The sequence below is a fragment of the Perissodus microlepis genome, chromosome 7 (genome assembly GCF_051167445.1).
Source record: "Perissodus microlepis isolate ML-2025 ecotype Zambia chromosome 7, ASM5116744v1, whole genome shotgun sequence".
Classification (NCBI taxonomy): domain Eukaryota; kingdom Metazoa; phylum Chordata; class Actinopteri; order Cichliformes; family Cichlidae; genus Perissodus; species Perissodus microlepis.
Genome location: NC_140467.1, coordinates 8253101 through 8829816, shown reverse-complemented (window position 1 = coordinate 8829816; position 576716 = coordinate 8253101). Strand labels below are relative to the sequence as shown.

At 40.9% G+C, this 576716-nt stretch overlaps 27 protein-coding genes across 50 annotated transcripts in view; 16 read left to right on the top strand and 11 right to left on the bottom strand.

Moving 5' to 3' along the window:
* Positions 1–39995: 39995 nt before the first annotated feature.
* Positions 39996–46844, top strand: arsa (arylsulfatase A). Its single transcript, XM_084933187.1, has 8 exons — positions 39996–40302; positions 42962–43202; positions 43325–43543; positions 43886–44055; positions 44338–44462; positions 45818–45945; positions 46029–46131; positions 46223–46844. Exons 1-8 carry the CDS (start codon positions 40082–40084, stop codon positions 46513–46515), a joined length of 1500 nt encoding a protein of 499 aa, XP_084789313.1. The 5' UTR covers positions 39996–40081; the 3' UTR covers positions 46516–46844.
* A 143-nt stretch (positions 46845–46987) lies between these two features.
* LOC146382513 (arylsulfatase A-like) lies at positions 46988–56834 on the top strand. The gene is made up of 8 exons (XM_084933193.1): positions 46988–48872; positions 52971–53211; positions 53345–53563; positions 54364–54533; positions 54941–55065; positions 55544–55671; positions 55757–55859; positions 55939–56834. The coding sequence occupies exons 1-8, from the start codon at positions 48652–48654 to the stop codon at positions 56223–56225; spliced, it is 1494 nt and encodes a 497-aa protein (XP_084789319.1). The 5' UTR covers positions 46988–48651; the 3' UTR covers positions 56226–56834.
* Positions 56563–84806, bottom strand: mapk8ip2 (mitogen-activated protein kinase 8 interacting protein 2). Of its 2 annotated transcripts, none has more exons than XM_084933184.1 (14): positions 84339–84806; positions 73866–73971; positions 65721–65960; positions 65521–65599; positions 65021–65224; positions 62396–64592; positions 62004–62215; positions 61327–61402; positions 60528–60700; positions 60327–60436; positions 60122–60244; positions 59921–59991; positions 59731–59829; positions 56563–58981 (listed from the first exon to the last, which is right to left on the bottom strand). In XM_084933184.1, the coding sequence occupies exons 1-14, from the start codon at positions 84401–84403 to the stop codon at positions 58909–58911; spliced, it is 3828 nt and encodes a 1275-aa protein (XP_084789310.1). In that variant the 5' UTR covers positions 84404–84806; the 3' UTR covers positions 56563–58908. The 2 variants fall into 2 exon arrangements, with proteins under 2 accessions (XP_084789310.1, XP_084789311.1); XM_084933185.1 differs by having other exon boundaries at positions 65123–65224.
* Positions 75720–77730, top strand: LOC146382512 (gastricsin-like). Its single transcript, XM_084935997.1, is given in 11 exon segments — positions 75720–75828; positions 75831–75880; positions 75984–76016; positions 76018–76285; positions 76414–76549; positions 76652–76748; positions 76750–76936; positions 77204–77349; positions 77352–77403; positions 77406–77451; positions 77535–77730. Coding segments are annotated over 11 exon segments (1320 nt in total).
* A 1528-nt stretch (positions 84807–86334) lies between the features above and the next one.
* Positions 86335–88571, bottom strand: LOC146382510 (zona pellucida sperm-binding protein 3-like). The gene is made up of 8 exons (XM_084933189.1): positions 88170–88571; positions 87951–88069; positions 87649–87752; positions 87371–87545; positions 87140–87257; positions 86946–87028; positions 86612–86859; positions 86335–86448 (listed from the first exon to the last, which is right to left on the bottom strand). Exons 1-8 carry the CDS (start codon positions 88569–88571, stop codon positions 86384–86386), a joined length of 1314 nt encoding a protein of 437 aa, XP_084789315.1. The 3' UTR covers positions 86335–86383.
* Positions 88572–88801: 230 nt separating this feature from the next.
* Positions 88802–92607, top strand: LOC146382509 (zona pellucida sperm-binding protein 1-like). Its single transcript, XM_084933192.1, has 5 exons — positions 88802–90581; positions 90702–90886; positions 91725–91822; positions 91996–92153; positions 92242–92607. The coding sequence occupies exons 1-5, from the start codon at positions 90245–90247 to the stop codon at positions 92436–92438; spliced, it is 975 nt and encodes a 324-aa protein (XP_084789318.1). The 5' UTR covers positions 88802–90244; the 3' UTR covers positions 92439–92607.
* A 1887-nt stretch (positions 92608–94494) lies between these two features.
* Positions 94495–101310, top strand: LOC146382508 (uncharacterized). 2 transcript variants are annotated; one of them, XM_084933190.1, is made up of 3 exons: positions 94495–98456; positions 98558–98627; positions 100606–101310. In XM_084933190.1, exons 1-3 carry the CDS (start codon positions 97647–97649, stop codon positions 100935–100937), a joined length of 1212 nt encoding a protein of 403 aa, XP_084789316.1. In that variant the 5' UTR covers positions 94495–97646; the 3' UTR covers positions 100938–101310. The 2 variants fall into 2 exon arrangements, with proteins under 2 accessions (XP_084789316.1, XP_084789317.1); XM_084933191.1 differs by lacking the exon at positions 100606–101310 and having other exon boundaries at positions 98558–99042.
* A 1889-nt stretch (positions 101311–103199) lies between these two features.
* Positions 103200–112018, top strand: chkb (choline kinase beta). The gene is made up of 11 exons (XM_084933188.1): positions 103200–104014; positions 105133–105241; positions 105412–105525; positions 105673–105806; positions 105893–105997; positions 108422–108480; positions 109155–109242; positions 109338–109446; positions 110083–110183; positions 110295–110376; positions 110478–112018. The coding sequence occupies exons 1-11, from the start codon at positions 103509–103511 to the stop codon at positions 110532–110534; spliced, it is 1464 nt and encodes a 487-aa protein (XP_084789314.1). The 5' UTR covers positions 103200–103508; the 3' UTR covers positions 110535–112018.
* A 330-nt stretch (positions 112019–112348) lies between these two features.
* LOC146382506 (kelch-like protein 23) lies at positions 112349–116777 on the top strand. Its single transcript, XM_084933183.1, has 8 exons — positions 112349–112767; positions 112856–113044; positions 113137–113321; positions 113392–113743; positions 113885–114030; positions 114151–114305; positions 114500–114657; positions 114785–116777. Exons 1-8 carry the CDS (start codon positions 112516–112518, stop codon positions 114968–114970), a joined length of 1623 nt encoding a protein of 540 aa, XP_084789309.1. The 5' UTR covers positions 112349–112515; the 3' UTR covers positions 114971–116777.
* Positions 116778–116925: 148 nt separating this feature from the next.
* On the top strand, positions 116926–126390 carry cpt1b (carnitine palmitoyltransferase 1B (muscle)). The gene is made up of 19 exons (XM_084933181.1): positions 116926–117290; positions 118948–119097; positions 119187–119326; positions 119469–119640; positions 119766–119867; positions 121337–121474; positions 121559–121636; positions 121834–121941; positions 122031–122115; positions 122289–122484; positions 122568–122753; positions 122832–122937; positions 123022–123138; positions 123268–123432; positions 123520–123654; positions 124093–124245; positions 124341–124454; positions 124573–124665; positions 124759–126390. The coding sequence occupies exons 2-19, from the start codon at positions 118957–118959 to the stop codon at positions 124888–124890; spliced, it is 2361 nt and encodes a 786-aa protein (XP_084789307.1). The 5' UTR covers positions 116926–117290; positions 118948–118956; the 3' UTR covers positions 124891–126390.
* A 691-nt stretch (positions 126391–127081) lies between these two features.
* Positions 127082–133349, bottom strand: sephs1 (selenophosphate synthetase 1). Its single transcript, XM_084933182.1, has 10 exons — positions 133252–133349; positions 131636–131776; positions 131436–131532; positions 131175–131278; positions 130958–131065; positions 129864–130018; positions 129679–129769; positions 129474–129573; positions 128978–129190; positions 127082–127891 (listed from the first exon to the last, which is right to left on the bottom strand). The coding sequence occupies exons 2-10, from the start codon at positions 131729–131731 to the stop codon at positions 127677–127679; spliced, it is 1179 nt and encodes a 392-aa protein (XP_084789308.1). The 5' UTR covers positions 131732–131776; positions 133252–133349; the 3' UTR covers positions 127082–127676.
* A 470-nt stretch (positions 133350–133819) lies between these two features.
* On the bottom strand, positions 133820–138625 carry bend7 (BEN domain containing 7). 2 transcript variants are annotated; one of them, XM_084933175.1, is made up of 10 exons: positions 138151–138625; positions 137477–137554; positions 137038–137391; positions 136718–136837; positions 136295–136641; positions 135775–135882; positions 135539–135656; positions 135349–135462; positions 135155–135196; positions 133820–134670 (listed from the first exon to the last, which is right to left on the bottom strand). In XM_084933175.1, exons 1-10 carry the CDS (start codon positions 138212–138214, stop codon positions 134612–134614), a joined length of 1404 nt encoding a protein of 467 aa, XP_084789301.1. In that variant the 5' UTR covers positions 138215–138625; the 3' UTR covers positions 133820–134611. The 2 variants fall into 2 exon arrangements, with proteins under 2 accessions (XP_084789301.1, XP_084789302.1); XM_084933176.1 differs by having other exon boundaries at positions 136718–136834.
* Positions 138626–139413: 788 nt separating this feature from the next.
* On the top strand, positions 139414–146107 carry prpf18 (PRP18 pre-mRNA processing factor 18 homolog (yeast)). 2 transcript variants are annotated; one of them, XM_084933179.1, is made up of 11 exons: positions 139414–139581; positions 140119–140196; positions 140423–140449; positions 142021–142122; positions 142243–142356; positions 142542–142688; positions 142844–142912; positions 143454–143594; positions 143679–143750; positions 143835–143990; positions 145546–146107. In XM_084933179.1, the coding sequence occupies exons 1-11, from the start codon at positions 139516–139518 to the stop codon at positions 145624–145626; spliced, it is 1053 nt and encodes a 350-aa protein (XP_084789305.1). In that variant the 5' UTR covers positions 139414–139515; the 3' UTR covers positions 145627–146107. The 2 variants fall into 2 exon arrangements, with proteins under 2 accessions (XP_084789305.1, XP_084789306.1); XM_084933180.1 differs by lacking the exon at positions 140423–140449.
* A 3405-nt stretch (positions 146108–149512) lies between these two features.
* Positions 149513–162429, top strand: LOC146382501 (uncharacterized). 2 transcript variants are annotated; one of them, XM_084933177.1, is made up of 5 exons: positions 149513–150213; positions 153133–153309; positions 157006–157215; positions 158650–158863; positions 161094–162429. In XM_084933177.1, exons 1-5 carry the CDS (start codon positions 149728–149730, stop codon positions 161270–161272), a joined length of 1266 nt encoding a protein of 421 aa, XP_084789303.1. In that variant the 5' UTR covers positions 149513–149727; the 3' UTR covers positions 161273–162429. The 2 variants fall into 2 exon arrangements, with proteins under 2 accessions (XP_084789303.1, XP_084789304.1); XM_084933178.1 differs by lacking the exon at positions 153133–153309.
* A 49752-nt stretch (positions 162430–212181) lies between these two features.
* Positions 212182–257112, top strand: mafb (MAF bZIP transcription factor b). The gene is made up of 3 exons (XM_084933169.1): positions 212182–213622; positions 220423–220493; positions 256931–257112. The coding sequence occupies exons 1-2, from the start codon at positions 212646–212648 to the stop codon at positions 220448–220450; spliced, it is 1005 nt and encodes a 334-aa protein (XP_084789295.1). The 5' UTR covers positions 212182–212645; the 3' UTR covers positions 220451–220493; positions 256931–257112.
* Positions 254125–391586, bottom strand: wwox (WW domain containing oxidoreductase). Of its 4 annotated transcripts, XM_084933166.1 has the most exons (11): positions 391469–391586; positions 389868–389916; positions 385594–385741; positions 381991–382055; positions 381653–381710; positions 381382–381551; positions 373243–373349; positions 349545–349633; positions 345415–345600; positions 342916–343180; positions 254125–258258 (listed from the first exon to the last, which is right to left on the bottom strand). In XM_084933166.1, the coding sequence occupies exons 3-11, from the start codon at positions 385698–385700 to the stop codon at positions 258067–258069; spliced, it is 1239 nt and encodes a 412-aa protein (XP_084789292.1). In that variant the 5' UTR covers positions 385701–385741; positions 389868–389916; positions 391469–391586; the 3' UTR covers positions 254125–258066. The 4 variants fall into 4 exon arrangements, with proteins under 4 accessions (XP_084789292.1, XP_084789293.1, XP_084789290.1 ...); XM_084933167.1 differs by lacking the exon at positions 389868–389916; XM_084933164.1 differs by lacking the exons at positions 389868–389916; positions 391469–391586 and having other exon boundaries at positions 385594–387770.
* A 68-nt stretch (positions 391587–391654) lies between these two features.
* On the top strand, positions 391655–419073 carry nfat5a (nuclear factor of activated T cells 5a). The gene is made up of 12 exons (XM_084933163.1): positions 391655–392014; positions 402866–402994; positions 405661–406282; positions 406437–406620; positions 407220–407410; positions 407538–407710; positions 407826–407960; positions 408062–408114; positions 408234–408366; positions 409896–410080; positions 410166–412170; positions 414494–419073. Exons 1-12 carry the CDS (start codon positions 391942–391944, stop codon positions 414874–414876), a joined length of 4266 nt encoding a protein of 1421 aa, XP_084789289.1. The 5' UTR covers positions 391655–391941; the 3' UTR covers positions 414877–419073.
* On the bottom strand, positions 419068–421243 carry nudt7 (nudix (nucleoside diphosphate linked moiety X)-type motif 7). The gene is made up of 3 exons (XM_084933171.1): positions 420504–421243; positions 419652–419810; positions 419068–419553 (listed from the first exon to the last, which is right to left on the bottom strand). The coding sequence occupies exons 1-3, from the start codon at positions 420657–420659 to the stop codon at positions 419203–419205; spliced, it is 666 nt and encodes a 221-aa protein (XP_084789297.1). The 5' UTR covers positions 420660–421243; the 3' UTR covers positions 419068–419202.
* A 410-nt stretch (positions 421244–421653) lies between these two features.
* On the bottom strand, positions 421654–427902 carry hprt1l (hypoxanthine phosphoribosyltransferase 1, like). Its single transcript, XM_084933172.1, has 9 exons — positions 427449–427902; positions 427031–427137; positions 426456–426639; positions 426195–426260; positions 426090–426107; positions 425762–425844; positions 424898–424944; positions 423286–423362; positions 421654–422242 (listed from the first exon to the last, which is right to left on the bottom strand). The coding sequence occupies exons 1-9, from the start codon at positions 427464–427466 to the stop codon at positions 422195–422197; spliced, it is 648 nt and encodes a 215-aa protein (XP_084789298.1). The 5' UTR covers positions 427467–427902; the 3' UTR covers positions 421654–422194.
* A 733-nt stretch (positions 427903–428635) lies between these two features.
* psmd7 (proteasome 26S subunit, non-ATPase 7) lies at positions 428636–434648 on the bottom strand. Its single transcript, XM_084933170.1, has 8 exons — positions 434498–434648; positions 434009–434100; positions 431471–431563; positions 431291–431388; positions 431104–431184; positions 430900–430991; positions 429825–430023; positions 428636–429274 (listed from the first exon to the last, which is right to left on the bottom strand). Exons 1-8 carry the CDS (start codon positions 434569–434571, stop codon positions 429011–429013), a joined length of 993 nt encoding a protein of 330 aa, XP_084789296.1. The 5' UTR covers positions 434572–434648; the 3' UTR covers positions 428636–429010.
* On the top strand, positions 434648–438983 carry LOC146382494 (dynein light chain roadblock-type 2-like). The gene is made up of 5 exons (XM_084933174.1): positions 434648–434720; positions 435511–435589; positions 437458–437625; positions 437752–437816; positions 438681–438983. Exons 1-5 carry the CDS (start codon positions 434718–434720, stop codon positions 438729–438731), a joined length of 366 nt encoding a protein of 121 aa, XP_084789300.1. The 5' UTR covers positions 434648–434717; the 3' UTR covers positions 438732–438983.
* Positions 438984–446042: 7059 nt separating this feature from the next.
* Positions 446043–485820, bottom strand: LOC146382493 (genetic suppressor element 1-like). Of its 4 annotated transcripts, none has more exons than XM_084933159.1 (16): positions 485083–485820; positions 464305–464484; positions 462796–462995; positions 458960–459126; positions 458668–458868; positions 457795–457950; positions 456768–457057; positions 455639–455954; positions 454918–455525; positions 454684–454796; positions 454299–454587; positions 452384–452497; positions 451907–452287; positions 451403–451693; positions 449660–449763; positions 446043–449523 (listed from the first exon to the last, which is right to left on the bottom strand). In XM_084933159.1, the coding sequence occupies exons 1-16, from the start codon at positions 485117–485119 to the stop codon at positions 449386–449388; spliced, it is 3585 nt and encodes a 1194-aa protein (XP_084789285.1). In that variant the 5' UTR covers positions 485120–485820; the 3' UTR covers positions 446043–449385. The 4 variants fall into 4 exon arrangements, with proteins under 4 accessions (XP_084789285.1, XP_084789286.1, XP_084789288.1 ...); XM_084933160.1 differs by having other exon boundaries at positions 454918–455522; XM_084933162.1 differs by lacking the exon at positions 485083–485820 and adding an exon at positions 472124–472249.
* A 20487-nt stretch (positions 485821–506307) lies between these two features.
* On the top strand, positions 506308–509300 carry LOC146382492 (F-box/LRR-repeat protein 14-like). The gene has a single exon (XM_084933158.1). The coding sequence runs from the start codon at positions 506842–506844 to the stop codon at positions 508051–508053; it is 1212 nt and encodes a 403-aa protein (XP_084789284.1). The 5' UTR covers positions 506308–506841; the 3' UTR covers positions 508054–509300.
* A 708-nt stretch (positions 509301–510008) lies between these two features.
* Positions 510009–530304, bottom strand: LOC146382491 (ELKS/Rab6-interacting/CAST family member 1-like). Of its 6 annotated transcripts, none has more exons than XM_084933152.1 (21): positions 530111–530304; positions 528143–528922; positions 527830–528018; positions 524716–525007; positions 522619–522746; positions 522429–522506; positions 522184–522339; positions 521677–521844; positions 519817–519984; positions 519579–519716; positions 519329–519469; positions 518902–519042; positions 518603–518796; positions 518053–518064; positions 517318–517453; positions 517072–517203; positions 516047–516207; positions 515702–515849; positions 514478–514573; positions 513001–513186; positions 510009–512609 (listed from the first exon to the last, which is right to left on the bottom strand). In XM_084933152.1, the coding sequence occupies exons 2-21, from the start codon at positions 528686–528688 to the stop codon at positions 512472–512474; spliced, it is 3348 nt and encodes a 1115-aa protein (XP_084789278.1). In that variant the 5' UTR covers positions 528689–528922; positions 530111–530304; the 3' UTR covers positions 510009–512471. The 6 variants fall into 6 exon arrangements, 4 of the variants coding, with proteins under 4 accessions (XP_084789278.1, XP_084789279.1, XP_084789280.1 ...); XM_084933153.1 differs by having other exon boundaries at positions 522429–522503; XR_014800649.1 differs by lacking the exon at positions 510009–512609 and adding an exon at positions 514195–514273 and having other exon boundaries at positions 513072–513186.
* A 2567-nt stretch (positions 530305–532871) lies between these two features.
* Positions 532872–562202, top strand: LOC146382490 (serine/threonine-protein kinase WNK1-like). 8 transcript variants are annotated; one of them, XM_084933149.1, is made up of 29 exons: positions 534758–534969; positions 535166–535988; positions 545900–546072; positions 546658–546878; positions 548526–548683; positions 550221–550309; positions 550390–550609; positions 550735–550836; positions 551005–551350; positions 551871–552004; positions 552323–552388; positions 552767–552802; positions 553248–553367; positions 553612–553710; positions 554842–554921; positions 555009–555168; positions 555257–555373; positions 555458–555571; positions 555654–555702; positions 555789–555932; positions 556019–556971; positions 557069–557140; positions 557267–557359; positions 557470–557788; positions 557952–558129; positions 558218–558411; positions 558531–558671; positions 558776–559005; positions 559142–562202. In XM_084933149.1, the coding sequence occupies exons 2-29, from the start codon at positions 535203–535205 to the stop codon at positions 559502–559504; spliced, it is 5757 nt and encodes a 1918-aa protein (XP_084789275.1). In that variant the 5' UTR covers positions 534758–534969; positions 535166–535202; the 3' UTR covers positions 559505–562202. The 8 variants fall into 8 exon arrangements, with proteins under 8 accessions (XP_084789272.1, XP_084789271.1, XP_084789268.1 ...); XM_084933146.1 differs by lacking the exon at positions 553612–553710 and adding an exon at positions 532872–533076 and having other exon boundaries at positions 534734–535988; positions 553296–553367; XM_084933145.1 differs by lacking the exon at positions 553612–553710 and adding an exon at positions 532872–533076 and having other exon boundaries at positions 534734–535988; positions 553293–553367.
* Positions 562203–562387: 185 nt separating this feature from the next.
* Positions 562388–568893, bottom strand: rad52 (RAD52 homolog, DNA repair protein). The gene is made up of 11 exons (XM_084933151.1): positions 566915–568893; positions 564775–564876; positions 564558–564651; positions 564411–564478; positions 564214–564332; positions 564047–564122; positions 563728–563960; positions 563472–563632; positions 562984–563037; positions 562669–562905; positions 562388–562591 (listed from the first exon to the last, which is right to left on the bottom strand). Exons 1-11 carry the CDS (start codon positions 566960–566962, stop codon positions 562530–562532), a joined length of 1254 nt encoding a protein of 417 aa, XP_084789277.1. The 5' UTR covers positions 566963–568893; the 3' UTR covers positions 562388–562529.
* A 65-nt stretch (positions 568894–568958) lies between these two features.
* The window catches only part of LOC146382488 (proline-rich protein 5-like), a 7878-nt gene continuing 120 nt past the window's right edge, over positions 568959–576716 (top strand). The window contains exons 1-11 of the mRNA XM_084933150.1: positions 568959–569168; positions 570321–570451; positions 572702–572827; positions 572912–572992; positions 573457–573505; positions 573625–573682; positions 573782–573873; positions 573959–574099; positions 574549–574684; positions 574779–575051; positions 575138–576716. The exon at positions 575138–576716 is cut by the window's right edge and continues 120 nt beyond it. Of these exons, the coding sequence (XP_084789276.1) occupies positions 570321–570451; positions 572702–572827; positions 572912–572992; positions 573457–573505; positions 573625–573682; positions 573782–573873; positions 573959–574099; positions 574549–574684; positions 574779–575051; positions 575138–575433 (1383 nt within the window). The 5' untranslated portion in view covers positions 568959–569168 and the 3' untranslated portion in view covers positions 575434–576716. The remainder of the gene's footprint in view (positions 569169–570320; positions 570452–572701; positions 572828–572911; positions 572993–573456; positions 573506–573624; positions 573683–573781; positions 573874–573958; positions 574100–574548; positions 574685–574778; positions 575052–575137) is intronic.

Here is a 576716-nt window from a genome sequence, read left to right as displayed (position 1 = left end):
TGGGATGATGTAATTATATTAAGGCCTAGGAAAGTGACATCCTCTGGTTCCCTTCAAGTCCATCACCTGTTTGAGATCTATGTGACAAGATAGAGTGGAGAGGAAAAGACCCAATGAGACAGAGAAAGACTATTGCTGTGCAAGGCAGTTGATCTGTAATGCTGCTAGAGTCTTTGGTGTCTGCGTGTCAAATGCCAGTGCACTCCATAGGAATACGATAACGAGGGTTGCGCACAGAGGGAATGCCAAATGAGATATCAAACACAGAAGAGAGCTAAGAAACGCCGAGCACAGCACTGAACCATTTAATAAGACATAGACAGAATGGCTGCCTACCTACATTGTACTTCAGTACTGCTATTCATCTGGGCTGTGACAATACACAGCCTGGCACAGGACATACCATGACATGAATACGGCAGCATACATTCACAGTCCTGTGATGATATGCTTAGCTAAAGTGCATTTGGCATTTAGTGATAGTTCACCGTCCAATGATCTCATTAAAACCCTCTAAGCCTAGGACTAAAGATTGTCTCTCAGATTTTGTTACAGTGATTGATAGTGCCATTAAGTTTCCTCCCTGTGCACTTTTTCTGGAAACTCAACAGCAAACTGTATTCCCTGTATCGATTAACATTTAACACTGACATTATTTTACTTCATATCTGCTAATCTATACTTGTCGGAAAAGGTAAAGATCATTGATTATTTGCCAAAAATAATCGAATTAATTGATCAGGAAGAAGAGTAGAAATAGATTGCACCTTTGCCTTAAACTCTGCCTTTAACCTGCCTAACTATCTAAAGAAATGGAGTTGCGTAAGTTTACAGAAACCAAAATGTAAGCACACCTTCTAGCTATCTAATAATAAACGAAAAGTCAACCCATGCCTCGGTGCCTTGATCTGCAAGTCACAATGAACACGGCAGCCCCAAATTATGAAAAATGTTCTGAGTCATCGAATAACAACTGACGAGCTCAGCTAGATCTATGCAGGCAGGGAGCTAAGTGTCATGGAGTGACAACACACATAGAATGTCAGGGACGATTTTGAGCCAAATGTATCATTTGTTGCCAAAATGTGGGTGACCTAACAGTTATCTAATGCTTCACACACACAGACAGAACATCTGAGCTGTTACTGCTGTTCCGCTAAGGTTTAGATCCAGCAACTATTCAAATACATCCATAAAAAGCAAAAACCATGCCTTATTTAAATCAAGCATGGTAAGGAGTCTATGAATGTTTGAATACACCTGTGCACATGGCTTTAAAAAAATCGGGGTCACTTCACAGCTTTAGGTAGGCACACATTTTAATGGTGAGAGTAAATCTAAAAATATTGAATAATTCTGATGCTTGAGTAAAGAACAGCAGTTAGATAAGGTTTATGTTTATGTACTCTCAACCAGGGGCCAACCAGGGATTAGGGGCCCTGAGAAAAAATCTAAATTTGGGCCCCACCACTTTAAAACTGTAAATCATACCAACCCTAAAAATATAACACTGTGCAGACATAGATCACTAATTTGTTTAGATAAATGGGGCGATCGTGGCTCAAGAGTTGGCAGTTCGTCTTGTAATCGGAAGGTTGCTGCCGGTTCGAGCCCCGGCTCGGATAGTCTCGGTCGTTGTGTCCTTGGGCTAGACACTTCACCCGTTGCCTACTGGTGATGGCCAGAGGGGCCGATGGCACGATATGGCAGCCTCGCTTCTGTCAGTCTGCCCCAGGGCAGCCGTGGCTACAACTGTAGCTTACCTCCACCAGTGTGTGAATGTGAGAGTGAATGAATAGTGGAATTGTAAAGCGCTTTGGGTGCCTAGAAAAGCGCTATATAAATGCAATCCATTATTATTATCATTATAAAAAAACTTTTTAAAAAATCGCTTAAGGTTGATGAGATATGTGCAAGTTTTTTGTTTACATTTTAATATTTTTCATTATAACATTATTGATTTTCTTTTGCTTGTTTTTATATTGATTGTTACCGTACACCAAATGCAAATACAAATGAAGTATAAATTAACTTTTTGGATGAAAATTTAAATTCTCAACTATAAAAAAGTGTAAAGAAAATTAATATTGCTTAAACATTTTATTGATATTATTAGGTATTGGTAAATACAGCTTTAATAACACTTTGGATATCCATTTTCAAGCAAAGCATAGTTAACTAAAATATGTCCCTGAATTTTATTCACAACCTCACATAAGAGAACTCACCTCCTCCTTCAGATATCAGTGGGGCTGGTTCTGTGTCAGAAGTATACGTATGGAGAGATGGGAGAGAGACAGCTAAGCCTGAGCCAGAGGTTCCATTTGCCTGGCCTGGCACCGCATGTTGGCTAAACTTGTAACTGGTTGTTAGGAATGAAGTAAGCTAACTAATAATAGGAAATTCAAGTCATTTCTTTCATGTGGACTTAGTTTACTGTGACTTTAATTTCCAACCTGCCTTTTCCTTTTCTTTTTTAAAACCCAGACTTTAAAATGAGCCATGCTGTTGTCCTCCTGGAGAGGTTTCGTTATAGCGCTCGGCGTCAGCTAGGGGCGCGTGCACCTGGACCAGACCATATCATGAAATAGAAAGGGGGGAGGCGGGGTCAGAGGCTGACTGGATTTTGTGTGTCGTCGAAAAAAGTAAGTAAATAATGTTACGAATCAAATTAGTCTATAAGTACCTTGTGAAGCAAACAATATTTTATGGTAATAGGCTAATCATTAAAAAAGGACTAATTGATCCCTGGAATCGAGGTATTTACTCGTTTCCTGAGTGCTGTTAGGGATGTGTGAATGAAACTTAGATATTTATATTTTTGTTTCTTTTAGTGATTAATTTAAACTTCTTTAAATATATATTTATTGGGCTGTTGTTATTTACTTTTCAGCATATAAGTAAACAAATAAGTCAGCAGTTATTATTCAAGAAAAAATGCTTTGCTTGCTTGATGTGTCTAAATTATTTAATCTGATCTAATTTGTACATGAAAGATGTGAAGCTGTTTGCTCTAACTACTAAAAATTGCCAGAGAATAATTTAACAAGATTAAAAGCTGTGGAATTTTTTAAACTATATTTATTTTACTCGATAGTTATTTGTTTTATAAATTCCTGGTAAACGTTGCTACTTTCCTACCGTTTGATCTAACCAATATGCATGCCACTGCGTGGCAGCCGTCATCTTAGTAACAACCTTGCTATACTAATGAGAAGTGACAGCTGGCTGTGCAGTAAGACAGCATGCAAAATATCAGAAGAAACCATTGTATGAAGTTGTATCAAATTGCAACTGTCACTAATTTAGAAAATTAGAACTCTGTCTGACTTTGACACATATGTGTTATTTCATTCTTAAAGTGTAAGAATATTAACAGTAAAAACTAATAATGTGATATCTATTCATTCTAGAACAACAAAGTACATTTCATTAAATAAATTAATTACTTTCAGCTAGTCTTATATTGAAATGACTGTGCAAGATGACTAAATCCCTTCATCATTCAAAAACAATTATGATATTAACACTGAGGATTTGTTTACTTCACTTTAATCTTCACTTTAAGGTTAGCTGACCAATCGATGCTAACCTGTTGATTAATAGTCCCAAATAAGTGTAAAATGTCCAAACAGTCAGCATCAGTAATTGTTTATCTTGCCTTTGAAGTTGAAATTAGCTAATAACCTTACCAAGTAAAAAAAAGAGGCTATATCTGAAAGGCATGTAGAAATGAAAGTTGGTGATGGACCCACTCCCCACCGGAATAAGAGCAGAGACATTTTAATTTTGAAAAGCCAATGGATAACATCACTGAGTTAATCTATCACCAGATTAATTCTTAGGTGAATAAAAAAAAAGAGAAAACTAATGCAGCAACTATCCCAGATTTTTTTTACAGGATCTTCCCAGAAGAACTGTTTTAGTTGCATATTACCATCCAGCAAATCTAAAGATATGTTTTCCCATTATATTACCATTACTTCCAACTGGTGCCAGCTGAAGAAATCAGTTTGAATTGCTGATGCAGTCACAGTTACCTCACTACGTATTTTTCATATGAATTTTTGTTCTAATATTTGGTATTTCTTTACCAATATTTCTGCACCCATACTGCAGAAGTAAAGTCTAAACATATACACAAATTCCTTCTCATTTATAATAATACAGTGTCTATGAAAACATTCCAGAATGAAAAAGATATAATGCCGCAGCCGGGTGAGCTTGAAATAAAATAAATAAATCAAAGTTTAAAAAACGGATCCTTCTTCACAGTTGACTTAGCATTCTGTTTTCCCTGAGGTTGAAGGTGGTTTGCTCTAAAAGATTCATAAATATAAAATTCACCTTAGGAAGTGAAATAGCTAACTGTCTGTATACCGTACACCCTACAGCTTAAGTCATTGATCTCCTCTCCCTTCAACTTCCTGTCAGATCAAAGAGACTAACTTGGAAAAATACAAATGTACTAGCCTCTAAAGATTTTGAATGCACTGTATTGTTTCAAGCAGGTGACTGGGTGTGTATCTGTGATATTGTGCTCAAGAGTGTGACAAAGTAAAACAGGAGAACACATGAATACATTTTTGTATTTTAAGATGATGCCAAAGGGATAGGCTCCAGCATCCCTGCGATCCTGATGAGGATAAGCAGAAGCGGAAGAGAATGTATGTATGTATGTATGTATGGATGGATGGATCATCCCAAAGTCAATAAGTCCCAGGTGTTACCTGTACATAGTTTTATAATACCTATGCCAATATTACAAAAACAAGAAAGAGGACATTCCAAAAATGAGGTTTCCAGCTGTTATCTTGTAAGCATACTTGCACACAAAATATTTATTTTGAATTTTGAATATCCTTTTTACTCAAAATGAACCAAGAAAATCAAATCTACCATTAAACGGAGAGATTACAGATGTGGCAAGCTATATTACAACAACATTTTCTGTGCCATCAAAGCCTGTCCACTATATTGATACAGTGAATTCAACATTCAGCACCGTCTTATTCAAAGCAATGCACCTCGGTCTACATACTCTGAAGAAAAGCCTGATGCCACTGCCTTAGTTCATGCTTACCAGAGCAGAACAATGAGAATGAATGACCTTGACTATCAGATGTAGACACGGGGTTATTGGAGGGTCATATATAAAGCATGTGCTTGATTCTGCCAGCAATTATAATTTCCTCGGGGTTGGAGGCAGCCTGCAATGAGGTGGGTTGCAGGAGAATATGATGCCATTTAAACACAATAATGACCATAGTACAATGCCCTCTCAACTATCTCATAGCTACTCAAATGATTGAAATTCACACCGTGTCACATTAGCATATCAAGCCTTTAGTCTTCAGCTAAACTCTGGCTGCATAAAGCAACAGAGGGGAGAGGTTTGCTCTCTGAGTGGTTAGTATATGGAGACAGATGGCTTTGAGAGCCCAGTGTTAGCCTTGGCTGCAGAACCCCGACAACAGATCTTGTGATGTGGCACATTGGTCCTTTGCTGCTCATTTAGACACATGGGACCACTAAGATAAACACGGATACAGACATTCCTCTGTGCTCCCTTGGCAGTGTGGGCAGCACACTGGGCAGTCGTACAGGACACCTCCACCCCACCAATTCACCTCCTTTCCCCTCTTGTACTCGGTTCTCTCTAATTCGTCATCTCTACAGATCTCTGCTGAACCGTTGCCCAGAAAGCAGTGCAAAGGCAGGATGTGTCTAAACCTTTGTACCTTTCTGCTGATATGAACTACTCAGTGTACTCACAAAAAGAGTGTGGAACATGAAGTTGTCGTGATTGTTACACTAGGATGCAACCTTGAGTGGAATAAGTGGTTAAGAAACAGGTGGATCACATTTGGTTGTTTCTATGCCAACTCATGCTTCTTCTCATCCTGTCTATCACCATGATGCAGAAATGGCTCCAACTCTGCTCTGATGAGGGCTCTTCCATTTCCTTAATTGCACTTTGTGGAGTTGAGGAGAGAGGAGATGCAAATGGAGAGGAAAAAAATGTGTGCGCTAGTCTGAAGTTAGTTTTATCAAGTGGCGAGCTTGAAAGATGAATGAATGGATGCTGCACTTCCACAATTGCATCTATGCATGTGACAGTTTCCCATAGAATTTGAGGGATCAGTAGATGACATCATAAATCTTGGTTTTATGAGGAGATGCAAAATACTGCACTATCACATTGTGTGTGATATATCAAACATAGTATAATATACCATAGATTCTATAAACTATAATATTAAATGGCAAAGTGGAACAATATGTGTGTATCAATTTTCTTATTTAAAGAAATACATTTAACTTAAAATTGGCACTAGGGAACTGATGGTTTGCCATTTGACTGAAATTGCTTCTTGTAAAAGACAACTTATACAGTTACAGAGATGGTAGTGGTGTGTGATACTGCAATTTTTGGTATCAATCAGATGCCAAGTAAACACAGGACCAGTATTGCCGATACCAATACGGATATTTTCAACTTATGATGGTAGTTTATCTAGGAGAGAGTGGTGTGTCATGATTTATGAGATTAATCGTCATCAATTTGCCAACTCTGAACACATTTGAATGACTACTAAATCACTTTCCAGAATAATTAGTTAACACAATAAAACACACCTTTTAGCTAGCTTGTATTTTTTGGAGACCTGGATTGTATGTGTCTGTCTTTGTCGCACAATCTGATATCGTCGTATTGGTGTTGTTCCCACATCATCATGAAAATGTTGTTCCAGGTTCAACATTGCAAGTGACCAATCAGAATGTTGTGACGTCATACTTTTGCGACTTCGGGAAAAACCGCCGTAAAACAAAAAACTGTACTTAAGCTGCGAGAAACCGCCTCTGTCCGCCGATCAACGGACCCTGACCTTAACCCTGACCCTAACCCTAACCCTTTAATAAACGGTAAGCAGAATTGATATTGTCCTTGCAACATTGGAATTTCATAAATGCACGAATGGCTTGGCGCGCAAAAGAATAACGTCACAAGAATGTGATTGGTCACTTGCAATGTTGAACCTGGAACAACATTTTCATGATGATGTGGGAACAACACCAACACGACGATATCAGATCATCCGTCTTTGTCTCTGACCTGATGGTCTGGGTCCATCCGAGGGATTTACTTCCTCCTCTCTTCATTTGTTTTGCTGCTTGTTCTCGTTTCATGGTCTTTCATTTCTTTATACACATTGATGGTGTTGCAACAGTAGAGAATTTTCTTCCAGCACACATCACTGCTTGCTTTCATTTACAGCTGTAAAGTTCTTCTGAACAATGCTACGCTTCCTCACATGTCAAAGCTGAGTGCCGCTCAATCACATGAGTGTCAGAACAAACTGTGGCTACATTAGAGGAGCAGAGTTTGTACAGACATGTCTATTTTCAGATCACTGGGAGCAATGCCCTGAACTTAGGGGAGAAAACCAAAGTATCAGCCTGATTCTGTATATTATACCATTGTCCTATAAGTTATATTTGAATCTAAACTGCTGACTGCTAATGGATGGATTAAGGAGATCCTTTTGGTAAAATAACTGAAAATTAAGAAATGACTTGTTAAGTAATTGCTTCTTAAAGTTAGTTTAAAAAAGAAAATGACATGTATTTTTCTGATATTTCTGTCATTTTCTGTGAAGCAAATTATGGCTTAAAAGAAACCAAATTACATCAAAGTCACACTGATATATTACTGAATGTCAGCGTGGTCCTGTGCGGCATGTTTTACTAATACATATAAAAAAGAAACTACAACAAAAATTGTTTTTTGTAGGTTTTATAAAAACAAGATCTCATGAATATCCTTGCTACTTTAAAAATATAATCGAGTTATTGTAATTACCACGGAGAAGTCATGAGTCACCCTCATGTCTTTATATTTTACTTTCAAAGAGATATACTATCTTGCAGTATGGCTATAAGAAAATATGTAGACACACTACAAGCAAAGTAATAGTTCCCCAGGCTTTCTGAAGGTCTTCCAAAGTTTTCTTTGGACATTGGCTTTCTTTTTACTCACTTTTAGTCCAGTCCTTGTACCTGATCATTTTCAAAGGAATGTTTTGTTTGCTTGTTTGTTAAGCCACTTAATTGAAAGTAACTTATCTGAAGGCCATGTTCTTCGAAAATAGGAGAAAATACAGTAAAGTCCTAACACAGGACCTGAGATCTGGCGAGCTGATCCATCTGCTTTTTGCTGAAGCCTCCTCTAAAATGGTCTCTCTAGAAGTGTGGCTGTCAAGAAGCCATGTATATAGGGAGGAAATCAGGAAAGAGGTAAAAAAGTGTCTACTGTTCAGCCATCCATAAACCATGGTAAGAGCTCTGTCATGCTTTGGGGCTGTATGTCAGCCAGTGGGGTTGGGGATCTTGTCAATTTTGATCCACCATGCAATGCCATCTGGGGAGGGTCTGATTGGCAGCAGTTTCATGTTTCAGAATGACAATGATCTCAAATACACAACCAGGACAGTAAAAGCACATCTGGATGCAGAAACACACAATGGTAAATGGACTAATTCTTATATAGCGCTTCTCTACTCTCCCAGAGTACTCAAAGCGCTCTATACAACATGCCTCATTCACCCATTCGTACCCACCTCTATACACAAACTAACCTGCATTCACACTCCGATGAACGCATCGGAGGGCAATTTGGGGTTAGTATCTTGCCCAAGGATACTTGATATGCAGACTGGGGAAGCCAAGGATCGAACCACAAACCTTCCGATCAGTAGCTGATCTGCTCTACCACCTGAGCCACAGCCACCACAGTGGAATGCTATCAGTCATGGATTGGTCTTCCCAGACCTCAACAGTATTGAAACAGTGTGGGAGAGTTGGTCATACCAAATACTGACTTTCAAGCTTGGTAGAACTGTACACTATCACTTTTTTATGTTTGCACTTCCCAATAAATTACTGCACCTACTTTCTATTTTCCCATTCAAATAAAAATCAATAAAAGGTGGCCCAAAACATTTGCACACTAGTGTATAGTAAATGTATACTTACATATAAACATTTCACAGAGTTTAAAACTGACTCCAAACTGAACATCCCTTCAACAAGCTCTTCCAATTTAAGACCAAACCAATACAGCAGCCTCAGTCCTTTACATTTTAGTGAATGGGCTTAGTTCTTTTGTCTATGGGCTGGATGTAAATGGAGTGGGACAACTGTGACTGATCTGTGAGCACATGCACTGAGAAGGTTAGTGTTAGCAGGGAGTGTTTATACTAAAGATATTGATCAGGTGTTGTGATGTCAAGAGAAGCAAGCATGACAACAAGACACATTGATCACAGCTAACTGGGGAAACACTGTATCAGATGACATCTTTCCTCTGTGAAGTTTATATTCCACACACAACCACTCAAGACACAGACGCGGAGAAAGAATTAATGAATGGAGAAAGAAAAGGAGCATAAAGAGCGAACAGCATGCAGATGAGGAACACAAGGGCGGAGAAATGGAAGGAAATATATGACTTGCACCTGGCAGGAAGAAATTAATTGTTTATGAAGGTGGAGAAAAAAAATTGAACAGATAATGGAAAAGAAACCAAGTAATATAAAGACAGATAACAGGATTAGAAGAGAGATGGGGCTCTGGTTGCTTGTGAATATGTGGCTGAGGATGAAGATAAAGGGCTAATAAATATGGAAAACGTGTTGCTTAAATTTTTTTAAAATAACAGAGGGCTGACGGATAGAGTGTCAAAAAATAAGAACCAGAGCAGAAATGAAAGTGGCAGCTTTTAGAGGGAAGCAGGACGAACCACATCACAGAGTTCATCTCCTGGCTTTAAACCGATCCAAGTGTCTTCCTCTGTTAATCCATCATCAACTGTTCTCACATCCATGCTGCCAGGCTGGAATCTGTGTAGTCCTCGGTGAATAAACAACCTGATAAATGAAGGTCAGACCCAGAAAAAATGCCCAGGCTCACAACTGTTGCTGTGTGGCCAAAGGGGCCCATGTTAACCATTTACTCACTTTGCAGTATTTGGATATAGTACGTCACTGTGTTTAAACAGCCATTTTCCCATCTGTGTTGTCACTTCATTTCATATTTATTAAGGAGCTTGGATTAATTAATGCAAAAGAGATTCAATTTTGTGTTCATCTTGTCTCCGACACACTGAAGTGTTTCTGATAGCCCGTTTTGAGAGGTGAGAACAGCTGGTGGTGTAAATAAATTGGACTGTACTTTTTTCCCCCCTCTGTGTGTGTTTGTGCCTGTGTGTGTATTGTGCACAAAGATAGAAAAGTGGTGTTACTGTTTGGCTCAGTGTTCAGTCATGCAGAACACAGAAACAGCAATCAAACAGAAAGGTAGGAACAAACCACCATGAATACACCTGCTGTCACACATTTGACTAGATTTCAGTGTCTGGCCCACATCAAGGATGTACTATGTAAATATATGTAGCAACCTGACAGTATGGTTGGCTATGAAAGAACCCTATTCATGTGGGTTGTGAGTTTAGCAAGCAATACAGACTGTTGGTCATCTTGCTTTATAAGTGTATTTCATTGTTTAGTTACATGAATAAAGTCCATTTTTCACTTTGTGGTGAACAAAGCATTTTGTTGAACCTTTTCCAGATCAGTTACATTTCACATAAAAGCAAATCAGCGGTTTGCAGAAAAATGCATAAAAGGGGTGCCTGCAGATGAGCATGGACCCCTCTGAGAGCCACCTGAACTGAATTTAGAGATGAATTAGAACTGATTAAAATAATTAATAATAATTATGCTCTATGAACTATTTTAAAGGTTCTCTTAGTTCTTAGTTCTTACATAAGCTTCAAGAATGTATGCTCGTTTTTCCTGAGCAAACCCACCGTCACTGTAAGCGCTGACCTGAACCAACTCTGACATGGTTGTCACTAAAGGCTAATACGCACGCTAACGCACCCTTAATGACACATCCAAATTCAGTTACATGCACTTATGCAAACACACACACACACACACACAGTCTCTTGCTACACCAGTAATAATTGCCTGATTAGGCTTATCACCAGCATCAGACTTCAACGCATCACTACAGGGAACATAGACAACCATACCCATGATGATGATAATGGAAATGGAGAGTACTTATCACCAGCCATGAAAAAGACTCTGATTGCAGTCATTATTAGTTATGATGACTCAGACTGATTAATAATTTAAATAATCAAGTCGCTCGATCTTGGTGGATTACAATCTTTACTCAATATATTGTCATTGGTTCGAAATCATTTCTTTTGTAAACCATGTCCAAGTGTTTGCTATTGGCTGTGGAAAAATGGGATTTTAGTGTTATTCAGCGAATCAAACAAATTCAATACATGGTTTCAGCTTTAACTCAAATCAACTTTTCTACTGACCTTTACTTGCAATGCGTAGAAAATGTGTGTATGTGTGTGTGTGTGTTTTGCGTCTCCACTGACAGATCGTTAAAGTAGCTGGGCCAAATGATGTGCTTTCTCATTAGCCTCATTATGCTGAACCCCTGTTTTGTTAATTGACATAAAAACAAACACTTGCTCATGAAAGAGGAGCTGCCAGTAATCTTCTGTCTCCACCCCATGTTTTTGTTTTGGCGTGGGTGTGTGTGTGTGTGTGTGTGTGTGTGTGTGTGTGTGCGTGTGTGTGCTTTGTAACTGAGAGCCAACAGACTGAAGATTCATACTTTGTATAGATCTGTCATTCATCCCAAATTTCTTTTCTTGAATTTCGTTCATGCAAAAAGCAATAGCTTACTGGATGCGTGTTGGACTTATTTTCTAAGGTAACCAGAGCTTGGCTGAGCCACCTTTCAGTTGAAACAATTTCAATTTCAGGTTATGTGATTGTATTACGGGGGGACAAAAATACAAACACAAGCATTTATGCTCCTGTGAAGCTGAGAGTTAGAAGTCACAGGTCAATATGTCAAATTGTGTTTTCTTCTTGAATGAGAATCCCCTTAACATAAGATGGAGAAGCATGGCTACTGGTTTCCATGGAGACCCTGCAGCTTTTCTGTTAGTTTCATATCTAGTGCAAATGACCCCGAGTCTTTCTCTCACACACAGAAAGACCCGATCAATACTAACTATCAGCGCAATATGAAATTGAGCGTTGTAATGATTGCTGAGTGGAAAAAAGTGATCACTTGCACCACATAAATACCCTCTCAGCACTATACAGAAACACCTATGCTGTCTGCCATATATTCTATACGAAGATTTGCACATTTTTGTTATTGACACTGATGTGAATTTCTAGATATGACTCCTGCCCCTAATCAAGTAATGTCTCTAAATAGCTTTTTTACCTTTTCCTATATCCCATTTCTCCCTTTCAAAAAACAAAACAAACAACAAAAAAAACCCTACATTGTGGCAGGCTGAACTCACATTTTGAGGCTTCAAAATGGGGGTTTGAGAAGCAATGTGTGGCATCATATTGGCTGGTTATACACAGTCTTTGGCTCTGCTACACAAAAACTGTGGAAAAATGGTTCAATGAACACAACAAAGAGCCCAAGGCATTGACTTGACCTCAAAACTCCCCAGATCCCAATCCAATTGAGTCTCCACAGGGTGTTCTGGAGCAAGTCAGATCCACCACCCTGCCCTTCAGCCAATAATACTTAATTTATCCAACCACAGTTCTATCCATTTGTAGAATTATCTGCCCAGGAGATAGTGCTTCCACGTAGCCCTACAAAATCCTAAGTGCATGGTGCTTGACATGGATGACGTTGTGTCAGTGGAACGCTGAATACTGCAGACAGTGGCTGCAGTGGTTACTTTTCAGCTTCTCTTTTAGTTTTTCGTAACTTAAAACTTTGCTCTTCTCTGTAGGTGGCAGATGGACAAACAAGAACACAAGCAAGTGTAGCTCGCAAACCATTTGTGCCACACATACAGTTAAGACCACATGAAAAATGGCAAAAAAAAAATCATATTTTGTATTGTTGGATCTTGACAAGGTTCCAAGTAGAGCTTCAATATGCAACAAGAAGAAATGGGAGTGAGACAAAATATTTTTTTTGAGCATGCAGTTTATTGAAAACTACACTTAAAGTGAAACAGGCTGTTTTACAGCTAATCAAAAGTTTAGGACCACGTGCCTTTAAAAGGCAAAATCTGTGCAAAAATGTGGATTCATTGTCTTTTTTTTGTCAGGTATTCACACTGTCATGACGTTCTGAAGGCAAAAAAAACCTTTCCCTTTTTGAATGTGGTCAGATTGTTGAACTGCATAAGCAGCATCTCTCACAGCTCGCCATCGCTGCTGAGGTGGGAAGCAGTAAGACAGTCATTTGGAATTTCTTAAATGATCCCGAGGGTTATGGAACAAAAAAGTCAAGTGGAAGACCCAAAAACATTTCACCAGCAGTGAGCCAGAGGATCCAACTGGCTGTCCGTCAAGACACCCGATCATCGACCCAAATTAAGGCCATTACTGGTGCCGACTGCAGCCCCATAACCATCAGACGGCACCTGAGACTGAAGGGCTTCAAAAACAAAAAATGTCTTCAAAAGCCTTCTTTCCTTGACCGCCACAGAACTTTGGACTTTGCAAGAGTGCACCAAACATGGGACATTGAAAGGTTGAAGAAAGTCTTATTCTCTGATGAGAAAAAATGTAACCTTGATGTTCCTGATGGTTTCCAGCATTACCGGCATGACAAACAGATTCCACCTGAGATGTTTTCTACGTGCCACAGTGGAGGGGGAGCCATAATGGTCTGGGGTGCTTTTTCCTTCAGTGGAACGATGGAGCTTCAGGAGGTGCAGGGGGAGTCAAACAGCCACTGGCTATGTCCAGATGTTGCAGAGAGCATCCCTCATGACTGGGGGTCCTCGTCTCTGTGGTAATGATTAGATTTTTTAACAGGACAATGCTACAGTACACAATGCCTGCACGACAAGGGACTTCTGCCAGGAGAATAAGATGACTCTTTTGCACATCCTGCATGTTTCTCTGATCTAAATCCAATTGAGAACCTTTGGGGATGGATTGTAAAGGAAGTTTACAAAAAGAGACAATGGTTCCAGACAGTAGTTGCCCTATGTAGGTGCGGCTGTCTTCACTACTTGGAGAAATGTTCCAACTCACCTCATGGAAACGCTTGCGTCAAGCATGCCGCAGTGAATTTTAGAATTGATCAATAATAACGTTGTAGCTACTCATTACTGAGTTTGTGTTTGGAACTTGTTGCATGTTGAAGCTCTACTTAGAACCTTGTTAAGATCCAACCATGCAAAATATGATGGGTTTTTTGGGGTTTTTTTTTTGCCATTTTTCAAGTAATCTTAAACTTTTTGACCAGGACTGTATCTGACACTGGGGCATCTGAAGCTGGTCACAGACTGCCCATGTTCTACCACATGTGAACCATAATTTCCACGCAAGATCCAAATAATCTGCTACCAACTACCCCATACCAGACATAACAGGACCCATAATAGGTCTCATAGCATAGACATGAAACCTCTGTTTTGCCACCACAAGGGTAACCTATACAATATATTACTAATATATTACAGTAATGTAATATCTGTGGTGATAAGTTAATCAGTGTAACATTTGCTTGTCTGCTTACCAAGTTTGGGGTTCTCTGTATAGATCTTCTGTTCTGCCAGTGCTCTGTTTGGGTTTCTTTTCCATGCCCACTTTCTCAGTCCAAACCATTTAATATTCCCAAAAAAACCCCAAAAACTTTCGAAGAGGACTTTGAGTGATTTCTTGGAAAAGTCACAAGCATACAGAGACACATAGGCAAAGGCTGGACTGAATACTCTTATTGGGACTTCAGCAGCATTGTTTGATTTGTTGCGACGGTGACAAATACATTGGAAAAGAGCCCGGGAGAGAAATGAGATTTTTGTGGGAAATGTTTAATCTCTTTCACATGTGGTGCCAGATGTCACTACACTACACACTGACAGAAACACACACACACACACACACACACACACACACACACACACACACACACACACACACACACACTTGTATGCACCTGTGTATACGACTTTTATGAGGACATTGCATTGACTTATCTTAATTTTGTGAAAACGTGGTAGTCCTTTTAAAACGTGATTAATTTTATGGACTTTAGTCCACATTAAAAAAAAAGAAACATTCCTTGAGTAACACAAGGCGTGTACTACATGAGTAACACCTTGACCATGCAGACACACAAAGAGAACAGGAAGTCGAATGGAAATCGTTTCAAAACATGTTGTGATTGAACAGGGAACAATTTATTACCCACCCATCCTTGCTTGTGTAATAAGGTGACTTCTTGTAACTCAACAAATACAAGATCACATGAAGTCATGTAGTGCCAGCTGAAATTTGATTGACATTTCCTAAGCGTCTCCAGAACAGACAAACACGGCAAGCCTTCAGCAATGTCGACCAGCACATTCAATAACAGACACGCAATCACAGAGAGACGCAAGCGCAATGACACGAGAGTCCTAGATGATAAGTAGGGTGACAGACAGGGCAAAGGACGCTTTTTGTACCCGGATGTCCTTTGAGAATAAAGGAGAAAGAGAGGGAAATATGTCAAAGGAATATTTCTGGAAAACCAAAATGTGCTCTTGGACAAGAGAAGCTTCTGTTTTTCAGCCTGAAAAGAAGAGGTGTTAAGCTCCAATTATAGGAACGTGGCTAAGTTGGATTAAAATTTGTATTTTTCGTCGCTCTAAATACTGTACTTTGGTAGAATTTTGGGGGGTTAATTGTGCCAGGCTTTTCATTTTTGGTGACTGCATTTATTTGACAGTTAGCAGACTTGCATTTTTGCTACATGTGTAACTGATATGAATACTTTTTTCACCATTGGAAAATAGTGGCAGAAGAGTAAATCAAAAACAGCTTTGTGTTGGAATCAGAACAGGTGCTGTTTCAATGTGTTAAGCTACAAAAAATATGCTGGAGGGGCGTTAACGTAAAGAGGCTATTACTTTGAGCTTCTACACACCTGTAAACCTTAGCGACTGCGTCTTACTCGATTCTGGTGAAATCATGTTGACAAAATGTGCCAGGTAACAAACAAAAACAGATGTTTTAACACCTGTCAAAGTCAGTAGTAGTTCTCGCTGCAGTATCACATTTTGCCATGATGAACAAACATGTACACACAAACTAACTAAAGGTCATAACAACAGCTACACTACCACAAGTTGAAAAAAACCCCTAAATACTACCTAATGTAGCTTCATATGATGTGATCAGGATATATACTGTATGCTGTGTATATGTGCGTGTGTGTGGGTGGGTGTATTTCCCCTCGGTTGTCTATGGCAGAATCCCTATCTGAATCTTCACGCTGGTGAATAAGCTCATTAAAGTCATCACTCCTAGCAGTCCAGCTAATCAAAGACTACCAATTACTATCCACAATACAAAGCCTGCACTCATATAAAATGGACATGTAGTTCTGCTTCATATCCTTTCAACCAGGGATTGCCAGACTGTGGAGCTAGGCACTGATGAGCCTAACGGGACCCTGATTTACTTCACTGGCCTTTAATAATGGAACAGATGAAGTAATAGTTGAAAGCTTTTCCATTATCGTCATGATAAATAATACATAAATGATGTCAATAAGCATTGAGTATTGACAGTCAGTCGTGGACTTGTGGCAAACACGTGTATTCATACACATTAATTAAATGCCACACATGCTCAAAATATTACTATAAAAGACCAATGCAGCGGGAGAGACAATACCTCAAGGTCTCTCTTCCTCTCTTTCTCTGTCTTTCTTTTGCTTCTTGCTGCAGAGCTTTCACCAGGTCGCTATGGTAACTTGGGTTTCCTGCCAAGATCACTTCCAATGCACCAGATCTGACATTCCTCCTTTCTCCATTTCCTCTTTTCCCCCTCCCTGTCCATCACTCTGCCTTTTCTTCGTCTTCTCACCGCTCTATGATTCACCTGGTTGTCGCAGAGTGACAGTCGTATAAGTAATCCACCTCAAACTCCTGCTGACATCAGTTGAACTCAGGTATCCCTCAATAGTCATTTCACTCACCTGTCTCACAAAAATGGATTAGTTGGTTGTGTGTATTCTGTTTAATAAACTACACATAGATTAAATAAAATCCTTTGGTGGACAATTCTGCAATATCTTGTACCTGAACACATACCCGTATTCACTTGTGAGAAATTCTAACTATTAATGGACTTTATCTACAGATAAAGTAACATGTACGCTTCTGTTTCTCAACTCATAAAAACCACAACAAAAAGATGTGTGCATCCCTTTAGGAGTTTAATTACCTGTGTTAATCGGTGTAATTGTGTTAGATGTTTTGGGAGTAGAAGTCTAATCAAAGTGTGATTATTAAAGCATTTCTCTTCACTGGTTTTCCAGGGTAAAGACTCCATCAGGGAAATCAAACTCCTTGTCCCTTGTTTCCCTCGAAACCAAGTGACCTTAATGTCAGTGACTGTGTTGCAACAGAGTACAATAACTTCTAGTTGCTTCACAACTTCAGTTCATGAAACTCAGAAAACTGGCCTTTTTAAACTGAAATAAAAGGTCTGGCATTATAGATTCCTTGCCTATTTTTGACCACTTAAAGTGCTTTATACTACTATTCATCATCTTTCAGTTGTTCCCTTATTCACATGGGGTCACCACAATGGATGGATCCAGATATTTGATCTGATACATATTATTATGTTGGATGCTATTCCCAACACAAGCTTTCCGGGTGTGTGTGTGTCTCCTCCCACTCTCAAACTGAGAATCTTTTGCATTTTGGGTGACCCACTGCTTTACACTATTATAGTCACCTAGTCATACAAACCGTAAGCTATCCAAAAGATGGACATAGTTTATAGGTCTAAAAAATAATCTCTTAAACTTGAGCTCTTTTGCATGGGCAGCAGAGGAAGACTGGTAGTAAAAAAAAGACTTTACCTCTCACTTGAGAAGTAAAATACAAAAATGCTCAATCTGAAACATCATGGTGTTAGGATGCCTGGGTCGTTGACCCAGGGTTTTGAGTTTATTATATTGAGTTCTGTCTTATGGTTTATGTCTCTGTGTAATCTTTAGTTGCTATATCCCTGTGTCCAGTCAGTGTCTGTGTCTGCCCTGGTCCCACGTCTCTGTTCCCTCTGTTGCAGTGCCTGCCTGTGAGTCTGTGTCTGTAAGCTCAGTCTGTGTTATGTTTCCTGTTTTACTTTGAAAGTCCGTGTCTCATGTAAATGCGTCTGGTTTTGCTTCCTTTGTCTCGTTAGGCCTGATTTGCCCCAGCTGTGTTTCCCTCCTGTTGCCCATTCCCTGATTGCTCCCTCTATGTATTTAAGCCCTGTGTTTCAGTTTGTTGGTGTTGTGATCTACCCTTATCTTGCTGTGTGGTCTGTTTGTGTAAAGTTTACCTTGGCGTCTTAGTTTTGCTACCCTTTTGAGTTCACGTTCTGCCTCCGAGTGTCTGGGTCCTTCTACTACCACTCCTGCCTGCACACAGCCTTCATATAATACATGGTGGTTGCAAACATCGTTTTTTATACTGTCCAAGTAGCAAAAACACTCACAAGTATTTTGCTCACGGACACTTAGATATGCAGACAGGACATCGATCCACCCCCACACTACCTCCTGATCAACAGCCACCCTTAAGTGGAAAAGGAGATGAGGGTTTTGTATTTATTACATTTTGCAGCTGTTGATATACTATAGAAAAAAAACTGTTAATACATGAGGGAGAAATTATTTTAGTAAAGCTCCTGCTCTGAAAAGTAAAGCCCTTGAGAGCTTTTTCTTTAAAATTTAATAAGAAGAAATGTGTTACGAACTCAAAATACACTCAAAAAATTTCTCAAAACATCTTAACCATGATTATTACTATCAAATTCATCATGTATTTGGACAAAGAGGCAAACACTACAAGGAAGTGTACAAAATAAAAGACAAACCAAACACACAACCCATTACCAAATGTTGCACATTTACATATTTGCTTTGGTTTAAAACAAAAGATCTCTGTGTCTCTCAAAAATCACATCACCAATTATAATTTGTCCTAACTCTAAAACTTCTGACAGCAGGAAGTTTTCAGTGGCCTTGGTGTTCTGACCTCGATGTCCAGGGCTGTCACTTAGTAACAAATGCAGCACAGGACATTCAGAGGACAGAATCAGACTGAGGGACACACTTAATAAAAGACACAGTAAGCGCTGACCTACACATGCACCAAAACTTTTGAAGGAACAGCTGTTCTGCAACTATGTGCTGAGGTCAACAGGCTGACAGACTGACTGAATGCATAGATGCATGCATGTGAGCACAAGGATAATGCTAATATACAATAACAGAGCCACTATAAGTATATTGCCTTATAACCTGAATTCTGTTTCATAACCTTTACCCTGTGGGAGACCATTTTGCTAATGAGAACTGCAAAAAAAACCAAACACCTTATATGCAATTACTTTTCTAGGTTTTCTAAGGGAGCATGGCGACTTTACAAGGACAAGCCCTCTCTCTCCATCTGTCCTTTTCCACTGCTTCTATTCTGTCTCATTTTTTCTTTTCCCCCCTCTCCCCCATAGACACACCAAGTGTGCTGTTAAGCACTAATTACTCCTCCTATCAGCCTTCCTAGTTTGGTGCTGTTGAGCCACTGAGAGACAGTGATCTGCTGCCTCTATAGGGATTATCTGGACCTCTGCCTGGCTATAGATGAGAGAGTATGAGACCTCTGCCTACCAATTTCTGTCCAGTGGCCACTTCTGGCAGAACAGAGACAGACAATGAAGGCACAACTTGGGCCCAGATCTGATAAAGAGAAATACAACTGAGATATGTGACAAAGACAGATTAATCAGGGTGGTAGGGCTGTGTTTGCCCTGCCCAAATATAGATTTCAGAATCTAAAGCTAAGCAGCTGTCAGTTGTGCATTACCCTGTTATCAGTGTATAAATGTAAAAATGGACTTACTGATCTCAAGGTCACTGAAAAAACAAATGCATGGAGAAAATGTTCTAAAAATTAAAAACTGTTCAAAACCAGGATGTGAAAGGAATTAAGGCAAATCTATATTAATGAACAGCCAACTCCCAGAGCTACGTCAGACTTATGTATATCACCCTATGAGACATGACTAAGTGTCATATGTTGTTTTTATTTCTTTTTGCAGAAAAAACTTTTTGCAGCCCCCACCCTAAAAAAAGAGAAAAGAAATCCAACTGCAAGGCCAGAAGAGCAGTAATGAGTTTCTCTGTTTTCTTTGTTTTTGGCCAACAGCTGAATCGTGATCAGAGTGAGTGTGCTACCAAGGCACAGACTGTAGAAAAGGAACTGCAAAGATGAGACACATTTTTCCAACTCTATGCAGAGGGCAAGACTTCAAAGGCAAACACCCAGGACTCAGCTTCAACACTGTTAATTAAGTAAGATCATTTCATATGAACAAAACACAATAATTCAGTCAGAAACAGTCTGCAACCATCAAATTCCTATTACTGATTTTCTTCCATTTGTAATGGCTAGGCATTGTTAATACTGTTGATATTGAAGGTGTAACAACCGTATTGTTTTATGTGCCCCCCTGTTGTTCTCTGTAATTGGATTTACTTCATTCCCAGTTTGTTTGTGTGCACAATCATGCACGACTGTTGTCTGTCTGCCTATTCCTTTGTCTGTTTCTATGGGTACCTGGCTTTGTGTGTCCTTTCCTTCCAGCATATTCGGTGTCTGTCTGTCTATCACTCCATCCTGTTTCTATGTGTGGAAACCTCAGGAGCAGAAGCTGTGAGATTCTCAGAGAACTTGTCCAAAATCTCTGCAGTATGTAAATTGCAGCCTCTCAATCAATGTCCAACTGTGCTTTTTTTTTTTTCATTTCTGAGCTCAACCACACTGAGGCCCGTGACTTCTTTCTGCCTGTAAACAGCAGGTTAGAGCTGCTACTGAGCCTTCCATCGGCTCCATGATAGCTCAGGCTAATGTTCCAGCTCTCACTGATTATAATTGAGCTATTTAATTATGTTAACTAGTGGGGCTTTTAATAAGGGGGCATCAGGTTGATGAAAAATTCGACCATCTGAAAACAAGAGCAGTTATTCTGTGTATAAAGCTTTGCTGAGACTTCAACCCTACACAGACACACTAGGCCATGGTGTACAGAGTCAAAGATGATACATGTGACACAAAAAAGGCAAGCCTGTAAACATTAAAACATGAGCTGTCAAAGTAAGATTAATTTCATTCATGCCTGTGGTTAAACAAGCAGTCAAGTTTAGCACTGAAGAATTCCAGATGTGTGGGTTATTTCCTTTTAACTTGACAAACCAGTCAGGGACATACAGTATAGCCACTTATCACCCGAAAAGGCAGACCAACAACTGCTCACAGTATGCAACCTGCAGATCAGATGTTTCAGTGCTAATTACTGTGTGAAACTTGAGAACAACCTAGATGCAAACACTAGGTAAATAGCAGGGCCGCCAACTGGGTTGCACAGATATTTCACTGAACAACTGCTGTGGCACAACGATGTGTGAAATGCCGCTGCATACTGCACAAAGGTGATAGAGTGCCAGCCGGTCTATTTGCCTAAGGTGTAACTTCTGTTCTGCTGGTCTCATAGTGGAGGGTGAAATCATCACAAAAATTGTTGCTCTGTTGTCAGGAGATACGCTGGAGTTAAGCACCAGTTACCCCAATGCCCCACAGAGGTGTTTTCATAGGTCAGGTGTCTCGAACTCCAGTCCTCAAGGGCCGCTGTCCTTAGCAAGACTCCATAGAACTTGACTGCCTGCTGAGGTGGCAATTCAGCCATTTGATTTATGTTACAGCAGCTCATAAGAGAATGAACATGGTGCAATAAAAGTACTTTTAGAAGTACATTTTTCTAAACACTTACATTTACTTAAATTTACTTGAGTAGGGTTAGTGGTTGCCACCTCAGAATGCAGTCAAGTTCTATACTCTTGCTAATGACATACTAATTTTATTCAGGTGTGTTGCAACAGGGACACATGGAAAAGTTTCAGGACCTCGGCCCTCGAGGACTGGAGTTCGAGACCCCTGCCATAGGTGGATGTCACACAGGAGACTAACAGAAAGGCCCCAGTGGTGGAAGTGTAGCAGAAAGAAGAGCCTGACATGTTGACCAACTACCTGTTTTTTTCACACAGCTATCCTCAACTTACTGTATTTATAATTATTATCCTTCTTCTTTTAGGCTCCGATGAGCCTTGTATCTTTATATCAGTTCTACAACACGGTTCATGCAAGAGTTCTATGACTGAGAACGTTGCATTCAATTAACGGAGGCAAGAGTTACCAGAGAAAAAGCAAGACGTTTATGCCTCTATTCCAGTGCGATGATCTGAGGGAAATTAAATGATGTGGCAGTTGCAAGAGAATTACATTAGAAAATAATCAATGGGTTTATTAAGCCTCTTGTTCTATTGATCACTTGCACGATTAATAGATGTAAACAAACTTCTAATCTACCAACAGTAGCACTCATCAATCACGTGTGCGAAATATTGAATGAGTACGTCTACCACATTCAATCAATAGTAACACTGCTGTTACATGCAACAGTAACAGAGGGCTGCTAAATGAAAAAGTAAAAAAATTCATGGAGGTAAAAAATCAACTCATGTTTCACGTTGCTTGCACTTGCGTATGTGTTGCTGGTGGTCTTCAATTTTTGGTTGTCCCTTGAAGGTCTATACAAAAAGCAATTAGTAATCTGCTTCCCTGGTTAAATGATAAAATTATTGGCTCGAGAATCTTACATGTGAAAAAAACTCCAAACAGTAGATTTATTAACTCCACGTGAAAAAGCTGCAAAAGCTCAGGGGATCTTATTTCAGCAAGCTTTCTGTAGTCTCAGTTATTCCAAGTTATTATTTTTTGCAGATGCCATCTCTGAAATGCCTCCCCGTAGGACATCCCTGTTTTAATACTGTTTCCAAACTGTTTTTCAAATTTTGTTGCTGACAAGATAAATATCATCAATATTTCAGTCATTATTCCCTGCGCGGGTATCGATAGAGCTAATCCTGCAGCCACTCTTAACAAGTTCACACTCCTCTCTCTGATCACCTCAGTGGAACGTGTCATAACCACTGTCTTATTTACTTTGTTAAACAGGTTCTGGTTACTGTCAGACCCTGGCCTTAGCTGGCTATTGTCAGTGAATCGCTCACCTTTGGAAATACTGTTAACACTTTCGGGCCTGTACTACAAACTGGATCTGGATCCATATCAGCAGTAGTATATTAACAATTTCAATGTTACTTCCTGGCTCTAATTTTTTGAGTAGTTCTAAATCTACCTCCCCCCACACCAAAGAATCTCTCTTAAGGGCACTAAATATTATTTCTATGCCATAACAGATGGCAGATATTGACATTTTTATTATCTTGGTTCTTGACTCAAGTAGACTCGATGATTAACATTCATCTATCTGTGCTCTCTACTGGTTTAAACATCCATCTAACTGAAAGGTTTCACTTATAGTTATGGTTGAGCTCTCTGACAGTGTTGTTTGGGAATGGGGTAGATCAAGGATTTGTTCCTAGACCTTATGTAATTTTTTATTTTTATGTCATTATGAGATTTTTTACTGTATTTTATACAGATGACTTTCAACAGAGTAAATGCTGGATGTCTATTGAAATTTTCTGTAATTTCAAAGAAGGGCATAAACAGAGGCTACTAAGTTGTCCAGACTCTCTAAGTCAAACTCTGGGTCCCATATGGTATATCTAACATTACAGTAAACATTTTGTTTTAGATTTTTTTAAATCAATGACTTAATTACTGCAATTCTTACGACACTTGGTTTCATCAAGAAGCAATAAAGATCATCCAACTTGTTGCAGTCTGTCTTCTTACTATAAGACCAAGCCCGGGGGGCTCATGACACCAGCGCTGGCCTCTCTAAAGTTACTTAAAAGACTCTGTATAGTGAGTACAAGTCTTCTGCATCTTCTACAGTCTCTTATGTTGATTAAGTGGTGCCTTTTATTTTTTCAGCTTTAACACAATAATATTTATTTGCACTGAAACCTGGGAAATGTTTTATTTTTTAACATTAGAGCAACGTTTTAATTTTGTATATTTTATTGGGGTTCCGGGGGCATTGCGCTTTTTTATTATGTTTGTTTGGTACTTACTGCTTCTGTGGTCATTTATAATATATGTGTTGAAAGGTGCTTTTTAAATAAACCTTTTCTAACTTCCATCCATTTGCTTCCGCTTATCGTTTACAGGGTCGCGGGGGGCGCTGGAGCCTATCCCAGCTGTCATAGGTCGAGAGGCGGGGTACACCCTGGACAGGTCGCCAGTCTGTCGCAGGGCTAACACAGAGACACAGACAACCATTTGCACTCACATTCACTCACAGATTCACACCTATGGGCAATTTAGATTGACCAACTAACCTATCCCCACTACTGCATGTTTTTGGACTGTGGGAGGAAGCCAGAGTACCCGGGGAGAACCCACGCAAACACGGGGAGAACATGCAAACTCCACACAATGTTAAATGTTAAATCAGTCCTAGAAGAAGGAGAGACAGAGGGCAAACAAAAGTGAAAGAGATGAAGAGACAAAATGACAGTGAAAATGAGAGAAACAGGAAAGCCTGTGGCAAAGTCACCACTGTCATTAGAGTGAAGATCACATCAGCAGGAGTGGTGAACCAGGGAGCAGAGGCACTGAACACCTCAGAACAGAGCCGAGGGGCTCTAATGTGACCTTTATGAATTAGCCAGTCACAACTTACATGACCCTGCACAAGTAAGACAATAAACCAATAATGTCACTGTGATGACTAAGAGACGTAAGGGAATCCAAGTATTTTTGCATTATGTGATATGTATTACACAACAAGTAAAGAGAAAAGAGCAATAACCTCAAAATGGGATCAAATGTATTAACTATGTTTTTTCCTTTAGACAAGATGTCAACCCAGCTTTTATATAAATGCTCTCATGTTATCATCAAGCACTTTTTATAAAGATGCAGAATTCACGTTGAGATCAGTGACTCCAAGCTGCCCACTCCTTAAGGCACTGACATAACACCAAATTTCCACATCTTCTCCAACATGCTTCACAGCGGCTATGACAGTCTTCTCCAGAAAAACATCTTGTATGTGTGCAAAAACATCCCTTCTGTTACTGTCGCCAAATAACCGTTTCGTCGATCTATACAGAGCACACGATTCCAAAAGGCCCAGTTTCAACAGATGTTTATTGGCAAAGTATAGTTTTATTCTAATGCTCTTTTTAGACAGCTTGTTATCTTCTCCCGGTCATTTTTTAGAAATCTCCTTTTAAACATGCCTACAGGCACTTTGTCACAACGCTTGCAGTTGTGACAAAGTGCCTGTAGGCATGTGAGATCATTTCACAGAAGTAGATCATTTCACAGACTTTCTAAAAACCTTTGTTTTGTACCACACTGCTTGCTCTTCTGTTGAATTTACTGGATTGAGATGCCCTTTTTGTTGCAGATTTTCCTTATAGTGAAATTTTATACAGTTAAAATTTAAATCCCTTCATAGACTCAAAGTTTTTTTTTCTTAAGAACTCAGAGACCCGTTCAGAAATTACAGTCTTCAAGAGAACAGCAGGTCCTACCTGTCAAAGGTCTAAATAACAGAGCGTTGTCACTCCCTCATGTGGTTTTCATCCCTGGGAAACCATCTAGAAGCCCTGTATGGATGTGAATTTGAGATAAATTTAGTGGTGGCACTTATTTTATCCAACACGAGTATTTTTTTTTTTCAATTAAAATGTGAATAAAAATGTGAAACATAACTTTATCTGCATTGCTTCAAGCATGCTGGGGAAAGTCAATAATGTTTTTTCACTGCATTGTAGGTAAAGTTTGGAGAGCCACATTTTTAGGTGTTATGGCCACTACATGTATAAAGTATAAGAGTATAATGATAAGAGTATAACAGTAAATGATCTGTAAACTCTTTAAATTGTATCAATGAATATATCATAATGTGCTGCTATTTATCTGCAATCTGAATGGTAATGAAATCACAAAACACAGCTGTTGGATACTATCTAAGTGCAAACCATATTTCTATAAAAAAAACTAATTCATTTGTGAATCTATGTATACCTGTGGATAGCCTAATAAACTACTGTGTTGTTGGTTGTTGCTGCCCATTCATTGTCGCCCAAAGCCTTTAAGAATAATCTGCTGTCAACACAGATACACACAGGAACAGTAATGAACCACAATTTCACTGACCTCTGTCTTTTTTTGTACTTCTTCTATTCATGCAGTAGCAAAATCAAATGAGATATAGGAAAGATACAGCAGATACAAGGTCCCTAACAGTGACAGATGACTGTAAGTCTTGCCCCAAAGTCCCGACCTCATCCTAGTCAACTGTTGTTAAAGACAAACCGTCAGTCATTCTTCGAGCCTCCTACAGGCATGGCTCTGCAGGAAGGGATGAAGGAGAGGCATCTACAGAATTTGTTTTGTCTACAGAGAGAAACTCGGTGTCAGATTGGGAGAAATTATTCTTTGTAAAGTCTAATTGCCTGTTGTTGAGCTGAAACAACAACTGCTATATTCATGGTACTAAAATCTTCTCCAGAGGAGAGTAATTTTGTTATATTGCTCGCCCATCCAATATTTCTCCAACATGTATTTGCGGTTTTTTTGGTTGTTTGTTTTTTGAGTATATAATCGTGTTTGAACTAAATACAATAAAGTACTGCAAACTACTAGTTATAAGGGTACTGATGGAAGTTGAGCTCCAGTCAGAGGAATGTTGGTACAATAAATGAATGACCCCAATTCAACAAGAGTCATTTCAGTTATAATTCCTGAACTCTGATTCTGTCGTGAGTGTGTGTGTGTGTGTGTGTGTGCGCGCTCGCGCACGTGCGCATTTGCATGTGTGTGTATGAATGCATATTTGTATAACACACTAGGGTATGATAATTTTCTTAATCATGGCAGGATTCTCATAGGAAGAGACTCTAATATAACCAATTATTCTGCCTCCTGGCGTTGATGATAGCAGATATTAGTTTAGGTGGTAACAAAAGCTGAAAAGGCATTTTGTGTGTACATGCCGTGTATGAAGTTATTGAATACATAACTGCACAACACTGAACACTAAGTAATGACCTTTAGAGTTTCTGGTAGGAGAATGTTTTGATAGACAAGCTTTCCTCTGAAATTTTTACACCCAAACAAGTTAATGGAACTGAAATATATATATGTTGAAATAATAGAAATATCAACAATGAAAATATACTTAGTTATGGCTCAATCTTATATCTTGTCCTTGTGTATTACGCCCACATTTCAGGGCAAACACACTGGGGACGACCCTCTAAATTCTTTGGTATTGTTATCATGGAGCCTGTTACTTTTACGTTTGTTTTTAAATGCCAGACATTTTCTGTGTGCAGATGGCTTTAAGCATTCTGAGTAACATCTTGTTGGTCTGCTGTGAGATTTAACAAGCTGTCCGCAGGCTTGCTAGTGACCACAGAGATAGAGAGTCATTAGTTTTTCTCTGTCTGTATTTCTTCAGTTCTTCAGGGAAAATGTCATTAGCATTCCTCCCTGCGACTGAGAGAGAGTCAAAAGAGCATCTGACTCTTTTCTGCTGGTATCACATCCTCTATCACTCATCCCTGAAGGCCCTCAGTATAACTTTGCCATTGGTTGACCTGACTGACATTCATTAGGGTCATCACAAACGCAGAGGTCATCAGCTTTATTTTAGTGCTGGGTCAAAGCTGACACTCAGGAAGCAGTAAGACTTGTGGTATTTTCAGGGCACGCAGATGTACAGATCTAAAGGGTTTTGATCACCTTCATGACTGCACCAGCACCCTGAGAGGCTTTTTTGCAGCTACAGAGAGATGAATTTTAGCCTGATATGACTCAGTCACTCGTTTCTGTGCAAGAACAGGAAAACAGACTGGCAGGCATCTGGGACCTGTAAAATATAATTATAAAACTCTTCAGATTTCAAATTTGGCCCTACGTTTGACAAATTTCTGAAAGTGGTGCCAGATTAAGTTCTAATTGTCCAGCGTTAGTATGGATATTACACTCTAGGATTTAAAAGTACTACCCTAGAAACTTTTTTAGGCGACTGACAGTAAACAAAACTCAGGAGAACTTTGATTGTCTGATGGTCTTTGGTCCGACAGCGAGAGCATTTGGAGAGAAATCAAATCCTTCCTGTGGTAACAGCATCTTAGTTCTCTAAATATTTCCACTTGCCGGAGAGAAATATACGAAAAAATAATTGGGGGGAAAAAAGAGAACATATTCTACTGCAGATTTTTTTTTAAGACAGAGTGAAGCCTGCTGTTTCCCAGTCTGTATGCTTAGCATAAGGAAAGCTAATTGTCTCCTGAGCTTCATACATACTCAAGGCAAGAAAGCAAACAAGCGTCATTTATCCTGTTGTATAACTTTTATATCTATATTTCACTTATTTTCTTATGGTGTCCACTGAAAAGGACTTCTGAGTATACCTGATGTCTTTGCACATTGTAGTTAGTTAATGCTGGTTGCATTAAAAGGATGTGCATGCTGTTAAGAGTGGCCAGACTGACTTACTCACAAGAAAAAAAATGAATAAAATAAACAGCTTTAAGCCATTACTCTTAGCTTGTTGCACTTTATTCAGGGAGGTGTTTTCATTACCATCTGATTTTTTAAAAAAAGAACCACAAACATGGTGTCATGCAGGCACGAGGGAATTCGATGTAGGTGCAAGGGATAAGAAGATGAGAGAAGGTAAGGGTATATCTCTGCACCATAGCATTTAGTTCTGCTTTACTTTGTCACTCAGTGCCTGTCTCCATGTGCCTGAGTGGTCCCAGCATCCCCAAAACCTACATTTTCCAGCTCTGTTATAGCAGTAACATCTTCATGCTCTCATCTGTGACAATGTTCCCCACTAATAGGCACAGAGTGACATCTGTGTGTTATACTGTAGGTGCACCTGCAGCCTTGTGCCTGCGTGATCGACCTCTGCGCTCCACCCTGCACTCCTACTAATTGAAACAGATGGAGAGGTTGCGAAGGTGAGGAGGAGCCCTAAGGGCAGCAGTGATGAAAGAAGAAAAGATGTACAGAGAGCATGTTTATCAGGGCAATCAGGAAGGGATGCACTGAGGGCCCACTCACTCTTTTAATGTATGTCAGCAAAGTCTGTTTACCACCTGTGGCTTCCTGGCTTTGTACAGCGTCAGTCAGCTGACCAAGCTCTCACATTTGCTACTACATCATATAAAACATTTTAATTTCGCTTCTTTTTATTGTGTGTCAGTTTAGTTTTCGAAATATCGAAACATCACTCTCTGTTTGTTTATACACCACTACTCAGTTTAATCATTAGCAGTTATTAAGTCTGTGTCTCTCTCCTATAGTTTGCCTTTTGTCCTGCCTCTCCCTGCTTCCTTCCCTTTGTCCTATCGCCCAGCCTATTGCAACAAGTGGAGGTTTCTTCCTGTTATTAGGGAGTTTTTTCTTCCCACTGTCGCCAATGCTTGAAGGCTGTGTGATTGTTGGGGTTTCTTTCGATTACAGTGGGGTCTTTATCTTACAATATAAAGTACCTCGAGGTGACTGTTGTTGTGAATTGGTGCTATATGAATAAATTTAAATTGAATTGAAGTGAATGATTTACAGCTCTTCTGGAGATATTTGAACTGTTGTTTATTCTTCATCCTACCAGTCTATGAAACAAGCAAATTCTACTTTTCCCAACTCTTATTTCATATTTATTTTCTACCTTCTCACTTCAGCAGCTCACTTCTGCTGTTCACAGCCAGTTATCACAGAAAAGGTTGTAAACTCTCCAAGCAAAAAACCCCCAAAATGCCAGAATCCACACCTGATTTTCTAAGAGTACATTCAAGTGTTCAAGTCTAGATTTCTTGGACACTTAAACCAACAAGCAATGGATTTGAGCTGAGGATCATCTGCAACATATTGTTTCCTTGCAATTTGTTCCTCTTTTCTCTATTACTGTCAAAATAAATGTAAAAAATGCCCTAAAATAAACCACATAAAACAGATTAAGTCAATAAATAAAACAATGCCTGCCTTTGGCAAAATGGAATAACATCATAAAATGCTAAATAATAATAATGGGATTTACATAGATATACCTCTACAGCGCTATATTTAACACACACACACATATCCAGCATGAAATTACAGCTCAGTAAAGCAGCGTGTTCTTTAATTCAGTTATATGCTGATTCATGTGCAATTATAGTTAATATTTACCAGTATTTACAAAAAATTGGGAAATGTATGACCTGCTGAGGAAGGGATTATCTCCATTTCCTGCAGTGTAATGATGATCCACTGGAGGAGAGCTAAAATACTGTTTGTAGATTTTTAGAGTTTTTTAAAACTCATAATCAAATGTGACACAAACAATGAAAAGAATCCAAGAGGATCATTGCATTTACTAAACTAAGGTGTATTTTAAGTATCACAAAATTTAAATCCTTACTTTTAAGAACATTTTGGTTAAAATAATGTAGAAAAGACCTGGGACAGACTAGGAAGCTTTCGTTTTATTAGTTTTTCAAATAAATCCTGGTCCTCACCCACATCCTCATGCTGCTTCTTTTCTCTGTCACTTTTTTCTGGTTTTGTTATTGTTACCACATAGCTTCCTTTATTAAATTTGTTAATTGAACATCTGAGACTTTTGTGATAAAGGATTTTGTGGGATATTCGGTCCTAAATCATTTTTTCTGATCCCTGTTGCTTCAGATAGTTGAATAAGATTACTTACTACTTTCCTAAAATGTTAAATTAAAAACTTTAAATCGGAGTAATAATTGAGGCATATTTCTGTTCCTGAATATCAGTGTGTCAATAGGCTTTTTGAGCCTGTTATGAAACAGCAACAGCTTTTTGGTCCATTTTCAGGTTTCTAAGAAGAGGAAAAAAAACCTTTGGAGGGCAATTTTTAAAAAGAGGTGAAATTAATGAGGCTAATGTCATGGTGAACTGGCGATGCTAATGCCATTCATTTAAGTTTAAAAAATATGCCAAATTAAGGGCAGTAGTGTTATGCTGCTGTAAAGAATGTAAGTCTGCTTTTAATGATGATTAATAATCATTAGTAGTTGGTTATAATCACATATACATTAAAAACAACTTCAGCACTTTTTAATTTGTTCTGTCCTACCTCAAGAGAAGAGATTCTCACCAACAACTTTACTTCAGAAGTGCACATGGACAAAATGGATAAAGCGCAGAATGATGCAGTCGTGAAACACCGACCACTGAGACAAAGGACACGGTACTCTTCTGAAATACTGGATACAACGTGATTTCCTTGCAGCTTCCAGTCAGACGCTTGGGAAAAATGTGACTGCTGCTCTCAGACTGCTCTCCACTGTCTGTTCCTCTATGTGTGAATGTGTGAATGTGTGTGTAAGGATGGAATGATGGCCTCTCTTTTGTTGTGCGAGGTAAGAGGATCCTGGTTAGTGAAACAATACCTGACCATTCAAAAGGAGATGGACTTAACTGAGTCACGAGGAGCCAGTCTAGGGCAGACCAAACACAAGCAGGAGGGGGGGACTGAATACCTCCTCTGTGAGAAGAGGAAGGAGACAAGCCTTTCAGCAACTGGCCAGTCATTACCTACCATTGTGTGTTTGTTTGTGCGTGCTGAGACAGATTCAGAGGTCCTCTTGTAGAATCTGATTGACTGATATGGCTGAGGGGGTCTGATGGAGATGAAAGTGGAACTGGAAATGGGGCAGATGGAGTGAAATGGTTTACTCTTTACCTGTATGCAAACTCTCCCTCTCTGCAGAGGTAATCCACACCTGCATTAATAATTGAGAAGTGCTCTGTGCGAGTGTGTGCCTATAAGGGATCCAGCCATTGTTTACCTGCACTGTGCAATAAAGATCTGTACCATCTCTTCTTTTCTTTGAAAGGTAGCAAAATTGTATTACTGTGGCTGACAATTTGTCAGATTTAAATGAAAAGAACTAGGAATTACTCCAGATAATCACCATTCCCAAGGTGCAGCATTAGATCTTTGCTGGTACAATTATACATTACACACACACAGCCCACACAGTCCTGCACACTCACTCACGCATTCACGTATGCTTACTCAACTGTCCAAATATTCCTCTCACTTCTCCACCTGAGAAGAGCAGAGGCTGTCACTCATGTCAATGAGATTTCTAGGTATTTAAAAGTCCACTAGTCAATCCACTTCAGCCACAAATTGATCTCATCTCAAATGGAGCCAAAAAGGACAATTTACATATTCATGGTTGAAACAGAACAATGCTGACTAAATCTGATGAGAGTCACCTTCAAGGAAAGCTGCTGCTGATTTCAGCTGAGCAGTGTCAAATGCTGTCCATATAGACGGAGGGTAATGAGACATCGGGCCCGCATAAAACAAATGTTTTTACACACGTGTGTCTATATTACTGGGTTCAAGTCCAGGGAATTATTTATGACGATGTGTTACTAATTCAAGCGTTACTGTGATGTGCGGAATCTACACAACTGATCTCATCACGCATTCAATGGGTGTCTTTAAATCTATTTTCCTCCTCTGTGTTTGAACTCTGATCATTTTTTTATTGCCTTTTATTTGGCAGTGGATTTTTTTTATGAAGATCGCAAATCTGTCTGTTTCACCAGTGTGAAACTGTTATTTTCATCAAAACAATATAGAACTGGCTTCCATATCCTATAGTAAGAAAACTATTTGTGTATCTGTGCATATGTGCACTGTATTCCCTGGAAAATACAGCAAAATATATCTTTGTTAAAACAGATTTTGGTTTTGTAGATAAACAGAAGTCAAGATGAATGTAAGGTGTAGAAAAGAAAAACATTTGTGCTACTGTACCAATGAAGTTATCTTTAACCCAAACAAAATAGTGCTGAGTGAGTGAAACGTAATTCAGTTTGACGGTTGAATTTTTCTTCAAAAAAAAAAGGAGAAAAAAAAGAGTGAGGTCAGTGTGGGATAAAGTCAAAATTTAAACTCTGGCATTAACACCTGCATGGGGTTATTTTACTCCAGAAAGAGATCAGAGTCAGTTCACAAAATGTGAAATGGGCAACACTTTTAAAGATCTGTGAAACAAATGAAAAGCAGCTCCAGCAATGAGAGACAGAGAATGTACGCTGAAAGTCAGGGAATGGCTTTTATCGAGTGTGACAGAGAGAAATGGGATCTGGGTTTGTGGGCATTGAAGTGGTAATTGATTCAAAGCTCTAGATCTGCTTGTGGACCAACCTCAGGTGTGGGAGCTGATCTGCAACATGATAGCTTAAATTCCCATTTGACAGAGAGTGAGATTTATCTCCTTGAAGAGCCACTCTTCAAATGATGCAGATAATAGCTTGACATGCAAATTCAAAGTCGAAACTATAATTAGACACTTTATATTGCTTTAGTTGTTAAATTCATTTACATCTCCCTTTCCAGCTTCCCCATCAGAAGAATTCCATGTGAATAATGCACTGGAAGTGGAAGCAACATTCATGAGCAGTACTGCACTTCACGGTAGTTAAAGCCAGAAAAAGTGAACTTCATTATGCAGTTGAGAAGTACTGATACCAAAATGGTACTGCTTTAACACCTGTTTTTAATGTTTAGGTACACCTGGCTAGTATCAGGTTAGACCCCATTTAGCCCCCAGAACATTGTAATTCTTTATGGCACAGATTCAGGAAGGCGCTGAGAACATTCCTCAGAGTTTTTTGCCCATACTGACATGAGATTATTAGGGAGATGGTGCAGATTTGTCAGCTGCGCATCCTAGATGCAAATTAAGGATTCCACCAGATCCCAAAGGTGCTCGGTTAGGTTGAGATCTGTTGACTGTGGACGCCGTTTGAGAACAGTGAACTTGCTGTCATGTTCAAGGAACCAGTTTAAGATGGCCTAAGCTTTGTGACATGGTGTGTTAGCCTCAGTTTCCTGTTCTTAGCTGTCATGAGCGGTCTTCTGTTGTGCTAGCTCAAATACTTCACGGTTGAACATGATGTGCATGCATTCAGATTTTGGGTGTAACTAGTGGTTATGATGTGAGTTGGTTTTGCCATCCTGTCAGTTCAAAGCAGTTTGGCCATTTTCCTCTATCGTCTGACATCATCAAGTCATTTTCACCCACAGAACTCACTCACTGAATATTTTCTATTTTTCAGATGATTCGCTGTAAACTTAGCACAGGTTATGTGGGAAAATCCTAGGACCTCAGCAGACCAGCAAATATGGCATTAACAACCATACGACATGGTTGTTTTAACCATCTTGTAATGCGCTGTCATGTCATGCCATCATGCTGATTAGATATTTGTCTTAGTGACAGTTCAACTGGTGTAACAAACAAAGTAGCCAGTGAACATATATCTATATAGTACATTAAAGTTACATACACATACAGTATTCATGTCCTGTGACCCCCAAACTGGGCAAGTGGCTCCAGTGGATCCCAGGAATGACCAAGATCTCTGTCAGTGTAAAATGCAAAACAATACAACATCATTGCTGTAGACCCTGTCAGAAAGGTCATACTTTAGAGAGGTAATGCACTGGAATGAATTATATTTCAAAGTATTTATAATCTGTTCTCCAAACATGTTAATGTGGTGCAAAACCTTTAAGTCTTTAAGCTCTTTGTGAGTTTAAAATGCCAGAGAAGGGAAAACTTAGGGGGAAAAGTTATAGTTGTTGAGAAATGCATTTAAATCACTTCAGATATCCTCATGCCGATTACAAAAACACTACACTCTCTTTATATTCTGCTTATATTCTTGCTAAAATGTGGCCAGTTAAAACATTAATTAAGTTAACTGTACAGAAAACACTCCATCCTGCAGTTCCCGCAAAAAAATGGCATGTTTGAAGTCCTTTACTTTTTTATTTGCATATTATCTATCCACCTTTATCAGATTCTCTCTGTACCCAGAATGGGCTGTAGAGGAAGCCACATCTGCCGACAGCTGATCAAGATAAACTCTCAAATGGGAGAATAATCATTAAGTCAGCTCATGCGTTTTGCATTCATTACTGTTTGTGGCTCCACAGTCATTAGGAGTGATCTGGTCACATATTGTAACCTAGCAAAGCACTGAAGCTGCTAATGAAGGCCCAACAATCTTGTTTACATCTTCAATTGAGAGATATATTCTGCTGGCATTTGTCAGTGTTTGACATCATTTTCTTCTGTTTGATGAATCGAATGTGAATACGTTTAAAAATGGATTTCCGTGATGTAACATCGAAGGCAAAAGGAAGTGCACAAGAGAAGTGATCAAACATCCAGTGTTCTGTGTTACTCAGTCACAAGAAGCTGGGAAGGGAGCATACTGCATCTTTTAGGGCCCAACGTCCCAATTACGAGTGATGACAATGCAAAATTCAACTTGGAAAATGAGAGAAGTTACAATTCACTTTCAACAGCGACATTTTTCATGAATATGGAAATACAGACGTGAGGAAGTGGTCTTTGGGATTACACACTCTTGGCAGATGATAATAAATTCGGACAGGGTTGTTTACAATCAAAGCACAGAGTTTTCTGTCCCTGAGGACAAGCTGAGCAAAGGCACATCTCAAGGTGAGCGGAGCTGTGGATGGAGGATCTGGAAGCTAAATATCCATACACATTTTGGTTATTTATCTCATGCAACATTAATCAGATATTTTCTGCTAAACTTTACTATGTCATATCCCCATAAATGCAGCAGAAATTCCATTTTGAGTCAATGTTATCTCGCTCTGTGAAGGCCCTGTCTTCTTGAGCCATTTCTGTGTATCTCTCAAGTCTGTTTGCCTGCATGATGAGTGCAGGGGTGATGCAGGAGTCAGCCTGGAAAAGAATAAATCACTCATGGAGGCAGCTTTGCAGTATGGCAGCAGATGACAGCCGGAGGGCAGTTTGAGGAAGGCAGTAGGCATGAAGGGCCAATCAGGCTGTCTTTCTTTATCATATTACCAGGCAGTTGTAGAGGGAATTGAGGGCAGGTCATGATTACCACCAGCCGTGTTTCTTTAGTAAGCGGAGACCACACAGAGACAGGCAGGTGTTGTTTACATCTGACTGTCATTTTGTGCGAAAGTAAGGAAAAACGACTGAGACACTCTTTTTGATTGTAAAGTCATTCCAGTAGATTTAAGTGGAAGAAAACATTTTGCTGTATATATTACAATGAGAGCTTCAGCATGTGAGCTGAGACCGTTGACAAAGGCATGCACATATTTCCCCAGCAGGTCCTCAAACATTTATGAGTTCTTCAGCTCATGTTGCTCCATGGAGACCTGTTAGATTTCATTGCATAATTCTGTGCAATGTTCCAACCTCTATTGTACCAATGAACCTCTGTTTATTTGCCAGGATGCTTTCTATCACTGCTCTCTCAGCTCACAAGCCAGAATAACAATGACTTTTTTATCATTGAAAGTACTGTTTGATCCCCACTCACATGGTAGATTGTTACAAAATAGGCTCACACAACTGCCTTGCCTTTGTAGTACTCATGCTATTCAAGCTAACCAAAAGTGTGGTTTCCTAATTTTATTCTGACAATATCTGTAATAGTCATCATTTATCACAATAAGAAACTGCATGTGCCTTAATTTCATAATGAAAACCATGAACCAATTCTGGGTTATTTATCACAAACGCTTATTCATCACAATCACTACATTTTCTCTCACGAGCAACTTCAAAGATATTGCAATTTATGAACTGCAAATGCATTTGCAAGATGACGAGGCGATAGAAGGCAAGGTTGTTTATAGATGTTTTGCTGTCAGAGCAGAGCGAAATCAAAGTATTTGGAGCTCTCCATGGTTCTGAAATATATATTGATCGATCTATCAAACTATCTATTGTGTAATATGATACATTTTTTTCTTCCTGTTATTCCTCATTAAATCAGATGCATCAACTGATAGAGAAAATAATATTTTCTCTCTCAAAATCACTTTTCAGTGGTTGAGGAAATAAGGGAAAATGTGATCCCATGGCGCCCACTGGTGTTAAAACAGTTTATCTGCACATTATATCGCAGATTTACACAGGCGGCGTGCCCAGGAACACTGCTCCACAGTCCTTCACAGTTTAACTTGCAGCCTCTGACCATTAATATTGTGTGAAATTACTTCGAACAAGGTGAAAATGAGTTTTTCATAAAAATTATTTTAGTGTTGGCTTTTATCCCACTCACCACCTGCTGTGCCTCCTGAAGATTCAAATAAACCGTAAGATTTTATAACATGCAGAAAATTGTAAGAGTTTCTGATTCTTAAGAAAAGAGCGCGCGAGGTGGGGAGAGGAGCTAAAAAGGTATGGGGATTAGATCTCCTTGCAGGCATGAGGCTGGCTCCTCTCTCTTGTTTTTGTCCTGTGGGATGACAGTGCATGGTGGGATTCATTGTCCCCATGTGCTGTGCAGGGTTGTTTTGTACAACACCTCTGTCTGCCTGAAGCTCTTGCATCATATACACATGCATGCCTTTTTGAAGAGCAAGTGCAAGAACACACACACACGTTGTTTCCACAGACTGTAAAAGGAGATGTTTCAAGCCACACACACACACACACACACACACACACACACACACACACACACACACACACACAAACGCACACACACCCTGTCATGGGACATTAATTCTGATTAGTTTTTCTTGCGGGACAATCCATTTTATATGAAGATGCCCAAATTTGAATCCCAAACAATGGACACTGCTTCGGAAACAGTCCCACACAGCATGGCAACTGATGCTTAGCTCATGTAGGGAGACACACACACACACACACACACACACACACACACACACAGAGAAGCGACAGAGAGAAGCGGGGGTAAGGAACTTTTTGCAGCCTCAGCTGATTCAAGCTGCTCGTTTTGTTCTGTGTTGTTTCTGACAATGGTTTTCATTTACTCGCAATAAAAGGTCAGAGCAGTCATCTTTTACTAAAATACAGTGCAAGCAGCCTGTGTAGTGCATAGACTGTCATTTGGCTCTCCTGCTTCTTCTCTGTAACTCATGGAAAACCATTAGATGGGTCTGGAAAACACCCTCAAAAATGTATTATTAGTTGTGGCAAAGGTATACCAGTCATTACTGAATATTTGCTTCTAATGATTTTTGCTGTAGGCTGTAGGTGCTCCATTAGCTCTACCAGACTAATGACTGACTCATTGTTTACCTGAGCTGAGCATGACAGCTTTACTAGATTTTTCTTTTTGTCTTAAATGTAAAATGAACATGTTCGATGGAAGAGCAGCAGCATCACTGCCTCCCTTCCAGGGTTGTTGTTCCCTGCAGAGATCGTTAGAGTGCTCTGTGTTGGAGAAGATTAGATGAAGGGAGCTGCTGCAGCAAGGTACTGTTTCAAAATCTCCGACTGACTGTTGTTTTCTTTGTTTTTCCATCATGCAACAGCTTGTTTCTCCCTTAGTTTCCATGTGTGCATTTGTGTAGGCGTGTGTGTTAGCTGACTTTTGCTTAGTTCAGTGGGTCATGTGCTACACACATAAGCAGACAGTGACATGAATGCACACACACGTACATATGTCTGCACACAGAACTAATCACTGTGGACTGTTTGATGAGTGTGAGATTGTATTAAGAAAATACTAGTTACAGAAAGCACAGAGCAAAGACCAAGGAAACAGATGATACAACTGGATCTCTAATTAGGCATCTTCATCCCCTCTATCCCATTGCTTACCTCTCTCTTACATATACAGCCACAGTTGCTGCTGAATGTAGGTCAGCACTGTGGAGAGATGTGAAAGTGAATGATAAATCAAAGTATCTATTTCCCTAAGGCTAAACAATAGTGCAAGGCAGCATGCAAGCTAACGGGTAGACATATCACAAACACCATTGTGCATCAGGACTTCAGAGGAGTTCACAGTGACTTGATCAAATGATACTTACCCCGCTGTAAAATGTACTAATTTATGCTTTTGGGACTAGCTTGTAACCTCCCACTTCCCCCCATCACCATCAGAAATACCACCATCCTCCCCCCCCACACAGACTCACACCAACTGTTGACTGGAGAATGTACAGCGTATATTAAATGTTTTCATGCCTGTGCTATGTTTGGATTCTTTTCACACAATGCCACCTTATTTACATGCAGGGAGAGCCACACTTTTGTTTTCCTGTCCACCTATCTGAAGCATGTATATGAGAATACATAAACAAATAGCTCCTGGTACCGTCTCTACATCAGAAAATCAGCTGTGACATTCATTTCTACTCATACTGCTGGCTTCTGCAGCGATGCACCAGTGATTTATTTCTCCTCTTGCTCGTGTAATTGACCAGGTGTCAAGTCGAATCAGTGGCAGCAGCCAACCTTCCCACAGAGGACGGTAACTCGACCGCGAGACCTCAGATTAAGAATTTTAAAGAGGAGACAAAACATGACAGAGGAACACCTCTAACCAGTAAATTACTCAACTGCCTTTCTTAGGACGTGTCTGTATGATGCAGTGTGTTAAGTGTTTTGTGTCATTTGGTTAATGATAATTATGATTGTGTATGTATGTATTTTAGTGTTTTTATTTTTGTTACTTTTGTTGTTCCATTGAAAATAAAATGGAACAACAAAATCCGAAAGATGATCATTTCAAGCCATGAACAAAGGACAAACAATTTTAAAACCTTTGTGAAAGGTGTGATTGTGTGCAGTCAGTTAACCTATTAAATCTGGACCTAATTCACTATGCAGAACTTGGGGATTTAAACTAAAAGTCTTCACATTGGGTGTTGAGCTGTAAGAAGGAGAATAGGTTGTAAAAATATATATTAATTTAAATGTTAAAAAGCAGAAATTAAAAAAACAAAAAAAACAAAAACGGTTGTGCGCTTTAGTCTAATCTGATGCTTAAGACTACATTTCCCAGCATTCCGTGACATAACCGGCGTGCAGCCGTTTCCGGCCTCTGGCACGTGACGTTCTATTTTGTTTTTAAGAGATCTGCCGCTTCCTTATTATCAGTCAGACTTAAAGACGGAAAAGCATGGGATCCAGCTGCTTCGCCTTTTTCGGTATTTTACTTTTGTGCACCTGCTCGGCTTCACCGCCGAATTTCGTCCTCCTCTTCGCTGACGATTTAGGTTTCGGGGACTTGGGCTGTTATGGACATCCTAGTTCACTCACTCCCAACCTGGACCGACTGGCAGCTGAAGGGCTCCGATTCACAGATTTTTACAGCACCTGCCCCGTGTGCAGCCCGTCCAGGTACCGGTGTAATCAGTACTGACTGTTTGCGTGTGTGAATAAAACGTGCGTTATTGTGTATACTTTGTGTTCTAGATTACAATCAATCCAGCCCTTTTTGGGCACTTAATCACTTTATAGAAGTGTTATGGCATAATTGTTGCAATTTCTGCTGTCCCCTTGGCCTACTTCCTGGAAAATAAATGTTTAATCTCTATGAGGATTTTACATTCATAAATAATTAATAAATAAATATGTAGATAGATAGATAGATAGATAGATAGATAGATAGATAAGTCAAACAAATAAATATTTATAAACAAAAAAATTCAATTTGATTAAATTAGATTACAAAGAAAAACCTTAACAGAAGTGGGAAGACCTGGGAGGGCTAAAAAATACTGGGGCATGTCAAAAACAGGAAATGTTTATGATGGGCAAAATAACAGTGACATTGGATAGAGAAAGGAAACTAGTTTATAATAATAATAATAATAATAATAATAATAATAAGTATGTCTAGTATACCCCATGCTCCTGCTTCGTGCAGGTATTGCTGCCATATAAGGTAGGACAGCTGTGGACAGTCTGTAATTTAAACATCATAGATTGGTTCAGTAAAATTATAATGAAGCACCCAAATGAAAAAAATTATTGCATTAGATTTTCTTTTTTTTAAATAATTGAGTTCTTTGAGTTACTCGAATCGTTGAAGCCTTGATCAGGCAGGCGTCTCCTTGGACTATGATAGTAACAGATGGAATTGTGATCAGTAGAAGCAAAACAGAAGAAACAAATGAGCGGGAGACTGGTGAAAACATGAACATGGAAAACAAGGAGTAGAGGTAATAAAGATGGAGAATACCTGGGGTCAACCATCCAAAGCAACTGACCGTACACAAGAGTGTTAAAGAAGAAAGTGCAGGCAGGGTGGAGTGGGTGGAGATGAGTATCAGGGGTGATTTGTGATATTTGTGACACCAAAAAGAGTGAGTGGCAGTTAGATATCTTATGATTTCATTGGGAATGACCAGCACAGACAGGATTATAAATCATCATCATTTTTAGCTCAGATTTGGAGACAGTTGATTAGTTAAAGTTAGTTAGGCAGGGTTGAAATGGTTTGGACATATTCAGATGAGGAATAGTGAGGGGTAGAGGACCATTTCAATAAAGGATGTTAAAGATGAAGCTGGAGATGCCAGGCAGGAGAAAAGAGGAACATGCAGTGGGTTGGTGTGACAGAAGGGATAGGGTGAGATGGAGGAAAGCGATCTGCTGTGACAACCCCTAAAGTGAACAGCCAAAAGAAGAAGAGATTGCTATTGTTTTCATCAAGTACATGAAATTTTTCTTGGGCTGAAACGATTGATCGAGTAATTCAAATAATTCAATTTTTTAAAATTCTCAAAACAAATTCATTGTTTTGATACTTCTTTTAATGGAACAGCTCTGTAGGGCGGCGATGTATAAAACGATGTAAACACGAGCGTTTCACCCACATTCGCGACTAAGGACAGACCTACAATACAAACGTATTTAGGAGCAGTGTGTAAATAAACATTGTGACAAATATTAACCACACAGCCTCCAATTTTAAACAAAAACACAGAAAACATGTTTCTAGTGTCCAAAACAGCAGCACTGTTCCTGTACTCACCATTAAAACCATTAAAACCTTTTCCTGGAAAAAGCTAGCGGGAGTCCTTCACCAAAGCATCTGATCAACACCGACGTGAATAAAAAGTGAACTTTGTAGCCTGCAGAAGTTGTATTAAAATATGCAAATGAACTGTTAACTTAGTCTGATACCTGACTGGTTAAATTATACGGCGTGCTGAAGGCTGTTGGCGGCCGTACTGTTTTACATGGAAGCATACCTGCAAGAGACAGGGGTGAGTCTAAAGGGGGGCATGGGGTATACAAGACCATAATAATTTCAAGCTTTCGTAACATTTTTCAGATTGAAAGTGAAATTATATAAAATATTGTGTTCGTTTCATTTCATTAAAATGTTAAAATATAAAAATAAAAGCTTTTCTCACAGGCTAATATAAATGTACTCGGGCAGTAAAACTCTGAGCCACTGACCTGAAGGTTGTTAGGCTGAACACTGAACTATTATTAATCTTAATTATTAACATCTACACCAGGGGTCCCCAATCTCAGTCCACGAGGGCCGGTGTCCCTGCAGGTTTTAGATCTTACCGTGGGTCAACACACCTGAATCACATGATTAGCTCATTACCAAGCCTCTGGAGAACTTCAAGGCATGTTGAGAAGGTAATATATCCATTTAAATCAGCTGTGATGGATCAAGGACACATCTAAAACCTGCAGGGACACCGACCCTCGTGGACTGAGATTGGGGACCCCTGATCTACACCATCATACATCTGTTATGGCACAAATGTTGTATGCAGTAAAACTTTAAGACATTGCAATTTCTAAAATGGAAACCAATGAACAGTTCATTTTGAAAGACCTGTGCTCTGTCCCTTTTGAATATTTGTTATTGCTCATTAATAAGACAAAAGTATTTCTTATCCAACTACTCGATTAATCAATAGAATAATAAATAGATTACTCAGTTACTAAAATAATCGATAGCTGCCTAGTTGCCTTTAAATGTTTCCACTGCTCTGTTAATTAACTGCCTTGCTTGTTGGTTGTTTCCAAGGGCATCATTGTTGACAGGTCGCTATCAGACCCGGTCAGGAATCTACCCAGGCGTGTTGTACCCAGGATCTATAGGTGGTCTTCCTCTCAATGAGACCACCATTGCCGAAGTGTTAAGGCCCCTGGGTTATGCTACAGCAGTCACAGGAAAGTGGCACTTAGGGCTTGGACACAATGGCATGTTTCTCCCAACCAAGCAGGGCTTTGACCATTTCCTGGGGATCCCATACTCCCATGACATGGTCAGTGTGTTTCCAGTCTGTGCTACTTAAAATTGTCTTTTTTTTTTCACTATATTCACTTTACTATTCTTCACTCTGTACTGCTGTCTGTTAATTTTTCTATCTTGTCTTTTCTTCCCCAGGGCCCCTGTAAGAATCTGACTTGTTTCCCTCCAGATATAAAGTGCTATGGAGTGTGTGATATTAACACTGTAACCGTCCCGCTAATGCAGAATGAGGTCATCAAACAACAACCTGTCAACTTCCTGGATCTGGAGAGGAGTTACAGTGACTTTGCAACAAACTTCATAACCACATCGGTTGAGAAAAAACAACCATTCTTCCTCTACTATCCATCACATGTGAGCAACAAGAGCAATCTGAAAAAAATGCATGAATTAAAGTGTGCAAAATCAACCTTTGAGTGCAATCAATGCCTAAAAATGTGTTTTCATAATGGTAAATATCAACTACTGTGCATGTCTGAGAGTTTTTAAATTGGGATAATTTAAACATTTCCTAGTCCTCTGTAGATAGATACTAGTTACTTTCCAATGTGTTTGGATTAGTCATTTAAAAGAAATCCCCAATTATTCAAATTTCAGTATTTTAATATGATCAGTCACTTCTAGAATATAAATATGCGGCATTGAAAGAGTCAATATTTCAAACAACACTAATAATCACTTGTTTTCTTGCTTCAGCACACCCACTACCCCCAGTATGCAGGTATAGGGGCAGCTGGACAATCTTTAAGGGGTCCGTTTGGGGATTCTCTGTTGGAGTTTGACAACACTGTAGGCCACCTGATGGCAACTCTGGAGAGGACAGGAGTGATCAACAACACATTGGTCTTCTTTACATCAGACAATGGGTTAGTTTTCAGGACTTGTTAACATTTAGAAATTAAAAGATTAAAGAAGTCCAGTTGCCTTCTTTTCAAACTCTTAAAACTACCACACATAACTTAGAGACAACAATGATGACTGAAATGCACTAGAGTTTTGGAGTTTAATTCCTCATGCTGACATTTAACCACCCTCAAGAAAATTTTTTTCCTCTGTTCAGTAGTCAAGTCCCTAGAAATCTTTGCACTCTTGCGATATTGCATTTACCTTTTTTCTTAATGGTGTCTGCTTTCTGTCTCTACATGTAGGCCTGAACTGATGCGTATGTCCCGTGGAGGCAACGCTGGTCCTCTGAAATGTGGCAAAGGTACCACATATGAGGGAGGCATGAGAGAACCTGCCATCGCCTACTGGCCGGGAATCATCAAGCCAGGTCAGGACATTTTAGTGGTCTGCAAAAAGTCTAGACTACATCCTGCTTCAAACTAAAAAAAAATAAATAAATAAAATCCTGACCCATCCTTGATCTTGCCACACAGACCTCAGTTTGAGTACATTTATTTTTACCTGTTACTGCTGACCATATTCTAAAGCAGAAAGATGGCGTGGTTGTTGGTGCCAGACAGCTTGCTCTGAGTATTTCATGAACTACTGATCTGCAGGGATTTTCCTACACAGTCATCTGTAGATTTATAAAGAATGGTTTAAAACAGAAAATATCAAATGAGGATCAGTTCTCTGGGAAAAAATTACTTGACTTGACTTTGCTGTTCCTAGGACTGTGCTCTGCCTGCTAGCATCTTGCACTCTGCTGTTATTTGCTGGATTGTCTCAGGGGCATCTTTCATTCCGATGTCCTTGCTGTAGTTCCTGGTGGTGTTGATCAGTGGATCGATATCTCATTCCCTCTTGGCATACAGCTTGATATCATCCATGTAGAGGAGGTGGCTGACGATGCTCCATTCCATAGTTGGTATCCATAGCCAGTCTCGTCATTGGTTGTTCGCTGGGAGTTGGATGGGACTCATTTCTTCTGGATGTCCTTGGGGATCAGGACTGTCCAGCCATGAGTTAGCCATTCTGGGTATGTCTCATTAACTAGTAGCTGGTTCATTTGTATTGCCAGATGCTCATGTAGTACAGTCAGCTTTTTCAGCCAATAGGCATGAACTATGTCATGGCCTGGTGCTGTACAGCTGTTCGTACTGGAGACCCAATCTTGGATGTTTGCCACTGTGATGGTTACTGGTCCCTGTTCAGGGAGGTTGCTGTGGTCTGCTCTTGGATCCTCTAGCCAGTGGGCATTTCCATTATGGGTTGCGTCCTTTTCCCACATGCTCTTCCAGTATTGGTCTGTCTCCAGCCTTGGTGGAACCTTTCTCATATTATTCCCCTGCCAATGAGAGTACACCTTGGATGGTTCTGTGGAGAACAGCTGGTTTATTCTCCTGCCTTCTATTTCTTTGGTATACCTCTTCAAGTGGCTGGGCAAGGCTGTGACTGTTTGCTTGGCAGTTTCCAAGACCCCAGGTATGGACAGCTTGACGTACTTCTCTGAAACAGGAAAAGACCGCTGTGTAATCTCTATCTCAACAAAGTAACTGTATTCTGAATACCACCTTTTTAAACGGTAACCGTAACGGAATACAGTTACTCATATTTTGTATTTTAAATACGTAATGGCGGTACATGTATTCCGTTACTCCCCAACACTGATTAAAAATAATTTATGTACATGTAGCCTTTTAGTGATTGCTGTTTTTTTTCTTATGAACAAATCTATTGAAGGTATTACTCATGAGATGGCCAGCACTCTAGATATCCTCCCCACATTGGCGCACCTGGCAGGAGCTGAACTACCACAGGTGATGCTGGATGGGGTCGATATGACGGATATCCTTGTTAAACAAGGAAAGGTAGGAGCATTGTATTTAAAGTTGTGCAAACACTCAAATAATGGTAAAACCAAGCTCGTGTGTATTTTCTCTGTGTTTTACAGAGTAAAAGGGAAGCCATGATGTTCTACCCTGTAGATCCCAGTGAAAAATATGGCCTCTTTGCTGTAAGGCTGGGAAAATACAAGGCTCACTTCTATACACAAGGTACTACGTGTCATATTTTGAATATTGCAAGTTCACACTGTCACAAGTTTTAGTTGGTCTTAATTCCTGCCTGTTCATGTTTGTACATCAGGTGCTTTCCACAGCAGTACTACACCAGACAAAGACTGTCCAGAAACAGCAGTCTTCAAGGCTCATGACCCTCCTCTAATATTTGATCTGGAGGCTGACCCATGTGAGCATTATGCTCTGCCAGTAGATACACCTGACATCCAATCTGTGCTGCAACAGGTCAAGACAGTTAAGGAGCAATTTGAATCCTCCATGGTGTTTGGAGAGAGCCAAGTGGCAAAAGGAACAGACCCCAACCTCGAGCCGTGCTGCAACCCTGAGTGTAGCCCCAAACCTAGCTGCTGTCAGTGTTGACGAGAAAAACTGTTACAGCTTGAGGAAGGAAGGGAAAGTTGGACTAAAGTGCTGCTCTCCTGTGGAGAGTTTTAATTACTGGAAATGGAAAATGAATGTAAAGTAAATGTGCTCCCTTAGTGAGGAGATGATTTTCTCAAATTTGATACTGTTGAAATCATAACTAATGTTTAACAGTGTACTGTATCATCTTTCTTCTGTGCTGTGAGTATTGTTTTATTTGATTTCTAATTTCCACTCAAGGAATTCTTGGTAAGCCCTTTTCACTCATAACATCACGAGTTAACTAAACAATGAAGACAACAATAAAGTTTCAGACATCAATCATATATTTTCAAGATGTATTTTCAAACCCATGAAAAGGCAAATGATTTTTTTTTTCCGTTGAAACTCACAAGTCTTTGTTTTGAAAGATACAAGATCAGATATGTTGTTCTGTCACATACTCTTTTTCATTTACTCGCAATAAAAGGTCAGAGTAGTTGTCTTTTACTAAAACACAATGCAGGCAGCCTGTGTAGTGCATAGACTGTCATTTATCCATAGTGGCTCTCCTGCTTCTTCTCTGTAACTCATGGAGAACAATTAGATGGGTCTGGAAAACACCCTCAAATTTATTATTAGTTGTGGCAAACGTATACCAGTCATTACTGAATATTTGTTTCTAATGATTTTTAATGATGCTATAGGTGCTTCATTAGCTCTACCAGACTAATGACTGACTCATTGTTTACCTGAGCTGAGCATGACACCTTGGCTAGATTTTTCTTTTTGTCTTAAATATAACATGAACTCATTTGATGGAAAAGCAGCAGCATCACTGCCTCCTTCCAGGGTTGTTGTTCCCTGCAGAGATTGTTAGAGTGCTCTGTGTTGGAGAAGATTAGATGAAGAGAGCTGCTGCAGCAAGGTACTTTTTCAAAACCTCTCACTGACTGTTGTTTTCTTTGTTTTTCCATCATCCAACAGCTTGTTTCTCCCTTAGGTTAGCACTGCACAGAGATGTGAAAGTGAATGACAAAGCAAAGTATCTAGTTCCCTAAGATGGCAACAATGGTGCAAGACAGCACGCAAGCTCACACACACCATTGTGTATGAGGACTTCTGAGAAGTTCATAATGACTTGATCAAACAATGCTTGCCCAACCCTAGACTTTCCTAAACTCCATTGTGTAAAATGTAATAATTTTATGTGACTGGGACTAGCTTTCTAACCTCCATTCCGACTTCCCTCCATCACTATCAAAAACATTACCTTCCTCCTCACACACAGACTCACACGCACAGTTGTCTGTATGCAGAACGTACAGCACATATTAAATGCTCCCATGCCATGTGTTTCTTCTTTTCACTTGATTACATGCAGGTAGAGTCGCACTTTTGGTTTCCTGTCCACCTCACAGAAACATGTATGTGAGAATACATTAAAAAAATAGCTCCTGGTACTCTCTATCATCATCAGAAAATCAGCTGCCACATTCATTTGGATGGACAGTGGGATACATACTGGACTTTGAGGATAGAAACAAAGTATCGAACAGCGTTAGTATAGATCTGATACTGATACAAGTGTTGGTATCAATACTATCGATATTTGGATCAATCTACCCACCTCTATACTTTAAAAAGGGTCCCTCTCCTCCTCCCTCAGTTTGCCTCATCATCATTTTCTGATATTATAATTTACTTTAGAATAGAATAGAATGCCTTTATTGTCACTATACAGTTGTACAATTTATGGCCTTGCAAAATGTTTCAAAAACCGCGTCTTGGTTGTTTGTAGAGCTGCAACAGGCCCACACGCGGCGACTCTTGTGGTTATCAACTGAGTGAAGAGCCGTGATGCATTTATACAGCCGTATTTCGCACATCACTATGACAGGCGGAAGAAGAAGTAGTTCCTGCCAATCATTTAGACAGTCCCAATAATATAGTTACTTTCCACTGTGTTCCTATTAATCACAAATTACAAATTTACCACAAATTTCCTAAATATCGATATTTTGAAATAAGAACTGAGTCTAGATCACAAATATTTGCTATCGGAAGAATCGATATTCCAGTATCGATCCGCACATCACTATTTTAGGGATCTGACGCTTCATTACTATCAGTCAGACTTAAAGTCAGAACAGGATGGCATCCGGCCGCTTCACCTTTTTCGGCATTATTCTTTTGTGCACCTGCTCGGCTTCACCGCCGAATTTCGTCCTCATCTTCGCTGACGATTTGGGTTACGGGGACTTGGGCTGTTATGGACATCCCAGTTCACTCACTCCCAACCTGGACCGCCTGGCAGCTGAAGGGCTCCGATTCACAGATTTTTACAGCACCTGCCCCGTGTGCACCCCGTCCAGGTACCGGTGTAATCAGTACTGACTGTTTGCGTTTGTGAATAAAACAGAAATCAATCCGAGACTTAGCTCAACAGTTTTTTTTAAACTTTAAAGTAATGAAAGTGGCCGTGAAGTATGTTCAAAAGGTTCTGTTATTCATTTATTTATTGTTTTGTTTTGTTTTTCAAGTCGATTTGATCCTAAATTATTCTTTAAAGTTGTAACTGACAAATTATTAATGGGCTCATTAATAAATAAGTCATTTTAATGGTAGACTGCGTTATTGTATATATTGTGCATTAAATAGTTCTGCATTAATCCACTTAATATCTTTGTAGAACTGTTATGTTATATTTATTGCGGTTATTGCCGTCCTCTTGGTCTACATTCTTGAAAAAGAGATTTTTTTAATGCCAATGAGCATTTTACATTCATAATTAAAACATATATAAACGCCTCTTTGCGAAAAAACTGATTCTGAACCTCATGACACAAATGTTCCTCCTGGCTTAAAATTGCTTAATATCGTTGACGAGACATATGTTTAACATATGTTTCAAAGGTTATAGGCCAACCAGTCATTTCTAACAGTTTATTCTAGCAGTTCCAGCCACTATTGCTGTCTTCCAATTTGTCCTTAACTTCATCTCACTCTTATTGCCTGTTCTTATTGTCCTTATCTTCAACTTCATGCTGCTCTGTTGTATGTTAATTGCCCCTTGGGGATAAATAAAGTCTTCTGATTCTGATTCTGACATAGCTATTGAGGTCCTATAGTAATATAAAGTATTATTAAAATGGGAGAGGGGTAACTTTCTTCTAAAACTGAGTATTCTTGGTTTGAGAAATGGAAGATCGAAAACTTTTTCCAGTAAATTAATAAATAAATAAAATAAAAAAATATATATTTTTTAATTTAATTAAGAAAAAAATTAACAGAAAAGTGGGAAGACTTGGGAGAAACTGAGAAAGAGGGCTAAAAAAATACTGAGACGTGTCAAAAACAGGAAATGTTTATGATGGGTGAGATAACGGTGGCATCAGAGAACATCAGAGTTTATAGTTTCACCTGGCAACTTCATTCAACTACAAATAATGCTGTAGTCCTGTGCTTTGATGTTTCCTGCTGCAGAAAAAAATAGTGTATTAATAATGTATTAATAATCAATATCAATAATATTCCAGTGTTCAATCTAACAGCCCCAGGTTTGTGGCTCAGAGCTTTAGTCGCCCATGTATAATTGTATTGTGCTGCAGGATGAGACAAAGAAACCTTTTAATTTCTATATTTGTAAGTATTAATATAACTTAATTCATATTATATTTATATTTTCTATCATCTAAAAATCCAAAATAATGTTACTTAAGCCTTCAAATAAGTATGGTCTCGTACACTCTATGTACCCCCACCCAATGCTTGTTGCAGCTATTGCTGCCATATAAGATAGGACAGCTGCTGACAGCCTGTAATTTAAACATTGTAGACTAAGACTAAGTTAACATTTCATCTGCATATATTATTGTAACTTCTACAGCTTTACTTAGAGTTGATTGATGATAAGGTGGTTTGATGTAGGACTCCTGCCAGCTTTTTCACTATAAATGTTTAATGGTGGTTACAGTAACAAGCACTGCTTTTTTGGACCCTGGAAAAAAAATTACCCACTACACTTGAGGTCACCTCTTGGCAGTGACTCCACCTCTTTGCTCCTCAACATGTGTGTATACAAAATCAATCTTGTAATCAATCTTTTTATAGAAAAACCAGGGCCTACATGGGCTTAATGTAATGCTTGTCATCCACAGGCATGCTCTTAGATATATTTCTATTGCAGGTCTGTATTTAGTAGCAAATGTGTTAGAGTTGTGATAGAAGAGGTATGCAAGGCTTTGAAGAGCCCCGACACTCTGCTCTTTTTATTGATCTATCAAAAGCCTTTGACACTGTTGACCATGGCATTTTATCTCAGGGGCCATTAGAAATATGACTTTCAGACCAAGCAGTTGGCTGGATTTCATATTACCTTTCCCACCGTAGGCAGTATGTGCAGCTCAATGGTCTCTCTTCCAGTTTTTTAAATGTCACCAACGGAGTGCGGCAGGGTTATTTACTTTTTATGTTAATGACTTGGGACAAAATCTAAATGCGTCTGTCCATTTTTACGCAGATGATACAGTTATTTTGCTGTTGTGCTCATATTGTCAACGTGGTTTTCGAAAATGACAGTTACCTTTTGGTTGAATACAGTCACAGAGTCAGCTCAGACTGGTTGTAAATGCTGAAACACAAAAGTCATGTGCCTGCAGAAAGAGCATGCTTGCAGTACTTCCCTCTCTTGTATCTGCTCAAGGCATTATTATTGAAACTGTGGCCTCATACAAATACTTGGGTATTGTGATTGATAAAAATCTTTCCTTTAAGCCACATATTGACTTTGCGCATTGTGTCAATATTTGTTAATGACTTGGGACAAAATCTAAATGCATCTGTCCATTTTTTACGCAGCTGATACAATTATTTACTGTTGTGCTCATACTGTCGATGTGGTTTTTGAAAAATTACAGCTATCTTTTGATTTTATACATTCATAGTTGTCAGCTTTGGTTTTAAATCCAGTAAAAAACAAGGTTGTATTTTTCTCAAATACAAAAAGCATGCTTGTAGTACTTCCCTCTCTTGTATCTGCTAAAGGCATTTCTATTAAACTGTGGCCTCGTACAAATACTTAGATTATTATCAATCACAATACAATATTATCTGTTTCTCTTGTTGATATCACCTTTTTTTTTTACCCCTCCTAGATTATGATGATACAATTTACATGTCTCTGCACATTCTGCCTATCTGTGTACTCTGTTTTTATCACGGGGCATTAAGATTTATAATTGGCTGTAAACCTTTAACACACCATTGTACTTTATATTCTTTGGTTTACTGGTCCTTATTGGCCTTACCCAGGATGGTTCATTGGTATCATCTTATCTATAAATTTGTGGTTTGCTTCCCTGTTATTTATTAGATTACATGTCACATAAATAGTTTAGTCATAGCCTGTGGTCTGGACTTTATTACATTTACCATGCATCAGTTTATACAGAGTTCAGAAAGAAGGTATTCTCCTTTTCTGCACTGTCGTCATGGAAAACATTACAGAAGCTCTCTCAATTGATTTCACTTGCAGACTTTAAAAGACATAGAAATTACTTCGTGAAATCATTGCTGAGAACCTGTTTTTGATATGACTACATAAACATTAGCCATTTTTGCTCTTTTATTGTTTATTTTATTGTTATAGTTTTAATATGTTTGTCCGAAACAGGTCTCTTTTCTACATAAGACACTGAGTCTACCTGTATAAATAAAGCTCACATAAAATACATTTAAAAAATGAAGCATTTAAACAAAAATTATTTTTTAATTAGGTTTTCTCAATGAATCGCTGCAGCTTGAATTGATAGATCTGAGGTAATGAACATGGATCAGTTTAAATACCTGTGGTTAACCGTACAAAGCAACGGACTTTGCACAAAAGTGGTGAAGAAGAAAGAGCAGGCTGGGTGGAGTAGGTGGAGATTAGTATCAGGGTTTATTTGTGATTTTTGTGATAACACAAACCACACATTATCTCCTATGAGGTGTGGTTTGAGATCAATGGCACTAACAAAAAGATATTAGGTGGTGCTAAAGGTGGCAGCGTTGAACAAGACTTTCATTGGGAGTGACCAGCATAGAGAGAATGTAAAATGATTTTTCAGCTCAGATTTAAAGACGGGGGGTGGTAGGTGAGATGGAGGAAAGCGATCTGCTGTGGTGACCGCTAAAGGGAAAGAAGAAAAGATTGCTGTGATTCTTTGATGGAAGAAAAGCTTAGATGACGGAATTAATATTTGAATTAAGAGTAATTATTTTCAAGTTTCATTAAGTACATGAAATTTTTGTTGTTGCCTCTAAACTTTAGACATGCAACCAAAGTGATGAAATCTTCCCTACATGTCCTGTAGTTTTTCATCTTCCATTGTTGGATGAATTGATGAGTTTTCCTAAGTAAGAGTGTTCAAAATGACCCCACTATCTTTTCCACTGTTAATTAACTGCCTTGTTTGTTGTTTTTTTCCAAGGGCATCATTGTTGACAGGTCGCTATCAGACCCGGTCAGGAATCTACCCAGGCGTGTTTTACCCAGGATCTATAGGTGGTCTTCCTCTCAATGAGACCACCATCGCTGAAGTGTTAAAGCTCCTGGGCTACGCCACAGCGATCATAGGAAAGTGGCATCTAGGTGTTGGGCACAATGGCATGTTTCTTCCAACCAAGCAGGGCTTTGACCATTTCCTGGGGATCCCATACTCCCATGACATGGTCAGTGTGTTTCCAGTCTGTGCTACTTAAAATTGCTTCATGAAATGTATTTTTTTTTCACTATATTCACTTTATTATTCTTTACTCTGTACTGCTGTCTGTTAATTTTTCTATCTTGTCTTTTCTTCCCCAGGGCCCCTGTAAGAATCTGACTTGTTTCCCTCCAGATATAAAGTGCTATGGATTGTGTGATATTAGCAACGTAGTCGTCCCACTAATGGAGAATGAGGTCATCAAGCAACAACCAGTCAACTTCCTGGATCTGGAGAGGAGTTACAGTGACTTTGCAGCAAACTTCATAACCACATCGGTTGAGAAAAAACAACCATTCTTCCTCTACTATCCATCACATGTGAGCAACAAGAGCAATCTGAAAAAAATGCATGAATTAAAGTGTGCAAAATCAACCTTCTATTGAATGCAATCAAAGCTTTGGTTCGTCAGCTCTTTGAATGCCTAAAAATGTGTTTTCAAAATGGTAAATATCAGGATAATTCACAATTTTCTAGTCCTCTGGGGATAGATTCTGGTCCCTCAATAATCAATGTGATGTGCAATACCACTGATTTCCTTTCTTATCCCATATCAAGTAAAATCAGAGCTGGTATCAGTGATACTCATCCAATACCTAAGCTTTGAACAAAAACTTAATGTGTTTGGAAAACCGAAAGTTCTGTATTTCAAACTATATGTTCATAATGAGTACCAGATATCAGACTTCTTCTTCTTATTGTAATTATGAAGAATTATCACACAAGAAACAAACAAACCTGAAAAGTCAACTCCTGCATTTTAAAACATTCAGTAAACAATTAAAAACAAATGTGACTGATAGAAAATAATAATAAAGTTTAAAAACATTTTTATATATATATATGTCATTATCTATGTTTTGAAATAAACATATAAACAATATAAATATCAAATATTTTGAGTTGTTTTTTTATTTCTTAAAGCCTACAATGACTATTTTTGATTCCAGTGTCTGGAAAGGATTCCATCATAAACTAAAAATTTTTTAAACCAAATTACTAAAATACCAATATTCTAATAGGGGAATTGATTCTAGAACATAAATATCTGGTATCGGAAGAATCAATATTTCAGTATCAATGCTAACAACACTAATAACCACTTGTTTTCTTGCTTCAGCACACCCACTACCCCCAGTATGCCGGTATAGGGGCAGCTGGCCGATCTTTAAGGGGTCCGTACGGGGATTCCCTGTTGGAGTTTGACAACAGTGTAGGCCACCTGGTGGAAACTCTGGAGAGGACAGGAGTGATCAACAACACATTGGTCTTCTTTACATCAGACAATGGGTTGGTTTTCAGTTTATTATCATATTTGTTGCTAATCTATGAACTGTATTTACTGTTATTCCATTTTGGTATCTCATTTAATGAGCTTAAAAAGGTGACTGGACTTCTTTATGTTTAAATCTTTAAAGATCAAAGAACACTAGTTCCAATCTTTTTTAAAGTCTTAAGACTACTATGACGTGTATGACTGAGACATATTTCATTCAGTAACTTAAAGACAACAATGATGACTGAAATGCACTAGAGTTTTTGAGTTTAATTCCTCATGCTGACATTTAACCACCCTCCAGAAAAAATATTTTTCCTCTGTTCAGTAGTCAAGTTTCTAGCAGTCTTTGCACTCTTGTGATAATATTGCATTTATCATGTTTTATTAAATGGCATCTGTTTTCTTTCTCTGCATTTAGGCCTGAACTGATGCGCAGGTCCCGTGGAGGCATTGCTGGTCCTCTGAAATGTGGCAAAAGTACCACATATGAGGGAGGCATGAGAGAACCTGCCATCGCCTACTGGCCAGGGACCATCAAGCCAGGTCGGGACATTTTAGCAGTCTGCAAAAAGTCTAGACTACATTATCCTTCAAACACAAAAAATCCTGACCCACCCTTGATCTTGCCACACAGTTTGGTTACATTTAGTTTTACCTGCATGGTTTTTGGTGCCAGACTACTTGATCACCATTCAGATGGTAGGATCAGAAATTGCTGTAAATACCATTTACAGCCAATACAGCATTTCAGGCTGTTGGTTGTGGTGCAGTGGTGTGGGAAATACTTTTGGCACCTTAGTACTAATTGAGCATAGTTTAAATGTCAAAGCCTTTCTGCGATCAGAACCTCTGAAGACTGTTTGCAGCACCCTGTGTAATCTAATGTATGAATGTAGTTCTGAAGGTTTTGTTTGTTTATTCCATGAGCATTGCCTCTCTCTTTTTCCAGCATCAAAGTATACTATAATGAAAACAAAAATGTAGCCTTTAGTGATTCTTTTTTTGAACAAATTGTTTGAAGGTATTACTCATGAGATGGCCAGCACTCTAGATATCCTCCCCACATTGGCGCACCTGGCAGGAGCTGAACTACCACAGGTGATGCTGGATGGGGTCGATATGACGGATATCCTTGTTAAACAAGGAAAGGTAGGAGCATTGTATTTAAAGTTGTGCAAAAAGTCAAATAATGAAAAAACCAAGCTCATGTGTGTATTTTCTTTGTGTTTTACAGAGTAAAAGGGAGACCGTGATGTTCTATCCTGTAAATCCCAGTGAAGACTATGGCCTGTTTGCTGTAAGGCTGGGGAAGTACAAGGCCCACTTCTATACACAAGGTACTTATTAATTATTGCATGCTCATACTGTCAAACTTTAGCTGGTCTTGACTCCTGCTTGTTCACCTTTGTACATCAGGTGCTTTCCACAGCAGTACTACACCAGACAAAGACTGCTCAGCACTGCGCAAGACTCACGACCCTCCTCTGATATTTGATCTGGAGGCTGACCCATGTGAGCTCTATCCTCTATCAGTAGATGAATCTGACATCCAATCTGTGCTGCAACAGGTCAAGACAGTTAAGGAGCAATTTGAATCCTCCATGGTGTTTGGAGAGAGCCAAATGGCAAAAGGAAAAGACCCCAGCCTCGAGCCTTGCTGCAACCCTGAGTGTAGCCCCAAACCTAGCTGCTGTCATTGTTGATGAGAAACATTGCTGCAGCTCCTAATGACAATAAAGAAAGAGAAAGTTGAACTGCAGTGCTGCTCTCTTGTAGAGAGTGGAGTTTTAATTGCTAGAAATTAAGAAGCAGTGTACAGGCAATGTGCTTCCTTAGTGAGGAGATGATCTTCCAAGATTTAATACTGTCTCAATTCAGAAATTATGTTTAACAGTGTACTGTATTTCCTTTCTTCTATGCTTTGAGTATTTTATTCTTTGATTTTTTAAAAAAAAATTATTTCTACTTCGGGAATTCTTTGTAAGCCCTTTTCACTCACACAATTAGGATTTAACCAAACAATGAGGACAACAATAAAGGTTCAGACATCAAGCATATATTTTATTCATAAGACCAAACCCATGACAAGGCGAATGATTTTTTTTTTTCTTTGTTTTCCCTTGAACTTTACAAGTCCTTGTTTTTAAAGATACAAGATAAGATATGTTTGTTCTGTCACATACTCTTTTGCTCTAGGTATACAGTGAAGAATCCTGTTAAAGTAATAAAGTCAAAAGTTGATTTAACTGTTGAAGTACTTCTGAGCGGCTATATTGGACTAGATCTTCAGTGGTTGCTCTTGTGTAGCTGTGTGAAAAGAAGTATTTTAACTAGGCTGTAACAAGATAGAAAAACAGAATCAGAGGCAAGTAGATACAGATCAGAGATGGGTCACACTGTTGGAGCTCAAATGCGATTACTATAATCGGCAAGACACAATAATAGTTTTCCAGTGGCAGCTGAATGAGTCACTATTCAGCTCTAACAGCAGATTGGTCAGTAGTTTGGTTGTGTGTCACACACTAGTGATGTCACATTTCACAAATGTGCCCTAAATGTGCTGCTGCTGAAGCCTGTTTGTAGAGAGTTATGGAGTCTTCAGGAACCTGAATGCCAGCTGTGTGACAGACTGAGATTACACCGTGTGTTAAAACATGTAAAGACACTGAAATAAAATTATTGCAGATCACAGATATTTGTGTGTTTTTCGTTCAGGGGTTTTCATCTGCTCGTGATCTTTTTTAAACTTCTTTTTAATTCATGTACATATTCATTTTCATAACATACTCAACATAAAGGACACAGCACTATCATAGATTTGCTATTGTATATACACGATCTAACTGACAGCAATACATATGTAGATAATACCCTCTCTCCTGCCATGTCAACTTTCAGTGAATCTTTAACACTGAAATCCTGCAAATAGGATGTGTTTTTTCTGCTGGACTGACTGAAAGCAGCATAAAAAGATGCTAAACAGTGTCAGAGAGAACAATGGGGGTGATTGGGGAGGTGGGCTTCAGCTACTCCCACCTCCATATAAGGTGCTTGACTGCAAGCCATGGTTTGACGCTCCAACCTCCTTCATTCACCTTTTGTGTGACAGGTGAATGAAGGTATAATTAAACGTGGAAACGCATCACTCTCCTTGTTCACCATGCTTAAACATTAGATAAATGCCCAACCATTAACAAAAGTGTAAATCTGACATTTTAAAGGTTTGACTCCACTGGAATACCACGTATCAGCAGGACACTCCCCTATCAATCGATCTAGTCATTCCTTTTCCCTCATTGAAACTGAAATGGAGACCAGGAAAGCGCTGAAAGGCAGAGTTAAACAGTCAGAGATGTGAGAATATGGCTTTTCAGAGGGCTTTAGCTTTCTTTCATCTAAAAGTGGCATCAGCCATATAAAGCACACACTGATCTAATATTTTGCAACTGTACCAGCTGGATGACTTGCTATTGAAGCTCTAAGAGCAGTGCAACTTTGAGAACAGGAGGGAAGTAAATTTGCTCTGTCATTCAGATTTGCTGAGAGTTACTGTCCCTAATTCCAAAATGAATATATCTGCAGAGCAAATGACATTCAAAGTTCATCTGAAGTCAACTCATCGAACCTCTCTGAAAACTGCAGTTAATCCTGTCAGAGCGATACATCAAAAGCAAGAACAAAATTTCCCACCTTCAGTCTCAACTGTGAGCATTTCTTAATTAGTCTGAATGAGGCGCCTGAATGTCTACTCTCTATACATGTATTTACAACACACTACGATTTGTACACAACACAGGGGTAAGCTTGGACCAAGGACCGCTCGCTGTACTCTCTGTCTCTCTCTACTTTGCTCCAATGTCACTATAAGTATAAATTAAATGACCTGTTTTTCAGTATTGAACAAAAACATATATACAGTTAACTCAAACGCCGACGTCTTGATTCGACACCATTCCTTTACTGATTGTTGAGCTGCTTGCCATTCACTTGGATATGTGTATTTCTTGGTGTGTCTGTGTGCAGTAATCCTACTAGCCATGCATTGAAAAGTGATACAGCAGTAGTAGGTACATTGTTTTCATCTCAAAAGAAGAATCTTGAAATAAACAGGTGCTCAGCATCTTAATTTTTATATCATAGAAAAAGATTAACTAAACAGGCAATCAATCCATTGAGATCATGGAAATAAACAAAGAGAAAGGGATGAATGAAATCAGTCAGATGTCTAGCATACTGTAGAAATGAAGATCCCAGGTTTAGAGGGACAGAAGAGTATTTTACAATGGAGCGAGAAAAAAAAAAATCCCCACTGACAATGCCCTCTGGTGGCAAAATTGATGAACATACACAAGCTGTGGAGGAAGAAGGTTGTCATGGCAACATTTCTCACTCCAGGTAGATGTCCTCAGTGGGGCAGGCGTATTCCAGATGCTCTTGGTAGTACTCCTGGAAGGCTCGTCTGCAGAAAATACAGACATATGAGGACTAAAGATTTACCTGTGAGATAGTATTAGATATTTTTAGATTCAGTTTTGTACGGCTGTTTAGTGTTTCTGATGTTTCACAATGTTTGTATGAAAGACACAAAAACAGAAGTTGTTTTTCACAAATTCTGGTTGACTTAATGGCAAGAATCTGATGGATGAAAGATTTCTGCCGCCTCCTCTTAATCCAGCCTCAGAGAGTGGGCTAATGTGCATCTTTAATTATTCAAACACATTGTGGCTGAATAATACATGAGTAATTCTGCTGCCATTTAACCCTACACAGGTACACACACATATGGCTAGTGTGCAAATAACAAAAAAACCCCAAACTGGATTGCTGTCAAGCATTCTGCAAAAGAAATTTGTAATAAAATGCACTTTAATCCAGACTTTGAGATCAGATTCCAGCAAAGATATGTGCAAGTAGTAGCTGAATAGTCATTTTTATTACTTAAATATGTCAAATTAAGCACCGTGGCTTCTACTGTAATATATACAAAAAATGCAAAGTGAATACGATCCCTTAGTTTGAGAACTTAAACGGTCAAAATCAGTGGTGTTTTTTAATGATTTACTTTAATTTTATTTATTTTTTTAATGTATTTGTGTTTTTTTTAGTTAAAATACATAACAAAAGTTATTTTTTGAGTTCTTTTTTTCCTTTCTTTCTTTTTTTTATTTTTGTAGCTACGGCCCTCAGCGGCTGTGGAAATGGACATACCCGACACATTCTGCTACAGGTCGCATTGACTCCTGGGACACAAACACATGGCAAGCAAATCTGTTCAGCATTGGGTGCTTAGTGATGAAGCCAAAGTAGCTGCAGAGAGAACAAAACAGTGTGATGCAATCAGTCGGATGTTACACTGTACGGTGGTAGCAGGATGGGCAGAAGATGGATGCTTGATTACCAATTGTTCCTCGGATGGCATCCACAGAATGAGATGTTCTTCATCTGGAAGAAGTGACTACATCTGTCATACTAAATATAGACAGAGACAGAAAAAAAAAGTAGAGTTCAGTCACTGATGAAGCAGTGCAACATAATCCCAAAGCAAAGGGACAACTGATTACCTGAGTAATCATGTCATTTATGTTTATTTGTCTTATACCTCATCAAGGGATTCATATTCATCCTCCAGGCTCATAATCAGTTTGACTCCTTGCAAGCTAATCTCCAGCTCACATAGAGAGGGAGGTCGCACATGTACCGTCCGTTTTCTCGATATTGCAATCTAACACAGAGAGAAACCACATTTGTATCCTGCCCATAGTAAACAATCCATAATAGTAAAAGTGTAAATGTGCTTTTCTTACCTTCTGCATAGCAGCACAGAGAATGCCGTTGCCTTGGTGATAAGGTACCTCAACAGACCCCAAAAACTGCACGCTGAAAGTTTCAATCCACGCTGGATTCCTTTTCATTCCTACGGAGCGTAATATGCATAGAAAATGTGATCGTTCTGTGTGTTTCGAAAAAAAAAGCAAAAAAATAAGCCGCTGTATTCTTGCACTCACCCAGCAGCTCTTTGGATTGACCTATGACCTCATGAGCATAGAAGGCAGGGAAGATGCCCCTCTCCCCTGTCCGCATGTTATAGCCTCTGTACCAGTAGTCGTCCTCTTCTTCCTCCACGTATAAGGGATCATCCACATCCAGCTCCAGCTCATCTGCATGCCTGGGAATGAACCTGCAGAGGGCAGCAGAGAAGTCAAGGGAAAAAAAGGAAACTGCCTTTGTAAAAAGATGTTTCCTTACATGATGTCCCTGCTCCTATAGACCTGAGTTATTTTGATCTTTTATGGGTTTTAGGCGACTCCCTGTGGGAGGCTTTGATGAAACAGCTGGGAAAGAAAGATAATAGGGTGGGTAGAGGAAGGCAAAGAGTTGTAAATATGGGGTATTTTGAATGAGACCTATGGTTAAAAAAAAGTGAAATTATTTGTACACAACATGTACTGTGTAATACCGAGGCACTGTTTGCCTTTTCTCTTCTTGTCTTTGTCTTTATGGGTGGCAAAGAGATGCATGTGATGTCTGATCTGTCTTCCTCCCCAAAATAATTAGTGTTGCCCAAAAGTTGATTCTGTTCATCTGGACACGTTTTCAGTGGGAGAAACGTTTCGTCACTCACGTGATTTCTTCAGTCTCAGCTGACTGCAGGTTTCCCCAATCTTATAAACAGTACATTTGCATAATGATTTAAACTATCACCACTGAAGGAACAATGGGCTGGGAGGTCAACCCATTGGGAGGTTGACCTCCCAGCCCATTGTTCCTTCAGTGGTGCTAGTTTCAGGCTTGAGTTTGTTTTACCTGTAAACTGCTCTGTGTGTCTGGTCCCTCTCTTCTCCATTGATGGTACAAGAGAAAAGTCCAAAGGATTCTGTGCCTACATGGGAAACAGATATGACTGAGATTATTTTAAAAAAAATGTTGTTTTTTCTGTAACCTGTTGTTTGTTGAGGAACATTTATTATGCAAATCTGTAAGGTGAGCTCTAAATGAAGGGTAATGGATTATATCAAAAATGCAATGAAAATGGGGCTGTTATAATGAGCTTTTTTATTATGCAAATCACCCTTTATTAGAGATATAAATCTTGAGACAAGAGGTCTGCCTGATGATGTTCTGGTAGAGCCCTCCCATCAGTCGTGTGTGGGCACCCTGCCATATTTAGATCACATCTTAGTATATCATTTTGACAGTGATGAGTTGAACTCTAATACATTATTCATTCTAAGGGCAGGCTGTGAGTGGATAATTTTAGAAATAATGCTGAAGGAGTCAGGATTTTTGGACAGAGCCAGGCCAACTGTCCCCCCAACCTCCCCCCTTTTCTTATCCTTAATGTAAGATAACACCCACCGGAGCATCATCTCATTTTTAGGGGTAATATTTTAAAGCAGTCTCGATCTTCTCTTTTACCTCTCGGGAAGAGATAAGAATGAACACTTTCTTAAAATAAGAGAACAGAATTGCTTATGACTTACTGGAGGAGCGGGAGGTGCTGTTGACAAACACATTGAGAAATTTCTTGGAGAAAGGGAGATCAGCTTCGGGAGAAGAGTCTTCAGAAGAGCTCAGAAGCTCTGGCCTCACTTCCTCCTCCTCATCATGACCATAGTCTAAGTTAGCAGTCCCCAAAGGCTCCTCATCGCAAAGAGTTGAAAGCTCACTGTCATCACTCAGAACAGAAGTGCACCTGAGAAGGCAAGTTGAATCCCAATTTAAGGCGTAATAAACATTTGTAATGCAAGTTTATGTTAATATAAGGTGCACAATAAGGAAAATTGTTCCAATTTCATAACTAAAGGACAGATTTTTGTGTCAGACTCACTACACACTCTATTTACTGGCTTTCAAACATATTATCAGACCATACCTTTTAAGGCTGACCAATTCCAGTGTAGTATTCTCATCCACCACTAGTGTGTACTTCATGGAGTCATAGGCCAGTCCATCGTCTTCATTTGACTGCCTCAGAGCCAGGTCTTTCTCACACAGTGGGAGGTCATGATCAGGTAAGGGATGATTCTGCACGCTGGAATCAATGGGTGGTGAACTGTCCAGCTCTAAGTCGCTACCTCTACGGGACTGCTTCCTTAAGCCACCTAGGAATGGATAAGAGTCTGCATCGTCCTCTTCTTCATCATTGTCTGTGGAATAAGTGAGGCTGAAGCATCGGTTAGTCTGAGCACTGGGTATGTCGAGTGTCAGGCTGTGTTTGACTTCTGTGATACGCTCGAGGGAGGCTGAGGAACGGCTCGTTGGCTTGGGCTCCGTTTCTCGTCCTTCATCTTTGTCGCTGATCACACTCTCACTAAGGCTGGGTGAGTCGAGATCTTTCCTCCCCTCCAACATCATCAAGTCGTTATTGGGCTCGGGATCATCTTCTTGTCTCATCGCATTCTTAGATGGTTTATCTACAAAGTTCTTGTCACAGTCTTTAGTAGTATGCAAAGAGCTGTTTGCACAACGCTCTAAAATCAGTGGGGTTATGGTATCAGCGGTTGGATTGCTCATGTAGAGATCAGAATTTATCACTGTTGCTCCTTTTGAAGACTGCATGTTAATACTTCTTGATTCTTCACTTTCTTCGTCTCTTTCCTGTGATCCATTCATTCCAACTTTCTTAGCTTGGTCCTCATCATTGAAGCCATCTCCATCTCCAATGTCGGAGGATGGTGAGATGGTATCAGACACAGACACTTTCCTCTTGAAACACTCCTCAGGACAGCTGATTGGGTAGGAGCCCTCTGAGATCATCCTGTTGACCAAATTGCTAAGCAGCCATGGAGAGTCCGAGTTCTCACTCAGGTCATCTTCGCTTTCAGATTCAGACTCTCCTTCACTTCCATCATAATCATCTGAGCTTGGCATTAGCCTGGGCCCCACTGGCAGGTAGAAGGAGCGTTTGAAGCTCTCTAGGCTGTGATCTGGTTCTATCTGCAGCACCATCTGTCTGGAGAGACTATCCTCACTGCATTGAGCTGGAGGAAGAGTCTCATCTGGGTCAGCTTGGTGCTCGCAGGGCAGGTCTTCATACACATTCTGCAGCCCTGTAAGAGCTTGACCATCGTCGTAGGCCTCATGGGGTAAGATGGGTGAATCAATGGGAGATGGTGTAGCAATTGTGGGTGAGGGTAGTGGGGATGGAGAGGGTAGAGGAGAGCCTTCTTTGATTGGATCTGGCTGACCTAGAAGTAGAGATGTTTTCAGACCAACAATTCCACTGTCCTGTTCCAACTCTGTGTCTGGATCCAGTTCCTGATCTGACGTAGGTGAGCTGGCCTCCTCGATGGAGTTGGTAAGGTGAGATGAGCGTCCACTACTACTTTCATCACTGGTCAAGTCCAGCTCTGTCTCTGAGATTGATGAGATCATGTTGGAGACAACGGGACCACCACAAGAAAATGCTGCTTCCAGCTCCCCTTCAATGTCAGAATCAGAGCCTGGAGAGCTGAGGTCTTTGTCCTGGTCTGAAGTCACATAACCCCGTTGGTTCATATCTGCTATTCCTGGGTCTGAGGATGGAGAGGTGGAGTCGTTAGCTGCTGCCTCCACATTAGACGCTTCTTGAGCATCTGAACTGTTGGACTGGTCGATATTTTCTGAGCGGCTAGATGAAACATAACTAGAGAAGGAAGCTAGCTCAGAGGGTTCAATGGAGGGGAACTCCACATATGATGAGTGATTCTCCTTACAAACCATATCGTAGGCCTCCTTACACATAAACTCTACGTCAAAGTCCTTCTCCAGCTCCTCGTCAGACAAGGGTGTATCTGCACCATCGTTAGCTCCAATGGGTGCGGTGGATGACAAGCAGCGGCTGGTTCCATCGGGATCTAGGTCATTCTCTGGCTCCATACCTGACTCACTGGTGATGGTGTAGGTATCAGTAGCACGCCGGTTTGAGTGCTTGTGGTTGTGGTCGCTGTTGAGATCGTGGTCCACCTCTGTGTCCGAACACTGGGAATGCTCATCTAGGGAGGGTGCTCTGGTTGTCTGTACTGAGGGATCAGCCTTTGGATCAGTAGCATCACGAGAACATGGGTGAGACTTATGTTGACCAAACGAGCCTATGATGACAGGTGAAAAAAAAAACAGAGATTAGAGGCTGGTACGTGATTTTGAAGTTAATTATGGTGAGATTGCATAATGAAATAAGCTGACATGTGAGAAGAGTTTACAATTAATGAGAGCAGATGAGAATAAAGCAAAAAAAACAAAAAAACAATGATTGTCAATGTAAAGAAATCCACAATGAGCTGAAAATGGAAAGCAGCATGAACAAGTTCAGCAAAAGTTTCATTGTCAAAACCATAAATATATATATATATATATTTTTTTTAAGTATTAAAAAAATATGATTTGGTTCATGAGAATCAGCATGCGAGATTTTTGCTGCTCTTGTGCATCACTGAAGTCAAATTCACATCACAATACAGCACTAAATAGCAGTGATCAATGAGATGATCTAAGCTTGCTGAGCTGGCCTTCTTGTTACCGTATTCGGGCCTCTCTCGCCTGTTGCCCTCCATGTCGCAGAGGAGGGGCCTATGAGGAGACTGGGGGTTTCCGCCCTCCCCTGTCTGATTTAGTGGAGTACCTTTGCTCTGGGATCCTGGGACCTGGGATATTGGAGAGGCTGGGCACTGGCCTGTCACATGGCTACCATCCTCCAGACATGAGTGGGTTGGAGACAGACGACCTGGAGGTACAATAGATTTTTATCCCCTGTGTGTTATACAGTTCATAATAGTATCTGAATAGAATTATCATGTGGAACAATTACTAAACAAAAATAGCATTAAAATCCAGTAGGACGGTCTTTCTATAGGATTAATAGATTAGCCTATTATTTAATATTAGTTATACGTTTTAAAGCTTATACAAAGAATATATTTGTTTTGTGAAATAGAAAGCCAAATAAAAATATAGAAGAAAACATACAGTATAAAGTCACAGCATTTCTTTTTCCAAATAAATAACTAATGATGTTCTAACCCTGTGAGGCTGGGTTGCGCAAAGAGTCCTGCCAGCTTCCTTTCTTTGGGGATAGACTGCTATTGTTGTTCAGTGAATCCTAAAGATGGCAGAGAGACAAACACTATTGTTAGTGATAAATTGCAAACAACTATTTCGAAACACATGTCAAACAGTTTGTTGATGTAATGTGTTTGGAATCAGAGCCTCAGTATGCTTACCTGCGACACAGCAGTGGTTAGGTTCAGTGTGGTGGGTCTGCTCTTTATGGTGCCAAGAGTAGGAGAAGGAGGAGGGGAGGCTGAGGGGGAGGGAGGTGCATCAGGATCAACCTCTTCATCCTCTTCCTCTTCATCCTCCTCATCTTCATCTTCATCATCAATCATCTCAAACTCTTGAAAGTCGTCCTGAAAGGAGCAGACTGGGTGGTGTATGTCATTCTTCTCCAGAATAAGGGAGTCCTGAGACACACACAGAGAGAGAGTGATCCACATCTTTATTATCAGCGATATTATTAAAGCATCAGCTGTTCTGACAACAGAAAAGAAACAAGGAGGAGAACAGGCCTGTCTGAGAAATCAGTAAAATTAGAAGAGCAATAACAAGGAAAGAGAACTAAACATATACCAACACCAGCAGTGGTCAGCTCCCATGCACACTCATGAATACATGAATGTGTGTTTGTACATAAACCAAAGAAGTTAAGTGTGGCCCTCAACAATGTTTTGTACAGCATTTTTTTTAAACATTATAGAGTATTTTATGATTTTTTTTATATAATAATACAACAAAGAAAAATCATTTTATAAGGAATTATTACAGTTTTGTATACATAAAAACTATAGCTTGCAAAGCATGCAAAAAAAAAAAAGTCCACAATGAAGGCTAAATCTTCACTCATAATCCAAAGTTGAAATGGCAGCTGACTTTTAGAATATAAGTTTGTTTTTTTTAATGATGAGAACTCAAAATAATTATTTTAGACCTGGATTAAGGGTTTGTCTAATGGGGTGATTTGAAACAAAGAGAATATAAATGTGCTAGAGCTGTAAAGGAGCACAACAGATAAGCTTTACAGTATGTTTCAATCTTATTTTTGAGTCTTCAGACCAGTTTTTGCATAAATGCTTTTAATGATTTTCTTTGATTTCCTTTTCCTGTGTGAACAGATGATTCTACAGCATTCCAGAAGATTATTGATGGCTACTGAGATATTTAACCATATAGTGGCTGTGTATGTACACTTTTTATACTTTTTTCCAAAATAAATTCAAAATTTTAACACAATTCTTTTTTCTAAGTCATTAAAGACATATTCTGCACAGTTATTCCACCCTGGAAAAGGAACAACTCAAATAAATCACTAAAAGCCTAAAATTAATGACATTAAGGCACATGATAAACATTTGACCACAACTGTACAAAGTCACAATGCAAAACATTTTCAGAAAGTCAAACAGCAGACCAGTAAAGTCGATGAACTGCTCCAAGAACAAAGGGGAGACGTAATGCAATGATTAAGGATAAGGAGGGGTGGGGGCCGCTGACATGAAAGTGGATCAATCAGACGTGTCTCAGGTTTCAGCTAGTTTACCGGAAACCAATGTAGTAAATGACTTTCAGGTTTCATAGGCTACACATTCATTGGCCTGCTTGTGTGTTTTGCTATACGTTCCAATATGTACTGATGGAGCAAAGGTAATAATACAGGCTTAACTACTAAACTATGAGACTAATTCTCGAAGGGCTGTCGTATGAACATACATTTTAACGCATTTTAAGTATTTTTTAAATAATATAAATGCCTCAAGTAGGACTCAAGGCTACTCAACTACAATCATCTCTACAAAATATTTCCCTAAGGAACTAGAACAACTGAGTGAAAAAACCAACACTCATGCAAGTTTTTAAAAAAGAGCATGATCACTCCACCAAATATTTGTGGGTGTTTTTTGTTTTTTGTTTTTTTTTTGTTTAAATCATCTCTCCCCTGCTTTGAATTTTATAATGGAGTTCCAAGGATTGATTTGCCTGCTTGTTTATTTTGGACAGCACAGCAGTTTCTCCACCTCTCAGTGCAGTCTGTTTAATGGAGGAATCAAAGCTCACTCTCTCATCCATCTACCGCTTACAATTCTGCTGATGCTGGATGGAGCCACTTTGTGCCACAGCGACTGAAACGCACACTCAGTCTATACCCATCAAGTACACGTGATATTGCATATCAACATCTAATTAACATATCTATTTTTGCATGAATGGTCTATTAAGATGCAATCAAATGTTTGCAGCAAACACTGAACCATTACTATCCATCACTGAGGATATGTGACCTATAACTCCATGAGTGTGTAAAAATCTACAGATTCATCAGTGAGCTGTGAAAATGTCACATCTGCCAGGGAAAATACTTCCTGCTGTCAGGAGACAAGGCCACCTGACAGACAGGCAGGTAGAGAAAAAAAGAAAAACTATAAATAAGAATTGTACGTTGGCAGCATTCAATCTCCATGGTCTTCAGTTCCCAAGGCCATCCCCACTAACCCTTTGACTGTCCCTCCCCTGTCACTCAGCAGACTTGAGCAAGCATGCCCTCATTCATAGTCATGTTAAACAGCTCTGTTCTTACATAGCAGTTACCAAAGAAACATTGCGGTTACAAAAAAAATAGTTGGAGAAAATAAGCTTTTTGATCTCTAATTAAGAGACGAGAGCCTTGTTCAGCATGGCTAACTCTATCTACTGATTCTGCTGGTGCTGCATATCAGAAGATCAGTAAGATGGCAGCTCCATTTTAAACTAATTCCCCAGTGGAGTGAAAGGAAGCTTTGGGTTTCATGGAGCTGTGCACTATCATGACTAATGACAGCAGAAACTATAAGAGAAAGTTATCATTATAGAGTCACCATTATAGAGGTGTGGAAAATGTCATCGGCAACCTATAGAAGGCATGTATCTGATACAAATCTAAGATAATTAACACTAGCTCCCTAAATGTTTAGGGCATGCTGAACCTTTATTCTTTGCCCAGAATAAATTTTCATTTGGTTTTGGGATGAATTATGTATTTAGAAGTGTCTCTTTTCATCTATATATTCCTTTAATGCATAAAAAGACATTTCTTTTCCACAGGCACAACTGTAAAAGTATAGAAAAAAGCCAGTTCTCCTATCTAGAATAGAATAGAATAGAATAGAATTCAACTTTATTGTCATTGCACATGTCACAAGTACAAGGCAACGAAATGCAGTTTGCATCCTTCCAGAAAGTGCTTTAGCCATAATATAGATATATTACAAAATATATATTAGCAGTAATATAGATATATAGATATATTACAGAAATGGGTCTGTTATAGGTATAAGGGTACAAAATATGGGTATGTTATGGGTATGTTACAATGTACACGGTATGAAGGTATGCAATGAATATGCTATAACTATAAGAATGTACAGGCTGTCTGTCTGTCTATCTAATTTTATCTGTCTGTATGTGGGTGCATGTAAAAGTGTATGACACATGATGGACTCCATCTTTCAGTGTATCATTTATATTTCCACATTTTAAAATCAGAGTTGCATCACAGCTGAGACACAGGCACCCCTGCTCTGTCACATACTGAATTATGCATGTGCTCATGCCATTCAATCGGGGGCTCTGGAGAGGCAGAGATGCTATTAGAAGGACAGAAAGTCAAGAGTCAGGGGCAGGGGTGCCCAATCCTAGTCCTCGAGAGCTACTGTCCTGCAGTTTTTAGATGCATCCCTAATGGTTTGATTACCTCTTCAGCATGCCATCAAGTTTGGCAAAGGCCTGATAACAAGCCATTCATTTGATTCAGGTGTGTCAAAACAAGGATGCATCTAAAACCTGCAGGACGGTAGCTCTCGAGGACTGGGATTGGACACCCCTGGTCAGGGGCAACGCGAGGCAGAAAAGAGTTGTGTGTTTGTTTGGGTGATACACAAATAAAAGGCTTGGGATTGTGGTTGCTCTTGTTTGAAAGCTTGAAAGAATACCATCAAAGTGAACCAATAGTGACATTAAAGATTGTGGAAACGAACAACTAGGGCCAAAAGTGCTGTAGAATTTTGACATATGGTTGTGAATAACTGCTTCCTCGATCAGAAATCACATGTGTCTCGTCGATTTGGTCACGTGTGTGTGTGTGCCTACCACAAACCCAAAGTGTTCTGCAGATTAAGACTTGAACACCATAACAAATTAGAATTAATCAGAGTGGGGGATTGGGGCCACAGGATAATCTCACTGTTCAGATTGGCTGTTCGTCCTAAACATCAAAGACGTGCTGCCCAATATGAGCAAATCGTGCTGACATCAAAACCAAAAGCTTCTTTCTTCATCAGCACAGTGTGGTGCATGAGGAAGAGACTGCTGTTTCTGCTGATGAGGAGCTGCCAAACTGTCATACACCCTACTGATGCAGGCAGAATCAAACACCATGTGAAGCACGATGTGCATGAAATTCTCTCTCTTGCCCTTCTTTCTTTGTTATCTACACATACACAAACACTCAAAGGGCAACTGGGTGTGTGTCCAATCTATCCTATGTCAGCAAGATTACTTCCTTTGGGCATTGATGTAACATAACGAGGACCGACACTGTCTCTGGCCTGTGCTTTCTTGTTTGTGAACTGAGCAGTCAGGGCTTCTGCTGTTTTGCATCTGATGTCCTCAAGATCCAAACCATTTTTAGGTATACTCCCAAATGTAATTATCACGTACTTACAATCGACCCACACACTCAGCAGCTTAACTTAACAGAGACTATAATTATTATTCCAACAGAATGTCATGACCTCATCATGACCTCAATAAACAAAATACCAGCTGAAAATATTTTAATGCTGAAAAAATTACAAAGAAAACAAAATATTGTTTCAACTGTACCAAATGTAAAATGTGTGAACTGTTAAACATTAGGTCTCTCTCTCTCTTCTAAGTTCATGGTAGTAAATTATTAAATACCTACACCACCTTCCGAAAACCTGATTACACCAGGATGAATACGTTAATTTAAATGAGTCAGCACCCCCAAGTCATACTGTCAGAATCCTCAAAGCACAGGCCGAGGTGGAGGAATGGCAGCAGACTTTGTTGTAGCCTAACAATAAACCAAAGACCCAGACAGTTATTTTTCATTTGAAAACTATTAGCATTGCTTTGGAAAACACGCAAAAAAAGATCAATTGTAGCTGTTCTCTATCGTCCACCTGGCCCTTATTCAGAGTTTGTATCACATTTCTCAGACTTTTTATCTGATTTAGTGCACAGATCAAAAAAATTCTTAATATAGGAGATTTTAACATTCATGTAGATAAAATAACAGCCTCCATTTTATTTATTTGTTTATTATTATATTCAATTGTCTTTTCTTAAACTGTAAATGAGCAGTTTTAATCATTATCACATATTGTCCTGACGTATAGCAGACGAAATGTTTTTCCCACTAAAAACGTCGTCCAGATGAATAGAATCAACTTCTTTGGGTTTATCTAGTAATGACTTCATGAATGACATATCATTAAGTACAGTAGCTTCAATACTACTAAGTCGTGATCATCTACAGAAGAATGAAGAGTTTCACCTAGGATTTAGGGTTCACCATAGCACAGAAGCAGCACTAGAGAAGGTGCTAAATGAAGGTTATAAATGATCTTCTCATGGCTTCTGACAGTGAACACATCTCCATACATGTCCTGTTAGACCTCAGTGTAGGATTCAGTACTTGTGGTCATATCTAATATTTTAATACAGGGACTAGAACACACTGTTGGTATTAAAGGAAATGCACTGCAATGGTTTGGATTGCATCTATCTCATAGATTCCAATTTGTTCATGGAAATGGGGAGTGTTCTTCACACGTGAAAGTTAGCCATGAGGTTCCAGAGGGTTCTGTACTGGGATCAATACCTTTTTCATTATGCTTGCTTTATTATCTAATATTACTAGAAAATACTGCATACAGATGTTACACAGTTATATTTAACAATGAGAGCCAGATGACATAAATTAGTTGCTTAAACTATAGAAAAGAAATAAAGGTCTGGATGTCCTGTAATTTTCTTCTCCTAAATTTAAATAAAACTGAACTTATTATATTTGGCCCTAAAAATCAGGGCAATCAGCATTGTGTCGAACCAGATACTTACTCTGGATGGCATTACCTTGGCCTAGAGTAACATTGTGAGGAACTTGGGAGTCATTTTTAACCAGGATATGTCCTTCAATGTCCATATAAAACGTTATGTAGGACTGCTTTCTCTTTATAATTTCCAACATTTCTAAAATTTAAATTAAAAACTAGTTTATGGATTTCATTCCTTCTATGCTGGACTATTAAAATTGATCATTATTGGATTGTCCTAAAAGTTAACCTAAAGAGCTTCCAGTTAATTTAAAATGCTGCACTGAGAGCAGCAGCAGGGACAAGAAAGCAACATCACATTTTTGCCATACTGGCTTATCTTCATTGGCTCCCTGTTAAAGAATTCTGATAGAGGTTTCCTCCTGTTAAAATTGAGGGGTTTTTTTTCCATGTTGCAAAGTGCTTTTTCATATGGGATTGCTTGGCTGTTGAGGTTTTCTCCCGAATACTGTAGGGTCTTTACCTTACAGTAAAGACTGCCAGGTAAAGACCTGGAGGTGAGTGGCACCAAGTAAACAAACCTTTGTGTGTGCATGTGTGAATGTGCGTGCGTGTGTGTATCTATGACATCTTTGAGTAAAATCCACTCTCTGAAGTCTCCTTCTCTGGAGGTCTTCTTAGATGTTATGCAAAGACACCTCTCTTACAGAACAGCTTTGCCAACTCTTCACATAATGTGTTTTGTTGGTGGATTAAAGTGGAAAGAGCAAAATCTAGCACAGATTTATGCCAGGAGCTTAACCCTCAAAACCAACCATCCCGGAGCTAAATCCTCATTCCCAGGCACCTCGGCAGGGAAGAAAGAAAATAAAGAGAGGGAGGCTTTAAGGGGAAAAGGGGCAGAGAATGAGAAGAGAATGTGAGCTCCGTCTCTAAGCAACACTGCGTAGGGAGGGAGGGAAAGACACTTGGGAGGGAGGAAAAGACAGAGGAAAGGAGGTTGTCTCTGCATAGCAGCAAACTGCACTGGGTCACCCACCCTCTGCTGCAGCCATGGCTCAACGCCACCAGCATAAAACATTTATATCCCACAGGATGGACAGAGGAAAATATAGAGGCTGGTGGTATAAGATTAGTTCTTAGAAATGGTGTAATTAAAGCCTAAGCCGTTCTGACATGTCGGATGATACAGCTAATGACTCAATTATTTGCTTATACTTCAGCGCAGTCGCTTGAATGTGATCCTTATGGGAACCCCTGCTTTGAATTTCTATTATATGATGAAAGTAGTTCAGAACCAGTATGTATGCAATTTGTTTGACGATAAGTGCAGAATGTAGAGAGTGACTCACTCTTCTAGTGAAACAAAGCTGTTGGAGCTATCATTTTCTTCCTTGTGTATTATAGCTATCTAAGGCATATGGGCATTACTGTAAGGACCACAATTCTGGTGAGGAAGGCTTCCTTTACATACAATTCTGAAGGTACAGAGATGCTTAAATAACAGATCCAAATAAGCTGTTCTCAACATTTAATCACTATACAAACAAAGTCAGTTTCCACCCTTGATTCTCATAAAATGATATTTTTGTCATGTCATTTTTCTGCTGCTCTCAGCTTCATGTTAGCATTAATCAACTAGGATAAACAGTCTCTAATTGTCTCTTCATGTAATATTTCATTACATTAATTATTTTGCAGATCTAGCACATATGTACATGCACATAACTTTCCTTGAATGTCCTAAAATGGCCATTTGAAAAATGGGATAAGACTTGCTCTGCTTAACTTGTATATGCAAAAGTGGATATATCAACAGTGATATCGCTCACTGTTTATTGGCTTTGTAAGCTAAAATGACCATATTTAGAGAATAGGGTGAAGTTATCAGCTAATGCTGTTTTGTTAGCATGATTCATTGACCGTGAACCAGTCATTGACACACATGGAAATAACAGTTAATTATTTCCAAGTGACTAGTAAATACCTGTTTGATGTCCTTTATGACACTACAAACATTTTATTTAGCAGATAATAAAAATTAATGTAAAAATGCTCCAAAAGGCATCAACACCACTAACACTGATGACCAAAAACGTCTTTTTTAACAGACTGTAAACATGTTTATTCCAGCCACATGTGGCAATCTGAAGAATTATTTCTGTGTCACGAAGCACAGCAAATGAAACATATCCTTAAATGTCTTCAGAGAAAATAGAACACACTATTAGAAAAGAGAAAACAAAAGAATCTCACCTTCTCATATGGGTCAGAATCATAGTTGAGTCCAATCCCACAGTCATCTGTGATTTCAGAGAGATCTTCATCATCAAACTCCTCCAGGCTGATGTCGTGGGCTGGCCTGGGAATACACAAAAGAGGGTATATTCACTGCAAGTTCTGAAAAAGAATACTGATACCTGCAATATGTCTTTTCCATCAGTGAACGGTCCAAAAGGGAATTTCTTTTTGATTCATGCTCACACACTGATCAAGGGGAAACCTGCTCTAACTCATAGGCTGTCAGGCTCTGTCTGCATCTCAAGCTCATATGCTGAACAAAAGCAACCACACAAACACCCGCTATCATCTCTAATTATATAATATCTCATACTAACAAGGTCTGGCGCATTCACTGAATCAAGTGAGTGACAGTGGCAGCACCTAAAACACCCAAATTCAGTGTCAATATTTTAAATTCAGTTAGCTGGGAATGATTGTAAAAAATGTGAGCTTTGAATGCCTCAGAAAGACTCAGAAGCGTTACTGGCTGCTATCTCTTACACCAAGCTTTCTAAACTTTCATTTACAGCAGGGAAGTGTATCTCTGTAATGAGCCATGGCTTTCCAAGTTTTCTTGAGCAGACCCTATGCCGTCTTTACTCTATTAGTTACAGCAGGTTTCCAGTTCTACAGCAGCTGGCTTGCAGTGTGTTGAAGGAAATGCTGCATTGCAGCTTTCCTGCAAAGATAAGGACGCTCTACATATTACGTATGAATGCGAGCTTACATCATATAATCATATAGGGGTCCAAAGTACACAATGTCATTGGGTCTGTGGTTCTGAAAGAGGACAGGCTGATGCACAGTAATACAAAAGGGGTCATGAAAAAGTTAATGCAATCAGGGCTTCCCCTTACTGCTTGTCAGCTTGAATGTGTAATGACTTAAAAAGGGTTATTGGGTTTTTTAACAGGAGAGGAATTTGAACGATGGGCTAAATGTTAGAAAAATCAGTTTGTAGTGAAATACTATTATCCTAAATGAGTTTTCTTAACATATTTTTATTATGGTAGACAAATATTACTATCATAATTAGGATAAGGTGAATGACAAAAGCTTTTGGTAAAGCTGTTTAAAGTACTGTTGATACAGAAGTTCAGACATAATATATTTATTTTTCATTATTGGAAAACTACAGCTGCACAAAAACTAGTGTAACCATGGTGCTGATATGTAAATTTAATCAGATAAAATGGTACTAAAGTGGTCCTTGAAGAGTCCCAACAGTACGGAGAGCTCCTATTAGCAAAATGCTTGAAATAAATTAATAATCATAGGTTTCTTTCTGTCTTTTTGTTTGCTAGAGACTCGACATGAGCAAGAGCATATTTTTTTCACTTGAGATGAGGCTGAACAAGCAAAAGCATAATCTGAAAACAATTAGAGAAAGCATTTTGCTGAAAGTGCAGAAATTCCATGTGTCCAGTAAGATATCCCAAACAAATTTATAATGTGCTTCATAATAAAGCTTTTGACTTTGTTTCTAAAATGTTATCACAAAAAGTGGTGTGTACTGAAGACCTATTACATGCTGAAGTTATGCATAAAGTTTGTTTTAAGTAGGTGACCCTATCTGAACTGACATGGCTTAATTTTTGACAATTACACTGGTGTGGTAATACACCAGTACAGCTCCAAAGTGAGTTGTAGCCATTAAGAAACGTTGTGTACCACGGAGGGATCACAAGTGTCTTGTTGTTGTTCTGGTGTGGGTGGTGCTTGCCGAAGGAACGGTTAAGTAAGGAAACTGCTATCATTTTATCTGAAAAAAAGAACCCATAGCTATAACTCAAAGAGCTTCAACGCCAGTGATAGAAGGCAAAAGCCATGTTGCTTTTGCCTTCTATCAACTTAGGGCTCCTCTCGATAAGCGGTAACTGTCAAGCCTTGAGGGGGGGGGGGGATGATGAGCTGCCTTACCGAGATCGAGCTCTGAAACGTCAAATCAGTTTGCCTCTGTTGATATGTGCATCAATAACTACGCTGATGTAAGGAAATCAATTCTTATGCACGAGACACAACTTTTTGTTGCGAGCAGTAACTAGCTAACTTGCTATATTCTGTTCTACTGTCAATTATTATGTTGCCTAGACTACCTACTATGGAGACATCAACATTGGCACACCCCCCAAAGTCCTTTGAGGTGCTGTTTGACACCAGCTCTGCCAACCTGTGGGTGGACTTAGTCTGCTGTAACACTCAGGCTTGCAGTGAGTACATGCTTTACTCTGCCACATCCTTCATCAGTCACTTTGTCAGAACACATTTAGTTGTAAAAATCTCCTATGGAAGACTTAAAGCTGATATAGCCTACGAGAGCAAAGGTGGCAGTTGGTCATCTGATTTCCAAGAGATTACATATGGTCCATACGTGCGATTTAGATTTTCAGTGTAATTCCAGGCATTTATGTTCTTTGCAAAGCATCAGTGTTGGAGTTGATTAAAATTCACCTTCTAAAAATCAAGTGAAACCCAAAAAACTCTCTAATGCATAGAGACATAAACTCCAGATGTATTCCAGGTGTATGTCAATTAGAGACACACGTAGAAAATTTGATCCCCAGCAGTCCTCAACCGCCACTGCAAAATGTCTGTATTTCTACTTACTCTATGAAACCCGAAGCCTCGGTGGAGTCTTCAGATGTGACACTGTTAACGTGAGTCAAACCCACACCACAATATTATATTTTAACAGTACAAACATGTGTGAGGCTGTTCTATAATTTGTTCATTGTAGAAGGTAATTTTGAATTCTGTAGGTTGGTGGTAATCACTAACCAGGCGATCTGATCTTGTTTGAGCAGAGATGAATCGAATGAGATTTTTTTTGACCGCATTCTCGGACTATCCCAATCTTTCCATCTCAGCTGGAAGACGGACCCCTCTCATGGACAACATGACTACTCAAAACCTGCTGAGTAGCAAAATCTTTTGTTTCTTCTTGTCTAGGTACAACTTTGATAACATAAACATTTGTGCTATATCCCGCCTCAGCTACATTACTTTACATTGCTACTGTGCTTTAGCGGCACTGAACTCATTTTGTTATACAGACAGATAGCAGCTAAGCAGTGTTTTGATTTGTGGTTCAAACGAGAACAGCTGAGTAGTGTGTTCTCTTTCAGAGAATAGACAGTAGCTTGTACCAGTAGTCAGCATCATCTGCTGGACTCCTGCCACCTGTGAGACCTACAGGCAGATTGGTGTCCAAGGGTCTGCGCTTTTCAACATTTTGTTCAGACTTTGTTTTTCTTTAAAATAAATTAGTGACGAATCCAAATATGACACAAAAACCATCTTTTTGCATGCAGATTTCCTGATAAACACTGGCTGGTGCTCACAGAGCTGCCAGGCCATTTTAGAAACCTCTATGCTGACTGCCCCAAACCAGCTTGTGAATTACACCATGCAGTGTCATGGAGCCCAATAAAATTAGTATGGATAGGCAGGAAACTTGAACAGACAAACACTCTCTCTTCAGAGTGCAACAATTTGCCAACCCTGCACTTTTTTTATTAGTGCTGCCTCCTCCTGCTTACGTAATTCAAGTAAATGAAAAGCAAATGAAAGCATGCCCACCCATGCCTGTAAGAATGTCCAATGTTTTTGTTTATTTTTCAACTTTTTACTGCATAATATGAGCAATCGAATCTCCTGTCTGTACCTCCAGCAGAACCAAAATGGATGCCAGTACTGCTCTGTCAGTGTGACACCCACTTACCAGCCCTCCCCTAATGGCCAACCCCTGCGGACCTTCGGAGACGTGCTCCTCAGAGAGTAATATTCAATCTAGTACGGCTGGACCAACAGCCGAGTTGGTTTTGCTATAGTTGTCTAAATGTCAATAGTGAGATCTGAGCTGAACATAAATCTGATGTTAACTTTGTATCTGCTCAAAAACCTTGTTTACATCTTACATTTTCTCTAGAACTATTGCAAGCAAGCATATTGGACTATTGTTTGATAAAATTGTCAGAAAAAATTTTGCTATACAAGTCAGACTTAGATTTTGTGCGAGGATGAGATTTTGATTGGGGTGGGCATTTATCTGTAGGCTAGGGAACACACTCATCTTCCACAAAACGTAAAAGAGCAATTAATAAATCAACAGTGTTGCCACTTGTCATGCTGCACAGTGTATCGATCATCACTTTTCATTTTTGAGTGAAATTAATTAGTATCGTGATAATGCTGTCATTTAAAGAACACACGTGTCTGTGTGGGAAAAACTACTTTTATTTAGGCTAAAATTTGTGAAACTGAAATGTAACAACTGGACTGAACTTGTGAGGCAAAAGCTCATTTTGCACAAAATTATACATTTTCATCACAGTATCAGTGAGACTGATCTGTTGTTGTGACATGACTGTCAGCATCTGTCCTCATCAAATAAAACTGTCTATTGTTTCAACATTAGACAGTTTTTGCTGTTTTATTCTTTCGATTTTGTAATTCTAATACAAAATCTATTAATTCTACTTGTCTGAAACAGGTAGGGTTAGGGTTAGAGAGACACTGAGTCTCAGTGGAATTACCTGTATAAATAAAGGTTAAACAAAAATAGAAAAATAAGTACTATATATACAATAAGTACTATAAGTAACCAAACGTCAGAAAGGAGCTCATTAATGAGCTCTCCAGGGAACCTGTGTTTGCAAGCGTAGGTGTTTGTGGGTGTGGAATTCACAATGGGAAAAGAAACACACAGCATCTGTGAAGCTGTATGCAAGCAAGTCACCACCAGCACACAAGGAGAAAGTCCCATGTTTGATTTTTAGGTGACATTTTAGTGAAACTGATGGACACAACAGATGATCCAATGATATAAGATGCTAAGGCAGACAAGGAGTAAGATGAAAACGCTGTATCAACAAAGAAACGGTGAATACAAAGGAAGAAAAAGGCGAAGAGAAATTAAAATCTTTGCTTTGCTTTGACAAGAATATATAAATACAGATTTTAAAAACATTTTAATGCCAAGCACCACAAATGTTCATTTTCTTCCATTGTCTCAGGACACATCTCTGTAATAGATTTCACAGTCTCTTATTCCTTGTCTCCTCTGCTGCTACCTAATCTACTATGTTACCCGGTGCCATTTTCTTGGTGTGCTTATCAGTTTGCACAGTAAAATGTGACCTCATGTCTCCTCCACTCAAATGAAGAAAAGACCAAACACAGACACAATTTTGTCTTTTTCTAAAGCATTTTGTATTAAATAGCTTTATATTTTGAGGATACATATGAGATTGTAAGCTGAGCCATACCACTGCAGTGCTGACACTACTGCTTACAGTGTCTTAGCGAGCGGGCAGTGTCTGTCACATTGCGTGGTTTATCGATTACTACGCTTGATGTCGGTTGTTTGTCTTAATAGTTAGGACTTCAAGCTGAGGCTTCAGAGCTACATAGCAAGAATCATCTATATACAATACCAGTCTCCAACATCTGATCCATCCCCAGATATTCAACATTGTGACATTCAGAGCAAGATGAGAATCCTACCTCCCAAAACTCAAGTCAGCAAAAAATTACCATTGCCGACGCTGGTCATGCTGCTGCAATGGCACACCCAGATTGACTGCCACATAAAGGTTTTCCTCCCATCTCGTCTCTGTGTCGTGAGATTTAGCTTCAGTTCAGTTAATTGCTCCAGCCCGCATTTGTTCTAACAGTTATTTTCCATCATCTCTGACACCGTCATGTCCAGAACGGAGTTTCTCAAAGCTGCGAACTGTCATCTTTGTATTTAATGTCTCCACATCCACAAATTCAAAGCTTCCTTTGTCTTGTGAAAAATGAAAGATTGCATGGTTATCAGGCTGACTTCGACTTTTAATGCTTCTGTAATTTATTTTAGAATTAGTCTCCACACTCTTTCAAACATGCAATAAAGCTTTTCTGAAAATGTATTACGGATGTAAATGTTTGGGGGCAGTCCCAATTTAGATTACGGGGAAGCCGTGTCTCCTTGGCCAAAACACTGAACCCCCAAATCTTCCGGATACGCCCATCAATATATCTGCTGCATGAATATGTTCGTTAATGGATGAAAGGGGATGGTAGTGTTTTGACAATTCACTTACCCTTTACTATCAGATGGTATTTAGTTATTTTTAAATAACCCTAATCACACTGAATGAATATTTAGTAGGCTACATGCCAGGAAATATGCAAATATATATCAGTATACGCTCACAATCCAAGAATGAAATTGGACAAAAATAGAAGCTTGAGAGGAAATCTGATGACACTCTGATAACAATATTAGAGAAGATACAGATGTGGGTGTGGTGGCAGTGGTAGTGGTGGTGGGGGTGGGGGTTGAAGTGGTGGCGTGATTAAGCTGCCTTTTAACCATGAACACCTGCTTCACAGTGACATCATCTTTAAAAGCCAAGGACATGCTGTAGTTGGTAGTGACTCATTAGCAAGATAATTTTCCAGGTTTTTCAGCCACCATTAGAGAGACAAACACATGCATGCGCCCCCCCCCCCCCCCCCCCCCCCCCCCACACACACACACACAAATACTCAAGCTTGCACGCACACATGCGCACGAGTCACACATTTATCCTAACGAAGGACTCTGTGATGTCTTCCTCAGCCCCAAATGCAAAGATCATGCCATGTTTGAGTCAAAGGCACTGATGATACATCAGCTTGCTGTGAGCACATGATCTCATGCAGATTGGTCTGGATTTGGATTAATGAAGCCATTAGACGCGAGGAAAATGTGTAAATATGACTCATTCTTTTGTTGCTGTTAAATGACAAAAAATAGCAAGCTGCAAAGACTGACAGGTGAAGGCATGGCAAGTGATAGTTGCACAGAAAATGTAAGACAGTGGGAGAGAGACTGAAGCTAAAATCTACAAAGAGAGTGAGGATGGAACGCTTAAGCTAAAATGCATTTGTATTTGATTTAAGCCTCTTACGCCATGGTAACCATACCCACCATTACCCCCTCCCCCTCTGTTTTTCTCCAAATGACTTCAAAGAGTTGGAAGGCAAAAGTAGAACATTAACAGGAAAACATGGGATTCATGGGGGTGGAGAGGTGGGGTTGCATACTTCATAAAATAGTCATGTTCACGAAATGTTCATAAAACTTCTATATATTAAACTAGAGATTGAAGCAAATCACTATTTCTATCACTGGTTAACCTCTGGGCCGTGAAAAATACACTGTTTGTATCTTTGTTCCCAAAATTAGCAATGAAAAAATAAGAGACAAACAAATGGAATTAATTTTCCCAAACTTGTGATTCGCAAATGTGTTATATACAGGGATGAAATAAGAACAAAAATAAGAATGGCATTCAAATAACCAAGGCTCCGCTTTGTGTAGATTTACTTGTGTATTATGTGAATAATGTCAAAAAAGATAATGAGTCAATAGGACCTTTGATAAATTTGGAGCCTAAAAATGGCATCCTTAAAAAGGTAGCACAACTGAAAACAGAGCAGTTCATGCTCATGAAATAAAAACAAACAAATGACTGCGCACAGTACGACTGCTGCCTCAGCAAGTCTAAGAAAGACCGACCAAACCCTTGGGCAAAATGTAATCAATGAACTTCAAGGTGTGGGTTCCTGGCATTGGACAAGGCTTTGCATTGTAATAATTCAACACAGCCTTCATCCACTGCAGGGAATATTTATGATGAAGAAACAAAGCACAGCTCAGTGGAACAGCTTCTATGTACATTACTGTAAGATGATGCTTTGGATAAGTTTAATCACCATGAAGTTCTACTCCTATATATGAGCTTTATACCTTTATATAAGGTATATATAAGGTATAAAGCTCTCTGTGCCTGGAAGAAAGTGCTACCATGTTTTCTCTTATTAGCAGAAATGAATTAAAATCTCTCATCAATTGCTCACTGAAGCATATTCATATGCTTCTTTTAAAGTTTAGATTTCCAGCTGAGGACGTTTTCCATCCGCAAAGGGGAAATTGTAACCTGTAATAATTTTCTGGTGCTCCGGGGAGAGAGGTGCTGCCTCTCGTGGATTTTGTTGCCTACTGGAAACAGTGTTAGGGTTATATAAGGCAGATTACCAGACCACACCATCACACAACTGGTGGCTTCACTCATGAATCAGTCACACACAGATGCACAGAGAAAGAGACAACACACACACACACACATACACACACAAAAGCTGTGACACAATCAAACGCACAGACATTTACAGAAAGACTCTTTCTACATCCCTACTTACTGATATTTCATAATCAAAAAGTGAAGAGCCAACCAAAAATAAACACAAACCACTTGTTCCCTCTCGAATGTATAAAAAAACTACCTGAAAACAACAGAAACAAACCGATTAGCCTCCACAAAGGAGTAATGCAATAAACTACTCCTCACATGATTCCTCTAATATAATTAAGATTCGTTAGATTTGGCTGTAGTGCTGTGAATTTAAAACATTAATACCATGGTCAGAGCTTGGCTGAGTGAGCTGAACAGGTCACCAGTAGTCATGCAAACGATCTGGTCTATTGATTTGACATGATCCAGCAGTGCAGTTGAAATCCCACATGACTACATGCTGTGGATAAAAAATCTACCAGGACTGATTTGTTAATGTGATTGCCTCTGTAGGATATGAGCCATGTTGGAGGCAGAAGCAGGCATGTTGAAATGAAATGTGTTTACTTCATGCACATTAGAGCACAGGGCTTATGTTATCCTGATAAACACGCCAGATAAAGTCTTTTTAGTGTTGTAGTTTATCCAGTTTCTCTCTGCTACTCTGGGCTAGTAATTTATAGTAGCTGTATGTTGTAGTCGTGCAACCCAGTTAGAAATAACAGTGTTTTCTTTATTATTCCTGCTATGTTTGGTGACACAGAGTAAAGCCTTACAGCAGCCACTGAAGGTTATATATCATAACATATGAAAATCATATGAAAAGTAGAAATACACCCAGATTTTTATTTGTAATCATTCCAGGAAAAAGATAATCCAAGTAGTATAAGAACTTTGGCTTTTGGAAGTGTACATACATCAATATATAGGATTTACTGTTGATGAATTTATGAACTATGAGGTTAGAATTCAAATAATCAGCTGTAAGAGCCAGTGGGGTCTATTATCAACAAATCCAAAGTCTTGTGTTAAATTATGCTGCAGGAATACAGGAATTTAAAGATGTAAAATGATTGACTATACAGATTAGAGCTGTGCACTTTTTGCAATAGCTGAAATTGCAAATATGTCTTCACTCTAAGAAAAACTACAACCTTGACGCCCCCATTATTGCAACTTATCAAGAAGTCAAAGGACTGTGAACAGGACACTTTCATTCCTGCAAACTTCTTTGATGATAGCACTAAAGAAATACATCCAGGACCATGACAGGCTGTACAAATTATGTAAATTAGGAGAAAATCAAAATGAATATTTTTTTCTCTATTGTATATTTTATGATTTAAGAATGTCTACATTTAATAAGAAGCTTAATTTTTTTAACTGTAGAAATATATATATATATATATATATATATATATATTTCTACAGTTAAAAAAATATATATAAATTTCTTGTCTAAAGCTTGGAAAAGGTACCAATTGGTTTACTTAGCTCTGGCCTTTGTTAGTGATGTCTTACAAGTCTGTTTATGCTGATCACATTGTCAAAACACATTATTATTATTTGTTATGTTACATTGTTACCAATACACATCCAGCATCAAAAGTAGGTTTACTGCACTCTCTTCACACAGTTCATTAAATTTACTACAAGATGTCTCAGTGTTTCTCATCTTACCGGGCCAATTACACTACAACAAGCTAAACTGTATATTTTAAACAACAACAACACCCTTGTAGAGAGCACTGATTTAACGCTACGTGTGAAATAAGTTGCCTCTGCAAGAGTAACCCACCCACAAATATGCTTCTACAAGAAGAAACCGGGGCTGATTTGTCATGCTGATTGTCGCAGAGGTCACATTAGAGGCGTTTGACACAACATCAATATCAGTAGGACTTCCGTAAATCATTGTTCAGCAACGTGCCCTTGCCTGGGTTGGACTCAACAGGGCGTGGGCCTCACACAGAGAATGCGCAAAGCGGGTGACTGTCGCCACAGCTAGAGATCAGTCATATGCAATATGTTTTACAATTTGCCATTCTTTGCAATTTTCAGAAATTACTAAAACGCGAGTCTTTTATTCCCTCTTCACCAAGTCGTCTCTCCCAAAAACATAAACAACCAGCAATGTTCAGCTGCAGCACCTACATGCGCGCAGTGAGGCAGCAGAAGGCCGAGCAGGTTATTCACAGTATCTATTACAACCTAGGCTGGGGATGTGCGTTTTTACTGCAGTCATCAAAGCAGCACAGACCGACATGCATGGCGCTTTTTCATATCAGCCCAGCGCATCCTCCATCGACCCCTCACTGTCACTTTACATACGAGCTCTTACCTGCATCCAGGAGGCGAGAGAGAATGGAAGGTGGATAGGGAAAACATCTCAGCCCTGTCCGCCATCTTCTTCTACAAATGACTCAGAGCGATTGCAGAAAATCACGGAGGGAGCGCAGTCCATTCACAATTACAGTGCACGGGACGGGACAGTGGACAGAGGTTTCTCTATCTGCGGCCCCACAGATGCCCCCCTGGCCGCAAGCCTTCAATCAGACAAGCCTGCTCAGCACCATGAAATCTGCAGTCAACCATCCACACAGGCAGGATAAGGAGGGGTGTCAAGGCAAATAAGACAAAAAAAAAAAAAAGAGCTTCAGCGGCAGCGCGCAATAACGCGGAAATCTCTGTGTTCCCCGGTTATGTCCTTGCGAAACATGAAGCGGGCAATTTGTATCCGCAGTCGGTGTTTTTCTCTCCAAATGTCTGCCGCTGTGATGCTGCCCGTGACACACAACAGATACGGGCCAGCAGTGCGGAGACAGGCAGAGACGGAGGAGGAGGGGGTGTAAAGCGGAGACGGTATAACGTCAGTGCTGATACCATATGAGCAGGCTGTGCTGAGTGGATGTAGTCAGAGCCTAGAGGGTCACACGGAGCAAAACAGATAAAACAGCGGCCATAAAGTTGTTAAGATGAAATTACAGTGAGTAAAATTTGCAGGCAAAGCAAACGTGCTTTTCGTGCCGACGTCCGTGTGGACCAGCCTTGGGGAGATCCGAGGATTCCCCGGGGAAAGGCAGGGACTTCAATTTTAAGTCCTCGTTTTGTAACCGTGCCTTAGAATGGACTGGAGGACGCTGTTTAATTGCAAGGTTTACAAGGCCTATATACTGTAACGTGTCCCAGAAATAGTCATTTGGTGCCTCTGCATATAATGTAATTATATGAATTTTAATTTCGGGTCCTTAACTTGCCGAATTTCCATTGTGACCCAAATAAAAATGAGTTTAATAAAACACAGAGAACATAGATTTGTGTTTCAGTGAACTTCCATAAAACCTATAGGCACACTTTGAAGTGTTTGGCTACTTATACTGCTTTATGATCAGACCTCCCGCGTAGCTGTTCACTGCATGTGGTGCTGAAACTCTCTCGGTAAACTGAAGTTTAGCATTTATACCACACGGTGACAGCAAAAGCTCACTGCTGAATGAAAACAGGGATTACCTGGAAGCACAATAAGAGCCATGATTAGAGCCCGGATTTCCTGTGTTTTTGCTCTTTGAGGTGTAGATGCTGACTGATATTGACTGAGAGGGCATCTGAGAAGATGTGAGTTAGGCCTCTTTAAGTGGCTTCTTCTTCTTTCACTGTTAGGTGTATATTTCTCATATTTAGCGAAAATGTTTCTATTACTCTATGCTACTTGTATGTGTTTGCTGGTTGTGTTTGAGTTCTGGGTGCTGTCTGTGATGACAGGCTGAGGGCACCAATCAGGAGGCACTGTGAGGATATGGCCTGGGGCTGATTGTGAATGGCTTCTTCCTTCATCCACTTATGATTTCTGAGTGATATGATATTGATATTGATTTGTTTTACCTTTTTGTTTGTTTGTTTTACCCTAAAAGCATGCATATTGACAGAAATACAACAAGACAGATGACTATATTGTCTAACATGTGCTATTGAGTCATTTTTGCTCAACCCCTGATTGCTCTTTTAACTCATTATATTTGTTATTATATCTATTCAATGTTTATTAATTTCTAGATTTTATTTTTTGTTTCAATTTACAATAGATCCAATGCACAGCTTAAGAAAGTTCTGAATGAATTACACAATAAATTCAAACAGTTGCATTTTTATTTCCATTACATGTGAATAGTTCCAATCCATGGATACACGAGCTCCATATAAAACATTTGTAATTACAGAGAGGGGACATGTAAAAGGAGTTACGTTTCAGTGAAGGACCTTTTCATTCCTCAATGTCTTATTATATTGTTGTGAGCTATGAATAAGAAGAATGAAATTAACATATGTTCAGGCATGAACCACAGATGAAGTTCATTTTAATGGCCGTGTTTATAGCAGGAAATTGTTTTAAGCTATCTTCTTCTCTTCAATGGAGATGGGACCCAAGGTGACTTCTCCTTCCCATTCCAAAACTGAGAAAAGAAAGAAGAATTGTTGCAGTGTGCATCATTGTGGGTTTTTTTTTACTTAAAAAAATAGAAAGCATAAAACAATTATCTTTTTGTAGGACCAACTGAAATGAAACTTTCCCTCTACTAAAATGTTGCAATACTTATATTTTTTTAAAACACATACCTTCCTGCTGAGACACGTCCCGTATCCCCCTAAACCAAGGGACCTGTTTAATCGGGCTTGTAGAAGCCGGGCTTCCGCCACCAATATTTCCAGTTCCAGTGCCTGTAGTCCCTGTTCCTGTATTTCCCGTGCCTGTATTACCAAGTCCACCTCCAGTAGTGCCACTAATAATTCCAATACTAGTTTGCCCACCTGTTAAAGACTCACAGGAGCCACAAGCACCATCATATCCAGCAGCTTCTTTCCACCTTGGGAGAAATGGAAATGTAAGCAGTATCGCCACATCAGTTCTGGTCTAATGATCATTGATACATGTGTACAAAGGTAGACTCACCCACGGATGTAGGAACAAGCTCTGTGGTTACTGTCAATGGCTTGGGCAACAGATGTTGCTCTCAAGTTGCAGGTAATGTACAGCTAAGAACAGGAGAGAATTTATGTTATTATTCTATGTAATAGTTCTACATTAGTAATGTTGTTGAAAATATAACACAATGCACTAAGTAACTCAAATTTGGAATTGCATACTTTTCCACTGTTAGCATTCTGGAACTTGAAGGATTCAAGCTGGAACTGAAGCTTGTTCTCTGCAGTGCGATCCAGGAACCTCGAGACAGATCCAGTGAGCCTACCATCAATCATACACCTGCACACAAGAAAACAATGTGAAATGACCATAGTAACCAGTAGCATAGGCATCTGTGATAATCAGGTCTTAATATACAAAACAACTTCAATAATCTCATCAAACTACATTACCCTTGCTCTATGAATGCATATCTGGGGCTAGAAGATGCATCAGCTGAAAGGGTAGCTACACATTTGTCCACATAAACACGGAGCTGCACATGGTGGTACTGCATGACAGAGACCTCAAAATTAATCTCGTCACCCAGGAAATACTGGTTGCTTGGCCTCTCATTTTTCCAGTCATCTGTGAAACAAGACATGACAATTTTATAATTCAAACAAGTATGTATTTTGAATCAAGGTCGCATACAATATAAAACACACTGAGAAACTGATCTTAAACGCACCAGTCATGAGTGTCAGGGTGAAGTACAGAAACTCTTGTGCCATCTTAGCCACAGAGAATGGGACCCAGAGGGGTTCAAGAGCGAGACTGCTTACATTGTGCTTTCTAAGTGACAGGACATGTTTTACAAGAATGCAAAAAACTAAAGCAAGAATAATATATCACTGAAATATCCAGATTACATTTGGTAAATTCTAGATTACTAAAAATATTTAGGTCGTACTATAGAGCACATTAAATACCAATATAATTCTGTTGGTTTGATGTCTTTATCTTAACAAATCTTCCCAAATGTTTACCTACCTTTGGTAGTGACATTCAACAACTACAGCTGCTTTGTCGGTCCTAATCACAGGAGAATCACCCACAGGCTGGGGGTTGTAGTTCAGTGTGAAGGTGTAGATGAAGGAATCTCCAGTCATCTAGCAAACATATATATACAAAACAAGTCAAATTATACATAAACCTGTTTTCCAGCTCTTGAATTAAATTTCACAATAATGTAATATTTATTCTTCATACTTTTAATGTGCTCCCACAATTCTGCAGCTGAGCTTGATAAATCAGCACTTGAGCTGCCGTATCCTCTCCGACAACAGCGCATGAACCCAGGGTAAGGTCAGCCGAATTTATCAGCTGGCCAACTCGAAAGAAATCCTTTTTGACTTCCACATGAACAATGTCCTCCCTGCATTCAACAGCAACAGATGCAGCAGAAACAGGATATCTCAGCTGGAACGGCACATCAGGCTTGGGCTTGGGCTTAGGATCTTCAGGGTATTTCCATGTGAGTGGTTTTTCAAATATTTGTTTTTGTTGTTGGTGGTCTGGAGCCCACACCCCAGGCACAAAACCACCCTGAGCATCACAGAGGCCAAGCAAGGCCAGTGCCACAAGGCAAACAGTGGCACACTTCAGTAGCATGGTGCCCACGGTAGTTCACTGGGTGCTGTAAGGGAGCTGGAAATGCCCACCTGCTTTTATAACACAGTGAACTTGTTTACTTCCACTACATTCCCCCCCCCCCCTTCAGCTGGCCATTCCCCTCAGGGTTGATGAACATCAATTTTAGCTACTGAAAAGACTGCACTTGCTAACTAGCAACTTTTTTATACATCTGGATTCAGATTCTTCAGTTTCTTAGTCATAAAATGTGACTGTGGAGCACACAGGCATATCTTCTTCAATCATGTTTTCTTCAAACAAGTGAGAAAAGATATTCAAACAGGTGACAAAGATGCAGCAGAAAAACAGGACACAAAAGGTTATGTTGACCCTGGTTTAGGTGCCCTTAACATAGTAGATCAAAATCAATATTTTGCCTTATGCAAAGGTCTGCAGATCAATATGGCTCTAATTCACAACAGATTAACCACCAACCACAAAATAAAAGAAGATATATGAGATATGAGAAAGAAAATGTTATTGAGCCATTCTAACACAAGGGAAGTCTAAAATCAAAAGGCCTTTATATATTTTTTAATAACAGTGGGCAGGTGGGTGGGAGTTGTTGTTATTGTATTTAAATCCAGTTTCCTTTAAAGAACATGTGAAAGTATGGATCCCAGTAAGGGACATTGGAGAAAAAAAATTGAAGAAGGATTTTTGCAACGTCTTACAAAAGTTTTTCGTTTAAGTCCATGCACTTTCAAGTCAGTACTGAGATCTGCTAAACAGCCATAGTGATAGGAGTGACACACCTACCAGAGAGATTCATAGACTTTTGCTATCACCTTGGCCAAAACTATAAAGACATTCACTCAGAGCTTTGCAGTACACAGTTTTGCGAGAGAAGAAAAAATTATATAAAAGAACATTTAAAAAAAAAAATGTCTGTTTTCATGTGAGTAATGGGTGCAGGTGTATAGACAACAGTGACAGAAAGTTTAATTGTGGAGACAAGTTTTTTTTTGGGCATCAGATAAACAATAGTATCTGTACAATTTGCACAATACTTCTTCTCTGGTTTAATTTGTTTATATCACTTTTTAATTTACTCAGAATTACCTCTCTAGATGCTATTAAATTATTACAAATTCATGATTGTATTGGGTTATCACGTAAAATAAACTGTTTATCCTTATGAGGAGTGACTTAAATAAATAAAAATGCATCCTAAACAAGAGCTTGACTCCGAAGAGGTTACCGAAGAGGAGGAAACTGTATATTTTGTTTGAGATGCATGCACAGTATAGATTTACAAAATGACTCTCAGGATTTTTAAAACTAACATTTTAACCTGTCACAAATAAAATGACTGAATAGCTCATGCAGCCAAAATACATAATACTGAAAGCTCTTGCCTTCTGTCCACAGATGACCTGCTTACGTCTAATTATACCTTCTTTTTTTTATCACAGACAAAGAACACTTCATCCTGTTGCAACGATTTGCAACGATGTCAAAATGAAAGATAAATAAAAGTTTTTGTTTACACTGTGAAGGCACAATGTTGGTCAGACAGACCCTGTGAAGGTTCTTGTTATGAAACTGTTCAGATGTGAGATCCTAACAGGCCATCATTAACCATACCTTATAAAAGTCAACCTATTTGCAGGATACATTTCACAGAATCTGCTGTTCTTTTATGTGACGTAATGGTACTAAAGCTGACTTGTTGTCGTCTTTTATTATTTGCCCTGCTGGGCTATAGATCGAATGCCCAAAATTATGGGCAAGGGTCTCAGAACCCTCAGAATCCTAGATACCCACCATCTCCACAGGGGCAGAAGCAAATCAATAACCCTGAATACCCTCAGCAGCCTCAGCAGCCCAAAAGACCTCCGAACCCTCAAAAGCCTTTAGAGTCATTTCACACTTGTGAAGTTGCGGAAAACTACAGGATACCGTGTGGCACTAATGAAATCTCTGCTTCCGAATGTGATGCTACAAACTGCTGTTTTGATGGACTCATGTGCTATTATGGCAAATCTGGTAAGAAGTTCTGCTTTATAGATAAACTACACCACTGATACATTATGGTGAAAGGGTAAAAGCATTTGCATTTGTCTTTCTTTTTGTTGTACTTTATTATTATTATTATTGTTGTCTCAGTGACACTTCAGTGCACCAAGGAAGGCCTGTTCATCGTGGTGGTGGCCAGAGATGCAACTCTGCCCAACATTGACTTGGAGACAATTTCTTTCTATGAGAATGGTCACAGCTGCAATCCAGTTGGCAGCACTTCAGCTTTTGCCATCTATGAGTTCCCTGTCACTGCCTGTGGTACAGTTGTAAAAGTAAGTGTTGTAACTGAATTAATAATAATGATACTTTTAATACTCCTCCTACTACTACTACTAATAGTAATCATGAAAAACTTATTTATATAGCACTTTTCAAAACACAGAGTTTGCTGCACAGTTTACATAAAAGCCGCAAACTGTTATTTTATTTTCAGTAGTTGCTTAAAACAAATAAAAGAGTGAGCCAACCTCATTGACTGAGCAAGGCTGTTCCACAGTTTGGGTGCTACAACACCTCTGGTTTTAAAATCAGAGCTAGGGACAGTTAGAAGACCCTGGTCAGACAATCGGAGAGGCCAGCTGCATTGAGGTGTTAGAAACTCAGCTAAATAACCAGGGGCCTGTCCATGTAGAGCCTTATATGTCAATAACAGAATTTTAAAGTGGATTCTGAATTTCACTGGAAGCCAGTGAAGGGATGCAAGGACAGGTGTAATATGTGACCACTGTAATTTTCATTAGCCGCCTTGCTGCTGCAATCTGAACTAATTGGAGACAATCTGAGGACTGACAGAAACTTAAAGTGTGTACTAAAAGTTCAAGACGATTCACTGACATTAAAGGTTTGATTTTCGCAACATTTCTGAGATGAAGGAAACAATATTGGGTAACCTTTGAGATTTGAGTTTCAAAATTCAAGTGCTGATCACAAGTAATACCAAGGTTTTTAGCAGATGATTTGAAGTTATTGGCGAGGGGGCCGATGCACTGACTAACTGTCCTAGAGAAACTGTCTGGCCCGATGCACTAGAATCTCAGTTAACAATTTAAGTTTTAAGTTTAAGTTTTTACAGGCAATGTTAAAGACTGAAATCCTGTCATTATACTGTAGGAGGAACCTGGTGTTCTAATCTACGAGAACAGGATGTCTTCCTTATACCAAGTGATTACTGGACCCCATGGATCCATTACCAGGGACACCTACTATGAGTAAATATTTTAATATCTTTATCAGTAAGTAGATACAGCATAGGCAAAAATGTTACCACGCATGGGCAGAAACTAGAAGATCGAAAAAGTTCAGTGAGAAAGAAATTTTTATTCAAAGTTTATAGCTAAATTACTTTATGAGTGACCAACATAAACTGCATTTCTTGTGCCAGGTTGTTGTTCCAGTGCAGATATGTTGGCACCACAGTTGAGGCTTTGGTTATTGATGTTGGTCCGGTTCCTCTGCCAAACTCAGTTGCAGCTGCTGGACCTGTGCGTGTGGAACTCAAGCTGGCCAATGGACAATGTGTTGCCAAGGGCTGTGTTGAAGGTTAGTCTTGGAGAGCTAAATCTGCAAAGATAGTCTCTTTTAGCAGGGAATGTGTCAACAACTACAACTACACTCATTTTTTGGACAGAAGAGGAAGTCTACACCTCTTTTCACACCGCTGCCGAATACCCTGTCAGAAAGGTTTTGAGGGATCCTGTTTACGTTGAGGTCTACCTGATGGAGAGGACCGATCCCAACCTTGTCTTAACTCTTGGAAGATGTTGGGCAACCTCTGATTCCTATCTTCATAGTCTTCCTCAGTGGGACTTTCTGATTGATGGGTAAGAGTAGGTGGTGCTCTTAATTTGGAGGCATTTGTATTATATTTTTGATGTTTACTGTACACACTTTGCTTTTAACATAACTGCCCCTATCGTGATGACCGCTACCTAACAACCCTGCTTCCCAGACCCTCATTTGGATTCAAGTTTCCAAGCCACCACAGCCGCTTTGTTTTCAAAATGTTCCATTTTGTAGGCGATGGTAGTTCAACCCAGTCAGCAGCTACAAAGCCAAACATTATGCCTCCTTTACAGGAAAAGGTATAGCATCCCAATACCAAGCGAAAAAAATATCTTTCTTTTCATTTCATGCTTACTTTTTGTTGTAACATATTTTCAAAGATGTGCTTTTTTTCTGTTTTTGACCAGCTGTACATCCACTGTGATGTAGCTATTTGCCAACCTACTCTTGGAAATAACTGTGAACCCAGGTGCTTCAGAAAAAGTAAGTTGTACACTGACACCATCAGTACAGTGTTTCCTGGAGTTTGATCCGCCTTTTTTTGAGTAAGATGATTAACGAAGCTAAACAGTGGCCATACCATAAAAGGTCTCCGCTGAAAAGGTTCATCTGAAAAAGAAATAGTACATTTCCCATCATTTTATGATCTACTTAGTGCAAGTCTGATAGAAACTGACACTTGCCATGTTTTGTCCACAGGGAGAGAAATTGCTGGTTCTGTCAAGAAGGTCACAAGAGAAGAAACCACTGTGGTTAGCAGCCCAGAGCTTATCTTTGTGCAAAGAAGTACAGAGTCACAATATCCTAACAGATCATAGTAATGATGAAATCTTTGAATTGACTGTGTTTCAAATAAATATTCAGTGTTATAAAAGCATTGCCTGATCCTTTCATTCCCTCACAAAGCATTACTCAGGTTTATTATTTATGCAGCCCTCAAATTATTTTCCATACGACATTTCAGTGGGATTTAGCTTAGTTTTAAGTTATTTTTATCGAACATTTTGTATGTCAGTTCTCACATTTTAATATTGCTTGTATCGATTGTAAACAAAAGGTATGTTAGTAACTCAGAACAAAGACAAACTTAGTCAAAGCCTTGTGAAGAAAAGTTTCTTTAAAATAACAGTATCAAAAACACAGCTAAACACATCTTATTTGAAACTACTCCTTCAGTGCATGGAAGTGGATCATTAAGTTTCATGCATACTTTCACAGCAAAGGCAAACTTTCACTTTTTTTTTAATTATCTGATAACTCCAAAACTTTTCATATCCTGTATGGCTATTCACTATTCACTACAAATTCATTGACCATTTACAGTAATGATATGAAAAGTTTTTGTTTGTATGTTTTATATTGTTATTGCTCTTGTTGCAACCACCAACAATGTCTCTATTTGATGTAAAGATTGCTGTAAAAAAAAAACTGTTAAAATGATATGAAAAGTAAAGCATTACTGAGGAGGGTTAGAGAAAGTTAATCAGTTGAGCAGTATACCTCAAAACAGCAAATTTGGGAGGCAACACTCTTATAATGGTCCTGTCTGGAGATAAAATGTCAGAATAAAAGGCAAAATACAAATACGCTTTAGTATGAAGTCAATTGACTTTCAGTCCATAAAATCAGGCACTGCAGAGTTTTATCACAACACTGTTAGCCTTTGCAGTAATTTCCATAGCTTAGTACTGCAAAATCAACAGTAAAAAACTCTAAAGGATGTTAGCAGTTTAGTGCTGTAATTTGCATGTAATTGTGGGAAAATTCCATGAGATTACATTATTTTTACGGTAACTCACCGTACTCATGGAAACAGCTGTAAAATACAGCAAATGTAACAATTGGTGATGTTACTGAGATTATACTATTACACCATCCGGATTTCTGTTGTTTTCTACTGTAGATCTAAGAGTAATTACTTAAATCCTCATTCAGAGTGTATTACTATAAAATGCGATTCACTGTGAAAGTAGTATAACATATAAACTACAATATACAGCATATTTTTTAACTTAAGGAGTAAGTTGCAGCCACACTAAAATTTAATTCCTTGAACTGAATGGAACCTCATATATTAATAAATGTATTTGTTTATTCAAACAATGTGAAACATTATTAATACTGTAAGGTTAGTATTGTGATAGAGTCGAGTATATTTAATTATACTCTTGTAGACATTATGACATTATGCTAGTACATTTATGGTGAACAAAAAGTACATCTAAAAGTTAATTTCAAGAATACTGTTATGTACTAAAACGGGGGGCAATATAATCCCAAGAAGCATTATTAGTATACGTACTAGGTAAGGTATACTTGGGAAATATAATTGAAGTATACTTATTTTTGTATGGCCAGCAACAAAAACTAATGGCTACATTTAGAGTAATGTTTAAAAATGACTTCATTTAGCAGGGTGTTCCTTTTTTCTCTTCTTATTCTTTCTCATACTGGACCTTCATTTGGTTTGTATACGGTGGTACTTTTTAAGACACCTCTGCCTAACTACAGTGAACTAACCTAATAATATGCTCTGGTCGTCATTTTACTCAAGTTAAGGTGTCACATCCATGAAACCTACACCACTAACCAGCATCAGTCCTACAACTTCACTCTCAAAATTAATAAATTCTGGGACAAGCAGAAACTGTATTTTTAGCGGTGCATTTTGTGGCAGGCCAGACTGCTATTAAATGCACTCTCCTAAACAAATAATTCCTTTGTAGCACCACTTCGTCTTGGTTCAGAAGAGATGTCCTGATATACGTGATAATGTAACACGGGTGTTTATGTTTGTTCATGTTTAGCGCGTTGGGTTGTGTTTTTAAAGCAATTGTTACGTTTTTAAAGCTTTGTAATGCGACAGGTGCAATAGCCGACACCACACCTTCACCTGACGTACAACGTGACGTATGACGCACACGTCGGGTATTCACTTTCAAAACAACAATGGGGATAGAAAATATTGCTCGAGGTGGTTAATGATCCTTTCGCTGGTTGCCAACCACCATTGAATAACAACAAGAAGAAACTATTGATCTGCTTCTCAAGTTTTGCACGTTTAAGCCGCAATTCAGACTTAAACAAAGCTGCAAAGCAGGAGAACAACATGACCATCAACTATTGATGAATAGACCGTTAACATGTGCAACTTAGAAGCAGTCAGAGGTAACTGGATGTTCAATCGGGTTAAATGCAAGGTTGATTGGATTATATCTGAAGATCGTATGCAATTAGTGATAACTCTGCTAGACTCCAAATTGCTCGTCCATGCGGAAGTATCTCAAAATTAAATGAAACCACTTAACACTTTTTCCCTAAAACGGACTGACATGGAACACATTAAAGTTGGATTGACACCAGCTAATCAGTCTGAAGGTAAGTGTTTTTTTCACTTATTCGAGAGAAGTCAGAAATGCGTTCTTAGTACTGTTTGTTTTGACTTTCAAGCTACCCTACCAGGATATTTTCATTCAAATGCTAAGACAAAATGTCAATATCTATGAATGTGGAGACTCAAAAGACTAGTTAGGTAATAGTTGCTAATGGATTTATGAGACTTGATAGAAACTTGGACGTTTGCAACAGGTGAATCGGTGAACTACCGAGGTTGCGCCCAAATGCTTAAAGCTGTTAGCTGGTCAGTGTTTTCAGGTGTGCTTGTACTACCTGTATGGTGCAGGGTGCTGACTAAGTCATGTTAAACCCATTAAAGAGTCGAGCTCAAATATCTTTTCATTTTTGTGCACTGCTCTCTTGTCGGCACACATTTTCTGTTTATTGAAGCCTTTTGTGAATAATTTTGATCATGTAAAAACTGGGAATTTGTCCCTATTGACAATACTAGGGCTGCTCGATTATGGCAAAAATGATAATCACGATTATTTTCACTGAAATTGAGATCTCGATTATTTGACGATATTTATTTAACAATAACAATGTATTGAATAATGACTTTAAAGATTGTCAAAAAATAATATAAAATAGTGTGCAAATACCGATAACAGTGCAAATGTTTGCAATATAAAAAATAAATGAAAAATGTAAACATCTATGTTTAGTGAACTTTGCAGTGTTGCTCTGTGGTGCAGCTACGACACTGTAGCAGAGTTTACACACTATGTCTACTTGATCCACGTCTGACTCCGCGAACCCATAATGTTTCCACACCACTGAAGTTTTTTTTTTACCTCTCTTTTCAACCAACGGCAGTCACTCTCCTCTCCAAATAACTTCTGCTTAGCTTTCCGAGCTTCCCTCGGGTCCTCTTATTGTTGTGACACGTGTTCGAAATGCAGAGAGGTGCGCTCGATTTGCCACACGGAGCAGCGCGAGAGTAAAGCACGAGGGAGGGGCTAATAATCGGCTCAGTCATTTTTAATGATCGTTGAAAGCCCAGATCGTAATCGTGATTAAAATTCGATTAATTGAGCAGCCCTAGACAATACTCTTACTTTTTGCATTGCATATGTCATTTAGGAAAGGTAATTGGTCACTGAACTTTTTGCAACTATGTGTATTTCTAAATTTTGTGGCTTCAGTGCACGCAAATATATATTGTTCAGTTTGCATGTTAAAAGCCACAAACATGTAGGTAACTATAGGCTTTCTTGTGGAACTGAGAACTGTCCTGCCACTTTCAGAACATTTTCTGCCTTCATTCACATATGCCTAGGAATCACAGAACAAGAAGGGAGACCACTAAGGAGGAGTTTTATAAGTTCACTGGTGACCTTGGCTGTCAAGTTCCTGGATGTGGGTATGCTGCACAAAACTTCACAGCTCTTTGTGCCCCTCTCAGATTTCATATCAAAGATGGGGGGGAAAGTATTATGTCCATTTGAAGGTTGCTCTAAATACTTCAGTGTCCGAACATCATTTTCCAGCCATATTTCTCGAAAACATAAGGAGACAGTTCAGCAGTCAAGGCAACAAGAAATTGGGGGATTTGCCATAATACAAGGACAGGACACAGTTAATCTATTAGAAGACAGTTGACTTTGTGTCATTTAAAAATGCAGGCTAAAATGCTCTTGCCAACCAGCACTATACAGAGCATCATAGAGGAATTTCGGGATCTTTGCAGCTGTAACAAAAGTAGACACTGAATGTAACACCATCTCTCTTTTTTTTAGATGGCAGACCAAAGAATTTGAATGACACCATTACTCTGGAGCTTGGGAATGATTTCCACTCCAACTGTCGCATGCAATCACAAGAGGAGACAGAGGCCACCAAGAGGACAGAAGTATGGTTAGAATTGTTGTGGAGGCCATGCAAGTTAACTGCAGAAACCCTAAACGTGCATCTTGTGAAGAGGTTGCTAAGATCATTGTAAACAGATACCCTCAAACATTTGCAGATTTTACTGAAAAGGGAGAAAGACTGGGTTGTGGACATTATTCACTACTAAGAAGCATCAAATCTAGAGTTGAACATGTTAATCGAGATAATACAACACATAGACTTCGTCAAACAAAGAGAACCAGGAATGAGGAAGACTGCAGTCCCAACAGTAATGCAACCTCACATAAAAAAGTTAGATGCCTTGTGGATAGCTATGGCTGTATAAATTGGCAGCCAGTTGAAGTTCCTGAGGGGGAAACGCCAGCTTCTTTAGAGGAAAAGAAACACATCTTGTTAACAATTTTTAATTCAGAAGGACCTGGAGCTGTGGAGAGACCTGATGTGGATGACTTCATGTGCCTCACATATATTTCTCAGCGGCAGCTTATTAACAGTTGTCCCTCACTTTCAGTAGCTGAAATTCAGGAGCAGTGGCCATTCTTGTTTACTCGGAAAGGTCTTTCGAACCACTTTTACAAACTCACAGGCATTGATATCAGTGAGCGCTTAGGTCAGGCCCTCATAACCAAAGGCAGAAGGATTGTTAACTATTTCTCCACCCAGAAGCTCAAATGGAACCTTGGTATAAGGACACTTATCCAGCAGATAGAAAGTGAGGGAGTTTTGACCAACAACAAGGTTGGCACAGCAGCCATACTTCTCATGATGAAGTATTACAAGGAAGATGAAGACTCCCTCTTTGTCTTAGCAGATGTAAGCTTTTTTCATACAGCTCTATGTTTAATGCTGTTTCTTGCTGTCCTGTTATATTTTTTTATTTGTTACATAAAATGTCTTGGTCCTTTTTCTGGCAGGAAACATCTACCAGGATGTCCCTTGAAGCAGAGAGCAACCTGCCCATCACCCCAAGGCTGATTATGCTTGGTAAGAAGTCATTTATGAAATAGAGCTGATTAGACCATATTAGAATTTCTGTTTGGCACAGGAGCTTTTCGTGGACACAGGTATCCAGTCTCTGTTTTGTTAGCTCAAATTTCTGTAATTTCCTTTATAAACCAAGGTTGTTGGACATGTGTCTCAGTGAATCCAGCAAAGTAACAATATCAAATTTCATATTACATATTACTGATCAACGTAGTAGTCTAGCTACACCAACAGCAGAAATACTGAAGTCAATACTGTAAAGTTTAACAGCAGCACAAACTATGAACTCCAAAATAACCATACAGTGGATTCATCTCTGGTAATTTAACTGGGCTGACTGTTTGTTAGGTGTGTTTAATGTGCAGAATAATTCCCAATTATGTACAATTATAATATGTTAAAACGGACTTATGTACATAAGGCCATTAATAATTAACAGTACGTAGCTATTTGCTTTATGACTATCTAGACAGTGTGAAGAAGTGATGTATTGAAATTATTTTATGTTGCATAATGACAACATGTTGCCCCTATACATTTAAGGACAAAGTTCAATGACCGCCACCTGCTGGATGGTGAGTGCAGAGGGGCGTGTAATTGTTGAGCTGGACAAAGAGAACACCTATGCTGATGCAATGTCAGTCTTCTTTGGTTCATTCTATGTATTGAACCTGGAATACCAGGAGTCAGCGTGTGCAAGGTTTTTTGTAAGGATAAACCCTGAAGAGGGAACAAAATGTACCTCCAAGTAGGGCTGGGCGATATATCGAGTTTTTTAAAAATATCGATATATTTTCATAAGAGATATAAGATGTGACAATATCGTTTATATCGATATAGTCTATGTTACGTTATAATTATACTTGTGGAGCCGCAGGTTTGCCTCTCTTTCGTCCACTTTTGTCTCTACGCAACGTTACTCGGCCTCGCCTCTCCTTCACTGAACACAACTCCCCCTCCCCCATAGCTTCACCTGCAGGCAATGACAAGATGAAAGCGGAAAATCTCCGTTAGCGAGTTACCGCGGATCGCCTCGTGCGTGGGGCTGGACGGCGTCAACGTGTTAGCGAGCTAACCGCGCTAACGAGCTAACCGCGCTAACGACATGCAGCCCGGAGGGGCTGCACGGCCTAAAATTCTTTCATTTTCTCAAAAATCGACAGTGCGCCTTATGTATGAATTCTGGTTGTGCTTACTGACCGCGAACCGATTTTATGTGGTACACAGCGCTCAGCAATCTGTCAAAAAAATGTTTTAATATGACTTTGCTAAGCTACGGAGCTGCACCGCTTGATGGATTGTCGGAGGATTACGGCTACCGAGGAGGAGCCTCGCGGAGTGATACGTACTATGCTTCAACGTAATATTACCGCACTGTGTGTGTATAAGGACCACAAATGGCACCTGTTCAGAGACGTGGTGCAGCTGTGAAATCTGTCTCTTTGTTATTATGCTCAGCGTCTATTAGTTTACATTTTGACTGCACAATTGTGAGCTTTTTGTTATGCACAAAAACAACATTGTTTTCTTTTATTTATGGACCATGATTATTTAATAAATGCTGATAATTTATTTTTGAGTAATTTCTTCATGTACATCTACGCTGTATGTAAATAAAAGTGCCCGTGTGACATCTGGGACACAGTGTGACTAAGAACTCTCTTTTTGTTCTTAACTTATGGCTTTAAAAAAAAATATATCGAGATATATATCGTATATCGCCATCCAGCTAAAAAATATCGAGATATGAATTTTGGGTCATATCGCCGAGCCCTACCTCCAAGGTTGGGACAAGCAGAAAGACTGGGACCACTGTGAAGCGAAAGGTTGTTCACATTAACCCTCATGTCACAAATTTCCTCCAGCGGCTTACTGAATTTGAGTGGAGAACTTCAAATTAGGTAACTGTTTTTGCCATTTTTAGTGAATTTCTTGTATAATTTAAGTGACCAATGTGTTGTTACCTGTGTCTCCACAGATTATCCATGGCCCATGCTTTCTGGACATTTACACAAGACGAACAACAATGAAGACAAGCTCTCTTGCCATCTTGCAAGACGCTGTCTCTGTCCAATAGGTTTTTTGAGTGCAACAGTTTTGATTTTTTTTCCTTCTTTTACCCGTTTGTTAAAAATTATTTCAGCTACTTACACTTTTATTGTCACACGTATTGGCTCACCCTACAAATCAATGAACTCAGTCCACAAAGCAAGATCAGGGTTCAGTGCAGGTCAGTCAAGTTCATTCACACCACACACGATCATCCATGTCCTTGTGGACCTGGCTTTGTGCATTGATTTGGTGGTGTGAGCCAGTATTTTGGACAAAGTGTATATAAAGGCAGAAGTGTGGGGCTTGATATTATATTCATTACAATTCAGTTTATTTGTATGGTGCCAACAAAATGAATGCCAAGGCACTTCACACTGTAGGTTTAAGACCCTACAAAATATAACTAAGAAAACCCAACACTTGAGCATATGTTGTCTGCCATGATATGGATATGACATAATATCGTTATTGTTTGTACAACCATCTGAGAAAATAATGTATTACATGGTTTAGTAAAAACAAATGCTTCCTCAATGAAAATGTTTTCAGTTCTTTTCAGTTTTTGATTTTGGAAATGTGTATTTCAGCAGGGAAAAAGCAGTGATAATAAATAAAGTGGTGTAAAGCACTATCTATCTATCTATCTATCTATCTATCTATCTATCTATCTATCTATCCATCCAATTTTTTTGGAACCCTCTAGTCTCTTACAGTATGTTACTGTTAACTGAAATTACGGTAAAATTACGACCTGTTAAACAGTAAATGACCGCCTGTTGGGACACGGTATCCTCTAGCAGAGATGAATATTTTTGGTACTGATGATGCGTGATAACGGTAAGTTACTGGTTAATATATTGCAGTTTATTACCTTGCAGCGGGCTTACAGTGACATACCGTGAATAAACGGTAGTATACCAATTTTTTAATCACAGTATGATGTTACTTTGTTGACGTAATTTACGACATAACGACATAACGACATAACGGTATCTCACTGGCGACAGTGACGCCAGTGAGTAAAAAAGGCTACGGTGCATTACCATAATTTGTCCAAGAGTATTATACCACACCAGCAAAAAACGGTATCATCCTACAGAACAGTAGCTACCGTAACACGGCGTCACGGTATGACGCTGGCAACAGTGACGCCAGTATGTTACCGTAAAGTGGCGATGAAAAGTCTAACAGTGAAGGATATAAAGGAACAACAAAAAGTTGTTCAGTTTAGTAGATGTCCTAATGCTTGCTGTACGATTACATGGCTTCTATGAATGATTTTCAGTGACACTGAAAGTGTTCATTTCTATGCACTTGGCTAATTCACTGGCAAAGAGAAAACACAAACTCCCACTGGCACTGCACCTCTGTTAAAATTTGTTTTTCTCAAATCCAACAAACAAATAAACAGTGGCATAGTCAGTTAGAATAGCCTCCTCATTTTAGTGTAATCAATATAAAGTACTTCAAGTAAAATTAAGAAAGTGTAAACATAAATGTTCCTACTGTAACAGGGTCATAAATCACATTGTTATAATTACACAAAATGTGTTCTAAACCCCCAAACTGCTCCTTTTATACCTGACTTTTAGGACCTCCAAGCCTGTAGTTGTGTTCATTATCAGTTAGAGCCCCTCCTCATTCTTTTCTTCTTCTTCTTTGGTGCAATCCCTTTTGCCTCTCCCCTTTTCTACAATTCCCCTGTGGGAGAGGTGGTTGTCATTTCTTTCCAACACCTTAAAACACACATAATTCATATTTAGCCACCCCGATGTTTATGATTGCGATTTTAGTTCAATTATTGTCATTATTAAGCCTGCTTTTGTTAGATGTTATAAGTGTGTAGTATGTGTGTATCATAAATGTGTTTTAGGCGCCATAAATGCTAGCATGAATATATACTCCTTGCTAGCTTGGAAGTTGTGGTGGGTTGAGCTAACCCTCTTCCCCACTGTTTGTATTTGGTCGTAGGAGCTGGAGTGGGCAAATTATTTACTTGGAGGTCTTTCTTTCTTTTACCTTTTTTATCAGGTATGTTGGATTTCATGTTGTTGTTTTTGTTTTATCTTATGTCAAATATGTTACGTGTAAATGCATACTTTATGTTTAATGTAAAAATAAATGCCAGCCCTTTTCTACAATTCCCCTGTGGGAGAGGAGCTGGAGTGGGCAAATGATTTACTTGGAGGTCTTTCTTTCTTTTACCTTTTCTATCAGACACAACGCAGAATCATACCGGTTACACTACTTTAATTAAAAGGTAAGAGTAATAATGCATGGCCTTTTCTGTTTGGGCGTCTGCAAATAAAAATTTTGCTTTCAACTAAATGAAAAGTTAGATACCCGCTCTTTAACTTACCTGCTCACAATAGACAGAGTATATTCATTTTAAGGGATTGCAAGAAAGAATAAGCTTCATGGTACTACTGTGGGCAATTGAAAACAACCCACACTTGAAAAAGTTTTAAAACTCAGTTTTATGTTGAATAAGACACAAGCAAAGAGTAACTAGACCTTTTTCTCCCACATTCCTGCCAAATAATATCAGTGAATACACTCAGAAATCATATTATTCATCGCACTCAATGAATTCAGATATGCGCCACAGTCAATTACAAATAAAAACTTCATTTCCCAGAAACCTTCAGCGAACGTGACGTAGGAATCTACTGCCAGCAACGACCAATGAGATTTGTGTGTGAACTCGCTCTCGAATTTTGATTGGACGTCGAATTCTTCATCTCGGCTCGTCAATCCACTGGTACATTGTCTGCGTAACGAGTTTACAGCAATCTGAATATATTACGGTTACGCTGTCAGCCGCCTCCCATGCGGTTCATAATATCCAGTTATGGTCGGCTCTTCCGGTTAAGCAGCTTTAGCGGCGGACTGCGTGTGCCAGCGAGCTCCTCCTGTCGCCTCAGACCGACATTTCACCCTGCTATTCCTTCACTCTCCGCCCGGAAATTCAACATGCAGCCCAGCCGAAGTGTAGCAAGCAGTTGCGGCGAAGCAGGTTTAGGCAAAGAAAATAGTTCAGGGCCGGAGAATTACAGCACCAGCATTGCCACAGTCACTACAGAAGAAACAGATACTCCGGTTGTGAAGAAGCAAGTGGAGAGCACGCTTGTTCTAAACCAGAGACACCTAAGGACTCATAGTCCGCTATTAGGGGCCAACTGTGATGACGACTCGGAGGCAGAGTCCTTCCGGGATGGGAGAAGCGAAGAGGTCGACCGGGACACCAGGGATAGGGCCATAAATTGGTGCCGAGACTTTCTGTCGGGGTCGTGGAAGACCATTGAAGATGCTGATTTTCAAATCAGCATTGTCAGGTAAAATTCTTAAAAGTTATAGCAGTACGGTGGATAATAAAACACAATAATGTCTTCATTTAAATGATAGGGTATTATTATTAGTCGTTTTTTAAAACATACTAATCTGTAGGGACCAGTATGTTTGTGTTCATGGTTTCAAGTAAAGCGACTGTAAGATCCAAGATCCTTGATGGTTTCTGCTACGTTGGATCAGCTGCAGGGACACCCACCTCTCCTTAGTGTTTACTTATCTCGCTGTCAGACAACTTATGACGCTGTGGGTGTTGGAAAAGTGGCAGGTCAGCTGTGGGCTTATTCTGAGCTGACATTTGTTTGTTTGTTTTCCTCCCACACTGGTTTGCAGGTTCAAAATGATAGCATACCCAGTGTTTTCTACGTTCATCCAACAGCCTTGACCTCCAAATTATCAACATTACTGTAATTCACTTCAGTTTTATTTATATAGGCTCAAGGTGCTTTATATTGTAAGGTCAAGACACTACAATAATACTGAAGAAACCCCAATAATCAGAACGATCCCCTTTGAGCAAACACTTGGCAACAGTGGGAAGGAAAACCTCCCTTTTAAGAGGAAGAAACCTCCAGCAGCCGTTTGCTGCGACCCGTTGGTGGTAAAGATGGGACTTTAGACACAGTAACTTAACTATGTGGAGTGGTGTGTAAGCTCATCGTGAGTGAAGAAGAAACAAAAGGAAAATGAACCTGGGTCATCTTTTCATGTGATTTTATTTAAAAATTAAGGCTATTCTCAGTGTGAGAGGTTTACACCGACTGAAACAGTCCAAATTTGAAGGGACACGTGCGTTAAAAGATGGTCGAGGAAGATTATGTAAACACCAACCAACTACAGTAGGGAGTCTCTCCGGCTGATCTAAAGAAGCTTGTGCTGTTTACTGTTTTTAATGCTTAAGATATAATAAAAAGACATCTACTTAAAACGAGTCATACAGTGATTTCATCGTAAATTTGCACCCAACAATCATCGATTTACCCTTAAGAGTAGCTTTGAATGGCCTTGTCTTTTGGCTTACATTTTATATGGTTTCCAATCTTGATTAGAGAGAGAGATTTCTAGCTTGGCCTAGCTGTTATAACACTGTTGTTTTTGTTTGCAGCGGTGGACTGAGTAATCTGCTGTACCTGTGTAGTTTGCCCGACCACGTGCAATGTGTGGAAGACGAACCTCGCCAGGTGCTCCTCAGGGTTTATGGTGCCATCTTACAGGTTAGTCTGTCGAGTATGTCAAGAAGTTGCATCTAATGTCTGTGGCTGAGAGTATCATTCGGGTATTTTAAAGAGAATATTGCACCACTTTATTGATGTCAGTATATGCTATAAATGCCATTAATTCTCACATAAGTGTGTCTTCCATCACATGTGTCTCTGTGGTATAGGGAGTGGACTCTTTGGTACTAGAGAGTGTGATGTTTGCCATCCTGGCTGAACGAGCTTTAGGCCCAAAACTTTATGGCATCTTCCCCCAGGGACGCTTGGAACAGTACCTTCCGGTATGATGTACCCCAGTGTTTACACACAGTATATTCATACACACAGTGAGTTTATGCTGCTTTCTGCTGCAGTCATTCCCATCAGTTTGTTTTGTTTGTCTTTGAAACCATGTGATAAGAGATTTTGCTGTGTTTCTGTTTTCCCAGAATACTCGCATGCGCACCAGTCAGCTTTCGGACCCAGCCATCTCCGCTGAGATTGCCACGAAGCTGGCCCGTTTCCATAACATGGTTATGCCCTTTAACAAAAAGCCTAAGTGGCTGTTTGGGACCATCGATAAGTAAGTACATGTGAATGTTATCTCTCTACTGCTCAAACTGTAACTTAGTCACAGTTAAAGATACTCTGTCTGTGGTGTTTTTTTAGATACATGGAACAAGTGATGAATATTAGTTTTGTTCGTGAGGCACATGTGAAGAAGTACAAGAAGCTGATGAAACTGGACCTTCCTGCTGAACTAAGAAGCCTCCGGTGAGTTGGAACGCAGGCTCTAGATTCTGTATACTGTCTTTTTGGACACAGTTTAAACAAAGCCTTAGATCGAGAAGAAGACAAATCAGTCAGTCCCCTCCTGACTCTCACACTAGTGTCAGGAAGAGAGTACAAACAGTACAAAGCTCCTGCTTTAATATGTTTCTGTGAACAATGATGTAATTTGCATTGCTCTAGCCAACTGCTAGATCTCTTATCAGAGCCGTCTCATATAGGGCTGCCACAAACGATTATTTTGATAGTCGACTAGTCACCGATTATTTTTGCGATTAGTCGACTAATCAGATCATCATCCATTGGACGTAAAAGTACAGCTTATTGCACCAGCATGCATCTGCTCTTATACGGTATGTGCTAACTAAAAATAAAGACAAGATGATAGTTTATTAAATTTTAATGAAATTTGCAGATTGTTTCGGTGAAGTTTAATAAACTCCTTGCTATCTAAAATATAACAGGACACTGGAGTATATTCTCGATCATCTCACACTTCTGATAATCAGTTGTCTTCTTGATGTTTATTCAGCTGTGTAAAAACTATAACTTTAATCTCAGCCAAACCGATTTACTCAGGAACAAATAAAATACTAAAAAAAAGCCAAACAATAACATTTTGAAGTTATCTAAGTGACTTATATATGTTTAACCTGAGTAGCGAAAGATGGCAGTGGGTTTGAAAACGATTTGCCGGGAGTCCGGTGTTCTCACGGCTCTAGTGAGCCTTGCCCCCGGCTAACTATCGAGCTAGTGGGTAACAGACGTCTCCGAAAACGTCGGAGTGCTTTTGAAAATATGTGCTGTCTTGATAAACTGAGCAGATATTTGAGGTTTACACAGCTACATTCTCACCTGAAAATATGTTAAACGTTTATTTTGTGACCCAGAAAGAATAATAAGAGTAATATTAAAACTAACTAGCTGCCGCCATTGTTGGAAACTGAGCTGGGCCGCGCTATGAATTCTGGGACACAGCTTCTTCTTCTTCGGGGTTTAACGGCAGCTGGCATCCTTGTACATGCAGTGCTGCCATCTTCTGTTTCAGTCCGTTATTACACTCTTAAATCCTACTACTTATTCCTGCTCTTTTGTGATCTCACAAAGCTTCAAACGACGTGTCGACTATTAAATCAGTCGTCGACGATTTTGATAGTCGACGTAATCGTGACTAGTCGACTAATCGTGGCAGCCCTAGTCTCATATTACATGCTTGAATTTTCATACAGGAACGCCAACAAAAACTTCACAAAGTGGGTATGAGTCACGCATTGGAGAGAGATTTAGCAGCTAAACAGTTTGTGCTGACTTTCTGTTTGCTGGTGAGGTCATAAGGTAACCATGCCAACATCAAGATTTTGAAAATGAGTTTTGATAAATCAATAAAGTTTTAGGTCATTGTATAAATCAATGATTGTCAGTGTTGTTAGAGACATTTAGAAAACTGTCATGTATCCTCACCACCAGACAAGTAAGGTTACCACTAAAATGAGTCTTTATGTGAAAAAGTTTGCTGCATTATTCAAAGCTGGAAGGATTGTCGCTCTGCTTACGTTACTTACATGAATGTAATCTTTGGAATTCATGCTTCCATCTGATAGGTGACCTTTGTCCCAGTGCTTCCACAAGTTCACTTGCTGAGTTGTCCGGGTAGTTTGACCTTAGAACAGCTAGAGAATCAGACCACTGTTTATTGTCTGTGTTTATCTATGAACAAATGTTATCTTGTTTATATGTACTGGTCTCACATATGTAGTTGCTGTCTGCTGCAATGAACTTGAGCCTTCAGATTTATCTGAGTTGAAAGCGTATCTGTCACAGCATGTTGCGTATTTGACTGCAGGGTACTGTTATCTTAGCTTGTTCTAGGCAGTTTGGCCTTCTCTCTATGGTCAGGAATTACTAGTGATCAAAGTGTCAGTTATATAATCGACTGCTTTTGTCACTGACGTTATTTTGGAGTTTTCGCTTTCGTACAAGAGTATTGATTTGTAAATTTTTACTTGGTTTGAATGGCTTAGTGTATATCACATTTAATATCTTTACATATCCTGGCTGAATAGCAGAAATAATTGTGCTAAATCGTAGTATTAGTAACCCCTGACTTTTGTACAGTGCTCTATCCATGCTGTCAACAAATAAGAGTGGACCTGTAATAACTGTTGATTAGTTCAGTTTATCTTACGGTGCAATATTGACACAGTTTATTCACTTATTGTGTGCTATTGTTTAAGTTTAATTCTGGTAGATTAGGATGTCTGCACTTTTCTCATGGAAGTTCTAAATTGTAGTGTTATATTGCATAAAATGCACTACCTGCATATCCATCACTAAGATTTGTGTGTTCAAGTTTCTCTCTTTTTCTTTCATCACCTACTTTGTTTTTCTTGCCTCATGTCTCCACAACAGTGCTTTGCTCGCAGCAACTCCCTCGCCAGTGGTGTTTTGCCACAATGACGTCCAAGAAGGTAAAATCTTCCATCCATCCATCCAGTCATAGCTCCGCCTATCATTACGCCTCTGGTGTGGTCGGATAGATCCCACCCTCTGGTTTCACTGTCACAATTCTTACGAAAGCTGTGCATTATATAAGTCAAGAGCAAGCTGGGTTGTAGTTTTTAATAGGGACAGCTCATGTTCAGCTATAGTCATAGCTCTGCAGCTATAAAAGCATTTTCAGGGTTTGATATACATAAGCTGACAGCTGATAAACTTGCGTCACAAAAACTGTTCCATGTCATCTTAAAGGTGTGACATCGGCGCTCTGTGCAGACCAGTTGAGTTCTTCTACACCAAACTGTGAAAATTTCAGTTCATCTCTTTAGGACAGTCTTTGCAAAGCCAACAAAAAAAGCTTGTGCCAAGACGCTAGAGGCACAATTTACTGTAAATTATCAATGTATGCTTTAATGTTTTCAGTATTAGAATTAAGGGCAAAAAGGACATTTGGATTCTTTTTTCTTTTTTTTTGCATTATACAATGAAGATTTATCATTTAATTCTGATTCAAACTATAAGTTATTTCACATTAAAGTTTTTTATAATGTCAAAAGAAATGTGATATTGGAAGACCAGTCTGGCAGTAAATGCTACTACTTCATTTTGTTAAGCTAAAGCCTCACTTCTTGTTTTGTTGCTGCAGGCAACATCCTCATGCTGGAAGACGGAAAGCATTCCTCAGCGGAAAAACTCATGCTCATAGACTTTGAATACAGCAGTTACAACTACAGGTAATGTGTAAGGGGAACGTTGTCTTGATTTAGCAATCAAATAATTGTGCCACCTGTACGTGAAGGTAAATAACACAATGTGTTCCTTTTTGTAGGGGTTTTGACTTTGGCAACCATTTCTGTGAGTGGATGTACGACTACACCTACAATGAGTGGCCTTTCTACAAAGCCACACCAGAGAACTATCCAACCAGAGAGCAGCAGGTCAGTCTGAAAAAACACTAGCGCCAAATAAAGAGTATTCACATTGAGCTGCATTTTTAACACTGCTTAAATTACTTACTCCTGACATGCTGCATTGTAATTATGAATATAGAAGTTGTAATAATATAGAAGGTAAGTTGATGTACCGTAAAGGAAAACCGTGCAGAAAACTTGGATTTGAAACATTTACTTGGAGATATGTATACGCACACACGTTGATTTTTGACAGCAAGTCCTGGATTCACTTTTAATTTAATTAATGACACAAATATTGTGCTGTGTTTTGTCTTGATTTAATACTCGCACAGCTTCACTATATTTGTTTTTCTTTCTCTTCAGTACATTTAGGATCTGATTCCTTATTTATTGTTTTGATATAAAGCTAGTTAGAAAATTTTCTACTAATCTTTCCTTGGAAAAATAAAACTGGGCTGATGTTCAAACCAAAACTTTGAAGTCATCTCCCTTGATGGGATAGACTGGTTATGCAGTGCCATCTAATGGTGAAACTTCATACATTTTTATGTTTAATAGCGAGATCAAATGCTGCACATGCAGTCAAATCAAATCAGTTAAATCAGAAACAGCTGGAAGTTTAGCCACACTCACTAACTTGTAACTTTTTTTTAATTTCAGCTTCTTTTTATTAGAAGTTATTTGGCAGAACAGCACAAAGACACTAACGTTGCTGTGGACCAGACACAAATTGAAGAAGATTTAATAATTGAAGCAAACAGGTAAAACAGCCTTAAATAGATTTTACAGCAGTGCTGACGATCAATTGGAACAACTTACAGCAGATCAACAGATCACTGGATTTTTGTGTTTGTTTGTTTTTTAAATTGTAGATATGCATTAGCATCACACTTCCTCTGGGGGGTCTGGTCCATCATACAAGCTAAGATATCCAAGATTGAGTTTGGATACATGGTAAGGAGTGTTTGATTCTTATTACTGTTGTTATTATTCTCTTTTAGTGTAGCACAAGTCACACATTTATATTTTTTGTAATAAACCATATTGTCTTGCAGGACTACGCCCAGTGTCGTTTTGATGCCTACTTCAAGCAAAAGAAGCTCTTCAGCTGAGATCCAGCTTGTTAATCAAAATGTACTCTCATTTGTCTGTCGTTATCATTCTTCAAGCTTGCCCCCTACATTGTGTTGGAACTATGCCTGTCTGCTTAAGGTGAAATGACAAAAAAAGACCCTCTGCACCTCAGGCATTCTATTTTACTCATGAATACCCTTATTGTGAAATGTTGTCATCATTTTGGGGGCCACAGTTGATTCACAGCTGGTTTTCTTTCATATAAACACTTGTTAGATGCACTTCCCTTCCTTGGACCATTATTAGACACTGTTATCATGGGACGCATTTCTGTAAAAGATCTACCTCACCCTTGTGATGTTCATAGGGTGCATAGTTTTCATCGTAAAGGGCTGATTGTGACTATTCAGTGAGGGAATAACTGAGACCCTTATTACCTAATCACTCCATGCTTCATAACTTTTTCCTTAAACAATTTAAAAATATTCCACTCCAGTTATTCTTTAACTGTTACATTACAAACTTGCCTACATTTAGCAAATTGTTATGTAAGGGCTTTTTTTAAAATATACAGTTTGCATAAATTTTCATCACTGTAGAAAAAAATACTGTCAGTTTAACTATTAGAAAGTGTAAAGCTGTTTTTACACATGAACTGGAGCGCTGATCTGTTTTGGACATTCAAAGCAGAAAGTTTACGTGGTGTCCTATCGCACTGATGTGAGAATTGCGCAAGTGGTAGTGGTGTATAGCAACTCCTGCATGCTTTATCCAGACAGCACCCTCTCCTTACTTGCACAAAGCCTTTCCCATAATGAGAACACATCTGAAACAGGCTCTCTTATGTACTGCATCAGCATTTTGCAACTTAAAGCAACATGCAGAGTTCATGTATGAAAAATGGCTTACAGCATTTATGTCAGTCTTTTTTTGTGTGTCCTTGTCACTAATTAAGATAACTGTTATTAGAGTGCATTTCTGCTGCACTAACTACCTGCCCATTTGACTCTGTTTTGTTTCCACTTCTTTAAAATTACTTCTATACCTGCTGCTTCAAATATGTGACATTCTTACCAAATATACCAATCTTTTAGAAAATATTTAAAAAATTGGAATATTTGTGCACGTTTCACCAATAATAAAAACGTGTTACAGTCAATTACTGTAGCCCATTTGAATGTGAAGTGCTTTTTTTGACATGCTTTTATTTATTTTGACTTTGTTCTATATTTGAATAAATGTACATCAATTTGACATCAAATAAAGAAAGAAGTCCAGACGCTTTTCTTTGCAAGCTCCTTTGACTACGATGACCTGGATGACTGAGAACCTTCACAGAGACATCAAATAAAGTTTCCAAAACAATGTTTTACACAAAGACGAAACTTGAAGGTTTACTCATTAACTACCTGTGACTGTTTTTGTTTTTATTTTTAAGGAACATCTTTTCTGTAATTTTATTCTGTTAAACAAATTCAGTTTAAATGCGAATAAACACATGTGCTTAAAAGCTCGTCTTACATCTGATGCTAAAGATTTATTTCATGTCTAGATAAGTTTTACAGAGATGTGAAGGTAAGCTAACTACAAAGTAATTTGAGTGACCGATGATGTTCAGACTGAACACTATCCCACCTCTGTGATCCAAGAATAGACCAGGCAAAAAGACTTACACTGCTCTAAGATTAAGAGACCCTTCTGAGTCCACCCGGTCTGCTGCAGGGCAAGAAACGTTTTCTAGCATTTTATTCGCCGTGCTTATTAGAGCGCCAAGCAGTACGAAATCGGACCCTGACGTTTTGGTGTTTACTTCGTTAAAGGTCACGTGACTGTGAGAGCCGAGGCAGGGAAATGGAGAGCAGCTGACAGCACATGGACTAAAATGCTTCTATTTTTCCATTGTGCAGTGGTTGTTGGAATTCTTCAGCGGGCCTGGCTTACCTTATATGGAGGACCTGCATTTCATTTCTGAATTACAGTGAGGTGCAACTTTGATCCAGACAGCGCTCTGTCATTCAGATGAATAATCTCAGGCAATACGTTATGATACTTTTTGAGTGGGTAAGCTTTTGGCTGAAATGCATTCTTAGAAGGATTTTGGATGCTTTTCCAGTAGTCAACAACTGGATAGGGTCCTCAGCTGTCACAGACAGAGCATTATGCCAAACAGACTCAGAGGAATGGAAGACTAATGAAGCGCTCCGCACATATCTCCTTGGAGATGGTGATGAAACCAAGGTTACAGTCCAAACCAGCCCACATGCCTTTCTTGTGAGTATTAAGCAACGTGTGAGATTTCCAGTCATACTGGTTAACAGAAGGCCGTTTAAAAAACTTGGTTTAATAATTTATTTCAAAGGTGAACCTACAAAGACTTTCAGAGTGCAGTGAGTACTTCCGAGCTTTGTCCCAGTCCAGCATGAGAGAGACCTCTGAGAGCCTCATCCACATGGATCACGTGTCCTCTTCCATCTTCCACAATCTGCTTGAGTTTTCCTTCAATAATAATTTCAAAGTTCCCCAAAACGAGTTGGGAGCACATATCAAGGTACATCTTAATATATAAACCTCCTTGGCTAGTAATTCAAATTCCTAGGAGTCACATCACGATTTCTTATATTTCTCTTTCTGTCTCTGGAGGTAAGCAACTATCTTCTAGCAGATGCCTTCCTCTCAAAGTGCCTGTCAGTCCTGACAGATGAGCTCAGCCCATCTAACTGTTTGTCATACCTGAGTCTTGCTCATGAGATCTTTTGTGTGGAACTGAAGATGACAGTACTGACTTACTTGAGTAGAAACCTGCTGGAGCTCCCAGACATCATCAGGTAAGCAAAGTTTTAATTCCCCAATTTTAAATGTTTGTCTTTTTTTCACTAAAATCGATTTATACCTCAGGTGCCTGAATGAAGAGGAGAGGGAAGAAGCTGTCCACTTGAGGACTCGAGGAGACCGACACCTCTGCACCCTACGGAAAGAGAACCTGAGTTCTTGGAAGGATCCAGAAACAGAACATGCACGACACATATTCACCCTGCAAGGATCAGAGGACAGTGGAGATTGGTGTCCAGTTACAGAGCTTCCCTTTCGGGCTGATAAGTGGTGTATTACAACAGTGGTGCTTTACAACTACTTGTATGTCATAGGAGGTTACAGGGAGCGTATGAAGAGAGGCTGGGAGTTCAGCATGGCTTCCTTTCGATACAATCCCTTTACTCATACGTGGGTCACCACATCTCCTCTGATAAAAGTAAGCAGTCTCCCAGTTTGTGTCTCAAGCGGGTGGCCAGTCTGCCTGTCTGTCTTAGTCCCAGCGAATTCCTCTTGCCTTGTCTTTTTCCATCGTTTATATAACACTAATGAAAAGTGTCGCCATCTGTCATATCCACAGCACAGAAGGCACTTCAGTGCAGTGGCCTGTGAAGGCTGTATTTATGCAGTGGGAGGCTGGTACTTGGACTCTCTAGTAACTCCAGACTCCAGCACAGCTCTCTACACAGCTGTAGAGTGCTATGACCCATGGAAAGATAAGTGGAGGTTTGTTTCCTTTTTGTTAGTTCAAAACAGCTAACAGCTTTCTGCAGCACTTGATGCTTTCTAATTGTTTCTCTTCCAAAAAAAAGCTTCCTTTAGTTATTGGTATAATCTCTGCCTCAGGTTTGTGTCCTCATTGCCACTCACTGACTTCCAGTTCACCATGTCTTTGTCCCATGATGTTCCTCTTGCTACGACCCTTGGACAGTGTATCTATGTGCTGGGGAGCATCCAGAGGACTGGAGAGAAGTTGTTACTGCAGTACAACACAAAGAAAGGTGCATACATCTGGAAAAAAGCAACCAAGCTCAGCAAAAGAAACCTGGTTTTATTTCCAGTACAGAAAGCTCACTCTTATGTGTGCTGTTGTCTGGAAAATGCCTTCGGTATAGTTCACCGGCTCTAGATTTACATTTACAAGCTGTACACTGATTCATAAATGGTTCTTTTGAATTCTTTCTTTCTCTATTAGATGTATGGTCTGAACTGCTTCCCACCCTTACCAGAGCCAGCGTAGATCTCCCTACACTTTACTTCCTGGGGGCCACGGACAGGCTGCTTGTGATTGGTGGCAACAACTCAGAGAATGTGGTAACCTCGTTCTGTGCGGAGTCACAGAAATGGGGGCCGGTAAACAATCAACAAACCCACACTCATATTAGAAGAGCTCTGGATTATCTGGATGCCTAAATAACATATTCATTCAAAGTAATTTTTCACTCCAATTAAAATGTTGATAATGCTCTTTTCCCCCCAGGTGTACAGCGCTGAGAAAGTGGCATTTGCAGGTCAGGGGACAGTGGCTGGTGATCAGATCCTGATGATGCCAAGTGTTGAGCACAACACTGTTGTTAGCATGGACCTCCAAACACTCTCCCTCAAAGCTTTCCCTCCTCTACCCATCTTCACTCGCTATGAAGCTACCTTTTATCTTCATTTCTAATGCTATGGTTAGCATCTTTGCACACATACAGGGAGTGCAGAATTATTAGGCAAATGAGTATTTTGTCCACATCATCCTCTTCATGCATGTTGTCTTACTCCAAGCTGTATAGGCTCGAAAGCCTACTACCAATTAAGCATATTAGGTGATGTGCATCTCTGTAATGAGAAGGGGTGTGGTCTAATGACATCAACACCCTATATCAGGTGTGCATAATTATTAGGCAACGTCCTTTCCTTTGGCAAAATGGGTCAAAAGAAGGACTTGACAGGCTCAGAAAAGTCAAAAATAGTGAGATATCTTGCAGAGGGATGCAGCAGTCTCAAAATTGCAAAGCTTCTGAAGCGTGATCATCGAACAATCAAGCGTTTCATTCAAAATAGTCAACAGGGTCGCAAGAAGCGTGTGGAAAAACCAAGGCGCAAAATAACTGCCCATGAACTGAGAAAAGTCAAGCGTGCAGCTGCCAACATGCCACTTGTCACCAGTTTGGCCATATTTCAGAGCTGCAACATCACTGGAGTGCCCAAAAGCACAAGGTGTGCAATACTCAGAGACATGGCCAAGGTAAGAAAGGCTGAAAGACGACCACCACTGAACAAGACACACAAGCTGAAACGTCAAGACTGGGCCAAGAAATATCTCAAGACTGATTTTTCTAAGGTTTTATGGACTGATGAAATGAGAGTGAGTCTTGATGGGCCAGATGGATGGGCCCGTGGCTGGATTGGTAAAGGGCAGAGAGCTCCAGTCCGACTCAGACGCCAGCAAGGTGGAGGTGGAGTACTGGTTTGGGCTGGTATCATCAAAGATGAGCTTGTGGGGCTTTTCGGGTTGAGGATGGAGTCAAGCTCAACTCCCAGTCCTACTGCCAGTTTCTGGAAGACACCTTCTTCAAGCAGTGGTACAGGAAGAAGTCTGCATCCTTCAAGAAAAACATGATTTTCATGCAGGACAATGCTCCATCACACGCGTCCAAGTACTCCACAGCGTGGCTGGCAAGAAAGGGTATAAAAGAAGAAAAACTAATGACATGGCCACCTTGTTCACCTGATCTGGACCCCATTGAGAACCTGTGGTCCATCATCAAATGTGAGATTTACAAGGAGGGAAAACAGTACACCTCTCTGAACAGTGTCTGGGAGGCTGTGGTTGCTGCTGCACGCAATGTTGATGGTGAACAGATCAAAACACTGACAGAATCCATGGATGGCAGGCTTTTGAGTGTCCTTGCAAAGAAAGGTGGCTATATTGGTCGCTGATTTGTTTTTGTTTTGTTTTTGAATGTCAGAAATGTATATTTGTGACTGTGGAGATGTTATATTGGTTTCACTGGTAAAAATAAATAATTGAAATGGGTATATATTTGTTTTTTGTTAAGTTGCCTAATAATTATGCACAGTAATAGTCACCTGCACACACAGATATCCCCCTAAAATAGCTAAAACTAAAAACAAACTAAAAACTACTTCCAAAAACATTCAGCTTTGATATTAATGAGTTTTTTGGGTTCATTGAGAACATGGTTGTTGTTCAATAATAAAATTATTCCTCAAAAATACAACTTGCCTAATAATTCTGCACTCCCTGTATGTTGTGTGCAGGTTCTTTTGGGCTGAATGTAGTTTGCAATAGCCCAAGTACTTCTAGATCACTTCCCAGTCCTTATGTTGTCCAGTGTTCATATTTATAAGGAAATTATAAAGAGATTATATACATATATGTATATATAGAGGGAGAGAGATTCAAAATTTCTGTTAATTTGTCTTAGTCTCCAAAAAGTATCCTAAAATATAATACCAGTTTACCCCGCTATGTTGAATGTTTGATTTGTTTACATTAAAATAATGCAGTATATACAATGCAATACATTTCTTGCCTTGATTAACACCTTCAAGTCCTACTAACCATTCTCATCAGTGTCAAATATAAAACTGGTATTACAGTGTTTTATTTATTTATTTATTGGTGCCATATCAGAGATGTACTTCTAAGTAGGTGAAATGTCACATGGCTCTCTGTTACTTCTCAACACAGCGCTACAGCGGATTCAGTTACGTAGCCAGTTAGGCTCTGTCTCTGTTTGGTGTCTTGTTACAATGACATGGGAGAGAGAGAGAGAGAGAGAAACCGAGGATGGTGGTGGGGAGGTGTGTAAAGCACAGGAAAGGACAAACTTGACCACAACCTGACGAAAGCCACTCCAAGGGCACAGAGCACATAAGCCTGAGCTCAGAAGAAATTCATTGCCTCACTGGCACAAACCAAAGTCATAGCTTTCCTTTGCTCCATTGGTTTAGGCTCACACTGCCCTAAAAAGGTAAAGTTATTTTTGCTCATTTCTGCATGTTTGCTTTTTTTTTTCTGATTGCTTCTAAGTGTAAAGCTAAAATTTTGCTTGGGCATTAAAATTGGAATATTATAAGAGGATTTTCAATAACAGACAAAAATCTTTAGATATCTGCAAGATTTTGAAATTTTTCTATAATAACAAAGCTGCAGAGCTTTTCTAAATCTTAAATTATACCAGTAGGTTTGCACACATTTGCGTGTTGTATTCTGTGTTTATATTTCCATGCCCGTCTGCGGATTGCACACATGCTCAGCCGGTGTACCACTATATCTGGCCACTGAACTTTGTCCCACTTGGTGACTGTTCAGTCATATGACATGGAAAAAGAAATACTAGACCTGCTGCCCCCAACCATTATATGGACTGCTATGGGAAGTCCTGATATTTTTGTTAAGAATTACAGAAGGTCATCATATTTCTCAGACAAAGACTGAACCCTTTCAACCTTCAGTGTATTTATTTTTCATTTAGACACCTGTTAAACATCTGCCAGTGACCCACCTTATCACATTATGAGCAAACAGGACAAATAGAGCCACTTTCTTTAAAACTGCCGTCAGTCACATCTGTGAAAGATTGTTTTTTTTTTTTCTTGAGGTTAACTGTGGTATGATCAGCCTATTTGTTTGTATAACAACAGTGAATGAAATACCCAATGTTTAGTCAAACCTGAGCATGGCCCAATGGGGAAAGAAATGAGGGAAATGATGAGGGAGTTCAGTGGCAAGTGCTGAAAATCAGTCTGTAAGTCTCTCAGTGACGACCTTTCAATGGACTAGTAATAAGTAGGCATGATTCAAAATTGGGATCTTTACAGATATAGCTTATTTTTTCTGTGGAAAATTATTTAGAGTGTGTTATCACCATGAAGTCGTAAATTTCTGAAACCTTTAACAACCACTATTCAGATTTTCATGGTTTGGTGCTGCAATCCGGTGCTTGAAACATACATTTTTTACCTGGCATCCAGTGGTTGTCACAGGTGCCGACACCCTCTAGGCCTGTGTGGAACTTTAAACAACAAAAGGTATGCATTTTGGACATTAAGATCTTGGTAGGACAAACATTTGTAGCTGTCATTAAAAAACAAAAACAAAAACATTTTAGTGGATAAACTATTAGTTAAGGCATTACATCACCAGTAGGAGTATTTTACATTTTTTAAATAATTTTATGGTGTGGTTTTTGCTGATTTATTTATTTATTTTTAAAATTTTTCTTCTTTATTTTTCTTCTTTTATTTTTTTTAATTGTTTGGGAGTGTTTTACTTCCTACCAACGTCTCCCCAATAAAGGCACACCTGCACTTAATTTAGCCCCTTTTAAAAACAGGGACAGCTGGCCAGCAAAACAGTTGAGGGCCGTAGTTCTAAGTACAGTAATTTTTATATTCATTTTCAGTTATACTGGGTAAGAAACTTGATGGATGGATGGATGGATACATTTTATTGTAAATAAATTCGTTTTCTGGGCACCACTTTGGTCTCTGTATGTCTCTGAATGAATTAACATTAATTTATTATGTGTATTTTTTATTAGGAGATATTATAAAATATTATAGACCACTGTATTTTTTATTTTTTTTTTAAATGTAATAACTTCTCAATGCTGTTCATGTTAGCAGAACACAGAGATGGCTGAGGCACATCAGGCGGTAGGCTTCCAGTTCACTGTGCGCCCAGATGGTGTGGACTTTAAACTGAGCCAAGAAGTCATCAAAAATATCTACCTATCAGGAGTGACAGCATGGAAGAAGAAAGCCATTCAATTCAAGGTACAAAAACTGGCACTTAATATGGTAATATCCAAACTGAAAGGAGAGCCCTTTTGTTACTAACCAGTAGTGGTATTTTATATCCACAGAATGGTGTATTGGCAGGAGTCTACCCTGCCAGTCCATCCAGTTGGCTAATAGTTGTAATTGCCATGATGAGCTCTTTATATATCCACATAGACCTGTCTCTGGGAATGATGGATGCCATCAAGGAAAACCTACCATATCGGTCAGTAATCCCACAAAGCCCAGTTTTGAAGTATTTCACTTGACCTTTAGACTTTACTGGACAAGCAATGTGGTTATTTTGTGTCATTTATCTGTTTTTATGTTGTTATTGACAAAGGCGGTGTTTTGCATTTTCTGAGCAGAGACTGTATGTCAGTACAGACACGAGCAGTGCTGAGTGCCATCCTGTTTGCCACAGGACTGTGGCTGTTCCTCATCTACCTCCTGAGATACACTCTTAAAGCTCTGCTGTCCTATCATGGATGGATGTTTGAGTCCCATGGAAAAATGAGTACATCAACTAAAGTGTGGCTGGTATGTTCGTCTCACTTTCATTCATGGCATGACTCTTATTTCATTTGGGAATTTTTGGTTCTGTCATTAAAGAGAAGGAATCTTCACTGATTTTTTTCTTTTTCTGTTTGTTTTTTTGTTACCAGTGCCTGGTAAAGACGTTTTCTGGACGCAGACCCTTGCTCTACAGTTTCCAGGCCTCATTACCCAGGCTTCCTGTGCCCAGTGTGGATGATACAATTCACAGGGTATGTAGTTACAGTAATGGATTTCCATGATCAGAAACACATATCTTATTTGTGCTCCCATAGTTTTCTAAATACATAGAAACATGGTCTGGACATCATTACAAGTATGTGAGATTTTTATGCACAGAAGCTTTTAGTTATTGTTGTTCCATCAGTTCCTGAATCTAAACTCACACTGAACTCAATCTACACCAGCTGAAGTTCTTGTCAATCATTCAGTCGATATACAAAAACTTATTAGACTAACCAAGCACAGGTATAAAAAATACTACCTATACTGCTCCAGCAGCCTTCCTGCACCCTGCTCAAATTGTGTACAGTTTTTCAGTAGCTTTTTAGGAGGAACCTGGCACGTCCTCTTGCAGAAAAGCTGTCTTGGATGTCTTCCAGAATTTCTGGTTATACCTTTCACCTGATATGTCAATGTTTTGTTAATTAAATTAAATAAAATTTTATTTATACAGCACAAAATCACACCAACAGTTGCCTCAAGGCACTTTATATTGTAAGGTGGGGCCCTACAATAATACGTACAGAGAGAACCCCAACAATCAAATGACCCCCTGAGCAAGCACTTTGGCAACATTGGGAAGGAAAAACTCTGTTTTAACAGGAAGAAACCTCCGGCAGAACCATAGAGGGGCGGCCATCTGCTGCGACCAGTTGGGGAGAGAGAAGGAAGACAGGATAAAAGACATGCTGTGGAAGAGAGATAGAGATTAATAATAATTAATGATTCAATGTAGAGAAGTCTATTAACACATACTGAGTGAGAAAGGTAACTGAAGAAGAAATACTCAATGCATCATGGGAATCCCCCAGCAGCCTATACCTATTGCAGCATAACTAAGAGAGGATTCAGGACCACCCGACCCAGCCCTAACTATATGCTTTAGCAAAAAGGAAAGTTTTAAGCTTAATCTTAAAAATAAAGATAGTGTCTGTCTCCCGAATCCAAACTGAAAGCTGGTTCAACAGAGGGAGGGGCCTGAAAACTGAAGGCCCCCATTCTACTTTTAAATACTCTAGGAACAACAAGTAGTCCGATAGCAAAGTGCTCTAATGGGTTGATATGGTACTATAAGGTCATTAAGATAAGATGGGGCCTGATTATTTAAGACCTTTATGTGAGGAGCAGGATTTTGAATTCAATTCTGGATTTAACAGGAAGCCAATGAAGGGAAGCCAATACAGGAGAAATATGCTCTCTCTTTCTAGTCCCTGTCAATACTCTTGCTGCAGCATTTTGGATTAATTGAAGGCTTTTCAGGGAGTTTTTAGGACTTCCTGATAGTAAAAAATAAGAGTAGTCCAGCCTAGGAGTAATAAATGCATGAACTAGTTTTTCTGCATCACTCTGAGACAGGATATTTCTAATTTTAGAGATGTTGGGCAAATAGAAGAAATTTTATTACGTGACGTCTGCTTCTATGTAACACTACTCCCTGCGTATGATATTCTTTTCACAGTACCTTGAGTCAGTTCGACCTCTGCTGGACAATGAGCAGTACAATAAAATGGAGCTTTTGGCCAGTGATTTTAAAGAAAACAAAGCAGCCCAACTGCAGAGATGCCTAATCTTAAAATCATGGTGGGCAACAAATTATGTAAGTAGTGTTTTCTGTCTAACATGCTACTGAAATTCTCTTGAATTGTAATGTTAGACAATAAAACCCTTTAATTTTCTCCAGGTAAGTGACTGGTGGGAGGAGTACATTTACCTCAGGGGCAGGAGTCCTATCATGGTCAACAGTAACTTCTATATAATGGTATGTAAAACTGTCAGTACATCAGTTGAGCATTTTTTCATTTTTCTGTTAGTAATGGGAATGAGGTAATAATTTATTTTAAATAATTTAAACACGTCATCTTTAACTTTTCAAATAAATGTGTCTGTTATCTGTGTTTGTTCTCTGTTTTGTGTTGTCACTTTGTTGTGTTTGGTCATTCCATTTATTGTGTGAAGGACCTCTTGTACGTGACCCCAACACACCGTCAGGCTGCAAGAGCAGGAAATGTGGTACATGCCATGTTGCAATACAGACGCAAACTGGAACGTGGTGAACTTGCACCGGTATAGCTTGCCATTACAATGACTCTTTTCTCTCGTTTTATTGCAAGGTTAAACTCTGTGTTGACTTCTATTTAACTTTTTCTGCTCAGCTGAGGGCTTTGGGGACTGTTCCTATGTGTTCTACTCAGATGGAGAGGATGTTTAACACCACTCGCATCCCTGGCATTGAAACAGGTGAGCAAATGTTTAGATCTGTACTGTATGAGTACTCAATCATCAGTCACAGATAATATACTTCCCATTGTCCAGTACGCAGCACTAGTGGGTACATCTCTATTAATGATTTCACAGCAAATAGGTTCCATCACTCTAAATCTAATCTTTTACTGCCTTAACAATCTTTACAGATTTTGTGCAGCACCTGACTGATCGGAAACACCTGGTTGTCTTCCACAAGGGTCGGTTCTTCCAGGTGTGGCTTTACACTGGAGGCCGTCACCTTTTGCCCAGTGAACTTGAAACACAGTTTCAAAGGATTCTCAATGATACATCAGAACCTCAACCAGGAGAGCTCAAACTAGCTGCCCTGACAGCAGGATACAGGTATATACAAACAAAAAACACCTTAAAAAAGCAGGTAAGCAGGTTAAATGTTCAAAGGGAAACGGTCTCACTCTCACCCTTAGGGTTCCATGGGCTCAGGCTCGGATAAAATATTTTAGCCAGGGCATAAACAAAGTATCCCTGGATGCAATCGAGTCAGCTGCCTTCTTCCTGACATTGGATGATGAGCCGCAGGGTTACGATCCTGCAAAGACCAACTCACTTGATAGCTACGCCAAGTCCCTGCTGCATGGAAAATGTTATGACAGGTAGGCAAAGAAGACCAAGGCTTTTATTGACTTTGACCAAACTGATTCCCTAAAAGAAGTTGGGGGTTTTTCTTGCAGGTGGTTTGACAAATCTTTTACATTGATCTCTTATCCAAATGGAAAAATGGGTGTAAATGTTGAACATTCTTGGGCTGATGCACCAATTGTAGGACACATGTGGGAGGTAGGAAAAGTGTTCTGAATAAACCCTAAAATAATGATCCAAAGAATGCAAATTTTCTTCAGCTGCATTTTTTTTTCTTTTTAGTATATTCTAGCAACAGACTGCTTCCATCTTGGATACACTGAGGAGGGACACTGTAAAGGGGATGTGAACAAAAACCTGCCTCATCCCACTCGACTACAATGGCAGATTCCAAATGAGGTATAGAAAAATTTGTATTTATTTCTTATATCCAGTATTGTTTTTAGTTTTTTCTTTTAATTTAATGGAGCCGTTGGTGTTTTAGATCTGTACACAAACTAATTAGGATATTCTTTTACCCTCTCTAAGTGCCAAAATGTCATTGAAACGTCATACCTCTCAGCCAAGCAGATAGCTGATGATGTGGACTTCCATGGCTATCTGTTTGCTGAGTTTGGGAAAGGCCTGATCAAGAAGTGCAGGACAAGCCCTGATGCCTTTATTCAGCTGGCCTTGCAGCTGGCCCAGTTTAGGGTAGGCCTGCCATAGTTCATAGAATCACTGACATTTCTTTAAATGCATCTACAACCATCAACTAATAGATAACTCTTTGCTTTATAGGACCAGCGTGTGTTCTGTCTGACGTACGAATCATCGATGACACGTATGTTCAGAGATGGGCGGACAGAGACAGTGCGCTCCTGCACTTCTGAGGCGGTTGCATTCGTCAGAGCCATGGAGGACGCTGGTGCGACGGTAGGCAAAACAAATAACCATGTCCACAACAAATAAAAAGGTCATGACATCATTCAGCTGCTCGACAGGTGTGTATAAAGAGAATCACAGGTCAAAGGCGTTTTAATGGAGAAGTTTTTAATAAAAATAGACAACAACTTTGGACTTAATGTGGTTTATAATGATTATCTTGTAGTCACGGGACGTTCATGTACTCAGTTTTAGATTTTCCGATGGGTCACATTGTTATAGAACATGTTGTTCTACTAAGACCATGGTGACCAAGACCTAGAGGTAATGTGTGTCAGTGCCCTGGACTTTAAGCTCTTGGATGTTCTGACAGGGTCAAGCTCGTACTTTCCTTCACTGATAAAGAAATCTAAAAATTATTTTAATGCAGTTTTTATTTATTTATTTAGAAATATTAGAAACTACATTGCCTGTTGTTTATGTTGTCAGAATGCCCAGAGACTTGCCCTGTTTCGGAAAGCAGCAGAAAAGCACCAAAACATGTATCGTCTGGCCATGACTGGTTCTGGGATCGATCGTCACCTTTTCTGTCTCTATATAGTATCTAAATACCTTGGTGTTGACTCACCATTTCTTACTAAGGTTAGCACTATTATCTATCATGTGTTTTTAATGTGTTTTTGTTTTGTAATGCTCTTTTCCAAACTAAATTCACTGTCTTTGCGTAATGCTTAAAGGTGCTTTGGGAGCCCTGGAAGTTGTCCACCAGCCAGACTCCACAGCAGCAGCTCAATTTAGTTGACATCAACAAGTTCCCGAAATATGTGTGTGGTGGGGGTGGATTTGGCCCTGTGAGTTAATTTGATGCAATATGAACATGTGCAAAAAGTTACAGTCATAGCTTTCTTACCTGCTGGCCTGATCAAGGAGGGCTATGTGAAATGTAACAGCGTCTCTTTGTTATCTTAGGTAGCTGACGATGGTTACGGTGTGTCTTATATCATTGTTGGGGAAAACCTCATCACATTCCACATCTCCAGCAAGTTCTCCAGTCCTGACACAGTAAGACAGAAAAAAGAGCACTGCATACTATAGATCCAACTCTTCCTGTTTTTATCTCTTGCTCTGATTGCTCCTTCTCTGTCTGACCTGCAGGACTCATATCGGTTTGGTCAGCATATTCAAAAGGCCATGCTCGACATCCAAGCTCTCTTCAAGCCTGAAAATGATAAGACAGCACAGAATGCAAAGTATGTCCATCTGGAAAATGGGAAAAAGCACATATAACAGAGAGTGTGGCAGGGTATGTTGGATTTGGAGCACATACAACCTGTGACTCAGTCTTCATTCATAAAAATAAAACAAGGCTCTGGTGACAGGTTGGGCTGCTGTGGTGAGTCACGGCACAGGAGCTTGGCATTCCTCTCAGACAAAAACAATATTTATTACACATCTATGTTTTTCCTGTTTATATTCGGGGATAAACAAATGTATTTCTTTTTACACAATAGTTCCTCACATACACATATAAATCCAATGTAATGTAAATAAAGCTACAATATGTATTTATTCATGATCTTATGAAAGCTGTAAATATATCTGCCAATGTGTTCTTGTATTTGCAGATCTAAATTATTTGTTACGTGCCGGTATTTAAGAATTTGCTGTCATTAGTGATTAAAAATATAACATACTAAATGCAACTAATGCATAACTAGTGCAGTCATCATCAGTGATTTCTGTGGCACTGCTGTGGAAGATTGGAAAATTCAGTTTGAAATGATTACATCAGCTGTGTGTGTGTATAGACAGATATATGACATAGTGTAGGGACTGAAAGAGGCATGACAGAGCAGCAATGCACTGACAGGTCTTAGTGAGAGCTGTGGGAAATTTGCTGTCAAAATTAGGAGCTTGTGTTCAGGAGAGTGAATTGTCTCCATAAACTCTTGTGCAAGCATTGCTCCATGAATACAAATCAATAGAAAATAATTCATCATACTGGTAAATATGTGGATGACATACAGTATTGTGCAAAAGTCTTAAACCAGCCCTAATTTCTTTATATTTGGCTTCCAAGGACCCAGGTGTATTTGTAATTATTTAAAGTAGTCTTGAGCTCCGAAAGCTTTCTGAAGATCATTCAAAGTTTTTCTGTATACACTGGCTGCTTTTTCACTGTTTCTGTACAGACTAGTCTTTGTTTTGGGTTTTTTATTTTTTTTATTTTTTATTTTTTGGGGGGGGGGGGGGTTGTTAAGCGACATAAAACTGACGTATGATTCATTCAAGCATAAGAAGACGCCTAAGTTGAGCCGTGAACCAGTGTTGTGTAAACATACAACAGAAAAGTTAGCAAAGAACTAATATTAAATCATATTAAAGCATTTTGTTACTAACATTTTGTTGCAAAAACATGCAATTTGTTCCCATTACTGTATGTAAATCTACAAAAATTGCCCAAGAAAACACAGTTTGACAGGAATAAAGTGTAAAAACTATCCAAAGCAGATAAAGAGTATCTGAAATTCATGTCTTTATTGTATAAAAGAATTGGCGGGCAGGCACTACCACTCATGAATTGGTGTCCCCAGTGTCCAGATCTCAGCATTATTGAAGCAGTGTAGGAACAGAATGCAGTCAACATCTAAAGAAGAGCTTTGAATGTCCTTTAAGAAGCCTGGAAAAGTATTCCTGAAGTCTACTTAAAGGAATTACAACAAACTTTAAGAAAGTTCATGCTGTGTTGAAGAATAAAAGTGATCATACCAAATGTTGACTTTCAAACTTGTTACATTTGTATAAACTCTATTTCTGTCTCGTTTACTGTATTCAGATTAATTCTTGAACGTTTCAATAACTCGCTGCAGCTATTTCACAATTTCTTTGCAAAGTATGAAGAAATGGTGACTCAAGATTTTTGCACATTCCTATTCATTACAGAATAAAATGAGTACTTGTGCTTTTAAATACATTGACAACAGACACAGAAAAACTTTTTTTTATTAGAGAAGTTTATTTTAAGAGGTGGCAAGGGGGATTTTGACATGTTCCTGAAGTTTTACAGAGAGCTTCCCGATTTATCCCTGCTATCTGACCTTTGACCAGCTGGAAGCTTCACTGTAAATCAGCGTTCTTGCCGTACATACTCTGGCAATGATGAGGGACAAAAAAAAAAAAAAAAAAAAAAAGATCCTGTACTTGTGGACTAACAATGAAGTTTTAGGCAGTTTTTCATATAATATTCCGATTTTGTATTATGTTAAACATGACATAATGAGAATGCAGATGGTTTACAGTTCATCTCCTGAGGGTTCTGCAGATATTAATGTATCTATGACCACACGATGATTTATAACTTAATAAGAAACCACTTTAGAGAAGTATCTGTTTTTTATAAAACTTTAGTTCAATATTGTAACTACACTGTAACTACATGGCCAATTTGATTTAGTTTATCCACACAAGTGAGACCAAATTTCAAATAGATGATGGTTTATTAGTTTATGCAGGGACAATACAAAAAGTCAAAGTAATAAAAAACAAGCCATTCTGGTCGCACTTATTTTCTTTCAAGGCATCAGTTACAACAATGAACTAAAACTCGGCTGTATAACTGTACAACAAAGTAAATGAACAATAAACAAAAACGCCACCATGGTTTGATGAGAGCAGTTTTAAGAGAGCCAAAGAGGCAACCGACTCCAGACTTCCTAATGATTCAAAATGAATCAGCAGTATCAGATTATCTCCTATCAGAAGCTGCCTGCCAGTCAAGCACACTGAACATAACAGAATACAATAGACAACAAAAGCAAGTGGATTTTAAGAATGCTCTATTTCTTACCAATTTTTATCGCGGGGATACTGCAGGTTGAGTCCACTGGGTAGTGATGTGCCCCCACGGGGCCACTGTGTGGAGCTGTTTTCATGTTGATGGCACGCCAACCCAGTCTTTTCTGTGTACATACTATTTGTGTATATATTTCAACACTCTAGGATGGTTCTGTAGTTTATGTGTCTAAAATCACTCAGAGCTTTTGGGGTCCGGTCTGTGATGCAACAGAGGAGGTTTAAGAAGTTGCACCAGGTGTTGGATTAACATTCTGTGTGGCCGCCTGTGGTGCCACCTCTATGATTCGTGGTTTGTCAATGATGCGAGCAGTGCGGTTTCCTTTCTCTACAATCCCGATGATCCATGCTTGATGACCTTCTCCGTATTTTGGGGATTTGATCTCGGCACAGAAGCGGGCAGCTTGTTCTCGAGGTAAACAAATAAGCAGGCCTCCTAGAAATGAAAGGAGATGTTGTCAGACAAGTGACTTAAATGAAGATTTAAGTCTAATTAAATCACTCATTTTTAGAATATGACACTGTTAGGGAGTACTCGGCCTTCTTACAGATAACTCTAAAGGCATTTTTATACATGAACAAATTCACAAGGTCCAAATTTGCCATTTCTTGCATGTAGCACACAGCTGGAGATTATCGGTGCCTGAGGTGTTCTCACTACTGGAAATACTGCCTGCAGGTAGTATGACATCCACTGGCTTTCTGCAAATTCTCCATGATGTGCACCACTCTCACATGGGCCCAACTGGATATAACAGACTTTTTTTTTTTTTAAAAAAAACACAGCTCTAATGCATAAAGTGCATGGGTGAAAACAGATTTGATATCAATTCTGCTGCAGATTGTTGATCACAGCATGAAACATTAAGCAGATAAACTAATCACAAAGATAGATCTTTTAACTGATGCGCTCAAGTTCCTGTAGATTATTTAACAACTTCTTCGGCTTCTGTAACATCTCCACATAGTTAAGCAAAGACACTTATGTGACTGTAGATGCGCGCCTTCATCAAACTGCCTCAATTACACACGCTTGCCATCTTCCAACACTGTCTTGAAGAAATGAATGGCCTATAAAGTCTGATATGCTTAAAAGATAAATCAGAAGGACAGCTGAACCTCAGCCAAATTTCAACCTATAATAGTTACAATCTCAGGACTTTCAATCAGACAAAACATCAAAATGTAAAATTTTTATAACATGTCTTGCTTCTCTCCCCGAACATCAACCAATTATGGTCTGTTATTATTGCTGCTTTACTTATTTAGCTACCTAATTGTTAGGAGATTAAACTCTCAATTCACATCCCCAAACAAATTTTCCCCAAAGAGAAAGAAGCTGATTAATAATAACAGAACCACAGTCTTTTGTAAAATCGGTTACTTTACTGATGGCATATAAAATTCAGTTGAGCTGCCTCTAGTTACACTTTTTCATTTTCTAAGATCTTTTTCCAGAACTTACTGCATTCCTTGGTAAAATCTCAATGTCTTGAAAACATTAAAATACACACGCACACACCTGATGTTTCAGGACAGGTGCCATGCATGAGCCCGAACATGTTCCCACAGGCTTTAGACACGGCGGCCATCTTGGCGAGCACTGGGAGGTTGTGGATGACAAAAGACACCTCACTTCGTTGTTGTCGTGCCAACGTCTGAGCGTGGCCGAGGATGCCAAACCCTGTGATATCGGTCGCTGCGTGAGCATTGAACGTGTGCATGAGACCCGCAGCTGCAAGAAAAAGACAGTAAGAAAGGCATCATGATGATCAATTTGTTTATTGCCAAAAATCTGCAAACACTCAAGTAATCTGGATGCAATAAAGTCAACTAGTAATATAATAGAATCTAATGGGTAATAATACTCATTACATTCTTACTAACAAATAAATACTAATTACGAGAAAACAAAGTCATTAGAACCACATACTCGGTAATGCTATTGTTAAAATGTAACTGAGAATAATCAAAAGTTTAGGCAGGCAGAAAATGTCACATGTTCTTAATGGTCTTGCCTGTCCTGTTGAGCCGAGCCATATTCATCATGGCTTCATGGTAGGCCAGCTCTACGTCCTCCTGCGTCACCACCAGCTTGATCTTGTTCCATTTTTCAGGCTTTTCAGAGACACAAAGAAAGCATAAATAGGCAGTGATGTTACTGGTTATTATTAAACAACAGGTTTTTAACAAAATTATTCAGAAACGAGTTGGCAGACTTACAATATCTAGCCACTGATGCACTGCAACTGCCACTTGTGTTCCAAGTGGTTTGGTCAACACCAACACATCTCCTGGCACTGCATTGTCTGGCCTGAAAAATATCAGACACAGCATCGTCAAGCTTGTTTTAAGGCACCCAAGGAAGCAAAAAAACAGCAAAATATGCAGCAGGAACTCATTCCTACATGATAAACTCATTGGGCTGGCAAACTGTTGTTGCAACTCCTCCCATCACTACCCAGGGGTTGAGCACCGTCTGACCTCCTGTTACAGACGTCCCCGCCTCCTCTGATGCATCTTTGAATCCCTGGATGATCAGTGGCATGACTTTGTCTCTCTCCTGTAAACACAGAAGAATGTCAGAGTCGAGGCTCGGGACATTTTAAATGCACTGATGATAATAAGAGATGTCTCAAACTAATATGATTCCAGTACTAGGGCTATTGCATGAAATATACATTACCCGTCACTTTATTACGTACACCTGTTCCACTGCTCATTGATGCAAATCGCATGATTGCAACTCAATGCATTTAAGCATGGAGGCACAGTCAAGACAACCTGCTGAAGTTCAAACTGAACATCAGAATGGGATGATTTAAGATAAAAGCTGATTTAAGTAACTTTGAACATAGCATGGCTGCTAGTGGTCTGAGCGTTTCAGAAGCCGCTGATCTACTGGGATTTTCCTTTGTAACCATCTCTAGGGTGTACAGAAAATGGTCTAAAAAAGAGAAACTATCCAGCAAATACTGGATGTCAGACATGGGAGAAGAAACGCCAGACCATTACAAGCCGATAGGAAGAGAACAGTAACTCTAATAACCACTTGTTACTACCAAGGTCTGCAGACACATCCCTGAAGACACAGCACATCAAACCTGAAGGCATCTACACACCAAAGCACCTGAAGACCACACAGGATGCCACTCCTGTCAGCTAAGAACAGGAAATTGAGGCTACAGTTACACAAATTCACCAAAACAGGGCTATGGAAGGCTGGAAAAATGTTGCCTTGTCTGATGAGTCTCAATTTGTGGTGCCACACTCAGATGATAAAGGTCAACATTTGGATGGATTTTTGGATGTGCATCCAACAAATCTGCAGCAACTGTGTGAAGCCATCATGTCAATATAGACCAAAATCTCCAAAGAAATGATTTCAGCACTTTGGTGAATCTCAAAGAATTAAAACATTTGCGAAGCCAAAAGGATGTCTAACCCGGTACTAGTAAAGTGTCCAGCAAGTGTACCTTTACTTAAGCAAGATGTGTCTTACTTTTTCTGACATTTTGTTGCTGACTCCTAGAAGCATCAACATGTTGTCACACTCAGTAACTCCCATGGCGTACAGGTCACTTAGAACATTGGCACAAGCAATTCTTCCCTATAGAAAAGAGACCATGAAAATTAATCACATACAGGTTTGGTATGCAAAGTAATTTAATGAAAGAAAACCAGAAAAGTAATGCTAATGAAGAAGGGAAGGTCCTTACCATCATGTAAGGGTCATCCACAATGGGATAGATGTAGTCTGTTGTCTGGACAAGAGAAAGGCCACCATGCCGGAGGGGGATCACACACGTGTCCATGCCAATGCCTTCATAAAGAATATCTCTCTTAATGTAATATTTTAGAGTGTCTGCACTTGTGACCTGTGAACTGTGACCATGTATTTGCTGCTATGCTTAAAAAAAAAAAGAAGGGGGTGGGGGGCTAGCATTGCTATTAATGTGCTATATGATTTTAAGAATTACCTAATCGAGGCATAACCGCCCCCAGGAACTGTTCATCCTCTTGATAGTGGTTCTCTTGCAGGGTTTCTAGCAGCTTCTGTAATACATCTTGGGGGACCTGTGATTAGAGAAAATTTCCACAATTTTGATGCATTATTTCCTCACTAATCTGTGCAAAGAAAATAACACATTCAAGGCAGATTTTTTTGTGGACAGCTAACCTTGCAGCCTGTGCCTTTGAGCTCAGCAAACCGTGTGAGCCTGAAGTTCTTGTCCAGCTCATAGCTTTCAGGGTTAAAAGACTCCCTCACAGACATGTCTGAAGAAGCTCTGGGTCCGCACCACTAGAACCACATCAATGACTATGAAAAATAAATAAAACTGGTGATTAGAGACAGTGTCTGGGTGTCTCAAGAAAATACATGCAAATGTTAAGTTGCACAAATGACACAACACAACAGTGCAATCACATCTGTGCAACATTTCAAGTGAATCAGTACAAGTACAACATCTGTAGGAGCAACACTGGAAAGAATAAATCAACCAAAATAACTGTAGATTAACGGTCTGCTGGTTGGGAGCTCTTTTGCTGCAATGATAGAAATCTTGTCCCAGAGCTCTGTTGACAAAATATTAGGAACACCTAAGTACATTAGAAGTTACCACTATAAACATGACTCAAAGATCAGTGTGATATTATTGCAGGCGTGTTGTATTTTGTGATCGAAACAAGTTTACAAATAAATAATAAAAAACTGCATGGCGATTTTAAGTAAGTAAGTAAAGTTTATTTATTAAGCGCTTTTCATAGACAGGTAGTCACAAAGCGCTGCACACAGAGATTAAAATAAACAGTACGATAAAGAGCGTGGCGATTTTAATGCACAGTTGTTATTAAATGTTTTGAATTTGTTAAATACTAGTTTTGATAATTATTGTATTCTTTTTTTAAGGCAACGGGGTGTCGGATACCTTTAAATTGAAATGCACAATAATGAATGTGGCATCACCTAAAAGCCCCCCCCCTCCCCAATCACTGAAAATATAATAAACTTTTGTGTTCCCAAAAATAAGCTCCACAAAGCTGATAAAACTGAAACGCCGTGCAAGTTGGTTGTTACTTATAATCTCGGTTTTTAACATAAACCGGCGTGAGTTGATGAAGGGGCCGTTACTGGTATAGTGGGGTAGTGTTCAAGACAAGCAATGATCCCAAGTTCATTCAACCCTTGGGCACAGGCTAACAATAAAAGTAATGATGTGTGAGTGATTCCGTGTGATGTGAGCGGCATAACACGCTGTCGGCAGCTCAGCTATAAGACACGTGCGTTGATAATGACAGCTACACCCTCTACGTCTGTTTGTTTTGCTTAAAATGCAGTTTTGGCTACTGCTGCTAGCTCTTGCTAGCAAACGCTGCTCCATGCAGCAGGAGTTGAACAGCTCCGTGTAACAAAGAGCCGATGAGCAACCCACTTCAAGAGCTTCTGCAAATCTAAAAACAGATAAGACGCACACTGCGACCTAAACGTGACGCGTAGCGTTGAGTCGCAGTGTCAGCTCGTAGCACATGTACGTTAAAAAGTTGCCGTAGAGCGCCGAACAAAAATGTCGGCGGCGGAAAAAATTAACCCTTTCCTGTCCCTCGCCATGCGATGTGTGCAACATTAGCGTCAACACGAATAAAACCGCGCTGCACCTGCTACGTGTGCAAACTTTGTGACGCTGCGGTGCAATAGAAGTGTTTACAACTGCTCTAGATGTGATTTTAGGACCAAAACGGAGGTATATTCTTGCAACATTTCCCCTTTAATTGCTCTGACCATTTTATCCTTACCAGCTTCACGTTAGCGGCGGATCCCGACAGAAGAGCGGGGAAGGCACCAGCATGCACCGGGGCTACAAACGGCTGTCCTGCGAGAAAGCCTGACGAAAAGTGACACATATTTGACTTCTAACATTGGTCCAAGCGAATAAAACTGTAGAAGTATCGTGAGTAATTAAGCACATTGTGTTTTAAAAAAATGTATCCAACCTCTGCTCACCTTTATAAAAATGTGTGAATTAGAATGCAAGAAGGAAACTAACCAGATCTCAAAGGGTCCTCCTTCTGCACACTGGCGGCTTCAACATCCCCTTTAATGAGCTGTGAAGTCTGGCAACAAAATCTCAACAATGGAGTGTACCTTTAATTTACTGTTTCCCTCCAAGTGCGACTACAGCAACACAACATTGCCTGGCTCGAAGTTACCCTAATAAAAGATAAAAGAACTTTTATTTTATAATTTTTAGCTTGTGTTTTGATAACAATTAGCCTAAACTTGAAACTTTTCTTTTAACATATTTGAGTGCTTTGTTTTGTTAATTATACTTTACACAATATAAAAAAACACACGAACAGCAACTTTGGATAAAGTAGATTTAATGGTGGGATCAACCTTATTTTTTTAAATATATGTACAGTTTGCAAAAATGAAAGGAAAATACATAATGTCATCACAATATTGACACCAACTGCAGTGGTATGCATAGCCTAAAAATCTAATAAAGAAAAAAAAAACATTTATAGCGTGTGATATATTTTTATATTTTCACCAAATGTAGACTGCAAACCTATTGTTAATTTGCAAATTTTTTTAATGAATTAAAATTTGCCCCAAAAAGAAATACATCGGACCATGTTTACAAGATGTTTGCATTTGGATGTAATGTCTGGATATAAGGTGGATGCTGCACTGCACATTAAACCCACTAAAGTTACTTGAAAGGCACAATTCACAATGAACAGCTTCCCGTGAAGTTTAGTTTTTGCTAAATAAATGAACGCAATAGTATTATAGTACTTAGTCTCATTTGAGATGTTTGATCTTTATTTCATTGCATGGAAATAAAACAAGTTAGCTTTTAAGGCTGTTGTCTTTTATGTAAACAGTAAGTGACCGATTTCATTACCTAACTGCTATATAGTTCAGTGTTTATTTTCACAAAATTCCAAATCTCAGCATTTAAATGGGGCCCCAATGAAAAGCCTTTTGGAACATAAATGCTACATTGGGATTCTTGTTTGGTCCTATTTTATGTCTCTTTACATTCACAGCACATAGCAGTTAACAGCTGCAAATAGTGGCAAAATGCATCAACTCAGAGAAATAATGAAGACAAGACTCTACTGTAAGGCCATCGTGGCAGCCATTGGATTAACCAGTTGTGTTCGCTGCTATCCTCTCTTCACTTGCAGCCTGTTTATTATCACAGCCTTTAAAAGAAGGAAGAAAATATTGTCAAAATGATATATATATTATCACCAAAAAGATGTCTTAATGAATGAACATGGCAACAAAATAAAATGCTATTGTGACAATGAGGGTGAAATATAGAGGTGAAAGAGTGGATATGCGGCATGGTGTGAGGATAATTAGCTGACATTTTGGAAAGCTGCATGAAAATGTCAAAAGTCACTGTGACAGCATGACAAAGACCGATGAGCCAATGAGAGAGCTGGCGACACCAGCTTGTGTGTGTGTGTGTGTGCTGTGACAATGATGTGGGGAGAGGTAAAGCCATTGTGTACTCAGAGGGGGGCTGATGGAAAGATTTTGTAAGATGGAGGGCTGACATGAAGGGAACCAGCTACCAGAAAATGGTCAAAACAGACAACTGAATTAATGTATGTGTCTGTGTGTGTGCCCACGTGTGGCAGACACCCATAAGTGTAAAAATCATAATAATGAGTTTAATACTTGTGGATGGTCCATTTGAGATGTCTTCTGCTTCTACGGCATCTGAAGAGCCAAAGACAACATAGATTGACAGACGGCCTTTTCTTTACCCTTGAAACGAGCTGCCTTACAAGTATTGTAAAAGGAATGGGCTTCCTCTAGCACCTTAATCAAGGGAAAATATTAAAATGGTTTAAATGATTTAGCAGCAGAACCTCTTTTCAGCCTCCTCCTTGCAAGTTTGATCTGATCTTGAAGGATCTGAACCCAGTCTCGTGGCCCAGGCAACTTCTCTATTTTGTGTTCAGTGCAGTATTTCTCTGTAAAAACTGGACACACACCATAGTTACATTAACGTTTGTTCAGAAATGTAGTTACACTTTAGTTTGTCTTTCTCTGCCCTACCTTTAATGGCACCCACAATGTTCTGGTCCAAGCCCTTACGGTTATCATTTAGCCCTCTCTTCCTTTTGCCATTTGGCAAGGAGTTAGCCAGCGTGGCGTCATCAAAGAAGGCACACACCTAAACACACAGCAGAGCTCTTGACCATGCAGCATTTTTGTTCTTTGTTCACATTTCACACGATTATAAAATAATCAGAGCGACAGAGAAAACGCTTTTAAAAATCATAGACGTGCACCAGTTTCCGGAACAGCAGGCTGCCTGAGCGTGTATAGTTGACCAGAATGGAGTCTAGCTGGGCCTTAGAGATAAACACGTCATAATCCTCTGCAAGACGCACCTCAGACTGTGAAGGAGTCAAGCAACACAGAGTGTTAATTGTAAAGCATTAAATAAATATCACCAGTTGAAATATGAGTTTTTAGAAAGAAAAAGCAAGAAGACGTTATCTTCATTTCTAGCATTAGCTCGAATCATAGATGTGCTGTAAAATAAACCGCAAGGATGTTTGCACAAAGGTTTATGTCTCATTAGGCAAAAAACAAGGAAAAATCAAGGTACTTAAACTTTTTCTTAGGCATGGAGCTTCACAAAAGAAGCAACGTTTAGGCTGCAAATTGTTTTTACATGCAAATACACATACACGTTCAAATTCATAAGACGGGTGCAGTGCACCTGAATCAAATTAAGCGTGCAAATGAGGCTCGGTAAGCACACATGTTGCTGCATACGTACATCCACACTAAGGTAAAGATTACCTCTAATGCTTGTGATTCCCTTAGTTGGTTCAGGAGAGGAGATGTGTTGTTGACCGTCACTGGGTTGGTCTGAGGTGGTGGCACAGGAATGTCAGAGGAGGTGGGATGATTGTTGGTTGTAGATGAGTCTTGTTTCTCACATTCTCGCTTCTTTGCAGATTCCATAGGTGCAGCTTTTAGCAGTGATGCATCCAGAGGAGCAAGACCAGCTCTTCTGGTGCTAAACACAGATAGCGGAGCCATCCTATAGATTGGCCTCCTCTTTCGAGGCCTGTGGCGAGGACTGGGTCCTGCACCTAGGCGAGGTTGAGACGGCGAATCTGCCCTTTCCTGCTTTTCTAAAGATGCTATTAAAAGGCAGAAAAACATTATATTGTGTTTATCTCTTTATTTTAGAGTGTGTATTGGTGTTCATTTACTAACCTTTTTGATTCTGCATCAACCTCCTCATGGCACGTAGTTCCTGCAGAATAGCCTGCAAGGTGCCCTTACAGTTACACATACAGCAGGGGGTTTCTGGCACAGTAGGAGGAACTACATCTGCTGGGAAATGAGGGATGCATTTGTTAGCACTTGTTCACTCTAACATATGCACACTGGTGCAAACATGCTTTAATGTAACAACAAAGGTGTAAGCCATTGCTGGTGTTCATCACTCAATATTTAATGAAATTCACTATTCTTCAAATAACTTAAAATTTGTTTAGTAGTTTTCTCCTTTCAAATGTGCACCGATATCCTACCATTAGTTTCATTCACTTTGATTAAACCCTTTGTGCTGTTGAGAATCCTGAGGGCTCTGGAGCGTGTGCTGTACTGGCCGCAGCCTGGGCTGTTTGGGACTGGGATGGATATGGATGAAGGTGAAGGCCCTGGATCCTCTGCAGAGTTCCAGCTGTTGCTCTGGTGGTCCTCTGACACCAGAGATAAAAGTTCAGGCTGATTTATCCAGTTCAGAGGCTTTTCCTGGGGCTCCTTTGTTAAGCTATCCTGCTCTGTACCAGCACGCTGGTATACTCTGCTGGTCTTATCGCTCAGAAGCCTCATCATTCCTGTGATTTGCCTTTTGATCTCCATGCCCTCATCCTCCAGCCAAGCTACATTAAGAGAGAATGGTGCTCATGTAATTACCGATATTTTGTATGATATATAATCAAAATTCATTCTCTGAATGGCACATACCATCAGGCATAGCACCATCCTTTGGCTCCCCATTGGCATCTTTGGAGCTGGAGTTAATCACATATGAAGGCTCTAAATCTGCAAAGAAAAAAAACCTGAATGGTTTCGTTATGAAGCACAGCTGCAAAGAAACGCAACAAAACCTTGGTGACAGATGTCACAGGATGATATTGCGGCCTTTTTGCCTTGTAAGGTTGAAGCTTGTGCGGGCTAATGAGCTGTGATGCCTACCAAAGCAGAACCCTCCACCTCACCCCCACCCCATCCCATGCAAAAACCACCACCTGTAGGTGGTATGAAGTAGTGTAGTCAAGAGAGGTGGTGTGTTCCTTACAGCTTAAGCAAAAAGTGCACAGTTGAAGCTCCTTGTTACGAGCTCAGAGTGCGCAACATATTTTCACATTTTATTCAATTTGCTTACTTAATTCAGTCTTAAAAATCTAACCGGAATGAGCCGCGTTAAGACTGATGTCTAGGATGTTTCTTTTATTTTCTTTTATATGCTAGATGTGAATCCCTATAGTTAGCTGCTGGTTAAAACCGAGGCACAGACTGGGCATTGTCGTGGCTATCGCTTTTGTTTACAGAGTCGTCTCTGCTGGCGCACAGCGCCAGACAAACACCCAGACACAGACGCGCGTCTTGCAAGGTCTTGCATTCATTCAGCAGCTTACCTCCATCCGTGACCAGTTTAAAGCTCTGTGACTTCCTTCTCCTCTTCCTTTCTCCAAACTCCATCTTCAGGTGGAATATCCAGTAAGTCGTGCAGTGGAAAAATATTCGCTCTTCGGGAGGACGAAATCACTGACTAGGTTACACTCAGCGGAATCACTGTCCGTCTGCCTTATTAATCAGTTAAATTTATTTCCTGCATGCGCTACAGATTCTCTCATCTCTTCGCAAATATTCGCAGTGTTAAGCTCAAAGTGGCCCGTTCAGTTGTATTCTACAGTCCATTCCCTTTGCCAGCATGATGCAGCTTCTTGGCTTCCGTCATGTAAATAAATTAATGACTTTAATATTAAAAAATCGTCACATATCCCTTTGCGCCACCTGATGGTATGTTCTCAACTGAAAGGTCGAGTCAGACATTTGCTAGTGGTGTCCAAACTGTGGACCGGTATTAACACAAACAGCACTGAAACAGAAAAACAAACTTTAGAGATTTTTTTAAAAGGACTTATTTTACAGGCTACTGTAGATGAAAAAAGGAGCCAAAAGCCAAACGTCGTTTGACTGAAAGGAGAAACAACTCAGTTACCAGATGTTTGGTGTTTACTGTGGTCGATATCTTTGTAAATCTATTTTTGTTCATTAAAGGGATCATGCTTCCTCCTCCACTCATAACAACTGTATAATTCTAAAGTCACCAGCAGAAAATATAGGAAGTAATATCGAGTCACTTATCACAAGTGAAGGCCATTTAGTCTCTTTCGCTATAATTTCCTTTATCACCAAAATACAAAAGATTATGGAGGATTTCAAAAAGTTAAGTCAGGATTTTTCATCTTCCCTTCTTGCAGTATAGCGCATTAGTGTCAGATACGTAAAACAAACACCCCTAAGTGTCGACCCATTTTCTAAATTTCCCTGTTTGGATTGAACCTGTTTCGGTCCATTTTGATGCTTGACACAATGGGATCATAGTGGTGAGTTTAGAGGTTTGCAGGCTTGGAGCAATGCACTGGGCCCCGTCATTGTCCTCACAGCAGAACATGGTGTTCATAGTTGTGGTTTAATTGTTGGGTTATCCCAATGTTTGGCTAACTACTGTGCATACATATCCAGAAAAGAATACATAAAGGAGTATCTCTTTTTTACTGTCTATTTGACCTTATTATTTTGGTGTCCTCTTAAATTCACTGAAAAACAGATTCATTTGACACAGATTATATTGTGTTCTAATGCTTTTATTTTGAAACAACTATTTTGAAAATTCTAAAAAGCTTCATGTTACCTTCCGGTTTAGGCAAGCGCGTTTCAGACTAACGCAGACTAACCTTAATGTGCCGTTTTTTTTGTTAAAATAAACCTTTCAGATGGATATACTTAAAGCTGAGATCGAAAGAAAGAGGAAACTCCTTGAAGAAAAGAATCTTGTTGACGTAAGTATCCGACGAAGTTGCTTGTTATTATTAGCTTGGCTACGTCGCTAACACGTCGTTTAACCAGGCTAGAATGATCGTTTTTCATCCATATCGATAGCTTTATCTATAAAGTACTGAACTCCTTCTGCAGTAGAATATAAAGCTAACTTTAGGATTAAGCTAAACACAGAGCTGTAGTTTACGAATTGTAATTGCTGCTACGTAACAGAACATTAACTTTATAGTATCACGATTTAAGCAGAAATTCTGGTATTTATACCGTTTAAACTTATCCTAGCATTTAATTTTTTTAATGCAAACATAAGTAAGCTAGGGAGAGCTAGGGGCACCTGGCAGTTCATTAGGTACACCTAGCTTAAATTCATCTCAAACTCATGCTATTATTGCATAGTTTCTGCATTAACGTCCTACCTGTACCACTGTACCAATTATACCCCCGCCAATCACCACCACCACAACCTCCACTTATTCATATATGATATTGATATAATATGATAGCATAAATTCCTTTTGCCTGCTTCTTTTTCTTTCCAGGACTCCAAAAAATTCTTTAAAAGGGCTGAGCTCTCACAGAAGGAAAGAGACGATTACTTCAGAAGATGCGGATACAAGGTTCATGTCAACATCACTCTGCTTCTCACTCTCTCGATTTTCCTGAGACACTCAGACTTATTTAATTCACTGTCTGGCTTGGTTAGTGTGACACAAAAATAACGAGTAAACCTTCTGCCAGCAAAAAGATAAGGACAGGTGTTGATGCTCAGGTGTACAACAGTGTCTGTATTTGTGTTTACTGTGGTGTTTTTCCCCAATTTGCCTCTGCTGCCTGCATCTGTAGGTTCAGAGAGAGACTCCTGAGAGCCAGGTATGGCATTGCACAGTGAAAGTAGCCAACAGGATGCATGATAAAAGGATAAAACACACTGTGTCCTAAACACTCATGCTTCCTAGGCATCCTTTCTGGAAGTTCTTACTGAAATCTGTTGGGATGAAAACCTAAAAGACGTAGCGGAGGGCACATTTTCTGGTTGTTACAAATAACCACATGAGCACTGGATATTTTGGTACAGGATGCCTGGACTCACCTAGTAGTAACTTAGTGTATAATAATTGGATATCAGCTTTACACAAATGGAAATATTCACCAGCTCACTTCTGCTGGATAGATTTAGACTTTTCAAGGTGATTTTAAAATTTTATCAATAAGATGAAAGCATTTTAAAGCTTGATTTAAACTCACCTGCATTCTGTGGATGCTAAACTGTGTCATTTCCAAATTATCAACATAGTTTAAATGTCATATAAATGAAATATTTATATGTGCCACAGTCATTATCACAGCTTTGCCTTATGCCAGGCTAGTTATGTATTACAGCCACTTGTCAGAAAGCAAAGGAACACGGAAAGGAAGCTTCAAAGCAAAAGTGGGACACTGCCACGGTGTTGATTTCAGCATGGGATAATGTACTGAAATGAAAAAGTGTTTTTGTTATCAAGCTCTGCTTCTTATTTTTGCAGATAATTTGTGACATAAGCTTTTAATATTTAAGCAAATTATGGTGTGCAACATGTTTACCGTGACATTTTAACAGCTGCTCAGTGGCAGATTGTATTTATGTTATACTTCGTGCAAAGCTTAAAAATCTGGCTCATTAAGCCATTCTCTTTGTACACGGGCAGCGTACTATGTTTTATTTAAAGCGAAAGAGCTGTTGTTTGCTGAGAAGGCTTTTTGTCACTATTTGCTGGTTCTTCTAGATTGTGGTTTAAAAAGCACAATCTAAGAGTGCTGGCATGCATGTGCCTTTTAAAGCATGATTTGGGTATATTTTGAGTTTCGTTGTGCAAAGAATACAGAGTATCTTTTTCCTGTGTTTAGGCCTGATGGGTGATTTAGACTTCTGTGGGAAATCTACCTTGTTACTTACGTTGTAACCAAAAACACTTTTTAACCCTATGCTGTAACCTTGCATGCAGTCTGATGTAACTACACAGAAGGTCAACACAGCCCACAACGGCTAGGGTTAACAAGGGTTTTCGGTTGCGTTGTAAGTTAGGATTTAGATTTCCCGCAGAAGCCTAAATCACACATAAGATGTTACAGCCGCTAAAGTTATCATGTTGGTGTAGTATTTGTTATATGCTTTCTTTTTTGGTAACTTATTGTGTTACTTGTCTTTCTTGAAGAGTTCCAGGTAAGGGAGTGGTGTGAATGTTTGCAGTTCTGTTTATTTTGTTGATGCTTTTTTGTCTCTTTGGTCATGAGGTCTCAGCTCATGAAGACATTGCAGATGTTTTTTCCCCCTCATTTCTTTTGTAGTAGTTTTATTTGTCATTTGGCCAAGAAACATTAGATTAAATTGAGATCCTCCAAATTGCCTTCATGTTCTTCCAATAATGCTGGTGTATTTCTGTTCCCTCAATATTGTCCATAAGATTGAGAAGAAAGAGGAAGATGAGCCATCCACTTCAACTAATCCAGTCTTGGAACTGGAGCTCACAGAAGAGAAGCTCCCAATGACACTTTCACGACAGGAGGTGAGTCAGTATAAAACATCAACACTTTCTTTTCATTCATTTTCCTTTAAATATCATAACATTTCATTTGCTTGCCACCAAGTGAATAAATATTTCATTTGCATCACTGTTTTTGTGTAGGTTATTCGACGACTTCGAGAACGAGGGGAACCGATCCGATTGTTTGGCGAGTCCGATTATGATGCCTTCCAGAGGCTCCGGAAAATTGAGATTCTGGCCCCAGAAGTAAACAAGGTAGGATTGAGTGTTAACTGGATTTTGGAAAAAACATGCAGTTGAAATTCACATTCATTCCACCTACTCTGGAAAATTGCATGCCACTTTAAATGTTCTTGATTGTACTTAGGAGAGATTGAATTTATTTTAGTGTCAGAATGCTGATTGACACTCATAATATTTACTGTTTTAACTGTGCCAAGGGCTTGAGGAATGATCTGAAAGCCGCCATGGACAAGATTGACCAGCAGTACCTGAATGAGATTGTTGGAGGAACAGAGTCAGGAGAATTGGACACACAGCATGACCTAAAAGTGCACGAAGAAAACACCACAATAGAAGAACTTGAGGTACAGTGCAATGTCCAAGAAAAAAGAATGAATCTCCAGTTATTAAATAGCTTCTCTTTTTGTCAGATAAATTTTCGGACACAGTTTGTTTTGTTTTCAATCATTTTATGTTTGTGGGTGGTGTTTTTGTGTTAATAATGAAATTATCCCCCTAGGCTCTTGGAAAAACTCTTGGAACAGGTGATGATGATGGGGACCAGGATGTTATTGCTAAATTTTTGAGGGTAAGAATTTCATGCTTGACCTTTTGATCTAAAGTTTTTATTAATTTACACAAAATGTTTTGGTTTTTTAGATGGTGAAAAACAGGAGCTTTTCTCTCATTTCACTGTGTCTCTATTACTTAACTCTAGGGGAGGTCTATATCAATAGGAAAAGTTGTAAAACTAAAGTTAAAATTCCATAAATCTATACCCTCCGCAATTTCCAAAGCTTTCCAGTGGGGCTAATTGGTGTCTTTTTTGGGGCCAATTCTGGCCCCTGGGCCTTACTTTTGACACCCCTAGTTTACAGGGAGCTCTTGGGTAAATATTAATAGTAATTAAAAAAATATATACTACTATACCTGCTGCTGTTCATATGTTTACATAGTTTAAAAAGTTTAACCTTTTGCACCATTATCAAAAGGAGAATTCATTATGAGTTATTTTTATTATATTTATTTCTTTTATTTGTTCTTTTTCAAATGGGTCAAATAATGGACATTTGTCTAGTGTTAGTTACCACTGCATTTCTTGGAAACATTTTCCTGTTGTTGGACTCTAGTTTCTTCTTGGCGTTTGGGCCAAAGATCTGAACAGCCGAGAGGACCACGTGAAGCGCAGCGTTCAGGGCAAGCTGGCCAGTGCGACACACTCGCAGACCGAGTCTTACCTCAAGCCTCTCTTCAGGAAGCTCAGGAAGAAGGTAATTTTTGTGGCTGGAGCAAAACAAACTATAGTGCATGGTTCTTTCATGTGTGAATTAACTTTTCATCATTATCTTTTACAGAATTTACAAGCTGACATCAAAGAGTCAATCACAGACATCATAAAATTCATGTTGGAGAGAGAATACGTCAAGGTATGATAATATCATGTAGCCCCTGTTGTTATTTTTGCAAAGTTATTTTTGCATCCATTATAAACTTTCCTAAATGTCTTTTAGGCAAATGATGCATATCTACAGATGGCCATTGGTAATGCCCCTTGGCCAATTGGTGTGACTATGGTGGGAATCCACGCCCGTACAGGACGAGAAAAGATCTTCTCCAAGCACGTGGCCCACGTTCTTAATGACGAGACGCAGAGAAAATACATTCAGGTTAGACCCAGAGTTATACACACTTATGTTTTTATGCTAACCTGTTGCTGAGACAGACACGAACATCTTTAGATATCATGGCTGAGTAGTTATTCCTATTTTACTTTTTGAAGTCCTCCACCTGGGGCGCATGTGCAGCGTGTGTAATTGGTGCAGTATAATGTAAATGTAAATTCCTCACTGACGAGTCAGCGCTTTGGAAATTGACATTACCCTGACCCATGCAGACTCACAGATATGGAAATATAATCAAGGCTTCAGAGTGTTTTCACATCTATAATTTGTTTTGTCTGATCTGATTCAGTTGATGAATTTTTTCATACGGTTTGATTTTAGCTGCGTCTGGGGCATGGGCAACAAAAGTACAGGAAGAAGGTGCTGCGTTCTGGAGTGGTTGGCCTGTGGTTGACTTTACAGCTAGTTGCTTTAGTTAATGCACTCTGCCCATGTATGGTGCTATGCCACATTCCAGAATACAAAGCGTACCTGGTTACGGCAAAAGCGTTTAGCTCAAACTTGCACTGTACGCCTTGTAATTAGGTCAGGTATTTTTTTTTTTTTTGTAACAGAGTCCAATCGTTGTGTTCACATCTGCACTAAAGAACCACACCCAGTGAGAAAGCGAATCATAATTTGATTCAAGCAAACCAAATAGTACTGGTGGGAAAACACCCTTAGACTTTAAAGATTACAACTTGAAACATTTTTAAAAGTTTTTTTTAAAGATTGTTTTTAAAGATTTTTAAAATGTTCATATGGTTTTACACGCAGTCATGTGTGTCCTCTTGATTTCGGTGGTGTTTTTATGTAAACCAAAAAACTGTGACCAAAACATATTTCTATGGAAAACAAAATTTACTCCTGTCCTTCAGGCGACTTTTAAAATCATTATTAGGTTGGCGTTTGTTTTCAGGACAGCGTCCCGCATTTAAGTCTATAAGAGTTAATACAATCGAATTAACACTGCATGTTTAAGACGGTGTGTATTCGTGGACGTTATGAACATGCTCCTTGCAATTATGCAGTGTGTTTACATTATTTGGTGGTTATTAACAAATTGGCATTAGAATTCTGCCCCATGAGGAAAACATTATTGTAACATTATTGTAAAGACCCTACTTAAACTTACCCTTAAGTAGGGTCCTTACCTTACCCTACAATATAAAGCTCCTTGAGGCAACTGTTGTTGTGATTTGGCGCTGTGTAAATAAAATTGAATAGAAAGAGATTTTTAACAATATGTAATCATTTTCGTTATAGTTGTGCATCCCCAAAAACTCTGTAAAAACTTAATATTCTAGGTTATATTCATATTTATTAAGGCTTACATTGTTTATTTGGCACCTGAGTGTTTAAAAGGGAAAACAATATTTCTAGGCAATTTAGGAAATGAGCTCCTTGGCATGCCCAGTAATAATGATATAACCTTATTCTTGTCTTAAAGATGGTTTCAGCTGGACCTAAAAGTGGGATGTAGCCTGAAGTCTCCGTTTTTAAACGCTTTTCACTCAAACTTTAATTTCCTTGATTGATTTTTTTTCCCCTTTCTCTACAGGGACTAAAGAGGCTAATGACCATCTGCCAGAAACACTTCCCTACTGATCCATCAAAGTGCGTGGAGTACAATGCTCTTTAACTCGTTATTTAAGCCTGCCTGATCCGTTGTATCGCAGTTCAAAGTTGGATTTTTTTTTTCTTCCTTTTTTCTTTTTTTTGTACCTTTTGAATTTTGGCTGTGGCATAATCTTCTTTAGTAAGGGATTACTCTGGAAAAGATGTCTAAATTAAAGAAGACTGGGTTCAGTAAGCCTGTTTATGTACAGTCAATATTATGCCAACTTGTGAGAGTAAAAAAACCATTTTGTATTTCAACTCTTTTGTCCCAGTAGCCTTGACGTCCTTCGTTGCAAACATACTGGGAAAATCTAGAAAGTTACTGTGGCAGAGAGCATAAATTTATTTGGATGCTTTTAATTTTAATATAGACCTCTAAGTCTTAATATCAACAAATGCTTTTCATGCTATGACAGTGTAAGTTTAATTACACCTGAGGCTTCATGCAGACTGTTTTCTGTGCACTTTCTTTAAGAACACAATAAACAAAAACAAAAAAGTGATCACTGTGTCATTAAAATATTTTTTCGTATTTTGTTTTTTTGAACACCATACATCGAAACTATTTTTTTAAATAAAGTTTTAAGTATTAATTTCCCCTTTTAAATGAGATTAAATGAGTCAAGATTTGTTTTCTCATAACCTTAGCTGCAAAATTCACATAATAGGCCAATGATTTCTTAAATTAGTAAGATGATCTCAAATGAAGTACTCTCACCATAGCATGCTTCAGTATCTTCTTTATTGCTCATGTTTTTAAGAATTCACTGGCAATATTCTTGTAAGATATAAATACATAATTTAAGAAATCATTGGCCTGTTATGTGAATGACTAAATTGCAATCCAAAGCATTATTTGTTGAAAACTAGATTTGCGCAATGATTGCTGATTAAAAACCCTCCGCTATTTTTTTTGTAAGACGCTAACAGCCAGCGTCATAATTCTGACCTTATTAAACAGAGTAACCATGGTGATATGATGTGCTCCTTGTTGTGATAGCACGTTCTCAGCTGCCTGAACCCACGTCACTACAGTTTCAGGCTGTCAAATCCAACCATGTCACTGGAGACCCAGCTGGCAGGTTGACAGTTGGCAGTGCAAATACCGTGAACTAGTGCTGGATTTTCCTCTGAACTTTCTCCCAGGATCCACGTCTAATTCAGCGGAAAGAAGACTGTCTCCTTTCAGCAGTTACAGTGGGGAAGCATTTGAAGTCGAGAAATAACATCATGTGAAGTAATCCACCCTGTGAGGCTTTTATCTTTTAGTCCTTGGGACGAAGTTAGGCTAAATATTTTGGCTTTTTTCCCAGTACATCACTGTCAGCAGTGATGTTTGCCAGGGCCTTGTAATGGTGAATGATGGTCAGGAGGAAAGTATTTAATTCAGTGTAAAAAACAAAACAAAGAAACATCATTGTATCCTATAATACCCGAGGGTTTCTGTTAGGTGTCGATTGGAAAAATAAAATGAATATTCAAAATTAAATAAAGCCAGGCTGTTAATTACTCAGGTTTGGACCGGAATGCTAACTACATCAGACCAACAGCAGGCCACGCTGTGCGGTAATGATCAGGCAAATGTCAAATTGATAAGTCCAAAGCAGATCCTGGCACAGTGGGCAACAAGGGCAACATGGCTAAGAAACACCATCACTATGGGGGAAACTGTGCAGCAAGGCAGAGGATATTTGAATTGAACAACTGTATTTATATATTAGTTCACTCTTAGCTGAAATAATCACTAAATTGTTTAACCAATGACGGAAACACGCTAGGTTTACAGCCACAACTTGTTTTTCCCAGAACTGATGAATTATACATCAGAATAACTGTTTCTTTGACAGCTCCATGTCTAATTAAAACACAAACATCCGATCCATGTTAAGTCATTGTCTCTGTCTCTTGATCATCCTCTTCATTTCACTCCAACTTGTCCAAAACGTTGAAATGTGAAAGAAGACTACAAAGTAATAGCTGGCCCCATCCCATTCTCTTGGCAGTGAGCCTGAAGGGAGGCGCCGATTTAATACTGCCTGAACTCCCAGATAATAATGAGGGTTTGTATTCATTATGTGAGGGTGCAACTTGTTTTCTGTCTAATGACCTGCAGATCCACGGGCAGGCCCTTTGCTGGCTGTAAGATGTGGGAAAACCTGATGAAAATTTGCTCTCTGTGCTCCTTTTTGCTCAATCAAAACACATTACAAATTCCAGGATTTGTGATAGGATTATCTCCAGCTACAGAATGTAGAAATTAAAGCTAAATGTTGTTCTGATGCTTGGTTGTTTTCCAATTTATTATTTCAAGCTAAACGGTGCCAAAAATAGCTAAAGGTTATTCTTAGATTAGGCAAGATTTGTTTTTTGCATTGAGTTAGTTCCAGAAGTGGTCATCAGTCATTAAAGATGATTTCAGCTCAGCACTTTATTTTGGGTGACCATTCATTTTCCTGGAAAAGCCCCTTCTGTGTAATGCCACTTTGTAGGTTTGAACTGTAATTAGAGCTTCATTCCTCTTTTCATCTGAACTGGCTGGACTGCATGATCGTTGCCAGGCACCTTAGTAGAGGTGGAAACCAATTACCGGTGAAGGTATAGCGTGTCACACCAATATGTCGCTTTCTCTGTTTCCCTCTATCTTTTGTGTTTTTTTCCTCTCCTTTATTCTCTATTTCAAATCTTTGGCACGATAAATGGGTTGATAAATATGCAGATTGTTCCTATATAATCAGAAACAAATATAGCAAAATAGCCATCCTTGTCAAACTACCTAAAGGCTTTGTCTCATCTGGAGCCACTTATACATAAATTGATGTCACTGTCACCTATAAAGTGTTTATAAGCAGGGCTCCAATGGGGCTTAAAGGTCAGAGAATCTGTTAAAATGCTAAGTATGATGAATGAGATGCACTGTAATAATTCTGTGGTAACAGCAGAGAAATCAGAAGTGATGGAGGATTCTGGTGACGTGTGTGTTTAACCTTTTTGATTGTTTTTTTCATAAAAATGTGAAGGGAGTTGTGTGGATGGGCCTCTTGTTTGTTATTGTGAAGACATAACATGTATAAAACAGGACTAAAAAGAACATTGCTTTTGCATCCTCAACTGCTACTTTCAATTTGCCATTAAATCCATTTTCACAGAGCAGCAGAACCACAGAAATGCATCTTTTCATATGAATTGTCCTCAGGGGAGCCACCATCATGGTGAAGCATCTTCCGAGCGACTGCCTTCTTTAGTTCACGGAGGAAATGAAACAGAAATGAATCAAAAAGGGAAAGAATAGACAGAAGTGCAGGCATACTACATTAAATACAGATGGCAGCACACATGGTCCTTTGACTGCATTAACTACATAACACAGTTGGATACATGAGAGATTAGAAAGGATGTGAAGCTTTCCTACAGGCGGATGTGATTTGCAGTACAGTCTCCAATATCTCCTCTCTTTTTGCTTTCCCCCCAAACAGTCGATCAGTCAGATTTGTTAACTCTTTCTTTCTACTGTTATGAATGTGGGAATGCAACGCTAATGTTGGTCAAATGTTGGTACACTACTTGAAGTCCTGCTTTGGCGCAGTCGGTTTACAGTGGCACGAACCTTGTGCCACTGTGTGTGTGAGAGTGTGTGAGGGAGAGAAATAGAGTATCGACGTTTCTTGTTTTAGAAAAGGTAAATCAATCATTTCTCACAGAGTTAAACCAAACAGTCTGCGCGGTTTTCTGTCAGGCATCCACCAGAATCCAGGAAAGAGGAATGGGGAACTGCTTCTTTTTATGAAGTCTTGGTGCTTTCATAAGTGTGTGCGTATACTGCCTGTGTCAGACTGCTCGCTTTTTGCTGACACTCAGGACACACACCTAAGTGTACTCTAGGCGAGACAGAGAGGGGGGGGGGGGGGGGGGAGAGAGAGAGGGGGGGAGAGAGAGTGGAGCTTGCAGCAGCGAGGCAACTTGCAGCTGAGGGAGCGAGGAGAGGACACATGAGGCCAGTCGCAGCTGATCAGGCTCTGTGCATGAAGCCTGCTTCTATTTTACCGTGTACGAGAGAACGGCAGGCTGATTAAAACAAGAGGGGATAACGCTCCACACGTTAAAAAGCCCGAACTGCTCTCGCGGTATGGACGGGTTACAGTCACAAAATGCTGGAGTTGGTGGCATCGCGGAAGACGTGGAGGAAAAGTATCGCGCACTCGCCTATGACACTGCTCTGAGCACTTTGGTGGCAGTGGCCCTGTATGTCGTGATAAAAGTGAGCCTGGACGGCTTCAGACAGTGGCGGGCCAAGATCTCCGTGCTCGTCGTGGGTTCGGGACCCGTGGGACTGACGGCCGCGCTGGTTGCTGTCCGCTCCGGGAAGGTGCTGAAATTGACCGTGCTGGACGAGAGGTACCGGACCTCCCTGCTCTCCCGGCCCCAGCAGATCGCCCTGGATCCCCGCAGTGTGAAGTTTCTGCTGGGACTCGGGGTGGACTTTGATAACATGGAGGGCTGCTGGCATAACGATCATTTTTTCACCAGAATAGGCGTGTTTCAGGAGTACCTGCTGAGCATCCTGGAGCAGAAGAAACAGAGGGTGGACGTCAAGGTGCAGCTGGGAACCAAGGTATGCCCTCTTCCCCGATTTTAAGTTAGGTCAATGAGTTGATAATCGCACGGTCTCTGTATGCAACATGTCTTGAATCTCCTCGGTGTTTTCTGTGTTATAGATAACTTAATTCTCAAAATAATCCTCACTGTGCTCACTGAAAAAGGATACACAACTTCATTTCGTTCAATTCATTCAACACAGACGCCAGTGAGCTGAGGAGAAAATGTGCGATGAGTCAGTCCAGAAGAAAGGCGGGCTTCCCACGCAACCTCATTTTGCAATGACTGACTGTCAAAACCCGATTCTCCAAAAGACTCTGGTGTGTGCCTCCACTCCAGCAGGGGTCTAAGTGATGGTGACATAGATGTATGTCCCTGTGTCTACTCGAAGGCTCAATCTCAGGCTCCCAGTGAACCATGTCTGATGCTGCATCTCACTTATTCGTTTTTCTTTTCTTTTCTTTTCTTTTCTTTTCTTTTCTTTTCTTTTCTTTTCTTTTCTTTTCTTCTTTTTTTGCATTTAAGAATCGTATTCTTCTTTTTGTATATCTCTCAGCACGACACTGAACTCCCCACTGAAACACAGGGTACATTTTATTTTATTTTTTATATTGGCAGCAAAGAGTGAGCCTTCAGCCTTACATTTCGTTTTCTGTAGATCAGTTTGATCGTTCACTCTAGTCACAATATAAAGATACTACTGAACCATTTTCCTAGGTCCTCACAAAATACTGTAAAAGGTCAGAGTGAAACCGCCAGCTGAAATAACATGTTATGTAAGCTGACCTTAGACCTGAGGAGAATCCTTTCTACAAATGGCAGAATTACAGTAAACACATCCCAACCTAAACACATTATAGCACAAAAATAAAACTGATTTCAAATTGTAATACTTTTTCAAATCCATTCTATTTTCATAGATTTCCACAGTGATTTTTTAAAAGGGATTCCCACCCCAAATTCATAATAACTCTGTATTCCTGCACCTGATTGCATGACACAGCCTTGATGATGAAATAATGACTGATATACCTGTTGTGAGCTTGTTTTTCATAGTTTTCATAGCATTTACTCACCAGCAGCTCCGGTCCTCCTGCAGCTAGACTTCAGCTCATGACAAAGAATTAACCTACTAACACAAAGACCTCAGAATGGTTACCCAGAGTGAAGCTGTCATTGCTCAGAGTGGGCAAACAATGGTTAAGTGTTCAGTGAATATTTGTGGCATGACTGGAAAATAAAGCCTAGATTTTATGAATGTGGGTGTTTGATGATGTTTTTAGTACACTTTGATGTTTCCCTTCTAACTACTCATCAAACAGAATGAAAGCATTATTTAATCTGTCAGACCGTATCATAGCTGATGCTGCTTTTTTGGCTCTGGCTAGCAGCCGCTCATCTTTCCTCTGCTCTTCAGTGACTCACTAACCTTTGGAAGGTGGAAGACGAGGTCAACAAACACATGTGACTTCAATTATGTTTAGAATCACTGCCAAGTTCACAATTTCTTCTTTATTAGAAAGGGCAGTGGGTGTGATGACAGGTATTTTTATCTCCTAGCCCATCAATGCTTCAAAGATCTGAGAATAGAAAAGGTGTCTTTTAAATCATCTCTTCACTGTAGACTAAATGGATTAAATACAGATCTATTAGGCTATGAGCTCTTATACCCTCTGTATAACCCTTTTATTGTCCCTTTAAGCCTGTTACTGTGTACCCAACTTGGTCTGATCCTTCTCCTCCTATCCACAGGGTAGGAGGTATTGTTTAACTTTGAGGCCGTCATGCATACAACATGACTGTAATAAAGGTCTAAAAGATGTGCAGCTGCTGAGAGAAACATAGCCTTTGGAGGCTATTGATATATTTACAACCCATCTGCCACTTAGATTAGTAAGTAGAGGAAGAACAGGTCAGCCAGCTGGTCAAGGAGCAGATGCAATAATGCCAAATGCAGAAAAAGCAAAGATGAAAATAGCAGTAAATGTAAAACATAATTTTAAAAAGTAGAGGTTTCAATATTTTGGGTAAGAAAATAACCAGTTTTGCCCTTTCATTCAGTGAAAGTTTTAGCTAACTTACATTGGCTTCCTGTGAAATTTCTAGTGATTTTAAAATTCTTTTACTCATTTATAAAATTTTAAATAATATGGCGCCGAGCTATTTAACAGAACTTCTCCATTTGTAACCCAAAAAAAGCACTAAGATCTTCTAACCAGATGCTCTTAATGCAACTTAGGTCTAGGCTGAAAACCAGAGGCGATCGTGCCTTTGCTATCGCAGTACCTAGACTATGGAACAATCTCCCTATTGCCCTTCGCACTTCTGAGTCTATTCAGTCTTTTAAATCTCTCTTAAAGACTCGGCTTTTTACTTTGGCTTTGACTTAAGTTAGTTGACTATCATTTGGCTGGTTTCTATGTTTGTCTTGTGTTGCTATTGTCTTGCTGTTGGTAAATTATTTCACTTGCTCCTAATTTGTGAAGCAGTTTGATCGACATTGTTGTTTTTAAATGTGCTATATAAATAAATTTTGATTTGATTTGATTTGAGTTTTATGAAGATTCTCTGAATCTTTAAATGATTCACAAGAAAAGTTTAGCTACCTGCCCGTGCATTATTTTACAAGCTGGTGAAGCCCCCAGTCAACCTTCCTTCATCCTCTTTTTTCACACACCTTTTTTGATTGCATATATTTCAAGAAACAATTCTTGGATTATTAATTTTTTAAATGTACAAGGTTTAAAGTTTACACAGCATCTCACCTCTACTTGGAAGAAGGATTGTAGTTGCAGCCATGTTAACCTCTATACAATTTATAACATTTTACCTGTTTTGCAGGTAAACTAGCCTGTAATTTACGGGTTGCTTAATAGTTACAGCCAGAACTCTGATAACTGGCTGTTAACTAATTTATTATCCCTTTTTGTTTTAGTTCACAGAGGATTACCTGCGACAGATTCCACACAATAATTGGCCACGTGTGATTGTGGTAGCTGATGGATCTTGTGGCGACTCCTGCTCTGTGTTGGGGATCAGCTCTGACTACACTGTGGAGTCCTGCCATGCATATGGAGCTAATGCAACTATAGAGCGATTAGACCAGAGACAGGTTAGGAAAAGCACACACACACACACACACACACACACACACACACACAATGATCTGATGCATGAATGAACATTGATGCAAAGACTAAAGAAAGCATGTGAGCACAAAACAGTCAACAGGTTGTCAGTTGTGTAAAGAATAAACACAGTGAAGGGATGTCCCACTGTGGATGATTTTATTTGGACTCCCATAAAGCTAATCTGGGGAGAAACTGATGTAGACCAGCCGATAACAGCCACACACAATGTATGAGTCATATGAATAGCCAGATTTTGGAAGACTGTTGAATCTCATCAGCATCAACAGTAGCTCTATTTTGATTTTACTCATAGAATTTGAAAAGAGCAGCTGCTGCTCTGATGGAGCAGGTGAAGGCAATGATAAAGCTTTGGATTTATTACACTCCCCTCGACAGACTCATAATCTGCTCCTGGCTCGGTGAATATGAATTAAGGTATCAGAACATCAGCTGTGAGGGTTTTTTTTTTTTACACACTGTTCTAAAGGTTAGTTTGCATCACATAAGTGACTGACCAAGAGAATTACAGCACTGTGTAAAAGTATTAACCCAACCCCTCATTTCTTTATACTTTATGCTACAAAAACAGCAAATAGTTGCAATGATTTATTGAAACATCAGCAAAAATACATGAAAATATAGTATATGAAGCAAAAAAAAAGTTTGTACAAGTCCAACAGGATTGAAAGTCAATATTTGACACCTTTATCTTTTGTGGCCTTTTGACATCTAAACATGGTGTATATTATAGCATCCAAAGAGTTCAATTTTGGTCTTGTCTGACCAGACTGTATTCTCCTAGTATTTTACAGGATTGTCTAAATGTTGTTGAGCAAACCTTAAACACACGTTAATATGCTTTTTCTTCAGCGATGGAGTGTTGCGTGGCGAGCGTGCATACAGGCCACAGCAGTGCAGTGCTTATTCTTTTGGGCTCTTGGACAGCTCTTCTCATAGTTCCTTCCACCTGGTTGTAGCAGTTTTATGGTGAAATGATTGGAACCTTCAGTAGTTTAGAAATTCTTTTGTAACCAATCCCATCAGTATGTTTTGCAGCTATAAGGTTGCAAAACATTGGTATTGAGACTCCTTTTTTATGGGCCATCAGTTGGGACTGAACCAGCTGATATTAATTTGCACTAAATGGCAAGATTGTTTTATAATTACTGATACATTTCAGCTGGTGTCATGACTTTCCACGCCTTTTTGCACCTCCCTTTCTTCATGTGTTCAATACTTTTTCTCTGTGTCATTTCTCATTATTACACATTTGTTTGCATGTGTAGATTGGATAGGTTGTTACCGACATCTGGTGAGAATTTCATGTTTATAACGCCTTTAGAAATAGATTTACTTGGAAAATTTGTGATGTGTTCAATACTTATTTTCCACTGAGATGAAGATGAAGAAATTCGGTGAGGAAGTGGAAAGCAACACAAGAGGCCAACTTTGAGCCAATTGCACAAGTGCGGGATTTACAAAGGAGATGCTCTATATCCCTGCTGCTGCCCTTTATAGGCCTGAACCCCCCTCAGCCAGATCTTTAACAAGACTGACTATGAATACAAACTGCGGAATAGAGCAAACATAAGCCATCTCCTCTACATGGATAACACCAAGCTGTATGCCAAGAAGTAACTGATCATTGATCCGCACCACTAGGATTCACAGCAATGACAATGGAATGTCAATGTGGACTGGAGAAGTGAAGTCAGATGGTAACAAAGAGAGGGAAGATCAGATCTGAGGGGTTGCACTGCCAGAAGGCAACATTGCAGACACTGAGGATAGCTATAAGTACTTTGGAATCTCATACGTATATGGGAACCACAAAGAGACAACTAGGAAAGGTGCAACCATCAAAGATGCTAGCATGCAGGCCGGCATAGTATACAGCAGGGGTGGGGAACACCAGGCCTCAAAGGCCGGTGTCCTGCAGGTTTTATATGTGTCCTTAATCCAACACAGCTGATTTAAATGGCTAAATTACCTCATCAACATGTCTTGAAGTTCTCCAGATGCCTGGCAATGAACTAATTATTTGATTCAAGGTGTTTTGATCCAGGGTGATATCTAAAACCTGCTGGACACTGGCCCTTGAGACCTGAAGTTCCCCATCCCTGGTATACAGGAACATCTGTGCCAAGTATGGCCTGGAAACCTAAGGTCAAAATGGAATACAACCCCAAAGGTGACTGAGAATGAGCAAGCTAATATCCTGGCAGAAACACCAGAGGGGAAACACACCAGCTACTGGTAGATAGAGCAGTCACCCAAGACTGTAAGACCAAACTGACCAACTTGTGCACCCCTACGACTCGGTGCCTCAGAGAATCCTTTTATGGATAATGCCAACTACATACATGTCTATGGGACTTCCAGATAGTGACTGATAAACTGGTGTTTCCTAACCAGCAGACTTGGCCATGGTGGATAAGCAGAGAAAGACAACTTTAGTGATATACCAAATATACCTTAGATGTATAGTTATACAGATATGCCAAATGATACAACATCAGGAAAAAGGAATATGAAAATGACCTGGGGCTGAGAGAAGAGCTAGGCAGGGGTCGCCAGGACAATCAGAACACTTGAGGGCAGTGACTCTCAAACTAGGTGTCCAGCAGAGCTCCCCCCCATTAGTGGATGCATGCCCTACTTGGGACCCAAACCCCCAACCTGCTGTTCTGAAGTGCTGTAGTGTTACTATGCAGCTGCTTTAGAGAGAGGGAGAATCCTATGTGGACAATGCCAGCCATACAAATTTAAGATAGAAACCATTAATAAAATCACAAATATGAGATGTCCATTGAAATGTTAGAGTCCAAAATCACATTCCTGCCAATCTTTTGAGGCAGAGATATTCAAAATGCTGACAAATGACATTTACATCAGTGCTCCTGATCCTGTCCAGACCATACAGGTAGTAGCTCTTGCTGGTTATTGTATGATTCATGTGGATGAAAGGTTGTTGTATTAGAGCATAGATTATCTACACTGACAATGCGTACGGTTCATTTGGAGGAAGATAAATAAACATCGTCAGGTGAAAAGCTTCCAGGCTAATATCTGACTAATATCTGAACACAAGCATAGTCTCCCTGTATGCCACCATAACAATTCATATCACGTTCTCTGTAGTGGCGGTGTGGCTGCCTTTTATTGGCCACTTTTCTCTCTGGCTGTTTCCTGTAGTGATTGAATTTACCTCCCAGGATATGACCTGGCCGTCCCCACTGTCCTTTCTATAGCCTCCCAGTGGCTGCCCTGTTCTGTCACTGTCTCCCTTGGCAGCACTAAATGCTGTTTGATCCCTCTGGCTTATGTCACTGAAACGAAAATGAATCAATAACAGCTTGAAGGAAAATGGGAAGTAACTGCTAAATTTAAGCATTAAATAAATATTAAGCTATTCTAAAGCTCCACTCATGTGAGCACAGCTCTACAGACAGATATGGTGTGAATAGTAATGCCTGTTGATTTTTCCTGATGCACGTCTTAAACACTCTCTGTATATATATATATATATATGCATAGAGCTAGATTTCCTTACATGTTAATGGCCTAGTGATGATATGTAACATGACACTATTTCATTGCTGGTTGTTGCACATTTTATTCACTCTGATATAATTTCATCAAGAATTTGATCTCTTCCCTCTCTTTTTAAACTTAAGGTGCCCACTCCTGAGATCCGCGCTCACAGCCTTTACTTTGACCTGTCTGCCTATGGAGTGGAGGCCTTCAGAGAGCACAGAAACCAAACAACCAAGCCTGGCTTTCACTTGAAGATCTATGGCACTTTCAGAAACCGCTACATGGCCCTTGTCTGCCCTGCCTCTGACACCAAGATGGTTCGCTTTCTCAGGCAAACTGCACACTCCTCTGTAAGACTCTTTGTTGGCTCCGTTTTTGTTTTGTTTTTGTATACGTTATTGACAGGGACTCCAGATGATACATTTCTATGGCTATATTTAGCTGTTAATGTAGTAGAGAGGCAGATGATATTACCACTGGCTTTCACTTCTTTCTTAATCTGCCTATTCATCACTGGCCTGTTAGTGTCTGCCTGTAGCTATGTGTGTTGGCGCGTGTGTGTTTTTTGTAAAATCCAAAAAGAACCCAAGATGAAGAAATGGAGAAAGATGAAGTACACCCCTCTGTGTGTCTCTGTTTGTAGAGAAAGGCTGTCTGTAGTTATCTGTGTAGTCATCACCCCCCCCCCCCCCCCCCCCCCCGCCTGTGCTTCTTGTAGAGCACGTTCTTGGAGTTTTATTTAAAGTCTTCAGGTTTCCATGTCAAGTAACATCTTGATCATATGTAGCCTGTAGCCACAACATGTAGTGTAGTATACACAGGTACTTAACAAGGCCATCTTTGGAGCTCTTGTTGCTATGTGGGTGGCCATTCAAATACACTGTTACTTGGTAACAGTTGACTGTGCAAGTAAGGGTCGAAGAAGAGCAGAGTTAAGCAGGGAAAGTGAAAGAAGAGGCTTGCCACTCAGTATGCTCAGTTATGGTTGTCAGCCATCAGTGGGCACATTTCTTCTTCAGTTTTCGTGCACTGACATGATTTTTCACGAGTCAGTTCTGATGATAAAAGGAACAGTTTGCGTATGTGCAGAGCAAAACAGGCTATAAAGCCTCTCATTTCATTACGAAATAATTTCCTGAGTATTTTAGTGGATAATCAAATAACTGTGTAATCTATAAACACACGCACACGCGCACACAATGTCTCAGAGTTCCAAGATGAAGCCTGGGTTTTCTATTGAGTTAACAGAGCAAAACCGAATAATCTTTTATTCATATGATATATGACAAAGACAAGCGTTTTATATTTGATAAGGTTAGTTTTGCTTGACTATAGTTGTATATGGCTATAGTTACAGTTGCAATAGTTGCGAATTAATTTGTTCAAGCAAATCTTTTGATTAAAGTTTGAATCTGCTTTGGCTCATATAAACATTCATTAAAAAAGATTTTATCAGCAAAGCTTAGATCTTTATGAACTTGCGATGGATTTTTGCAGATTTTTATTGTAGTAACATATATTTTGCACAGCCAGGTACATTAACACAGTTGTAAATAATAATCAGAACATATGATTATATTTACAACCCCAATTTTATTGTTCTTTTCATCAAGGCTTCATTGTATTAAGAAAATTAAAACCTTCTTGTTGTACCTCTGTGGCAGGAGCATGATTAAGAGTAGTCCGTACTGTAGCCTTGATACATGTGTAAACATCATTCACCTCAAACATCAGTGGCCTTTAATCATGCTGGAAACTTTGCCGTTTTTGTTTGTTTTTCCCAGATCATGAAGAACATTTTCCATCAATCTTTCAATGCTTATAAGACAGACATAGAGCCTCGTCTCAACGATGTGACCCTCCATCACATGCAGTGCAGCCGTCGTCTCTTTGAGATTCAGCTGTCGCACAGACGCATCAGTGCTGCCTACATAGAAGGGGACAATGTGGCGGTCACTGTGGAGGGTGAGGCGGCACGTGTCCTTAATTTTGACACAGGTAGGTGTCTATAAAACATCAGTTATTGCACTGCCATGAAAAAGACAGTGTTTTTCCTCACATTCAGCAGGAAAAAAAAGCTTTGAACCGATGAGAAAATTAAAAAGAGTAGGATAGGAGGAAAGAGAGATGCGAGGAGAGGATAAATCCCTTTTATGCATGCAGTATAGCACATGTTGATGGGTGTGTGAGTCATTACTGCACTCAGTGGCCTTTCAGCCGACGCTTATCTGCTTTTGTCTTAATGCTGCTGAATATTTATTAATGTGTCACCGTGTTGTTTTCATTTAGACCATAAGATTAACTTCAAGGTTTTATAGGCTTATATTTGTGTGCAAAATGTGGACTTCTTAACCCTAGAACACTATCGCTAAAAATAGTAACACCATCACTAACGCCGGGTGATTTTTACCCAATATAATATACCCAACAAAATGTACTTGTCATCAAAATATATAAAATGTATGACAACACATGACAAATTAGAGTGGTTTTCTTTTATTTTCAGCTGTGCCATATCTAACAAAATGGAAAAAAAAGTTTCATGGGGGGACCCTAAAAAATGCTCCAAAATTTCTGGAAAATTAGCAGTTGGAGAACAAAACAAATCCTAAACAAAAATATATTGATGCTGGAAACTTGGTCTTTGGTCCACCCATTCCTGGGATATTTGAGTCTTCCCTGGTGAAGGCACAGTCTCCTTGACACGCGAACAGCTACAGGAGAGAGAAACAAAAAATGGCATTTTTTGTGTGGGTAAAAATGACCAGTTGACTAAAATATTTTTTTTTACCATATGAATTCACTTGGAAATCACCACTTGTTGATATTTATTCATAACCACTGCACTAAATAAGGATAACATGCAAATTCCAGGACCACTCTTACTTACCTATTCCTTACATGCAGTCAGTACACACAGGGTAGTAATGGCGTGGACACACCGGTCGACGGCAGACATGGCACCTGTATCGCGTCTTCCTGTCCAAGCCTGTGGGGCAGTCAGCACACCTCACTAAGGGACCACTGCTTTCTGCTGCCACTGGTCCTGCCTCACCTTCAAGAGTGCCAGGGGTAGGGATGTCAAGCACACTACAGATCAGGACTCTGAGTTGACGTGACAGATTTGAAGAGGGGAGCCTCTGCTCTGCCCATGGTTTGATGAGTGCCAATGCCAAAGCCTGCATATAAGGCCTCCTCTGCATTTGGTTTTCACCTCTCTTCATTGCATTCTCATTGTGAATGATCCATGAGTTTATCACACCAGCATTGATCATGCCATAGAACACACAAAGGGGCCATCTCTTGGTTTTTCTTCCACAACCATAGTGAGCGCACATCTTGTCAAAAGTATCGACACCTCCCGTTGTTTTGTTGTAAAATTCAATCACTTCGGGCTTACGAGTGGGTCCTATGCTTGGTTGTGTATGCATGGATGATAGGAGCAGTACAACCTTCTTTTTTGAAGCTTTGTCAGGGAGGAAGGACACCAAGGTTAGTTCTTTGGTAAAGAGAAATGCACAGGAGCCTGGCATGTGATTTTCTTTAACTTTCATCACTTGTGGGATCTCCCTTTTGTTTGCTTTTATTGTTCCCACTAAGGTCATGCCACAGCTAGCTACATAACATAGCTTTTAGATAAAAAAAAAAAAAAAAAAAAGAAAAGAAAAGAAAAAGAAATCTAATCAATTAACAATTGCCAAGTTAAACAAACCTTACCTATGTGTTACTCACTAGCTGGGATGCCAAAGGCACTAAACCTGCAACAGGGTGACAGCTGTAGTTGAAGAGGGACAGTAAATATGGTGAGCCTGAATGTCGTCACCCTTGAAATGCGGCAAGATCGCCTGATTTTATACACTAACACTATCACCGGGTGAAATCCACCCAAAACCTACTTTACCCTCTATCACTACTGCCGGGTGAAATTCACCCGAACACATGTCTGTAGGAAAAAGCGGGATTTGGGGTAGGGAAACACCCACGCCTTCAAAGACGTCAAAGACAATGCTGAAGCTACCCAGGGACCCAACACACTCAGACAAACGCAACATATTGAAAATTATGTAAATACATTTGCTCGGGTGAAAATCACCCGGCGATAGTGTTCTAGGGTTAAATATGTGTTATACCTTAACAGATAGATTTTATTTAATGGATTTATGCTGTGTGTGGTTTATCTCTCCCCCTTCCCTTTCCTTTCCTTTCTCCTTTTTCCTTTCCTTTGCAGGTTGTGGAGTGAATCTAGGCATGCGAGGCCTGGAGTCTATGGGGACCTTCATTTACCAGACAGCTACAGCTGTGGACCAGAATGATATTCTTGAGGCACTGTCAGCTAAGATGCTGCACTCTAGACAGGTGGCTGAAACCTTCAAGCAGACAGGTCTGGCTGAGTCAATGTATGAATGAAATAGCAGAATGACTTAACGAATGCATATTGCCATCTAGTGGAAAGTGGTGGTGGATTGTTTAGTGAGTGTTTGCAATGAATCATGCAAATCATGCAAAAATAAAAAAATAAGTAAATAAATAAACAAAACAAAAAAAGGACCACTGGGGTGCCTCTATGGCCAAGTGACTGATGATACATACCACACCGGTTCAAATTTCCTGAGGAGTGAGTGTGGGGTTTGATTCCTGGCTGGACAGATCTTTACTGAATTTCATGTCCTTGTTCTCTTTCTTCATATTTTCCATTTGCTTTAATGTCTTTCTTTCTGATGTAATCTTTGACAAGAAAAGAAAACCAAAAAAATAAATAATACTGCTATTGGTAAAGTACCAAATTTAGCTGTATTGTTATGTGGAGTGAATGAATCTATTCATGCTGGGAAACGCAGAACCTGAAAACATTTGCATAACTAGACTAATAATCCACTTTCTTTAATTAGGTAAACATCTGACTTGCTGTCCTAAATCTAGCTGATTGCATTCTGTGGCACACCATGTGTTCCTAGAGAAAAGCAGACAGAGCTTCAGCATCATGAGCTCGAACTGATGTCTAGTACACGTGCAGAACAGCTGCTCTAAAGTGTTCTTATCTTTTTTCTGCGTGTATTTTTGTCTAATGATGTGGTGGTAATTATGGTGATGGTATTAAGTGTTTCCTAGAGTGGCCCATTTTTGTGTGCTGCCTTGTAAATGAGATTTTTTGGCATATTTTGAATATGTAACTGGAGTTTTCTATTCTTTTCTTAATATTTTGATTCAGGTAATTTAAAGCATTTCAGTGACATGAACCTGTTAAAGTGCTAATAAAGACTGTGACAAAGTAATTTTTGAAATTGATGATGTTTGCATAAAACCTTTCTTTTTAATTTTTTTTTTAAATTAAATGCAGTTAAAAATGCAATAAAAACAACCACAAATGTAGAGTTTATCAGTCAAGGTCTAAAATATCCCAAAATTATACAAGCAAATATACAAATCATCATCATCTGTGTGTTATTATATGCACCAATAGTGTCTTGTTGATTACTTGCTGTAAATAAACTGGATGTCAAAGTGTTTTCAGAGTAAACTGAAATAAAATATGAGTGTGCACTGTCAGCAAAACTCCATATGAAGTAGCACTTCCACCTAGTGGTATGTCCTGTTTGTTGCTTCTGTGCAGTCTCAAATTTTAAAAGTCATGAGTCATGTTTTTATTCAAGACAGTACAATATTTTTTTAATTTTTTATGTACTAAAGTATTGTATTAGCAACTGCATGGCAGCAGCTCATGGCAGCCATTTCAATTTAGACATATAGACCAACTCATATTCAAACTGAGCATCAGAAGGGAGAAAAAAGAGAATTTGATTGACTTTGAATATGGCATGGTTGTTCATGCCAAACAGACTGGTCTGCATATTTCAGAAACTGCTGATATCTAGGATTTGCAGAGTATGACCCGGAAAATAGAAAATATCCAGTGACCAGCCGCTCTCTGGGTGAAAATGCCTTGTTAATGCCGGAGGTCAGAAGAGAATGGCCAGATTGTTTTGAGCTGACAGGAAGGCGACAGTAACTCAAATATCTCATTACAAGTAAGGTAAAGAGAAAAGCAAATCACAACACATCAAACCTTGAAGCAGATGGGCTACAGCAGCAGAAGATATCACTCTGCATCACTCCTGTCAGTTAAAAGGAAATTAAGGCTACAATTTACATAGTCTGAACAATAGAAGATGAAAATATGGTCTGATGAGTCTGGTGTGCTGCACCATTCAGATGGTAGAATCAGAATTTGGCATAAAACGCATGAAACCATAGATTCATCCTGACATGTATCATTTCAGTCTGGTGATGGTGTAATGATGTCCGAAGTGTTTTCTTGGCAAACCTTGGGTCCATTAGTACAAACACCACAGCCTACCGCAGTGTACCCGTCTTCTGATGGCTGCTTCCAGTAAGATAGCGCACAATGTCATAAAGCTCAGATCATCTCAGACTTTCTTTGAACATAACAATGAGTTCACTGTTCTCAAATGGCCTCCACAGTCTCCAGATCTCAATCCAATAGATGTGATGGAACAGAAGATTCCCATCACAGATGTGCACCCAGCAAATCTGCAGCAGTTGTGTTCCTGTCATGTTAATGTGGAACAAATAAAATGTAGCCAGCATGGAGAATTAAGCACATTCTGAAGGCAAGTGGGTCCACCCTGGTATTAGTAAGAATGTAGCTAATGAAGTGGCCAGTGTATGTGTGAAATGAAATTTAGATTTTTAGGAACTTTCCCATTGTAACTTTTCAAAGAACTATACTATAATAGCACTTCAAAGTAACACAAAAACTTTATCATCTCTTGAAAAATTCACAATTTGAAGCAAATCTGAAAAAATATTTAGTCATTCTTTCTCTCTTTCTGTCTTTAAAGTCAAACAGGCAGACGTGATGGTTGTTTTGAAAAAATTATACAAAGATATTTGTTCACTTTCTTCTGCCTCAACTTAAACCTTGGTTTAAGCAATCATGAATTTCCCATCTCTGGTGGTTTTCCACTTATGGAACGAATTAGGTGTAATGGAAACAATAATGGGAGTTTAATGAAAACATCTATTATTAATGAATATTAAAAGAAAAGCTGGTTTACAGATGAATACTATGAATTGCATGTCTGCTTTCTTTAGTCTGTTCTTTCTGTTACAGTACAAAATACAACAAATACATTTCAGCTGTTAATGATAAAACCACCTATACTTACAGTCTGTCCAGTTTTGTAAACTTCAAGCTAGCAAAGATTATTTCTGAAATAAAAACTCATCTTGACAAGATGTTTAGCAATTTTAAAGAGTGTTTCCTGTACAAAAAATAATTGTATAACAGATTACTGGATTAGTATTAAAATGTTACAAATGCTAAACTATATTCCCTTTCAGATGAATATTTTTGCAGTGTGCTAAACGTTGATAAGGTCTGAGCTGTAGTCAGTAGAGGTCAGAAAGTGTGACCTGTTGAGATCTATTAAACTGCTTTGTACCAACCTGTCCTACATGCCAGCATTACAGACAACTCAAGACTCTCTTTCCCAAAGCCGTTTGCTCTCTCTAATTAAAAACATTCATCCGCAAGCTATGCCCTCCAAGGTCAATAGTCTGGACCTCTGAACTGGCCCCTGCTGTAGCACAAGGCCTTTTATTAGATTAAACACAATAATGAGAAAATCTTTTATCTTTGCATATAATTAAAGCTGGGATGAAGGACAACTAAATCAATGATGTGGAATGACAAGTTCGTAAATGAATTAAAACTGTCAATGTGGGCTTGGCTGCAATCAATGACAAATGTTAAGGATAGACTAGATGGGATGTAGTTACAGCACGAAGCAACTATCTGTCCAAATACACATATATGATAGTGGTGGAACAGACTGGGATTTTTCCTTGTGTGCATTTTGCATTGAGTCTTTTTTCATTTCCATTAATTAAAGGTACACGGTACTTAAAATATGCACAGATTAGGTTATGAGGTTCATTTTGTACATTTTTGAGTCAGTCAAACATCCTCAGTTGTAACACAGCAGATAGTAAAGGCAGCATGGATGACTTAGTTAATAGCATCATACATACATAGGAGGGCAGTGTTGGGCTTTGGAATACCTTCCAGGCTCACGACGATTTTAGCTCATAGTCTTCAGACAAAAACGGAAAATGTGGACAAAACAAAACTCCTTAAAATTATTTTAATTATTTTTGTATAAATAGACAATTTTGCATTTTCTTACTGAATAATCTATTAAACATAATGCTACTAGTTCAATGTAGAGACTAATTTAGCATCTGACCTGAGTAATATTAATATATTAATCCCAACTGAACAGCTATAGAAAAAAATATAACAAAATATAGTAAAGATTATAGACAAATTAATCACGGTCATAGTTAGTCATAGTCTAAAGTTTTCAATTACTGTAGGAAGGGACAATAGAAAAACGCAGTTTTTCACGTCTGCGCTGCTTGTGTGCGTTTGTATTTGAGGAGATGGGAAAGGATGTGAGCACGAGCTTGTATTGACAAGCCTTCAGTTGCTGTCTGACATACAGACAGGAAGTCACTGTCACATGACTGAGATATCGGCACCTTGTCCGATTGCACAGAGGGCCTCTTATGTTTGCTGCCAGCACAAATGCAGGCCAAGTCATTCATAGATGCGCACATCCACGTCCAAAGAGCGATGAGAAGACTGAGGAGATCAGAACAAAGGCAAAAAAGGACATGTTGAGTGTTTCGTTACATGCTTTAAGTGCCCTTTTATTGTCGGATCACAAGTGTTCTTTGTAGCATTTGTACAAACACAGTTACGCAGCTGGATTTCTACCCGACTTAAGTATCTGTTGAAGAATTTCAGGTCCTCTATCTGTTTGGCTCCTATCTGTCCCATCTCACTCACGGCCAATTTCCCTAAACTGTCACAGCTAATAATTGGGCCTCTCTGTCAGGAAGGAAATCAGGCCCACTGTTCTCACTAAAACACTCATCCTTCACCCCTCCCTCAATCCTTACCTCTCCCCTTTCCCCCCCTTGCTCTACTGCTCTTATTCTTCTTCTCGATCACCCTGCTCGCCTAACGCAGTAAGTTTCAGCTCTCCAGATAGAACACAGCCACCTCTTCCATCTGCTCTTCGTTCAGCTCCTCGTTCTGGGTTTGTGCGTGTGGTTGTGTGTGTGCGTGCGTGTTGGAAGGGGTGTACGCTGTGTGACAGTGGTAGCCTCAGGGCCAGGTTGCTGTTGACAGGGACGAGGGTCTCTGATTTGAGGAGAGCCGTCACACCAGCGACTGCAGCTGCCTCCCCGAGTGACACCTCCCTGTTAGTGGGGGAGATGTGGACACGTGTGTCTGTGTGTGTGTTGGTAGTGTTGATGGTGGGGTTGATGGACTGACTGGCTGCCTACAGAGCTCAGGACAAACAGGGAAACTTTCCCTGATGAGCTGACAGGCCCTCATGTTGAACACCTTGCTGGGCTCTGGCTGGCGCTTGGACAAAGTGTAGAAAAGGTGAAGAAGAAAACGAAAACACAGGCCAAGCAGGTCAGGGGAATAAGAAGAAGTGGAAAAGGGACCCAAACAGCCCCCAATTCTAATGTGTCATGCTTGCATGCAGCTTGTCTATATGGGTTTGTGTGCCTCCAGAGTCCAAGCTGTGTAGATCACCATTCCACCTTATCTAATTTCATTAATGTGATCCCCTGTCCATCCTCTGACGGCTTAATAGCCATTATTTGTGGTTCCCTTCAAATAAAGGCTCAGCAGTAAATTGCAGTCTGTGGAAATCGAGATATAAACGCCACCCTGCATTACTGTATAATATCTTTTCCTTTAATTAACTGAAAGCCATGCTGACATTTATTGGATTGCAAGTTACTTGTTAATGGCAATAAATTGCGAAACAAAAAAAAAGAATCATTGCTTATTTTACATCAATAATTTGTGGACCTTTTGCTAATGATTATTCATTACTCGCCTATGGGGACTGTCGTGTTTGGTGAGCTAAAGTGAATGAAGAATGTAAAGATTTAAGTGGGCAGCATCTACTTAGCGTTATGGCTTTGGTGCCGTGTATTAAATGCCTTCCTCTGTTGCGGTCCCTTTATCTTGTCTTTCGCATCTGGGTTTTGATAAAGAATGTGCTCAGTAAAATTTATTGCACTGTGGTCTTTCCGTCATATTGGGCTACATTCAGCATCCAGTCATATCCTCAAGTTAGACACAAAAAGAGAATGAAAATTGAACTGAAATATTTGTTAATGTGCCATCCTGTGGGCTTGTGTGATGAGGGATTTTTAATCCGTTTTATGAGGCTTTAGTAATCGGTCACCTTTTGCAAAAGCAGCGTGCTACATATTAGTCAAATCCATCATCTAAAAGACTTTCAACAGACCTGCTTCTCTCATAGTATGTCACATAATAAATATCACACTGCATATTTTAATCACCACTGGCATTTTGGGAAGAAGCATATTCACCGTTACTGAAATACGGCTCTGAAGTCAACCAACACGTGTAACTGCAATTTGTCAAAAATGATTAGCTCCTGAATACCTTTTTTTTCTTATCTATAGTCTCTTGTGGTATATATATATATATATATGTATGTATATCCTGTATAAGGATGGATAAATAGGATAAGTTAGGATAATTTCATTTATATATTTACAATTTAATTAGCATCCCAGAAGCTCATGGTTCACATATGTGTTGGAAAATCCAGAAACATGGCAACCTGCTGAAGGCCTAAGTCTCTGCAGTCTGCAGTTTGCCAACAACAACAACAACAACAACAAAAACTCTTTGCGGTGAAGGAACGAATTTCCATCAATAGTGCCACTGTGTGCGCGTCACTCTGTTGCTACCAGCTTGCTATTTGGAAGAACATATTCCCTGTCACGGTGGGCACCCGTCAGAGAGGCTGGTGACTCTCATCAGGCGCTGCCACTTACTTGGTGCTGGCACTGGTCTGGCGTGGAGGCAACAGAGATCTGACAGCCCTGCCACAAAAATAAGATCCTTCAGAGGCCAGGAAACGAGATTTACTCCCCCACCTCTCTTTGCACATAAATGTACACGCAAACATCCACACACAAACACATACGCAAAGTCAAAAAGAGCAGTCGGTCAGAGTATACGCATGCAGCTCGGGCCTGTCAGTGCGGATCTGGTTGACGCGGCTCTACATGTAGGGAATGATTGGGCAGGAAGAGAATGGCAAGTGGAGGGAGGGGGCATCAGGCAGACAAAAACAGAGTTTAAATGATGGGACGTGAGTTGGAGAGCCATCTCACACTCACCCTGATGACCCCTCTGCCCCCATGTACTCTTGCTCTATGGTAACCTTTCCACATTGCCATCCTGCCCCTGGGTGTTTGCCCTGGTTATCCTTTCTTCTGCATCATCCGTTGTCTTCCGGTTGTTGATATGACCAGAGACAAGCTCTCAGAGAGACGTCGCTCTCCACCGATATCACGCCGTGCCTCTCACACACTTGTCTCAAATGCCTCTTACTCATCCCTTCTGATGCCTCCCATCAACCTGCGAATGAGCAGCTTTGACAGGGAGAGAGGGAAAGACAGAGGGAGACAGAAACGGAAGAGGGGAGGGGGCGAAAGGGGGCATCAGAGAGACCTGTTTATTTTGCAAGGCTGACAGAAAACTCTGCGAAATGCTGAGCTGGGATCACGTTGAGTAACATAGACTGTGACTTTTTAGGGGAGAAACAACCTGCTTTGGTAAACTTGGAATGACTTTGGAATAATCTGGCCTCTTCTCATATTGTGGAATGTCAGGAGAGAAATGCACTTCAGCAGTTCGTAGCTGCACTATAGAGTCAAACCCAAACCATCTGAAATGACAGGTCAATATCAAATTGTCTGCGGTTCAAAATGTCATCTCTCTTACTCTTTCTTTCCATCTCTGTCTCACTGGATCACTTTTCTACGACACTGTGTTTCTTCAAGCTGTGGATTGTGCAACATCAACCAGAATCATTTTGGTGCTTTCAAATGGTTGAAGGACTTCAGATAGGGATCAGTGTATAAAATGCTTTTGTATAGATGGTTAGATGACTGGTTTAGAATTCCTCATAAAATCAGGGTGGAGATATTGTTCCTTTGTATTTGTATTCCCTTTAACACTTGTATTTGTCTGGCGGTGGCTAACCAGGCTGTCCACTAATTGCAGGGCTTGTGGTATGATCCCCAGCCTCTTCACATCTTGAAGTATCATTGAAAAAAAAACACTGAACCACAAGTTGTTACAGATGCCATTACAGCTCCATTGAGTGAAAGAGAAACGTATTGTAAAGCACTTTGTTGATAATAGATTAGAAGATGCTAAATGTGGGCCATTTACCTTTGTGCACCAGTTGTAATGAATTATCTGCAGTTGGTTATAGGAGCATGTTTCCCTTCCTAACTTGCAGAGCTAGCTGCTAATTCCTGTTATTGGTAAGTAAAATACAAACAAGCTAACATGTTGGAAAAATGCTAGCACCAATGTCGCAGAATTCTTTGTGTTTTTGCTGTGTTGTGTTGTTTACTCATCAATTTTGTTCTCATATTTTTAATAAACCTTAAAAGCATCTGAGAAAACGTTTTTGTAAAAAACGCGACTGACGTAGGAAGGAGGATTTTTACACGTAGAACCAGTTGCTGTCCACTCGCAGTTTTCAAATGTTTTGCTTTTGAGTAAACTGAAGCACAGTTAATAAAGCCGAGCAGAGGAATGTAAAAGGAGACGGTATAGAAATAGATTTCTCTGTTTCAAAATCTGATCTCTGTTTCTCCAAAGTTTCAAATTTCTCAGTGTGAAATTATCACAAAGCTAAATTGTGCAAGAAACATTAGTGCTCATTTATTTTATGTCAAAAGTGAATCCATCAATGGCTGGAATAAATTTCTTTAAAAATTAACTAACTAAGATCATGCTGGTTTAAATGCTGATGTAACCAACATGAGTAAGATGAGTAAGTATATGCTGTGGGGGTAATTTTTATTAAACAATTAAGTGAGAGTAGTAATCGTTAACTTTATTGCAGTGTGCTTTGTATGAAATTATTAGTGTTTTTCTGACAGCAACATGAAAAAAACCCTATTTCCTATATAAAACATTAAAAAAGGGTCAAATTGACCCATAGACAACAGGATGTTTAAATAAACCATGATAGCTTTTCATGAAATCCCCAGCTTGTTGCAGACGGAGCCTTTAAACCAGCTTTCTCCACACGGATCTTCAGTTAATCCAGAGTTATCCGCACTTCCTTTACATAATATTAGCTCAACATCCCACAACACAAAGGGAATAAATCTCATCAGCCATCTGGACAGTGCATTTACAAAATGATCAATTTCAATCAAAGCAAATTAGAGGAAAGCCTGATGTATTTGACAAATAGATCATGGCCTGCTTTACCTCTGACCCACGTGTGACGCTTTGTCGGACTATAATCTCTTTAGAATTATTGGAGCATTCAATTAGCCAGATTAAATGACACAGCTAAGAAACATGTTGCTAATACAATGATGTGAAGCTGTACAGTCAGCCTCTGTCTCACGACTCACTCATTCATTCTCTCCCCTTCCCTCAGTCTTCTTTCTCACTCTCTGACTGCTTACCTCACAACCTGTTTTTCTGCTTTTTGCACATGCAAAAGAAACTGAAATGAAATAGAACATTTCCTTTTATGATCTTTTATTAATAATATGACTACAAATATCTCAGATTTGAGTTCAGTCATAATGAAAAAAAATCTTTATTATGCTTATTTGTTATCCATCTTTCTACCCTATATCTGAAAGTTGCTCCTCTGTGCAGCATGACGCATGATGATGATGAACATGACATAAAGCTACAGAAAATTATCATTGTTTAGCAAATTTCTGAGCTTCCTGAGTAACACTAAGGATATTGTTGTATGCTCTTTCACTTGCAGGTGAAATAAAAAACTGAATCATTTAAATGATTACTGCCAGGACAAACCACCAATGAGGTCTCTGGTCTGAGATTGCAATGACTAGAAGATGAATTATGAAGTCTTGTAATAAATGATGGTTTCCAGCAAGCTCCCACAGAAGAACTGTTGCTGACTCTTTTTGATGATCATCATGTCAGGACAGGTAATCCTTCCATGAGTGGTTGAACAGTAATGGTGTGAACAACCCACTCTTCCTATCTGTGATTTGGGGGACAACATGACATTTAGTCATTACTCTCACCATGAGAAGGGTGACAACCTGCCATCTTTTGCTTTCTGCCTCAGTTATAGCTGCCTCTGTGTTTGTTTTGATGGTTCATGACCTCAGAGTCTTTCTTGTCTTCTCCAGGATGCTTTTCTGTTATAGTATTAGAAACAGTGATTGTTTATTGAGTATGTAGACTGGTTTCCCACTTAACAGTGCTTACTGGCTTCTAGTTTGTACACTGTCATATTGTTAAACTGAAATTTGTCTTGAATGGAATAAGCAGACTGTGTACATCTCATAAATGCTATAGTGGAGTGGAACCAGAAAAATGTGGTCCTGGTTCAAATCCCACCTGGCACCTTTCTGTTTGGATTTTGCATGGTCTTTCTGAAGCTGTGTGGGCTTCCTACAGGTACTCTGGCTTCCTCCCACAGTTATGCATCACAAGACATGCGTGTTAGGTTACCTGTGGGTTCTAAATTGGCCATGGATGTGGGGCAGGTAATGTGTATGAAATAAAGCACTGCATTGGCACTTTGAGTGGTCAGTTAGTGAAATAAAAGTTCACAGGCCGTGATGTGGTGAAGCCCTTTGCTGCCAGCCACTTACAAACCTTCAGTGTTGTCTGAATACTGTGCTGTCTGCAGGGGGACCTTTTCATTATACCGTGTGTGTGTGTGTGTGTGTGCGCGCGCGCGTGCGTGCGTGCGTGTGTGTGTGTGTCACTCCAACTTCAGCCAGCAACATCACAGAGCCTGTATAAGCTCAAGTCCCAGGGGCTGCATTAATGTGTCACTGGACCAGAGACTGTGTGCTGCTTCCTCCTCCAAATATTCTGGGTACTATGGTCACCTGCTCGTAATCAATTCCTTTGGGGCCTTTACCTCAAGTACACACTAAAAGACACATACATACACACACAAACCATCCTGTGGGGGCTGATATGTGCCAGCATCCATTTGCATATATGTACGTCTGCAAGAACATTTTCAGGCCAACAAGTCTTTAGGAGTAGGTGAGCAAGGCACCACCAGCTGTAAGTGAGCCAAAGAAGACAAAGAGATATTTGGGATTAGTATGAATTACAGTGTCTCCTTTCAAAAGTCTACTACTGATGTCCTATGCACACTTTACTTTTTAAAAAATATTTATATTGCATTAAATACTATTTTGATAGCAATCACTGCTAAAACAAAATGTTTTAGTGTATTGTGCCCATAATTATTATGTTTATACAGTCCTTTATAAAATAGACTGTGATAGACAGCTATTTACAATCTGAATATCAAGTAGCATATTTATTGGCCAATCAGATATAAACGGTGGAACATCTCTCCCAGGGCACCAATATGTCCACACTGTAGGTCTGCCTTTACTCTAAGCATGAAGGAGAAAAAACACATGGGTCCCAGCACAGATAAGTGTATGTTTCAGTTGTTAAGATGGACTTTGTGCTATTAATTATTTTTTAGAACTTCATTAGTCATTAGTGTGCAGTTTGAAATGAAAAAAGACTATAAATGATGTAGAATGATAGAAGTAATCATCGGTTGTTTGTGGCACAAATCGTCCGCAAACTGTATGTGCAATATTTCTGTGAATTAGATCAACTGTGCAAAAAGGAGCAATGACTAATACAGTTGTTTCATGTATATTTTAATCATCTTTAAATTAAATATTTAGGATATTTTACACACACCTGGTTAATTATGCTTCTTTTTCTTGTTGATTTAGATTACCTTAAAATTATTTTAGAAAAGGTTTAAAGCTTTTTTTCACAACTTCTGCTCACAAAACAAACATTTAAATAGTGCATTGATTTAATTGGCACAAAAGAACACCACATCACTTTACAGGCTAAACTGACAGGTCACAAATGAATTGTAAAATGCCTCCTTGTATTCAGTAATACCGACTGGCTCTGCGGCTGCATTTTAATAAAAAGGCAGTGAATTCGATTTTTTTATGTTATTTATAAGGTTTAGTTTTTTTTAAATGTGATGTTCTTAACTGGAAGATTTTGTTTTAAGCTGTGATTTTTAGTTATTTTTTACATTTTAGTTACTTGAACTAAACCAGAGGTTCTTAGATTTTCCCACTCAATCTATTTTATCCTCTACTTCCATTATTATATTTTCACTTCTTATAAAATCTTTACATTACTATTTTAATGAAGCTTATTGGGAAACAATGCAGAGCCGGACTACATGGGTGCTTATTTAAAAAGAACAACAGACATAAAAACACCTTGTTTATCTTTAAGTCACCCACTGGCCCTACGCAGTGGATTTCCTGCAAGATCCCCATTAACAATAGAGCGAAACAGGTGCTGAACTTCCCACCTCTCATTAATTACTGGTCTTTAATTTCACAGTCCTAGATGTGGCTGTAACACACACCCCCACATTCACACACACAAACAGTTTGAGCCATAAACCCCTTTCTGCCAGTGGCTGATGCATGGCACCCTGTTGACACACACTAACAGTGATATATACCAGTGGATGAATCTCTAATTAAGCTTTGGCAGGGACTCCACAGTTACTTAGTGGCACACTTCATTATGTGCACACACCCGGCTCCAAAGCTACAGGCCTATCTGTGATTTAAGGTAACATAGAAAATCCTCTCGCTGCACTGCATCTGTTTCGTTTCCTGAAACATTTTTCTGTCTGTGGTTGATGTAACTTCAGGTTTCAGTGATTTTAATTTAAAGATACAATCTGGAATTTATTCAGCCTCTTAAACTTGTGGATATACTCCCACGCACTATTAAAAAACATGTCATCAGATAAAACATTCGCCAGTAAGGGCTTTTTTTGTGACGTTCAGTGAAATGTAGATTACTGAGAACCATTAAACATCGTATATCCAAGAAAACATGCCGCCTAATTTGCAGCATCTGAAAAAAGTCCTAACTGACACAATGACAGGACGGTGAATAACTCAAACAATGTATAGTGGGCAGCATTATGAAACAGCTTTTGCTCCTGGGCTCCGCAGCCAATCAGTGAGTTGTGTTATGTCTGATCACTACATGCACCACGACAGGGAGGGGTCAAGAGTCCTGACCCCTGATGATGGCTGGGGTGACAGATGTCATGTCAAGTTTGTAATGGCTTTGTTTTAATGACGGAGTGAGTCACTGCTTGTATATACGCGGGGGTCACTGTTGAACACGTACTGGATCGCTGTCACACTTTTCTCTGATGCAATATACTGTAACAACTTCTGAGTTGTGTGTCACTCAAAATAACAATGTCCTGTCGCCCTGCTGGAAAACTAATTCCATGTGAACAAGTAAAAGCACAAACACAGTAAAAATGCAAAGCATGTGACCACTGCACATTGTTATCATTAATGGAGAGTGAAAACACCAACCAGTAAATAGTGATCTCCTGTCAAACTCTATTTTTTTTAAAATAAAAATCAATAAAGTGATGCAATTATTCACTAATTAGCCATGTCCAAATTTTGCTGATAGGCTGACAGTATCTAATATAAGCCAACCTATCATAATTTAATTTCATGTAATTATGTGTATGACCATTGCAGTGCACTGAATTCGCTTTCTTTTTCTCTCTTGCTCCAGGCCCTTTCCTCTCTCAACCGTGGCCTTTTTTTACATCATTGTTTGACCAGTACGGAGGCCTGCATGTGTCTACAATTTATAACAAATGAAACGAGGACTACAAATGAATCACAGGATCACAGGGGGTGTGAAATTCTTTAAGAAGTGTTAAATGCTGAGTCGTGTTAAATTAGAACCAAAGAAAGAGACTCTCTAAAGAATTAGCACTTAATTAGGTCTTAATTAGCATAATTATGCATGCTAACAGTGTCTCGACAGAATAGCAGTTGTCAGGAGGGTTGAACCATCTGTAACAGCGGAGGATTAATACATCATCTTTTATATCCAACAACGCTTTACCTCTTCTATATCAAAGTGCTTTTCATTAATCAATTTCCCATTTATTGGACAGGAAATTTGGCATTTTTCATTATGTGCCATTATACCACTCCCTTTGCAGCTATAACAGTTCTAATTAGGCCTCGAGTGTATCCTCAAACACAAACACTTGAACAGAAAGACACACAGATGTGTGCATGCACACATGCACAGTTACAGCAATTGGCAGCGTTGCTTTATGTTGACCATACTTAACGTGGGTGACATGTGCAGGGTCTGGTGCTAGTAAAGAGAGGAAGGGACCAAGAAAGATGTAAAGGTGGGGGAGAAGTGGGAGGACTGACAATGAGGAGAGGAAAGACAGAGAGTGAGAAGAAAGAGGAGAACATCAGTAATCAATGAAAAGTCTTGAACTTAGGAAACCCTTTTCATGTTTGGTAATCAGCTAAGAGGGCCTGTGTGACCCTGTCGAGCTAGAATGGGGACGAGGACACGAAGGAGAAAGAAGCCTGCTGAAAGAGGACAAGATGGATTTCAGCTTTGTGTAATAATCCTCGGGGTCAATCATTAAAATATGACCCCAATTCCAAAAAAGTCAAAATCCTGCATAAAACATAAACTTTTTGTTTTATGGTGTTCTTATGTTTATGTTTTAAACATTTATAGTATTCATAATCGAACATTAGGATAAAATGCAAAACAGCAGTCTAAAGTGAGACATTGTACAATTTTAAGAAAAATCCATCCATCCATCCATTCGCTCCCGCTTATCCTTTTCAGGTCACGAGGGGCGCTGGAGCCTATCCCAGCTGTCATAGGGCGAGAGGCATGGTACACCCTGCATGTCTTTGGACGGTGGGAGGAAGCCAGAGTACCTGGAGGGAACCCACGCAAACACAGGGAAAACATGCAAACTCCACACAGAAAGACCCCGGCCTAATGGTGGAATTGAACTCAGCACCTTCTTGCGGTGCGGCAACAGTGCTAACGCACCTATTTCAAGAAAAAATGCAGTCATTTTCAATTTGACACATCATTTACAGTACATTGTATGATGACTAGATTTTGAGAATCTGGAGAAACCTCTGTGTGCAAGGGACAAAGCTGAAAATCTATACTGGACACCAATGATTTTCAGGCCACACTGCATTTAAAACCTATATGGAAATCACTGCACGAGCTCAGAACACTTCAAGACATCACTGTCTGTGAAAACAGTTTACTGTGCCATCCACAAATGCAGGTTCAGTTGTGTAAAGAATGCCAAATATGAGAGCAACTTTGGAAACCAGGAACTTCTGATTTAACCAGAATATCCATCTTTTGCTTTTTGCACAGACCGTCTACCTGCATGCAAACAAAACCAGCTCAAACATGAAAATGTTTGGTGCCAAAAACTTGCTCTTTGCCTAAAAATTGCGCACGCTCATATGCACACATCTGCATTTGGTATAGTAAAGAGATTTTGTTCACATCTATCTGTAACTGGAACCGTTATAATCACAGACTGCAAAGACTGTAAACGCATGAACTCTAACTCACTCAACAGCTTTTATTGGAGTTTTCAACCCATCCTACTTTCCTCATCAGCAGATGGAGTTTGCACAGCTGCTCTTACCATTAAAACTACTGTTCTTGACATGTAAGTTTCAAAGTTTGGAAAGAGTAGGTTCTTACAATAATACCGCGTTGATGTAAATTTACTTGCTAATTTTTGAGCTTATTTGGAAAATTGCTCAGATGCAGTTTATCATAGAGCTTTAGGTAAACATGTTTCATTCGCGTTGCTGTCTCCTTCATCATTATACAAATTGGCTAACAAGTAATTCTAATGTCTTTCCTTGTTGGATTTCCGCTTCTCCCCCTTTTTTCTATATTCCGTCTGAGGAATCGATGTCTTGATGGATAACAAGCATGGCACATCTCACCTTCCTCTTTAGGGAAGGGTGACAGAATCAGTCCCAGCGCTGCCATTTCCATCTACCAGCCCTCGAACACACGCTGACACACAGTGAGGTGTGGTCAGGGCACACACACAGCATAGCTGCAATCTATAAGAGCCCTGAGCCTTAGGCGACCTTGAGACACTCCACTCACGCTGGCCTTGCCAATAGCATAAGTGGAGGTGTGTCTGTGTGCATGTGCGTATATTTGTATATGTGTTAAGCACGTCTCACCTGCATACATTTATTTCTCCTGCACTTACTCCCCCTTACCTCTTTGATATAAAACTCTTCTAGCTGATGTACATGCTAATTCTCTTCATATGGTATTTAAAGTGGGAGTCAAACACTTGAACAAGGTCTCCCCCTCTCCATCCCACCCCCCTTCTCTTCCCTTTCCTCTCTCAGGCCCGCAGGGACATTAGCATTATCGATGAGCTCACCCCGTCACCTCAGACACGGGCTCTTAAAAGAGAATAATTTCATGCAAATGAGATATTGATGAGCTAATGATTAATTGGCTGCCTGACTGTGTTAATATGCAATGGCTGTCGTGTAATATGCATTTCTAATGACTCTGTCTCAGAGTGTTCAAACAAATGGGCGACTTTGATCATTGGGGTACTCAGAGGCTTTCCAGCATGTTAGCTGTGGGATAAAGCTTTGCCAGAGGGGTTTGTGCAAACTGCCATGGGACTGCAGCCATGGAGAAAGGGGAAGTTCTCTTTCTTTGAGTGGTGGAAAATTAAGTTGTAGAGCTTGATTGATGTAAGAACGACTTTCCTCGATAGTGTATGGACAACCCCGACCACATTCATTCATTCCATACTCCAGCTATATCACAGATTTTACAAACGCTTTCTCAAAATCTGAAAATTTACAATTTACCCAAAAGGAGAGAATATGAAGCAAACCCTCTTTCAGATTTTTCCACTATTTTGTTAGGAGTTATTATACTGCAAGTTTACAGTAAAAATAGAAATCTGATACTGACACTGGCTACACTGCACTTTCCAAAGTAAATCAATGCAGTACTGGCCATTCCACATTAAAAGTGCCAAAACTGAAGCAAAATGTATTGTTTGTGTACATGGATACAACTTGTTCTACATCTCATGGCAGGTGACATTTAAAACTAATTAATTTTAATTGACAGTACATTTTGTGTGAGCACCGTGTATGCTGGTGAAAAATAAGAAATAAAATAATGCTTTGAAAAGGGGTGATTGTGGTGTTTTAGCACAAACTGACGTGCAAATTTCCATTTTAAACTGCAACCTGATTTTATATTAAAGCAGGTTTTCAGGGATAACGCCTTTATCTTAATCTAACCAAGTAGTTCTTTCGATGTCTATGTGACATAAAACTGTGAATAAAAAAAAAATGCTAAGTGTAGAAAGAAAGTGTAAAAAAGTGTATAAAGGCAAAATTTTATAAACCATTTTCACAGATCCTAAAATTAAAAAAAAATCCACATATTTAAAAGGAGAAAACTGGTATCAATGTTTGGTTGCATGTTGGTGAACTATGAACTAAAATACCACTCTTATATCTGATCTTTAAGCCTGTTGGACTAATAATACGAGCATGAACTAACCCAAACTGTGAATTATTCATACCAAAATGAATTTCCAGACTACTCCATCCCATCCCCTCATTTGATCTACCACAGATCAACAGCCACTAATGAAGAGGGTTTTAAAAAATCCTGAATAGATGTGTACGAGGTTACTGACACACATCTATTCACCTTTCAATAGCAAGTGCCATGGTTCCTGAGAATATTATGTCAGGTCAATTTGTGTGTGCTTGTGTGTGTGTAAATTGCTGCAATGACCCATGAGTGGGCCTAATCACACTCACTGCAGTTGCCCTTGGGGACCTGCATGGATCTGTCCAATTGTCATTCAGGCGCTTGCCCGGTCTGTTTTTCGGTTAGGAGCAGAAAAGGGTGTGTATGCATTTCACCAACTGCAATACGGCAAAAAAGGATTCAGGTAACGTGGTTAATGTAGGACCTAAAGACAGATAGGTGGTGAGACAGGGCTGGACAGGCAGTGGAACAGGCAAACATGTGGCCAGACCTGTCAACAGAGATAGGCCTGCTGACACCTGCAAGTGTGTGTGTTTCTGTGTATGCGTGTGTCCAGAATGGCAGTTGATGGCTGCCACTCAGACAACTAATCTGCCATCAGCTGAGTGACAGGGGACTGTGCTGTTGCCCTGTCCTGCTCATTTAATCACCAAGTGTCCAACGAGGTTTCCTACATTGTTAGCTGTAAACATCTCAGGATGTGCACTCAGAGAGGGTGTGTGTATGTGTTTGTCACTGTTCAACTTAATAATGCTGTAATGGCTCTGAGTTCAGGTCATTGTGCTACAACTTTGAGTGTTTACGGGATGTTTGGCTGTGTGGGATGTGTGCTTTTGTGTGCGCATGGTTTTCCTGCCAAAGCTCCCATTGGTTACTGTTTGGCAAATTTGCCTTTGGGGACACCCCAGTCAATATTTTTGGTTCTGTGTGCCCGTCGTTTTTCAGATCAATTAAAAAGAAGCTAATGAAAATCTAAATCATCATCTGAAGGTAGCCAATGGCTTTGAGATTGCAGTTCAGCTGTTGAATTCCCTCTTTTGTTCTCCACACGGACTTCAAAGCAACCAAAATGAAGCATGAATGGTCAGTACTAGTCAGCACAAGGGGAGTACAAATGGAAACCAGAAAGCTTGCGATACCAAAAGTCTTGTTTTGCTTTGAGATTTTATGAATCTGGAAATTACTTAATTAATAATCTGCATATATCTATTTAAGCAACGGTTCCAGAGAAGGGCAAAAACTTGCATTAAATGAGTGATCAGCAACTGACACTAAAAATGTACATTGTGGCTGTTTTATTCATTGTTGTTATTATATCACAAGCTGGTGTGTGTCATTGTCTTCTACACGTTATAAAGGATCAATGGTATCTCCCCCAGCAAAGGTATCTCCCACGCTGCCACTGTAAAAGCGCATAGGGAGTGCTGGACGTCATCAGCGCTGAAAAATCTGAACAGTGTTGGACAGATAAGAGCAGCAGTGAGTTTCCCAGCTGTGATATATCCTCTGGTCAGACAGCACTCCTATTTCCCCTCTTTCATAAATGGGCATTTTTATTGAATTTACTCACTGATAAATAAATGGACTGCCACAGACTCGTCTAAGCCTGCCCTGAGGAGGATACTTGGCAGGAGTTTACACAGTCAGCTTTCTTTCTCACTCTTTCTTTCTCTTGTGATAGTGATTTTGTTAGAGATCAGAGAGAGTCGCGTATTGATAGATATTGAGAAAGGCAGACAGACACAGAAATATCGATAAATGCTGGATATATGTGAAAACAATCTCAGAGCACATTAGCTTTTTGAAGGAGCTGCAAAACAACAGATACTACATATGGACCCATGGAGTAGAACAACAAGTCCTCCAGCCTGAACAGCCATGTGTCACAGGTCTTTGGAAAGGTCTTTGAAAGGAAAATGAGATACTAGATTACAAAATGGGAACTGAAAGGTTCATAACATCAAAAGGTCAATTTGTGTGTGCTTGTGTGTGTGTAAATTGCTGCAATGACCCATGAGTGGGCCTAATCACATTGTCCCAGTCCAGCCCTGTATGCAGCTCATCTGCAGTTTGGTGTTACCTATATCTTCCTACTCGGAAGGCAGAATTTCCGAGTTCCGAGTACAATCGAAAGCACCACGACAGCAGTTTTCGTGTTGGATGTAAAAAAGTGCATGTGACACTGTGACGTAGGCTAGAATCATGGTGGCGGTCAACAACGGTCCAGGCGTGGGATTTCTCTCGTGGAAATATGCAGATTATTTTTTCCTTTCTGTTGGTAGGTGGCACAGTGCACTTGTGGCAAGTAAGCAAGCTAGAAGACTGGCACTCTTGCTGGGTATCCAGTTACGGAAGCAACACATTAACAAGAGAATTCTGAGTAAAACCAAAGTTACATCCCTAGTAACTAGTTACTCTGAAAGTAACGATTAACTTGAAGTAACTGAGTTACTTTTGATAGAAGTAACTAGTAATGTAACTAAGTTACTAATTTAAAGTAACTTACCCAACACTGGTACTAACACTATGGCACAGTGAAACTGTATTATTATCACAGTCAATTTTTGTCCTTAAATGAGTCCCTTAAATCTTACAGATATACAGCACTACAGTATTGATACTGATTAAAACTAAAATGGCCAATCAGTTTCAATGCTTATAACAAATGCTGGAGAGCCACAAAGCTGGAACAACTGCCAACCTGGTTGGTGGGTCCAAATCAAGAACTCAAGCTTGATAATTTTGCGCTGAAACCAAAGTAAACCTTATTTCATGACATGTTTGGACACCTGATGTTAGTGCAAATAAGTGCTTGACACACAGTCAAATGTCCATGTGTCGGTCAGGTCTGATCAAGCCAGAGATCCATTAGGTTAGTATGCAAATGTATGTATATTAGGGTCATTGATCGGTGTGAGTGGGCCATTTTTAAAGCTTGGTGATGCTAATGAGGAAAGAAGGGTTGGCATGACCTGTCTGGGTCTAACTCAATACAGTGTCACATTACAGCACAACTCAATCACTTACATTTCTGAGTGGACCAGGTAATAATGTCACTTCCTATTGGACCAGAGAGCATCACAAGATGACTCTGACCTCTACAAACCTATAGAGTGATGGTGATGTTACAGCTTCAACTGGGTATAAATCTACTTTAATGTTTCCCTTCATATTGGGACTCAGATACTTGTAGATACCAAATGTCAGTGGATCGCCTCAGTTATTCTGAATCTGTTCCAAGAAGCATTTTGCAATTATGGAAATAGGGGCATAACACAGAAGCAATGTTTTTGTAGTAGAAATTTGACATGATCAAATCAGGAGATTGTGTTATATTTTGTTATTGCTATAAAATCAGTTCAACATAGATCAAAGGATCAAAAGTTAATTTCTATATTATATTTTTAAATGAAAATGTAATTCCATTTTACTCTAAGTATTAACAAAATATTTAGTTCATCAACATGAACTTATCTAGGAAGAAATTAAATAATCATTTTAAGAAGTTAAATAACTGCAGAGAGTGACGATTTGCCTGAAAAATAATTCACAATGAAACTTTTAACTGGAACCCTGCATAAAAACTTGTGATATTAAATTTTATTAAGTTTTTAAAAATGTAAGGTTTTATAAGGCAGGGCTGCTCAATTTATAAAGGGAAATAGGAACCAGTGGGCCAGTTCCTGGACACTTAAAGCAGTCTTGTGTGTGTGTGTGTGTGTGTGTGTGTGTGTGTGTGTGTGTGTGTGTGTGTGTGTGTGTGTGTGTGTGTGTGTTTCCTGGCTTTCCCTCAATTTTATCATTATCATCATCATCAGGTCTCATGCAGCGTATGCACAAAGCTGATGTTTTCACTGCAGATGATTCTGGGCGAAACCCATCTGTAAAATCCACTCCAAAGTTCATTAAGTGATGAGTGGCAACATCAATTTATCTGGTGCATGGAGCACCATAGTAAATGGTTGAGCATTACATGGATTGTACTATAGGGCTATGGGACTGCATTTGTAGGACAGTTATGAGGAAGCTACTGAAGATGCCCAAAACATCAGGCAGCAAGGACAGATGCCCAAAGTTAGTTCTCCATAAACAGCAGTGCTAATGAAATCCTGGGTTGCAGCTCCTGATATTTTCAGCTGTGTTGCTGACTAACTGTTGTCAAATATAAACAAAGTGAAATACTCTGATGAAACCCTGCATGACAATTGACCACCTGAAAAAGATGCTGCTTATATTCCAGGCAGAAGCAACCAAACATGACTCGTCCTCCATCACATCATACTAGACAGGACACTGTGGAATTTATGTTCAAGTTTGTGGATTTACTGGTCTTAGAAATGGTGATGTTAAACTAGAAGCTGATTACTATTGAGCCTTAGATGCTGGAGTCAGACATGCTCTATGAAAAAAAATGCTAAAACTCCAAGCACTGCATCTATCATGTCTCAGCTCTGTGTGTTCCATTGTCTAGTTTCTAAGATCTCAGTTACATTGAAGAAATTATGGATATTTCTCAAACAAAACAAGCATCAGGGTTAAAAGTTTGTATTTTTTGTTATCTGCTGAACAAACTGGGGTAACAGGGGTAACTGGATACTGAGAGGGAGACTGTTCATCATTGCAATATAGATACAACTAACTACACTTGCACATCTACAGTTATGTGCAAAAGAATATACACTGTTGTTCCTTTCATTGGTAAATAGCAGCTCGACGCTGCTAAGCAGTTTGAACAAATATGGATTGTTTAGAAGGACATGGCTGCACAGCTGGACAAACCACATGTGTACAGATAAAACCAAAGTTTATATGTTTGACCAGAACACAGCACCACTTTTAAAGAAAACCAAACTTAGAAGATCAGCACAAACACCTTATTACAGCTATCAAGCACAGTAGCTGGTGATGACCTGGGCACCTGAGTCTGGACACTTAGTCCAGAAATCAACATGTCTGAAATGCTGTAGTGGGACCTTAAGAGGCTTAAATAAATCAATTAATATTACAAAGAGGGCTACTGAATCAGGGGTTCTACTTTTCTCACTTTAGGTTCTATTTTTAAACACAACTGCAAACAGGGAAAACTTAGGTATGTGCAGAGAAAGCACGCAAACTTCACACGGAAGCACCACAGCTGGCCAGCTCAAACAATGCACTTTCTTACTCTGTTGCAAAAAGGTGCTATCACAACACCATAGTTAGCTGATAATGAAAAATACGTGTTAAAAAATATGTGCACTTTAGTTTATTGTAAAATGTACTTAGAAAATACTGGTATTTTGCTTTTGCAGAATCTAACAGTGTTGAATCTAACAGAAGCACTTTTCAGTTACTTTAAACCTATATAAAATCACTAGGATGGAGTGCATCCGTTCTGAAAATTGTCACTTTTGTCATTCACAGAGATTTATGATTTCAAAAGAGACAGAGCATGTACTCATACCTAGATTGTCTTACCTAATGTTGTTAGCAAGACAAATTACAAAGCCCACAATTCTGGGACAGAAACCAGAAGTTACTGATGAGGTAAAAACTCTCTGTGGACAGGGAACCTTATATCAGCCATACATACAGTATGTATACTGTGTCAGAATCTATTGTGGGTGAGGGGCCTATGTGTACGTGCACATGTGTATGTGTATGTGTGAGGCTATACCATCCGCAATAACAAGCTTTGACAGCTCCCACACCCCTCAGTGCAGTGTGTGTCTATGGGCTCATTCAGAGTGACAGTGTAGATTAGGGGTGTAATCCTCGCAGAGCTACAGGGGATCTATCAGTACCCTGGGCCCCAGACACACACACATATGCACACAGACACACACACAAACACACACACATGCACACAGACACACACACACACACACACACACAGAGAGACACACACACAATGCACTGAAAATTAATTGAAATGTTAATGGAGATGAAGACTCAATTCTTAATTGCTTGGTGCTGGATTAGGACAAGATCGTTTATGAAGAGACATTAAATCAGGATCCAGGCAATCTTGGTTGTAAAAAGGTTCCAGGCATGTGCAGGAGGGTCATAAACGAGTGCTGGTTATCACAACACACAAACTGTGACTGACACAGTGTTTTTGTTACCAGGTCATGTTAGCAAATTGAATGGGATGATTAGTTAACGATATGTACTCAAAGAAAGTTCACTGTATTTGTCTTTTTTTTTTCCCAAAATGAAATATCTGAGGTGGCAGAAAAATAAAAGCAGTGTTTTGAGTTTTCCCCGGATGTGTCGAGGAAAAACACTTAGAGGGAAGCTTTGATCTTGGTTTTAATTAGCTCCTATTCCCCTCTAGTATTCCTCTTTTCTGTATTTGCAAGAAAGCGTACGAACAATGCTCACAACGAACGCTCTTCTGCCGATATCAGCATTTTACTTAACTTTCCCTCTTAACTTGTTTTTTTTCTCTCTTTACTTCTCAAAGTGTACCCCCTCTCCCTGAAAATGTCATCATGGGTAGGAACAGCAAAAAAAAAAAGTTATTCTTTACTCAGTCCATCGCATCCTACTCATTCTCTTTGCCTTTAAGATGTATCAAATATACCAAGTGCATAATAAATTTATCATGTGGATGTTTCTAAATCAATATTAATTTCAGGTCTTTCATGAAGGCAAATCAATAGCGGCATCACTAAGAGGCTCCTTTGCATGTTGAGCACCTTGTCTCTGCCAGTGAATGGAGATGTGATGAGAGGTGAGAGAGCAACCATGGTGGTGCCAGCGGGGAGGCCCAAACTCACTCATTATCTCCCCTCAATTAGACCTTCTCGCTTTGCCACCGTGGGCCTCCACAGAGCCAGTGTGTGTGTGTGTGTGTGTGTGTGTGTTTCTATGTGCTTTTCACCCCGCTGAGTTCATCATACAGACAACTGAAGAGTGTTTCCGCTGAAAATCTCTCTCACTGATCACTTAGACATAATTGGCAGGCCAACTCTTTCTCTCTCTCTCTTCCTCTCACTGTGTGTGTGTGTGTGTGTGTGTGTGTGTGTGTGTGTGTGTGTGTGTGTGTGTGTGTGTGTGTGTGTGTGTGTGTGTGAGTGTGTGTGTGTGTGAGTGTGAGTGTGCCCCACAAATAGCGATACATAGCTTTAGAGGGATTTTCTTGCATGGCGCAGTAGCAGCAGTAGCACAACCAACAAATGTTGAGTTCAGCCCTGCTGCATTTAGGCCTTTTTAAAAAACAAAACAAACAAACAGAAAAAAACGATTAAGTATTCATATCAAGTTGATGACACACACATAATAATATCCTAAACATAACATTATAAACCAAATGCAAAAAATGGACATACCCACCACCTACTGGTGAGTAAAGTTCCATCTTGAAGACTGAAGTGTTTTTGCCGTTGCTAAGCAGATTTGGTAAGTGTGGGGTGGATCTGATTCCTGGGGTCACTGCAGGCTCATAGAGTTGTGACTCATTAATCACAACGTAGGCCTGCACAAGAGCATACCCTGCTTTATTGTCTTTTTTTTACTATAATATTGACCATAAGTTTTAAAAAAGTATCATGTTGCATTCATTACAGCTTGAAACTAGCAACTGAGACCACGAAATAATGAGGACGGTGCTTACTGAGGCTAAGGTCTGATTTGACTAGAGGAATCACCCCCTCCTGGCTTTTAGAAAGAATGCAGGTTTCAACCATTTCCACATTGGCTTCACTTTTAAGTCCAGGAAGCTATGTTCATTTGGATCTTAATGCAGGTTAACAACCTGCATAAAATTGAAACAAAGAATAGCAGGCTATAGAAGAGGATAGCTACTGCCTTTGTGTGTCTAGAGCTGCAAAAAATCCTGTTGGAGATAACAGACAAAGAGGAGACAATATGCACTATACAAAACTCCCAAATTACAAATTAGCTTGCAGGTTTGGGGCTTTTTTGCATACTGTAAAAAGAAAGGATGTTAACAGATGCCTAAGTATACATGAAGTACTCAGTAAGTAGTATCCTTAAGGAGGGTACAGTACTATCAAACTGTTCTTCTGGATCCTTTGCCTGCATAGTCCAGCACCAGAGACGAAGGGGTCACTTGATCTGTTTTGTTTGGTTATTAATTTACACATTACAGTCACAAAGTCAACTGAAGCGATTCAGAAAGGGCAAGAAACACATGGTGTCAGATGTTTCTAACTTTCAGACTAGCCAGTTTTTTTAAAAAGATGTTTCCATCTTTTCGTATTCCTTAATTTTTTAGTGCCATTGCAGATAATCTTAACCCCTTATGGGCGTAGCGTTTTCGGTGCGAGAAATGCTTCATCACTCATCCAAGTGACTTCTTCAGTCTCAGTCTCCATTCCTTACCTGGATGACATCGTAACCTCTTATGTTTCCGCCATCTATAGTTTTTCTCAGATTCATGTAAATATTAAACATGTTTTGCATTGCTCTTTTCAGCATTATTGTGCTTACATGCAGTTTTAGACTTACACTGTCAGACCTGCATCAGGTCGATGTATCCACATCGTCCAATAAAAATTAATACATTTCCATAATATTCCTACATAGTTTATATATATTTATATACATATTAACATGCTTAAATTAAAACTGTTCTGTTGTGAGACATTGCAGGTCTCATTCTGTACTTGTGCAGGCTGTGCATGTGTGATTTGGGGCTGTAATGTATCCCAGCAGCACTCTGGTTCAATTGTTAGGCTGAGTGAGAGTGTCTGTAGCACAGCAGAGGGACTCCAATCCAACATTTATGAGGTCTGTGTGTCTGTGTGCAACTCTCTGGCCTCTTGTAGTCTCAAAACACAGGTTATAACACGGGAAGAGTTACACACATGGCTGTTAGTGCTCTTGAAAGCACATTTGCCAGACGTGCTTTACAACATGCACTTAAAAAAACACAAAAAACCCCAGACAGATGCACACACAGACACTGTGGGGATAGCAAGAACAGTGAGCTGGACTCTAACGAACTAATCAGTCCATGCGTCGTTGTATACCTGTCTTTATGTGTGTGGATAGGGACAGAAATAAATGGGCCGAGGTCAATTTGTGGAATGGAGAGTTTTGCAGAGGGAGCATCAGGAGACAGAAAGTGAGAGAAGGCAATGGATAAAACGTGAGAAGTTGAAGTGTGTATAATCTTTGAGCAAAGTGAGGAGTAGCTGCAGAAGTTTTGTCTCTCCATCAGTAGTCCAGTTCCTAGTCCCTTGGTGCGCCTTTCTCCCCCCCAGAGGGCCTGTTGTTTAGGGCTGCAGAGCCACCTAGGCCTTGATGAATTTCTCCCCGTCAACAAATTAAGAGTTGCTATTGTTGCTGTGACAACAAGGCATCCCAGCCGCCGTGGGGTGCACCATGGAGACCAGTGACAGAACTCCAGAAGTCTCCTAATCATCCCCAGCTGTCAGGAAGCACCTGGCCTGACACCTCTGCTTAAAACCTGTCTCCCAGGCATAAGATAATTACAAGTGCCAGCAGAGAAAGAGAGAGAAGGCAGGGAGAAGGAGAACTGGTGGGAGAGGAGAGAAAGAGAGAATTCTTTCTTATAAGTGGCTGTGTGAGGAATGGAGTGCAGGAGCTTTTTTATACGAGTTCTCATTGAAGTAGTGGAAGTGTTCAAAGGCAGAAGTGGAGTTGAGTGTGGGGAGGTGTCTGGGGTGTCTCCCCTCTTCCCTACAGAGAAGGCCTGGGAGGAGGTCCCTAGATAGCGCTGTGGGGGACAGGTGAGGGACGGAGCTGTCACTGGGCCCACATTCACATACATTTAAAAGACAGGGACTGTTTGACTGGTCCAGTACAAATGCTTCACGGATTGCACCACATTTGGGAACTAGCTCCTTTTTTCAATATTGTTTAAGAAAAGTTACACTAAAGTTGTGGAAGCTCTGGTCTGCTGTACATACAGGATAGTTTCAGGGGTAAATAGAGTAATGACTTGGAGAAAGTGTGCACAGAGCTTAAAAAACAAAAACCTCGCTGCTGACATGCCAAACTGCTTCTCTGTTTCTGACAAAAAGGAAAAACACACTGAGGAACAGCAGCGCATTTCACCCACACATACACACTCACACGGAGACACGTGCGCGCTTACGTTTCATTACAGCCTCTCATTTCTCAAGCAGCGGGGCCTTCCTTCAGAATAACACTCCTGTCATCCCAGCCACAGGGGGCTAAATTATTCAAATACTCTAATTCTTCCCTTCTTCCTCCCACCCACCCTCTCTCTCTTTCCAGCACTCTGCCACTCATAATTTGTCTTTTCATTGTTGCCAATTTAGAGGCAATCCCTCCCATTAATGATGCCAACTGTTCTAAATGGTGTCGGAGCTGAGTGAACGCAGGAGAAGGAGGAGGAGGAGGGAGATGTCAGCGAGAAGGAAGCAGTGCACGTGTGGCAAGGACAATGCTTGGGATTTTACAAGCTGCTGTGCAGATATAAATGGATGATATACCGACTTCTACCCATCTCTCTCTCCTGCCCTCACACACGCTCTGATTGTTAAACAGCCTTTGTTTTATTAACTGTTTAAATGTACATATGTGGCTTTATTTGCCTGTCACTAGTAAGCATATTTTGGGAGATTATGAAATATATCTACATCTGTTTTCTGTGCAGGCTGTACTCGGATGCATAAAACTCCGGAATATATTTTCACTACGAATCAATTAGATCATATACTTTTATGGTTGTGCCTTTGTATTGGCAAGTGGCGAGCCATCTAGAAGCCACTTCCTTTTTTGTATCGACTGAATGAAAAGCACAATAAAACTGAATACATCAGCAGGGACATTGATGATGCAGCAAAATGGTACTTAGAAAATTGTTATTGTCTTTTTATGTGTTCTCCGGAGACTCGCTGCATCTACAGAAATATATAGAAAATTACATTTGAATCATGAATATTTGAAGTTGAGAAATAATTTATTCACTTTCATCAATCAGTGTTATGAACAGGAGAAATGATGTCAATATTTCATCTTTGAAAAATTATGCTAAGATAGATGGTACCGTCTGTCAAAGCTGAATCTGCACGTTTAAGGACAAAAAACAAGCAAAAAAAGCAAAATAACACACTTGAAAGTGAACTGCATTGTTCTCAGATTTTTTTTATTTTCAGATACATATACATATATGTATATATATATACATATATATATATATGTACATATGTATCTGAAATAACAAGACAGTATTGAAAGAAAAATATAATTTTTATCTCCAGCAGGTAACGTATGGAACATCTGACCTTGTCTAAATAAATCAAAATTATAGTAAATAAATTACTTGTTGGCTGAAGGATGATGGATCAATGTATGAAGCTCATTAATGTTTTTTTCATAATACCGCTCTTCAGTATTCACCTGTGAAATATTACGATATTCTTTGTTACAAACACCACATATTAATTTTGAGTTTGTTTTTTAAGACATATTGCAGTTGCTACACATTTTTTTTCTCTTGACGCTGAGACCAAGGTAGAAGTATTTTCAAATCGTGCTCAGACGTGACCAAAAGATCACAATCAGATTAAATAAAGAGCGAAGGTGTAGATACAGGAAGAGAGAGAGACAGAGAGAAAGTGTGAGGAAATGTTGATTGGTATGAGAAAGATGAGGCAGAGACAGAGCGAGTGGGTGAGAGAGGCTTGGTACAGCTGTGTGATGGAACTGGGTTGCTATCTTAAATGAGGAATCCCATATGAAGGTCTGGATTAACCAAATTTAATCCCTCATCAAACAGACAATAACAGTGCAGCCTAATCCCCCCCAATTCTCAGATTAGTGCGCTCCTGCTCTCGTCTTGGCAGCGCAGTGGGGACCGGTGCCGGCCCGTTGAGCTCTCCTCCACAATGACCTCTGGATGAGAACAGGCTTACAAGCTGTACGCCTGAAGCTTCATCGCAGCGACTGGTAGTCAACAAAGTTTCACCAGATGAACGGTTATAGGGAGACTTTCACAGGAGATGGGAGGGTGAAAGACAGGACATTTCGGAGTTTACCTAAAATTGGGTGCAGTATCGGTTTTTTTTAAAGAGAGCTGTTCTCAAAGTGTGCAAAGAGGTTTGTACAAAATGTTAGGTTATGGAATATGATTAACAGCAACATATATTAAATAAAGCTCATAAAAAGGTGTTTCATTGCAAGTGACTTTGAGGACCTTGATTGTACTACAAAACCTGTAATTAGAGGTTGAGATATGGGGGGATGTAATTACCTCCAAGAGCGAGGACCCTGGAGTAAACAAATATGTTCGTCAAGCAAATAAAGGATTACTGCGTATGTGCTCGCTTCACTTCTTAACCCATCTGATTCATCTGGGAAATGCAAAGCACAACATAAGGCAAGAGGATGAGAGAGACGGAGAGAAACAGTGAAAACAAGAAAAGAGAGAACGGACCAAAACTGCTGACGCCCGCTCTTCTGTGCCGGCTGGATGAGTCTTTTCCTCAGATAAAACATAAATAGGCAAATTCTCGTTGGGAATATGTGTTTAGTTGAGAAATATTTATTTATGTTTTTGTTTACTTTTACTTTGAAATTTGTGAAGTACCCCCAAACAATTTGATCCCACAATTTCGCTTATTTATACATTCATATGCTACAGAATAATTTAAAGGAGTTGACCATATTTGAAGTTTGAAGATAATAATGCAAGGCTCAAGTCAAGGGCTTGTTAACTAGTTTAGTTTTGCTGATGAAATCCTCCACCACAAGTTCAAGCACACAGCTTATATTTTGATTTAAACCTCGGTTGACTGTCTCCAGCATTTTCTGTCGCTCGTGCAAATGCTGAGTTTTAGTTTCTCTCTTCTAATTAAGGTAATTGTGATTGAAGTGTGGCCTGTTTTACTGTAGCCTTGAGGCAGAAAAGGTTGTGTTTTTGCAGCGCTAAGCTGATAGTTGGTGGAGGTTGGTGGAGGTACCAGGTCAAACCTGAGACCCTCCACCACCAGGAGACAGATAGTGGAATCTCAGATGACCTGTGGACAATAAAGATGCGGAAAGACAAACTGAGACATCTCTGTCAACAAGCTGGCATACCTGAGAGGGAAACATGAAGAAGCAGAGCACATGGATGCTGTTTGAAATAAGATCTCATACTGTACAGATAAGACAGCAGATATTCTGCTTCTTACTATTGTATAGCAAAAAATAAACAATAAAAATAAGCATCATGCTTAATTTTTAGTGCCCCCAAACTGATGATGTGTCTTTGAACTACAATGTCAGCCTTTCCTTTTTTTTCTCTGTCTTCCATTTGTACCCATGTACAGTTATGTGTGTTTTTCCTTTTAATGTTCAAATGGTGTGCCTTACATTTTAAGGAATTTTCACTGGAATTTGAATAAATAACCAGCTAGCTCTACCAGCATTAAACTGTTTTTCATGGAAATACCTGTGTGTGTGTGTGTGTGTGTGTGTGTGTGTGTGTGTGTGTGTGTGTGTGTGTGTGTGTGTGTGTGTGTGTTCTTCACCTGTGACAAGATATCAGCTTTGTTGTAAATGCACTACACTTCGACCCACCTGGATACCTTTTTAACAACTATCCTGAAGAGGAATCGCTGCATGATAGTAATGGTGGTCTTTTTATGCTATATCATAAGGCTTTTCTCTGTCACACATAGACTGAGAAGCATCACACATTCACAACAATCTGCATTTAAAGAAATAAAGAACTGAATTCAAATTAACAATGCTTCTAATGCAGCGACTGGAAGTTAAAGATTTCATATTCCAGTAAAGAGCCTTCAAGTAAAGTAAAAAGCATTTTTACATTTTCATATATATATAACATTATACTTGTGTGTCTTAATAAATTTGTCCACAAAGTCATCAACTTTTACAGTATTGAGCTATATTTGCACAAAAGTACATTACTGTACAAAACTGCCTGTATTTTAGAGCATGTTGGTGAAGTGTATTATTAAAACGTGATTACTGTTTCCATATACGGTAGTACAATAAAATAAATAAATAACTTAAGATCAGATGTTTTGTAGTGCATAGTACAAGCATAGAAACAGGAATCTACATTCAGAATAAAAATCTATCTTAGTCATATTTTATTTTCAGTTAACAAAAAAGAATGAAACCTTTTCACATAGAGTAAAAAACAAACAAGAAAAAAACACCTGCACTCTCTGGCCTACTTTTAGTTTTCCCGAATTATTTTACCTTGAATTCTTTTGTGTTATATAACTTAAGATTATTTACCTCCAGGAACGATCTTTCTCTTTGTTTGTTTTTTTAAATAAACAATACTTGTAACAGTGCGCCTAACAGAGTAATACACCATTTCTCTGTAAAATAGCCTTTGTGTCTCTGCATTGTGTGTGTGTGTGTGTGTGTGTGTGTGTGTGTGTGTGTGTGTGTGTGTGTGTGTGCGTGTATGTGTGTAAGCATTCTTTGGAGCAGGACCAGTGCAGTAGTTATGGAGCTCAAGCGGCCAAATGTTGTACCGCTGCCAAAAACAGTAAAGCAGCCCCCACTGATATCAGTTATTAATATTTAACTGTCCACTATTAAAGTTTAAGGCGGTTGAGATGGAGCTGGGGGGAAAAGAGGCTACTTCATGATCACTGTCCGCACAGCACTGTAAACATGTTCACTAAAAAACCCCTGACAGTGTTACAGTGTGGATTTAGGTAGTGGGAGGCAAAAGTGCACAAGGCTATAGCTGTTCTGTGTGTGTGTGTGTGTGTGTGTGTGTGTGTGTGTGTGTGTGTGTGTGTGTGTGTGTGTGTGTGTGTGCGCAGACAGTATGTGAGGAGAAGACACTGGACATGATAAATGCATTTATTTCTTGCATGATCCTGATTGTAAAAAGTCTTAGCATGACAAGCAGAGGAATATAAGCACGCTGGCAAACCGGGGGCCAGCGTCAACAGCGTGCATGTCTTGTAATACAAATGAATAGATGCGGTGAGCAAAAGTCATGTTCAGAGGTTACAGTCTTGGCTGCTGATGGTCATATTTACTGTCCTCAGTCATCAGGGTGCAGCGAGCCTCGTGCCATTTCCTTTGTCATAAAACACCTTTAGATTTACTTTTATTTGTCACCATAAACCTGCGCCAGAAAACAAATAAAAACGCCATATGGTTTATTGTGTTTTATATTCAGGACACAGCAATAAATACATGGCTGAATATAAAAACATATATGAAAATATAACACATCTGACAGACTTGTGTGCATATTACACATTGATCAAAAATGGTTTTCAGAGCTATTTCTCAATAAATGTTTCTAACTTTTGGTGTAAATTCATTTTAGAGAATCGTGTTAGTCTACTGTATACAGAGTGAAACTAATTTTGTAAAACTTGTTGCCCCCGTCACAACATGCTGTTTTTAGTTTTTAGAGTTTTTTTTTTTTTGCCTTCTGAGAGGCTCGAGCGTGACCTCCTCTTGACGTACCGAGGTAAACAAGTCAAACCAAGGTTAAAACAGCAAGAAATGCAGCGTGAGATTCAGCGATGTTCCAACTTGCTCATGAAGAGGTTCTAAAAAAGAATAGGCTGGCTGGCTAAAAGTGAGCATGAAAAATACCCCACCTCCACGTTGACCCATATCATCCATTATGTGTGGTGATTATGAGAATAGAACTGCCTTATGGGTAGCCACAGTTCCAGGAACCAATAGCTCACTGTCAGGCTGTGTTTTAACCGTAGGGTGACCAGGTTTGTTACAGTTTGCTTTATTGAAGCCTCACTGAAGTCACAGCAGACGTGGTTAATCTGATTGCGTGGCTGAACTGCTGGATCAGTCGGTGACCTGCTTCAATTTATATTCAGATAAATGGACCAACAATTGTACCACACACAGGCATCTTCAAAGAGGTCATGACCACAAAGAGAGCACAGCTGTACACGGGGCCTGCGCATGATGCTGGATCATACACGCGCTCTTTTCTCTCATAAAAATCAAGGGCTTGAAATAAAAGGTGTGTCTCTCCCTAAACTGCTTTATGTCACAGTGCTTCTCATGCATAATGCATTCATTCAAATGGCAATGGTCTGCTTTAAGAAATAACAGGAGAACCTAAATCTTTGCAAAAATTAGGCTTTTAATGAAATTTCCATGAATGCAAATGCAGGCCAGGTTTCAGCGTAATTCTGCCCAGGAATTAAACTAAGTTGGCCCGGTTTATCTTAATAGCTGATCTCGGCCCAGTGGGGCTGGTATTAAGTCTGTCGGTCGCAGCACAGTGCTCAACGCAATCACAGCTTTGCCTTCTCTTGCGTAGCTTCCTCCAGTGACCAGCACAGAATTAACATGTGCGTGGACATGCACTCACACACACATACGCACTCACCCCGGCGCATACACAATTGCACACACACGCCTCACTGGATTCCAATATGATGTTCCTCCATTGATATTACGGATGTAATTATGCTGTGTTGATTATTAAAAGAGATTTGTCTGTGGACTATACAGTATTGTTTAGGAAGCGACGATCAGTTTCAGCCACAGTTCAAACTCCTGTGTTTGTGTTTAATTATTTTAGTTGTCATTAATTAATAAAATGTTTACGGTGGTTTGGGAATTTTACCTTTCTTAAGTTAGTAATAATAATGGATTGGATTTATATAGCGCTTTTCAAGGCACCCAAAGCGCTTTACAATGCCACTATTCATTCACTCTCACACACTGGTGAAGGCAAACTACAGTTGTAGCCACAGCTGCCCTGGGGCAGACTAACAGAAGCGATATCGCGCCATCGGCCCCTCTGGCCAACACCAGTAGGCGGCAGGGTAAAGTGTCTTGCCCAGGGACACAACGACCAGGACAGAGAGTCCAGGGATCGAACCGGTGACCTTCCGGTTACAGATGCGCTTCCGAAACTCCTGCGCCACAGTCGCCCAGTACTAGTACTAGTATATCGTCTTTTTTCTTTATAATTTATATAAAATCTTAAAATGAAAATGAGCAGACAACAAAGGTAATTGATTTCAGATTTATCACAGGACTGTATTCATGCTAAATATTAGTGTAATTATGGAGCTTGCGTGTGCGCACGTCTAAACTGCTGCTTTAGTTATGTGACATTTACTCAAAATAAGTGGGATCAGAACTTCATTATCAGACCATTTGAATTCAAACTGATTAGAATATTAAGGTGTGCAAGACAGACAAATGTCTCACTGATTAATGCACTGAGATCACAGTTTGTGGTCTGTGATGGTAAGCGTGAGCATGTGTGCACGTGTGTGTGATCTGCATGTATATACAGTCATTTCGGTCCATCTACTCGCACAGATCCTTCACAGGTTTTCCGTCTTTGTTGTTCACGAGTATCGTCCTTCACAGTTTTCACTGAGTGCATGAAGTGGATCTCTGTGCTGACATAAAGTGTCTTAATGGTTCTCCTCACTGAGCCATTGTGTGTTTGGTATATAGCTTCCAGTGAGAAGTGAAAAACCACTGGTCCCTTTACTCTATTCTAGCACAAAGTGACTCGGAGTAACTGCCAATGATAACTAGTAATTACATCCATTTAAAATGTGCATTATTTTACCCCTGTACTGAATAAACTAGTGAGGCAGAAAATTGTCCAGTTTTATCCTCTCTCTTATAAACACGCATTTTTCGAAGGAGGCATTTATTTTTGACAGGTTTTATCCTTGAGTGAGGCTAAACATTCTTCAGGAGTTTTCATACTAATATTCACTGTGACAGACTGACAGACACCAGGACAGACATACATTTAGTCACAGTAAAGTACCATGGGCCAAAATGAATGTCTCCAGTTCACTAAAGTGACTCTTACTATGAGCCATTGAACTTTGATAGAGGATTCATCTTTTGAACCTGAGGCATTTTGACAAAAAATATTATTTGCACCAGTCCACAAAGAGAACATGATTTCCTGGGTGGAAATGTACTTGAATGGACATGTGCTGTCTATTCACTGAGGGAACTTTCTCTTAATACCAGTCTGGCTCTGTCCCTATATGTGTGGACTCATTGTATGCATGTGGCACAAAGAGTGATAGGAGTCTTTAGAAAAGAGCGAAGCTCTCCACAGATTAGACTCCATTAGCATTTAAGGTACTGTCATAAATTCCTCCCAAAGTGAAGGGGAGAGGCAGGACAAATGAAGTAGGATTAATAGGGGCCCGAGCCTGACCGATAGTGGGGATTGTGAGGCAGGGTCACCTTGGGATAGGGGGGCAGGGTGGCAAATGTGTACGGGGGAGACTAGTAGAGGTAAAGGTAAGATGGACTTAGACATACAAGACTGACATATGAAATGTTCTGAACAGCTGAATTTTGATAAAAGAAGAAAGAGCATGGAAGGTAAAAGCTAAAAGGAGGAGATATGAGTTAACAGTGCAGAGGAACAGAGACAGAGTTTGTTAGGTCTCTGACCTTCTCTGCAGCTGACCCCCCAGATAGGTAATGAGGTCAACATAAGGAGACAGATAGCTGCTATGTGTCAGGAGGGATGAAGGTGAGGGTGAACGGCTGTAAATGCACACTTGTTAGTGCTTTCTTACTTATCAACAGCCCAACTTGTTCCCATATGTTCAAAACAAGTTTCAAAAGTTGATCTTCGTAAGTCTAGAACCTAAAGTTTTATGTAAACCTACAATATTATTAGCCTCACTTAGTAACAATAACAAAAACATAGAGCTGTCACCATTCTTATGCACAGATACACAGATTCTCACTAACTGATATCATGCATTTAGTTGTTGGCATGTTGTTTGCTAAGTTACATACACAAAGGGTGCAATGTGGAAGAGTAATGTTTGTATAATAACAAATTTAATTTAAGAATCAGATGGCTGTTGATATTAATTTGGTCATTAGGTTGTTTTTTTTTTTGAGTATGTTGCACATTGTGCAAATATTTCATGTGTTAAACTGCTGATTGTTTATGTGGATCTGATGAAGATGACCTTAGCTTAGTAGTGTCTGTATGCTAATGCTAACATGAAAATTGATATAATGCTGAAAACTTACTTTTTTTTTCATAAGTTCTGTTAGTTCGTTTCGTCGAACTATTTTGAGACGGTCCCTAACTGCAGCTTTTCCTGTCTTCTGCGGTGTTTGGCGCTACATCAGCCAAACTTTCCTCGGTGATCTAACGTGAAATCCTCGACAACCATAGTACCTTATTAAACCAAGGTAGGCTACACAGCTGTGTTTGGAGCCTTAATACTCTAGTTGTGCTACTTTGGTTATTTTGTAGTGACATACCACAGTCACCTGGAAAACCAAGACTAAATAAGAATTTTAGACATCTGGGATTCCAACAATGTGACAAAGAGTGATTTTCAGTAACTGCAGTAAGGTATGTCTGACTGTTGATTTTTATGACTTTATAGCGGCAGTGATGTATCTCTGGTGGTCTGGGGAACTCGTGGCCAGTGAAGTACGTTTGCTCTTGTTTAGCGGATCTGTCAAAAGTGTTACCCTATCAACAGCTACTTGTACACGACCGCAGCTACAGAAAACGCTTTGGGCACAAAAAGGAGCTGCTATAGGTTCCATGAGTAAAGTCAGGTGTTCAAAGCATCACCATTTTAAGTCTAAAAATAGTTGAACGCACTTTGTGTCACTGCAGCTTAAAACCACACTGATGAAAAGAGTCCAAGTTCAGAGTTCATTTGTGGTCCAAAACAAAATGCTGAAAGACACTTAACCTTTCAGACAAGGTCAGAGGAACAGCAACGATGGAGGCCTGCAATAGAAAGCAGGAAGGCAGCTCACGTTTTGCAGGTTTACATCTCCATAGCGAGTTTTGATGCTGACCAAGTCAGGTCTGGAGCCATGAAACTAATGAAACACCAATTTGTTCTCTGGAAAATAGCATCTCTATTCCTGGAAGATTCTTTCTTATTCATTCTTAATGAGCATCAGTAAGAATATACTGCAGATTCTTGGCAACTTCGAAACAACTTTATCCTTTCCTTTTTTTCCATTGGCTACAAACAATTTCAATTTCACAAGTTTGAAAGTTCTAAAAGAACCAATATATGGTTATGCAATCGGACACCTATTTGTGCTTGTGGATCTTATATCAAATTTCTAAGTAGACTAAAACTATATTTTAATGCTTTTTTTTTTTTTAAATTCTTTACTCTCAAACAAGGATCAGCAAAAAAAAAATCCTGAAAGACATGTAAACAGATGAATAATAGAGTACATATCTGTAGTATGGTATGTCTTAATGATAGAGGTTAGATCCTGACAAAACTATTGACTTACACATTCAGATACCAGATTTCCATTCTGGCTCCAGATTGTCCAGAAAGGAAAGCCAGCAACCTAGATAAAAAAAAATAAAACAAAAGATGTCCTCAGTGTATTGAACTTTCTTCATAGTCAGGACCCCAGCTCACAGTTATTAACATACTAGGTCTTTTTTAGTGTTACTTGCCCAAAGCACCCAAAGCATAAACACATATAAGCAGCCCGAGATGTGGGGTAAATTTTATGTACAACACTTTTCCTATCACACAAACACACTCACAGACTGCTCATTTTTCTGGCATAGCTTTGTTGCAGTATTGTGTTTAAAGTTGTATTTATATTTTTCTAATATCATAGTTTGATCTTGTCTTGATGCATGCTCAATCATCTAGGTAAGTAGATCCCAAAAAGTGGATTCTCTTCATCAACGTAGCGTGAAACAGCTAGTTTCATCTTCTTTATAAGCTCTTTCTTTTTATAGTCGCTCTGCTGCCAGTAGATCTGTTTCTGTTTGTGATTGGTCAGATGCTTCCAGCAAGGATGCCTTTCATATTAAGGCACTTGCAGCCAGATTGGAAAACCCCGAATTTACTTATAGACTTGATAATGAATGTTCATGTGACCGTTTAGCCTCACTGCCGATGTAAACCCAGGTAAAGAAAATCTATCCTCGGTATGTTGAACTTGCTTCATAGTACAGCGCATTTCTGCACATAGTACCATTCTGTGTTGGCCACTAGATGTTGAAGCTTCTAAAAAAAGTAGTCTTGTGATCCTTTTTCATTGATTGTAGATGCTCTGAAGTAAAGATGACTTGACTCTTTTTGAAGTTAGGTGTAATTCTGCAGTAAGCCAAAGTTGTTTTAAGGCCTTTAAATACATCGTCTCTCTTTTTCCTGTTGCTTTGTTAAGCAAAAAAAAAAAAAAATAGTTGTCTGTCTCCGGAAGCTAAATTGAAACGAAGAAAAGAAGACAACACATGTTGTGCTGTACAGTATTGATTTGACAAGCTATGATTAAACTCTACTTACTGGGTTCCCATCCATTTTAGGTTGCAACTGAAACCACAATTAGACTAGATGCTGAATCACTGACTTGCAGCAAGTCTGTAACAAAGTTTCCCCCCTTCTCTGATCTGCAGTTTGAATTGACTTTCAGCCAGCCAAGGAGGTGAGGGTGAATGTCTGCCTTTATGCAGCTTAACTCCCAACCTTTACAGTAGCAGGGACAAGGTGACTTACAGGTAATCTATAAGAATAAGGAGCCAGGCAGGCGCCCTGGGCTTTTATTAGATCTCCAATACTCCCCGGCCCCAACCCCAGTCCCAGGCTCGGCCCCAGATTGGCACTTGCTGGCTCCACCTAGAGAAGGGCTACGTCGCAAATTACTCCAGACAGCCACAATGACATCCACCTAAAAACCACCTTTCCTTTAACAGGGCGGCTAGGGCGGCAGAGGATAGAAGATGTCAGTGTCTCCTCGTATTCAACTGTGGAGAAAGTGAAAGAAAGGCAGAGAAGGAGTAGAGGGGTCTATCTGTCAGAGCTTAAGGAGTTTTCTAACAGTACATTGACCTTGAGTGGTTGCCATTGATTTCCAGTAACGCCTCCCAAACTGCGTTGCGAACCCCGCCGAGCACTGCGGGACCCTGATTGGGAACAGATTTCCCAAATTCCGATAGCGTGCCACCTGCCCAGGATGATGGATAGTCCTCCTGTATCCCATCAATCCTCACCTGCTGCCGAGGAGGTGACACCTGGGCCAGATTTATCATCATATACGACATCAAGGCTAGGAGCCAATCAGGGAGAGGTATACTAAACTGAGGCCCCTCCCCCACGGAGGGCTCCATTATGTTTGAAACAGATTTATTCCTGCAAAGTAAAAAGAGGAGGGGAGATGAGGAGAGAAAGAAAGAAGAGAAGAGAGGGAGAGGGCAGAGAGATGACTCTCTGGGATAAACAGACGTAGAGTAAATGATGCTTTAAGGGCGTAGTATGCTATTAAGTATTGCACATTCTTAAACTTGAGGAAATCACCAAAATGAAGGATCTGAGGCAGCTATATAAGACTTTTAAAACAGCTTACCAAAATAAAAGTTTCTTTTCTTTTTAAAAAGCATCATCTTCAGTGTTTTACAGCTGTTTCTGTACAACCGTGGTATAGATTCACTTTAAGTCTTCAAATTAGAGGAATGGCCCTTTAAAAATAAAGCCAGCAGACACTGATCCTGTCATTGCTGTCGTGTAGCCTACTAATATTGATATGTGTGATACATGAAATGTTTTTGTCAGTATCGCTTTAGGACCGACCAAAATACGGTTTATCGCATGATGAACTGATCTAATTCCATCGCTCAGAAATGGTCATCGAAGCAGAAGAGGTGATCACGGGACCATGAATGCGCTAATCCAATTAATATCCTCCTGTTCCTGCCACTGATTTTACGACTAGTTAAAAACCTTCTGCTGCTTTTATGGCTATTAGAAGCTAAGTGTGAGCTATCTTCTACTCCACTCTGTTTTTTTCTCCCCACCAGCATTTGGTGACCCTAAAAATTAAGAGCCTGTAGGGAGCGGAGGGTTCAACAGAGGCCAACCACCTCTGGTTCACCGCAACAGAAATCTAAAAAACTATCCAGAATGAGACCTGACAGTTGTGATAATGGTCCTTGAATTGCCAGGAGTTTTTCGCCTCTACAATTAACCTACCCTCTCCCTCCCCACCCCCAACCCTTTCTTTGCCCTCTTCTGCTCTATAAACCCCTCGTCCTTTTCCATCCTTCCCTCCCTTTTACTTGGCGGAGCTACAGCGGTTTCTCCAAGGCTCACCAGGCACAGTGCTTTAGCCCTGTGTAATCCTGCCAACCCTATTCCATTAGCCACGCGGACTAAAGAGCTTAACAACACAGCCCCATCGCAGTAGAGGGAAAGAGAGAGAGAGAGAAAAAAAAACTACACAACACAAATTCCTCAGAATACATGGCTGCTCAGTCAGTATTTACACTTTCTCTCTCTCCGCACGCCTTGCCATACCTCTTCCTCTGTCCCTTCATCTCCATGTTGCAAAGAAGCCCAGAATGGATTAGAGATGGCATCAATGGGATGAGACGTATTACCAATCAATTTGGAAAGAGCGTGGTGTGTTCTTATGAGTGGAAAACTTTGGATCTGGCCATTGTGCTGATGCCAAATGCAGCTGATTTGAAGATGAAGTTGTGGCTCTCTCTCTCCCTCACGCTCACTCTCTCTCCCTCTATTGCACTCTTCTGTCTCATTTCATCCAAAGCTACTGTTTCTGTTTAATCACTGAAGTCACTAAGAACTGTTTTGTGGTTCCACTGTATTGCCAAGGAGAAACGTGTTTGGTTTAAGAGGCTGTAAAGTAGCTTTGTACTGTTCTAAGGAGAAAGGAGGATAAACAAGCAGATTGGGAGAAACCTGATCAGTATTAATGGCGAAGGTTTAGTCTTTTGTCTTCCACTGACGCCTTGTACCTGACAGCCAAAAACGCCATTCTACTGATTAGATGGCTCTACTGAGAGAGTAAGACAGGCACGAGAGTCTCAGTCATGCTCGTGTGTTTTTTCTTCATCTTCTGTAGGACGATTGTGAACATTAAAATTTATTTAAGTTATGTCAAATCATTCTTAAACGTTGTAACACATAAACACTTATCAGATGAGTGTCCTCCACCACCAGCTCAGAGATTATCGCGGTACGGCTGATAGCAGCATTGGATGAGGGGCCTTAGGAAACAGGGGGGACCACGGGGGGGTCTGGGCAGGTTGTCAGCTAAGGGCAGAGGGTGTGGGGAACAGGGGCAGAAGCTGCTGCCATATTTCTTCATGAAGGCGACAGTGACAGAGGAGCGACAAAACGAATGGCCTGTCAAAAGAAATGAGAACAAATAGTTCTTGCACTACATAGTAAGAAGACCCTTCAAGCATCAAGGGCTGGTTTGTTTGGAGGCAGAAACCAGAACCCAGACTACAACTAGCATAACTGCTGGCTATTTTGAATCCTGAGTCTTACTATAGTAATGCTCAACGGTGATGAGGCCTTTAGCAGTGAATTAAATGTTTAGAAGTTTTTTTTTAGTCAAATTACATGGATGATATCTCGGTACCAGAGTCAGAAAACAAGTGCAAATATGAAACTTATGATGGCTGAACTTTCTTATGTTTGGCCAACATCTATTGCTCCTGTTTCTGAAGCCTCTGGTGTCTCGGAGATGTGGACAAGTATCCATTTGGTGCTGCGGTACAGTAGCAGCAGCAGCAAACACATCAACACTTTATCTATTATTTTAAAAAAAAAAAAGTCAAAATATGCTCTGAAAAGGGCAACGTGGTTGTTAACAGTTGGTTTATAAAAAGAGGGTCCTATGCTTCAACCCTGACAGGCCTTGTTTGTGTGGCGTTTGTGTGTTTTCTACATGCCCGTGTGGGTTTTCTGTATGCATGTGTAAGTGTACAGGACCGACAGGACATTCATCTTTCAGATCATTCTTCATCACATAAGATAAAGTGGTCCTCTAAATACTGAAACATCTAATTCAACCTGATCTTCTGTCAGAAATGGTGACCCATTAACTCTGAACAATCTTCAATGATAAACAGAGTTAAACTGAATATGCCTTGGTGTAAAGTGGATAAAAATAAAGTGGATAAAAAAATATATCAGCCCTGCGTCAAATTGACAACCTGTCCAGGGTCTGCCCTGCCCCTCACTCTATGGTAGCAGGGATAGCCGCCACCCAAGACCCAGGTTGGATGTAGGGCCAGGGCAATATGGCCAAAAATATTTATCACAATATATATTTGAAAATTTGCGATAATGATATAACTGACGCGAGATAAAATACTTTACAACTCCACAACTTTATTAGTGCAAAAAAAATAAAAAATAAAAAACATCACTGTATTTTCACTTAAACAAGCAGCTGTTTTTTTTATGTGCATTAAAGTTATATAAAAATTTAACATAGCAAATGCAAATTCCTTTCTGACAGTTTAACCAAAAGGCATTTCCAGTGGAAATTGGCCGACATATCCTGAGCATAACCATGTATAATATCCACAAAACTTAAAAAGAGGTTATACACACACATTGCGGTAATATTATGCTGAAGCATAGTACGTATTGCTCCGCGAGGCTCCTGACTACGGTAGCCTTAATGCTCCGACAATCCATCAAGCGGTGCGGCTTCGTAGCTTACGAAAGTCGTACTAGACATTTTCGAGCGCCGTGTACCACATAAAATCGGTTCAAGGTCAGTAAGCACAACCAGAATTCATACATAAGGTGCAACGGATTATAAGGTGCACTGTCGATTTTTCAGAAAATCAAAGGATTTTAAGAGCACCTCATTTTCACAGTAATAACGACGGCCCGCTGGCATGCTCTACCAACAATTGTGCTTTGGTGTGTCTGATGGATGAAAGGCAAACCAGTTCCACACCACTGAAGTTGCACCATTTTTACAAACCAATTCTGGTTCATCTGTTTCATTCAACAATCCGCTTTCGCCCTTCTCATTCTCCGTCGCCGCCATGCTTTTTTTGCCATGTGGGTATGAATACAAAGGCACTGCGTATGCACGTTTTACCCATATTCTATCACGATATTGGATTTTCTTATCATTGCCTAACATTATACCGGTATCACTGTGAACGGTATGATATGGCCCAGCCCTAGTTGGATGGATCGATTTTTATGTCAAATAAAGAAAGATTTGACCAAGTACAGAAGATACAAAAGAACTCTGAATGAAACAATGAAACAGGAATATTTAAATGTACATGTCATGTATAAATGTGTCTGAAAGACGGATGCCTGGTGTACGTGGAGTGAATGTTCTATGCCAATATTAACCAGCTCTTAGTCAAATTTGATCATTTTTGCCCCCTCCCCAAAAAAGATACATTTATTTGCTTCTGTCAGACCACATTTCCTGGTTTGTAAGTAATGATCTACCTGGACCGCTGGACATGAAAAGGTGGGCCCTATGTTAGAGTTTTAGTGTTCTGACCATGACCTTTTTTGTGTCACTGTCTGAACAATGTTTGCTGGACTCTTGAATTAATAATTAGTAATTTGATAAAGCGTCAGTTTGTGCATATTGCACATTATCTATTTGGCGCAACAAACTGTCGTTTGAATGTGCTGTCACTCCATTTTCTATTTGTCTTTATGTCTTTCTCCCCTCATAACATGACTGTCTTTTGCCATATTGCAGCTTCTCTCCTGGCTGTTTTTTTTTTTTTTTTTTAATATATATTCTTTCCTCCGTCTGCCTCTTGCCACTTCTTTTTCTGTTTCATCATTAGGCTGTCCCACGTTGAGAGGAGAGTAATCTGAACTATGTGTCCCAGGGGCCCATTCCTTTACTTCCTGCTGTAGGAATAAGCGACCTATTGATTAGTTATCAGCCCGTAATTGGGCTGCGATCTCTCTGGCCCTCAGATATCCCCTAGATATATGACACTCCTGACAGCCTGAGAGGTGGGTGAGGAGGCAGGGGGTGAGCAGTGGCGAGGGTTTCCTCCTGCCTGCCTGCCAACACTTTACTCAACAAAATGCCTTCTTGACCGCGTAGATGCCAATTGCAGCCCACTTCTCTTCTTGCGAAGGGATTTTCAACATCATGCCAGGGAAAGATTATTCAATCTTTCAAATTATACAGCCAGCAAGAGGTCCAGCAGGATTTTATGCTCTGTGTTAACTATGAGCACCCATTTTTGCCATTTTCTCATAGGAATAAACTCTGAAATTGTAATCAGAGTTTTAAAATGAAAATGGTGCGGCTTACTGAGAAAGAAACTTATATAAGCTCAGAGTAAGTACACCATTCGCATATGGATAATTGCCTGTGAGGGATTTCAATACAAATTGAGGCTCAGGAAGCGGATAAGCAACAGGAAGGGTGTCTCTGCTCCTGTGTAAGCATCCAAATCTACTGTGAGTGTGCAAAGAACCATGACTAACTCTGACTAAGTCTGTTTGTGCGTTTTTAGGGAAAGCTTAAAGATACTTTCCTCTCTTCTTCATCTCGCTTCTTCTTGCTGTCATAACCTCCTTTTTCCCCCTCTAAAAATAAGTAAATAAATCATCTGTCGCTCTTAGGATCTCTTTCCGTTTGAGTGTTAAGTGTATGTATTACTTGCCACATGCGCCCACATTTCCCTGAAGTGTTAATTGTGAGTGTTTGTGAGCGTCATCAGAGTTTACAGAGCACCTGTTCCACTGGGTTCTCCAGACAGACACAACATGTCAAACCCTCCATTTAGCAGGGAGATTAAAGCTTATCACTGCCCTCCCCCTGCTCCCTCGCTCCTCCCGTCTCTTCCTCAAAACCGCATTGATAAACATCTCACTTCCACACTCAATATTGCCATAATCAAAAGCCCACCTATTACATGAGGCTTGTTCATCATCTCGCCTCACTCGCCCTCAGTCCAGTAACGGTCAACCCTTTTCCCCCTCCGTTCCCCTTCCCCACCCCTTCCCTCCCCCAGAGAAGAGAATATCCCAGTGGAAGTGCATTTGTCTCGTGGCATTAATCTAGTGGAGATGTAAAGGATTGTTGTATGAGGCCATGGCGCTCTGTGGGCTGTATTGTCTCTGCAGCTTCCTCTGTGACAGAGTGCAGAATAACGCAGAAGGATGTGAGTTTAGTTTGCCCGCACACTCACACACACTCCTCCGCTCCAAATTATTCTTCAATTTCTGGGGGACGGATGAGGAGATTATCACAGCGAATTTAAAATTAATATTTGCATTCATCTGCAATAATCTTAAATCACACTGTACGCAGAGGTGTTTATATTCTCATCTCTCTTTTTTTGTCTGAATCTTTAAATACTCTCTAGAAGAGTCTCTCTGGAGAAAAGAGGTTTGTGTGGGAAGACTTGGGTCATGTGATCTGTTGTATCTGTAATGTACTTCACATCTGTCTGTTATGGCTGCTCCCTGATGTACACAGAGGTCTGTGTACATCAGCCTCTTGGAAGCTGTCTGTATGTGTGTGCGTGCAAGACTGAGAGTACCACTGCAGCCTGTAGTCATCTTCTTTCTTTTCTTTATATTTGTGACTAAGCTTTCGGGGTTTTTTTTTTCAGTTAGATTTACCATAGTTACCATGGCACATAGCGTTTACTTCCACATTCTGGTCCTTATATATCAGCACTTAATTTCTTTTTTCTAACTTTACACTATTCTTTTATATAATCTAACTCAGGGTGGCACAGTGGCTAGCACTGGCACCACAGAGCAAGATGGGTTCAAATCCAATCTGGGGGTCTTTGTGTGTGCAGTTTGCATGTGTGGGTTCTGTGCGGGCTTCCCCCCACAATCCAAAGACGTGCAGGAGGTTAGGGTAATTGGTGATTCTAAGTTGACCATGTGTGAGTGAATACTTGTTTTTCTCTATGTTTTGGTCCTGCTACAGATTGGCCTGTCCAGGGCGTACCCCACCTTTCACGTTGTGATAGCTAGGATAGGCTCCAGCACCCCGCCCTACCCCCTTGATCCTGAATTGGAGAAGCAGAACAAACTGTGCTTTAATATCAGGGATATACAGTATATGCATGGAACAAGTGCAACATTTTACAGAATTTTAATTAGTTTAAATTATTTATGTTTACATTGCCAACCAGCTTAATCTTTAAACAGTCTATCAGCACTATGGTAACATCATTACAGTACTTTTGTCTGACAAAAATAAATATATATTTAATTTACACTGATGTAAAACACAGAAAATCCTCACATTTCAGGGGTCGTCAGTGACCGTTCTTGGCTCTGCTGCTTAATAATGAACTTAAAGAATTGATTATTTATTTAAAAATGTTTTTAAATTATTTTTCTTTCAATTCTTTCAACACACACATGCACACTTTGTGAGTGTGCATGTGTGTGTTGATGAAGATGAGGAGGGGGGGGGAGGAGAAGGAGGACTCTTTGCAACTCATCTATGTATGATGGCACAGTTGCACTCTGACTAATGGGGAAACTCTTTATGTATATGAGTCACATTAATAACAACACAGAGTGGACAGTGTGGACATTAATAACAGTGTACAGTTGCAGAGAGCATATAGTGCAGTACATATACTAGAACAGCCACATCAATAATAACTCATAATCTCCAACTAGAACATGAATCATCATGCCATGTGGACACTGGAAGTCACACAGGCAAACCCTGTGTTCATGTAAACACCTAAAAATAGAACATCACAGTCATTAGCCGCAAAAGGCTAAAATTGTCCCAGTGTGTCTCTCTCAGTTCAGCAGACTATTAGAAACCATTAGCTTTAAAGGGAAATGAATAGCTCATGCACACTGTATTGTTTTTGTTATTTACCTGCTTCTCCACATGCTGGGTGATGCACGGTGGGGCTAGTTAATGAGGCCAATAATGTAGCAGTGTGTGCCTAATGAGAGAAGATGAGCCCAGGTTCCATACAATTCACATTTAATTTTTGTGTATCTGTGTGTAAACATTATTACATTCCTGAACCAGGACTATTGAATCCACAATTAACTACTTCACAGAAAACCTGCTACGTCCGGCGTCACGTATTTGTGTGCTGAAAAAGCCTTTAAAAATCATCAGCGCACAGACTGTGCTGTCGGCACACTACCGATATCCTACTCAAACTGCACTTGACATTTTGCTGTTTTTTTAACATATATGATAGAAGTGTATCCCATGTTGCACAGAGCCAGAGAGCTGATGAGACCGCTCAGACGACGCCTGTGATGTCCACCTGCTGTGAGAGACAATAACCAGATGTGAAGAGGAGAGTTTGACACATGCAAGTCTGCTCATTGTGGCTAATTACCAGGCTGAAGCATCTTTCTGTCAGCCACAGAGCCACACAGAAAGGGTGCTACAGTACACGCTGCTTTTTTCCCCCCCATAATCAAATTCATCCACCCGGGTGAAGCCGAAACTCGTGTTTACTTGTGCTGGATTCTCAAAAATCTTCTCCGCCATCTGAGTTCAAACAGCAGAAATAGACTGAAGAAAACAACAAAGCAACCTCACTTATATCAGGATGCCCTGTCTGTCTTGATATAAAGTAATGAACAAACTCACTTGTTGAGGGCCTGCTTCTTCACGATCAACCTGGAATAGTTTTTTCAGCTTATCAAATCCCCGCACTAACCAACAGTTATAGCAGCTATCTGCTTCCTGAGCAGGTAAGTGAATCGAAAGGGTTGTAAAAGTCTGATTAACTCAGGGCTGGGGAGCTGGATAGTCAGATAGTGGGTGGGGAAATGACGACCAAGACCGTTCTGTCAGATGTTCCTCTTTGCAAATATGCCACCATGTTTCTGCGATGTGGAAGCTTATTATCTTATTAAGCATTCTTTTATTTCCCCCTATAAAACACTGGCAAAGGGAAGCGTGGAGCTCTTCTTGCTTCTCCTTGTAATAGCTTCTCACGGCTCCTCATTCTATTACAAAAGATACAACGGTTAGTTAAGACCCCACGAAACATTTCATTTTCTTTCCCTCTAATTAAATGTGTCTCAGATGAGCCCACTGAGCCCACTTGTCGGGTTGTCCTCCATTTGGAGTGCCACCAGAGTTTAATATATGGCATTAAACAGGGATTGAGGATGAAAATGAAGCCTACCTCCCATTGGGAATGTAATGGATGATTAGAAGACATAATCTTAGTAATACAGAAATCCTTTAGTTTCTGTCATTTTATTTAAGTTACTGTCTTTTAAATGTGGTAATGACTTTGGCTATTTTTGGCACAGTTAAAATTTCAACACTGAGGTTATAAAATTCCTATTTTGAAAATGCATAGAGTGCGTGTAATGAGTCCCCCCTCAAATTTCTCATTTAAATGAATATACTGCAGGGGTTTTGTACATGGTTTTTCTATATGTTGTGTGAAAATGATGTTTCTGCATGATATTTTGGAGACACAACTAGCCTCGTCTTCTCCAAATAGGTACAGCTGAGCAAGCATATAAGCAAACTATTTCTACTGTAGCAAAGCACGAAACAACCACATGAACATTATCTGTAAATGCAGAACGTGAAGGAACCTCAGAGGCAAACAAAAGGTTAACGTGCTGAAAATAAAAAGTGAGGTCTATTGCAACATGCACATAAGTCATACTGTAATGAGGATGTTTTAAATAGATGTAACAATTAGTAAAGTCACTGTACCAGTAAATCATAAGGAAGTCCTGGAGCACTGGTTATCAGTTACCCAGAATGCCTCGGTGTTCTCCTGGGGTTAAACTCTGAAAGGTCAGACAGTGTCTCATTTACAGTTTCTGTAGCTTCCAAATGTAGGCGACGGACAATTAACACGAAGCTGGGTTGTAAACGGCTGCGACAATGGCATTTGTAACACACACAAAAATGTTTTGTAAAAGCCTCCGAGAGTTCAGTGTTTCATTCTTTAATGTATTTAAAGCTATTGATGAGGTTTAAGCATTTCATGCTCCCAGTGGGACACTTAAACTTTGACTGGAAGGAGACACTTGTGTTCATTTTATCTGCACTTAATTCATTTGGAGAAACATTTCTAGTAGGTTCCAATCCTGTAGTGTGTTTTTATTATTCTATAGTCAAGCATGTGATTATGGTATAACGTTTAAATTCATATGCTCTTAACTTTCCTCCCCACTTACACTGTGTGCAAAGCAATCTTTTATGCTATACACTTATGTGGACCCCCTGTATTGTGTGTGTGATGTAACAAAGACGGCAGTAAACTTCATGTGTATGAAACTCCAAAGGGAGGCAGAAAGTGATGCACACAGGACTATTAGCCCTCAGTAATGCAGTTGATGCATTGGCTCTAGTCTTCTTGTTAACCCTTGAGACTCCAGGCAGATAAATCCTGGTTTAAGAGATCTGGCAAACCCAGAGCTCACGCAGCAACTTGTGTCTACTGTTGCATCAACTACAGACTCGTATATGACTCGAGCAGCTCTCTGTAACCACACATATTTTGAGCATTCAAGCTTATCTTAAATGCAAAATTATAATTTTTATTCACTGCCTCATTTTGAACTTTCTTACAACCCTTGATTGTAAGATCGTTTTCTACATAGCTACTATTCTATAGGACACTGAGAGGGTGTAATGCCATTACAGTGGTTCAAAGACCTAAAAATGGCTTCACCTTAAACATAAAAGCAAATATTCATTGTCGTTAATTTAATGTTTGCTTCCTGTACGGTCCTGCCAGTCTGAAATTTACACTCAAGCAGCAAAAGCATGTAGCAGCATCAGATGGGACATCTCATCTAGCTAATATTTATTCAAAAGCATCAGAAGGGCCCCTGATGTGTGCTGTAATGAATAAAACACGATGTTTATCCTTCCTGTTTAACGTTAAGTCCCCATGAACAGTCACGGGGACCAAGAGAATATTTACTTGTGTTGGGACACCGGGGAGTTGGATTATCTGCTGGCGGCTTTGTAGTTTTCTGAAGTTTCCCCGTGTGACATGTTCCAGGGAGAGTGCTCTTATTTACTCTCCGGTCCTGTGTGTATAGCCCTGCTCATTGTTTGTTCTTATGTGCCACCACTCCTGAGGACTGCGCTTCAGGAGAGAAAGAGGCGTACAAAGAGATAGAGAAAGGCCCGCTAATGCTGTGATCATTACATGGGAGGACACAGATGAAGATGTTGTCATTGCAGACTGTTTCACAAGAAAAGGATTTGATATTGACTTGCATTTAGTGTAAGTGCTTTATCGCTTGACATGTATAAGAAAATGGGTTTACACCGCCTGATAAGAGTCGCCTGCAGTATCTTTTTGCACCGAATGGTGGCGACATTGGGTTTCCAAACAGTGTAGACGAGCCAGACCCGTGCCGTGCTCTTTTCAAACTGTTTCGCCTTCTTACTCAACCTCCCGATTCGTGTCATCTATTTCTGCGATTAGACGAAGAAAAGAGTGTGAACAATTAACGTGACGCTCATTTTGCAAATGTTTTTTTTCATACAATTACTTTGTGTTTGAGCTGAGAGTTAAAACGGTAGGTAGTGTGTAAGAAGAGTTGGAGATTTATTCGCTTATTAACAAGAAACCTGTGAAATAAATGGGATAAATAACTAATTCAAAAGTCTATACAAGGCTTTACATGCGGCCAGGATCAAGAAGGTTTGTCTAATTAGTGTTTAAGAAGAGAGGCTGTAGTAAATCTGACATAATTCGACTTGAAATATTTAAGTTGGTTAAGTGAAAAAATGAAAAAATAACTTAAATGTCAAAAATGCGCTACAGACCAGTTTAATTTATCGTTAAACTCTTAAGCGTAATTTGTTTTCTTTTGCTTGCTTTATTTTCATACGCATGCTAGAAAAAAACATTAAAATGAATATCAGGTTTTGTGTGTAAATTTGTGTTTGGACTTGGACGGTCCGAAAACTTCGTTTCTTTACTATTATGCTAATTACGTCCCGGGATCGCGCTGCTCATTGGCTGAGTCTCAGTCAATTTCATATTTCAGTCCTGACGTCAGGGCGCCTATAAAACTAAGCAATGCTTTTTAACTCGTCGGCTGACTGATCCCTTAGAAAAAAAAAATCTATCAATCCTTGGGTGGAGTTTTTTCCCCCGTCTCCACAAGGCAACTATTTGCCCGGGACACGAACGTGAACCTCCTCAAATTGGCGCACTAATCCTAAAAGGAGCCATGAAGTGTTAAACGGTAGAAACGGAGAGAGCGGCGCTCAGATACCCGCACGCTGGGAGAGAGGGAGGAAACAGCGCTGCTCCAATGCGTCTGTGCAACACAGACTGAAGAGAGAGAGAGAAAAAAAAACTTATCGACTCACAAAACCTGAACCTGCGCTGCGCAATTAGTGCGAGAAAATTCACTTTTTCCTCCGGTTTTGAAGAAAATAAATAAAGAAATCAAGCTGGCTCAGTGCGTGTCTCAGCAGCCCACTTTGACAGGTGCTCCTCACCCCCTTTGGAGGACTGTCAACAGCAAGAGGATGGCATCAGAGCTGGCAATGAGCAACTCCGACCTGCCCACCAGTCCCCTGGCCATGGAATATGTTAATGACTTCGATCTGATGAAGTTTGAAGTGAAAAAGGAGCCGGTGGAGCCCGATCGCAGCATCAACCAGTGCAGCCGCCTGGTCGCCGGGGGATCCCTATCTTCCACCCCGATGAGCACGCCTTGCAGCTCGGTTCCCCCTTCTCCAAGCTTCTCGGCGCCCAGTCCGGGATCAGGGAGCGAACAGAAGGCGCACTTGGAGGATTTCTACTGGATGACCGGGTACCAACAGCAGTTGAACCCCGAAGCTCTGGGTTTTAGCCCGGAGGACGCCGTAGAGGCGCTGATCAGCAGCAGTCATCAGCTCCAGACCTTCGATGGCTATGCCAGAGGGCAGCAGTTCGGCGGCGCAGCCGGCGCGGGGGGCGCAATGGCCGGGGAGGAGATGGGATCAGCGGCCGCAGTGGTGTCCGCGGTTATCGCTGCAGCCGCAGCTCAGAACGGGGCTCCCCACCACCACCACCATCATCACCACCACCACCACACAGGGGCACACCACCCCTCCTCCGGGTCTCAGTCCAGCGGCGGCCCGGGGGGAAACCACCAACACATGCGCTTGGAAGAGCGGTTCACGGACGAGCAGCTGGTGACCATGTCGGTGCGGGAACTGAACCGGCAGCTGCGGGGGGTCAGCAAGGAAGAGGTGATCCGTCTGAAACAGAAGAGGAGGACGCTAAAGAACAGAGGCTATGCCCAGTCCTGTCGGTACAAGCGGGTCCAGCAGCGGCACGTTCTGGAGGGAGAGAAGACGCAACTCATGCAGCAGGTGGACCACCTCAAGCAGGAGATCTCCCGGCTGGCCAGGGAGAGGGACGCCTACAAGGAGAAATACGAGAAGCTGATCAGCACCGGCTTCAGAGAAAACGGAGGATCCAGCAGCGACAACAACCCTTCTTCCCCGGAGTTTTTCATGTGAGTCCCGGCGCTGAAAAGTTTTAATAAGCGAACCTCACCAAAAAAAAAAAAAAAGAAAAGAAAAAGAGTTTGCGCGCAGCTAAAATAGGTTGTGTGTGATTGTGTTGAAGCTGCTTTTAGTTAAAGACTAAACCAGTTTTTCCCAATTTGTGTCATTTTAAAAGTATATTGTTTCAGAAACCCAGATTTGTTTTGTTTTGTTTGTTTTTTACTTTCTAAAGAATACAAATTAGGAAAGGACTCTGGATAAAAATACAGTACCCATACATTTTTAAAAAGGATTTCTCTCCACTTTGTGATGTTTGCCTTTATAGAGCTGCTGCGACCGATCGCATAGCCTTCCTCCTGCGCCTCATCCATCCTGTTCCCTTTACACCCATATTTGTTTTGTGAATTAAAACAAAGAACTTTTCAGACTCAACAGCTTTATTTGATGTGATTTTGATTTTGTTTGGTTGTTTAAAGTCACTCTGTTTTAATATGCTTTACTTCATTTTCATGTCATTCACCCTGTCTGATGAAAAATATCCAAACTGCGCCAAAGTTTGGAGAGACTTGTGTGAGTTAAATGAAGCCATGCATGCTGGTCATGTACGGATTGTTTGTTTGTTTTTTCTTCTTTTTCTGTTTTTTTTTTTATTCTACCTTTTTGTGAACTTGTGTATAATTGTATTATACCGTGACTGCATTGCTCAGTTTCACTATCATTTGGAATTTTTTTTAATTTGTAAAACAAGTGAACAGGGCTATTTATGCGCCTCTTTTCTTTAATGAAAGTTCACCGCGTTTTCGACCCTTTCAACATTTTATTGGCTTCTTTTGGAGCCTTATGTGTGTGTGTGGGGGGGGGGGGGGGGGAGTGAAAGGGGACTTCATGTAAAGCAACAATGTGCTCAGTATTGATTTTTTCTGTTAGGCAATATGGCATCAAGATGAGCAGCATCTGCATATTTACTATAAGCAATAATTATAAAATTTCCAACACTAGCACTAAAATTATTGCGATCAACAAGTGGAGCTGAAGATAAAAACAGAGCAGAAGCAGATTTCCTGAAAATATGTGGAGGACGGGCTACTTTATGCAACAAATGATCTTTGTCTTGTAGAAGTTCACTGTTCATGTGTTTTCCTTTCATTTAAGGAGGCTGATTAAGTTCACTCGGAGCCCTATGGGTCTTTTTTTTCCTCTTTATTTTCTGATAAACACACTGTGAACTGTTTGGAAATTGAAGTTTAAGTTTCCCCCGGTGTTGCAGAATATTTAAGGAAAAGCATCAAGCAGCCATTCGTCTTTTTGTGACGCCCTGATTATCTGTTCAGTTAGAAACTGAACAGGACAGGTAAAAGGCACACGCCCTGTTCACTTTAAAAAGCTGAATCTGATGTTACCATTCGTCAATAAACCTCCATGAATGGAAACAAATGCACCTTCCTGATGATGTTCGTTTTTGTTCTGTTCAGTTTTACTGCTTGTTTGTCTCTGTGTCTTTGAGGCGACGCCACACACTCTGAGGCTTGTAACGAATCCGAATTTCCTCTGCGGGATTGCAATAACAAAAGCATCTCGTTCATAAACGTGTTGTTTGCTTGGAAGCCGTGTAATTATCGCAGCTCCCAAACATCAAGTAGACTGCGATATTCCAACTTTGTGATCTGGTTCAGTTTATCCATGTGTTTTCCTTTAAATGCGGTTTTATCTTTTTTTAATTTTTATTATTTTAAATTATCTTGGCAAATAATTTTAAGGGGTTTCTTTTAATGGCTTTTGCTTTTTTTTCTTTGCTTTTTTTTTTTTTTTTTTTTTTTTTTTAGAAAAAAATGACGGCCTTCACCTGTTGCGTATTTAAAGACAAAATCTTCTTGTTCTTTTTAAGCGTGTGTGAAAATGAAAAAATAGCGCTCAGTTTTTCTTATATAATTTTTCGTTTTTCGCCCTGTGGCCTGATATCTTTGCTGCAGGTCACCTGCAAACGCTCAGTTAATGATTGATTTTAGAGTAAACTTGCACTTTTCACTCGGTACATGTGCACTTGTTGAACATTGCCTGTGGAAGGGTTTTAATTCAGATCGACCGCAGATAAAGCTCTGCGTGGCAAACGTGATGTGCAGTAGTCGTGTGTGCAGGCAAATGTGCGATTGAACACAAACATGTCGCAAATTTTTTTTCTGACGTGTCATTTGCCAGTCCACAATAATTCCGCAGTTTTGCATATTTTTTTCTTTTCTTTTTGGAAATCAAATCACGCCTCATATTTTTAACCAAACAATTTTTTTTTGAAATGCCTCACTTTCATTTCACTGAAAAAAAAAATCCTTCGACTTATGACACAAAAATGCTGAAAAGATTGAATTAAAGGCACCGGAGACAGGGAGGGTAATTTGATTTGCTAGCGAGTGACAGGTCTTGTAGCCCTCCAACCTGCCGGGTAAATGTGGCCTGGGACGCCTTTCCTTCCCGATGAAGTCGGTGCATCCCTAAGAGGAGTATGACTGCTATAAAAGCTGCATGGGGTCTGGTTCAGGCTCCCATACAAGGTCACTACAATGCATGCTGCTGGAAATCTGTGTGTGTGTGTGTGTGTGTGTGTGTGTGTGTGTGTGTGTGTTTGCGCGTGTGTGTATGTAGAGAAGTGCTACTGGGTTGTCCCTCTGAGGGACCTTTTGACAGAGTGTGTGCAGACTAGGAAAAGTGTCCATCTCGTGGAAACCTTAAAATGCACCACAGTGGTGAATGTTTCAGTGTCGGCCTGAAAACAAAGACTGTGGACTGTGTATTTGGTTCTAAGTCTCACTTGTACAACAGTGACACTGTCACCTGGCTCATATGGATTCCATGAAAGCCTGGAGTGAGGGACAAGATGGAAAAGCATGATCCACTCATGCCTGAAGGAAGGATTTTCTCTGTGATTAAAAGAGAGTGAGAGACAGGGATGGGGCCCAAGGAGGAGAGAGAGAGAGAGAGAGAGCAATACAGAGGAGAGGGAGGAGAGAGAGAGATATGCTGGCTGCCTTCCTGCTCCTTTCAGATGATAAACGATCAGAGATGCATCCTAGCTGAGAGGAGACGGCCTTTTAGTGAGCATGTGTCCACTAATTTATGGCCCTCCTATCTGATTAGGTCAATATAGTGTGCTATTTAATTACATTTGTGTTATAACCTAGAACTGGAGATACTATACTTCTTTCATGTCACCCCTTTCTTATGTCAGCCTGATAGGATTAGCGAGGTTTCCTCTGGACTTTGCTCAGGACGGCTCTACCTGTTTGTACAACAACAGTTTTGTGAATTTGTTAAGTAGCAGATCGAGGGCCGCTTTTGTGTCACGGTTCGCAGGCTTCTAGGGTTTGTGCTCCGGCATCAATGCGTAAGAAGGATAAAACGGAAAATTGCTGATCGTTGTAGGGCTGTGGAAATTGTGTGGGATGCCGGTTGTTTGTGGGTGTGTTTTGACCTCTAGACACACCGAGGGGCTGCGGGATTTAGTAGTACTGATTCACTTCCTGTTTTGGAGGAGGACAGAATGCACAGGAAACAACAATTCAGGGCTTCCTTCTCACTTCTCAGCAGCCGTAATCACTGCTTCTTTCGCTGTGTTTTGCTTCCTCTGTTATTTGCACAGCATGAAAAAGTGTGTACACGCACCATATAGACGCTCCACGTTATTAATCTTATCAGTATGAACTGTAATTCTGTTCTCTGGCCCAGCATATTGACTTCTTCACTGTGATCATTTGCAGTCTGTCCAATGATTAGGTTATTAAAGATAATGTAGTTGTCTGCTGTCACAATATTGGACTCTCTTTCAGGTCAACTATGGGAAATCACTCTGAAATTTATCAGTATTGACATTTAAATCATCATCATGTACTTTGCTTTAATGTCTCAGAATTAATAGGACAAAAGGATATGCACAGTGGTTAGTGTCTGTTCGTGTGAGTGCTCAATAACCTGCCTGCATTGTCTTTTCTGTGACCTTGTTGCGGAAGCGTGTATGTATGCTTTAAGGGAGGGTGGTAAATCTGTAAGAATAAGTCGTTGTGTCATGAAATTCAGATATTTGTAGTCTTCATTGTGTAATGCTAAAAATAAGAAGCTATGCATTTAATCTTTTTTTGTAGTAAAATACAATTGCAATTAATTTAAGAGCAACACAGTTAAAGTTCAAGCCCTTGCAGTAGATCTTTACAGTTGTACCTGTGTTTGTTTTTCATAATGTAAAAATATATGTTATCATTTCATTCAGAGCTATCACCAACCACTGACTTAAAACAAACAAAAAAGCTGCTCTTTTACTAAAATAATGTTAGGATTGCATGTCTCTGCATGTCTCATTCATTCAGCACAGCAACACGGCAGTTTTTACGTGTGCACGTTCATTCTCTGTCATTCCCCTGCGAACGCTTCCTTCCCAAGCGTGGCAAACCCCTGAAAAGGGTTAAAAACATTTTCGCATTCACAAGAGGAAACAATTTCAATCTCTCCTACTCATTCCGCATCTGCATCACTCCACACGATAAACATTTACATTTAAAGTGATTTAAATCGGCTGCCTTTATGCTCCTCTGTGGTCCGTCCATCATCTAGACCCGCAGTGCCCGAGCTTCTCTTCCTCTCTCACCCTCTCGCAGTGTCCTGAGTTATGTCATTTATTTAAAAAGCTTAATAATTTAACTTGTCCGTCCTGTCACGGCTATGCATGTGGTAAAAAAGCAACGGCTGTAAAACGTTGGTGGTGTTTCCTGTGAATGTTTCTGATTGGCTTTGCATGCTTGTATGTTTTTTCCACAGGCCAAATACAATCATGGGCAGAGTGATTGAAATGTGATTGTGTGGATCCAAATCTACAGTGTTGCGCGTTAAATTGAGACAGCTTTAAATGCAGAGATGCAAAAGAATGTGCTTATAGACACTGGAGTAGATTTGCATTTGCTTGTGGAGGAAGCTGTCCTCAGAATGCATAACTAAAGGGCAATAGATGAAAGCTAATTATGATTTAATTATAGGGGATCACAATATTCTGACTTGCAGATAAACATAACTGAGGCTGTGTTGATGTTTTCAACAGTGAGTTGAGTTTCAGGGCACAGAGTCAGTGAAGTGGTGTGTTTTGGACCGCAGCGAACGTGGTTTCGGGGAGGGGGGGGGGTGTTTGACAAGTGAGTGCATTATGCGACTGTGTGGGTGGGTGTGTGAGAAGCTGTCTGTGTGCATGTTTAGGTCTGGTCTGCATGAGTTTGTTTTATGCAGGGTGGAGCTGGAGCCGAGCCCGACCCCTGTGTGTTTTACCTGCATCTCAATGAAGCAAGAGGTGATTTACCCTTCTGCTGCATCCACTTCTCTGTCTGTCTCTCTCTCTCTGTCAGTCCAGCAGACATTGATCTCTTTGCCAAGCAAGGTGACCGACAGTGTTTTCAGCTCTTCCAAAGTCTCTGCTTTCCCTTTCATTTGTACCTGGGAAAGGCCTTGACCCCACACATTGCCGCTATGTGTGTTGCCTTCTGCACATGGACCTCCCTTGTACAAAGCCCTGTTTGCATGTGTGTGTCAGTGCGTGTCTGTTTGAGTTGGAAAGTGGACGTGCATGTCGACGCTATGTGTCTACGTGTTTCTGACCCTGTGCCTAACCAGCTCTGTGTTTACTTTCATGAACAGGTGCATGCAGTTCTTTGCAGATTCACCCAGATGTACAGCAGTTTATTTAAACTGCTGTACATCTGGGAGTTTCTCCATACTCTGGTGCTTTTTAAGGTCTTCTCTGTGCTGCAGGTCTGTAACTGGGAGCTGCTTCGTACCCGAACGCGTCAGAGTTCATTTGGTGCCAGTGTGAATCGGATTACAGGGAAATGAATGGCTTTCATTGTTGCTTAAAGATGGATTGAGGGGCATTAAACATCCTTCTTTTGCCTCATTTCTCACTCTCAGAAGCAAAAAGTTTTTTTTATTTTTTTTAGTTTGATTCATTACTCAGGTTTCCTTTATTCACCCTCATCGCTGCCGTGTCTTCGTATAATGTCCACAGGTGTGCAGATCATGCATATGTTTGCAAAAATATGCAAATACCCTGCTGTGGGACACCTATAAACACTGATGAATGTAAGCATGACCTAATGTAGGATTTTATCATTTATGATACATCTAATTATATTCTAATGAAATTATTTGCAAAAAAAGAAGCCTAAATTTGGATAGTTTTATGAAGAATGGAGTAGAAATTAAATTATAGGAGATTACAAAATAGTTTGAAAAATATTATAACGATGTGAACTGCAGTGATTTCCTTTTTGTACTAAACTGTTCTGTGCATACAGTTTGGTTTTTTTTTTTGTATATGTTATTAAAATAATTAAGTTACGTCTCATTGTCAGCATATTTGAATGCATCAGTCTGTATCCATGGTTTAGTAAACGAGCTGGATAAAAACTGCTTGAATTTAAACCTTTTATTCAAATCTAATTCCTGATGTTTAACTGATCAAAATATCCCTGCATTTAACACATTAAATACAAATAAAAAAATGAATATGAATAAAAATTTGCTCAGAATCACTTGATATTATTTTAGTAACATAACAGGTTGGTTTTGGGGAACTGTACGAGCACCTCATATTCATTATTCAGTCACAGCATTACCGGTTTTCTAAGCGGACTGAAATTACCCCTGACTTTTACAGTCATTGCCAGTTTTGGGAACCAGATAGCCATTACTTAATGTCGGAAATATGTTGTGTTTACACCAGTGTGCACTTCTGTTTCATCAAAAAGTGTGTTAATGTTTCGTCCTGTTTTGTTTTTTGCAGGACGTCAAGAAAATTCCTCCATCTGTGATAGAGAGCTGTGCCCTCTCGGCCCCGCCACCCTGGAGTCTGAGGTAACTTGATGCTCATCTTTGACACTTTCAACAAAAACAACATCTTTAAAACATTTTTTGCTGTTTTTGATGCAAGGTGGAAATAAAATTTAAATTGATATTTTAATGATTGGTGGCACTGGGGACTAAATCCTCCTGCAGATATAAACTAAATACAGATCATGTTCTTACTAAGATTTTAATAATACAGCTTTCAGTAGCCATTAAATATACGCAGCAATAATTAGTTTTTTATATTTTATTGTCCAAATTCTAGAGTTATACAAAAAGGTCTCAGGATTAATCTCCTTTACTCGCAGGTTTCAGCACAAAACAAAATAGATTTAAAATGAAAAGAAATGCATCAAGTAAAACATTAATTATAAACAATAACCATACTAGAGAGCTGCTTATGCATTGTTTTAACTCCTGAAAGCTCTCTTTATGTTTTATTACATTATTGTAGAGAAGTAGAAAAGTTGAAAGCTACTATAATATTTCTGTTACCTGCTTTGTGCTCTTCATTGAAGCACTTTAAATACAGACAGGATCTCCTGATAAAAAACTATTGAAACTTCAGATATTTAGCTCTGATCAGTATTTTGATAATCAATATTTCAGTTCATCTGAGAGGTTCATCTTTGCATCAGATATTAGATTAAATGATTTGCTTTAACAAGGAAAGCAGACACCTGCTGATTATCATTATTTCTCACTTCACAACCAAACTCATCGCTCTCTCACAGCATCCATTGTATGCGATTTTTGGCATCACTGTGTTGGGGCTCTGACAGTGCTGCTTGAATGACGGAGGGGTGACATGCACCGAACTCATGGGATGAGACCAAAACCTTTCACCTCTGTCTTGACCCCCTGACTTCCTGTGTCCCCCTCTGCTCACTCTGCAGAGACAGACACTATACAGTATTTTTTTTGTTTTGTTTTATTTCTGGCAGATACACAGATGGAGGGATGTGGGATTGATGGAGTGAGTGAGGGATAGCGAAGACTAGATTTTATACTGTGACACTTGCAGTAGGAAAACAGAGGCTATAAAAGCAAAAAAAATGAAGGATGGATGAAAGGAACTGAGAAAAACTTAAGACTGAAGGTAAGAAACTGTGGAAAGTGAGGCGCCTGCTTTTGAATGCAGACATACACGCCGGGACGAGAGGACAGAAGGAGGTTAGGAGGCGAGGTAAGGGAGGAACGCATGGCGGGAGGGCTCCTGGTCGTGGATGCAGACAGACAGGCAGGGAAACCAGAGGAAGGCGGTGACCTTCTCTGCTGCTGGAGGATCGAAGGCTTTATTTAAAGGCCTGGTCAATGCTGGGTGCTGCTGAGGTATCAGCCTCGCAGCCAGGCGACTCATCACCACTGTAATACAACTCTCTAATGCTAACCCCCCCTCCCACTTTCTCTCTCTCTCTCTCACACACACACACACACACGCACACACGCACAGGACAGGACAGGACACTCTCTGGACACCTCAGGTTTTACCCTGTACAATCAGGAGGCTGGACAGAGGAAACTACCGCATCAGCATCAGCTAATTTTACCATGCAGCAGGGAGCACACTCTACTTTCTTCATGTGCTCAGCATTGTGAAGCGCACGCCAGTTTTGCTTTTGACACACTCTCCATCACCGCCTGTTATTTTGCTCTTGACTGATAACGGCCGATGTGAACATTTTTAAATGTGAAAGCATGGCCGTAGCGTGGATGCAGGCGGGGAAAGAGTTAAAAGCTGACAGAATGCAGCCTGCTAAGGCAGGACTCGTGCATCTGTTGGTGTGAGCGGAGCACGTGTTTGCGTTTGCGCATGTGTGTGTGTGGCTGCAGCGCGAGGACACCTGCGTGCTTCAGCACTTTCTGGCTGTCGGGAGCTCTGAGGTCACAGGCAGAGGGAGTGGAGAGGGCACATTAGAGTAAGCTTCAGAGCCCCCACCCACACACCACGCCTCTGCCGTTTCTTCCCTCCCACCACTTCAACCCTCACTTTTCCTCCTTCTTCCCCCTGTTATCCCCTCTCCCCGTCATCCCTCCTCCTCTCCTCTTCCTGCTCACTCCGGCTCGCCTTCTCCTCATGGTGACGGGGTGAGTCAGCCACTCGGGGGGAGGGGGGCGCATAGGGGCAAGGTGCCTCTGTGGCTGACAGCAGGCAGGTCGGGTTTTTGTAGACATGGCAGAGGAGGAAGGACACGTGTGCACGCGGAAGCTTTAAGGTGCGAGTTTACGGTGAGGTAGTGAGCACATCTTTAAATGGACATATGGGGTGCATACGTAAAAACCCGAAAAGCTTTTGCAAAAGATGGTGGATATTAACAGTAAGGTTATAAAATAAGGTTGGCTGTTTATGAGAAAAATTAAATGGGTACATGGGCACAAATAGTGATATGTTGTATCTCCTGATAACTATTCAATTTTTTGTCAGCGCATATAGCAAAAACTCAAATCAAATCACCTTTTTCAGCTTCTCAGAAAACATTCTGGAGGAAATCTGTATTGAATTTTAAATTTAGATTAAGCACAACTTAATTTAAATAAAAATACAAGTTCAGGTGATTAACAGTGCAGTTCACTGTATGCCCCAACACTGAAGTGTCATTTATGAAACACTGAAGTTGTGTTGCACTCATTTGTCATCAGCAGCAAACGGGATTTTTTTTTTTCCATCCACAGTTTGACACACTTCACTATCCTTCACTGCTTTGGATATATATAACTACTAGCTGCCTATAGTGAGACTCATTACAGTGTTAGAGTTTCGGTAGTGACACAGACGTCATCGCTCCATCCAGAAAATCCAAATGACAGTGAGGATATGAACAGGATGTATGCTCATTATTAGGCCTGGTCTGAAAAGAGAAGGGACCAAGTGGAACTGGGTCGGTGTTAGAAATAACAAAAAGACGAGAAATTTCACTCCGTGCAGTTGTAAAGACACACAAGACGAACACAGAATAGCCGTGTTTTAGATTCGGATTGTTTTTTCTAAAGTGTGTTTTTATTTCTAAGCCACAGATTAGATGCTACTTGATCAGGATAAAGTTTCACCCCCGAGCCAAACCTCTGAACATCAAGCCGCTTTTCTTTTCAACTAACATTAATATATGAATTTTTTCTCCTTTGTTTCAGCTGTTTAAGCCTGATTTGTGTTGTTTTATTCAAACATAATTAGTTGTAAAGCTGTTACTGCTGCACGCATGTGTGTGTTTGTGTTTGAGCCTCAGAGCCACTGTTGTCCTCTGGTTGTTACTGTGTGTTCACAGCATGATTGAGAGTGGAACTTGCGATGAGCCAGAGGTTAGTGTGATATAATGTATTCCCCTGAATCACCGCAGCCAGCAGCCCAGGGCCTTCCTCTTGCCCGCAGCCTCCTTTTCCTTACACACACACCTTCCACACTCCCCTCGCATCACCGTCCTCTCCCTTTCTTCCCTACGGTGACTACCCAGTGTTAGCTGCTTAGCACTGCACGCAGTGTCTAATTGAATTCCAACGCTTAGGCGTTAGCTCCTGATGCTATGTTAACACAGCACAATACTAACAATCCTCAGGACGTGTTCAACACTCTTCTTTTAATGAGAAAATTTGTGCTAAGCTCATTTTGGCAACACATGATTTATTCAAAGCTCCAAACTGTGTCTTCTGTATCCCCTAAAGGATCATTTTTATAGCCATCAGCAAATCAGCACTTCATATACACACATCGAGAACATGCAGAATATGTCTTGTGGATACGCCGCTGGTACACTTGTGTGTGCGTCTCCTCCTGCTTCTCATGCTTCCACTTGAGTGTATCCATTGTCGCTTATATAAATGTGTCTGCTGGTCTTTCTGCATCCATATTGCTGGCGATGCCGTCCATCCCCTCTCCCTGACACCTTCACTTTTATTCCCTGGCTCTCAAACATTAGCTCTGGGCTTTAATGGCACATATTTCCTGGGCCCGGCTGAAACGGGATGCATCTTCTCCTTGTTAGCTTGATAAATAACCAGGCTGCTGTGAAAGTGCTGAATTTTAGCTTTCAGCCTCTATTTTCTGCTGGATGACATTAATTTTAAGTGCTGAGAAGGAGCTAACTAATACAGACAAATAAATAAGGAGGTGGGAGGGAAGGTGCAGAGGTGCTGGAGTCAGTGCTGTCCCTCCCTTCCCCCCCTTTACCTGTTTACACACAGGCATTCATAGACGCAATATGCAAACCTGCAAAAATATACCGTACACACAAATGGTGCAAAGTCAAGCAAGCGCACACACTCGGTTTCTCAATAGGCGCCTCTGTTGTTGTCCAAACTGTAAAATCAGCTTGTCCTGTTATAAGCACAGCTCCGGCAAAGTCAAATGTTTGACATATTGGAAGCAGATAGTTGGTCAGTCAATCAGTAAGGAAGATTGGCTTCATTCATCTCTATTTATTATTTGCATTTCTTATTTTCTCTTTCAGTGTTACTGATTTTTTTGCAACATGGTGGGAGAGCTCCATCTGGAACACAATGATCTGGATTAAACTGTATTTATGTGTATTCCGAGACAACAAAGCAGAATAATTAAGTAGTAATTTTTTAAAATTTTCTTTTTTAGAAAAGACCCCCAAAAATGGTTTCTAGCTTTAGCAGTTGGTACCGATGAGTTTTAAACTGTATCTTTTTATATCCCCTCTTGCTCTCTCAATTCCCATTATTAATGGATTGATCTGTACTGTTTGTTTTCATGATTGTTCTCTTGACATACAGCTATACACCTCAGTGTCAGTTGAACCTTTGTTAGCTGTACCTGCTTTGCTCCTGAGAACAGAATGGGGGGGGGGGGAGAAAATTAGAATAGTAAAAATAAGGTTAGAATAAAAGGTTAAAGATGAATCTAGTCATGTTTTAGTTTTATCCTGATGCCTGTCCATTTTTTCATTTTTTTTTTTTTTGCCGTCCTTTATTCTTTATAATTTTTTATCATTACATTTCCAGTTTTGCAATTTATGATGCAAAACTGCAAAAAGTGCAACCACTTTTGGAAAAACACACAACACATTGCCAAATAACAACAAAGGCATGGCATAAAGGTGTTTTACACCTGATTTATAAACAAAAAGCAAAGAGACATCAACCAAACACATGAGCCAGAAAAGCTTTAACGTGCAAAATTATTCGCATGTATTATATGTTTATCTTAAATGTTTTACTAGAAGGTTTTTTTCCCCCCAAAATCGGTTTAAGCTGAGCACACACACAGACACACATGCACACACCATGAAGTGGCTGTGGCTTAGACACCTCATACATTATTTTAACTATGTATAGTGCAGTGAATAAAAAGGTCAGTGGTTGGGAACTAGCTTCATGTGACAATAAGATGCATGGACAGAGCGCTGCAGACCCTTCAGTCAGCATCTTGCAGCTGAGCGCTGTGAGGATGACACATATGCAGACTGGAGTGACAGATTCAACTCTAGGCTGTGTGTGTGTGTATTCACCTAGTGTTGATTGGTGGCCACAACGAAACACTTTAAAACAATACATTTGTGTGGGTTGTCAATGCTGATTGCACAAATTTCCCTTTTGCCCTTTGTATCACTTTGATAAATGTCTTTTATTATGGCATTTTAAAGCAAAAGAGGAGCAAAGATTTAGTTTTTTTTTTTTTTAAATATATTTATTTATTTATTGTTAAGTGGTGCTTTTATTAGACCATTTCTATTTTTATCACTATCAAAACACACTCTGTCCCTCTCTAGATGCAATGCAAGCAGTGCATGTTTCTGTTTGCAACGCAGGGTCTAATCTTAAGGGTGTATTTATCACATGCTGTCATGTTGTGGTCACATGACCACACGAACCACTGCCAGCAATTAAGGCTGATAAATCACTCATTTACAGCGAGCGAAGGAGGGACAGAGTTGGGTAAAGCGGAAACAAGAGAGTGATAAGAGAGAGGGAGAGGAATAATGGATCGCCTGTACCACTTCACAGAGATTTTCCTCTTTCATTTCTTTAACAGCGTTGAATGTTTTTGTGTTCGGGCGTTGTATAAACTCTTGCCAGTGAGGCTCATTGACTCATACAGGCAGAGACAAAGAGGCAGATGGTAGTTGTTTGTGGGGTTTACTGTGATTCTGACCTGACTGCACTGCTTTATTTATTTGTGTTCATGTGTGCAGCTGTGTGCATGCCTGCACGAGCAAATGCAATAGTGTCATGACAGAGAAAGAGATTCAGAGAGCACGAACGCAGAACTGTCAGTTCACCCATTTCATTCACTGCTGATGGATTTCTTCCCAGCCTAAGCAGGAGACTAGCTACTCCAGATACCAAACTATACTACAGCATGCATTATTGTTGTCAGCGCATAAGTGGAAATTCTCTTATAGTTAAAACTTTGGCATGCTTTGATTTTTACATTTTTTGTGACCTCACCTTATAGAAATTGAGCACATAAGCTCAAGCTTAGGTCTGTTCCTGGATGTGAATGTGCTCTAAGTTGCGAAGCATCTGTATAAGTTACATCAGAAAGTGTGTTTCAGCAGCAAGGGTCAGCGCTATGCTGACTGTCAGCCTGCGCACTCACTTGAAAAGGCTGATTAAAGATTCATGACAAAACAAAATAAAAGAAGAAACAGCCCTCTTTTAATGGGCTGAAGATAAGAGAGGAGACAAGCTGTGGTTTCTCTGCCGACAGTCGGAGCTCTCATTCATTAAAGACAGCAATCGCTAACTGGCTAAAGTCTTTACAATGTGACCAATGAGAGTCAGTTGAGTGAGTCAGGTTTCCTGCTACAGAGTGAGTGTTGCAGCAGAAGATTAGGATTCAGCAGTTGCTGTGTGTGAGTGTGTGACTATGTTTTTGTTGTTTAAAGAGTTACAACTTTTTCAAATCAACTGCCTGTTTGTGTACTGTGCAGAAAGACCTCTATGGTATAGTGTGCGTTTGTGTGTATGTGTTAACACTGCATTCAACAGAGGCAGGGAGGGCCCTGCTGTCTGTGGCTTTACCAGTAGAGTGATTCTGAAAGCTGGTTCCTGCGACAAAAGTAGCTGTTCTGGGGAGAAAAATAATCTGTGTACACATTAACTGTACCAGAATACAAAGTCAACACTGAGTGTGTGTTTGGGGGTGTGCGTGTGTTTGTACTTGTGCAGTAAGTAAAGTATTGCCAAAGACTGTGAAGCATGCTAAAATCTTCCAAAGCAGAGGACAGATATGTGAGTCCCTTCATTCTCTCTGACTTGTTTTCTAGTTTTGGCAGAAATGCCTTTTAATATGTTTATGGTATAAAACCACGGTAATATAATGTTTGTGTGTGGGTGTGTGTGTGTGCGTGTGTTTTCAAATATATATTAATAAAATGACTGAACGTAGGTGGAAGTATTAACATGTGCAGGGGATTTCTTGTGCTTTAAACACCATCATCCTCCACATTTCACACCATATACATATAAATCCACACACACACACGCGCGCGCACGCACACACACTCGAGCATACTCGTGTGACATAGGAAGAGTGCTGACCTCTTTCTCACTCTCTTCGTCTTCCTCATCTGCTCTGGTTCAAGGTTGAGACACATTTGAGTACAAAAAGGGGAGGAGACACAAGGGAAGGAGGAGCCAACGGCCTAGAGAGGCACAAGCACTCTCACTTTTGGCACGTTTGAACATATTGTCCTACCTATATAAACCACCACCTCTCCACTGCCCTCTTTTTACATTCAAACGCTACTATGTGAAAGTGCTAGTGACGTCTTTGTCTTCTCAGAAGTTATTTACCTCTTATATACCTCTGTGTGAAGTCTTAGGGGCGCTTTATTCATAATCAGTGCGTAATAAAGAAATAAATGAATGTAAGGGAAGTTCAAACTTGCATCTCTGACCGTGTTTCCCTGATCCGGATAGGTGCAGCAGTGTATCCTATACTGTATATTTTATGTGGTTTTATCTTGAGTGAATTAAAGGGCTTGTAAAGAGTGGAACGTTATTAGCGTCAGACCACCTGGGGTGAACATCTGCAGTCTCAAACGGCAGACCCAGCATACATCACTGTTCCTCCTCTCCATATTCACTGTCAAATATGTGCACACACACACACACACACACACACACACACACGTGCGCACATGCACACAGCTCTCCTTTCAGATGACTCGTGTTTTGGTGACATACACATGCAGTTGCCCATTTCTGCAGTGATGCATGCTGTTTATTAAAGAACCTACACTGTCACAAGTTAAATGCATGTTCTGTGCCTCTCGTCAGCCAGAGGTCAAAGGTCAGCAGGTTCACGTCAGAGCCTAGCTCACAAATGGGCAAACTTTGAAGCACTCTTCTGCGTTATTCTGCAGAGTGTTTGTATTAAACCTTTTTATTTGTTTATCTTATTTTTGTTGTATTATTCCTACAGTAACTAATCTCCTTTGAATAATTAGATGTTCTTTTCATGTTCTATTAGGACTGTTTTTCTTCACGTCTCTGCTCGAACACTATATTTTCATCTTCAAAGTGAAAGCTAAAATAGGGCGATCATTGCAATTTAATTACTACAAATCCCTTTGTGAATTTGCTCTTGTGTTTGTTTACATGCATAGATTTGCCAGCTTCTGCACTTTTGTGCGCGTTTGTGTATGCTTCAGTGGATGCCTTTACGTTCCTGTGTCGTTCCGTATATGCCCCTTTATTTTTAGTGTGTGTGAGTGTGTGCAAATGAGGCCGCAGTGGGGTTTATTTAAATAGATAAGATGGTGTTTTATTCCCAATCAGAGGAATCTCCTGTCGCATTTCAGTCTCTTCATAATAACCTCCAGCATTGCTCCACAACCCCCTGACACACATGCACATGTGCACATATACACACACACACACACAGTATTGCAGACGCTGCAGTTTTTTCTCTCTCTGGGGTAAAAGGCTTTGATAAATGAAAATAAATACTTTTCTTCATATGAGTAACAGGAGAGGAAAGAAGCAAATAGCTGAAATGACAGGAGGCCTCTGACAGTTTGATGCCTCAGTACAAGCAAATATATGACAAAGAAACATTTTCCAGAAGTGTGTATGAGTGTGTGTGACACACTGTGTGAGTGTGATGCAGTTGAGCACTAAAACACAGGTGCACCCCTTAGTCATTGAAATAAAAGAGAAAGGGAAAGTGATTCAGGGATGTGGGCCGAGGAGAAGGGAGATTCAGCAACTGGCATGTAGGCTGACATGTTAATTGAGTAACAGTAAGAGGGGAAAACACAGCACAACACATGATTTAGAGGAAACCGGTTCTCCTCTTCAGTTTGTTTCTCTCACTGCAAGGTCATGTAGGAGCCTCCCGCTTTCTCTCTCTCCACCTTTGTTTCCCTCTGCTCCTCCGGACCTCATTTCATTCAACACTCCCGAACCTCCGACAGCTCCATAACTATAACTCTCTCCTCGCCGTCTTCTTCTCCTCTCTTCTCTTCATCCACAGCTAAATGACTCTGTCAGAAATAAAGAACGCTTATCTTATCTACTGCCTCCACTCTGCTGTCTCTTTCCCTGCCAGTGTCACACACAAAAATAGGCACACACAAAGAAAAAAATAACATTGAATGGGCAAAAAATAAAAAGTAAAACAGCCAAAAATTTTTAAATGTACTTTGAATAATTTTTAATATTTTATGAAGCATCTTAATTATTCCTCTGAGATGGAAGTTTCACTCTTGTTCAGCAGCATTCAGCTGGTTGCACTGACTCAGTTTTCACCCACATGCCAGAAAGAAAGATTTACAGCCCACAGTGTGGCAGACAGGTAGATGGAGGCTTGACAGAGGACAGGTGTCCACTCATTCTGTTCTGCACAATGAGTGGAAACCCCACTCCACACACACACACACACACACACACACACACACACACACACACACACACACACACACACACACACACACACACACACACACTCTCTTACACTCTTCCTCTTCTTCTTTTCCTGTCACTCCCTTCTTCTCTCTTCCCTGTGGTGTGGAGTAGAGAGAGGGATCTACAGCTATATGCAGCCTGTGGAGGGCTTACTGTCTGTTTTTGTCTTTGTGTGTGTGTGTGTGTGTGTGTGTGTGTGTGTGTAAGCCACCTACCAGCCACTCAGTAGGGGGCCACATAGGGCTGAGGAAAGAAAGAAAGATGAGGGGGTGGGAAAGAGTGTGATAAGGATAAAACTCTCAGCAAGAACAAACACATGGTAACAAACAGAGAGAGAGAGAGAGACACACACACACACACACACACACACACACACAGCTCAGCACGTGCTTCAGCAATCTGTTAGGTCTCCCTGAGCACTCCATCACTAATAGTCACGATACAGAGTGCAACATGGATTTTAATCAGCATGTATTGTGATGATTTTGCCTTTCTGTTGCCTAAAAATGCGCACACAGACACAAAGTTGGCCTACAAACAGTCTACAGTTCAGAGGGATCAAAGGTTATGAGTATGCATCGACTGGTGCGCACATATGTCGAGGTTATGCATATGTTTATTGAACCTCGTCCAGTTCGGCCATCTTAGTCGAGTAAATTAGCTTCGTGTGCTCTATATTATTCAGGATCGTCCTTTGTTCGCTGTTCTGGGAGCTTGTGCAGCAAGAAAACGACAGAGGAAAGGGAACACGCTCGCACCAAACAAACAGCAGATAAGTCTGTATGCAAGGATGTGTGAGAGACGGAGAGATGAAAAGAGTGATAATTCCTCTGCTACCCTGAGGCCTCTTGCAGCCTCGCGGGCTCCCTATAGGTCCCCTGACACATGCCTGAGCAGAAAGCTGGGGCCCGCTAATTGGCCCCTGTGATAACACCAGAGACAAAGGTAAAGTGTGTGTGGAGACGTTTTCATATTACAGCAGTGCTGAAAGCTCACATTTTCTACAAGTAATACATTGTTGGTTTGTTATTCTGCTTTGAAGGGTGTTTGATTTGTAAGCTCTGAGTACATTTAAGATCTGCTAGCTTACTGAAGTCGGAAGGCACCGAACGACAATTAAAGCATATACACTAGTTCAAAGCGCAGCTCCAGCCTTTAAACGGCTTGTTTCTCTAATTGTTTCATTATCTCAGTATGCTTATTAAATGTGCGATAATTGTTAATTACCACATGAGGATTTGTAAAGGATTTGTCTTGAGTATCAAAACAAATTAATTAAACTGAACACATTTAAAACAACAGCAATGATAACAGCAGGTGCAGTGTTTGTGTGTCTGTGTGTGTCTGTGTTATTTTAGATGCTGCGCTTGTTTGTTTGAATCTCTGTTTAATTGAGATTCATAGGAGGAATTTAAATAAGATTCAAATGAGATTCATAGCTAAGTGTAGCAGCACAGGTAATATGCAGATTGGTTTAATGATGATTCAGTGTATCTTGCAGTCTAACGAGAGTTAGATTAGACCATTGGAAGACGTTGGCTGAAATCATTACTGTGGTTGGAGGGAAAAGCAGTGGAAGAAAAGGAACTGTTGTTAAAAGGCATTTAAATGTAAATGGAATTAAAGTATTCTGAAAGGCAGATTTCTCAAAGATATTCTGTAATGTGATTTAGGGAAATCCATGCTTAAATATAGTGTGTGTCAGAAAGCAACAAAAAAGCAGTTTATATCTAAATACCTTTAAAAACAAAAAGCAGTTTCAAAATGAATACAGTCTGTAAAAGGAAAAAAAAGACTTGGATCATGTAAAATTTCAGGCTGTGAAGCTGTGCATGGTTTTTGTTTTGTTTTGTCTAAATTGTTGTCTGGGATAAATTCCTCTGTTTATCTGACAGCAAAGACACTGAAGGCTACTGTACATCTGATTTCATACACTTACCAGTTTAATCTGTGTAACATCCAGATGCTCACAACAGCTGGGACATTATAACTAAATAAAACGTGGCTCCTGAGCTTGCACATACAGGCATGCACACACGTCAACACTTATTCCTCGGTTGCCTTCCATACATGCGCAACGAGTTGTTTCTTTTCCCTTCTCCTGCTGTACATACGCCTGGACAGATGTGCACTGCTGGATACTTTATATTTATCTATAGTGGGCTCACCATAATTAAATTGATGGGAAAAGGCGTTACGTGTGTGTGTGTGTGTGTGTGTGTGTGTGTGTGTGTGTGTGTGTGTGTGTGTGTGTGTGTGTGTGTGTGTGTGTGTGTGTGTGTGTGTAAAGGAATATATCTGACTCTGTGATCGGCACAAATACTCATAATTCTTTTCTGTGGGATGTAATCAAATGCATTCACTATTATATATACGTAATCCTGAACTTTAATATAACAAATATCAAATGTATTATATTAATTACTAAATAATATTCATGATATTACACTGAGACAGTGTGACACTTGTGTGACCATTTTCACAGAGTTCATATATAAAAGTAAACAGTATAATAACAAAAAAAATACATATTGACAGCATTTGCTTATCTAAACGTTCATTCTGGATAATCTTGCTTGCTTAACCACAGATTTTAAATAGGAAGCTAATGCAAAAGTAGTAAGCACTTAGATGCTGAAGGACTAAATAAGGAAACAAGTATTCTGAGGGACTGGTTAAGGCACAGCAGTAGGCATGAGACTCTCTCTGCTGTACAACTGCAGTATTGATATATGCTGCAGAGCCTGAGCTTACCGTCCCACTTTATTTCAATTAGCTCACAGGAAGCAGGAAATAACCTGCAAATCAATTGTCATTTCTATGGGACTGGGGCTGGAGGCTGAGATTCACTTTGTCCACCAATAAAAGATGATGTAGCCGTGAAGAAGATTAAAGGGAATTTCCTCTTCACATACCCTCACGCCGTTGTACAGTATATCATTAGCGTGTGATGTTTAGTGCTTCAAGGTTGTTATGGTTTTTCTCTGAAGTGCGGAAATTATTTTTCATGGTACAGATTCTCTGGCCTCCTCAAATAGTAAGTGATCTTTCACATAACCCAGAGTGCTACTCTACAGCCAAAACATGTTGCAAGTCAAAATGCAAATGTTGCTCGATTGCACTTTGGTCTTTTGAGCATCGTTAAGAAGATGTTTCAACACAGGATTTCTCCGGGGCCTCGGGGCCCAATTTAAAGAATATATATAATAACCAGTGTTGGGCAAGTTACTTTGAAAAAGTGATTCATTTATAGTTACTAGTTACTTCTTCAAAAAAGTAACTGAGTTACAAGATTCTAAAAGTAATTAATTACTGGAAAAGTAACTATTGCGTTACTTTTTAAAAAAAATTTTTTTAACCCTCTGGGGTCCAGGGTATAACTGGCCATTTTTCACTACTTTTGATTTTACCTCTACATTTCACTGTTAAAAACTATTTACTGTGCCTTGTTCGGTATCATTCTTTTCAGCACAACCTCGCGTGTCTGACTTTACAGTTATGTTTTCATTTTGACATACTGTATTAAAAAAATTGATCTAAAATCAGAAAATAAAACATAAATTCCAAGTAGAAAAGGTTTTTTACTGTAACAACCACAAACATGTTTAATGAGTCATATTTCATAACTTTAAATGCAAATATAAATTGCCAAATCATATGCACAAGTTTTGCAAACAAAGTTATTTGCAGCCATTTACCTTTTACCTTTTTTTAAGTAACCATTTCAAACTATTTACAGAACAATCAGCTGTTCTGCATTCAATAAGATGCTGCACAAATTATTTGTACCACTCCAAAAAAATAATTTCTGTCCACTATAAAGGAGAACATCACAGCGTGATACCTGCAGGTCTGACAGCAGCAGGTGTATCACTCCTGATTCTACCTGGAGACAGCAGTCGCCTCATTGTTCTGACACACAACACAAAACTATCCACAACACTACACACTAACTACACAAGACAACACATTAACTACACATTCCAAACACGCTAAACGTCACAAATCTCTCACATCTCAAAACTCTCTCTCTCTCGCCATCACTCCTAAAACTTCCCCCTCTTTCTAAACAACCAAATGTCATGTTGCCATATCATTTTTTTGATTGATCGACATGGTACATTTTTCCACCAACACGAAAGGGCTGGGTTTTTTTGGTCATAAGCAGAGAGTGCTTGCTAGCACTGTCCTTAGACAGTAAACGTGACAAAAGTGTTCAGGAAAAAACGCCGCGTATACCGTATATTGTTTATCATGACTCTGGTTTTACGTGGCCTATCAACACAGTTTAAAAACTGGTATATATCACCTTGTTGCTTTGTCATCTTGAAGTGGTCATGTGATTGGCTTACCAAGACTACTTTATTCTTCCTCAGTCAAACAGCAGCACTCATGTGATTGTTTTGCCCCTTAGCTCCAGGTGTTGTGCTCGAAAGTGATCGTCAGGCAGAAAGTGATTGCTGCACGCGGGAGCGCGCGCAGCTGCTTAAAGCTGTAGCGCCCAGACTACTTACAGCTACTTCCGTGCGACTGATATGAACACAGCTTCAACCATCTGTTTGTTGAAAAATAGTAACGCGACTGCACAGCATTGTAACGATAGGAATAGTAATTAGTTAGATTAGTCGTTACTGAAAAAAGTAACGCCATTTGTAACGCCGTTACTTGTAACGCCGTTATTCCCATCACTGATAATAACAATATGAAAAATGTGTTTTCTTGTTAAGGATTACCGCTGGTTGGAGTTGGGTTTCTAGCTATGATTTGAGACCAAAAAGCAGAGTTTAGTGAAGAGTTTTATAGTGCCAAGCCCGAAGCCAGCTCATCAGGTGAGGAGTGTTGTTTTTTAAGCAGTCACTCTGTTGTACATTGTGTATTTATCTATCTGACTGTCAACTTGCAGTTAGAACCTTAGAATATTTGCACACCCCATAGGAGCTCCACCACTTATGGGGGTTATGCAAGTCTGTGGGTCATTCTCAGAGATGGGCAGTAACGTGTTACTGTAATCCGATTACTTTTTTCAAGTAACAAGTAAAGTAAGGGATTACTATTGCAAAAAAGGTAAAAGATTACTGTTACTTTCCCAGCACTCTGCATTACTGTGTTACTAAACCGTGATTTCGTTTGCGAGAGTGTCTCATGACAATGATGTAAGCGAGTGCGACGTTCGTGGCAACAGCTGTGTGCAGATCAAAAATGGATAATATATTGAGTGCAGGGGAGAGTATGAGCGTGCAGCGTTTAAAGCGTGGAAGTACTGACCTTACTTTGAGTTTGATTCTGTCAAAAGTGACAAAAACATTAACGTCCGCTGTTCACTGCGTGGGAAGAAAACTTCTTTTTACAGCGAAAAAGCCCCTAAACTTCCGAGCAAGCACCGAGTACGCTGCCACGGTAATGTGAAATTCACAGAGAAACTCCCGGATCCTTCCACTGACATGACCGCTGCAGCACACCTGCACCAGGAAAAGCCTCCGCCTGCCCCACTCCTGCTAAACGGATGAAAATAGAGCAACAGGACCACTGAGTCTTTGATTTTATTTATTTTCTGCTGTGTTTTACATGCATCTATTTGAAAGAGTGAGTGTAGTGATATGCAGAAAATAGGTTTAAATGTTAAACAAATTTCTTCCAGTCAGAGAATGTTGCATATAATTAAATTTTTGCTTGGTGCATAAAGTTAAAAGATTAAAACTAATAAAACTAGTTTTAAAAAGAGACTTTTTCATTGGATTACATTTTATATGATGGATTATGCAGAAAAGGTAGAATTGGGCTGAAAGATCTATTGCTTTATTACCTATTCAGGTTGTAAATAGTGTTTTTAAAAAGTAACTAAGTAACTAATTACTACTGAAAATAAGTAATCAGTAAAGTAACAGGATTACTTTTGGGGGAAGTAATCAGTAATTAGTTACTGATTACTTTTTTCAAGTAACTTGACCAACACTGGTCATTCTTGAAAGAGCAGCTGGAAGAGGTCCAGCGCTGACCAGTGAGAGAACCTTGAAGGTGGAATTTAAGGTGGATGTGGTTCAGTTTTTTGTTAATAGGCAGAGTTTTGAAACTTTATGATTGCACCTCTTCCCAGTGAGAAATGGCAAAGGGTTGAAAGTTGTTTTTTTCAACATGGGGTATTCAGTAGAAATACACCACTAACATTTCATCCCAGTAGCTTTCTCATTCATAAAAACATTTTTGTTTTTATGATATAAAGACAATCTATCTTTGTGATGGATAGTGGCGCTTACATTAAATCAGACTTGGAATCACACCACCAAAATAAATGTGATGAATGCTGATGTGTGCTTTTAATGACCAAGCACAAAACTGTGCAGTGACAGAAAGCAGAGGAGCAGGAAACTGAATATGCTCTGTGAAACACACTGGAAAGCTTTTAGCGACGGAGGTGGGGAAAGGGAGGTCAATATGGATTGCAGCTGAGCAAGATATAGAAGGTTATATGGTGTATGATCATATCAGAAAACACAGTTATGTATGCACCCCACTTTACACCGTGTCACACACACAAACCAGAAAACACTGGGACGCACCACCGAGTGATTTGTTTGTGTTGTTGGTGCAGTGGACTGAAGCTATGGAGGTAGTAACTGTTTGATGGTAGGCTTTATGGAGACACTATATAATGCCTGTGACAGTTTATTCAGTGCATGTCAGGATGAGGGGATTTGTGACACTACAATGGTTGGAACACTCCTGCAGCCTTATGCACTTATGCACCCTCCATTCACAGCTCCAGTGGGAAAAATGAGTGAAGGATATGTGAATCTGTTTGCATGTTAAATGCTGTAGAACCGTGCGCTGTGCGACGCTGAAACAAGGCTGTATTTCTAAAATAAAACAAGCACTAAAGTCAGATGCTGTGGAAAATGACAGAAATATCTCTTATTTCATTTAAGTTTCTGATTTGAATGGAACATAATATCCATCCCTCTGACACACTCGAGTAGACACAAATGTCTGAAACAGTTTAAAGAGAGATTTTTTTCCTTTGCTTTTCAGCTCCGGTGGCAGGCGATTGCAAACCAGACAAGATCGTTAGACGGTACATTTTCTTTAGAGGAAAAAAAAAACATCTCCCCTTTTTTTTTTCTTTTGTTTTTTTGCACTAACTTTTTGTCCAGCTAGTTATTCCCAAAGGTCCATTAGCCGAGTTCTCATTGGTTCTACTCTTGGCTGGATGCTATTAGCCCTGTGATTGGGTATTGAATTAGCCTGCTGATTTTGTATTGAAGGAGTGAAGACTGATGAGAGGATTTGGCTAAGCTTTCTTCTCTAAACCTCATTACTCACACTCAAAGAGAGCAGAACTGGAAGACACACACAGAGACACACACACCACTCACAAAGACATGTACACACAGAGGTTTCTTTCCTACTTAAATTCACGCTTTTCTATCGAAGCTTTAACAGTTTAAACCACGGCCCGCTCTCTGTTGCCTCCAGGTAGAGGAGGATTTCTTTTTTTCAAAAATACACCTGCATTGCTTTCTAAACTCACCTTTCACATCTGTTGTAGATAAAACAGAGTCAAAACCACCAAACTAATGTGTCGTGCATGTATAGGCAAGTGCTGCAGAGGCTCGAGACACTGGGAGACAACCTGTCTGCACTGAAAAGAAAGCCTTCTCAGCCCAAGAGAGTGCTGCATGCAATTGGAGGCTGCTAAGGAGAGAGATGTGTGAAAGACTTTGTGCTGATTTATGCTGTGTTTCATCCCACAATAAAGATTATGGATGATGATATTGATTTAGCCGGGGCTATGGCCATGACTGGACTCGGGCTCTCAGGTTGGAAAGAAGAGAGAATTTAGCTCATTAACATTCTCAGACATAGTGAGGAAGCCTTCTGTCGGTGATTGTGTGCAGATGAATGTCTGTGTCTGTGTGTGTGCACGAGACTTAGATCATCTTCTGTATTAGCGGCACGACTCTTCCCTCCTTTAGTGTTTGTGAAAGTGATGAACCCCATCCTGTCCTCCTCTTTCCTGAGCCCGAGAGTGAGCAGCAGGCGTTCCCAGCAGCACGGTGCAGCAGACCAGGAGGGAGGGATGAAGTTATTGACTCCACTTTGATTTAACCTCTCCTGCCTGATCCTCAGAAGCTCGCAGACACATGCAGATTTGGGAATTCTCAGAATACCAGCCGCCTTCTAAGAGATGAGCATGTTAAAGATGCCATTCAGAATATACTACTGGCTTCAGATCCTTTTTATTTTGATGAAAGTGGCTATACCACAGTGTAGAAATCAAGACGCTGCTTTGAAAAATTTACAAGTATACACAATTGTAGCTAATAATCAAAGGTGGCAATTTTTTACTGTGTAAATGTTTTTAATTTATTGTTAATTTATAACATTTTACTTTGTTAACAAATGCATAAATAAATGTTTATATTTACTTACAATTACATTATGTTTACTTAGTCATTCATAAAGTGTTTAGGATGTCACCATTTCAGAAGTTATATTATTCATAGCGATGGGCAAGTCACCTCAAATATAGACTCAGTTACCTGTTTTATTGCTTTGTAGTGAAACAAAATCCTTGAAATATCTGTTTCATTACTTTTGTTAAGTTGATGTTTAACAACTCCAAAGCCTCCGTTGTTATGTTGTAAAAATAGAAAACACTATATTGCAGTACATCCAGGTCAGGATAGCGACAGGCAGGGGTTAAAATGGGCCAGAATGGGCACCTCCAGTTAATGAGCAATTAAATAAGGAACACGCTCCATTCTCTCTCTTTTTAAGCAATTATTTTTCCCATGCTGCACTGCTACAGCTGATCTCATCTGCCAAATCCCATTTTAAACCCCTGGAAATAGGCTAATACAGACTGGTTTCAAGTTGAAGGAAAACCAACACAAAGTGGACACTGTCAAACAGCCAGTGCAGTAAGTCTGTACTGCAGGGATGAAAACCTTCCAGAAGGCATTCGCTCATTTGCTGTGGTAGTAGAAAAGCCATAAAGTTTTTTGTTGAAAAACTTGCTGGGGGACTAGAGAAGCAGAAAGTAACTGAAGCAGGTGCTCTTGAGTAAATTAGCTTGTACAAGTCTGGTGTAAATGTGTTTCGTAACTTGCACATATATACTGTACACTATGCTTCTAAATATGTATGTTTCTCTGCACGTGTTGGCTCGGCTAAATGCTTCTGCACAGTGCTTAAATATCCGCAATTTGAGACCATTTCAGACTGAAACAACAGCTAATAATTAGGAGTAATATCACTGAGTGCTGCTATGCTGAACACTGTTAGAGTTGTTGAACAGGACAATGGCGCCAAAGTGCACTTCTCTTTAATTAATTACCCGCTTTTGTTTCTGGAGGCAATACACAAACACACACACATGCACACACATGCACAGACACTCAGAAAGAGGCAAGAGTTTGGTTTTTAGAGGAAAAAGGAGGAAACGAGGGAGAGAGGAAGAGGGTAATATCAGCAGGCTATCTATCCTCTCTTCCACTGTGCATCCCAATCCTCTTTGGAAATAACAAATGCATAAAGGAGCCACAACACAAATATATCTGCCTGGCTCAGATAGATAGTGCTATGCTAGAGTTTAATACCCTTATGTAAACCAGTAACAATCAAGCCCTAACACACACCCCCACATCACCACTAAGGGGACAATAAGGAACACGCTCCATTCTCTCTCTCCAGATATGAACAGTGAGGAGTGATTGTGTGTGTGTGTGTGTGTGTGTGCGTGTGTGTGTGTGTGTTTGTGTGTAAGAAAGAGAGAGAGAGCGAGAGACCAAGCTGGGTTTTTTTTTCCTTCAGCAGATAGTGAACAATGCCGTAGCCCAGATTGGTTGGCTCCCCGATGCTTCTTGTGGTGGTTGTTGTTTCAGAAGCAGAGTGATATACGCCCTGACCTCAGAGACCACAGCACGTCTGAAACTCTATTTCATTCATCCCTCACCATCCACTCTTTTGATATCTCACTTTATCCCTCTGTGCCAATTTGTTTTTATACTTTGCCTCCTCTCTCATCCTCCTGCTTCTCCCTCTCTCTTTTTTTTCCCTCCTCGCTAAAACTGACAATTCAGTAGACAAAGAGAGGAGTGACGCTAAAACCGAGGAGCCCATTTGTCTAAAAATGTTGCACTGACAAGCAATCTAAACCAAGGAAAATACTTGAGGACTTACACATTTATCAAATTAATTTGTGTAAAATATACTGCACCTATGGCAGGTTTACTTACTTTGGGATGCTCGTGGAGGGAAAAAAAGTGATCTGACAACTGTAATATATCTTGACTTCCTAAATAAAATATGAGACAATTTTGCATCATTTCCCGACAACTCACATGCACATTTTGACCAAGAGGGAGAAAAACAACACAGTGTCTCTAGAGGTGGATCAATATGATTAGTATGCCACGCATGTATGTGTGAGTCTAAGTGTGTGAGTGGGGGGTGGTATAGACAGGACTTACAATAGCAAAGGTTAATATCATATATCAACTGCCATCTGCATACAGCTCCGAGGGAGAAAAACACTCTTTGTCTCTCTGCTTGTAGGGTTGATCACTCTAGGATTATATGCCGGTTGACATTTTACACTTGAAAAATTTGGACAGTTTCTTGTAGGGCTGTGGAGAGGGCAGCCATCGCAGTTCTGCAGTTTAATGCCACGTATTGTCCAAGAAAAAGTCATTGTTAACTAATTTGTTAACACTGTTCCTAACAACCATTTTTGGCAGACTAAGAGCTAAAGGAAAACTACTTTTCTTGTATTGCATTATCAAAACTTTGCAGAGGCTTTCTAATGCTTGCAGCCTCTGCATACAATCAAAGCATTTTCTACAGTTTCTGTCAAACAATAACAAGTTGCAATGCGCGACTGGCCGTGGTCTCAAAGATGTAAAGAATCTCTCTTTTCACTGCAAGCTCAGCGAGACATGAGCAACATCTGTAAGCCAAGCACACGCCGAAAGTGAAACCCAATGCAGACGCAGACAGACAGAGAAGTCTGGATCGCATATATGTGTGTGCGCGCATTGCCGTTAATGTGTCTGCATGTGTGAAAGCATGCCTTGAAGTTTTCCCTGATCGTCAGCCTTAATGCTGCACTCCCTTGCCATATAGGACCCTGCTAGGAAACCATCAAATATTTATACAACATTATCCACGATCCTATAGGCTGTAAGTACGGCAAACACTCTGCTGACTTTCTGTAGCATTACATATGTTCGGTATTCAAGCTCCGGCCTTGGTTTGGAGCCGTTACAGATTCACTTTGGCTTTCATCCACCACCAGGTTTTCTTCGGGGACCCTTGGCTGGTTATGCTGAGGACCCACTGGGTAAATTACACAGTGACAGTCACAAATACAGTTTATAGCTCTCACTGCTGGATTTGTGACAGCTTTTTTTTCTTTTTTGATCTAGTGATTCAAAAACAGGATGGCTGAGAAATAAAGAGGGACAAAGCGAGAGCGTATTAATTCTACATCCCAGACGCTGAATGGCTGCTGCTGTTCTGAAGGTTGTTTTATGGAGCAGAAACAGCCACATCTTTGTGTTGTTTTCTCCCTGATTGATTGCAGTGGCCCGAGGCTCCTCGGAGCACGCTGGATTTTGTCTGAGTATTTACTAGAATGTTGGGAGGATAAAAATCACAACCCTAGACATCACACTACAGAGGCAGAGTGGCAAATACAAACAAACAGAGAGGCAGAGGAAGCCCACACAGACAGATAAAGGGGAGCGCGGGAGAAAAGATGCAACATACGGCGCACTTGCAGCACGTGTCGCTCCAAGCATCCTGCTTCTGTTCTGTGATTAAAGAAATTTAGAGCATTTTTCTTTAAACCATTAGTTCAGAAAGCTATTAAATATATCCATCTTCAAATAATATATGAATCATGCTTTCCTGAAATTGAACCATTTGCAAATAAATTAGATTTAAAGGCCTCGTTGTTCACAGCAAGTATCTATAGCTGGAGAATTACAACCTATGACTTTATAGAGATTTTATCTGGTATTTCAATAGAATTGGATGGCTTTGGTTCAGGTGGTGGAGCATTTTGATTCGTGTCCCCGCCACATGCAGAAGCATCAGTGGGCCAGTTGCTGTACTGTAAGTTACTCCCGTTGTGTTATTAGTGCGTTTGCGAAAGAGTGAATTCGTAGAACTCCAGAGGTCAAAAGGTGATGCCGAATGCCAGCCACACAGCAATGAGGGGGGCCGTCTGATTTCAGTCAAGGATCTGTGCTGATTGTTGAGTCTAAATGAAAGGACAGTTATTTCAGCAACACAAAAGAAACATAAATGTCAGCAGAAGCATAAAAGAAACCTTATATTTGTGACTAACAAACCACAGCTTACCTTTCATCATCTTCTTTGATCTTTTTCCCATTTACCAGGTCAACAGTGTTTGTTATCTTCAAGTTCTTCTATGCAGATAAAAAAAAATGCTGTGACAGTCACAGTGCTTTCAAATAGGTGCATCTAGAAGACACTGGGAGAATATATGTGACAAACATGCATTATAAAATATAAATAGAAGATGGAAAAGATGTATATTTTAACCAGGACAACTGTACTTACTTTCAAATATAAGAAATGTAGGATTTTTCCATCCATATTCACTCAGATTGACTCATCATTGACACTCATTATAAACATCTTCTGGAAATTTCATGTTTTATGTTTCGTGACAATTACAGACATGCAAAATTCTCCACGAAAGCTCAGGCTGATACGCCAACACTTATTCTACATCCAGTTGGTTTCTGTGTGCATATGCAGTAGGTGATGAAAGAGGGAGTTGGCCTGTTGGAGCTAAACTGGCACTCAGTGTGCAGGCTGTGATATGCTGTGGACAGGACAGCCCTTGGCTCTGTCTGTCAGCGGGTGAAGCCCCTGTGTGCAGCAGGGTGGATGAAGCTCTTTAGGGTTCCCCGCTGTTGGAGGCCTGTCATGATGACAGAGACAGACTGACACAGAGGGGCAGAGAGAGGCTGCAGCCCTCCAGTTTTCTCTTTTTATACCCATCCATTCATGTTTCTCTGGTCTTCTCATTCAGCGTCTAACAGTCTCTCGCCTTCCCCGCTTTGTCTCGGAAGCTGCAATGGAAACAAGCTGTGGGTGTTGTGAAATTAGTAATGTTTGTTTTTCATTACTTCTTGCTCTAACTGATGTGGTTATACTAAAAAACGTATTTCATGCCGTCTCCGTTCGTATCGTACTCATCCTACGCTTAATTCAAATCAAAGTGATCTGTAACTAGTTCTGTTTCATTTTTTTTGTTCCATGTTATGAAACGTTTTGTGAAACTAAGTGTTTCACTTTTATAAAAGACAGAAAAAAATTCTGATAATTTTAGAAAAGTGCACAAAGAAACTGCGCGTAAAGTGTGTCAGCCCCAGATGCTATACTGGCGTCAGCATTAAATGCATGTGCGTGAGTTTGTGTGTGTTTCCATTGTATGTCAAGCAGTGTGATTTACTGTGGGAGGGGAGCTGATTGCGTAATCTTACAAACATCAAAATGGTGCTGCTCAGATGAGGATCTGCCCACACTGCAGATTACTGCTCAGATTAACACAGGATGAACACTGGGAGGGTGTCAGAGGAAACAACCCCAATTTCTACATCTCAGTGTTTCCTCAGTGTCTCGATATGTGTCATTGAAAATTTATTCTGAAATGTGTCAATATGTTTTGTGCGCTTACTATAGCTGTTTGTGTGTGTGTGTGTGTGTGTGTGTGTGTGTGTGCACGTGTGTGTTTGTATCGCTGCTCCAGTCTGTCTGTAGTGTGAGGGAACACACACACACGCTCACACACCTCCTCCTATAGCCTGAGGGGTCTAGCAGCTTATTATGAGTCCTTAGTGGGAGAGTGAAGAGAGAACAAGAGGCCGACTACACTTAAGTGGCAGCACAGAGCACAGACAGGGAGATTTACTTCTCTTATTCCAGCACACAAAGATTTAAAGGAGCTCAGTATGTGATTAAGAGAAACTACTTCTATAATACTATAATGCTTGAATGTCTGCTGGCGAATGTAATAATTAAGAGAGAGTGTGTGTGTGTGTGTGTGTGTGTGTGTGTGTGTGTGTGGTAACGTTTCCTCCAAGAGGCTGAATATTAGTGGGAATCTGCAAACAGCTGCATTTGTGGCAGCTGTGATTGTTTCCATTTGATGAATGCCAAATTTCTCTCTGTTCGTGTCTTTTTTCCGGTCTGGCCCCTGTCTGCTGTCTTTTCTCCCCATCCCCATTCTGTCAGCAGCCACGCTGAGAGTGTGTGTATATGTCTTTGTGTGTGTGTGTGTGTGTGTCCATTCCCACTCTGTCAGGTTTATTTCTGTTATGTTTCTTAATTAGCTAATAAAGGTCATGGCATCTCTCAGTCGGGGGGGCCGGCGCATGCAAATGAGCCAGAAGGTCAGATGGATTAGTGACCGCCTCACACCGGCCAAATATAGACACAACCGTGCTGCCATACAAATACCTGCAGCTATTAAAGCATCGTGCCTGTACCAACATGGTCCCAGACACACATACTGATATAAATCTGACTGGTTTACTCAACTGTGTTTATAAGTAGACAGCGTTAGTGTGGATGTAGTCTTGGCAACTGTAAGTGTTTGGGTTTTTTTGTTTGTTTGTTTGTTTTTAGGTCACTGTGTTTCACCAGAAAAACAGTGATCCTTAAACTATTTCGATATTTATTTAGCAATGACACCATGTGGCAGTGCAGCTTGGAACAGGCTTCAAGAAGTGCAAGAAGTCTTCTGCAAATTTGTTTGTAATACTGAACATTTCTAACATTACATGTCACAATCAGCATGCCTTACTATGTCCCATTAATGCTAAATGTGCAATTTATCATAGGAATTCTTATAGTCGCGGTTTATAACATTTGCGTAAAACTGGATCTTTGCTGCTTCTATTTGCCCAGCAGTCAGGTGGTTCTTTAACCATGGCACAAGTTTTCCCAGCTAAACTATTTGAACATTTTTGCACTGGAAGATACAAACTATTATTTTTCTAGCCCATTTGACCGGAAACAGGTTTTGTTCCACAATTTAAAAAAAAAACTTAGTGGTATTTTTAGTTATATACATAAATGCTTAAATGCGTTCCTTTCTGTGTGTGTGTGTGTGTGTGTGTGTGTGTGTGTGTGTTATCATTTCATCCTGATGCACAAGATAAGCACATGCTTACTGCTTTTACTTGAAAGCGCCTCTCTCGCGCTCTCTGTCTCCTTAACAGTGGAGTGCTCTCGTGATGCACTTGTCTTCATAACATGTGGTGCATGAATGCTTGCGTAGATAAGATAAGAGAGGAGGTGCAGATGCTGACACAGTCGGCGCTGTAGTGTTGCAGTGGATCTGTTACACCTCTAGGTCTATCACCTTTCGCAGCAGAGCTCGTCTCAGTGTCCTTTAGCCCTAAATCACCGGGCTGTCTCAATGTGTGAAAGCTCTCTCTCTCTCTCTCTCTGTCCCCCCTCAGGTCTGTAACTCATCCTGTCTGTCTCATCGCTCTCTTCCTCCCTCTCGCTCTGCCTTTCCCATAAGTCACTGGGTTTCTCTTCATTTCTAACCTGCTCGCTCACTGCTCCCTCATAGCCATTCATAGTTATGCCTTTGTACCACTTGGCTCCTCTTTCTCTTTTCTTTGCACTCGCTCGTCTCGACGAAATTTTCATATCCGCTGAAGATCTGAGTCACAGAAAAGACTCTTGTTGTGCACTTCCTCCAAATCCCGCCATTCATCTCTTTCTCTCCTGTGGGAGGTTGTCTGGCTGCCTGCCTGACTTACAGCAGGCTGAGTGATGGACATGAGCCGAGACCCAGTGCATTACGCTCCTCTGCAGCAAAGCACAACAGAGACCAGACACTACTGTATAATACTGTGCTGAATACAGAACGACGCACACAGGAGGATGATAGACAAAAACTGAACTCAAGTAGTGAAGGAGTGATAAACAACTCGTCACTCTGAGGGGAAGAAGGGTGGTGGGATCTTAGGTCTTTGGGCTCATTATGTTAATGAGCGAAGATAAACGCAGCGCGAGAAGAAACTCTAATAACAGAGATGAGTATTAATGCCAAACTTTCACACGCATGATGAAAACAGATGTGAGAAAGAACACCTACTATCTTGAGTTGCAGGCTGTTTGGCCTGCGGCATTAAAAGTGCAGCTAAGAGAGTCAAACTCTGTCAGCATCATATCTTGTGCTGAGCAGACCTTTGTAGGAGACGATAGAGAGAATGGGACTTTCTTTGTTTATATCCTTTCCTCCTTCACCACCTCCTCCTCCTCCTTTTCTTTCCCTCTGTGTTTATCCCAAATCCAGCTGTTGTTTCCAGCACATGCTCCGAGCCTTAGCTGCCCTAAAGTTAAGAAACAAAACACACTCATTCTGCAACACCTCCTGCAACATACACATATCCAGTATAAAGAATGCACTGCTCCAGGAGTGCGTTTTACAGACGCTCCATCGAACCCTTCTCACTCTTTAAAAGTCCAGCATTTTTTTGACGCTCTCCGCGATATTAGATCCCCCCCTGAATATTTTAACGACCCTTGCTTCCCGCTTGTCATTTCGCTCCCTTTTTATCTTTGAATATGCCAGTTATTTCACACCCGTGACCCCTACTCCCTTAAACCAGAAGTCATTCTTTCCCCAAAGCCCTCTCTGACTTTGTCTCTCTTCTCTTTTCCTTCTCATGATTTTCAAAATTCAAGCATGTCTCCCCGTCTTCTAAACGTGTCTGTACACCCTCGGGGCGCGTAAGATTTAAAGCCATTTTCAGAGGAGTTGAAAAAGGTCCGATCCATAATCACCAAAAGTACCTCTGCCTTCTGCAGAATTACAATAGCAAGCATTTAAATGACCGACGTCCATATCTGTATCTCCCGTATATCACTGCCGGTCATGACTCATATACTGCGGGCCGAGCCGAACCACACGCTTGGTTTCAGTTTCACGTTAATATCCTTCAGATTAAGTGGTGGGGTGGCCACTCCATCGCTGCGCAGCATGTTCTCTTCTTGTTTTCCATGCAGACACAATGGAATATAATTAGTCGATAGCTGCTTTGCACTCAGGCCTCTGCATGTTGCTAATAAATGCTAACAACAGAGAGTGAAGCCATATGTCATTTGCTGCATTAGCCACTGTACAGTTTTGTCAGGAAGACTGCTTGCAAGTACATTACATACATTAGCAACGTTTCCAGTCTCTATCAGTCCTCTGATTACAATAAATGCTCCCTCGCATTGTAACGATGGGCTTCACAATAATGGGCCATAAATTAATACAGTGCTCAGCAGTAAATACTATTATGCTGTTAGTGTTTACAGCATACCCATGTATATGTAACTGAATCGGTGGATAATCACTATTCACAGAGGCAGTCCTTCCATCACAGCAGACACTTACTGTCCATTTGCTGGGACAGTGCCCCTAAATGTCACTGATTTCAACAAGGGACTGATAAGTGCATCACAAGCTGAGCCTTACGACTGTTACCATACACCAGCAGTACACCGGATCTCTTTTTTTTAATCTTACAGAACAGGGGGCAGCTGTGAAAAGCTTGTTAAGGTATAATTCACTGCTCTGTCTGTGTCATTTGGGCCTTGTATTATCACTGAGATCATTCCCACACGCACAGGAGCGCGGAAGCCCTGTGAGTGAATGGCAAGCAAGCATGTATGTGTGTTGGGGGTGCTTCCATATGAAATGTACACGAGGGTGAATCTCAGTGGTGTTAATGGCTTTTTAAATGTCAGGGAAAGTCAGGGAATGATAAAAGAGAGATCTGTTATCCATGTCCTCATGATCACCACGGAGCACGCCGCTGTTCTCACCTCGCTGAGGAGCCTTCAGCGTGTGTGTGTGTGTGTGTGTGCGTGTGTGCAGGAGTAGTCCAACTTCAATCCCTGCTGATGCCAGCATGATTTATGCACCAATCAGATTAGCTCTGAGAGAGAGGGCGAGACAGTGCGAGAAAGGGAGTGGGACATTAGATATTCGGCGACTTTCTGGTTTATAGTGATTTTCGTTGGGTATTTGGCCGAATACAGACTTTGAACAGCTAAAAATCATTTCATTAATACATTTTTATTCTTCTACTCGCTCTGCTGTGCATTCATCACTGTGTAAATTTTTTGCTCAATACAGATGGATACAGTAAAGACGAGGCATTGTGCCTGGAGGGAAGTATTTATGCTTTTGTGCTGAGTAACGACCCAGCTGAATTGGGGGGGAAATTAAATCAGTAGGTTTATTGTTCATAAAATATATCTATATCCAGATGTAAAATTAAATGACTTAGAAGAAGCTACATTCAGCTGATCCCTTATTCATAAGAGGTAGCTCCACATGTGTGATTTGCCGATCTCTTTATGCAGGAAGGCCAGCCTGATTCAACTCGGAATCAAACCGGAGAACTTTTGCTTAATAATACATTAAAGGGTCCATAACAGATAATTGTTTCATAACCTTTTAAGTGCTCTAAGTTTATGGTGGACATTCAGATGAAAGAAGCTCAAAAAGATTTAACAGAAATGGTAATAATGAGTGCAAAATGATATACACGGGGAAAAGTAAGTGTAAATAAAGTAGTCTAAATGATGGTCAAAGTTAAAATACAATTTTTAAAAGCTAAAATAAAATTTCTTGGTTTGTTTTATTGAATAGTGTTTCACTTTTAACTTTGTGAAACAAAACATATTTTTACAATGTTGAAAACTGATAAATAAATGATAAATTCATCATTCAGGCATAAAAGAGACACATGAAACTTCAGTTTGGAATTTTAAAATTTTAGTTGTAGGTCTTTTCAGTTTTAAGTACACAAATAAACACATAAAACACAAATAAAGGTAGAAAGTAGTGCAGTAGCCTTCTGCTGTTGATGCAACAGATTTAATGCATCATTAGGGCCACCATTGTTTCCTTTCTCCCCTCGCTCTGGCTCTTTCATGGAGACAAAATCAGTTTTCGCTCAGTATCTCGAATCCTCATTAAAATCAACACAAACTATGCTCTCTAAAATTAAATCTTTGTATACGTGTGTGTGTGTGTGTGTGTGTGTGTGTGTGTGTGTGTGTGTGTGTGTGTGTGTGTGTGTGTGTGTGTGTGTGTGTGTGTGGTTTGCACAGCACCCTGGCCTGCTCTAACAGAGGGTTGAGTGATGTCACAGCAGACTGCATTTTAATAGAGAGGGAAGCAATTAGAGAGGGGACAGGCCGAGAGGTGGAGAGATGGAGAGGCTGTCTGTGTGACACGTAGTGCGCTCAGTTCACACACACAACACACACACTCATTACTAAGGATGAGTTAATTAATTGCACAGTGATTCACGGTACTTGTAATTAATCTCGTAGATATGTGAGTGTGTTTTTGAGAGGTGACTCTTCTCCCTTCCATTTATAATTTACACACACACACACACACACACACACACACACAGACACACAGAGGTACAGACAAGTCTTCCTTAAGGCTACAACACAAAAATTCTATTATCTGCTTTTTAGAGTTGTTGTTATTATTGATTATATTGTTCTTAAATATATTTATGGCCAATAAAACCTATTCAATCAGTGAGCTGACATATTTTGATACTTGACACAGGGTTTGGTATGATTTGTTACTTTTCTAATTGTTTAGTAACTTAAAACCTATGCAGTCTCTTTTTCTAGCGTTTTCAAAATAGTGTATACCTCTCACTGTGTAATAAATGCTGAAAATGTATAATTAAAGGAGTTGGATATGTCTGAATAGAAGGTTTCCAGAAATGCTGTCTTTGTTTTTTTGGTTAAAATACTTTTCAATCACGTAGCTGTATCTGATGTTGCTGTGCTGCTGCTGTCACACAAAGTATCTTTGCAGTTTGTATATCAAGTTGTTGTGATGCAAAGCTTTAGGATTTAGAGGGAAACTACTTTACAATACCCCATGAGGCAGTATAAGGATGAACATGAATAGTTCAAACACGAGGTTGCAGTTGTTTTGAAACCTAAAGTAAGTCGAAAGTTGAACTGTTGTGTTGAGTTTTCCGTTGTAGATTGTCGTGATAACACCAATAAGGTGATATCACATCGTGCAGTGATTGAAAGAGAGAAAAGCATCATGTTATCATTTATTTACCTTGTAGCGCTCGCCTTCATCGTGTCCCTGCAGAAATAGCCCTCACACTCTTAGCCCTCTCTCTTTTTTCATTTCTTGGGAGGAGATTATACAGTTAAAAAATTAACTTTATTAATCTTGCTCTCGTTTCTACCCATGATCCTTTGCATTCATCAGCAGGAGTGGGAGTGGTGGAGCAATCGCATTTGGAAATTAAACAAATAAAAAAAGTTGAAGATAGCTGAGTGAGTGATGAAGCCAGCCAATTGCTAGCAGCATAAATCTCTCCCTGTCACCACCCCACCTCTGCCTACACACATTTGGATATTGTTATGATTTTACCGTGTTTGCATATATGAGCCTAATTTATTAGAATCAAACACCATCAAGATTATTTACAAGCAACTGCTGGTCTGCTGCCAATAAGCCCATTAAGTGCATTGTTGGAGAGTGGTTATATGATCAAATACACAATAGTAATTGTGAGTGGAGAGAGGCCAGAGTGCTTCTCAATGAGGTGATTATCTGCGTGCAGGTTATTGTGCTATTTCAGCATGACATGTAAATCTGCATCGTTCCATCAATCACAGAGCCGGCTGTCAGCAGAGTGATGTGTGAAAATGACAATGACAACCCCAAAGGATGAAGAAGGAAAAATCTGAATGACTAGTGCTCAAAAACTAATTCATTTTTATGTTTCAAAGAAAGATAAGAGTTTTCTATACTGGATACAAACTGGGTTCCAGTGTCTTTGTCCTTCTGTTGGCCATTTATTAGTACATCACAATGTAACTTGTAAAAATGCATGCAAAAAAAAAAAACGCTACAAAATACAGAAACACACTGACCAGCTGTGATGGCAATGCTTCAAGGGGGCAACAAACAAATGATATAACAATAGCTGAGACATGCTTGTTGTTATGGCTGTTTTGGTGGTGTTGAGGTTATGTACATATTTGTTTTTCTTAGCTTTAATGACATGATTCATATATTGGTTTAGTTTAAGTAGTTTTTTTATAGGGACAAGTCTGTTACATGAACCAGGCAGTATACCACAGCCTAAGGCAGTTTGCACTGCCCGATTGTCTCACTTGTCTTTAAGAGCTATTTAAAGATATGATATTTTTAAATGACCCCTGTGCTTATTTAATAGGTAACTAGTAAACAAATCAAGTAAATTATGCGGTTCCTAAGAGTAGCTAAAAAAGTAAAAGCCTGTTCCACAGTTAAATATGCAATAGTAAACGAGCTAATAATAATAATAAACCATTCCTAAAAGCAATGAATAATAGAAAAAAAAAATCAGTAACTTCCAAAAGTTGTATAGACTAATTATTAGTTTTAAAGTTTGTTGATTACAGTATGATGTTCATTTTGCAAATTATGGTCATACGTTGAGTAAAACACATTATATGAAGTGGGGTATGCTTTAGGGTGGGGCTCCTCTAAGATTGACCACATGAGGAAAAAAAAATATAAGCTCGACTGTTCACAAATCAATGAGTGACATCACAGTGACTGTGACCATCTTTTATATACAGACTCACACTTTTTGTCTTTTGGTATTTTGATGCTTTTGGTATTTTTGATGTGTTGTTGAGCTCAGCTTTCAGGGTTCTCATGCCCACCACTATAGTGCATTACATGTATGTAGCTACAAGGAGATATGAAGGTATTATTGGTGGAAGTCTGTAATATTGTTTTATTAGTCGTTGGATCAGATAGTTTCTGAATTCAGACTGTTTTTCAGCATGTGTGAGAAATGTTACCATTTAGAAGACTGCTAAAGAAAACTTTATAATAAAACAACATCTTTTTTTCTTTTCTTTTTTTTTTAAAATAAACTAAAAGTTGTAAGAATAGTTAACCGGCTCCCAGCAACTTGAACAAACCTAATGTATTTTCTTTCCCATTTGGGTTTCCAAAAAATATTTTGCACTGTTGAGCTGCTTCAGTCATATTCCCATGACTGTACACCAACAACAGGCACACACAGCAAGTGAGAAAAAAGTGACATAAAGCAGGGGTCTGGGGCTAAGTAAGCAGTACACCAGGTTATGCGTCATTTACCGCGGCTCAATAACAACCTTTCTCTCTGCCCGACACACCTGGTCACACAAAATGACACATGCTGTCCTTTGAGAATGCTCACAGACACACACACTAAGCATATCTTTTTTCACCCCATGGCGGCCTTAACCAGACACATTACATCCCCACTCAACTATCTGCTCGTGACAGATGTATTTATGTAATGGTTTTGATAGGTATTGATCCACACGGCGGAGCCAGTTAAGAAATAGAGAAAAATGAGATTTTAAAATCAACATGGCTGAGGGGGGTGTTTGGTGGAGATGATAGCTAAACAAGAAGATGAGTGTCATGAGTGAGAGAGAAAAAAATCATGTCAAAAGTAAAGCGAGGAAAGTCGTGCCAGTGAAACCTTCAGAGGAAGACGCTCAGGTGGAAAGCGCTCACGAATTTGATTCACAAAAAGAAAGATCTAAGAAACATGCACAGTGTCTCTGCAAGTGTGGGTGTGTGTTTGCAATGGCATGATCGTGTGTGTGTGTGTGTGTGTGTGTGTGTGTGTGTGTGACCTTGGCTTGGCCCGGTGGTAAAGTGGGGCGTCAAGAGAGTCAGTGTGTGAGCAGTCAAGCGTTCTCCCTCAGATTAGCAGGCTTTATTACTGCCACCAACCACTGGCCTGACAAATCCTCTTATTTCATTTTACCTTCCTCTACCTCTGCCTTGTTCTTTTCCTCTCACTCTTTTATTTCACCTAAAACCTCCTCCCTCTCTTTCCTTCCAGCCCTGCATACGCTAGCTTTGCATGCTTCACCTTGCACCTCTCCTGGCTCCCTCGCAAGTTTTCCCTCACAGCATAACAGCCCTATTTTCTATTTCCTCCCTTATTTCTCCTCATTGTCTTTCCGTCTTCCGCACGGCTCTGCTGAAAGCTACACATTTCTTTTTCTACCTTTCTCCACTCCACCTCTTCCTCTGCTCCTCCCTCTATCTCCTTCCCACTCCCTGGCTCTCTATAGTGTGATGAATCTGTAGACAGGGGCTAATAATTGTACTTCAACCCAAGTGCTCATTTTTCTTTGTGTTTGAAAGCTGTGACAGGCAGGAGCTCCTTTTTTTTTTCCCCTCCACCCTCCTGTCCCTTGTCTCCCCCTTTCTCTTTCCCTTTTCTTCCTATCCTCACACAATGGGTGAGTAAAATAACTCAGGGTTTACAAGGTCATGCTGTCTAGCGGTGAGGACTCGCTGGGGATTTGGGAGTGGAAGGATTTCCTCAAAGGTGCCGTGTTGAGACTTCAATAAAAAACAGAAAGTTATAGATTGCACGAGCAGATCTACAGGGGGAAATAAGTGCATTTGATAGTGAACAAGCTCAGTAAACTTGGATTCAAATGTTACCATGACTATGAGTCTTCATGGAAGAATAAATGATAAACTGAAGCATTGCCATGGATTAAAAACATCTACATTTGCATGCATGTTACACATATTTTTTTAATCATTTAAAAGAGAACTCACCTTAAAATGCTCCACTTCCTGCCATATGTGGCAGTTGCATGATCTTTACAATGCATTCTTTTAATAATAATAATGTGCCCAAAAAATAAGTCTATTTTACTGCTTTTTATTCATTACATCTCAGAAATCAATGGTACAGTAATGGCATAGAGAGACTGGGGAAAAAAATGTCTGTTTTTGTAATACTGCAACAGAATTAAAGTATTTCTTTAAGAATCTGCAAACAAGACATAAAAAACATTTTGACAGGCAAATTTTTATATTAAAGTGGGCTAATTAAGTGGAAAGGAGCCTGGGGAAATAATCTTTTAATTTTAAAATATATATAATTTAAGACTCTATCAAAAAAGCAGCCTGCAAGCAATCCAAATCGTGAGATATTGAAAGAAAATCATATTTCCATTGACTCTGCTGTGGTACTTTATGAAAACTGATGATCAGTTTTCATCCTAATGCCATCCTCAAAAGAGAGAGATTAAAATAGAGCAGTGGGGAGGGAGGATAACACAGAGTAAGACTTTATTGCCTGCTGTAGTTAGATGGTAAATTTCCTCCTGGCAGATATTTATTGGGTTAGTTGAGTCTAGAGAGAGCTTTAACATTGATTGTGATCATTAAATATATCCGCTCGAAATGGCAACATGGCATTCCTTCGGTCGATGGAGCCAATAGGAGCAGAACAAAGGCATAATCAAATCAATCCTCTCATAATTATTCTTTGAGAGGTGAAATTAATCACAAGAAGAAATAAAAACAATAATGGAAAATGAAATGATCAGTCGTAAACAATTACTGCCCAAATTGAAATGAACTCAGTGAAGGGGGAAAAAACTCAACTGTAAATCCGACTAATTAAAATAACATTCTAATGTATATCGGTTATTTGCTTTACACGGGCTTTCAGTTATTACATTGTTGGGTGTCGTTATTCTAAGAATTGGAATAAAGAGAAAAAGAAATGAAGAGAAACAGACTGTGACTGTGTGTGTGTGTGCGTCTGTGTGTGTCGAGCCTTAACTGTTGGGTCAAAGGATCAAGGTCCTCCTCTTGCGAGAGTCGTGCTTCTCCTTCTCTGCTCGCTGAGAGGAAGTGTAGCATATTGATTAGCTATCAGATGATTCCGATAGGGCCTGATCGATAAGACTTTGCATGAAAGCCAGGCAGGACCCTCCCACTTCACTCAGGCACACACCCACTGATCTGCCACTGCAGTGCACACCCACATACAAGTCTAGTTGTTTGTAATTCTCCTGAAGATTCTCCTTTGAGTTCTGAATCTGGCCCTTCTGTCAAAGGCTTTCTTATATGCTCAGCTTACATAGAATTGCGACTGATAGACTAAGCCTGCACTTTTAGTCGAGAGCGGCGATATCTGTAGGCCACAAATGGTCTACGTTACATGATCGCACGTGTATAAAGTGCTTTAGCTGGTGTCAGACTGTGATAATATAAAATTTGCAGCACTTCTGAGATGTATCAGTCAAACTGATGTGTTACCAGCATACAGCCTTCATCATTAGCACCAGTTTCTTGATATATAGTCATAAACAGCATTATGGTTATTTTATTCTGAGTTTCTCCTCCTGCAGAGAGGTTGGGGAAAGCGGGCTGACATTACAGAAGTCCCAGGTGTAGAATTACACTCTTTAAGATCATTTCAGGAGGCTATAAGAACCTACAATAACATAACTATCTGAACAAGTCAGAATCCCTTTGAATAAGATTATATTTCAGTAGTGGTGAAGTGTGAGAACAAGAAGTGAGACCTAATTTTTAGAGACCCAATAGAGCAAAAAAAACCCAAACAATTTTAATAAACCACATATGAAGTCAACAAAGACAAAACAACAGAACACATCAGGACAGACCAACTAAATCAAAATAAAACACAGAGGGAAACTAAACAGCTGACGTGTTTAACACACTGGCGAGTACGTCTGCTCACGACTTGATCAGTCACACACTCGGGAAGGGGAAAACGTCTCTCACAGAGGCTCATGTCAGCACATACACAAAATGCTCTGTAACTGATTGACAAATAGGCAAATTCTCATGTTTGCCAAAGTATGGCCATGAAAGGGCCTGAGCCTTATCAGCACCATGGACAGCAGCTGGGAACATCCTTTATTACTGTTCAACTCCTCGTCTGTGTATGACAGATTTCTGTATTTTTATTTTTTAAAACAATTTTTAAACACACGTTATTTATACCGTTTGTTCAATCTGATGCAAAATAAAGAGGCAAAAAGATTCTGGACAGTTTAATAAAATGTTGTTTTGCTCGCTGTACTGTACATGCGGGTTGCTGACTGTTCCTGCTCTGTGTGTGTGTGCATGGGAGTGTTTGTACTGCATCTCTGTTCCAGGTGTGTGCAGTGCTGTGAAAGGACAGCGATAAGACACCTGTACTCTGGGTACAGAACAGATTATAACAGCAGTATCAGTTTCTGTGCAGGGCACAGCATGTTTCTGAATGTTCTGTCTGTTCCTGTGCTTTTTTTCTTCTCTTCAGTATGTATGCCAGGAAGGGTAGAAAAGAAACAATACATGTGTGAGAGTAAATTATATTAAGTATAACTGTGATGCTGTGTCATTCTGATGATTGCGTCGATTGATCTGTTCTTTGAATACATGATGAGTGCATTTCCTGTTCTGTCAGAGGGGAAAAAATACTGTAAAAACAGCTTTTCACTCTGTGATGTTCATACCTGGTTAGTACACTCTGGAAAACTGGAAACTGTCGTACTTAGACTTGTTGCTTACTTCTCAGCTTCCCACACAAATATCCCCCCTAATGGTCTTCAGACTTCTATAGAAGGAATTCACATATTTCTGTACAACAGATTTTTATTGACTTGTTCTCTCTTTGTGTGTGTTTTTTTTTTTTTTTTTGCAGATATCATGACACTGGAATGCTGTTTCAAGACCAACCTACAGCATCCGGACTGCCATAAAGCACAATGTCTCAAAAGTGTCCCACCCCCTGTGGCTTCAGGGCAACCAATCCACAGCAAATCCAAAGCCGGAGTTCAATACTAAAGCGGATGATTTAAACAAAAACAAAAAAAAAAAAAAGGGAGAACTGAAGAAATTAAAGATCCTGGACTCTGTAAAAAAAATTCTCCACCTTCTGTATTTGTCATTCAAATGGACAAAGATTAACCCGTAAATATCTCCAAATTGTAACTTACCAGAGCATAGATTGTCAATACTTAGGTTGAGTAAAATAGCAGAAAAAAATATGATGTCCACCCCCCCTTTAGCACATGGCCAGAAATCAGGATGTTGTAAATACTGTACAGAAAACAAATAGGGACGTTGATAAGAAATATAATTATTGCAAAATTGTGTACATAGCCATTAGAATCACACCTCTACTGTGTTTGTAATTCAATAAGTTTCACATGCCCATTACTATTTATTTCTTCTTGCCCAAAAAGATTTAGCACAACGATTAGCAAGCGCTCTGTATCAGAATAGGAAACGTAAACACCAACATAGAACTAGACAAGAGGATATTGAACTTAGAGACATTAATTGGGAAGACATTATATTTGCTGATAGCCCACTATTGCTGGAATCAGATGCATATGCCGTAGAGTGTATGCTTACTAGTTAAACCTTGTATTGTTATCAAAACAGGTCATTTGCATTTTGTTTACATCTAATTTAAGTAGACGTTTGAGAAAAAAAGGACTTTAGAGCTTAAAAAGGTTACAGAGACAAACAGACAAAGAACAAACTGTGACAGGTTCGGCTCAGATCTTCACCTTTCCCCCACTCCCGGTTTTAAAATACTACAGCAGAGCTTAACTTCACTTAAACTTTAACTAATTCAATAGATTGTATATGAAATCCCCTCCTGTGCTGTATATTTAGTGTTTTAGACGCTGTAGTGATGTGACATATCCAGATGGGCTTCCATGGTTTGGCAGCTCTTACAGTTAGTCCACACCTAACGAAACATCAGCTGTTTCCTTTCTGATTCCTCTTTGGCTAGTTGCCCTCCTCTTCCTCTTCGTCTTCTGTCCATTAGAGGGCCTGTATGCCCACTGACCTCTCTGCGACCAGGCGCTCGCTCAGCTCCCACAGGCTGGCAGCACTGCTCGGATCCTGGGCCTGGGCGGATGTCTGGCAGCGGAAGCAGTTGTTGAAGTACATGCCGCCCAGCCCTTCCAGCTCCGGTGCCACCGCACAGTACACTGTGGTGGCCGCCCCTTGTTGCTGTGGACAGACAAAAAAAAAAAAAAACACAAAAAGAAGAAGAAGAATCAGTGGACGAATCACGACGCTGAGACAGCAAGGCGGCGTCGGCCTGCAGGAGCAGACAAAATATGGAGAACTCGTCTAACAACACGCAGACTTTAGGATGTGTGCTGCATGGAGGAAAAGACAGAGGACATAAAGCAGACTCTGACCACATTCCTTTGTCCTCTGTGAGACCCACACACACATAGACAGACACACACATACACACACAGACAAAAAGAGACAGCAGGACTGTGTCTACAGGGCGGGAAAAAAAGACTCGTGCACACGCTGTCTCTCCCCTCTCCCTGCATCCCGATGACTGGGTCATATAACTCCTTACTGTATATATATTTATATACATATATTTATTTATTTATTTCTCAGCCAGGTGTGTATAGGACATCTCGCTATGTGGGACCGTGTGAATGCTACAGATGTATAGACTCACAGTGGATAAGGCGGGAACAAAAATATTACACCAGCTCCTGTCTGGATGGGAGTCACCAGGGAAACTACAGCTCTGATGTGTGAACAGCAGGTTTCAATGCCATGATTATCAATATGTATATTTTTCACGTGATGTTTATTAATATTCAAGTGCTGGAAAATACAAGTACAACTAAGTATTTAAATCAAAAGTTTTTTGGTTGTTGCGTACAACACACAAACACGTCGCACGGTTTTCCCTCCAGTTCTTTCTCAGTAATTCTCCTCTCAAGGCAAGTTTAAACCTGAAGATCACTCAGCCCGGAAAACTCACTCTGTTACACGTCGTCTCAAGCCGAGACGCGCTGTAAAAGTGAAACAGTATTTTTACGCAACCTGCTAAGTTCTCTAATACACCCCATCCCATCAGTCAGTAATTAGCAGGGATATTCACGGAGAGAGATTTCTGTGACATTTGAAAATGAAAGCTGAAACTGCAGCAGAATAAACACGTCAGAGAGAATTACACACATAACCCGACCGCTCAAAGAGGGATCTTTCATGCTGCAGCTCCGGCTAAAAGCTGCTGTGACAGCTTCCCTGCAAACTCCAGGGCTGGAGACGACTTCTATGCGGCCACATGAAATGGCTCGCCTCTTTATCTCCTGATGTGAGGGAGCGAGAGTGAGACGGGGGTGGGGGCAGAAAGAATGAGAGGGAACGCTGATGTGATGACTGAAGGCTAGTGTTTAGCACAGAGCACTGGCACACACTGAGACAACCACGTATATGCAGTAGTCAAACGCGGGCAACACACACAAACGTACACACATGCGTAATGGAGGCACATTACAGGCCAACTGTTTGAACAGATTCCCAAAGCACAGGCCAGCACACTAAACGTGGCAAGATCCTATGTCATCTAAAGCATTTATGCTTTCACAGCCTAGTACAAAAATATGCACCAAAATGCAAATGCTACGAACACAAAAACACACACACATAAAGCAGATTCCAGGAAATGTTTCTCTCATCGACACACGCAAACCAAAACGGGCACCCACACACAACTCCCTCTAAGCTCTGAGTAAAGTTCCACCAGGAGGAGCCCTGGTGTGTAACGTCGCAGAAGCAGATTGAGCGTGTTTGAAGTGCTCCGTGATGAGAGAGCTCGTAAACAGCAGATGAAAAAGGCAGCATCTCTCTGTGTGCCGCTGTCTGTCTCACCTGCCAGTGAGGCGATAACTTCATCCACATCACATGTCGCCATATCAAAGACCGACAAATGCCAAGCAGTGTCTCTGAGTTGCAGGTTCACACGCACTCAGTTCAACTCATCTCTCTCACTTAGGGCATCTGATTTAGCTCGCCTGAAAGCCAAATGCCTTTTAAACTTCACTGAAGATTTCAGCGCCGCCGGCTCTGACTCCCTGACACCACCTTGAACTTGGCTGACTTTCAGACAAGTTTGTTTGCGTCCAATTACCAGACAGTTGGGTTTAAATATTGATATAAAAAAACAAACTTTCAGGTTCAGAATCCAGATTTATGTGGCTGAAATCTGAAAGGTAGTTCTATTCTTTAGAAAAAGCTTCTCTGCTGGCTGCCACGCATGCAGTTAGTGACAAACGGAGCAGTACACGGGCTGTTTGTGCGGTGTGCCCAGCAATGTGCTATCTTATTGGTGTTTAGCTCATCCCCCTCACCACTTGACCTTGTGACCTCTGTAAAAGATAAGGCTGATGAGATTAGGCATTAACATGCTCAACCACCCACCACAGCCATTTATCACTGTGTGTGTGCGCGCGCGTGTGTGTGTGTGTGTGTGTTTGCAGATACCAGGCAAGTAGGTGGCGGGCAACGATTTCGCTACACTTACAGTTACCCGCTGCCTGAACACAAGAGCGTATCTGCGCACAAGCACGAACAGATACACATATGAACAACCCGCACGGAAGGTAATGCCACTAAACCAGTGTGCATCGAACACATCTGTGCCGTCCAAAGATGATTTCTAATCCAAGTTAAACTGTAGATTAAGTCTGTAAATTAAGCTGTCTACAAAATGATGGGTGTGTGTATTTCTATACTGTGCACCTTAATGTGAAGCATTACCTTGACTACAGTAGTTTTATTATCAGAGACATGTATGGTACCCAGAGCCACGACGTCTGCCCAGAGAAGCTGACTTGACACTGACTTAAGCTCCAAAAAATAAGACTTGTCCTTGGATACTCTTTCGGAATTGGCCTGTTCAGGCATTTTAGTCCAAAAAATAAAAAGTGAGACAAGTATAGGAATGCAGTTACAAATCTAACTTTAAATGCTTTGAGAGGGAAACTCTTTAAATCCTTTAGACGACCATCTTGCAATTCCTTTTATAATGCAATTCCACTTTAGACTTCTTTGGATGACTTCAGACTTCACTTTCACATTCCCCAAAACAAAACTAGCTCTGTTACCACCACACTGATTCTAAGAGGGAGGGAGGGAGGGAGAGAGGAAGGGGACAGACAAGGAGGATCCAAACCAACCAAAACAACTCCAAACTGAAAATTTTTCTCTATGCTAAAAATAAAATGCAAAGATCTCAGCAATATGATAAACCAATGCCAAGTGCAGAAGCGGGTTTTATAGATTACGTGTGTGTAGATCTTCCTTTGTGGGTAATAAAAATAAACATAAATACTGAGGAAAGACTTACAAAACACCCTGCAATAAGCTGACTGCTGATAAGTGGCAATAAGCCTGTACTTAGCCTGGGATTCAACACTACGGTTCTGGAACTGCTCTGGGACCAGATCCAAGTCTTCCAATCTCAGCATTGACTCAATACCCAAGGACCTCATGGACTTGCAATAGAAATGTCCTTGTATAGTGTTACGCAATAACCCGTTGTTGAGAACATCTTACTGAGCGTATCAAAAGCAAAAAGGGTACGTGGGGGAGATGTGATGTTGAATTAACAGTATTGTTACTTTGCCGTGTTCTGTTTTGTGTCTTCATCGTCCGAGTTGTATAAGCTTTCTCTGACCCTGTGCATGTGACCCTTTGACCCCCACATCTGTAGTTACGTCATTGACCTCTCCCTCTGACCTGGATGTAAATAACCCAGTACTGTAGAGCAGTCTGTTTTTGGCCCATCCCTGTACATACAAACCTGTAAATACTAATGGCTATGCATGCTGAACACCTAGCAATTCTTTCAGGTACTTTTATAATCCCCAAATTCTCATATGGCATGTGCTATAAAAAAATAATATAAAAAAGTAGAAAAAGTAAAAGATTCAAATAAAAAAAAAAAGTTTAAAATAAATGCGTTGGTAATATTGTCAGGCAATATCCTCTCTTGGACAGTGTGTGTAGAGTCTTCCTGTTTTCTTACTCCTGTGGGTGGTTCTCTCCCTTTGCCTGTCCTGTGTTTCTGCTCACCATCTGTGTCAGTTGTTGTCAGTTGGCATTTGTACAGCAGCGAGGGTTGAGGCAGAGAATAGAAGAGAGGGGGAGTGTTCACCAGCTGACCTCTGTGATGGCACTCCAATTCAGCAGCAGTGCTAAGTTTTGGCAAAGCGCTTTGCGCCTGGGACACAATTTAAAAAGTTTGTGCCTGGCCCGAAGCACACATACTGTACAGCATACTGTAAATCAGTGTTTGCAGTGTGAAGGCCCTCTATATATGTGCAAAGGTACAAATTGGGTGTTTTTCTAAGTTTAATAATCTGGAGAACCTACTATTTTTAGCCCATTTTAGACAGTCGCATTTTAGGAAAACTGACATGTTTTCTGTCCTCATTTGTAACTAGTAAAACATCTGGATTCTAAAGACAAGTACTTTGAGAAAAGTCGTTTTTAACCATCCAGTGTCATAAGGCTACGGCACTCAATTGGAAAAGTATTTCCTGGCTTGTAGTCTTAGTAAAGAGGAGGAGTGCAGTTTTTGCCTCAGCCCTCTGCCACGCCTCGTGGAGTAACTATCCTGAAAAGTGGGACTCCAAACTGATTGTGATTCTGTTCCAGGAATGTTTTTCTTTTTTTTCCACCCTGAACCTGTGATGTTTAAAATAGATGGAGGTGTCTGATTTTTAATCTGTGCTAAAGATATTTTACATTTAATAAATAACCATTGAAATCAAAGCTTGGTTTTTGTGCAGTTTATGTGTGTACGACGGTGTGCGTTCAGAGCCATCTTTGCCCTCAGCTGTAGTAACCTCTGCAAGCTGACAGCTCAGCTGAGCGTGCCCGGCCCAGCTGTAGAGGGAATCCTGGGTAATGCGGTCCCCACAGATAAACAAGCTGCCCTTCTATTCAGCTTGAGCACTCAACCAAGATGAGAAGAGATTAGCACCTAAAACACCCCAGCGCACACTTCAGAAAGCACCCTGACACTCACAAGCATGAATCCGAGGTGGCCTCCGTCACGCTGACTGAGGTAACATTAGATAACCAAAAGCATAAAGAAAACTCTATTAAGTATAAACTGAGAGCCTGGTTAGATCCCCAGAAAAGATCAGATCTTCGCATCATGGTTCTTTCCAGTGACTAGTGTACTTCTGGTCATCTGTATGCACTAAACGCTATTTCATAATGTCCATTAGCGCACAGGCTGATGGCTAATACTCACCTACAGGCATCGTGCTCCCCTGAGGGGCATTAAGGATAGGATGGAGGGACCGGCTTCCCCCCTCCCTGCTTCACATTCCCTTCCTTTATCCTACCTCCTCATTCTCTGTGTCTATCTGCCTTACCCCCTGCTTCTTTCTCAGCCCTATCTTCTCCATCAACCGTGTGTAGATCCTTATTCCCCTGCAACTTCATCCTCCTCCATCCCCATAACTCACTGAAGTGGGCGTACAGACCCACTGTAACTGAGGCCTCACGGGTAAATGGTCATAGTAGGACCTCTTGGAGGTAAAAGGATCTCTTTCCCTGGAGCCCTGAATCACAGATGAGCACTGTCAACGGTCTTTCTTTCTGTAATACAGTGAAGCATGTGAAGGCAAACAGAAAAAGGAGCAGAGGGGTAAACTGCAGGAGTGACAGAACACAACACAAAGCGCAGCAAAACCCCCAATGCCTCTGCACTATTTCTCTCTCCTTTTTCTCCACGGCCCTCCCTTTACCCCTTTTGCGCCAGATAAGATCAACCAAGTGTCAGTCATCAACAGCCTCCTGTCACACAGTGATTGTTCGACTGTTATATGCTTGTGTAAATGTGCAGTCCAACGCAACATCGCTGCATACATTTAATGCTCCCATGTTCAAGGGAACAATAGAAGAGGAGGTAAGAAACGAAGTGCAGGGAATGCAAAGGACAAGGAGGGGAGGGGAGGGCATAAAGAAGTAAGGAGAGACCGGTATGAGTAGGAAACGAAGCAGGAGGAGGAGATGAAGGAGCTAGGACACAATGCATCCAAGGGGAAAACGACGGGGAGTCAGAAGGACTTGCGCAGCGACTGTGAAACTATCTCATTTTTATCTTGTGAGAGGACTTCCGAAGTGATCCGCACAACCTAATTATTTTCCCCTAATAAAAGCAACATATGCTAAGACAATAAAAGGCCTTATTGGACACCTATTCATTAAAAAGGAGCAGTAAAAGGTGTAGGACTCTGGCGCAGGGATTAGCTTTTAACGGGGTTTTTCTCTGGCTCGAAATAGCCTTAGTCTTCCTTTAGCATGTCCATATGGGTGCATTGCCCACCATAAAAAATCTGAATTATACATGAAGAGGCCTGGCTGCTTTATTGGCTGTGATCTTCCTTTTCACTCTCACCTAATTGCATCAGTGCATGATACCTGCAACTCTGGACTCAATCCCTCTGTGATCTCACCTACTGCACATGAGTGCGACAAGGCATGCAGATGCACTTTAATGTGAGGAACTGCACAGAAATAAAGTACATATAGCTAAAGACAACCAGCCAGATAAGCTGTAATTCACACAAGTTTGTTAAGTTGGTAATAAATTAGTTGGAATAACGCATGCTAGTGAGTCACGTCTGACAGCTTGACACAGTGAAGCCATAATTCCATATGGTCAACGTACTGTAAGTGTCAGTATGTTTCTATTATGAGCAGAGCAATGCTGTCTGTCCGTATGTGATTGTGTGATGAGCTGGTGTAACAGGGCCACACACAGGTGTGTGTATGCTCACCTTCCCACTGATGCACCAGCTAATTGGTCTCCTGCGGCAACCTGACATATTCACACACTCCACCGTACGCACACATACACGCAATGTAGCTTGCAATAGTCATACTCACGTGTAAACTGACTGTGCAAATGCGCACATGTGTGTGAACACAACCATGCATGAGTCTACATTCACAGGCAGCCTGCAGAGTGGACCTCCACATCAACTCATTATCACAGTGCTGACTCTGAGTGAAGAATGACACCTGAGCAGATACTGCTTATAATGTACGCTCTCCTGCTTAAAAGCACAGCAAAAGAAAATGAAAACCACAGACTACAACACTGTACTGTAAAACACACAAGTCACCGGCAAGATACTTCTCAATAAAAAAAAGGCAACTGCCCTCTTACACATAAAAGACAATGCAAGCCAGGAGCAGCAGCTAATTTTCCAGTCATCCCTACAATCCAGTACGACAACACAGAAATCCCAAATCTTACTGTAACAGTGTTCTGTGTTGTTGTGTTTGTTTATCCTTAGAATCAAGATGAGAATTAGAATACTTGAATATTCCCTGATTCTGATTCTAAATATTAAGTTATCTTGCTGTCAAACTCGAATTAACCTTAAACTAAGTTCAGTTTCCTCCCTTCATCTATCTCCTTCGACTGTGGCTTAGAGAAAAATCATCTGGACCTATTGTCTGTCTTGTTCAGTTAGTCATTTCCTCTAACCGATTCTCCAACCACCCCCTTCCCTTGTGGTGGAGGTAGAGAGAGAGGGATGTTCTGTTTTAAATAAGAAGGCAGCACTGGCCCATTAAACTCTGATAGTAATGATATTAATTTGGCAGGAACGTGTCATTTTCACAAGAGAGCAACTAGCTGAACTGTCATTATACACACACACATACACACACATAGGGAAAGCATTGTCTCATTCACACTGTGTCTGCACACACACACATGCACAAACTCCTCCTGTGTGTCTCTCACACACACACGCACACACAAACCAGGAACATGTCACAGGAGAGCAGCTAGCAGTAACATTATGAGAGAGTCAGAGAGATCTGCTAATGGGATAGATTAGCGTGCCCTTGGTCACAACGGCTACAATTGAGCAACTGGAGCTGTGACTTATATCCATGTCCCCCATCGACTCCATGCACCCTCTTTACTCTTACACTTTCCTCATTTTCTCATCCACTGATGACTTCTTCATCTTCTTTTTTTCTTCTTTGTCTTCTTCTTTTTCATCCTTCCTGTTCCCGTTCTTCTTCTTCTACTTCCTCCTCTTTTTCCTCTCTCAGCTTCACATTTTACTCGGCCTACTTTGCATTCCCCGGGTTCACGAGGTTCATGGAGTTCATGACCGCCTAGCGGAAACTTGTCAAACACAAAGGCTGCAGTGTCTAGGGAAGAATGGCAGAGGTGTTTGTGTTGCAACCTGACTGAAAAGCATGAGATATTATCAAAATTGTCTTATTGCATTAATGATTTTGCTAATTGAGCATAATGAGCACAGAGGGATGGCTATCTTTAAGTGTTATCAGTGTGCCACTCTCTCGACCCATCAGCCTGTCTGATAAATTGGCTTTTGAGGACAAAGGACACTTTTGGGGGGGCTTCTGGTAGCCATGATACCTGATATCCCCTGCAATACTTCCTGTTCAGTCTATTGGTCATTGTTGGCAAAATAAAAATTAAATTAAATTAAAAAGTTGATGCTAGCTGATGGTATCAAGGCTGCTTTTTTTTTTTTTAATGTAATCACGCTTTTACTGTCTCATCGGTCAGTAGAAGACGGACTAGAACCAGAGTATAAACAGAAACTGGAAAGCGTCTGGTACCCAGAAGCAAACACAGAGAAGCTGCACTTTTCTTGGAAAAGGATGGCAGTGTTGTTTGTATTGTAACCAGGCTTGTAACCAGGCTGAGAAATAGGGACACACAGCAAAATTAAAAAGGCATCATTTTTAAGGAAGCCTAGTGGCTACAGAGGAGCTTACTAATCAGCGTGCGAATTACATTGCTGGGTATCTTGAAGTGTTAGCCATTTAGTAAATGAGAAGCTATCACAATCTACAATATTACATTCAAATACTTTATTATTATTACATGGCAATTATTACTGATAGTATTCATCTTCTCCTCATTTGTTGGGCTTTTATTCAAAAAACAAAATATGTGGAAGTTTTATCTGTGAATATGTATATACTGTACATGCATTCACTGGACACTTTATTAGTACAGCTCTTCAAGGGGGGAGAAAAGTGATTTTGACTTTAAATGTGGTAGAGTTGATGCTGCCAGACAGACTGCTATGAGTATTTCAGAAATTGCGGATCTACTGAGATTTTTCCACAATCATCTCCAGGGTTTACAAAAAGAGAGACTCTGAAAACTTCACCTGGTCTAATGAGTCTTAATTTCTTCTGGAACACTGCGAACACTATAGCCTACCTGTGTATTCTCGTGGACCACGTCCATCACTTTCTGACCACAGTGTATCCCTCCTCTGAAACAGAGCTCAAATCATCTCAGACGTGTTTCATTAATGTTACAGTCAGGTCACTGTACTCAAATGACCACCTCGGTCAACAGATCTCAATTCAATGGAGCACCTTTGCGATGTGGTGGAACAGGAGAGTCACTTCGCAGATGTGCGGCCGACAAATATGCAGCAACTGTGTGAAGCTGCCATTTCAACATGTTTGAATATTTGCAGCATGTTGTTGAATCCACGCCACAAAGAATTAAAGCAGTTCTGAAGCTAAAAGGGGTTCAATTCAGTGCTGGCAAGGTGTACCTAATGAAGTGGTTGGTGAGTATTTATGCTTTTATAGCAGCGCAAGACTACAATCATTCTGCAGCAGCTAAGCAGACTCTGACACTAATAAGACCTGTCCAGCACCTGTCTCGATAACACCGCTAAATATACTCTTTCTCTCACACACACTTTTTTGCACACACACACACACACACACACACACACACACACACAACCACAGAGTGTCTGGAACACACAGGTCAGGCACACATGCCTGCATACACTCAAACACGCAGTGACCCTTAAAGCAGTAAACACACTACAGAGGGATTGTGTGTGCATTGTGCTACTTAAAAAGAATCATATTTACCTATTTTTACTGGTATGTTGATCCATGTGCATGGGTGTGTGTTTGTAAGGCAGGGTGAGAGTGTGCATGTGTCCATGCCAATATGTTCTTGAGAGAGAGAGAGAGAGAGTGTGTGTGTGTGTGTGTGTGTGTGTGTGTGTGTGTGTGTGTGTGTGTGTGTGGGTGCCTTCTGCGTGTCCACGCTGACCCCATCTCGGCACTCCTGACCGGTTGAATGCAGGCTGCATAAATTAGTGCTGATGCTCTGCGATGTAATTATGCTGCTGTCAGGATGGCCCCTCTACTCAAATTCATTTTAATAAAGTTGGTCTCCAAGGTTACCAACCCGGGGTCACCTTCGGTGTCATTCCCTATGGATCGCATTCTGAAAGTCTCAGGCCGGAGTACAGTAACACCTTCACACTCGTGGCCCCCGCATCACAACACAAACACACCTCTCACTGAATCGCTCAGGGCAGAGAAAGACAGGAAGCAGAGAATAAGAAGCGCAGAAGAGACAAAGAGGAGGATCAAAGTGTAGTAATGTCATATAGAAAATACAAGGAACACAGAGGGAGGGTTGTAGGCTGAAATGAGTAGGTGGGAGCGTGAAGGAATAAAAATGAGACGAAAGGAATAAAAGGAGAGAAGGGACAAGGGTAGAGGGACAAGGAGAGGGCAAGGGAGTGTCTCTCTTGGGCAGATGGCGGGGTGTATTCTCATTTGTCCTGTTACGGTGTGTGTGTGCCAACACTAACCTCCAGGGCAGCACAGAACACGCTCTCAATTAGCCAACAACACAGACTTGCACATACAGCCAGGAGAGAGAGAGGCACAGCTTTGTCTTGACACAAGAAATAGTTAAACATACAGAAACAGTGGACACAGCTACAACAGCAGCCCATCGAGAACCCACATAAATTAAACATATTTCTAATTACTTCAAACGCCATTTTATCATTAACATAATAGTCTGAGTATGATCTGTTTTCTCTTAGCTTATGAGAGAAGACGATGATGCACCATTTGCAGTACGAAAGAAGTGGACGCATTTTGAAATTCAGTGCTGGAGAAATTCACAGATATCCTCTGAGGCTGTAACTATATATTATTTATCATAATATAATTTGGTTTTCATTGTAGATTGTTATTTCATCCTCATATTTCAGGAAGGATTTGCTTTTAAAAGCATCATTTTCAAAGGTTGATGGGCTGAGTTGTTCTTCTTCTACAATGATATTAATTCGAAAGGTTATTAACGTACACACATTTATGTTTAAGCTGTGTACAAAGACCAGTAACAATAATATGTGTGTCAGTTTAATTTTATAGCAGCAAAGACATAAGGTGAATATAGTTTTGCTGCCCCGCTCTGTATTATTAGCTTTTACCATCTCTGTTTGACATTGTATGAGAATATTGACACTTCAGTGAGTGACTGGCCACGTTCACACTAACACTCTCCCTGCACTTTCATACACTGTGTGAGATGGTGTAACCTAGCAGTGTGGGCCGGGGTGACTTTGACTGCCTGTTTAATAGTTACAGCATCACGCTTTGTTAGCTGCAGGTAATTTATGGTTGAACTGGCCTGATAGTCTGATACGATCGAATGCCCTGACTGTCGTTACCAGCCAGCCCCAAAGACACAGAAGAAGCCTCTATCTAAGCGCAGGTAAGAGAGAGACACAGAGGGAAAGAAATGAAGACGGCAGACTGCAGGGTGACTTGAACTGTTGCTACAAGAGGAAGAAATCAGGATTTACCCTGCAGAGAAATAAAAAAGTAAAAATGAGCATGACAAAAGCATACCGGGGAATGAGTAATGCGGATAAAAGGCGTTGACGGGCGGGGGCGCGGGGGAATTAAAGAGTTGCAGAGCAGTTAAGTTCTCAGCTTCCTCTCTTGAGGTGTGCTGAGAATGAGATTGCATTAAATACTGACGGTCTATTCATCTGAACCGCACCAAGAAGGAACATTTAGTTAATTGAATGATTAATAAATTCAGCTCAGTCACACATTTCACTCGGGTGTTTGCTTTGGATAAAAATGTCTGCCAAATGGGACGAGTCATTACCAGCAGCAGCAGCAAGGCTGGCATTGTTTTCACCTTTAGCGTCTGTGTGCTTTTTTTGTTTCTTTGCCTGGTCCTGGCACACTGTGGAAGGACCTATGACAAAGATGCTTTTGTGCTTTGAAAGGAGACTTTCTTTACAACCGTGCAAAACGATTCACCGCGATTTACACGTGTGACGTTCAGAGTAAAGTTTGGTGGCTCTTGGTGGTCAGATTAAAGCCTGTTGTGCACGGCTGTAAGAAGGATTTGGAAATTAGTGAGGTCCAGTATCATATTTAAGGTCTAACACCTGCACTTCAATGACCTGTTGCAATCCAGCTTTCACTGGTTAGGCGAATGTGTAAACCACTACACTACAAAACTATGAAATATGAAAAAATAGCAAAATAGTACACAGAATTATTCCCTCACTTGAAATACAAATATCACAAGGTGAAAAGGTTGGTTACTACTAGAGCATCACACTGATTCATGCCAATTTTTACGGTATTGTTTAGAAGGAAAATTCCCGAGGTCCAAACCTCAGTGACCCCCGTCAGCATACTGTTGGGGAAAGGGTCCCAGAAATATAACCTTTTACACCTCTGCTCTACATCCTTTTTCATTTGTGATGTATTTGTATGACACACATTTATCTAATAAGAGTATAAACATACACAGCATCATAAAATGGGCTCATACTCATCCCTTTATCTTGACTTGTACGAAGCATAAATATAACTCAAACAAGTTTGATCCCAGCAGTACAGTGACTGCTCCTTGTGCTCTGGTGGTCTGTCTGTCTCCCTCTCGGTTTCATCAGTACGAGACGTTGTTTCGGCATGCAAAGTTTCCTGTTGCTGGCTCATCGTTACGTCTGTCTGTGAGACACAGGCTCTTCAGCTCAAACCGAAGCCCAAATGGGAAACCGACCTGCACCTGTCTCTCTAATATGAACGGGCATACGGCTCTCCACGCCCACTTTGCTACACCTGTTTCTCCTAATAAAGACAGGCAGAGACCCTTGCTCTACATACACCTTTCCCTCACCCCCTCTCCTAATCCAGTTAGGCAGGAACATCCTCGCCCTCTCCCCTCCGACACTCCTCCTTCTCCGGGATCGGCAACTATAATCTAGTCTGTCAGGCCGACCAGGTCCGGGACTGCCATTCTCCTTTCATCTGCCAACTTCAAACAGAATGAGCAAGCTTTCATATCACTGTTTGAGTGACAGGTAGGGGAGTCAGGTGGAGACAGGCCCGTGATATGGACAGGCACTTTGTCCTGTTTAAATACACTAATGGAGGATAAGAGGCCTGTCATAGAGACGGGTGGAGATAGGATGGGACAGAAGACACAGACACTTGTCTAAAGGATGATTTGTAAATGCAGTGAAGGGGATGTGCAGTGTGTTACATCAGATCACAGAGGATGAGGTAGAGGGCAAACACCTCTGGTCTCACCTTACTTTGGGTTCATTTCACTTTTAGAAGACAGTCTGAATTTCCAAAACAAAATTCAAGTTTTTTGCCTTTAGAGAAGAAAAAAGAAAGCTTGTTGGTTAGTCACAATACAACTGACTAATGTTGGCAAACAAAAGGAGTCCAAGAACTGTGCTTCTCTTATTCCTGCATGGACTACTCCAATTTCAGTGTTACATTACCGCACAAATCACTGGTGAACACACACAAGCACACACACAAACACTCATCTGAATCACAGCTTACACACTCAGCCTTTTGGATGGATGGTACCTGCATACAGGAGGAGGGGGCACACAAATAGGATTCGAAAGTGGTATGGGGGTGTGAAGCGGCAGTGGGGTGGGGTGGGACTGAGTCCATAAATAGGATTGTGTAGGAAGCAGGGCGAGCTAAATAGGATTGTAATGTACAGGAAAGGATGTATAAATAGGATATGAGAGTCAGAGCTGTGTTCTCACTAGTTCTGCGTCCCTGTGGTATAAGAGTTCTGTAGGACTGGCTTGCAGCATGTATGCATGCATGCGTGTGTGTGTGTGTGTGTGTGTGTGTGTGTGTGTGTGTGTGTGTGTGTGTGTGTGTGTGTGTGTCTGTGAGAGAGAGAGCGTTTGTGTGTGAGTAAGTAAAGGCTATTAATGTGGAGGCTAATCTTAAGGCACCTGTCTCCTCAGGCAGAGTATGACCTCCACTAGCCAGGTTCACCCATGTTTGTCCTCCCATCTCATTTCTCACTTCCTCCCCCTCTCTCCCTCTCCTCAATCTTCACCTCCCTTTCTTTTTGCCCAAGCCACTACTCATATAATATAAAAGCACCGCTGACTTATTTGAACAGGTAAACTGTTCAACTCATGCTGAGTGTGTGCTGTTCCCTTCCAAGAGAGGTCGACAGTCAAATCTGTCTACCTCTGTCTGCGGCTTTCTCTCTCTCTCTGTTTTTGGGGTCAGTGGGCTTTGGGAGCTGTCAGCGCAGTCCTGGTGTCTGGTGCTTGACAAACTAAGGTTAAAGGTCAGGGGTCAAGAGTTAGAGGCCAGGACGTGACCCTGAAGACAAACAGCATGGGGAGAGGGTCATACCCTCGAAAGAGCTTGTCATTCTCCACGCAGGGGGTGATGTAGCATGAGCATACATAGACTGTGTGCATGAAAATGTGGATCTCTGTTAACATGTTGATGCCCTCTCTCTTTGTAGACACACACACCTGTCCTTAAAGCGCCGTCTGTGACATACGCTGTGACGTGACGTGCGATATGTGTCATGTTTGCATGGCCTGCTTAGCCTGTTTATAGGTCCTTGTCAGTATTGCTCCTCTCCTTCACTTATGATTACTTTACAAACCTGTTTACACAGCCAAGGTCACAATGGACCACTATGAAAACATCATCTTCTATATAAGCCAAGGCAACAATGCATAAGAAACTGACAATGACACAGGCAGTCACACAAGGTGAGTAATACTCTCACAGTCATATCATCATATTTTAAGCGCATGGCGAGTGTGTGTGTGTGTGTGTGTGTATTTGTGTGTTTGTGTGCAAGGCACAAGAGAGCACACTGCCTCCTCAGATGGGTAATGGATGGTCGGACTGAAAGAGACTGAGGGGAATTAAGATAAACACACTCTGATAAAACCAACCTGCCTGGCTGCACTGCTGTCTGCTTACCATGAATTAAAACATATCACATGCGCTGCGTGCACATGCACGCATGCAGGCGTGTGCACATAAACACTGATACCTACATTCATGCATGCAAACACACTCATGGTTCACACTTAGGATTTGATGATGGATTTATACACAAAGGCATGCTTAAACAGTAGAATAAATGTTTGGACAGTGGTGGCTCTTTGAGTAATTGACCTATGAATCACACACAAGAGATCTTGTAAATTATGAATACAAATAAACTCTCCATATATCAAACTCCTATTATAAATTCTTAAGCAGATTTAAACAGAAATGTATCTGCTTAGACAAGGGCATTTATTTGTAGCTCCGAGGTGTCCTGCATACAGATTATGCAGCCTAACCTGGTAACAATCATCCTGAGTTCATTGCCAAGCTTGAGACGGAGAAAGAATAAAATTGGTCACAAAGCTGAAAGGTGAATAACTGAACAAATGAATATGTCTCTGCTATCGAGCACTTATTAGTGCAGTCTCTTTCCATATTAAGGCATAGAACACAGCCTGTCAGTGTGCCATATAGTTTTATTAGGTATCAATACAGTTTTGGTTCAATGAAAACGTCCCAAAAGAAAACAGTAATGCCCATCGGTCTCATATGCAAGGAGAGAGTTGCAGCCAAAAGTTGTTATAGCCACACACTCCCTAGTGAAAATATGCTTCATACATGCACGCACACTTTCCAAGTTTATGCACCAATGATTTAAGTACATAATGAAGTGTGACATATCAAGCAAAGGCGCTAATGGGGTGTGAAGTCATTAGTGAACTCTCTCTCACACACGCACAAAAAACCTTGCATGTTCATAACAACAGATCTGTTCTTTCAATCTACACTTGTGAGGTGTAATAAGCCTGTTAAGCAATCCCGACTCCTGGGTAATATTAGCGAACTGCACTTTTACTGCACTTTTACTGCGCAGCCTCTCAAAAACAGATTTCCACAGCACGAATGTATCACACACGTTTGTGTTAAAGCAAGCTTTATTGTGTGCACAAATTAGGTGGAATATGTGGGTGAGAGAAATAAGAGCCGACGCGGTTTGCAGGGTTTCCCTCGTGTAGCTGGCACATGTGCACCTGACAGTCGCAGGCTTCTAACAAACACGTGTGTGTGTTAAGCTGACATAACTGACATAGTGTTGTCTGACATACTCCACATTTACAGCTGGAACATGAATGAGAGAGGAAGAGAAAGAGAGAGGAAGGGGGAGAGACTCTAAAAGCTTGTCAGTCCCTCTTAATTATTCTAATTGCTGAGCTCAAGCATCATGCCAAGACTTAGGCATTCCCCTGGCACAACAACACAAGCCCCCCTATCGCACATGCACGTCAACACACACAGACACACACACACACGCATGATTCAGCCACCGGATTGCCTTGAAACCTCTCCTCGCTCCTCATTTTGTCCTCTCCCCCTCATCTCCATACCGAACTCACCCATCTCTCTCGTTTCCTCAGCTCCCTCTATCAGCATTCCTCCACCCTCAGAGCACTCTCTTATTCCTCCACTCCTCCTCCTCTCCTCCCATCACAACAGACCCTTCTGCTTCCTCTCCCCAACCACTCCTCTCCTCCACCCCTCCGTTCCTTCGACTGGATTAAAAGTACTTTTCATTACCCGTGCGGGAGATATGGCACTTAAAAATCACCCCATTATCATTTTTCACCCAGCAAACAGCACACACTCTCACAGAGACATAATTACCACACCCTGTCATACCAGGGAGATGGAGGCTGCTGATTTCCAGCCAGGCCGTGTGTGTCACTCTGTGTGTATGTGTGAGAGTATGTGTGTGTAAGAAACTGCTGCCTGTCCGCCTGCCTGCCTGCTTCTCTTATTGATATTAAAAGCGCTGCATAAACGAGTGTTTAAAATGGCTGTCAGAGGGGGAGAGAGAGAGGATCCACTCCAATCACAAACTGCAGCACACATCACTGGATCTCTTTCCCAGCCTGGCACATGGTAATGGCCTGGAATAACAGAATACTGCTGGATGATTCCCATTCCCACTTTTCCAAGTCGTGTGAGGCTACAGCGGAGGCAGCTGGAGTGTGAGTCGGTGAGTGATAGAGCTGGCTTTAACCAGTCAACACTTAACACATAATGAATTGGGAGTCATATGATGAATTGGATTTGTTAATACCTGAAGTGCTTAAATTGTGAAGCTGGAGAGGGACGAGGGACTAGACTCATTCACACAAATACTCATTTAGGAAGAGGGTCCGCATGTAAGAGTTACACCGGTTCTGCAGGGGCCATGCCTTCACTCACAGCAATCACAAGGGGGTGTAAAGTATATACATGTTTAAAACACTCCCCGCACCACTAACACATTCATCACAGTGACAACGCTGCATGGCGGCCTCCCAATATCACTCCGCAGGGGCCTGGCGTTGGCCTGTCAGAGGAATGGGTGTCTATAATTATGCCTGTAGATAAAGTAGGAATAAACGTAGGTCCTGCATGATTAACTGGGTGGCTGTTTGATCACATTTGACTAATTTGTGGCATAAATCTTCAGGCAGGCACCCCTGCTAGAAACCATTAGCCATGACACTGATACCCCTGATACTCACACACACGCAGGAGCAAAACTTATGCGGTACCTTTTAGAGGAGCAACAAAAACCTCTCAGTGTCACTGTGTTGGTGGAGAAAACAAAATACAGACGCTCGCTAACAGTTTCTGTTAACATAAACTCCAAATCTCTATCAGCATGAGGTCAAAGGGGGGGACTGGAGGTGTTGTTGCAGCTGATGGTACACCGATGCACTATGGAGAGAGAAATGCAGGTGTACTAGATTATAATATTAAGCAAACATGAGCTCTGAGGTCTAATTATGACACAGGGGAGGTTAGAGTGCGAGAGAGGGAGACGTTCATTGCTGTGTGGTGAAGTGGATGCTGAAGCCAGCAGAACCAGCCTGGTCATTTGTAAACAGGTAACGATGCAGACCAGGTGTATGAGCATATGTACCAATGAGCAGGGGAGGAGATTGGGGGGGAGATGGAGGAAGAGAGTGGGAGGAGAAGAGGGAGGATCTAATTAGGGGGAATTTACAGTGCCCCGTGCCAAACAGCTAAAATGGCCAACTGGGCACAGAGATTTATTACTGGGTTAAATTAGGTTGTCTGGTGAGGGTTGGTAAGACCACCTGCAGCTGTCAGTTGTCACAGTGATTATTATAACTGTGGGGAAAGAAAATAGTGAAGCAACATCAGTTACACAAACACACAAGTGCAGCTCGTGCAGAGGAACTAATATTCTTCTGGGTTTAGGACAATATCAATTAAATAAAGTGAGTGATTAATAATGATGCCTGAACCCATTTAGCATGAATCAATGAACCTCTGGACATAAGGTTTCCAGAACAAGGAGCCTTTGCCTCCATTTGCATCAGTATCCTTGATCAAATCTGCAAGGTAAACAGGTTTAAAACCTGATGGGGGAAATTAAACTTGCAGATTGAGCCTGACTCGCCCTCCCCAGGCTTGTCTGGAGCTCGGGGCTGAAGTTTGGGTCTCTGAATTTGACTCTAGCTGCTGAGAGCAAGGACGTGGCACAGGCAAGCCAGCCCTGAGCGGCCATACTTTCATGGTCGGTTTCCATTTAAATATCTGACTGACAGGGAACATGGCACCATTAAGGCATCCCGAGGGCCCAGCACGAGAGGAGGAAATGGGCAGATAAAACCCCCCCAGGGGAGAGGAGGGGGTGAGCGAAGGGCCACGCTGCCTACAAAGCCTTTAACAGCGGGATGTGCTCTTAAAACTGTATAGGCACCACTCCATTCATCCAATCCTCTCTCCATCTGCACCCAAAACAACCTTGTCTCTCTGGTACAAAAGCAGGATTTATCTAGCATGACTTACAGCCCCTACCTGACTTTCTTCCTCTGCCGGCAGTAAGAGGTCATTTAGCATGTGTGAGTGTGTCTGTGTGTTCACATAAAACAGCATAAGATTCCTCCAAGCCCCCACAGCAGATTCTCAAACATCGAATCCACACAGTGTTGCACCTAAATGGCACGAGACCACAACATTAACACAACGTTAACATGTTGCACACAAGGTTCAGTAGACCAGGGGGATGGTGTTGTCTTTCTCTTGGTCTGGAACTTCTTTTTTCATTGACTATAAAGAATGTTTGTGTATCGCTTGTGCAGCAACCAGCACAAGCAGCACTCCAGCAGTTTGGTAATTTCCTGACCTTGAAACTGGCTTTCTGCTCTGTGGTATGTTGCCAAATGTACACAGGTGGGAAGTTTAATCAACCTGCAGCACAGTTGTTCCTATTTTGGTGAAACGAGTGTCTTCGGCAGATAGAGGCCTCAAAATACATCTGTTTCTAACACGTCAATCTGCTGCCACCCACTTTAGTGATTTTTGTCAACAACAGGAAATGAATACTACAGCAATGACTGGAAAATGCTTGAAGTGCACCATCCAGACAACAACAAGCAAATATTTCTGTCTGTTGAGCAGCTGTCGTCATGCTTCACCATGATTGGCAGAGCCGTTTCAGATCCGATGATGTGACTTTATATTTAACTTCACGGAGCCCTTTTGTACATTGTGCTGCTGCACTTATGGTACATGAGCTATAGCTGTGCTGCATGGAGGCCCCATACATCTGCAGACCAACAACTTTAAAGCAGTAGGCAGTTAAAATAGTTCAGATAGTCTCGCCTTTGTTGTTTTGGATCTCTGTCTGGATTCAAAATGATCGAATCTTGGCTACAACAGTGGTGCTGATTAAGCTGAGCTTCAGTTCATTGGGTCAAGAACCTTAATTGTGGATACTTCCAGACCTGGAGGTTAAGTGGCTGTCACAGTGGGTGAAACACAGCAGCGAGTGGCTCTGACACAAATGAGCTAAGCCAGAAAGCCAGAAGGCCGACCGGCTAGGCAAGACAGCGGCATCATGAAGACACTTATCCAGACTGAGAGAGAAAGAGAGGAAGAGAGGAAGAGATAGAGTCTGCCAGTGATACACTTTCACCCATTCACTTTCCACAATTCAGCTTTCAGATGGTGGACTCTCACCCCTCCTTCCTCCCTCCGTGCCACTGTCCATACTGCCAGGCCCAATAAGGGTCAAGTCCCTGCTTTCCTCTTAAGGAGCTCATTTGCATCCCCCCGGCAAACAGCCAGTCAGGGCTTGTTCAAAGAGCCCCCTAATCCAATCAGATTGCCCAACTGTGAGGCCTTATCGCCACAGACACCAGCATCTGCAGAAACAACATCACAGGGCATCACGGAGCTGCTGGTTACGACTGGTGGAGACAGAGAGTCAGGGGGAAGTAGGCATCACAAGGCTTCAGCACGGCTCGAAGTTAGTAGGGAGTGACAGTCGGAGAGCGGGAAAGGCTTAAGCATTTCCCATGTTATAACGGCCGCCGCAGGAACGGCAGAGATGCATATTGGGTGTGAAATACAAATTAGACTGGTACAATTTCATCTTTATCTACTGTGGAGCATATAGCGTGGAAACTATGTGTTTAATATGGTAGATAAATGCCAAAAAAAAACATATTACAACAAACCTTTATGAGTATATTTCAGGTTCAACAGCAAAACAACAATAAAATAAAGTTAAATAATTAGAGAAAAAAATTTCAGATGAATTATTTGAAAAAGAAGGCACCTTGAAAACACACAAAAGGCCCAATATAGAACAAATGAATGGGTATAAGAACTGTTCTATACCCTTCATGCCCCAGGGAGGCAGAAAAACCTTGCTTGTGTAGGTTAATGTCTAACTTTCAACACATATATACACAGAGCTGTATCGTCAGTACAACTGCAGCCACGGGAGTAAAAACACAGCTTGCTCATTCAGTATTACAAGCTACAGAGGTGATCTGAGCTAAGGCAGTGACTTTGCATCCAGAGACACATGGCGGGGGACACAAAGGTACAAGGGGATGGAGAAACCAACTTGGCCGTCCTTGCACACAATCCTACAGAGACCCGAGTCTCATCCGTCTCTCCTTCTCCTGCATTTCTGCTCCCAGTAATTTTTTTGTTCTTCCAGCTCTCCCCTCATCTCTGCCCTCCTCCTCTCCTGTTCCTTCCTCCCTCCCCACTTCTTGCAGTGCACTCCCAGGCACCTAACCTCTATTGTCTCACCCTCACGCGTGCTCTCGACCCCACTGGTGTCACTATTAGCAGCATCATACTAGGATCACATGGCTGCTGAGGTATGGAGGCTGAGTCAATGGAGCATGACACACAAAGACATCCCATCGCCACCGCTTCCTCCTACTCCCTTCTCTCAATAATTCTCTCTCCCGCCCTTTCCCATCCCTTCCTGATCATTACCTTGGAATACAGCCAGATTGGATTTAGCCAGAGAGAGCGACTGTTTCTATCCTGAGCAAAAGCTCATGAAACTCAAAAGTAAAAAATAAATAGATGAACATAATGTATCCTGAGCCATCATTTTAAAAACAGAGGCAATATTATCAGTTAACAAAACCCCAGTTTGTCAGTTATGTGACCTGCTCTTTGTCCCAGTCTTGGCAGACTATTAGGCCTGGAGCAAGGAGTCAGAGAGGTGAGACAGGTGAGAGTAGGAGGCAGAGGTGGATCTATAACAGCTCTCCAAACTGAGTGCTGCTCCAGGAGAGGCAGCTATGGATTCAACCCATCCCTCTCTTTTCTCTTACCCTCTCCTTTTGTGCCCAAGTGTACAAGGCTGCATGTGTGAAGCATGTTTGCGAGAGGCAAAGAGTGTATGTGTGTGTGTGTCTGCAGCCTGTGCATGTGATAAGCCTGTGGTAGTAGTGGTCCTGTGAGGGACCTAAGGCCCTGTTCTCCTGATTAGTCATTTATCAGGCCTGGCAGCCAAGACCCACCATAATCACTCTTCTCTTACCCCCTCCTCCTTTTTCTTTGCTGATCTCCCTCTATCCCTCCAGATCTCCCCTGTATCCACCCCTACAACAATGCCTTCCATCCCCCAACCAAAGTGTACATGGCGGTGCATGTACACATATATCCAACCTCTACCTGCCTCTATCCAAGTTGACCCATTCCACCAACCTCACCCTCTTCTCACTCCTTTCTGTCCTCTTGTCACAAGCTGCCTCTCCTTCATACAACCAATCCAATTCCCCCTCTTGTCTCACTGTGTGTAGTGCATGAGCTAAAGAGCCAAGCTGCAGTTAAAGACAAAATTTCCAATTTGTCTGTAGGAATTTTGTGAGCTGGAGCTGCTTAACGTTGAGGAAAGAATAGAGGGGTACATGATGAGAGGAAGATGGGAGGGCATGTGTCTACCAGAGCGGCAGGAGGACCTCCCTATCAACCAGTGCCACACTCCCTCATCCTGCCATGTCAACAGAGAGGGATTAGGGCACCGGATGCATTGAGGATGCCAAAATAAGCTAATGCAGTTAACCAGCAACGTCTTCTCAACCTGTCTTCCTTCTGCCTGGGAGAAATTGGAAAAGCTGTCTAACCAAAGAGAAGGAATGTAATCTGGACTATGCAGACCAGAGGATACGGCCACATGAAAGACTAGCCTTCCTGCTTCCCGTGCCTCTTTTCTCTTTCCTTAAACCTTCCTTACCATCATTCCTACTCGCTTTTTTCCTGTTTCGCTTAGAAAGTGAAGGATGTAGAAAGAGGAGGGAAGGAAATGCGGACAGAAAAATGAACATGTGCAGAGGAGGCTGAACTGAAGACAGGGTTAAAAGACAGAAAATAAGGAAATTTCACAAAGCTGAGGATAAAAGGGGGTGTACACATATTGAAAAGAAAACAACGTAAGTGTACGTGTGTGTTATTGGAGTGCATGACAGCTGTTTGAACCCCCAGGGAGGAAACAGCTGGGGCTCAACCACGAACACACACTTCTTAACATATGCCACTTCATTTCTTCTTAACCATCTCCATATCCCTCCTTCCCCAGCCTCATCTTTTCCTCCCGCTTCTTCTCCTATCCATTTAATTTTGAATCTCCTCCGTCACTGGTCTTATATTTTTCATTTTTTCCCTCTTTGTATCTATTTGTGTCTCACAACCAGCCTATTATTATTTAGAAGACTTCTTTGTCTTTGTGTAAAACTGTGTGTAAAGCCAGTGAAATGCAGCAGAATGGTGTTGTATGCCTTCAATAATGTAACAAAAGCTCTTCAAGAATAACATTAACAAACAAGTCCTTGCTGACATCTTTTCCAGGTTAAAAAAATCATTTTGAGATCTTTATTAAATCTATATGTAAACAAAACTGTCACTGGATTAAGAGAATTTAAACAGAGGGTGTCACGCTCCAATTACAAACCAGGCTTTTAACCACACCTCTCCCCCGCTGACTGTGTCCCTTTATAGAGCAGTCTGTGTAATAGCAGCTCTCTTATAAAACACAGCGCCGTGTCACACACACATTACTCAGCCCACCGCCCCTTTAAATGATCCAAAGATGTATGAGGCCATCTGTGGGCTGCAATTAAATACCAACCCCTTTAATTCAGCTGCATGCTACATTACCGCCCTCTGTCCAAAACCCTGTAGACCAGTCATACGACTGGGTAAAGTTACACAATAAACTACGCTGCACAAATTGTCAATATTAACATGTCATTTTGAGCTTCAAAGTCTTTTTTTCCTTGTAATTCATATGAATTTGATTTTTTTATTTTTTTAAATATGTTTGATAGCAGCAGCAAATAGAGGAGAGGACATGAGGAACATGATGGGCAATGACTTGACAAAGACTCTTTGTATGCACTGCAAAGCAGAAGGCACCTTGTCTGAAGGGGTGATCGCAAATCCACATATTTAGTGAGTAACAGCTGCAAAACTGTAAAGTCAAAGTGAACAACGTTTGGTTCTGTGGGTGTGAGAGAACAGCTATCTGAAATCCTTTTGCTTATTATCAGTCTAGAGCAGGGGTAGGCAACTCCAGGCCTCGAGTGCCGGTGTCCTGCAGGTTTTAGATGTGTCCATGATCCATCACAGCTGATTTAAAGGGCTAAATGACTCCTCAGCATTTCTGAAGTTCTCCAGAGGCCTGGTAATGAACTAATCATTTGATTCAGGTGTGTTAACCCAGGGTGCGATCTAAAACCTGCAGGACACCGGCACTCGAGGCCTGGAGTTGCCTACCCCTGGTCTAGAGTGCATTTTGAAAAAGGACCATCACATGTTGACAAAAAATAAAACCATGAATCGGTGATTTTATTAAATCTGATGCAAAAGTGTGAAGCACAACAAATCCCGCATCCAGTTTAAGCTGCAGTAGTAGTTCTGTAGGTGGTGCTTTCTGTGTTCTGCCAGTCTACAACAGTGCCAGAAGACTATTCTGCTCATTTTCAGAAAAGGTCAGCCAAGTTTAAATGACTAATCATTGCTGATGTTTCCTACTACACATATGAGCGTGTTACCCATCAATCAGTTTTCTTCCAAAGCTTCTTCACTTCAGTCTTCCACATGCAATCAGTGAAGGAGGTTCATGAAATTAGTCTGCTGTTGAACACATGCTCCATGTTTCTTATTTCATATTACTCCTATCTGATTGCCTTTCATTGTCAGACCCATAAAAGTCTCCCTCTCCTCCTCCCGTATCTCATCTGGCTTGCTACAAATTTGAAAAGACCATTCCTCGACTATCTGGCTGTCTCTCCTTCATTTTTCTCTCTTTCTTCCTCACAATGTATTCCTCGGCTAAATTGTCTCTCACCGCATTGCCATTCCTCGTCCATTGAGTGCACTGGCCTTGTCTCTGAGCGCTAATTGTCTCATTCTGAGGACTTAAGGATGCTAGATGAGCGCTAGATGTGTTAAAGAGACGGACTGTAAAACCAGTGTGTGAATGGCAAATTACATCCTTGGCCTTTCTATGGTTGGCAAAGGCACTTAATAAGCTCTCAATGTGTTCAACAGCTAGGTGAATAGTTCACTGGCTTCACAGTTGAATTTGAATAGCTCTGAAAGATGCTGCACAGAGAGCGCACTCCCGAATGTATGTTTGTGTGTAGGTGTGCGTGTGTAGTAAGGCGCTGTTTGTATTCTCGATGCCGTCGACCTCGCGTTCTTCTCAGTGACAGGATCGGGGTAGATCAGTGCTCACTTACAGAACAACTCACCTGAGGAAAAACTCCCCTCTCGGCACGTCGCCCTTTTCTCTTTCTGCCTTTCTCCTCCTTCGTTCTTTCTCGCCTTCTCTCTCTGACTCTTCTGTCTCTGACCCAGACAGAGATCCCCCCAAGCTACTGTACTCAGCTCTCCCTCTCCCCTTTTTTTCTCGGTTTTTCGTTCTCTAACCCTATCTGTCTCTTTTTATATCATGCTCTCTGTAAAGATACCCTGTGGGAGGGCAGTATGCAACAAACACAACCGCACACTCTGACTGTACACACTGACATGTATACGAGTGAGCACTCACACACAAACACTTGCTTGGACACATGCAGTATATGCATCACTTGTAACGCTACTTTGCACCACACTTTTCACTTAGACCGGTGACAATAATAAAAGACTCTCTCACTCTTTCCCCCTTGTCCCTCCAACTACAAACGCACACGCCTGCGCACACACACAGACGAGAACGCCACCAAATGCTCTATTTTCTGCCGTTGTGTGGTGATTTATGAAAGGTGTTTCTCACAGCAGGCAGATCGTGCTGTTTGGAATGCTTTATTTCATAAATCTATTCTCCATTCTCCTCTCTTTGCATCCCCTCCTTTGCCTCGTCTCTCATATTTCCTCTTTTCTCCCCTGTGCAGGACTCCCTCGGTCTTTGTTGACACATACAGTATAGTGTATGTGTGTGATTGTATGTGTGTACAAGTGATTGTATGGATAGGGAGGGGAAAGAGAGACATAAGTAGGCTTTGTCTGCAGTCGGGGTAATGATGCAGGAACAACCAAAGCCCCTGCAAAAACCCTGTTCTCCTGGGGTCTCCCTCTCTGCCTCTCGCTCGGGCTCTGACCTTACTCTCTCTCTCTTTGCTTTCTGACTCCCACACACACTCACGCATCCACACACATGTGGGTATGCCTGCCACAGAGCCAAGCAGCGTTAAGTTGTGTAAACAAAAGTGAGACATCACTGAGATCCAACTCCCCAGTGAAGCTACAAATCTAGTAAACACAAACATTAATAACTTGACTTCTTATAGCACCTTGATCACACACACACACACACACACACACACACACACACACACACACACACACACACACATACAAAAAAGACAGGAATGGTTAAGAAGTTAAGAAAACAATAAAGGGGTTTTATGTGTGGGAAATAAGAAACATGTGAACACACAGAAAGTGAAATGATGTGTGTTAATCCTCCCAGGTCTAAGTTTTGTTTAAAAATGTCATAGTTTTTAGTGTGTAAGAATGATTTTTTTTACCCCTCTAAATGAACTGTTCACTTATAATTTGCGCTTGCATTTAACTTGTGGGAAATGGTGTTACTGGAATAAAAAACATTTAGAGAATGCAAACATCGTCTCTGTCTTTCTGGGCAGTATTTACATTTTAGGGAATCATATAGTTTTTTTCTATGTATTCTTAAACATACTTTAAGAAGTTTGTCACATGGTAAAAACAAGTGTAAAGTATGTTTTTTTTATTGTACCCTGTGTAAATCCATTTTAGCATACTTGAAATCTTTTTTTAATTTTTTAATTTATTCATTTCATTGTTTAGTAAATTTGTCAAGATTTTTAGCAGTAAATATCAAGTGAAAAACGTTTTCGATCATACGTTTATTTTGTTTTTCAAAAATATTATACTTCTTCAGAGACACTGTATACGTATTCAAATGATTACGTGTTTAAATGGTTATAACCTGTTACTGTAATTTAACATACTTCATCATTCCATCCCATCGTTTCCTTTATATGTTATCAACACAAACAATAGAAGTAAAAAACATTATCACCTTAACCTTTAGATCAATCAATTGACTGTGAAGGAGAGGTCAAAGGTCAACTGTGGCATGATGTTTTAAATCTTTATATAATTCTGTTATATGTTGACAATAAACACCACATTTCAAAGAAACCTACTTTCTAAGATATAAGACTGTTTTCTGTTAATATTTAACCAATAAATCTTTAAGTTGACCTTCAAGACAGATTATTAACAAAACTTTTTGAGCTACCGTGTTTGCAGACATAATAATGACACACACATGTTACCAAAAACAGAGTTTTCTTGCCGTGGGTAATGAATAATATGTCAGAGATGTTACTGGGGATTTATGCTTCAGCGGGAAATCTACACTGTGGCTATGTTGTACCTGCAAACCTCTTTGAAACCCTACGCTGCAAGTTACAGCATAACCTGACGCATATTCGGTTTGGCTTGTTCTTCCCATGCGTTTGCAGGTGCTTTTTATCAGTGAGAGAAACAATCATCATCTCAGCATAAGGAATAATAATCATAACATCAATAAAATGATTCACAAATGTCAGCAGCAGATTCCTGGAGGGAGACTGCTGAAACTATCAGGATGGACATGAGGGAATGTGAAAAGAAGTGGAAAAACTGGAGAGAAAAATATGTCTGTGCCTGAAAAAAATGACCATAACAAAGAGCCAGGAAGGAAAAAGCCCCATCATTTTTATTTATTTATGTTCCACATATAAATAGTGGGACAAAATCACATGGCAATTAACACATAATGCACCAGCAAAAGCATAAATGCCGGCAACAGTGTCGGCCACTTAACTAAGTTACATCATAAGTTCTACAAAGATTCTCGCAGAAGTCTAAATCAGGCCTAACTAACCTTACTCACTCAACCTATTCTCGAGGATATTTTCCAAAGCTAGGTTTACAGTGACAGTCAAAGAAAGTTTTCACAGGACTCTATGCAGCTTTATCAGCTCCCAAAATGGTTGTGGAGGAATTTTGCTCCACTCTTTGAGGTTTGTAGGCATTTGTTTTTGCACGGGTCTCTTAAGATCCCACCACAGCGTTTCAATCAGGTTGAGATATGGTCCTGACTGGCGCATTGCAAAACCTTGATTTCTTGACCTTAAAATCAAAGGACCCTTCACCGCTGTGCTTGATACTTGATATGAGGTGATTGTGTGCCGTGTTTGGTTTTTCCCAGACATGGTGCTTTGTGTTTTGGCTAAACGTCTCCACTTTGTTCATCCTTCCAAATGACATCGTTCCAGAAGTCTTGTAGTTTGTAGTAACTTTGGACACCAAATCTGTGCTCCCATATTCTTTTAAGAGAGAAGTGGCTTTCTCCTGGCTACCCTTTCAAACATGCCATACTTGCCCAGTCTTTTTCTGACTTTACTGTCATGAAATAAAACATGCAAACTGAGATATGGAGTCTGAGATGAGGCTCTTTTTTCTAGGAATCATTCATTGGGGTGAACTTTCTGGAATGTCCCCTCCTGAAAAGACCGGCAGCTGTCTTGAATGTTTTTCACTTGTGAATAATCCTTTTAACTTGAACCTTTATAGACATGATCACACTTACTGATGATCAGTTAATCAAGTGCATTTGATTAGCAGCACCTCGCTGCTACTTACTATCTTCCTATGGAAGCAATAAAGGTATACTTGGTTTTTCACAGGCCTACATGTGAAAACTTAATTTTTCACCCCAATCTTGTGGGGTTTTTTTCATTCTTGAACAGCCAAATTCATCATGTTTTTACTCATTTCACAAAATCTACTAAATACACAGAGAAATAAAGTAATAATCAGACTAGCAAAAAGAAAACAACATCAGACAGAGTATCCAAGACATGTATTGTTCCTCTCTATGTAAATCCACATACGTTTGTCTACATATTTCTGGTGCCTTTTTAAGAATGAGCACTGAGTGTATTATAAATATTGACCAAACTTATTTAGATAGTTTTTATTTTGGTGTGCAGCTTGAGTCTGACACCAGTATTAATGGGTAATTTGTTTGTATTAGAGAAGTTAAGACTAAAACCTGTCCATCTATATGTGGGCACAGGGTTGTGAGTGCCTGTGGGTCATCAGACAGCAGCAATGGTAAACATTGGGGGAAACACTACTTAAAAGCACCACTCTACATCTGCTGCAGCAGAAACGTGTGAGAAGAAGAAGAAAGAGGAGGAGAGGAAAGAAGAGAGAGAACAAGATGGGGGCCACAGAGTAGATAAGGCAGTCTTGTTCCTTATTTATGTCTTATTATAGCTACAGCGGGGCCAGGCCACAGACACAGTCACCGGGGACACAATGATGAACTACTCGACAAGACAGCCTGCTCACTCCTGGGAAGACACACTCCCTCTATTCCCCACTCCTCCACTCCTTTGCTTTCTTCTTTAACACTCCCTTCTCCTTCCCTCTCCTTCTCCTGCTTGTTTTTAACCCTTTTCCTGTGTTGCTTTCAACAACCTCATTCTGTCTCTGTCCCCACCCCACCCCCGTCCACAACCCTTTCGACTACACCCTGAATTATCTCAACTCGTCTTCTGCTTTCCCATCATCCAATTCCTGGAGCGCACGGAGCACAGAGGCTTGCACAGTAGTGTAAACAGGGAGTAACCCAAAGGTGCTGCAGTCGAGTGGAACAGCAGGCAGGTGAAATAATTAAGACATCCCTTTTCTCCCTCATGCGCACACAGAGTACCTCTCTCCTGCAACACTTCCTCTGTTGTTTCTAATCCTCTCTCCCTCCCTTTCTCTCTCTCGTGGGGTGACCTGCAGAGGTGGATGTGACTGAGCTCATTACCTGCCTTAATGAGAAGACAGCACCACAGAGACAGCAGCTGCAACTTACCTGAACGCTGCAGACACACGCTCACAGGAGAGTGCATGTTAATACCTGCTACTAACTACTGACACAAGCAAATACACTTGATAACGCCTGAGCGAGACAAAGACTCAGAGTGAGAGTTAGTGAGATGAAGGAGGGAAATGTGTACAGTCTCCAAGGCTTGCTGTTGATAATGCCTGACTCTCTGCTGTATCTTAGCTGTTGTTTTATAGAATTACCCTTGTACTAACATGCTCTTCCTGTGAGTAAAGCTCTTTTTTTTTCTTTCTTTTTTTTGCCTGGTTCAGGAAAATTAATGTCTATGAGCGCAATACAATCCATCATAGGCTGAAAGCAGAGGTCATTCAGGAAATGATAGCAGGCAAGATAGGCTTCTCCTTCATGTACACACACATACACACAGTCGAAGAAAAAGAGTGTGTGTAAGGAGGAGAGAGAAGCACGGGGGGCATAGGATCCTTCAATGGCTAAACCTTTTTTCCCATTTTACTCTTTGACTTTGCTAAGTTACAGAAAGTAAGAAAGGTGTGTACTCAAGGATGAAGATTCTGGGTATTGTTTAAATGTTTTTGCTAGTGTCATTACAACACTGGTATTTTGGTACCAACACAAAACAGCCCGTGTTTGATGTGTCAACCTGTAATAGCACATGCCTGCTTCTCACCCAGCATGTCATGTCTTTAGAAAAGTTTGCTTCAATCATACTCGCTTTGTGAAGCCCAGCATCTCGGGCAGTATACCATCACTTGCCCTTCTTCTGTTGGTATGACAGTTTAAAAGTCCAAATGGTCCGTGACAATGGTGGCATTTAATTTCAAAGCATCCTGTGGAGTTTCTGAACACCAGTAACATTACTAGAGTTCCAAAAGCAGTTCCACATGGGATCTGCCACCCAGATTTGTTAAGCTTCATGGCCAGTGAATCCCTTGCTTGAACCTTGAATTCGTGTTGTCTATTAAGGCTCTTCCCCTTTCATCACTGGTGCTATAGATGATGATTTACACAAGAATGTGACACCTGAGTGATGCTGTTGAAGACAAACTAAGTAGGTCGCCTGAAATGCTCCAAAGTCGTCAAAACAAAAAAACAGAAAATTTGAACTTAATATCAATGAGTTCAAAATTTAACAAGCATCTATAACATTAACCTCCTAAGACCTGAACTCTTTCATGGCATGAATTTTTAATTTCTCTTTGCTATTTGGGCTGATTTGGACCTGATGAATGTAAAAACAAAGAATTACCAGATTTTTCTTTTTTTACTTGATTTTTGTTTCTGAGAAAAATCAGAGCCACATATGAGGACATTCGTTTTACATTTTGATAGAACAGTGGCAAAACAATGTCCTTGTAAGTGGATATCGGGTTCTTTATAGAGCAATATTTTGTATTTTGGTCTAAACAACCAAAAATGTGATGTCCACACATGTGGACGCCAGGTCCTAGGAGGTTAATGTAAGCGCATGAGTGCTTGACGTCAGTCTGCAAAATTCTGTTTAGAAAACAGTGAACGTCAAATATCAGCAAGTTATTTAACTGATATTCTGAATAATACAGCAAGAAGGGTTTGAATCCACCATCTGGCTTGTGTCCTTTCTGTGTCGAATTGCAGGTTTGCCCTGTGTCTGCGTACATTACCTTAATTGGGGTTAGTTTAACTAGTGAATCTAAATTGCCCATAGGTGTGAATGTGAGTGCGAATGGATGTCTGTCTCCCTGTGATGGCACACACAGACACACTGCCGACCTGTCCAGGGTGTACCTCACCTCTCACCCAACGGCAGCTGGAATAGGATCCAGCACCCCGATGACCCTGAATTAGCTCAGAGGAAGAAGATGGTTGGATGGATGAGTGCATGGATGGATGGAGGTGGCTCTATGCCAAAACATTGGCAGGATACTGAACACCAAGTTGCTCTCTGATGCATTCATTGGAGTATGAATTTGTGTGAATCTTAGAAAGCACTTAGGCCTAGAAAAAAGTGCTTGTATGAATAGCCGTGAATTGTTGTAGGGGCTCTAGAAAGCAGCGGTCCCCAACCCCCGGGCCACGGACCGGTACCGGTCCGCAAGTCGTCTTGTACCGGGTCGCGAGTAGGTGGTGGTCGAGAGTTGAGGCTCGGGTGTGAAATTCATGGTTTTCTGCGTTTTTATTGGTTTTTAGCATTATTTTTTTAGCGTTTTTATTGTTAACTCGTTTTCCCTGAGTCTTTTCCCGTGTGTTATGAGTGAATCTTCTTTTTTTTGGTACCGGTACTGTTTTTTTTTTTTTTGTTGTAATTATCCACGACACCTTAAAGGCTGGTCCGTGAAAATATTGTCGGACATAAACCGGTCCGTGGTGCAAAAAAAGGTTGGGGACCGCTGCTATAAAGCACTCTGAGTACTCCAGTAGAGTAGAAAAGTGCTACATAGTAACCAGCTGATGTACCATGGATATATATGGTTTTACTATACTGTGTTTCCCCCATTTTCAGCAGCGGTTTTCCTTCACACGACAGGGTTAATGAGTGTGATAATCCTGTGATAACTGATAAAAAGCATCAACCTTTCAGTTACACTTTTTCTTACACACAGTTACAATTTGTTACCACTTCAAGCAAATCAAAACAATAGAGTGGCACATTCACTCTCTACCAAACAACTACTTAAAAAGATTTTAAACTGGATCATTTCAAAGCCCATTAATGACCACATGGGAGAAACGCTGACCTGTTTTACTGTCAGGTGCAAATGAACACACATGAGCACACAAATGACAACTGACACGACAGGAAATATTCCAATACTCAAAATCTTTTCAATTTCCTTCCTTTTATTAAGGAGGAAATCCTTGTAATTCATTCTTCTAGTCTGCGTACCTTTGTGAAGATATTAATTTGACTCCCAGCCACACATGTGACATTGTTTTTGAATGCATTTCCATGTTAGCTGGTACAACACGTGTATATAATTGTAATAAGTGCTGTCATAAAGTTCCAAAGCTTTTTCTCTTACAGAGAATCAAGGGGTCAAGGTCGCACATATTCAAGCACACACAAACACACACAATACCAGCACGATGCCCTTTTCATTCTTGCTCACTTGTGAAGTTGTTTACAGATTAATCACATGCATTAATTATTGACAGTAACTTCATTGTGAAAAGCAAACATCCGTCACCCTCACCCTGTTTGAAATCATTTATACCTTCCCTATACAGATAATCATATGGTTATTGATTACAATACTTAGAGCACAAGGGCATATTGATAGCATATACGTGCGCACAGCCTTACATTCAAGATGAGCTCGAGGATCAAGAAAGGAAGGAACTGAAATCCATCTAAAGGCAAACATCTGAGCAGCTACGAAGCACATAAATCCCTGTGTGTGCGTTTTTTGCAAAGAGAAACTGAAGAAGAAGAGAGACGACGACATGGTTAAAAAGTACATGTTGATATAAAAAGATAGAGACAGACCAAGACAGCTTAGACTTGTCCTGAAAGTCGACAGGTGAAGGCCTCAGTGTCTTTTTCCTGCTCTCTCTTACCCTCTGTCCCTCACTCACTTTCAGAGATGGAGAGAGGGGGCTTTATCTCTCTGACAGAGTGAAGGATGTGTGGTCAGGTTCTACTCTGATGCTCCTGTCCTTTTAGTAAATCAGCCTTCACTTTTGTCACCTGGCCAACCTACGGTCACACATGACAGATGTCACCCTTACATGATGTCAAAACCCCAACCCCCACCACCCACACCCGCAGACACAAATCTCAGATTCAGATCAGACCCTTACTTAAGCGAATGACATGATGGCAGATGAACCTAAGTGACCAAGTGAAAAACCACAGAAAAAAACATGAACGACGGCTATCGTTAGGAGAAAAGAGAACAGCAGCCGATCATTTACACTTAAAAATGTCTTTCTGAGTTTGTTAATACTTTCCACTTAACCGTAACAGAAGGTGGAGTCAGCACCAGAAGCTATGAATAAAAACACCACCTGGATGATCTACTGTACTCACAGTTTTCCTGCTCATATCTGTGTAAAAACCAAGTAATCACCCGAAACCCTTTTTTGTTTTAGCTTAAAAAAAAATTCAAATAAATTGAAAAGTTAATAAATGAAACACAACAATTTAGGCATTATTTTGAGCTTTAACCTGGGATAACAAAACCTCTGCAAGTGTCCCCCCAGACATCAGTAAACTATCCATGCTGCAGATAATCACAAAGGTGGGAGGAAGTAGAGGGATCAATACGAAACCTCCCACAAGATCTACAGCCTTCTGATCGATTTCTCATTCTGATCAACCTCTCTGAGATCAACCGCACTTCCTGTTTTGATGGTAGTGCAGTTTGAAGAGAGGTAAGGTGAGGAAGGAGTAATAATGACTTCCTCTTGCTGCTTTATGACATCATCTGTCATTACACCATCACCAGTGTGGCAGGTGAATCATGGTCTTTCTCTTCGGCATATTACTGTTACTGTGGAAAATATACATGAACTTGAAGAATTTGTGCAATTAAGAATATTTTAGGATTAACGTGTGCATATATCTGAGACTGGTTCTGGTCTTGAATGTGTTCAAAGTGGGACGTTAACCCTTTTTGATCAGGGTCTCTTTAAAAGAGACCGTAACTCGTGATAGAGAAAAAATTGAAACAGTCTGAGAAAGAAGAGAAGACGAGCTTTATGGGCATATTTGGTGTATTATGGTAGAACAAACTATTCATGAGGTACTGCTGTCAGAACACAAACAGAAAAATCTGCTTTGCCGTTACCATAACTCCTCAACCATTTTGGACCAGAGAGAAAATTCCATTTTTTTGGGCATTATCTTTCCTATTTTCCTATATATTTTCTTTTTTTTTTACATTTTCATATTTCCTTTAAAACACACTCTGTATCTGTGTTTCTAATGTGAGTTTCTAACATGTGCAAGCTGTTTAAACACATTAAACTATCCTAAAAGATCAAATATATAATTTTATAATAATTAAGCTCATTATTAAAGTATTTAGCTGCGCATGAATATGTGATCAATTTCACCAGATGAACAAAAATTTGGAAAACATGTACAAGCATTAAAAAGCCAGCGCAAGACAAGCAATTCCAATCTTTATAAAATGATAATGGACGTAAAATCAATAAATCGTGACCAATCAAATTAGCTATTTGCAGTTTGCTTTCCATGATTTCCACTAAACTCCACGCTAACCTGTAGTAGAATTTTAACTGAAACAAGTGAAAGATATTAAATAAAAGGTCATTACTGTTCCTATTTTAAAAACGGCAACCGGTACAACAGGGTGGAACCAGTTACCAATCTTACTTTTCTCATATGCATCATGCACGACGCAGTTTTATATACATCCCAGCCATCTCCCCCTCCTTTTCCCCTGGGCTCTCCTCTGTGATTGGAATGAAAGGTAATGGTCCTGAAAGAGGAAGAAAGGAGACTTTCCTCCACTCTTATCTCTTAACACCAACAGTCGGTGGAGCAAACTCACACACAGGCACTCACAGAGGCATCCCTGTGTGCGTGCACACACATACACAAACCATGTATCCACTGCAGGATGATGGTAGAAATAACATTGGTTTAATCGTGAAGCACATCAAAGGCAAAATACATCTCGCATGAGGCATCTCAGAGGATGAAAGAGTATAGTAATAGTAACAGTTTTGTCTCTTTGAGAGAATATACACGCACAAAAAAATCCGGAAAGATGTAATGCTAAACAGATACAAAGTAATTTAATAGGGATTTTAAAATATTCATAAATATTGAATTAATCATTTATAATAGATCTTAAATTAACTGCCGTCCTTGAAGTATTAGATGTGAGGAGAGAAGCAAGAGAGAGAGTCTGCGATACAGAAAGAGAACGATAAAGAATGAGCCCTCTAGACATTTTTCCTTCCCTGTGCCAACATCTCCTCAGTCTGATGAATGAATATTCATGTTTGATCCAGACACTGCTGCTCAACAAAGGCTGGGAAAACCCTGAAACAGATATCGCTCTACTTTTGATGTAGCAACCCACTCAGAGTGGCTCCCTACTGATGAGTGGAGATCAGGCCAATAATTACCTAACATCTGTGTGTACTGTGTGTATGATGATGGTATCAGTAATGATAAACGCAGGTATATGTGGGAAACGCATTATGCTTCATGGCATCTGGTGTTCCTCTGTGCATGTTTTTGTGTGTGGGAATCAGTGCGGGGACAGTCTGCAGAGTTAAGGACAGTGTAGGCTGCTCTGATCACATCCTCACTGCTGTTTCCCGCTGACGCAGCATCCTGATACTGGAATCTAGCTGGTGACCTGAAACTATTCACTTACTTCCCCTGAAATCCCCCTGCATTAGGGGAACATGTGCATGAGTGTGTGTTTGTGTGTGTGAGAATAAGGGCTGAGTTGGCGTTCTGCGAGTCTCTCAGAGATAGCAGTGTCTTACAGTAGATTACAGTGGATCCAATCCATATGCCACCTAGGCTCAACTGGACCAGCTCTCTATTCCCGTCTATCCCACAGCATAAGACGGATAATAACGCAGAAAAAACGCACACCACAAATACAGGCGCGGATGCTCCAAAATAAGGATGCCAATATAGGGTGAACTCGCTAACAAGTAGCGTTGGAGCAATGCTGTAGCAATGTGTAACGGCAGATGAATATTAGATCAGTTGTCAGTGTTGTGGCTGTCAGTCTAAATGTGTACTGCATTCATCACCGGTACGTGGAGGTAGAATCCTTCATCTCACACGCATAAAGATGTCGCACACCTCTCTTCCTCACACTACAAAGACATGAATTGCATTCCTACAGAAGGCTGTTCACTACTGGCAGTAATATACAGATCAACTGTTGTGGTCAAGCATGCATTATGAGTTACAGGGGAAAAGTTGTGATTTGGTTTGTCAGTTGCTTAATTTGTGCATTTTTAATTTTTTAGTTAAAGTATTTAAAAGTACAAGTAAAATCAATTACTTTTTTTTTTTCTTTTGGTCTGACTTTTCTTACTCAGCTGCCTGTTACTCTTTTTTCTTTCCTCAGCTTCACCGGCCTCGTGTGTCACACCTTTATCCTGACAAGAACAAGAAAGGAAAGGCAGCTTTCAAGATTTTAGGTAATTGTTACAGATTTATTTTTGTTTCTGCAAGTAAGCAAACGGAAGAGAAACTCTGATGTCTTATTCCTTGACAAATGTGAGGCGTGTGGCCATGACAGGAGAGGTGGGTGACGCTCAAGAGCTCAAGTTTGTTTTAGATATACATTCAGTTCATCTGAGAGTGTGAAAAAAACAGAGTGAGGAAAGAGGGGTGAGGGCAGAGGGGTTAATAAGACAGTGGGAATAATACAAGGGTTGGCAGCTCGGTGTGTCACCGGCTTCTAGCCCTCTGAAAGACCAGGACGGACACACACACACACACACACACACACACAGCAGGAGAGAAGGACACAGACTGCTCAGTATGCAGCCCTGACATTGTCCACATCTGATACGGGACATTAGCCCCTAACTCCCTCCATACACCACTGCCCTTCACTTTATATTACTTTATGTTAATAGAAAAATATTACATACAACATCATTTGTCTTTGTTACCACGGCACCCCACAACTGATTTAAATGCATGTGTTTACCTCCACAGACAGGTGAAGACAGGGGGAAGGGTGGGTGACTGACTGTGAGTGCCGATGTGTGTATCTCAATGCATAAGGTAATGTATGTGCGTGTGTGTTTGTAATAGGGGAGGGTATAAATGCACGCATCTCGTTCAGATTTATCGATCTCACCCCCTCTCACAAGGGCCAATGCTGTAACCTATATATGGGTACAGACAAGTGTGTTGCTGTAAATATGAGTGTTGAGAGCAGGACCCTGACATCAACCTGCCATCACCCACAATTCTGGTTCTCTACTGACCACTGGTTCAACTCTGAGGCAAAGAAAGCTGCAAAAATAATACAATTTCAAAGACTCACATCATACACTTTTACCTGTAAAGCTAGACAGGATTTTTTTTTAAATAGCTTATTTTAGAAGCTTTTGCATGTATATTACCATTCTACACACAAAAGAAACTGTAAAAGTCCCAGTCTGATCTCTTGCAAAAAAGCATTTGTAGTTTCACCACAGACCTTCAAATTGTGCAGAGAGTACACAGAGTCAGGGGCTTAGCCAGGAGGATGTGTGTGAATTGTTTTGCATTGTGAATTTATTCCTCACATAAATACAACAGTTACCCGTTAACTACTCTACTTGCCAGATATGGGTCACTGCGTGGCCTCCGCATCCTGTTCTGGGATGAAGCGGACAGCAGAAGGAAGGAAAAACAGCCAACAAGTGCTCAGCATATTGTGGGAACAGATAACATGATGGGGATTAGACATCAGACAGACAAGTCGATGTCATAGTGCCTGACACCACAACATCTCACCTCAGATGTCCTGTCTGACCTGATGGGCTGACCTTGATGATGCTCAGAGGTCACCTAAAACTGCCGCTTTGCGTGTGTGTGCGTGTGTGTGTGTGTGTGTGTGTGTGTGTGTGTGTGTGCGCACGCGCGCGTGTGTGTCTGTGTGTGCGTTTGGACTATTTGTCATTACCACATTCTCTGTGGGCTATCATCAGTGTTCCCATGAATCCATAAGTCAATGGATCAATGTTGGGTTGAAACTAAGGCTGAAAGCTCTCAGCTATATCGACCTGTCATTTAAAACCCCAATGATCACTTGGACTTTAATGTAAATGCCACCTTAACATCAGTCAAACTAACAATTTACATATATGGTGTCTATCCACGTACATTAAAGGAGGGGGAATCTTCTGCCACGGATGGAGATGAAGGTTATTATTATTTTGACCTTTGTTTTAGTGGCTGCTTGGTTTGCAGGCGCAAGGACTTGGACTTTATACAAGAGCTATAACATGCATAACATATAGTACGGCACGGATATGGCTCTCACACGTTGGTACATTGTCATGCATGTAAATGGTATGGTATCAACAGAGTGCAAGGGCCTTCTACTATAAACAACCCCGCACTTTGTCATCTCTGGGGTGTCAAAGCTCATTCGTTACAATGTTAAAAGACCCCCATAACTCTAACACCCGATGCAAATGCTGCAGCACACTAATATGTACATGAGCGTGGGCTTGCATGTGCTGTGCATGTATGCTCTATGTGTTTGTGTGTGTTATAGTATATATTGCTCAATCCCTTTAGTGCTGATTATGAAGGTGCAGATTGATAGTGGGTCTTGACATGGTGTTCAATCATATTGGCATTTCAAAGCAAAGAAAAATGGCAGTTGCTTTGAATTAGCAGTGACTTCATGTAGGGTCATTCATTAACAGCGGTTCTGGAAATGAAAAGAGGCACAAGGAATTGGAAAGTGTTTGAGAAAATAACCCATCCCTAATCCCGTCATTGGATTCTAACCAAGGAAATATAATCAAGTAGACACTGTGAGTCTTTTTCAAAAGTGGCACAGTATTAGTCGTACAACACTTGGGGCCTTTCACAACCTGCTGGGCATGTCCTCAGTAATATGGGCTTCTGCAAGTGCTTGCTACTCACATGGAAACAGAAGGAATCCATGTCTCCCACACCGCTACGCACAAATAATAAATGAAACAGGAAGAAGGCAGAGACGATGAGATGGTGGGAGAAAAGTATAAGAGCTTATACTCATTACAATCAATTAGGGTCAAGTTGGGAGCAAAGTCAGGTGGTGAGCGGGGGAAAAGGAGCCAGAGGAAGGACGAGGGTAGCGGGTGGCATCATGGCAAATATGGAAAGAGGGCCAATTAAATCAAAAGCAAAGGGAAGTATGAATAATTTAGCTGTTAAACACACATGGGGAGATACACGCAGTATGCACGTAAAAGCAAAAATGCTTTAAATATAGTGTCAAGCTCAGTGTTATCCTATTTGAGCTACTTATTATCTCAGACATTAACTCAAGATAATAACTAAACAATAATGAAGAAGCAGCCTACATGAAACTTCTCTTTAAGCCTCCCGTATGAACACCATGAGCTCTGCAGCCTTCCTATCACACTCTTATAGGAGTTTACGTATTATGAGAATTTCATAATCAAGATAGGAACCATTTTATTAGATTAAGGACGAGAGAGAGGAATCTCACCATCTTTAGCAACTGAGCTAGATTTCCAATTACCTGGATTAAATGACTTGGACAAGAGTTTAAGATGGAGCTCCTCTAATGGCTGCTAGATTCAAAACAAAACTTCAATTAGCAAGCTTTTTACCGTCTCACAAATGTTTTCCACTAAAAGTAAGCAGGCTTTCCTTCAGAAGATTGATCAGTCTGTCTACTTTCCACAGAGGTTTTCTGGCATGCATGCTTTGACTAAATACAGCATATAATGTGCTCTCAGCTGCCACATTATACCAGCTACCCGAGCTCCTCAATAAGTTTGTGGACTCAACACAATGCATGGTTTCCATGAAACATTAAGAAGCTTAATATTGAATTTGACAAAACTATATATAGGTTAGAGAAATCTGCCAAACAATTACGCAGTCATCTTACTTTATAATATCTAATATCTCTCATTATTAGATTTGCTAATAACCGAAGTGATGACATTCAAATGCCATCACAACAGCAGAACAGACTGCATGCCTGAAAGACTCATGATGCCGATTTGTTTGGAGAGTGCTCAAGCGTATTTGCCTTGCCTCCAATTTATAATGCAGGCTTTGTGCTTAAACCTTCTAAGGCCCAAATCCAGCTGATACTAACTGATGATATCAAGGATATTTTCTCAGACTTTAGAAAGCTCCATCAAGAAGACATTGACCAACTGCTTTCTTAGGGTCAGCAGTACTCCTTGAGATTAATAGCTGAACTTTAATCAGTGGAGTGACTCTAAACAAATGATAATCGTGCCTAGTTTTAAAGTCTTGGCTTTCTTCCGGTAGTGGCTTTAAAGATGATTTTGTACTATCTGTAAGTCCAACTCGGATATGATCTGAACTTTCGGCGCCAAGTTTCACAGAGCAGTCAGATTGTTAGAAAACACAAGGTGCAGCCAAATCGACGGCTCGAAAAGCTGTTAGAGGAATAACCCCGAGTGTGAAAACCCGGTGACTTAAAGAAAACAGGACACGTAACCCCTAAATAAATAAGCACTCACCCACATGCACCTCTTTCCCTCTCCCACGCTTACTTACACACACTGACAAACACACCCACATAGAGTGCAGGACTATGTGTGTTTGAGTCATCTAAGTGAGATAATCCAGTTTTCCGGATGAATTCGCCTTTGTGTCCCGAGGGCAGAGATTAAGATAAAGATATTAAACAAACAAGAAGCCCTACTCTTCCCTCTTCCCCCAGCTGCCCATTTCTCCCTCCGTATCAGCCGCTGCCCTCCTACAGCACATCCTCCCCTTGTGGCCAGGCTTGTTGCTTCACTTTTCCACTACACTGAGGCTCAGTGAGGCCAGTATGTCTGACACTATTTGTTCCAGAGCAGTGCAGGTCCATACCAGTAAATCGGTTAGGTGGGGAGAGAGGGAGGAGAGATCCTGCTTCCTTCATTTGCTCTGCTTTTGAAACAGCAGTGACTTCATTTTGGAAGAATTTCTTAAAAACATGTTAAAGGCATTTTCAGCAGCACAACAGCTATGATTGTGAGAGGGAGAGAGACAGGCTAGCTGTCTCCATCTGCTGTCTTAAAGGCTACGTGGCCCCATCCAGACAATAGCAAGAAGCAGATATTTTGAGCACTGTGAACAAACAGAAACTGAGAAAGACATTAACTGAGCACAGACTGAGCGGCTACAGCTCGCTCATTTATAAAAGTCATCACTGTAAATGGAAACAACTGTTAATAAAACTGTTATACTGCCTGCAGTGCAACCGTGGCAAAAAGTATGTTTAAAAGTTAAAATAAAAGATAAAATCTTTCTTTAATGGTTCTCAATTTAAATTAGGATTAAATTAAAGCTTATCACTGGTCAACATTTAGATTTTTCTTCAGTTATAGTGTACCATGATTTGCAATGTTTCAGATCAACAAGAAGTTCAGATAAAACTCAAACAAAAACTAAAACAGTCAATATTCTGACATGAGAACGCAGAGGATCATGACAATGTACCAATGCTTATTTTCTAAAAGCATTACTGAATTAAGGACTTACTTCTGGAGACTGTTGAACTAGCTGGAGTACTAATTAAATATAATAAATATATCCTAAATGGAGTGTGTGACTAAATTGAGGTGTAAGCTCACTCCTTCATATTTTGCATTTGCCAGAGCTTCTTGTAATTTCTAGGTGGTCTTAAGCAGTAATTCTCCAGGGTTTCTATAGGGGTTTTTTTGGATACTTTTTTCTGCATCGGCTCCTCCTGTTTGCAGAAGCCTCATCCAAAATGGTCAAGTGGAAGGGTGGCTGTCAAGAAGCCTTCCTTAAGAAAGGGAAACAGAAAATGTTGAGGTATGACAAATTACACAAGGCCTGGAGTGAAAATCAGTGGCAACAGGTCTTACAGAGTGATGGATCCAAATTTGAAGTTTTGGGTTCAAGTTGGCGAGAAGGGAAGTACGGTGAGGCACAGCATAGACGTTGCAGTTCAGCCAGTGGGGTTTGGGATCTTGTCAAAACTGACTGAATCATGAACGCAGAAGTACTGTCGGATTTTGATCCAACACGCAATACCATCTGGAAAGCATCTGACTGACAATGGCTTCATTTTTCAGTATGACAATAATTCCAGACACACTGCCAGTGCAGTAAAAGCATAACTGGATAGAAAAACACACAATGGATCACCATCAGTCATAGATTAGGCTCCCCAGAGTCCGGGCCTCTACATTATTGAAGCAGTGTGGAAATATGATGATCGAGAAGGGAACAAACGGCAGCTAATATCCAAAGAAGAGCTTCAAGAAACCCGGAGAACTGTTCCTGAAGACTAGGTAAAGAAAATGAGAAAGCTTGTGTAAGAGTGCACAGTATTATATATGAAAATGTAAGCGCTGTAAAACATGCACCGAATTGTTGGTTTTAACAATAGAGCAAATGTGAATTAAAATTTGGGCTCTGGGTCAGACTTTGAATTGTTGAATTCCTTGAGAGAGAGAAAAGGAGTTCTGCCTTATTGCACTCATGTGTAGGAGGCAAGAGGGGAGAAAGAGAGAGATGGGGTTTGAGGGGAGAAAGTCTTTGCTGAAAATCTCTCTCCCTCCCTTCTCTTTTCTCTCTCCACAGGAAGACATCAAACAAACACACCTGCTCCCCAGACCAATCCCCTCAGCACTGCCCCAACTTTCCCTGCCTCCACCGTGCACTCACATGCTCCCATTCCTCATTACACACAAACACACACAAAACACATAAATGCACACACACTCACACATGCGCACACGCGGTCCCATTCCTCATTACACACAGCGAGAGCAGAGCAGTGAGAGATCGCGGAGAGTGAACAGGAGCGGTGCTTTGGTGTAATGGGAGGAAATGTTGGTGTTTCATCTGGAATTGATGAAGTCTTGTTTCAGCGGCTCTCCCCGGAGCAGGGCCGCTGTGCGCTGGCTGTGTAAATGAAAGGAGCAACTGAGACTGGACCAGAGGAGCAGAGAGCCAGTCAATAGAGCTACTGGAGAGTCATACTGAGACACAGCTTTAGGAATAGGTGAGGGCTGTTTCTCACACACACTCACACACATACACAAAACCCACTGGTATTAGTAACTTACTAGCAGGACTGATAGAGCAGCTGTTACGTTTAAAAAGAAAAAGGATGAAAAAGGAAAAAAAAGAAATGCTGCCGCTTTAATTTATTAGGAGTACCGTTTATAAGCGAGGGGCTTGCTCTCTAACAGAATCTGATTTTATTACTCTACCAAACATTATCTTAAAAACATAAACCCTGAGGCTACAATAAAAAACAATACAGTTAATGATAAAACAGAAAACAGAGAAACAGGGCGATGAAGTCCAAAAAAGTTTCAGTACACAGTGGACCCCCGCCTACGGTTCAGTGTTCGCGGATTTTTCTGTGGAACGTAACTCCAAATCATTACTTGACTATTTGCATATTTTTTTTATAGAGCATATCTAAAATATTGGCTAATTATTTTCATTGGGATGATAATTTAAGGTACACGTGGTGTTTGAACTATTAAAATAGGCAGCTATAAGCGTTTTTAGAGGGGTCTTAAGTATTTGCGGATTTCAGCTGTTCGCCAAAGACTTCATATAAATATTTATATTATTTATAGTATAGTATATATAGTTTTATATAGTCTTAATTGTTTTAAATGCAGGATTTCGATTTTAAAGAAATTTGAGGGTTTGGGAGGCTCGTCATCTAATTATTTACAAAAATGATTTTTTCCCCTTTGTAAATTTTTTATAGTCTTGTCTGAAGAAACGGTTAATCAAACGAAACAAAAAGTGGTCAGTAAAGCGTGAGCAAAAGAAAACTGGCGGATGAGCACGTATTTCGCATGATGTAAGAGCTCTTAGATCCAATAAAGCCGATGTAGAGGCTGATGTAAATGCTTGTTCCAATAAAACCTTAGTGTTAGGGGGTGTGAAGAAGTAGATTTAAGTGCTTGTTATAATCAGGATCAACTTGGTGTGCCTGTACTCTCCAGTCAGAGAGCGTTGTCTCAGGTTAAGCAGACAGAGATGAAAGGAGGAGGCGGAGGTCACCTCTACAGACAGACTGTAATCTAGAATATTAAGTACTGCATAGACAGAACATACAGACGCATGTTTCACTGTGACAACCATGTAAAATCCTGTTTATCTTAAATTTAATGCGTTTAACCAACTAGGTAAGGGTTTTTGCACTTTTCTGGTTTAAGAAGACAACATGGTTTACAATGAAAGACTGAAGAACCACAGAAACACAAACAGCATCTTCTGCCAGACTGCTAAAAAATACTTTGCAGAAAGGGTCAAACAACTTGACAGAACTTCTTAAGGTACCGCTGCAGCCATGAAGCTCCCCAGATTCGAATCTGATCAAGCATCAATGGGATATAATGAAACAAGCCCAATCCACTGAGGCCCCAACTTGTAACACAAAGGAATCCAGAAAGAATCATGGCCAACACAGAGACATCACAGGACACCCCGAGATGTTTGGTATCCATAACCTGACAGGTCAGAGCTTTTCTGGCAACAAGACGAGGGCCGACACATTGTTAGGCAGTTAATGTGGAGGTTAATCAGTTTAGGAAAACAGCATCAAATAAATGAAAAGTTGCAAGTACGTATGTATTTCCCCACAGCTACTTCATTAGGTTCAGCAGCTGGTTAATGCAAATATCTAATTAGCCAATCACATGGCAGCAAATCGATGCATTTAGGCAAGTAGACAACGGTAACTCAAATAACCACTCGTCACAAGCAAGAGAATCTTGGTTGAACCTCGAAGCAGAAGACCACACCAGATTTCATTCTGGTCAACTAAGAACAGGAAATGAAGGCTATAATTAACACCAGATCAATAAAATTGTATAATAGAAAACTAGAAAGATGCTGCCTGATCTGATGAGTCTCAATTTGTGTTATAACCTATAGATGGTAAGGTCAGAATTTAGTGTTTTACCACCACCGCCTACCTGATTATTGATGCTGACCATGTCATCTCCATCCCTTTATGACCACAGCGTACCTGATGGCTACATCCACCATGTCAAAAAGCTCAAATCATCTCAAACTGTTTTTTTTTTGAGCATGACATTGAGTTCACTGTACTCCAGTGACCTGCACCATCATTGGAGAACTGTGAACCCACTCCAGCAGAGCACCTTAGGTAATTGGTGAAACAGGAGATTCAAATCATAGATGTGCCGCTGACAAATCGGCATATCAATATAGACTAATATCTCTAAGGAACGTTTCCAGCACCTTTCTGAATCTGTGACATGAACAATTAAACCAGTTCTGACAGCAAAAGGAGCTCCAACCTGATAATAGTAACATGTAACTAATGAAGTTGAACTTGAATTAATAATAGAGCATTAAGTTGCAGCTTAATCAAGCAGAAAGCTTGTCTGCATAAAATGAAGCTATTCAGAGAAGAGAACAGCATTTGATAGAGGATAACTGATTAAATTAAATAGCAGTTCAATGCTGTTCTCACACACGGTCCCATTCTGGATTATTATGAAGTCTGCCAAAACGTTAACACATACAAACCCATGATTCCTCATTCATGACTCATGACATTCAAGTCACCAAAAAAGGAAAAGCGCATCAGTCTCTACACTGATCACATGGCAGATGTACAGTAGCAGGACCATCTCAGCCTGACTGGGCTAAGAGAGACGAGATTAATTAACATTTTTATGTAAATGAGACGTTTGTGTCTAATTATTTCTGTTATTCCAGCAGCAGCAGGCTTTGATGTGCCAGCGGTGGATTTAAATAGAGGGAGATTTCCATCACATCCTCCCTCTGCGTCAGAGCCAGGCAGGAGACAGACACAGCAGAGATAACACACTCCTCTGGGACACAAACACACACATTCACACTGTTATTTTACCTCAGAGGAAAAGTCCTTTTTGCCGCTGCTCACACTGACGGCGTCACGTGTTCGCAAACTCACACTTGCCCCTCCCGCTCCTCCCAGTTGAGGCAGTCAAGTGTTGGAGATGAGCAACGCTTAATTGGCAGAGCGTTCATTAGTGTGTTATCTATCTGAGGGAGAGAGCCTCCATGGCCTGTTTGGTGCTAGTTTATGCGCTGATATTAAAGGATGTTAAAGTACATAAAGGGGATAAACTTTAACAACCTGAACTCACAGCTGGAAATACGGTGTCGTAAAGGGCCGAAGTACACGCTGCTCAAAATGCACCGCCAGGTCAAACAGTCTCCGGTAACTCTGGAATATCTGTGAGAAACGGGTCTGCTTTATGTTGACAGCGTTCATAAAAACAACAAAGATCTCATAACACAAGAACAAGATGTTACCATAGTCGCCAACATTTTTGTTAAAGCTGCAAACACATCAAATTCTGAAAGGATTACTTTAGATGTTTCTGTTAAATCAGAATTTTTTTTCCTATAAGACGACTGAACTCCAATTCTTGTCAGACTCTTTCCCAAAATATGAGATTAAAACCCGTAAGCAAATGCAAAACACATCTTTAAATAGCAATATTATTAATTTAAGAAATAGTTGATGCATTTAGATGGTTGCAAACATCCCAGGCTCCAAATGTATAGGTAACACTATATTTTCCGTGCCATTACACACCAATCAGCAATACCCTTCACTCCCATTGGTTGTTGCTCTAATCGACTGTTTCAAAGCTGAGAGTGGTTTAACTCCACCACATTGGATTTCACAATTTCACCACATTGCTGGTAGTCTCTTCTTGTATACACCCCTTTATTCTGGAATTTCTAGCATTCCCTATTTGCTTTTAGCCAGTACCAAAAAAAGGGAAGTAACAACACTGTATCATCTGATTAATGAGCGGGACGCAGGGTTTTCGAGAGTGACATAAGACAGCAAAAAAAAAGGAAAGACAGACATAAAGAGGAACAAAAATGCTGTGACAGTGGGGGAAAACACATTTAATAACTGTGTCCAAACAGATCAGAGGGGCAGAAAAATGAGGACTATCCCTGAAGGAGCTTTTGTGTCTAATCCTACAAATGTTCCCTACATGCTTGCTGGAATAATGTGAAGGCTTGAAACAAATATTGTGATAACACTGTGACAGTGTATTCTGTCACTCTGAGCCTGGGGGAGCCAAAAATACCAGGGAACCTTTGCTTTCGCAACTCCTGACACCTGACAAGGTTTAGTCTGCTCCTGAGTTCTCACAGCTTGACTAACTGGCAATGCACACTTAAACACACATACGCACACACATTCCTGCATGTACCAGCGTGTGAGTTTTCATGCATTTCAACCGTATTTTTAAGATATCTATTCTATTCGAAACATCCTGCAATGTAGGGGAAGTTATATTCTCCGTTGAGTTCACAGATAAGTGCCTCACTTCAATTACATGTAGTGAAGCCAGCAGGGTCTAATCTGCATGTTAGTATGAGGATAACTAGCTTCCTCTCTCTGTCCAAACTCCCCCTTTTTTCTTTTCCGTCTAACACTTCATGTAGTGCTGATAAGGATCACTGAGTGTATTATCACAGAGAGTATGGGCTGTGCTATCAAAGTGTAAAGTATTACTGGCTGTCTGTGCATGCGTGCACACTTGCCATGTGGATGTGTGTTTGTGAGGGTAATAATAACATTTTGAAAAAACTATCCACATCTTTTAAGCAGCCCAAAAATTATTGATCTGATCACCGCTCCCTGTAGTTTTGGCTTTGCAGACACACAGGTTTATGGTATAGAATAAATGTAATGCAAATGAAAATCCAGATGTGTTAAGTTTTCTTCACGGTGCTCTCTCTGGAGTGACAGGCTAACTGCTCATTATGTTATATGTTCGGCTTCTCTGAACGGACCATTTTCCATTTCCAGTGTTGAAGTCTGCTCATAGAGGCCATTGATCCAAAGACAAGCTGCGTTGACTGATTGCTGGGAGGAAACGCTGGCATTATGGGCATCTGTGTGTGTGTGTGTGTGTGTGTACAGAAGGAGGCAAAAGCGGGTATTAGTCTGATGAAGTCATACAGGAAATCAATGTCGTATTGAAAGAAGAAAAATGCTCTGCCCAGGGGTGGCTGCACACGGGCCCACACAAAAACACACATACACACTTAACAATGAGACAAACTGCGATGCGCTATGAACAAAAAAAAGACAAAAGGCTTGATACTGGAAAAATGAGCCGGTGATATGTCAAGCTCAAGTGCAATGTTAAGGAGAGGGAAAGCAGAGTGCCGGGGCTTTTAGATACGCCCACTCATGTCCAGTTTCATTCCTCTAGTTTTGTTGGTTTTAGTTGCTTATTAGTGGTGCTGTACACACACTTTAGACAATAGGTATTTCAGTGTATTGTGTATTTCAAAAGGCACAGGGCAGGCTCCAGGAGTGTAAGTGTTTAATAATTTATGAGACCCTAAGACAGGATACTATAGACAACGACGGACTGAGGTACTGAAATATCAAGACACACACATATCTGTGCACACGTAAAAACAGAACCAAATGCATACATAAACCATCCTACATCTTGTTCCCACAAACATACACAATAAAGATACACGGCCACATTTCTCTTGATCTCGACTCCAGTCACATCAATTGTTAATAAAGCGAGGGCCCTGGCTGATTACTAAAGATTATTCCACTGTTCATTCTGATCAATAGAGAATTTCTATTCCTGCAGGCTCTCGTGGACATGTTTGAAGGTGTGAGCGAGGGAGGGAACCAAAGAAGGAAAGACAGTGAAAGAAAGAGCTGGGTCTATATCTTAACGACTTCAGTAGCAGCGGTGTCTACAGTGCCAGCTGGAGCGCACAGCTCAGAGCGCAGAGGGGAAGTTGAGTAGATCTTAGCCGTGGGCTACAGCTTACTACAATTCCTACCAGCGACTTCAGGCTCAGAGCCCGGCTTAGCATGGAGTGGATATTAATTTCACTGACCAAGTGGCAGACAGAGGTGATCCATAAGACCATCCGTCACCAGCTTTAAGCTACTCAGCAGCTATTACTATGGTAATCTATACCCTTGGTGCGCGCATGTGTGCGTATATATACATATACATGTTTTGTGTATATATGTATGAGAGGGCGAACAACAACAGCAAGGTGTTGAGCAACTACTGCAAGCGCGTATCAACACTCATTAACAGAGACACACAATTACGTCGTCCCACACTTATGTTTCTGTTCAGCCGGCATATGATGTTCACAGAGTAATTAATCATAAAAGGCGGAGAGGGGGAGGAGATGAGGAAAGAGGGAGGGGGGGAGGAGGATGGAACAACATTATGAGTCTTGGTAATTGTCTAATTTTCCTTCACAGAGCCCAACAAGGAATTAAAAAACAAACTGCTAGTGCTCCTTTCCAAGGTTGGAAAAAAGAGGAAGGTTACTGAAGCATTCACCATTCACTAGAAGTCCCAAACATTAAAAAAATATACGCTAGTTGAAAACGTTGCTGCTTTTCTGCATCATTACTAGTGATTCAATGAACACTGAAATAACATAAATGCTCAACCCTGGGCTGTCTCTAGGTGTGGAGAAGGGTGTCATTGCTTGCCGGTGATATAAAAAGAAAAAACTAAAATAACAAAACCTTGAGCTCACTCATCTACCTGCTCAGCCAAAGCACACGGGGATAGGACTACACTCCCTGGAAGAGACCCAAATAGGGCAGATATACCTACACACGTGTGTGCACCAGGGGATATCTTCGCCCATGCATGTACAGCAGCTCATATAGATGTCATATAGGTGTGCGAACACAAGTACTCTTAAAGGCAACACTACAACATAGTGAATTCTCTATCGCTTCATGGGAAAAAGGAAATTATCATCAGGGATCAGAGGCATTAGCAGTAATCCACCATTGCTGCAAGGATAGACAAGATTGAATAGGATGGGCCTGAAAGTGACAAATCAGTCAGACATACGTTCAGACAGACTGGCACTAACTTGTTAGCCTTCCGGTCACCAATACCCAGTTCTGCTAAGGATAGCACTTTACTTTAAAGCTCTCTTTTCAGCAGGATAAAATAACAAGGTAAAAGTGTGAAAACAACTTAAAGTTACCTGCACTTCAGTAAAAGCTGTTTCTCCCCCCCGAAATTAATTGCTTCTTACTGGGGACATTGAGTGCACATGACAGTGAAAGTCAAAGAGGTAAGAAGGCATCGCCTCAGTCCTCCTTTGTTCGGTAAATGACTAAATATTTAATGTTCCAGGGCTCTTAAGATTAAAGGTAACATGTTGTCAGTAATAGTGCAGCTACTTCAAAGGATGTAAATTATGCATTTCTTCCTTTAGCAGAGAAATCAAAGCAGGTAATGAAGATTAAAGTTTGTGGACCTCCACTCTCCGGTTGAGGAGAAAGGAGGAGAGGAGACGGAGAGAGAGGGAAAAGGACCTGAGTTAAGGAAGGTTAATCTATTCGGTGCATGGGTTATCTGATTAAAGAATCATTGTGTTCATTTAATCTGTTTCAGCGAAGCGGCATTATGGAAGTGGGAGATAGCGGTGAGGCAAAGGCCTAACAACCACTGTCAGGAGGCGCTGGAGCCAGCTAAGGTGACAATCAAAGAAGTGCATGACTCTGGGGAGATTGGGATATGCACACAAACCGGCTACATTACAGTTGTTCTCAATTCTGCTTATTTGAAGTAGACAGGTCGGAAATTGTCGGTGTGAAAACAGAAAGAGCCTCCAGATACAGCAGCACTCAAAGTGCTGGGTAGTTCTTATTCAAAACAGGAAATTTGACCAGTATTGTTCATCAGTGCACTAGAAAGAGTGCCAACAGTGAACACTGAAGTAAAGATATATGTTTGCAACTAAAGCGCGTGACATAAGTATAAACAACCCTCTTGCAAACAGGTTCCATAAAGTGTGCATGCTGTGCGTGATTAACAAATGAAAGGGGAAAAAAACTAATAAAAAGAATAGAAACACAGCTGGTTTAAACTGACCTAATCTCCCTTTTCAGGTTGTCTTCTTGTGCACCTCTGGATCACTTCCACTGTGGATGCTAAAATTTAGATCCATCTGTGCCCTGTTCTGATCTCTGGTTGATATTCTCCACAGTCCACTATTCCACTGTTGCCAACTGCCTAATTCAAGTGCCTTATGATGACCATTTTCAATTGAATTTAATTAACTTAAATTGAACTTAAGTATGCTGGTTATATATGCATGACTATTACACAAATGAGGTCTCTTTGTGCTGTATGACGTCAGATGTTAAAATAGAAAATCAGAGGAGATGAGTTTACCGTCAATGTCAATGCTCCTGACTTGATGGATAGTACGGACCAGTGTTAATTTGGTTGGCCAATAATTTTCGTCATGGTCAACAACCTTTTTGTTTGGGCAGAAATAAAAACTAATAAACGAAGAGAACAAAAAAACATGATGTCATTGGCACTTGAATCAATGAATAAAAACAAGATGAACATATTCTGAAGAGATGGCGACCAATCAAAACTAATTAGGTTGTGTAGAAAGTCGCGACGAGTTTGAAAGTGACCCAATCACAAGTAATCTCCTTGTGCAGATCTCCTTTTTTTTTTGAAAATGATATAAATACCTCCCATCCTCCCAGTTTCTCAACAAAACGCAAAAATGTCAAGACTTGGGAAAAAGAGAAGAGTAGAAATATGGGCCCAGTTCACATCTGAGGTCAAGGAAAATTCTCACCAGTAAAACCACAAAAAACACTTTAGATTTCAGCCGACTGAATTAACTTGAGATTTATTCTACTACAATCTTATCAATTCCAGTCTAAAAACAATTAACTGAATTTAGATGCATAAATTTTGACTACGTATTGACTAAAATTAAAAGACATCTTTAAAATTTAATCAAAATTTGCTCTGAAAATTAACACTGGTTTGGACGCTATGGAGCATCTGACTGAAAATTGCTTCTTGGACATTCAAATAAGGCCAGCTGTACACACAACAGTGGCTTGCATATGTCATAAAATCACAGAGCATGGATCCAAAAGTTCACAACAGGATGGAGACTTGTAAAGCAATGGAAGTAGACTAAAGTTTGAAAAGAACATTTGATTGCACCTATTGGACAATGAGACAATGCAGCTACCAGTCCAAGTTTTATAAATGGATCATCAAAAAGTTTCACCAGATCTCTTTAACCTTTTACTTCCTCTGATGCATCCAAACACTTTACTGTTCCCATCAGTTCAGGGTATTTTTTGAAGTCCCCCTCAAGGCTAGGTTTTACTCTTCTCCCTTTTTAAGACAGCTAATGATTTCACTGGCTTTCAGAAACATTTGACATTTAGAAACACATTTTTTGCTCACTAACACTCTGCACTCTTCCAGGAGAAATTGGGGGAAAAAGAATGATGTGCTTAACCCTGTCTTTACATTCATCCAAAATGAGGCGGGTATCATTTAGGGTATCCCACAATGCATCACCTACAGGTCCAAACTGAGGTGTCAGACCCATTGTGCATCACTAATCATCATGTTCCACTACAGCTAGTGGAAATGTGGTGGCTCTAATGCCCACATTGAAGAACTCACAAAACAGAGGCACACATGAATTATGTAATAAATTATTACATGAGTGCATTCCAAAACTTTGGAATCAGTATCCACATTTCCTCTCACACCCGTTACCTATCCAAAGCAGAACAGCAGCGACTCTTTCTACTGTTTTTAAGGTGCAAACGGCGCTCTTGTGAAGCTGAGACAGTGTCGAGAGAGCGTGAAGTGAACAAAGCTCTGTGTTATTCTATTGGAATCAAATTCCTCTTTAACTGAACATAGACTTATTGATCACTGTGAAACAACACAAGAGCGGCTTCCAATGAAGGAACGAGTGTATGCATGAGAGAGGAGTGAGTGAGACACACACACACAGAGAGAGAGAGAGAGAGAGAGAGAGAGAATGGGGTAAATAACATTTTCATCTCCACTCGTGTCTCCAGCCAGTCAGTCAGGCATCATTAATCCAGTAAGGAGCTTCATCCATTGTGTATTGGTTCATTTTACAACACTACAGTACTGTCTAAATATTGACAAAGCTCTGCTGTCTGGGCAATTGACTGTGATCAGAATGCTCCCCTTCAGAGGAGAGTATAAAAAGGTTCTTAGAATCTGATGCGCCCGTGTGCGTGCATACGTGCATGTGTGAGTCAGTGCACTAGGTTATGCGCTGCTGTCTTCGCATTGGAAGCGCAGCTTAGAGCCCACAAAAAGAGAAAACACATACACAGTGCTTCCAAATGCAAAAACAATATAAAGACATGTGCGTGCATTATAAACACAATATCACTATGGGTCAATATCAAAATATGGGTCCATAAGATCTTGGACAACGACAAGTGTTGTAGTTTTGTCTCTGTACAACAGCTCAACAGCATTTTAACTCGTATAATCAAGATGTGACTGAAGCACAGACATAATTACAGCCATTTTTATACGCAGTCCCCCATTTTCAGAGCCTGAAATTAATAATTCTGCAAGTGTCCACGTGGTTCTGTGTGACATAAATCTGCCTGTGCCTGAATGCTGGCAGCCAAAAAGACTGTTGGAGGCTGTCTGCAATGGCAACATGTACCCACAAATTTAAATTATGGATTGGATGGACTGGTATTTATATAGCTATTTATACTTGTCTTATTGGCCACTCGAAGCAATTTAAAGTACAAGCTATAGATACACATCTACACCCAAAGTATCAGAAGGTGAACATTATGCATCCACTTCCCAAAACTCCATTAGGTTTTGGACGTGTGCAAGCTGGCTGTCTTCTCAACTAGAGTCTTCGGAAATTCTTAGGTTGCTTTTGTAGCATGCTTTGCACCATTAAGCGCTGCCCGCTTAGTTTGGCATCATTTGGCTAAATCGGAGCAGAGAGTATAGAACTGCACACTTCAGCATTTATTTCTTTCACCAGTCACATCGTCAGTAAACACAAATGGCCCGGTCCCACCCGCAGCCGTAAATGCCCACGCTGTAACATTGCTTCCACCATGTTTGACAGATGATATGGCATTCAGATCGTGAGCGGTTTCTCTAATTATCCATACGTTTCTCTTCCTATCATTCTGGTACAAGTTCATCTTGGTTTCATCTGTCCAAAAAGTTTTTCAGATCTGTGCAGGCTCGAGGATTTTTCTCTGGCAAGGTCTAACCTGGTCTTCCTGTTTTTCAATGCAGCCAGTGGTTTACACCTTGTTATAAACCCTTTGTATTTCCATTTATGAAGGCGCCCCTGTTTTGTAGACTTAAACAATGAGACGCTAACTACCTCGAGAGCACTCAACTCAGTTAGATGTTGTAAAGGGTTTTTCATCCCCTAGGAAAGAATTCTCTGATCACTCCTGTTTCCTTCCTGTTTAATTCTCATCTGTGGTCTTTCCGGCCTTTTGGGGTTTCTGAGCTGGTCAGGGCATTCCTTCTCTTTAAGAATGCACCAGATTGTTGATTTGAAACCACTCTAGGTTTTTCTCATCTCTCAGCTCTGTTTTGGGTTTGCAGCCTAATGATAGCCTCCTTCACTTGCATCTTTTCTCTGTGGACCTCATAATGAGAGTTAAAGTGAAAAGCTACCAATGAGCTCAACACTTTCAATGGAGTCCACTCCAGCTCTTTTATCTGCTTAATGTGCCATACAATAATGAGGAAACTGATCTCACCTGGCCATGAGGGTTTATTATCAATTGTAAATTATCTAGTTAATTTTGAGCTTCTGAAAATACACAGTATATAAAAATGGATATAATCCCTAAACAATCACATATTGATTGTTTAATTTAAAATCCACTGTAGTGATGTAATTCATGGACTTCAATGTATTCCTTTTGCAATTTGCTTGAGGATAACATTAAATATCAAAATATGCAAATGCACTGAACAGATTTGAATCTTCCTCACAAGAGGCTCGACTTCATGCCTCCTCACGATGGTGCTTACAAAATAAATGATCAGAAAGTAAATGGAAGTTAACCAACTTACTGTGGAGACTTAGAAACTCAGGGGTAAATGGCAGAAAACAGGGTAAAACGAATTAATTATCACATTATTAAAACCGAATAATAACGAGAGGCCGATGCCACAACACGGTGAATAGATGTGTAACAGTTATTTTTAAGGCAATTCTTTGTTTTTTAGATATTTATGTGTTACAATGTAGAACAATAACACGACAGCGCTGTTACTTGTCATGATAGTATCCTATCTTCAGTTACTCCAGGATTCCCCAGGCTTGTTGTAAACAAACACACAAAAAAACACACATGATCCTGGATGCACAAAGAAGGACTGCAGCTTCACTCATCTTGGTTGTCCTCTAAAATTCACTCACCTAATACTGTACTTGATTTCTATGTAAATAATGCAGTGGAGAAAAATACAGCAGTTGAATTAAATCCAAAACACATTTGGTCAAAAATCAATTCTTCTTGTGCTTCGTCGATCCGGACAGACAAGCTACTCTTCGCTCTCCCTATCCCCACAGCACACACTCCTGCACAGGTGATAAATATTAATATTTTTTTTTGTTATGTTACAGAAAAGGGCTGTGATGGGCAAAAATAGGAAAGCCTTCCCAACAAGGCCTTCTGCAACACACACGTGCATCCAGAAATAAGTTTACAAAAGCCTCCACCAGATAACAGATGTGATTCTACATCATCACTGAATGGAGTATAAATTACACTAGATTTATAATATGATTCAACTGTGTTTTACTTTAAACAGATTATGACCTCTGGGATGACATGGTGCTTTTAAAGTCCTCCTACAGCTTTCCACACTGTGGGCCAAAAAGAAAAAAACAGAAAGAAAAACCACGAATCTCCTAACGCCACTTGAGCATTCTCTCTTTCCAAAGAAAGATGGTAATTACTTGACAAATCACTGCCTCTTTTAAGAGTCAGATGAAAAAGTGTAAATGGGAGGAAATACGCGGGAAATAAAATAAAATCCTTTTTTTTCTGTTCCCAGTTAAGTGGCCAGCGAGGGAGAACGAGAGATATTTAATGTTGCTTAAATATGCAGTGTGATTCTAGCCGCTGATTAAATTATAGCAGATGAGATCTTCTGTTGGCTGGAAACTTGAAAAAGTCCAGAGCTGTTTAAAAATGCATCAAACATGCTGTTGGATTAGCTCTCTGTCTCTGTCTTTCACTGTCTCGCTGAGGGGAGAGAGGGGAGGGCCCGGCCATGTCAGGGAGGGATGAGGGTGGAGGCGGGGGTGGGCTGAATCAACTCTTTCACAAATGAGACTAACGCTACTGTATTAGACACAGAACAAATATAATGAAGCCAAAGTGCACTTAATAATCAAATGAGTGGAAAAGAAAATATTGGAATTAAGTCAACCCACTGAAAAATGTGGCAGTGTCTCTGTGTGGGTTTGCGTTTGTGCGTTGTTAATTAGCGTGTATGCCGAGTGGTCCAAGTGAGAGCCCACTGGGTCCTGTGCTCTGCACTTTTTACCCTCTTCCTGCTCCCTCTCTCTCTCCCTCCCTCTCCAGAGCCGAGATGTGCATATGTTTTGGGCTGCTTTAATTTCTCCGCTCATAATTGGGCTGAACCGCAGGGAGCCCTCATCCGCTGGGACAACACTGTAAACATGAGTTTACTCTCACCATCTCTTTCTCTCTGGGTGGGAGAGCTGCTCTCAGTTCTCCCTCTCTCTCTCTTCCTCACTCACACACACACACACACACAATCTGAAAACACAATAGGGCAGGCTGATCAAACAAATAAACTACAATCCAAGACGACAAGAAATGGGACTTCACTCTGACCCTCTATTCCCAGTGATGAACAAAGAAACACAAACCGCTCGGAGCGCTGCTCCCGCTCAGTCAATGACAGGAAAAATAAATAAATAATCGAGCGCAAGAGAAACCGTTTGAAGAGTCAGAGGCTTCCAGCACACCACATTGCATCAGAGGGCCAGTAGACATAGCGTACTTTCCTGCAGCGATGGGTAATGAAGGCGGGTGGGAAGTTATTCATAAAAATCTGACCATGTAAGCACTTGTGTAAAGACATGATGTTTAATTTTTAGTTTGAGCAAAAGAAGTTTTCAAGTCCAGCTGCATATACAGGCTCAATAATGTCACACTTGACTGGGCAAACAGGTCAAACCACCTCCATTGTGCTGCTTCGTGAGCAGCCGAAATACAGCGTGGGACTCCGGCACACCGAGGGTTAACAGATTGAATGAGCTTTGGAGCGGTAATAGGTTGACCAAAAATGTACTGCTTATCTTATACAGCATACTTCCATAATTTGGATGCTGTTTGCGCGTCTGTGTGTGCATGCTCCCCATTTGTTTGTGTAGGTGTGCTGTATGTGTATTAAGCATGCTGCTGCCCGTGTATGTGCTCCCCTCTGCCTGTGCACATGCTGTATGTGTGTCGCCATGCTCCCGAGTTCAGAGGTAGTGACAGCTTTGACAGCTATACCTGCCAATGGCCAGATCCTGGCGATAACCCTTGCTGTCGCCACAAAGCTGTCAGAAAGGCTCCAATTTCCCTCCCAGACACTAGGCCAGTCTGTGGAGGCAGTAGGGGGGTAGAGAGACAACCTCTAGCCATTCTCCACAATACACTCTCCTCATTCCACCCCACTAACACATGAATGGGTATCCAATTGATTCTTTTTCACCCAAGTCCATTTTCCCACCCGGCCTGACACAGAGAGAGGATTTTGTGCTCATCTGCCCTTCCTTGTGTACTTCATATCGGGGAGAAGACTTATAGAAAGGGAAGGTAAAAAGGGGGGGGATCTTTATCAGAAAGCGAATTAACGCTCAAAGTGCTCCATTTGGAAGGTATATCAGGCCAATCCATTAAAAGGGCCTTCAGAAAAGAGCCGGCACGGAGGACACCTTGAGAATGAACAGAAGACCTTGCTGAAACAGCACTCTTCACACACACACACACATACAGGGAGAGAGAGAGGAAGAGAGAGAGACAAGTTTGTGCCACGTGGGGCTGCATAATCACCTACAAAATAATGCTTTTATTTGTACCAGAAAAAGACGATAAAAACATACATAAGCTTTCTTATGAACTGCCAAAGCCACTTGTGCAAGTCTGTTATAAAAGAAATTAAACTGATGCCTTTTTACTTTAGATAAGTATCATTATTTATGAATCTTAAAACTATGTAACCAAAAATTGGTAACTTTTGCTTTATTTTTTCACTGCTACACTCTCAAGCCTTCCTGCATTTCCTCTCTCTTTCTCGCTCATGTGCTGCATCAACACATACACGCACTCATATACACACCTGCTCCAGCAGGGAGCTCCATTAATCTTCTCCTGGGCCCCTGTCCTCTGTGGGCTGACCCAGGTGAGGGAGGGGGGGGCTGGGGTCAAAGGCTAGAGGAGAGCCCCTGTCTGGATGGGGGTCTCCTGAACATTAGCCCCTGGTCAGTGGGGTGGGGTCGTGGAGGGACCACCCCATACTGGACTGAGAGAGGTCAGCGATTAGGAAAAAAGTAAAAGTCTCTAATGGTGGAAAATGCTGAATAGAAATTTTTTTTGACTATTAGCAATGTATGATAATTAAAAAACAAAATCACATATTTCATGCACAACCAAACAAGTGTGCTATGTCACATGAGTGCAGGATCAGCTTTTTTTTATCAGTCAAACACATTCTTAATTCAAAGAGAAGTGTGAAAAGTTATACATATATAAATAAATAAGCCACATCTATAGTTTTGAATTCTGCAAGTGTCCACATGGGTCTGTGTGATGTAAATCTGCCCTTGTCCATCTGCTGGCAGCCAAAAAGACTGCGCACAATGTGCGATGACAACATGTAGCCACAAATTCAAATTATGGACTGGATGGAGTGGCACTTATATAGCACTTTTCTAGTCTTACTGGCCACTCAAGGTGCTTTATAGTCCAAGCAACAGATACACATGCATCCAAAATATTACAAGGTGAACAGTCTGCATCCCTTTCATTAGGTTCTGTCTTCTCAACTTCCATTCATAACTTAAAATCTACTTCAGATGTATGATTTTTGTGAGACAGTAAATGCCCCAGCATATTTTTGTTAAACCATCACTGATGCACACTTCCACTCAGTGGTGATGTGTTATTAAAAATTGCTCACACCTATACACTGTAAAAGATTCATCTGATTTAAAGAAGCGTTATAGCTTTTGACAAGTAGCTTGGTGATAGACGCTGATCGATGAGAACTAGAATTGCAGCATACTTGACTTTTTTTTTAATCAGTGATCATTTAAAAGATCATTTAAAGGATATTGATTGGCTTTGTAATGCACTTTGCTGATCAGCTTGTGACACTCCTGCCCATCTGTACGTAGTTATAAAGCACCAAGACTGAGTAAAAACCAAAAGTCTAGGTATACAGACACAGTCAATCATCATAAATGTCTTACACTGAAAAGACAGAGTGGCAACTTTCCAGATACAGTAAGAGGGAAGATGTGGTTTTGGCATCTGCTGACTCAGGCAGCGCCATCGTACAGATCACCCCAGAGCTGACCTCATCCCAGTCTGCTGATGGGAGAACAGAGGTAAGGCCCCAGGGGTGAGACCGCCTTTTTGTGCCTACTCTACCCCCTCACCTCTCATGGGGGAAGACCCTGAACAAGCAGGCCCACTGTCTCGAGCACCTACAAGGAACAGAGGCTCAATTCTTCATCTGGCATTATCAAACAGCTCATTGAACAACGAGCGCTCACAAAAGTTAGAGAATGGGTTGTGAGAGTAAAGAGAACGCAGGAAGAGGGACGGGCAGGATTTTGACATGCAGTAAAGCCTCTTCTGTCCTTCACCTCTTCAGTTTGACAGCGTCATCCTACAATCCCAAAATCGCTTGACGTTAACGCTTTTGAACTTTGAAGTTGTAGCACTAAAAAGAAAAAAGGCCTCCTCAAAATTTTGACTCAAAAGCCTGAAGTTAAAAGACAATATTGTGAAAGAAATACAGAAACTTAAAAACACGCACTCATCTGTTCCTAACTACCACATCCCCTCCCACACAGGAGCGCACACACATACACCCTCAGACTTGAAAGTGTCTGATATGCGAGGCGTGTTGACTCTGTTTATAATGGCGAGTTTCCTGGTGTAAGCGGTTGGTCTCCCCTGGCGTTGGTCTCCCTCTTCTCTCCAGCCCCTCATCTCTAATGCATGAGTCAGCCGGAGAGACCGCGGAGGCCAAAGAACGAGCAAAAGCGAGGGAGCGAGAGCAGACGGAGGGAGAGGCTAACCATGGCACTGCGGCGCAACACTTTCATATTCTAATAAACCCAACATGAATACACGCATATATAGAAAGGGAGGAAATTGCATTTCTAAAACTCTCTCTGTATCAAAGGGCATTCCACTGAACATCCCTCACACACACACACACAGACACACACAAACATGCAGTCCGGCATTTTCCAACCCAGAAAAAAAAATGGACTAACGCAAACACACACACGCAGGGATGGCTCAGAGGGATTACAGTCTGCTGACGACAGCAGATGAATACACACACAGGCATAAAAACAGAAAACTTCTTAAGGGAAGTTCTGTTTGAGGAAGTTTTAACTAGATGTCTGGAAAGAGCAGCAACCGATTTCTCCGATCATAACGTCGCAACACTGAGAAAACACGGAAAAAAACAAAGGAGGGAGGTAACAAAAAGAAAGAGACGGAGCGGATTAGAATCCAAAGAGGCAAATATTGTGCAAAACACGTACGCTGAACTCCAGCCCAAACAGGTGCCTCATTTCTGGCCTCATCTCCTTTAGAGCAAGCCATTTAATTTCAGGCCACTGATACCCATCCCTCCTTTCACGAGAGTTAATATCCCATTCTCCCTCCTCCTCTCTGCTAGTGTGTGATGGAGTCTCAGTGACAGCCTGTAATGCAGGCCTGTATGCATTGATTATATGACACCCTCCATTCAGGTGTGCTATTAAAGTTCCCCTCCTCTCTTCCTTTCTGCTCTGCCAGTGGAATAATGTCCAATAATAAGAGGAGCAGGTGACTGCAGCTGAGACAGGAGTCAGGCTCTCAGACAGAAACACTAGTTCACCGGCAGGACTAGATGAAGATACGCCCCTGTTATTCACCCCAGCACGAAGAAACGGGGTGGGGGAATGTATAATTGCATTTAAATTACATGAAGGATGCTTCGACACCCCCTTGTCTAGCTGCCACTCCCCCTGCATATCTGCGCCCATGTAAAATCAACCCACCCTCTCTACCTCCCTTCCCCCATATAGTCAGTAAGGACGCCCACATTTCAGTCCCACACATGAGCACTCACTAAAACAGGATGGAGAGAATATGCCTTTAATTAGTGCTTGGTGCAGAGTGGATCTCTTTGCACTATAAGGTGGAACAAAAAATCACGATGTAGAAGACTAAGTGAATTTTTTTTATTTATTTTTTTAATGTATGTGGTCATTTTTGTGAGCAAACAATCAAAAAAAAAATTTTTATATAAAAAAAATAGACAGGACCACGTGCAATTCCATTAAATACAAACATTAAATACAAAACTTTCTTTAAGTGTAAAAGTTACTTTACAAACAATACAGTTCACAAGAAATCCCATAAAGCCTGCTACCTAGATATTAATCTGAAAATTCGGATTTGTGGAAAGCAGTAGCAGCAACATCAAGGGCGTGTCCCACTGTGGCCTTGTACCAGCCAAAGGCCAAAATGAAAACCTTGATGGGCAAGTGAGACAGGGAACCTAAAAGTGAGTGACGCCAACAGAGGATTCAATTATGTGCGGCAGCTTGGTAAAGCAAAGCAAGCGTACCGTGGAGAAACAAGCAGCAGATGCCCACCATAGACAGAGTGTGCTTCAAAGGTCTGACATTGTGATGCTGTACATCATCTTTGCACTAATGCCAAGTATCAGTGTTTTTTGTTTTTTTAACTAAAAACTGATCAAAGCTTGAAGGACAGATATTTTTATCAATGAAGAAACAACCTTTAGACTAAGAGAGAAAAGCGACACTGATTAGACGCTGATTATAAGATATCTACCCACCAAAAATCCACCACAGCAAAGGACATTCACACTTCTCTAATCACATATCTGCATATCTCTACACATATGCATGGCAAAAAAATCTAAGCTTATAAAAGTTGGCACTTTCTTCTTTTGATTTTTTTCTTTTTCATGCTTCAAACCTCTGCAGGTTTTCTGTTTGCTTTATCATAATGTCTATTAGTTTACTTTCATGTAGACATTATTTTCTGTATGCAATTCCTGTTTCTAAACAGTATTTAGGCAGATGCTTCAAGTAAGTCAGCTCGGCGTTCTGCCTTACCGTACACTTTAAATTAACTCATCTTTTTTATGAATCTTTTAAATTCTGCGACACTAGAAAAAAAATCCAGCTACAACAATTCTAATTTGAAAAGGTTTAACTTTTTAATCTGTGGTGAATCTGACTCCATAGTGGAGTGCTTAACACATTTGACTTACACCTGAAAGAGCTCCAGGTGAAGAACAGGAGGAGACACAAACCCAAGTGGGTGTAGTCCAAGTGCAAGTCTGGATAAATGGGAGCTGTGGCAGCTGTCGGATAGAACAAGTCAGCCAAACGTTCCTTTTAGCATTTGTATCTACATTAAGTTCTTAGATTCAGGTTGTTATATATATATATAAAGGAATTTCTTTATTTAACCAAGTAAAGTCAAATTCTTGAGATTATACGGGTTTTTGCCAGTGTTCCTCCGGGGTGATCATACATCGAGCATCAGAAACTTCCAAAGAAAATCCGAACAAACACTTGGAGAACAAACCCCACACAGAAGGACCATACCGGGTTTGAACCCAGGACCCCTCACTGTGAGGCAACAGTGTTATCCACTGAGCCACGATGGCGTAAAACTACTTTAAATTTAGTAGGGAAATCGACTGGAGATTTATAGACTATCCTATACGCTAAGCTTTAGGTGGCTGCACAAATCCATTACAGCACCTAAAATGGGGTCGTGTTATCGTACCTGTACCAACCCTTAGACCGACAACATCTTTAAGCCCTCTGCTCTCACCCACACAGTGTTCTCGCTGTACAGCACAGCAGGCTACTTTTAGCATCCCTGCCTACTCTTTCTGTCTTTCTGGGAAGCTCCAGGCCCAGAATAGAGCTCAGAGCTCCACGGTTTACATAAATCACAATACCTCCTCAGCTTGGAAGGGGGAAGAAAGACACAAGCATCTGTTTTTGTTTGAATTTTATTTCAAAACATCAAATTGAATCAATCTTTTAATACTCCGGATTGTATAAACATGGGAGAGAACTGCTTGAATAAATATCAAGAATGAAAATGGATTTCTCGTCGACGACTATTATCTCTGTGGTTTATTTATGAATACCACAGCTGGTGCCAAAATAGGCAAAACATAAAAATACAGAGATAATGTGTTTAGCCCTTTTTCATTTTCTTCTCTTAAAGTGAAAGAATAAATATTGGGATTTACATCACATTTACATTTTTATCAAAATCAAGTTGGGAGCCACTAAAGCCGCGTGCACCGTTTTCCTCCATGGTTTCCAGGACAACTGTGAAAATAACAAAAGCAACATGACACCGACATCTTTAACAGGAAAATCATTAAAACCAACACGAGGGGCCAGATGATGCCGTCTGTCTCGCAGTCGGTGTGTGACTGATAAACACCGCGCAGGATCCATAAATAGACTAATAGCTCTTTCTCTGCTCCCACTAAAATGCACTCAGTCATGGTGGTTAGTGGGTGTTTTTGTAAGAAATGATAAAATCCCCTCCATCTCAGGTGCTCGTGCTATGTGATATCACACAAAGTGGGAGATGCAAACACATGCATGCATATCCGAGGGCCATCTACTGCTGGCCACACAACGCCCAGCAATCCTCAACTACTTCTCATGCACACATATATTCATAAGGTATTATGCAGAATAACAGTTTTATGGATTTTAAATGGCATTCATTTACGAACAGTGTGGCTAGCCATCACATGGAAAGGCGATTTAATTCCCTCTTAATGTAGATCAGTCTTCTAGGGTGAGATGCAGAGGGAGGTCCGGGACATTAGAGAAGTGGAATCTGTCTTCAGCTACTGATTAAACATTGGGCCTGGGTGAAGGAGTAGAAAGGGATTGCATCAACTGGGACAGATACACAAATGTATAATGGAACCATCACATGAAGGCTTCGCCGCCGTTAATATCTTTTGAGAGCGACTGCTCCAGATAACGAGAAGCTTCCTACATCCAAGTTTGTTTGTTTTTTTTACCTGAAGATTTTTACGAGCAGCACTGTGTTTATTACACGCAGAGAACCAAACTTCACACAACCACACTGAGAACCCCAGCAGATCCTCCACAGCCGGAGAGATGACTTTCTATAGTCTGTGCACGCTCCGGTGTGTGTGTGTATGTATGTGTGTGACAGGTTTATAGGAGTCATTTATCCTGCTCAGCGGGCTAGTGTAGTGCGGAATGGTGGCCTGAGTGCCAGGCGTAGCTTATTGTTGTGTAGCCTTTATGGGCTACATTAAGTACAGCTGAGTGAGAGGGAAACATACAGTACAATACCCTGAGCTCACACATGTCATACACACAGAGATTAAGTACCTCCCTGGGCCCAGGGCAGGCCTACATTCACTCAGCGCAAGACCCTGGCACACTCACTCCAACTGCAGATGTGTTTGAAGGTGTGTGTGTGAGAACGTGCACTGGCACTGAACCCCGAGATCGTCTAAGGAGGAGACATGACAGGAAATGAATATTAAACAGAAAATTCCACAACATGATAGTAGCTCCACCATGCTGCAGCCAAACAAGGAGCCATGTGAAGCAATCGTATTGCATGAGCTTTATCACTATTTAAACTGCAGATCTAACTCATACTAAAGATGCAGAAGTGAATTAGCATGACATTTCTTGAAGTTCTCCGAGGCACTGATCACATCACCTTAACTTTCTTCCTTTTTTTAAACTCCTCATCAAACTTTGAACGTTTCTTTTTTGTAAAGTAAATATGACTGCAGGTTCCATGCATGCTGTTTTTTTAAGGTTCCAGAGAACATTGAAATAAAGGTTATGGCTCTCCCACCAGTCATTTAGATAGGTGCTGGGTCTTGTTAGCCAAAATAAGCACCTGGAGGCATTGCTGAGATGGCTGCAGAGTGGCATGAGCTGCTTCTAGAAGGACTTAGCTGAAACTAATTAGAGAAAAGTTAAAGGAAACATTCAATCAGCATTTGAAGGACTGACAAAAAGGTGACGCACTGAAACAAGATCGCATATTTCACTTCTGAATCACTTATTAATATTTGGCTCATTTTTCTCTAAAATGGATGAGGGAATATTTCAGTTTGAGGTACTACAATCCAAACTGTGAGAGATGAGATTAGGTCATTAAAGGCCCTCTTTTTCCCACGTCATTGATCACTTTGAGCAATAAAAACAAAATGGATTACACATCACCGCCATACTGCTTTTTCTTGGCTTTGTTAATAAAAAAAAAAGAAAAGCCAGAGACAGAAATATGTGTACTCACTCACACACACAAACACATATGCACACTTGCTCTCAGACACACTGGCACAGACAAACGGGTCCAACAATCAGGCGATTTGAAAAGCAGCTTTATTCTCTCACTTACCCACTTATAACGCCCCCCCGACTTGCGTGTCTGCTTTTTTGAAAGCTTCATAAGCGTCGCCTCTTCAACTGTGTTCCACAGTGTAAAAATAGAGGCCATTATATTGCCTAATGCTTACCTGCCAGCCCTCTACGCTCCCCCCACCCCTGTACACGAAGGCTTTTACATGATGAGGTGGCTGACATGTTCCACACACACCATCCATTACCATATGTACACTGGATGAGACTCAGCCTGCGCAACTTATACTAATGCATGTTTGGTATGCCCTGTGGGGGTGGGAGACACACGCGCATATGTACACACACTCACACACACATAACGCTGCTTGAACAAAAAGATGTGCAAACTCTCTCCCATACAAATATTATGGCAACATTGTGATATGGCACTTGTATTAACAGCAGGATGCTTTTAAAGTAAATAAAAACATTATAGCCGTCTCTCTAGTGGAGGCAAGGTCCAGCTTCTCAGGTGTGTGTGCGTGTGTGTGCATGTGTGTAAGTGAGGCTGAAAGAGGGGGGCAAACCTCTGTGCTGGGGTGGTGGTTCCTCTCTAATTGCCCCTCTAGGTGCCTGTGTGCTGGAGAGCAGAACTGAGGGTAAACACAGATCTAGAGATGATTAATAGCCAGAGGTCAGGGTGGAGCAAAAAAAAAAAAAAAGAAGGCAGAGAGACTGAGACCTCACTCCAGCCTACCTGGACACAATAACTCACTTACTTTTTTCAATAGTACATCTCTACATGTACACACACATAAAAACCAAAACCGATCTACTGAATCCGGATTCCACTCAGTGGAACAGTTCAATTTAGACAGTAGATAAACAAAGGAGTTGTACAGCAGGTCAATCAGGGGTGAGGGTGAAAGGTAAAGTTGAAGGGTGAAGGTCAAAACGTCCACAGCAGAAGTCCTTAACAAGCGATAATCAATACGTGACCGGGACGATCTGAGCGCCTCGTTTCTGCTTCATACCTATGCATCTGTAGGTGGTCTTGCAAACATTTTACACTGTAGCACAGAGACACGCATCCTGCTTCTATTACTGGCCCACTTTGTCTTCTCTGTCCCTTGACAAACGCACACGCACAGTTTTCTTCCCTACAGTACGTCCCATGCACACATTTCTATCTGTCGCACCAATCTTCACACACACACACATACAAACACACACAGAGCACATCCACAGTTGAATGGAGTCAGGTTGGGCGGCCCTTCATTCTTCATGCAAACGGTAATTTAGTGAGACTGCCTATTGATTGAGCGCCGCTTGTCTCCCAAACAATGCCACTTCAATCAGCGGCCCGTCGGGGAGGGGGGAGGTGGGTTGGGGGACAGGGAGGAGATGGAGGGGTGGTGGAGGGGGGAGAGAAGGGAGGGCTGCCGATAGCTGCAGTGACTGATTTAAGAGATGGATAAAAAGCAGATACGTCCCCCGCCCCTGTACTGATTAATGACAGTGGCCAGAGCAGCCCTGGACTATGCATCATGATTTAACCACCAGCCCCTCATCTAAAGATTAGCGTGCACGCAAACACACACACATACTGTAAAAGCGCCCGCATACACAGCGTGTACTGTACCTCACAGAGAGACGAGACATGGAAGGTGCGAGAGGGGAAAAAAGGGAAGTGAAGCAGTGAGAAAGATGAGTGAAAGGTGGATGCTAAGGTGGGTGCAAGGAGGATTATACTGATTTTGTTTTAGTGAACCATTTCAGTCCAGGACACAGAGCATATGGGTAGGTGCAAAGCCACACACATGGTCACATATCAGCAACCAATTAGCATCTTGAAACTCAAAACATTCAGCTTTAAGCAGTAAGGACCAGGAAGACTTGATATCCACATAATTTTCATACACTGTGCCTTGTACAGCTAAAACTTGGTAGACAGACTCCCATTCTGAGTCGTACAGATGTCTAGTCAAAAATGCTGATTAAATGATTAAATGAAAAGCAGAACATGCTTCATCTTGTGGTAATGCACACAAACAACTGTCCAACTTAATAAAATTAAAGGAAAAATGTAAACTGTTTTGTTTTTTTTAAACAGCATCAATGATGTATGATTTTATGGTTTTTAAAAAAATGACAAAGTGCCACATTTGTTCGGAGACAGTAAGGTGAGCTGGAAACAAGAGGTCTCTCTCAGTCTAATGCAAATCTCAGTCCTAATTTGGCTCTTCACCAGATTCAGCAGAGTGTAGCCAAACAGCTACGCAAATGGACACCATAAATCTGCCTCAACTCCAACATTAATTTACCCAGAGGCGCAGCATCATGTAGGTGTGGCTTATAGTGTGATGTTACTACCAAGTAGGCGTGTCCTGTAGTAGGTGTGTCTTGTAGTTGTGCAGCTAGAGACTGTTGATACAGAAAGCACTTACTACACTTCAGCTGTACTCTCACCTTGTACCTTCTCCAGCCTCTTAAAACTCGTAGCCTAATCAAACCAGAGTCCGTGTGCACAAAACGCAGAGTACAATGCTAAGTTGTGCAAAGGGAAACACTGACTCTGGTCCATTAGTTGTGTTGGATGCTGGGGAAGAGGGTTGGAGCCCCTCCCAGCGGCTGCTAAAATATTCATCAGACTCCCTGAGAGCATGTCTGCTAGTAGTTACACATGGAGCAGGAGAAAGAAGTGAGAAGGAGGAGGAGGCGGCAAGGGGTAGGCACAAGGCAAGAGGAGGAGAAATTGGGGAGATGAGCAATGCTCCCTGTGTGCATGTCAGCTAATAGTCAAACATGAAGAGCTGGGAGGGAGGGGAAAAAAGCAGGAGAAGAAATAGGAGGAAGTGAAGTGAGGGGCTGTTTAAATACTCTGTGGCTGAAATCACAGGGGATGGACCATGTAGAAAAGCAAAAGTGAAGGGACAAGAGAGGAACAGGAGGGAGGGAGGGAGAGAGAGAAGTGGAACAAAGAGAAAGGGAACAAGAGATAAAGATTGAGAGGGAGTAATCAGTCCTTTTCTTCCTCCACTGCCATCACTTGCCCCTCCGAGCTGCATTCCAGATTGATTAAAAGCTCCTCTTGTAATTGTCAGATCTTGTAGGAACCATCTCTGTGTTTGAGGAGTGAGTGGGGGGGTTTAGTGTGTGAGCAGGGCAGAAGAGAAACCCAATTTCAATCACGTCAACCAGTGTAACAGTAGTCACTTCAATAGCCACCAGTCGCTATCGCATCAATCAGAAACTCCCCTACTCAAACAAAAATATATGTTGTTTTGTCTTTATGGACGGCAGCCCAGGTAGCTCAGTCCTACATTTGCATCCTTCTGAATGACAAATGTGCATGTGTGTGTGTGTGTGGATAAAAACACACACACACACTGTCTTATACCCACACACACACACACACACACACACACACACACACACACACACGAGTCATTTCTCTAGTCATTAAAATGAGAAACAGCCGATGGTGTAGGAGCTGTTGAAATACCATTAAGAAATGGAGATAAATGCAGTGGATCCCGGCCTACTACAGCAGCCTCACTACAGTAAATCAGACAGTGACGAATATTACAAGGGCCACGCTGCGTGCATATGAACACACAAATGCACACACAGACAACGCACACTCGTGGCTTTACACACAGCCATCCACACACAAACCGCACAAACAATCTGTGAGGCACCTTGCAAAAAGAAGGGGGAAAAAAAGCCCTTTCGGTGGATTAATGAGTAATTATCCTAATTAAATGTTTCCTGATCACCCGTTATGATATATGGATGATTATTATGTTCAGAGATGATTAAATGATAGTATAACAGAGGAGTCTGATATCATTTCAAAGAATTAATGAGCGTTTGTACAGAGGAACCATGTGGAAGTAAGGCGTAAATTAAATATTGGATTAACTTAGATTGAATCAATTCAAGACTAATTGTGAGCCGCAATAATAACAAACTTTCTGCCATTTAATCACAGGTGAAGAGTTATGTTTCTACTTTTTTTAATTATTTAAATATAGAACAAACTGAAGAGCCCAAAACATTATTTTTTTTTAATTCGTTTTAAAATGCAGTCAGTGGCATCGGGTTAAAAACTACTAGATATTATACAGGTCTGACCTGTATAATTTTTTTATGTGTGTGTTTGTGCCCTAAAAGGTGAACTTACAAGCAGAGAGTGGGAGAAAAAAACAACTTCTTCTGATCTTCTTGAGACATAACTGCTCTTATGACCAGTTGATTGTGTCACTCAGCCTAAAGTAAACCAATAAATGAGGCTAACCTCGTAACAGAGGGTCATTGCTTATTTAAAAGCTCATTGATTAACAGTTGTGATTATCGATCACACCATGTGGTCCAGACAGAATTGACACATCTGATATGTCCGACATACAGAGAGAAAGGCTGGTCGGTCGCTGGATGCGACGGTCACGACGATATGAGCGCACACTACTCCTCTTCTCCATCACGTTCTAACTTGAAGAGATTATTTGGAGTCTCAACTTAATATCCGCGGAATATTTGAACCGCTTCAATATTGGGCACTGACCCTGTGTTTCTCGCTCTAGCATCTGATTCACTTTTCCCATACAGTCGGTGCAGAGCAGTTGCATGTGAAGGAGATAGTACGCAGTAATATTCAATTATTGTATGCACGGCGTCCCCGTCCCGCCCTAAATTGATTTCTTTCAGAACGGGAGGCATCGCTCAGCACTGACACACAGCCATGTTTCCCCCATCTACATCCCACGCAAATTACTCCTCCATCTGCTCTCCCTCTCTGCGTCGTGCATTTACCCCCTCACCTCTCCTCTCCTCTTTCCTCTCCTCCTCCCCTCTTCCTCCTCTCTTCTCTTCTTTCCTCTCGTCTCATCATCTCCTCATCTTCTCCTTCTCCCTGTCAGGACCGCGCCGCTATCGGCGGTTGACACAGGCCCCAGCTCCCATACAGTACGTTTAATCTGCCTTTAATCTCTTTGCAGTGTAATGGGAAATGGTTTTGTGTTTTATTATTTGATTGAAGCCACGAGCCCACCCCTCACCACCGCGGGACACTGTGTTTAGGAGTGGGAGGTGTTTTCAATTTTTGCCCTCGCTCAAATTATCTTCTATCAAAGAATTCGTATTAGTAATATCATTCTACATATTAACCAGGCTGTTTGTAAGTGGCCTAATAGGAGGAGGAGACGAGTGGAGAAAGAAAAATCAAGCCAGAGAGAAAAATGAAAGAGGCTTCCAATCGGAGAAAACATTACTCTGGATTACACGCAGGCTGAAAATGTCAACATTTTTATTGTCGCAGTCGAGAAACGATTAAAGCGAGAGTTGCTCATCTGCAAAAAGAGTGTCTTTTATTTTTATTTTGTTATCTGGAGGTAGCCCACTGTAGTTGTGAAAGTTTTCTCCCATCAGGTTATACCATCATCATAAAGACCTAAACAATTGTACCTTTAATAAAGCCACACAGAGAGGGAGCAGGTCTAATCAATACTTCATATAGCGGGGATTATTGTTTGTTCAGCGTTGACATAGATTCAAAACATCTAGGCTCAATAGTCATGTAAAGCTAGAATTGATTTGTTCATAAAAGCAGTGAAATTTTTTAAGTTGGTGTCACATTTATGATTTTCTTTTTTTTTCTTTTTTTCCCAGCGTCATATTTTTTGTTTTTGTTTTTTTCCTCCATACATTTTAAAAGAACGGGCCTGCTGTTAATGCTGAATGGCATTTATAGTCTATGATGGCTAAAATCAACAAAGAAATCTGAACATACAAATAAATGCACGCATACACATGCACAGGTATTCACAGACACACACACACACACACACTTCTCTCTCCTTTTCTAATTAAAGGGACCTCTCTGCCCTGGGTGTGTGTGTGATATTGACACTTAGCTCCGTACAATAAACTTTATTGGCAAGCCCTGCTTGATTACAGCACTAAACTAGAATAACAAGGAATATGGGAGGAGGGAACGTGGATTATATACTAAACAGACATTAGCAGCCTCGATTCCAATATCTGGTGCATTTTAATAGGAAGCTCTGAAAGGCCTCTCTTTCTCTCTCGCTGTTGGAAACAGGAATGAGCTCGAGCTCAGCACAAATAAAGAATGACATGGGTGAAATACAGTAAAGGTAGAAAAATACGAAGAGAGGAAAGGAGAGATATATATTGAATGATGGGGGGGAAGGAAAGAGAGATAGATTTTCCGTCATTAATGATCTATGGAAAAATACTCTGTCTATTTTCAGATATACTGTTAATGGCTGCTTGCTGCCATTAAAATCGTTGCCGTCCTGAACTCAGCTATTCAAATATTGGCTGCTGCTTCATCTAATATTCATCTACTGGAGGTCAATGGCAGCAGTGGCATGTTTAATTTGTATACATAAATTAAGGGTGGATACCAAGAGTTTAGATTGGTCAAAAACAGAGTTTATATGTTATTACACCTTCAAATTTTCAGCATTACAAGTCACTTCTATTGTCTTTACATTCAGACACTATCTGCAGACAGAACTGTGTAACTTTACTTTAAGAAATATTCATTTGCATGCAGACAGAAACTAGGATATTTGTTTCCTCTTAGCCCTGGTGAAAGAAAACAAGTGACTCTGCAATTATTTCTCAACACTGGTGTCTCCAACAATACCTGCAGGCAAAGACTTCACAGAGGCTTCCTCATCCTGGACATTAAATTACCAGCTCAAGTGCTGAATCAATTAGGCTGCATCGGCATGCGAAGCAGAAGGTGGTGTCTTGGTTTTTTTGGGGTCCATGCCTCATTTCGGGTATTTTCAGGTAAACAGGCACTGAGCTCTCTGTCAGTAGTAACAGTACTGACCCCAGATCACCTGCAAAGATTACCGCGGCAGTAAAAGGCATCCGATTATTATCGGAAAGTGCAGCACAATATAAATATATATGTGTTTTTTAATAAATGTGCATGAGAGCCCATGACAGCAGAGTTGCGTTTGCAAATGAACCGCAGATGTAACAATCACTGATCAGACTTCTCTGCTCAGTCAGTTGAACTACAATGACCCCTACTGGCCTAAAATGGTACTGGGTCAGTGCAATCTTCACAAAGAGCCTGTGTGGAACTTGTGGCGTTGCAATAGTTTGGGACCTTTAAAGCAAATAAATACACAAGTATGGTGAGGACCTCAAAGCAAAAAAGTTATTATGTTATCCCTCTGTGATGCATATCCTGCATATTCTCCTTCAAACTTCACACCACCAGTCGTTCTGTTTCTTGCTTTTTTTAACCTCATTTCTTCCCCCATTCGCTTCAATCATCTCCTCCCAAATCAAACCTTCTCATCTTCCCCTTTTTCCCTCTCTTGAGGCCTTGGCACCCTTGGCAGGGTCTCTCCCACTGGGTGTGTTGGCAGAGAAGCTGTCTCTGATTCACCCACAGCGTGCCCTCTGGCTTACCAGGCTGGCACAAGGACGCAGAGCAGAGCAGAGAGAGGAGGGCAGGGCGGTAAGCACGGAGCTCTCCAATGATAGGGCCATTTATTACAGAGAAAAGATGGCGCGGCATTAGTTAAGTTATTTAAGGTGCAGACGGTGGATTTAGGCCTTTGGTTTCTGTGAGCACGGCAGAAAATGTGAGATTGGAGCGGCAGGAACGACTGCCGCTTGCCTGTGTGTCTGGAGAAGAACACCAGAGAAAGAGAGAGAGAGACACACATGCAGTCTCACCTTGAAGAACCACTGACCCCACACACCTTTATTGCATCGCCAATTAGAAGTGAGGGAGGGAGGAAGGGAGAGTTACAAAAAGGGAGAGGTGGAAAGAGTGAAAGAAAGAGGGGGAGAGATGTATTTCATAAATGTAGTTCCATAAAGAGCACTGACCCAAATGGCATTCAGTAATTCTTCCCTGTGCCAGAGGAGGCTGGATAATCAGAAACTTCATCAAGCTCGCCCCTTCCTTCCCTCTTTCCCTGCGTCTGCAACACCTCCTACCGTCCCACCCTCAGCTGGAACCTCTTAAACAAAAATCGTGAGTAATATAACTGAATAACGTATACGGTGCATCCAGAGCACGCATCAAAGAACATCCCTCTATCCCCCGCCCCCCTTCATCACTTCATTTTAATTAAACAAGTTTCCTCCACTCGCCATCTCTCATCTCTTTGATCTGTTCCCATCCAACTCGCTGGAAAAGAATCAGTCCGACTCCACTTTGAGGAAGTTGTACGTGTTTGATTGCGGCAGCACAGCATTGATTCAAGCTACACCAAAAGGCATCGGAGCACTTACCAAAAAAGAAACAAAGTTACAGAAAACATAAAGAAACAGTCCGTTTGTCAAAAACTCCACTATAACTACATCCCCCTTTTAGTCCATATGGGTTTACAAATAAAAGCTGAACAAATCCCTTTTTGAAAATGTTCAATAAATTCATATCTGTCTTCATGACACTGACTGCAATACATATCAAATCTGTCACCGCTGCACTGAGATGGATGTGGGAGGACAGAAATCTGAAAGAAAACAACACAATTAAAGTGTGTCTCAAGCAGCAAGCTCCCATTGATCTATCTGCTCTCTTTTCCAATGCACTATGGACTTAACATGGACTTATTCTTTCTTAAGCACAACTGGGACCACTCCCTCCCCCCTGGGGTGCAGCGCTCACACAATGCTTCAAAAGAACATTTTGTTTATATGTTCAATACCAAAACATCAATAAAGTTATCCATTCATTAATTTCCTATTCAATACAAATTTAATGCAGAACCACGGAGTAGCCAGCTCATATCCAATAAGGACATCTATCCCCGATCACTCAGCCCGGTGCTTCACATCCCACACGCACAGGCACGCGCACGCACACACACACACATCAATAGGGCTGTCCCTAAAACAGCTATTCCTCACTGACTGACTCAATACTGTAGACAGGGGTGTGGAAGAAGGAAAACAGCACAAAACAGGAGGAAGGGAGTGGAAAAAAGAGGAGGACTTAGTGTATGATTACTTACAAACAACTTGCCAAGGTGAAAGAATAATAACTGATGGCTGCATAGAGCCAACAGAGAGAATTTCTCGTTTTAGTTTACTGTGTATGCATTTGCAAAGTGTGGCTTGGTCACACCTAAACGAGGTGGGAGAAGTGTGCACAAAATAAGGTAAGAGTTGAAACACTGAAAATAAAGTATTTAAAGATTTACTCACCATACTGTCTCAAAAGTGCTCAACGTGCAGCAGAAGTGTCCCTGTCAGGGTTATGATTTTATATTTTATATTAGTGGATGTTTCAACAGTTGGGAATGAAGTGTAGGCTTTGTAAAGATACTAACACTCTTCGTCTGTGTTTAAACCTAGCGACCCATGGCCACATTAGAAAAGAGAGTAAAAACATCCGTATATCTGAGCAAACTCTTTTTGGGTAATATAGGCACCAAGGGAGTCTTTACTGTGGGTCTTTAAATATTGTAGAGGTACAATGCTAAATCAGCGGGGTACTCTTTAACCACCTGAATGCTGCTGAGCAATTTAATCCTGGCAATTTATCACATTTTATTTACTAATCATTTGTTTTGTGTGTCAAAAGCTTAATTTTCAGCATAACTTGCTTCTCTAGTAGCTGTCAGAGCTGTATAAAACAGCATGCCACAGACAGTAAAATATAAGACCGAACTAAAGAGTACACATGTTCAGCGGTTAAGGAGGAGTATACTAAGCAGCTACAACATTAAACCCACTGACGAGTGACGGCAAGTAAACCTGTCCCTCTAGTTCTTGATGAGAAATCCCGGGACTCTAGCATTCATATGGATTTTACTTTGACACAGTGCAGCAAACTACACATCATAGCAGACCCGACAACCCCACTTCCCCCCTCCCCCCGAGGCAGCAGTACTCCCTTACTACAGCAGCAGCCTCCCCAAACACAACACCTGCCCTGCAAAAGCTGTTGGAAGGGCTCGAGGAAAACGACAAAGAGCCCAAGGCACTGACCCTGCCTCCAAACTCTCCAGGTCCCAAACCAACAGCACCACTGTGCAATGCGCTGGAAAAGCCCAATCTACGGAAGCCTGCTTGTGATTCCCTCAGCAACAGCATGATATCACCAGAGAAACCAATAGTTAGACCTGTTGTAGCAGTGCAAGGAGGGACTGAAGAGTGTTTTCACACGTGCTTGCACTGTTTCAAGCTCATTCATGGTAACTTTTGAGATCAGTGTTTTAACAGTAATGTGCTCGATGATACAATCTATAGCTCTCTGTTGCATGTGATTAGGAAATGCATGGAAATGCGCAGTATTGAATATGATACAGGTAGTGAACCCATCTGAATCGCGCCTCCCATAACCCTAACATAATACATATCAGATGGAGCTGTGAGCTGCATGTGCTTTTAACACGTTAGAGCTGGCCACATGACACCAGAGCCAGGGTCCACGGGTCAAGTAGAGTCAAACCAGGTAGGCGATTGGCTGATCAGGTCTGAGTGTAATGATTAATCAATGGTTGAATGCATTAGCCTAATCTAATGGGCCAGGTGGGAGAGGACAACGGTAGACGCATGGAACTCGTGATTGAGCACAACATGGAACAGCAGTGCAATCAATAGCATATAGAGTGGTCTAGCCTCGGTGCGTGTGGTGGCGGCGACGGTGGGAGAGCAGGGCGTCCAACCACAGCCATTTAGGATGTGCTCTATACGTGTGCGAGCGTAAATATGTATGGTTGGTTGGTTCCTTTTGGACAAAAAAGGAACCGAGCTGTGTTAGTCTGACTGAGTGGATTATGATATGATCTGGGGGAAATCAGAGCTCCTGTTTTTGGCCAGCATCTCACACACCTGAGTGAGTAGATACTGTTTGTTTCTACTCTGCACAGAAAAAGAGGGCAAAAAAAATGAGACCACACTAGAAACAGTGAAAAAAATAACTAAAAGACTGACACGGAAGAAAGGCTCCTCCCTTCTGTGTTTTACCCAATCTTCCACACCTCTCATTTATAGCATATTAGCCTGCTTGACACCAGTCGGTACACTGAATGCAGTGACTAAAAAGGTGACAAAACACTGATCAATGCATGAGGAGATCAACCATGAAGGGATCCACTATGAAAAGAACAAAAAGGCAGACAGGAAGAAAGAGAATGCAAGAGAGAGAGAGAGATGACAACTTAGGGACAAGAGCCAGTCAGACCAGAGGACAGGTCTGGGTCAATACTCGCACCACATACTGCTGACACTGCACCACTCAACACGCGCACACATGCATGCCACACAAACACGCACATTGTCACAGACAGACAGACAGACAGACATCAGACCAATCAGTCAGCCGGTGTCAATGTTTCAAGAGGAAGACGGAGAAAAGAAGAGTGTGAAGGTATGTAGCTGTACAAAAAACAAAGTCAGACATGTCGGATATCCACTGCGTTCAAGGACATTTAACAGAGTGAACTAAGTCACTGTGAGCCCCGTCCACCTTTCTCACAGCTGTCTATATTTTAAGGAAAAACAGCAGACCCAGTGTTTAAAGAGTCAGTTCACCCAAAAATTTAATAAAACAGTTTCATTTAAATTCTCAGCTGTTTCCAGGCACATTCCTTGTTGTGGTTCTAACTTAAAATTTTAATACAAATCAAGTTGAACTTAACTTTTTTCCTTTTCCATTTTATTTTTTTTTACATCATGTTTTGATTTTTTTCAAATAATATTTACCAGCTGATCAATCAAAATAGCAGAAAACTAATTAGAAAATATCTAAATCAGTTAAGTTAAGCAAGCAGTCGCTCAATCTTCAGTGTGAATATTTCATGGCTTTCTTCCCAGATAGCAATTTTTTTTTTCGGATGACTGGAGAACACAAAACATTTGAAGACATCAGATTTATCTCAGTCTTTTATTTATTTACATTTTTCCATTTCATAGACCATATGACTATGCGGTTGATTTAAGGATAATCATCAGATTCCCCAATAATGAAAGAAATAATAATGAGCTGAAGCCTTTACCTCATTGCACATGCAGCATACATATAGAAAACATCAAAAAATATATTTTAATGTGATGTATTAGTCATCCAAAACTCTTCTTTGCTGCATCCTGTTAGATTAGCTTTTGGTTTTTTTTTGTTTATTCGGTCATGTGCTTTAGCTTTTTAGTATGTGCATATGTGTTTCAGTGTGAGTGTGTGTTGTGTGTGATTATCGCAAAAGAGAGGTCTCTCCATCTTTGAAATGAATTAGCGTGTGGTGCCTTATTGAGTGAGGTGCAGTGTTTAAGTGAAACTGATGAGAGATGTGTGAGCAGCGAGGACTGGGCTATAAGTATGTGACTGAGGTCACAGGTTAATCCCTATTGATTTACTCCACCGTCTGCATACAGCAGCACGGGAAGACAAGAAAGGGGAGGCCTGCCTTACCAGCTACCACACAGAACAAATGCAGTATTTAAAAAAAAAAAAATCTCACACCTGCACCTCTGCACACATGTTAAGTGGGGTAAAGACAAGAAAATTAAGCATCATTTAATCCCTATAAAGTTAGTCAAACGCCCTCTACTTCTAAATAAGCATCAATGAGCAATATGATCATTGATTCAATTAAAACATGCTCACATCCTCGTTTCATTTTTTTAAACAACATAAATAAAAACAAAAATATGCATGTTTGCAATGCATGTATTTGTTAGACAAAGAGAAACAGATTTTTTTTTTTGCTTTAATCTGGAGAGCAGGTGAACTCACAGCGACCCCAGGCAGAGACCGCCGGGCCCGAGTCCGTTTGAAAAGAAACCAGAATGAAACCTAAACAGAGCTGTATTTACAGTACAAACAGCATCCTCACAATCTCATCCCACAGAAGGACAGGTGAAATATTACATTAATATGAACAACTATTAATAATAACGCCCCCCACCCCCTCCTCCTGCACCACCTCTTGCCCCATCACTCCTTCTCTCTCTCTCTCTCTCTCCGCCTCTAATCCTATCATGCGGGCAATAAGTGTATGCACCATGAGCACATTTAATTTCTGCGGTTGGTTTTCAGCGAGCCCAGAGGTGAGCCTTAATAAGGATCAATGGCACTTTATCTGGGACAGCACCCACTTCACAGCATGCAAATTACACAGCAACCCTTAAAAAAAGAAATGGATTTAATTAAAAAATGTAGAACCACGGGCTCTGGAAATTCAATTAAAGGATTTATGCAAAGGTTGGCTAGCTTTTTGTGTTGCAGTTCCTGCTTATATAATGAGCTTTTCATATTAAAAATCAATAGGTAATCTGGGCTAGGGGATCGGCTGCTTATGTACATTTTTGAAATCAATTTGAAAAATAGTCCATCAGCTCTGTGTGACAACAAAGAAGGGAGGGAGTGGTGCGTGCATGTGTGTGTGCGTGTGTCAAGTTGTGAGGGTCAGCAACAGGAAAACGGTACCAGTGGATGAGTGAGAAAGAGGTGATAGGTTACATCTCTCCTCTCTGAGGGTTACAGGAGAAAAGCTCTGAAGCTCTAAAGCTATGAGAGACCAAGGGTGAAGGAGGCGATGTGGAAGAGTAGAGGGTAAGTGAGTAAGGATGTCTCTCTGGCCAGGTCACTTTCTGGCTCTTTGGCCTGTTCTGATCCCTTCTATTAGAGAGAGTGTCCCTTGGCAGTCAGGGTCTAGCTGGTTCTGACCTGTAGCTCTGGGGTAATTTAGCCCAGCCCCAACTCAGACTCAGCCCCGACTCAGACAACCCCAGCTGGGGAGCCGTCCTAATGGTCTCCCTGAGGTGTCTGGAGCTGGAGGAGCAGAGGATGTGGTTGATTCTTTAAATGATGTTTCTTCACAAACAAATCTTAGCCAGTCACAGAAACACGTCTTAGAAAGAGGTACATGCAGAACTCATGCACGCAAAAAAAAAAAAAAGTGACAATCTTTTGCAGACTTAAGCTTTTTTTTGTTTGTTTCATTGTTGAAAAATTACTTCTTTTCTTCTTAAACTTCTTCTGTTTTCAACAGGGATATTGTTCATCCTTCCTTCACACTCATGTTGTATAACTGTACGCAGGAATGAGGGGTGAATGACTGACTGCATACAGCAGCAGACTGTCAGCATTTGATTGGTTCTTTATTGATCCAGACACGCTTTCCATCACATCAACTCATCCACAATAAACCATTTACACAGTTTCCCTGTGCAATGGAGCACATAACCAGGCCTCAGGCCATCTCTGTGCACCCACTGTGCGTGCGTGTGTGTGTGTGTGCGCGTGTGCCTGTGTGTGTGTGTGTGTGTGTGTGTGTGTGTGTGTGTGTGTGTGTGTGTGTGTGTGTGTGTGTGTGTGTGCCTGAGCATTTGTGTGTTTTCTTTAATGAAATGGTATCTCCATGGCCAATAATCCCAGTAACAGGATTGGGCAGAACACACATGTCAATACAGGCAAATAGGATTGTATGCTTTTATCATGCCACACCAACACATCTTGTTTCTCACTGCCTGCTGATGTCTCTCTCTACGTAGTGCAGCAGCACGGCAGGATACGCCTCGCAGGAATATCACATTGATTATATCTAGTTCTTCAAAAATGGTCTAAAACATGGCCTCTAAAGGAAATCTGAATCATGACAGCGTGTGAACCTCATGCCAGTTGGCATAATATGTAATATTCTCTCTACCCCACTAAAGAGAAACCTACACAGTGTTTCCAGTCAGGCTGGAGCTGACCCCCTCCTGTGTAGCCCCTAATCATCCAAGAGGACTCTATTACAACGGCCTGGCAGCTCATCTAACCTCACAGTGAAGAAGGGTGGGGGGGGCGGGCGAGGAGATTGGGACCTCTGCTCCTCTTTCTTTCCACATGGTTGAGCAGCACACACACATACACACAGGCTTCCTAGGTGTACAGCAAAGCTGCCCGCCTCTTTGGGCTACACCAGATAGGAGATGGAGCATCTGACCTTATGTCTGGCTGCAGGAGAGAAACTGATACCGAAGTAACAGTGCCTGCTGTACTCACACATAGCACCAACCAGCCATTCTACGGTGTGTCTGCTAAATGGTAATGCTGATGTCTCTCTTGCAGGATTTGTCTCTTGGGTTAACCCCCAAGCTGCAGGATTGAGCTCCTGGTCACATTAGGCAAGGCTCAGCTGAGAAGGAGGCAACGCCAGTCCCACATCTCGTGCCTGAACCACTGACTGCTGGTGCCTGGTCAAAAGTTCAGCTTGTGCATATGTAAAAAGGTGGCTGGGTGCCCGAGGCAGGATCTTGGGTAAAATAATCATGCAAAAACGCTAAGAAGCATGGGACTAGGCGTGAGCGCTGATGAAACCGGCCTCTGGGAGAATCGAGGCGTCTGATTGGACCAGTAGAGCCTCTTAGGCCTGTGCCCACAGCACCCCTCCCCTCTCTTTACCCATTATAGTGGATGATGTACTGGAGCCACTGCCCACACACTGGTCTCCATTCAGCTCAGCACTGTCTCTGCCTATAGTTAAGGTATATATTTGATGGGTATAGGCTGAGCCCAGCTGCTCAGAGCCTGAGGGTATACCGATCTTGAGGGAGCAATCAGTCAGTCAACAAAATGTCACAGGGTCAGCGATCCAGCATGACAGGACGGTGACAACTTCACAAAGGTTACAGCCAAATTAATAACTGCAACAGTCACTGAAATTCATTATGTGCTGTTTAAAAGTGTGCCCAGAGTTCAGATTCAAAGGAAACCATCTACAATCTAGAAAGACCCACAAATCATACAATGTTTGATCAAATAAATCGACCAAGATCTGCATCAATCAAACTTTTCTGCATTAAATTGCTCTAACTAAATCACTTGATAGCAGATGTTTTTTTGCCTCTCTCGCTCTCTCTTAGGTCTCTCTCTCTGTCACACACACATGCACACACACACACACACACACACACACACACACACACACACAACTTCAGGCCAGATCATTTGGTGCTGATAATCACACCAAAGGACACAGGCAAAACTCCCACACTAAACACGCTGAATTAAAGAAACAGGAGTTACAGGCCTGGTTGCACAATCTCTGATAAGTAGATCAAGGCACAGGGAGGGGAACATGATGTTAGTGAGAGATAGTTTGGCTGATTAAAATGTCATGGCTCTTTATAGATGTCTTTCTCAACTCAGCAAAATTGAATCAGTTCTGTGCATCAATAGGAGAGTGGGCTGGGGCTCCCTGCTAATAGAGAAGTTTCTTTCTCTTAAGTTCAAACCACAACACAAGGAATGCAAAAGCGAGGAAGTCACACATGTTTTGATTAGACGTGACCAAAGTACGGCAACAAGAAAAGACACAAAAAAAGCGTGCAAGTTCAAAGATAACATAAAAGAGCAGGAAACAATTAATAAGGGGCGAAAACATGGGTGTGATTAAATGACCGGCCACGGCACATATAGCCCTACATGACATTTGATCACCTTTACAATAGCAGTCAATTAATGACTTGGGATCACATGTAGCTCCAGGTGTTCCAGCCGTCTCTGTGTTGCGAATTCATGCGTGTGCTTGTCCATGTGTGTCTGTTCGTGTTGAAAAGCTCTATTTTACCCCACCTGTGCTCATATAAATCAAACCTGTGCTTTAAATGAGGGGCTGGTTATTTGCGCAAGAACACACATGGGGGCTTTGTGATTGTTTTTTGGAGTCAACATTCTGCTTATGTTTGCATCCCAGAACAATCTCCATGGATCCCGCAAGCGTACGCAAGCAATTAAAGCGATAGCATCTTCATATCCCTGCAACCAATAACTGAAATAATATCACTGTTTTATTAAGCCCTTAATGTGGGGGCAGAAGGAGTGAGGAGTGGGATTTTAAAGAGGATACACTTTCAGGGGCCTTATCAAGCCCAGATTTAAATAAGAGCAAATGCTCAGCTTAGGGGTGCGTCTGTGTATCTGTGTGAGTCTGTGCGTAAGGCTGTGTGTCTGCGTGTGGCCTTTATCAGACATGAGTTTTAGCTAATCGCTGTGTCAGCACACCAGAATTTAATTACTAGCTCTACCTTTGTCCTTTAATATTTACTAACATCTACACTTCATTAAATTAATGACATATAAAATAAATAAAAAAAGAAAAAGAAATCTCTCTGCTAATTGGTTATGTGTGCTTGCTCCTAAAATGTTAGCACCCATTCCTTAAGATACATGAAAAAATACACAGAAGTATCATCCAGACTAGGGTAGCATTCCAAATAATGGGATTAAAAGGAATGCTGGACAAACTTTGGCTTTTAAGAATGAAACACGGGACGAAGTGATTAAAAAATTAATTCTAAAATAAAGAGACGGGACGCAAAAGAGTGCTTTGTGACAGAAAAAGTCAAACTGAGGAAATATTCAGCCTGGCATTTTGCAAAAAGGTGCTGAGGAGCCGTTCCTCTCATCTCTCATCCTATGTCAAATGGCGGAGAGACAAATGACGGCCCGAGGCCTTGCGTCTGTCAAACATGATGGATCAGAACAACGCTTCACTAAAACTCCACCACGCTGCCTTTCAACATCACATTTTCACTTCAGTGCAAACACTAAATTGATAAAGTATGAAGAACAGCTAATGGAAAGATGTAATAGTCAAACTAAAGCATATATTAGGAGGCTATGGAGCCTAAAGGGTAGAGTGCTGCTATCCATTGAAAAGTCTTAGAGAGCACAGGACACAATATGGACTGAAATAAATCACGGTGCTGGATTTTATCGTTCATATCTAAAGCGTGTGAGGACGTTAACCTCAGGCACCTTATATCATCTCGTGCGCACACACACATGTGCTATTAAAACGTTCCCACACATACAAATCATGCAGATGCTTACACATTCACAACAGTTGGTGTCTGAGCCACACTGTAAAGGTTAAACCCTTCACGGGAGTTTAGCTGTAAGTTGTCCGATATCTTATGATCCAACCAGATGCCACAGCGGATGCTGTATGCATGTGTGTATAGCTGAAGTAGTGCTGGGCAGCTTCATTACTGTAATCCCCAAAAAAGACACTGTATCACAAAAGTGCTGAGCCAAACTCAAAATCCTTCCTTAATGCCATCCTTCCAAAACTGGGTAGGAGTTCTCAGATCAGCCTCAACTCAGGTACAGATGCTAGAGGTTCTCCTATGCTGTGCGCTTCTGTCTGTAAAACAGCAGTGGCCTTGCAATGGCACCCCACACAAAACTATACCCATCCAAAATATACTGATTGGTCGGGAAAACTTAAATCACTGCAACAACAAAGAGCTGCCACATTCAGTAAAAATGTATTAGGCACAGAACTTTTTTTATTTTAGTACTTAACTGCATAGGAGCTAGGGCTGGGATTAGGCATTAACAGCAGCGTATAATAGTCGCGGTTCTCTGGCATAGAGTACTGAGAGGATAGAAAACTGTCTTTCAGGGTTAAACAAACAGTGCCATGCAGAAGAGGAAAACAAACCACAAATATCTCTCTATCTATTAAACCCAGACTCTTTCCCTGAGCCTTCAGCAGATCTACCCCTCTCCATCCTGTTCCTGTCCTCTCTCCCAGAAATGTGCCAAGACAAATACGCCGGCTCTGTAAGCGCTATATGAGAGTCACAAATTCACAGACTGGCTTTGCATTTAGAAAAATATAACTAGCTGCAGAATTACTCCAGCGCAATGAAAAGTAATGTCAAATGTTAACCAGTCGAGCGTTTCAGTGAGCCTTCAGGCAGGCTGAGCTACAGCCTGCGCACTCATGAGGTGATATAACACTTTCTCCAAGCTTCTTCTCTCGCTTACCATAGACTTTGTGAAAGGTCTGGCCAGCGTGAAGAGAAAGGTCATCAGCCACCAGCTCCGGTGTATGGAGGTGTACATCATGTTCCCAGGATGCAATGCGTTGGAGGTGACACCGTAAGGCGAAAGCCGCCTGTGGAGCTCGTTGCTGAAGAGGATGTTGCAGAGTTTGGCGCGGTTGTAAGCCAGCATGGACCAATAGTCCTTCTTTGAGGGGGACAGCAACGCCAGGTCCACTTTGCCGCATGAGTCTAGGAGGTCTGTGAACCTGAAAGATAGTTTGCATTAAGAGTAGTTAGTGTGAGTCTGCCTCGGCCTGCGCGTAGGCTTTCCGCCGGCAGATGTGTGGCGCTTTCTGCATACAAATCAAAGACATGACATGATGTTCTTTAATTGCCTGCGACAGAGCTGTTAAAATCCAGATGTTTGACAAGGCCCCTTAAACATTACACTACTCATTGTGTTATTACACGCTCACACAAAAATCTCAATACACGAAAACTACACTGTGTATTTATGCGTCTGTGTGTGTACGTATGTGTGAGAGGCGCGGGATGAGGCTCCAAACCAGCGGAACACATCCTACATATTAATCCAGTCATTAGAAAACAACCAATCAAAATGTCACCTGGTTTCCTTGTTGTGATTTTACAAGCTCGCTGCCTCTTGTTTACTGTCGCCTTCCGCAACATCCTTGCTTGGCTAAATTACAACATCTGCAGGCTTTTCATTTCATGTGCTGCAACTTCGTAACTACTTCAGCAAGTAGAGGTTAATAAATCAATTGCCTCGACGCTAAAGCCTTTTTTTTTTTTTTTTTTTTGGAAATCAAAATTTGTTAGCACGACAAGCCGAAGCTGTGCCTCGTTACAAATGAATGAGGTCTCGCAGCGATATTAATGTCGAGATTTTGGTTTTCAAACATGTCGTTTACTGTCTCTGAGCTGCAGCTTAGATATTTCAGAGGTAATTTCATTAAGGATATGATGTCTCGTTTGACCAGATCTGATGCAGTACTAGAGTAAAGTAAACCTGTATTGGGTCAATTCCACAGTAAGCCCCTGTGGTGGAAACTGATAAAGTGTCCAGCCATTACTCCTGCGTCCATCTTTTCCATTCCTGTCCCTTACAGGTCACTGCTTTACCAAGCGGACAAGGGGCTTAGGGAATACAATATACTGCCAGGTCATGGGTCACCCACTGCCTGTGAGGGGAGGCTAAGTAAGTAAACGTGAAATCAGCGGAAAGTGAAAATAACACAAGCAAAAAAGGGAGGGACTTCAGTGGATGTAATATAGGTCTGGAATGAGGTGGACAGAATGGAAGATGCAATATGAGATATTGTCTACTTTTGCTCCTTTATTCCTTCTCTCTAGTCTGCGTTAGTGTGTAACTGACTCTCTGGTTCTTCTTTAGCCTGCTTTGAAGGGGTTAAAGCCACTGCTGATTGTTGAGGACAGAAGGAGAGAGGCAGTGTTTGGGAGGCCGAAAAGGAGAGCAAACTGTAGGGCGAAGAGTAAGGAGAATACCTGTGCATTCTTACCACTGAAAATACGTCAAAATAGTACACATCTTCCTTATTCTAACCTGACAGTTTTTACACAATCAAAACTTGCCTGTACCCACTTTTCTTACTGCTTTAGCAAGTTTTGCGTCAATCACATGTCAATATTCCCTTCACGGCAACCTTTCCTTCCATGAGCTTTTCCTACTCCGTCTTCCTCCGACTTTTCCTACAGCTTGTAATAGCAAAGTGACCCCAAGTGAATCTGAGTGTCAAACCATCCCCTCTGCTGCTCCTGCCCAATCATGCATGGCAGCCTGTATAACATAACTCATATGAGGGCCCCTGTAATAGTGCTGCTGTTTGATCTGCTAGAATAACTCTGCGTATGTTCGCGTTGTCTCAGGTCACTCTGCCGAGCTCCAATCAATCACTGCTTGGCCGTCTGACTGACTGAAGCCACGATCAATGCTGCACACAGACAGGGACTGGCTCTAAAATACATGGCTCGGGGTCTGGGCTTACAGATTACTGCAAGACTCTGCGCTTGTCTGCTGCATAACAGAAAAACTTGAGCCTTTGGAGTTCCTTGAGAAAAAAAATGGAGGAAAGGGCTGAGTCAGGGGGGTCAGACATAAAAGAGCAGATACTTGATCAAAGTAAATTTTAGCTGATAAGGCCATCCATCATGCTGATGATACGTTTAATTCACAGTGACAGCATGCGGAAAGGAATGAGTTTGAGTGAGTGAGGCTGTCATGTTTGACAATACGCATAAAGTCTTATCTGTCAACTCGTCGAGAAAACTAGCCAGTGCAGCGGCTTTAAGTGCACGACTGGCGATGAACTCCTGAAGACTAGACAGGCTAGTTCTGGGCAATTATCAGCGTGACTTTAATATGGAAAGACCTCACTGATACAGGCAGCAACCTCTCGACAAACAATCAAACATATTTATACTCACTAACACAAAACTAGTCAATCTTCCTTTTCTTTACCTATGTGACTCAGAGGAAACCACCACGACACGTGCTGGGGCTGAACGACGCAGCACGTCTTGTAGACATTGCACTAGCAGGAAGTGACCCAGATGGCAGATCTGGAAGGTGGACTCCAGGTTGTCTTCAGTCAGCATATAGGGCTGAGTGCACACTGCTGCGTTACACACCAGAATGTGCAGCGGCCTATGGGAGGAAGAAAACAGAAAAACAAAACATGTTTGACTGATTGTGAAGTGAAAACAAACGGCCAAAGAAAAAGATTTCCTACCATATCAGGATGAAGAAGATGTAATGAGAGACAGAGGGATGATTTTTTTTTTTAAGGAGGAGAATTAGAGAAAAATGAAAGCAGAGAGAGGAAACGGGGTTTCTTATTCCAGAGTGCGGTAGACTTTAGAGGTCTCCAGAGACAGAGCATCAGTAATGCTGATATGATACAGAGGTTTCCAGTGCAACTCCCTATGGCTACACAGCTACTGTAGATACCGAATACAGCTGGCTGGGATCCAAGAGCAACACCACAATGAAAAGCAATCTCAAACAGTTTCAACACAGAGGGGTGGTGAAAGTAATGGATGTTGATACTGGCTCTGTGGAAGCACTTTGAGTAACCAAACCTACCAACACATCGACTCAGAAAGGCCAAGCAGAAGAAAACAGATCAAAGAAAAAGCACGCGCTAAGTCATGGAATAAAAAAGGAGCTGGCATTATTAAAAAGGTCCAGTGAGAAAGCATATGTTTTAGGAGACGGAGACATACAAAGCATTTTTATTCTTGCAGAATCCGTGTGGGCGACTGAGCAACGCTTCCCGCTCACACGGAAAGGGAAGGAGATTGCTGGATTGGTCAGGGCAGCGAGAGATCCTTGTCGGTGACAGCGTCGCTCCAGCGAGCTCAAAACCACAGTAACACAGTCGAACAATCCAAACACACCCCACCAATTTTTAATTTCTTCCATTAGAATTAATTATGAGGCCGAAGGCAATTTGTGTACCCTGTGTTTAAGACTGCCTACTGGATTAATTAAAAACTGGATGCTGGAAAATTAATGTGTGAATTGTTATGCCTTGCTATAATGAGCCATCCCATGCTATTACATAGTAGTGTACTGTACGATCACCTTCAGGCCTCTGAACACACAAGGTTCATTAAAGAGCACCAACCTAGGCACAAGTCAACTTAAAGAACGCCGACCTCAGCGCTTTATCGGCAACGCACACACTAGGAATGTGAGATATTTAAATTTTCGCCCAAAATAAAACAATTGAGGAAGACTCACTTAATTAAAAGAACATCTGTAAATAAACAACCTCTGCGACCTGAGTTTAATCCTGATAACACGAGATAGGAGAGTAAAAGTTGCTGTAATGCTCAGAAATTTGCTCTGAAATCGCTCTAAACTTAAAAGTAGGCAAAAAAAAAAAAAGACTGGTTGTTTTTGCCCCAGTGTTCACATGTCTAATAGAGTGTGAAGTACAGTAACAGTGTGCAAACCTCTTGGCTCCATCCCTAATTTAGTGGCTAGGGGCAGTAATATCACAGACACGAAGCCCGACCTTCTCAACCTTTCACTGCAGCTGTTGATTTAAACTAACGCTTACGACACTTACACCTCTTTAGAATTGCATGCTGTGACCTGTAAAGGCAAAAGAAAAACAAAGCATCACAAATTGGTGATCAAAAAACTCCACAAATAAACAACTTTCCTCTGGTCAGTGCAGCGATTTCTCCCATGCAGCTCAGATGGGCCTCTGGTGAGTCTGCTTGTAATGTAAAAGGCCTGTTAATTCGACTGCCCACCAGTTAGTCCCTCTCTCATAAGCGCAGGTCTAATGAATGTCTTTAATAGGCCTACTGCTGCACACCACATTCCCTCTGTCCACATTAAGACCTCACACAACACTGTGTGCACCGTGCAATCTCAGCGCTGGTCAAACGAGGGTGTTAACTACCGAACGGGGAGACATCAGTTTATATATTTACTTTAAATAACCCCCCTGGGTATGACCCCTGACCTCTATGATAATGTAGGCCAGCAGGAAGAGATTGCCTGTGTGAGCTTGGCTCGTACTGCTGGTCGTTAACGATGCACTTTGCTCCAAACACATATACAGTGGATATGAGAGCGCCACTCATTTTGACCCACATTTAAACTCGCACTACAGAAGCAACATAAGAAGGGAGCAAGAAAATAATCCAACCCTTACAAGAATATAAAGGAATGGAAGAATTGTGGACGAAGGTTGTCTGGTTTGTATATTATTTTTAGTTATATTCATTTGTTTTAGTTTTTAAAAATCACCTATTACATTTTAAATGCTTGAAATCAAAACTGAACTCAGTAAAAACAAATCAGAGGTGAAAACAAATTCCACGTGTTAATTACGGACCGTTCAGTAGAAATTGTATTAGGGCCTTCTGTCAGTGCCGTCCTCCATCAATTACATCCCAATGAAACTGCGCCGCATTCAACAATATCAATATCCAGGTAATTTCATTTCAATGGACAGGCAATTAAAGCAGAATCGGGGTCAATGGAACACAAAGCAGCGTGAAAGCCACTGACTAAAGCACTTAAAAGCAAGAGAGTGAGAAACGAGAGAAGGAAAAGAAAAAGACTCTGATTACATTTCACCTGTCAATGACACGCTGCAGGAGCATTATTGTGCATGTGCGTATGAGCATGTGTGTGTGTTTGTGTCTGTTTGTCTCTGTGTGTTTACAAGTGTGTGTGTGTGTGTGTGTGTGTGTGTGTGTGCCCGCATATGTCTGTATGCACATATTTGTGCGTGCTGTGTTTGCCGCTCCTGTGCATGTTATGCCTGAAGACATACGTGCAGTAATAGAGTGGTGGTAGACTCAGACAGCTGCCCAGTGCCATTCACAGCTCAGAGCTCCCAGCCTCCACTCTGCTCTGTTCGCCTTCTGATGAGAATTAATGTACTCTGACGTCCCCTGGGAGTCCCGCACTCCCCCCCCAACAGCACGGCTAATGAAGAAATACAACCTTGCCAAAATACTGAGGTGGAGAGAGAACGACACAGACATAGAGACGACACGAGAGAACGGGAAAGAAAGAGAAACTAAGGCAGATAAAACATTCGTAAACAGTGATATGCAAAAAAACTAAAGTGTGAGAGGACTGAGGAGTTGAAAGGAGGCCAGCATAACTTGAGTGTGGGTGGGAGGGATATATGTAAGCGCAGGGAGGGAACTATAGGACACAGAGTGAGGGAAGCCACCGTGAGGTTTGGCTGTGACCCAAGACACGTGTCCTGGATGGCCATAACCTGCCCCAGGGCTGCTACGGGCGATGACTGCCCGGCCTCTCCCCAAGGGGCTCCCTTGACACCAACACCCCCTGCGCACACACAAAAACACACTCCCCTGCCTGGAGACCTGCGGGTGGATGAGCCGTATGGATGATAGAAATTATGACCCCAAAATAGAAACCGTACGAGCAGCCACGGGACGCAAGACACATGCTATAAAAGCTGACCACCACAAAATAAGTGCCATAAAGTGTGTTCGACCAATGTCAAGAAAATCGACACAAATAGACACACTCACTCCTGGGGCCTTCCCCATATGGTGTCCATCAGTAACATTTTAGATGTCCTTTCAGTATGGCATAATAAAAGAGATAAATAGTTGCTAGTCCTAAATAAAAGACGCTATTTAGTCCCCACAGTTTTAAACTTAACTGTTTATTTATTCCTGCTCTTAGACTAAAAATAAGTCTGAGCAACTAATAGGAAATGTCATCATTTTTTTAGTTGGGCACGCTGCCATAACTTTAATTAACAAATTAGTTTTAAACCAGCTCTTCTCCTGTGTTTTCCACACTGGAGATTCTCCATGTTGTTTGATTGTCCAGGTCCAACATCACGCAGGTCAATTTTCCATATGCAGGGCACCTGCATGAGCATCACCATTTACTGTGTGGTTTTGTGGGACAAATGCCAGCTGAATTCAGTTGTGACCACCTCAAAGGCAAGAGTAAGAGCAGACAAAATTTATAAACGGCATCTATTACACCACGCCTGCTTGATCCTAAAAACACACAACCTGCATTTCCAAAACAAGGAAGGGATGAAAATGAACAACATTGTGTTTAATACTTACAGCTTCATTGCTTTGAAAGATTCAGCAAATTCCCTGACACTGCGCAGAGAAGCCAGGTTGCACATCATTGCTTCAACTCTCGCTTTGTGCTGTTGAGAAAGAGAAAACAATATGATCAGAAAAATACAGACGTAACAGCAAATTAAAAGAAATTTTCAGAGACTTTTTTTTTTAGTTTTTGCCCATTTTAATCGTTGTTGTCAAAGGAAATAGTGATCACAAGTAGAGGCTGAATGTTTGCATTCTGTTTTATTTCACAGGACAATGCAGTGATTCGAGTCCTGGAAGAGCGATCGCTCTTTGCTTGTAGTCCCCATGTTTTCCCCACTTTTACTTTGATGAGAATCCAGGTTTCCAGTTACCGTCCTGTCTAAAGACTCTTAAGAAACTCATAAGTAGTGACAGTGTGTGTTTGTGTGTGGCTCATCTCACACCATATGTTGGCAGACAGGGTAGCAGACAGATAGCAGAGAAGAAGAAAAAGATAAATGACTTGAGAAGTGAATGCATAGCTGCATTTACACACTTCTGAAGACAGGCTAAATATTCATCATCCCCTCCATCCTACTGTAGCATTGTGCTGCAGGGCAAAGGCCTCAGCAAAAATGCATGCAAGGACCATATCTGTTTAATAAAATCATACAACGGGGTTCATCAAGTCTGTCAACTCAGTCTTTCCATGCCTTTCTGTCTCTCCCCACTCTTCCCTTTATCTGCTGAGGCCCTCGACCAAAAAAACCAGGTTCGGCCTACCTGCAACATATGAGCTCACATGGGACTCTGGCATATGTTAGCACAAGTGCGTGCCGCATGAATTGAGATGGAGCATGTAGATTCCAGACTCCAGAGCATCCCTCATGCTCTGGTCTCTGGGCACAGTAGCACCAGGTATTCCTCCTTCCTCCCACCCGCCATCCCAGAGGAACACTGTCAGCTCAGATTACACCCGGAAAGGCGTTCAGCTCGCCATCCGCCACCACTGGTGTTGCTCCCCTGCATCCCCTCTGATCTGATCTCCTGTCTCTGGGTGTCATATGGGAACGTCTTTCCTCAGCGTGTCTGTCTCAGCACAGCTAAGTACACATGACACTCACAGCAAGGACGCTCCATGGAGCAGTGAGCACAAAGAAAACAATAAAGGGTTAAGAGCATCTTCTGATGGAAATGTGATTCTTCAGGCATTTTACAGACACCTTAACTGCCCCAGGGTGTGTTTATACATGCATACAGAGGCACACGCACGCCCGCACACGCACACAACAAATTCAATGTTGTGACTCAAGGGTAAAACCACGCTATCACACCATTATCTATGCCTGAATTATTCTCTTGATGCCACTCTATGCCATTATATGGATGCTATTACAGAGCATTAAAGGGCTGATTATGGCTATTATAGATATGATTATAGGGTACCTGCTTATATGATCTGTACACAGCAGTAATCACAGGTGAGAGGAGACAACTGTCTGATTTAATTGCTTATATGTGCAGTGTGCATTTATACTCTTTGCCACTTTCACAAGGTATACATGCACATAAATGCAAGTGGATTGAAAAGTAATATTTGGTCACCAAAGTAACAATATAGTAGGAAAACCTCATTTGTAACACATATGTTTAAAAAAAATCATCTTCAGTTGTTCATTTTACTGTGAGAAAAATGAGGCATTACCTCCGAACAAGGTCAGAAGAGACAGCAGTGTGATAATTAACAGGTCACTATAAGGCCTCCTCAACAGGATAGCTCTCTATGTGTGTATGACCAGCAGAGAAGATGAGAGCAGGTATCAGCTTGACGAACACATATCCTCTTCTCTAGAGACATGGAGGGAAAGGAAAGGAGAGATGGAGTAATGGGAGACCAGAGGGAGGATAGAGGGGGGGTTGAAGAGGGGCCACTGGAGCAAATCCAGCAGGGAGAAGGTGAGCAGCCTGCCTGCCCGCCCGCCTACCCTCCCCCTGCAGATTGAAGTCTTGCGAAGAAAATAAAGTTTATTGCCTGGAAAGAGGGGGAAAAAGCATGTAAAAAGCATTAAAGCGATGGAGGTGAACAATTAGACAGATGGCCAGGTTTTGGAAGGAGAAGAAGAAAAAAAGGAGTAGAAAAAGACGGAGAACGCATAGACGCAATCGTTCAGGGTTTTTATGAGGACCCTGACAACTCCTGGTCTCTTCAAGGGCGAAGGAAAAGTGAGAGGCAGCGAAGCCTCTCTGGTTAACTCTGGAGCAATCGCTGAGTAGGCAACACCACAGAGCTCGGCTCAGGGTGACAGTGCTTACCGCCCCCCAGCTACACACAACCTATCGCTACAACTAAAACAGAAAGGCTAATTCTGAGAGAAACACGGTAAATAAGCTCCAAAAATGAGAAACCGCTGCAAAGTGAGCGTCCTCGTGTCTACGCGTTCGCAAAACAGGCACGTGTTCAGGACAGAAATCGGCAAGGTCACCGTGAAGACAACATCGCCTGATGCCTCAGACTACCGCTGCTGCCAACACCTCTCACCTGTCACCTGCCATCAAACCCAGAAGACGAGCTATCTGTAACAAGACAATGACCTTTAGGACTTCCACCATAAGGAAGAAAAGAAGGAAGGACTAAGAGCAAGGATGGAGGCAAACAGTTAAACTTTTCCTCCGTGAATACAGAAAGTTGGCAACTGCAGAGGTTCTCCTTCTCTATCCTGCTCTTTTCTGCGGCGTACCCAGGAATGACATGTGATCACTGCTGAAAGAAAGATGGAGAAGGAGGAGAGGATAGATGGGGAAGCGCTCTAATACAATTATAACCGGGGCCATCCAATCCAATAAAATGAAGAAGTATTAGAGCAGGGGAGTCCCATCCTGTTCAATAAGATACTGGACCACTTTACTAACTCTTAAAACACACACACACGTGTGGGCACACACAGGTGCACACACTTCGCTGACCCCTTTAATAGCACAGAAGCCACCCCTAATGGACGCAAGCAAGTGGAACCACCAAATAATACACTGTCTTAATGCACTAGACTCAATCTCATCCCCCTCTCCCCTTATCCTTCTCAGCCTTCACTCTCATACTTTAACCCCTGCTTCCATCTTCCCTCACCTTGTGCTGCTCACCACCTCAGCGCCTCTTATAGATCACCAATGCAGAGGCAACACTTAAGGAATCAGAAAAACCCCTATATATACACAAAACACTTAGCCCGCAGACCCCGGTTAACGCTTCAGACGAGGAGAAGAAGCGAGTAAAGGAAGACAACGCAGTGTCGAATTCCTGTGGTTTGAAGTATCACTCCTTCTGAATATGAGATTCGTAATATTAATATAAAGCAACAGCAGTATAATATGGACATATCCTAACCAGCAGGTGCAGAGGTAAGGTGTTGTAATGGCGATGAAAGTGAATGAGCAGGGAAGACACCATGTGAAAAGGGCACCTTATAAAAGCAATTAGAGAAATGACTTTGAGCCCCTCTTCTTGCTCTGTAGATTAGAACAGGCCTCGGAGGGAGGAACACCAAGGAACTCAGATCTCTATGACCTTGGCCACAACACACCATACTAAATTGGCCATCAGCTTTTAAGACTCATATCATAGATATATATTTTTAGCAAAAAGAAAAAGAGAGAAGGAAGGAGGGGGGGGGGGGGGGGGGGGGGGGACTGTGGAATGTGCAGGTCATATATCATCCTGTCACAATTATGACGTTTGTTCATAAATACCAACCAATCTCCTCTCCACCTGGCTAAGTCACATGCACTTGTGCCTATGCATGCGCTATACACCAACAAAGAAATTAGACGCACACACACACACCCCACGTGTGGAGAACGCACATGCACATCGCAAATAAAGAAAAGGACACATCTGGCTGGGTGCCCTACCACGGGTCTGAGAACTGACCTCCACACACAGACAAAAAGACTGAATACACACTCAGGTAACGACATGCATTCGAGCGCCTAACGCACAAATGAAAGCACGCGTTCTGCACATTACAAACACTAAACACACACAAACAAACAAAATGCACGCCCGCACGCGCGCGCGCACACACACATCCACTTACTCACTGGCATGCACGCACACTGCAATTAATAGGGAGGCAGGTCTCTGGTGAGGAAGAGAAAGTGCCTGTTCAGCACATACAGGCAGAATATGCAATTTCCTCCAGTTAAGTCTGTATTAAATTGATTTCTTTTTTCTCTGACACGGACTGGGTTTTTCCCCTCTAATGAAAGCTGGATAATCTACAGGTTTTCCCTTTCCTGAAATCAAGTTACAAATCAAGCAATTGCAGGGGCAGATATGGGAAAGGTGAAGGAAGGACATGGGATGATTTTCCAGATGAGAAACATGAAGAATGAGGCACCCACGTGCCGCTGCTCGTAACGTGGACATCAGGGGCACCTGACACGCGCGCGGGGAGCAAAAAGGCCAGGCCTCGGTTAAGTACTCGGTTGACATTTCTGGTCAGCGACGGCCGTGCCATGTTAGTAAGCGCGGCTCTAATAACTGTAATTAATTAAATGCGTGAATTAGTAAGCACTTCAATGAGCTAATCATTCATTCAAACCTGTCAGGGAGTCACATGGAGGCGGAAAGCTGAGCAGAAAATGACTTTAAAAGAACTTAAAGATGAACAGTAAAAGAAGAGGTATTTAGCTACTTTAATGGGTAAAAGCAGCAGTACAAAAATATACAAATAATTAAATTCAATCTTTTTTAGCAGCAATGTGTAATTTAAATAAACCAAAAGTAGTCATTACAGAGGCAACGTTACATAATTACTTTTTATAACACCTATTAACTAATGTGTAAGCAGAATTTTAATGGTATAGCTGGTGGAGGTGAAGCAGTTTTAAGTACTTTATATGCTGGTGTAATTTAATTTTACTGAATAGTGAGGCGTTACATTTTATACGCTCATTACAGGTTTTCAAAATCTTTAACTTTAACTGTCAAATAAATTTAGTGAAGTAAAAAGTGCAATATTTCCCTCTAATGTAGTAAAGTGGGAGTATAGAATAGCTTCTGTAATGCATACAATGCATTATAATACAGCATAATATAATTCAGTAAAAATTGTCTTGTGCTGTAATTTTTAGAAAGCGATTCCAAAAATTTAAATTAACGTACAACCAGATAAAACCAAATTCACACAACAATATATAAGAAATTATGTAGGGAAGTATTGGGGTTTGGCTTTTTTGGTGGGTTAATGCTAGTAAACATGAACAATGGCCATGTAAATATACAGATGAGCAATTTTTTGGAGGCTATCTGTGAGGTGAACGGACTGCACACACAGAAAAAGAGTGAGATGATTTTGCATTGAAACTTGAGGTGATGGAGCTTGGCGTTATTTTATAGCTATTGAGACTTTGGCTACCTTTCCAAAGAGACAGACAGGTCAGACAAGAGGAAAAATAAAGACAGAGAGAGGGGAAGGCATAAGAGCAGACAACGAGAGAGGGAGAGAGAGACAGCGATGGGAAATGAAAAGGACAGGGCGGTCATCATAATTGCAGAGTTTGCTTTTCGGATGCAGACAGACCAGGGCCATGGGGCCTGAGGCAGATATCAGATTGCACACAAACACACACAAAGCACGCACATACAAGCTGACACGTGCACCCATATATACAAACATGCACATTAAAAATATTTCACCACAGTGAAAGTAAGTGTTTTTTCATTAAGAAAAAAAAAAAAAGACGGTTAATATAAAATCGTTTTGTTTTTTGTTTATGTTTCATAAAGAATCAAGTGTGAAGTGAGATAGCAACATCCAGCTTTCAATCCTAACGGTGTTTTATTATAAAGCTTTCTGTGTCAGTGTGCGTGTCTCCATTTCTGCCTCTACTTCCCTTCTCCCCTCCTTCATCCAGGGCACAGCCTGATCAGATTTACATTAAAAAGTGATGGAGATTTAAATAATGTGTCTATGTTCTCAGAAAGACATCAAGAGATTTTCATCTTACTCTTCTCTTCTTCTGCCTCTTCTTCTCCATTTCCTCACCCTCTCCTGCTCCTATCTCCCCCCCTCATCTTACCCCCTCTATCTCCGCCAGATTCGCAGACAGTGCACATTTTCCTGCATGTCTTCAGTGTAACCGATACCCCTAACAACCAGGATTTTAATGCGTTCCATATTGCTCCCTAATATTTCAGATCTCAGAATAAGCACTGGCAATTACATATTTACACCCAACTTATTTTGCAATTCTGCACAGGGACTTTAGTGTCTGGCTGAACAGCGCAAGCAGACTTAGCTGCTGATTATGTTGTGGTTAGATAACAAAAGAGATGGAGAAAAACTCCTAGGCCCTGTGCATTTATATTGTATATACAACTTTCTGTTTGGGCGTGTCAGCAATAAAGCTCCGTTCGCTCAAGTACAAAATAATGCGTTCTTTTCAAGTGCGACAGTAATGTGATTGCTTTATCTAAACCTGCTAGTTTTACTCTGTTTAATTTCTCCTGAAACGCTCGTGCTTTGTGCCATCTCAGTATCCAGAGGCCTGGTAAAGCACCAAAACCATTTACACAAATGTATACTGTTGTAGTGAACACACATCGGCTGTTCAGAGATAATAAATTAAGCCCCTTTGATTTGGTTATCCGAGCCTCCTTTTTTGTATCAGCGTTATAAAAACATAAGCATAACATAATTGAATAAGAAAAGAATCTTGCAATTAAGGAACGTGTAGGCCTTTGATGTGAGTAAGTGTATAATAGGCCTTTTGATGAGGGAATGTTTTATACTCCGCAGGGTCTGGTATGCACTTTGATTAAAAGCTCTTTTGTTCGGCAATATTCTAAACTGCTTACCATTTTCCACTGTCACAATAGTTTAGTCTGGAAAGACAGGAGATGGTGCCTTTTGCTCTTTCTCTCTGGGATAGAAAATCTTGCCCTCGCTCGTATGAAATCACACGGTAGAGATACTCTGTTATCACCACGAGAGCAACGAACGGGGAATGTATGAGTGACCTTTTAGCAAAGGGATAAAAGGGAGGCACCATCTGACATCAGAGTGCTTGTTTTTACTATTAACATTACTTCAATTTCCAAAGTCAGGAGCACGTTCATCAGCAACCCGCAAATGCAGGTGCTGAAGCACGATTTACATGATCTGTCCTGTCTGCTGATAAGGGCAGTTTTGCATTCAGTGAAAATGCTTGGCAGATTTGAATAATAGGATTCTCATCATGTATCTTTAGCCCCTTGTCGCCTGATAATAGCCTAAAAGACTCTGGTTGAAAAATATAATAAGTGCGTCATGTGACCTCAGCAGAGGTCGAGGGTCGACGAGCCACGGATCGTCAACAGAACACTGGCGTGACAGAGAATAAATGATGCCTTGTAAACAAATTGAATTATTGCTTTAATTCATGCAGTCTGATTCAATTTGCAGGAGGAGTGATCCTACACAGGGGAACAGAGGAGTGAAGGAGTGACAGCGAGCAGGAAGGAAAGAAGAGGACGACGTGGACGCACACCTTCCCCTCCATCACTCCATCCCACGATGTCTTTGGCTCCACTGAAGGAAAGTAACTGCATTAAGAGTCCCGATCATCTCGCAAGACTGCGTGCTGCTTTCTGTAGACGGCGCGTCTTCCTTTTGTCTCTCAGCTAAATGTATTAAGGTTGTGTCAAATTAAGTTCGAGCTGGGACCACTGGGTTGACTTTCTGCCCTGGCGCTAACTGAGTGACAATATCTGAATTTTATAAACTGGTGCACCCAGAGCATGTTGATGAAGAGGTTTCTTCTTTTAGATGTGGATGCGATGGAAAAAAGGAGACCTAAAATCTGAAGAAAACTGCTTATTGTGATTGGCAAACAGGAAAGCCCATCCTCCTATGGTACAACCCATGAACCTAAAAAACCCCGTCTAAACCATCAGTATTACTTTCGTCTATCACCCAAAGCTACATTAGGTCTTTCCTCAGTTTGCTCCTTAATTCCATCAGAGTAATCCCACATTATTGCCCTCTAACAGTACCCTAAACGGAGAATAAAAAGTTTGCTCCCCTCTAGCAGTGTATTACCAGGAAACAACAGGCCCTCTCCTCATTAAGTTATAGATATAAATGCTCCAAAGCATGAAATTACCCCCGAGCCTCCCTCTCCAAATAACCTGGTTTGCAAACAAATGATCCGAGCACAAGCAGTAAAAGGCAGATTATTAAAATAATAGGAGGGATTTAAATTTGCATCCACAGAACAATTCGGCAAAGGACTATGCAATTACTCCTCCTCTCCTCCTCCCCTGTTCATTCCACCTCTCTATACCGGCAAGCCTAGAGTCCCTCACACTTTATAGTGTCCATCTGTTCTGTCTAAGAAACAGGAGAACATTCTGGTATCTTCAGGTGCATCTGCACTTGTGTTGATGTAGCTAAATGTAGGGATGTGTGAGCTAACTTGGTAGTTTGTGGAGCTTTTGTCGAGTCAAAACCACGATCAATTCCCATACTCAGCCCTAGCCCTAGCCAAGTATTTCTCTCCTTCTATGATAAATATCTAACTTGATCCCGAGACGATAACAGTGCCTCCTCCTATGCTGGGGTAAATGGGGAGCGATGAGAGAGTGAGGTAAGCAAGAATGGACAAGGCAAAGGGTGCTCAGATCTGCATTACCTCTGAGTTATGGCCTCCATTTGCATCTCAATCAGCCTCTTTGGAGAGCCTAGCACCTTGGTAACACCCCCATCACACCACAGCCACCCCAGGTAATCAGCGAGATTTAGTGGGACTGGCAGTCTACCATGGGCACCCCCTGGCTGGGGCTCGCTGCTCATTCCCAGCCCCTGGTTTCGCTAAGGGCCCTCTGGGCCACATCCAAACACCGGAGAATGGCAGCACTTAACAAGACTAAGGAAGACCAAAATAGACGAGCAGCAAGAACAGGCCATAAAAAAAGAAGGAAAACAAAGCACCCATGTGACCGTAATACATCTTCCCGCATAGATGTCTGCATAGTGCTCTGAATTGCTGCCTCATTATAGCAGGGGGGTAAAGAAAAAAAAAGAAAACAAATGTGAACTTGTGACCTCAGGTGAGAACATTTTGTCTCCGAGCTGATGATGACACTGACATCGCCGCGCTGCACCCCTGCAGCAACATCAGGCTCTTTCTAACGTGTAATGGGAGTATGCGCACCCACAAACAAGCACACACGCACACAGCCACATGGTGCGATTTGCAGATAGTGAATGCTCCACTTGAGACTTGCCTCTCTAGTTAGCGCTGTCTCATGGCTGGACCCTGCTAAGGCATTATTACCTACAGTCAGCCCTATTGATATTGTGACTCCAGCATCTGTTCACCTCCTTGTTACTGCATGGACCCCAGCACACTGTCCTATCTGACTGTGTGCATGGTTTGTGTGTGTGAGTGTGTGTGTGTGTGTGCATCTTAGACCTCTGGGCATGAGAGTAGTCACTTTGCACAGTAGAAGACGAGAGGCTGAGGAGGCTAATAGAGAACCACTGAACACACCAGGGGCCTAATCAAGTGCGAAGGACACATACCCACAGCTCCAAAGCTCTCTCTTAAACAAACACTCTGGCCTTTCTTTCTCCCTCTAATCTCACGGATGCTCACAGATACCGATGCCACATCACACAAACTCTTTGTAAGCAAAACAAAAATATGACAAAGATGACCAAACTTTACCTGCAAATACAGATGGCTCGGGTGACCATGGCAAAAAATAAATTAAAAAAAGAGGGAAACAAAAGGCAAACAGGAGGGGTGCAAGGAGTGAAGATGGAAAGACTAAGAATGAGGAGCTGAGTTTCAGTTATCAGAATCAAATATTAGTGGGGAAAAAATGGGGAGTGGGCAACATTAATCAAAGTGTTCACCTAGTGGGCAGCCATATGGCAGATCAGCACGCCAACAGTGCAAACTTGCTGATCTTCAGTAACGGAGTGCAATTAATTCCACTGGCTGCATTCATCTCTCCCTCACACGCTGAAGGAAGGGAGGTAGAAAAGAAGGGGAGAGAACAGAGGAGGGTTTGTTATGACTCTTTACTCTTCCTCCTAAACTCTTTTTTTCCCCCAATCTCTCTCAAAGCAGAGGAATCAAACCTTGGTGATGAATGAGGTGGACACAAGGGCCTCAGGTAGCTCCTGTGGCGATGGTGGGGGGGAGCGACGAGGGGTGAGTCAAGAAAAAGCGAGAAATTAGGAAGCAGAGAGGAAACAATGGTGGTGAGGGATTAGCTTATTGTAACATTTGTTCAAGGCATTTGTAAGACCTTGAAATCTATATTTATGTGTCTCGTTTTCCTTCAAAGACTTATTTTTCCTAATGAACACAACCTAGTTTAAAAATCTAAAAAATCCCACTGCATTTACTGAAAGTTTATAGGGCAAACGGTACCAACAGCATCACCAAAATGACTAAATTAGAATGCAACTCTATTTGCAAAGCATCGTAATGAGTGTAAGGCACGCACAATACCACTGGTCAAAAAATAAAGCCTCATAAACACGATGTAAATCCTATTATCCAGACCGCATAATAGCTTTTTTACACAAGACTGTGCAAATAAAACATTGTGTCTATTAACGTTTTCCAACTCTCCCAAAAATTTATAGTGGTGCTCATAAAATCCTTTGAAAAAAGGCCGAAAACTTTTTTGTAATTTGCCTGCATTTGTCAGAGAGCAGGAATTAAAGTTTGCCCTCTTAACAAGTGAGGCACAAAAATGCAGATTAACCTCAAAACTCAATCTCAATACATCTACACTGAAGTCTTTCTCCGCAAGATTAAACCAAATACAATGTTTGGGTTTTTTTATCATAAATCAATTCATTAAAATGTAAATTAAAAGAGAAAAATGATAATGATAAGTAATGTCATTCTCAATCACATCTTCTTCTTTTTCAGTTGGGTAGATAAAGCAAATAACGAAAAAAGATGGCAGAACAAAGTAAACACAACCTGACCACACACACACCCATTTCAAACCTCTTTTGGTTTTATGTAAAATTACCGTCTCCCCAGGCTCTTAACACAAGCTCATCTCCATTAGCCGCAACCTAGTAAAACTGACTCCCCCAAATGAGTTGTGAATATGCATTCCCCCGGCCCTCTCAACTCTCCCATCCATACAAAAATACTGCATCCGCTCACTTACATCCATATCTCTTGTAAGTCAGCTCATCCCATAGGCCTAGTCACCATACTACCCATACCAATATCATAAATGACTGTGGGGGAAGCCTTCATTAGGGCAGCAATGCCCCTCCACCCGCCTAATCAGGGTATTTTCCTCGAGCACATTGGGATGGTGGTTTATGGCCCAAACGGGGTTCTGTTAATGAGGAAGTATACATGTCTCCATTTCCTGTCTAGCCAGGTCGGCAGTTCCTGTAGCTGAGTCTATTATAATTCTATTGCTTTTTTTAATGAGTTATATTCATCTTGGTAAAGCGTCAGACACCATAAAAGCAAATAATAACAATAAATGCACATAATACAAATCTACTTCTGCTAAACGCTGTTATAGTCACACAGTAGTGAATGTTTTTTCCTCTCTCATACAAACACTGTGGAGCGATCCACTGCACTCCAAGCAACGTGGCTTTAAACCCGTATGATGACAGCTGAATTACTGCAAATGCCACAGCAAATTCTGTTACAGTGTTCCCACAAACGCTCGGCTTTTTCTGCTCATTCTTCTCAATCTCCCTCTCTACACCTCTGATCTCTCGCTGCCCAGGTCTTTCTTTCTCTCCATCATCCGCTCTTCACTCCCAGGCTTCGCTGACATTAACCTGGAGCACTCACTTTTTCCCATGGTTCTCCCATGTTGCTCTCCACATGTCAGCGCGGGAGGCTTTATGGCCCACATCCATCAGCGTCACGTGCCAGGATTTATGGGAGATGGAGTCCAAACCCAATAGCTCTGAATCTGTCTTGCTGAAGCTGACCCCTGGGCTCCTGTGCGATGTAATAGATGAGCATCCTACACCCTACCCCCACGTAACCACACCTCACTCCTCCATGCTTCCCTTTCTTCACCCCATCTTCTTCTCCTCCTTCATGATTTTTCCCTCCCTTTGCACATAAGTCCGGTCTCCTACACTGCCCTAGTTGGCTCTTGTTGATCATTCATTCAAGCCCTAATAGAGATTTGGTTTCCAAAAAATTAATGGAGCAAACTGATCCAAGGAAATATCCAAGTACACATGGCCCCTACACTCACACTTGAGTTATATATCCGTTGAGTTGCAATTGGGGTAAAATGTAGAAGTGCCCTTCACAGGATAAACAAGAGGCAGCAATTATCTCTATTCACCGTTCGCTCCCACAAACAGACCTGTAGGAATGACAAAGGGCTGTCATATCATTATGTCCTGTAGCAGAAGATGATAAGCTAAGTTAGACAGAAGTTACAGCTCACAATGACCCTAAAGAAAGATTTAACACAAAGTTACATCAGATGAAGCGAGACAAAAGCAGACTTTCACATTTCTAGTTTTCCAACCAGCCTGATCTCACAGAAATATGTTAAATGACATGACTTAAGAGCACAACAAAAAAGTTCCTCGGGAGGTTTGGAGTGGTGGCTGGTGCCAGAAGCCCTACAGATCGGCAAAGCAGATTTAGAGCTGGTTTTTGTTTTAGAGGCTGAAATAAAACACAAAACTCTCAGTCAGGAGACTCGGGTTATATGTCACCACCCTCAATCACTAGAGACTACAGTAACCTGAATCTAATGGGTTCTTTTTGTATCATAACTCATGCATAGACAAACTTCTGGTTTAAAGACTTGAGAAGAGGAATGTCCCGATTTCCACTTTTTAGATGGTCGCCATTCTCATTGAGTCTTCTTCAATTTACTTAAATTAACCTACCGTGACACATAGTGGTTAATTTTACTGTAGTCTCTGAGTTAAAAATGGATCACCACTATTTGAGAGAAAGGTTTCACAGTTTCCTTAATACACTTTATTAGATGGAACAGAAAAGCTTCAAGCCAAAGTCTGAGACACATACTTCCTCCACATGGTCCACAGCAGAATTAATCAGCAGAGCTTCATGTGGTCTACATATAGCACTGTGACCGAGGGAGCTGGAGGTCAAAGGTCAAACTGTGTTCACTGGTTTACAGCGAGTTTTTATTACAGAGTTATTTGATATATTTACCAAACCTGTTCACATTCTAGCCTCCTCCTATATAGAGCTGGTTATCTAAAAAGTTGCACAGAAAACACACTCTCTCTTTCTCACACACACACACACACACCTCAATTGGAACACATGAAATAATATTGCCCTGCGGCCCCCCAAACAGGTCTGGACCCTAATAAATGCTTTACACTTTGAAAGAACAGCAAGGTAGCTCAGACACCTTTGAGCCTCCCTCAACGTACAAACGCATACACACACACACACACAGACAAACACACACACAGGCTATGCCTGGTCACAGGTCAGGAGCGCTTGTAGTTCTCTGAGGTAAAGGAAAGCATAGCCGCTTGAACTTGTAATATGCTCCTCTCTCCCCTGGTGCCACTTGTTGGGGGTTTTAGTGCAGGGGGAAATTACACTAGCTCCCCGTGTGTCAGACTCATGCTGAAAATCAGGGCTACACACCCACAAACACAGACACACATGACCAAACAGCTAAGCCTCAGCGAGGCTGAGACAATAGCTGTATGACACATGAGGCGGTGGTGAATGTGTGGGTGTTACCTTTATTGCAGAGCATCACTAATAACATTTTTTTTAAACAGTGGTAAGTCTGAGCAGTCCAAATGTTAGATGCTAATCATCTAACATTCCCATTGGATGCAGAGAACAAAGGACATGACCTGACTTTTTCCAGTGAACAGCACACAAACAATGCCATACAATTAATCTGGTAAAGCTGTAGTGTAGGCCTAATCACACGCATGTATGTAGGCATAATCGTGCGTCACAATGTTGGCTCTTTCCTCACCAAAATGAACTCAACATATAACGTAGACCACGAGTCAGATGTGAGCTGAGAGATAATCGTTGATATGGGGCAAGAGAGAATGAAACTAATAAAAAGGCAGTGCATCAAAGTATCGCAGCTGAGCATTAGTCACGTGAGGGCAACTACGCCACAACTCTGGTGTTCTCTAAATGAATCCCCCTCGTCCCGCGCTTGATTTATGGACCTGTAAAAACACACGTTGTTTTTAATCTACTGCTGCCTGAATCTGCCTCTCTAATGAAATGTGGATCTGTGTGTGTGTCTGTGTATGTGTTGAAGGGCATGCATGTGTGGGTGGGTGTGTGTTTGATAATGATGTATGGGCTAAGGTCTAATTCTTTGAGCATGAATTTTCTCTCTGATAAATATGCATCCAGTTACACAGACTGATTAAGCTGTAAACCAGTGTTAACTCCGTGTCACAGCACATACAAACACGCAGACATACATACTTACATGTGCACATGCACACATGCACACAAACAACTTCCCAGAAAATAATGATAGCTGTGCCTGGGGCAGGATTATTCGGATGCCTGAAGCAGTTCACTGGTATCATTCCATGAGACCAGACTGCAGAATATACCCTATAAACACAAGTCAAAGGCTCGGAGACACAGCCATATAAGCAGAAAACACTTTGGACAGTCAAAAAAGATGACATGCAGAGTTCAGCATCAAAATCCAACTGCATATATTGACTGCGGAGAAATTAAATAACAGAGCTGCAGGTATGTATTGCTTTTTAAAGGCACATCTTTAAAAGGGTCCAGTCTAATCCAGCTGTAATAACATCATCCTTTTATTTCGGAGAGCTTTGTGGAAAGTGGAGATGGACGACCAGCCTGACATTGAAATTTGTAACTTACAGCGTCAGAACAGTCGGATATCCCAGCAGTTGACGTGTTATGACACACTTGTCTGTTCATTAGTGAACAAATCCCAATGTCCTTCTCAACCGACACATGCTACTAACATTTACAAGCTCCTTCTTCTCCGTTTTCACCCCCTCCTCTGTCTCATATGTGAAATGCAACCAGACATTGTAGGGCACCGAATACACTCATTAGGTTCCCATCTCATGATGACAAGAGACAGCATCCGACAATTTCAATCTCACAGAGACATCAAACACAGAATTACATGTAATTAGCCTACTGCATCGCCTATGAACTTTATCTCGGGATCTGAGAGCCTATGCTAATTTCAAACTGTGCTAAAATGCTAAAAAAGCTCGGGGTAATGGCAGATAAATGTTACAGGCCATTGCCAGATGGCTCCTGCACTCGACATTACTATGCTTGCTTGTTTGGCAGACGTCAACTAAGCCTCGGTCTATTTGACTGCAGTCTATTACAATTGGCTCATCTCTTGATTTAAAACATTAGAGTGTGTGCTGGACGTGTCTCTCTGTGGTCAGCACTTCTCAGACTTCAATAATAACATTCTCTGCTGGCAGACAGAAAAAGAGAGAGAGAGAAAGAGGGAAAGAGATCCAGGCAACCTCTCACCTCTCTCATCATAAGAAGCCCTCATCCCAGGGCAATGGGTCCTCCTTCAGAGGGAAAAGTGAAAGAGAGAAGGATGAAAATCTGTCAGGTTCAAACAACAAAGAGGTGCTGCCTTACACATCCTTCCTGAACCCGTCCCCTTCAGTGGCAGTGACATCATTTAAATCATTTAAATCCTCCCCAACATGACCTATGGCAAGTGACCCATCATTCTAACGCTCACACCTCCTTGTGAGACGCCCGCTGAAGTGCTTATTTAGCAGAAAATATCAACCGGCTAACTACGTGATTTATTCAAAATTATTCCTCCATGGTGCTCCCTCACACAAAGCATTTGCCCATAGTTCACTGTGGTCCAGGCAATTAGGAGCAGGCCACACCTCTTCAGGAGACAGAGCACCTGGCTACGGCAGACGGACATAAGGAGGAACAGAGCTGAGCGGCACACAGCTTTTCACGGTGGGCTGGAATAACTAAGCAGAGCGCTGAGGGAGAGAGAGGGAGAGAGTGAGGAATGCAAGCCAGGCACTTTAGGATTCATTTAGGTTCCCCATCTCCCTGGTCACTTTATTAGCAGTCTGGGAAGAGTGATGCATGTCCCAAAGCTATGCAAAATGCATAATTAAGCATTTAAATACACACCATGCGAATGTGTGTGTGTGCACTGTTCATGTGAGGGCACATACATACTGAACCTGAGGAGCGTATTGCAAAGATGCACAATCACACACTGGACTACTGTAAAACTTCAAGATATTCAACTCTTAAGGTTGTTGTACTAATAGTTTCTACTACACAAAGCCTCCTTTAGTATTCCCACAAGCTAAACTAGAACCGTCACCTGTGTAATGCAAGGAAATCCTCAGTGGTATATTACAGTAACTCTTATTGCTGTTCCTTAGCCCTGTGTGGTCACTTTCTGGGGAATAAATTTGAGTTAAAAAAGGGGGGGAGGGGGTCTCCTCATCAAATTTACATATCGTGGATGCACCTTCATTCAATCCATCCTTTCTGCTCTTAAGCTAGAGTAGAAAGTAGTTAAAGGCATGGGACTGGGGATCCTAATTCGCAGGCAGAGCTCAAGTAGAAAACAAGCAAATAAGCAAATAAAGAGAGATGAGAAGTTCTCCCTGGAGAGGCAGATTCATGCTGCTAATATGCAAAGAAACAGAACGATTTGTACAATCCTGGAAATAAAAGAGAACCACCTCTACCTCGGTGATTTAGTGGATGCACCTGAGGAGACGATTGGGTGAGCAGAGGGAGGTGCAGGTGTAATGTTGCTGTGGTCCAGAGACAACCTAAGGGGCTATTTAAGTACAAGTCTTGACATCACCAGCAACAATCTCCGTTGGATTTATCTGAGCTCCAACAGTGATATGTAAGCAAAACCCCACACTGAAGAAATTGCCTCATTTCTAGATGAGAAAGAAAATGAGTATCTCCCAGTGTTACACACACATATTGAAAGAATGGGGCAGGAGATGACAGACAGATTGGTGCAGCATCTCCAGGGATGCCGATGCTGTGGATTGTGATGAAAAGTTCATTTCCTGGTCCATCTACATTTCTACCATCACGAATAGCCATGAGCTGTGGGTACAGACTGATAGAATAAGTGGTGGATGTGCGCTTCCTCCAAAGGGTGTCTGAGCTCACCCTGAGAGATACGGTGAGGATCTCAGCCTTTCAGGAGAAGCTCAGAGTAAAGCCTTATACATCAAAGGGAGCCAGCTGAGGGGGCATCTGTCATAAGGGCTTCCCAGGTGAGGTCTTTTGGGCATCTAAAAGCAGGAGGAGAGCCAGGACAGACAGGACAAGCTGGAGGAATTAGGTCTCCCAGCTGCTGGCACTGGTTGGGAAGGTCATGATTGTCTATTTCTGTCTTTAATTTTTTTTTAAACATATTTTGCAACTACTTCTTTTCCTCAAATATTTTGCATTACTTTTTTTAAATCAACATGTGGTCGTATTGCTTTACAACCTATAAGCTAACCTTTGAATAACAAAAAAAGTAGAAGGACATGTTGTTAAAAACCAGTTATAAATTTGTATTTCTTATTAATATTATTTAATTTTTATTTTTAATTCAGTTTAGATTCAGTTAGTTTCCATCTTTTTTAAAGTTGTCGTTTTTTATTTTTATTTGTTTTTCATATCTAGTTTAACTTAAACTTTAGTTAAGTATAATAATAACCCTGCTAATAATCTAACCAGTAAAACGTGTGTTGTGCGGGGAGATTTCATGCTTTTTACAAACTGAATAAACTTTCAAATGCGAAGACCACTACAGGTGCACAGAACTCCTTCAGTAAAAAAAATAACAATAAAATAAAATAAAGTCCACTTGGCAAAATTAGGTAAAACTAGCAAAAGTGCACACATCTATACATGTTGTAGCTCCCCAGAAAAAAGAAAATATATATGAGCAGTATTTTTGCTTGATATGTTCATCTTTAATCGGCATCCTCCCAGAAGAGGTTGATGTGGGGATACCAGTGTACCAGTGTGAACTCGCATCTGCAAGACAGAGGATTTGAAAATGATTAATTATGATATACTGGTTACTCTGGGAGCAGAAGAGAGTGCTCCAGCCCTGCTCACTGACCTGGGAAATGGGCTGCAATTTCCTTAATCATTTAGGAAGATAAAGGAGGAGGAAAAACTGGTAGGGGTCTGAAAGGTGAGTGAGAAGGGACTTTTGAGGCCCTTCTAAAAGAAGGGAAAATAAAGGAATGATGAAGTGAGGGGAGAAGTGAGGAACACTGACTAAAAGAGCAGCATCCTGAGACGCTGGAGGGTCTGCGACGGACCAGGTCAGCATTTCACAAGTGTCAGTTCATGTTGGCCCAAACGAGAGAAGCCGGGCTATAGCGTGGCATGTCATGGTGGCCAGCGGGGCACAGGGCCTGTCAGACTGACACAGGAGGTTATGCACTGAGCAAATGGACACATGGAGGCACGCACACAAATTTCCAAACCGTGATTCAGGTTAAAGGTAGAGTGGGGGTGACGGCAAAGGGTTTGAAAACCCTGCATGTATCCCAACACACAGAGTCATGCAGGGACGATTTCTAGAACAAATGTGGGACTCGTGTAGAACTTTGCCACCTCATACTGCCGTATGTAGGCCATGACGCATAAACATGTGGCATTATCTTATAAATCATAAGCAACCAGCAGGAAGAAGCCAGGGTGCCTCAGTAAGATGGTGCATCGGGAAGTCATGGGAACACAGCATTATGTACTCACATCAAGGTTGGACTGCCTTCTTCCTGTCTGCCTTTTAAAACATTTTCCATTTCCACTTTGTTAAAAAAACAAAAGATTCAGTTACTCCACCTGAAATAGCAGGTGCTTGGAAAGGAACATTCTGTGCCATTGATTCGGATCTTAATTTATCCTACAGCAGCCCGCAAAAAAAAAGGCATATATACATATATATCTATAGATCTAAAGGACTGATAACAATGGCAAAGATAGCACTCCATGGTAGAGGGTAGAGGGGTACGAGTGCATTCTCTGCCTGATTTTCATATTCAGTGAAGGACTGTCTGTGTTTTAGGCTGTCTGCCTGTCTGTATAAATGACCGCTGCTTATCAGCTCTCTGCCTGTCTTGCTCTTCCTCTCTGGCCTGTGTTAATGTTGCTGTTTGACATTGCAAGCAGCAGGCTTTTTTTTCTCCCAGCAGCCTCAGTGGACACTAGGCTTTAGCCTAATTGGTTCCAGAGCAGACCCTGACAGAACCTCTCCTCAGCGGCACACAGCCATATTAACACCCCACCACCCCAACCCCTCCCATCCTGACACGCGCACACACAACAAAAACAAGCACAGCAATCAGTGACTAACTCGCTAATTAACGCCCTTACAAAGCATCTCATTAGCATGTTTTGTAGAGAGGGGCAATGGGGGAAATGAGCATTTTAGATTTTAAAAAAAAAGGAAAGAAGTTACAAAAAAGGACCTAGGCGCACGTGTGTGTATGTTATATTCTACTCAGGGGCCGAGGGCCTTGGTTGGCCCACCAAGCAGTGGTCTACATCTCAGGGGAGTCCATTACAGCTCTCTGAGGGAGATGCTGGAATCAAAGATAAGCATAAATTTAAAGGCAATCAGGAAAAATACATCTCTGGTATGCAGACAACACTTTGGTTGTTAACCAGCAACTTAACCTGCTTTACACTGTGAGGGGAATAGGAGATGGGTAGGTAAAAGGCTATTGAAAAGAATGCATATAGTTAAAGCGTCAGGCAAAGGCCAAGAGCTGCAGTGCTTAAAAATCTGAACGAGGCTCCCTGGAGAAACTTAGATGACAATACTAGGAAATTAATGTGGATGTGCCAAAAACTGCAGTTCCACCAACGGCCTCTTGGGGCTGAATCCCAAAAGAAAATAAATTCCCAGTGATTAAATATCTAATTTTACACCTGAAGAAACATATTTAAACCCCGGCACAATATATATATATATATATATATATATATATATATATATATATATATATATGTATATATGTATATATATATATATATATATATATATATATATATATAAAAAGTTAAAAAGTTCAAGTTATTTTTACTTCCAATAGTGTTAACATACTGCACAGGTCAATGACTAGATTTTTTTACATTTTCATTGTAAGTGGGCTAAAGCAGTTAATTAAAAGTAGTCTAACATAAATGTAAATGCTGTAATTTGATTATTTTAATAAACTATGTAACTTGGATGGATTAGATGGTGGCGTGACCACAGTGCACACCTCTGATGTCGCTCACAGTGGTCCAAGGGACCGCTCAGGGAGTTTGCGTGTTCGCTCAGACACATTAAAAATTAGAGGGAACATTGATGTTTAGTCTATTCTGTAAATATATTATTTTTAAACTTGTCTTTAATCAGACTTACCATCCTATTTAATATTACTGTCAATTACGCATGCTCACTATAGCAACAATGTCAAATCCAGTTTTAAAAGCAGCAACAACAACAACAAGATTCCAGACTCAAAGCTCCAAAAGAGTAGTTTGAATGGGTGGGTAGCATCATAGCGTCTACATGCACTGGTGTGCATGACTCAAACGATTTTGGCACCACAAATATAACTGTTGATGCATATCTTTATTATCATGCTTAACTCTTGTGCATTTTCTCCTACTGCCTTCCCATGTCCTTCTGTTCTACCTCCAGCTCCCATCTGCTGCTTATTCCCTTGGTTTTACTGTGGCTTCATCACAGTAAAGACAGCCCCCTTTGAACCCTATAAAGGTAACCAGCATCAGGCTTATTGTAAAACACAATCATAAGGTAAATGTTTATCCCCTCTCTGCCACTCTAAACTCCCCTAATGAGCCTGCTGGAGGGGTTTCACCTCACAGCTCAAATAGAGGCAGAGAAAACAGCACATTCAACTCGGATTAGGACTGCGTAGGAGACGCCACTAAAGTCTAATCGGGAAAACAGTAACGAGCAATAACAAAGTTTTTTTTTTTTTTTTTTAAAAAAAAGAAAAGAAAGGAAGACAGAAAGAAAACTAATAAAGAGAAAGTAGGAAAAAAACAAGCAATATAATCACTAAAGTGCCAAACAAGCTCTACAACATAAAGCATTAATGACTGAAGAGTTAAATATGAAGCAGAAGTTCAGGAGCCACTCTTGGGAGAATACATTATGATTGGCTGGGAAGGATGAGCCCTCCGACCCTGCTCTTCCTGCCTGTTCTGACCTGCCCCATTATCCGTCAGCGACCCCACTATTATACCTACTGTCGGTACACGACGCTACGCTGAACCGCACCACCCTGCGCTGCGAGCGAGCCATCACTCTCACCCCTGAACAGCAACGCGAGCCCACACGCAGAGAAAGAGAAAGTACAGCGTAATAGTAAGCAGGTAGTTAGAGGTCAGAGGTGCTGCGCAATCGGGACAGCAGTTCCACTCCTGGCAGCCAGAGCGGAACTCTGAGAGGGACCTGGAAGTAGATATGATGACCTTTTGTACAGAGGACCCCAAAATATACCCTCTTATCAAAATGACCTTAACATAGGAGCATGGGAAGGTAAGCACAGCCCATCCATCATCTTAAAGATTAATCCTCCTCTCTATTCTTCTCCTGAATCTATTAATAATGTCGCCAGAGGGGGGAATTTGCAGCAAAGATTTATTCTGATATTGTGACTTTTATTCATTAGCCTATAACAAGGGGGATTCCTTGAAAAGGAAATATAGAGTGGGCTTAGGGAATGCTAATTCTCCATTCCAGCTCTATTTGAACTATACCAACCCCTATTAACTCAGTCATTAATTTTGCTGACAATCTGCATATGCTACATGCCAATGTACAACCAAAAAAGAAGGAAGATTAGCATTTATGGCACATAGGTCACAGCTGTTTATTCTTTAAAAGCAATCCTGGGCAGCGTCCATTTGTTAATTTACTAACATGGATAACTCTGTGGCAGGTGTGAAGCTTAAAAAAAAAATCAATTTGACAACAAAATCTGGTGCTTGGATCAGAGCTTTTCCTCACTCATTTAGTCAAAGTACTGGATTTCACAGAGTGGAGCAGCACTGACAGCCCCAGGGGCATACTTCAATTAGAGACTTTGGTGAGTTTAAACACTGCAGATCTACTCCCGCTCAAAGGCATTTGTCTCCCTCCCCCTCGCTTTTCCTCTCTCTCCCTCGTTTCCTCCTTCTCTCTTCATATCTACGCTGAGCACCCACTCTCCGTCTTCTTCAAGTCCTGCTCTCTGTAATCAACTCAGTGCTAATGGCTTATTCTTTCTGCTCCAGCACCCACATTTCACTTGTTTATTTTCCCACACTCGTAAATCTGGGGACATGTCACAAGCGCAGCGATATTAGAGCAATAATCTCAGGTAATTATCAGATGCCCTCTCACTTTTTCTCCCTCTCCCTCTCTCCGTTTAACACTCTCTCTACTGCTTTAAAGAGAGACACTCATTCAGAAGTTTTTTTGACTGCTCCTGTGAAATGTGGAAGCGGGGTTTGAAGCTTTAAAGCACACTCTTATAAAATAAAAGGCCTCTATTTGTAGCAGAGCCCTAAACAGGTAGGTTATGCAATAATCTAAATTATAAATGTTATGCTTGACACAATTTGCACTTGTGAAGCTCCAAGTCCCGTATTTGTTTGAGCTTTATAATCTAAAACATCCAGTTAACACAAACACTCTTTAAACTATTATGTCACAAAAACAGTATATTCCACAAACCACAGCAAAAAGTAACCCATGGTTCAAGACTGGGAGGCGGCTCGTATCCCCGGGACACGTGGGGCTGTGTCAGGAAGGACATCAGAGGTAAAAATTTGTGCCAAATCAAACATGCGGGTCCAGCCACTGAGGCAATCTCTTAAGAATAAGGGAAGAGCCAAAATAAGTTTTATAGTCAACAAAAAATTTCAATGTTTTATTTTCTTTAAATATGTTTCAGTGTTATTATTGTATGAACTCCACAGAAAATGACAACATGTATTATTGAACATCATCCTGCTGCTCCCTGCCACACATTGTGCAAAATTGTACATTTATTAAGTTATTTATATTTTACTATATTTTAGTACTTTTTTAAAAATTAAGTTTAGTATTTGTTCTAGTTATTTCTACTGTTTTATCTACTGTTTAGTCATATTCTGCATATACCGAGACCCAAAAAAATTGCTTTGCTTATATCACATCAAATGTTTTATAAAAATTAAGCTCAGTCTGAAAATGTAGTGTCAGTGTAACAACAATAGGTTTTTTGGTTTGGGACCATTTTTTTCCACGGACAAGCCCTTTTTGGTGGGCTTCCCCATCCCGGGAAGCCTGAAATATCATGTGTCCATAGCCAAGATACTGAAGCTGAAGTTGTATCCATTGCTGAGGAGTGCAACTGCGATTTGTGTGTGAATGGGTGAGAATTTGGTTTAAATTTGGTAAAAAAGTGCTTTAAGTGGTCGGTAAAGCCAGAAAAGCACTACAGAAATCCCAGTCCATGTATGCTCACTAATACACGAGTGTGGCTCACTGATGTTTAACAGCTTATTCTGTCTCAATAAGGAAGTTACTATAAGTCGGTTTATTGTTGGCGTCTTTTTATAGGATTTGTTTTTGTTTGAGAAAGATGTTGTAACTTAACCACACTTTCCAGCTTTTAGAGCTCCAAGAAAACAGGGGATTACTTAGACTGTCACTTACCCACTCTTCCTGAATGAGGCTCACCGCCTTGTTGGCACGGGTCAGGTTTCGACAAGCCAGGATCACATGGGCGCCATGAAGAGCAAAAGACCTGGCTGTCTCAAAGCCTGAGATGGGAGACAGACGGACAGGAAGACAGGGAGACATAGACATGAGAAAAAGTCTACAGGCAAGCAATGCCTCAAAGATGAGGGTTTTTTTTCTAAAGATAACTTCAGATCCCCATCAATTTTTTCATATAATTTATTTCATTGAGTAACCCAGTGGTCTAGTGGAGTTAATCATTTCTCTCTGAAGTGATGAAACTGATTGAATTATTGTGGTTCACGACTTCTTCCTCTCGTCTTAGATAAAGTTTTGGATCTGACCGCCAACTCTCAATGAGGTATCGCCGCTCGCATAGAGTCAGAAAAACGGAGGCTGTTGTTAATTACGTTAATAATTATGGCAGTAATTATGAAAACACGGGTCGTAACTGAACTAAATGAGCAATCGAACAGACATGACATTCACACTGAACCTTGGCGTGATATTTCAGGCACATCAAAGGGCCTCTGATAAGGACATTTCTCCCATGAAACGAGGTCCGCCGATATGCGCAGAATTTATCAGTCCAAGACTACTTCATGGCTCCATCCAAATCATGTAGTCACGATAAAACTGACAAAAACTGAAGATAGAGGGAGAGAAGTTCATTTCTAAATTACAAGTCTAAATGGGTCATTTCATCCCGTAGGTTGAATTAATTTATGAGATTAACTTTCTTTCCTTCACCGTATTTTTATTTCCTTTGACATTTACTACCCTTCATGTGTCACAGAAAAGTTCAAGAGCACAGAGTCGTGTCATATTTTTAATCCTACTTCTATATACAAACCTGTGTGTATGTATACATACATATATACACACACACAAACAAGCACATATCCACATGCAGTATGAGAGTCCTGACTGACAAAGTGAAAGGCTCAATAACTGATTGTGGCAAGAGGGTCTGAGTGGCAGAGCAGTAGGCAGAGTGTATCGGGTGGTGGATTAATATGGACTGTAATTAGATTGTATGTCTTAATCTGATTTTCATTAAGAGCAAAACTGGGAGGCCTAATTGTGAGGAGAGCATTAAGGACTAATATCTATTAAAACTCAAAATTGGAGTGGGATTGGAAGCCCTTTCTGACAAGTGAAGCATGGAATGAAATTATATGACACCTTATTAGGTGTAATGGAGGGGACTGTGACTGTGAGCGGAGATCATTTCACTCACATGAAATGGAAATGAAAATAAAAACAGCATGACAGAAAAAACAAGCAGAGTGACTGGTGAGGTAAAAATAGGCTTTGAATCCAAATGAGCGGCGGCGGGCTTTAGAAAATAAATGTTATCGTAACCTCTGAGTGTCACGCAAAGTGTCTGCGTTTTCACTTCGGCATAATCTGAACACTGCTTTTAAAATTGATAAAATCATACGGATGTGTGCGAAATGATTTTTATATTTTTTTTCCCCACAAACGCAGCTTCATTTAAAGGCATTTTTTCCGGTCTTTATAAATTGGACAAGACTACTGGCTTCTAGTAAACAACAACACCTCACACCGACTGGTTGTGTGTACAAAGCATGAAAGTGAAATTAATCGACACCAGTGTTTTCCATAATGGGGAACAAATTAGAATATGGCAGCGACAACAGCAGCAGCGCCGAAGCCATGTATTTGCAATGACAAATAACAAGGGCTTGACATTAATTGTGAAATAACGAGTGTGGCGTTGCTGTAACAGAGACTCCCCGCCCTCTTGCCCGTGTTACCGGTGGAGAGGGCCGCGACGAAATTAGTTCCTGGTCAGGTGTACAACAAAGGGAGCCTGTTTCAGCATTGTATGCTGATGGTGGAACATGACAAGAGGTCAGACAGGGGTTTCTTTTGCGCTGGTGGATCGACAAACGCCATAAGCTGTTTTACAGCGCACGGGAGGCCCGCTTGGATGTGATGCTCACCCAGATTTTTCTGTCTAAACAGATGTAGTAGCTGCAGAGGTTTACAGAGAAGAGTCTGTAGATGGGGGGGAAGTTTCTTTGAATATGTGTATGTTCAATCTCAAGCTTTATAAAGTAGCAAGAATGCACTACATGGCTCAGCTGTTGTTGAAAATGTGTTTTACTGTAATGTATAAAATGCATAAAAATGTGTAAAATGTCCATTAAGCTGTGAATGCTCTTCATGGTACATTAGGATCCTGGCCCTACTGATATCCCCCAATAATGAGTGTGATTTAGTGATTTCACGCTTTGTTTGTCCTCCCTGGCCCACTGCCCCTCTCTGGATCCCCCTCGTACACAGGTGTATTGGCTCAATGTAATGAGATCATTACCAGCCTCGTCAGTAAACGTGTTTATTTGGCAAACGGAGCCGCCTGCTCCTTCCCTCTCTTGATCTGCATCCAAAGAGGCATTTAACTAAAATAAGCTCTGCAGTACAATTGGGCAAACAGAAGTCGGTTCAGATCATTACAAGACTTGTGGGTAAACATGTCGGGTTCCCACAATCCCACTTTTCCAGAGCTGAATCTGTGCTCGAAAGACCATGAGAGAAAAAAAACATGATTATGAACAGAGTACATATCGCCCAAACTCACTGAGTTACAAGGTGTTTTTAACTGAAATTGCATTTGGGCTTTTGCTCTACAAGTCCCTGATATCCACTTACGAGGACATTACACTGCTTTTGTTCTATCAAAATTTTAAATGAATATCCTCATATGTGGCTCCCATTTTTCTCAGAAACAAAAATTAGGTAAAAAAAATCAAAAAAAAAAAAATCTGGTAATTCTTTGTTTTTACATTCATCGGGTCCCAATCAGCCCAAATATCAAAGAGAAATTAAAAATGCATGCTGTGGAACAGTTCGGGTCTTAGCTCTTAGGAGGTTAATATATGCATGTGTATCTATGAAAGCAAAGAGTGGCCAGATTTGAGAGACATCTTCAAACTCCTGACCATCTCTGATGTGATGAGTGCACCTGTTCCTGCAGTTACCGTGTATTTCTTGCCCAAGAAGTGAAGAAGGGGACAACTCCCCCGCTCTTTCTGACTTTTAAGATCCCCTCTAATTCCCCTCCATTAGTCCAAGAGGAGGGAGATGTCACCCCAAAAGTGGAATGTATGGTTAGTAATTACAGCCCAAGGTTGAGCTGTTCCAGGTGAGAGCACTGGAGTGGTTCTATTACCCCTCCCTATCCCCTCCTGGCTCCCCCACCACCCCCACTACCACCTCACCAGCCATGCAGCCCCATCTAGCACCCGCCTACCCACCCACCCAGCCACCAACCCCCCTTTTCTTTCTCTGACCCTCTGTGTCAACCTCCAACTCCCAACACAATCTTTCATCATGGCCTCACAACACACTGGACACCCCTGGTCCTCCAGCAGTCAGCCTCACAGAGCGAGGAAGGAGGACAGTACAGCTGATAAACACATAGCGCACCAAATCACAAACGTGTACAATGATAAACACAAACCCCAGAGGCCTGCTCATGCACACATAGCTGCTGAGCATTAGGGCTATTTTCATCACTGTCATCAAAATCCCCCCCGCATTCCCCCGTCATGTAACTTTCATCCCCCTCATCATGTGCAGACTGTAAACTCGATAGGTCTATAAACTACTTGACTACACACAATAACCCAATGCCCCTTCATTTTATTTTACCTACAGCCTTTAAGCACATATATGTATTCCATCCTCTCTTTCTCTAACCACTTCAGTTCCATTATATTAGAGCTGTAATCATTATTGAACCCTGCTAGCCTCCAGCATTATACTCTCTGCACGTTACACCAGTTTGGGTCTGCATAGCAAATTTCATCTAAGGTTAATAAAGTTGAATAATTTGACTAACCAACCAGAACTGGTTCTTATTACGTAGCCAATAAACACATTAATCAGTGAGAACATGAAATGCCCGATGAAAAAATAAATAAAATAAAACTTCCCTTTGATTTCCTCGGCGGTTCAGTTCACAAGTTGATACGGAGAAGGCAGCGCAGGACACTGGCCGGCCATTCACCCGGTGGACACACACACACACACAATGAAGACTTAATATAAACACAGATGCACTCTGGATGTCATCTAAACCACACGTAGTCACTGAGAGATGCTCAGAGACAAAAACACACACACACACACACACAGATGCCACACACCATCCTCACCAGGAACATCTTTTTATCTATCTAATTCCTCCCACTATGAATAATGCATTTCCCTCCTTACTGAGGCTTGGGTTTAACGCATCGCTGCACGGGTCTTTAAGGAGGTCCTTATTCATAAACAGTAGTGCAGTAAATACCAGAGCTTTGCAACCAATTTAATGGCAGTTATGCTTAACAAATCTGCCTCAATCTAATGATCAGCCACAAAGCTAGGCTATGGGTTTAATCTGCACACAGAGGCTCCCGCAGCTCTGCGACTCACTGAATATGCTTAGGGATCTCTCCATCCAGAGAGAGGAGAGCACCAGCCTGACACTTAATCCTCACAACACAACACTGGGATCAACACAACTATGGAACATTGTTAGTCTTTCATGAATAAGAATAACATTGAAAGTCCTAAAACACTGCAGAGACAATGCATAGAGAGACTAAAACATTACGAAGCGCTCCTTTTTTAAATCCTTGCTATTCCCCGTCTGGACATCCTAAGTCTTTTCTGCTTCTTATTCCTACATTGACCCTGCACCTTAACAAGAAGACCACGTGGAATTTAGTGCATGCATTTAGACTGAGTAAAGCTTTGCAACTGTATGCACTGCTCAACAGCAAGACTCCATAGAAGGTGCAAAAAGTTCAGGTATGAAACACGTCAACACTGAAAAGCAGAATAAATAAAAACTTATTTTCAAACTCATAATTTCACTGACTGAATAAAAAATTATAATCTGTGAGAACTTTTTGAAAAATAAAGAGATCTGCATAAGTTAAAACCACACTTGAACAAGTGTTTTCTTTCTTTTGTGCACCACACATGCTGAGCTGGACTAATTTAAAAAAAGCAGGACCATTTTAGTTGAGTAAGACAGGAGGCGGATATGTTATTTCTGACCACTATTAAACATATGTCAACAAGTCACCTGAGAGACTGATGACCCTCCCCAGGTATTTGGACACATAAATGTCCATAAAAACAGTTCCCAAAGGAGCTGTCACTGGGTAAATAAGACCACGTGTCCTGAGAGGGAAAATAGAAATACATTTTTGTGCAATGTTGTGCAGTTTTATATTTAAAAAGCAAGTATCCTCATTCTGAACCCAGTGGGGGCTAGAGACATCAGGACAATGGCCCTTTAAGGACAACTGTTCCATGGACCCCTGGCCAGTAAATAACCTGAGAGTTAGTTGATAGGGGCGAATTAGAGGCAGAGCAGTACTGTGTAATGGGGATGGATAGGAGGCTCAGGCTTGGGTCAAAGCCGCTTAGGAATCAATGCAGAGGTACAGGTGTACAACCACAGGTCTATACGAGTAAGAAAACCTTTAAAAAGAAGGAGGAGGGAGGGAGACGGAGACGAGCGGAGGGGGGGGAAACAAACTACGACCATTCATTTCCATTATAACAATTAAAAATTGCCATTCGGGTTGGTACTGGTTTTTAATTTACAAAAGAAAGCAGAGAGAGGAAGACTAATGTTGTAAAGCGAGCGCAGTGATCACACTGGCAAGACAAACTGCATCACTGTCTCGCCTCCCAGCACTATTGCAGTGGAGCTTGAAGACTGGTCACAAAAACAGGAGGCGGTAATATTTCATGCATAAATAATGTTATATATGTGGTTTTCATGTTTATGTGCATTTGAAACTAAATTAAAATATTTTAATGTAAATTTTTGGAATTAATTAATATCCTACCATTACTAATAAAAATGTCACATTTCCCGTGGAGGAATTAAGCACTACAGGAATTGGAAATAGCCTTGACACTTGGATTAAAACACTACTGATGCCATTAAAATGCTAAGTGGGTCCAACCAATTGGCATAACCACATTTCACTAAAGGAATGTCAAAGGAGTACATGAGAAGTAGCAATTACTATTAGAATACTGTTAATTATAGCTGCTGCATATTTAATATGAGCAAAACAAAGGTTATGTTAATATGGGTTCTAATAAGTATTCATGCACTATATAGTGTCAGTGTATTACCACTACTTGATGCAGTCTTTTGTGAAAAACTGCATTTTTTCCAGCGTTTTTTTTATTAAATATATCACAACAAATGTTGAATGAGGATTATCTTTTTCATTATATAGTGTTTTTTTTTAATTAAGGCAAAAATAAGTACATGTAAAACAGCTAATATGATAACATTTTTAAATATCAATAGCATGCACATCACATACCTCCTGTGCCCTCTTGTGGAGAAAGCTATTAGTAATTTTCTCCATTCATCCTATACAATTATCGCTCAGGCCAAATATCGGATGTATTTTAGAACTAATCCTCTATCCGCGTCTACACAAGTGAAAGCAATACATTTGGAATGAGAGGCTTATGCACTTTTAACCTCTGATGACTACAGTCGTTCTGCAGCCATAAATGTTCACGTTTTCTTTATTTTGATAATTATCCTTTAGTATCTGACTCACACTACACTTTGTTCTGGTAATCATAGGCATTCCCATTTTAATGTTGGCGTTTTTTCAGTTCATTACACTTATTCTGGGTACAGATTTTCTGCATTTCACACGTTCATGTGCATTTTCCTTTGATGGATTTCATAGTAAAATTATTACTTCTTTAACTATACATAGAAGTAATCCTAACCCAAAACATTTAAAATATAATAATTTCTTGCTAATAATGTTTTGATGGATGTCAGTTATTTTTTTAATTGATGTTTGTTGTGAGTCTTTTAATTCAGAGACAAAGAAAAAGAAAAATAGGTTGAACACATCTAGGTTTAGTGACGGTCACAGGTTTAATAGAAATATAGTCATCAGAGGTCATTTGATACAAGCCAATTATTATTATTATTATTAAGTGCTGAAACTGCCTATTGATCAGCTAACGAGTGTCTATTGTGTGTGGCAAGAATCTGAACCTCTTGAGACCTGAGCTCTTTAATTTCTCCTAAATTTTGGGCATTAGCTGGACCTAGTAAGTATAAAAACTAAGCATCATCTTTGAACAGAAACTCTTTTTTTAATTAAGAAAAAAACTGTATGCCCTCATTTGGGTGCAATGGGTTTATATTACAGAGAAACACAATAAAGTCACCATTGTTTAAAAAAAAGTATAAAACACTTTTTAAGTATAAAGTGCAGTGTCCACATGAGGACGCACAGTCCCAGGAGACTAAACAATAAATCATTTTCATTTGTGTTACTTTTTAAAAACTGTGTTCTCTTAATGTGTGTAGAGATAAAAGACAGAAGAACATCAGGGTCAGGCAGGCATTTAAGTTCACAAGCTTCTTCCCTCAGTGAAGGTCCCCAGGCTGCTGTAAATCTATGTAATACAGTGCTGCCTTGCTACAGCTCATATCACACACGTACACAGATACACAGAGTCACACACTCCCACACACAGTGCAATTACATTGCAGGGACTTTCGTTGGGACAAAGAATTTGAATATAAAGACAATTAACGATTTTATGTTTATTTGATTTTCCTCATGCTGTCATTATCTATCTCAAACAAAGAAGCGAGTCTGAACAAATGGCCAGGACTTGTGCTAATTTAAACTAAAGGAAAGAGGAAATAAATTTGTTTCCAGACCATTATATAGTGAGCCATGCATTTGCTGGGTACAAATGGACACCATTCATTACAGTTAACAATGACATCCAATTCAGCCCTGCTAATGAACTTCAATACAGTCATGTTCGGTATTAAGGAGTGATTTGTTGAGTCTAAGTGTATCATTTTGGAGGCTAATGTTGATGAATGCCCCGTTGTGAAGAGATGGGGACATGCAAGGAGTAGAGACAGTCTTGGCAAGCACCCTTCTGTTATAGCGTAATACCATATCACCACCTAGTGGTGTCATCACAGAAACACACATTACTGCAGAGTGATGGTTTCAACTTTTCAGAACGTTTGTGAGACAAAAGAAAAAGATAAATAAACATTAAGCTCACCAATGCCCGCATTGCCTCCGGTAATGAGGACAACCTTGTCAGAGAGGTCACGACCCTGCAGGATCTCAAGAGCAGCAGTGTTTCCATCGTACCGCTTCGGCTTCACCACCACATCCTCTACTGTAAATGCATGACGTGGATCAAAATATGTGCTCCGCTTGTTAATGTGACTGAAAATGACAGAGGAAAGCAGGAATGAAAGCAACAACGTAGTTTTATTGCAGTCAAACATTTCCACAAATATAAGGAGTTTGATCATAAGTCTTCTTACTCAATGTAAATTATCTGTCCTTTTTCATCAGTTTCCTGCTCCCAACCATATGGTAAGTCTGTAGAAAAAGACAGACATTTATTATTCTTTAATAGAAAAAGTTTGTAAAAAAAAAAAAAAAAAAGTGTATATACATTTCAAGCCAAAACTGAATTCTATGTCCTGTTTTATTAATTTTTTAACTGACTGGTTAGCTACTGGCCACTGCATAAAAGTTGTGTGGTTGACAATACTCCAAATAACCAAGTCCAAGTTAGAGAAATATCAAATAATCTCAGCTTTGCATACATGTGAACAATTCTCCAGGGAAATGAAAAACACAAGTGAATAAAGCAAACCTCCAGCACAACGTTTCTTCTTTCCTGTCTTGGGGTGTTCCCACTGTGTCTTCATCTCATCATGACTGTTGGCACAGACATAGAGATTAAGAGTGAATGAAAAAAAAATCCTTTTCTTTACAATATACAGCTGTGGTTAGTAGTGTATTTACACTCATCATGGGCATGAATGTCATGGAAATTTAGGGATTTTAATTATTTCTTTGAACTATTTTTTTTTCCAGGGTGGACTAATTATACAGTATGCATCTTTAATGCCTTTTTATATACAGGATGTATCATCACTTTGCCAAAGTCTGGAAATAGACCCAAACTGTTACCCTCAATGAGATAAAATTTGTTAGAATAATCAGGACCAACCCAGGAACCACCAAGTCAAGTCAAGTCAAGTCAAGTCATCTTTATTTATATAGCACATTTAAAAGACATTAAGTGTTGGCCAAAGTGCTGAACAGAGGGATAATATAATAAACAGAATTAAAATAGATAAGATGAAAACATTATAGAAACTAGGGCTGGGCAATATGGCCTAAAATTCATATCGCGATATAATTTGAAGCATGTGCGGTAACGATATATATCGCGATATATTCTTTTCTTCTGTACAACGTATTTTCCACACTATAAGGCACACTTAAAATCCTTTCATTTTCTCAAAAATCGATAGTGTGCCTTATGTATGAATTCTGGTTGTGCTTACTGACCTCCAACCGATTTGGGCGTGCAGAAATCTGTTAAAAAATGTTTTAGTACAACTTTGGTAAGCCGCACTGCTTGATGGATTTTCAGAGCATCACGGCTGCCGTAGTGAGGAGCTTCGCGGAGTAATCTGGGTCCAAAACTCCGTCCATTTCAGGTCCCAAAGTCAAACGAACACTGAGAGTTAAAAACGGTCTAAATTCTTTCGTCTTTAATAAAATCATCGGCGTTGCTGCTTTACCAGGTGTAACAATTAAGTTTAACATCCAGGCATCCATGAAAACAGAAGTTATTAAATTTAATGGAGTTAGAAACAGGAAGTTAGCTCGCTAGTTTCCACCTAAACATGACATACCATGTTCTGACTGAGAGATTTTTGAAACTAATTAAAACGTACAGCTCTGCTACCACTTCCAAAATAATGAAGACAGAAAACTAAACAGCAGTGGCGTTTGCAGGGTTACTGAAGTTGGACTACCTGGTATATAATGTTGTGCTACGTGATTGCTAGCAACACAGCTATGTTAGCATAACATTAGCACAGTGAAGCTGGAGGATGAACGCCAACTTTTTTTCCACTTGATAAAAGTTAACGTGAGGGATTCTGGTGGTTAGGGACAAATGCAATCGCATAGCAGGATGCTATACACGGGCCAAACTTCAGTCAGGAGAACAACTGAGATCATTCATCCACAATACAAGGTTAGTTATTAATAAACTGCAACATAGAGCAGCTGCGAGAGAATTCAACATTAATGAATCAATGTTACAGAAGTGGAGGAAGCGCAGTTTTTGGCTTTCCCCATATTTCAAAAGTGCTTCATCTCTTTGCTATGACTCTCGGCATAATTTGCAGATGATAATTGTTGTAGCCACTGCGATGTTTCGACCAAAACAGGCGCAGCTTGGTGACATCATCAACATGCGATAGAGCGGTATAGTCAAAATCTCTATCGTTGGCCAAATTTATATCGTTTCTATTGTATATCGTTTATATCGTCCACCCCTAATAGAAACATTGTGAGACATCCATATATGTTTGTAAAAAATATGTGTACATATACATGTACAAATATGCACATACATATACAAAATACATATGCAAAAATGTACACATTCACACACAAGCATGCATACGTGAACATAAAATACATGTATACGTGTATACACATGCAAACACCAAGAATAAAGCATGCCATGTACTGGAACCTGCTGGTACACCAGCATCACTGTCCACAGTGAAGTGAGTTTTACATCACCGTGGCCCAAGAAGGTGCCAACCAAGAAAGAAGCCACTGCTCCAAAATCGACAAGCCAATTGCCTTCTGGATAAAAGAGACAAAGATTGAGCACTTTGATCACAATGACCAGAGGTATATTTTGAGCAGTAAATGTGATGCTTGAGAGCACTGTACCAGCTGTCACGCATTATCATGTTCTGGGGCAGTTTTTTGCCAATGGTGCTGGTACAGAGGTTGGATAAACTCATCAGGAAGGTTCTGGGATGCCCCCTGGACCCAGTGCAGGTGGTGGGAGACAGAAGGAGTCTGGCCAAAATAACATCTCTGATGGTCAGAGTCTCCCACCCCATGCATGTAAATGTTGCTGAACTGCAGAGCTCCTTCAGTGACAGACTGCTGCATCCTAGATGCATGAAGGAGCATTTCCACAGGTCCTTCCTCCCTGCAGCTGTCAGACTGTACAATCAAAACTGCTCCCAACAAACATAGAAGTTTACATCAGCTCTGTAACTTGCACTATTTTATCAACTGATTCACACTACAACCTGGGTTTGCCTCTTATCTGTAATTAAATTAATTACATTAATTAAATTTTAACAACTGTACAGTACTCTGTTTTTGGTAACTATTGTCCTTGATGTAAATATGTAAAAAAAAAACGTGTATGTTTCTGTTCCGTGTCCTGTTTGTTTGTATATGTGTTTTTCTTGCTGCTGTTACAACAAAATTTCCCCTTGTGGGACAATTAAAGGATTGTTCTATTCTATTTTACACAGCACAAAGTGGACTGAATAATGAAGAAATACTATATCCAAATTTTTCAACTTCATGTCAAACCAGCCATTGCTCCCAAACACATCAAAATGTGTTTTTTAAGAGATAAAGCAGGCTAACACTAAGGCTCTAGAATGACATTCCCAAAGCCTGACCACTAATCTACTTAAAATTTGTAGACTATGTTTAAAAGCCAGGTCTGTGCTAGGAAGCTACCAATTCTGCCAAGAAGAGTGGTCAAGTATCCAGACAGGAGCTTGTTGACAGCTACCAAAAGTATGTCATTGAGCTGTTACTTGCTAAGTTTTATATATTGAACATATTTGAACCTGGAAGTAGATTTTTGACCTTGTGTGGATTTGAGAAAATCCTAAATAAATTCAAACAGTTCAAAGAAATCAGCAAAAGCCCCACATTGACTCCATGACTCCTCATGCCCAAGATGAGTAGAGATTCTGGTCAATATTGTCATGATAGCATCACAGCATCACACAGTTGCTATAGATTTTTCAGCTGCACATCCAAAATGTACATTTCTAATGCATTATCCCATTACTGAGGAGGGTTGTGATTTTATATTTCAGCGTAAGTTTACAGCATGGCAGCTAGTGGATTGTGACACTACAGCAGGATAAATCGAGATGACAAACTCACAGACTTATCAAAGACTAACAACAATTAGCGCAAACCCTACAGTGAAATGAGGACGGCACACTTTATAACACAGAGTTTACATTTCAGTTGGCAGAGGTTTTTAACAAGTGTAGCTAGCAGGCTGTGTTAGCCAGGTGCTAATAGAAATGGCATGGCCCTGACGTCAGTAAGTGTTAGGACTGAACTCATACACAGACATGCTTGCTGATAGCGTTAATGGTGAGATCTCACTTACTTTGCATAGTAGACCCAACCATCTTTAGTAGACCTCTCCTCCCATCCAGGTGGTAACTCATCCTCACTATCTGTATCGTCCATACCGGCGTACTTCAGAGCTGCCATAGCTTCCAATGAATTATGAAAATCAGAGAGAAATATCTGCTCTGGAGAATGAATGCAGATGTCAGAGAGCGCAGAAACACGGACACGGCGATCTTCCAGCACTTCCGCAACAACACGATGACGACTGCCGAACTGCATTTTGGGACATTGAGGCGGTAGCCCATATGCTTAAGGATCCGGCTTTTTGTGATTCAAATGTTTCCGAAAAAAGATGCCAGCCAGAAGCCAGAACTAAGTCGAAATTTCGAGTTACTGTCTCAAGTTTAATATCGTTGGGGGTTTTTTTTCCATAAGCTTACAGGCTTTATGTTAGAGAACACTGGCTGGGTTTTCTCTCAGCCTTTGATCTGGGTATATAAATTTTAAAGCTAGTAGGAGAATAATGTTGGGAGATGTTGGAAGTGGGCAGATAGAGCTGCTGATTTATGTAATCAGATAACTCAGGCCCACTGAGTTATCTACACAGCTAAAGTTTTCTGATTTTTTTAAATCTCCTCCAAATCCTTTTATTCTACACTAATTAATCACCTTTCCTGTCATAACTACGCTTTTGTACACTTTTCAGACAGTGTACAAAAGTTGGGCACGTTTTACCAGTTTTACCTTTCCTGTCTATTGTAATAGAAAAGTAGCCTACAGACTATCCAAGAGGGCCAGAGGAAATCTGAACAGATGACAGCCCTAAACCTATTGGGGACAAAGGTAGCATTAAACCACCTCATTAACTAGTCAACACAGTGGAATGACACGTAACAACTAACAAAAGCGAATTAGTTAGAGCTATTCCGCCTCTAAATGTTCACACGTTTAAATAAAAACAATAAATGAGATATAAACAGGTTTCAGATATAGTTAAATTAAAAGAAACGACTTGTGTTCTGTGTTTTTTTTCCCATGCCTTGAAATTCGACAACTGCCAATGTGACCTAACCAGTACAGCTGTTCCCATCAGCTCAGTAGCTCTTTTGTATGCAAAATCTGTGGCCGTCTCTTGCTTCTCTTATTCCTGCCACTTGACCTGCCTGTTGTGTCTGTTAACCAGTTTGTGCGCTTGTTACATGTGTCTTGTCCGTCTGCAGAGTCTGTGTTTTCCATAGAATGGCTGTGAAATTTCTGTGGAATAGCGCACCGTTGAACTGATAATAAAAATGTAAAACAGCACAATAATCACAGTGATGTACTGAACTGTGGGATGACGTAATCTAATTTCATAAAGGATGATCCAGTACATCTTATACAAAAGGAGATAAAGAAAAGGAAACACTAAAACACTTGATCCCTAAAGGATTTAGCGGGACTGTGCCTCAAAGTCTGTGGATATGGAGACAGGGATTAGGCCGTATAGACTCAGAACAAGGTGTTTAATTCCTGTTTCAAGTTTCAATATGTTTTGGTCAAGCTCTGGTACCACTCCAACAACAGCACCAAGAGCAACAATTAGGATTTATAAGGAGCTATTGGCAGGGAAAGAGAGATTTTGTATGCCCATTGCATGAAACGTTGCAGTTTGGAAGGAGGCCTGTGTTGCCCTAGCCCAGACTGCACCACCCAAAGAATGTCTTGAAAACAGTTCCAGGCAGCCTGCCTCTAACCAAGATTCAGGTCAGAAAATGTGGTTGTTCTCTGATAATATCTACAGGGAGTGCAGAATTATTAGGCAAATGAGTATTTTGTCCACATCATCCTCTTCATGCATGTTGTCTTACTCCAAGCTGTATAGGCTCGAAAGCCTACTACCAATTAAGCATATTAGGTGATGTGCATCTCTGTAATGAGAAGGGGTGTGGTCTAATGACATCAACACCCTATATCAGGTGTGCATAATTATTAGGCAACTTCCTTTCCTTTGGCAAAATGGGTCAAAAGAAGGACTTGACAGGCACAGAAAAGTCAAAAATAGTGAGATATCTTGCAGAGGGATGCAGCAGTCTCAAAATTGCAAAGCTTCTGAAGCGTGATCATCGAACAATCAAGCGTTTCATTCAAAATAGTCAACAGGGTCGCAAGAAGCGTGTGGGAAAACCAAGGCGCAAAATAACTGCCCATGAACTGAGAAAAGTCAAGCGTGCAGCTTCCAACATGCCACTTGTCACCAGTTTGGCCATATTTCAGAGCTGCAACATCACTGGAGTGCCCAAAAGCACAAGGTGTGCAATACTCAGAGACATGGCCAAGGTAAGAAAGGCTGAAAGACGACCACCACTGAACAAGACACACAAGCTGAAACGTCAAGACTGGGCCAAGAAATATCTCAAGACTGATTTTTCTAAGGTTTTATGGACTGATGAAATGAGAGTGAATCTTGATGGGCCAGATGGATGGGCCCGTGGCTGGATTGGTAAAGGGCAGAGAGCTCCAGTCCGACTCAGACGCCAGCAAGGTGGAGGTGGAGTAGTGGTTTGGGCTGGTATCATCAAAGATGAGCTTGTGGGGCCTTTTCGGGTTGAGGATGGAGTCAAGCTCAACTCCCAGTCCTACTGCCAGTTTCTGGAAGACACCTTCTTCAAGCAGTGGTACAGGAAGAAGTCTGCATCCTTCAAGAAAAACATGATTTTCATGCAGGACAATGCTCCATCACACGCGTCCAAGTACTCCACAGCGTGGCTGGCAAGAACGGTTATAAAAGAAGAAAAACTAATGACATGGCCACCTTGTTCACCTGATCTGGACCCCATTGAGAACCTGTGGTCCATCATCAAATGTGAGATTTACAAGGAGGGAAAACAGTACACCTCTCTGAACAGTGTCTGGGAGGCTGTGGTTGCTGCTGCACGCAATGTTGATGGTGAACAGATCAAAACACTGACAGAATCCATGGATGGCAGGCTTTTGAGTGTCCTTGCAAAGAAAGGTGGCTATATTGGTCGCTGATTTGTTTTTGTTTTGTCTTTGAATGTCAGAAATGTATATTTGTGAATGTGGAGATGTTATATTGGTTTCACTGGTAAAAATAAATAATTGAAATGGGTATATATTTGTTTTTTGTTAAGTTGCCTAATAATTATGCACAGTAATAGTCACCTGCACACACAGATATCCCCCTAAAATAGCTAAAACTAAAAACTACTTCCAAAAACATTCAGCTTTGATATTAATGAGTTTTTTGGGTTCATTGAGAACATGGTTGTTGTTCAATAATAAAATTATTCCTCAAAAATACAACTTGCCTAATAATTCTGCACTCCCTGTAGATGAAACTTCCCAGGACCATTTTAAGAGACCATCACCCATCTTTCAGTGTTTCCCAGTTAAAACATAGATCATGTAGTGCACTGTTCCCTGTTTCCAAACCCTTCCACCTGATTGCTTCATAATTTGCCCTCACTGTCCAATATCGGATGTGCACTGCCACAGTCACTACTCAGTGGAAGGGGTAGTGACCGTGGCCAACTTATCTTTGTTGCCAGCCAGTCATTGCCATCTTCAGCATCATTCACTAATGTGTTTCCCCCTGCGTGGCAGCTCTATATTCAAAATCGTTTGTCCAATAAATCCACACAGCCACACTCCTATCTGTATACTCTCTGCTCCACTCAGCCACTTGGTTATTCACTCCCCATTGCTTTCCACCTTCCACCTCCCAGAGAACTTGATAGGTTTGTAGCTTAAACCTATTCGCTGGAACGTTGAAGACAATTTAATTACACAGCAAAAGCAAGACACGAGTAGGCAAAGTTCTTTATGTTTCTCGTGCATGGGAGAGAACTGGACAAACGCCGTCCCTTCGCTTGACCCCAGTTGCTCTCGTCCGCTCCCCCGTAACACTGCTCTTTTATTGAGGTTACATGAATATACATAGGTTCATTAACATATGACGTCTACATACACACAAAGAGTACCTTGCCTGTGCGTTGTGTAAGTATGTGTGTGTGTGTGTGTACGACTTCCCTAAACCTGCTGGTCTGGAAGTCCAGCAGTTCATCTAAACAAAAGGCACTTAGACTTAAACAGATATACGTGTGTTTGCTATACCATATATCAGTAAGAGCAGATATAACCTCTCTCCTGACCTTAAGTTGTGTGTGCATGCCAGAGTGCTCTGGGAGGCACACAGAGTCTCCACAGACTACTAAGGATCAAACCTCTACCAACATGACATTGATTATAAAACTCTAAGCATATACGAGTAGATATTTCTAAGCATAAATGACAATCCACTATACAAACCTGACAGAACTCCTACTCCCTCTCGCACCTACTCCATTTCATTCTCCTCCTTAAAAAAAAAAACAAAAAACAAAAACTTAATGAAACCTTTCTCTTGAACAGATTTTGTGCTCTCCATTCACACCATAGAAACTATTAAAAGTTATTTAGTCTTCTTTCGATTGCTTCATTTGAAGGTCACCACAGCATATTGTCTGCCTCCATCTAACCCTAGCCTTGGCATCCTCCTCTTTCACTCTCCTCTATCACTAGATTCATGAATCTTTGTGGTTTTCTGGTTTTCCTCCTGCCTTGCCTACTCCAACATAGCCCCTATCCCTCCTCTGTGCATCCCAAACCACGTCAGCCTTGATTCTCTAGCTTTGTCTCCAAACTGCTCCACCTGAGCTGTCCCTCTGATGTACTCATTTCTAATTATGTCCATTCTAGTCAGTGAAGACCTTAACATCTTAAGCTCTGTCACCTCCAGCTCAGGCTTGTATCTTTTTGTCAGTGCCGTCTCCTAACCATACACCATGGTAGGTCTCACTATAGGTCTCACTCTCGCTATACAAATACAGGCCATTTACCATCTTGTAAACCGTCCCTTTCAGTCTTACTACGATTTTCTATCACAAATCACTCCTGACACTCATCTTCACTGACGTCACCGTGCTTTCTCCCTTATGCTCACCATGCTTGTGTGCTGTTCATTGCTTTGGATGCTTTACTTCAGATATTGAACAAAGGTTGCACGATGCAAAAAAAAGGTATATTCCTTATAATGACCTCATTTTATTTTGTTTGAGCTAGCTTTTATAATGAAGTACTGTCAATAATAATATTTTTTAGCTTTTTCAACAGTATTTAGTTAGGATTGGGGGAGGCAATATCAATATTGATTTTGACTATTGAGCTTCACAAAATAAATGTTACTGTATTGTAAAATCAATATTGTGATACTTTGCTTGGTGATACAGTATCAATACAGAGACAGTAAATATTGATATTGATATGATGCAACCTTACTGCATCTACAAAAAAATCTATCCATAAACATGAAAAATGAAAAAACAGTGGCTGACTGGTTATGTATTGAATTATTTCACATTCTGTGACTTCTTGCAACTTCTTATGACTAGATGGTTGCCCAAAGCTCAAGGGTACTCACAACCCCTTATGATTGCAAGGAGGCAACCTTTCTGCAAACAGTCTCAGTCTGACGAGCAATGACTGCAATCACTTTCTTAGAGATTGTCAAATAATTACCATCTAATCGATAAAAACAGACAGACGTGCCAACATGTTGCCATCAGTCTGAATGAGCCTTTGTAAAATAGAGTCAGACTGACCTGTCTTCATCTTACAGTGTTAGTATGCTTGATATGCTTGAGAGGTGATAAACTGCAATGTATTATGTATTATTACAATACTCAGGACATCACAGAATGTTAAAAATATCAATAATATCATACTGAGAATCAAGTATTGTGATAATATGGAATCACGGGATGTCTGGTGATTCCCACCTTTAATAGTTATACATAAATAAGAAATAAAATGTTTGCATATTTTTCAATTTGTTATAAACAACATAAAAAACTATAACAAGATACCCTTACTTTTACGGTGTAAGTGAAATCAGGATAAATCTATCTAGGTCACACGAGCTGGTTCAACCTGATGCCATTTATCCTAAAATAAGAACGATCCTTTTCTTCTGATGGCTGGAAATCTTCTATTCTCACTCGGGCCACTGCGCATGCTCTAAGCAAAGAGAGGCGGGCTAGGAGGAGGTGGGTCGACCCGCTGTAGTCGAGTGTGTTTGTGTGTCGGTGTGTGTGTTCGTCTCAACGTAGCACGAAACGTGTCTCCTCTCAGCAAAGACACACAAACGTGAGACGTGCTAGATAACGTTTTTGTTTTTTTTCTTGGTTTTGAAAGTTTTCTTTTTGCCGCCTTAAGATTGTTGCGATTTTATACTATGTATATTAAAACATTCCGCTTGTAAAACGTAATATTTATCCGCCAGGAGCAGCCGACTTCGTTTCTACTAAAGAGTGTCCGCTTCTCCTCCCCTCGATGAAGCGCTGCGATGCCCTCTGATTTTATATCCCTCCTTAGCTCGGATATCGACCTCAATTCCCCCAAATCTCTATACTCTAAAGGTAAGATTTATCTAAAGGAAGGTTACTGTGAGGTCGCTAATCCGTTTTGTCCTTGTCTAATGGGAACTAATATGATTGTCTTGATAGCTCATGTTAAGCTGCTAGCTAGCAATGGTTAGCCTCTTTTCTGCTAGTAGCAAGACTAGCTAGCATAGTTAGTCAGCTCGACTACCCTTGCTGGTTAGTTGTCCTTGTCACATGCGTGGAAAGGCATGGTATGTTAGAATAGTAAAGTAAATATAACAACAATTATGTGTGTTTTTTGGTTACACTTGTCATGCAGATTGATGACTAGCATCATTTTAGTTGCCTATATGAGCTAACACAGCTTTGTGAGGTCGCTGCCTACCCACCACATTGTTCCGTGGTTTAAGGTACTTAAGTAGTGCTCGGGTTCTGCAGAGGTGTGTATTTGTGTGTGCGCATATCGCATGGATGGAAAAGTAGTGCATGGCTGTCCTGTGTTTTCTCCTTGTTTGGTTTTAGCGAGTGACAGTCCCTCTGTTGTTTTGGTTTGTTTGGTGGAATCGAGCCAGGGTATCCTCCTCACATTCTCTGGTTTCACTGAAAGAATGCAGTTATTGGCCCTTCAAAGCCTAGAGTGTGCTATTCTGCCTATCAGGATAAGGGGCCCTCTAGTGCCAAAATATATTTTGCCTCTAATATCGCTGCACACTTGTCAGCCAACTGTTATGTTATTATTAGGTGGGTGTTGCTGCATCTCTGGAGTGCAAAACCGTTAACTAATGTTGCATTTATCTTGGTTAGAGCAGGACTTTGCCTGTAAGTCTGTCTTTTTCCCTTTTTAAACATCGCCTCAATTTAATGTGCAAAGCAACTGTCACTGAATATGCTTACTCTACTCAGGCAGCTATCATGCATTTGCTTGTTTATGAGGAAGGCTTGTATATAAACTATTGATCCTAAAGTGCAAATGTAACATGAGACACAAGAATTTATGCATATTACTTTTTCTAAAAACAATGGTGCTATTTTACCCCTTTGGGTTTTTCCCCTTACATTTTAATCACATTAACAAATATTATTCTTTCCTTTTTTATTTTTTTCAAATATTATTTGTACCTGACTGGGCCTTAACTTGCCTGCTGGTCCCACATCTGTCTGGCTGCTATGTATAGGGTGCTCATGAGCCAGCAGAAAGCTTTGCTCTGTGACCCTGAAATTCTCAGTTGAGACTGCCATATGGTCACACCGTATCACATGATGACTGTTTATTTATATCTCTGTAATTGGGTGTGCGCTCTCACGTTGGGGTCAAGGTAACAGACATGCTCATCAACGATCTATTAGGAGAGCTCATGTATGTCAGACTATGTGGGTGAGTGGAGGCAACTGACCAAGCTGCCAGAATATATTGCATTATTTAGTGGGTTCTGTTTTTTTGTTTGTTTGTTTGTTTTGAGGAAAATGTGAAATCTCAGAGGTTACAAATAGAAATAGTAGCACAGGGTTTACTGAGAAGCAAGCAGGGTCCTACTGGAACCTGGACAGCTCAAGAACTCGTGCCTGATTTTATTACTGCGACAATACACCATAAACATATAACTAATGATCAAGATAGTGATTTTTGGCTATATTTACATAAAAATTATGATTACTCGGAGAGAAACAAAAGTCTCTTCCCCTTTCTCACAGCAGAGAGACTGTTGTTCCTGTGTGAGGAGAGCAAGCCCTCGAGCAAAACTGTAACGGTGGTTTTTTTTTGTTTTTTTCCCCCCTTTTGGCTGATTTGAAAAACAATCTGCTAGAGGGAAATGAAAAGTGGCTTCAACCTCGCAAAAAATGAGTTAGCAACAGCAAAGTGAATTGAAATGTGATGAACAGACAGACAAACTGGGATGCTATTTCCAAATCCAAGTGCTGAAATCCCAAAATTGAAAACCAAATACCTACCCAACAGATATACAGATTAGGGCTGCCCAGTTAATTGATTAATCATGAACATGCTTTGACCCCCTACAATTAAATAAACGTGTTCAAGCAATATTAAAAATGTTTGCTTTCCCACATAGTGCAGTGCATTAAAGCCACTGAACTTTTATGGACTACCTGGATGACTAACAGTGCATTAGAAGACAGCCAATGACTGAAATTAAATGTCTATCACAGCGAAATGTGTAGAGCTTGTCCCCTGAAGTGGAGCATGAGTCGTTGTTTGGAAATGACTCAAATTTAGTCTAAATGACGTTAACCTAGAAGAAATGATATGCAAAGAGTGCTGTAGAGTTGTGTCTGCATTGCAAAGCATTACAACCTGGTGATTCAGCCGCATGAAAACACACCACAGACTGGCGTATAATGAATGCACGAAGGATGAGAAAAACGGTGCAGTGGTTGCTAACAAGATCATCCAACACCAACTCAGACGCTCATAAATGCGCACCTGTACCTTCCTAAAAATTACTTGCTTTATATTGTGCTTTTAGGAAATCCAGTTAGGCTAGGTGAACAACAATTCACTGCAAAGATGTTTTAATTCACAGGAAAGTAGCACAATGTTTAAGTGAAAACACTTATTGGATTGGGTATTGGAGAATGTGTAATTCTACTACAATCGTTACTAACCAATGGTAAAAGCAATAGATATTCTAGTAAGTGGTTGTGATTGGTGTGGGTGGGATATTGGTTTTCTCCTCATTGTTACCTTATGTCAGGACACAGATTTTACGTTACTCTCATTACTGTGATTTAAAAAAAAGAAGAAGAAGCACGTTTTGTTTGTAGCGTATACACAAGGGAGATTTACTTCCACAACACATTTCTCCCACAGGTTACATACAGGATACATTAACCACTTGTCCCTGGCTGCCTTTGCTTTGTGTAATATGTTTACACTCAGTACAGACATTCACTTGTTTCTTTTTAAAGAAAGCAGGCCCTTCTCCCATTGTTATGTCTCTCAGGTATAAATGTAGGCCAATAGTAAACTCTCCCTTGCTTTAGTGTTAATAGCCCTGCCTTCCATTTTAATGACTGCAGTCTTGTGGGTAATTCTTGGCCGTCCTTTAAAGGTAAAGCATGGGCTGACTTCACTACAGTCTAAAGACAGCAGTACTTTCCAGTGAAACCCTTTGAAATATTTAATTTATTACAAGACACTCAATGAAACCATGATTATTGGAAAGTAACGATGCCGTTAAGTGTTGGACAACAAAAAAGCTTGCAACAGCCTATAGCAATGGGACAACAGTGTGCAAGTGCAGCTCTTGCTACTTACACTGGCTATGTTGAATGAATCCCATTCAATGTTATTCACGTGCCGCAATATATGATGTATCCTGGTGACTAAGTAAGATGGATGTCAGTTAACTTGTTACTAAAGTTACAAGTAACAACTTTAGTAACAAGTTTCATCTGCTTCTTTCATCTGTGTAAAAATGGTTTACATTAGGATACATTAGCTAAATTATGGCTTCCAAGAAAAAAAAAGTCTCAGGGGTGGACAGCGTTTTATTGGTTTTTTTTGTTTTTTTCAACAGGCCATACCTACTTAGAAAAAGTAAGCAAAGGGCTACATACTGGAAACTACATCCAAAGTGCTTTATCATCATTTAAATTAGCATACATTGTGCCAATTTTCTGATGTACACCACTGCATAGTCGGCTTTTGAAACAAATTGCATTTGAATCGATTGAAAGAACAGTCATTTGCCTTAAGACTCCTCCTTCGTTTAATGTTGCCATTATTGATTTTCTTTTTAACTTTTTTTTTTTGGTGGGGGGGGGGGATTTTGCCTTTGTGTTTCTTACATGCAGAAATTAATAAATAATAATGCCTACACACACCAGGTGGTATCTGTGGCCCCAAGGACTGCTGAGCTTGCAATAAATGGTGAACTATTAATGAAACTGGAGTTAATTTTTCATTCTGTTATGTGCATGACGTGCATGTGCACATATCTGTGTATTCATAATTACCTGAGACATTTCCTCTTTGAAATATTCTTTTAAAGCATGCTGCCTCATAACTTTAAATCACAATCAAGTTTGTGTTTGCCTTTTCGGTGCACCTTTGGCGGCTTGTTCATAAATGCAGATTGTCTTGTGCAGGAGTAGAAAAGTCAATCATCTCCATATGTTTTCTTTTAATACAATGTCCTTAGAGTTGTTTTTGGACATCAGACAGTGCTAGCTGTTGCTTGGTGTAGAGTGTTGAAATCTCCCCACATGACGCAGGTTTCCGTTTTGTTTTTTTTTTTGTTTTGTTTTGTTTTATCCTCAAGGACCAGTGAAATTCAGCCTCACTTCCAAAAAGTTATACAGTTTCTCTAGGTGGACAAATGGCAGGTTCAGTGGGGACAGGGCACAAGTTAAAGGCCACAGAGCTTCTGTTTTTAAAAGTCGAAATGCGTATGGCATGTATTACATGTAGACTCAGTTTGTACACTGTAGAGACCAGAGACTACTTTTAGAAGCAGCTGATTGTTGCTCAGATATGTAGTTGTCACAAAGTTGCCTACATATATTAGCAGAGGACCATCTTTTGTATGGTATTGTTTAATAATTAATGTGGCCTTGTGGTTTCCCTCTGCTAACATCCACATCCCCATGCATGCTCACCTCTATAGCTACAGCCACAAGCAGAATCCATAAAATTATGTACAGTACAGTACAATCAATTTACACTGTAGAAATGTCATTTAAGTAATTTTGTTAAGCCTTGTTTATCCATCTGATTTGCACTAGCAGGCTGAAAGCAAATAAAAATTGTATTGGGCCATTTCTTGCAGTAATTTAAAATTTAAGATAAACCGTTAGCTTTAAAAGCCAAAATGGCATTCTTTGTGGTTTAAATGTGGCAAGTAGCTTTTATGTCGCTACTCTGGCTTGACCATATTGTTATGTGTTCAAAACCATAATTAAAGCACCACTGTAGGTTGTGATGCATTCCCCCCCCCCCTTTTTTTTTTTTTAACATGGAAAAAACAAACCAAACATGTGCTTGTCTAATAAGTTAATTGTTCTAAGTCTAGGTTAAAGTCAGTCCACCTCCTGGTAGGTTAGTGTGCTGTAGGCTACTGTTTGGACAAGCTTATAGATTTGTCCAAACAGACTTGTCAAACGTGCTACTGTAAAGCAAAATAAGACCAAAATGTAGTGCAGGAAGTGTATTTTGTGAACTGGAGAGTTAACCTACATTTTAAAACCTACTTTAAGGATTGGGCAGAAAACCTTTAAAGAGGTTTTTATCTGTTTTGACAGAGGGCAGTTCTTAACCCTAGAACACTTATGTGCAGTTTTATAACACTGTCACTAATGTCAGGTATTTTTTACCTGATATCATATGCCTGATAAAACACACTTCCCATCCGAATAAGTAACCTAATATGTGGCAAATTGAAGTACTCTTGTTACATTTCCCCTTAAACAACGTCTCATGAAATGAAAACAGTATCATTGGGGGACCCTATATAAACGCTTCAAAATTAGTAAAAAATAAATAAACTGAGAATCGTAAACGAAAATATTGTTTAAAAATTAAATAATAGACATAACTTTTTCTTCTGCCCACCTCTTCCTTGTCGTGTGAGCCTTGTCCAGAGAAGGCACTGTCTCTGTGCATCGCTGACAACTGTGGGAGAAATAAACAAAAGATGGCATTTGACTACAAGCACGTGGGTGAAAATCATCCGACGTTAGTGTTCTAGGGTTAAGCACAGGTGACGAATAAAATTAAAGACAATTTTCCTGGAGGCATTTCAGGACAGTGATGACTGACGAGACTGGCTTCAAGGACTTTGCTGTACGTGCGGGAGAAGGTGTGCAACAAAATCCAAACAGCAGCTGTTGACACTGCAGCAGTTTCTTAGTATGGTGTTTCCACTAATTGAAGCACTTAGTATACTGTTTCTCACACACATTTAAAATTGAGATAACATTTGTTTTCAAACTTCAGGATTTTTTGTATATGCTGCAAAACGGCTTCTAAGCCCACGGAGTCTGTTTAAAAAAGTAAAAATAACATTTTCTGGTTTTCCTGAAAAAGTGAATCTATCACCTAGCTTTAATCAGCGCTACTCGTTTGATGTTGTTATCTTTGTAAAGGTATACAGAGCGGTTCCGCCACTGGAGGTTTATATGCAAATGGGAAGCTTAAAAAAGAAGCCCAGGTAGCCACAGAGCTGCACTCTTGGGGAAAGTGACATTTTCACCTACAGAAAGCTTGTTTGGTTTTGAAAGTTATACTTTTGGATAGATTAAATAAGTGAGGTGCAGGTTTATGCAGGGGTGTAGACGCACAACTTCTGCTGGATTTAAATTTAAACAGGAACATTCAAATGAAATTGCCAAAAAAAAAAAAAAAAATCTGCAACCTTCCCTGTGGTCAACAACAGACACACATTATGCCCTTATCGTGGACTAAACCAATCCGAGATAGTAAGGGGCGGGACCTCTCTGATTGGCCATGGTCCAGTTGAAAGTGCAGGTGGAAGTGGGAGGTGAGTAGCTTGAATAAAGCGATATCAATTCATTAAATCCTGAATCGACTTTTAAATATAACTGTGTTTTGCCAGAAACGCCAGATTCTCAGATTAAAGCTCACAAAACCATTTCAACAACAACCAAACAGCAGATGAGAGCAGGTACACGGATTCCACACAAAGACGTAAACACAGAACGGACCCGACGCATCAGAATCAACTTTGTCTTTCTCGGCTTTCTCACCCGACGGCCCGTAGACGGACACGCTGTCGGAGCTTAGCGATTCTGATGCGTCCGGTCCGCGCTGTGATTACGTCTTTTTGCACTGATTCTGAGCTGCAGGTTTTGTCTCTCTCCAACCAAAATTCACCGAGCCAGCAGCAAAAGAAGCAGCAAACTGCGCTTTGCTTCCACGACTATTAAAATCACACTTCATGCACAGCTAGCTCTCTCTCTATCTCTCTCTGTACTTCAAGAACAGTTTCCCGTCTCCAATCTCTGTTTTCTGTATTATTCATTCGCTTATTACCCACCAGTCTACCGTTGTTTACAGCGCTGTCGGCTGCTGTCTTTTTCTTTTCTTTTTCTTTTTTTCACTTAAATGACCTCGGACAAGAAAGCCTATTTTTTCTGTTGTTCAATACTGAAGAAATTTAAACTTTATATGCAGAACATTGTAGAATATTTTTAAGGTTATCTGCTATAAAAAGCCAGACCAGGAAAATCTCCTTCATGTTTTTCTGTGTTATATTCTCAGTTACTTTCACACAAAGGCATCTGCTGTGATGTTCACAATTCTGATGAAGTCAGTACTGATAAATGATCAGAATTATAATATTTCTGACTGTCTGAGGCTAAGTTGAATCGAATCGGGACTTTGAAAACCGGAATCGAATGGATTATAGAAATCAGTGATGATACCCAGCCCTAGTGAGCAGCCTAGGCACGACAGAAGTGGATGTAGCTGTAATAGGAAAAGAACTATTGCTAACTTTTCTGTTAAGTTAAGGCCTGATCCTTCTGAAATTCATAGCCAGTGCTCTGACACGGTGTCATCAATCTTTGAATGCTGAAAAAGCACAGTGTATCCAGAAAAACACATTATATTATATAAATTATTATAAAATTTGTGTGCGCCTAACTTTTGTGCCGGTACGCCTAACTTTTTAAAGTTAGGCGTACCGGTACGCCCATGGCAAAAAGTTAGTCTAGAGCCCTGGTTGATGAATTATTATGAGCATTTTTTTTGCTTTAGATGGAATTTTAAATTCAAAGAAAATAGAGAATAAATGGGAGAAAACAATAGGGCTCCAATTAATAATTTTTATTTCAAGTTTCCACGAGCACAAGCCACAGCACGGTTTGAATATAGAAGCACTCTTTTGCATATACTGCACACCCTAAACTGGAAAGTGTGCTTCAAAAGTAAAAATTAAATCGCTGACAGCAATCCAATCTGTGCATTTATGAACCTGAAGTGATTGACTCAATAACAATGTGTGGTTATTGGCCTGTGTCACAAGATAATTGAATCTTGTGTGTGTCTCAACCTAATATTTGTGTACATTTAAACAAATTTGTGCTGCAGGTAAACATGCTAATCATTATTTTTGGCTTTTATGATTCATAAAAGACTCCTTAAAATGCCTCTGATTTGAAAACATTTCTTGGGTAGGTTTCCCATCACGAGCAAATCCTTTAGGCTTAAACTGCACTGTGGTGAACTTTTAGAGGGGTAATTTAGTAGAGCTCTGAGTTGTAGTCAAGCAGATTATAAGATTCTGTAAAGTTTATTTCTAATAAACAACCATTTGTAGTGCATGTGTGCTGTTTTGTTTTTTGTTTTTTTTTTTAAGAAAAAATCCTATGAACAATGAACCCTTTTACAGTTTGACTTTCTGTGGTTGTTTTGTGTTGCTGTATGACCAGCAAGCACCCAGAGAGAACGGGTGATTTATACCCCTTTCAGGCCAACAGTGACATTCTTTAACACAGTGTGGACTCCTTTTGATCTGTCCAGTACATGTAAGCCTTTTGCCAACCTTGGCAAAAGGGTACCCAGCTTAGTGAACAGCAATTTCTGTCCTTTGTTTTTTATTATGTGCTGCTCTTTTTTTAGCAGAAGTGCCATACTAATCCTGCACATGTGTTGGGAGTCTATGAAGAGAACATTTGTTTGCATGTGATTGAATACTGAAGCATATACATGGTAGGGCTGTGCGATATGACCAAAATCTCATATCCCGATATTAAGACATCTATCGTCCGATAACGATATAAATCACAAAAATTTAACATTTTCTATAAATTCTGTGAATCTCGGGCAGCTCGACTTGCGTGAAGTGTTTCCAGCAAGGGGATTGCGTACCTGGAGTCGAGTGTTTTAACTGATACATGAAACTATACATTTTTAGACATAAGTTGTAACGGCCGCCATTTTCTTTGTGAGTATTTATTACACAGTGTGCTGCGGGGAAAAGCCTGTTCTAACGTTTGAGTCAAAGGTTTATTTTTTTTTTTTAGCACCTGACGGCTCTTTTTTTGCTTCTCATCCGTAAACAATATGCATCTTTCACGTGATTCCGTTTATTTTGAAAAGTCTCAACAGGATCTTGAGTTTTATTGTGAAAGGTTTATGTGGAACAAGCGGACACGCTGTGGTTTTACCGTCGTTGTTGCTAACGACAACGCATAAAAACAAACGCTTGTCTGTCTGTAGTGTGGTTATATTAAATATAAGAGAAAGAGAGAACTTTAAGAAATTAATATAGCCACTACAGTGACCATCAAAACAATGAAAAAATATTGCCGTAAACACCACGAAACAAACAAACGATAGCGTAAAATGAAACGATAGATGTTTTTATATCGTCATCCGATATATATCGTTATATCGAACAGCCCTAATACATGGGTTCAAAGCAGGTGACAGCACATGTTCAGTGTACCCACTATGCATGCTTCTATTGTTCATAGGGATACTAGTTAAAGCTGAGGTCATGTCTCGTTGTCAGTCAATCTGTAATGCAATCAGCAACAAAGACTCACTTTCTTCATGCCACGCACCACAGGCAAAGATTGAGGGCTGTTGTGATATTCGTGCACACAATTAGACGGTTGCTGGCAGTTCTCTATAGTCTCTGAAGCTCGCTGTGAACAGGTTCACTGAAATCCACGTTTTATTTTTCTAGCTGCACAGGAAACTGATCTCACCGAGATCTGTGAAATATCACAGCTCTTTCTATATTTGTTAAGAAAAAGAAATGAAACTTTCTCTGGCCTTTTGACATTTAGATTGTGCTATTCATTCAGCAGTGCTGTAAGGGGATTTGATGCAAACAATAGCAGATTTTATTTGTTCGTTGTGTGAACTTTGGTGATGCATTGCCACCAGCTCAGCACCATCACTGACATCACAGAAGTGCAAGATCATGTGTCTTGTCAGCGTCATCGCTCTGTTGGGAACAAAATCATAGGCAAGTGTTAGATGACTACTACGCATCCTTGGTGCTGTCGATGCAAAGCTGAAATATCCATATCAAGGTGTTGATAGGTGCCTGTTTCTTAGCAACCGCACTACCTAATCATGTGTTTATCTAGCATCAGATCTGATTTATTCCAGTGTGGCTGCAGTGGTCGTTATGTCTACAAGGAATCATGTTGCCATTAAATATCTTCATGACTCTGTGGGTTTTATTACATCAAACCCCACGGGAGGCTAATTTAGTTCATCATAAGATACCCTGTGTTGTGCTAGTGTTGACTGCAGAATTTTTAAGAGATGTGGGAGGATTGCAGTATTGCTTCCACTTGTCTTCGGAAAGCAAATAAGGAAACAACCAGTTTTGGTGAGATACTGCAGGAGTTTTGTTTTTGCCATGAAGCTTGCATTAGTGGAAGTGAAATTGACTGTTGGCAAGGTTCTATTTTGCGAAGAATTGTGACGATTTCTAGAACTAAGCTCCAGCGGTTGTATTATTACTTGGACTGTGCTTGAGAGCAGTTCTGCATTAGCTTCAGTTTGAGGCTAAGACGGCTGCCTTATGCAACCCTTGAGGCCTTGTTTTCAGTAGAATAAGTTAGAACATTGTGTGCTTCATGTTTCCAGGGTTAAATTGTGACAACACCTATTTGAGTTAACTGGCAATAAAGGCAGATGTTTTTTTTGTTCTATTTTTAAAAAGTTGGGAGCAGTTGTGACTTGAAGGTTGCTATTTTCATCATGGTCCACCGTTCCTAACAGGTTAAAAGGAAACCTGCTGAAAATGGGTATTTAAAAACAGAATATTTTCATCTAAGAAGAGCGGGTATGGATCTTTTTTTTAGTTGCATTGTCCTCTAATTACCAATAATCTCATTTATTTTTCAGAAACTAATTTGTATTCTCCTGCTCATCCTTTATGGCAGAGTCGGTATATGACCTCCTCCCCAAAGAACTCCAGCTCCAGCCGTCGTCCACCCAGACAGACCCACCCACCATGAGCCAGAATAGTGGGGGAGAGGCGGGACCTCCCCCCTCTGCAGCCTTGGCGTCAGGTGAGCTACCTGCTCAGTCCATGAAAACCATGATCTGGGATCAGTTTCTCTGTAACAAACTATTACCCAAGTCAGCAGGGGTAAAGAAATGTGGCCTTGTGTGAGTGACTGGGGGCAACTTCACCCTTTCATCAGTTTCCGAGGCAAGATTTGTGACTAAAGGAGATTTATATAGGCTAGTGTGTATTAAGTATTTCAAAACTGCTGACATGACGATACATGGTTATTACGTGTCAGCTGGGCCCCATGTTATACAAGGGTACAGCACCAACAAGTCAGTCGGGGTTTAGTTCTAAAGCCCTTCTGTACAGCTAAACACAGGATTTATTCAAATATATGTCGTAACTTTAAATTTTTCCAATATTATACCGTATTGATGTCTGTTGTGTTGTTGTCTGTCAGCATCTTTTACTGCTAGTGGTGGGCGATCCTGTTAACTAGCAGCAGCATGGAAAGAGACGTTGCTTATGAAGCCTGACTTGACACTCGCTGTTTGCGGGCCTAGTGAAAAATTTCAACACCCTTAGCACCTGATGTGGAGATATCATTTAACTCCACACAGCTGTGTGCTCAGTAGTGTTGTGTACTTTGGTACAGAGGCTGGAGGCAGTGTTGAAAGTATTTTAAACAATGGAGTTGAAGCTGCTCTGAACCAACTCTACAGTGGCAACATTTTAACCACTCAATGTTTTGATTTTTTTAGAGTTAATAAAAACATTTCAAAACATATCAAGCACCATGATAGCATTTTACCTTTTATATTCACCCACTCTGCAAACACACCACCACCACCTCACTTAACGAGTTCACAGTATAAATCTAAATCTCTAAAAAATATATATATTTATGTAGTGTTTTAGACTAATGTCTTAACTACTCTTAACTGGTCATTTAACACTCTTTGTGGCCAGGTTCCTGAAAGCGTGGCCCACAGGCCAGGGACAGTAATTTTATGCGTCTTTTGAGTGTGACCAGGAAAAAGTGTTCTGCCGTTCATGTTATTCAATGACAGTTCAGATCATTTATTGTATGTATTATGTATTATAGCTGAGCAGATAAATACCAATTTGAATTCCCCTGTTTTCGCCATCACAGCAGACTCAACCTTTGCATCTTTGACAACAAACACCAGCTACATGTACAGCTACATCAAAATTTTAAATTCAGAATGCAGCATTTGCATGCTGACATGGCCTCTTATTTATTGTTTCACTGATGATTTGGGTTTCTTTTTTTTTTATAACTTTTTGACGCTTGTACTAAATTTTATTTTTCCCTAGGCTCTTAATGTAAATTAAAAAAGCCCATCAGATTGTCTCAGCTTTACAGATCCAAATCATCTCCTACAACATCCCTCATGTTATGACGTTATATAGTGTTTTAGAGTTGGCATATTGCATTTCACGTTTTCAATTTCTTTCGCTTTATTTGAGTATTGCCCTCTCTATAGTTTGAGTTTTAAATGCCTTTAACAAAAGTAAAAGAGATGCATCTGTTGCACCGTGAACCGTGCACAAGTGTTTGACTCTCATGTTACAGAGTTGCTAACATTTTCACTAATTACAATGGTTTTGTCTGCTCATGAAACAGTGAAGTTGCCCCAGCAAACGTTGGACTGTATTTTTGAATATCACTTATCAAAAGCAAAGAAAATGGCCTGATCTTGGATCATGGTGCATTTTGATGTTCTTGACATCAGTTAAAACTGTGAAGGATTCTAGTCATGGTTTTCATCTAAAAAGCAAACTAACCGGTGAACAATCATGTTGGAGAGAGCGCGCTTTTTCTTTTTCTTTTTTTTTTTAAACGCTGCCTTTTTACTATCATGTCTGACCCAGCTGGCCCTAAGCAGTGCTGATCAAAAGCATGACTCATGTGATGTCTTTTAGATCATCATTAACCAAACAAACATGCTTCCGAGTGTCTATAAATGATAAACTTCAAAAGATACTCCTTCCTTCAGTATATTAACTCATCCAGTTTACTGATTGACAGAAGTTAAGTCTTGAATGATCAGCTCTCTTGTTGCTCATTGGCTGTCTCGTTTTTATTGCAGGAAGTGCCCTCTGAGGCAGGGAGTGTCTGCATATAAAATGGTCTGCAGTTCACTGCTCCATAGGTCAGAGGCTTGTTTATTCTGTCTCCATGGCTACGCTCAGTCCCAACCAAATATTCCAATTGGCATGCGCAAACTACTGTTTACTATTGAATGCACATTGCACAAACTCTACTGTAAACCTGGCAAATTTAATTTGGCGCCACATTATCAGCTTGCAAATTTGGCTGTACAAGAAAGTTTGACCAGATTTTGTTATTTTTCTTTCTGGCAATGTGTATGTAACAATTTGTAGCTTGCTTTTGTTTTTGTAAACAAGGCATGTCAGTTTTGTCACATTGATTTTTAATCAGAGGTTTTGTAGGAAATCAAAACATTGTGGGACCTATAGTACCCTTCTCAACTTTAACTTCAGAACATTTGGTCAGTGCTTGACAGCTCTCGCATGCACAGTGAGAGCACATAACCCACAACAGTTTGTTGAAATTAGAGTTGGGAAGAGGGGAAATCTATACAAATCATGCACAAATTCAGCTGCTTGAATGGGACTGCTAGCCTGCTATGTGGTGAACATCTGTCCTAACTTTTATATCTATATGCACTACTACAGATGCCACCTCTTCCACCTCCAGCCCTTCTGCCTCTTCCTCCCTCGCCATAGGCGTTACATCCTCTGGCCCCTCTACCTCATCGTCAGACCATCTCAAGGTTGCCCAGCATCTCCACTCCAGCGGAGGAGATGGTGCTGGTGTTTCAGAGATGCAAGGTGCGGAGGGTGCCCCCAACAGAGGCAGCAGTGGAGCAAACGCTACAGTAGGGGATGTAGGGCCGGGAGGGTTGCCGGGGCTAGGAGTCCAGCAGCCCCAGAACACTCCATCAAAGCGAAGGACTGTGTTGAGCATATCCCCACCACCTGAGGATCTGTTTGATGACAGCCAGATGTCTTGCCAAGAGGAACCTACCATATCTGGTGCACCAGGTCCCGACTCGGAGCAAAGCAGCAGCATGTGGGCCGATGATTCTGTCTCGAACTTCAGTTTGATCAGCTCCATCTCCTACAATGACAACACGGAGGTGCCGCGCAAGTCTAGAAAACGCACTCCTCGCCAGCGGCCCGGTCCCAAGCCTGCTCCTCCAGAAGACAGCATGGATGTGTTTGATGCTGACAGCGCCAAAGCCCCTCACTATGTGCTATCCCAGCTGGGCACAGATAAGACCAGTTCCATATCCAGGTATGGTGACACTTACTAGAGTACATTCTGTCTCTTTAGGTCAGAGTGCCTCTCCCCTTTGTAGGAATACATTAAGGTCGATTAAAGCTTTGCTTGGGGTAATTGGATTCTTGGATGTCACACTAATGTCATCATCATTTTTTGTCCTCTGCAGCTCTCTCGAGTCAGGAACTGCAGTGAAAGGTGGGTCACTGTCTGCTCAGTTCCCTCAGAGGAGTGATGGGAAGGAGCTAAAGATCCTGGTGCAGCCAGAGACCCAGCACAGAGCTCGCTATCTGACTGAGGGCAGCAGAGGTTCTGTCAAAGATCGTACACAACAAGGATTCCCCACTGTCAAGGTTGGAGTACAAAAGCTTCCAGCGGCTTCTTAACAAACGAAATATTACCACCTAAGGAAGAAGCTGCCGAATAAGATCGAATATAACCAATACACTGAGTGTGGAGTACTGCACGAGAAAGATTGTACTAGCACTGCCAACGTGCTAGTTTCCTTTCTCCTATTTCAATAGCTGGCATTTAACATGGATAACCTACTTGTCTCTTTGATTTCATTTCTTTTCTTTTTTTTTTCTTTTTTTATTTTTTTAAATCAACAGTAAATCCAGTACTCACACTGCAAACAACCAAACAAGTACCTTTACCTCTTGATGATAAATCAGGGTAGGGATAGTGATTGCCTTGTATTCATTATTAAAGTAATAAATTCTTGACATCGCTCTTGAATGGCTCAGTGGTTATGAACAGATCACATGCTTCTTTTGTACCATGAATAATGCTCACAGATAAATGATTGAGTTGATTGGCAAATGATTAAAACTTTTATATTTAACTGAAAATCTTTCAGGGCTGAGGTGTTTTGTTTTTTTTGTTTGTTTTGGGGGTTTTATTAGAATCTGGAAAACTAATTATTATTATTATTATTTTTTTTTGTCTGCAGTTGGAAGGTGTGAGTGAATCAGTTGTGCTGCAGGTGTTTGTAGCAAATGATGCAGGCAGAGTGAAGCCTCACGGTTTCTACCAGGCATGCAGAGTGACAGGACGCAACACCACTGCTTGCAAAGAGGTGGACATAGAAGGCACCACAGTTATTGAGATTCCTCTGGAGCCCAGCAATGACATGACACTTGCGTAAGGAGTTCTTACAGATAATTAAAGACTAGTTATTACTTGCAGTGTTGATATTTAAAAAGTATTTGGTATGTGCTTTTGTATATTTAGTTATCCCTTCCTTCTCCTTCCTGTGTTGTTTCTACAGGGTGGACTGTGTAGGAATTTTGAAGCTCCGTAATGCAGATGTTGAAGCCCGCATTGGTGTTGCAGGATCCAAGAAGAAGAGTACACGAGCCAGGTTGGCCTTCAGAGTCAGCATCCCCCAGCCTGATGGATCAACCCTGACTTTACAGGTTCCCTCATCGCCAATCCTCTGCAGTGAGTAACGGCCAACTAGGATTCCTGAAACAATTTGATGGCTAATATTTATAATATGTGTTTTAGTTTTATGTTATGTTATTAATGATAGTTTGAATCTTCTTTTACTCTTCAGCTCAGCCAGCAGGAGTGCCAGAGATCCTGAGAAAGAGTCTCCACAGCTGCTCAGTGAAAGGAGGCGAGGAAGTTTTTATAATCGGAAAGAACTTCCTTAAAGGAACCAAAGTTATTTTTCAGGAGAACATTACAGGTGTTGTAGCAATTTCTTTTGTCAGTAGCATTGTAGCTCGATGTCATGTGTGTGAATGGTTTTCTGCATATAAACCCTCTCAAATCTTTTTGAATTCTCAGATGATAATTCCTGGCAAGCCGAAGCAAAGATTGACATGGATCTTTTCCATCAGGTATATGCAAGTGGGGATGATGGTGATCCCCTTGAGTTTTTCACTGAATAATCTAAGCTGCTGTATCAAACCTGTTTTTTGGCATACACTTGACACAAAAATGTGATCTTTTTTTCCAGAATCACTTGATAGTGACAGTCCCTCCGTTTCACAACCAGTCAATCACTTCTCCTGTTTCTGTGGGTATTTTTGTGATGACCAATGCCGGTAGATCACATGAAGCCCAACCCTTCACCTACACTCCAGACTCAGGTAACAGCAAGCAGCCTATGCATGAAAGTTACATAGTTCACGATTTTCAGCCGTCGTGGCATTGATGGCTTTTAAATGTTGACACTTATTGCTAAGTGTGACACTTATGGGCTATTTCTGTTTTGAAGAGAGTGAATAGAGCTAACATAGTACTGTTTTCAGATAGTTATAACAAGTTTTAATAGCACTACACCATTATAATCAATCATATAGACAAATCTAATGGCTGATTAAGCAATGCCGCAATTATTGCTGTCACAGACACATTTACCCTAATGGCAAAAAGAGATGTAGGGATCACTGGCAGTCCTTTGTGTTTCCACTAACAGATGAAGGTTTAATATGTAAATGTGTAGCAGATATAATTGGTCCTGACATTGGAGCATTTTTTCACCAAGCCAATGTCTGGAACAGGTGGCATAGCATTCAGCGATCTTATTATTAACAAGGGATTGTAGTAGCAGGATGGTAGTTTATTTAAATAATCTGAATTATTTGTTTTATTGTTATTTTAGGAGATGTAGCATTTAAGAAATGTATAATTATAAGTCTCAGCAGTTGATTTATTGTAAGTGATCTCTACTAAAAACTCTTGGAATATCGTATTGATTTACTTGAAATCTGCAAATGTCAAATACATTTAATAAAACAGACACTTATGGCTTTTACTTTACAAGGTTATTTAATTGTTTTTTCTTCTTGTGTTTCATTTAAAAAAATTAAAGCTCACAATGGCACAGAACTGTCAAAGCCCCCCACCAGCTGAGATAAAAACCGGAATTGTTTAACTCACTGAAAATCCTGTTTAAGTGAAACTATAAGTCCATATCAGCGTAATGTTGGAAGATGAAAGGGGACTTTTGTGTGGGTTCAAGTAATTTTAGGCACGGTGAAGCTGGTAGCCTGAGTCTGAGTGACAAGGGGAAAAGAAGAAACTGCACAGAAAATAAAGAGGAGGTGGATCACAGGTAAGAGTGAGAGGGAAATGGTGAAGGTGCAGGGTGTCAAAAACAGCCTCCATATTTAAGACACAGAACGCTATCTAATCCGCTGGATAGAAAGGTTTACTAACAAAATGTGTCAGAATGCTTTGCTGCTGTCAAGCCCGTCATCAGAAACATCTATTTCTTGGTTTTAAAATTCCGGGTTGAACTTTGGAAACTCCTTCCTTTTTAAGCTGGATGTTGAAGCTTAGTAGTTTTAGTTGATTCAATTTAACAGGAACACAAAGTAGCTGTTTGCCATGTGTGCAGTCTAACAAATAATATTCGTAGTTGGATTACAAAAAGTGTTTTGATGGCAAGTGGTCATGGTAAAAGTAGATAATACCCTCCTGGTTTGTATGGTTGTTGCAAACTGCCTTGTGCTTGGTGTTGGATGGGTTTTGTTCTCCACATCATCCATTACAAACATGGGACATGCAGCTTGTCATGTATTGTCATGTGTGCTAAGCTCCTCATGTAGATTTCAAGTGCCTAATCATTACCATCTCATATTCTAACAGTCCTTTTCTCCACTCTTACCTCCAGCTGATAACTCAAATGTCCTGACAGTAAAAACGGAGGGGATATCCATGGTCAAGACCTGCTTATTTGATACCCCGATCAAATCTATGCCCTCTGAACAAACAGAAATCTCTGACCAGACATCCAAACGGCAAGAGGACACACCTATGGAAGTGTCTAGCAATCCACCATCCACAGAGGTCTTCAAAGTAAGATACCCCCTGCTTTTTGAGGAAGAGATTTTAAAATCTTTACTTGAGAAATAAAGTCTGTAACACTGTTTTTCTTTCTCAGTCATCCCCTGATCCACTCATCACAGTGCAACAGACTCTGGACCTTGGCTCTAGTCCTCATCCAGGTGGAGAGTCCTTTCAGAGAACAATGCCCTTACCATCAGAAGATGTGGACCTTCCCCAGGCACCCCCGGTCTTCCCTAGCTTAGAGTCCCTCAGCACGATACAAAAGCAAGAAATTGCCCCAACAACCTCCTTCTCTGTGTCAGGAGACACCACAATACCACCTGTGACACCAGAAGTCCCCCAGCAGTTCCTTAGAGACCCCCAGGAAAGCTTGTCACCTGAGAGTTCCAGTAGTAGTGCAGGGGTGGTGGTTGTGGCCATGCCACAGATAGCAGCTTCCTCTCAGGCACAGCCACAGCAGTCCCAGGTCTCCCTCTTTCCCCAGGAAGAGGTGGCCCAGCTGGAAAGGGCAGTTAGAGAACTCCAGGGGGGAAGTAACACCACGCTCCAGCAGGTGTTAGAAGCAGCTGTAGCTCAGCAGCAGCTAAATTCTGTGCTGTATAGCCCCACACCTTCTGCAGAATCCCTTCAGCAGCATGTCCAGGAGAACATGAACAGCCTTAGACTGGGGAGTACAGATAATTCACTGTCAGCACAGCAACAGCTACAGATACAACAACAGGAGCAGCAACAACAAATACAACAGCAGTTTCAACAACAGCAACAAATACTTGGAAACCTTCAGCAGCAACAGCAGCAAGTCATCAACAACATACAGATGCAACAGCAACTTATATTACAGCCACAAGAGCAACAGCAAATTATGGAGAATATTCAACAACAGCAACAACAATTGCAACAAAATCAGCAACAGCAAGTTCTAAACAATATTCAGCTTCAGGATCAGCAACAACAAAATCATATTCTTACCAATTTACAGCAACATCAGCTGCAACAACAACAGCAGCAGCAGCAAAATCAAGCATTGAGCAACCTACAACAGCAACAGCAGCAACTTCAAGAGCAGCAGGTTTTGGAGAATTTACAACAACACCTTCAGGCCAGCTCTCTCCTTCAACAGGCTGGAGAACTTCTTACTATCCAGACTAGCTTCCCAACACAGCCTCCTTCACACACATCCCCCCCACAGCAACTCTTCCAGTCGCCTAGGCCCATGGCTGAAACCCAGGGGTCCCAACAGCAGGTCCAGGCTGCCCTCATCCAGAATACCCTGACCGTACTGACTAGTGGCAGTCTCAACTCAGAGCAGCAGTCCACAGGATCAACCCTATACCTGACGCCGAACCATCAGCCCCAGCAACAGCAGCAGCTGGCATTCATCTCCTCCATGGAGACATCAGCCAGCCAACATCAGTCTGTTTCAATGTTTCAAAATCAACCGCAGTCTCAAATGCAGCAACAGAGCACCCCAATGGATCAGCAGCAGTCCCCACAGCAGAACCAACAACAACCAGCACAGCTTCCAATGGGCCAGCAGGGTTCCTTATTTCAAAGTATTCCCAATCACTCACAGGGCAACCCTGCACCACAGCAAACAGGTCTGCTTCTCTGCACCACAGATCTGAACCCACAGGCTATCGCCCCTACTATTCTCTTTAGCACCCAGACCCAAGGCCCTTCCCCTATGGGGACCATTAGCGTTGGAATCACCCAGTCAGATACAGCAGAGCCCATGTCCTTCCAAGATCAGAGCTCTTCAGGCAGCAACTCAACAACCACTGAGAACCAACAACAGAGCTTGTTCCAGGAACAGCAGCCAATGCAAGTGGGCCCAAGTTCAAGCTCCGTCCAAAACAATCAACCTGTGGAGCTGTTCATACCACAGACAAATCTGTCCAGCTTGCAGAGTACTATTGGCTCACAGGAGCTCAACAACCAGGCTCCAGCCCCCGCCACAACCATCTTTGTGGTGCAGGGTGGTGTGGGTGTGGTAGCCAGCCCTGGTCAGCAGCCCCCAGAGCAGCTTTTCCAGACATCTGTGGGTGGCAATGTGGCTTCTCAAGGACAGGCCAGTCTGTTTGTTTTTGGCATTCAGAATGGTAAGACAATTTTGATCCTCTACACCTTCTAATGTAGAGTAAATCAAAGTTACCCGTGTTAAATTCTTATTTTCTGAAGAATATGGTACTATCATGCTCGACCTATTAACTTGTATATATCCATATCCGGTTCCTGGTGACTATTCTCTTAGTCGGCTAAATGAGAGGGATAAAAAAATTAGTCTAACTGATTAGTCTAAAACTAAGAAACACTCAAAATCTCTAAACAAAGGCATTTGAAACCATTAATCACATCTATCAACAATAAATCATGCCTCTTAACTGTGCGGTACCTCACATGTTGCGTTATGAATATTTCACGTTTTACTCCAGACAATGAAGAAAAGGCAAAACACTTAAAATAATCCAATATTAAATATAATAAGAAAACATGGTACTAAAAAAGATTTTCACATATTATTAAAATATGACAAATTGACATCCGAGAAATAAATAAATTGCAACTGAAAAGTGTTGCGTATTGGGCTGTGCATGCGAATGATGCACCTTGTTCGAAAACTCTTGACAACCACTTAATTAAAAGTTAAAATCTAAAAGAACAAATCAATAAATAATCCAACCATTTGCTTCTGCTTATCTAAAGTTGGGTCACGGGTCAGCAGCCTAAGCAGAGAATCCCAGACATCCCTCTTGCCAGCCACCACCTCCAACTTCTCAGAAGAAACATTGAGTTGTTCACAGCCAGCCAAAAGGTCTAATCTCTCCTGTGTATCCCAAGTGGGACATGCCCATCTGGAACATCTTACTCAGGAGACAACCACCTCAAATGACCCCTTTTGATGTTGAGCAGAAGCGGCTCTACTCTGAGCCCGTCCCGAATGACTGAACTCCTCACCCTATCACTCAGGGAGAGTCCATCCACCCTTCAGAGGAAGGGTACCGCTCGTATCCGCAAACTCATTCTTTTGCCTTTAAAAGACCTAACCCTAATAGTCTTAACAAAAAAAATCAAGCCTGATTAACAGATTTATGGCATTTGTCAACAACGATGCTCCATCTGGTGATAGATGGCTGCATAGCATCCAGGACACAATATACCGGCATTTGGCATCAATTAAAATTTGAAAGAATTAGATTAAACAGCTAGTATGTCTGGTACCCACTAGTAGGGATGGGTATTGATAAGATTTTCACGATTCCGATTCCATTTTCGATTCTGTTTAACGATTCGATTCTTTATCGATTCTCTTATCGATTCGTTTTAAAAAGGAGAACACTAAGGTCGATTAGCTTAGAACTTTGTTTTATATCTTCTCTTTGAAGAAGGTAGAAATTTAGGAGTAACATGGCCTTACAAACCCAACAGTGAGATCTTAAGAGATCCAGCCTACGGCTCTTCAATGGGGTGTCACAGGGTCCCCAGGAAAAAAAACTGTAAATGTAAAATAATAAAATAAATATTCGTCTGTAGCAATAACAAAGTATAACATAAATTATTCTGTGGCAATTACACAAGAATATCCAGTAATGTCCCTGCCTACAATTAAACACATTCACTTACCGAAAATCGGGGGCATCTGCTGCGGCAGCCTTTTACCACAAACTTAGTCACTGCTCGGTTACATTCGTCTATCCTGGCCTGAAAGGAGACGCTACCGGTAGACTGCAGCGAGAACTGCCAGCATCTGAGCCAGCCAGACTCTGTCGGTCTCTCTCATCATGGTCACCTAAATGCACAGTAATGGCAGGTTTTGTAATAAGGCAGATCGCGCTAACATAATATGCACTGTTAGTTGATTATTTACCTGCCGCATTAACGGGAGAGGACGTGCAAACGTTACCGCTGCTGCTGGGTTGAGATTCACGAGTCCGGAGCGGAATTAAAAACACGACATTCATTTAAGGTCATCGCGTGTTTTGTGAGCAAATGCTTTTGCATATTCGTAGTGTTTCCTCCCTTAAATGAAATATCTACTTTGCAAGTATTGCAAGTTGCCCTGTTGTCATCCGTTCTCATAAAGTATAATCAAACTTTTGAGCGTTTGAGACGCTAAGGCGCCGTGTTTCCTGCTGGGTAAATGACGCTCCGCAACGTGGTGACGTCATTCGGGGCGACTGGAATCGATAAGGGAATCGTTTGCAAAAATGGCAAACGATTCCAAGGAATTGAAACAGTGGGAACCGGTTCTCAACAAGAACCGGTTTTCGATACCCATCCCTACCCACTAGTGACAGTAGTGATAATTGGTCATCTAGTCAGGCACAGCTCTAATCCATATGCTTCTTGTGTTACTCCATTGCTACAGTTATATGCTACATTTACTGTTTAATGATGGATAAAATTATTTTCTTTTTCTTTTAGACTCATCCCAGCTGCTCACTTCTTCTGGACCCAGCCAACCTGCGCAGAACCAAATCCAGAACTCCGGTCACATGCAGACTCTGCTGGATCAGCCCATGGCCCAGGCTGCCTCCCCAATCCCAGCTACCATGCATAGCAGCTTGCAGAACACCCTTCAGGCACAAATGCAGACCACCTTGGAGAACGCAATGCAGGCAAACACACAAACAGCCCTTCAGTCCAGTTTACAAGGAAACATAGAAGCAAGCCTACCAACACCAATGCAGACCAGTCTACAGACACAGATACAGAGCAGCTTACAGAATCAACTGCAGGCATCCATATCAACATCGTCCAGCATGGATAAAATTGAGGACCTACTGGAAAGCCTACAGAAGCAGTGATTATTGTTTGGACCATTGTCAGCACTTAGGGGGTGAGTGATGTGTATGTAGCTCAGAGTTATACACCCTAAAAACGGCCGTGTGTAGGGGTTTGTGCCAATGCTTAAAAAAAAGTCATTTAAATATTTAAGAATTACTTGCCCTTTTTACTGAAAACCCAAATCATGAGTTCATGTGACCTGTTTTTAAGAAATATTTATCATTAACTGTAGCCTCCATTTATCCATTGTTCTTGAATTAATGAACCCACCTTTGTTATTACCCCTCTTGCAGGATCAGAGAGGCCTGTAATAACTGCTTTATCCAGCCGCACAAATGCAGTGTTTTGTTGCCAGTTGTTTTGTTTTTTTCCTGTTTCTTTTTAAAATAATGTGAGCCTAAGAGATGATGACGGTGGTGGTAATGATTATGATGATGAGGATAAAAATATTTGTGGAAAAAAACAGGAAAGGGATAAAGAATGTCAGCAACAGAGGAACGGTGACAGAGGAATGGTGCTGTGACGGGAGAGTGTTGTGAAGGCAGATTTAAAAATAAAAAACAGTCAGTTATGGAATATCAGATTGCACATAACTGTCAGATAAAGGCAGAATCTCATTTTGAGTGTGTAAACTCCCCAAGATTTCATTTCACTTTGAGACAGTGGGTGTTTTTATTTTTTTATTTTGTCAGTTTGGGAGATTAGCTGATGTAAAAACAGGGATAAAATCACGTCACAGTAATTCGATTTAAACTTTTTTTGCTGTGGAGAATATGAACAATCATGCTGTTAATACACAGCTTACATTTGCATATGTCAAAAATGCCATTAAATTTGCTCCAAGAGTACAGAATATTAGACTGTACAGTTCTTTGTAGGATAATGTTTCATGTTTTCTTTTAATAACATTTACTGGCATGGGTGGAGTCTGCACTCAAGCGGTTTATTATTAGAGGCAGCGCAGTTTAAAATTGGTGTCGGCACCACAAGTATGAAATTAATTTTTATCACAAAAAGTCCGGTAAAGACATTGTGTTACTGAAAGCACCCTGGTGAGTTGAGGGAATATTGCACACTCATAAATGAGATTCATCCATGTGACGTGGCCTTTGTTGGCACTTCCCAATGTTCTCTTATGTGGAGGCCTTTCTTGGTGAAATTTTAAATATCATTCAACTATTTAGGGTGTGTGTTGTTTTTTTTTTTTTTGGTTTTGTTGCTTTTGAAAAAGTTAACTCTTTATCAGTTAAATGTGGATAGAAAAAATACCTTTCCACTATTGAAAATGGAGTGTTGTGTGGTTTTATAAACATTTTATCTAAAGCACTTTATAACCTCTTTTGTGTAACCTGCTACTCCTTATATCCGTCCACAGCTCTCTACTGATCTAAGATGAATTTGTACTCTGAAACGTCCAGTGGGTGGGGTTAAAAAAAAAAAAAAAAAAGAAGAAGAGGGGGGAAAAAAGCTGAAAGCAGTCATCTTTGTACAAATAGATACATCATTTTTACATTTTCTCTCATGTCAGAGTATTTTTGAGGTCTAGACAACTTTGTATAGAACGTCTGCTCACTGTTGAGTCCCTCTTTGTATTCAGTCCCAGTGGTCCAGTCAAGTCTATCCAAAAACAGCCATTCCCACAAACGGCATTGTCACTTGTCAGTGTTTGAGTGGTAACTAGGCCTTTTGTGTTTTAGACACTGACAACACATCTGAAATACTGATTCATTTAGTTTGTACATTTACATGAAGGATCTTCATTGTTTGGTTTTTTTTCTTTTGTACTAAGTCTCGGTTCTTCTCGTTGGAATGTTTTTACTGTTGTTCGTGTTGTCTTTCGATATTAAGTTTTTGTTTCTGTTTGTAGCCCGTGCAGGTTGGCGCCGCATGAAGCTGGCTCCTGTTCTTTGTGTTGTGAACAGGGGCTCACTGGTAGATGAAATCTGTTACATAGAGGTTGCCATTTTTGATTCCATCCTTGGTGCTATGTAAAGGAGTAATGGACACTTCTGTCGTCATGTTAGTACAGTTTGTACTATCAATAGCACTTGCATTTGTTTTTAGTTTGGAAGCAAAGTTGATTCTACAGTGCTGGCTGTTGTTGAGGGATCAGACTGGAGTGCAACCCACCCAGGCATACCAAAGCTCCTGATTGTGAATGGTCGCCATTTTGTCCTCGCCATCGTAACGTTTACTCATTTGCATTTGTTTGTTCACATAATGCAGCTCTCACATGGCTAACAATTCAGCATGCTGGGGGGGTTGTTTTGTTTTGCTCTTTTACAAGATTTCTGATAGTTTTGCGAAGGTACTTTGCTTCATGGATCAGTTTATCTCATTAACATTTCCACCAATTTGATACATCACTCTATTTTTCAATGAAGAGTTGACATTGCTGAACTTTCCAAATCTAATATTAGCCAATTTGGCGTTATCCCCCCAAAAAAAGGACATGTGTTTTTTTTTCTTGGAGACTTCAGACATTAGTATCACATTGCTCACATGCATTGTTTACATTTTCATGGTCATACTCTTTTATCTTTGCAGCTGTTAGTGATCCATTTTAAAAGTAACTTATCTTTTTTAGAATTTTGTAATCCATGTATCAAAATGTAGAGTATTTTTGTAAAACTAAACTTTTTTTCTTTTTTGCTCATAGCAAAGAACTATCATTGCTAGTGTTTTGTTGGTTTTTCCCCTGAAATGAAGCGCAGGTTTATTAAGTCTATGACTGAAACTAGAAATGTAAGTGGACATCAAGCGATTATGTTAGACTTAAATCTACTGTCATGATATTGACTTTACGCAAACTGTAGAACATAACGTGAAGTTTACTCCTCTTTTTTGTGCTCTGTGTGTTTTGTGTGGGCGTTTTGTATTTTAAACTCCTCTTTTGTTTTTGTTTTTAACATCATGCATCTCAAATGGCACTTTGACTCGTCCATTAACTGTAGATCAAGTTAGAGTGCGGTAGTGATGTTTCCAAGCATTCCATCCCTCTCAGTTAGGGGAGCTAAAGAGCACATGATGTTGTGGAAGAAGTGCGGAACAGTAATGCCTCTTAAAGCCATACCAACACAGAAAGCCAACTCGTGACTTCGGTTTCATGAATGTAAATTTTACCTCATGGTGTGTGGAATGGAGCTTGCTCTACATCTGACATCGGACCAATACTAGGCTTAGAGAAGATATATTTTGAGGCGGAGGGAAGGGGATGGGCAGGGCGGCACCAGCTGTCATTTGTGTCACTGCACATTGGTCAAATTGTTTTTGATTGTGGTGTAATTTCAAAACAGACCATTAGTTTTATTATTATTATTCATTTCAGTCCGACTTTGTCGAATAGCCACTTCACCGGGGGGAGAAAAAAAAAGAAACTGTGTTGATTTAAAGGCGTTGAAAAGAGCACACAAATCTTTGCATAATATTTTTGTCCTTCAGTCATGTAAATGAATATCCATGTATATTTAAATGTGAAATATACTGCAGGGGTATTTTGAATTTCAATTGTGACGCTTTCAACAGAACTTTGTGTGCCTTGATAACTTAAACGTTGCTCTGCTGTGTTTACTGGTGTCCCTTTTGTCTCATTGCTCCTTTTTATCCTCCAAGACTGTTTAACATCCGAAAGCTTTTCCGTTACTCTCTCCTCCCCCTGACACGGACATAACCGTAACTGTTATACTTTAACATGTTCTCAATCCGTTGCAAGATATCAACATAATATTGTGCAGCTTCACCAGTGAATTGTCACCTTGTTGTTTTCTATTGAAAATGCTTTTCATGCCTCATGAGATTTGTACATGTGAGGTAAAAGGGACGAGACAGTGGAGATTGTTTTTATCGAGAACTTTGTGTTGATGTGCTTGTCAACATTACTATTGTTGCTGTGAAACGCTTGATCAAAAGGGGCAACCATGATAAATTAAATTGCCAATAGTGTGAGCTGTATCTTGTGTGTAATCAGTTTGCTCACTTTTCCTAGTTCGCTTCTATTTCACATTCTCCAACAGTTCTGTTGTATCCGTTCTGTGTAGCTTGAGCTTTAGTATCTAGCCTTAAGACCCTGCAGTAGGGATAAAGGTCAAACCTGGTGTGTTATCATACATCTGAACTATTATTAACATGTAATTTTGCCTTTGTCTGGACATTTGTATACTCTTTGTTTATATCTGTAATCCTGCTGCTACATTAAATGAATTTTGAAAAACTGAAAATATCTTTTTATTTGCATCTTTTCACCACACTCGAAAAGTTTATATACATCCTTTCAAACAATTATTACACACATTCATAGAAATTATACAGTAAATTCAATGGGGCTTCAGGTATTGTGGAAAAGCTGTTCAGAGTTTACTGATTCTTCTGTGTAGGATCTGTTGGAAGAATGCTTGTGGGTCCTCAGAGTCAAAGCCAACTTCAAACTCGGGTTTCTTTTTAAGAGCAAGGACAGCAACCAGGATGGCCATCAAGGCAGTCAATCCCCATATGTGATATTGGCTTCCCGAATCAGTGTCCACAAAATAAAATGAGTGCAGCAGCCCCGACATCCCAACGACACCATATGTAGAGTGGTGGTCCTTGCTGGTGAAGAAGTCCAATGGGACTGTGAACACAGCACTGACCTCAGCTGGGTTTGGACTGGGACAAAATGACTCCTCTATGAAGCCAACAACTGGGGTCACCAACAGACCGGTCTGTTGACAAAGAACGACAATTAAGAGGGGGTGATTTGAGAAAACGAATAAGACTCAAGTCAGTCAATACTCTTAAAGAAAATTATGTTTTATTCTACCTTATTAATGATTGGAAACAGCGTACAGACCACCTGAACGTCATCAGGTGATAGACCTATCTCCTCCTCCGCTTCTCTCAGAGCTGTGTCCACATCGTCATGGTCACTGGGGTCTCTCTTTCCACCTGGGAAACACACCTCACCAGCACTGGACCTCAGCTACAAAGAAAGAAACAAACATAAATAAGATGGATTTACAGGATAGATGAAGACCGTGACTGAGAGATAGCATCCAACTCAGTGTTATCTCAGCTGCTACAGGGTGACAGGAAGGGTACATCCTGGACAGGTCTGTTACAGGGCTACACAGACACAATCATTTGCATTCACCTTCACACCTATCAGCCATTTAGAATCATCCATTAACATAACCCCACTAACTGCCGTCTATGGGAGGTAGCCATGCAAAACGTCAGACATAAAGACCCCAGCCAGATGGTGGGTTCAGGCCCTGGACCACCTTGCTGTGAGGAAACAGTGCTTGCCACAATACTACCCGTGGAAAGACAGTAGCAAGAGTGAACGTTTGTAAGATGTTAGTGAGACGACCTATATGTATTTATGTATGTTTTGGAGATGGTGGTTCTGACTTTTTGAGATTTTGGGGGAAGTTAGACAGGATTAGGAATGAGTACATCAAAGGGATAGTTCGGGTTAGAGGCAAGGCTGGGACGGTTTGGAAGTGCAGAGAAGAGAGGGTGCCTGCATTGGAGAAGGATGTTGAGGACATGCACGGGGTTGGTGTGACAGAAAAGGAAGCTGGGGATAGGGGTCAGATAAAGGTAGATGAAATGCTGTGGCGAACCCCAGATAGAGAAGTCAGAAGAAACCGCATTTACCCACTCAAGTTACCTCTTTTGAACGCAGCGTCAGCAAGGTGTACAGCCGCCCACTCCTCACCAACAGCGGGATCAGCACAGAAGCTCTGGGCAGCAATGGCAGATAGGAAAACTTATCTCCTATGTCAAACTGCTTTAAAATGCCTATAATCTCTTCTTTAACGTGCATGATAGTAAGTGACCTGGTTAAAGTCCAAGTCTTGAACAATCTGGAAGGTGAGCTTGAAACAGAATTTTCCGGTACGACTTACTATTAAATATACACAAAATCTTGGAAAACAAACGTTGACAGCTAAAAACAATACTGTAATGCTTACAGTGAAACTAACGTTAGCAGCAGAGCTAAGTCTAATCAGTCCATGGTAGTTCAGAAAACACCTGCGTTGTAGGAAAGCTAATGTGTATATAATGGTAAACTTTCCCAACACTATTCGCCCTTCTTTGACAGCTACTTCCTACCCGAGTTTAAGCTAACACCAGAAACGGATGTGATGTCGAATTGCGACAACTTCCGCTTTAGACACGTTATTCAATTAGCTAAAGCATTTGGTGTTGATGCTTGAGCCTCAAAAAGAGTACAAGTGTATTTTGAGAGTGTTTGATAATTTAAAACATTCTCTAATAGGATCACGGAGATTATCATGACTGCGGAGAAACTCGAGAGAGGGTATTTTTGTCGCGTTCTTCTTCTCTCTGCTGCCTCCTTTAGAGGTCGCCCTTTCCGTAGCCTTCTCCTCTGTCTCACTAACCCACTGCACGTACTCCTTCCTCTTTTCCTCCTACTTGGCAGCTCCATCTTCAACATCCTTTCTCCAGTATATCCGCGATCTATCATCTGCACACATCCTCAGCCTCGTCTCTCCAACCTGAGCTGTCCATCTGATGTACTCATTTGCTAATCCCGTATATCCTGGTTACCTCCAGCTCAGCCTCCTTCCTGATACAATCCCAACTGTACTTGTCATTCTTAACCACAGTCTTGCTGCCCTGAAACATGTCCTACACCCCCCTCACATCCTTTTTTCTTGCCACTCCTATTTCACATAGTACCACAGTCAAGTGTGTTTTGGTAATTAGTTTAAAGTAGGCCTATTACTTTTGTAAAAACATCCATAAATTCAGTGTTACTCCCTCTTCTGGGAAAATAGAAAACAGACTCGAGGTTTCACTGGGATTTGTATTGCTGTAAAGAGATCCTTGGTGAAAACATTGGACATGAATCAAAACATACAGTACATGACAAGTCATTTTATGGCATAATGAGAGGATATGTCTTCAGTATAAATCCAAACTGGAACATTCAAACATTCGAAGGCTACAAATAATCTAACAGCTCACTGAAAATAAAGCAGTAGCCTGAGATGTGTGTATAAGAGCAAATTAATTACATTTTTTTTTTTTTTTTTTTTTTTTTTTTTTTTTTTTTTTATCTCCACTTCTATTCAAAACTGTTATTTACACCTTAAGTCTTAACATAAATTCAATAAATTGACAACCAAAATATTGATAATATACAGAATTAATCCCACTTATAAGGGGGGAAAGAAATGTTCTTAAAGTTAGTTACAACCCACAAGTCACTTTTTGTGGATTCGCATATAGAAAAATAAATACGTTTCAAAACACAGCAAAGCTAACGAGGCTCGTCACAGTGGTCCAAGTCTTCAGCAATTCAGACATCGGCCTCTGCAGCACTTCATCTGCTCACACTTTGTACTTCTCCTTTGCTTGGTCATTCAGTATACAGATGTGCTGAAGAAAAGAAGAGGAAAAAACATCAACAGAAATGCTGAATATTATAGTACTGGTTTCACTAAAAACCAGTGACACCAAACATGGCAGCCTCATGGTGCGTAAGCAGGCAGAACATCAGGACCCTGAAACTGCAGTTGCCTTTTATTTTTTTTACACCTCTTTTATTCCTACTGCAGCAAATATTTAAGGCCAAGTTATTTTCAGAAATACCTTAACATTTTAATACAACACTACACAACCATATAAAAAAAAATAAAAAAAAACATTTGTTGCCCAATCCTGTAACTATACAAAACACTATAAATATACTTTTCCACTTTGAAGATTTTTGAGGATTAAGTGACTAAAATTAACCTCAACAGTCTGCCTAAATAATGTCATGATTAGGTTAAAATTGGGCCTCTGGTGGGTGACTATGTATGTAAGCATAACTGGTCCACATATTGTAGAGTGCACTAGTTGTGCCATTAACTAAGCTAAAGAAAATGTAATCCCACTTAGACCATTTAGAGAAAATGATTTTTTTTCCCCTTCCAGTGAAGGTCAAAATCAGTTTTTAATGCAGGATAAATCCTGATAATTCATTTTAGATGGGTCCTCAAAACAACTATGTAAAAACAATAATATCTAAAATAGTTTCATCTTAGGGCAGACAGATAATTTGTGAAATGTCAAGCCAATTACTCATTCAATCTCTCAGGTGCACTTGTTCTTGTGAGCATGTAAAAACATCTAACATTTTCCACATCTCTGTGTAAATAGAATGGTTTGGCACTTGTGCACTTTGTTTTTCTACTCTGAGCACTCAAAGCACTTTTTAACTACACGCACCATTCACCCTATCACACACATTCACAAACTTGCATGCCAATGAATGCATGGGGGCAAATCAGGGTCCAGTATTATACCAGCTTGCCAGCGATTATTAGAACCACAGCCATCTCCAGTGGATGTTGCAGTAACCCAAACCAGCTAAATCGGTGTTAAAATCACCTTTATAATAGGAGACCTTGAGTAATCAACTTCCAAAAAACACTTACACTGAGATCTCTGAAGTACTCGTTGTAATCCAAAGCATAGCCAACCAGAAAGGCATCCGGTACCTCAAAACCGATGTCTGGGGGAAAACAAACAAACAAACAAACATTATAATATGTATTTATATTATATAAGTAAAATCACATGGATACTGGAGTGGTTGGCACTGTACAAAGCTAATAGTATACTAATAACCTTCATCAGGAAGTCAGTGGGTCTGTGGAACACAACACAGGAAACAAAATCGAAGGCAATCACTCAAGTTGCCATCAAATGCAGAATATACCAAAGTGTCCCCGCTGCTGTTCTGCATAGGCCTCAACCCTCTAAGCCAGCTCATCATTAAGAGCTGATACGATGGATATGAAGGGGTGGAGTCGCCAGAAGATAAAATAGCAGATATATAGAACTATAAGTACCTGTATATCCCACAGGCCAACGAGAACCATGACAAAGTCGCACAAAGATCAGCCACAGCCATATACCTCCAAAAGGTATTGTAGGTTCCAAGAAGCTAGCTGAACAGAAGGAATAAGATCCAAGCCATCAATGTCTGTGTCCTATCGATCATCAGATACCCAGTTTGAATAATAAGGAGGAGAGAGATGGCACTCATGTCAAGACACCAAAACTCCTCACAATGCACGGAGCTCTCTACCTGAAGTCTAGCACCCTGAGGGTCTATGAGCAACAGAAAAAAGGAACAGAGAGGATTAGTGAGTGCCGGAGTGTCAGAGCCACTCCAAGAATACCTCAGACAACTGAGGATAGTTGGGGAACAGGACGAGGAACTATCATGGATGACCAAATCCCTATGGAAATCTGTTCCTGGAATGTACCATCAATGGATAGAGGAAGGAGCTGGCATTAAGAAATACTACCAGTGGATAGAAAAGGATGGCTTAGAGGAGAGTTCTGATCATAGCAGTATAACAACAAGGTCCTATCAGAGCTTGACTTCTAGACAGACAAGCAGCTGCTGACCAACCAACCAGACATAGTGGTGGTTAACAAAGTGCATCTGTGATAGATGTGGGAATCTCAGCCGACAGCAACTAAGAAGAAACACACAAAAAATAGAGAACTAGCAAGGGCAGAAGAAACAACTGGAGCAGATGGGAAAGGTAAAGTCTAAAGTGGCTGCAGTGATAGGAGCATTAGGAGCTGTGAGAAGGGGAAATCTCCCTATGTAACATCACTGATACAAGGGGTTACAAATAAGAGAAACCAGAAGCTACTTTTAAGACCCTGGAAGAAAACAAGCAACAAACTGGCTCTGACATAAACAAGCAGTCACTGCTCTTTTATGGTCTCAGCGGAAAGTCAAAACACTTACAGTAACAGCTGTGCTTGAGGGACGATCTTAAAGAGATTACCCAACTCAAACCTAAAAGCATTACATAATCATAGATGGTGTGAGCAGGGGGTTATAAGGCTTGCATTAGTACATAAGTGCCAGGCTCGGCTACATTTAGAGTAGATTTCCCTGAGATTAATTATAATCCTGCTTTATTAAAATTTTCACTGGGTCTTCGAAGAGTCACAAGTGACTGAAAGTCACAAATTGAGCCATACCATTCGTCACTATGTAGAAGAAAAATAAGAGGTTCTCACAGTCTGGTCTATATCCTGAACTTCTTGGGGTCCTCTTCACCAGGAGACTAGAATGATAAATGCGGAAAGCTTTATGAGGAAGTCAAAGACAAAAAGCTGTCATCAAAACAAAGACTGTTCAGGTCACGTTTTACATCTTTCACTGCCCCGTTACATCCACCCATAGATGGCTATTTGCAGTCCAAGATTAAACTCTTTTTTTGAGTTTATGGACCCATGTACAGACAAAACTGGGGAATCCTATTTCACAAAATTAATTTTTTTTACTGTGGTAGATTCTAGAAAATGACAATTCTAACTGAAAAAAATAGAAGCTTGTGGATTGTAAAAGTGTCCTTTCAGCTGCAGTGTGCTCGAAAGACATTTCAGTGGTAGATATTGCAAAACCTCAGGGGGAACAGAAAATAATCACATGGTTCGAAATCACACTCAAGTGGGAGGAGTTTTTTTTCCCTGTGGTAAACTACCCCTTAAAAGTCTATAATTCTATTTAAATGGGTATGACAAAAAACTGATAGGAGACTATTACACGGCACACATCAAAGCCACAGAGATGTCCCTCCCAAACTACTGTAAGTGGTGCAAACAGAGGGGAACTGTATCGGCTGAGCACTTTTCCTGTTTTAACCAGCTATCAGGAATACATCAGAGAAATGGCCTCTGCCTCCACAGTGCAGTTAATAGAACTGCAGATTAACTCTTAAGCTGCTACATCCTTCCGTCACATCACATCTCTAATACAGTCCTAAAGGAGAGTATCCGTTAGCTAGATGCATTTTGTCTCTCTGAAGACATACCAGCCAGTTACTGTGGAGGTCTGTAATTCAGTCTCATGCACTATAAACAGCATCTGAGGGTGCCTACCTTACAACTTTAACCATCTTGGGATTACATTCACTCAGCAGGGAAAGTAGTGTTTCCATCGTCCTTCCTGTCTCCACAATATCCTTTCAACAAGGCCGGAAGTGGTCGAATTAGAGATGTAAACACAAATAAGCATTTATCAGATATCATGTCTGATATTTAATGTTGAAAGCAAGCAAACATAACTGTAATTTAAAACCACTACAGTAGCAGTAATAAAATATGAGTATTTAATGTTTTATTTAACCCTAATAATAGAGATCATGTTTTAGATGTAGATTTTTTTTAATCCACATCAGCCACCTGAATGATAATAACAAGAACTTACCTCAACAATCAAAACATTCTGCAGAGCAAAAAAACGGAAGCAAAGTTAATAATTTAAACCTCTATGAAGAAGATAGCAGTATTTCTCTGTGACAGAAAGACTAACCTTGCCTGAGAGATTGGACAGCTCATCCCCTCCAATGACTTTAACATTGTTAGTTGACTTATCATTCTGGGGGGGGGACACAAAAATGAGACAGTATCCATAAGCTGAAACTCCCTCATAATGAAAGTTTTTATCAAAAAAAATCTACTTTTCCAAAATGCCTCTGCACTGCAGCGTTTTTTAACAAGAATGCTCTCATTTGTATTTCTGCCAACTCCATTTCCCTCCGCTCACATCCATGAAATGAGAAAGGCGGCTTACGCAGTAGCTCTTCACCCTAATGAAATCCACTGTCAGCGGGACTGATTTATCACTGTTCTGGTTCAGTGATTTAATGTAGTCGAGGAGGTCTGCAAAAAACTTGTAGCCGCCTTTCAGCACACACAGAGCTACGATGTGGTGTCCCCCCATGTCTCGAATGATGTCGCGGGCCAGACGCTCTGTCCTGCATCAAAGAGGAGGTGGGAGAGAGAAACAGTGACAGCACTGTAAATCATAATGAAACCTAGTTCTTAAATGATGGGGAGAATATCCTTTAAGTGATTTTGCACTTTAGCACTACTGGCATCGAGTCTTCATATGCCCTCAAACCCACATACAAATCTACCCCTGGTTGTGGGTAGCAGTATTTTGTATAGTGCACACCTGTTTTTCATAGCACACATTCTGAAAACACGAGTCCGCTCCACTAAGTACCTCACGATTGCAGCAGTTTCCCATCATCAGTACACCTGTGCAACCAAGATGTCTGCTGTGAACTCCCCCCCCTACCCAAAAAAACAAAACAAAACAAACAAAACAAAAAACCCAGCCAGAGAGGTGACAAATCACTTTACCTGTCCATGATGAGTCCATGTGGGATAATCACCTTGTCCAAATCGTTCTCGTAATGTCTGGGAACACAGAAAAGGTCCAGGTCGTGGCCTTTCTCATCATCAGCTATCTGGAACCATAAATTGAAATGCGCAAACTATTTGGCACTGACAGATAATGTGCGCCAAGGATGCGTTAAATCAAAGTGAAGCCCCCCACCCCCGGCAACACCGAGCCTCTCAACCACCTGTTTACCAGTTTACTGGGCGAATTAGTGGTAGGGTGGCGGTAAGGTAAAAAAGCATGACAACAGATTGTGATGGAAAAGCTCGTGCCTCCTCCCTTCTATTTAAAAGGGCCTACCGTGCCCCGCGCACAACCACACCCCGACAAGTACGAAACACCCCAGCCCGGAGAGAGGACGGCAGCTGGCAGCCTCACCTGCAGATAGGAAGCCATGACACCACCGGCGGCCGTCCGATCCGTTCAGTCGCAGCGGAAAATCTGAACAGTCATGCTCAGGTCCTGAGAGACGGGGAAGAGGAGGGGTGTGTGGAGGTTTGATGACAGGAGGCTGCACGAGCGGCTCTCCTCTTTTCCTTTTTTTTTTTTTACGGACTGCTTGTGAGCTGGAGCGGCACACGCGACGCTCCTCCGCCGGGTTTTAAGCCCTTTACGTCAGAATCCAGTTTGTCTTTCCGATAATCTGATTTGTCCCACACAACCAGGGCTTAAACGCGCTATGGTGGTGTTACTCCTACTTCTCGTATATTTTGGTAAGTGAAAGAGCGAGAAACTTCCAGCGCTGGGGAGAAGCTGCAGATGACGCAGTTTAAAAAAGAAAAACCCAAAAACATGCCAGGTGACGGCTCTTCCTCGTCAAAGAGCTGTGCGCGAGCGTTTATCACGCATCTGTGCTCCGCAATGATTTCACAGACAAGCCCAATACGTTAATTAAACCGCTTTTAATTTGACAATATGTGCTAGAAATGTTTCCTGTAGCTTAATTCAAATTTAAAAAATCAGAAATGTTAAATGATTATCACAGTTTACTAATGCAAAACTTGTGTATGAAAGAATAAGTGTGAAAAAGTTATACTGAAACACGCAATGCACTGGGTTATTACTCATTAAGGTGCTAGCGGTGTCTTTAAGACTAGTCAGAACCTTTGCTGAGGACATTGCTTTGCATCATCTGCTTGATGAGCTTCAAATGTGAAAACAAATTGTGTGCAATTTCTAAAAGATCTAAAGTATTTTCTTTTCCCATTATGCTCCATTAATAACAGTTTCTCTACAGGGAAACATTATTCCCCTGGCCTTCTTGCCTTAAGTATTTAAATTAAAGCTTAGTTTTGCTGTATTTATGTAGTATCGCTTTAAAACAAGTCAGCTATATCAGTTGACAGTTGGCAATTTGTCAAGTTAAAACTGCCCTACCAGTTTACTCAAACACACACAGCGTAAGCACTTGCACATTTGTTTTTCTCCAACTCAACTTCCCCTTCCATAATAATAAGTGGAGTCACAATTCTAAAATTATAACAGTGACTTTACCACATGTCTGCTTTTAAATATTAAGGAAAAACAATGTGTAAAAATGTAAAGACAGAATCAGAACAATCATCTTATAATATGATCCAAGTTTAATGAGTGATACAGAAACATTTCCTCAAACATACAAAAAAAAAAAAAAGAAAAGAAAAAAAGCAACACCGGGTGTTTACAACATCGAGGCTATGGCAACTATGAAAACAGGACACAGCATGTTCTCACACTGGCCAACACCGACGAGCAAACAACATCCTCTCTGTAGGATAACAAGTCTTTGAGAGTGCCGTTTGTGACCATGAGACCAAATCTCAAATGACACCGTTCCCCATATAGAGTCCTACTTTTAGCCCGAGACCCACATACAGAGCTGTGCCTGTGGACACAAAGTAGAGCACCATCCAGAAGATGGCAGTGTGATTTGAGAGAGGACCGCAGAGGAAGAATGCTCACTATTTTTTCTTCTTCTCATCTTTCTTGGCACCGTCTGCTTTCTCCTTCTCTTTTTCTTTCTCCTTGTCATCTTTTTTCTCTTTGTCATCCTTCTTCTCTTTCTTGCCTTCCTCCTTTTCCTGTCCTTCCTTCTTTTCTGCATCTCGGTTGGAAATCTTGTTGTTGATCAGGTTGTGCAGAGCCACCACAGAGCGTATGAGCGAGGCCAAGTAGACCACCAACATCTGGTCATTGGTCTTTAGGTAAAAGGCTTTTGTGAACTCCTGCAAAATAAAAAAAACTTACATATTATCCCAGCAAACATCTTAGTAGTTTATTATGTATAATAAAAGACATTTAATATTGCTATTTGATGCAGTATTTGACCACAGATTTTTAAGATAAGACCTCCCCCCCCAACACACACACACACACACACACACACACACACACACACACACACACACACACACACACACACACAGAGCTCATATTCACACCCAAGGTTTTGTTTATCACAGCAATTAAAAACACACATTAGTAAGGCATATGAGTATTTTATCACGATATTGAAAATGCCAGTTCATTTTTGAGTTTTGTTTAAAAACACTATCACACTAAACACAATTTTCCTTATTACGTTTCTGCATTGATTATTAAAGTATTTGTAAAGCTTTAATGAAAAGAAAAAAAGGTAACAGCCACATCTTTAATTTAGTGCAAACATGACATTCCCAAAGTAACATACAGCTATATGTGTTTTATAATCTCTTGCACTTAAAAAGCTGCCAGATTAAACATGAAGTAAACAGACCTCAAACATAAACAACTTACCAGTAGATTTACATCAGGCAGCAGGTTGAAAACATCCTGCAGCTGGTAGATGATCTGGTGGTTGATGGGAAGTTTGCCTGCAGCCACCCTCTCTAGGTAAGAGCGGATGTCCACCAGCTTAGAGTTGAGTCCCTTTAGGCCGTGAACCTGGTTTGTGATGCGTTGTGATAGTGTGCCCACCGTTGTATCTTTGATGTCTCTGTAGAGGGGATGCAGCTGTGTCACATTTGGCTCACACATGTGAACAAGAATCAACTTGTTTTTTATTTTGTCCTCATTTGTCCCCCCCCCCAAAAAAAAAACAAAACAAAAAAAACCCACACTGCAGTGTAATTATGCATGTTAAGGCCAAAAAACAATGCAGTGGTTGCTAATGTGATGTATCCTCAGCACAACCACATTACACTTGGTCAGAGGCGCATGTTCACTAAAGACAGTGAGTAACAAAGACTGCAAGAAATTGATCAGCACAGTGGACAAAAGATATGTTATTCCCTCTGACAAGAACAACTAAATATTGCATGGGACATGAAGAGGTATATCACAACTCATGAGAACTTTGTCACTTCACATCCATGCAGTTACAAAGGATTTTATATTTTGCCTTTTCTGCATTTAAGCCAGCTGAATAAACATTTTATATGTCAGCAAAAATGTTTTAATTAAAAGAAATGAAGCACAGTGTAAAAGTGAACGCAGTGCCCGGTTAATTTAATTGTGTGTTAAATTTTGGTCCATTTTCTTTATTTCTATTTTTCTTCTTCTGAGAGGTGCAATTTAGGCGAACGAAGATGAATGTTATGTTGATGCAGAGATTTTTACATCAGCAGGAACATGAAAGCAGAGTTATGTTTATATCAAAGTCCAATAAAAAGATTTTTGACACTAAAATCAATCAATTTTTATCTCGACACCAATCAAAATAATTGTGATAAAATTTGCCATAATCGTGCAGCCCTAGCAATGCACAGTTGATGCTCTGTACTGTTTTACCACTTATTGTTTGTTTATTGAAATCTCTATTCGACTAACAGTGTAGCATTAATGTGTTTAAATTCAAATGTTTGTTCAGTACCTCAGCAGGTGCTCCACTCCCACTTCTTCTGCTTCCTCAGCTCCAATCTCACTGGTGACATGTTCAAATGTCTTAGACGTAGGAGTGCCATCCTAGAAAGAAGAAATTATCCATATGAATTAAGATTTTTTTAATCTGATCTGAGGAAAAACAACTAAACAAACTACTTGTTCCAACTTTTGTTGCCCCTTAGCGATCACTTACATCATGGATTTCCTCCACAGAGATGTATGCTTCTGTGGGCAGACCGAGATCTTTGGGCTTTACGTCTATGATGACCAACACCTGGAAGTGTAGAACAAACGTTTATGTCAGAATGATTAGAATTAAAGCGAGCTGATGTCCACAAACATGCACATTAATACAAGGAAAAAGCAAATCAGTTCCTTACCGAATTGGTACAGTACCGCTTGATGAGCTCATTGATGGCAATGTCATTCTTGTGTAATTTGGGTCCTGTGTGGTACCAGCCAACTATTCGTTCTCTGGCTGAAAAAGTGAACGCAAATGTATCAATGACACACTAACATTAAAAACATACTAATTTAAGAGACAGAAGCACTGCTTTTACCATTAACTTTCTTGAACATGCCATACATGTTCTCCAAGTAGTCATGGTCCAGGAACCAAACTGAGTCATCCCTGTCATCCTCATCAAATGGCACTGGGGAGGAAAAAAAAAACAAAAACAACTTGAGAGTGTGTTAAAAACTGGCTCAGAATACATATTCTGTGCTGTAGCAGGAAGTAATGAGACAAGCCTGACTTAATAGATCTTCTTAAACTGGTACATCACTTATGTAATCGCTTAATAGTTAGAACAAAGAAAAATAATAATTAAATGAATAAGGACATGGCGCACGGGAGGAGAATGTCAGATAAATACTGGGGAGCAAGAGCATATAGGGATTTGTAGGTGTGAAGACCCCATTATATCCACCGTATAGCAAAGCTGACACCAAACTGACGTCACATCTGCTGTTGCAAGTCTGTTTCCGCCAGCTGTGCACCTCTCAATTTTTGTAATCTGGTGTGTTGTGCCACTGCAGACACAGTTGAAGACACAAGTGTGTAACTGTCAGTTTTGACCACTGTTTTAATGCTATATCACTACAAAAGAGATTCACAGCTTATACAAAGGGAGATGTTGCATTAGTCTGAAAAGATGAGACTTTGTGGAAAAATGATTTATTTTTGCTTTTGACTTCTCTTCCTCCTATATCAGCGCTGATGTGGAGATTTTGTCTGATTAATTATTCAGAAGAACACTGCACCGGCTAAATTATATACCGGCTGTGTGCTGACGCTACCAATAGCACATGAAGTCACCAACGTGACCAGTGTACTGAGTAGTGATGTGTCGGTCACGAACGAGATGGCTCTTAGAGCCGGATTTTTGACGTGAACGACGTGAGCCGGCTCCTTATCGCGAGCCGTGGGGTTTTTTTTCTCTCACCCTCTCTCTTGCACTTTTTTTTCGCTTCACTCCGCATGCGAACCCTTGTGCTTTGCGCTGGGCAGAGGGGGGAGGGACGGTAGTTACACTGGCAGTAGCACAGGAACAGAGCGGGAGGGAGAGACAGAGAAAGGGAGCCAGGGACAACAATGTCACATTAGAAAGGTATAGTAATCATCCACAACTATTTTCAGTTGCGGATGATAAAGGATTCAGAAAGTTTATTCATGCAGGTCCATATGACAGAGAATATGCATCTTCTTTTTGTTTTCATATTGTAATTTATATTTAATTGTGTTGTGGTTTGCAGTGTTTTGTGTTTCATTTTAAATTTGTTTAAAAGGAAAAAGCTGAAAATTTAAATAGTTAAAAGTTGAACTGTGACTAGTTGGTTTTTGTATTATATGATTTATTTATTACATTTTATGTGGAGTGAATAAATAAAAGTATATTTACGGTGGCCCCTAGAGACAAAGCACGTACAAACTTCAAAACACGTAAAAACTCAGAAGCACGTAAAAACTCAGAAACACGTACAAAACACAACAGAAGTGCTCCAGGATGCTAGGCGCAGTGTTGAGCTTTTGTTACCTAGTGGCTACACAAGCCAGAAAGTACCAATGACCGGATTTGGTGTGTGGTAGTAACAGGTAAATGAACATTTTTTTTTAAATTATTTGAATATATATGAGTGCTTGTGTATAAATACACAAACAATACACACATGCTTTCAATTATGTAATTTAAGTGATCAAGGTAGCTTTGTTTTGGAAGTTCAGTTAAAGCTAGAAATGTGTTTTGGAGTTTGTACGTGTTTTGTCTCTAGGGGCCACCACATATATTTATATATATAAACATATATAAATAAAACCACTTTTTTTTTTACATTAGTAATTCCTTTTGTGCATAATTTTATATTATTGTTAATAATAAATTAATTAAAGCAACAAAACAACCTGAAGAGCTGGTTCGGAGCCGAAAGAGCCGGCTCTTTTTAGAGAGCCGAGCCAAAAGAGCCGGTTCTCTAAAAAGAGACGGAAATCCCATCACTAGTACTGAGCCCTTAAAGGTAGTGATGATGTGTTGTCAGGACAATCTGGGTAAAAACTGGCTGTTATGAACGCACTGCGCCATGTCCAGGCACATACAACTTCATAAAAATGATTCCAAGCTTTAAAATGAAAACAGAAATAGGTGTTTGAACAAATGTTTTATCACTGCTTTAGAAACAGCATTTGTCTATATTAACATGGCAGAAAATGAATCAGGTTGGTCACCCATATGTTTAGTGGACATGCTTGTGTCAAAAAGAGGATGAAAAGCAAAGGTCAGAAACAGAATACCAGAGATTTCTTTACTTCAATTGACAAAGATGTTTAATGGTTATTAAATGCAAGAAAATAAAATAAAGCAGAAATCACAGACTGTGAGATGCTGCTGGACTTGGTAGACTATAAAGTTAAAAGATATGTGGGAATAAGATAATCAAGAACCTAACACGGGCACTGGAGTCATAAAGTGTCCGTTCTAACTAAAACACATTCCGTGAACACACATTTTCTAAAGATATAAACATATTACAGTGGAAATTGACAGTGTAGATGCTTGGCTTAAGTATTTTAAGGTGAAAAGATGTCTGAGGATGTATTTTACCTGCAAAACTATTTGAGACGTCCAGAACTTTTTTCTGCCATGACCCCAGGAGGACACCGACCACTCGTTTCTGATTTCCCACTTTTCCTATCCTGTAGATTCAAGAATTTAAAAAAGAAACGAGCAGAGGAAGCTGTTATCGTCACAGATTTCTGTAAAAATGTAATCAATGGAGCCCATACAGTCTGACTCGTTAGCTAACCTGTAAGCTAAGCTAGAGTCAGTGCACAGCTCCGTCATGTTTAATGACACCAGATCAAACTGTTCGGGTACGTGGATTAGTTTGTAGAAATGCTAATGAATAACACTGTTTTAAGGATTCATTTACAGCTCATACAGTACATTGACACTTTCAGAAGCTAACTAGCTAACGGCACTCTGACTCAGCATGGCTAACCTTAGCTTAGCCTAGCTGCGGCGTCACACTTCAGGACACTTTGGAGTCCAATATTGATAATAAGACGGAACTTAAATACAGATCTCACTGACCTGTTGAAATGATCCACCACGCTGAGCAACACAAGGGGGTGAACGACCACATTTTCCACCGCTAACTCCGGCATTTTCGCAGGCAGGATAAACAGAACACAACACACCTCCACACAATGACGGCTACGCTACACTTCCGCTCGCTCCTGACGTCTCTTCCGTTTCTCTTGACAACAGAGAGACCGTAGAGACGCACAAAAAGAGCAAGAAGGCCGACGAAATGGTACGACTTTATGAACAACTTTTAATTCAATTCAATTCAGTTTTATTTATATAGCGTCAAATCACAACAGCAGAAGCCTCAAGGCGCTTAAAGTCATCATTACGACATAATGATAACTTTAATAATGTTTATGTTTACCAAACAAGGTGAACAATACATCAACCTGCCAGTACTTATCAGCTACCGTTCTTTTTAAGGGTATAAAAGTATTATAACAGGTTTACAACCCGAAATGATACAAACCACTATCAAATAACCACTCAAAGTAGAAGTCTTGGCTTTATATTTAATTTTGTGTTCATTTATTATGTTATATTTTTATTTTCTCTTTACTACATTTCAGTAATGTTATACGAAACTAATCACACAATCACGATGGATTATGAACTATATAAGACAGAAAGCCTTAGTATTTGTTCTGTCATTTGATTCTAGCAAGCTACACTTAGTATCTGAAAATGAATGACACTTCCGATAAGTAAGTAAAGTCAAATGGGGGTGACTTTACTCCCATTACTTGAGTATGCCTGCTGCCACTTATACTTGTAAGACATTGTTATAAATCATTCCAATTTGTTATCCCACTAACAGTCGAGAAGCAGGGTGTAAATAGGCCACATACATTAATAAAAATGTCCTTTTTTTTTTCTTTTAGAATATATTTAACATTTTCTAACTTTAAATGTGACACGAAATCCCTCAACCATCAGGTTGATTACAGTTTTATCAGTTCTGGAAAAGCCACATTTTTTATGTAAACGTGCGCCTGATCATGTTTTTGGTTGAGCAGGGTGAGGAAGTTGAGGCACAAATGAGGAGGATTGAAGCCACTAAAGGTGTGATTGGAACGCTAGTCGTCGATCCAGATGGTAAGCAACACCAAAAAGCAGAGCAGTACTGCTCAGAATGATGCTCTGTCACTTTTTTTCACAGAGAGGAAATAAAATATTCATGGATGTTATAATTAGTTGAAATGGAAGAAAGTTAATAAAGGTAAAAGACAAAAATAATGGTCTGCGGCAGCTTAAAACCCTCTTTTGGTGTTAAAAAGTTACTGTTGGGGTTTTCCGAAGAGGCACGGTGTTAGTTTTGCAACTGATAGCTATCGACAGTTCATTTAAGTAAATAACTAGCAAGAGCAGCACAGATTAGTGGCTCCATGAAGGATTACAAGGGAGCAAGTTATTGCCTAACAAAAATAACACAGTATAACTGCATGGTTAACACGTTTTCTTACACCAACACTGTTTGCCATTAGATCATGAGCCCCCCTGTTTGCCATTAGATCGTGTGTGAAGAACGATCCAAATCACTCTGTGTACACACTGCTGACAAAAGGTGTGAAGAGATGTTTTCATTTTGTATTGATCTCTGTGCAGAAATGCAGTTGAAAAGCTGAAATGCAGCTCAGTTTTGCTCAGTTTCACTAAAATACTATTACTACAGAGGACCAGAAAGGGACTCAGCTCTAAAAATTCTACATGAGGACAGAATGAAGTGTTACAGGACAGAGTGCTGTGCTCACAGCTTTGAGTCATCCACCCGCCACAAAGCACTTTCAGTGCTCAGTTAAAGTAGAAAAATGCAGTGTAAGTACCAGTCTATTTCCATTTAAAATTACGCACTCTCTGATAACATTTAGCCTTCTCATTTCAAATAACTGAGCACTCTAACTGTCACAAACCCCCAAAACAATATAATGTCAGCTTTTACTATGTTAAATTTACTGTTAAACTGCTTTCAGTACCATAACCGATACCGTGCCTCTTCATTAAATCCCAACAGCTGCTTTTTAATGCCAAAAGATAGTTGTGCTCTAGAGGAGAGCATTAATAAATCTGGCCCATGGACACAGTTATTATTGCAGTTCATATGTATTTGGTTTCCCTTTCAGAGAACTACAGCGAAGCCACGGTACAAGATACATTAGGCAACTGAGATATTTTTTTTAAATAATAGATTTGCAGTGTTTAAGATTTTTAGTCAAATTATGCAGTAATAAAGCTCTGCAACACCAAAAATCATTTTATGTAGTTTGTTTTTCTCCTTCTCTCATATCTGTAATATAGAACATTTAAATATCTGTGAAAATGCAACAGTTGAGAGAAAAAATTACAAAAAAACTGAGAGCAGATTAATGTCTGAATCTTACAGTATTTAGTAGTAATTTTAAAAAATACATAACCTCACATGGCATACAGAAGAAGAAAAAATGTGTGCTTAGATCAAGTGTTAGAGTCCAGGTTTACACCGTGGAATAATAATAATAAATAATAATAATAATAAAGCAGCTCTCCTCTGGATGAATCCTGCGCTCCACCTGAGCTGTCACATACATCTGTAACTGTGACATTCAAACTTCACTAGAGAATAAGAGAGGGAGTGAGAGGGCCTCAAAGTTAGAGTGTGTGGGCAAGAGTCCCACAGGATAGTGTGAAACAGAGAGAGAAGACATATCCAGGGAGGAGGGAACTGAAAGCACCATGTAACAACTGATGAAAATGGTCAGACAGATGACTTTATGTTTGTAAATTTAATCTGTTTGATCACTTTTGCTCAGTTATGCCTGATCAGTGTGTGTAAACAAGTAACAGCTCAAACATGTGCATGACTGATGCTCTCAGCTATTCAAATAGGAAGCACTAAACCTCTGCCAAAAAGAATATTTATCCAGGAAAATATTAAAAATACAGTCTGAATGTCTGATGAATTTCTGAATGAATGAATTTCTTTTAAGGTGTTCCCATCAGATCAACTTTGGATCAGTCCATGACTCTACAATATGCAGGGCAACTTCGACAACTTGTGGTACTGGCCAGAAGCGCAGTCAGAGATATTGACCCTCAGAATGATCTCAGCGCCCTCCGAGTCCGCTCCAAGAACAATGAGATCATTGTTGTAACAGGTGAGTGTAAATTAGTTAGGGTTTGTTGACTTAATGATTTTAGTTGTTGTGATGTAGTTGTTGACTTTTTGGCTTAGTTGTTTGCCTGCATTTCCATGGTTCAGCTTGTCTTTTATGTCTCTGCAGAGAACAACTATCTGGTGATAGGCATCCAGAAGCTTCCTGAGCCAGACGTTTCCATGGGCATGGAGGTAGGGGTGTTGGGTGTGTTGCAGCACCACCTGCTAAGTGCAAAAAGAAAAAGAAAGAAAGACAGAAAAGTTTTAAAATGTTTTAAATAATATTTCTGTTGTTATTTATCTTTTCTGCCTTTAAATAACCAGGCACCATGGTCAAATTATGTCACATAGCCTTGTGACCAGGTGCTACAAATGCATCTTTCAACTCACAATTGTACAAAAGCAAATTTTAGATTTATTTTTCAGTTTGTTTGTTTGTTTTTTGAATGATTAGCTTGTAAAAAGATCATAAAGGAAGAGCAGCAGATTGATGAGCTCCATCCTCATACTCATGGAAGCTGCAAACTCTTTGAATTGTCTCCGTGTGTATCAGTGTCTTCTTCCAAATCATAATTTTCCAACTTCCGGTCATGGTTATGGTCAACGATGATGCCAAAGAGTATCACACATCTGTCCCAGATGAATGTTCTAATGGACTCTTTGAACTCATTGGACATTAGTTCCCAGAATCAGGGAATTTATCACCATAACCTCTGGATACCAAGTCACCTCTGGATTATTATATAATCCAATAATTGTCAAATACGGTGTATGCCTAGCATTGCATGTCAGTATCAAATATTTTGAGAACCAATTACATGAAAAAATATGTTTTTATATCCACTATATGGGTCACTTTTTTAACTGTTTCTGTCATATCAAATACAAATTACCCTTGAGGTAACGTATGTACACACATTCCACTATCTTGACATTGACTCACTATCCACATACTCCCGGTAGGTCTCAGAAACAGCTTCATTACCCTGATACTTTATTCGTCTTGTTCCTCGTCCTCTTTTTTCTCCTGCTGATCAGACTCTTCCTTATCCTCAGACAGGTTCTCCCTTGGGACTAGAGTATCCTGGTTGGCTACAGAAGGAGTGAAGTGATGGCTATTGATGTGTGCACGCTGAAAGACACGGATGAGATGAATGTTTCAGCTGAGAGAAGAAAAGAAGGAGGCAAAATAACAATGTCTGTCCTTGAAGCCATTTTTAATCACATCATAAGAAGACCACATACATTGTGAGGCTGTGCACACTGTCACCACTAGATGGCAAGACAGCGTTATTTTTTTAAATTCACTGGTGACACGTTTAAATGTCTTGTATAAATAAACTAATACTCCTCTCGAAATGTTTTGGTGCAACTTAACATTCACTGACATTATGGATTTCATCCAGGGAGATGTACACTTCTGTATGCCGGACTGAGATCTTTGGGCTTCATATCTATGATGATCAACACCTGGAAGTGCAGAAGAAACGTTTATGTCAGAATGAATAGAATCAAAGCGAGCTGATGTCCATAAACATGCAAATTAATAAAAGGGAAAAGCAAATCAGTTACATTCCAGGTTGGTACAGTACCGCTTGATGAGCTCGCTGATATTTTTCAAGAACAGGTTCTCAAAGTTGTCATTGTCCAAGAACCACACTGTTTCTTGTCATCCTCAAGAAATGAGACTGAGGAAAGAAGGTGCTGGCACAGTGAGTTAAAGTATATATTCACTTTTGATCATTTAGGTCAATACTGTGCTGGAGCAGTAATAACACATGAGTAAAGGCCTGATTTTATGTATATTTTTTCATCTTAAACTGGTACACCACAATGATTGCTTAGGTTCAAGAAATTACTCCTACAACTACATAATAATGTCATGCTTTAAAATGAAAAAACAAACAAACAAACAAACAGAAAAAAACAATACCAAGTAAATACAGGTCCATTATTGCTAATACAATACCAATACTGATACTTTTAACCTATAAAGTGTCAAAATACAAAATATATTTTAAGTTTATTTTGTATTTTTGATTTCTTATGTTGTATTAGAAATATGTTAAGTTCCTGTATTGTTATTATTAGTTAGGGTTTAGGATTACGATTCAACTTTATTGTCGTTACACATGTATAAATACAGGGTAACGAAATACAGTTTGCATCTAACCAGAAGTGCAAGAGCAGTAAGTGCAATAAGAGCAGATTATATACAGATAAGTTAAGTGGAGAACAAATATACAGATATAGATAGACAAGGGCAGGATAAATGGTGTAATAGTTATGAACAGAATTATGTACAGAGGGACCAAATATACAGATGAGCTACAGACAAATGTACACTGTGTATACATATGTATACTGTTGTATACATATGTACAGATATACAGATGCCCTGTATAGCATACAGATGTTCTACATTGCTATACAGATGGGCAAATATACAGATGTACTATGGACAAATACACAGATGTGCTACATAAATACATACATAGATGTACCAGTGTGTGTCAAACAGATCTACAGAGTGCTATGAATATATCTACAGTAGTGGAAGCGTAGCGCTCTGAACATACTGTAATAGTGAACAGTGTACGCATTATAACAGAGACTATGTATGTCAGTGTCTTAAAATCTATAGCCGTAACCAATGTGAGAATATGGTGAATATTGAGAATGAATGACAGCAATGATTGTGGTCACTAGGAGGGATAAGGGGAGGAGTGTAGAAGGATTGAGTGAGTGTGGATGAAAAGGTTCAGCAGGGGACTGAGTTCAGTAGGGTGACAGCTGTGGGAGAGAAGCTGTTCCTAAACCTGCTGGTTTTAGTCTGAAGGGTCCTGTAGCGCCTTCTGGAGGGGAGGAGCTGGAAGAGTGTCTTGGCAGGATGAGAGGAGTCCCTGAGAATGATGTTTGCTCGGCATAGACATCTATTCTTGTGGACATCCTCAGTGGCAGGAGGTGGAGTCCCTGTGATGCGCTGAGCGGTTTTCACCACCTGCTGCAGTGCCTTGCGGTCAGCAATAGAGCAATTTATGTACCAGACTGTGACACAGTTGGTCAGGATGCTCTGGGTGAGTTTTAGTCTTTATGATTCACCCGTGTCTCCTTGTTTTATTAGTCTTTTTCTGTTTGTCACGTGTTATCTCCTTGTCTATGTAGGTTCCCTTTGTGTCTCTCTCCTCTGTGTCCCTCTCCCTCTCTCGCTCCCTCTCGCTGTCTCTTGTGTAAGCTTGCGTGTCCCAGTTCATGTCTTTCCATGTTTCCTGTTTTATTTTGAAAGTCTTGTGTTTTCATGTTCAATTTGTTTAGTTTTACTTCCCCTGTGGCATCTTGTTTATTTGTGTTAGCTGTGTTTCCCCAGGTGTGTCCACTTCCCTCATTACCCTTCTGTGTATTTAAGTTCTCTGTTTCCTTCAGGTCAGTGTCGGTTTGTCTGTCCTGCTTCATGTCAGGTCAGGTTTTAGGATTTTTTCAAGTTACTGTTCATGTTTAGATTACTTCATGCTAAAGTTTTGCACCTACCTGTTCATTTTTATATTTTTGTTCTCATGTTCTAGTTTTCATGTTTAGTTTAGCTGTCCCCAGTTTAGTTTAGTTTGGTCATGCCCCTGTTCGCTCTGCCTTGTTTTGTGTTCATGTATTTTTTTGTTAAACTTCAGTTCTGTCCCTCATGTTGTCTGCATTTTCCCTTATATAGGGAAGAGCAGTGTATCATGAGATGAATCATCATGAATTTGCAAAATTTTAACACATTTTGACAACCACTAAATCACTGTGATTGCACAATAATTACTTAATAAAGTAAAACACCTTCCAGCTTTTTATTTATTTTAAAACATCACTTTCTGGAGACCTGGAATATAGATCGTCCTGAGTCTAAAGCATTTTGGGTCAGCTTCTGTTGTTTAAATGTATTACAGACAATAAATAAAATAGTCAAACCAAAAAGGTTCAGACATTATTCATAGTACATGTTTTTAATTTCCAAAAAATAATTTGTTACACAGTTAAGTGAGCTCAAACTAAACTTAGTGGATAGAAACAAAGTATATAAATCGTAATACCAATACCAGCGTTGGTATATATACAATCAAAAGTTTAAGAACACTTGAAAAATGGCAAAAAATCATATTTTGCATGGTTGGAGCTTAACAAGGTTCCAAGTAGAGCTTCAATATGCAGCAAGAAGAAATGTGAGTGAGACAAAACACTGTTTTGAGCATGCAGTTTATTGAAAACAACGCTTAAACTGAAACAGGCTGTTTTATAGCTGATCGCAAGTTTAGGATCACATGCCTTTAAAAGGCCGAATCTGTGCAAAAATGTGGATTCATTGTCATTTTCTGTCAGGTATTCACACTGTCATGACGTTCTGATGGCAAAGGCAAAAAAAGTTTCCCTTTTGGAACGTGGTCAAGTTGTTGAACTGCATAAGCAGGGTCTCTCGCAGTGTGCCATCACTACTGAGGTGGGAGCAGTAAGACAGTCATTTGGAATTTCTTAAAAGGTCCTGAGGGTTATGGAACAAAAAAGTCAAGTGGAAGACTCCAAAAAATGTCACCATCCTCGTCTTCTTGAACACCACAGAACTGACCGTTTGGACTTTGCAAGAGTGCACCAAACGCGGGTCATTGAAAGTTGGAAGAAAGTTTTATTCTCTGGTGAGAAAAAATTGAACCTTGAGGATCCTGATGGTTTCCAACATTACTGGCAGGACAAGCAGATCCCACCTGAGATGTTTTCAATGCTCCACAGTGGAGGGGGCGCCATAATGGTCTGGGGTGCTTTTTCCTTCAGTGGAACAATGGAGCTTCAGGAGGTGCAGGGGGGTCAAACGGCCACTGGCTATGTCCAGATGTTGTAGAGAGCTTCCTTCATGACTGACGGCCCTTGTCTGTGTGGTAATGACTAGGTTACCACACTGGAAGCACTACACCTCTGCCAAAAAGAATATTTATCCAGGAAAATCTTAAAATGAAGTCTGAATGTCTGATGAATTTCTGAATAAATTAATTAGTTTTAAGGCATCCCCATCAGATCAACTTTGGATCAGTCCATGACTGTATAGTATGCAGAGCAACTTCAAAACCTTGTGGCATTAGCCCGGAGCGCGATCAGAGATATTGACCCTCAGAATGATCTTAGCGCCCTCCGAGTCCGCCCCAAGATCATTGTTGCAACAGGTGAGTGTAAATTAGTTAGGGTTTGTTGACTTAATGATTATCTGTGATAGGGATGTTGACTTTTGGCTCAGTTGTTTGCCTGCATTTCCATGGTTCATCTTGTCTTTTATGTCTCTGCAGAGAACAACTATCTGCTGATAAGCTTCCAGAAGCTTTCTGAGCCAGATGTTTCCATGAGCAGGGAGGTAGGGGCGTTGGGTGTGTTGCAGCACCCCTTCCTTAGTGCATAAATAAATAAACGTGTTAAAATGTTTTAAATAATATTCCCATTATTATTAATCTAGGAAGATTTAATAAATAGGTAATAATACTGAATATGTCTTTGCTCTTAATAGCCAAGCATCACGGTCAAATAATGTTACATATCTTAGATGCAGTTGGTTAGAAATTAAAAATTGCACTCAAACAAATCTATTTTTTGAAAGAACGAGCAGCAGATTGATGATCTCCATAGTCATGCTAATGGAGGCCGCAAACTCCTGGAATTGTCCCTCTGTGTATCAGTATTCTCATCCACATCATTTTCCAACCTGTGGTCATTAAAAACATGGTAACGATTCATCAGTTAGTTTGAATTCCCTTCTCATCTTAAAGAGAGTGATCTGTTTTAGCCAGAAGTTCAAAAAAGTATTCATAAGTTTTAGAAAAGTAAAAGCAGTCATTTGCAGTGGGGAAATATTGTAGTATAATCAAAGCCCAGCTACCTACTTGACTAAAATTGCTTAGGTGTTATCAAAAAATGCATGTGATATATGAGTGGTGCAAGCTCTAAGTGTGAACTTGCATCAAATCATGCCTGATGATAGCAAAACTAAAAGTAATCATTTCTATCTTATGTGCACAGCTTTTAGTTAGGCTAAACCTGTCAAATAAATGTCAAGGCAGAAATTTTCCTTCAGGCAAGAAATATAAAGTGACATATAACACAACAATTACTTTGTGCTTGTGTTTTGAAGTTGAAACATTTTTGTCGAGATGAGAGAGAAGAATCTGTTTAGGATCACACTGCGCTGCAGAACATAGAAAATGTTTCTGTTTTTATGGATGTGAAATTGAATCGCATGTTATGGTCTTCACAGTCACTGCACGGAATGCAGTTAAAGACTCTTTTGCTGATTTTGGAGCATCAGGTCATACAGCATGTTCAAATGTTGTCATCAAAACCTCCCAATCGTGAAAAATCTTTTCAGGAAAATCTCTTGTGTTATTTTTTTTTAAATGAACTGAGATAGGGTTTGTTGACTTAATGCTTATCCACGGTATAGTATTTATTCCATACCATAGATTATTATGCCATCTTATCTGAGCTGGAGACCACGTAGACCCTTTAAAAACAAAAACAAAAAAACAGAGACCAGAGCTCATTTTTCAAAAACTAATGTCCCTTTAATTCTGGGACTAAAAAAAAATTTAATATATGACAAGTACATTACTGAGTACAGAATGGGAAATAGGTGCAATAAATGGAAATAGGCAGAAACATACAATTCTAAAAACCTTGAAAGTTAATATTTGGTATGACCACCTTTATTCTCCAGCACAGCCTGTGTTTCTTTTGTAATTTCTTGAACCGGTGTTCAGGAATAGCTCTCTGGGCTTCTTGAAGGACATTTAAAGGTCTTCTTTGGATGTTGGCTGCGTTTTGTTGCATTCTCTGTTGCAATGACGCCATACTGCTTTATTAATACTGAGGCCAGTCCATGACTGATGTTGATCCATTATGTGTTTGTGATGCTTTCCAGATGGATCAGTATCTGAATGTACTTTTCTATGTTCATGATACTGTCAGTCTTCACAAGATCTCCAACTCCACTGGCTAAAATGCAGTCGCAAACCACAAAAGAGCCTCCACCGTGTTTTACAAATGGGTCACACTCACAGTTGTACACATTTCCTGATCTAATTCATACATATTGACGATTTGAGCCAACAATTTCAAATTTGGATTCATCACTTCATAAAACCTGTTGCCACTGATTTTCAGTCTAGTTCTTGTGTAATTTGGCATCTCAGCCTTTTTTCATGATTTCCCTTCCTTGAGGCTGCCTTCTTGACAGCCACCTTTCCAGTGAGACCATTTCAGATGGTCAGTGAACAGCAGATAGTAGATCGAGTCGAATCTCAGGTTCTGTGTCAGGTCATTGCTGGATTTTGTTTTCTATGGACATGACTTACAGATACTGTTCTTTTCTCCTCCACTTGCTTCAGTTTCATTTACGCACTCCAGATTTGTTAATGACACACTACAGACCCTGATAAGATATGTCAAGGTTTTGGCTAATAGCGCTCTGGAAATCACCTTGTTGATCAAACTTATCTTTGTTACTAGCAGCCTGTCACAAACAATGCCAAAGTGCATACATTTAAAATTGGTTCCTTGATTAGTTGTTATGTGTAAACATAACACTGGTTCATCCCTTGAGTTAGGTGACTGGTGTAATAACTCATGGGCCAGTGTTAAGTGGTTGGTACAAGGACTAAATTAAAAGTGAGTGAAAAAGTAGCCAATAATTAAAGCAAAACTTTGAAACACCTTTAGAAAGTCTGGTGAATTGTTGCTTGAGAGTACTTTAAAAGCATTAAAACAAAGTCCGGCTCTTTGGAAACAAAATATGAAGAAATGAGGGGAGTATCAAGACTTTTACACCGTACTAGATATCAGGGCTTTTTTTTCCTGTGCAGACATGCCTTACACTAGTGATTAAAAAAGAAAAATCCAAACGGTATCCACTTCTGTCGTTTAAATCCCATACACTGAGGCAATAAAATATCAGGTGAAGAAATGACTAAGGGAGGGCATGCTGTCAGCAGCACATTGATGCGGACTATTTTTAAACCTAGCAATCACAGCAACTGAGAGTGCCTCCTTAAGTGCATGTTAAAGTCTGTTATTAAAACTTGGTAATGCTATCCTTTCAAATATAACCACCAGGTCCACAGGAGATGCTCGCTGTCTGAGAATTACAATGATTAAATCCATTCATAATAATTATGGAGGACACAATTTGTATGCAAACTTCGAAGACCTCCAAAGGCTTGGGAGTTTTTGTTGCTGCTCTCGGTTTGTTTTGTTTTGTTTTTTTGAGCTATGGAGGGTCAGACATAATGACATTTTGTACATTTTAATCAGCTATTCTGTGTAAGACCACTTGCTGAATAAATGTAAACACAGACCTCTGATAAATATTTCAGAGAAGTAAAAACTCAGATATGCAACAATAACAGTGAGGAGTTTTTACAAGTATTTTAATGTAAATTTACACCCAAATTTACAGCAATATACCGTATGTTAATAAATAATTCATTGCCATTATACAGCCCAAATAATAAATTACATAACAACGGATTGAAGCAAACAGGCAAGATTTCACAGCAGGTTTGCAGAGGAGACGGAAAAAGTGACGCAGGACGGTCAGGTGAACTGGAGGGGAGGGCGGGATTGCTACGGTGCTTGTGCTTGTAGATAGAAACTGAACAAGTGACATTATTTTTTTTGTCTTAAACAAAAAGAAGTCTCATCAAAATACCAGTGAAAGGTATAGTTTGTTATTCTGTCGCTTAGGTTATGCATAAAACAATAAATAATTATTACAGGTGTCTTTTTTTAAATTAGTTTTGACATGAATTGGAATAGTGAACTAAATAGTTTGGCTTTTCTCTTCCTGAAAGTAGTTTTCAGTTGAAATTGGACAAAAACTGCGAGAAATCCTCGCTCAAGTGATGCAGAATCTGCATTTCAATGACTTATTCATCTCTCTAACATTTATGGTCATGTTAAGGGCTTTGGGACACAGACTCCTGGGTGTACTATCCAAAAAATGGTACATGACTGACGTTTGTCCATCCACAGTGCACCTCTCAATCATTTTAGCGTCACGTAACACCGACTGTTCCAGTCTCCTTAAATTTCTAAACCTTTTCATTCTGACCAGCAGCAGTTTAAACAAAGCATATGGCTTCCCACGACAAATGGTTAAACCGATAAAGCATACAAAACTCTTCATCTATCACAAGTGACATTACCCATTAAAAAAATCTGACCTAAAAAAATGCCATTGATACCATTTGCTGTTATATAGACATTTTAGACGTTCCCTACGCTCCGTAGAGCTTTTACCAGCGACACACACTGCTTCATCTGTCAGATATATAACTAAGCAGACAACATACAATACAGAGGACGGTCAAGTTTTCCCTCTGCTTACATTTCAAGTGCATCCTGTCAAGTTTAAGGCCTGAGGTGTGCTTGATTCCTTGACTCAATTTTTATTTTCTGAGGTCCAACTGGGTGATCATTGCACACCCGGATTACCTCATTGCTGCCCAGAGAAGCTACAGATATGTGCCTGCTGATACATTTATTTAGTGTAGACTGAAACATTTTAAATCCATATGAAAATATGACTGTACACTGGACATACAGTCTTGTGAAGGAAAAAAAAAAAGCACACTCTCTTTCGAATCTAAGAATGAACATATTAGCACATAATAAATGATCTGGTCCTTACTGGGTTCTAACATTATTTAACTATAACCTCAGATAAGCATGCTGCATTACACCGTGTCATTATTAATTTCACCAAAAACTATAACAGAATTTCCAAGCAGTGCATGAAAAACTAAGCACACCCTCACTGCCTCTATAGCAATTAAGAGCAGCTAGGTGCTGGCTGATTGATTGACCATCAGCAAGTGTGAGAACCTCTATAAAAGCAGAAGTTTTGGAAGTTTGCAGCTCAGGAGCATTCAGGTGTGTTTTAACAAAGTGCCAAGGAGATAAGACATCAGCATTGATCTGAGAAGCAATTGTTTTAAAAGAGTTATTAGGCCATTTTCAAACATTTTTAAGTGAAAGATTATTAACAAGTGGAATACATACAACCAGTTGCCAACGTTCCCTGGAGTGGACGCCCCAGTAAATTTACCCCAAGGTCAAACGCTGCACTGCTCAGAGGAACTGCAAAAACCCAAGAGCTGCATCTTAGGCTCCACAGGCCTCATTTAGCATGTTAAATGTTAAAGTTAATGACAGTACAGTTAGAAAGAGACTGAACTAGTATGGCTTGTTTGGAAGGGTTGCCACGAGAAAGCCTCTTCTCTCATGGCAGCATGGCTTAGGTTGCATCTGAACAAATTACACGATTTTTGTGGAACAACTTGCAGAAATTGGGTCGTGCAGCAAGACAGTGGACCTCATTCACAAACAGTGGTTACACACAAATCTTTGACTCATCGATATTTTAATATGCAAACTTGTTTGTGGTCTATAAAGAAATTTAGAAGTGCCCCTGACCAAGTGTACAGAGAAATGTCTCAGAAAATGTAAACACCTATCTTTAAATACTAATATTATTACTGCTCCTGCGGTTATCAGAATTACAATTAAATAAATAAAAAATCGAAAAGGTGGAGGTCTTTTAATTTAAATGTATTCCAATATCCCTTTATCTCATCTTACATTAAATGTTCTTTTTTCATTAAAATGACTTCTGTCATATCGCTGGATATGATTCCTTAAAATCCAGTTTCTTGGCACTTCTCCACAGATATTAGAAAAAGAAAGGAGTGAGTTTCTCATCTTGGACAGATCAGCTGCTCCTCGTCCTTCAGCTGTTTTCTTATTTTTTTTTTATAGTCTGTTGTTCAAACTTGTTTCAGTTTCTTCAGTCAGACTTTTACGTTTACATATATAGAGAAATCGGGCTGTGGCAGTATGAAGATTGCAGAATCCTGTTGGATTCAGATTCAGTAATAAACGTGTGTTGGTTAAAACAAAAAAGGCCGTTGGGCGCAATTTATGATTCCAACAATATTTTTTCATACACACTTGTGTAACAAAATTTTACATAAATACTAGTGAATGAGGCCCAATGGCCCTGACAATGTCCAGACCTCAGCCTGTCTAAAAATCTGTGGCAGGACCTCGAGAGAGCCATGCATAAACAAATGCAAGAAAACCCCAGTGAACTGAAGCAACGCTGTAAAGTAGACTGAGCCAAAATTCTTCCACAATGATGTAAGAGACTGCTGAAGTCATACAGAAAATGATTACTTCAAGTTATTGCTCCTAAAGGTGGTTCTTCAAGCTACTGAATTGTGAGGTGTACTTAGTTCTGACACACTGCTGTTATTGTCCAACTGATATTGCATTTGAGCTGTTAAGGACCAGATGATTTTTGTGATTATGTCCTGATAAGTAAAACCTTAGAACTGAAAGAGGTTGTACTCTCTTTTTCACATTGCTGTACTTGAAAGCCAACTCAAGTAGGAGTGGTTAGCGTTACTCTAACAACGATGCTGCCGTAGCTACGCAGGTTGTGGAAATCCATGGGAAGAATCAGACCGTTTAAGCTCTACATGGACACCATGGATTACAGTTACTGTGATACAAATATAGCAGGTAGTAAGGTGTATCTGGGACCAGTCATGTGACAGAATTGACTGTCCAAAAAGGGTAACAAGACAACTGTTGGCTCCGTCGAGTGCTTCGAGTGAGGAGAGTGGCCCAGCTCCAGCCCGTTCTTGTTACTGTTCCTCCGCTGTCAGAGGCTTTGGAGAGTCAGTGTCAGAGGTCACCTCGGCGTGTGCCCGTTCACTTGGCCCCTGCCCCAGTGAATGTTCGGTAGAGTCAAACACCTCCTGAAGTGCTCGAGCTGGGCCTGCAGTCTCTCCCTTTCCTCTCTTACTTTCTGCCTCTGAGTCACCAGCTCCTAATAAACGAAGGATAGACACGGCTGTTATTACAGAAACCAAGGCTTTATGCACCAAGCTACATTGCTACAACAGGAGATGGCAACACTGGCACCAAAGAGTACACCTACGTGGAAGACACAAAATGATGCTTACCCCCATAGTGATAGAGAGCTGCTCTGCAGTTCTGGTCAGATTGTAGTTCTGTGCTTCGAGTCTTTTACACTGACTGTGAAGGACTTGCCTCTCTATACTCCATTCTGTGAAGAGAAAACAGGCAGTTTCAGTTAATTATATTGCATTTTAACTTGTCTTTTACTCCAATTTTAGCCCCCCTGAGCTCACACACACCAGTGTACCCGCTGAGCTATTTACTTTTGATTAGAGGTCTAAAAGATGTCTAAATTGTATGTAGCAGATGACGCTAACTCAGGGTTTAAATTTAGATTTAAAAAAACAAAACAAAAAACAACTTGAGTCTCTCTAAATCATGTTCGTCCATTGTTTCAGTGTCATTTCGATGCCTTTTCCTTCTGCATGTACAATTAGTCCATGCAACCTTTGCACTGTTATCACAGGGACATTATTTCAGAAGCTGCTGATCTACTGGGATTTCCCCACATAACCATCTCTATGGTCTACAAAGTAAGGCCCAAAAAAGAGAAAATATCAGTGAGTGGCAGTTGTCTCTGGGTTGTCAGAGGTCACAGGACAATGGCCAGAATACTTCACGCTGACAGGAGAGCAACAGTAACTCATTACAAACAAGGTAAAGGTAACACATCAGACCATGAAGCAGATGAGGTACAACAGCAGGTGCCACTACTGTCAGCTAACAAAAGGGCCTCCTTTCACCCACTACCCAAGATACAAGATACAGTATCATTGCTGACCATGTCCATCCCTTTATGACCACAGTGTGTCATCTTTTGGTGGCTGCTTTCAGTAGGACAACGCACCGTGTCAAACATCTCAGATCATATCAAACTGGTTTCTTAAATGTGACAGTAATTTCACTGTACTTAAATGGCCTCTGCAGTACTCAGATCTCAATCCAATAAAGCACCTTTGGGATGCCGGGGAGTATCTGCAGCAACTGAGTGATGCCATCATGTCAATGTGGAGCAAAATCTCTGAGGAATGTTTCCAGCACCTCATTGAATTTTTGCTAAAGGAAAATGGGGGTCCAACCCCTATAGCCCACTGTTCTGACCAATTAACAAAGAAATAAAAAAAAAAATCTGAATGTTTTTTAGCAAAATATATGAACATCAAGACTAAATGTTACATATATGCAGCCATTTTTGTAACTATAAATCATGTAATAAAGAATTGAACCGTTTGGTGTTAAATTTATTAATGTATGGTCTTACAATAGGGTTACAATATAAAGCACCTTCTTGTGATTTAGCACTATATAAATAAAACTGAACGGATCTATATTTATCCAGAAAACATAAAGCTCTCCAAGAAATCCATAGTGCTGCACATCTGCCAAGACATTTGATGTTTTTCATGTCTCAATTCACAACATTTTGTTCATATATTAAATTAACAACCTACAAAAAATTAAGACGCAGGTTTTAGGTGGTTGAGCACTCTTAAGTTTTAAAAGTCAAGAATTTCAAATTCGAGTCCCTGCATCTCCGGCTAATTCTTTTACTGTTCACTGATTTTTGACCCGACTTCTGAGATTAATCTCACACTCTTGCTGAAAACTATTTATATGCAAGTTGTATATGTAGGCATTTGCAGTGCACAACTTTTACAATTATGTATGCAACAAATATATGACACAAAATGTTTTTACATCATGTATATAAATAACTTTCTCTGTTTTCATCATACCACAGAAAAAGCGACTATTGGGGTAATGTATGTGCTATGTCACTGACTCACCGTCCACATACTCCTGGTAGGCCTCAAAAATAGCTTCAATGCCCTGCCACTTCCTTGGAACATCCTCCTCCTCCTCTTCGTCCTCCTCCTGATCGGACTCTTCCTCATCCTCAGACAGGTTCTCCTGTGGGGCTAGAGTGTCCCGGTTGGCTACAGAAGAAGGGAAGTGATGGCCATTGATATGTGCACGCTGAGAGACATGGATGAGATTTGAACTTTTCAGCTGAGAGACGCTGTGAGGCTGCGAGGGATCGGCCTTCACGCCGGCCTCTGGGACACAATTTGAGAGTCCTTAAGAAGAAGAGAGTGAGACAAAATAAACAAAAAGCAAAGTCAGTCCTTGTAGCTCTTTTTAACAGCTTGATGTGATTTTCACTTAACGTGATAGGAACTGGACTTTTGTTTACATTTTAAAGGCAGTGCAGTGCACACTGACACCACTAGGTGGCAAACCCCTAACATTATAGAACAATCAGGTCATGCACCTATGGGAGTGTGGCTAACCTTTGTTCTGCAGTGTGCTGTGTGTGGACTGCAGCACAGCCTGATGGAAGTGCTGAGCGAAGGCCTCAGGGGTGAACCGCTCCAAGGGTCGATTCCGCCCATTCTGCACTTGACTGGGCTCCTTTTTCTGAGCAGCAGCAGCGCCAGTGCCGTTCTGGAGGCCCTGGCGCTTCCTGTTCGATTGTGTCTCCACGAATTCAGCCTTTTCATGATGTGGAGCCAAGGGAGGAGGGAGCCGAGTCACCGTGGAGTCTACAGGTGGTTTGTGCGCGTCGTTATGAAGGTGTTTATGTTTGCTAAGATAGGGAGGGGAGGGGCTGGGAGAGTCTGGGTACAGGTGTCCATTTGACGGACACGGCAGAGGTGCTGAGAAGGAGTCACCTAAAAGATAAGCAGAGGTTTTATTAAAGAGTTGTTTGCTAATTAATCGCGAGCGCATGCATTCATGTTTCCTGCGTTTGTCTGCGTGTGCCTCACCAGTGGAGGGAGCCGGAGGACTTCTGCACAGTGGTAAAGGATTATATCTGAGTGTGTCTAATGTCACAGTCTTCCTCTGAATGGCCTTCAGCAGCTCTTCTGTTCTCTCTTTATCTACAGAGAAAAAGACAGAATGAGAACACCCATCACTCATATTTTAAAAAATATGTGTTTAAAAAATGACTTGGCCGGGAACTAATGGGGAAGTGTCAGTAAATGGATGATCTGAGGGTAGTGCCCAATTCAGAGAGGAAAAAATTCAATTTAATGAAGTTCTTACCAGTTTCCCCCCCTCAACAGTCTCCAAATGTTTTCTTAAGGTCAGAATAGCGTACACTGATTTTAGATTTTATGCCCCATTTCATCGACAACTAGATCTTACTGAAGCACTGGCCTTACAGAAAAGTCTTCAGAAAATGAAGAGGAAAAACTTTAGAAGAGAGTGCAAGTGAGCTGCTGATTATACAACAGCGTCCCTGCAAGCAAGTAATAATCATTTAACAACAGAGAGTTTACGCTGGTATTTGAAAATCCAATTTTCAGATTGTAGTTATGAGATTCTTTTTAACAGAGGGGTAAAATAAAATAAACACAGCCAGTGTGAAAAACAAAGAGCTCTAAGAATATTTAACACTTCTTAGGTAGTCTTTGCATAATAATATTTCTAACTTTTAATATAAAAACTTGAGGGAGCAATGGAAAATTTCTCATTCATTGCATTCTGCCATCAGAGAGGCATCTTATTGGTCCTCATTCATCCTGCAGCATGACAAGAACCCCAAATGTACAGCCAGAGTCACCATCTGTTTTCAGTGACTACTGCAGACAGTATGGACTTGTGGTCACCTTCATGGTTTTTAAAACCCCTAAGATTTTTCCATTGTACTCCTTATACATGTCAATGCCACTTTCTTAGGACCAAGTTTTTCTGATTAATAACTGCTTTTGTAGCAAATCTGCTTCACGATTTCATGCATTTTGCTCTTCTGCATACTATAGTTGCACTTTTTGTTGTTCCTGACATCAGCACTTCATTTTCAGGTCATTTTCACCCGAAGAACTAATGCTTACTGATATCTTATCGTTTTTGGACCAGTGTTTATAAACCGTAAAGATGGTTGTGTGGGAAAATCCCAGGCGCTCCTCAGATTCTGGAGTACCCTGACAACCATGCCTTGTTCAAGTCACTAAAATGAACGTTCTTCTCTTTCCGATGCTCAGTTTAAACTTCAGCAGGTCATCACGACCATGTCTACACGCCTAAATGCTCTAAGCCAGGGGTCCCCAATCCCAGTCCACGAAGGCCGGTGTCCCTGCAGGTTTTAGATGTGTCCTTGATCCATCACAGCTGATTTAAATGGATAAATTACCTTCTCAACATGTCTTGAAGTTCTCCAGAGGCCTGGTAATGAACTAATCATGTGATTCAAGTGTGTTGACCCAGGGTGAGATCTAAAACCTGCAGGGACACTGGTCCTCGCGGACTGGGATTGGGGACCCCTGCTCTAAGCCAATGCCACGCGATTGTTTGATTTTCGTTAACAGGTAGTTTAATAGGTTTACCTGATATAGCAGCCACCCAAAAGTGTATATATTTGAAGATATTTTTCTACATATTTAGTTTTGCCAGTTTTTTCCATTATACATCTGCAGTTTATCCAGTTTCATAAATTAATGACCTTTTAAACAGATTTCACACATTCTGAAGCAGTACCATGTTTTCCCTGGATGTGGGCTCAAATCTACTCTTGCTGGACAAATCAGAAAATCCCACTCCAACCTTCAGATTCTTCCTAACTTTATTTTCTTCTCACATGCTTCATTTTTTTCCCCTCCACGGGGAATCACCAGAGCAACTCTGAAGAAAGCAGAGTAGCACGTAGGATGTGTGTGTGGATATCAAACAGGTTGTTACCTCTCCTCTGCTGTGGGCTGACGTGCGAGAGGTTGAACATAAGGAGGAAGTCTTTTTTCTTCTCCAGTTCGGGGGTGCAGTCCATCTGCTCGGCAGAGTATGGAGTAGTTAAGGGAGTTGTGGGTGTTGAAGATGTTGAAGGTGAGCAGGCCTTTTTCTTGCCCTGCACAGCCGGAGGAGAGACGCTGCGCTCTTTCATCATCCTCCTCCTCTTCCTCCTCTTCTGAGCCAGAAGATCATCGCGATGGGTCAGCGTAGTAAGACCACACACACGCAGAAAATCCACTTTCTTTGGAGAAAGATCAATCAGACAAAAGGGAAAACCCCCCCCCAAAAAACTTAATACCTGTGATGAATGCATATGTGACTGTGTGTGTTTTCGCACCTCTGAAGACGTGTCCAGCTTGAGTGGGGGCTGTTCTGTCACTCTTCTCAGATGAGCTTTCACCTCCTCCTCATCGCTCTCATCATATGACTCATCCAGGTCATAGTAATAACCTGGTAAAGGCAGAGCATTATTAAAACAATTGCAGGCCTATGCATCAGTAATGACATGATCTGCAGTTCCCTTTAGTCTTCCATCTCCACCTCCTGCTGCTTTCTGTTTTATTCCTCTCACCTCCTTCTTTGGCCTCTTTCCTCCTCTTCTCTTCCAGGTCGAGTTTGCTGAGCAGCCTGCGATGCTGCTGGAGAACCTCATCGTACACCATCATGCTGTCAGGCACCTGATGCGGTCGCTCCCTTACTGCTGGCGGAGAAGCAGCCTGGCACCGTCCCCCTTGGTCAGTGCAGGCTCCACTGGAGATAGATGGAGGCATAAAGGATCGCTGGTGGAGGTTATTGATGTGATGCCGGTGGTAGAGGCTCTGGATGGCTCTGTCCTGCTCACTCTTGTTCCAGCACTCCTGTAAACTTGCTCCCCTGAGTGAGGCGAACCTTTCTGGGCTTTTTGCCATCCTCCTGTTGCCCTCTTCCAGCCTCTCCCCCCATGCCGCAGGCGGTCTCTCAGCTCTGGTCAATCCCGGTGGCGGTCGACTCGGTGGCGTTGGGGCGTTTAGTTTTCTGCGGGAGTCTGCAGGTGCGTCAACAAGAGAAGCTGGGTTCCACAGTGTAGTGGCAGGGGCAGGAGGTTGATGGGGAGCTTTTGGGGAGATTAGCGGCGGTGGAGCGCCGAGGCAGGCTGCTACATCTTTGCTGCCTGGGTTGTGATAGACTGAACCGGTACTGCTTAGAAGAACAGAAAGAACCTTTTTTATTCAAATTCTGGACCTAGTAAAGAGTGCATGGTGTTTCAAAAGGGATACAAATTGTATTCAAAAGAAGAAGCAGCTAATTCTCACCGGCTGCCGTCTCTCCTCGGTTCCACCCCTTTCCCCGGTGACCTGAGGCCAAGCTCTAGGGGACGCTCCCTGTCCTGTCCTTGTGCTCGCTGTCGTGTTAACCACGCCTCCTCGCTGGCTCTCTGACTCATCATGCTGGCGGAAAGAGCTCCATGGATCCCACCAACAGCACCAGCATGATGTTTCCCCAGGTGAGAAGGCAACAAGCTGGGCACTGGGTATGGCACAGAGCCCCTGGAGGAGTGAATGCTAGGCTGCAGAGGCTTAGGTGCTGAAAAACCTGGGTGTTCGGAGTCCTTGGATTTATCTGGAGAAACTGTGGAGTTATGGAAAGTGCATGTGTTATGTGCTACGCTGATATATCAGGATGTTTATTTACTTCAACAGCACAAAGTAACGGCCCTTTATTTGATGCAGTCTTTATTTCTAAGTCCTTCAGTTTGATAAGTATAACTGGACATATTAGTCCATTTTCCACTGCAGGAAGCCTTATTTTAGGATCTGCTCCCATTGCCCTTTTAAGTTATAGTATTACGTGCAGAATGTGTTCACAGAGGTTAAAAAATGAGACAGACTGTGTGCAGAGCTGAGATTTTTAGCCAAAGAGCGAGAGCTTGAAGAGAGAATAAAATGTAAAGGTTTCAACCACAAGTGTGCTAATTTATATGTCAGTCTGCTTGTACTTTAAACAATTTACTGCATCCTTTTGATAGTTTTATTTCAGCAACTTGAGAAGTCAGCAAGTTCACCGAAGTCATTAGAAATTCTCCTTTGGGGTATAAATGTTTCTAGCAGATTTCATTGCAATCTGGCCAGTAGCTGTCAGGATATGTGGCTCAGGTCCAAAGTGTTGGGCAGACACTTTACTTAAGCAACACAAGTGTTAAAAATTTAAACTACTGCAGATCAAAACCAGCAGTGTTGTGAGCTTCTGTCTTCTTTCTCGATAATGATGAGTAATAATGAGTCAGCTATACCCAGAACAGACTACTTGGGTATTTTAACTGAAATTAAGTAAAAAAAATAAAAAAATAAATCAGTTTCTAAAACTCTGTATACATGCTTGAGCATGCACCTGCAGGCGAGCGCACATACATGTACGCTCTACACGCTGTTTGTGTGTAGGTACCCAGTCTGTTCGGGGTCAGCCTTTCTCCTGGCCTGGCCCTGTCCTCCGGTGGTGCCCTCCGAGCATGCAGCTCAGCCAGGTAGTGGCCCTCCGCCGCTCTGACCATCTGCTGCTGTCTCTCCCTCTGCCTCTCCTTCTGTCTTTCCAGCTCTCTCTCACGCTCCCTCTCCTCCTCTCGCTCCCGCTCTCTTTCCCGCTCTCGTTCCAGCCCGGCCTCTCGCTCTCTCTCTTTCTCTCGTTCACGCTCTTGCTCTCTCTCTCGCTGGCGGAGCTCGTTCTCCATCTGTAGCCTGTGGGGGAGGTTGACAAGTATGCGTACACACAGACACAGATACACACACACACACAAAAAGGGAGAAGGTGAGAGATGCAACACCCAACATGAGGCAGATATTAACCACACACTGGTGAACCTCGCACAAACATTTCTACTAAAACATACACACACACGCAGCTGCAGAAGAACACACACACACTCTCTCCATTTACCATGAGGAAAATAATCCATACACAGCATGACTGAGCAAGAGCAGATGAACACTTAATAGGTATCCACAGGAAAATGACACACACACACACACGCACAAGCAATCAATAGCACACAAACAAACCTACAAGATATGCAGGAGCCATTACAGAACCAGATGATGAATGCCATCCATTTCAAACACAAACATTTCCCCTGTGCATTATGCCACAGGAAAACAATGAGTATTATCAAACTGAGAAAGCAGCTCAAAGCGCTGAAAGAAAAGAGAGACACACAGAGGGACTTAAAAAATAAAAAAAATACTTCGTTATGTGTGTGCGATTTTATGTAAGCGCTGGCTTGCATATGCATGTCTGTGGGCGTACAGTGTGTGTGAAGGGCAGTGTGTGTGATAAGTGTATAGGAGGCACTGTGGGGTGTGTGCTAAAAATATCACACAGTCAGCAACCTGTGCCTACCCTGCAGAGAGATTACACAGCTCTGCAGACAGTGAAGAAAGAAAGAAAGAAGGAAAGGAAGAAACAAACAAAGTGCTACCTCTCAGATAAGGCTGTGTGGTTTAGGTCTGCAGGGTAGCGGCCTCCAGGCAGGTGTAAGTGGAGGGCAGAGGGGTGCAGTGGAGGGAAGGCACCCCCTGCAGGCACAGAGTAGAACTGTGATCGCAGTGCAGAAAGACACAGAGACTCCTCCATCCTGTGGCAGAAAAAAACAAAAAATGAGTCAGAATATATCTGCCACTGAGGAGCTGATGGTTATCTGATAAGTGAGTGCAGAATAGATTAAAGGATGTGGGGTTTGTTTTGTTTTTTTAACATTTTGACTTTTATTTGACAGGACTGTGCAGAAGAAGCAGCAGAAGCATGGAGAGAATAGAGGTTGGAACCCAGGCCCCTGCAGCAAGGACTTTAGCTTTTTGTTATGGGGCGCCACCTCAACCTGGTGAGCTATAGTGGACACTGCACACTTCCTGCTTTATTCCAGCATGCTATATAAAAAGACTGTAAATAAAAATTGGAATAGCCACAATGATAATGCCTACTGGTTAGTAAAGTGAATTCAGCATCGTGTTTTAAAACCAGAGGAGAAGATTGGGTTGAGAAAACGAGGAATATTGCAGTCCCAAAGCTAGATTGATAACTTGTCATTTGCACTGTAACACACACCCTGCTATTTAGATTACTTGCAAAATGATCATCATGTTGTATCCATTAAGACTAGTGATTATGCTATAGACTAATCAGAAAAGATTAAGTGAGGTCATGGATTTGGGGAGCCCCTGACTCCAGCTACATTTCTCATTGAAACCCGAGGAGCCCCCCCCTGGTGGCTATAAAGAAGAATGCAGATTACTGCTATACACAGGCATTAACCTAAAAAAAGATAAATGGCAGCTGTGTGGGTTTCTGTTACCTCGGTAAGGACAGAGGGTGGTGCAAGTAGGCTGGATGATAGTAAGCGGCGACGGCGGCGTGGGCTGCAGCGGCCGGGTCGAGGCTCAGGGGCAGAGAGCTCAGACGGAGGTCATCTGAGGTGGCGAACGGCCGGAGTGCTCTCAGGTATTCCTCTGGAACGGCACCTGAGGGCACTACGGGGTGCATCTGCCCCGGCAAACTGCAGAACATATTCAGAGGATAATTTTAAGAATGAATTCTGCACGCAGACTTTTCTGCACAGCTACGCAGTATGCACGTGCCACACTTACCTAATGCTCTGCATTCGGGGGTCTTGCATGATGCTGCTTGGTGTGAGGCCAAAGGAGTGAGCCAGGGGGTGAGGTGAAGAGATGGGAGGAGTCCTCTTATCCTGCTGTGGCTGGGGGTTCTCAGCTCCCACCCGCTCCCTGCTGAGACCCTGAACACTCGGCTCCACCTGACAAAGACATACAGAAAGTGTGAGAGCAGACTTTACTATGTCTATTGGTGTGATTTTTTTTTTTTTTTTTTCCAGTGTGTGTCTGTGTGAGTGTGCACGCGCTACATTCAAACAGAGTAGAGGAGTTCTGGAAAAAGACGAGTGAGAAATAAGATGGAGTGATTGCGTAAAAACCTCTGAGCTGCAGCCAGAGGCTCAGCGGAGTGGAAAAGTGGGTCTGATATGTCATAACAGGTCAAGATCAAAGTGGAAAGATGATCCCAATATCTAGCCAACTGCTCCATCCTTCATCACCCACTCCCTCTCTGAGCTTCTCACTCAGATGATTTGGCCACCACAACACTGCATTTGATCCTCGATTGCTCAAAATCACCACCATGACCAAAGAGGCCTTTTTTTTGCCAAACCTGCATATAAACACGCATTAAGAAATAAGTACCCCATGCCTGTATCCAAGGCTCTCTCCCACTTTGTCTGGTATGTCATGCGGCATTGTTCTTCATTCTGTTCAAACCAAGCAGCGCTCAAGGATCTGAGAAATGAAGCCAATACTGAAGTAGTCTAGTAACTGCAATTCTCCAAATGGCCACTTGAGGTTGGCTCCAAACCATAGACAGTGTAAGACTGCGGTCTCCAACCTTTTTTGCGCCACGGACTGGTTTATGCCCGACAATATTTTCACGGACCGGCCTTTAAGGTGTCGCGGATAAATACAACAAAATAAAACTAGTACCGGTACCGAAAAAAAGAAAATTTATTCATAACACACGTGAAAAGACCAAGGAAAACCGAGTTAACGATCAAAACGATAACAAAATAACGCTGAAAACCGATAAAAACCCTGAAAACCATACATTTCACACCTGAGCCTCAACTCTCGCGGCCCGGTACCAAACGACTCACGGACCGGTACCGGTCCGAGGCCCGGGGGTTGGGGACCGTTGGTGTAAGAGATAGATGTAGCTTCTCTGATGTCGCCCACTGGTTTCTAAAGTCCTGTTTCAGAACCTCGCGTGGAGGGTTTCTGCTTCACCAGGGCGGGTCTGGCTGTGAAACTGCACGGTCCTTGTTTAAGGACCTGTGATTCACAGTTAGTTAGTGAATGATTGTGCAGTCTTATCCCAATCTGCTAGGACTCTGTGGTGGTGAGGGGAAGGAGACTAGACAAAAGACACTGTGGAAGAGATCCAGAGATTAATAATAAAGGATGATTAAATGCAGAGTGGTGTATAAGCACAGAGAGACAAAATTATGTGAGTGATCCAGCTGTAACTATAAGCTTTATAAAATATGAAAGTTTTAAGCCCAATCTCAAAAGTAAGAGAGGGCATTTGTCTCCCACATCTAAACTGGGAGCTGGCTCCATAGAAGAGAGGCTTGAAATCTGACGGCTCTGCCTCCCATTCTACTTTTAAATATCTTAGGAACTACAAGTCAGCCTGCAGACCAAAAGCAAAGTGCTCCATTGAGGTAATATGGAACAGATAATCCTGAATTTTAAAATAAATTTAAAACAGACTTAATGTTTTGTTCAGCATGACCCAAAACTTGTGGTTAAGCTCATAATCTTAGCAGCAAAGTGTTTACAGAGGTCAAGACAGGGACTGGTTTTTCCTTTGATTTCTGTAGGACTGATGTCTCTTTGCAACCACAGCTATCGCCACCTGGTGGCATCCATGGTTTATACTGTTTGTGCTCCAAAAGGAAGTCAGTCTTTACAGTCTTTATATATTTCCATACTAAAATGCAGCAGGCAAATGTGTTTGCAGCCTGCTATAAGAAAAAGGTGTGGTCACTGTAGCCAGCTGTACTGAGCTGAACTGATCTTCTGTGTTCTAAACTTTAATGTTTATTTATTATGCTTAGCACTTACTAGTAGGCATCAATATATGTGTTGCACTTATATAGTTTCTACTGTAGCTTGTAAACATTAGCTGCCAAATATCACTTCTAGCTCCAGAAATCATGAAACTCTTCTATAATGAAGACTCCAAAACTAATATTGGCGAATTAATCCATGACTTTACATTTGTTCCCATTTTTATATACAGTCTATGCTCCAAACTGTAAGGCAAAAAAATAAAATGAAAAGACTCATAGTCTACAGCAGTGATTAAGCTGATCTAACCGTTTGTTTGCATGCTTGCAGTTAGTGATTAGCAGATATTAAAACAAAGTAAAACCAGGAACTGAAAATGAAAAAGTGCTGCAATATTTTTGGTGTGATGGAGCCACCGACTGACTAACCAACCAACCAAGAAGCCAACAGACCACCAGACACTGATTCTAAATAAGAAACAGCTGCCTGGAACCGTTTAGCAAAGTATGTTAATGAGAAAAAGACATACATTTACACTAATGTGTCATATCTTGTTGCTACAGCAACAGACAGCAGTACAGGTCAGGCTGACCACAGACGAACCACAAACAAATGACCTCTCTCAGCAACACCCAATCTGCTACCTTAGTTTAGTACAACACTTGATTTGCAGTATAATACTCGTGTTTTGAATACGTTTGAATAGTTTTGTATATGCCACTCATGGAAAGCAGATTCAAACCAGGGATGAAGCAGCTTTCCTTTGATATCTCCCAGAAATCCTCACTAGGTCAAAACAAGACAGGGAGGCAACACATGGACGGTCTGGAGAGCAGCCATCGCATTCCTTGACCTCTGACCTCGCAGACAGCCAATGGCCTTCACAGACCCGGCAATAAAACACACGCAGTCTGCTTCTTTCGGTTAAACGGTCCTTTGCTCTGTCCGCACAGTACGGACAAACACTGAATTAACACACAGCTCTGCTCTCCCGCTCATTCTTACACTCCCTCCCTTCCTTTCTTAACATCCTATTCTCCATTTTTTTTCCTGCCTCCCTCCCTCCTCGATTCTCTCTGAATGTCTGAATAAGAGCCCCAGGCAGGCTGGGCCACAGAGTGGTCTTTGTGAAGGGGGAGAAAGGCAGCTCTGATCCAGGGGGAAGTGGCTACTGTGGGGGCTAACCTCTGCATTGTTTGAGGGGCCTGGTTACTTGCCATAGCTTAAATTCACACACACACACACACACACACACACACACACACACACACACACACACACACACACACGCGCGCGCGCAGGTCCCCCTTCACATCCTAAGCCTTTTGTGGTGAAGGGTCAAGTACACACACATACACACACACTCTCCAGGAAGCTGAAGACAAAAAGTGCCAGTCTCCGCAGCCTCCACTGTGTGTGTGTATTTTTTTAGACAAACACTTAATGTGTTGCTGAAAAAGATGCAGAACAGCAAGGAAGAGGGTGGCTGGAAGCATGAAAATGAAAGCGTAAGACAACACAGAGAAAGGCAGGATGGGGTAAATGAAGAAAGCAACGCTTGGACGGCTGGTTTTGACAGTTGGATGTTGATAAGCACTGGGACTATTTCTTTAATGGAGGGAGCAGCAGCAGCAGCAGGACAGATAAAGGAGACTGAGAGCGACAGACCTCTCATCTGTACTGAGAGAACACGAGAGAGAGACGAGGAAGGGCCGAGAGAAAAGAGGAGACCGGCGTGACAGGGGAACAAAAGGTACAGATGCACAGAGAGAAAACAGCAGACATTTTGTCTCAGACTGGCGCGAAACACCCAGAGGTGTGACAGCGTGATGAATGACACGTCTTACCTGTCTTCCGTCGGCCCTCCACAGGCCGTTGCTTGTCTTTGTGGGGGCAATGGTGACTACTGGAGGTGTGCTGGGGACACTGCGGCCCCTGTTCTGGCCCAGGAGGGGCCCTAAAGAGCCCCGCTTAGGGGTGGTAACCGGCGAGCTGTGGCTGGTGGCCGGGGAAGAGACGGGAGACGATTCACCGCTGAGGGCAGAACCTGAGGAAGGGAGAGAAAGAGGAATGAATGACAGCAAACAGCATCTGATCAGATTAAAAAGATTTCACGATCAAATAATCTCCCCGTGGCACATAACTTTTTCTATTTTTTTGTCAACGTGACGAACTAAACACTGTTTCAGTCATTTTTGATAAAAAGCTTTCAAAAAAATGTGACAGAAACAAAGGAAAGTGTAATAACGATACCGGAAGGAAAAGGGTACGAGATGAAAGAAGGTGTGTGACAATTACGAACACGCACCAAAAAAAATCTGCTGTAAAAAGAGCGAAGGAAGCATGTCATAAATGACTGTGTTAAAAAGAGGCTGGGGTGTGACACCGAAGGGGAGGTGTGATAAAGGGAGTGTGCGTGTGTAAACACGCACACAAACAAACACACTCGGAAACAAGCAGGAAATAATGAGACAGAGAAGGTAGGAACCAATGAGTTCATGTAGAGCTGCAGGTAGAGAAAATGAGATAGTGATGGAGAGTCGGGGACACAGAAAGAGAGAGAGAGAGAGAGAGAAGGGGAGAGGGAGCTTGTTATAATTGGCTGTAATTAGATTCTCATTATTAGGAGATGAATGGAAACGAAGGAAGGAAGAGACAGAGAGGGAGAGGTCAGAATAGGTCAGCTCTTATCCAGCACCTTCATTAGGACAGCAGTGAGCTGAGTGAGGACACACACACACAACCAAATAGCTACCAGGCAGCCAAACATTTCACAATAATTCACAAAACACAACCATACTCTGAAAGGATCTACTTTCACTTTTACTGGCATTGTGTTTCAATACGCTGTCCAATTTTCATTCATTAACATTGTGTTCCCGTCTTCAAGAAACCGCTTTTTTCTCCCCCATTAGATAAAAGATTGATAACGCCGTCGTGTCTGTAGTCTAAATATGAAGCTATAACAGTCAGTTAGCTTAGCTTAACATAATAACTGGAAGAATAAGGACAGAGCTTTCCTAGCTCTGTCCAGAGGCAACAAATTATAATCTACCAGCACCCGTATGATCACCCACTCTCCTACGCCCTGTTAAAGTGTCCATGTGCAAACAAAGATTCCCATTTCTCCATGCAAAAGCTGAAGTATTCCACAGAGGAGAGAGAAACAAGGAAAGTCAACATGATTTTGTACAAACCTGACACCAGCAGTAAAGGTTGGACTGGGTGTGACACACAAAGAGGAGTCTGTTTGTGTGTTTGTGTGTGTGTGTGCTCAAAAATACGTTAGCTCTCCAGGGCTTGAGGCAGCTGGAGCTGTGTTTGGGTGTGTGCAGGGTGGTTAAACCAGTGCTCACCTCTGGGGTCCTCTGCCTGTTTGGCCAGTTTACGAAGGGCAGCAGCGAATCCAGAGTTTGCAGACTGGGCAACTGCGTTCCCATTGGTTAGTGGACTGAGGGGACTGACTGTAGCCGTGGTGCGACTCGCCGTGGAGATCATTCCTAATGATGGTGACTTATTGGACTCATGGTTCATACCTGGCGAGAGCGGAAAGAAAAGATGCGAGGAACTTTATTATTGATTTGATTAAGCGAAGGCCTCGCTCAGCGTTGCACTCGGCTAACTTCCTGCCTAAAAAAAGATTTCTGAACACAGTTGGTACCAGAGTCATTCTGAATCAACAAAACTCAACTGACAAGTGTGTGTTTGTGTGTGTGTCTGGGGATGATAGTGAGTGCATACGTGGGGGTCAGCTCCACTAGAGACAGTGTGGAGGCAGGAGAGCGGTGACCCTAATAGCAAATCACACACATGAGTGCACACATGTCCGTTTCCTCAAGGGAGCCACCCAACACATCTTAATACCGCAGGGGCGTCTACACACAAACCACACTGCGCTTTTACACCCTTGTGGAGCATGCAATCATGTACACACATACACGCAGGAAACAGAAACACACACAGAGCATCCATCGATCTACTGGACAGAGAACACACCGAGAACAAACACAAGTAGGGTAACCTTTGTCTTCACCCTCTACCCTCTTACTGACCCACTAATGTTAATTACAGCTGGAATTAGCCAGCACCCCTCCACCCACCCTGGCTGCTACAGCACTGACCTCATTACCACCACAACACACAATCACACAAACACCTTTAGAACACTCACACAGACACATAAAACCACAAAAAGAGCAAACAAAAGGGCCAAAGCAGTAAACACACTCATGAAAAATTCATATGAACACAATGAACACCATTATTGAACGCGCCGCTCGTCACACTGACAACTTTGATAAAGTGGAAGAATAAAGTAAACGGTGGATTTCAGAGCTTGGAAATCTCAGACTTACAGATTCCAAAACAGGGAAAACAGCAGAGTGATTAAAAAAGTATGTAGGAGCATTAAAACAGATTGAAACTCGGTTAAGATTGAAAGAGATAATTAAAAAAAAAACGAGAGCTGGTTAGAGGTTAACTCTAGGTAGGTTTCCTTTGCACATGCTCCCAAACATAGAAGCCTAGATTAGAGAGAAATGTGCTGTTTCAGGTTTTATGACCCTGCAAGCTGACAAAAAGCTAGACAGTGTGTGATGCATACAACTGACATGCATGTAGCTTCTGACATGCCACGCTCTTATCTAACAGAACCTGTTTCTATACAGTCCTTCCTCCTAATTTCTTCATGTCTGCGGTCACACATGTATTTACACGTCTTAAAAAAAATTGAACTTGAAACTGTGAATCAGATAGACAGAAAGGGAACGAGAGAGATGAAGAGAGCAAAAGCTCAGATCCTGACAGGCTGTGTGTGTGTCTACATCTCTGTCCCTGCTGAGCCCAGCAGTCAAGGGAGAGATGATAAGACAGTTTCTATCGACTCCTTCTCTCCCTCCCTCTCCCCTCTACTCGTCCACTCTTTCCTCCCCCTCTTTCTCTCCACTCTTTCCTCCCCATCTCTCCCTCTCTTTCTCTCCACTCTTTCCCGTTTATCTCAGCACACTGGAGCTTATTTAACAAAAGCCAACACACATAATCTCCTCTCTGTCTCTTGCTTTCTTTCTTCCTTCTTTCTACAATCTTTTCTTACACGCTCTCCCTCTGATATTTATCCATGTCGTTCACAAACACACAGACACGCGGGCTTCCGTGTGCATATGCGCATAATTCAATCATGCAAGCACTCACCCTGCCGCTCACTGTTCTCCTCCTGCTTGTCGTCTTTCTGCTCCTATGCGAGTCTCTTTCACTCTCTCCCCTCTCAGCCTTGCAGCTGCTACGTGGTCACGTGACCTCTTTTCTATCCACTTCCCACCTCCTCCACCTCTTCCTCCTCCTCCTTCTCGCCATCTACTGCCCCCTCCCTCTCCAGCCTACCTTTTACTCCTCTCTTCTCTCACTTTTTATCCATTTTCTCTCCTCAGACGCACCCTCCACCCCCGCCCCCCCACCCCCCAACCCGACCCTCTCTCCTCCTCAGACAGCGCTTTCTGTCGTTTTCTTTCCTCTCTTCATTCTTCAGCCTTCCTCCTTTTGGCTAGCACTCATGGGAGGGTGGCGTGGTGGCTGGAAGGGGATGAGTACGAGGAGGGAGGGAGGGTGCAGGGTGATGAAGGGGAGGGTGTGTGATTTGAGCTCTGTGTGTGTGTGAGGTACAGGGTAGTGTTAACCCTCCATCCATCACTCTGTCTCTCTGTTAGTCAGTCCTGTCTGCTCTGGGATGCAGGAGGTTATGTGGTGGGGTTTACAGTGACCTTTAACCCTTCACCTCTGACCACTGCTGCTCCTGACAGCGGGAGGGCTGACATATGAAACACACAACAGCCCTAAATACAAATTAAGGCTTTTTTTTTTTAACTCCTTCTAGAAATCTTGTTTTAAAAAAAAAAAAAAAAAAAGAGGACAGATTGAATAAACATGACTAAAAGGCGCCGTGAGGCTCTATTGCTCACTGCATCAGAAAACAGCTGGGTGTAAGAAGAGGAAGAAGAAGAAATGGAGAGACAACCTTAGGCAGGAAAATGGGAATTTTTGCCTGAGGATGGTGCTATACGAAAGACCATATTATTATCAGCAAACAATAGGCCTTCCCCTGTGTGCGCTGTCCATTTCAGATAACCACGCAGATTCATTTAAAAGAATAGAGTGTGTTTGCGAACAAGATTATCGTTACAGTTATGACACACACGCTGATATCAAGCAAACATGTTGACATCACATTAAAAATAAACATATTAGCAAGGCTCAAATCCACTGGCTGTCAGCTTTTCTGTGTGGAGTTTGCATGTTTTCTCCAGGTTCCTCCAACGCCCAAAGACTTGCATGTTGGGTTAACTGGTGATTCTGAGTCGGCCGCATGTGTGAATGGGCTTGGCTACAGCACCCCCCACAGTTATGCATATCTACTCCTAATGATCACTGTTAAGCCTGCCGTTAAATAATAAGGATAATATGCAGGTCTTTAAACCATCCTCTCTTTAATTAAGCCAACTTCTTCTCATTGGCTGCCCCTCATAAACAGAAGGTTTGAATAGCAGGTGGGTGGGACTACTGTACTAGCAGATGACCATATTAGGGATATCCACTCTCATTGACATCACACTGAGGGAAAACTAGAAAAAAAGCTTGAACAAAGCACTTAGGGTGGCCTGAACTTTCGGTTATTACTAGAAGCTTTGGCTATGTTTTAAATGAGAATCAACCACTGGAACATATAATAGGCAAATAATAAGAAAAAGCACAATAGGTGAACTTAAAAAAAAAATCCTGTTGTTACAGTTGCTACTTGCTCAGAGTCGGTGTATTTGGGCTCAACTGTGAGCTTAGTACAGTAGACATGACGCTACTGATAGCATGTAATTTACACAATTTTACAACAGCAAGTTGCACCACGCAGATTGTAAAATGCACTTTTTTACTCAATCCTTTCTTGAGCTTTAGAGATAGATAAATGCACCCTCTGACCTGCTGTGGCACACCGTGACAATACAGAGTCTGTACAACATTTCTTTGCAGTGCATTTAGTTTTCAGCGTTGACCTAAGTGACCAGCGACACCTCAGCTCCTAAGAAACCCTGTCGAAAAGCAGAAACTAGCAGGACTTCCCCACAGCTGCCAAAATGGAAACTGCATGAAATTCATCTGCACGCATACACACCTACATACAGAATCCCACCCTGCTCAGCATGATGCAAGAGATATCAGACATGTTGAGGCCTGCATCTTTAACACCTTTACCCTGCCCCTCTCTTCCACTTTTATTCTTTCGCTCTCTCTCACACACACACACACACACATACACACACCACACACGACTCGGGGGGACTGTGAGGACAGCGGGGGAGGTCCTGCTCTGCCCCGTCAGCTCATTAAAAAAAAAAAAAAGCAGTGTGTGTGTGTGTGCAAGCAGGGATTGGTCATTAGGAGGAAGAAGAGGTTGGGTTGTAACATACTACCTAGTTATTAACTCCCATCACACTGGTATATGACCGCATATGTGTGTGTGTTCTTGTGCAAGCTACTATTTTAACATTTAAGACATTAAACTGGCTGTTTACAAACTGTTACCCAACAGCAGACCAATAATAAGTGTATACACACACACACACACACACACACACACACACACCAAATATGCTACATTTAAGCTCTAAGATGTTATTATCTGGACCCCTACGGCTGATAGTAATCACAACAGTGGCTACTGCCGTTGTTACAATAGCTGGCAGACTTGTTCAAATTCCTCTGACACAACACACACACACACACACACACACACACACACACACGAAGAATGAGAGAATGAGAGAGAGGAAAAGTAGCCAAATGTTTTACAGCCTCTTAAACTTGTCTGTAATAGCAGTCAGAGTGGCGTCAACACAGCAGTCTCCTGGGTTACTCCAGGGGCTGCTAAATGGCTTTACTAGCTCCAGTCACTCTGCAGCTTGCACAGAAACACTTAACACATCCTTACAATCCATAAACAACGAACACTCTCCCCAATTCCAGCAACTCACACACACTCACCCGACACAGGAAAGGGTCACAAGTTAACGTGAATGTCAAAAAAAAGGAACTAAAAAAAATAATAACAAAAAACTGTGTCAAACACATGCAGGCCGTCTGTGCAAGTACATGAAAAGGAAGGCACATTCACAATTAGCTGACTCAGGAGTCGGGAGCTGTGCGTCACAAAACGTATGCATGTGACCCCTAGGGACCAAACAGCCAGCACACATTTATGGTCCTGGGATAAGTGGAGCAGAAAAACCACGTACTGTAATAACCGACACCTCCAGCAAACAAAAAACAAACGCATGCACACACACACACACACACACACACAAAAAAGGGGAAGTGCATCCAAAAACACGCCAGGGCAGATTGTTAGAAGCACGTAGAGGTATATGAATAACAAAGAAAGTATGGGAAGTGCAGCAGCCATTACTCTGCTTTATGCTTTACAGCGAGGCCGCCAGAGCAGAGCCATGTTTACTGTGCAATAATAACAGAGTCAAGATGTTAGTGAAAGGTCTATAAATTATCAGAGCCTCAGCTTAGAGTTGAAATGTGGGCTGCCAGTGGGTAAAAAAAAGCCTCATGGTTACATATCCTCTTCTTTTCCCTCTTGAACCTAAGGCCTTCCCTTCCACCTTCCTCTGGCTGCAAGGCATTGCTCCTCTTTGGGTGAACCCCTCTTCTCAGTGTGTCTACGAGCCTCTTGTCACTGTCTTTCACATACAGAAAGAAGATATAAATAGTGGCTGCTCTCCTGCCTCACACGTTCCTCTATCTGTCCATACTATAGTTTCTTTGCTTGTCATTTCCCCCTCGCTATCTCTTCTTCAGCCTCCTACCACTCACTCGACAGCTTCTCCCATCACGTCTGCTGCGTTTCTGCTTTCCCCCCCATCTGTGTCATCGATCTCTTCTACAGCTTGTGCCTCAGTCTCACCTCTCTGATACAGAAATGATGGGAAAAAAACAATAAAAAATAAAACAATCTGAGGCAAACCAATCTTACTCCCGTCTCAGTTTATTTTGGCGCCTGGCGAGCACCTGACTCCTGCCTGCAGCCTTTTTTTTTTTTTTTTTTTAAACTCGGCATGTGTCAGGTGTTCGTGTGCTCAGCGTCAGTGGCAGAGGTGCAGACACAGAGGGTCGTGTCAGACGGTTGACAGCCTCAGTTAGTCCTCCTCTGGCCCGAGGCCCGCTCTGTTTCACCAGGTGCCGACACTGTCGTGGTTAGACGTCGACCATCTGAGCAAACACGAGGAGGATGGAGGGGGGATGGGTTGAAGAGAACACACACACACACGCAGTCTCATTGCACAAAGGTGCACAAAAACACACCTGCCAAACAACTGTTGCTGTAGTAAACAATCATGTTGGTGCCCAGAGAGTATTATTCAAACTGTGAAGATGTTCAGCAAATCAGAGCAAAGTCGAACTTGTTGGCCCGGGAGTAAATTAAGCTGAATGGATCTTATGGATTATTTCCTTGCTTATTATCACTGTACAGATTAGGCCAAAGCTGCACAGCCGGGGCACTTGATTTATTACCATCAGCACCTGCCCTTCATATCAGCTCTTGTAGTCAACTGTTTGCTCAGCTACAGAACAACACCAGATAGCCCTCAGGTCAGATTATGCACTCAAATGCTTGTGCAATCATGAGAAAATATTCTAACACAACTATCCAGCACTGAAGGCGAAGAACGCCACAGAAGAAGCAGACAATCACAGCTGGCACCGACAGGCTGAACCTGCAAAATGACAGCATCTCATCCCACAGAGGACACACCACTTAGTCTAAATCTAAAATAATAATAATAATAATAATAATAATAATAATAATAATGATGACAATAACAAGTCAACAAAATACCAGAGTAAGTTTTGTAATCTGATTACACAGAAACACTGATGTGAATGGGAAGCCATAGTATGAGCAGCATGAGCAGTGTATCTATATGAGAAGGAGGTAATTAAAGAGATTGGAGGTTTACTCAGTAACACCCCTGCTGAGCAGCTGGTCTACGGCAGGTCAGGAGCAGCACATGGTGCATGAAGCGCACGCGTGCACGTGTGTGCGTGTGTGTGTTGAACTCCACCTGCGGGCTGTGTACACACACAAAAGCGAAGGGGATCCGCTTGACTGCTGCTAATGCGCCCGGCGGCATCTATCTCAGCCAAACAATACAGTCGCTGTTAAAGGTCCCGGATTAAAGAGCGACTCTTCTGTCTCCCGTGGGTGCTGTGAGATGAACTATCAGAGGGAAACTGTCCCACACCGCCGCTGTTGCTGTGTGAGCGCTTCCCTCTGTCTTCCCGTCTATGAAGTTTGCTCAGCGCAAACAGCACAAGTGTTTGATCACTGACAAGTTTGGCAAGAAAGACGCATAACAAGGAACCACAAACACCTTTAAATACCCACCCTGCAGCTGCGCCCAAGTTCACCGCACGGAGCAGGAAGTGGATCGGTCTGGCTTCAAAATAAGAGCATTTAGAGATTCCCAACAGGACAGTATATTAAGTAGCTTTTAAATGTCTTTGAATTTTGAGCCTTTAACGTGTCTTTGTGACACTAGGGATTTTTTGGTTCCAATATTTGGTCCCAGCATTAGAGTTTAAGATTTAATAAGCTTGTATTTTAACACAGGAAACCAGAAGTGGCTCGCACCTGCTGTCTGTCAAGATGGACCAGTTTTCCCTATCTCATATTTTCAACTTATTCAGCCTTTGAGTGCGGTATGACTAAAAATAACTTCAGTTTCACTCTTCACTTCTAACTATCCGACTTATGTTGGCGAAGGAAAATAACAAACAGGATATAACCTAACCTACACACACACACACACGCACGCACGCACGCACACACACACACGCACGCACGCACGCACGCACACACACACACACACACACACACCAAAGCTTTAACGTAAGAGAAAATATAACACCTTGAAGTCGGTGTAGGCACTGATGGCTACAACAAAGAGAAATAAAATACTGTAAAAGAAGTCGGGTCAGTAGCTGCTCAGCCCCGCAGACAACATCCAAGCAATGTTAACTCAACAGAGACAGGCTCAAATGAAAGACCTCATCACTTTCTCCAGGTAAGAACAGAGCAAACAAAGACTTTTGTACTGAAACTGCAGAAAACACACAACTCACCGCCTCTCTAAAGAAAACAGAATCCCTGGTTATCGCGCATCCTTGTGTGGATAAATGACGGCTCTGCCGCACGGCTTGATCTCACAGAGAGCAGTACGACACTCAGCGATGTGGAGATGTAGGAAGGAGAAGGACAACTCATTAACTGTCCTCACAGAGAGAGAGGGGGGGGGGAGGAGGGAGGGAGGGAGGCGGGGAATGAGATGGGAGGGGGAAGTAAGGAGGAGGAGGAGGGCAAGCACCTGCTCCTCTGATGCTCCCTGGAGAGATGGAGGGATGGAGGGAAGGAAGATGTGGCCCCAGACTGCTGATACCTCACAGCCCGGACATGTTTACTGTCCACTGGAGACAATCAGATCTGTTCACGTCAGCTCCTCCTGCTGTTACTGCACACTCACACCATACAGAGAATCACTATCAGGCTCATTTTAACTGATTTACGTTTGTATACTATTTCTTTAAAGTAGCCATTCCGATATAATGTAAAAATACTGCTTAGGGAGGCAGTTAAATTGCAACAAGTCTTATTGCAGTGGATATTAAAGGCTACTTTATGATTTGTTATGTATGAATGCTAAGCAAAAGACATGCAAAGTGTCATAAATTCAAATGTTTCCAAGTATCTGCAAAGGAAGTCTGGGAAGACACCCTGGACTCTGAGTGATGCTCCAACCTGACTGTACGCTGACCTCAACCATGCAGCCAAGGATTGTTTTTCAAAAGGCGACAAAGCAGAGACAAAGAGGCTTGTAGCAGCTTGTGTAAAAAAAAGAGGAAGTGCTGCTTGTTTCTAGTAGAATCGCTGTCACCACAACATTTTGTGAAGTGCTCTGTGGGTTAATTTTTCACCAGCTTTGTGTCAACTTTGTGGTTACGTTAAACAGGTAATGTAGCAAATCAGTTACTTATTTACTTGATAGATAGATAGATAGATAGATAGATAGATAGATAGATAGATAGATAGATAGATAGATAGATAGATAGATAGATAGATAGATAGATAGATGGGTTATGTGAAGCGAAAATACCATTAATACACTTCACTTTGATTTTCTACAATATTTGCTGAAGTTATAAATATGCTATGTTAAGTATCAAGTCCTAAACATGTTTAATACCATTCATCTATCATGATGTGCTATAAGCTTGCTCAGCCAGCTTCATTTAGTCTAATATTTCAACATCTCCCCTGGGCCTCTCTGTCTCCATCTTTCTTGATCATTCATCCCTTCATTTCCTCATCCCTCTCTCCTCGTCTCCCAAGCAGCTGCTCCACTTTGCAGCTATTTAACAGCTGTTTTGCATCAATTTGCGCTTCAGAGTGCAGATTTCTACCTTGTCCATCCTTCTCCTCCCTCTCACTTTTCTCTTTCTCTCTCTCTCTCTCCTCCCTTCTCGTCTTCCTCTTGCATTTCTAAGATGCCAGACACACAGTAGCACCAAACAGCCTTGATGTTTTCCTCAATGAATAGACTTTCTCCTTCAAGTCTTTCCCTTTCCATTCACTGATGAAAGACTCTCACACACACTAGCCTGCATAAGTGCAGAAAAGACACTCATTTGTACACACACACGCACACATAAACACATATGCATATGCACACAGATTAGCCACCCCCTACTTCCCTACTTTTCTCTCTATGGAAACAACAAGTACTAAAGGAAGCAATGGAAAAGAAAAGAAAAAGTGAGGCTCCCCTATAATCCTCAAATCCCCCTCTCTTGTACTCAAACCTACACAAGAGAAAAGAGGGGGAGTGAGTGTGTCTGTATGTGTGCGCGTGTGCAGAGACTAGTGTAGCCTGACATGATTTATGGTTTGGCTGTGCACTGCAAGCAGACACTCTCAGTTTTCTCTGAGGTGGGTGTCTCACCTCCATCCTTTGTGACCTATACAGGTTGTATAGCTGTGTCTGTGTGTGTGCAGGAAAAAGACAGGGAAAAAGAAAAAAAGGAAGGCAGGAGGACGACACACTGTAAAATATACATGTGCAGGTGCATGAAAGGGAATCCAAACCTGATTGAAAATGGGCTGCCCGTTCTGCTTGTTTGTGTGTGTGTGTGTGTGTGTTTGTTGGGGTCACTGCACACAGCGGCGTGTATTCTCCGGGTGGGTTACACTTGCCGGTTGGACTGTTGGATCCCCCATTAAGCAGCGTGTAAAAGAGGCCAAGCACAGAGGCCATTATGAACTCCAGCGGTAATAGCTCCAGGAATCTTACTGCCTCTGGAGACCTGGTCATTAGCCTATTCCTCTCTCATAAAGCCCTCTATCCATCACACACGCAAGCATACACACATTTGTATGCAGACGCAGCCACACACAAACACGCAAGCACATGCACCGTTTGTCTCCGTCTCCTGCTCCCTTTCTCTGTCTATTCATCTCTGGTGAAGGAGGGAATAGTGCTGGGGATACTGCTACAAGAGCAATCCACCAAGACATCCACAGATGTCTTTGAAAACAGATGCACCCGCTCGCACATAAACACACGCACACAAACCAGTGGCACGCACGCACACACACAGATGCTCATTTACAAAAGCAGCGAGGCATAATATCAGCCATGAACCCAAACCCCTGATTATTTAAATGTATTCCTCCTTCCCCATCCAGTGAAAGTGAGATGCTGTAGCAGCCTGTTAGCCGCGGTCAGGTAGGAGATTACAAACAGAAACACTGTCACATACAATGGCGCTACGCGGCTGGACAAGCATTATAATAGCAACTAAATCCACCTTCTGAGCCTTCTCTCTCTTACACATAGATGTATGTGTGCATACACACTCTCTACAGGGAGATTTACTGGCAATTCAAACAGTGGATACAAACTGTAGAGACAACAATGAGATGAGTACAGTCTTTATCCTCAGGCAGCTGCACAGACACACACACATCCTGTACAATGGTATGTTCATAACTGCCATGCAAAACAGCGTCCACGAATACACAAGCGCGCACACACACACACACACACACACACACACACACAAAACTCACACCCTCAAAGTATGCAGACTATAGGCAAAGCAAAAGTTCCTTTTTTAAAAAATATGGGCACATGCATATCGACACACACACACACACACACACACACACACACACACACACACACACACACACACACACACAGAGTCATGCAATGTACTGTATGTACCATCACACCCAATTCAAAGGGAGTCCAGAGAGAAAAGATACCTGGGGATGGAGACACATTGGCAAAGGTAATGCTGGAGTCAGTCACTCTGTCCTCGGGCAAAGGAAAAACCAAACCCACACACACATGCACGCAACATGCACACACACGCACAGTGCTGTAAAGATAAGCACTAATCCTGTTTATTACCTCCCTCCTCTCTGCACTCTCCCTCTCTTTTTCATTTTATCTCTCTCTCATTTTCTCCCTCGCTCCCCTCTTCTCTTATTTTTCCTGTCTCTCCTCCTCAAGCCTATTTTAGTAGCGGTCGCGCGCACACACAGACTCACACACACGTTGTCAGTTTACTCCTGTGATGTTTGTTGGCCTGGGGCTGAGACGAGGAAACAGGGAGGGGAGTGTTGATGTGTGCTGCTCTTTTCCAGCTCCAGCTCTGTTCACGTCCTGCAGAGAGAATTACCTTCCCTTTGTCTGTGTGAAGGGGCTGCTGCCTTTACCATCTGTGCAGCGGATACAGTGGCAGGCGTGTGTGTCTGCGTGTGCATGTGTGTGTGTGCCTCCTTGCATGTGCATGTGTTTCCATGCGTGTGTGCATGTTTCTGTAAGACTGTTGAGTAATCCTTTAATATAAAGACATTTTTGCAGAATCTGATGTATTAAAAGAGAGGGAGGGGCGTGTTTGGAGTTAAGGCTTTGTGATAAGAATTGTGTGTAAGGGTCAGAGAATGAGTGCCATCACATTCATCTGATGTGTGTGATATTAATGCTGAAAAAAATAGTGCTGTTTGGGAGCTTTCAGAGCGTTTTCATGTTATTTTTTTGACCTTGGAGGCAGAAACTGAAAACAAAAAAAACAGTCAGCATCCTTCTGGTGGCTGACCTCAAACTTTTGATCAAATCACTCGATGCCCGAGTTGCTCAGTTGATTCTTTTTGCATGGTCACTTCCTCAGTTTAGTTCTCTCAGTTTTCTTAGTAGTTTTATTCCTTGAATAAACATCCTGTTTAGGGTTTCTAGGTACAAATCATTATTTATTTCGCTTTTTTTTTCATAGATTGCTTCTAAGTGTGATTGGAATGCGCTCCACAGCTTGTTTTTGCTAATTTATGTAAAAACCTTTCTTTCTCTTCCACTTGCTTGAAATGTTTGCACAATTTTTAAAAACTGATATTGTGGAGCAGTGGCTTGCACTGTTGCTTCACAGCAAGAAGGTCCTGGGTTTGAATCATCTGGATGGAGGCCTTTCTGCATGTTCTCCCCATGCAGTTAGTGAGGTTAGGCTAACTGGTGATTCTAAATTGTCTATAGCTGTGAATGGGTTTCTGTCTGTGTGTGTTAGCCCTGTGACAGATTGGCGACTGGTCCTGGATGTAGCCCACCTCTCCCCCTGTGGCAGCTGGGATAGGCTCCAGGGCCTCTATGACCCTGAGCTGGAAAAGAGGATAGATGATTGTTTGGTTGTTGTTATTTTTTGACTTTCTATGGTTATTCTGGAAGGTTTCAGAGTGAGCCGAGCTCTTTTCATGTAGGTGCACCATCATAGCAAAGTAATCACATTTTCCTCTATTTCACTCTTTTAGGCATCGCTTCCACCTCTTGTACTTTCCTCCACCTTCATCTTAAACCACCCACATTCTCTCTCTCTCCCTCTCTCTCTCTCTCTTGTCCATCTCTTTCCCCCTTGACCCTCTCTCTTTCTTTCTACCTCACTCTCTCTCTCCAGATTGGCATGGCAGAGAGCAGCAGCTTGCCGTGGTCAGGCCAATTATTTACATAATTATGATCTCCCACTTAACCACATGATCCCTTACCTGGGCGTGGGCAATTAAAGCCGCCGTCATTATGCAGATTATGCAAATGCAGTCATAAGCAGAACAAGGTGGCGATAGCTCATGTGAGCAAACACGTGCCCTGTAACCGTGAGCCTGCTCTGTTGGTGTGTGTCAGCTGTGTGCAGCAGGATGTGGGAACACACTTGTCAGTTTCCTGATTTGTTAATTGTATTTTTTTTCTCGTGCCACTTGTTGACCACAAACTGTCTAAATGTTCACAGGTGGCGCTCAGTTTTTGTTCTTGGTGCAGCTTTGCTTTTATGAGCTGAGATTTTTATGTGACCAGCCTTCAAACAATGAAGAAGAAGGGTTGTTTTTTTTTTGGTTTACAGAGGTCAATGTACAAAGAAAATTACGTTTTAAGACTCAAATGTTGTTCGACCTTAGTAGCACAACCAGCCAGGCTGTTCTAGCTGTCAGGGCGAGAGATGGGTTACACCCTGGATGGGCGTAAACAGAGAGACGCACGTCCATTCATGCTCAGCACAGTCTCCAGTTAACCTAACATGCATGTTTTGGACTGTGGTAGGAAACCAGAGCACCTGGAGAAAACCCACACAGGTAGAGGGAGAATCGTGCCGCCCCTAAGAAGTCATTATTTATTCAAATGGGTTTTGTATATCATAGCTAAAGCAGCCAACACAAAATCTGCTTTGTCTATTGATGCTTACATCAGTTATGCTTAGTACCCCGGAAATAAATTGTTCTCCACACTAGATCAAGTTTTGGACACTAGCTTCTCGGGAGGCGCTCAATATTTCTCTGCTTCTTTTCGTTAACATTAAAATCTCTCTGTTTCAAGACTCAAGCAGTGAAGTGATGAACAGAGAAGAGAAATGCGTAAGCGTTTGCCTCAACATTTGGAGCTAATTAAACGCAGCCTGTTAATGATGCACTGAAATCATGACATATGGCTTCCCTCTACACGCGATGTTAAATTAACCATTTTAATAAATTCATAAAAGGAATCAGTTTTCATATTCACGAATCTGGTGCTCGTGTAATCTAGCTGGGATTAAAATAAAAGTTTGGTTTGCACTCCACTTGTGTTTAAAGTGACGACTGTCTGGGATAAGTGCGGTGTTGGTTCTCAAGAGCTGAGCGTTATCTCTGTGTCTCTGTCCGATTTGGCTCAATTGCCCTTTAGATCGGATTTTATTTGTGGTACCTGCTTGTTAACTCCAGCTGAAACACAATTAAGTGCAGAGACAGAGAAGGGCTAATGAGATGGAGAGGAGAGGGCTATAAGTGACCCTGTGTATGTGTGCATGCATGTGTGTGTGTGTGTGTGTGTGTGTGTGTGTGTGTGCGTGTGTGCAGTCACATGTGCAAGTTCACTGGAACCTGCTAACACGGCGCGGCCAGGTGGCAGACAGAGCAATGCCCATGGGTAATCAACAGGCTCTTCAGTAGTGACATCATAGATTGTGTGTGTGTGTGTGTGTGTGTGTGTGTGTGGGTGTGTGTGTGTGTGTGTGATTTGAGCACAAAGGGAGACATGTCCAAACCTATATCTGCATTATAGAGCATACATGCCCAGTCTAACCGCAGTTAACCAGCTCTTTGTAAAGACTCCACACACACACGTGCACACACACATATACCAACATACACACACTGACACATTCAATCAATTATGTTTTGACATGGTTCATGAACATGCAGATGGTGCAGGACCAGCAGGAGCAGAGGACTGGGGATGTCTCTCTCTCTCTCTCTCTGAGCCTCAGTTGTGTAGGTGTGTGTGTGTGTTTGTGTTAAGAAGTTCACTGTCCTGTAAAAGATATGAATGCTGGCAAATTTTAGTTGCTGTATTTTTATTTGGCTAATCCTCCCTCCATCTGCTCGTTATCGTACACCGAGCTGCTTATTACAGTTTTACTCTCTCTCTCTCGCTCTCTGTGTGTGTGTGTTGCATGTACTCTGAGTCTGTGCATTTGCTTTTTGCGCGTGTGTGTGTGTTTGTGTGTGTGAAAATGAGAGAGCGCTACTAGGAGTTGTTGTTATCACCTCAGGTTAAAATCTGCTGGCATTTATCCCAATCTCCCCAGCTCAGTGAGCAGACAGGCTGCATGCGTGTGTGTCCGTGTGTGTGTGTGTGTGTGTGTGTGTGTGTGTGTGTGCGTGCTTGCATGCGTGTGTTTTCATTGTGTGAATGCGTGAGATCTCACATCAAAGTGTTCTGCTTGTTCTAAATGAATGTAAACATCACAGAGCAGACATGTTTGCTCGTGTGAGCATGTTTGTGTGTGTGTGTGTGTGTGCGTGTGTGTGCGTGTGTGTGCGTTGCTGGGTCCACACATGTTTTAAGTGAATCCTGTGTTAATTAAGACCTCATTAGTGACAACAGCTCTTTGACCAATTAGGGTGGATTGCTTACTTGCTCACTTGTTTGTTTTCTGGTGGAGACATTACCAAACACGCTGTTTTATTCATTCCTTTTCTTTTACGTCCCTTCCTTCCTTGAGTTTATATCAACTGTCTCTGGAGGATAGAAATCATAAAAAATAGATTAATGTTGTTTTTCTTTTTTCTTTCTTTTTTTGGTTTTATTCTTTGTATTTTTTTTTGGCAAGAGAAACTTATCCAGCTCCCACATGATGTTTCCCTGTGCGTGTGTGTGCATGCGTGTGGTTTTTATCTCCTCTGTGTTATCAAGCTGTTGTCATGGTCTTTTATTCATCTCATTAATAACAGTGCCCTTGAGGTGGAGCACCGCGACCCTGTTTTCATCGGCACACACTAGTAAGCACAAGCCTGCACACACACACACACACACACACACAATTAAAAGTGCAAGAGGCCCTGACAGCAGCTTCCTTTGAGGCAGCACCCATCTCAGCCTCCATGTGAGTACACAAAGACTCTCCACACATACTGAGAGGAATTATAGCCAAACAAACAGCATGTGTGCGTGTGTGTACACACACATACACATACACACACACACACACACACACACACACACACACATATATATATATATATACATATGAATATACTCCTTATGGCTAATTTTTGGACATACATGCACTTTACATATACTGTATGTTCCCAAGCACTAAAAGTTGCAAATCTTCAGACTTATTCAGGTTTGTTATGAGAAGACGTTCTGGCCAATGCAAATACAAATATTTATTTCAGTTATAGATTTTAAGTTTATAGATTTACTGGTTTTAAAAACATTAAACACATTCTGACAGGTTTCCCTGTGTACCTGTGTTGTACTCTTAGGCTATGTCCACACTAGCCCGGATTGAAAACGGCGTTTTCGTCTGAAAACGCTCCACGTCCACAGTAATGTTTTCAGTCGTTAGCTGTGCGTCCACGTTGAAACGGCCCAAAACGCTTACGTTCCAGTCCTGCGCATGCGCAAAAGCGAGTGCGAATTAAAGAATTTGAAGAAAAGCTATCTGGAGCATGTACAAAGTGATATTAATCTTTTTCAGGGCTGTCAAAATTGAGAGCAATCAAAACAACTGCTGTATAAGCACTCCGCTATCTTTGTTTAATTGGTCACATGACTACATCACATGACTAAAATGCAACGTAGCCTTAGTGGATTAGTGGGGCAGATGTTAGACAGCTAAAGAGTGGTCAGTAAGATTAGAAAAATGCTATACAAATGCTAGCCTAGTACCATTATGATGCATGTATTATATGTCTGTTCCTAACTCCTCCTGCTTTTTCATGACACTCAAATCCTTAAAAATTATATATATTATGTGCAGTAGCTGATCTCAAAACAAACAGAGGGTAGCACCCTGTGTGTTTATATGGAAAACAGTGAGGGTTTTTATATTTCCTTGGAGAAAAAGAGAAAAATAACTCAAAAGTAAGGACACAGAAGATTTTTTCTCACTACAAAGACATCCACAGTCTATCATTACTGAGTTTAATGCGCCTTTACTGCTGAACTAGTAGCCACGCTGGATATTGTAAACATTCACAGTAAATTGGAGCGATGCTTTTCACCGTTCTCAGATTTCTCGTTTATGCACTTCACTTGTTATTTTGAGCGCATAAGCATGTTAATAACAACAAGGTGAAGTCCAGTGCACTGCGAGTCCCTGGATGGTCAAAAAGTCTCACCCTCAGTCGTCAGATTCTTGGCAACAGAGAAAAAGGTGAGTAATCACCAGCAAGTTTCAAGCCAGAAAGGAGGAAGATACATCATCAACATGAATGCTACATCAGCTCTAGTCTGCTAACACCTGCAGTTTTTTCAGGTGGTGATGTTACGTGCTTTATTCTTGTTTTTTGTTCATGGCTGACTGTCGTCACTGTAAAATAACTTAGAATTAAGTGTGTTTATGTGTAACTTAGTATTCAAGTAGCACTGAAATGTATCTCCACTTTAGCTAGCCTGCTACAGTAAGCTCAACAAGTTGTGAAGGTGCACAATATATACTGTGTTTGCTTTTAAGTCAACACCACCCTGTCAAAGTGAACTACACTGATGAGTATGTATTATAGCCTATACAGTGTTATAAGGCTACTAATGGGCATAACTGAACTGAGAAACAAACTCGGTCTTGGGTGTCTTTCTCATCAACGCCACAGCAGCTTTTTGCATGAACTACAATCTTCTTTTTGCAGCTGTTGCAAACATTTTGCAAGGCCGTTGAAGTCATTACTTTTCTGCAGCCTGAGAAATTAGTATTTGTTTGTGTGCTTCTGCCGCACAATTAAGGGAAAATATTTAGAGTGAAGTTACCAAATGCCGTTCTCACAGCGTGAGCGCCGGAGGCTGAGTGAGAAGTGTGTGCCTTGCACTGTCTATGTGAGCGTGTGTTTGTGTGTTCATGTGACATCTGCCATAAATCAAGCCACAGTGTCCTTGCAGTTCTAACACATATCATGAAAATCAATGCTGAGGTCAAGCTGAACAGAGCTACCCAACGCCAGAAAATACCACAGCAGCCAATAAATGTGGCAGGCTAATACACACGTCAACACCTTGGCTTTCTCACCCTATCGACTTACCACGGATAATGTGTGCGCACACGTGAGCGAGTGCATGTATGGGCAGAAACACAAATGTCACAGAGTATGTGTCCATTCATCATGTAGACACTTGCACCAGGTTTAAACTGATGGACCTTTTTCAATAAATAAATAATTGTTGTTTTCTTTTTAAAGCAGCTTTTTGTTTCTGATTCCTGACGTTGTTGATATCCAATGGAGCTCCAGTGCCATCCAGATAACACATGAGTGAGCCCCAGTGTTGGGTTGGATGAAATTTTCTTTCATTATAGCAAACATGGACACACTAGTTTAGTCGGATCCTGCTGCACAGAAAGTTCAAGCCAAACAAATGTTTCTGAAATTAACCCCCAGTAAATGCAAATTTACTACCTTCTAAAAACTACAATTAAAAAGCATTTGGCCTTTTTTTAAAGTATAATTTACTTTGTCCTGAGAGCCAGCATCAGGCTAAGAAAGTTGAAAATTGTTGAGAGACAGGCTAACACTCGGTTTAGGTCTTTTCATGGGGATTTGTTTGACAGCAAGAAAAACATATAAACTCAACATCTTTATAATTTAAACATAAAAGCTGCCTTTTTTCCCTTTTGTTTTTTCCCCTCTTTTTCTTTTCACGCCTCCCAACAGCTTAGATGCACCTTCTCTTGGGAACACATTCTGATTTTAGAAAAATCCGACTTTTGAAAAGACACCTGGACTGTGATCAGCTGACAAGTCACGGAGGGAAAACAGTAAATTGCCTTAATGTGTGTGACACATTTCACTGGGGGGGGGGGGGGTCCAGAGAGTGGGAAGCTAGAAAAAGATGTCACTTTCTTTTCCTTATGATACCATGGTAAGGTCATGGTGTGCTCTGGGTGACAAGGTGTGGATTTGCTCTCATGCACACACACATCTTCATGTCTCCTATGTCACATGTTTTTCCCCCGCTCCAGGATCTAGGAAAGATTTTCATGTATTTTGCATGTATCATCATCTTGATTTTCAATTCCTCTGTCATCCTTACCCTGCTCCACTTCTTCTACCTTGGCTAATCACATGGCAGTCGCTACACACACACACACACACACACACACATCCTTTACCCCTCACCCCCTACATTGTCAAATGATCATTGAGGAGCGAGTGTGTGGCTGACACAGTCTCCACAGCAACGGCAGTTAGGACCAGGAGGGGGGCTGGGGCATCTTCCAATGTGTGAGTGGTGAGAGGACACACACACACACACACACGTATACACACAAACACAATGAACACACACACCTACATACAGCACAGACAGGTGCACACAACCACACACATACACAAACAAAGGTGGCAGCTATGACAAAAACCCATTCACACACATTCACAAAACCACAATCAAATAACACACACACACACACAAGTGCACACACACTACACAGACATTAAGCGAGACCTAGGAAACTGAAAAAAAGGGGGATGAAAGCAAGTGTGGAAGGAGGGTGGGAGGGAGGATGGAGGGGGGGCTGTTGCTTCCTGGAGAGATTTTCTTCTTCTTCCTCTCTCTTGTCACATGCACATGCAGATACAAACACACACAGACTCACACCTACGCACGCACACACAGAAATATACAAACAATGACAAAGCGCCACATAATCACTCAATCATTTATGAAAGCAGATGTATAATTCAAAAAGCAGCATGAAAGATTCACAAGGCAAAGAACATTGTTTAATCTGCCCTCCACCCTCTAATTCCCCCATCATTCCCTCCCCCTCTCTCTCCGTCTCACTTCTATCACACCCCTCTCTCTCTCCCACATTTCACCTTTTACCGCAGCAGGTTTTTAATCACTGACCGCTGCCTGGCCCAGACAACTAAAAGGTCAGAGTTCGACTTCAGAGGGAAAACACAGACAGCGCTCAGTGTCGAGCATTATCATTCACATCCTTTCTCTTACCGTTTAAATGAACAAAATCCTACTTTACACTCGGTTTTCCTTTCCTACCTCAGTGTGTCAGTCTTAATTCTCTTCCTCCTCCCACCGCCTCTTCACTGACCTCCCTGGTGCCGTTCCCGTCACTCTGCTCTCAGGCATGTTTAAGCACCTTTCTGAGGTAACCTCACACCTGTCTCCACACTGACACCGGCCGCACTCTCCTGCATTTCACACAGCTGCTCGAAAGACTGCAGATGAAAACTGTTTGACTGGCAGCAAAAGCCCCAACTGAAACTGTGTGATAAACCACAGAGCTACTGTAGATGCCAAGCACAAAATATCCCTTGAATTACATTAAAGGATTATGTTTATTTAGACTGCATTTCTACTATTAGTAACTGTTTATAATGGATTCTAATGATCAGTTGATCCTTAAATTAAATTAAAAGCTGCAAATGTTCAGGTTTTTTGGAGGGGGAAATTTTTAGATTTTAAATTTTTCCTTTTATACTTTAGTAAATGCTTAAATGGGTAACCAGTGATTCAGTTACCTAGGTGACAATTAATTGTCACCCATAATTTAAGGTCATTTAGCTCTGAGGTTGACTACACTCTGTCGATCGAGCCTAAAAATAACAAAAGACCCATTCCCAGTTGTACACAGTAGTAACAAGAGAGAAAAAAGCACAACTAAAGTATCAGGGGAGTGCTTCAGTAGGTCAGTGCACTGAGCAAGAAGACTCAGAAAATTTACTTCTTCATGAAAGAAAACTAAAATTTGTCTCTCTGTCTTTCTGTTTCTGAAAAATCTAAAATGATGTTGTGACACCGAAAACATCATGAGAAGTGGCTCCTGCAGAAGCACAGCGTAGCCCTCCTTACCTGGCAGAAAACGGTAAATCAATGTGACATCACCCGAGCCATTAATTACGTCTTGAAAGAATGACTGCATGAAAAGGGAGATTCACTCTCTGCGGCGTGTGACCAGCCTCCGTGCTGATACAATGTGACAGAACAAGAAATACCACCACAGAGCCATCCGCGGGAACATCAAAGACTGAGTATAATTGGTCTTACCTGGGAGGTAGAAGTGTGGGGTCTTTAATCCGAACATGATCCTGGATCCCTCCTCCACTGACTCAGAGAGTAAGACTCCGGGTTAAAGGAGACAGGGAGGGGGGGGGGTCGGGCAGAGGGAATGGGCTGCGGTCGGCTGGGTTAAGGAGTTTGTTGTTAGTGTAAGTCATCAGACGACTCCCTGCTCCAGCTCTCTCTCTCGCGCACGCTCTCTTTCTCTTTTCTGGGCCCTGCAGGTGTGAGAAAGGAGGCAGGGAGAGGGGTCAGCCTCTGTCTACCTCACTCACCTCCTCTTCAGCCTCTGAACTCAACCCGTGTAGAGAGAAGAGGAAGTAGAGAAAGATGCAGAAAGAGTGACAGAGAGGAGGGTGAAGCAAAAAAAAATACTCCAAAAGCTGAGGATGGGAGACAGTGTGCTCATGCCATCTTTTACTGAGGAGATCGTCTGGGAGGGAGAGCCTCTGAGAGAGTTGGGAGGGTGACAGGAAGGATAGAGAGGGAGGAGGGAGTGAAGGAAAGAGAGAGAGAGAGTCTTCAGTCGGTGTCCTCTCCTTTTTTTTTCAGTCCTGCGCTTTGTAATCCCTTCCTTGTTATTCATTCAGCGGCCTCTTGCTCGTTTGCTGTATAATGATCTGTTTTTCTGTGCCTCTGTTCTCCTTTCTGTCTCTATTCTTGCTTTATCCTCCCTCCTTTGCCTCAGTCCCACCACTGACTGCTCAGCTCAGCGAGCACAGAGGAGGAGGAGGAGGAGGAGGAGAAGGGAGAGAGAGAGAGAGAGAAGAGGGTGAAGGGGAGGGAGGAAGAGAAAAAAGAGGGGAGGAGGAGAATCATAAGACAGATGAGTGAGGGAGAGATGAATGAGTTTATGTTAGTGCAGTGTGCGCACACGTGTTTGTGTGTGTGTGCGTGTGTGTGTGAGAAATGTGAAGAGAGGAGGAAGGATGATTTAGCTGGTGCGAGTAAAAGGAGAGAGAGAAAGAGGGAGGAAGAGAGGCGAGAGGGTGTTGATGCAGTTCTCATTATCAGTAGATTGGACTGGTGCCTGAGTGACAGCTGATTCATCATGGGAGAGAGAGAGGAAGGGAGAGTGAAGGGGAGGAAAAGTGTGTTTTTGTGTGAGTGTGCGCATGTGAGTGTGAGTGTGTAGAGGAGGGAGGGGAGGGAGAGGAGGGGGTTAAAACCTGCCCTTAAGCATCTGCTTCATTCAGCTCTCCTCTTCTTCTCTTCTAGTTTTTTTCCTCTCCTCTTCTTCTACACTTGAAAATCAACAGTCTGCTTCTTTGGACCGCAGGCACGCTGGTGTGTACCATGATGTGACCGGCATAGCTGTACCACAAACACATACACACAGCCCCCTAAACTACTCGCATGCTCCCACTGATTAGACAGGCCTCATATGTCTGACACATCACGTTAGCCTAGCTTTCCATCAATTACTGTCCACTCCCGGTGAGCAAACGTCCCCTCTACTGTCACCGAGACCCAATTCTATCACGTTAGTGACGATGCCAGAAATCGCTGCCTACACACACACACACAGACACGGCATCAAACCGAACCTCATCCAGGGGTGACGATTAGGAACAATTATCTGAGATGGCTCTTTGGCGTTTTCTCCGTAATGTCAGCGTCCACGGCGGCCCAGAGGAACCCGGTTGCTCTATCATCATCTCCATCTATGCACAGTAGCCTTCATTTCTCTCTGTCACTTCCTCTCTCACACATATGGTGCAGACAGCTATGCAGCCACACATGCTCTGCTTCATTTCACACACACATTTGTGACACAGACACACAGACCCCTGAGCCTCCTACCTCAGTTATTTAACCTCTATCTTCTCCTTTCTACCCTACATCTATTTTTCCCATTCTTCATTTTTCTTAATCTTTCTTCTCTTTATTTCTTCTTCTTTTTTTTTCCTTCACCTATCTCCTTCCTCTTTGGGAGTTGTGAGGAGGAAGTACGCTGGTGATAAGATTGATTGTGAGGGTCTCACAGAGCTATCTATAACCCTGTTTGCCACCACTGAATCAATGGAGAGAGACGACTGTAGGACACAGTGTATACACTACACACACACACACACACACACACACACACACACACACTCACACACTCACACACTCACACACACACACACACACACACACACACACACACACACACACACACACACACAGTGATCAACAGCTGTGAGAGCAGTTGTGAAACATCAGCTAACCACAAACTGACAGAGGGGGCAGACTGGAGAGAAGAGATAAAGAAGACTTAAGAAACAGCGAAGAGGATGGAGAGATGGTGGGGACTAGGGGGAGGAAAGAGGGAGGGAGGGAGGTGTATGTTACATGTGTGATGGGCATGAATTTTTATTTTTATTTTTTTACAGTTTATTGCACTTTTTTTGTATCTTCCCAAGCTTATATATCATATATCATCGCTCTGCAAACACCAGTGACCTCAGGGTCAAGACAGTCAAGACCTTTTGCCCCCCGGGGGGTCATGCTCTGCTGCGTGATGCAGGGCCGAGGAGGTCAAGAGAAGAAGGGGAGGAGGAGGTGAAGGAGGAGTGCCGATAAACCAGCCAGCACAGTTTGTGATGATTACAGACAACAGCCAATAACGAGCATCCACCTCTGACCTCATTGCTGTGGAAACGTGAGGGAATGCCTGTCACAGAGGGAGTAGTATAACTCAATCTATCAACAAAAGGTGAGGGGGGTTGGAGTGGGTGGGTGTATCTGTGTGTGTGCGAGAGAGAGAAAAAAAGACTGTGAAGAGGAAGGAGACAGATGATGATGTGGTCAAAGCAATACCAGCCTCGCTCGTGTCACAGCCCCCCTTTTCCCTTATTGGAGCTCTTGTTCTGCCTTCAAAACAGACGCTATCACACAAACACACGCACACCCTCTTCTCTTCTCCTCCCTGCTTCTTTCTCTATCATTTGCCTGTCAGATGCATGCTGTGGCAGAATAAGAGCTGACACCCTGGTCCCAGCAGCAACCAGGGGCTGCCATCAGCACTTAAACATTTTCTCTCTCTGCTGCTTCTCCCCCTTCGCTCCCCTGTGTCCATGCAGCACTCCAACTGCTGACAAGGAGCACAGAGAAGATGACAAATAAATGGAGGAAAATGATGAAAAAAAAAAGATAAGCCCCCTCCTCATCATGCCATTGTTCCTGCTTTCCCTCCCCCTTCTCTTGTTTTCTCTATCCCTCCTCATCCCAGCCCCAGTGAGGTTGCTGACCCCGAGTGAGTGAGCCTCATTACTCTGTATCTACTCTTGTTGCTGAAAAAACAAATCTGTGTGTACACAAGTATGCAATGACAAGAGGAATTGTAAATATATTTGTCATTCCTGGAGTCACTCTGGAACAATGTTTAAAAAGACAACAGATGATGAGCGTCATCACAGAGAGAAGCAAAAAAAAAAAAGATTAAAAGACAGGGATGGGCAGAGCGGAGGATGAAGTGGTGGAGAGATGAGGGGATGGATGGATGGTTGGAGGTGGAGGGGCTGGAGGGGGTGGCTTGCATTGGATCAAAGATAATTGTCAGAGGGAGTCATTATGCACATATTGTATAGAGGAGTCGCTTCTTTCAAACAATCCCTCTCATCACTTCTGTCCTCTTAATCAGCCTCTCGTGGTCTTCCATACCATCAGGGATTTGAATTGGACGCTGATGGGTTTGCCGTGACCTCAAGAGAGAAAAAAGTACGTTTGCATTGCTGGGATAGGAATTATTGGGACGTAAAAATGAATCCACATGACTATTGGCATTAATCTAATGTAGTAAAATTTTCAAATGAAGTAGAAAGCAGCACAGTCCCAGGTTGTCTCCTATCCCCCCTAAAAGTTATGACACAGCCCCAGACAACCAGTAATAAGCCCTAAACTACAGTCTCATTGAGGTCTGGGATTATTTAGATTGCTTTGGTCTGTGTGTCTTTGTCTGCTGGCACACTTGTGACGGTGTCAGGCTGATGGAGTTGATGGAGGGAAGTATGCTGTGTGTTCTCTGGCCCCTCATTTCAACCCCCAAGTTAAACTCTGGACTCAGGCTGTCTGGTGCCTGTCTGCCCACGAAAATATCCCAAACATGACACTCATGCATGCTTACATAGACATCAGAGCGTGGCCTGCTGAAGCCCTGAATCAGCGCAACACACACTAGGCGGACAATGTCCCACCACAGCATAAATCAAGACTGTTAATGGGCCTGAGCCACAGGGCTTCACTGTACTTCTCCACCTCCAAAATCTCTCTTTTTCTCTCTCTCCCCATCTCTCTTGTCCATCTGTCCATTTGCACAGTGACGACACACATACTAAGTGTGAAATTAGCCTGCTGCTGCGACACTGGGGCATCTATCTATCTATCTATCTATCTGCAAGTGTAGAAGCACACTGACACACACACACAGTGAGAAACTGCCCTTCTGTGTGTGTGTGTGTGTGTGTGTGTGTGTGTGTGTGTGTGTGTGTGTGTGTGTGTGTGTGTGTGTGTGTGTAAGATACATGTATTGCTGTGCGTGCCTCTGTTTGGCCTGGCTCTGCTTACACAGATGGTGATATCTGGTGATTATCTCTGTATGTATCTCCTCCTCCATCCTGCAGCCCTTCTGGGTCGGTCAGATCCCACCAACCACAGCACTACATCGATTTTGCTCCTCCAGGAAACTCAGACAGACACACACAGCTCCCCTAGGAGAATTTAAACTCCTCTCAGCATATTTCCCTGCTCTGATCTAACCACTGAAGCGATCTCTGACCTGGCCGTGTGAACTCCAAACCTGCGTCTGTCCCTGCTGATGTCTTCTGACCTCGGAGGATTGTAAATCATCACCTCAGGCGCATACTGACTCTGGAGCCGTTCTCTCTGACGTCTTGCACTCAAATTGTGAAAAATTTCCTTTGTGAAAATCAGATGTGATCTCTTGATATATTCCTCTAAATTACTTCAGTGATACATCTTCCACTCTAATTCCTCACAAGGAAGATAGGGAACAAAGTGGCGTATGAAGGCGGAGAAAAGTGGTGATGGGGATGTCTATGTGGCATGCATTATTTACTTGAATGAATTTAACATACTTTAAAGCCGCATACAGTATATGGATGAAAGGTTATGAATCATAGCTCAAAGGGGAAATATACTATAAATATTACAGCATGTCCCACTGGCTGAAAATATAATAGATGAATATTTGGAGCATTGCACATAAGGTGTGATACAATATTCAAGGTTCCCTACCCTCTTTTTTACCAAGACCATTTTAACCATCTAACTTGACATTTATTTTTAAAACTTTGCAAATGCTGAACATTTAAGGATGGCCAAAATTCATTCAGTTTCATACACTAGCATGTGATACTCCCTTCAAGAATGATAAAAGCTGCCCAGATGGCCAACATAAACCGTTTCACTGTTTATGTTGAGGCTGGTGTTTTGTGGTACTATTTAATGAAGCTGTCAGCTGAGGGGATGGATGCTTACATAGATCCTCCCTCTTCCCATTTTTCTGTAAAGCCACTGTTCTGTGATGGGAGTAGTACACACCTTTGCCTGTTTTTGTTTTTGTTTACTGAAGGTTGTTGTGAAGATTGATATTTTAGACACTGTGCTGGTGAAACATTTTTTTTAATCAATTAAATAGTTTTGTTTTCTTTTTATCTGTGCTAACACTAATGAAAAATATTTTTATGCAGTTGTACTGTTGTGCAGTCCAGAAGTCATCCCGCTATCAGCACTTACACCATAAATAAACACAGAGTGACCTGCTTCCACTGGCAGCTCTGCATGCCCACGTCATAACACTGTCTCCACCATATTTGACAGATGATGTGGTTTGCTTCAGATCATGAGCTGTTTCTCCCCTGTTCCATGTTCTTCTCTTCCGATCACTGTGGTAAAAGTTAATCTTGGTTTCATCTGTCCAAAGATTTTTTTTTTTTTCCATAACTTTGCAGGCTCGTTTAGATGCTTTCTGGCAAAGTCTCCTCTGGATTTCTTGTCTTGAGTGTAACCGGCGTATTACACCTTGTTGTAAAACCTTATACTCATAATTTTTACACTTTTTATTGTAGATTTTGACAATGTTACACTTATCTTCTCAAGAGTGTTCTTGGCAGGTTAGGTGTTTTAAAGTTACAGCGGTAAGCTAGATGTCAGTAAATTGCAGATTGCAGTCGAGTGAATTCTGTTTTCCTACCCTCCAAGCCAAGAAAGATCAAAACCTTAAATTTAGGCTGTACCCCATAACTGTCGGCCAGCGTGTTTCTACTACTGTGTGGATTAGATCTGGATCCACCCCAGAGCTTTTCCTTTTCTGTGCAGGCTGTCAGTCTGCTGTTTACCTCAGCTGTCAGTCCCGGGTTAGAAGATTCTATCTGTATTTACTTTGAAGGAGGCTGTGAAACTTTGTTAAACAAGTCAGATATGGGTCAGTGAGTCAGAAGAGTCAGAAGCTCATTTCTGACCAATGACAGCTATGCTGAGGTGAGTGCTTGAGGATATGTGGAACATTTAAAGTCTGCCTTTTTTGCCGCTGTTAGCCCCTGTTAGCTGCTGTTAGCTGCTGTTAGTGTTTTTTAGCTGTTATTTATGTGTGCTAGCTGCTGTTCGTTGACGTTAACGAAACTTTCTTTGAAGTGCACCGGAGCTTGCAGAATTCTTACGCTTAGTGAATAAACTCTCATACAATGTGAGAATGTATCAGAGGCAAAGTGTGATTTTTCAGAATACTCATGCCTAAAATTAGCTTTCACGTTTATAACCAGCTGTTGTTGTTGTTGTTTAGTCAGCTGTACCGAGGGTCGCATGTCTAATTTCATGACAATAAGTAAATGTGACAATACTGGGAATAAAAAAGCAGGTTTTTGCACACCTATGGCTTCTTTTCTAAACATTTTCTCCTATTTACTCCTATTTATTTTCAGTCTAATGATGACCTCCTGTGCTTGTATGAACATCTCTATGAATTTCATACAGACAGTTCCAGGGAAAAGCTAATAAACGGAAAGCTGAACTTTTATTAAATACTCCATGTTCTTTATTCTTTATCTGTCATGAAATAATAAGGGAACTGGGCTCACGTGGCCATGAAACTGATTGTCAGTCAATTGTTGATTTAGTTTTAAGCCTACTTTTAATTGTTTGATTTCAAATCCACTGTAGATAGGTTGAAAAATTGTATCAAATACTTATGGACTCAACTGCAGACTGTTTCCAAATTTTCTGCAAGTCACCACCGCGCCTTCCAGGATATCTGGCATGCTGGTGTGTGCAGTTCTTGTCACTTGTCAGTCAGCTGTCACTTAACATCTTGCTGAATTAAAACACAGAGGAAAGACTGGTGAGATTTACTGCTGAAGGAGAGCAGCTCTTTAAACATTTTTATCAAAATAATAGTTATTCAAATGTCTCATATTCCAAGGCTCTTGAGGGAAATCCTGGCAGTCTGCACTAACTAACCACATCAAGGCAAACACAAACACCCACACGCTTCTACACCTTCACACGCATGTCCACATACAGACACATTACCTGGGGGGCCTGAGCTCCCCCTCTATGGGCCTTCACCCCACATGCTCATCTCAATTAATCACCAAACAAAACAGATGTCAAGAACAAAGGAACGATCTCCAGCCCTGTGGGGTAAAGCAGGGAGGAGGAAGGGAGGAAAAGGGGAAGATAAGAAGAAGGAGGAGGGATGGCAGGAGAAAAAGAAAACAGGAGAAAGAAGCCACAGTGCATTTAGATCTAGGTGGTGCATTTGAGGCAGGTGATTGAAGGTTGTCGAGGCCATTAGAGTGGGAAGTGTTAGCTGTTTATGTGCCCAAAGCCCAGTGATACTGTAACTGTACAATACAAGATGAAACTGTAAAAGTGTGGGGGAAAAAAAGAAGAAGAAGTCACGATGCAAGAGGGGGAGAGTTAGAGACGGCAAGAGAGTGAGAAAACAACAAAGCCCTGGAGATGAAAGACAGTCTACAAAACAATGGATACAAAATAATGCTCAGCGGTGTGCAGAAATAGAGCAAAGATTGAAAACCTGCCAAGATAAAGACAAACCCCCGCCTTTGAACTGTCACTTCACTGCGATACTGTCAGAAAACAAATGGCAATCTTGACAGGTTTCAGCTGCTTTGAAAGAGACTGAATCATATTTTATTCACAAACGCATATTTTATAGCTTTTATAGCAAAGATCATAACCTGTTGTTAGGCAGTGAATTCTTGAATCTTGTGCTAAATTATTGACATTTACATAATGTACAGATGGCATAGGGGGGTGGGGTGAAAGCAGGGGGAAGTGGAAGGAAAAGGGGAAAGGAAAGGAGAGGAGGGAGCTGCAAGGGACTTTTTTTTAATAACGCGCATCCATGAAGAATGCCATGTTGTTTGAGGTCTCAGTATTACAGGGAATAGCCATCAGTCTGCCAGCATTATCTGTTTCTTTTTCCTCCATTCGCCCATCCTTCAGTGGCAGCAGTCCTCTTTCTTTCTGCCTGCCTGTGGAGTGTGGACAGTGAGACTTACAGCTCGCATCAATAACAGGCAGATAACAGCCGAGTCCTCAGTCTTCAAGCACAGCCTTAAATCACATCAGCCCCGAGGGGAAGCAAATGAAGACCGAGGAGGAGGAGGAAGAGAGGGGGGAAGCTTACCTCTTACAACAACAACAACAACAACTACAACAGTGCCGTATGGGTAAAATACACGCAAAATTACAAAAATGTATAAATTCACGCAGCTTAGAAATAATCCTTGGTGTTTTAAGTGAGAGTTCCCACACTGAGGAACACACAAGCAGAGGAGAGAAGAGCATATGTATCTATACGTGTCTTCAGACTCATTTTCTCTGTCTTTATAAAAAAGCAGCACATTACGGTGCTGAAGTATACAACATGAAAAACGCAACATGATCCAGAGCACACTGGGAAAAACAGACCTCACCTGAATTGAGCAAACGGCGGCACAAAATCAGGTTTATTTGACTTGTATTTTAGACCTAGTGGTTAACCAAGCTACATCATTTAAGAAGAAGAAGAAGAAACACACCCAGTTAGAGTGTCAGATGGATTATACAGTAAAGTTCAAGGTTGTCCTTTGGCCTTTTATTATCACCTTTATAAAAGAAAAAAAGGAAATGGTAAAATTACTCTCTAAACTTAGCTTCCTCAAATTGTAAAATAAAAACACTTTAAATGCCATCATCGTTTACACCAAAAATTCCTGGTTCAACTTTCAAAAGAAAACAATTTCTATTTATATACACCAAACCCTCAGCCATTGGCCCCATAATCCTCATATCAGTCAATTGGTCACAATGTTTTTTTGAAAGGACCTGATTAACTCAAACTAAAGTCACACTGCTAACAATAGAAAATGTTCACAAAGAGCAGACTGCAATGAGCTGGTGATTTCAGAGAGATGAAAAACATTTAGGTTGGGCGACTGCAGGGTTTCCTCGTGCAGCGAGCGATTATCTATTTGTGACTGCTGTGATCTGCAAAAACTCATTAAAAGACATTTGCCGGGCAGGCATTAAAAGCATCACTGATGAGAGCGTTTAAAACCTACATGTGTGCTGGTAACCATGGTGTACGCAATGATGCGCAGCTCTCTCCTGGAAGAAAGGACCAAGGAAAGACCAAGCAAGAGCAGGACACAGTTAATGCTTTGAAATAATTTTTTTGAATGAGTTTTTGGTTGTGAACTGTGAAATGTTGACTAAAGAGGAGATTATTCTCCCCCACAGCTTTGGAAAACATTATTTTCTTCATTTATGTCTATGATACCATATTCTCCATAAAGATATAATATATTCATATTGCTCACATTCTCACATATATCACTATGAAATATCTCCCCTGTGCTCTCTCTCCCAGACACTATGTCTCCATGTTCATGTTGCTGTTAAAGTCTCTTTTACTCCTCACCTGTTATTTCTGTTTTCAATCTCTTCTTGTTCTTTCTGCTTTAAAATGGAGAAATGCCTGCGTGAAGAACCATTAAGCCTACAATAACAATTTGAATTAATTAATTAATTAGTTTTTAGTCTATTTAGGGGAAATAGGTTGTGTTTCAACTGTTTAAACAACTTTGCCCTTGGGTGGAAATTATTATTTAATGGCACATGCAGTATATTTACCCTATAAATATAAATCTAACGTTCAGTCTTCTTTTAGCTCCATTTTGAATCTCCACCAGGTCAGGCTGATTAGCTGCTAAATTAGCTGCTCACCAGCTATTCCCCAGCTTTTTCTGGTCGTACTGAGCAGGTTTACACTGAAAATAGCCACTTACAATAAAGCTGCGGGGAACTGCGCATAATTTTCTGTTATTATATTGTTATATATCATATGATATACGCTACACCCTTCATAGTGTGTCATTTTCATTTTAGATTTTGAGCGTACAAACATTTTGCCTTGGTTCCAATCTTTTAGCACACTTCTACTCCCATTACACTAGTTATGTTAACTTGTGTTCAAGCTTTTTGCTGTAATGGCTGAACCAAAAGCAGACTCGCAAGCAAGGTATAAGTCTGTAACTCATCTTTAAAGTTCAAAGCTTGGCTCATATGATGGGTAGGTGGGCCAGGAAGCAAACTGACTAAAAGGTCAAGGTCCAAAAGCAGTCCAAAAAACTCCAAAAAGCAAAATTTGTGAGGATAAGGCAAAAACAGTGGTTAAAAAAACCAAGAGATTCACATGGTCACAAGAGAATGCCGCAAGCTTAGCAAAATGCTGAGACAAAATGCTGGTGGTGGTCAGAGGGCCCGGTGGCGCCTGTGTCCGGCAGCCTCGCCTCTGTCAGTGCGCCCCAGGGCAGCTGTGGCTACAATGTAGCTTGCTATCGCCAGTGTGTGAATGTGTGTGTGACTGGGTGAATGACTGAATGTAGTGTAAAGCGCTTTGGGGTCCTATGGACTAGAAAAGCGCTATACAAATGCAGGCCATTTACAATCGGACAGAGAGCAGAAGGAACCTGTATAAATACTGGATGGGTAATTAGCTGGTGGGAAACAGGTGTAGCTGAAAACTGGTGGGAAACAGAACAAAGGGAGGAAGTAGAACTAGAGCTAGAGGACGATACTATGAGGGAAGCTCAACACATCGTGGCTTCCTTTGTGTTAACTGACTTGACAAAACCTGAAAACACAGCTGGAGATAATGGTTATGAGCTTCCTCTGTTAACCAGGGCTTTTTGCTTCAGGCTCTGTGCACGCTCACATAACAAGTGGTGTTTTATAGTGCATGTGAAAAAACGATCCCTATGAGTGTCCCCCATTACTCCAGTCAGAGACATTATCAGGTGATGATCATGATTGCACTTGGAAATAAAAAAGAATAATTGAAAACATGGCACTTCCGGGGAATTTTAAACTGAAACCCTGAACATAACCTGCTCCCAACCACGTCAATTTTTTTTGCATAAGTTACCATGGTAATTTAGCTAGCTAACAAAAAAAAGAGTCACTTGGGTAAAACAGAAAACTCTGACTTCAAGCTTGAAAAGGAGGCTCGCAAACTGATTAATCTTGCTTCATAGTGCATCCCCTGGTGAGTAATTTCAAAAATAAAAACAAGACAAAATGATCAGAATCCTTGCAGGCTGTTGCAATTGCCATGATATATGTTACTCTTTATTTCCCTGAATGTCTAAAAGAGGTGGTAAAGTTACCATGAGCCAAAGCACTACAATCATATTGTGGGTAATGGACAATTTGGACATATTGTGGGTAATGGATAATACAATAAGTTTAAAAGAAAATAAACAGAATTATCCTTTAAAAGAGACACATCTATCAGAATAAATTCAGACATTACTCTGCAACAAGGCCTCAGTTTTAGACAATTTGTGGAACTGTATGATATAAAAAAGGGGATATTCCTAATATGGTCAACTCAACAGCTGTCCCTCCCGCCTACAGTTTAAACCATCTGTAAACAAGGGGCAGCAAATCACAAAAAGCTTCCTTAAGGCTGTTTAAACAGCACGTTTAAGACAGACGCTGAAGACCAGATATAAGATAGATATGGATTATTGTGGCATGTTAATCATGCAAAGCTACTCTAATAAAGTAGCTCTGGAAATGAGCATAAATGCTCGCATTCCTGAACTTTCTTCTTAATTTACCCGTTCTATCTTCCTATCCATTTTTCCTCATTTGTATCTCGTCTCCCTGCTTTTCTTGTTGTTTGCCTCCGCCACTCATAGATGCACACATCAACACCTCTACACACAACCCACATCTCACTCATCGCTTCTCATTTGTTTCATTTTTCTCTTCCCAGCTACCTCCCTCCCTCATATTTTCGCTCTCTCGACATAATGATTCAGTGACACTTGTCTTTTCGCTTCAGTGTTATGCCAACAGGAGGAGCACACACACTTACACACTCGTAAACACAGGAGAGAGTTGGAGAGATTTGGAGAGTAATGATAAGTCTACTCCAGTCCATCCTCAACAACAAACAGTGTGTGTGACACGCTCTGAGCTGAGGTCAGGGGTCAGGTGGTGTTTCGATTTCTTTTGTACCCTCTGTGCTGGCGGGGTCACACAGCCCTCACAGACAGCTGCTGTCCATACTGCCTCCATGCTCTGAAGTATGCATCAGAACAGCTAAAGAGATTTAAGGGATTACTTCACTCTCTCTCTCTCACGCACATATTTTAACACACTTTTACTGCAGTAGCATATACAGCCCGTACACAATACTCACACTGCACAGAGATAAAAGGTTATGGGCGGCAATTTTGCTGCATTTTTTCATAATGTTTGCTTTGCGTTCGATAGTGTCAGGCCACAGACTAGCTAGCCTCCCGACCTCTGCCCTGCGCTCAGCACCTGTCGACCCTGTTTACAGGAAGGTTCAGAGGTCAAAGAGGACTTGCCCAGTCAAACCCCCTGATGGAGCTCTTTTTATGGCAGGGACAACACCTGTTAAACACACACACTGGAGATATATTCTCATCAGTGTGATAAACTGAGCAGCCTTGTTAATAATACTGGCAAACACATGCGACTTCAGTCACTTATTAATGAATTAATGATGGCCATTCAGACCGCACATACTCTATAGCAAGAATGCCTACTTTAATGCCCATGTGGGCAGACTGTGGGTTGCCCACACTAAGCAGAACAGAGTCCACAGTGGGGGCTATTGTATGGCTGCAGTGTACCCACAGTATGCTTGTCATCTAGGTGGGCTGTCCTACGAGGGCATTTGTTGGTTGAGCACCAGAGTTGAGTGTGTGCGTTGCAGCCTTGAGAAACTTGCCAAATCTTCTCAGCCAGGGCCAAACAGTTTATTCTGCTACTGACTCTGTGTTATTGTTGTTGTTTATTGGATTGGGTGATTGAAGTGTGAAGAAACAAGACATATTGTCAATTTAACAATATAAGATAAGATAAGATAAGATAAGACTTTATTGATCCCACAACGGGGAAATTTTTGCGTCACCTCAGCTCAGGTACAGATATATGAAGGAAATACAAAAATACAAATAAGTACAATCAATGAAAAAAGTAAGATAATACACTATATACTTGTTCAGCAAACATGGGTCTCAGAAGCATTTAGAAGAACTATACACACCCACAACAGCCTGGTACCTCTTCCTTATGCTGGTCACCTGATTGGTCACACATTGTTGTGGGATGGCATCACATTCTCCAACTAGCATTTGTTGCAAGTCAGCCAGACTGGTTGTGTGGGTCACTCTTGCACGCCCAAGCTAATCCCACAACTGTTCAGAGGGGTTGAGGCCATTCCATCTTCTCCACTTCTAAATTCTGGAGGAAGTTTCTGATAAACCCCACTCTGTCCTAGACCAGATTTGGCAAGTTTTTATTGGCGTAACAATCTGCTGCTCAAGCTACAAATGCATTTTCCTTACAAACGTGGGACCTTTTAAAGGGAAATAAAAAGGCTTTCTAATGGTAAAAGATTTGTTGCCAAGAAGCAATGCTACAGCAAAGCAATAATCAAGCAAACATAAATTTAGTTACTTTTTATGCTAAGTTTATTTGATTTGGCAGGTATTTATACTACACATCCTTCCTGATACAACCTCCCAAAAGATTAATGCAAGTATGTAATTTCCCTGTATGATGTTTTCCTTGCCAGCAAACGTGACTGGGAAGGTCCACAGTGGGTATCTGTGGGTGAACTTTGGGGCCTCGTGGGCTGGACAAACTTATACTTGGGCCCCGAGTTGGTGTACCCACACAGGGTCGACAGAAGTTTCATGCTTTGGGACTCCACGGACAAGCCCACTGTCTGTTGCCCACAGAAAACACTCCCTGGGACCCAAAATGGCAAAACTGCAAACGGTCCCAGACGGGTTTTCATTGGTTTACCTACAAGAAAACTACGGATGCACCCAATTGAGGACCATGTGGGATCAGTGCACGTTTGCCCTGACCACAGAGCCTTAAACTTTACCCACTGTGGGCCTGCATAGGCATGCTTGCTGGGTCTCAACACAATGACTGGTGGTCACACAGTACCGGTTGGTGAGTCTGCTTGGTTTTCTGTGTGTGGCTAAAAAAGTGTGAGAAACAGTGCATATGTTAACCACAGTGACAGTGTGTAACTCATCAGTTTCCACTGTTTGGTGAATTGTTTTATCTGCACCCTGTGATTTGGTTTATATTTTTGATTAATAATTCTTGTCGATGCTTTCAACTGCTATAGAGTGAGTTTAGATGCAGAATTGCAAATATTATTTTGAAAAATCAGATGTTGGCCTGTTTCTTTCGGACAAAATGTGACACAAATAAATGCAAAGAATTGTGCTGCATTGCTTATGCTGTGGTATCATAATGTTGTTCACGAGGACTTCTGAGCAAAAAGCAGAAGTCCACATAGTGTGTATCAACCTTGGTTTTTGGTTATGGTGCACTAGACTTAGGTATCAGTTGTGGTTTGTGCTAGTGTTTCCATGAAATGACTATAATAGAAAAAAGACAAAGCGTGTGTATGAGTGGGTGCGTGGAGAGCTGTCAGAGAAGATCTGGTGAGAGTGGGCTAATTGGAGTTAATTCACCATCTGTCTGTGTAAGCCAGCACACAGGGTCATTAGCAGAGACAAGTCCAGCCACAGGGGAGGCCGAGAGGGGAATCACCATCCCTCACTTGCTCTCCTGCTGCCTTTAGTGCTCCTTTCCTTCCTGTCTTGTCATGTCATTCTGCACTTATGACTGTTATCTTGTTATGTTACGACTGGACCGTCTGTACACTCCTGGTGAAAACATTCGTCCCTCTGCAAAGAATAAGATGAAAAAAAAATCATCTGAACTGTTTGTTTGACTTACCGATTCTGTTTTGAAATGTTTATGATCTAATTTGGTGTACCGTGATGGTACGGTGCCACTTTTTTTTTTGTTTCCTCGGTCCAGCACTGCCCTCTGCTGGGCTGAGGTTGTCCCAGCTGAGCACAGAGACTTCAGACAGAAGAAAAATAAATAAATACACAAATATCCTTCAGCTAAAGAAGATGCCACACAGTGCACTTTAAATGTTGATGCTACAACTCTCATTATGCAGACAGCCTGTGCAACATTATACAGTAAGACAAAATTAAGTTACATTTTGAGTGATGTCTATTCATTTGTGTGGCTAAACAGTTCTCTGTAGTTCAAATTCGGTTGGTTGATTTTATATGCCCTTTGTGTACCCTGACCCCTCAAAGTACTTTACACTGCAACCCACAATAAGCTTTTCATACATGTATTCATAGAGTACCTAACCCTGTAAAGGCAAGTGTATCATATGTGATAAATGAGTTTTTGAGACCACTACATTATCAGTGTGATGTTTTTTCCAAGAAAACTCAAATAACTTGCACCAAAAAAATGCCAGCTGTAGCAAAAATTTTGCAAATTAAAACTCAAATAACACTCCAGTTTCAAAACATATTTAATTTTCTGGCTATTGTTTAATGGTTCAGGCTTTACAGAGTTAATTCTATACACTTCAGAATGTTATCTGCTTTGTGGGAGGAAAGGGGAAAAAAAACCTCTGAGAACATGACTGGTGTGTTTTATATTAAAAATAGAAACATACATGATCTTAAAAATGGTCTTGATTAATTAATGATGAGGAAGGAGAAGAAGATGAGTGTGAGTGTGGAGGTAAGAGGGATAGTTGCTGGCTTGACAGTGTAGAGGACTGTTGAGTATTCTTACTCAAAGGCAGTGTCAGCTTCTCTTCCTTTTCATATCATAATCTCCCAAAACAAAACAGGTCGGTGTACACGTCTTTTTCATTTTAAAGTTGTGATACATTCTTATGTAAATATATATATAATTTTAAATGTTCAAAGGGGTCTTTCATCTGTCCACTTGAAAACAGAAATGCAGTGTGGAGGTTTATGAATACAGTCATGACTCATGCTGACACTCCTCTTTGATTTACCGACTTTTCACCACAGGCTGCTGCTCTGTAGCCCACAACCTAAGGAATATACACATACATAAATCAGTCTAACAGTGCAGAGCACGCATGTATAGCTTGTACTGTGATTTTGGGGGTTTATAGCTTTGCTCTAAGGCAGGGGTGTCAAACAAGAGGCCGGGTTGGGGGGGGGGGGGAATCGACCCAGCAAAGACTCTAAAACGGCCCCAGTGGAAGACTTTGAGAAATGTGAAGAAGAGCATAAATTTTGGTCTTTTAACCAATTGTGTTTTCATACGTTTTACAGCTTTTCCTGCTGAAAAAGACGACCCCAATGGCCACTCATACAACACCGAAGTAACACATTTATGAGTCCAGCTGACAGAGCAACATTTCTTTATTGTATACAAATTGCACTTCTTTTTTCTTATATTAAAATATCTCAGGGATTAAATGTGCAGTTAAACTTCCTTAAACTGCAGAGGGGAGTTTCACTGATCCACTTAAAATCAATCTGGGTTGTGTGTGGCCCACGATGTAAAATGAGTTTGACATCCCTGCTCTGAGGGCTCTTTGGCTAAAAGTTAATCACTCAAATAAACAGTTCATTTTCTTCACCACCAGAAAGGAAGTAAACAATACTTGACATCATGACATAAACTATGTAAAGCAGTACCGAACCGTTTTGCACACATACAGGAGTAACCTTCTTATCTGTTCGACTACAGGAGAACATTTTGCATTTGTACCTGATTGCCAGGCTTGCAACACTTTTCCCATTAAAACCTACTATAGCCTTCTTTGTATAAGAGCAGTTTCTGTATTTCAGTCCCTTCAAATGCTCTGAAATGACCTGTAAGAGTCTACGTTGTGCGCATTGTGGAGGTTAAGCTGGGGAAGGGGTAGCCTCGTGAGCGACTTAGAGGCCCAGAGACAGTCAGGAGCCCAGAAATATGCCAGGAATTACAGATATTTATTGTTTCAGGGTCTTGGGAGAGCTGCAGTCAGTGGACCCTGCATTTCTAGCAGTAAAGGTCAAAGGTGGGACGCTACATTCTCACCGCTGCACAAGCACATGACATGAAATCTTACACTTTGAGACTTTCGGTACAAACCTAATACTGAGATAGTTGGGAATCTTGTTGTCCACATTTGTTTAGATAAATAAATACAAAAAAGGATCTTCTATTTGTCTGACAAACCACAAAACCCAGTTCATTAGAAATACACAGAAGTTTGTGTGTGTTGGATTTCAATCAACCTTTTTCAGCTTTTTCAGCAGAAAGAAAAAAAGAGATATTGTCAGTTTAATGAATTATTAACAACAAATATATTTGCATGGACAGCACGTGCATGAACATCTAAGAATAATTAGAATAATCTACATAACAGAAAAGTCATTCCAAAGCAGGAAAGCCTTTACAGTGACATGAGGCTCATCACAGCATCTGAAACTCTCATATCAAAAGAGAATATTATAAGCTTTGCTAGTTCTCACACAAAGCTGTAGACCTTTAGCACGGCAGCTGTTTTGCCATTGCTCCATAAGCCAAGTGGAAGTGAGCCAGCATGAAACTGACAGGAGGCTAAAAGATTTTTTTAAATCCTACTGTACTGGGTCACTGTCAGTGTGTAAATCAGTAAAATGATTTCCCTCTCTCGTCCTTTCCTCACTGAGCAATCAGTGTAATGCACCCGCTGTGTGTCCTCCAGGCAGCCAGAGGTGACCAGGTCAGTGAACGCCTCATTGCAGTAACTCTGGGCTTCCTGCCAGTTTGAAGGCATTAAGGCAAAGTAACAAGTCCACACAGGATGATGGACGTGTGATTATTTCAGGAAGATGGCGTATGTAACACACCAATGATTCATGGCAACTATTTTTACTTAACTATAATATAATAATACTATAATTACTTGAGGTAAAACACAAAGCATTTGGATACACACACATTTTTTTAAACTGACCCGTTTCAGTCTAAGTTGTCATAAGATATACATATATATATATTTACTACTTTCACTGAGCAGCAGCTTGGAACATCCCTTCATGAGTCACAGATGGGAGCAGATTACATCGTTCTATCGTCTTTGTGTGGTGGTGATAGGCTACCAGAACTTCCAGCTTTGCATTTGTCTTCTACATGGATGTAGAATGTGTCGATAATGTATTGCAGAAGAGCTTTTTTGTTTTCTAAACTGATTAAGGGTGTTTAAATAATGAACTAAGATAATTAGGAAATCATATTGGCCACTGTGCTGAGGTTATTGCTGTAGCTTTTTAGTGCTTTGCTCCTGTGTGATGTTTAATGTAGCTGCCAAAGAACAAGAATGTTTGTGTATCTAGGTTAAATTTATATTTGTGCATCAACTTTCTCTGTACACGGAAGCCGTATAGGTATGTTTATTCATGTTTGGCTTTGCCCTGCTATCTTTGTTTAGCTGTATGTTTATGCTTATTCTTCTGTGTACAAAAGTTATGAGTCAGCTTGTCTGCCCAGTAAACTTGCCATTCAAATATTGAGCCATCAGAGTCAGCATTATTAGTTATACATGTAAAAAAAAACAAAAAAACTACTTATTGCATTTTCAACTAACAGTCCTACACTGTTGTTTTGGTAGTGCTTCAAATACAACTCACAAAGCATACACTTGTATACTTTGCACATGTCTGTGTGCATGTGTTCATTACATGCATGACAGAACTTCGGACACAAAGCCCTGTTTTGTCTAGATTTGTCTTTATTTATTTATTTACACATGTATGAAAAATTCTGCAGAGGTGTATAAAGTCTTGTTTGTACATGTACAAAGGCTTGCTGTAAGATTAAGTGGTTAAATTATGATGACTAAGATGGAAGAGCGTTTTTATCCGTTGTCCTCTCCGCCTCACGTATTGAGACCAGAAGATATCCGTCTTTAAAAGGCCTCACTTGGAAACCTGATAGGAAATGAGCCGATCTGTCGATGAATCACAAATACCAGTTTTAACAGTTATAACTGTAGAAAGGCAATTTAGGTGTGTTTTATTTAACAATAAGGTAATTTAACTTTACCTTATTGTACAACCCCAATTCCAAAAAAGTTTGCATTCTGTTTAAAATGTGAATAAAAACAGAATGCAGTGATCTGCAAATCTGAAAACTCAACATCCAGTGTTTAAACTGAGATGTTTTAATTTATGAGGAAAAATATGATGACAGTAAATCCTTTCAAAAGACAGTGGTACTAACAGAAAAACAAAAAAGATTAAAAAAAACCAACCCAACAACAACAACTGGAGTAACATGTTGTAGTTAATTAGGTTAATTGGCATGACTGGGTATAAAACGAGTATATTAGCCAGAGCTTCTCAGAAGTTGGGATGGATAGAGGTTAAACAATCTGCAGAAAGGTAACTCTACAAATTCTGGAACAATTTCAGAATAAAATATTGACTTCTGAATCTGCAGAAATCTCTGAAAATCAATTCTGGATACTTTTAATTGAAATGACTGCATGAAATGAATGCCTGTGAACACAGTTCGCTGTGCCTCCATCTTCACAGGACCAAAGCTCACTTAAAATGGACTGAAGAAAAGTGGAAAACTGTTTTGTGTTCAGATAAATTGAAATGTGAAATTCTTTTTGGAAAACATGGACCTCTTGTCCTCTTATCTAAAGAAGAGAGGGGCCATCTTGCTTGTTATTAGCGCTGTGTTAACTAGTCTTTCTAATGGTATTGGGGTGCATTAATGCCTATGAAACTGGCAGCTTTCACATCTGCAAAGGCACCATCAATACTGGAAGGTATGTACAGGTTTTAGAGCAACAAATGCTCTCATTCAGATGTTTCAACAAGACAATGATAAACCATATTCTGCATCATAAAGCAGGAGAGTCAGGGTGCTGAACTGATCTGCCTGCAGCTCAGACCTTTCAGACCATTTGAAAAATATTTGCTACATTATGAAACTAAAACTACAACAAATAAAGACCCGGGACTGTTGAGCAGCTAGAATCCAGTATCAGACAAAAACAGGACAACATTCCTCTCCCCCAAAGCCCAGCAAATAGTCTTGCCGGTTTCCAGATGTTCATGGACTGTTGTTAAAAGAAGAGGGTGTGCTACACAGTGGTAAACATGGCCCTATCCCAACTGTTTTGAGACATGGTGCTGCCATCAATTTCAAAATAACCTTATTTTTCTTTAAATGTTGCATTTTCTCAGTTTAAACATTTGATATGTTTTCAGTGTTTTTATCACTTCATTGTGATAAATTAATTACTGAATTGGAAATGGAAAAATTTAACTCAAACATAGTTTATGAATAATTTCTGACCCCTGTTTTTTTGCTGACTGACACATCTATTTTATTTGTTGCCCATAGATCTACGTGATTAGATTGTATTTCTAAATCACATTTAGAATGTAATTCTGATCACATTTCAATCACCACTAAAGAATTTTTTACTTTCCAAAAATACCAAGTTAACACAACAATACATTCCTTTCAGTTTTTCATGTATTTTGAAATACATGGACTGTAACTGTGCCTGTCTCTAAAAGGACTAGGTTACCTTCTGTTGTTTTTATGTGCATGACATACTGCTCTCCCCTACATAAGCTGCTTTTGTAAGTTAAAAGTATCGGCATTGGTATCGGCAATACTGGCCCTGTGGTTACTTGGTATCGGATCTACCTAAATTTGTAGTATCGCAAAGCACTATTGAGTTTGTTGGGTTTTTTTTTGTTTGTTTGTTTTTAAACCATACAATCTTATTTTAAAAATAAAAAAACGTGTGTCATGGATCCAGTAGGAGTCGCTAGTCGCCGTGCGCTAACAGTTGGTTTATTCATGGGGGAGATCCGGGATGGAAATGCCAAAGAAGATAAAGGAGCCGGGCAGCTGTCGTTGTACGAGAAAACAGCGCGAGAGATAAAAGTTCCTACACAAGAGAGTTTAAGAAAAGCGTCACCATGAGCTGGAGTAAAGAATAAGCTGTTCCGGGCGTCTTGGACGAACGGGTTGTCCGACTTTGAAGCTTACAAGTTTGGACAGCTAGCTGACGCTGCTGTTAGCCTAGCTTTGCTAGGTAACTACTACGTCTCCATCTCTGAGTCTCCTGCCTCCACCTTGTCAGCAGTACCGTGCAGCTAGTGGTCATTTTGCGTGCTCTTGTTTTTTATTGACTCTAATAGAGCATGTTTCTTTTTGTCATTCTACACTTGAAGCTGTCCAGTAGCTCGTCTGTATGCTAGCTGACGTTAGCTAACGTTTGCCGGGCCAGACAGCAACTTCGGCAGCAGAGTTTCGGGGGAGTATTGTCGCTCACAAGCAGCCTGTGCTGCCAAAAGGAGTCCGCCTGCAGACATGTTTGAAATGGAGACGCATATCTCGTGCCTTTTCCCGGAAATTTTGGCCATTATTTTCAGTTACCTGGACGTTAAGGACAAAGGGAGAGTAGCCCAAGTGTGCACGGCCTGGAGAGACGCGTCCTACCACAAGTCGGTGTGGAGGGGGGTGGAAGCCAAGCTCCATCTGCGGCGAGCCAACCCGTCTCTGTTCCCCAGCCTGCAGACTCGGGGCATCAAGAAGGTTCAGATTCTCAGCCTAAGGCGAAGTCTGAGTTATGTGATTCAGGGGATGCCGCACATTGAAAGCCTTAACCTGTGTGGGTGTTTCAACCTCACAGACAACGGTCTCGGACATGCCTTTGTGCAGGACATCTCATCCCTGCGAGTGCTGAACCTCAGCCTTTGTAAACAGATCACTGACTCCAGCCTGGGAAGGATCGCTCAGTACCTCAAAAACCTGGAGGTGCTTGAACTCGGGGGATGCAGCAATATCACCAACACGGGCCTGCTGCTCATTGCCTGGGGCTTGCACAGACTCAAGAGCCTTAACCTGCGTAGCTGCAGGCATGTGTCTGACGTGGGCATCGGCCACCTGTCTGGTATGACCCGCAGTGCAGCGGAGGGTTGCCTGACCCTGGAGAAGTTAACTTTGCAGGACTGCCAGAAGCTCACCGACCTCTCCCTCAAACATATCTCAAAGGGCCTAAACAAGCTCAAAGTGCTCAACCTCAGCTTCTGTGGGGGGATATCTGATGCGGGGATGATCCACCTGTCACACATGACCCACCTGTGCAGCCTGAACCTGCGGTCGTGTGATAACATCAGTGACACCGGGATAATGCATCTGGCCATGGGCTCCCTCCGGCTCACCGGGCTTGACGTCTCCTTCTGTGATAAGATTGCTGACCAGAGCCTGGCTTACATTGCCCAGGGGCTATATCAACTGAAGTCTCTGTCTCTGTGCTCTTGTCACATCAGTGACGATGGCATTAACAGGATGGTACGCCAGATGCACGAACTCAAGACTCTAAACATTGGACAGTGTGTGCGAATCACAGACAAAGGCTTGGAGTTGATAGCTGACCACTTGACCCAGCTGACAGGGATCGATCTGTATGGTTGTACTAAGATCACCAAGAGGGGCTTGGAGAGGATAACACAGCTCCCGTGCCTTAAAGTGTTAAACCTGGGACTGTGGCAGATGACCGAGAGCGAGAGGGTGAGGTGAAAGCTCTCCTGTTCAGTCCACATTTCAGAGGAGACTCTGCTTCCATTCTTAAATTTACCTTCTATGCTGCGACTAAAAACGAGGAGCCGGACTCGGCATTCATCACTGGAATATTGTTCACCTCTGCTGCAATACTCTGACTTTATTTCAGTCTTGTCCTCTCCTTCCTTAAAGTGCCCCAATTATGCTCTGAAGAGGGTCTGAATTTTTTATTTTAGGGATCTACCAGAATTTATTTCATGCTGTCATTGCTGCTCAGGTTGCATTGACCTAGCCCTCCACAATCTGTCTTTAGCCACAGTAGAAACACATGCTTTTCAACTTTCTAAGTGATTGTTTTGTTAGAGTGACAGCCGCTTTAGATTAGTCTAAATAGTCTCCACTATTTTATGCTCAGTCTGCTGGCTAACATCAAAACCAGAAAAATTTGGAAACAAAAGAAGCTTGGTTGTGAATTTGTATTAAAATATGGTGTATATGTGCACAGAGTAAGGATATGAGTATTTTTAAAATGTGATGTAAATTTCAGAGGCAACAAAATCCAGAATGAGGTATTTCGGTCCAGCAGCAATTTTTTCTGTGGGAAAAGAGAAACTGTATTTGGTATAGACAACACAAAAAAAGGATGAGGGGAAACCACCCAAAGCATAATAGGGGCACTTTAAATCTCAGCCTGTGTACAGTTCCTACTGTCTAGCTACCTCATTCATTGAACACAGGAGTGCCTGCTGTTGCTAAATACTAGATTAGAGTTTATATTTTTGTGACTCGCATACCAATGGAGATTTTGATTTCTCTTTTTCATCCTTTTTTTTTGGTTTTCTGAGTAACAGCTAGGCATTTAACTTTAAACAGAAGTGCTCGAGTGCTTGAAGTTTTTTAATAGATTTTGTTTGTTTTTTTTCCTTGTTTTTTTTATTTACCTGTAACATTTTTTTTGTAATTGAATGACTAAAATTTGTACTTCAAATTGAAGTGGGTGAATCACTCCTGTCTTTGTTTACCTATGTTTAGTGGCCTCTCTTTCATATTACTAAGGAAGTAAGTTATGTATCATGTCTAAGGTTTATCATCACATATACTGTGAGGTGTAGTCATTAGCAGCTACCAAGACTATATGCAATACTTTCAACTGGCGCTTCCAATGATAACACCAGAGTATTTCTTTTAAAAAAAGCAGTAATTTAAGATTGTTTTATATTCATACAGGAGTGATATTTATGAATAAAGAGGACAAATATGTTTGATTCTTGTCTCTTATTTGTAACAGCTGTACCAACATTGATTAGGTGTATGATTATAAGCTTTTATTTCTGTGGTTTGTACAGCTTCTATCGGCTGTGCAGTATGTTTGATCAGTTTTTGGTATATTTCTATAGTATAATGCTGAGTTATATCTGAAGTTAGCATAATACAAATGCTGCATAGTCAAATTTGTTAACTGCTATGGTCAAAATCTGAACCACAGAACATGCGTTTGATGTACTTTTAACAAAATATATTTATTTTATTCCTTTTTGAAGCAACCTAACTTTATTGTGGCCCAAAGCTGAAGTAAACCTACCATAGCCTTCAGACGTGGTCAAGATGACCCGCTGAAGTTCAGCCTGAGTATCAGAAGAAGTGTCTTTGAATGTGGCATGGTTTCAGGCACTGCTGATATACTGGTATTCTCCCCACAAAATCAGAAAGGTCCAAAAAACAAAATACCCTATGGGTGAAAATGCCTTGTTTATGTCAGAGGTCACAGATTACAGGATGGCAACAGGATAATACGCACTAGTTACAGCTAAGGTCAAACAAAGGACAGATGTGACAGCTATACTACGTGTCCATTATAAGTCTTTATTTTCTTCTGTTAGTCAACTTCCCTCTGTTTCAAAGGTAGGAAGCGATTGGAAAGGAATCTAAAATTAAAGGGGGAAAAAAAAAAAAAAGCCCTCATAACAAGAAAACAAGGCTTATAATTTATTTATTTACATACATACAAAATCCAAATAACTCACTAACATGTTGCTTTCTTTTTACAGTTTGATTCTTGACGTGAATAAACAGAAGGCAGTACATTTGTTATACAAATGCAAAATAAAAACAAACACCATGAACTTTGACAGAAGCCCCTTAAGCAGCTCTGTGTTCCACAAACAGGAGTTGAGAAAAAGAAATCATTAAGGCAAGGGCAGGGACACAGGCCAAAGCAAGGGGGGGATTCTGAAAAATGCTTTTTCTGTAGTGATGACAGGTTACAGATATTAAGGAGAATTTACTGAGCAAAAAAAACAAGCATCCAAATAACATCTTCCAACACGAGGGTGTTTTTGTTTTTTTTGAAGTACACCCTCCCTCTCAAATATACCAGTAAATTTACAACATACATAGAAAGTTTAAAAAAAAAAATCAAAAAAAAAATCACCCATTTTCAGACATATACTGGCGCAGTTTCACACTGTTGTGTAACATTGTGTTTCTCTTATGACAGCAGAAGAGCCAGGCGTATTTTTATCCGTCAGGCTCGGTCTGCCTTTGACATCAAACAGCCAAAACCATTGACATAAGAAAAGACAACACTGGAATCTCAGATAATACATTTACATCACCCTCTGGTGAACGATTAGAAATAAAAGTAAGAAAAGTACTCTCCCATCACACAGTCACGGTTTGAAACATTTGTAGTTCACACATTATTTTGACACAAGTTTTTTTTTTTGACACTTCTTTCCTCCATTTCTGCTGAGGACGTTAACTCGACAGTCATGTTGTTCAGAGCAGCTTGCCCTTCAAGATTCTGTGCAAACATTCAATGCATATCGATACAGTAAACATTTTATATATTTATATATGTGTTATATTTATATATCTCTATTGAACGCGACTTTCCGCAAATTGTGGCAGTACTGTGTCACACGCGCGCACACACACACACACGCATACGCACGCACATTTTGTCCTGCAGACAAAATAAGACACAATGACAACTGCACTGCTTTAACTTTTCCAATATATATATATATATATATTTTTTTAAGAGAATGCACGACACCTTCCACCTAGTTACCTTTATTCAGTCACTGCACATGTTAAATATCACATTATTTACAAACTTATCTAAAAAGTCAAAATCTGCTGAAAAGTGACCTTTCTGGAAATGTAGATGCACTTAGTAATTAAAAACCACAGCCCTGAAGAGTTCAAAAAACACAACAGCAGAGGCATCGCTCGTTTTTGTCAGCAATTCAGTCGACAAACTTAGGATCAGGTGGGCTTTGAGTACCATCTAAAGGAACTTTGGATGAAGACTGAATGTTCAGATCGTAATTTCTTACATCATGCCTTAGCACCAGTATTACAGAGGAATAAATATCCCTGCGTTAGGTCCAGTACTTATCTCTGTGCATGCTCCAAGGCCACTAAAACGTTCGCAAAACAAACATTGCATACCCCATAAACAAGTGGACAAGTGTGCAAAACCATCTAAAACTTAATAATCGTCACCAATAATAAAAAAAGCTTCTTTTTTTTTTTTTAATCCTCTCTCATCTGTTGAGAACATACTAACTAAAATCTGACCTTTGGTTTATGTCAAAGGTCAGGCCTTGACCCCCCCTCTAATGACCCAGCCACAGACGATGACAGTAACACACCTACATCCTAATCCAAGCTACGTAGACAGACCCAAGGCTTTCGAGAATATTAACGTTGCATTCAGTGTTACTATTCAAGGACCAAACTATTACACGGATCCATGGTTTACCCACTGGGCCCAGCTCCTCTCCGCTCCCTCAAGATGTAGCAGCTCCCCAGTTCTCCAAGACCAAAAAAGTGCTTTCCTGTCCAGAGCAACAAATAAACTTACTACTTCAACTTGAAAGTTCTGTGAGAGAAATCCAAGGGGTTAAAGACTGAGATCAAGGCGAGTGCTCCTGTTATTAATAAAGCTGTCTAAGGAGAAAAAGGTTGGCAGTATTCTCCGTTGTGCGTAACTATGTGCAAGTCTGCTTCTTTTTTCCCCCGTGTTCAGTTTTTAGTTTCCTTTAAAAAGCAAAAATCAAATTAGGGGTGTTTGCAAATGCTACTTATTTTGCAACAACCGATAGTGTGCTATTGTCTGCCTGACAGTGATGAGGTGTGCACGTAAAATCTATCGGCGGCTGTCGTTACATGTGTCAAGCGCCATATTTAACAGCACGAACATCCCTAATTTAATTTTGGAAGCCTGACAGATTAACATGTGGGACAGGAAAGCACCCAGAGGTCCTGACAGTTTGTTGCAGGGTAGAATGAGGGACACGAAGAAGAGGAGTCCAGCAAGATGTGATAATGCCCCCTACTTTCTCTTCTCTCCAGGAACATTTCACTTTTTTGGGGGGTGGAGGTAGGGAGACCTGGACTCAGGCGGGTTGTGTCTGAGGTCAGAGTTTTCAGCACGACTCTTCGAGGGCGTTAACGACCTGCTCCAGGATATCAGGGCAGTAGTCTGCAATCTGCTGGAGAACAGAGTTGGCATATTCCTGCAGCTCTCCGCTCTCCTTCTCACACACCTCTAGCTCCCGCTCCAACTGCAGGAGAAAGGGCAGGAATAGCTTTTTAATAGCATTTCTACACAGCCATCAGCACAATTCACAAAAAGGTGCATGTTTAGGTATATCTGAGGTTAAAAGAGGGTTCTTAAACAACACACAGCTGCATCTACTCCATTCCTCTTTTGTCTGTGATCAGTTTTCCCTGCTGCACCTTTTCCATTTCCTTCATGTTAAGTCATGTTACTGCACTGGAATTGTGTTTGTTTGTCTCTTGAACCGATTCCCTGATTTCCTCTTTGAATTGCCTCGCCACCAATAAAATCTCTCCAAAAGCATATTTTTAATGCTCCCCCAAAATAAAGCTTAATATGTATCAAAGAAGCTGCTCAGAGATGAATGTCACGATGACTTAGAGTTTCTTCATTACCTGTTCGGTGCTCATTTTCTGGAGGTCCTCCTCCCAGTCTTCAGGGTCGCTGTGGTGGTAGTGAGCGGGCGGCGTGAGCTGGCTGAGGATGCTGGGGTCTCGATCGTGGCAGAGGTCTGTCAGGTGGGCGATGTAAAGTTTGAGCTTACTGCGGTTCTGGGACAGGGCTAGAAGAGGGGGTATCATCTGCAAGATGCGAGGAAGAAGAAGTGAGAAAGGCGATTCGAAGGAAATGGCACGAAAAAAAAAATTAAACGATAAAATTTACCCCGGTTTAAACGGTTGAAGAGAATGAAAGGAACCAAGCACGAGACACCACTTGTGTTTAAAAACAAAGAAAGCATAAGCCTTGACATGCATGCACATCACCAGCTCATATGACAGCCAAAATTCCTGCTAAACCCCTAAAGCTAGAAAAGTGGTTCTCAAATAGTGTTTCAAGCCATGCTGAGGTGCAGCGAGCCGAGCCCTAATCTGCCCCGCGATTTTATGACGATTGGTTAGAGTAGCAAAGCACTGTACATAATATAAATAATAATGATAGCACATTATAGCAGAGCCCAGTACATCTGAGCAATTTCTACATGTTTGATTTATAACAGCTAGTCATGACAAATAAGTAGAGCAAACTAACCACTAACAAAGGAGAAAAACGGTCAGCAGACAGTATCATTAAAGCCTGAGTGAATGGTGCCCAGTGAGCCAAGAGAGGCACTTAGAAACAAAACATCCCTTCTGAGAGAAGCTTGGCTGTGCCATAAGAGTCTGGGCGGGGTTTTTTTTGGTGTGTCTTTGGCATTTAAAAAAAGAAAGCCACTCTGACAGAGTACAGATTTGTGCAGCTAAACAAAGTGTCCTACAAAGCAACTAACTAAACCACTGATTAGATCAAGTTTAAAGCCATTATCCAACACCTGTTTGTCTGAGCCAAACGTCAGAAGCCAATCATTAGCATCAGAGCAGTGACATGCAAAGCTAAGCTGCTTTCGTTTGAAGTGATGACACTCTGGGCTCGCACACGCACACACACACACTGAATTCCCCACCCATAAAAAAAAAAAAAAAAAAAGCTGTATATGAATGCTGAAGCACAGGATGAGTTTGTGAGGAGAGATGTGCATCAAAAGCACCCCACAGAGAAATGGAAGACAAGCAAACATGCCAATGGAGCAACGGCTTTTCATACAAGCTCACCCTTCTGAACAAAATGGCTGAGAGAGAGGGGAGGGGGTGGGCAAAAGGTTGGCTACGCCCAGATACCCTCCTCGTCATCCTGTTAGCCACAAGGTAAGCCAATTGCAGCATTAGGAAGGAACATCTGGTTAGTGTGCAAAACAGACAAGAAAAGTAGCAGCAGAAAACTTCCATGTCCGAGTTTTAGAGAGCAAGCCGTGAGTTCAACCTTACTTACAGACGTGGCCACAAATCGACTGAAGAAAAATTTAGCAAAGCGGTTTATGGCGGTTAAGAAAACTACCTGATCTGGAGAGGGTTTGTGATTCGTTTGGTCAGGTGCAGTCTTCAGATGGTCATCCTCGTAGTTGTCGGCCATCAGCTTCATCCTGTTCTGGGTCTGCAAATTGTTAAAAACATCCAACTAAGATGAAGTGGAAATCGTAATTATGGCCAAGGTTTTATAGCTAACTGCTGAAATCTTGGGAGTACAGCCTGAAAACAAATTGTTAACAGTAGAAATCTAATCTTACTTCATCATTTAATGAACACTGCCTGGCTCAGTTTTCACCACTGTGCACAGACGTCATTTGCATGTTATTGTACACACGCACAGATGCGTGTGAGCAAATGAGTCTGATTTACCATCTAAGACGACACAGTTTCTCTTGCTATTCACACTCATTGAATTCCTCTCCCTAGATCATCTCAGATTTGTCCCAAGAAATTCCAAAGATTCAGATGATGGAGATGCGACATCAACTCACGCTATGCAGGGTTTGATAAAACAGGCAAGTTCAACATGGACAGGCTCCAACAGGCATTTTCAGACTGGCATATAAAAAGAAACCAGTTTGGTTGACAGTGTGTGTTCAGTTTAACCTGTAGTTATTTCAGTTTTTGCCAAATTAAAAGTAAAATTTTTAAAGATATCTGCTCCTCACAGGTAGAAACACTACAAGCATATGCAAGCACAGTGAAGATTAGACAGGAATGTGGGGAGACAGAATTCTTTCTCAACTCTAACCCGAGCTGCTGCATTTCAACCGTTTGGCATATGGTCATCTGGCACTGGCATCCCAAGCATGTGATTTTAAAGACTACTTAACAGATTGAACTAAGATGAGCTCTAACGTGCACATCTGCTCAGTAATTATTAATGCCACAGTGCTTTTAGTGTGAAAGTCAGAGCTAAGTATGAGTTGACTGTGTTCCAGTAGTAGTAGTAGTGAAAGAAAGGTAGAGCCATTCACTTTAACTAACAATACATGGTAACACCTGTTTCTTTGTGCTTAAAAACACAGCTGCAGCACATTCTAGACATAGACAGTTTTACTCCTAATCCATCATTTTCATAGAGCTTTTACTTTTTATTTAAAGAAAAGATCAAAATTATTCCCCCATCAGTCCTGTGAGGATTTATTTTCCTGCATATAGCAGCTGTAAACCTGGAAAAACTTCTGGTACCAGCGTTACATCTTTCACTCCATCACCCTCTCTCTGTGAACACCATCAGCCCCCTCCTCACCTGCTGCTTGAGCTGCTGCACCAGTCTGTCTTTCTCCCGCTTCAGCTGAGCCACTTCGTCCTGGGTCTTCTTCTTCTTAGAGGATGACAACTCCAGTAGTGCAATGTTAGCGTCTTTCTCGCTAATAGCCGCCAACAGCGCCTCCTGCCTGTTAGGTGGAGAGGTAACAATGTGGCATTTACCCACAAAAGTAAATAGCTCGATTATCATTTATTATTCATTGCACAACATTAGCCTGCCATCTGGGAAAAGCCAGAATTGGATGACATTTTACAAGATTAAGGCAGTGATCAATAATCCAGAGTCTATGCAATCCCACTGTGTGTGTGTGTGTGTGTCTCTTACTTCATCTCCAGCACCTCCTCCAGGTGTTTCCTGCGCTCGGCTCTCAGGGTTGTGAGGTGAGCCTCTTTCTCACACAGAGACTGCTGAGTGGAGGCCAACTTAGCCCTCATGGACTCAAGCTCCTGCTTCACCTTCTCCATGGCCCCCAGCAGCTCCTCCATCTGGGAACACCGACACACACACACAAACAGCTCAATGATGATTGGAGTGGATTACCTGAAATCCACCAGGGAAAAGGATGGGGCTTTTTTTTTTTCCAGAAAAGACACTCTGGATGATTTGTCAGTCTCTTATAAGAGGGAGGGACAGCAGAATTCACGTGGTCTGATGGGAAGGACTAGGGATCAAGACTGGATTTCATTTACCTGTTATTTAATTTAAACAGGCACTACAGTTATTCCTTATTAAACATTTACTTAATCACAACAGACTGAACAGGGGAATTAATGAATAATTCATGCTCGAAGTAAAAATGTACTTGGCTTTGGATTTCATTAAAGTGAAAACTTTAATGAGTATCGTTTTAAAAGCAAACAGCAGGTAAACAAAGGCGCATAAATTACATGGGCTGGAAACAACACCAACACGTTTCACACACATGCAGTCCCTCCAACAATTACTAAAACTTGACACATGTATCCTGTGCAGGGTTGTTGCGTGAGACTGCATGAACTGTAGAGGTGTTGCTTTTATTGTGTCCACCCCCTGTAAGGAGTCGCTGCTCACTGACACATACTGGGCTCATACCTTAGACCACTTAAAGTTGGCGAGGTTGGACTCATGCATTGCTTTGAGTGAGTGCTTCTGAGAGGCGGTGTGTAGCGGAGGAAAAAAAAACAAGAGAAAACGACAAGCAGAGATGAAAGAAGAGGAAGCAAGAGGAGGGACAGGCAGAGAGGGAGAGAAAGGATGAGCGACAGCACAGTGGCAGCAGAAAAAGGCGACAGAGGAAGAACTGCAGTTTCTTTTAACCGTGCGGTGCTGGCTCATAAATATTGCTTTGCTATATTTGTGTGTTTGTGTACCTGTTTCTCCTGAAGTGACCTGGCAGCCTCCTCCTGTGCGAGCACCATCTCTCGCTCAGCAGTGATTTGAACGCTCTCTCTCAAGGCCTCCTCCAGCTCCTCTATGCGCTCTGTCTTTTGGCGTAAAGTGTCCTTCACAGTAGAAGGAAGAAGATTTCAGATTTGCCCAGTTGTACCCTGACTGAGAAAGGCAGTAGCATTCCTACAGAATTTGCACAGTGCAGATCATCCACAGGCAAGCCTCACCTTCACCTGCTGGGAGTTCTCAGACAGGTTGTCTTCCCTCTTCCTGGCTTCCTCCATAAGTCGAGCATTCCTGCTCTTCTCCACCTGCTCTTTGTGCTTCAGTGATGCCACCTTCTTCGACTGATCCTTCATTTGCCTACAGGAAGTCAGTTACATTAGATATTCTATTTGGAGCAAGAGGACAAATCAGACCTCATTTTGGGCTCCAGTTCCTCTAACAGTGAAAATGTGTTTTACACACAAGTGAACAGCAAGCATTTTCAAGATATAGCTCTGTATTTTACCACACTGAGCTTACGGATGCGTGACACAGATGGCTTATCCATAAATAAATAAAGGAACTCATGCAAATAAAGTCATGGGACCAAAAACAAATATTGTATATTAGGTATGTGCTTGATGACTCAGACATTCCCACGTTACAATTTCTAGGTCATTAATTGTTGTACACCAAGTAAATGTAGTTGATTCAAATATGGACATAAAGAGGTATAATTTGCCATTTTAAACAAACATTCACAATCTTACAGACTTGCTTGGGTGAGATTTCAGGCATCATTTTGACTTTGAGTGAAAAAACAAACAAACAAACCCAAAAACAATAAAGCAAAAAAGGAAAAATGAGCCTGAGCAGAAGTAAGAAAAAGACAACTGCTTGCAGCTCCGCAGGAAATTTAGGAAGAGAGAGAGAAAAATGTGTCAAGGTGAGGAGGAGAGAAAAGCATTGTCACTAACCTTGAGGCCAAACTGGCGGGGTGGGAAATTTCCAATGAAAAGACAAGAAAGCAGTAAAGAGAAAAGCAGACTCAGACTAAGAGAATAAGCAAACATGGAGAACAAGACAGAAGGGGTGGCACTCATAAAATATCAGCTCACGGATTATGCAGCATCTTTTCTGGATCTAACAAGGTCATGTTACACAAAATAATAATAAAACAATTGCAGGAACATGAAAAGAAGCTGCCTGTTGCTGAGCATGTCAACACTGAAACAAACCACCTCACAAAACCTCAAACACCAGCTTTCAAAGCACTCCTGCCAGGATGTCAAATGGCAGAAAGCCAATTTAGACTGCTTTTAATGTGCCAGCCACAACAGTCTCTACAGCAATACCACGTCAGATGTTTACATCGCATGTGACGAACAAAGGTCAGAAGTCCCGGAGACAAACTGTGGACCTACATTATACCTCATTAAATGCTTGTTATACACATTTATATGGTGCATCCACCCTTGAATAGCCACCACATGTACACATGGACACTGACAAGATCCACAAACCCACCTCTCCAGCTCACTGATCTTTTTGTCTTTGTCATTTTTCTCATTCTCCATTTCTCTGAGTATCTCCAGGAGGCGGTCCACTTCAGCTTGAGCTTTCCCAGAATCCTCTCTGTGGCGGGCCACTTCCTGTTCGAGGTTCCTAATGCGCTCAGCCAGCTCAGTGTTGGCTTGAGCTTCCAATGCTGCATTCTGAGCCTGATGGAGAACAAAGGCTGTAGTTTAGACATCTCAGGCCATGTGAGGTGCTTGAAGCTTTATTTAATGTATTTGTATTTAATACGTATTTAATGTATTTCTCACTCTCTTAAGTTGATTCTCCAGTTTGAGGCACTCTTCCTTCTTCTGTTCCAAGGCAATCTCAAAACTCTTGAGTCTGGAGTCTTTCTTCAGCCCTGAGGAGGCCAGGGAGGATGCGTGCTCCTTTAGGTCCAACAGAGAGGTCTGTGTGCATACACACACACACACACACACACACACACACACACACACGCACACATACACACACGTAAAGGTGAATCCATTCCAGCTTTAACTAACAGAGCATCAGACTGAGAAGACATTAACACCAATGCAGGCATCCATGACTCAGTGCAAAGTTAGGACTAACGGGGGGGGGGGGGACAAAAAAAAAATGATGCCCGTGTCTGACAGCACTGTTTTACTATATTAATAGAATCACAGTAAACAAGAGTTTGCCTGTGTGGTTTTTTTTGCATATGTGTCTCACCTCTCTGTCTGACAGGTCTCCCTGCAGTAAGCTCAACCTTTCCTTCAACTCTTTCAGCTCCTTTTTGGTACATTCAAGCTCCTCCGTCTTCTCCCGGTCGTCTCTATCTCTCTGCTCTTTTAGACGCTCGATGATCCGCTCCTATAAAGAGGTGGAGGAAAGAATCAAGCAAGATTCTTATACAGATTATCAACCAACATTTGTTTATTAATACAGATGGACTAATACAAGTCTGCAGAAATTAATCCACCTTTTCTGCAAGAGACTCCTCCAGTGTTGTGAGAGCAGTGTCAGTATTGGAAGTGTCAGCCTGCAAAGACTTTACTCTCTCCTTCAGGCTGCTCATCTGCTTCTCCTTGTCCCTCAGCTGTTCCTGCAGGTTCTCGATCTGCAGTGAAAACACAAGTAACCATCAATAAAATTGATCTTGCGTTGGACACATATTGCCATTTCAAAAACAAGATTGCACTATTCTCTGTTAAAGTCACCTTCTTCTGAAGCACATTGATCTTGCGCTCCTTAACCTCCAGCATATCCTTAAGGTCGTGGATTTCCCCATTGAGGGTTCCCTTCTCCTCTGACATTTCTTGTATCTGCTTGCTCTTTTTATTCAAAGTTGCTTCCTTCTCTTCCAAACGCAGGCGCAAGGCATCCACCTAGATAGACAAGATGGGTTAGCAGTTTACGGACACGAACTACAGACGTGTCCTGCTACAAGTTAAAAATGAGTGTGGACAAAAGCAAAGATTTAAACTTCTGAGGAAGATTTCAGAGCGGTGTTGTGTTTCTGAGATAAAAATACTATTATTTTACTATTTCCATGTCATTGTTTATTCAGTACCTATGTTTTGAGATACGAGATGTGCCTGTTTATCCAGATTAAAAAAAAAAGTCAAGCTTGGTTCAGGAAAGAAAAAAAAAAAAAAAAAAAAGAAGCTGCACAGTCACCCAGTTAAATTATGCAATCGGTGTGAATGGTTATGAGTCCGGTGTGTAAAGGCCTCTACAGTCTATACCAGGGGTCAGCAACCTTTAACACCCAAAGAGCCATTTGGACCCGGTTTCTACGGAAAAGAAAACACTGGGAGCCGCAAATACTTTTTGACATCTAAAATGAAGACAACACTGTGTATATTGGTTTTTTACCTTTATGCTTTGTATGACTATAGTGTGTTGCTTATGAAATCCATGAAGTGCTACGGAGAAAATTTAATTTTATTTATGTAATGAACACATTTTCAACCCTTAAAAAATAATAACAACAAAGAAAGTCATACAGTTGAAGGTCTCTTTTAAATGAATTAAAAAGCTGAACTCAAATTATCCATGTAGCAAACAAAAACAGTGAGCCGTCATCCTTATATCACCTTCTGGGCTATCGGAGTGTAGCGGAGCCTTGACCAGAATTTTAAAAAAATAATTGGAAAAAAGCACTATGCTCCTAAAAAAATTACAAATAAATATTTTCAAAGTATCTGCATAATATTTATTTTACCTGGTTAATGTGCTTTGCGGGGCGTGGCCCGCAGTGCCGCTGCGGGAGAGGCAGACGTACCTGAGTGGCATCCACAATCACGCTTCACCAGCTTGTTCTCTCTGCTGTTGTTTGTATGTGTCGGGCTGTGAGCTGCAAAGCTACAGCCGGCTGCGTGTGTGAAAAGTGGTCAATAAAGAGATGCTGAAGAGCATGTTCATGTAAACATCGTTCTGCTCCTGAACCTCTGCGCACAGCTTCTGCTGTACGATCGGGACTGTACAAAGTCACTTTCATCTTTACGCAGGACTGTAAGCTGTTATCTGTGAGGCGTGAGCGGTGTTTGTTTTTAACATAGTTCATGGTGGAGAATAGCTGTTCACATACGTATGTGGATCCGAAGATCGACACTCCACAAATTAGGCATACTGGTAGGCCACTCTCGTCAGAAGTAAATACAAATGAATCTGCCCAGGCATCATTAAATGTTGTATTTTCTTCAGATATTTTTCTTTTCTTACATTTCTCCATACTTGGCCTACCTGGGGCTGAAGGTCTCGGTAAATGCACGTCGTTTCGGTGGGTATACCGGCTTCCACGAGTGTGACGCTTATTTTGAGCGACGAAAAATAATAAAATATAACTTTATTTTTATATTTCAAGATCAGAATAATCTTCCAATTTAGAACTACAAGTTTTAAAAAAAGAACTAACACAAATAAAATACACTTCAGTTAAATACTTATAATTTATTTTTCCAAACCATGCAGAGCCGCAATATAAGGACTAAAGAGCCGCATACAGCTCCGGAGCCGCAGGTTGCCGACCCCTGGTCTATACCAATACAGTGGGTGAGAAAGTATGGATACTCTACCTCCGTCTGTAAGATGGCAGCCCGCTGCTCTTTGGCAGTGAGGGATTCCTTGAGGACTTCAATGTGTTGCTTGCTGTCTGAGAACTGGTTGGTAAGCGTCTCCAGTTTTGTCTGCAAACCGAGCAGCTCGGTGTCCTTCCTGGAGAGGTCCTGCTTCACCTGCTCCATCTGAAAAAAGATTAGCCCGAGTGCAGAAAGAAAGAGGAAGGGTTGGACAAATTGTAAAATGGTAAATTGATTCTTATATAGCGTCTTTCTATTGGCAGAGCACTCAAAGCACTGTATACAACGTGGCTCACTCACCCATTCACACAATGACTTTCTATCTACCAATCACAGAGATTCAAGTTGGGATTAGTCTCTTGCCCAAGGACACTTGGCATGCAGATCAAACCACCAACCTTCTGATCAGTATATGGCTAGCTCTACCTCCCGAGCTACAGCTACCGTGAGAAAAAGGTAGTTTCTAGGGTTTTATGTGTGAAGAATTATCACACAGTCTCTGACCTTGTTCTTCATGAACTTGGTGTGACTGCGGTAAACCTCCATCTGCTTCATCTCTTCTTGACGCTCTTCACAGCTCAGAAGTCCATTCGATTTCAGCATTAGCAGCTCCTCCTCCATGTCCCTGAGGCTCCGCTCCATTGAGTTGATTTTTGCATCCTGGAGTTGATGGAAAAAGGTTATCACCAATAGCATGTTGTCACCAATACACTATAAACACACACACGTTTCTCTATCTAAATGTTCACCTTCATGTCAATGACAGTTTGTAGGGCCTTAGTTTTGGTGGACTCTGGAGTTCCTTCGTACCGACGGTGCAGCTCCTGCTGTGTCAGATGTAAAACACGGTTGATGAATATCAATATCTTACCAATCAAACCAAATATGATGGAAAGCCTTAAAAGTAATGCATGCCAAAATTAATAAACTGGAGATTACCTCTCTCAGAGCAGTGATCTCCCTGTCTCTCTGGTCCAGCAAACTCTCAAGGTGATGCCTGTGCATTTCTGCATCAGCCAGTCTCCTTGTCCTCTCCTGGTCCTCCTCTGATGCCTTGGCAGATGGTCCTAACACAGCAAAGATAACAACTTGTTACAATTCTGATGTATGTAAAAAGACTATTATGAAGTCTAGATGTTTACAACAGCCAACTGTGTTTAACTCTCAGAGACAAACAAAGAAACAAAAGCACACAATTGTTTAGCAGGTAAGGATATCTGAGGATAGACTCTGCACATCTACTATAAAAGAAAACCAAACAAACAAAGCACACAACATTGAACCTAATGGGCAGTGTAATTTAACTTACTGAACCCCTAAAGCCTTAAAAACCTGCCATCCTAAAAAAAAAAAAAATCATAGCAGGGTCTGCGAATGCTGAGGGAAGTAGTGTGCAGAGGTCACCAACTTTCTGCAGAGTCAGTCACTACAAACCTCCAAACTTCATGCGGCATTCAGATTAGCTCAAGCTTCATGGAATGGGTTTTCATGGCCAAGCAGCTGCATCTAAGCCTTATATCACCAAATGCAGTGCTATAATGCACGCCGCCATTGGACTCTAGGGCAGTGGAGATGTGTTCTCTGAAGTGATGAATCACGCTTCTCCGTCTGGCAATCTGATGGTCTGGGTTTGTGGATGCCAGGGGAACGGTACTTGTCTGACTGTATTGTGCCAAGTGTAAAGTTTGGTGGAAGGGGTATTATGGCATGGGGTTATATTTTAGGAGATGGGCTCTGTTGCAGCATGATTCCACAGCAGTACACAAACCAAGGTGCCAAAAGACACAGATGAGCGAGTTTGGTGTGGAAGAACTTGACTGGCCTTCAGAGTCCTGACCTAAACCCGAGAGAACACCTTTGGGATAAATCAGAGCGGAGACCTCAGTGTTTGACCTCACAAATGCGCTTCTGGAAGAACGGTCAAAAATTCCCATAAACACACTCCTAAACCTTCTGGAAAGTATTCCCAGAAGAGTTGAAGCTGTCATAGCTGCAAAGGGTGTGCTGACATCATATCGTATGAACAAGATCGTATGTGTTTGAAAGCAGACAAGTGAATGTTTTTGGCAATATAGTGTAGTTTCTGGCTCTAAAAACAAGCACCAAAGGTAGAAGTGCCTTAAACCTGCCTATCTATTCTATCCCTCCAAGCAAATTCCCCCTTAAATATTTCCCTTGTAATTACTGTCATCTATTAGACTCAAAAGGGAGGATAAAGCAGGATATGAGTTGCTAACCTGTGAACATACAGTCATCTTCAGATTCGCCGCCTCACTCATGTCCAGTTTAAAAACAAGATGACGCTCAGTTCGAAGACTTCCCAACAGAACTTTGTAACTTTGTTAAGCAACAGGTGACATTATGGAGGTGACATCCATCTTTTACATAGAGTCTGAGTGTTTCACCGCACCTGTTATAGGACACCAACCGTTCTGGGGACTGGCCTGAGTGTTTATATTGTGCAAAAAAAAAAATCTAGTTATGATTGCCCTGTTAAAATGAGCCCAGAGTGAGTACATATGTGACAGGAGTTTAAAAGAAAGCCCCAAAACTGCTGAGGGTTCAAAGGGTTTAAGCTTTTTCTGGAAGGAGTTTTAGGTTTCTTTTAATTTCATGTACCTTTGGGTTCTTCAGATTTCATGTCCTTTGTATTTACACCCTAGGGAAGATGGCATGCAATTACTTTTTAAAAACACCTGAGCACAGGCTTGGAGTGTCTTTAAGCTCCTGCTTGAGTTTAAAGGAGAAATCATGTCTAGAAAATGGAGCAGTGAATGCCACAATTGACCTACAGCTGTGTGAGCATTAAAGGAGCTGAGGAAAATAGGCTGGGACACAGTGATAACCTGAGACCTACTGAGTAATAAAATGTTAATGGATGAATATGGTTGGCCTAGAGTTTCAAACAGTTTATTTGTTTCCTAGTGAACCCTATACATGAACCAGAAGACATGCAACAAACAGCTAAACAGTCATTAATAATCAATCAACTGTAAACTTCATTAAACTATTTTGATTTTTCCTGCTTAAACCCACCTTTGCTCTGCAGCATTTCCAGTAGTTTCTTGATGGACTCATCTCTGGCTGCCAGGGTCTGCTTCTGTGTGTCAATCCTCAGCTCCATCTCCTCCAGGGTCTTCCGAAGAAGGAAGAGCTCTTTGGCCTGCCTCTCATGCTCACCCTGTAGCCGTCGGTAGTTCTCCTCTGTAGGTTCGGATGTCAGGGCCAGGTCCCTTCCTTGACTAGCAGGATCTTGCTGGAGCAGCTGGTTCAGGTCCCTCTGGATCCTTAGCTCATCTTGGAGAGCCTGAACAGTCATCTGGAGATGCTAGGGACAGAGGAGAGACGCACATATAACTGCTGACAATTACTGGTTCTACTCTTTGTTCTCTAGCCTTTATTGCAAGGCTATTTATATGACAAGGGAGACGAGGTGAAAATTTTATTGATTTTATGAATGATGCACGGGCTACTTTCTGGGAATGGCTCCTGGTAGAGTATTGCGTTGCATCCAGCCAAACAAAAACTAATCATAACTGAAAATTTAGCACCCCCACAACTTATAGATCCAAAACATGGAGGCTTTCTGAGCATTGTTGCAATTCATGGCCAGAGAGATGCAAGTGGTGAAACACAATAAGCCCCGTATAGTATTGCATTGTTTGTGGCATCTGACGCCACAGACTCTTGGCAGAGTTGCTGTGAGACAGTAACACAAGGCTGTGTTACACTCTGGTCTGAACCAGCTGCGAGCATTTTCAGATGACAGAACAAAGAGAGAAGTCAGTGTCTGCCTCCCTTCGTATCTCTCCATCCTCCAGCTCCCGCACCCCCTCCCTTTCCTTCCTTTGTTATTCCCTCCTTCTCCTTCCACCAGTAGTCTACACTCCTTCTCTACCTCCCTCTGATACTCTCACCTCTCTTCTCACTAACCATCCCTTTCCATCACCCTCTCCACCCCGTGACTAAGGCTGACTCACTGCTGTGACTGCACCGATCCACCCCCCCCGACACAACAGACGCACACACATGGGGAGATGCATGTACGGACAAGAACTGACACACACACACACACACCTCCCTTCCTCAGCCCCCATATTCTCACTCTCTTCTGCGAAAAGACAAGAGTTAGGTGTCTGAAAGAGCACAAAACATTGCGGTTATATGATGCACTTTCTAAATTGATATAACAAGAAGTCAACACATCATCTACAGCTTATCTTCCACACTGGATATTGTGATACAAACATTTTTTGTAACTTAACTCTGTGGCACCGGCATCACCACATCCAATAAATTAAACATCTTTGGCAAATCTCACAAAAAAAGCAGCGTTTAATCAATGTGGCAAGGAATCATTAACAAGAAATAACTGGTGATTATTTGATTATTATCTGACTTAATGTAGGGGATGAAGATGGTCAATTCACACTACTACATCTGGCAGTATATAACATTAATATTACAACAGCAAACAAAACAGAGGAAGAACAAAGCAGAGGAAGACTGGCCTGTGGTATGAATTGGGAAACACTGTGTTCAAATTCAAAGTAATCCATTTCAATATATGCATAAAAATGTAGACATCTGCTTAAACAGCTTTACGTGAAACTTAAACAAATGCCCTCCAATGAGGACCTGAAGGGAGGCAGCTTACTCTTACAGACAAAAAGCAAGTAGCAATAATTTAAATCATATGCTTTTAAAAGCAAGACAGGTTTCAAGTTATAGTTAAGTAGCATTCCTCTCATTTTTCTGCAAGCTGAAAATCATTCACACCACCTACACCTCACAATTTTTAAAAGCGAGAACTAATTAAAAATATCCATGGTTAAATTTCTGGCAGTTTATTTTCTCAACAAAACTAAAATCATATTCAGTCAACCTTTTTTTAGTTACTCTCTGGTCACCTCCTTAAAATGGCTCCACCTGCCCACTTTAAGAACCACCAACGTAAAGTTATCTTTAGGCCTAAGACTAAGAGCTAGGCAAGTAGTAGTTAGGGTTAAGGTTATAGTAAGTAAATGTAATAATAAGCGTAAGTTAATGCAAAGAGTCAGTACACTGCTGTGTGCATGTTTGCGTGTCCATGCTTTCCATTGCACGTGTGCCAGTGTGGGAGGCGAAGGCAGACATACAAGAGCAGACATCTTTAAATTAAAGCACTCGCTGATTACGCAGTGCTAGTCAGGCATTACTGGGAATTAGTCCAGAGTGTGATTCTGTGACTCAGCAGGAGTGAAAACAGCAAATTATACAGGTCTGCCCACCCATTAAGAACCACAGTGAAACAAAGACGATGCCTCTTCATTAACGAAACCCAATTTGCACGAGCCCAACAACCTACCGTAGAGTATTTAAAAAGACCTTATCTGCACTTATCCAATTACACTTTTAGATTTTAAACAATAGAACCATCCTATGCGAAGTTTGTCGACACTACACTTATTTATTAAGAAAGAGGGAGTCGAGACAGAGCACAAAACAGAAATACCTGCTTGGATGAACTCCTATTTAACGGTGCCAAAATATGTCCGGTGTATTGCTATATACTCAGTTTTAACAGGTGTAGGTCACAAAGGTGTGATTGCTTCACTAAAATGTTGACAAAAAATTTAAAAAGAGAGATTTGATAAAATCTTCAAATTGCATCTATGCTGTATGTGATGATTAGTGCTTAGTTAAACATCTAAACACTAATCATTACATACTGCATAGACGCAGTATTAGTAAATTGTAAATTGCACTATTTGCAAAGCCCTCCTTTATTATTGCTACCTTTTGTAATGTTCTCATCTCTTTTTTTTTTTCCTCGCACATTTTTCATCCTGTTCCTCAGATGAGACTTCCACCCTCTTTCATCTAAAATGCACAAGCATATAGCTGAATATAAGGGGATTAACTAGATGCTCAAAAACTGTCACTAACCTATGCAGAGAGAGAACAAAAAGAGAAAAGCATTTGTACTAAAGCGGACACACTGCTTGAAATGCTTTTTTCCCCCCCTCCTCAAACATGTTAAGCTCTGGAAGTTTGGCAAATCTATCCAGACTGAGAGACATCATATGATGAAATTAGAGGGAAGAAACCCCAAAACAAAAAAAACAAAACAGAGGCTAAAAGTCTATTTATGCATTAAGCAACGCTCACCTGTGCTTCATCTTGAATAACACGATACTGTTCCTTCCAGACGGCGATCTTGGATGCCTCATCTTTCCTGAGAGCTCGCTCCTTTTTTAATTCTGGACTCCAGAAGGTCTTAATAGAGTTCATGGAGGAGCTGAGTTTGCTTTCCTTAACTTCCACTTCTCGCCGCAGCATCTCATTCTCCCGCAGAACCTGAGAACGCAGGATAAATGGTAGGTACATGACAACCCAACATATGACCGGTGAATGCCATAAATTAACCTCTTCATCAAAATTTCAGAATTGAGAAAATCGTGGGAAAAAACTGGCAAAGTACCTCTTTGAGTTGGGCCTGCAGGTCAAGTATGGTATTGTCCCTTGCCTGCCTTAGAGAATGGGGCACTGTGGAGGCCATGTGGTGATCTCCAAAAGCTAGGGCATCTCCAGCCATCATGCCTGCTGGTAGCACAGCATTGGCAGGCACTGTGGTGGAGATATTAGGAGTACTTGCTGCTACAACTCCACTGCTGCTACCTCTCGACCCATAAGTCACCCTCTGTCTCCCCATGGTGGTCACTGTGCCACCAGTTTTGGGAAGGTGGTCACCTCCCATGGCGACCTCATTGTCACTCAGGTACATTGGTCCTGAGGTGGCATACGCAGCATTGAGGGACTGGATGTTCTCCATTGAAAGGGTCTTGCCTCCTGCTCCTCCAGGACCTCCCCCACTGCCTCCAGTGCTGTTGGTACGCCGGTGCCCCATCCGAGGAGAACGGGGGAGCCGAGGGGAACGGCCAGATCCCTGATTACCAGTACCACTTCCATCTCTTCCTCCGCTATGGTTTGTATCCCCTCTACCAACAGAGCGAGCACTACCGTACATTTTTGACTAAATAGAAGGGAGGCACTACCAAATCTGAAGAACAACCCTTAGTATCTGGTTATATCGTCGCAGATTGTGAGGTTGTGAATTTCACTAGTGTTAGAGATCCAGCTTAAACTGGTGAGCACAATGTTCATGATACAACAGAGGTCTGAAACACTCCACTCTCAGGGGTTGCTGATGCTAACAGACCTCAAAGATAAACTATCCACTGTTACAAATGAGGACATCAATCTGCAAAGAAAACACAATTGTTCCCAGTTAACTGCATAGCAACAACACACAAAATAACACATGAATAAAACAACTGAATGCATGCAAAACTGAAAACAGAGTACCAGTACAGACTGAAGGTTTCACTGTCTTAACTGAATACCTTCCTGCAGTACAGACAGTTACGCAACTGTACACAGTCATGTCTAAGAAGAAAATTCTTCTAGTGAAGGGTCCTTTGGAGCAAAATCTTTGCTCTAATCTACTTGAGGCCAAAGGTACAAGTGACTGTAGGTTAGCTTTCAACAAAATGTTAATCTTCAAACAAGTACTTTCAGCTCACAACCATATAATTTGCACATATAGTCTAATGTTACAAGGTTTTGGTAGTAGTGTAATGTGTCTAAGTATTCTGACGTGTGTGTGTGTGTGTGTGTATACACACACACACACACACACACACACACACACGTATATATGTCCACCACAGACATTTATCTTGAGTGTGTTTGGCCTTGCTAACTGCTAATGTCACGTTAACACGCCGGCTAACAGTAAAGCATGACACTTGTACCTCAATGACGCTTTAACCCCGTTTGTTAGCTTCAGAGTTTTATATTCCATTGTGTATTTTGCCACCAGAATAAACGCTGGCTCTCCGATTCATTCTTCTAATTTGCTATCGCTATGGATTAAAACTAGCAAGGGAGGGAAGGAGGGGACTGTCCATGCTGGACATTGTGGGGGGAAAAAAAATGTCTGAGCGTGAAAATTTGTATACAAACGGAAATAACAGTTTGTCAGATAGCTGGGTAGATGTTTAATGTGACAAGTTAATCGTAAGTGTCGTCAAAATGTGACACGTTTAACAGGAATCAAAGCTTTTTTCCCTTTTTTTTTGCACAATCCCATCGACTCCGTATGGTGTCTGCTTTGGAGACACCCATATCAAACCATATCCATTTTCCTTCTCCTCAGCTCAACGGTTTTTCATTTCAAGCTACGGTTATTCATTCACCGGTTTACATATATGTAGCTGTGATACTGCTAAATACAAAAGAAAGGGAAATACGTCAAATGCACAAACGCTTAACGTTAGCTAGCCGTTACATATGGAGGCTAGTATATCCAATTTATGTGGTCAAGAAGAACCTTTTTTTCTCGCTAACACAATAGCCACAGAGGAGAAAAACCCTCCGAACAAACTACCTTTGTCGTTGTCTGGTAGAAGCCAAATCCTTGCTAATAGTGGATCCTCTGTCAAAAATAAGTCAGCTGCAAAAATCGTTCATTTTACGTTAATTCCTCGATAAATGTCTATCAGATTTTCCCATCTTTTCACCAGCAGTACCAGCGGCTCAGGAGAGCCAGGGCGCCTCAGTGACGTCAAGCCTCCTGCGCGCGTTCACGGCGGCCTTCCTCGCCACGCTTGGATTTTAAAAGCGCGGTCACGATTCTACGTTAGAAGGAGGGGACGTGGACAGCAAGAAATTTACCGACATCTCGAAAAATACAAAGCTTTAAATGAACATAAGGACAGAAGTCAGAGGTGAGGGGAGTATTTTGAACTTAAATGCAATGAACAATCACATAATAATAAGAAAAAGTAGTTTACCACCATTTGATAAAGAATCTGTCCTCCTGATATTAACAACAAGTATTATTCAGATATGAAGGTATGATGGGGTGATGATAAACAGAGCATTTTCATTTCGAGTGAAATTTATGAAAGCAAATACATGTGGTAGGTTTAGGCAGTAATCACCAGCAGGGGGCAGGGCATACCTGCAGGAAATGTTTTAATAAAGAAACGTTAATAAAAAAGAAAACTGCAACTCTTCAATTCATCTTACCCATTATGGTTAAAAAATTAAATATAGCACTTTATAGGCTGCTATTGCAACAAAAGACTAGTGATCAGACTGTTTCTTTCTTTATCAAAAGAGATGTTTAGGACAATGTAAATGGTAAATGTATAGATAGAATATTACAACTTCATTTACGTATAGAGCTTATACTGTTTATATTATTTTGCAAAATGTTTTGAAAAGTCTTGCAGGTCATAACCATTTTAGTGAGAATAAAATCCCTTAAAACAGAATACTTTGTGGGTTTATATTCCCCCCAAAATTACCTGGAATGTCCCCAGGAAATATCGTGTGATGTCTCTTTTAGCTCACGTACAAACGTGACCACAAAAGCTGAAACAAATCTCTATTATAACTATACTTATTACTACATATTTAGGAATATAGGCTAATTTATACAAGAACAATATAAAAGGAACTATTAAATATAGTAGCAACTAGAAGTATGAAAGTGTGTGGGATAAGTCATGTTTTTCTGTGTACTAAAACATATTTTGGTCCATTGTTCATTTGGGAGCCTTTCTATGGAAATTTCCATTTTTCTGTCCCTAACATTTACAGAAATATTGCACTCCACACATGCTTTGGGTGTTACAATTTATTTTTATGTTCAAATAAAATAATATGTTAATTGAACAATTACACCTTCTTGAGCCATCAATTTATAGAGATCCAAGCACTACAGGAGAGATCAGGAAATATGATACATGTAATAACAATTCAATTACGATTTCAAACAACATGCACAGTCATAAAAAATAAACTGTTTCCACAGACTTATTTGGACTAATTTCACTTTAGATCAATAGTATGCACCCTCACAGTGTAACTCTGTCAGTGTCAAGACTGTCTGATTTTGGATTTCAAAGTAAAGGCCTTCAGAGATGTCATATATGAGCTATCTTTGTATGAATTTAAAATGCTATTATAAGGAAACTTGCTATTTCCACAGACCAGTTGAACGGGATACACCCTCACAGTGTTACTCAGGCAATATCACGTCAGTATAATTTTAGATGTCAAAATAATAGCCATTTGAAATAGTTCATGTATGCTTTTTTTTTCATCTCACATCAGAATGCTGTTAAAAAGAAATTTCCTGTTTCCACAGACTGTTTCACTTCAGATCAACAGGATACACCCTGCAGTGTTACTCAGTCAATATCAACTCAGTCTCATTTTGTGTTTTAAAATAATAGAAATTTGAAATCAGCAAGTCTCCTTTGATCAGCATTCTGAAATCATCATCATCAGGGCGATTATTTTGAAATCCAAAGTCAGATTGACCTGATATTAACTGTATAATAATGAGAGGATATGTACTGTGGCTCAAAATTGGAATTAAACATTGACAAGAGGATTTTTCCATATACTGGTGTTCTGAATGCAGGTAAAAACAACAACAACAACAACAACAACAACAACAAAAAACAAAACTCTAGTCAAGAACCGTGGGTAATCAAATTTCAAAGGACGATACTTTTGTCATTCATTTCAGACTGACTTGACCCAGGTGGTAAACACTGTTGGGGTGTGCACTGTGGATCTAAAGTGAAATTATTATGTTAAAACAGCATATACTTTTCATATTTTATTATTTCTATTTAAATTTGGAATATATTTGTTTTAATAGTATTTTGTTTTTGTTTTTTAGATTTAATTTATGATTTACATATATCATTAATGACGGACTAAATGAGTAGATTGACTTGGAGATCCCTTTAATTTTGAAACCAGACCTTAGTTTCTCTTACCGTAATACCCATAACACAAAACAACGTGGGGGCTGGCTCAATCGTTTCAGTAAAATGATCCAGCTCATTAAATTCAAGGGTGCACATTAGTCCGCTTTATCTTCCCTCCATTTAACCTTTCAGAAATAGGCTCATTTATTGAAGGGCCCTCTGTGTAGTTGTCCATATTGTCTTTTTATTAATTTAAAATCATTAATTAATTTTGAATATGCTTATTACGTATGATTTTAAGGCTTATATCGTTTAGTTTCATGGTGAAATCAAAAGCAAATGTGACAGCATCAAAGAATATCAAAGCGATCGGTTTGTGAGTGTGTGTGTGTTATGGTTATGAGGTCATTCTCCGCCGGCGCAGGCGCTTTGTGCTGAAACCGTTTCTCTATCTAACTGCGCTGCTTATTTGAAAAGCGAGCCCCAAAAATAGCAGCTTCGGTTTTCACACTGGGGAACGTATCTACCTGACATTTAGCTACACGTGTAATCTACCCGTGTTCTGTTTTTTATCGCTGTGAGGACCGCTGAAACGCCACTGACCGTCACTTGTCTTATTGAGGTAGGTCGCTATCTGCCACCCGGCACAGCTCAACGTTAGCGCTTGGCGAGCTAACCTGCTAGCTACTAGCAATATTAAACTCACAAGCGCTAAGGAGTTAAACTCAGCTTATCATTATCAAACAGAAATTATTTTTAAATAACGTAAGATAGTCTACCACTCAGCTATGGATATTTGACTTGAGTCAACAAATTCAAACAAACAAACAAACTAAAATTGCTAACTGCGTAATAACAACAACAAACAAGCGCTAATGTTATCAGATGGCGTTAAATTGAATGGAGCAGCCAGGAGGCGGGTCTAAGCGCGTTAGGCCACAAGAAAGACCCGCCTAGCTAGATTTGAGTAGATGGGTAACAGTCATTGCTTTGGTAGCTGTTCAACCGATTACACCGGTCTAGCGCATCCGGTGTGGTGTTAACCACTCGGGGATGGAAACGGGACCCGAATATGGTAAAGTTGCGAATTATAGCTTATTTTTAATGCTTACAGCGGCGTTAAAACGACGAGAGTGGTGCCAGTAATGTGGAATTGTAAATTATTAAAAGGGAATATATTTAAAGACGTGACGCGGAAATTGGTCACCGTCGGTTATCGGTTCCCTGTTAAGGATTAGCCAGCGCCAGCTAACTAGCTGTTTGCTAGCCGTACTCGTTAGCTTGCTAACAAAGAGCCTCTCCTCCTCGCTTTGAACGAGAAAGTCGCTGTAGCTATTTCAAATTGATGTGCTGTCGCACATACGCGATGAGGACAGATGTGTGTGCAAGAGAGGATTAAATTAACTCGAACTCATATTGTGTTAATTTGCGCAGCCGTTTGTTTTATTTTTCTGAATGTTATTACAGCCAACGTTATCCGGTTTAGTTCTGACATTATGGTTGCCTGGTCAGGTAATGGCTGCAGCCGTGGCAGGATAAAGATGAATAAGTAACAAAATTTTCCACGCAAGGTTGCATGATTAAAGCAGGAGAGGAATGCCAAGCTGCCACTGCTGTCATAAAATGCTAGATGGCCCCTGTCTTTTGCGGATACAGTAAAAATGTTTATGGCTTTATGCGGCTTTAAGAAATGTATTATAAACTGCGTTAGCCTTTCTGACAATATTAATTGACATTAAAAATGCTAATAATATTTTTTGCTTATATTGAAAACATTGCTTGCATTCTGTAACAAATCTCAGGTGCAGAATCAAATGTCATTGTGTGTCCCTTGTCATATAGTTAAAATGCTTAGTTTTGCTGTGCAGTAGTTATAGATAATAGCTTGTGTTTAGTTAACCTGTCAGTTGAATTGCATTTTAATGGAGCACAGCTGAACAATACCACTTTAAAGGGAAATTTGCCATGTGTCACATGTGCTAGGGTAAGACCGAAAATCTTTTTAGAGTGTAGATCTTATTTCTAAACCATAAATGATCTGGTGGCTAAGTGTATTACACTGTAAATGAAGTCATGTTTTAATTCTTAGATTCTGGTCTATAAGCTGTACTTAGCACTAAAACGGTGTTGTTAAACTTTTGTTAAACTGTATACACTGTAAATTCTGTCTGCAAGACTAGATTAGACTAGATTTTCACAAGTCTTGTTGACATTTGATATAATGTTGGCTACTTTTCAAAACATGTCAGGAAGCTTTTGTTTTGTATTTTCTCTTGCAGTAATACTGGACTGGAACAAATTGAGACTGTCAGCTCATCCCGCCTTTGCCTGGACTGGGGAGTTTAGTGCCTGTGCCTGTTGTAGGCTGTGTGTGTTTGTTCCTCACCAGTGATTCCTTATGCTTGATCGAAGCTGCACCCTGTGTCGTACAGGATGGATGGTGTGGACTTAAAGAGACCTGTATATCAACATCAGCACTTTGTGTTCTGCTGCAGTGTTCAGTCCCTCTCCATTCGTAAGAGAACGCATCTCGTCTTACACCTTCAGTCCCCGAAATATATTTATAAAGATAGTCTTTGAGCAATAAAAAGGGAGAGCTGGAGATAGACATTATAAATCTTTCTCTTTTTTTCCTTTTTGAAGCACAGCTATATATTGCTTACATAAGCCAAAATGGCAAGCATGAAAATATCCTTATTTTAATTTTTCAGTTATCGTACCTCCTTAACTCTTAGTGTGTGTGGTGGGATGTCGGAAAAGCCAGACGACAAAATGGTGAAGTTCCTGGCTCCCCCTCAGAAAAGTGGAAATGGCCCTAGTTTTGGTTCAGATTCGATGGTTGGTGAGGGTCGGCCAGTGGAAGTGAGACGCCGGCATCACACCATGGAACGCGATCGATGTAACCCTGAACACCGTTTTCTACGTCGCAGTGTCATCAGTGATTCTAATGCCACAGCTTTGGCCCTTCCTTTACCCAGCAAGATCCCCATCCCTACGCCTCAGCTGGTTCAGCCACAGGAAGCAGTCCTCCAGCAGCAAAAGACTGCTGGTACTTACTCACCCAAGGCTGAACCAAGTTTATCTCAAAATGAGAAGTCTGTGGATGGTGGAAAAGAGGGAGAAGGAAAAGATATAGAAATAGCAAGGGTGGCTGTAGTGCCTTCACAGCAAGAGCCTGCTAGAGTGCGTGACATCTGTGATGGAGAGGCAGTAGTAGCAGCTCACACGACACCCAGCCTGGAAACAGAATTGCCAAGTCAAGTTGAACCTGAAAGCGGCACTGAGGTGAAGGTACAACACGAGGAAGGAGAGGAGGCAGATAAGGACGCCAGAGCCCGAGCAGAGGCAGAGCAACGGGAAGCTGAGAAAAAAGTCCAAGAAGACATCGAGGAGGCTGAAACCAAAGCAGTGGGCACATCACCTGATGGACGGTTCCTGAAGTTTGACATAGAAATTGGACGTGGCTCTTTCAAGACAGTCTACAAGGGCTTGGACACCGAGACCACTGTGGAGGTGGCTTGGTGTGAATTGCAGGTATGAAAACAATTGTATACAACGATTGTACTTTGTAACACACACATATTGCCTCATTCCCCCCCCCCCCCCCCCCCGCTTTTTTTTTTGTTTTGTTTTTGTATTATTTTTTGTATGAGTCAAAATAATTTCCGTTCAACCTGTTACCTGAGCTGCAGCCACTATCATTTCCTTTCAGCCAAGCATAGCCAGCATTTCCTGATTGTTTCGCTCTACATTTTTCATCAAAACAGCCAAAGAAAACTTCCCATTTCCTGATTTGACTTCACTCTAAGAGACTGGGAAGTTATTTGGTGCTTTCAGTGCTTCTTTGATAAATGATTATTCCTTTATGACAACCTCTTTGAACACAGGAAATTACCTTTTGACAAAATGTGTGCAGAATTGTTGTAGTCATGATAATGATTTTCCACACTTACTGTTCACACTGTTAGAGGATACTGCTATAAAATCTAAATCTAGTTTCTGGTATCTAGTGTAGAAATATAGAAAATGCAACTGAGCGGATTCTTGAAACATCACTTTACTCCCAGATAATGGGACCTTTTGAAGCTTTGTCTAAAATTACATAAAAGATTATAAATCTCAGAAATCCCATTACTACTACTACTACTCGGCTAATATTGGCAACAGCAGGAATATTTAAGTTGACTTTATTAACAAACATTCAGCGTTCTTAGTCACAGATCTGACCTTTGACCTACTTTTGAGTGGATTTGTTTTACTTTTTTTTTTTTTTTTTTTTTTTTGGCTCGTAAAAAAATTAGTTCTGCTGTCTGTCCAGTTATAGCAGCTATATAGCCCAGAGCAAAGTTTAACCTCATTCACCACATGAATGTTTGCTCTCACTGTCATGCTTTACCCTGCCATGAGAGCAGTAGGACTCACACGGCTGCGGAGAGAACCACAGTAACACATGCTCACTGGTTTCAGAACAATGTGAGGATTACAGGCAAGTTCCCCTCCCCCTCTCACACAATCTCACGCATGCTCAATGCATTCCTTTTTTGAATGCTTGCCTGAATGTAAAATGGGTCAAATTCCTCACTGAGGAATCTCCTGCAGGCTGACCTGCCAAGGCCTGCTTGTGAACCATCAGTCCACCTCCCACTCTCTTTCAACTTTCTCACATTTTACTTTCCTAAAGCTCAAATATCTTATGTATAATACTTAGGTGTTAGTGCAGTATAAGATGGGATACATTTTTAGTTGAGGTTTAAACTGCATTTAGTGGTGATTTTTTTTTTATTTTTTTTTTTTATTTAATTTGACCTCAAGACAGACTTCTTGCAGCCCCTGAACTTTCCACTAAGGTTGTTCAAAGTAACATTTTTATTTTCTTCTTGAGCTCTCAGTTAGTATCACATCTGCAATTTGAGTGAACATAACATCTTACCCAGTAAATTTATGTTGAATTATTCAGAAGAAGGGGGGTTTCGGGGTCTGTCACTTCCCAAGCCAAATATGCAGATCCATCCGCTGTGGCGACCCTTTGGGAAATTAAGGGAGCAGCAAAAGCATTTCCAAACAGCTGAGTTGTACTATTCTTGTTAAAGTCTCTTTCTGTCATTCTGCCTTTAGTTGAGCTAAATTTGCCACAGCCTACTAAGAGAGAAGTCAGTTTGGGGTTTTAGAAAAGAGTGAAAGTGAACTGTTGCAATGGAAGGACAGAAACAAAAAACAGAACGAAGATACAGCTTCTAAAACAGAAAAAAAAAAAGAAATCTTTTATCTCAATATGAGACTGAAGAAGTCACTTGGATGGGTGACGAAATATTTCTCCCACTGAAAATGCTATGTCCAGATGAACAGAATCAACCTTTTGGGTTTTATCGCAATACTTTTGCTTTCATTAGTAGTGAAACCCATAAATGTAACTGAATTCTAGTTAGGTTTTTGTTCACTTGGCACTCTTTGCTTTTTCCTTCCACTGCCACCTCAGAAGTTTCAGAGCTAGAAACTTCAGCTGTACATGAGAAGCTGAAATCCCCTTTACACATCAGAGGTTTTTAATGTAGTCCCCCGGTCATCCAGGTGTTAGCATGCCTTCAAGATGTACAGAGATGGTAACACTGGGTGTTTTATTTAGATATGTTATCTTACCCTAGTTTCATTAGTCCAGTGTTAGGGGCATTTAATGATACTAGAGGTGCATATATTTAACGTAACAATCACAATGAGATTTAAGATTGAGTTGTTTAAGAAAGGAGTAGGGATCCAAGAAGTTAATTTAATTGGTGTCCTGCTAATACTTGAGTCATTGATGCACAATAAAGCTTGCAACATATTTGTTAAGAATTTGGCGTGCCAGCTATGAGCAATAGCGTATCTTGTGGCTGCTTGCTGGTGAAACGAGCCAGGCAGGTTTCCCCTTGTAGGACCTTCAGTTTATCTCTAACATGATTAAAATGAAATAGTCACATTTGTAGTCCCATGCCTTAATGCTCTTTATATACACACACACAAATGAACATGTAAATCTTTTTTTTTTTAATGCATACATTTTTTTAGAGATTATGTAGATGTAAATAAACCTTAAATTCTTCTGTAGTTTGATTTCACTCTGACCAAAGGCAGCAATTGCAGGATATGCAGCAACTTTTCCTGAAAACTGTCTTTGAAATTTTAATGAAGTGGCCCTGGCTTATTCAACCTATAAGGCAATCTGTGCTATAATTGACTGAGAATTTTTATTTGTTCACCTTTATTCACCCACTAATGAACCCCCACAGTTGTTTCACACTGCAGACACGTCTGAAGGATAAGTAGGTCACCCCAGAGAGGAAGTTGAGGAGGGACCAAAAATAAAAAAAGAAGAAATTAAGGAACCTCCCCTTTTGGCTCACTATTGCATTTTCAACTATTCAGTCTTCCAGTTGCTGCTTCCACGCCTCCTTCCTCTCAAATACAGATTGAAAGATGAGTAAGAATACTCCATGCATCCTGTATAAACTATGGCAGCCCTCTGTCCAGCTGGCCGATGGCATCCGCTGGAAGTGACATGCTACACCAAGTATTTTAACAGAGACCTCATCACATTTCATGAATCAAGGTTTTCAGGTTTACTGTAAGACTTTAATTTTCTAATTGTGACAAATTTGGATAGAAATGTCACTGAGGAAAGCATTAATGGGATTGCTCACTAAAAGCACAAGGTAGGCGGAAATCCCTATCTCAGCCTGAGGTCAAAGACTGGTGACACGAGGAACAACTATGTTGTACCAGTTTTACAAACAACAGTAGAACAGAAATACTTGGTGTGATACTGGTTCCCTTCTCACTCTTACTGTATAAAGGTCATGTCCTTTTTAGCTTGAGTCACTGATTTAGATTTTGAGAACACTATGGTAATTTCTAACCTTTATTCAGTCAGGGTCATGCAGAATATTTCTTCACAGAAAGAACATTTTTGGGTGGCTTTTTATTAAACCTGTAGGGAGCTGGTGAGGAAATAACTAACTTTGCAGTTGTTTTTTTTAATTGTATGGTTGGACTTTCACTCTTTGAATGCCATTCTGAACAAAAACTTTATTCCATAGGTTTCAAAGTGATACTATCAAACATATCAAATTTAAAAATACCTTTAAAGCACTACATGCTTGAGTTTAGTTTGTAGAAAATAAAAGCAGCCACTGTAGTAGTATTGATCGGAAACATTTTAACAACATTCCCCACATGTTAAGGTTGTTTATTAATGGATGAAGGTTTTAAATACAGTTGCAAACTTAATATTAAACTCTGCTAACGTTTCGGATTTTAACAAATAAGAAGGAAGACAGATGACCTTTCAGTGGTGGAGTGATATACTCAGTAAGCACTGTATTGGTTTCTCTTCTAATTTGACTGGATATCTGTCTTTAATTGAAAGTCAATTAAAATGTGATAATAATACTATTAGATTGTGAAAGAGCCTGGATCTGGCAGCTTTTTTTTTTTTCTTACTCCCTGATAATTTGCATGGCAGTCACAGTGATCTTTGACCTCGATGTCATGTTACATTGTCAAGAGAACACCAAATATTTCCACAGATACTGCATTTAATGCAACTAAATAGCAAACGGTGACACTTTTTAACATGGCTTTCAGCTGTTTGTCACATCTTAGCCAGAGGGCTCCATCTAGACCTTAGTGTCAGTGTCAGAGTAGGGACCCGATAGAGCCGATCCTCGGCATTATCGTTAGCATTTTTTCCTTTGTCTATTTTTAGGCCTGTTAGGTTATTTATGCCGTCCTTTGCCTCAAAGCAGCATTTTCCACTCTGCTTTTGAGATACTGTAGTTAACTGTCCTTCACATTGCTTCAAACACCTTTTTTAACACTTTATTTTTATTGGTAGTTTTGTATATTTTTTACAAAACATTCAGACCCTTAACAAGTACAGAGCATCTAGGCTAGCAAAGATGCATTTAGAAGAAAAAAAAAAGACACATCCATTTATGGTACAATCAAATCAAATAGGTGAATTACAGCAATGATACATGATACTGGTGGTGGTCAGAGGGCCCAGTGGCGCCAGTGTCCGGCAGCCTTGCCTCTGTCAGTGCGCCCCAGTGTGTGAATGTGTGTGTGAATGAGTGGATGATTGTGTATAGTGTAAAGCGCTTTGGGGTCCTTAAGACCAAGTAAAGCGCTATACAAATACAGACCATTTACCATACATGGTACCAGAATTTATAATATTTTTCCATTCAAGTAAAGGTCCCATTTTTTCCAGTGCCTCTCAAATTTATCAGCAGCAAGTCATAGTGAAAAAGTCAGTCTCTCCATTGTGTAAATTTCCTTGATAATGCCTATCCAGTCCAAAAATGACGGTGGATCCACGTTTAGCCATTTGCGAGTTATGGCTTTCTTTGCGCCAGCCAATAGTATTAATAAAAGATATTTGTCCGATTTCCTCAGTCCTTGGGGCAAATCACATAGATAAAACAGAGTGAAATCAGGGGCTAAGTTCAAGCCCATCATGGTATTGATTTCTGTAATCACTACTAACCAGTAGGGGACAATCTTAGCACATTCCCAAAAAATATGAAAATGTCCTGCAGATACACATCCACAGTTCCTCCAACACTGAGCCTTGTCGGGGTCTTTACTTTGTTTACTCTTAGCATTAGGCGTGACAAAAAAAATGCACCGTGTTTTTCCATGCAAATTCCATGCAGAACGGAGCACCAAGTCCTTGGTCTTGTATTCCAAAAAATGAATCACAATAGACCTGGGTTTGGAGCCCAGTGGTGGCTCGGGGCCGAGTGAGCGGTGGCACCGCTGTATGCCCAGATTGGTGTCAGAGAGAGACAGTTCCTTCTTTATAAAATTCTCCATGAATTTGAGCATGTTGTCCCCTTCTTCACCCTCTGGTATCCCGTGAACACGTATGTTATTCCTGCGAGAACGGGCTTCCAGGTCAGACAGACGTGTCTGGAGAGTATGGCTGAGCACGTCTTTAAGATCGGCTGTGACCTCCTCCACCTCGGTTACTCTCTGATCGACCTCCTCGATCCTGCTTGTTACCTCTTTCATGTCCGTGACAGTTTCGTCGAGCCGTTGCCCCACTTCTTTCCTAAACTCCAACATTTCTGTTTTCACAAGTCCAGTCTTTTCCGCTATTTCTCTTTTCAAATTATCCTGGACTTCTTTCAACTCAGCGACAATGTTAGCTTCAATTGCCTCCATAGCGCCGTGTAGCTTTAGCTTGCTAGCACCGTCAACTTCTTTCGGTGAAAAAACTCCTTCCTCCGCACTTTCTTGCCGAATTCCTCTTCTCTTTCTCTTGTTACCCCCTGGCATACAACTATGAATATTCTTAGTTGTGTTATAACATGTCAATTTTCAAGGGGTAACCAGACCGCCCAGGAGCTGAAAGATTATGCTGCAACCAGTTTCCTCACCATCCGGAAGTCCGCTTCAAACACCTTTAAACTAAAATCATCACTCAACATAGTGTTATTCTTCCATAAGTCTCAGAAGATACATTTATGCATATTCAGTAATCAGTTGAAAGAGCTATGTTGTGCTATTACTGTGATAAAACTGATTAGGTACAAGTAGAATAAAAGGGTCAGTAACTACATCCAGAATAATTAAACGTACTAGGAACGGTTATTCTGGAAGACATTGATATTTTAGTATAGTTATTTTGGTCATTTTAGTTTTTCCATTGTTTTCAGTTTTTCTTGATGGGTTATTACTGTTTGGAAAGTCCCTGTCTGATATCGCTGCTGTTTTCTTTATCTCGTCAGTCATTAATTTTGACCCAAGAATATTTATTTAATTGCCTGTTCAAAGAATTCTAATTAATTTGTAAATATCCTAAAGGCAACTAAATATAGGGGGAGAAATACGTTGTTTAAAGTTCCTATTGACACAAAGTCACTCAAAAATGAAAGAGTTATTTTGACACCATTTCAGTTGACCTCACTGCATGGGATTTCTGGAGACAGTTGGGTACTTTCCCAGTGACAGTATGAGCAAGACATGACACAGACCAGAGAGCTTTTTAAAGTAACAGTCAAAAGAGGGTGTGATGTGTTGTCGTCCCTTTTTCGTTTAACTTTCATTGACAAAGCAAGGGAAAGGCGTGCCTGGAGTATGTGGAAGATCTTCATGTCCCTGACCATGTTGCACAGCCCCACTGCTGAGGGTCTTGTACCACCAAATTCTCTGGTGGGAACCTGTGATAAATAATTCTCAAGCTGAAGGAACGTGTCGAATCAGCTTGGTTACCTTGTACCTCTCTGAAATCAGCTCACGGATAATAGCGGACCAAACGGAATGTAGCTTTGGCAGCTGTAGAATCAAAAATGGGAATTCAAAAATTGAATTCAGCAAGGACATAAAGGATGGCTTTCACTCAGTGTTGGCAGAAATTCTGGCAAAACCCAAACACTTCAGAAAGGGGAAGCAGTGCTTTGTACACAGTGCATGCAGTGGAGATTGAGTGCTTCACCTGGACACAATTTGGGGTGTATAGGACATGCTAGAGTGGGGATTTCTATAGACCGATCAATTTTGTGCGTCTATAAAGTAAGCTAGGGGGATTTCAAGCAAGTTAAATTTGATCTTAACTGCAAACTGTTCTTAAAAGATTGCACCCCACCCAAACTGCTCTCAAATTACTGTGCACAGTTGTGGCAGGCTTGTAGCATGCTGGCTCCAGACTGGACCTTGTTTTTGCCTATTTGTTTTAAGGAGTTTCATGTGGCCCTTTTGAAGGCAGTATTAGACTTTGGCTTTGTCTTTTTATTCAATTTGTACATCAGCATGTCATGGCCTTTACCTGTCCACCACCTACTGATGCCAACCTTTTTTTCATTCTTTTTTTTTTTAATTTAAAAAAAAAAAGTTAAATGATAAATGATGGCCTTCAGTAAAATCAAAGTAAGTTAAATATAAATATAATGTACATAGAGAGAGCGCTGCATAAACAAAACAAAAAGTACCTCAGTAAAGTCCGGACGTTTTAGGGCTAGATCAGATGACCCTGAACTCCTCCCTCCTCCTAGTGATGTTCTATAGTGATGCAGCATAGGCTGCTGATGATCTCATACGGTGTTTTTAGTCTGGTCTCTCTATGCGCTATTCTTTCCTTCTCACACACACACACACACACACTGGTCGTAGTAGATGGCTGCCCCCTCCCTGAGCCTGGTTCTGCTAAAGGGTTCTTCCTGTTAAAAAGGAGTTGTTTTTTTTTCCTCCCCACTGTCACCAAGTGCTTGGTCATAAGGGGTTGCCTAGGGGTTTTCTTTTTGTTATTGTAAGGTCTTTACCCTACAATATAGGATGTTTTGAGACAACTTGTTTTTGTCTCAAAACAATTGGCACTTAGTGTTTACTCTGGACTGGAATGGTGATTACTCCTTCAGAGGCATAGGCTACTAAGCCTGTACCACAGGGGTGGTTTTGTACCTACAATGCAAATGCTTGTATTCATACGAAAGTTTTATATTTGGGCGGGTGGAGGTTTGGGTGTTGCTCTGAGGCTGTGAATACTGGTGTTGATGTTTTGCATGACTGTTTTGACAGAGAGGGAAAATTACTGTCCAGCTAGATAAATGGATAAATCCTCTGGAAAGTAGGTCATTAGGTCCAGTTGCAGTTTCAGTTTGTGGAACCTTAATTCTTCCATCTTCTGTCACTGCTGTTTCCTTTCAGTGATTCCAGATTTATTGTCCTTCCTTACTCCTTATTGTTGCTCCTCACATTTTTTCCCCTCAGTTTATCAATTTGTTTCCCTCAGACATTACGCAAACCTCAAACATCCAAGATATCTCCCGTTAAGGCTTTTTGGTCAGTTATGTTTTTGTTCAAGTGATGTCAGTTACTGGAGCATTTTTGCTATCACATACTTGCAGTCAAGAGCTCACACTGCACTAAAACAATGGGCTGAATTTCCTGGACAGCTTGGCCTATGGCCAGTTTTACCAGTTTTAACTTCTATGGGTTTACTGCTCTGTAGTCATACAGCGTATAAATGTAGGTCATGCTAGCATTTGACTGGAAACTAGAGTTTTTTACCCTGCAACATTTTTTGTTAATACCCAGAAACTACAGGAGGATTTAATGTCATTCCTTCTGCATGCATCAGTCAGTTGATGGAATTTTAAGTCACACTTGACCGACAATGCTATCAGGTGTACATACTGCTATGATTCATTGACAGTTCATCAGCTGCCAGACACTTGACTCTTTGCTGAGAACACAGCGTCAGCCTCAGTTGCACAATTGGCTCTATATATTCGTTGTTATCTGTGATTGTTCACGTTTTAAATTGTCTTACTGACTAAATTATCATAGTTACTCTCATCTTTGGATGTGTGGCAGTGAAAATCTGAAACCATAACATGGAATCATGTATATTGATCGTGTTAACACGATTTGATAGTGGTGGAATAGGGATTTTCTTGCTCAAAAAAAGATGACTCTGCACATGAGTACAGATCGTTTTCTTATACTTGACGTAATGTTTTGGGTTTGTTTGTTTGTTTGTTTGTTTTTTAAATTTCCCTGTTATTTTGGGCCATTCAATTAATGTAACAGGAGCCCTAGGCTAAAGTAAATTAAATGCCACTATCTGTCTTAAATCTTTAGTTACAAGATTTTTACTTTAACTGTGTATTTTTAAAGTGTATTTTAAGTGTTTTTAAAAATTTTTTTAGCCAAGCTTGATGCATTATTTCTTTGACATGATTATCTTCAATGTACTGATATCCCATATTTCTTACTGAGCACTGGCTCTTCTAGCATTTTGTTTTTCTTTAACCAAGGGCAAAGAGAGTTGGGTGCGTTTTTTAGTATGCAGTCATCTTCAATAGAAAACAGGCAGCCACATTCCTATATCCTACTGTATCTTTCCTTTTAGAAGAAGAATGTATACTTTATTGATCCCCTTGGAGAAATTCTTCTCTGCATTTAACCCATTCACTCAGTGAAGTAGTGGGCAGCCATTGGGTGCCCGGGGAGCAGTGTGTAGGGACAGTACCTTCCTCAGGGGTACCGCAGGGTAGCCGTTCAGTGGATTTGAACCACCGACCTTCCGATCATGGGGCCACCACTCTACCTACTGAGCTATCCCTGCCCCTCTTTTGTCAAAGCATATGTGAAATTTTTGAAAAACTAAAAGCATCTTGAAAACCTTTTCTTAGTTAAACTGCAAGTGGATTAAGAAATACTTTGTATGAATGTGTCTTTGTAGGTTTTCATTCATCCAGCTTAGAAGCTCCAAGCTCCTTAGCCTTTGTAGGAATGGGTGAATTCAGATACTAAAGAACAGATGTAGAGTTCAGGTGTTCCTAATGATAATTTTTTATTACCACACCGTACATTGTACCTTTTTATTATTCCGAATTACATGTGCATCTGTATAAATGGTGCTGCACTCACTGAGTGAAATCTTCCTTTTTCATCCCTTGTAGGATCGTAAGCTTTCGAAGTCGGAACGGCAGCGTTTTAAGGAGGAGGCTGGCATGTTAAAGGGACTACAACATCCCAACATTGTTCGCTTTTACGACTCCTGGGAAGGACCCTCCAAAGGCAGGAAGTGCATTGTGTTGGTCACGGAGCTCATGACTTCTGGCACACTCAAAACGTGAGTTACGGTGGCAGGGAATTTGTAGATGCAGGGCATATTCAGTATACACACTGTAATAGGAATGGCTTCATCTTGTTTTGACTTACTGTTGATGTACAGATGTAAAAGTTCAGATGTAAAAAGCAAAACAAAAAACCTCAAAACCATAATCTTAAAGTGGACTCTGAAGTTGATGTGGAGCCAGTGCAAGTGACATAGAACTTAGAAGACTTAGTTAGAAGCCTTGCAGTTGCATTCTGAACAACTTGCAGCTGAACACACATGATTGGTAGTTGACACTGAAGTATTAAATTGTTATATATTCATAAATTTTAACTTGGCTGGTCCGCATGTCAGTGTTAGCTTTTTAACTACTAGAAATTAGCCGATAACCACAGAAGCAATGTAGTTAGCAGCTGATACATTAATGTGAAAACATTATCAGTCCAGCATGTGTGTAACATTAACAGACTGTTAATTTCACAGGATAACCAATTCTTTTTTATTAAAGTGTTTTTTTCTCTCAAGAAAAAGCCCAATTTTTAAGCTGAAAGTATAGAAAGTATTCTACCCTAGTGAATAATATGATCTGCTTTCCTGTAGATATCTGAAGCGGTTCAAGGTGATGAAAATTAAAGTGCTGCGGAGCTGGTGTAGACAAATCCTGAAGGGCCTCCACTTTCTTCACACTCGGGCTCCTCCAATCATCCACAGAGACCTTAAATGTGACAACATTTTCATCACAGGCCCCACAGGGTCTGTCAAGATTGGAGACCTGGGACTGGCCACTCTCAAACGCGCATCCTTTGCCAAAAGTGTTATAGGTACGAATCCAGTGGGTTTTCTGTTTTCTGTCCTGCAATGGGACAGTACCTTTTCTGGGGCCATGATAACATGTTTTATGGAAAATTATGGTGTGTAGATAAGAGATTGTTTTTTTTGACGATGTGGTTCAAAAACAGACCACAGCGTTTCAGCTGTCTCTCAAACCACAGCTCAAAAGGAGGCCAAATACTGTGGTAATCTTAGGAAGATAACCACAAGGTTTTCTCTCTCTGCACTCATACAGTAACTTATCAAGTTTGGTCTTTGTACAGAGTATTTCTGTTCTATGTTTCTCCACAAAGAGAGAGTTTTTTTTTCCAGGCATCTACTGAATGTAAGTAGCGCCTAACATTTCTACTACTGTTAAATATTAATATTATGGTAGTTGTCGTGCCTTCTTGCAGGCTAACCTGGCCATGGCAAAAGGTATGGCCTTTGCTTCTGTCTTAGACTGGTCTTTGTTCTGTGGTTTGGAAATATGTGGTCTGTTTGCCAGTTTTACCAATGATGTTTAACATCTCTTTCTATGGGTTTGCCTCAACAGGTTTTTTATTTTTATTTTTATTTTTTTAGTGTTTGTCTCTTGATGTTTTTAAAAATATTTGCAGGACTGCAGAATCTTTTTGCTCCATCTTTGTGTCCAGGGAGCTCTCCCCACTTTCTCTCTGTCAGCATTTTGCAGTTTTTTTTTTTTTTTGTTTTCTTTCTTTTCTTTTTCTTTTCCCTTTCACAGTCTTGGGTATGCTTTTAAAATGTAGGCTCTAGCCTCAGCTGTGCCCCATTCTGCTGTTTGGAATGAATAGGGTACTGCTGTTCATTGAGTAAGTATGATCTTTTATGGGCCTGGTAAGTCTGACAGTGTGCTGTCATACGCATCAATATCAGAAAAATACATTCAAATAACCAAATGAGTTTTTCTGTGTAAGACCTGAGATTGAATATAAAATAATCTACTAATATAAAAAGGCTTATGTGCACGGACACACTGTTGAGCACTGTTACTAGCTATGGGATCTGCTTCTCTCAGCCTTGACCATAACACTTTCTTCCTGCAGGGGAGGATGAAATGGTAAGTCAGACATCGAAAGGTGGGTGTACTATAAAAGGGAATGTTATTGTTGCTGTAAGGTAAGGTCTTGACAAAAGTTATTTCCATAGCTAGTCCTGTTTACATTACAGGGTCAATTGGCATTACTGTGAACAAATTCCACTTTATTTCGGCATGGGTATTATTCCTGAGTGGCTCATTTTAGAGATAATATTTGAATGGTGCAATGTTATTTATTCAGGCTAACCAGTGTGTCCTGCACATTGGTTATCTCAGCTACACGTGTATATCCCAACATGTTAAGGTCTTACACAGACAAACACGTGCCTTCTTCTCAACAGTCTAACTGAGCCCAGCTTCTCCCTCCTTTTTTGTTTTCTCTCTTTTTTGCTTTCCTCCCCCTTTTTTCTTTTTTCTTTTTCCTCTTTCTTCCAACTTTCATCTCACAGGTTCTACTCCAGGGGATTTCAACAGGCTGGTCAATCTTCTCATCCTCCTCTTCCTCAACCCCTCATGGGTTAGAGGAGCAGAGGAGCAATGGGTTGTGAGAAGCCCACTCAATCAGTAAGGGAGTTCTGAATAGTTGTTTTGATTTAAGGTACCCCTGAGTTCATGGCGCCTGAGATGTATGAGGAGAAGTACGACGAGTCAGTGGATGTGTATGCCTTTGGAATGTGCATGCTGGAGATGGCCACCTCAGAGTACCCTTACTCAGAGTGCCAGAATGCTGCACAGATCTACCGCAGAGTTACCAGCGTAAGTCGTCTTTTCAACCCTCCAGTCACCCCTCTGCCCTGCCTTCACCTCCTTCTGTGTGCCAAGAAGGCTAATGTCCACTTCTGGAATCATTTCATGTTCCTGCTGACATGTCTTTAGTTTGCATTACTTTTATTTCTTCTGCTCTGATAATACTATTTATCTTCTTATTCTGTTTGAAGAACCTACAAGTTTAAAAAGAACAGAAGCTATTAATCCTAATAATCCTCCCTTGTCTTCCTTCTTTCCTGTATGTTAATTAAGCCATTAGAGTTGACTAATATAACACTAAACAAGTTCAGACCTGCTGTTTTCTGAATAACCAGCATGAGTCTTGTATGATCCCAGAGGGGCAGTGACTGTAAAAGGAAAAACACATTTTGTTTATTCATACGGATCATACTAATAGATGGCAATCCGCAGTCACCTATGGTTCATTTTCATGCAATCACTGGACACTTGGAGATAAAGCAGTTGAACTCACTCTGAGAGTGCTAGCTATAAAATTTCTTTTGAAGTCTATAGCAATACCTTCAGTTTATCATTAACCACAAAATAAAAATGGTCTTTCCACGCCATTGAACAGAGCATTTTCTTTGACATTTACCCCTGTGCTACGCTGAGTCATTGGAGTTATAAAAGCTTTTAAGGATGTAGTGTCACATGCTCTGGCTGTATTGTTAACTGCAGGAAAAATTGACTTTTCTTTTCTTTTCTTTTTTTCTTTTTTTTCCTGGCTTTTAACTCAACTGCTCAGTTCGGTCTTAAATTTTCCGGCACTTTCATTTGTCATGGCTTCAATTCATCGCCTCTCATCAGCCGTCCATTACTTTCTTATGCACTGTTTCTTCCAACCACTTATATTTCCCCTTCCACTTAAAAGTGCATCTTGGTCAGTACCCCCTATTTTTGATGTTTGACCTTTTCTGAACATAGTAAAGTATCTGCATGTTCATGCTCTTCTTTAAAAAGGAAAAGGTTTCTCTGAGATCAGCTAAATTCAGAGCTTAAAGGCAAGTGAGTCTGCAGGCTAGCAGTATGACATTAGAAATATTTTAAAAGCTATTGCTTGCCCAGCAGGCATCTCGCACCAGTGTTGAGATTGTACACCTACGTTGCATATAATACTAAGTTTATTGTTTTTAAGGCACAAATGGAATGTGGGAAGTATAACTTGTAAAACTTAAATTTATCAATGAGGAAGGATTGGATGACATTTCAAGAATTCTTTTTTAAATAAATTTTGAAATGGAAAAAAGAAAACAAAAGACGCATTATTAAAAGCTGTTGTTGGAAAATTCCAAATGGGGTTCTTTTAACTTTCCAGGCAGAAAGAATTTCTTCCTCTTCACATTCTTTGTCAAAAGTGAAAGGGGAAGTTGGGTTAAGATGTTTGTCACTTCAAATGCCAACTGTTTTTGGTAGTGATATCAGGTCTCTCAGCTGAAAAACACAACAAGGTATGGGGCATTATCCAGTATAAGAAAAGATGCAGTGAAGACAATCATTCTCATTCAGAGTTCTGTGTTTCCTTTAGGGGGTGAAGCCAGGCAGCTTTGACAAGGTGGCCATTCCTGAAGTGAAGGAGATCATCGAGGGATGTATTCGTCAGAACAAGGATGAGAGGTCTCTTACTGAGCAAGTTCAGGGTGGTCTGCCTCGCTACAAAAATGTCTTTTTGCTCACTGCTTGTTTCATTTGTCTAGGTACTCGATCAAGGACTTGCTGAACCATGCCTTCTTCCAGGAGGATACAGGCGTGCGTGTGGAGCTGGCAGAAGAGGAGGATGGAGAGATGCAAGCTATTAAGCTGTGGTTGAGAATTGAGGATGTAAAAAAACTCAAGGGGAAATACAAAGACAGCGAAGCCATTGAGTTTTCTTTTGACCTCATCAAAGATGTTCCAGAGGATGTGGCTCAGGAAATGGTGAATTGAGCTTTAATGTTCTAGGCAGACTAATTGTGTTGGTGCATGACAAACAATATGTTTGTTTGTTTGTTTGCAGTTTTTAAACGTTTACTGATGAACCTTTTGTTGCATTTTTGTTATAGGTTGACTCTGGTTATGTGTGTGAAGGTGACCACAAGACCATTGCGAAAGCCATAAAAGACAGAGTTTCTCTAATCAATCTTAAGAGGGCTCAGCGGAAGCAGGTATGATCGTAGCCCATCTACTGTTATGGTCACTGTTTACGTGCATGATTTTGTTAGTTTTTTTTTTTTTTTTTTAAATCTCAGCCACATGATCTAGGTGATATGCTTTAGTGTTTTCAAGGTGGGGTTCTTCTGGGTGATTTTATGTGTTCTCTCCTGTCTTTAAAGGTCAGAGAAGATCAGGAGAAGAGAAGGCTTGAAGAAGAACAGCAATCACAGCCCCCACAGCAAACAGGCCAACAGTCTGGCATGGAGGCGACTCAGTCACAGCCCGTTTCACAGCATGCATCTTACATGCCTCCACAGCCTAACCAACAAAGCTCACAGATGTCTGTCCAACCGGCAGCTCAACAGGGCCTTCAGACGTCTAACTACAACACTCCTCAATCGCAGGGCGTTTCTTATGTTCCCCAGTCAACTGGGCAAATCCCAGTACAGAATCAGAGCTTAGCTGCTGTTCAGCCAGAGTCCGAAGAGCCCGAGAGTGACCAGCAGCTGCAGCACACTGGAGGTGGTATGTATCAAAGTAACAACACTTAACACTTCAGTGTATTGAAAATAAATATTGAGTATAAAAACTGAGTCAAGCAACCCCCCCCCCCCCCCCAAAAAAAACAAACAAACAAACAAACAAAAACAAAACATGGAAGTTGCTGGTTTGTGTGTTTGTTTTTTGTTTAGCTTAAAATAAAAGAGGAATAATAACCAGTTTGGTTTTAGTTAGTACCCCACTTGCGCTCCTGCGTCCTCATGACTCCATGCAGTCACACCTTGTTGCACCAGTCCCCTGCTGCAGAGCCTATACATAACCATAATTTCACAGCATACCTAGCAATGATTTTTTTCAGGAGCTCAGAATAGTACTGTATTTCCCCTGTGCATGCTCTACGTATACTAGTTGTTGTACTTAAGTTAATTTATTAAAACATATTCTGAATCTGTTGTTTAAGGGAAAATGGCTAAAACATTGTTACTTTAAATAATTCTACAATCTTGAGTCTTCATAAATTAACCTTTTTGTCCCTTTTTCACAGCTTGGGACATGGGAGATAGACTAGCAGGTTCCTCTGTTGTTACTGAGGCTCAGCCCTCTCAGTCTGGAGTATCCTACAGCTCTTCTACTAGTCAGACACAGAGTGATCAAATGCAGCAACAGCAGCTGGCAGTGGTGAGACATTAGTGCATAATAATGTGTGTTGTGGGTGATTTTGTTTGGGAATATTGTCTGTATTTTAAACCAAATGTTTAAGTTGCAGATTGGGGTTCTATTTATTGATTATCTATTTTTCCCATATCCCGAATGGCCCTTTTTGTTGTTGTTGTTGTTGCCCTCACCACTGCTGAATGTACTTTTCCCCGTTACATGTAGACAGCCGTCACATGGCCTACCTGCAGTGTGTCTAGAATTCACATGCATGTATTCATGATTCAGTTTAGGGTCCTAGGCTTTTCTAATTTTTAGAACATGTGCTTTTATCTGTTGCAGGGTGGTCAGTCTGAAGTTGTTCCTGTTCCAAATGCCAACCAGTCCATCCCAGTGACACCTGCACAGGTATATATATCTATTAGTGTATGTCTAAATGTCTTTGAAGAGTAACTTCACACTACATGAAAACTTTTGCTTCACTGACATCCTCCATAAAAGCAAAGCTTGTGTTAATATCAGGTTCTGCATAACACCCTGGATACACTTCAGTATCACACCTGCAAATCTGAACTTCAACCTGTCTTGAGTCAGCAAAAACAAGATACTCACTCACATTGTGTGAAGTTAAACTTTAAAGCCTATATTCTTCGGTTGGGTGGCTGCGAAAGCAGAGCTGAGAGTTTCCTGGCCTGATCTTTTTTTTTTTTTTTTTTTTTCCTTTAGGTCTCTTTTCTTTTCTCGGGTTTTCTACTCTTACACTTTGCTATGTTTTGTTTCTTATAGTATGGAGTTTACTACCAATCATCGCTCCCCCCTCAGGTAGATGAATACAATACACCCACAGTATTTCAGACAACTTGTTGTGGAAAACAAAATGCACTTATTATCAGTACTGGTCTGTATGCCAGGCTCTGGTAGGGTTGATGTAGTGGGTTTTTAGAGAAAAAATAATGCGAAATAATAGACCTTTAACATGTCTGCAAAACTCACTTTAGAGTTGAATTTGATTAATCCACACCTCAGTGGTGGCAAATAACACACCTGATTCAACTAACCTGATTCATACAGCTATGTTACTTAGCAGGTAAGTACAAGTCACTCAGCAAAAGAGCCCAAAGGAAACCTCTGAAAGGTTTAGATTGTAGAGAAACCAGACTTTCAGGAAGTTGCCTTAATGCCAGTCTGATTGTATCAGCTTTTATCTCAACCTACCTTTTTAAATCCTGTTTCTTCCCCTGTATCATTATGTGATCTGTTCATTTAGATTCCCTCCCAACAATTGACAATGGCCCCATCTTCTCACCCGCAGCAGCAGTCAGAGAGCACCAGTGCTCCACAGAGTTCTCTACAATCACAGGCACAGACAGGAGCTCAGCATTTACAGGTGATTTTTCCCTCCCTTGCTGCTCTTTAACATGCAGCAGCTCACTTATTTTAAGACGCATTCTAACATGTCCTGTTTTGCTTCACCAAACTATAGTATAAATGTGATTCTGTCCATTTTTTATGTCTTTTTTCTTTCTTTTTTTTTCTTGTTCCTTTTCTTTCTTCTCTCTGAATGCTCTAATTACCACAACTGCCCCCCATTTCTTCTCCTTTGCATGTTTCTTATTTTGCATGACTCTTAGTCTTGGGCCAATGATCCAAGTACTCCTATCCTGTCTCCACCACTCAACGCAGAGCACCTATACTTCCTCTATCAGGCCTCATGCCTTTCTGTTGTGCAGGTACTCTGACTTGTGTATGCTGATGTTTCTTGGTCAGGCGTGAACCATTTGGTTCAGACCTGGTTCCTGTTCCTTTAAATGTTCTGTGTCCATTTTCTTTTTTTAAAAGTATTTATTTTTGTTGTTGTTGTAAATTCATGTAGTTTCTGCCATAGTATCAGTTAACATTATCTTAAGTAGGGTGTTGCTTAATGAAGCCCCACAACTTTTGTCTCCATCACCAAATCAAGAACAAATGTAAATAATACAATACAACTTAAGATTAAGGTTCTGAAAGCTAAAATGCTTTTATGAATCTCTAAATCTTCCATGAAAGCAGTACAGGGGTATACAGTAATCAATGAAAAACTTCTATTGGTCTAAAATGGTGTTGTGACTATTTCTAGGGCTGGAAGTAAAGCTGTGTGATATGACCAAAATCTCATATCCCAATATAAGACATTTCTCAACCCAGTAACGATATATAACACAAAATAGTGCATTTTCTGTAAATTGTGTGAATCTCGGGGAACTCGACTTGTGTGAAGTGTTTTCAGCTGGGCGTTGTGTGCCTGGAGTTAAGTGTTTTGACTGATGCATGAAACTAAATAGTTTATTTTGAGCACCTGATGGCTCTTTTTTGCTTCTCATCTGTAAACTCTCTCCATACTCTTTCACGTGATTCTTGAATAGGTGGTAGAAGAGAGAGAGAAAAGAAAATGGCCATAAACAGTGTATTTTGTGACACCATGAAACAAACAATGGAGTGTAATATGAAATGATAGATGTTTTCATATCGTCATCTGATATATTTCTTCATATCACACAGCCCTAGCTGTAAGTGGGATTAAACATAATTAATATCCGTATAAACACAGCAGTGACAGAGGGCTACATTCAGATAGGAGCTGAAATAAAAGCTCCATGTCACAGTAGTATTTACACTCCACCTGAAAGCTAAAAAATGGAGTCTCTTGCAACTGCCAGTTGCATGTTTCACCAGATTAAAGAGCTCCATCTAGTGGATGATATGATTTAAATTAGTGTACAGTTGATGCTGTGTAACCCCTTCAAAATTGTATTGTGCCAAACAGCACTAGAACCTGCTTTTGAGGTGAAGTGTTTGACTTCTTAATGTTTCCTGTGTGTCAGGCTCCTGTGAGTGTTCCTCAGTCCACACCAGTGGAGCAGCCAGTGGGATCTTCTTCCCTAGCACCACCGTCTGTAGATAGGTAAGATGCAAGTTATTTTTAAAAGTCTGGTTTTCTCAGCACTGCGCAGCTTGTAAAACCTTCCTTTTGTGGATTTGTGTGTTTTAGCTGTCCGTCAGATGCAGCTTCGGGTCTTAGTGATGGCAATGATGGTTCTACATCAGGAGGCCGCCATGAGGGCCGCTCACTGAAGCGGCAACAGCGGCGATCTGTACGCAGTCGCTCTCGCCATGAGAAGACGGCAAAGGCCAAGCTAAATGTTCTTAGTGTAAGAATTTTAACTAATGAGAATGTTTATATTCTTTTTTTAAGCTCTTAGTCACTGAACAGTTTTAATATAAGTAAATGTTTCGCAGATCTCTAATATGGGAGACAGAGTAGCAGAGTGCCAGCTGGAAACGCACAACAGGAAGATGGTGACCTTCAGATTTGATCTTGATGGAGATAATCCAGAAGAAATTGCCCAGATTATGGTAGTAGTGCTTCTTTAGTTGTCACTCAAAAGATAGTCACATAGTTTATTCAGAGCTATTGATCTTTTCCATTTTCTCTTCCAGGTTGAAAGTGAGTTCATCTTGGAGACTGAGCGAGAATCATTCATTGACCATATCCGTGAGGTCATAGAAATGGCTGATGAGAAAGGAGAGCGCATGAAGGACAGCTTTCCTCAGGTATTTGTTCACTACACGTCTCCTGTTAGGTGAATAACTATGACTGCCTGCGAACCCTCACTATGATTCTTTCTCTTTGCAGATGAGCGACCTTCAACAACAACCTGAGTTGTCTGTTCCCATGCTACCAGGTAAGCAAACGTGTCAGAAATATAGCTTTGTTCAATTCTTTTTTTCGTTTTTGACTTTACACTCATATTTGGACCCCCCCCCCAAGGTATTTCCCCCAGCACTACAGCCCAGGTGGTGCATTCAGCAGGACGTAGGTTCATCGTCAGCCCAGTGCCAGAGTCTCGACTCAGAGAGCAGTTCTTTGGAGGCGCTTCAACCAATACCTCAGTTGGAGAAGAGCCTGCTACAGGTGAAAGGAGTTTATTTATCCATTTGTAGCTTTCGATTTAAATGTCTGTTTTGTCTACAATTCATCCTCTTCTTTTTTTATTATAGCTCCTTTGGTGTCATTGGGCCTGTCTCTCTCTGCTCCATCAGCAACTCTCCAGCAGGCCTTTAATGAAGTAAAGCAGACTCGTATTCAGAAAGGCAAAACATTTGATGCCTCTGCTGCTGAGCAAGAATCAGTCACTCCCCACTCCGAGGCTGTCCCAAGCTCTAACAATATCACGACTTCTGTCGAGTCTGTAGCTTCCACCACAACTCCCACATTTCCTTCTCTGAAGTCTGGTGCAGCATCCTCGCCACCTTCGTCAGCTTCACCTGGGAGGGTTTCCCCTACACCAGTGTCTGTGCCACCCCAAACTGCTGGGAGTGACTGCAGTCCACCACCTCAGTCCTCCCATGAAACGACCCCTTCACAGTATCCAATAGCTGTTAACGTCCCTCCTTCCTCTGTTTCTCCTCCATCTACACAGCCCTCTGTCCCTGCAGTAATTGGATCTCAACTGGGCAATAGTTCTATCTCCTCTGGCTCATCCAGTACTACTGGAAGTGTTCCTGCACCAGAGCAGCAGCCATTTAATAGTGCTGTTGCATGTTCTCAGCCGGTGAATTCATCCAACCATGCACCACAGAATATAGCCACCCAGCCCCCACTCCCCACCAACCAAAGCCAAGCCCAGCAGCAGCCAGTGGAGTCAGAAGGGGCTGAGATTCAGACAAAGACCGCTGGCAGAGATGACATCCATGCCCTTGAGCAGAAGCTTCGGTCTCTTTTTAAAGACCAGAGCTCTGCCTCTTCAGCACTGGATTCCAGTCAGAATGCAGGGACCTCCTCTCCTCCCACTGGGACTTCTTCCCCTCCACCCGGACCTGCCCCTGTGCCCCCTTCCAATCTTCCCCTCACCTCTGGGGCACAAAGTGTTCTGGGCCCGACAACCACTCCAGGGCAGATTGTAACTGTGGCAGGACATGCCCAGACTCCTCCAACGAAGCCCAGAGCACAGGTTAATGAATAATACATCATCCTAAAATAAATCACTCACCGTTTTATTCTGATGATGTGTCATAACAACTATGTTTTAATTTTCCATGCTGGCTCAGACTTTACCTGGGGGTTTTGACCAAATTTCTACAGCTTCGTCTGATGTCTCCCCATTTCCTGGACCAAATCAGGTTAGGGCTACATTGTCTCTGCAATGATTCCTGTGCCATTAGCTCTGTTGATTTATTTTTTTTAAACTAGCATAGGGTACTGATGTACTACTTAACGTGTTCCTTATATCTTTTATGCAACCACAGCAACCCCTGGATAATTTGGATGCCCAGTTGAGAAGAGCTTTAAGTCCAGAGACGGTTCAGGAAGGCAATGGTGTCATTGTAGGACGTTTCCAAGTAAGTTTTAGTTCCAGCTTAAATTAATGTGCCTAATTCATTCTTAGAAGCTTAAATCCCATAAAACATCAAGCTCAGTTTATTAAAATGATCTCTTCCTTCATACTCAGGTCTCTATTGCTCCTGATGGTGCAACCAGCAGTGCTCAAGATCCATCCAGTGTCGTTTCATCCTCTTCCCAGACGCCGTCCTCAACGTCCTCTTCTTCTTCTTCCACCTCTTCCTCTCCCTCCAGTCCAGAAAATACCTTTCACCGATCATCTCCTCTGCCTAAAGGACTCACTCAAGTTAATGCTGTCGATGGGGGCTCTTCTGTTTCTGAGGGTCAGCCCACCACTATTGGGCGCTTCATAGTGTCCACGAGCACCAGTGCGACATCTGAGCCAACCGCTGCCACTGGCTCTAAAGTGGGACGATTTTCAGTCACAGGTGTGCAGCAGGTTCACAAAAAGTGTTAAATTAAGTAATAAATTATTTAACTACTGATGTTAATAATCTGTTATTTTAATCACACCAATTGATAATGAGATTAACCTATTATAACACAGTAATGACCTTTTATTTTTCATGTATTTATTTATTTTTAACCCAGTGACCCCTGGTCCAGCAGCTAGCTCCAGTCCAACACATGACTGCAGCGTGCAGAATGGACCATCATCCTCACCTTCTGATTCTCATGTCACACATCCACATTATAGTAGTGGGAATGATGATGACTCGGAGACTGATGATGAAGCCTTGCAAAAAGAAATCAGTCGTCTGAGGGAGAAGTATGTTACATATTTATTGTCCTGTCTTATGTAAACTTTGCTTCACAGCTCAGGGGAAATTTGGCTTTAATTTTCCGTCTCTCCTCAGACACATGATGGAAATTCAGGCCTTGCAGGCTCGTCAGAAAGAGGAGATAGAGGGCCTGTTCACTCGCATGGGAAAAACTCCTCCTCCTTCTGTGCTCTCCCCTGCTGTGGCCATGCCTGGAGGACGACGAAGGCTAAAAAGCAAAAGTCACAAATCTGCTCGCAGTAGTGGACAGCCCAGCCCTGTACACTCAGGTACTATGATGCACAATCTGTTTCTTGTTATGCGTCCTTTGTTTTTTCTTTTTCTTTTTTTGAGTATGTCAGTGTTCTCTTGTTTAAATATTGATTTTAATCTGTATTGTGATCTTCAGCTCAGAGCCAAGGTTCAGAGTCCCCTCCAAAGCAAAGTTCAGCCTCAGTAACAGAGACCTCAGAAATTGCAGCAGAGTCTGTAACACGGTCACAGCTCACATCCTCTCCATCCATGCCAAGCCTCAGCAATTGCTCCACAGGTATGTGCAACTCCAGCTTTTAACAGTCAGCTGCTTCATTTGAATTTTATGATGTAAACTGAATTTTCTAGTGCACATCTGATGCATCTTGTCTATATATTTAGGATCAAGTGGGATCAGCTCCACAAATGGTTCAGGACACTTGCAGGCTGAGTGTTCTACCCTGTCCCAGGCCACTGGAGCCCCTCCTGCTGGCTCTAACACCCAGAAGGGTAAGGGGACCTTCACTGACGACCTGCACCAACTGGTGGATAACTGGGCCAGGGATGCCATCAGCCAATCCCAGGGGAAGAGAGGCCCTAAAACTGGAGCACAGGGAGGGTTGGGACTTGATGTAAGCATTTGGTATTCTTTGACTTTTTTTTTTTTTTTTAAATATTCAAAGTATTTCATGACTGTGTTTTAATGTTTACTTTTTTTAGTACTAATCGTGCATATTGAACAATAACAATTTTTCTTTAACAATGCAGATCATCCCTCCAGCCAACATTGGCCGTAAATTCTCAGCTCCAGGCTATCTCGGCCCACCACATTCCAACACCACGTCCACTCACCTCCCCAACCCAACCAATCCCTCTGCTTCTTTGGGTCCTCGCAAAGGCTCCCTGGGTCCAGTTGCCCAGGGGTACGGTTATACTTCAGTCTCGTACAGTGCTCCTCAGTGGGCAGGACCCACACCAACATGCCAGATGGTTAACCCGGGACAGCCACTAACACAGTACCAGCCATCTACAGCAACTCCAGTGTCTCTGCACCAAGGTTACCAAGTGGGAACTACATCAGCCCCCCAGAAATCAGTCAACCCTGGAGGGTCCAACCTGAGGCCTACGTAACCCAGTCTGAGCCCTGATTGAGGCTGAGATGAAGGGCCACACAGGGCAGAGGGGACCAGACAGTTGTAGACTGAGATCACAGCCTCTCTTTGTGGCTTACTGGCTAACTGGCTTGGTATTGTGCATTTTATTTTTAACTTTTATCATTGTGTATTTTTTCTTTAATAGCTGACCTGTGTGGTTCAAGTCCTCTCAGGCAGAACAAAGTCTGTCTGGCAATTGGAGGGAAAGTGCAATACACACCCACAGCACAAAAAGTCTCACACTTATCCTGCCATTAGCTGTGGAAATGAGCTGTGACGTATTGGCCCAAAGGCACAACGAACAGCAGCCAAAGATGTTGCTGGAGAGCCGATCTTTGAAGGGGAGACGTTGGTGAGGGATTGTGGTTCATATCCTTATTTGTCTGGACTTTAAGCTGAGCTGGGACTTAAGATTGTTCCAGTAGTCCACCACAGAAATCTGTGTGCACACAGACAGACTATACATCGAACTGGTTGGGATTGGTTTGGAGGGTAGGTTAAGTTGTCTGTTAAGGAGGAGGAGAGAATGTGAGTGTACAGAGAGTGGGATAGTTGGTTTGTCCCTGATGGATAATTACTGTGAATGATGCTTAGGAGAAGAAAGACTTGGAAAGTTAGGAGTGTGATGGAGGGTAGCAGTATGAGTACATCCCAATAAAAATGCAATAATAGCATAATCGACAAACTGCCCCTTGTAACTGTGGCCTTAATCTAAAAGAAACACATTGGCTTTGTACATAGACATTTCTTCACTGGGTTATGATTCTATGTTAAACATATTTATGTCTCTGTGAAAGTCTGGTGTCGTGTGACTCGAGTTGTCTATCATACAGATTTCTTATACTGATTTATTCATGCGAGTAGATCTGCGAGATAATAACACGTGGTCCTGATGTTGACCACCATTCAGAGAATTGAAGAGGTGATGCTGCTGTAGATCACAATCTGAGTATTAGGTGTTAGCAGGGTGACCCCCCCCCCCCTTTTTTTTTTCTTTTGTTTTTTTGGTAAGGGACACATTAAACCACTTCACTTAGTGCTTAGCTGTGAGATATGTGCAGTTCATAATCTGCTTATCATATCATACAAAGTAAGAGTTTTGTCAGGATAGTATTTGAGGAGGGTTTCATACTCTTGAGGGGAGCGAGACCACTTCTTGATCCATTTTTCTTTTCTTAGATGGTGCACAGTACATGTATAAACAGCTTGTTACTGAACTCATACGTCCCAAAATATTTTTACCCATAACATCTAGCTGTGGCCTCTGAAATCACAAGTGTCTGGGGTTCTCTCTTTCTGTGGTCTGTTTTTTGTATGCGTATATTTAATAAACAACAACGTTCTTTATGGACTTGTATTCAGCCATCAGATTTTGATGTTGTTTCACTGTAATTATTATTAAAGGTTGTTAAACAACATGTAAAGGAATATTAAAAAAAGTGCAATTGCAGGGTTGTTATTGGTATCATACTCACCATGCAGGAATAATCCTGCAGTTTATTAAGCTTGTCTCTTTATGACTGCCCTGCCCCCCTCCTGTTTTTGGCTTTTTTTCCCCTTCTTTTTTCTTAATGTAAATATAATTGTGAGGTAAATGCTTTCAGTTTGCTCTCACTAGAGTATGTTCGTTGTGACCCATTCTAAATGCACATGCACTCTAACCTGTAAACATGAGGAACACTTTAGTGCCTTGCATCCTCACTAATGAGAAGTTCCAGATCCATCCAGTCCTGTAGCTGTGACTGTATTACAGAAAACCAGTTTACTAAACCAGTATACAGTTTAAACACCACCAGATGCAGCCAGCTCAGAGCATGCAAAACTGAGGTAAGTGCCGCACGCAGGACAAAGAGCACACTGAGTAAAGTGGACAGTTTCTTTCCTCTCTACAGTTACCTTTGTGTTGGTTGTTCGATCAGCTGTGTATTTGTATTTGGCACACGTGTACGCGGGTTTGGACGGTATTTGTTTTTCCAGATTTATCATTAAACCTTTTCATAGAAGAACTTGTTTGGGCAGTGAGCGAGCTGCGCAAAGGTTTAAAATTCTGTCGCGCTAACTCGACTTCTATCTCACCACCTCACGAGTGCCATGCTGTCATCGTGATTTTTGGTTTTGTTGCCTGCTTGTAGATTGAATGAATAGTTGAACTTCTCTAGAGAAAAAAATAAGTTACTGCAATGCAGAATATGCAATGTTCAAAGTTTTGTAGGGACTGAGGGGTATTGGACACATTTGCATGCTGATGAGGGTTGTTACGGATTTCAATGTTTTTGATATTGGATTATTTGTTTTGTTTTTTTATTATTTGCCTTTTTATGTGTTGATCTGCTCAATTGCTATTCATTAATATCACAGGCACAACTTCAGTATGAGACTATCAGCGTATGAGTTCTGCATGCCGACTTTACTGGTGTTTAATCTTACAAATGGCAGCCAGTGCACCACTGTACAGCACAAGCTCCCCACAAGAAGTTAACATCCATATGCTACTCTGCTATATCAGTAATTATCACAGATCTCTACAGTACTGTTTGAGCCTACTGACATGCAGTTATACTCTTATTTCTGATCCCCCCTTACTGACTTCCTGTGATCCAGTGTCTGTTTTGTGTATGTTTTTCACATTGTACAAAACTTAAAAAAAATAAATAAAAGAAATCAGGTAAAAGGCACGTTTATGTGTGTTTGTCAAAAATTAGATCATGGTTAGTTTTTGTTATGTAGAGGTTTGATGATTTTGTTGTTTTTAAACAAAGTCGTAATTTTTCAACATGAACAAAAGGCTACATTCTAAAGATAATTAAGAAGTTATGTATCAAAAGTCTCATTTATTTGTTTCATCTGAAATTCAATTTCACTTTTTCAAATAAATCTGGCAGGATTCCCAGTTTGGTTATGTTTTTATTTTTTAACAAAATCAGAAAACATGTATATAAAGCAGCAATTCTTTACAATTTCAAATGTACAAAGTGAAGTAAAAGCAAAATAGTGGCTGGATGTCAGGTGTCCAGCCTGCGTTTTTTCATGAACTGTCCTTGTCTGTACGGACTCGAGGCTTCACCTGAAAATTGGAGAAGTAGTAGTGAGTTTCAGACAGAATTTAGCACTGAAGCTCATTCACTGACTGATCTGACTCACCTGGTCTGCCCTGATACTGGTTCTGCTGCTGAGGTCTGTACTGAGCCTGCTCCTGTCCTCTGCTGTTCGGCGGGGCCTCTGGTCGCCTGTCCGCGGTCCTCTGAGGGGTTTTACTGCGCGTCTGCATCTGATGATTCCCAGGCGTACAGGGCCGGGTTCCTCTGGGTGAAGGGGCAGCCGCAGGGACATCCAGATCCTCAATCCCATAAAGAGTGAAATCCCAGAGCTCAGGGTCATCTGCACAGCAAGACCAACTGGAAATGAGATGCAGGCCTCCTCATCACACAGTCCAAGTATGTGGAGCCTTTACAGCACCTGCTAAATACACGTCTCTGCTGCTGGTGGACTTCCTGAGTTCAGCTTCAGCACCTGCGAAGATAGGAACCCCTTTATGACTGAAAGAGGGGGAAAAAAGGATGTCTCAAACTGTAAGAGCCAAACCAACTTGCAAGACATGCTAAACTATTTTTGTGAGATTATTTTGATAACTTTTTCTTCCATCTCAGAGTAGAAATCTAGCCCAAACCTCAGTGTTGCTGTATTACTTTTAATCTCTCCCCTGTAATAAAGTGTAAAAACTGATTAGCACATTTTAACAGTCTGTAATCACTCTATACCAAGGTTATTAGAGTTAAATAACTACAACTAAAAACTGAAACCAACTAAAACTACAAACTAGACTTAAAAAGGAAATTAAAATTCATAATCGTAAATCCTGCCTCTGACATATGCCCTCCATACAATAATCACAACATAACAATAAAAACTAAACCGATAAAAGAAAATCAAAATCTTCTCTCCACCTTCACTGGATCCTTGTCCTATAGTGACCTCTTCCTCCTCAGGTTTGACTCGGTCTTGCTTCTGCTGCAGCTTCTTGGCCTCCATCTCTCTCCTGAACTTCTGCTGAAGCTGCTGCTGTCGGAGTTTTCTCAGCTGTTTGGGGTCTGTGTGTGTTTCTGACCTGACAACAACGTCCACAGAGTTGACACCAGAGCTTAGAAGAGGACAGCAATTAGGAGATGTCGAGAAGATGAGGAAAACCAGAGCTTTTCCTACCCGGAGCTGATGTTCTCACTCTTCATGCCAGGTGCAGCGTCAGCAGCATTGGGAGTGTGAACTTCTGAATGACTCTGGTTCTGGTTGATGACTCTGGGCTCCAGCGGCATCCTGACAGGAACCGGTGCTGATATAAGACTCTCCTCTCGGAGCAGACTGCCAAGCCGGGCCTTCTCCACCGACGGCTCACCTTCAGTACGCTTAGTCCGGGCTAGATCTAGAGGAGGTGGCGGCTTTGTGTAGAGAAGTGACAAGAATCAGCTTCCAAAAACCGACTAGACTGAAAACTAAAAATTATACTTTAAATGTTGATCCTGACCTGCTTGGGGATCTTGTTAATGGCTAGGAGGTATTCTTTATTCAGGATGCAGTTACCAAGAGCATTACCAAAACATCTAAACATAGGAAAAAGAAAAACAAACTTTTTAATGATTAAAATAAAATAAAATTTCCAGCATGTTTTTAAATATAAGTAAATTCCCATACTTCAGAGCTCTCTTCATGCCATCAGTGACCGCTTCCTTCCTCGCCTTTTCCAGTGACAGAGCTTTCGACTTTAGTCCTTCGCTGACTCCGTAGCCAACATCCTCATGAAACGATCCATCCTGGAGGAAAAGCAACATGAACTCATATGGATGGAAGAGAGGGAGGCAGAAAAATAAAAAGAGGCTCATTTACCCAACCTTGAGCTGCACTTTAACAAACGCGCTGACGCCGACGTAAAACTTCCCATTGATGAGGTCTACGAAATCTGCCAACAAAAATCATCAGACTGTTAGTCTGAGCGTGAGAAGGTAAACCTGGATCCTAAGCTGTGAAAGGAGTCATACCAACGTTCTGCTGGGAAATGGAGTGAGACCATCCGTTGTATCCAAACATCTCATTGGCCAAGCCGATGACACGATGGCCTTCAATGTAGCATACCTGTTGAAGTCAGAGTATCTATTTGAAGTTGAAAAATGAAATTATGACATGTTATAGTGAAGAAACATCCACAGTCTGAGGTGCAGGCAGCTTTTCTAGCTGCAGAGGAAAACAAAGACCTGCCTTCTGTCCTCCTCCGGCCATTCTGGTGCTGATGTACTCTGGTCCCAGCTTCTGTCGCAGAGCATCTTGCACCGCCTGGTACTCCTCAGCTGTGTAGGTAAACTGTCCACACACCCCAGTGTCAGCAAGGCACACAGCGGAAATACCATTAATAATGAAAACAATCTTACATTGTTGTCACATTTGTATGATCTGAGTGAAACTGGCTGGCAGTTATTATCCTCTGGAGGTGCAGGAAGCTAGGTTTACACTAATAACATAAAGAGTAATTCATCACTGATGCTTTGTGTACTTCTACTTCATTTCAGACATTAAAAAGCCACCGAGAGTACAAGCTGTTCTCGGCAGCCTTTGGGCTTCCAGGAAGGTCAGCAAATCCTTTCAACTTAATATGGAAGTGCAGGTTACAGGCGAAATCCAAGGTTGTTAATATTAAAATAAAACTGAACTAAAGGTGGAAGTTAAAAAATTATTTTAGTTACATTAAAGAAAATATAATAAAATAGAAAGACTTCTGCAAAAACAGACATGCCAGCAAGATCAACAAACGAATCCATAAGACTGGATCAATTATTGCCCAGAATCTGGAGGCATCTGAGTCAGTGAGAGACCGGAGGTCTCTGAACAAACCTCTCCATCATCGGCAACCCATCGAACACGCTCCACTCCACTGCACAGACACAGGAGAGCTTCTCCTCCCTCAGACTTATTAAGATTCCTCACACACTTCTGTATTATGGCTTCCTGCTCCTCTTTCCTTTGTTTTCCTCTTTAAATGTATTCTTTAATTTCTCACTATTGTAAATATTTTTAAAATTGCACTTCCTCAATTTATAAGGCAGGGGAGTCAAAAATTAGGCAAAGACTCCATTTCAGGGCATAAATTTTGGAATTATTACGGTATTTTCATGCGTTTGAAAAAATGTTCCCACTGATTAAAATCTCCCCAACCGCCATTCATACCACATCAGAGTAACTAAGCAATAGAAAAGCATTTAAATGACAGAAAACTATTTTTTCACCATCTACTAAAGAAACCAGGCATTTTCTGTGAATTAACAAAACTTTGTTTTATCGTCTTGATGCATGCTCAATCATCCAGGTAAGTAAATCCCCAAAAGTCGATTCTGTTCATCTGGACATAGACTGAAGAAGTCACTTGGATGAGTGACGAAACGTTTCTCCCACTGAAAACGCTACGTCCAGATGAACTGAATCAACTTTTGGGGGTTTCTGTTTTATCACTACAGGAGAGTCTAGGCAGTGAGCTACTGGACCATTTTATCTAATTTTGCACATTTATTTCTTACAATTTGAGAGTCGGGCTGACAGCATCTTCTTTATGATGTAGAAAAACTGAGACACACTGTTGAAATTGCATTTCTTCTTCTTATATTAAGATCGCCCAGTGATTAAATGTGTAGTTGAAGTCCTTTGCAATAATAGAGAGGAGTGTTTCACTGCTCCAGACCTCTTTATATCAAAGTGCGCCCATGGAGAGGAGTGGCAGTGATTTTTAACAGAAGAATAGCAGCAAGAATGAAGGGTAAGGTTTAGAAGATGGTCGTGAGAACTGCTACGATGTTTAGTTTGGAGAAGGTGAACTGACAAAAAAGACAGGAGGTGTGACTGGAGCTGACAGAGGTGAAGGTGCTCAGATTTTCATTGGGGTTGACCAAGAATAGACAGGATTAGAAATGAGTACATCAGAGCAACATCTCAGGTTAGAAACGTGTGCAGAGGACGGATGGTGGATATATTGGACCAAGGATGCTGAAGATGGAGTTTCCAGACAAAAGAGGAAAGACCATAGCGGGGGGTTTAGGGTGTATAGGACCGGAAGAACAATAAAAACTAAACTTTCAAAAGAAATTACAAACTTTGTAGAAAATACAAAACTATGATACTCTACTACATAAATAAACACGGTCCTCTCTAGTGTCCAGTCACAGACATTCAGACTGACACACATTGTTCTTCAACCCGTTTCAATCAAAACTTTATCAGCAGTGGGACTGGAAGCAAAAACTGATGTGCTTTATCATTCTAATTTAACTCAACACACCTGTGTCCAATTTATAATAATTAGCTTTTTTTCCCCTCAGTAAACCGTTAAAGAAGTCTCATGCAGCCCACATACCTGTCCGAAGCACCTGGACGCAGAGCTGCTCGTCTCCTCACTGGACATGACTACCGAGATGTTCCTCAGTCACTGAAAAACAGGCTAAGCTGGCTTCACTTATCGATAAAACAACACGAGATGAGCCTGGTACCCGATAGAAGTCAGTGCATACAAACTAGCCGGTTACAGTCCCTCTAAACTGCCTTCTGTGTTGCATGAGCAACAGAAAACAGGAATATTATTTCAAAGAGGCAGCCATCTTTCTGAACTTCCCGCTCGGACTACCGGAGGAGGAGCTTATGGTGCCTTCACGCCTATTGGAAAATAAACAAGTAACTGAAATCTAGGGGTTACTGGGTTTACACGCAAAATTTAATTATTAACTTATATATTTTAAAGGCAGAATCAACTATTTAATTTTAATATTATTTATGATAGTTTAAAAAAATATACATCACTGAAACATAAACAATGCGCCATGAAAGTCATATTTCCTCTCAGAGAGCTAGATATAGAAAATGACGAGGTGGGCTTAAATGCATATTTCATTGTAAGGTGTCTATAAGTATCTAATAATATTTTTGTTTGAGTATGCCCCATCTAATGACTGGAACTGGTGTACAGAGGAGACAAAGGCAGATGATGCTACCCGTAGGGTGTGGCTAGAGGCACATTCTTTGACCTCACATCCTCAGGTCGAGGTCTCTACAGACACTGGTTTTGAGTTCCTTAATTAATCTTTTAAATCATTATATTCCTTATTCCATAATAAAACAGTGTTTAATTTTGAATAATAAATAGAAGATTACCCAGCCACAACACGTGGTTATTAGAGGGGAGACTTTTCACTGCTTTTGATATGATCTTTTACGCTGGCCCTTGTCTGGTTTGTGTGCCTTGTGGACTGTTTATCTGTAATGATTCCAAGCTTTAAAATAAGTAATCGAATGACTACAATAGCACTGTAGGGAAAACAGCTTTATAATAAAATAAAAAACATAATGCAAGCCTCAGAACTCAATCGGCTATCATGGACACACAAAGCCTGCATATAACAGCATGCAAACCGCATGCAAGCGGTTAAACAGGTTTGGATTCTGCACAGGGAACATTTTCCGTTCGCCAAACCTCTATTTCAACAAACTCTGATCCACAGACACTAAAGTGACCTCAGAGGAGATTTGCAAAAGAATGTAAGTAGCTATGAGAGATTTGATTAATGCAATTAAAATTTTAACAGAAGCTAAAGTTTTTGCATTTGTTGTTTAGTCTTCCTTGTGCAGTTAATTAAATATCTGCAAGATAAATATTTGCATACAAGAAGGATCTCTACCTGTTTTCCCTGTTTTAGCTGGAATAGCAGGCTGATCAGGCTGGTCTGTGTTTGTACTAAATCTCGTGGGATTGTATGGGAGAATACAATCTCCCTTTTGTTAACAATCTGAGCTAAACGCACCGTGTTATAACGCACCTCTTTGATCAAACAAGAGCCATTTTCTGTCAAGTGTATAGGAGTGCCAGGATTTTTGCACTGCAGACAGAAAACAAAATTTATTCCTTACAGTTTCTTACAAGACTGCCCCCACACCCCCACCCTTATTTTTTTTTAACATCTCATCCACGGAAAAAGGGGATAATCCGGAGAACACACGCATCTGCACTCACAGATGGTGAGGCTCCCCCTGTGTGAAACTGCGTGGATTTGGGTCAGAGCTGGAAACTGTGTTTACTATCTTCTGTTTATGGCCATATTGCAAAGCAAGGCCTTTCTCACCACTGACTGCACACCTGTGCACTGCAGTGTTAGCACACTGTTTACGTATTAGTGTTCCCCCGGTTTGTGTGTTAATCCTTACAGTCTTCGTCTTAATAATAATAATAAAATCATCCCTCCGGAATTAAACTCTGCCATTATTCTTGTTTCCCATTGGAGTTATCCCCTCCCGCTTACATACAGCTATAACCACGGACGCACGTGCACGTGCTGCTCGTGGCCGCGTCCACGCGTCCAGGTTTCGCGTTTGCATCTCGTCAAAACAAAGCGGGGGCGAGCAAGCGGCGGTTCTTGCTTCTGGCTTCTTACTGAATGAGTCCCCGCAGGTCGGACCTTTCCACCGCCCGCCCGCCCGCACCCCGATGCCCGTGAGGGTGCGCAGACCGGCGGGTAACAGAACAGGAGGCAGCCGCTGATGAACCCGGACAGTAAACACTTCCCCTCAGCACTACATGACCGTTTCATCCCAGCAGGAGCTACACGACAGGATCAGGAACGGTGAGTGCGGGCTACAGTGGGCGGGCAGAGGCGCATGACATACGGCAACTTTGTGGCCATTATGATACAGTTTTTATCCAAAGGTGGACCAAATGCAGCATCTGCGTGTGTTCGTTACACGGTGGCTTTGTTTACCGGGGCACTTTGCTTCATTGTGTTCTGCGCACAGGTTTTTAAAAACATAAAACATCCACGTACGCACGACTGGCGGTGCATTCCTCCCAGTAGGATAAACGTGGACTGTTGATTGCGTGTCTGGCCGATTGAATGGCCGTATGATGTCGAATGGCTCAGCTCGGAAGCACGGGGAGAGATCCATACAGCAGAAAATAAATTTATGTTCATACGGATAATTTTTATTTATTTTTAAAGAGGCATCGATCTTATTGTAATCGCCCCTAAAAGACAAGCCAAGGAGGAGGAGGGGTGAACAAAAGCAGAAATGCCCAGACTGGCGTGGCATGGCATTCCGGGTAGACAGTGAGCAGCCAGCGCTGCTGACTCAGATGTGATCTTACTCTAATTAAACTGCAGGGCCGGTTCTTCTGAAAACACACGAGGCACCCCCCTCTCTTTGTGCTTTACATGTTGAGGCTAGTGTTGGCTCTTTTGTCTGTAGAGTGACAACCCAGACTGCTGTTCTCCCCTCTGACCAGGGGATGGTGCTTTACTTTGTACAGTACGTTTCTATAGGGAGACACCCAAACTGAGAGCAACTGTAACGCTTTTACAGGAATAACTGGCGCAGACTGATGCGTGTACACACATGCACTTCTCTTTTCTCTTTCCTCTGATGTAATGCGTGTGCAAACCCTGGAGGTCAGCCCAGCTTTGATTGCAAAACACTCCTCTGTGGTTTTGAACTGACAGTCAGGTAGAGAATAAAGAAAGAGAAAGCGCTCATTGTGAGGAAGTCTCAGATGTGGGGTTTGATTTTTATCCTGTGCCCCTTTGACCAATCGCTTTACTGTGTTGTGTCTCTTATACCGCTTTAATGTTCCCTGCTTGACTCGCTCTCTCAAAGTAAAGGGCGGAGGAGGCTCATGACTGCACTTGAGACATTTTTCATCGATGCCTCACACAGCTCCTTGATCCAATTTTAATCCCTCCTGCTAGCTTTTGTTGACATTTCCACTTTTACGCAAACTTCAGATGCTTGATGGACTGCGGCGGAGGCACGCCTCCCGGCCCTCCCCTCGACCCCTGTCGCTCAATTTCAGCACCTTCTCGCCCCCTCCTCCGAGCCCGGATTTGGACAGCAGCAATGAGCATCCAATCAGGAGGTGAGTCTCAGTTCCTGGGCTTAGCATTTCACAGCGTGCAGCCTCCTGGAAAATGCATGAAATATTTATAAGCATTTACAAAAAGAAAAAAGAAATCACACCATGTCTGTCCCAGAAGATTTCATTAACCAGCTGAAACACATGCTGGTCTAATGGTAATGATGTCCTGGTGGGATGTTTAATTGACTAATTTCCTCATGTATGGGCACCTCATTCGTTTGTGCACTCTGCTTTCCATGTTTTCTGTCTTCATGTGTGTGGGTGTGAAAGGGGGGGCTCTGTTGTTTACTGCTGTGTTGTCAGCAGAGAGTTTCAGGACTGCGTGGGTTTGAACTCATCATTTCTTCTTTTTCACCAGGTCCTCCTAAAAATATGCAAACAGTGTTTTCTGTCTCTCTCTGTCTTTTTAAAAACTTTTAGGATATTTTAGATTGATGAATGTGTTAAAACATGCACTTAAATTTTAGGTATACTCGAATTACATTACACTTTGGGAATTGTGCCTCTTAAAGGGGCAGTTCACCCAGAGCTGGTACTTCTGACAGCATTACAAGATGGAAACATCAGCGTTTCTCTTCACTGAGCTGTAATCTTAATGTGCAGCACACGTGCTTCCTTTGCTGGCAGGTGTAGTTCCTACATGAAACTGCTCACACTGAGGTTTGTGGATTTTTTTTGAGGGTGGTAACAGATGATTTCTAAATTAGAGACGCCAAAACCTTCAGTTGTGCAGAGAAGTTTACAAACACTCATCATGGACACGAATGTCGCAGTAATTTTAGAATTTTAATTTCTTTGAACTTTTTCTAGGTTGGAATGATACACCATACATCTTTAAGGACTATTTTCTCTAAGGCAAAAAGTATACATACACACTCAAATACATGTATACTCCCTCACTAATATTTGATTAAATGTCTCTTAACAAGTTGCACCTTGACCAGATGCTTTTGGTAGCTGTCAACAAGCTTCTGGTATAACAATGCCTGGATGTTAGATCACTCTTCTTAGCAGAATTCGTATAGTTCATTTAAACTGGTTCATTTAAACTACCACTGCCAGTACCACTGGCAGCAAACCAACCCCGGAGCATGATGCTATCACCACCATGCTTGACAGCTATTTCTGTGTTCTTAGGTTTGAAAACTTAAGCTTTACTCCTCCAAATATGTAATCATAACAACTAACAGGAAGTTAACAGGCCTTGGCTTTTTTTAAAGTTAAAAAACACTGTAGAACCTTTAGCACCACTTATTAAAAATTTAAGGGAATGTATGTAGATTTCTGACCCTGATTAGAAAAAAAATCCAAAATAAGTTCAAACTTCTAAATGCATTCCTTGTTTTTTGATAAGATGCAATCACCCCCCCCCCCCCCCCTTCCCCCTTCATATCTATATATGTTCATATGTCCATATCTCTGCAGTACGTTAATCAACTCCTGGCTGTAGCTGCATATTTAGCTTCAGTGGTTAAAAATATGATATCAATCTTCTCATCTGACCCCACAGCAACAAAAAAAAAGAAAAAAAGAAGAAGATAAGAAATCTAATATTGGTCAAGTTCCTGTCTCACATATTGTGCTACTTTTTACTTTTATCCTGCTGCACTCGCCACCAGCTGTGGGAGAGCAGGAAAAGCCTCTTTTATTGTTCTGTATTGTGTCCGTGCTTCCTATCGCTGTTTCTGCTGTTGTTTAAAAGCCGGACGACTTCCTCCTCCACCTCATCTGCGTACAGTAAAATTCACAAAGCCCCGGCTGCTTACCATGCAGTTCCTTCTGGTATCTGTGCTCTGCATAAATATTTGTTTGCATCAATAGCTGTATTGTACTGACAGAGAGCCAGGGAGGGAGGAAGAGTTTGCACGCCCCCCCCTTCCATCCAAGCGTGTGCGTGCTATTGTTTTTTGCTGTTCTGAGACTGGCAGTACAGCGACACTGTGGCCCACCTCTCGGCTGGGCTCCACCCATCCTGCTCTTAATGTGCCACTTCCATCTCACCATGCATCATTCTGTCCTTTATCTCTCCTCCTCTATCACTGGTTGCTCTTTGTATTGTCATTGTGCTTGTTATGTTTTGGGTTTTTTCCTGTGCATACTCTCTCCTTTTATGTTCTCCTCCCTTCCTCCTACAGCTACAGTTTCCTCTCTGTGTGTCTCTGTATGTGTCGGCTCATCAGCTGACCTTCTTTCTCTCCCGTCCTGTACTTAGAATACTCTGTCTCTCTCCCTTTACATTTGCCTCATGAGGACTCTGCACCGGCTGAAGTTGATGAGCTCTCCCAGCCTCAGTGAACTGGGGAAGAGTGAGAAAAGTTCGCCGGAGGACCGAGGGGAGAAGCAGAAGAGGGCAGGAGCCAACGCCACCTGGAACAGGTACACAAGATATGACAAAGGTAGTGTTTTAATGTGTGTGGAGATTCTTAATTTACACCAGCTCGTGTGTGTGTTATGTTGCAGCATCCATAATGCTGTGATAGCAGTCTTCCAAAAGAAGGGCTTGGCGGATAATGAACTTTACGTCCTTAATGAGGGTGTCCGGTGAGTGTAAACAGCCACACTCACCCACTCACTGACTCACTGACTCGCACACAAACACTGCTCTCAGAAAACTTCCTTATTTTAGACCGTTGATGTCATTTTGTGCCGTAATCGTTGTAATTACCGTGTGTGCTGTATGTGTTGACTGAATGTTTTCTCGTAAACGGGTTTGTTGGTGTGTGTAGTGTACAGCATGTAGGCTTGGGGGGTCATGTGGTCACATCAGATATCTCATTATCTTTCTGAACCAGACCCATCACTTGTATCCGCTTCCATTATAGCTGGGTAAACATATTTCTAGAAAAGTCACAAGGAGGTTGACACATTTTTCTATAACTACACAGACGGATCGGAACATAACATGGCTGCCAAGCACTGTTTTTACAAAGTTATAAACACATAATTAGCCCAACACTACTTATTATCTTTCTAACTGTATTTATTCATTTGTCCCTTTTCCTCAGACATCTTTTAAAGACTGAGCTGGGGTCCTTCTTCACAGAATACCTTCAGGTAATGCACCTTAAATAAAACAGGACGTTTATTTCAGATGTATTAAACTCAGAGCTCTTTGAGACGGGAATTGGAGAACAGTTCTACAGTGATTCATAATTACTGCCTTCTTTTCACAGAATCAGCTGCTAACGAAAGGCATGGTCATCCTGCGGGACAAAATAAGATTCTATGAAGGTATGCAATCTTGAAATTAATAAATAAATAGAAATTAGCATATCTCACTGGAAATCAGCTTAATTCAGCTTCGAGCATGTTCCTTTGGGATCCATGCAGGCCAGAAGTTACTTGACTCTCTGGCAGAGACCTGGGACTTCTTCTTCTGTGATGTTCTCTCAATGCTGCAGGCCATCTTCCACCCGGTTCAGGTAGGCGAGCATCTCAAGAGTCTGATCTCCGTCCTAGCCCTTTATTGAATCGATGCTCAGTCTGTCTGCTGTTTTCTGTGTGCAGGGTAAGGAGCCTTCTGTTCGACAGCTCGCCCTGCTGCACTTCAGGAACACCATAGTGCTCAGCGTAAAGCTAGAGGACGCCCTGTCTCGCCCGCGGGCCCGTGTGCCTCCCTCTGTTACACAAATGCTGCTCATCCTACAGGTAGGCCTGCAGGCATCAAGCCAAGCTCATGGCTTCCTTATGTGCTGCTCAGCACCGAGTCTGAGTTTGTTTCCAAACACCTGCTGTTGTGCATTTTTGGCCCAGCTTGTTTCTAACATTAATGATAAGGTTTAATTGTATTGCATTATTCTGAAGGTGTTCATGAAGATAAAGAAGTACTACACTGCTGTTGTTTCTGAGTAAATTACTTTTAGTTTGGCGTATCTTCATAAAATTTACTGATTATTAGTTGATCTGCTGGTTATTTGTTGTGACATACTGTGTTAATGCATTAGTTTTTAGTCATGCAACCCAAACATTATTCAAACAAATATATATTTTTATTGTCACACAGTTTTTTTCCTCTTCTAAACTTAAGCACCAACAGCCCACAGGGGTGATCTGTGAGTATGATGGTGCTAAATATACAATTTAATGCCTGTGTTTAGGGGGTCCATGAGCCGCGTGGTGTGACTGAGGAATACCTGAGGTTGGAGTCACTGATTCAGAAGGTGGTCTCGCCCTATTTGGGCACCCATGGGCTTTACTCTGGAGATGATGCTGAAGCTCACTGCAATGTTCTGGGTGAGGCAGAAGCAGGATAAAAATAACAGTTTTCAGGGTTGAAGGGTTGGTGAAGCTTAATAACGTCTTCCCATCTTTCCCTCTTGTGTTTCAGAGAAGCCTTGGGGCTGGTCCAAGTCAGCGGATCAAGCGTCTAAAAACCCCGTGGTACGATCAAAGAGCTACAATGTTCCTTTGCTGCTGACCCCAGTGGCTGAGTATGACCCAGATGCCAACTCGGTTGGCAGTGGAGGAATTCGGCGTCACTCGGCCTGTGAGATTATATCGTGCCTGGAGGAGCAAGGACTGGCCTATGCTGACCTGGCCCCAGGATCAGAACTGTCTAGCTCCTCCTCCAACAGACTGTGTGTGGGCTCTCAGTTCAATGGTACGACTGTAGTCCTCACTCTGTTGATTATTATGAAGCATCATTATATGCTAAACCTTAACAATCCAGTATTATCTCCTTTATAGGTATAGTACAAGCTGGAGCCAGTGCCATGGACTTGCCTCTGCTGTCTCCCTCCATCCTCCCGCTTCATTCCTCAGGAGCTCTCCATGGCACCGAGGCCACAACAACAATGACTGATCTCAGTAAGGGAGCATCCTCTACGCCGCCCAGTGAATCATCCAGCCCTGAAACCATAATTGGACAAGTGCTAGAGTCTGCAGACTCAGGCCCAGACGGGATATTTATTGATTTCCCATCTCACTCCTCAGAGGTGATGGGGCTCAGCCTCAGCCACGAGAGCAGGCAGAGCACTGTGTAACTGTGGTTGCCTTTAGGGATGCACCCCCCTATTCTGGAGGCAAGAAATCGTACATTTCGAATGGGTACCATCTTACTGTTTAGCTTTGGGTTTTTTGCTGAAGTATGATAAGTTTCCCTGACTAGTTCCTTCCAAGTGCTTTCACTGATGAATGAAATTTTCATTCTTAAAAACAAGAAAAACACCATTGTTAGATAAGTGGTACTGTTATTAAAGGACTCGAGGATGCATCTGATGGTACTTCACATTTTCACTGTTATCAACAAAAAATCTCTTAAAAAGACTACAATGAGCAATGAATTGATGATTATGAACAAGTGCTCCATTGTTTTTTGAACATATCAGTAAGCCACACACTTGGACTGTAACATTCCTTATTTCTTTTGTTTGCATTTCTACTTTTATGCACTACAGAAGTGTTGGCTTATATTATATGTAAAGTGAAACCACAGAGCAGTCTCACCATTTCATAGCCACCATTGACTCACATCTTTTAGACTGTTATTTTGAAATATTACCTTAAAAAACTGCATAAAAAGTTTAGTTAAATAATAAATTAATGTTTTAAAAAGTTTTTTTCCCCCCGACGTTATACATTTACCACCATGTTTGCTGTTGCAGAAAAGTGTCGCTCCTATAACGTCTCTGCTGTAACTTGGTTCTAAAAACTTGGGTCTAGGAATAAATGAGCTTAGGTGAGAGTCACACCCAGACTGATACACTGTTTATTTTCTTGATGGGTTTTGTCAACAATATAAAAACTAATAAAACTACGGAGTGTTATCAGACTTATCTGTTGCCCCACAGAGGTGCTCTTAAGTAAGAGTAAAATTTGAAATGATAAGGATTTTCTTATCTCTGCAGAGGAAAAAGCTGCCACAGTTACCTAGAGAAACCTTTCATACACAATCCATTTCGTGGATTTGCTTTGTAAATGTGTAATGTCGAACAGTTTCATATTTTTTGCCGGGTAGTAATGAGCTCCTCTGCTGTCATGCGTCAGCGGTGCTCGTAGAGTGTTTTCAGAGCAAACATCAGTGTGACGGCATTTTGGCGAACAGGACAATGTTTATTGTTTACATTTGACAAAGATATGAAGATTTTGACTGAATGTTGTCTCACACACTGTATTTTGCACCACCACTATCTTGTAAATAAAACTGCATTGTTTTTATTTTTTTATTTTTTTTCAGAAGCTGTAAAGTGAGCATTTACCTTGAAAAGAACTTAAATTTTAATAAGGGCTTTTTAACTGAATCTTTTTCAATGATGTTTTACCTCAA

What these genes read in the sequence shown, in the direction of transcription:
- arsa (XM_084933187.1), top strand. Translation starts at nt 40,082, where the DNA reads ATGGGATCCAGCTGCTTCGCCTTTTTCGGTATTTTACTTTTGTGCACC. An exon ending in TCCTTGTTAAACAAGGAAAG is followed by an intron (nt 45,946 to 46,028) that starts GTAGGAGCATTG and finishes TGTGTTTTACAG; the next exon opens with AGTAAAAGGGAAGCCATGAT. An exon ending in GGCTCACTTCTATACACAAG is followed by an intron (nt 46,132 to 46,222) that starts GTACTACGTGTC and finishes TTTGTACATCAG; the next exon opens with GTGCTTTCCACAGCAGTACT.
- LOC146382513 (XM_084933193.1), top strand. Translation starts at nt 48,652, where the DNA reads ATGGCATCCGGCCGCTTCACCTTTTTCGGCATTATTCTTTTGTGCACC. An exon ending in CCCGTGTGCACCCCGTCCAG is followed by an intron (nt 48,873 to 52,970) that starts GTACCGGTGTAA and finishes TTTTTTTCCAAG; the next exon opens with GGCATCATTGTTGACAGGTC. An exon ending in TCCTCTACTATCCATCACAT is followed by an intron (nt 53,564 to 54,363) that starts GTGAGCAACAAG and finishes TTCTTGCTTCAG; the next exon opens with CACACCCACTACCCCCAGTA.
- mapk8ip2 (XM_084933184.1), bottom strand. Translation starts at nt 84,403, where the DNA reads ATGGCGGACAGGGCTGAGATGTTTTCCCTATCCACCTTCCATTCTCTC. An exon ending in TAACCACTGCTGTGTCGCAG is followed by an intron (nt 65,600 to 65,720) that starts GTAAGCATACTG and finishes TGCCATCTTTAG; the next exon opens with GATTCACTGAACAACAATAG. An exon ending in CCTGTAGCAGAATGTGTCGG is followed by an intron (nt 58,982 to 59,730) that starts GTATGTCCATTT and finishes TATTTTCTGCAG; the next exon opens with ACGAGCCTTCCAGGAGTACT.
- LOC146382510 (XM_084933189.1), bottom strand. Translation starts at nt 88,571, where the DNA reads ATGCTACTGAAGTGTGCCACTGTTTGCCTTGTGGCACTGGCCTTGCTT. An exon ending in GTTGAATGTCACTACCAAAG is followed by an intron (nt 87,753 to 87,950) that starts GTAGGTAAACAT and finishes CCTGTCACTTAG; the next exon opens with AAAGCACAATGTAAGCAGTC. An exon ending in AGAATGCTAACAGTGGAAAA is followed by an intron (nt 87,029 to 87,139) that starts GTATGCAATTCC and finishes TCCTGTTCTTAG; the next exon opens with CTGTACATTACCTGCAACTT.
- LOC146382509 (XM_084933192.1), top strand. Translation starts at nt 90,245, where the DNA reads ATGGTACTAAAGCTGACTTGTTGTCGTCTTTTATTATTTGCCCTGCTG. An exon ending in ACCAGGGACACCTACTATGA is followed by an intron (nt 91,823 to 91,995) that starts GTAAATATTTTA and finishes TTCTTGTGCCAG; the next exon opens with GTTGTTGTTCCAGTGCAGAT. An exon ending in TGCCAAGGGCTGTGTTGAAG is followed by an intron (nt 92,154 to 92,241) that starts GTTAGTCTTGGA and finishes TTTTTTGGACAG; the next exon opens with AAGAGGAAGTCTACACCTCT.
- LOC146382508 (XM_084933190.1), top strand. Translation starts at nt 97,647, where the DNA reads ATGGTTAGAATTGTTGTGGAGGCCATGCAAGTTAACTGCAGAAACCCT. An exon ending in CCCTCTTTGTCTTAGCAGAT is followed by an intron (nt 98,457 to 98,557) that starts GTAAGCTTTTTT and finishes TTTTTCTGGCAG; the next exon opens with GAAACATCTACCAGGATGTC. An exon ending in CCCAAGGCTGATTATGCTTG is followed by an intron (nt 98,628 to 100,605) that starts GTAAGAAGTCAT and finishes GTGTCTCCACAG; the next exon opens with ATTATCCATGGCCCATGCTT.
- chkb (XM_084933188.1), top strand. Translation starts at nt 103,509, where the DNA reads ATGCGGTTCATAATATCCAGTTATGGTCGGCTCTTCCGGTTAAGCAGC. An exon ending in CCACAATGACGTCCAAGAAG is followed by an intron (nt 108,481 to 109,154) that starts GTAAAATCTTCC and finishes TTGTTGCTGCAG; the next exon opens with GCAACATCCTCATGCTGGAA. An exon ending in ATCCAACCAGAGAGCAGCAG is followed by an intron (nt 109,447 to 110,082) that starts GTCAGTCTGAAA and finishes TTTTAATTTCAG; the next exon opens with CTTCTTTTTATTAGAAGTTA.
- LOC146382506 (XM_084933183.1), top strand. Translation starts at nt 112,516, where the DNA reads ATGAATAATCTCAGGCAATACGTTATGATACTTTTTGAGTGGGTAAGC. An exon ending in CCATGGAAAGATAAGTGGAG is followed by an intron (nt 114,031 to 114,150) that starts GTTTGTTTCCTT and finishes TCTCTGCCTCAG; the next exon opens with GTTTGTGTCCTCATTGCCAC. An exon ending in GCAGTACAACACAAAGAAAG is followed by an intron (nt 114,306 to 114,499) that starts GTGCATACATCT and finishes TTTCTCTATTAG; the next exon opens with ATGTATGGTCTGAACTGCTT.
- cpt1b (XM_084933181.1), top strand. Translation starts at nt 118,957, where the DNA reads ATGGCTGAGGCACATCAGGCGGTAGGCTTCCAGTTCACTGTGCGCCCA. An exon ending in ACAGTAACTTCTATATAATG is followed by an intron (nt 121,637 to 121,833) that starts GTATGTAAAACT and finishes TATTGTGTGAAG; the next exon opens with GACCTCTTGTACGTGACCCC. An exon ending in ACTCACCATTTCTTACTAAG is followed by an intron (nt 124,246 to 124,340) that starts GTTAGCACTATT and finishes TAATGCTTAAAG; the next exon opens with GTGCTTTGGGAGCCCTGGAA.
- sephs1 (XM_084933182.1), bottom strand. Translation starts at nt 131,731, where the DNA reads ATGTCTGTGAGGGAGTCTTTTAACCCTGAAAGCTATGAGCTGGACAAG. An exon ending in TGGATGACCCTTACATGATG is followed by an intron (nt 131,066 to 131,174) that starts GTAAGGACCTTC and finishes TCTTTTCTATAG; the next exon opens with GGAAGAATTGCTTGTGCCAA. An exon ending in CACCTGTCCTGAAACATCAG is followed by an intron (nt 127,892 to 128,977) that starts GTGTGTGCGTGT and finishes TTTCATTTCTAG; the next exon opens with GAGGCCTGCTTATTTGTTTA.
- bend7 (XM_084933175.1), bottom strand. Translation starts at nt 138,214, where the DNA reads ATGGAGTTTGGAGAAAGGAAGAGGAGAAGGAAGTCACAGAGCTTTAAA. An exon ending in GGATGGTGCTATGCCTGATG is followed by an intron (nt 137,392 to 137,476) that starts GTATGTGCCATT and finishes CTCTTAATGTAG; the next exon opens with CTTGGCTGGAGGATGAGGGC. An exon ending in CATTGTGGGTGCCATTAAAG is followed by an intron (nt 135,463 to 135,538) that starts GTAGGGCAGAGA and finishes GTGTGTGTCCAG; the next exon opens with TTTTTACAGAGAAATACTGC.
- prpf18 (XM_084933179.1), top strand. Translation starts at nt 139,516, where the DNA reads ATGGATATACTTAAAGCTGAGATCGAAAGAAAGAGGAAACTCCTTGAA. An exon ending in TGGCCCCAGAAGTAAACAAG is followed by an intron (nt 142,357 to 142,541) that starts GTAGGATTGAGT and finishes AACTGTGCCAAG; the next exon opens with GGCTTGAGGAATGATCTGAA. An exon ending in CCACAATAGAAGAACTTGAG is followed by an intron (nt 142,689 to 142,843) that starts GTACAGTGCAAT and finishes TTATCCCCCTAG; the next exon opens with GCTCTTGGAAAAACTCTTGG.
- LOC146382501 (XM_084933177.1), top strand. Translation starts at nt 149,728, where the DNA reads ATGGACGGGTTACAGTCACAAAATGCTGGAGTTGGTGGCATCGCGGAA. An exon ending in AGGTGCAGCTGGGAACCAAG is followed by an intron (nt 150,214 to 153,132) that starts GTATGCCCTCTT and finishes TTTTTGTTTTAG; the next exon opens with TTCACAGAGGATTACCTGCG. An exon ending in AGCGATTAGACCAGAGACAG is followed by an intron (nt 153,310 to 157,005) that starts GTTAGGAAAAGC and finishes TTTAAACTTAAG; the next exon opens with GTGCCCACTCCTGAGATCCG.
- mafb (XM_084933169.1), top strand. Translation starts at nt 212,646, where the DNA reads ATGGCATCAGAGCTGGCAATGAGCAACTCCGACCTGCCCACCAGTCCC. An exon ending in TCTTCCCCGGAGTTTTTCAT is followed by an intron (nt 213,623 to 220,422) that starts GTGAGTCCCGGC and finishes TGTTTTTTGCAG; the next exon opens with GACGTCAAGAAAATTCCTCC.
- wwox (XM_084933164.1), bottom strand. Translation starts at nt 385,838, where the DNA reads ATGCAGTTCGGCAGTCGTCATCGTGTTGTTGCGGAAGTGCTGGAAGAT. An exon ending in GTTTCCTCTGAGTCACATAG is followed by an intron (nt 343,181 to 345,414) that starts GTAAAGAAAAGG and finishes ACTATCTTTCAG; the next exon opens with GTTCACAGACCTCCTAGACT. An exon ending in GACCTTTCACAAAGTCTATG is followed by an intron (nt 258,259 to 342,915) that starts GTAAGCGAGAGA and finishes GTCTGTCCACAG; the next exon opens with CAACAAGGGGCGGCCACCAC.
- nfat5a (XM_084933163.1), top strand. Translation starts at nt 391,942, where the DNA reads ATGCCCTCTGATTTTATATCCCTCCTTAGCTCGGATATCGACCTCAAT. An exon ending in AGCAATGACATGACACTTGC is followed by an intron (nt 407,411 to 407,537) that starts GTAAGGAGTTCT and finishes TTGTTTCTACAG; the next exon opens with GGTGGACTGTGTAGGAATTT. An exon ending in TGTTTTTGGCATTCAGAATG is followed by an intron (nt 412,171 to 414,493) that starts GTAAGACAATTT and finishes TTTTTCTTTTAG; the next exon opens with ACTCATCCCAGCTGCTCACT.
- nudt7 (XM_084933171.1), bottom strand. Translation starts at nt 420,659, where the DNA reads ATGCACGTTAAAGAAGAGATTATAGGCATTTTAAAGCAGTTTGACATA. An exon ending in TGACGCTGCGTTCAAAAGAG is followed by an intron (nt 419,811 to 420,503) that starts GTAACTTGAGTG and finishes CTTTCTTTGTAG; the next exon opens with CTGAGGTCCAGTGCTGGTGA. An exon ending in TGTTTCCAATCATTAATAAG is followed by an intron (nt 419,554 to 419,651) that starts GTAGAATAAAAC and finishes CTTTGTCAACAG; the next exon opens with ACCGGTCTGTTGGTGACCCC.
- hprt1l (XM_084933172.1), bottom strand. An exon ending in AAGATGGTTAAAGTTGTAAG is followed by an intron (nt 424,945 to 425,761) that starts GTAGGCACCCTC and finishes TTATCATTCTAG; the next exon opens with TCTCCTGGTGAAGAGGACCC. An exon ending in TTCAGGATATAGACCAGACT is followed by an intron (nt 423,363 to 424,897) that starts GTGAGAACCTCT and finishes GTTTTCCCCCAG; the next exon opens with ACATCGGTTTTGAGGTACCG.
- psmd7 (XM_084933170.1), bottom strand. Translation starts at nt 434,571, where the DNA reads ATGCCGGAGTTAGCGGTGGAAAATGTGGTCGTTCACCCCCTTGTGTTG. An exon ending in GTGGTGGATCATTTCAACAG is followed by an intron (nt 434,101 to 434,497) that starts GTCAGTGAGATC and finishes TTGAATCTACAG; the next exon opens with GATAGGAAAAGTGGGAAATC. An exon ending in CGTCTCAAATAGTTTTGCAG is followed by an intron (nt 431,564 to 434,008) that starts GTAAAATACATC and finishes TTTCCTCCCCAG; the next exon opens with TGCCATTTGATGAGGATGAC.
- LOC146382494 (XM_084933174.1), top strand. An exon ending in GCTAGTCGTCGATCCAGATG is followed by an intron (nt 435,590 to 437,457) that starts GTAAGCAACACC and finishes ATTTCTTTTAAG; the next exon opens with GTGTTCCCATCAGATCAACT. An exon ending in TGAGATCATTGTTGTAACAG is followed by an intron (nt 437,626 to 437,751) that starts GTGAGTGTAAAT and finishes ATGTCTCTGCAG; the next exon opens with AGAACAACTATCTGGTGATA.
- LOC146382493 (XM_084933159.1), bottom strand. Translation starts at nt 485,119, where the DNA reads ATGTTCGGATTAAAGACCCCACACTTCTACCTCCCAG. An exon ending in CCCCGAATGCAGAGCATTAG is followed by an intron (nt 458,869 to 458,959) that starts GTAAGTGTGGCA and finishes TATGTTCTGCAG; the next exon opens with TTTGCCGGGGCAGATGCACC. An exon ending in CTACCAGGAGTATGTGGACG is followed by an intron (nt 449,764 to 451,402) that starts GTGAGTCAGTGA and finishes TTCTCTTCACAG; the next exon opens with AATGGAGTATAGAGAGGCAA.
- LOC146382492 (XM_084933158.1), top strand. Translation starts at nt 506,842, where the DNA reads ATGTTTGAAATGGAGACGCATATCTCGTGCCTTTTCCCGGAAATTTTG.
- LOC146382491 (XM_084933152.1), bottom strand. Translation starts at nt 528,688, where the DNA reads ATGTACGGTAGTGCTCGCTCTGTTGGTAGAGGGGATACAAACCATAGC. An exon ending in GGTCACTTCAGGAGAAACAG is followed by an intron (nt 516,208 to 517,071) that starts GTACACAAACAC and finishes CGGTGTTCCCAG; the next exon opens with ATGGAGGAGCTGCTGGGGGC. An exon ending in TGCAGCAGCTCAAGCAGCAG is followed by an intron (nt 514,574 to 515,701) that starts GTGAGGAGGGGG and finishes AACAATTTGCAG; the next exon opens with ACCCAGAACAGGATGAAGCT.
- LOC146382490 (XM_084933149.1), top strand. Translation starts at nt 535,203, where the DNA reads ATGTCGGAAAAGCCAGACGACAAAATGGTGAAGTTCCTGGCTCCCCCT. An exon ending in CAGGAGCTCAGCATTTACAG is followed by an intron (nt 553,368 to 553,611) that starts GTGATTTTTCCC and finishes CATGACTCTTAG; the next exon opens with TCTTGGGCCAATGATCCAAG. An exon ending in GCCCAGCCCTGTACACTCAG is followed by an intron (nt 558,412 to 558,530) that starts GTACTATGATGC and finishes TGTGATCTTCAG; the next exon opens with CTCAGAGCCAAGGTTCAGAG.
- rad52 (XM_084933151.1), bottom strand. Translation starts at nt 566,962, where the DNA reads ATGTCCAGTGAGGAGACGAGCAGCTCTGCGTCCAGGTGCTTCGGACAG. An exon ending in CGTCCAGGTGCTTCGGACAG is followed by an intron (nt 564,877 to 566,914) that starts GTATGTGGGCTG and finishes GTGTGTGGACAG; the next exon opens with TTTACCTACACAGCTGAGGA. An exon ending in AGGACAAGGATCCAGTGAAG is followed by an intron (nt 563,038 to 563,471) that starts GTGGAGAGAAGA and finishes CTATCTTCGCAG; the next exon opens with GTGCTGAAGCTGAACTCAGG.